The sequence below is a fragment of the Scyliorhinus torazame genome, chromosome 8, assembly GCF_047496885.1.
Source record: "Scyliorhinus torazame isolate Kashiwa2021f chromosome 8, sScyTor2.1, whole genome shotgun sequence".
Classification (NCBI taxonomy): domain Eukaryota; kingdom Metazoa; phylum Chordata; class Chondrichthyes; order Carcharhiniformes; family Scyliorhinidae; genus Scyliorhinus; species Scyliorhinus torazame.
Window position 1 is genome coordinate 80618413 of NC_092714.1, and position 576716 is coordinate 81195128.

Genomic DNA, 576716 nt, shown 5'->3' on the forward strand with positions numbered 1-576716 from the left:
GATAGAAAATAAATTACATCCCTAGTAGTTTATGTGTGCATAATGCAATTAGAACTTCAGTTATGATTTGTTTAAAAATGCTTTTCTTTTTAATGTTATTTTCAGCATTAAACGGAATCCGTACAACCATAAACATCTCAATGAGAAACAAAATGCAGAAACATATTTCAAATAACGTTTCCCATTTTTGTCACTCTGGCCGTTACTTAACAATCCAGTCAATACGCCCCCCCCCCCCCCCCCCCTACTGTTGCTAGAATTGGGGGGGGGGGGGTGATAATTGGGCACAGCACTTGGATATTGTGGGCTGTGATCAGGTAGTTTGGGACTGGCTTGGGGAAGTGGTTTCCGGTAAAGGCGGTGTTTACTCGGAGTAGTTTAATGTATTTTTTTTAAACTTATACGTTGACTATTCCGAGCTCAACATGGACATTCCTATCAAATGTCTTTTATTGTCTATTCTGTGCATCTTTACAGCGGAGGCGTACAGAGGTAGGTGCACGAGCCCGACTTTTGGGTGTTCCAGGCGGGCTTTTCTTTTGCAAAATTTCTGTTTCTGGTTGAGGGTTTTTTTAAGTACAAGGTCGGTCTTTATTAATTCATCGCTGGCGTGCGGAACTGCCTCCTGCAGGAAAAATAGGGGAGACTGGATGGTGGTTCCACAAGTTGATTTGGGATGTTTTTGAGACTTAGACCGGCTTGAGGAGAAATATGAAAACTTTTAAACTTGAACCCTAACTACTTCGAGGCGAGTAAAGTTGGAAGTGTCTTGGTTTTCGGTGCTCGCGGCTGGGAGGGAGGAGGCGGAGAAATCTTTTGAAGACAACTCCAAATTGCTGCTGGTTGTAAGCTTCGCTCGCTGGGACTGAATTTAAAAACAAAACTCTGCAGGATACATCGAGCACTTCGTTTTGAGAAATCATTTGACAGAAACGTGTGTGTTTTAAGTGTGGAGTGAGCGGCGGTTGTGAACCGTGTGCAGGATGTCCCTCAGACGGTACGGTCCGGACTATATGGCATCTCCTTGTGTTTAGCGTGAGCCCGGAGCGGCTGCAGCTCCGCAATCCGCCAACTGGCACGTGGCATTGTAACCCTGTAATAAAGAGGCACTCGAGACACTTCTTTCCTGCAGGGGATTTACAGCCAGCAGCAAATCACCATGCACATGCACTTTTGTACCAACAGTTGGCTTCAATTGCATCGTTTTACATGTGCCAAGCAGTGAGAGAAATTTGGAAATGTTAAGTGGAAAAACCCAGTTGAAATATTGGACTCGGGCTCATTCAGCAACGGTTGTTTTCATTGTAAGATGTACAGGAAGATTATTTTAAAAAACAAATTTTAAACAAAAAACGGAGGTTGTTGCTGCTGGATAAAATTGCATTCTGCATTTTGCCTTTGCATTAGGTTCAGTTGCTGACCCTCGCTCGTTGTCTTCTTCCCCCCCAACTGCACTGAATTTAGAATTCTGAACTTTATCTTAAATTCTTATGTGACCATTGCAAACTCCAGCGTTGAATTAATTCCCTTCTGTGCTTTGATGCATACCTCCTGAGCTACCTCCCTTCTGAACATTGATGGTAGAACCCCGGTCACACTCTCGAAACCTTTCTTCTCTGCTTCAAACTCGCCTTTTATGACTAAACCTTTGGTGACTGTTGTGTTATGCTTCTTCATGTAACATAAGCTGCTTCCTTGATGTATGCTCTGACAAAGGAATGTTCAGACTTAGAGATAGGTTTAACACATTTATTGAACAGTTAACAATTCTCCTACTTGAGTTCGACTCTCCTAATCTAACTAACCAGTCTGCTCTAAGCCACGTGGTGGGAGCGATGCTTCTGATCTGCCCCTGTCCTTCTCTCTAAGAGAAAGAGCATGTGTGCCCTGTCCTTTCATATGGGTTGTGCAATGCCCCCTCTGGGTGTCTTGACTGCCCATTGGTCGTGTCCTAATCTGTGTGTTCATTAGTTGTATGCTGCATGTAATGATGTCCCTGGTACTCCCTCTAGTGTTTACTTAGTCGTGTATTTACATTAACCCCTTGTGTATTTACAGTGATGCATATCACCACATCCCCCCTTTTTTCGTGTTACATATTTTCTGTACTTGGTTAAAGAAAATTGAACAAAAACATGATGACATGTACAAGTTATGATGACTGTGATGACTACAATATCAAAGAATAGTTATGATGACAATGAGGATTATACAATACCAAATAATAGTTATGATGACGTTGAGGATTATACAATACCAAAGAATAGTTATGAGTCCAAAGTTCATGAATTTACACGGTCGAGTGTCTGTCTTCTGCTGTTGTGGAAGTGTCGATGTTGATGCTGTTATTCCCTTATGAACGCCTTCAGTGTCCTGGTGTTTACGTAACCAAGAAGTCATCAGGAGCTGTTCAAATGGTCAAATCACTTCATTGAGGTGGACTCTTTTTTTCTATGCTTGTGGTAGCAAATCTTGATGACATCTTTCCTGAAAGCTGATTTGCTTGTCTGTAGTGTAGCACACGTGAATTGGTAAGATGCGTTGTCATGCCATGGTATGTCATTGTACTGAGCTGAGCAGTAACATTGTCCTTCATGGGCAGAGTTGTACCATGTCATACCAGTTGTTGTTCTATCGTCGTAGTGATTGTTGTTATTGACGTGCTTGTTCTTGAGTTTGTTGCCTCTGGTACGCTTCTTGTTGTCTTTGTTGTTTTTGTAGGTTTTGTTGTTGTGTTTGTTGCGCTCAATGACCACACCGAATGGAGAATTCTAGCCCTTCAAAAAGTTACTTCTGTCAGTGTCCTTCTTGGCATCTGCTGTTTCATTGAGCGTGCCGTCTCTGATTCCTCGGCGCTCCCCGCCTGGAGTCATGTCCAGTTCACTAGAATCATCTTTGGCTTGTCGATGCTCCCCGTCTGGAGTCCTTTCTGGTTCACCTGAATCAGCTTTGGGTTCTTGACACTCCCCGTCCGGAGTCATTTCAGGTTCACTTGAATCATCTGAGGTGCCGCTTGAATCATCTGAGGTGTCTTGATGCTCCCCGTCCGGAGTCAAAACGTTCAGGAATACATTTTCTAGTGGAGAGGCTTGAGTGGATGAGGTTTGAATTAACGTGGTGTCACTGGAGTCACCAGTAACCTCACTTTGATTGCCGAGTGCCTCTGTACATACTAGCTGAGGTCTGTCAGTCTCACTGAGATGTTGCACATCTTGCATGGGAATTGTGAAGCCTTTGTTACTTGTCGCACATATAGTGGGTAGACCTTCAGTGTCTTCTTGTCGGTTAAATGAGCTAGGTAGACTGTCATAGCCTTTTTGTTGTTCACGTGAGCGTGGTACACTGTCATAGTCGTCTTGCTGTGCACTTGAGCCTGACAGACTTGCATCGTCTGCTGCTGGTTGCTCAGATAAGGTTGCTAGACCTTGTTCATGCAAGGACTGCGCTCTGAAGTCTTGCGTTGCTTCCATTGTGGAGTCTGTCAACGAGCTCGCTGTGGAGGCTTGTATCGCTCTCTGTGGAGTCTGGCATAGTTCCCTGTGTGGAGTCATGCAGTGGTCTCACTGTGGAGTCGATCTGTGCGCTCTCGACGGAGTTGTGCAGTGGTCTCGCTGTGGAGTCTTTCTGTGTTCTCTGTGTGGAGTCGTGCAGTGGTCTCGCTGTGGAGTCTTTCTGTGTTCTCTGTGTGGAGACGTGCAGTGGTCTCGCTGTGGAGTCTGTCATCGCTTTCTGTGCGGAGCCGGGGACTCTTCGTGGTGCGTGGACCACTCTTCGTGGTGCGTGGACCACTGGTATGGCGTCAGGCCATTCTCTGTGGGCTTGTACCGCTCTGTCTCTTGGCATCAGGCCGCAGCAGAATCCTGTACTCGTGGGTTGGGATGTCGTCTCTGCTGGGCTGAGGATCCTCAAATCCGAAGAACTCATCCATATCTGTATCGGATTCTTTAATGTACACATCATCTCGTTGCGGTTCGGATTTGGTACTGAGATCGCCATGTCCAATGATGAAATCATCTTCCGAGTAGTAGTCTTCAAGGATCATATCACCTCTTTTTGTGTCGGAGCTGTCACTGTGCTCACTATCTCCAAGGAAGAAATCAACGTCTGAGTCTTGGTCTTCAAGGACTAAATTATTTCTTAGGGCGGTGCTAACTGCTTGTCGCAGGGTTCTGTGGAGGTTACTTTAAGCTACTGGTCGAAGTTCAGCATTGTGCTGTCGTCCCAGGTGAAAGAATTGTGTTTTCTGGCTATAAAATCTTTTTTCACTATTTTCGGACATTTCCCTTTTAAGTGGGCGTGGTCCATGGCCTCTGACATCATGACGCTTGTGAGGTAGAGCGTAGGAATGGTTTGCGCATGCGCAGATCGCTTTTCCTTTACTGTGTGCCCTTTTCACAACTGTGCATGCGCGGCTTCTTGCGCATGTACAAAACACTTTTGCCGGTTCGCGTCTTCTCGGGAACTGCGCATGTGCAGCTCCTTTCGCAAGATGGCTGCCAATCAAAACTGCCGTTTGCTTCTGTTTCAAGCCTACCTTTGCCTCGTGGTGAGTATAGGCGCCGGTTTTACTGATTTCTTTTGTGTTTACCTCGCAGTAGTTTTCAAACTTGTCCAGGACTGTCTGGAAATCACTCTTTTCTTGCACTTTGGAGTACCTGCAGGAGTTGAAGATTTCTGTTGCACATTCACTCGCAATGGTGAGTAGAAGCTTTATCTTCTCAACATCAGCCACGTCTTGTAGGTTGGCTGCTACCATGTAAATCTCAAATCTCTGCTTGAATGCACGCCAGTTGGCACTGAGATTCCCGTCGTTGCTGAGGAACCGGAATCTCGATCATCTTGCCTGGGTGCTGTTGCTGGTAGTCACGGATCTCGCTGAGTTGAACTATATAGATTCAACAAGCACTCACTGGTACCATGATCTGTTATGCTTCTTCGTGTAGCATCAGCTGCTTTCTTGATGTATACTTGGAGATAGGTTTAACACATTTATTGAACAGTTAACAATTCTCCTACTTGAGTTCGACTCTCCTGCTAATCTTGCTATAGTAACTCAGTCTAACTAACCAGTCTGCTCTAAGCCACGTGGTGGGTGTGATGCTTCTGATCTGCCCCTGTCCTTCTCTCTAAGTGTCACCTGTGGAAAGAAAAAGAGCATGTGTGCCCTGTCCTTTTATATGGGTTGTGTAATGCCCCCTTCTGGTAGTGTCACCTCTGGGTGCCTTGACTGCTCATTTGTCGTGTCCTATTCTGTGTGTTCATTAGCTGTATGTCTGCATGTAATTATGTCCCTGGTGCTCCCTCTAGTGTTTACTTAGTCGTAGTGTATTTACATTAACCCCTTGTGTATTTACAGTGATGCATATCACCACAGTGACCTCAGTTTTGGAATGCACTACGAATTATTGCTGCTACGTATTGTATAAGTACATCGTTCTGATAGGCAATGATAGCATCCTGATTGTAAGGCACAAGCTGGAGCAGTGATGACTCTTCTGCCACCACTAAGCTCGATATCTGTCCCTTCCACTACCAGCATAGTATAAGTGCAGTGTAAATAAGCTACCTTCCAGATGCAGTGCAGAAACTCATAAAACTTACTGAGACAGTAGCCCTCAGTTCAGAAGGGGAAAAGCAGCAACATATGGGAACATCGTTGCCTACATGCTCTCCTTTAAGTCATGTAGACTGATAGATATAAATATATTATTATTGCCAAAGGACAAAACACTACGGATGCTGGAAATCCAAAATATAAACAGCAAATTCTGGAAATAGTCAGCAGGTTAGGCAGCATGTGTGATGAGAGAAACTGACTTAACATTTTCAGATCTGTGACCTGTCGTCAGAACTGAACAGTGTTACCGATGTACCAGGCTTTAAGCAAGTTTCGAGACGGGGAAAACTAGGAGAAGAGAGAAGAATAACAGGGAAGGTCTGGTGACAGGATGGAAATCGACTTGCAGGACAGAAGGGATGATGGTGCAAGGCTGGTAATGGGACAATCCATTTCTGGCCAGAAGGTATGCCCATACCAAAATTAGCCAGATCCTGTGACCAAATTTTAATGTATTGCACTTCAAACAAGCAGTTTTGTTTAATTTCATTGTTTTGCCACTGCCAGGTTGGAACAGGCAGCAGGTCTGTGATCAGTTGACATGATTTGAACTGAAATATTATGCTGACTTGTATTTACTACATGATATAAGGTTTTATTTAATTGTATAATGCAAGGGAATATGCTGTAGTTTTGTAAAATGATGTGACCCAAAGCTGTGTATCTGTGTGTAACAGCAATGTATATTACAATACTGTACATCCTTGTAACAATTCACAAAAGTTATTCTGTATAAATGTGCCTGATTGGGACATCAATTTCCCCAGTCTATGCTGATCCTCAAACTGCAATCTGCTGAGAACTAGCTTAGAATCCTGTGTTGCTGCTACCTTGGCCACAAACACTCCCAAAATTCCATTCAAAGCTGACAGATCAGTGATAGAACTTGCACATACCAATCATACCCCTGTCACCAATCCATTCCAGATGTATCCCCATGTCTAATTGCCCTGCTGCTGGCAGGACAAGGAATCCACACCTTGAGAAGCTCTTGAACCAGCACTGAAATAATGCATTTTAAGTTGTGGCTTACCAAGCCTGGACAAAATGCCTGGCAGACATTTGGCACTTGGAGCAAGTGATGTGAAGGGTTTATTTGGAACAAAGGAAGCACCAAAAGATTCCCTTCTTGTGGCCTACCCTTCCCACCAACAACTTGCATTAATATTGTGTCTTTAACACAAAAAACACGGCACGGTAGCACAGTGATTAGCACTGTTGCTTCACAGCGCCAGGGTCTCGGGTTCAATTCCCGGCTTGGGTCACTGTGCAGAGTCAGCACGTTCTCCCTGTGCCTTTGTGGGTTTCCTTTGGGTGCTCCAGTTTCCTTCCACAAGTCCCGAAAGACGCGGTAATTTAGGTAATTTGGACATTCTGAATTCTCCCTCCATGTAGCCAAACAGGCGCTGGAATGTAGGGGCTTTTCACAGTAACTTCATTGCAGTGTTAATGTAAGCCAACTTGTGACAATATTATTATTATTATTATTAAGAACAAAGCTACTTCACTGAGGCATACCCAGATAAAAAATTGAACCAGAGATGGGGATTTTTGGAGTAGTGACAAAGCTCAGCTAAAGTGGTTGGTTTTGAGGGAAGTCTTTAAAGAAGGTGCAGGTAGATGGGTGAAAAAGCTGAGGGAGAGAATGCCACAGCATGTGCCTGGATAATTGAAGGCAGTGATCAGACAAAGGGAAGGGGGTGAGGGATGCACAAGAGGTCAGACTCAAAACAATAGAGTTTTTTTGGAACTCTGGCTAGAGGAGATGGCAGATAAGGAGGGATGAAGCCATGAAGAAGTTTTAACACAAGAATAAGAATTTTAAATTTGGGATGCTGGAGAACTGGGACCTAATTTTGACCAGTAAGAATAGTGTACATTAGGATATGGGCAGCAAGGTTTATAGGGTATGGTAACTGCATAATCATTTTACAAAATGTTATGTGGAATATCTGTTTCTGTTTCTTGAAGCAGCATTTGAGATTGTGCAAAACAAAACAAATGTGAGCATTTGTTAAATTGAAGTTAGCGGTGCGAACTAAGCGGGCAGGAAAAGAAACTATGAAAAAAATTGGAAAATGCTGAAAATACTCAGCATGATAGGCCACATTTGTGGATAAATAAACAGATGTGATGGGATTTATCAAGGCAGGGAAAAGAGCAGAAGGGCAGGAAAGAACAAAAGTGTAGAAAGCTGGAAAAATTAAATGACAGAAGGGATAATAATGCAAGGCAAAAGACAGGAGAAATAAAAGTACAAAAGATGTGTTTAAAGGAGCTGTAAATGGTAATAGCTAAGCCATTTCCAGCACCTTGTGTCTGGAAAAATGGGAACTGTGGTTATGGTCTAAAATTGTTGAACCAAGTGTTGAGTCCGGTAAGTTTTAAAGTGCCTAATTAAACAATGAGGTGCTGTTTCATGAGCTTAATTAGAACAGTGTATGGCGCCAAGGTCAGGGAGGGAAGGTGATGGAGAATTTATATGACAGATGACTGGAAGCTTTTGGACTGAGTGTAGGTGCACAATCACCTATCTGCACTTGATCTCCCCAATGGATAGCGCGGTAGCACAGTGGTTAGCACTGTAGCTTCACAGCACCAGGGCCCCAGTTTGATTCCCTGCTGGGTCACTGTCTGTGTGGAGTCTGCATGTTCTCCCTGCGTCTGTGTGGGTTTCCTCTGGGTGCTCCGGTTTCCTCCCACAGTCCAAAGATGTGCAGGTTAGGTAGTTTGAACATGATAAATTGCTCTTAGTGTCCAAAAAGGTTAGGAGCGGTTATTGGGATACGGGAGTAGGGTTGAAGTGAGGGCTTAAAGTGGGTCAGTGCAGACTCGACGGGCGGAATGGTCTCCTTCAGCACTATGTTCTATCTTCTATATCAAGGAGAAAATATCATGTACAGGGAATACCGTATATTAAATAGTAAGAAATACAATTATTAATCACTGTTTCACCGAGAAAGAGTGTTTTGGGGTCCTGGCCCAGGTGGGAAGGGAGAAGGTGGAAGGGCAGCTGTTGCAACTTCAGGTCTGGATAAAACTGCATGATTAAAACTGAAATCCAGTCCAACTCAAGCTGGTGTGTGATCCCCTCCTGGGACGGCCCGCATCACCAATTTAGTGCACCTAAAATCGCCTGAATTATAGTGTTATTCATCTGAGTCTAAAGCTGTTTTAAAAGCTGCCAAAATTAACGATCCAAGGCGCCATTTGGCACTCGGGGTGTTCCTGAATTGGAACATGGAAACCGCTTTGAAACAAGCAGGGAGAAATCTTCCAGTAACTGTTAGACAACTAAGCACGATGTCGGCGGTCCGTATTGTCTGCACACCAGGGCAATGTAACTGGGGGATACCCCAAAGATGCAGTGGGAATGGAATGCCCACTGGAAGTTCCCAGGTACGGTTCGTATGGCAATTGTCTGGGAAGTGCCAACATTCAAAGGGCTATTTCCCTGCACTGGGAACCATCCGAAAATTCGATGTAAAATTACAAACTTCAGATGGTTTGACCTTTCTGTGTAAATCAATATTTACACAGAAAAAGTTGGAAGGATTAAAACCACTTTTCGCTTCTGGGTAACTATTCTAAGTGTGGCACAGTGGTTAGCATTGCTGCCTCACAGCACCAGGGACCCAGGTACAATTCCGAACTTGGGTGACTGTGGAGTTTGCACTTTCTCCCCGTGTCTGTGTAGCTTTCCTCCAGGTGCTAGAGTTTTCTCCCACTGTCCAAGGATGTGCAGGTTAGGTGGATTGGCCATGCTAAAAATTGCTCCTTAGTGCCCAAAGATTACGGGGATGGGGTGGGGGAGTGGGCCTAGGTAGGGTGTTCTTTCAAAGTTTGGTGCAGACTTGATGGGCCGAATAGTCACCTTCTGCACTGTAGGAATTCTATAGATTCTGAACAGACCCAGGTCGACCTCCCCAAGGATGCCCACAGTACCCCTGAATTGTCACGGAACCCACCCACCTCCATGAAACTCTTCTGGAGTTTCTCCCAAGGGAGGGGAATTCCCATGGGGTCCCTCCCCTTCATCCCCATCCCCCCCGCAAAGGCCAGACTCCTGACTTTCACCACGCTCCCTCTCCGCATCTGAGGCCTGACTATATCTGACCTTTCGACACCAATCCCCCCCTCGCCAACCCCAAGGTTCAACCCGACCTATTCTCCCCCACCGAGGCCTGACCTGCACCCTCTGTTGCCTGCTGCCTCATGGCAAGAAGGCTAGTCCTTGTCAGACCCTTCATGCACAACCTGACTCTGCACCATAAGATGCTATCCTTGCATCAAAGACATAAAACCCTACAAACACTCGAGTCTGTGGACTGAAATGACAGATTAACTTACAGCCATGTTGTCCTTTGCCAGCATCAAATTCTGACAAAGGGCAATACTTCAAACGTTAACTTGAGACTTCTCTCCACGGATGCTCTTGCCTGACTAGCTGTGTCTTTCCATCCTGCTTTTGTTTAAGGTTGCCAGCATCTGCAGGATTTTATTTATGCTGTTCTAGTGATGACTGCGGTCATCATCCACGATGTTTGCAAAGAAACTCTGGAGAGAGATTTGGTGTTTTATTTTAAAGTATACCTAGCAGCAGCATAATGCAGGATTGTGCATTTTACAGTCTGTTCCCAAGGGGGATGTGTTAACACAAAAATCAACTCCTGCTTAATAGCGGTCAATCTGGTGAAGAGTACCCCTTGGACTCTCCAAAGCCTGCTGGTGTTTCAGAGCAAAGATCTACATTGTGCATTCCATTGTCTAGGAATATATACTCAAGGATGCACTGAAGTTTGTCTTGCTCTTGTATTTTTATATCTCTGCTCTCAGTCTCGCTCTTTCTCACTTTCTTTTATCTCCCAGTTCCGCTCTCAGTTTCGCTCTTTCTCGCATCCTTACATCTCCCGGCTCTGCTCTCGCTCTTTCCCCTGTTCTTGTATTTCCCGGATCTCCTCTTCTCCTGCATCTGCTTTGAAGGGGTCAGTGGCAGTAGTAGGGAGGTAATGCATCCTCAGTTTCGCAAACTTCGCTCTCACTCTCTCAACAAAATGGCTCACGGGCTGCAGTCGAAACCCTGATGGGCCGCAGGTTGCCCACCACTGCTATATAGCCCATCTCCATAGCAACGTCGCATGCCTGGGATGTTCTAGCAGAAATATAAATTGATTATTTTTATTTTCAATCTGGGACCTACATGAATAATCAACATCTCTGATGGAGGCAATGGCTCTTTTATTAGACTTAATAAACTTCCATCATGAAACCCAGTGTTTACAAGTTGGCTTTTAGCATCTTTGATCTGGAAAGCCTTCATGACTAATTGAAACCTCACTGGTTTGCGCTCCAACTTCAAACCATTTTCCAAAATGTCTTGAGGTAAACTGGTTCCTCCAAAGGAGCCATTATAATACTAGGTGTGAGGACCTTCCAGATCTTCACCATCCCAGCAACACAATAAAACTTCTCCTTTGAACTGTAACTATTTGGGGTCTGGTTGAATTGCACTTACTTCACTGTTCACCAATTTTTCAATCAGATGTTTCCATTGATCTAAATTTAAAATTCAATTTCCAGAATCAAAAGTTATGCCTCAAACACATGAATTGCGAAACTAGACATTTTCATAATTTAAAGCAAGGCTTGACCACTTGTAAGAGCTCTCCTTTCCAGTTTCTGAATTCTGAGGCCAATTTTAAAGCCTCTTGGACTGAAGTCACCTCTTTCACCATAGGCTGGGGCTACATTTTGGGTTATTCCTGTTCTCTATGTCTCAGCTTCTTGCTGAGCCATTAGGAGCCATACTGGTAATATTAAGAACATATCATAGGCTGTTTTTGCATTACTGTATTATATTTGCCTCATTAATGCTTCACTATTGTTTTCCAAAAGCACTTATACCAACCCCAAAATATAATGTAAACCTCATCAGTGCCAGATTAGCTATAGATATGATCACAAAGCATATTTAAATAATGACTATTTAGTGCATTTATTTCCATCCTTGCTGCATACCAAGTCATTTTTTCATGAGCGATTTTTTTTTTTTTTTGCTTTTTAATTTGCAAGGCAGCACCTCCAATGCTTCCACAATGTTGCACTAAAAGGTTTGGCCTAGATTATATCCTCAAACGTTATTTCAGCACTGACATAGAAGAAAAGGTTGCCACCATTCCTGCCTCACTTGCTGACCTACATTGGTTCATAAGACCATAAGACATAGGAGCAGAATTAGGCCCATCGAGTGTGCTTCACCATTCAAACATGGCTGATATTTTTCTCATCCCCATTCTCCTGTCTTCTCTCTACCTTTCTCTGTGTTAAAGACATTCAGTGATTTGGCTTCTACAGCCTTCTGCAGCAAAGAGTTCCATCGATTCACCACCCTCTGGCTGAAGAAATCCCTTCTCATCTCTGGTTTAAAGGATCGTTCCTGTAGTCTGAGGCTGTGCCCTTTGGTTCTAGTTTTTCCTACTAGTGTAAACATTCTCTCCAATATCCTATAAGTTTCAATAAGACCCCCATCCTTCTAAACTCCAATGAGTACAGTCCCAGAGACCTCAACCGCACCTCTTATGTAAAGCTCTTCATTCCAGGGATGATTCTTTTGAACATCCTCTGGACCCTTTCCAAGGCAAGAATATCCTTCCTTAGATAAGGGGCCCAAAACTGTTCACAATACTCCAAATGGGGTCTGAATAGACCCTTATACAGCCTCTTGTATTCCAGCCCTCTCGACATGACTTCTAACATTGCATTTACCTTCCTAACTATCGACTCAACCTGCACGTTAACTTTAAGAGAATCTTGAATTAGGACTCTGAACTAAATCTCTTTGTGCTTCTGATTTCCTGAGCATTTCCCCATTTAGAAAATAGTCTATGCCTCCATTCCTCCGTCCAAAGTGCATAACCTTACACTTTTTCACATCTGCCACTTCTTTGCCCACTCTCCCAGCCTGTTCAAGTCCTTCTGCAGCCCCCCGCTTCCTCAATATTACCTGTCCCTTCGGGTGCAACAACTCAATTTTAAAAATTCTGATCCTTGCGTTCATCCAGGGCTTCACCCCTCCTCTTCACTGTAACTTCTTCCAATCTCGCAGCCCTTTAGATCTCTGCACTCCTCCGCTTCTGGTCTCGTGTGTATGCTGAATCCCAGCCCCTCCATCATTGGTGGCTCTGCCTTCATTTGTCTTGTTAATTAGCTCTATAATTACTCCTCCTAAAGCTCTCTGCCTCTCCACTTCTGTATCCACCTTTAATGTGCTTCTTAAAACCTACCTGTTTGTCCCAGCTTTTGGTCACCTGATCTAATATCTTGCTATGTGCATTGATTTATAATTTTGTGATAATCGCTTTTGTGAAGCACCTTTGGATGTTTCGCTACACTGAAGCTGCTATATAAATACAAGTTCTTCATACTTTTGGCCAAGGTTTGGAGTCTTTCCATAAGGTCTCTGTGTGAAAACTGCAGGGCCTCCATCTGGGAGAACTCTTGTGTACTATTCCAAATGAGTGGGTTGTTATAATTCCTTCTCTGAAAGAAGCCAAGCCAGCTGTCCAACTTTATGTCTCTAGTTTTAGATATTCTGGCACCCTGATTAATATGGAAGAATCCCAAATGGAAGTTTCCCAGGACACTTTCTCAGTAAGATCCAAGTTTTGGAGTGTGACAAGTTCCAAGGAGTACATATTCTGCCAGGTGAATCTGAAGATCTGTGCCTCCACGCCAGGAGATTACAGATGATTATAGTCCCAGATGTGCGGAACTATAGAATCTCCAACAATAGAATCTGTTGTTGCCAATATGAAATGCGACTTTCGAAGTTTGCATTCACTCATTAATGCCTGAAGATAATTTCTTCTGCCACAAGAACCAAGGTTAGAACGTATTTTAACAATGACAGGGCTCGCTTTAACAAAGATATTACTGCATAGATTTTTATAATGTTTTTGCGATAGAAGAGAAAACAGCTGCCAGTGCAAATATTTTTAAAGCTGGAATAAGTACATTTAGCTTGAAGAAACAAGCCATTTGAGTAACAACTTGTAATGGGTGGCCTCGGACTTGGAATACTGAACTTAATGGATGATATCTCTCTTAAGAGAGTGACACGATAAATGAATGCTAACTTCTGTATTTCTCAACTTCTCACCAGCAATTGTTTATACTTGTATTTATGGACCTACCATGTTCTTATTGTATTTAACTACATAGTTCAGGGGAACATACCCGTCAACCCCTAAATTCTTTGCGCATGAGTTAAGGTTCCCTCTTCCCCAACTCCAAATCCTGGAACTGTTCCAACTATGTTTTCTCCTGATCCATATACATGGTTACACATCTGCTTTTCTAATGCATTTTGAAATAAGACTATACAAATCAGATTTTTGGCAATAGGTACTAAATATTGACATAACGTATTTTAAAAAATATATATATTTCAAATTTTCCAACAACCCCCCCCCCCAACAAGCAAAAAGAAACAAAAACACAACAATCAGAAATTATACATTGGATTTCCCCCATATACAATAACCCCCCATATAACATTTAAAAGCACAAATAGGGAAACCCCCCCCCCCCCCACCTTCACCCAAACACCACCCCAAAAGAACCCCCCCCCCCCAAACCCCTGGGCTGCTGCTGACCTCCTCCTAACGCTCCGCAAGATAGTCTAGGAACGGTTGCCACTGCCCGAGGAACCCTTGCACAGACCCTCGCAAGGCAAACTTTATCCTCTCCAGCTTGATGAACCCTGCCATGTCATTGATCCAAGCTTCCACACTAGGGGGCTTCGCATCTTTCCATAGTAGCAAAATCCTCCGCTGGGCTACCAGAGACGCAAAGGCCAGAATACCGGCCTCTTTTGCCTCCTGCACTCCCGGCTCGTCCGATACGTTCACCACCTTGGACATAGTCCTCGCAAAACCCCTCCAAAACCCATCCAGAACATATGGAAGTGATTTGCCGGGCTCCCCGAGCACCTCTCACATCTGTCCTCCACCCCAAAGAACCCACTCAACCTCGCCCCTGTCATACGCGCTCTGTGAGTAACTTTGAACTGTATTAGGCCGAGCCTGGCGCAAGAGGAGGAAGAATTAACCCTACTCAGGGCATCAGCCCACAGACCCTCATCTATCTCCTCCCCAAGCTCCTCCTCCCACTTGCCCTTTAGCTCCTCCACCGAGGCCTCCTCCTCTTCCTTCAGCTCCTGGTAAATTGCCGAAACCTTGCCTTCTCCAACCCATACACCCGAAATCACCCTGTCCTGAATCCCCCGTGCCGGAAGCAGCGGGAATTGCCTCACCTGCCGCCTCACAAACGCCCTCACTTGCATGTACCTGAATGCGTTTCCCGGGGGTAGCCCAAACTTCTCCTCCAGCGCCCCTAGGCTCGCAAACATCCCATCAATGAACTGGTCCCCCATTCTTCTAATCCCTGCCCGATGCCAGCTCCGAAATCCCCCATCCATCCTTCCCGGGACGAACCGATGATTCTCCCGAATCGGTGACCAAACCGAGGCTCCCACCTCGCCCCTGTGTCGCCTCCACTGCCCCCAGATCTTCAGCGTCGCCACCACCACCGGACTCGTGGTGTACCTTGTCGGCGACGGCAGCGGTGCCGTCACCAGTGCCCTCAGGCTCGTGCCCACACAGGACGCCATCTCTAGCGTCTCCCACGCCGCCCCTCTCCCTCCATTACCCACTTATGGATCATCGCCACGTTGGCTGCCCAATAATAGCCACACGAATTCGGCAGCGCCAGCAACCCCCTGTCCCTGCTATGCTCCAGAAACACACTCTTCACCCTCGGGGTCTTATTCGCCCACACAAATCCCATGATGCTCCTGCTTACCCATTTGAAAAAGGCCTTGGGGATCAAAATGGGAAGGCACAGGAACACAAAGAGGAACCTCGGGAGGACCATCATTTTGACCGACTGCATTCTGCCCGCTAGTGAGAGTGGCAGCATATCCCATCTTTTAATATCCTCCTCCATCTGCTCCACCAACCGCGTCAAACTGAGCTTGTGCAGAGCCCCCCAGCTCCTAGCTACTTGGATCCCGAGGTACCGAAAGCTCCTTTCCGCCCTCTTCAGCGGTAGCTCGTCTATCCCCCTTCCCTGGTCTCCTGAATGCACCACAAAGAGCTCACTCTTACCTACGTTGAGTTTATACCCCGAAAAGTCCCCAAACTCCCTAAGGATCCGCATGACCTCCGTCATCCCCTCCACTGGATCCGGAACACACAACAACAGGTCATCGGCATACGACACCCGGACCAAACCCCTCCATTTCCTGGATTTCCTCAGTGCCATGACCAGCGGCTCAATTGCCAGTGCAAACAACAAGGGGGATAAGGGGCACCCCTGCCTCGTCCCCCGGTACAGCCGAAAGTACTCTGACCTCCACCGGTTCGTAGCCACACTCTCCACTGGGGCTCTATATAGCAGCCTGACCCAACTGATGAACCCCTCTCCGAACCCAAACCTCCGCAACACTTCCCAAAGATACTCTCGCTCCACCCGATCAAAGGCCTTCTCCGCGTCCATAGCTGCCACTACCTCCGCTTCCCCCTCCACCGGGGGCATCATAATCACATTGAGGAGCCTCCGCACATTTGTATTTAGCTGCCTATCCTTCACAAATCACATCTGGTCCTCATGAATCACCCCCGGGACACAGTCCTCAATTCTCGTAGCCAGCACCTTCGCCAGCAACTTAGCGTCAACATTGAGGAGCGAGATCAGTCTATACGACCCACATTACAATGGATCTTTGTCCCGCTTCAAGATCAGATAAATCAGCGATCTGGACATTGTCGGGGCAAGTTCCCCCCCTCCCTCGCCTTATTAAAAGTCCTCACTAGCAACGGGCCCAGCAGGTCCACGTATTTCCTGTAAAATTCAACTGGGAACCCATCCGGCCCCGGGGCCTTCCCCGACTGCATGCTCCCCAATCCTTTAACCAGCTCCTCCAGCCCAATCGGTGCCCCCAAACCAACCACCTCCTCCTCCTCCACCCTCGGGAACCTCAGCTGATCCAGGAATCGCGCATCCCCTCCTCCCCTGCTGGGGGCTCAGACCTGTACAGATCCCCATAGAAGTCCTTAAACACCTCGTTTATTCTCAACGCACTCCGCACCGTATTCCCCCTCTATCCTTGACTCCACCAATCGCCCTCGCTGTCTCCCTCTTACGAAGCTGATGTGCCAGCATCCGACTCGCCTTCTCCCCATACTCATACGCCGCCCCCTGTGCTTTCCTCCACTGTGCCTCTGCCTTCCCCGTGGTCAACAGGTCGAATTCCTTCTGGAGGTTCCGTTGCTCCCTAAGTAGCCCCTCCTCGGGGGGCCTCTGCATACCTCCTGTCCACCCTTAAATTCTCCCCCACCAACCTCTCCCTCTCATTCCCCTCTCCCTTCTCCCTGTGGGCCCTAATGGAAATTAGCTCTCCCCTGACCACCGCCTTCAATGCCTCCCAATCTATCCCCACCTGCACCTCCCCGTTGTTGTTGGCCTCCAAGTATCTTTCAATACACCCCCGCACCCGCCCGCACACCCCCTCATCCGCCAACTGTCCCACATCGAGGCGCCACAGCGGGCGCTGGTCCCTCTCCTCCCCCAACTCCAGATCCACCCAATGCGGGGCGTGGTCCGAGATAGCTATGGCCGAATATTCCGTTCCCTCCACTTTCGGGATTAGCGCCCTACTCAAAATGAAGAAGTCTATCCGGGAGTAGACTCTATGGACGTGGGAAAAGAAGGAAATTCTGTGGCCTGGCAAACCTCCATGGATCCACTCCCCCCATCTGGTCCATAAACCTCCTGAGCACCTTGGCCGCAGCCGGCCTCTTACCCGTCCTGGACCTAGAGCGATCCAGTGCTGGGTCCAGCACCGTGTTATGTCCCTCCCCATTATCAAGCTTCCTACCTCCAGATCCGGGATCCGACCCAGCATGCGTTTCATAAATCCGGCATCATCCCAATTCGGGGCATATACGTTCACCAGTACCACCCGCACCCCCTGCAACCTACCACTCACCATCACATATCGACCTCCATTACCCACTACAATATTCAGTGCCTCGAACGACACCCGCTTCCCCACCAGTATTGCAACCCCTCTGTTCTTCGCATCCAGCCTTGAATGAAAGACCTGCCCTACCCATCCCTTTCTCAGTCTAACCTGATCTGCCACCTTCAGATGTGTCTCCTGGAGCATAACCACGTCTGCCTTCAGTCCCTTTAAGTGGGCGAACACCCGGGCCCTCTTGACCGGCCGTTCAGGCCCCTCACATTCCAAGTTATCAGCCGGATCGGGGGGCTACTTGTGCACCCTCCCCCTGCCGACTAGCCATCTTCTTTTCTAGGCCAGCCACATGCCCGCGCCTCCCGCAGCCTCCAGTCCCCCAGGCGGCGGACTCCCGCCCCGACTATCTCTCCTACTTCCAGCTCCCCTTTGGCCAATGCAGCAGTAACCCATTTCCCCCCCTCCTCCCCCCCCCCCCCCCGCTAGATCCTCATCTAGTGATTTTACTCCCCCCATGACACTCCCGTAAGTCAGCTGACTCCTGCTGACCCCAGCCTCTCCCGCCATTCCATCGACCCCACAGTGTGAGAATCCCCCACCCCTTGTCAGTCAGTGTGCGCTCCTCTCCAGCACCGCCCTTCCCCCCCCCCCCGGCCCCACCACCATCCTTCCCTAACGCGGGAAAAAAACCGCACTTTCCTGAGGCGGCCCCGCCCCCTCTAGCGCAGCTCCTTGCGGCCTTACCCCAACTCCCCATCCCCAGGCCTCCACCCCCCCCTTCCTCCGCGGGGCCATGACCCTCCAACACCGACGCCCACACTCTCCCACAACCCCCACATCAAGTCCTTTCACCCATCCCCACCCAGCACCAATGCAAAAAGAACATTCCCCAAACACAGTAAACATCCCCCCACGACAAACCCTCAGTTTGAGTCCCAACTTTTCAGTCTGGATAAAGTTCCATGCCTCATCAGGCGTTTCAAAATAGTGGTGCCGATCTTGGAACGTGACCCACAATCGCGCTGGCTGCAGCATTCCGAACTTCACCCTGTCATGATATTCAAACACACACATCATGATAGACACACCAACAGACAAATCAGAACACACAACACCACAACCAATCACAGACAAAGACAGGAACCATATAAAAGCACAAACACGACACCTGGTGGACAGTATTAGCTGGAGACAAGGACAAGGACAGACCTGTTACACGACACACTCGGAGACAGCACGTGCAGAGTATCCAGAACAAACTGTATATAAGAGTTAAAATAAAATAGAGTTGTACCACATACAACTGTGTTGGCTCATCTGTGCACCAGATCACCCAACACCACATGGTACAGGAGTGGATCGATACCTGCCGGCATACCTCAGTGTACACAGACAACCAGCAGTGCCCAGGCAAAATGTTACAGCTCCCGGTTCCGCAGCCGCTCCAGTGCCACGGCGATCTCCGTGAAAACTGGCGGCGATTCCGGCAAGAGTTCGAATTGTTCCTGGTGGCAGCTGAACTCCAAGACCTGGATGATAGCGAAAAAATTGAATTTCTCCTCACCATCGCCGGTGCAAGGGCAAGAGAAATATTCACACGGTTCAGGTTCTTCAGGAGGCAGCAAAGGTACGATTACCAGGCTGTCCTGGACAAATTCTCCAAGTACTGTGAAGAAAACGCACTCCAATCGGCAAGTAAAGGTAAGAAAAGCGGCAGTACTCATCTCGTGGCCAGGATCCCGGAGCCCGAATTCCCAGAGGCCGAAATCCCGGGCCTGAGAGAGGGCTGGGTCGAGATCGGCGGCCATCTTGCTAAAGGTATCACGCTAGCACAGTTGCGCGAGCAGTGCGCAGAACCGGAAGTTTCATTTGCGCATGCGCGAGATGCTACGCATGCGCAGTCAAGAAAACTGCCATCGGTAAAGGAACAGCGATCTGAGCATGCGCAGTCGCTTCCTACGTGCTACATACCGAGCGTCAGGATGTCAGAGGCCCCAGACCGCACCAATTTAAAAGGGAAACGTCCCAAATCAAAAAAACAAAAATCTGTTAAAGCTGTAAAACAACCTTCCCTCACCTGGAATGACAGCACATTGCCGCAAATTGACCCAGGAGATGAATTTGACCTCCGAAGAACCCTCCGACAAGCAGTTACCTACGCACAAGCCGATGATTCCGACCTCGAATACTTTGATGATGATCTTTACAGTGTTTCGGGACCTCGCAAGTCCAATGATAGCTCCGTGGTCCTATACGACTATGACTCGGACGAACCTTTCGTGTTGCACATTGGCGGCCCCCACATTGAATCCGACGCAGATGCGGATTCATTTTTCGGATTTGAAGATCTTCAACCCAGCAGATATGACGTCCCAACTCATCAGTGCCGGATGATGCTGCAGCCTGACATTAACAGACAGGGAGCGGTGCAAGCCCACGGAGAGCGCCCTGCTGCCACACAGAGCGTGGTCCACGTCCCGCTCAGCGTTCCCGACTCTATGAAAGAAGACATGCAACACTCCAGAGTGCAGTCCTTGCATGAACAAGAAGTGACTCCAGAGTCACAAGCCTCCACAGAGAGCTCGTGGACAGACTCCACAAAAGAAAAAACGCTTGACTCCGATGCGCAGTCCTTGCAGGAACAAGACCATGAGGGTCTAGCAACCTCTCCTGACCAACCAGCGGCAGACGATGCAAATCTGCCATGCTCACGTGAACAGCACGAAGGCTATGACAGCCTACCACGCTCCACTGCACAGCAGCATGACCATGATGGTCTCTCATGCTACAATGAAGGGCACAGCGCTGATGACTATTCAAGCCCAACTGAAGACAAGCCAAAGGAATCTCCTCTTCCAAGCCCGAAGGAAAAAGGTTCATGCGCTGACCTTCAGAATCATTGTAGCCGAACAGAGATTAATAATGCTGCACGGTCACAGAAGGATACTGAGGATTTGCTAAAGAAATTACCTGTATGTTTAACTTGCAAGGAGCAGACTGAGAATTGCCAGTGTTTTAGTACGAAAAAAAAAATGGACAAGACATTGATCCTCAGTTAATGGAAATAACACAACCTGAATCATACCTACAGCAGGGACAAATGTCTCCCTTCAACTCAACACCGCAGAGTCCCAACTTCGGAGACCAGCAGTTAGTCAGTAATAACTCTTCAAACCTTGAGGGGAACATTAACTGCATTGAATCTAAACACACTCCACTGATAAATGAGCAGAACATTGGAGCAAGAATCCTGAGGACACCGACATCGAGTCGCCAGATAACGAATTTAAAACCCGCATCCATTGTACCACACTAACCCCAGTGATTAAGCAGTTATGTATGGGGAGTATAATGTGGGCAATTGAGAACAGTAAAAGAGAGACTGTGACCATGCCAGTCCCAGCAAAATCAGACCCAGAGACCATGAAGGCATGTACATTAGACAAAGATACATATGAGGTACCTGAGAAGAAAAGTGAAACGGAATGTTCTTTGGAAAATAGTACAATGTCGATCGAAACATTGGATCCTATATTCGAGACCATATATATGGGAGAATTTGGGGGTAATAAACAAGGTTCTGCAATGTCTGGGGGAAGATTTAAAATTCCAAAGAAGAAAAGCCCAAATGAAGGACAACGGCAAGACAATGACAGTCCACCGACATGGTGTGCACCACCAGATGAAAACTCTGACAATTTACCCAACCCTAGTGAACAGCAAGCTGCTAATGAGGATCTATCCACGGGATGTGAGACGAGTGACGACAGCATCCCACTTCCCATGCAAAAGGTGCAAGGCGGCAGACCTCGCCTAGTGCGTACCGAGGCACTCGACGATCACGGTGGGACCACTGACGGCTGCGGTGGTGGCGCACCGCTTCCATCCTCGATGGCTCGAGCCTCTCCACTGGTTGGTGCATTCCTGCATGTTCCGACTCCAGAAGTGCAGCTTCAGGGAATCTCGGCTGCCTCCAGTGAACCTGTTGGGACTCCAGACGGGAGCATCGACGGAAGGCAGACCGGACTCCAGATGGGGAGCAGCCAAGCGCCGACTCTGATTCGCGTACGGCAGACCTTGCTCCGGACGGGCGGTGTCGCGGCCTCGGTGATGGCACGCTCAGGGTGACGGCGGATGCCACGGCGACAGGGAATGGATCGCGTGGCAGTCCCACGGGGTCGGCAGTGGCGACCAGCACCGGCGGTCCAAGACGGACACACCAATTCGCGCCAACGCCAGACGTTGATGCGAGTGACAATTCTCTCTCCGAGGCGACATGCTTCGACGTTTCTCTGCGAAGTCGCCCTTCCGGCACAGCAGGTGGCCGGAACCAGCGTGCACGGTCTCGGCCAACTTCCACATCTGGCACATTCATCGCCTTGCATGACATTAGTGATGGTGCTTCTTCAATGGCAACGACCCATCGGCTACAAGATGCCGTCCACCACAAACATAAAAAGAAAAAAGACTCCACCTTGTTCCTGGTATGCAGGGCGGATGGATTGGTGCGTAGGCGCAATCAGCGAGCTTTGCGCCGCCTTCCACGCTCGCAACTGAACCGTACGCACACACCGGATCCTCCACTGGTTCCCAAGGATGACTTCGTGGAGATGCCACGGATCATGCCCCTTCCATCGCCACCCGTGACCAGGCCACAGCAGCTAAAATCCTCCCCATGCAGAAGCTAAGGCTGTTTCTGGGACCTTGCCACCTGCCAAATCCAGGGCAAACTTTATTGAAGCAGACAAGTATTTTCTCCCTTTTGAGTTGGCATTTCAGTCGAAATGTCCCCGCATAGTCAGCACATCATCTGACTGTTTACAGAAATTAATTGATAGAATTATAGAGACAATATGTGGTTGTTCTCAAGGACCACGAACCGACGAAGGTGTTCAGTTGCAGATAATTAAGGCCTTACTAACTACAGTAACATCTCAGCTCATAGAAATACACGAAGGAACTGTGTTACAGGCTGTTAGAACGCGCTACAATATTCACCTGGCCAGCAAACAAAAAACTTAATAAACCAAACCACAGCCAAGGCAACACCAACAAAGATGTTGAATGTTATATTTGCACGAATGGAAAACCAAGCACTGCACGAAGTACAACAAATGGAAAAGTAGAGACTTCGGCAACAGCATCACCTCCAACAGTCCAATGTGAACCAGTGTGAACCCAAATCTCCACAGCTGAACTGGCTTGAGGACCAGCCTATTCTTGAGGCGGTCACCCATTAGACTGGACTTATAACGCTGTTCATACGTTCAAAAAGTTAAACACTGCTGTATTATAACCTGTTGTTGTTTATCGTTCCAGAGATCGTCTGACCGGACCACTGTTCAAGTTGTTTTTTTTCCTCGCATTCATGTTTTGTTATGCTACAACCTTGTTAGTGTGACGCACCCGACATCGCCCCATGTAAATAGTTACGTCATATACACATGCTGTGCACAACACACACACACACTCTTAGATGCACTCACGAGACGATTATATTTATAACCACGTAGGCACATATCTTTGTAAAAAGGGGGGATGTCATGATATTCAAACACACACATCATGATAGACACACCAACAGACAGATCAGAACACACAACACCACAACCAATCACAGACAAAGACAGGAACCATATAAAAGCACAAACACGACACCTGGTGGACAGTATTAGCTGGAGACAAGGACAAGGACAGACCTGTTGCACGACACACTCAGGGAGACAGCACGTGCAGAGTATCCAGAACAAACTGTATATAAGAGTTAAAATAAAATAGAGTTGTACCACATACAACTGTGTTGGCTCATCTGTGCACCAGAGCACCCAACACCACACACCCCCTTCCGATGGAGCACCGCCTTAGCCCGGTTAAAACCAGCCCTCTTCTTAGCCACCTCCACACTCCAGTCCTGGTAAATTCGGATCTCCGTGTTCTCCCACCTGCTGCTCCGCTCTTTTTTGGCCCATCTCAGGTCACACTCTCTGTCCACAAAGCGGTGGAACCTCACCACTACAGCCCTTGGCGGCTCGTTGGCTTTGGCTCTCCTTGCCAGGACCCGATGAGCCCCATCCAGCTCCAGGGGCCTCGGGAAAGCTCCCGCGCCTATCAGCGAATTGAGCATCGTGCTCATATATGCCCCGGCATCGGGCCCCTCCACTCCTTCAGGGAGACCCAGAATCTGAAGATTCTTCCTCCTCAACCTATTCTCCAGGTCCTCAAATTTTTCCGCCCACCTCTTGTGCAGCGCGTCGTGCGCCTCCACCTTCACCGCCAGGCCCAAGATCTCGTCCTCGTTCTCCGAGGCTTTTTGCAGCACCTCCTGGATCGCCGCCCCTTGGGCCTTCTGGGTCTTCACAAGCTTCTCAATTGCCGCCTTCATTGGCGCCAGCATTTCTGTCCTCAGCTCCTCGAAGCAGCGTTTAAGAAACTCCTGCGACTACTGCGCCCACGCTGCTTGGTCTCCACCCGCCGCCATCTTGCTTTTCGTCCCTCGCACTTTCCGCTGCACCAGGATCACTTTTTTAACCGTTCCACTCCTGGTCCAATCCATATACTGACGGGGGGACCTTGCTGTCACCTTCCCACACTGGAAGCCGTCGAACAATTGCCATTGGGGCCCCTCTGAAGAGCCCAAAAGTCCGTTCTCGGCGGGCGCTGCCGAACGTGCGACCTACCTAGGCATAGCCACAACCGGAAATCATTCCATTACTTATAATGTCCTTGGATACATCAATAAAAATCATGATTATGTATTTAAACACTACATGAACTTCATTGCCAGTATGCTTTTTTAAATACATAATTCAGTTCTGCTGATTTACTGTTAATACTTTTTAAACTTCTGTGTGCTCAGAAAATACTCCAGTGTGGCACTGACGGAGGGCTGCAATATGGTGTGGAGTTTGTGTGCTCTCCCAGTGGCTGCGTGGATGTCCTCCGGGTTCTCCGGCTTCCTCCCACAGTCCAAAGATGTGCAGCTTAGTTGGATTGGCCAATTGTGCGGGGTTTTGGGAATAGGTGGGGGAGTGGGCCTAGGTAGAGTGCCCTTTCGGAGGGTTGGTGCAGACTCTGCGGGCCAAATGGTCTCCTATAGAGTGGATGTTCAGAGACTATTTCCTCGGGTGGATGTAGCAGTTACAAGGGGGCATAACTATAAGGGTTCGGGGTGGGAGATATAGGAGGGATGTGCGAGGTAGGTTCTTTACTCCGAGAGTGGTTAGAGTGTGGAATGGACTGCCTGCTGTGATAGTGGAGTCGGACACTTTAGGAACTTTCAAGCGGTTATTGGATAGACACATGGAGCACACCAGAATGACAGGGAGTGGGATAGCTTGATCTTGGTTTCGTACAAGGCTCGGCACAACATCGAGGGCCGAAGGGCCTGTTCTGTGCTGTACTGTTCTATATTCTATGTTCTACACTTGGGTTTCTATGGATTATAACATCAACACATTTCAACCGTATTTTGTTCGCTTTGAAGCATTTTTGTGACATTGTGAGGTTGTGAAAAGAGCTGCATAAATGCATGTAAATGCCACAGTCCAGTCCATAATAAACTACTCCTGGAAAGTTTGGATGACAATCATTTGATTCCCAGAAGTCTAATCCTTTGCAAGTTGTGAAAGGGTCAGATTTATAAGTATTAAACCATCTATCACTAACTTTTAAGAGCAAAGTGGATTTCCAGGCCTCACTGAACTTCTAAACAACTTGTATTTATATAGCATAACAAAACATCTTGAGGTGTGCTTAACAGAAGCGTCATCTATGAGGCTGTTTAGCACAGGGCTAAATCGCTGGCTTTGAAAGCAGACCAAGGCAGGCCAGCAGCACGGTTCGATTCCTGTACCAGCCTCCCCGAATCGGCGCCGGAATGTGGTGACTAGGGGCTTTTCACAGTAACTTCATTTGAAGCCTACTTGTGACAATAAGCGATTTTCAATTCATTTTCATTTCATTTTCATCAAACAAAGTATGACACCAAGCTGCGTAGGGCAGATGACCAAATTCTTGATCAGAAAAGTAGGTTTTAAGGAGTGTCTAAAAGGAGGATGTCTAAAAGCAGAAAAGCCAAAATTGGAGAAGTGTAGGTAATTTGAAGGAGCTGGCAAAGATTACAGACATGGGGAAGGCTGAGACCATGGGAGGGTTAGAAAGCAAGAATGAGAATTTTAAAATGCATGCTGCATTATGTAATTTCTGATATTCTGATGCGAAGTAAAATTATCTCTTTAATGCTGTTCAGACTAATTGCTGTTAATAAGCACTGCATGAGATCAAAGTATGTTTCTCGAGCATCAGGCAGGAATGCGGCTTTTTAAAAAATAAAAGTAAAATCGATGGGTGGCATGGTGGCACAGTGGCTAGCACTGCTGCCCCGCAGCGGCAGGGACCTGGGTTCAATTCTGGCCTCGGGTGACTGTGTGGAGTTTGCACGTTCTCCCCGTGTCTGTGTGGGTTTCCTCTGGGTGCTCTGGTTTCCTCCCACAGCCCAAAGATGGTTAGATGGCCATGCTAAATTGTCCTTTAGATTCCAAATGGTTAGCTGAGTTTACTGGGTTACAGAGATAGGGTGAGGTTGTGGATGCTAGGTAAGGTGTTATTACCAAGGGTTCGTGCAGACTTGATGGACCAAATGGCCTCCTTCTGCACTGTAGAGATTCTGTGATAGGAAGAAAGGGTCAAGAGCTATACCATTTAGTCCCTCACGCCTGTTCCAACATTCATTAAGACCGTGGTTAATCTGTGTCCTAACTCTATGGGCCTTTGTCCCATATTCCTTAATACCTTTAATTTCCACAAATCCATATCAATCTCAGATTTAAAATTAAAAATTGATCCAGCATGGATTTCCTTTTCAGTGGAGAGTGCCAAACTTCCCCCAACCCCTTGGCCTGAATTTTCAGGATGGTGAGCACTTGGCACATTTTTATTTATCAAATTGTAGTCAGAGTGTCGCTTGCAGTGGCTTCTCTTCCCCTCCTCCCAAATCACTACCTCTGGGGTTCTCATCTATCCATGGCTCTCTGCTATTTCTCATCTATGTGCCAACCCTTAGCAACATCATCTGAGAGTACACTTTTCGTTTTCACGGGTACACATATGGCAGCATCACTAGTACCTCACCACCAGCTCACTCAATTCCCTCACTGTTTCTAATTGGTCAGACTGCTTGTCTGGCATTCTGCTCTGATGATCAGCAATTTCCTCCAATTAATTATTGACAAGACCAATGCCGTTATCTGTAGTCCCTCCTGCAAACACCGCCGTTCTCCCTGGCAACTGTCTGAGATTGTAACTGACTCTTTGCAAACTTGGCGTCATATTTTAATCCGAGATGTGATTTCAGCCACACATCTGTGCTATCACTAAGACCACCTATTTCCATCAATGTAGTATCGCCTGACTCTCTCCCTGCTCACATGCTGCTTTGATACCTTTAGACTAAGCTATTATAGAGCACTCCTGACCGGCCTCCCACATTCTATCCTTGATAAAGTTGAAATCATCAAAACTCTGCTGCTCATGACTTAACATGCACCAAGTCAAAATTGACCCAAACCCCTGTGCTTGCTAATCTGCATTGACCCCTGGTTAATTGACGTTAACATTCTCACCCTTGTTTTCAATCCCCCATCTCCCCCCACCCCCCCATGGCCTCACCCCTCCGATCACAATTTCCTCCAGATAGGGCCTAGATAGGGTGCTCTTTCAGAGGGTCGGTGCAGACTCGATGGGCCGAATGGCTTCCTTCTGCCTTGTTGGACTTTTATGGTTCTAGGTGGGAGAGAATGCTTGGTACGATCCTGCATCATGTTTGCTTCTAATAACTACATTTCCAAAACAATCTATTGGATATGAAACTACGTGGGATATCCTGAGGACATGAAAGGGGTTTTATAAATGCACATTTATTCTTTCATTCATGTTGGTAGTAATGCACATGATTGCTAATGAGATTGTTTTGTCCAGTTTTAGTTTCTATTTTGTGTTGTAGGATCTGGATATGCCCCACTAGAAGATGATGAAGATGCTAATGCAAATGAAGCACGTTACGCTAGATATGAAGGTGAATGGTTTATTTACATGTTAATAAATAACTTGAAAGGAATTGAGTCCTTTTCAGTTCACAGCGATCAGACTGGTTCTCGTGTGCACCGACTGATTCGAATTTGGCTTCCACTAGAGCTGACGAACTCACCAAATTTCTCTCCATTTAATAATGAAAGATCCATCTAATACCATGTCATTCATCTAATCCATCTAATACCATATTCAGCTTGCTTTCTTGCAGTCCTGAAACACAAGGCATTTTAGAAATCATTAACTCTTTGTTAGCGGGAATGAGTCCGAAAGAATCACTCGACACTTGGGTCTGCTCCAAACACCAACCACTTTATTGTTCTAACACCGGCAGGGAGCAAGTTGCTGGGCACACCCTGCGCTTCTCCACTGAACAAAGCAAATCATCAATTTTTATACAGATACACAGCCTATTCTGGCTGGACACAATCCAATCGTAATAATTATAGATTACATATATTACTTGTAGATCCAATTAAATTCGTTACCAGGCATGATGGAGCTGCATGATCAGCTCATGGACAGCTACCCCTTATCAACTGTCCTTGGGACTTGCTTATACATCACAAGCTCAACACTCCCATATCTTAACCTCGTGAACTGGTCACATTGTTAACAGTTTCTCAGAAGCAGCTGCCTGGGGTGGTTGATAAGGGAAGTTCTGCTAAATTAGCTATTTTTGTGTGTCTGTGTAAACTGACTCTCTGCAAGAATGTGGCCAAATCAGCGAGCTAAACCCCATGAAGCCTCACAAGCTGTTATACTTCATTTTTAACTAGGATTATACATTGTTAGTGCAACCTCGAAAACAATATGTATTCAGAAATGATATACATTCTATATACATATATATATTGCAGGTGCCTTTGCTCTGGGCCCATTTCAACACTCTTACCTGTCTCTCTGACAGGAACTTGTAATTCAATTTGGTGTGATATTTCAAGCTTGTTAGCAGTCTCAGTCAGAAGCTTTGCTAACTATTAAACCTATAGGAGAAACATAGAATTACTGTAGATTGGATACATATTTATCAGTTGATTATTGCCAAAAATGAATTTGGATCCACATCATAAAAATGGCAGAAAATGGCCTATTGGCCAGCTCAGTTGGTGATTAGAATAGAATCACAGAACCAGGAATACAGTTGTGTCCCCTCTGAATGGAGACGCTATGATGATGATGGATTTATAGAGCAGATAACTATCGTTGTACCAGTTGAGACCAACTTAAGATAGCACAGTTTCATGTCATGAAGCTGGATTGAATATTGTAGAGATTTGGACTTGTACTAAACCCCAGAGAACCCAGAGTTCCTGTTGAGGAATAACAATGTTGGCAAAAAAGACAATCACTAAAGTAAACCAACATTTATTGGATGTGACGGATGCCTGGTCAGCTCTCAACAGTCGCTAAGAGACTGAACCAGATGCCATAACCTTTTTACGTTTTATGACGGAGGGAAAAGATTGATTCATTCCAGGAGTGCTAAAATAAGAAATAGGGCTTGGTTATTTTATAAACAAACTTTATTAGAACAAAAGAAAAAACTCAATATTTATACTTTTACTTCAGCTCTGCCACTAACAGATCATATGCAGTTTCTTAACCTTAACACACTAGTTCTCATTAAACATCACTTTAAATAACCATGCCGTTTACACAGACAGGGCAAGGCAATACTTGCATTTACAAAGCAATTTTTCTTCTGTTAGGGACATTTGTTCAGAACCCTTTTCTAAGCCTGATCGGCGGCAAATGTCATGACCGCTCTGATCGATTTCCACAGCCTTCTGCCTCTTACTGTTCAGAACAGATTCTTTCTCTCTCACTCTAAGCTCCCCCCCACACCCTCAAACTAAAGTTCTCCACTGAGGTGGCCAGACTTAAATCCATTATCCTTATCTTGGCTGTCTGATTTCCCACTCCCTATTCTACAATAGAACAGAGCTATGCCATTCATATGCAACTAACCTTCCATTGCCGGACAAATAGGTCATCAGATTCTGTGATGGGATAATGGCTGGTCAAACAATTAACCTTATTTTTTTTTTACATCTAACTGTATGTCCTTGGAACACTCGACGTCCAGGGCCATTCTTCTAGCCAATTAGTTTTGAGGCTAGTTTTGTAGCCTGTGTGTCCCTTCAAACTTCTAAACTGTAATTTGTACCTTTGATTGGGGCCTGTATCATCTAGTCCTTGGATTACCTTTCTGGCCATGATTGTAACTTTGGCTTCTCTTTGCTGTTGAGCTAGACTTGCAAGAGCCCAAATGTGTAAATATGTCCTAGCTGTAATTTGAGTTCACTCCCAAATGACCCACGCATTATTTCTTAAAGCTACATCACAGCATTAAGAGATGTCGCTTAAGACTTTCTTTGCAATATACCCCAAAATTCATGAATCATACCAATTAAACTTCATCACTAAGGCGATGTATAGTATGATTTGATCATTTAAGCCATAAATGTGCCAAAAAGGTGAAGTCTAACTATGTACTGCCAAATAAATGTAATTTTACAACATAAGTCACAAATTCAAAAGCCCATAGAATCCCTACAGTGCAGAAGGAGGCCATTCAGCCCATTGAGTCTGCACCAGCCCTTGGAAAGAGCACCCTACTTAAGCCCACATCTCTGCCCTATCCTTGTAACCCAGTAACCCCACCTAATCTTTTCGACACTAGGGCAATTTATCATGGCCAATCCACCTAACCTGCACATCTTTGGACTGTGGGAGGAAACCGGACCACCCGGAGGAAACCCACGCAGACACTGGGAGAAAGTGCAAACTCCACACAGTCAGGCCGGAATTGAACTTGGGTCCCTTGAGCTGTGAAGCAGCAGTGCTAACCACTAAGCCATCATGCCGCCTCTGCCCCATACACCATGCACGTACATAGTACTACAAATTAAATCTGCAGCATGGAAGTCTTAAATCTCTGACTAGTATTGTTAGCTGCATAAATTATTTTATACAGCAGCTAATCACAGGGTAAGAAAACATTAAAATGTTTATTTTAAAAGGAGCACTTATAATATTGACCAATATAATAAACAGCATTAATGCTACAATACGTAAGGGTGCGTAGAGATAGCCTTAAAATATACTGTTAAAGTTATTTGCCAATGTAATAGTCATTGGATGTGACAAACAAGTACCTGGTCTCACCTTCAAAGGAAAGAATGGTCCACCCTTAACAGGTTCAGGACCTGCCATGGCCCCTGTCTGGCCAACCTCCACAAATGGGGCATTAGTGTCAGCCACCTATGTGCCTGTGGGAGAGAGCAAACTATATACTACATTATAGAAGAATATCCAATCCACTGACTTGGCGGAGGCCTTATGCGCACTCAAAACAGTAGGACTGGAAGAAACTCCTTGGCTTAGGGAATTTGCATTCGCTAAATAAATCAAAACCCCTTTCTCAAAACATCTTTTGCCTGAGACCTGGCCTCCATAATTCAGTGCCAGCAATATCTGATCATGTTAAATAATGCACCATCCGAAATTGAAAGATGCAAAAGTCAACAGACATCCAAGGTATCTGTGTGTGTTAAAACAATTACAAATAATTTGTGCTAAATTGGAATTTATCATTTAGACAACTGAAAGATAGACTGATGATTTTGTGCACAAATTACCAGTATGATTGTTTAAACATTGCTTTTGGAAAATTGTAATGTTTTAACATATAAAAGCTGTGATAGATTATAGCATGACCATTCAATCCGTGATTAATTTGTTTGGCAAATTTATGTATACAAGCATGAATACATGAATACAAGCATGAAGTCAGATTACCAATGAAGTATATTTTGGAATGTAGTTTGATCCGAGGAAAACAGTATTTTAGACTTGAGAGATAAGTGGCTTTTTAGATATAACTTTACATTCTGAAATAGCTATCCGTAATATTGATAGCACAAATAAGCTTTTTTTAAAAATCCTAAAATTATGTATTTTGCAAACATACCAAGCTTAATCTGGTAATGCCAATAGAGCTAATTGATGCACGCCTCTGTAGTTACGGTTTCTTACCGTATAGCTTGGCAGTTCAACTTGCATGCTGTTGCTTACGCTTCATGTGCCCATGTCAGATTGTTAGATTTTGTATCCAAAGCTCATGTAAAAATAAACCCTGTATATGAGCTGCCTCTGATCATGGACACCGGCCTGCTTATGGTGCAATGTTGATATCAAATCAATGATTTCTTCCTTCTCGCAGCCAGAAAAAAAAAATCTATTTTAAGGATTAAATCATCAAAATGGCATCACAGTAAATCATGTGACGCCTGAATTAATGAAGATTTGTTTGGAGAGAGAGAACAAAGAAAACAATTCTCATTTTATAGGACCAGGAACACAAATGAGGAACTTCGGGACATGGGCAGCATTTGATTGAGCCAGTGATAGTCAAGTGAAGCTTAGTGCAATCCCATGTATGAGTAAAGTATGTTATTATGCATCTTTCATTTCATTCTACATATTGAAAGTAATGGGAAAGACATTACATGCAGAGATATAACTAAAGCTATGAATGTTGGGTAAGACAGCTGATCTCTTCCAAATGTGGTTCTTAAAATTTTGAGTAAGATATTGGCCCCAAATTTGCTGGAGCTAGTCATTTTGAATTGAATTGAATAGTATGATTTGATTTTTGTTTTCCCCTCGCCTTTCAGTCCCAATTAATTTTGTGCCAAAATTGCTAGAATTTGTGGGTTATTAACTGTGTCTGGGATCTTGGTGAATGATAGGACCGATAGTCTAGCTCCTTAACCAATTTAATTCAAGCATTGAAGATGAAACGGAGAAGGAAATGGAGGTAAATTAGAACCAAATTAGATACAGAAAGAGAAATAAAGCAAATTAAAGAAAGTTAGTTTGATTTTTTTTTTTAAATTTGCAGAATTACTTGCAGAAACTATTGATTGGCACAGTGGTTAGCACTGCTGCCCCACAGGGCTAGGGATCAACGTTCGAGTCCCACCTTGGGTGATTGTGTGGCGTTAACACATTTTCCCCATGTCTGTGTGGGTTTCCTCTGGGTGCTCTGGTTTCCTCCCACAAAGTACAAAGTTGTGCAGGTTAACACTAGTCTCTAGTCCCTTAGTCTCAAAGATGTGCAGGTTAGGTTGAGTTACAGGGATAGGGCATGGAAATGGCCTTGGGTAGGGTGCTCTTTCAGGCCAAATGGCCTCTATCTGCACGGTAAGTATTCTATAGATTCCAGGGATTCTATGAAATGAGGCTTCACAGTTCCAACTGTACCTGTCCTGGGCTTATGAGATTGAATGTCTTTGCTGGACCATTTATGTTGTGAAAAAACAGTTGTAGCTTTCAGCAAATTTAATTTGTAATTATGGAGCAAATCCAGCAGTGTTTTGAAACGCATGAGTAGATTATCTATGAGATCCGATTTTTTTTGTCATACTTTGGACTGCTTCTTCATTTTCTGTTGAATCACATCAGTCGACAACCTTGACCCTGTTGGCAACATGTTGAGACGGACCTCAGCTTGCCACCCTCATTATTACTGGTTATCACTGGTAAGAACCACCTTCATAGAATTCTACAGTGCAGAAGGAGGTCAATCGGCCCACCGAGTCCGGAACGATCCTTCGAAAGAGCACCCCACCCAGGGCCACTTCTCCGCCCTATCCTCGCAACTCCAATATTTCACTTAACCTTTGGACACTTGAGGGGCAATTTAGCATGGCCAATCCACCAAACCTGCACCTCTTCGGACTTTGGGAGGAAACCAGGAGAAAACACATGCTGATATGAGGAGAATGTGCAAACGCCACACAGTCATCCAAGGTCGGAATCGAACACGGATCCCTGGCGCAGTGAGGCAGCAGTGCTAACCACTGTGCCACCGTGCCGCCCACTTCATAATGTTACCATTCTTTTTGAAATCTGTGTGCACAAGTGCACAGAATCATTACAAGTGTAAGTGAATATATTAAAAATGTGCTTAAATGTGCTGTATACAATGTGAAAGATGTAACCACAATGAACCCACAGTGCTCTAGACGAGATAATGGCCTTCACACCCAAACACTCCTAAGTGTTGCCTAGTGGCCTGCCTCGTTGTCCAAGCACCCATAGGGAACCTCTTTCAGACTGCAGTCTCCGTTTCTCTGCATGGGCAGCCGTGATCACAGTGATGCCCTTCTTCATTCGCAGTCCTGGAACTCCCACTGCCTCAGGGAACTCTACCAAATGTTGACACATCTGATGCTGAGTTTCCAAACAGTGTGCCCCAAGAGATGACTCCTGAGGCCCCCTGTTCCTGCCCAGTTGGAGCATCATTGCGACTTCCCTCTCTCAGATACCTCTTCCTGCACTCAGATGTAGTGCCCCTGTGCCACAGTCTCCACACGCATACAACTTCCCTCTGATGTGTTGGTATCTGAATTGACAGAGGATGGGCTAGTCAGATGTGACACTGCCTCCTCAGATATCTCTTCTCCCTCTTTCCAGAGGGACGATGTGCCTGGGGAGGGTGAGGGAGCAGAACTGGGACCTGGACACAAGAGGTATTTAGGTACATCTCATCTCATTGTGAAAGTACAGTGTGATGTACGGCATTACCTTATTCAGGCTCACTTTGCCCTTATGGTCCAATCCCATTGTTGTAGTCCCTCTCATGCCAACATTCCATTGTGCTCTTTGAACTAACTGATACCATGAACTCTACCATTGCCATCATGTGCTGAGGTGATTTAAATACTACCTGTATCTACTGCGAATGGTGATTCACCATCACCAACAGACAGCTGTTCAGGCATCCTGGCAATCTTCATGATCATCTGTTTCACAGGATGGATGTACCTCAGCCAGGCTGACCCCAGTCTGGAACATCTTCATGGCATCTTTTTCGTCTTTTTGATCTCCCAAGACATTTATATTAGCCTGATATATCGTACATGGAGGGAAATTTCTCTTCACTGCATCAGTGCTTATTCCCATGTGTTGTGTGCATAATGTAGCCATCTAAGATGGCTACCTGCAAAGGACCATGGGAATTATGGCCAACCCAGGCCTCAGACTGATACAGAGCCTATGTGTATCTAAAACACAGGTAACCAGACCTGATCGAAACCCCCGCTCGTTTGCATTTTACTGAACAATATTTGCATTTCCCAAGACAATAGAACTCCAATCAAGCAACCGGTACAGCCACAGATTGATCGGTGCCACTCCCCTTAATCAGAAAGCCCAACTACCAAGGTCAATGACCGCTAAGGACCCGCTCAGCTACCAAGGCACCCGCCCCGTTATTGGCCGAAATCGAAGACCGTGATCAGAGCCCTGTTGAACTATTGGGTCCAAGGTTAAGGACCGCCCCAAAGAGCGCGAAATCCCAGAGGGATAAAAGAGAGCACTGTCTCTTTTGGATCCGGCCTGTGCCAACACAATTGTAGCAGGAACAGCCAGCCAAGTTCAAGACCAACGATCGCTACCTGACTGATGAGCCCAGCAGAGACAGAGCCACTTTCTTCGAATCAGCTGAGTGAAATCCAGATAAAGGCCTTATCCATTTGCACAGTGCCGGTCGCCCTGAGGTTAAGTAAGGTTATTGTAGCTGATAGGTGTAGTTTAACTCATAGCAGATATTGTGTTTGCATGTGGAGATAACTCTTGTGTGTAAATAAACCATCTTTTCAACTGACTAACTGGTTGTGTGGTCATTTGATCGATATAAGGGAAGGCTTGTGGTTCACTAAGATAAATAGAAATACCCACCGTATTGGCGACGCTGTTGGGACCGAAACAGAGCAACCTTATTGGCATCACTGGGTGGGAAAAACACCAACAATCTACATGAGTGGTGTACACAAATAGGCCTCAGCGCTGAAGTAGAGGTATCTGTTGCACCTGGGCTGCAGTGTGCAGGTGTAATCCTTTTGTTAAGTTCTGTGTCAATGAGCCAAGCTGCTCACCTTTTCCCCAAAACAACATGTCATTCAACCTTTTCCTGCAATGAATCCAGGAGCAGTGATGGTCCCCTGCTGTGCTCACCACAGACAGTGTTTGAATCCAGGCCTTATTGGTTGCTGCAGCAGTATTACTATGGACAGCAGGATGGAAGGCTGTTCCCCTCTTCTCGAGTTCTTCCACCAAAATATCAAGGTCCTGGTCAGCAAATCATGTAACAGCTGGATCCATCCCTTCCTCCACATCCCCTCAGTGTGACATTGGATAAAAATGTGAGGTGAAAACGGTCGTGAACCATTCAGATTACAATGCTGTCATTCACTTTTGTGTGCTTACATGCACTAACCATTTTCGCCACATCATCAATAACTAGTACGGTTTGGTGGAGGAAATAGCTCTGTGCAAATGCTTGGATCCATGTATGTTGCGGTTGTGATTCCACAAGAGCATGCTGTGCTCTGTGACTGACAGCCCTACTCATTTCCTCCCTCTTAATCACAATGTGCCATGACAGTGTGTAGTAATGAGGGACCTGGTCAAGGATCAGCAGTGTGGACACATGCTTCTAGATGGGTGGCACGAATATTGGGATAATGGGAATAGCCCTGTTCCATCATTCATCCGCCCATTTAGTTTTGGCAGCCAACTATACGAGTGCATTATATCTCTAGCAGGTTGTAGTGGTAAGATGATGCCATCCCTATAGGTGTGTCCATGCTTTCAGTGGTTCAGTACACTGATTGGCGACAATGATAATGGGCCATCTGATCTATGGTCAGCTCAGAGTTGGACAATGTTTAGAGCTTTGACACTCACCTGACCAGGCAATCACATCTCCTCTGAGGCACAAGGACCCCATTCCGACTGCTATTTTGGTCTGCACCCAGACTGAAAATCGGAAGCTTTGGCAGCCATTTTTGAAGGTTTGCGTTTGTGGAGCTGGGAATTTTCCCATCTCTGCACACCCAACCTGGGAGCGAAAACCTGGACCTGTGTTTTTTGTTCAAATATTTTTTATTCTCCTTTTTCACATTTTCTTCCAAATTTACACCCAACAATAAACAATAATCAGTAACGAATGTAATGTCAATCCCCATATCAATAACAATGATCCCATCCTCCCACAAAGCCCCAGACATTGGCCCGCATGTTAACATAAACAAATGACAAAAAAGAATTAGGAATCACCCATAGTCACCATTAACACATACAGTCCCCTTCCCCCCAACCCTCCCAGCCCCCAATTTCCCATACGTTTGATGTGATCCAATTCTCGAAAGTGCATAATGAATAACGCCCATGAATTGTAGAACCCCTCCATCCTTCCCCTCAGTTCAAATTTGACCTTTTCAAGCGTTAAGAATTCCAGCAGGTTCCTCCCGTCAAGCCAGGGCACAGGGTGGAGAGATTGATCTCCACCCTAACAGGATCCGCCTTCGGGCGATCAACGAGGCTACAACATCTGCCTCCACGCCTGTTTCCAACCCCGAATATGGCCTCCCGAGGGCCCGGGTCCAGTTTCACAAAGCCTACTTGTGACAAGCGATTTTCATTTCATTCATCTTCTACCCCCTTAAAGAGCCGGCTGATCCTCGCCCTTGTAAGGTGTGCTCTATACATCACCTTCAGCTGTATCAGCCCCAACCCCTCACACGAGGTGGAGGCATTCACCCTCCGGTGCACCTCACACCAGAACCCCTCCTCCATACCCTCTCCCAACTCTTCCTCCCACTTTGCCTTGATCCCTTCTAGCGGCACCTTCTCTTCCAAAATAGCTCTGTAAGTCGCCGATACTATCCCCTTCTCCAGTCCTCCTGTCGTCAGCACCACCTCCAGCAATGTGGAAGTTGGCTCTACTGGGAAGATCTGTACCTCCTTTCTGGCAAAGTCTCGAACCTGCATGTATCTAAATATGTCCCCCTGCTCCGGCCCATACTTCGCTCCCAGCTCCTTCAATCCTGCAAAACAACCCCCAAGAAATACATCTTTTAGTGTCCTAATTCCTTTCTCCTCCCATCTCCGAAAATTTCCATCCCACTTCCCTGGCTTAAATCTATGGTTCCGCCGAATTGCATTTCCCTTGACCCTGCCCCCAACCCGAAGTGCTGCCGAAACTGCCTCCAAAATCTCAACAAACCTATTACTACCAGATTCCCTGAGTATCTCCCCGAGGCTGTCGGAAGCGGCGCTGTCGCTAGCACCTTCAATCCCGACTCCCTACCCAAACACTCCTCCATCCTGACCCATTGGGAGTCAACCCCTCTGACCCAGCTCCGTACCTTTTCCACATTCGCCGCCCAGTAATAATACATCAGGTTTGGAAGACCCAAACCCCCTGCCTGCCTTCCTCTCTGTAGTCGTCACCTTTTTAATTCTGGCCACCTTCCCTCCCCATATGAACGAGGTAATCATCTCTTCAATCTCTCTAAAAATGCCTTTGGCAGGAAAATCGGCAGGCTTTGAAAAATTAACAGGAATCACGGCAGCACATTCATATTAATCCCCTGTACCTGACCCGCCAATGAGGGAGACCATTGGACCTGTGTGTTTATTAATCATGATAGAATATATAATTGTAAAGACGAACGCTTGAAGGACTTGGCTGCTACATGCTCTCTGTCACAGCCATATCCAGCTGCTATTTACCCCGCCTTCTGATATTTTTTTAGGCCAATCACGTCAGTGCCGCACTGTGTCCAACATTAGAATTGATCCATGATTGGACAACATTTGTTCAACAATCTTGAGTGTGCTCAGAATTACACTGACAACCAATTTAAGATTATTGTTTTTGCAGTGCGGCTCACTTGCTGGGAGCTACACATATTAATACACTGGGCCCTGTTCTTTGGAGACAGAAGACAAAGTACACACATTGTGCCTGTTTCAACTCCACAAAATAGATGACAGCCATTATCTGGTTCATTCATTAGGGCAAGGCCTTGACCAATCAAGAGTCAACATGCCTGGTTTGAATTTAAACAATACTTGTCAGTTAACTGTCAGTCATCAGCTAACTGGAGCATTGTCCATGGCAATGCCTCTTATCAATCAGAGTTCACTCGCCAACCAATCAGCACTCTCTTCTCATGAAGTATAAATTATTGTTTCCTGTTGTTATGTATTTACATTGTTTACATTGTGTCTTCGTATCTGCAGTAAGCATTGTGTATTAAGTGACATCACAGAAGTGACATATCGGGTCGCTAATGCAGGAAACTGTCAGTTTAAGAAGCAGCCAGATTGAAGAAGAACACCTCATAAATAAAGCTCCGTTAATTTTTGACCCTCAGTGTTTCCTGGTGTCAGTTCTCCACAATACACAACACCCATGCATTGGTTTTCTTAAGAATTGTCTGATGAATGTAAGATGAAAAGCATCAATAACATGTCTTTTTGCAGCAATACTCAATAGTTTTTGTACTACGTAATGACTCTTTGAAGTGATTGTCATTAATCGACATTAACGACAGTGATAGCATGTTTTGTTTACCAACGGGATATGGAAATTGCTAACAATTTATTCTTCCACAGTGTAATAGGCAGGATCATACATGGCAAGCTGCCTGAAATAGTAAGTATTGAGGGTAGATATAAGCAATACAAGATAGCTGTACAACTTTGACAAAGGGTCATCTGGACTCGAAACATTGGCTCTTTTCTCTCCCTACAGATGCAGCCAGACCTGCTGAGATTTTCCAGCATTTTCTCTTGGGTTAGCTGTACATTTACTTTTATTGCTGTTCACAGATATTCCCTGGTGCGCTCCTCTAAAGATCAAAAATGGTTATGTCCATTGCAGAACACCACACGGTGGATATCACAAAAATGTACAAGGAACAGCTTGTGATATTACTTGCCAAAAAGGATACGAAATTTATGGAACTGGCCGTGTCCATTGCCTTTCGAGCAAACGCTGGTCACAAACAGTTCGTTGCAGAGGTGGGTAATATCGATTTATTTGTTTTTGTTGAGTGAGGGTAATGAAATGAGTGAAGGCGAATTTTTAAAGGTTTATTGACAAGCTGTAATGCATAAGGTAGGTGAGTAACTGAAACCAATAGTTCAGTATGTTAAGATACCATACCCCTAAACAATTTTTAAAAAATTTATAAATCTGTGAGGAAAGGATACTTCATACAGGAGTGATGACTCTGACCAATATGTATCTTTTATGTTAAAATAAACTTTAAACACAGAATTAACTATCTTAAGATCAAAGAAAATAGCTTTACAATTAACAGCTAAACAGTTCTTAAACACAAGGAAAAATATAAACGTACTATCTATACCTGCGACTAATTCCATTTAATCAACCAATATAGTTCAAATGCCATTTATAAATGAAGTGAACAAACAGATTATTTGCTTCGTTGTATAGATACTTTTGGAGAGAGAGACCCTTTCATGAACAGAACGAGCACACCTCGGCTCAACCTAGCAGCATTTAGCAAAGCTGCTGTTCAACTTTAAATACTTATGTCTTGTTAGACTCCAATCCTAGGGCAAACTGCAAAACTGCAGACAGACCTGGCTCCTCCCATTAATTGCATCATCTGTGTGCCACTAAGATGTCACATGACCTGCTGAGCCAGGACTAAGTACAACCCCCATAAATTATTTACTCTCCAAAGAATCTCCAGCAATCATAGGAATATCCCATTAGCCCTCTCTATGTTGACAAGTACATGTCTTAGAACCAATCATGACAACATCTTTTATGACTACTTAATTATAGATTTAACAGATGGGCAGCCTGGATACCTTAACCTAGGTTCTTTAATAATATCACTGCAACAAATATATACTTTAATCCAGGCTTTTAAATCCCTTACTGCCATAGATATAAAATAGAACATAAATACCAATTTCTTACATTCATCACAGGTGTATCCTACTTATTGCTGTATCATGTTTGATGGTATAATATTCCAAAATATCAGATTACTTTCTTTGTATTTATTTTTATTCATTCAGTGACTCATTTAATGCCGCAATAAACTTTTACATTAGCATTGTGGATAGCACAATTGCTTCACAGCTCCAGGGTCCCAGGTTCGATTCCGGCTTGGGCCACTATCTGTGCGGAGTCTGCACGTCCTCCCCTTTTGTGTGTGTGGGTTTCCTCCGGGTGCTCCGATTTCCTCCCACAGTCCACAGATGTGCAGGTTAGGTGGATTGGCCATGATAAATTGCCCTTAGTGTCCAAAATTGCCCTTCGTGTTGGGTTACTGGGTTATTGGGATAGGGTGGAGGTGTTGACCTTGGTGCTCTTTCCAAGAGCCGGTGCAGACTCGATGGGCCGAATGGCCTCCTTCTGCGCTGTAAATTCTATGATATGATAATCTATGATAAAACTTTGGAGAAGTTTGAGACAATAAAATTAGGAATTCTGCACCTCAACATACTTAGGAATTTCCAAATGTTGAAATAGAATTAATTAAATCATTTAATGTAAAACTTTAAACGGCAACTAAAGAAATTGATAAAAATAAACCCCTAGTCAGTGATACCACATCCTGTGAAAGAATGAATTAAAAAAACACACATAGACATTGGAATTAAAAACAGAAAATGTTGGAAAACTCAGTAGATCTGACAGTGTAAGAGAGAGAAACCAGTGACATTTGAGTTTTTAAAAAGTCACACAGACTCGAAGCATTAACTCTGTTTCTTGCTCCACAACTGCTGCCAGACCTGCTGAGTCTTTCCAGCATTTTCTGTTTTTCATTTCAGATTTCCAACATCAGCAGTATTTGTTTTAATGCAGATATTGGAAATGAGTGTTATAGTTTGTCTTTGTGCATCTGGACCAGGAAGGTGAAAGGTGATCTACAACGATTCAAGTGGGAAAGTACACATGTTTGGACATAAATTATGAATGGTCTATGGACACAAATAAAATAGATTCCTAGTGTGAGGTACTGAAAGGCGACTGGTGCTGAATGAACACATTCCCCTTCAGGAAGGGAGAGGGAATAAGGAAGCAGATTGTTCCACTTAATAGTTATTTTTCTGTTCTAGAAATACGATGCCCTAAGTTTTCATTGCCACTCCACGGAGGTGCAAAGTGCTCAGATGGAGCATATTTTAACTCGAGGTGTGAGTTTTACTGTACACCTGGATACCAAGTTAAGGGACAGAAAAGTGTGATTTGCATGCACAATAAAAGGTGGAGTGGAAAGGAACCATCTTGCCTTGGTAAGTTTTGTTCATAAAATACTTTAAAACAAGCTAATTAGCTGTTTAACCAGTATAAAACTGAAAATGTTATAAACACAATCGAATTTACCTAATTTAAGAAATGAAAACTATTTCTTACATTACAAATCTTGTGTGCATGCACATCCTAAGAACAGATTTAGCTTCCTGTTGATGTTCTTGTCACTTCTATGCAATTATTTGACATTAAAGTTTCTGTTGCAATGATTTATAATGATTTCCTATATATATATATATGTATCATTTTGTTGTATCTCGCTTAACTCTCTTTAAAATCCTCTATGGTGACACCCAAATGCCATGCTAGGTTTCTCACTGCGATAACATCATCCTTTCCCTTCCCAGCCTCTGCACTGAGAGACGTCTCATCCTTGATGATCTCATCCTCCGTCTCAACTTATCATGCCCTAGGTTTGCTGCTCTTCTAACCTCCCTTAACATCGCCCTGCATTTAAACTCCCGTACCATATTCTGAGCCACCTGCTCAGTCTACCACCTGTTGTGGGCTCTGTATTCTCATTGTGCCACAGGTAAATCTGTTTGATCACTTGTACCCCCTCCACCCACAATCCTCCATTTGTTGGGGTTTGTTCATCATGCACTTTCGGGAGTTGGTTCCCGTTGACTGCTGGGGGAGTTTGGGGGGAGTGGGTGGAGGGCTTTTTGCTTGGGGTTGTTTTGTATTGTAAAATTGTTGAAAATTTGTTGAATAGAAATACTTTCAGAAAATCAGAGCAAAGCACAGTATTAGCCTTTCTCACCAAAACAAAATGGGAAACACCATTTCAAACCTGTGGTTGATTCAATGACTTTTGGTTGGATCCTCATGACAGGATGACGAACGTTATTTTCTCGGATTTATTTCTTTTGTTTGAGAAGTGTGAACATCACGGGCAATGCCAGCATTTGTTGCCTATCCCTAATTAAGCCTGAGAGCTTTAAATAAAATAGGTTGAGCGAAGATGTGTAAATTTTCTATAAAGCAACTGGAAATTAAGTTGCATTCTCTATTTCAGTTTGTCCATATGTTCATGCGTTCTGTTTGGAGAGACAATTATGCTTTTAAATCAACTATAATATATCACGTTACATCAAGCATGCGTTTCCAAATGGCCACACAGATGTGAAGGTGTTAGAGAGATTGCAGAAAGATTCATGGGGCAAGTTCCAGGATGAGGAACTTTAGTTACGAAAATAGATTGGAGAAGTTGGGACAGTTTTGCTTGGCGAAGAGAGGCTGAGAAGAGATTTGAAGGAGGTATTCAAAATCATGAGGGGGTCTGGACAGAGTAGATTGTTCCCATTTGTGGAAGGATGGAGAGCGAGAGGGCACAGAGTTAATTAATTGGCAAAATGAACAATGGCAACTTGACGCAGTGAGGATCTGGAATTTACAGCCTGTGTGTGTGATGGAGGGAGGTTCAATTGAGGCATTGAAGGGTGAATTGGATTGTTTTTGGAAAATAATGTGCAGGGTTATGGGGGAAAAAGACTGAATGGCCCCCTGTGCTAAAGCCCCCTGTGATTCAATCACTCATTTCCTGGAACATTGCACTTTTGTCTTGACAGTTGCTTTCCTGGTTCAAAGTAAACCGCAGAAAACCCTGATTTTAAGAGGCTGAATAATAATAATCGCTTATTGTCACAAGTAGGCTTCATTGAAGTTACTGTGAAAAGCCGGTGACGCGGCTGAAACATAAGGAACAAGTGAAGAGAGCATTCAGCAACACACATAGCTTTGTCAAGCTGTGTGAACTCAATGTTATTACAATTACACAGCTCTTCCCTTTGGTTTTTCCCTCAATGTTTGATACTCTGTAACTACAACACTGAAAAAATAAATCTTTTTATCGAGAAGCGTCCATCTCACCGAGGAGGTTTCGGGCTCACCCACATCCAATAACCTGCTTTGAAAACTCAAAGCCTCAAAAGCCAGATTCCTGCCCAAATATCTGATAGGCTAACATTCATGTGCTCCGTCCCCATAGGCTTAGAGCCCATTACATGGCTCACGAAGTAGTGCCCCTTCCTACGCTTCTCCCCGACCCCCTTACAGATCCCTGAAATACAAAAACAGAAACTCTTATTTGCAGTTACATACAGACGAAGAGGGTTACAGTAAGGGAGCTAAAAAAACAAAGTTCATGAGGTAAGTATCGGGTGACTTCCTAAGTCTTGCTGAATGTCTCACGACCCTTCAAGATTAGAAGCATCCTAGTCTACAGCAAGGGCAGGTAAATTGGCAGAGTCCAAATCTGGGTAGTATTGAATACCTCGTCAACTCTTTCTGTGGCCCCGGATTAATCCCCTTGAGAAAACCTTGGTTCTTAACGCCACCGCCTCAGCAAGTGGTATACTGGTAGCTGAGATTGGGACCACCTGCACCTTTTTGGGGATGACGGTTTCTTTCTTCTCAAATGAGCAATGGGTTTTTTAGCTTCATGGCCCTGTAGACTTATGACATAGGATAAAGGCCCAGTCCTGCTAGCAACTCTTCCAAATAACCATCTGGGCATCCAAAGTTTCACATCTACACTCAGTTGTTTGCTTTAAACAACCTGTCCTCTTCGCTATACAATGGTGGCTTTTCTGTGAGGCTTCTTTAGCCTCCACCCTACCTGACCGATTTGGGAAAATAAGGTCAAGCCAGTCTATATGCAGCCTCATCCACGAATGCCCCGGCTACTCCCAAGGACGCAAACCTGCTGTAAGCACGGAAGGATGTGTTGAGACTGGCAGTGGTTGCATCAGTTGACCATGCTTTCTATGTCATTGTCAATCCCTGGCCACCAAATGTAACTCTTGTCCAGGACCTTCATTTTAGATTTCCCAGGAAATTGCTGCGCAATTTTTGAAGAGGCTGCCTCCTGGGCAAGAGTGGACTTTCAGTGAAACACACAACATTGCAGCGTGAGACCCCGGCCAATAGGGGGGCCCCAAACGAAGGGGTGACTGTTATGGTGGGAATACCATGGAAACACCAATCAGAGCCTTGTAGCTCTAAATTTGCCGGGGGTAGCCGGGGCATTCGTGGATGAGGCTCCACATAGACTTCGCGGATCCCTTTTTGGGTATGATGTTTTTGATTGGGAAAGATGCCCATTCGAAGTGGCTGGATGTACAGGCTATGCATTTGACCACTGCAGCGGCCACTGTGGACAAGCTGCGCCAAATCTTTGTCATTCATGGCCTACCCGACGTGATAGACTTGCCTATCAGCAGAAAATACAGAACAACACGGGCTTTGATTAGTGGGTTACCCTTTGTGGAAAAACAGTTTACCAGATCTTGAGAGATGGTGGAGACTTGGAGCAGTTCAGGCATGGATCTCTTGAATTGGTGTGAGGTTTCTGAACTTTCATTGAATTAAGGTGAATTAAGGTGCAAAGTAACAGCCAGGTTTCTGGCATTCGATCTGTTGGGCAGCCTGAGGCAAAAGTGAGGTCACCGACCTAACATCGGGGTGAGAGCCTGCAAAGCTTCAGCGAGGTGAGGAGGAGAAGATGGGCGACTCATGACCTCCAGGCCAGGGTTGAGAAGGACGGGCATTCAATTGACCAGAAAGAAGAGAGCCCACAAGTCTCCCTCACAGCACCAGGGACCTGGGTTCAATTCTGGCCTTGAGTTTACTGTCTGTGGAGTTTGCACAAATTTCAGCTGCTTTTGCTTAAGGAGGCTTCACTCGATAGAAGATTCTGAAGACTTATTCATGAACGTTTAAATCAAGACAGATCATCCCCAGTCGATATGAAGAGGTACATGAACCTGGCAGCCAGAAATGCCGTAAGTTGAAGGCAAATCAAGAGGACAAAGCTAGGCAAAAAGACAGTTTGGCACTTACTTTAAACTACATCCACAAAACGCTTTGATAACATATCTGAAGAGGTTGGCCTGCCGCTTTCCGGAGACAACACATCATCTGAAAAACCTGAACAAAAAGTGGACTCTGAAATGGGACTGGAACTACAAGATAACTGCGCAAGCTTATTGTTCTTATGATGCCATTAGACATGACTTGGGAGGGGAAGGTTGGAGAAGTAGGCTGCAAGTGTTGGGCACACTGGATAAGTGGAGCTTGTTCAAGGAACAGCTACTGCGTGTTCTTGATAAGTACGTACCGGTCAGGCAGGGAGGAAGGCGTCGAGCGAGGGAACCGTGGTTTACCAAAGAAGTGGAATCTCTTGTTAAGAGGAAGAAGGAGGCCTATGTGAAGATGAGGTGTGAAGTTTCAGTTGGGGCGATGGATAGTTACAAGGTAGCGAGGAAGGATCTAAAGAGAGAGCTAAGACGAGCATGGAGGGGACATGAGAAGTATTTGGCAGGTAGGATCAAGGAAAACCCAAAAGCTTTCTATAGGTATGTCAGGAATAAAAGAATGACTAGGGTAAGAGTAGGGCCAGTCAAGGACAGGGATGGGAAGTTGTGTGTGGAGTCTGAAGAGATAGGCGAGATGCTAAATGAATATTTTTCGTCCGTATTCACTCAGGAAAAAGAGAATGTTGTGGAGGAGAATGCTGAGACCCAGGCTATTAGAATAGATGGCATTGAGGTACATAGGGAAGAGGTGTTGGCAATTCTGGACAGGCTGAAAATAGATAAGTCCCCGGGGCCTGATGGGATTTATCCTAGGATTCTCTGGGAAGCCAGGGAAGAGATTGCTGGGCCTTTGGCTTTGATTTTTATGTCATCATTGGCTACAGGAATAGTGCCAGAAGACTGGAGGATAGCAAATGTTGTCCCCTTGTTCAAGAAGGCGAGTAGAGACAACCCCGATAACTATAGACCAGTGAGCCTTACTTGTGTTGTGGGCAAAATCTTGGAAAGCTTTATAAGAGATAGGATGTATGATCGTCTGGAAAGGAATAATTTGATTAGACATAGTCAACACGGTTTTGTGAAGGGTAGGTCGTGCCTCACAAACCTTATTGAGTTCTTTGAGAAGGTGACCAAACAGGTGGATGAGGGTAAAGCAGTTGATGTGGTGTATATGGATTTCAGTAAAGCGGTTGATAAGGTTCCCCACTGTAGGCTACTTCAGAAAATACGGAGGCATGGGATTCAGGGAGATTTAGCAGTTTGGATCAGAAATTGGCTAGCTGGAAGAAGACAAAGGGTGGTGGCTGATGGGAAATGTTCAGACTGGGGTCCAGTTACTAGTGGTGTACCATGAGGATCTGTTTTGGGGCCACTGCTGTTTGTCATTTTTATAAATGACCTGGAGGAGGGCGTAAAAGAATGGGTGAGTAAATTTGCAGATGACACTGAAGTCGGTGGTGTTGTGGACAGTGCGGAAGGATGTTACAAGTTACAGAGGGACATAGATAAGCTGCAGCGCTGGGCTGAGAGGTGGCAAATGGAGTTTAATGCAGAAAAGTGTGAGGTGATTCATTTTGGAAGGAATAACAGGAAGACAGAGTACTGGGCTAATGGTATGATTCTTGGCAGTGTGGATGAGAGGAGAGATCTCGGTGTCCATGTACATAGATCCCTGAAAGTTGCCACCCAGGTTGAGAGGGTTGTTAAGAAGGCGGACGGTGTGTTAGCTTTTATTGGTAGAGGGATTGAGTTTCGGAGCCATGAGGTCATGTTGCAGCTGTACAAAACTCTGGTGCGGCCGCATTTGGAGTATTGTGTGCACATCTGGTCGCCGCATTATAGGAAGAATGTGGAAGCATCGGAAAGGGTGCAGAGGAGATTTACCAGAATGTTGCCTGGTATGGAGGGAAGATCTTATGAGGAAAGGCTGAGGGACTTGAGGCTGTTTTCGTTAGAGAGAAGAAGGTTAAGAGGTGACTTAATTGAGGCACACAAGATGATCAGAGGATAGGATAGGGTGGACAGTGAGAGCCTTTTTCCTCGGATGGTGATGTCTAGCACGAGGGGACATAGCTTTAAATTGAGCGGAGATAGATATAGGACAGATGTCAGAGGTAGGTTCTTTACTCAGAGTAGTAAGGGCGTGGAATGCCCTGCCTGCAACAGTAGTGGACTCGCCAACACTAAGGGCATTCAAATGGTTATTGGATAGACATATGGACGATAAGGGAATAGTGTAGATGGGCTTTAGCGTGGTTTCATAGGTCTGCGCAACATCGAGGGCCGAAGGACCTGTACTGCGCTGTAATGGTCTATGTTCTATTTATCTAGAGACAATGAAATCACTTTAAAGGGAAAGAGAAAATCATTATTGAGACTGTAAATGTTATTTATGTGATAATGGTTCAATTGCAGAGTAGAAGTGGATCTCTGAAGAAGACTGTTGAATTATTTTGTGTGCTTTTTGACAAAAATTTGGATGAGAATGCTAAGAGCCGCAGCACTAAGAGGTTAATTGAATTCTACCGGGAGGACATAGACACAAATGTTTTTGAAGATTAAGTGAAACAATTCATTCATTTTGTCAATAATGAGCTTTATGCTTCGAGATCACCAGCTGATTTGTACAGACTTGTACTTAATGGTTTGCAGGCAACCTTTCCAAATGTCGAAGGTCTTTTTAGCAATAATTGTCGCAAAAGCTTCCGGTGAACATTCTTTCTCTATTGGAAAGAGTGAAAAATCATCGGCGAAATACGATGAGTCAGGAACATTCGACAAGTTCAGCAAGACTGACAACTGAAAATGCATCCGTACAAGATTATACTGATGATGACATTGATGATTTTGTGAAGAAAAAGTACAGAAGAAAAGCCATCTAAGTTGCCATGGATTGCAAACAACTGATTTAAGCAAGAAAATCTAAAAAATCGGCCACTCTGCCATGTTCGCCTGTCTAAATTCTGTTCTTCAAGAGAGAACATCTGCTGGTCTGATAAAATAGCTAGTGGTCACATGCAGACAGTTATAACTAGTGAGTAGCCATCATCCACCATTGGTCTTTACGGGCCTTCACAAAGTCTCTTACTCCTCTGGACAGTTAAAGAATGGAATCCTGCCAGACAGTTGCCAGTAAAGCCACAGATATTCGACTTGGACTGGACATTCCACTACCTCCAAGCATTTGCTCCTCACTGGACTTTTTCTGGCTCATTCTGTCCTGCACTGACCTATGCTGTGCTGCAGTCATATCATTGGCTGATTCTCCATCGCGTTGCTCAGCAGCCAGTTCATGTGTGCTTGCCTCAAGACACAGATTGCAATATTGACCACCTGTACCGCCATGCTGACAGGTGGGCTTGGATTTCAATTTATCAATTATTGAAGCTTGTCGTCATAAGAGCACAACGGCAATCTAGCAAGCAGTGATTTGGGGTTCCTGTGCCTTGCATATTGTGAGCTGAGGTTGGGCGGGGTCAGGAGGGCATTGATGTCATTGGGGGGGTGGGGCTTGACATCATGGGAGGGGCTCGGCATCATTGGGGAGCACAGTCTTCCATATCATATGAGAGTATTTCACCGATGTCAAACAGTCATGCATCACAAGCAACAATGATGGGTTTATCCGTGTTGAAATGGGTCAGCAAGGCCGACAACTGCAGGGCCTGTTTGACTTAACCAAAAGACTTCCTCTGGGAATCTTTCCATCCAACATTGGTGCTTTTTTAGCATTAGATGCAGGGGTGACAAAATGGTCAACAAATTGGTTAAAAAGTGACTGTAATAATTGACCGTCCCCATAAAGGGTTTTAATTTTGATGTATTCCTTGGTTCTGGGACCTCTTTTATTGCCTTTAACTTCTCTTTGAGCAGGTGCATCAATTCTGAAACCTACATATGTGACCTGTGCCCCGGTTTCCTCCCACAAGTCCCGAAAGATGTGCTTGTTAAGTGAATTGGACATTCTGAAATCTCCCTCAGTGTACCCGAACAGGCGCCGCAGTGTGGCGACTAGGGGAATTTTACAGTAACTTCATTGCAGTGTTAATGTAAGCCTACTTGTGACATTAATAAAGATTCTTATTCTTATTCATCAGCCTGAAACGTGCATTTCTCTCGCTTTAGCTGAATATCGGCTTTTACTTGTTCCAACTTAATTCTCTGTTCCTCTGGTGTTGCCCATGTCACTAGGACATTGTCAAGATACTCAACAGCCTTCAGAATTATCTACAAAAATTGTGCACTGGAATATCGCACAGGCTGACAAGATACTGAAAGGCAATGTTGAAACAAGCATTTATGGGTATTTGTGGTCACAAACTTTCTTGACCCACCTTCCAGCTCAGGCTGCTGGTATGCGTGGCTTAATCCAACTTGGTGTATTTAAGGCCTCCTGCCAACTTGGCATATAAATCTTCTTTCCCGGGGTTAGGAGATTTATCTACTTTGGCAGCCTTGTTCATCATCATCTTATAATCATCGCAGATTCGGACTGTGTGGTCTGGCTTCAACACTGGGGCGATGGGTGCTGCCCGTTCTGAAAACTACTGGAATAATTACCCCCCAGGTCCTCCAGGCGCTTCAACATCACCTCCCTTTTTGGTGTAGACTATAAGGCACCAGTCTGGCATGAAAACATTTTGGTGTTGTTTCTGGTTCTACATGGATCTTTACCCTCATACCTTTGAGGTATCCTAACTCTCTCTGAAAGACCTCATGGTATTTCCATAGAAGCTCTTGGAAAACTCCGTCGGTGATGTTGAATATTTCTAATACTAATTCAATTTGATATTTTTCAGCCAATCACACGCCGCGAGGCTTGGCCTCTTTCCCTCCACAACAATTAATGGCAGCTCGGTTGACTGCTACTATGTTATTATGATACTGATATGGATGCCATCCCAAATATTTCAATGCCTCTCCAGTAGAGGTAGCTAAGGTTGTTGATGTACTGCTGCGGTTCACAGGCTGAAACCCTCCCTGCAGATCGTATGGTAGCACAGTGGTTAGCACTGTTGCTTCACAGGGCCACAGACCTGGGTTCAATTCCTGGCTTGAGTCACTGTGAGGAGTCTGCATGTTCTCCCTGTGTCTGCGTGGGTTTCCTCCGGGTCCTCGGTTTCCTCCCACAAGTCCCGAAAAACGTGCTTGTTCGGGGAATTGGACATTCTGAATTCTCCCTCCGTTTACCCGAACTAGGGGATTTTAACAGTAACGTCATTGCAGTGTTAATGTAAACCTACTTGTGCCACTACTAAAGATTATTATTATTAAATGTTTGCTCACCCGCTACTGTGGCACCCACCCATGTATCAACCCACATTTAGTGGACGGCCATTGACGCCGAGAATGATCTCAATGGGTGCGCTTTAGTAAATTTCATCATGTTAAGCTTATGTACTTCTGATTTTTCTTCAGGGTCTTCCTCAAGCTTGTTGGCTGGAGTCACCATTGTGTTTTTTATTTTGGGAACTTGAAAATGAAAGTTGCCATAGTCTCAGAGGACCAAAGGCTGCCCTCTCCTTTGCGAGAACTGACTGGTGATGATTTAACCTGAGGGTCACCACACCTCAGGCGAGGGAAATAGTTGAGAAGGGCTTTCATGTTAACCTCAGCCAGTACGGGAATTAAACCTGTGCTGTTGATATCTCTCTGCATCACAAACCGGCCATCCAGCCAGCTGAGCCAATTGACCTCCTGTGAACCTATAGCAGATTGTCTGGCTCTGCTTCTGGTTTGATAATGGCCTTTCTTATTACATCTGAAACAGCTTAATTCTTTATACCTGCATCTGTCCTCAGGATATTCTTCCCTCACGATGGTAACAAATCTCTAATTCTTGTGACCGCCGGCCACTTTTCTTCTTTTCTGGCTCCACTGCTCCCTCACTTCGGGAAAGTTGAGCGACCGCTGCTTCCCACCATAACTGGTTCGCCTCAGTCTGCATGCTTTGTCATACGAAAGCACTTTGCTCAGCCACTTTCTGCCAGCAACTTCTGAAACTTTAAGTTGTTAATCCCACAGACAAACTCGTCACTCAGCATGTTGCAGTGCGAAGTACCAAATTCACAATGTTCTGGCATTTGTCGAGGTCTGGCTACGATAGCAGATACCGTTTCACCCGGTCCTCTGATGGCATCTGGCTGTGTGAAATTTGTAGTGCTGCATGATAATGGGGGGGGGGGTCAGGGATTGCAATGGTCCCGCACTAATTAAAGGGCTTGGAGTCCAGAGCCTCCAGAGATATTAAGCTTTGCATGAGGTTATATGTTTGTGAGCTGCAAACAGTATGAGGATTATTTTTTTGTTTCTCTTTTGCCCTTATTTCATTGACAGCAAAAAAGTATTGAAGCCTTTCGACATATTTGGCCCCAACTTTCAACCTCCCGATTAAACGGATCAATTTTTCCAAATGGTGTCATAGCTATTCAACTGCTGACGATCTTCACTCTTTTCCCCCCCTACTCCAGTTTCCGACTGGTTTCCCTCGACAGGTCTGATTTACTCTCGTCGCCAATGTTATAATGCAAAGCAATCGACGAGGCAGTGTTGAAATACAACAGTGGTTTATTGAACTAAGGTGATCTGTATACACAGGATAGTACAACTACTACGCAGGGCTTGTTCCCACGACTCCCGGGCTAACTCTGACCAAGCTCCAAGATCCGTACCTAAACACCTGAGAGGCTAACATTCGCGTGCTCCATCCTCATAGGCTCATGGTACATCACGTGGCCACGATGTATCGTCCCTTAAAGGACCAGCCTTAAAGGGCTGGTTAGCTCAGTGGGCTAGATAGCTCGTTTGTGATGCAGACAGAAGTTAGCAGCACAGGTTAAATTCCCATACCAGCTTACCTGAACAGGCGCTGGAATGTGGCGACTAGGGGCTTTTCACAGTAACTTCATACTTGTGACAATAAAAGGTTATTATTATTACCACACCATCCATTTGTTTTTGCAATTATATTCACAAATAAATGGATGAGAACATTACCTCCACCCTCCCATGGTGCGTTTGGGCTGGTGGGATGTCGGGGATCACTTCAGGGGGCCTCGGCGATCGGGACGCCATTTCTCTCGCTACATTTTCGAGCTCTGCTTGCTGGAACTCACTACAAAATGAGCTGTGTGCAGCCGTGGCTATGCGTTCTCCCATCAGGGCCTTTATACACGATGGATAGCCATGTGTTTCTCGGCACTGTGAGCGCTGGGAAACACACGGCTAAACGTGCTTACTAGGGGACTTTGTTCCCTTTTGGGAGAATTACGCCCAATATCTATTCTGAAAAACTGAATATTGGGACAGCTGACTGAGCTGTCACAGAAATACAATTGGCACCCAGGGTGACGAGGAAAATCTAGTGCTACTACACACGATTACCACATGGTGGTAGTAGAGATACAGTTTATCTGGGACAATTTTCCTAGCCACCTACTTTTTAAAAATCATTTGTATTTGAGAGGATATTCTGTTCTTTGTTTAGATTGTTCTAAGAATGATAAAATGTCTAAATTAATTAGTAACAGTTGAATAATGTTGAATCAATTGGGGGAAAAATAGCAGAAAACAGTTTTTCATGAGCTGAGTAGAGTATGCATCTTTGAGAGAACAGATAATAAAGCAAAACATTATTATGTGTTCCAGGGGTTTGTTTGACTTTTGTCAGGGATGGGATGGGTGGAATTCTCACGGCGTCCACCGTGAGTCTTTAATGAGAGATCAAAGCTATCTTAAGGGGTGGATATAGTATCAGTGTTGCAGTCAGCTGCAAGTTTTGATCCAGTGCTCTTTAGGTGGACGATTTGTCTTTGGTTCATTTAAAAGGGCTTCACAGAGGCAAGCTAGTCGAATTGGCCGGTGAATTAAAAATAGACGTGCCAGCCAAAGCTAGGAAGGTAGAGGTAACTAAAGCAATTGCTCAGCATTTAAATTTTGAAAGAAATGTCTGAAATACCTTCTGGGTCGTGGCAACAATCTAAAATCCCGTTACAAATGAAATAATTGGAAATGCAGCAAAAAGAAAAAGAAATGGAAATTGAAATGAGGAGGTTGGAGTTAGAGAGGGAGTTCCAGCTTAAGGCACTGGAAATTAAAAGGGAGCTGCCTGGAGTTAAAGGGGAACTTAATCCTAGAACGGAACTCAGTGGCGATATGTTTAACTTTATACTGACCCCCCCAAAATCGGAAGGAACGGAAGTAGAAACCTTTTTTAGGGAATTTGAGTAAATAGCAGCCCAAATGGAGTGGCCGAAAATGGACATTATTACCCATGCACAGTAAATTGATGGGGTGGGCACAGGAAGTTTATGTTTCCGTTAGAGCGGGTGTCTAAGGATTATGATGAGGTAAAAAAGGGTATTCTGGGTGCATATGAATTGGTTCCCAAGGCATTTAGACAAAAGTTTCGGAATTTAGGAGATAGCCAAGTCATACTTCTGCCAAATTTGAAAGGGTTAAGCAGAACAATTTTAATAAATGGGTACGAGCATTGGGATTTGAAATTACCAATGAAGCTCTGAGAGAGGTCATTCTCTTAGAACAATTCAAGGATTCCTTACCTTCTGTGATAAAAATCCATGTTGAAGACCAAAGGGTGAAGACCGCTAAACAAGCAGCAATAATGGCTGACCATTATGAGCTGATACATAAAATTAAACATTTGTTCCGTTACCCCCATAATTTTGAAAAGGACAGAAGTGGAAGAGTTAAAGGAAGGCAGGGAACCAAGGTGAGGAATGGATAGCTGGGAATACCCCGAGACCTTGTCCTCGAACCAGGAAAGAAGATTCTCAGGGTGACGGTGAGACTCAAAGACTGTTATGGGCCAGGGTTGAGAGAACCCCAAAGTGTTTCATGGAGTTCACCTGACCCACAACTTTTAATAGATTGTGGTATGGGGCGCACACGGCTCACTCTACAGGTATTTTTGAAAACAAAACAATGTTTATTCTATGAACTCAAGTTAACCTTTCTAAAACAAACAGTGAACGTCTTAGTAACCAGTGAATCAAATACACCCTCCAAATAATACAACACTAAGTAATCTGTATGCTGTCCTTTTCACCCAGAAGACTTAACAAACCTTTAAACAGAAGCACTTTACATTCAATACTGAAAACATCTATAATTCTGAATTCACCAAATGATTAAAAGATAGTCCTTCATGGCAGGGAGATCAACAGTACAGCTGTTTTTTCTGACTTCACTTGCAACACACTGAAAAAGTAAACCAAAAAGACAGACACATAGAACATACAGTGCAGAGGGAGGCCATTTGGCCCATCGAGTCTGCACTGACCCACTTAAGCCCCCACTTCCACCCTATCCCCGTAACCAAATAACCCCTCCTAATCTATTTGGACACTAAGGACAATTTAGCATGGTCACTCCACCTAACCTGCACATCTTTGGACTGTGGGAGGAAACCGGAGCCCCGGAGGAAACCCACACAGACACGGGGAGAACGTGCAGACTCCACACAGACAGTGACCCAGTGGGGAAACGAACCTGGGACCCTGGCGCTATGAAGCCACAGTGCTATCCACTCGTGCTACCGTGCTGCCCTGACACACGCAAGCTTTTCTCAAAGTGAAACGAAAAAGCAGAACCAGAGCTCAGTTCCACCCACACTCTGACATCACTGCAGTAACATGAGCAGCTAACCATTTCTTAAAGCGACATTCTCATGACACCTCCACCCAAAAAAAAAAATAAACCATCAACTTCAAGTTGGTTTCATTTTTCACCTTTTCACCATCCTTTAAGAAATGCACACAGTAAATATACTTTATCGTTTCAAAAAACAACATACGCAATCAGGTATAATAATAGTCCTTTTTTTTTTTGTTCTTCCTCCAACTGAAATCCTTCTGTTTATCACATTCGTGACAAAGCATCGGCTGTCACGTTTTCCCATCCTGCTACATGTACTATTTTTAAATGAAATGGCTGTAACAATAAACTCCAGCAAAACAGCCTTGCATTGTTATTCCGGAATCGCTCCAAAAACATCGACGGATTATCATCAGTATATATAATGGTGTCAGACGGATTGCTGGTCACATAAATGTGAAAATGTTGCAAAGCCAGCACCAAACTCAAAGTCTCCTTCTCAATTGTTGAATACTACTTCTGGTGAGAATTCAATTTCTTTGAAAAATAACCAATAGGCCGCTCTAACCCTTCGTCGTCATCTTGTAGAAGCACCGCACCTACGCCCACATCACTCTCATCAACCGCCACTTTGAATGGTTTTGTATAATTTGGGATGGCTAACACAGGAACAATGAGTCCTCAACATTGTCTTTAATGTCTGATGCCACCTTTCTAACGCTCCCTGCGATTCTGTAAACATCTTAGCAACCATCAATTCAAATACAACCCCCCAAAGAATACAACACTAAGGGATCCTTAATAACTTCCCAAACAACACCCAGAAGACAAAAGAAACACCTTTGAACAGAAGCACATTAGGTTTACATTCACTACTGAGAACATTTATAATTCTGAATTCACCAAATGATCAAGAGATAGTCTTTCATTGGCAGAGCGATCAACAGTACACCTGCTCTGTCTGGCTTCAGCTCCAACACTGAAAACGAAACTGCAGCAAACAGCCTAAAATGACAGTGAAACGCTGAGACAGCCCAGCTCCACCCACACTCTGACATCGCTGATAAACACCCATTTCTTAAAGGTACTCTCACATGACAAGAGCCCGCAGAATGAGACGCTTAATGTTTCCTGTTAAATTTTTTTTCTGTTTACATTCTGTCCAGCCAACTGTAAACCATCACGACAGCAACCATTTTATGTGGGAGAGTACGGCCTCGTTCTGGTGACGGGAGCGGTAAGAGAGGGAGGTATGAGCGCGCACAGCAAAGAGCAGTGGGAGTTGAGGGGAATGCGGGGGGGGGGGGGGGCACCACACTAGTGAGGAAACTAGCACCAGGAATCATGCAGGAGAGCGAGGCCGCAGCGCGTCCCACACGAGGGGGAAAGCACCTAGCCGGGGGAGGGGGGGCGGCGGGGCGCAGCCATCGGGTACAGGGGGACAACTAGGGGAAGAAATGGGGGAGAGGGGATTAGCTGTAGGTTGGGGGGGAAAGAAGACTGGGGTGGGGAGAGGAGAAACCACAAGGGAGAGATGGGTAAAGAAATGGAGGGGATTAGGCTGGCTACAACAGGCCACACATGGCTCCTTGGAACAAATATCCGCCTCATCCTCCACCTGTTCTTGTTCTTTTTCAGCCATCTGATCAAAAATGGTTTCTGATAATTGCACTTCCACTTCATCTTCACTCTTTGATTTCTTCTCTTGTCTTAACCTGTGACTTTGCGATCTTGTTACTACACAATCTGGAAAAATCCAATGATATACGTCCTTCAACACTTCAGTTGTCTGATTTTGCATTGGCTTATGAACCACAGGAGGCATCACTCCCACCTGCGATCCAGCTATATCATTACCCAAGATAAACTGTATTCCTGGATAAGATAGTTTCTCTATTACCCCTACTACCACTTCACCCCTCTTCACTGGACTTTCCAACCTTACCTTATATAATTGAACACTACTCTCACGCTGAATTGCACATATTACCACCTTTTCTGGCAACATTCTTCCCAAACTACATAACTCCTCATCTCTTACCATTAAAGATTGACTAGCTCCCGTATCTCTTAAAATTGTGACTTCTTTACCTGCTCCTCCTGATACACATGAGTAAACCTTACCCACGCAAGTAAATTCTTTAAAGACATCTGGCACCTTCTTATCAATCACCTCTTGATCAGGCTGTACAATCTTCTGCACCTCCTTCGCTTCACTTGGGCTTTCCTTTACCACTTTAACAAACCCTACTGTCTTGTCCTGTTTTACCACATCAGCTTTCCCAGTGCTTTTCTTCAACCACTAACACTGTGACTTTACATGGCCTAGTTTATTACAGTGAAAACATTTGAAACTTTTCATGTCTCTTCCACCCTCCTGGATTTCTTTTTTTAAACTGAGGTACACTCTCCTTATTATCTCCCATCAGATCACCTTTACTTTTACCAGTTGATTATTTCTCATGTCCCCAGTTTCTAACCCTCACAGGCTGAAACTGATGTCGGAAACCAAGCTTTGATTTATGAACAAATTCATAATCATCTGCCATTTCTGCTGCTCATCTCTCAGTTTTAACCCTCTGCTCTTCCACATGAGTTCTCACTACATCAGAAATTGCATTTTTAAACTCCTCCAAAAGTATAATTTCTCTGAGTGCTTCATATGTTTGGTCTATTTTCAAAGACCTTATCCACCTATCAAAATTACTCTGTTTGATCCTTTCAAACTTCATGTATGTTTGACCAAATTCTTTCCTTAAATTTCTAAACCTTTGTAGGTTTCAGGCACTAGTTCATATACACCTAAGATGGATTTTTCTCCTCCTCATATGTCCCAGATACCTCCTCCGATAGTGATGCAAACACTTCACTAGCCCTACCCATCAGCTTTGTTTGAATCAGTAATACCCACATGTCCTGTGGCCATTTCATTTGTTTAGCCACCTTCTCAAATGAAATGAAAAAGGCTTCTACCTCCTTCTCATCAAACCTTGGCAATGCTTGGACATATTTAAATAGATCCCCACCAAGCCTTCGACTTTGACGCTCTTTCTCATTATCCTCATCACTATCCTCTAACTGTATGTTTCCCTTTACATCCGCCAATTTTAACTGACTGTCATGTTTCATGGCCATTTTCTGAAGTTCAAACTCTCTCTATATCTTTTTCCCTGATCTGTATCTCCCTTTCTCTTTCTTTTTGTTCTGCTAGGGATATTCTTTCTTTTCTTCTTTCTTCTCTCTCTCTTTTTCCTCTCTCTCTCTTTTGTACTCAAGCCACTTTAATTCTTTCTCATGTTCCATTTGATTAAGTTGTAACTGAATTTTTGCCATTTCCAGTGAGTCAAACTGTATCTCGGGCAACCTTAAATGCCTAGCCACCGCCATAATTACCTCATCTTTTCGCATTTTGTCAGGTAATGTTAACTGCAATGTTGTTGCCAAATCTAACAGTCTGCTTTTAGTCTCTGTCTGTAAGTTACTGCGTGTGACCGTCTCCACCGCCAAAACCTTCAGAGCCTCTGAAAGAGCCATTGTCCACAACGCACTCCCCACTTAAACTAAAATACCACACCTGAAAAGCAACCACAATATGCTCACCCCTCACTGTCTTTAAGTTCACTAAGCCAGTCCACGAGCCCCCAGTTTGTTATGGGCCAGGGTTTAGAGAACCCCAAAGTGTATCATGGAGTTCACCTGACCCACAACTTTTAATAGATTGTGATATGGGGAGCACACGGCCCACTCTACAGGTGTGGTACAGCAGAAATGGAAAAGTATTTTTTAAAGCAAAACAATGTTTATTCTATGAACTCAAGTTAACTTTTTTAAAACATACACTGAACATCTTAGCAACCATCAATTCAAATACAACCCCCAAAGAATACAACACTAAGGAATCCTTAATAACTTCCCAAACAACACCCAGAAGACAAAAGAAACACCTTTTAACAGAAGCACATTCGGTTTACATTCACTACTGAGAACATTTATAATTCTGAATTCACCAAATGATCAAGAGATAGTCTTTTATGGCAGAGAGAACAGCAGTACACCTGCTTGGTCTGGCTTCAGCTCCAACACTGAAAACGAAACTGCAGCAAACAGCCTAAAACGACAGTAAAACGCTGAGACAGCCCAGCTCCACCCGCACTCTGACATCGCTGATAAACACCCATTTCGTAAAGGTACTCTCACATGACAAGAGCCCGCAGAATGAGATGCTTAATGTTTCCTGTTAAATTTTTTTTCTGTTTACATTCTGTCCAGCCAACTGTAAACTATCACTACAGCAACCATTTTATGTGGGAGAGTACGGCCTCGTTCTGGTGACGGGAGCGGTAAGAGAGGGAGTTATGAGCGCGCACAGCAAAGAGCAGTGGGAGGTGAGGGGAATGGTGGACAGAGAGCCCAGAGATCGGGTGACAGAAGGATGTGCAACAAGCCACGGGAGGGAGGGGGGCACCACACTAGTGAGGAAACTAGCACCAGGAATCATGCAGGAGAGCGAGGCCGCAGCGCGTCCCACGCGAGGGGGAAAGCACTTAGCCGGGGGAGGGGGGCGGCGGGGCGCAGCCATCGGGTACAGGAGGACAACTAGGGGAAGAAATGGGGGAGAGGGGATTAGCTGTAGTTTGGGGGGGAAAGAAGACTGGGGTGGGGAGAGGAGAAACCACAAAGGAGAGATGGGTAAAGAAATGGAGGGGATTAGGCTGGCTACAACAGGCCACACATGGCTCCTTGGAACAAAATGGCACTGCAAGAAACAACTTGGACAGTCCCCTAACAAAGGGAAACCCCGGAGTGCAGGGGCGCGTCCACCAGGTATGTATAGTTGATCCCGCAGGAGCAGGGGGGTCAAAAACCTCCCATCAGGATAGTCGCCTGGAATGTCAGGGGACTTAGCGGCCCAGTGAAAAGACCAGAGTCTTCGCCCAACTGAAAAGAATGAAAGCTGACATAGTCTTTCTCCAAGAGACATACCTGAGAGCGAAGGACTGACTGTGGGTAAGGAAGGGATGGGTGGGACAGACCTATAATTCCTGCTGCGGGACGAGGGCCAGGGGGGTAGCCATTCTGCTAAATAAGGGGACAAGAATGGTTACGGACCCAGGGGGGGCGGTAAGTCATGGTCAGCGGTGTCTAGATGGGGCACCGGTAGTCCTGGTGAATGTGTACGTTCCTCGCTGTGACGACACGGAGTTTGTAAAAAAGACCATGGCCAGGTCGAATCCCAAAAGGGGAAAGACCTCCAATATGCAAAGGAACTCAGCCTACTCATTAGGCGGATGAGGGCACTGGACCCATGGCAATTCAGCCAACCCGTGGAGAAGGAGTTCTTCTCCCAAGTACATAATGTCTATTCACGGCTAGTAAGAGCGGAATCTTTGCGATCGTAATCTCCGATCACGCTCCACATTATACGGATGTGAGGTTGGAGACTGGCTGTGCCCCATGCCCCACATGGAGGTTGGACACGGCACTCCTGGCAGATAAGGCTTTCTGCGAGAAAATGTCACAGGCCACAGATAACCAGAATGGGAAGGTCCCACCCTCAACCTTCTGGGAGGCGCTGAAGGCTGTGATTGGATGAAATTGTAGCCTACAAGATATGGAGAGATAGGGAAGAGAGGACGGCTTGGCAATATCTAGTTGACTCCATACTGAAAGTAGACGAGTGATACTCCGAGGCCCCGAAATTAGAGCTCGTGGTGGAGAGGGGAAAGCTACAGATGGACTTCGACCTGCTTTCCATGTGGAAAGCAGAGCACCAACTCAGCCAGGCATGGGAGATTCTGTATGAACATGGAGAGAAGGCTAACCGCCTGCTGGCTCATCAGCTGAGAAAACAGGCAGCCACGAGGGAAATAGCCAATATTAGGGATAGGAAAGAAATTAGTAACGGAGCCGGAAAAAAATCAATAAGTCATTTGAGACCTTCTACCGAGATCTGCACACCTCGAAGCCCCCAGCAGGGGACTCGGCGATGAAGCAGTTCATTGATGGACTGGACCTGCCAGTTGTGTGGGAGGATAGGAGACAGGGCCTGGAAGCACCACTAGAATTGGGAGAATTCATGGAGATTATTAGCTCCACGCAGGCGGGGAAGGCTCTGGGACCGGATGGATTCCTGGCAAACGTCTACAAACGATTTGCGACAGCACTGGCCCCGAACCTGCAGGAGATGTTCACAGACTCGGTGGCCAGGGGCACCCTGCTGCCTATGCTAGCATAAGCCTCAATCTCGCTAATACCCAAGAATGACATATACCCATCAAAATGCAGTTCATACAGACCCATCTCTCTGCTAAACGCAGACACACAAATACTTGCCAAGGTCCGAGCCAAAAGGCTGGAGGACTGCGTACCAGAGGTGGTAGCAGAAGACCAGACGGGCTTTGTCAAGGATAGACAGCTAACATTGAACATCAGGCGCCTACTGAATGTGATCATGATCCCATCCGGAGAGAGAACACCTGAAGTGATCGTCTCCCTAGATGCAGAAAAGGCCTTCGACAAGAGTCGAATAGAAGTACCTCATGGAGGTACTGGAGTGGTTCGGGCTTGGAACAGAGTTCACCGCCTGGGTGAAACTCCTGTATAATGCTCCCATGGCAAGCATACGGACAAATATCACCAGCTCTAAGTACTTCCAGCTGCACAAAGGCACAAGGCAGGGATGCCTGTTATCCCTGCTGCTATTCGCCCTAGCAATCGAACCACTAGCGATCGCGCTTAAGGCGGCAAAGAATTGGAAAAGGATCCGGAGAAGAAACAAGAGAGCAGAGTCTCGCCCTCTGTGGATGACCAGCTCCTCCACACCTCAGACCTGCGAAGCAGCATCGAAGGAATCATGGTGTTCTTGAAAGAGTTTGGAGCCTTGTTGGGCTATAAACTTAACCTGAGCAAAGCAAGATCCTCCTGGTGACCCCGCAAGGAGTAGGGGCAGAGCTGGAGTGGCTGCCTTTTAAACAGGCCCGACACAAATTCCGCTACCTGGGGATCCAAATCACTCAGGACTGGACAGAAATCCACAAGTGGAACCTGACCAGTCTAACAGAGGAAGTTAAAAAGGACCTACAGAGATGGAACACACGCCCACCCTCCCTGGTGGGGAGGTTGCCGATGATTAAAATGAACGTACTAGCCAGGTTCGTCTTGCTGTTCAGGTCCATCTCCATCTACATCACCAAGGCCTTTTTCAATTAACTGGACAAACTGATTATGGTGTTTGTGTCGGGCGGGAAGAATGCAAGGATCCCAAAGAGAGTCCTGCAGAGAACGAGATCCATGGGGGCACCTAGCCCTCCCAACCCTACAATATTACCACTGGGCAGCGACTGCAGAGAGAGTAAAGGGGTGGATGAAGGAGCCAGAAGTCGAGTGGGTGCTTATGGACGAGGGCTCCTGCAGGGAGGCCTCCACGGGCGGCACTCCCATCCCCACCTAATAAATGTTGAATGAGCCCAGTGGTGGACGCAACACTCCGGTCGTGGAACCAACCATGAAATGTCTGCCAAAGCCTCCATCTGCATAGGTCCACGCCGTCAACTATGGATGCCACATTTAAAAGGTGGAGAGAGATTTTGGCGCGGAGGCTTGGAGAATCCAGCCCCGGGACTTTTAGACCAACAACAGGCTGACAACGCTCGAAGAGCTGACAGAAAGATTCCAGCTGACGGAGGGGAAACAAATTTAGGTACCTACAACTCAAAAACTTCCTACAAAGGGAAACAAGGATGGACCCGCGACCACCACGACAATCACTGATCGAGGACTTGTTGGACGCGGACATCTTGGGGGAAAAGCAACGGTGGCGTCATGCACGGGCAACTGTTAAGGGGGGCCAACACCTAACTGGACGGTACGATGGAGAAGTGGGAGGTGGACTTGGGGTTTGAAATAGGGTGGGGACACTGGAGTGAAACACTGCACAGTGTCAACTCAACCGCCAGATGTGCAAGGCTAAGACCAATGCAGTTAAAAGTGGTACACAGAGCCCACTTAATTAGAACCTGAATGAGCAGGTTCATCCCAGAGGTATAAGATAGATGCAAACGGTGCCAAGGCGGCCCGACCAACCACGCCCTCATGTTCTAGTCTTGCCCAGACACGCTGGGTTTTGGACAGACTTCTTCGAGGCAATGGCCAATGTGGTGGGGATGAGGGTGGAGCCATGCCCAGGAGTTGCAGTCTTCGGGGTATCAGAACAGCCAGATCTTTTCATGGGGAGGAGGGCCAACACACTGTTCGGCTGGAGGTCAGCAGCACCACCTAAAGCTGCAGACTGGCTGTCCGACCTGTTGGAATTTCTCCAAATGGAGAAAATTAAATTTGCCATCTGAGGGTCGGAAGAAGGCTTCCACAAAGCATGGGAGCCATTTGCTCGGTTGTTCCAAGACATGTTTGTAGCCAACAACTAGGAAGCCTAAGAACAGGAGGGGTTAGCCACAACAGAGTAAGGAAGGGGGAGGGGGAGGGAAGAGGGAGTGAGGTCAGGGAAACATGGAACTCAACCAAGCCCAACTAAAGAAGCATGAGACATGAGGGGGCGGGGGGTCAGGTACAACACCTGAACCAAAAGGAAAAAAAAAAGAGAAAACCGGTGGGGAGCAAAACGCAGGAAACCACAATTGCCACTGCAAATAGTGTAAGGAGGAAAAAAATAAACTACGATATATGTATGGAAATAGTTGAAGCCGACTGATGTGTAAATAGTTTTCGTTTTACTTATATTATCTATTTTTCTCCTACTGTTCATTTTTATATTTGTTTTATATACCAAAACATTCAATAAAAACATGTTCAAAGAAAAGGAAACTTTAGCATTTCTCCTAACTCTTCAGCACTTTGAAGTTTCTGTCCCACATGAAAATAAACAAAGCTTAGTTTACACCGACCATAATCCGCTTGCGTTTATAGAAAAGTTTAAATTCCAGAACGCAAGATTATTCCATTGGAGTTTATTATTTCAACAGTTCAATGTTGAAATTGTACACATCTTCGGAAAGGATAATGTGATAGTGGATTTTTTGTCACAGATCTAAGGACTGATTAGTTACTAATGAAGGAATTGGGAAGGAAATTTATGTCATAAGGATGGATGAATGAATATGTGCTTGTGATTTTTGTCTTGCATATGTCATAATCAAATGTCTGTGCCCTGAAGTTTCATTCCTTTTTGGGAGGGAGGTATGTAAGGGCCCTTCCTTTGATTCCCTTCTTTCCCATTTTTATTTATCCATTAGCATTTTTCATCCATGGTAGTTTAATGGAGGCATACCTTTAAGTCGAGCAGAGGAAGTGAGGAACTCAAAGGTTATAAAATAGTACACTGTTGTATTGGAGAAATAGCGTTTTTAACAGCAGAACTCAGACTTATTGGCACCTGAGCGATTGAAGGAACTCAGTTCGATTGGTTGGCTGGTGGCCAATGAATTGGCCAAAAGGCCATATCCTGCCCGGCGACAGGAAGTGATTGGGTCCTACCCAAGTGGGATGGTTTTCAGAGAGCCAAGGAAAAGGACAGTTGGGTCCTGGATGCTCCAGGAAGAAGCTGTGAGTCTCATTCTTTGAAAAAACTGCATAGCTGCTGCATTTCTGAACCTAGAGATCAGCTGGATGAACCTACAGTGAAAACCATTACAGACTGAAAGCAGAAATCTCGAACTGAAAGCCTAGACTGGAGGAAGGTATGCTAGAAGACAACCATCTGAAACAAAAGGCACGTACTTTAATCAATATTTTAAAAAATATATTTTTTATTCTCCTCCTTTATCACATTTTCTCCCAGATTTACACCCAACAATAAATAATCAGTAACGAATGTAATGTTTTTCATCAGTATTTTTTATACCACTCTGTCCCCTCTGTGTTTGTGTGTGTGTAGAGGGTGGGGTGAACTAAAGGGGAGGATAGGAATTCGATAATTAACAAGTTGTATTTGGATTATTATTTTTAATAAAATTAATTGTGTTTAAATTTACAAATCTGGTGACTGTAGTTATTGGTCAGCCAAGAACCAAAGGTGTCTTTCTGAGATTTATTTGTCAATTTAAATCGTGTTGCAACTCTGGGTCAAGTGGAACTGGAATTGACCGTGCACTAGCCCAGAGGGTCGTAACGAAGGTTATTGCAACAAATAAAAGCTCATGGTGTAGGGGGTAATATTATTTGCATGGGTAGAATATTGATTAGCCAACAGGAAACAGTTAGCATAAATGGGTCCTTTTTCTGGCTGACAGGGTGTGACGAGTGGTGTGCCACAGGGATCAACTCTGGGACCTCAACATTTTACAATTTATATAAATCACTTGGATGAAGGGACTGAAGATATGGTTGCTAAATTTTCTGCCGAGATAAAGATGGGTAGGAATGTAAATTGTGAAGAGGCTACAAAGGGCCATATGTTGTGATTGCTCAAATGGAGTATATTGTGAGCAAATATGAAATTGTCTGTTTTGGCCAACCTCGCATCAAAGCCCGTCCAGTGGATTTCTTGATGAGGGCGTCGGAACATCTTGGTGGGGGGTGCGAGCATTGGGGGGAAGAGACTCGGGCTTCAAGCCCGCTAATTGCATGCATATGCATGCTTAACATTGATTTACATGTTCCCACCGCTGTGGGGCAGGAAGTTCGCTGAGGCCAGTGGCAAGGCAGTGCAGATTGAAACGGATCTGGCACCCGGCGCCGATCCTGTGTTTTGGGCGATCCGCCATTCTCCGCCCAATCGGGAATCCCAAAACCGGCGTCGTGCAATGGAGAATCCACCCCATAACGCACTGATGATAGCTAATCAAATTGTGTATGAAATGCAAATGAAGGCAATTACATTGTTGAGAAGTAATTCCAGTGTGACTTAGCACTTGACAATTACATCCTAATACAGATCTATGGCCTCATTTTAGGCTATTGTGTTATTGCTCTTTGTTGGAGCAATTCAAAGCTAGTCCCATTGCCTCTTTCGTTCCCAAGCCCTGTCACTTTCAAATATTCAAACATTCGCCAACTCCTCCTCCGCCTGCTCAAGGCTCAGCCTCATGCAGTTCAAAGTGGTGTACAGAGCACACCTTATCAGAACCCGAAACAGCAGGTTCTTCCTGTAGGTGGAGGATAAATGTGAACGGTGCCAGAGGGGCCAGGCCAAACACACCTACATGTTCTAGGCTTGTCCCAAACTTGCTGGGTTGTGGACACCGCCTTCTCGAGGCAATTCCAAGGTTGTGAAGGTGAGGGTGAAGCCCTGCCCACACGTGGCAATCTTCGGGGTATCGGAGCAGCCAGAGCTACACATGGGGAAGGATGCTAATGTCCTTGCTTTCGCTTCCCTAATCGCACGTCGGAGAATCCTGCTTGGCTGGCGATCGGCAGCACAACCCAAAGCTGCAGACTGGCTCGCTGACCTCTCGGAATTTCTTCATCTGGAGAAGATTAAGTATGCCATCCGAGGGTCGGAGGAAGGCTTCCTGAACACATGGGGCAGTTTGTCGGCCTGTCCCAGAACCTGATTGAGGCCAGCAACAATGAATAGACAGGGAAACGGGAAAGTTAGAAAGAAAAAGGAGAGGAAAAAGAAAGGCAGGGGGAACCATAGGAATGCGCAACCCGGGGGGAGGGGGGGGAGATGAGAAAAGGCTGGAGAGACACAAAAGGGACAACGCGGGAGGCCACAAGGGAAACAAGGCTGAAGCTGACGGGGGGAAGAAAAGGAACTGGAGAGGAAAGTGGGGGGGAACACCCCCCACACCGACCGGGGCGGACACAAAGGGGGGGGGCAGAGAAGGGCAGGCAGGAGGGGCGGGGGGGGGGGGGGGGGGCGGGACGGAGAGACCACACGCCGAGCCAGATGGCGGCAGACTGTATAGGAGAACTTAAGGAAAGGAAAAGACAAACCTTTCTGTATTGTACAGTGAATGAACATGGCCAGCAATGTACATAACTTTATAATTTTTGAAAATGCCAATAAGAAGATTTTAAAGAAAAATATTGAAACATTCTTCTGTTAGGGTTACAATATATTTCTGATGAATGAACCATTTTTGAAGGCATCCTTTTTCGACAATTAATAATGTACCATATACACAATCTATAACTAGCTTCTCTTCTACTGGGCAGTGTCTTACATATAACCCAACAACACCTAGCAAAAAGTTGGTTCTTCGACTGGTTACCAATGCGATAGGCAATTTACATTGTGTGCATATTTTTATGTATTTACTGTCCGCTTCCATATCTTTGGAATAGCCATCTGCAATGTGATTTAATGTGAACTGAGAACACAAATGGCTTTGTTTACATTACAGTAAGTAGGAAAATCTGTATGAAAGGAAGATAAAAGAATGATGTTTTAAAAGCATAAAATCCTGTATTTGTACAGTAGGTCAGTATGTTCATTTCAGTAAATCCACTTTTTAAAAAAACAATATCTTCAAGAAATCACACTTGTGAAATATGTAAATTAAATTAATTGCTTTGTACAATTAGTAGTGACAATGTTGCTGAAATGCTTAGCAACAGCATGTGGAAGGGAAGGATTGAGGAATTCCTTGAGGGCGAAGGGAATAAGGACAGGGTGGGAAGAGGCAATTAGAGAGGGAAGAAACTTGTGTTCAGTATAAACCTCAGCATGAACCAGTTGGGTCAACTTGGCAATTCATTGAAACAAATTACATTTTCCCAAAGTACAAATTTGGCCTGAATCTGGTTTAATTACATCTAATCTTGCAAAGGAACTGGTTTAAAGATGACTAAAAATGAAACTTTCAACCTTAAACGTCTCTAAGTTGTGTTACTTTGATGTTAGGAAAGCACATGCTGTAAGTACACATTTTCAGTATCTCCAGATTGAGAATAGGTGATGTTACTGGACTCCTTAAATATATCTCTGCCTTTTCTTCATAGATGTAGACCCACCAAAAATAAGGTGTCCGAGCTTCAAGGAGAAGACGGCTGAACCTGAGAAGCTGACGGTGCGTGTGAATTGGGATACTCCTGAAGGAAAAGACACAGCGGATGGCATTTTGACAAAGTAATTGCTATTTCTGAAATGAGGGGCAATGGCATGTAGAGGCAGTGCCTGGATTTCCCAACCCCACCACAGCGAGACCCACTATGAAGGATATGGCAGGCCAGCCAAAGGTCCTTTGATTTTCGATGGGACGCAAAGATCTCGTTGACGGGTAAGGCTGGAAAATCCTAGCCAGTGACTCAGAGCCACTGACTGGAATTTTTGGCCCCTCCCACGAGTGGGATCTTCTGGTCCTGCCGAAGTAAGTGGAAGTTTGAATGGCTCATCACATCCACCAAGGGGAAACCCACCGCAACGGGGCCAGAAGGTTCTGCCCATTGTTAATCTTTTTAAATTCTACGGTAAAGTAAGGTTGATGTCTATGTTGGCGCTATAAATAATAATTCTTCATGCAGTTTGCATTATATGCTTTCAAATTATGGAAATAAGAAATTTTAAATGATAGAAATTCATATTGACATCAAAAAAACAGCTGGGATATATTGACTATTTCTGGTAAATATTGTAGTTCATGGATATAGTATAATGTATACTATCTATAGTGTAACATAATTCTTACAAAATGATGAACTTTCTTTCTAAAGGCTGGAGAGACACAAAAGGGACAACGCGGAAGGGAGGGGCAACGCGGAAGGGAGGGGCAAAACCCCCCCCAACCGTAGGGGAAACATGACCTTCACGTCACCCTTAGTTCTCTGTGTCTCTTATTCATTTATTATGTGTCCCATTGCCTCTTTTATTATCACTTCGGCCACTTCACCATCTCCTGCTTCCTTTTAAGAACTTTGAATGTCAGCTTGTGTATACTTCCTCGGTCATATATTTGCATTATATTTGTGATTAAAGTAGCAGGAAATTTCAAAGAGCAAATAGCAGCCGGAATAATGAAGGCAGAGCATGCTATCGGCTGTGCCAGTGGCTTGTCCTCCTATTTTGGGTAGGTGAACTAATTCTGTGGGAAGTAATCCCTGAAATTTGCTTCTCTGAACACTTTAAAAGAAATGTATTCAATGTAAATCCTTTTCTTTAAATTTGCCTTGAGTTGGGGGAGACAGTGGGGTAGTGGTAATATCACAGGACGAGTAATCCAGAGGCCTTGGCTAATGATTCAGATCACATTGTGGCAGCTGGTGGAATTTGGATTCAATTTAATACATTTGGGACATAAAGCTAGTTTCAGTAATGGTGACCAGGTAATTATCATCAACAGCCATATCATCAAAACCCATCTGGTTCACTAATATCCTTTGAGGAAATAAATCTGCCATTCTTATGGATCTGGCCTACATGTGACTCCAGATCCGTAGCAGTATGGTTGGCTCTTAAATGCCCTCCAAAATGGCCTGGCAAACCTTCAGTTCAAGGGCAATTCTGGATGGGCAGAAAATGTTGGCCTTGCCAGTGACGCCCACATCCCATGAAAGAGTTTTAAAAATTAAGTACCAAAGCGAATTATGCTCCCTCCCATTTCTTTGAATGATGTATTAGAACTGGATGTCTGCACTTGTGCTGCAGGACCAGTACTTGTAGAGGGTATAGCCCAAGACATGGCTTTCTGCCTGTGGGTGAATCTGTTTGTTTTGTATATGGAGTCATGTCTTGTTTGGATGAGGGTCAGTCTGCCTTTGCTTCCAGGGGACTCTTGCTCTTTGTAGCTTGGAAAGAACCAAATTTTTATTTAAGGGCAATCTTGCTGTTTTGCGAACTGGAGTCTAGTTTTATTGGGATGGTTGTAATTTTTGGGCATTGACAGTGCCACATCAGTGTAAATAAGAAGCCTTAATTCATTTTTGTCTATCCATGATTAGAATTTTTGAATAATGCACTCAGACGGTGGCAGGTTCTGCACCTGGACGTTGGTGGCATTCCGACCTCTGGGCTCATAATTGAAACACGCCCGTTAAAGCGCTAATTGGAGCAATTGACTTTGCAGGGTGGATTTGAGGCCTTCGTTCTGCTCAATCAGTGTTGGAGGGTGGGAAGTCCAGCCTTCAAGTTTGTTGACCGTGATGCGGAATGAGGTCCCGGCCAGTAATTTACACTGTCCCGTGGCAGGGGTGCCAGGAATTCTGGTATTCGTCAAGGTTGTGAGGCTCATTGGGCCTTCAGGGTTTTGCAGGCTTTTAACATGAGTGTGAATTCTTTGAGTTCTGATGTGTCCCACCTTGCCACTTTGTCCAAAAGGAGAGATGTCAGAACAATTGGAGCAAAGGGTGAAGCGGGAGATGGGCCTAACCAGACCCTTGATTTAATGGTGACTCTCTCTCGGAGCCCTCCTCTGTGCAGTGCCAGATCATCTGACAAAACACGTGCTGCCTGGCAGGAGGAAGCTGAGGACGCCAGCAGTGTTGGGCTGATGAGGAGAACCTGGTCTCAATGCCAGAAAAGGCTCAGTGACTAGACAAGGATGTCCAGGGTGGGCAATTCCTCCATAATCTTGTGACAGTATTCTACAGGTTGCCATCGCAAATGGAGTGAGTTTGGCAGGAGCTCCAGGGCTGTAGGATGCAACAAAGACATTGCTGTCAGCGCCGATATCAGTGTGTGCTGATAGCTTTGGTCCAGTTGGAGAGTAGTATTGGGGTCCGTTAGTTTAGTTGGCTGGATGGCCGGTTCGTGAGGTGGAGCGAAGCCAACAGCAGGGTTCATTTCGCGTACTAGCTAAGGTTATTCATGAAGGTCCCACCTTCTCAACCTTGCTCTTCACCTGAGGTGTGGCGACCCTCAGGTTAAATCACCACCGGTCAGCACTCAAAGGGGAGAGCAGCCTATGGTCCTCTGGGACTTTGGCGACATTTACATTTGGGGTGGGGGCGGGGGGGAGATTTTTGGCTGACTGCTTAGATAAGGGATGTGCACAGCATCTAGGCTGCCATACACCTTGCTAATAATGTGTCGACACCATGCTATTAAATAAGCTGGCAGTGCTGATGGTTTCAATTTTACACACATTTTTAGGAGTAAAATGCCCAAGATGAGGCTGGCCTGGCGGGACTGTTTTTAGCCTAGTAGTCCTGACTCCATTTCAAGAGGAGGCATTGACGCTTGCTGACACAATCATCCAGGACCATAGGCAAGAGGCGAGATTGGAGGAAAGCTTGGGTCTGGTGAGGTGTAGAAAATTACACAAATGGATAGAAAAGGGAAAGGCGCAAGTGGGAGGAGGGTGGAGGGTTGGCATGATGCAATGAATCTCATTAAAATCGTTCCGAGACGAAAATCCAGGGAAGCTTCATAATCGGAGGCTCCAGATGTTTGTACAAGTCTGCGTAGTCTCATCTGTCATGTTGCTGAGTTTTGTGTGGGAAGGTCTGTGATGACCTCTAATCCCCTGACTTGTGTCTTTCTGTCACAGGTGAAGGCTCTTCCACTGGCGCTCCTCCGGGTGCTGCCCCGCCACATCCCTCCAAGGTGAGGGTGCAGCGTCACATCCCCTCTCTGTCCCTAACACCAACGCAGATACTGGCATCTTAGTCCTGTGCATCAGAATGAGGGAAGCACAGGTGAGCGCACTTCACGGTCATACGTGTAGCTGCTGTAGAGTGAGGTGGAGCAGGCCTCAGGCAGGAGTGTCCAGAAAGATCCAAGAACCGATTCTGAGTTAGATGCTGAGCCTCTGGAATCGTCCATAATGTGGTAAATGCTGGATGTCCAGTGCAAGATCTGTGGAGATTTGACGGGTATGCCATATGGGTTGCGTGCTCTGGCCCAGATTGTGGAGGTGTCCATCCAGACCATGTGCACAGCAATCACCCACTCTTCGGAGCACCAAGCTTCTTCCATGGACCGATTGCTGATGGTCCTGAAGGCGCAAACCAAGCACAAGCATATTGCAGACGAAAGCATAAGTATGTGTCCCAACCCCCGAGCCAGAGCGACTGGAAGAATGGTCACAGACCTAGCTCCTGGGATCTCACCATAAGGTTGGGGGGGGAGCTTCAGATGGGGGCAGCATCTCCTCCGTCCACCCACCATTGACACAGTCCTCGTGTAGTGCCATGATGACAGGAGATCCTCCTGCCTCTCAGCAGGAGGCTTCTAACGTGACCGATCACTCAAGACCACAGCCACCCAGAGGATGCCCACTGAAGTCATCCAAGGCAAGAGAGGTGGGAGAGCATCCACCTCTCCAGTGCCGCAGCAAGTGAGGGGGGAGCACTTGGAAACGCATCAAAAGAAACTCCACATTAGTCAACAAAGGAGAAACACATGGGTGAGAAGCTTATTCCTATGAATGTAACTAATCATTGTAAGTTTATAAATAAACCCAGACCTCATGGTCCTTCATGCTGATGTTTTCATACTATGCTGTGTCTGTGGGACTTGTGTCAGGAGGTGAACACAAATTTGATAATATTGTTGCAGGGCAGCATGCCTCGTTATGTTTGGAAAAGCAGTGACATGAGTCACACATTGCACATGGAAATGAGTTTGGACACATGGTGTCAATGTAGCTCTGAGGCTGGTCCTTTTGACACAATCAAAACCTTATTATGGTATCCCTACTGCCAGGACCACCCATCTGATCTGAGCCAGGGCCTTCAACCTGAACATTGCAGTGTTCCCTCAACTCACCTCATACTCACTCTCATCCTCTGAGGGTTGGCCCCTATCTGCCATGCCCTCATCCTCCAGGGCATCCCCTATTTTTGGATAGCGATGTTATGGAGGACGCAGCACACAACAATCATCAGGGACTCCTATGAGGGAGCATACAGCAATGCCCCTCCAGATCTGTCAGTGCATCTGAATCTCATTATCAAGAGGCTGATGGCCTGTCCAATAGTGGCCTTGGTTCTTCTGTGGGTGTCATTGTATCTCTTTCTCTGCTTCTGTTCTGGGCACCCTCCTGGTCATTATTAGCCATCTCTTCAATGGGCATCCCTTGCTTCAGAGCCACTGAATAGGTCTGGCACCTGGGAGTTTCAAAGAGTGAATGAGTTGTGGCTCCTTCCTGGGCTGAGACCTGCATGATTTGTCAATGATGATCCTGCTGGATGTTCAATGAGTGTAAACCTTTCCTGTTGATGAAGGAGCAGGACTGCCCAGCAGGAGGCTTAATGGTGACGTGTGTCCAATCAATAGCTCTGTACCTTAGGGAACTTGCAAATGCCACAAACCCTCTGGCTCTAATCTGTTGATTCTGCTTGCCCAGTGTGAAGGGGATGTAATTCTCTGCCTGTGTAATCGAGGGGCTGCATAAGACCTTCTATACCTCAGCTGAAGATATCTGATGGTTTCATTGCCCTCTGTGTCTGGCCCAGCTCTGGCCCCTTCATGCAGCCCAGTGCATCCTGGACCTCTCTCAATCTGCCCTTCTTCCTCTCACTCTCCTCCTCTTCACTGGAGGTTGTCTCTCAAACCGGTACCACAATTGCCCATTTTTCTCAATACTTTAAAGCCTGGGGTGATGAACAAGGAGTAAATGGAGTACTCAGCAGGCAGATACAAGTTTTCAATTAATATAAGATTTAAATGGAAAGTCAGATTCTTGAATAAAGGGTTAAAAGAAATTTAAAAGCCTTTCTACACTGGTGATCTCACCAACAGAAGCAGATGCTTGCAGCACAAAATGAGTGCATTGGCCATAATGGCCCATTGTAGCTGTGTCAGCTCTTCGTTGGAGTAATCTAAACTAATCCTATAAATCTTCTTTTACCCATAGACCAATGTCACCATCCACTTCAAATATCTGTCTAATTTTCTGCCTCAATGATTTCCTCAAACTCCCAACAACTGACTTTCCTCTAACCTGTCTCCTCGTGAAGTTGCAATCTTGATCACAACTCCCTTCTCGCTGTTTCAACTCTGCCTAAATCTTTCATCATTTTAAATCTCTCCTTGCTCCAGTGGAAATGCTCCTAATTTCACCTTGCTGAATCTACTTTATTAAGCTCCATGGCTTTAATGTTCTTTCTATAATAGTGTGCCAAAAAACTGGGCGCACAAATCTTGTCCTTTACCTGGAAGCAAACTAGTGACCTAAGGACGCGTTGATGCAAACAATTGTAACATGTAATATGTTATTAATAATGACTTGGGAGAAAAATTAGCTTTACTTCTGACCTTCAATAATAATATAACAATAATGGTAATATATGTTAAACTTAAGAATCTCTGGGGTGGCACAGTGGTTAGCACTGCTGCCTCACAGCGCTGAGGGACCTGGGTTCGATCCCGGCCCTGGGTCACTGGCTGTATGGAGTTTGCACATTCTCCCCGTGTTTGCGTGGATTTCGCCCCCACAACCCAAAGATGTGCAGGGTAAGTGGATTGGCCACGCTAAATTGCCCATTAATTGGAAAAAAGGAATTGGATACTCTAAAAAAAATTTTAAAAGACTTTAGAATCCCTACGCGACCTGAATGGAGTGCATTTCTGAAGGTTAAAATGATGAGGATTAACTGTCAGGAAGAGAGGCTTTAAAGCAAAATAATAAACTTATTAAATCTCATTTGTTTGTTGAGTATCAAATTTTCTTGTGTCCTGGGCTGTGCTGTTTCTTTAAATAAAAGCAGAGTTTAAAATAAACATGAAAGAATCATATGGCCTGTAATCACTTAACACTGTGCTGTGTTTCTAATTAAATCTTAGTTACCTGGAGCTGTTAGCTCCATTCGTGCATAAGGATAGATCAATCTAAAATCTTCAATGCATTATGATTCATAATACTCCTTATAAAATTAGCCATCTTTGAAGGTTAATGAATAATTTATAATGTTATATTGGCAGGTAGCATCAGATTGGAAGCCGTGGGGATTCATAATTTAGTTGGTAACTATCGAGGATTCACTTCCCCCAAGGATTTATTTTCATTTGCCGAAACGCGTTTTAATTTGTATTGAATGGGGAAGTTCATGTCTCTTTTCCTAAAATATCATGGACGATGATATTTAAAAAATATAACTAATGCAAAGTGACAAGTAATTAAGTTAAGTACAAAAATTTCACATTGCTGCTTTGTTAACTTTTGACCCTGATAAATTCTATTATAGTTTGGTTATTTTGCTACTTAATTTGCATTTCAGCCATGGAAAATTCTGAAATTATGTCCTCAGTTGCAACAGTGCACAGCAGTGGGTTAATAAAAGAAAAGTTTCTGCCATTTTGAAGAACGTTTAGTGAAGTGCTGGTTGACGTCCCAGCAGAGAGAGGGGGGAAAAAATCAGAAATTGAATTGCCCCAGCCTCCATTGAACAGTTTTATTTTTGTCTTGGTCATGGAATGGGGGGGGGGGGTGAAATTCTCTGTCTTCTTAACCATGGCATAGTGTACAATGGTAGGGTGGCGGGTTGGGGAGTATGGATAGAGTGGGGAGGAAGAAATAAAAAGAGTGAAAGTAGTCAGTTAGTTCCATGATACTGCTTAATACTGTACAATCTATGGTGATGATTTTGGTTCGGGTATTAATAATTTTCAGAGCAATAATTCGTATAAAGTTTTCTGATTAGCATCCCCTATTTAAATGCATTCAAGTCCATAAATTCGATTAGTACATTATACATTGATTATTGCAAAATTCAGTGGCCATTGAGAAAGGAGCTGTCACATTATCCACAATGTGGAGGCGGAAAGGTACAGATCTAAAATGAAGATATAATTTAAAATTTTGAATAACATTTTTTATTCCAAAATAATGGTTCCACACAAGACGATACAGATTGTAATAGGAGCTGCACTGGTCACATCCAAAATGAATCATCGAGGACAGCGATCAGTGTTATCCAGCACCACAGTTTACATAGTTCCAGATCGATGACAGCAATGAGGCTTTATGAGCATTTTGCTCATGACTAGCCTTGAGGTGATGAGGATATTACTTGAGCAAACTTGTACTGTTGCATCCTGGCATTTGAATTAAGTTAGATTTGATTACATGCAACGAAATTCCGTATTAACACATTTTCTTTTCTTTTAGTGTTATATTGAAAGGCCTCCCTCCTCGCTCAGACTTTCCTGAGGGTCAACATAAAATTCAGTATACGGTTTTTGACAGGGCTGGAAACAAGGCTTCATGCCGCTTTACAATTAAGGTGCAAGGTAAGTCCTACATGCATTTTACAGTAATTGAGGTCACTGTCATAAATAAAATGCTGTACAAATGTTCAACTTTATTTTCCAGATTATTTTCTTTTGCAACCTCGGTGGCCTGTTTTAAAGGTGGTAATTGTTTTATCCTATTGGAAGGTATCCGTTTAGGCAATTTATAGCCATGTCTTTCCATAGAACTTTGCAGTCCTTCAATTCTGGCCTTGTGTGCATTGTGGATTTCCTTTGCTTCACCATTGACGGCCATGCCTTCAACTGCCTTGGGCCTGAGTTCTGGAATTACATCCCTATTCCTGTCTGCCTCTCTGTCCGTTAAGATGCTCTTTAAAACCTACCCATTTTAACAACGTTTTGGTATTTGTCCTAATATGTGGCTGAGTGTCAGATTGTGTCTGATAATGCTTCTGTGAAACCCCTTTGGGATGTTTTACTTCATTAAATGAGCTATATAAATGTGAGTTCTTGTTGTAGTTTATTTCCCCTAATCTGGGCGATTTTTCACTCTGGTAACCAAAGAGAAATGCTGAGACGTGTGAAAAAGCGAATCTCAAAAATGGATGTGTAATATCAAACATGCATCGAACTTTGCAGCTATATGTTCTAACTTTCCCTTACCTGTGATTCCCTGTGCGTTCCCCTTGCTGGGAAAGACCAGTAGATGAATGTCCCTGGGTTTCTCCCAATACCAATCTGAGAGGAGGTGCAGAAGAACAGTCCAGAGTAATTCTCACTTACTGCTATTTGGAAGCACCCAGCTTTTCTGTGACACTCTTCAATTGGCAGTTCACTGTTCAAATGATCTGAACACAGCAGTCAGTTCCTGCCAATCTGTAGAAACTCCCTGCTTCTTCTTTGAATGAAGTTCCAACCAGTTTCCACAACCCACCCCCTTTCTCCGTCTGGCCAAACTTGCTCTCGCATTGAACAATTTATCTTCTAACTAATCGCACTTCCCCTAAATAAGAGGCGTTGCTCTGGGTACCCATTTGGGACCCAGATAAACCTGTCTTGGGGGGGGGGGGGGGGGGGGGGGGGGCGGAGGAACATTCCTTGTTCCAGTTCTATTTGTGGCCCCGCCCCGCAACTTGTTTTCAGGCACATTGATGAGTATATCGGCGATTCTTCCTACTTTTGCCTCTAATTCCAAAACATCTTCAACATTGCTTCCAACTTCCATCCTTTTGTCACCTTCACAAGGTCCACCCCCGATTCTTCACTTCCCTTGCTTGAATTCTTAGTTTACATTTCTGGGGATAGGCGATCAACAAATATTCATCATCGGCTCACTGACTTCCAACAGCTACCTCATCCATATTTCTCATGCCTTGCATCCCGCAAAGATTTAATTCTTATCTCCCAGCTTCTCCCCCTCCTTCGCATCCCCTGATGATGTAACCATACATATCTGTGCCTCTGATATGTCCTCCTTTTTCCTCAACCGAGGACTCCACTGTTTACTGTGGTTAACAGGACCCTCAAGAAGATTCTTTCCAGAAGTAAGATTTTGGACTTTGTATTTAAGGTTCATCACTTTAACCTTTCGTTTATGTTATCCATCTGACCGGTGAAGCAGAAAATCCATCCTTTTATCCTTATCAAGCCCTGATTTTCTATTTAGCCTCATTTTAATAAAGGCACTGGGCACCTGACCCACATTGAGCCCAACACAGGCAGATAGCAGGAGGGGAAGTAAAATGAAGCATAGTTCATCTACCTTATCAAAACCCTTCATTATTTAAAAAATACTTATTTTTATTAAGCTTCCTAATGAAACTGAACAATGTCAACCATGTGGGACTATGAATAGCAGGTTTGATCATAGTTTAAATATTCACATCCTAATTTGTCTTCAAAACTGAAAAGCAGAAGTCTATGAATTATGTCATGGAAAAACATGTTTATATCGTTAATTTAACACAGTTTTACTTACAGCAAGTGAATTACTGCAAACAGGCTATTCATAGTTATTTTATATTCCAAAGATTTTAAAAACAGCAAAAAGCAATGCATTTATTTCTGAGAACTGTGCTTTGAATTATGTTTGCTACCAGTTAGGCGCTGTGGGAAGCTCACTCCACCAGACAATGGCTCGATAAAATGCTCCAGTGATGGGGATAACTATGGGGCAACCTGTGAATTTTCTTGCATGGGCGGCTATGAATTGCGAGGAAGCAAAGCAAGCGTTTGTCAGTACAACAGTATCTGGTCAATGGCTGCACCAGTCTGTGCACGTAAGTGTGTTTGAGAGATACATTTTACACTATTAAAATCTTTGTAAAAATCAGCATTGTAACTAGTCCTGTGCATAAATATGTGTTTATGTGTGAATTTACATGTATAATTTTACCTGCCTAGATATACATTACACTGCAAAACAATCTCAATAAGCTATGTATTTATAATCTGTTAATTAAACACATTCAAATCTTCAGAGTTTCTTCTCCAAACAACCATTAAAATGGGACAGATCTATAAGCCTGTATTTACAAAACAATATTTATACTTTAAAAAAAGAGAAATATCCCTCTGTGATTGACAGTTGATCCAAACATTTGTTACAATTATATTGTAGCTTTAAAGGAATACACCGCTACGCATTAGAAAACATCGTACCGTGCATGGCGTAATGCTTCCGCACTTATAAAATGACACAACCTCTGACTTACGTGAGCAATACCGTGGCTGATCCATCAGCAATACATTAGAATCTGACCGCAATGCGCCAGGTGTCACACTGATAATCAAGTCACTTCTAGCTACGCAGATTAAGAATTTTCCTGTTCTTCTAGCTGTAATTTCTCTCAAAAATGAGAAATTCTTAAGGGCAGAATTCTCTGTCGGCCGATATCAAAATCGGGAAAGGCGATTGGGCAGGTTGGGCAGGTTATGACACTGAAATCGTGGAGGACGCCGGGTTCACGCCAAATCGCAATTCTCCAGTGTCTCAACAGCGGCGTCAATGTGCTCTACTCCGCACATATAGTAAACTCCGTTTGCATGTCATTAGTGGGCATGGCCCAGTATTCCCCGGGGTATCCGCGATTGTCCGCCTCCACTGAGGGCGATTCCGGCGGCGAGGTTCACTTGTGTTTTTAAAAATCAAGAACCAGGCGCCGTGGCTGATGAGGGAGGGGGAGGAGGTAGGACATAACGCCCCCACGGGATTGAGGTGTCCAGGCATAGACCGCCATTGCCGCGCTGCAAGGCAGCCATCCTGCTGCGTACCACACTGACCACCCACCTTGGCCCTGTTGTTGCAGAGTGCCAATGGCCTTATAGGTGTCCCACACCACCCTCGCACCACCCTCCTCCATTTCAATCGCGCCCCCCAAACCAGCCACCATCCATCAGCGGGGCTACACATGGCCTGCCCAACGGCAACGATCACATCAGCCCTACAGGAGGGGGAGAGTTTTTTGCTGGCAAGGGCAGCGCCAGCTGACGGTACCCCTGGCAACATGGACGGGAGCCCACAATGCCGGGCACCGACAGGACCAACCAAGGGTGCGGGGATGTGGGAGGAGGGTTGGACCGTCACCTTAATAAAATGTTAATTGGCGCACTTAATAAGGCCCCATGGGCTTCGTGCCGCAAATCATGGTCCTGCCGGCTGATTTGCCGGGACCGCGCTCGCCAGCCCTCCACAAACAAGAGAGAACAAGCACTTAAACCGATCCTGCACAACCAACTCCACACAGCTCGTAGCCATGCCGCCGAGACGACCAGCCGCACAATTCGGGGATGCAGACCTGGGCAGACTACTTGAAGTGGCTGAGGCCAGACGGCGTGGCCTGTTCCCCTGAGGGTCCCAAGGGCAGCCAGTGCCTCTTGAGAGGAAGTGGCAACAGCAGTCAGCTAGGGGAGTGTGACCAGAAGGACTGGCACCCAGGCTGCCCAGGTGGGTTTGCATTGAACCCACCGACCTTCCATCCCCACGCCAAGAGAATGTGCCTGGCACTGCCCCTGCCCAACACCATGCCCTGGCTCGCCCATGTCCAGCAGTGCCGCAGAAGCCGCCCCACCATGCTCCCAAACCCCACCCCTGTGATGAACCAAGTGCCCGGCTAATGATGCCTTCTCAATGACCCCGCAGGAGAAGTTGGTCCACAAACGACGGGAGGGCCCAGATGGGCGGCACAGTGCCAGACATCAGAGTTCTCGCCCCCTGTGAGGAATGGGCCCTGGAGGTCACAGGGGTGGCCCATGACAGATCGATGACCACTGTAGAGGTAGCGCATGGTGCAGAGTTGAGAATCCAGTGGCCTCCACCTAGATGACCAGTCAAATGTGAGTTGTTAATGGTATACAGACTGACCCATCCCTCCCACTGGCCACATGTCCATTCTCCCACAGGACCTACCGCCAATGGTGCCAGTCCATTTGGGTTGTGGCCCACCACCTCCCAGTCTAAGGTGGCCATTGCCAAGGCGCTGCAGAGCATGTCCCGGTCACTGGGGGACGTGTCCCAGTCTCAGGTGGCCATTGCCAAGGCGCTGCAGAGCATGTCCCGGTCACTGTGAGATGTGTCCCAATCACTGAGGAGCATTCCCGAGGGCATCAACACCATGTTGCAGACATTGGGGCGCTGCCAGGGCTGGCAGAGCCTGATGATACAGAGGCAGCGGGATTCCGCTGCCCCTCAATCCTGAGGTGAACCCCAGGCCATATGGGAACAGACCGGGTGGACGCGTGGGTATCAACCCAGAGCCATCCTACGGAGTGGCGACGGCAGCCACCAGCGCCCCCCACCCCGTGTTCCATCCACCGACAAAATTGCGCCTCACAGTCTGCACCTGGTACATGCGGAAGTGCGGCGGGCCCCTTCGGCCCCAGAGGACACCCTCCAGGAGCATTGAAGGCCATGGGATGTGGTAAGCTGCAGGCTGCCTCCATCTCTGGTGTGCATCCTGGGGACACACCTAGATGCAGCGGTAGAGCACGGAAGACTAAGCACATCGAGGATCACGGAGAGGTCACGGGGGCAGGGGGTAGGTAAGGGGGAAGGGTGGGTTGAGGGGGAGGAGGATCTGGGAGCAGTGGGGCACTTGGGGACATTTCTGTTCATGATTAAAATCTGTTGACATTGACCAATGTGAGATCTCTGCCCGCCCCGCCCCCCCCCCCACACCACATGCATGTAATCATAGAATTTACAGTGCAGAAGGAGGCCATTCGGCCCATCAAGGGCAGCAGCCCTTGGAAAGAACCCACGTCTCCACTCTATCCCGGTAACCCAGTAACATCACCTAAGCTTTTGGACACTATGGGGCAATTTAGCATGGCCAACCCACCTAACCTGCACATCTTTGTACAGTGGGAGGAAACCGGAGCACACAGAGGAAACCCACGCACACACGGGGAGAAACTGCAGACTCCACACAGAAAATGACCCGAGGCCGGAATTGAACTTTGGTCCCTGGAGCTGTGAAGCAGCAGTTCTAACCACTGTGCCACCGTGGGTGTGAGCAAGCACTCAGCAGATAGGCAGGAGTGGGATTGAATGAGGAGCACCTGCGGTCGGCTCTTTGCGGGTTATCACCCACCCCCCTGGCTGCGACTGTGACCCGCTGATGGTGCCAACACAGTCCCATCAACCTGGAGTAATGTTTCACAGATCCTGGGAGGATTGTAAATGAGGGTGTGGAGGATGGTGAAAAGGTGGGAGGTAGAGGGATGGGGGCGGGGGATGGCAGGAAGAGGGGGATGGGGGTTTGGGAGAGGGGGAATGATGGACAAGGATGAGGGCCTCCTTGGCCCTCCATGCTTGCCAGACCCTCGCTTCTCCCGACTGTACTCCATCTTCCAGCTGGTACTGCGGATCCTCCCTGGGCTCGTCCTCCGGTCCCAGCGTCTCCTCGCCCTGCTCCCTGGAGGTGGCCACATATTCCTCCATCACGTCGCCCCGCTGCTGTGCCAGGTTGTGGAGGACACAGCAGACCATCAGAAAGCGGGTGACCCTCCGAGGGGTGTACTGCAGTGCCCCACCAGAACGGTCGAGACATTGGAACCACATTTAGAGCGGTGCGATGCACCGTTCAATGTCAGACCAGGTGACCGCATGGGCTTCATTGTATCGGGTCCCTGCATCAGCTACCGGCCTCCATACTGGTGTTATTAGCCAGCTCCTAAACGGGTGCCGCTTATCCCCCGAGCCAACCAGCCATCCTGGGGTGGTCCTTGGAAGAGGCCCGGGATGTCCGCCTGCCCCAGGATGTAGCTGGCGTGCGTATTTCCTGGGAAGCGTGCACACCTGTGCAGGATCTTCATGTGATGGTCGTACACGAGCTGGATGTTAAGCAAGTGGAACCACTTCCTCTTGACGTAGGGCACTCCCAGAGAGCTCGGTGCGTGCAAAGCGACATGCGTACCATCTGTTAGCCCCAGGACCTGGGGCATCCTGTCAATGGTGGAGAATCCTGCTGCCCAGGCATCTTATTGAGTTGGTTCATGTCACAGCAGTTTGCTGCCCAGGAAAATTCTGCATTTACCTGCCTAACATTGTCCACTTGCATCACTGTTCTCTGTCCAGATTGCTCCGGTTTTTCCTCTCCTGTCACTAAACCACAGGTTTTCCTAAACGCAGCAAAGTCTTGGCCTCACCTGTTTAGCTAACAAAATTTATCCAGGGCTTCAAATCTCAATTCCGCAATACAGGCAAACTCCAGGAGTTCTTTCCCGAATGTCAGCTAAGCTAATGAATTTTCCTCCTGCACTGTTAAATCTCCGAACATTTCCCAGTGCCATGGAACAAGAGCAATAGCAACAACTTGTATTTTTAGAATGTCTACAATGGAGAAAAAAACTTCCTTTACAAACGACAGCATAACATTGACATCAAAAGAATGGACACTGAGCCAATGATGAGAAAAGGAGATGAAAATATAGTCAGAGAGGTTTAAGGAAGGCTTTCAGTGAGGAAAGTGATGGAAGTGGACAGTAAAGATGCTTTACAGAGGGAATTCCAAAGCAAGTCAGCTGAAGTGGTTGAATGAACTCTAAAGGATGAGTGAAGTAGAGCGGAATCAGCAGCCACAGGAAGCAAGCAGAGAGCTGCAATACAGTGATCATTCAGTACCTTTGAAGCAGAACCCAAAGAAGGATAGGATTGTTAAGCATGAATAAGCAATAAACATCAATAGATTAGAGCTAGCTCAGAAAATAAGTTCAAGTAGGGGAGCAGAAATTGAAGCCTCAGGGTAAAATGGAGACAGTCCCAACAGAATATAGTCTCAATACAAAACAGAGGCCCAGCTGGAGGTGTGGCAGCCAGTACAGCAGGAATGTAGAGCAGAATTCTCCATTATTTTTCTTAGGGCATTCCCACTGGTCGAAATGGTGTAAAATCAGGCCTGATTCCGTGCTTGCCGCCTTATTAATAATGCACATCTCTCCGAATCACCTGGCAGGTCGGGAGCTGATTTGTCCATCTGCTGTTAGCTCGCGTGTTCAAAGGTCCGGTCGCCATATATAAATGTCAGTCCAACACCATCATTTCACTCTCTCCAGCCCACTATGTCTTCATGAGACTGCGCAGGATGTCTGGAACCCAGAGGTGAAAGGCTACCAGCTTCAAGGAGAAGCCGGTACCTCAATTTAACCATTGGCCCCTTGAGACCTTGATTTGAGGAGTCCGGGTGCTGAGGCATGTCCTCTACCCAAGGGAAGGCTCAAGGAAGCACACCAAACTCACCTCCCTGGCCTTGAGGGGAGGGGGATGGTCCTGATGCCCAGGAAGACAGCGTGGCTGGCAACCATACCAGAAGCACCTGGATGAATGAACTCATTCACCCTGGCAGGTGTGATGAATATAGAAATTGTTATATGTTATTTTATATTTGTTGCAGTAATATTATTAAAAACCATGGTTTAAAATACATACAGCAAGTGTGTCCACTAGCACTGTAATAGTTATAGACAGTGAAGCAATGGTTGATTTTAACAATTTGTTTACAGAGAAATGACTAATGGGATATTGTCTTGATTGCTGGAGATTCCCTGGAGAGTAGATAATTTATGAGGGATTGTATTTAGTCCTCGCTGAGCAGGTGATGGGACATCTTAATAGGGTACAGATAATGTCATTAATGGGAGGAGCCAGGTCTGTCTGTATTTTGCAGTCTTGTCAAATGCTGTTAGGTTGAGCAGAAGAGTCTCACAAGGTAGAAGGATTTTCAGGTTGTTCCTGATAAAGGATCTCTCTCTCTCCAACGATCTGCACAGATATGAAAATAAACTGTTTGGTTAGTGGTATTTGAACTGTATTGAGTTGCTTAATTGGAATTAATGGCAGGTGTAAGATAGTAAGTTTGAGGTATCCTTTGTGTTTAAGGATTGCATTTAACTGATAATTGTAAAGTTATCTCTTTGATAATGTGGTTAATTCTGTGTTAAAATAAAGTTTGTTTTAACATAAAAGATACCTATTGGTCAGAGTCACCATTCCTGGGGTGAAGTATCCTTTCCTCACAGTTTCACAAAACAAAAAGTGTTTGGGGTTTTCGGCCGGTATACGAACAACAGTTGGGGTCTGGTCTAGTATCCTCACACAGGGTAAATCTTCTCTCGGCTTCGTCCAATATCAAACTCTCATCACGGCATCATGTACTCGAACAGCAGCTCTCTTTACAGATCTCACACATCCACCAGCGAGGACACATTTCTCATGGAGACTTTCAGAACACCACAATCCCATCTGTCATGTTTCTTACACTACATCCTCTGATCCTTCTGGGGAGGGCTCACCTCTTTGCATAGTCAGATTGTGAAGGGCACAGCATACTGAGATTCGGTAGGAAACCCTATCTGATGTATATTGCAGAGAACTACCTTAGTGGTCCAGGCATCTCAATCGCACCGTCAAAAGTCCTATAGTCTGCTCTATGAAGGAGTATGTGGAACTGTGAGCAGCATTGCACCTCTCCTCGGCACGAGTCTGAGGGCAAAGTACTGGAATCATTAGCCGTTGTTTAATTGGGTAGACCTTATCCTCCAGCAACCATCCCTACAGACGTTTTGGATCCAATCATTGTTGTGGTCAAGGTTCCTACCCTCTCACCTTGTCCTCCATTGCCTTGTACATGTCACTCTATTTGAAACAAGTTTGAGGCTGATGTGATTTCCCGCTGGCATGACGCAAGATTTGAAGGCCTGATGGGGTTTCAGTGAGCGGCTATTTTAATGAGCATTCTTGAGATGCAAATGATGCGCCAGAATGTGGCGACTCGGGGCTTTTCACAGTAACTTCATACTTGTGACAATAAAAGATTATTATTATGTTCACGCCAGCAGGCAGTGGGAGAACCCACATGTCATTCACCTGCCATTGGGAGAATTTCAGACTTCTATGCCAGTGGGTTTCTGATTTTTCGGCACCTGTTGGATTCTCCACTCCCACCCACCACTGACCCGCTGCGGGCAGGAGTGGAGAATCCAGCCCGAAATGGGAGAATTTCAACCTAAACGTAGGCTCAGAAAAAAATGAATGTTTGGTCAGGATTGAACAAAAAATAAAGTAGTGCAGTAAAGCTGAGATGCCAATGGTGCCAGAGAGCATGGTTCTGAAATTCTATAACTGCAGGTGGGCAATGGTGGAAATCTCTTTGTAAAAACACTCAATTTTGGACAGAATTCAATGGACAAATTTCTAAGTTCATTTGTGGCGGGTTTTTCAGTGAGTTTTCCGCTGGCTCTGCCAGCGAGTTCCCCACCATTATCCAATGACACGTAGTCACTTTTTTGGGCCCTGGGGAGTTTCGCACTGGTTTGGCCCACAGAACTTTTTTCAGCACTGGTGAGTTGAACTCAGATATCTGGCTGCCATTTTGAAAGGGTGCCCCAATCTCTAAGTGAGCTTGTGGGTCCCTCTCACCCACCACCCATGGGCATGTCACCCTCCACACATATGGGCACTACCTCACACATCCCCAAATGATAACACCCCACTATGGGGTCCTGGGGGGGGGAGGGGGCAAGCCCCCTTACAGCAAACACCCCCTCCATGACGTTTAAAAGGAGGGGGAAGAACCAGTCAGTGCAGAGATCCCCTGCGGTTATTTCCCTCAATAACGAGTATACCGTTTTGGATACTGTTGGCGGGGGGCAACACCTACCATAGGTAAGCCACAGTGACCAGGTCTCTGGCACTGAGTCTGTCCCTGTGGCTCAGAAGGGAAGAGGGGAGAGCAGGAGAGCATTAGTTTTTGGAGACTCTATAGTCAGAGGTACAGATACGCGGTTCTGTGGCAACGATAGAGGTTGGTGTGTTGCCTCCCAGGTGCCAAGGTCCGTGACGTCTCTGATTGTGTTTTCAGGATCCTTAAGGGGGAGGGGGAGCAGCCACAAGTCATGGTACACATCGGTACCAATGACATAGGTAGGAAAAGGGACTGGGATGTAAAACAGGAATTCAGAGAGCTAGGGTGGAAGCTGAGAGCCAGGACAGACCGTGTTGTCATCTCTGGTTTGCTGCCAGTGCCACATGCTAGCGAGGTGAGGAACAGGGAGAGAGTGCAGTTAAACACATGGCTACAGGGATGGTGTAGGAGGGAGGGTTTCAGTTACTTGGATAATTGGAGCACATTCTGGGGAAGGTAGGATCAGAGGGTCACCAATATCCTGGGAGGGAAATTTCCTACAGCTCTTCGGGGGGGTTTAAACTAATTTGGCAGGGGGATGGGAAACTGATTTGTAGTTCAGGAGATAGCGTTGCTGGAGTTCAGCAAGTTGAGGGTAGTGCAGGACTGAGGAAGGTACCAAGGTCACAAGAGTGGACCTGCAGGCATGAAGGTGGTTTGAAGTGTGTCTACTTCAATGCGAGGAGCATCAGGAATACGGTTGGTGAGTATGAAGCATGGACTGGTACCTGGGACTACGATGTTGTGGTCATTACGGAAACGTGGATAGAACAGGGGCAGGAATGGTTGTTGGAGGTTCCGGGGTTTAGATGTTTCAGTAAGATTAGGGAAGGTGGTAAAAGAGGTAACCCTGATAAGTGTGAGGTGATTCATTTTGGTCGGACAAATTTGAATGCGGATTACAGGGTTAACGGCAGAGTTCTGAAGAATGTGGAGGAGCAGAGAGCGATCTCGGAGTTCATGTCCATAGATCTCTGAAAGTTGCCACCCAAGTGGTTAGAGCCGTGAAGAAAGCCTATAGTGTGTTAGCATTTATTAACAGGGGTATTGAGTTTAAGAGCTGTGAGGTTATGCTGCAACTGTACAAGACCTTGGTTAAACCACATTTGGAGTATTGTGTGCAGTTCTGGTCACCTCATAGGAAGGATGTGGAAGCCATGGAAAGGGTGCAAAGGAGATTTACCAGGATGCTGCCTGGATTGGAGGGTAGGTCTTATGAGGAAAGGTTGAGGGAGCTAGGGCTTTTCTCATTGGAGCGAAGGAGGATGAGAGGTGACTTAATTGAGATGTATAAGATGATGAGAGGGATAGATAGAGTGGACATTCAGCGACTTTTTCCTCGGGTGGATGTAGCTGTTACAAGGGGGCATGACTATAAGGTTCATGGTGGAAGATATAGGAGGGATGTCAGAGGTAGGTTCTTTACTCAGAGAGTGGTTGGGGCGTGGAACGCACTCCCAGCTTTAGTAGTGGAGTCGGACACTTTAGGAACTTTCAAGCGGTTATTGGATAGGCATATGGAGTGCATTAGAATGATTGGGAGTAGGTTGATTTGATCTTAGTTTCAGACTAGTTCGGCATAACATGTACTGTGCTGTACCCGTCATTCCTCTTCTCTCTCTCTCTCCCCCCCCCCACCCACCGCACACGTCCCAGAGGCTCCTACTAACCTGCCTTGCAAACCCCCATCCTTCAAACTTCCCCTCCACCCTCCTTTCGTGGGAATAGCCCCCCTCAGGCCCTGAGCATCCTTGGGCTGCCACCCTGGTAGTGCTCCTGCCAGCTTGGCAGTGCCATGCAGGCACCTTGGCAGTGCTGTGGTGCAGTGCCAGGGAACAGCTAGGCAGTGCCAAGGTCTCCACATTCCGGGGAAGGGCCAGGTGGCCACCCTACTCTGTCCCTGGATTATTAATTATTCAAAGCAGTCGTCTTAAGTAGAGACAGGGAGTAGGGTGAAGGGAAAAGGTTGGTTCAATGGATAGAAATGGAAAGAAGAGGGAACTACTTACCATACCCCACCATTCCTCATTCCTGAAGACCCGTCCTCTCACTGCTACTGCTGCAATATCTCTAGGATACTTGGGCTGGTTTTATACCTTCACACCAACTGGTTTGAAGGTGGGAGATGCTTGTAAAATCCAGCTGTCTGGCAGCCCACCCCTTTTAGCTCTAATAAGGCTCTGGATTGAGCATTTATCTCACCTCGCCTGATATTTATCCGTGGTGGACGATGGGTGGGGTTGGATGGGGCACTACGGGGAAGTCCAGAAACTTTATTGGTTTGGGGAAGTCCAGAAACTTTATTGGTGTTGGGCAGGGGGTTCCTCCCATCCAGGGCCCCTTGGCTAATTGGGGCACCTCTTCAAAGGTCGAACCTCCCAACCCCCCCCCCCCAAACAACCTCTTGAACCCAGTTCCCCACCCAGCACAACAAAACCCTGACCCCAGATTTATCTGAAACCTTAGGATTGCAGGGCTGCCTGTAGTCCCAGAAGTGGCCATCACTCCTGGCTGTCACTGCTGAGACTACAAAGCTGCCGGCCATCTGATTGGCTGGGTGCTCTCTGAAGCAGGACTTTCTCTGAAGCCAGCAGCAGAGGTCTCTCCTTAAAGCAATTAATGCTGCCCCGCCTCAAAAATTGCTGCGGAACAGCCGTCTAGTTCATAGGCATGTTCCCCCCACCCACTCCCACCAGACCATTTAGCCAGGGGAGGGAGCAGGGTCCACGGCACCCCATAGGATTCAGCCCTTGGTAACGTTAATGTTTATTTATGAACGTTTATTTTTTATATCATGCCTTAGAGGGCACTGATACACAAACTCATGCAACAGGTGGGTTTTGTAGTTCCTCTTTAAATCTTGATTCCTCTTGATATTTTAGCCATGAACATCAATGTGGGTGTTACTACGGCAACAGCACTTTTGGAACAGTTCTATGAGAAGCGTCGATTGCTGATCATATCTACCCCCTCTGGTGCCAATCACTACTACAGATTCCAGCTAGGAATCATTCAGGTAATGTTCTCCTAAAACCAGCAATGTCAGAATTACCAGCAATATGCAATTACTGAGATTGTCACAAAACTTTGGCCTCCTGACGAGAGCATTGTTTTTGCTACAATTTATGCATTGTTAACAGGTTATTATGTTTCTCCCTTTTTACATATCCCCCCCATGCCACATGCTGTGTTTCCAACTTTTAAATACTATCATGCAAGCAGCCAAAGAGTTTATTCCTCAACTCCACAGTACAGGCTGACATCAGGAGCCTGAACCATTGTCTCATCATTTTGAGACACAGTTACTGTATCAGTGCCTGGTTCTTCTGTGTACTCAATCAAAATTTGACATTAATTTTATCAATGTACTCAATTGTTTGCTTGAAAATCACACCTCCGCATTCTTAAATTTGTGTAAATACAAATGTTTGGCAAACAAGCTAAGGTTCAATTATATTGTTAACCTGTACTTCTCCTCCCACCTCTTGTCACAATTTTGTTCTCGTGAAATTGATTAGCTCCATTGAGTCGAGAAAGTAAATATCCTTTAAAACACTGCCCTCCATGTGGTTATCATCTTTGCACATTACCGTTCCATAGCTACTACAAGGAATACTTCAGTTGAGTAGACTTCCATTGACAATACATTCTTATCGCAATATTAAATGATCTTAAATGTGTAAACATATTCAGAGTTTGTGTCGGTAATCATTAGGCACAGGACATAGATAATTTTAATGTTTCTCCAGTTTAGAAGAATGAGAGACGATCTAATTGAGGTATACAAGATGATAAAAGGTATTGACAAAGTAGACGTGGAGCAGATGCTTCCTTTTATGGGCAATCTAAAACAAGAGGTCATAGTTTTAGGATAAGGGGTAGCAGATTTAAAACAGAGATGAGCAGAAATTACTTCTCTCAAAGGCTCATGAATCTGTGGAATTCACTACCCCAAAGTATGATGGATGCTGGGACATTGAGTAAATTTAGGGAGGAGATAGATTTATTTTTTTTTAACTTGTTTTTATTCAAAATTTTACAGAATTTTTACAAAAACGCTACTAAAAGAAGGCAACAAAAAACTAAAAAAAAGAATTAACTTAATAAAACAAGGTGGGATAACTACCATTTACAAGAAAACTCTATCCACAACCCATACAGTTCTCCACCTCCCACCCATCCCCCCCCCACCCCCACCCCCAGTTTGCTGCTGCTGCTTACCTCCTCACTTAACGTTCCGCGAGAAAGTCAAGGAACGGTTGCCACCGCCTGGAGAACCCCAGCAATGACCCTCTCAAGGCAAACTTTATCCTCTCCAAACCTAGAAACCCAGCCATGTCACTGACCCAAGTCTCCACACTTGAGGGTTTTGCATGTCCCACCTCTTAAAGTCTCCCTCCATCTGATCCACAAGCCGCGTCAGGTTGAGCTTGTGCAGGGCATCCCAACTCTTAGCCACCCGTATGTCCAAGTAGCGAAAGCTCCTCTCCACCATTTTGAGCGGGAGCTCTCCCAGTCTCTTTTCCTGGCCCCTCGCATGGATCACAAAAAGCTCGCTTTTCCCAACGTTCAATTTATACCCCGAGAAATCCCTGAAATCTTTTAGGATCTGCATGACCTCCCCCATCCCCTCCACCGGATCTGAAATATACAGGAGCAGGTCATCCGCGTACAGTGAAACACGATGCTCCTCCCCTATCCGAACCAGCCCCCTCCAGTTTCTAGACATCCTCAGCGCCATGGCCAACGGCTCAATTGCCAGAGCAAACAGCATGGGGGACAGAGGGCATGCAGCCTAAAGTACTCCGACTGCAGCCGGTTCGTGGACACACGTGCTATGGGGGCCTGATACAGTCATTTGACCCTATGAATTCCTCGCCAAATCCAAACCTGCCTAACACTTTCCACAGGTACTCCCATTCCACCCGATCGAAGGCTTTTTCCGCATCCATTGCAGCCACCACTTCTGCATCCCGTCCTTCCGAGGGCATCATGATCACGTTCAAGAGCCTCCGCACATTCGTGTTCAGCTGCCTGCCCTTTACAAACCCCGTCTGGTCCTCATTAATCACCCCCGCGACACAGTCCTCAATTCTAGTGGCCAGGATCTTGGCCAACAGTTTGGTGTCTACATTAAGAAGCGATATCGGCCTTTAGGAGCCACATTGCAATGGGTCCTTATTTCGCTTAAGGATGAGCGAGATCAAGGCCCGCGACATCGTCGGGGGAAGGGTTCCCCTTTCCTTAGCCTCGTTGAAGGTTCTCAGCAATAGTGGGCTCAACAGCTCTGAGAATTTCCTATAGAACTCTACAGGATATCCATCCGGTCCCGGGGCCTTGCCCGACTGCATACCCTCCAAAGCTTTATAACCAATTCCTCTAACTCAATCGGGCCCCTAATCCCTCTACTAGCTCCTCCTCCACCTTCGGAAACCTCAATTGGTCCAAGAAAAGCCTCATCCCTTCCCTCCCCTCCGGGGGTTCTGACTCATACAATTTACCATAAAAATCCTTGAAGACATCATTGATCCTTTCCGAGCTCAGGACCGTGTTACCCTCCCTGTCCCTAATTCCCCCAATTTCCCTGGCCGCCTCTCTTCCGTAGTTGGTGCGCCAGCATCCTACTTGCCTTCTCCCCATACTCGTACACCGCTCCTTTTAACTTCCTCAACTGAGCCTCTGCTTTCCCTGTGGTAAGCAAGTCAAACTCCGCCTGCAGGCTCCGGCGCATCTTTAGCAGCCCCTCCTCGGGGGACTCCGCATACCTCCTGTCCACCCTGAGTATCTCCCCCACCAACCTCTCCCTCTCCATCCTATCCCTCTTCTCTCTGTGGGCCCTGATAGAAATGAGCTCCCCCCTGATAACTGCCTTCAGCGCCTCCCAAACCATACTCACTGAAACCTCCCCTGTATCATTAGTCGCCACATAGTTTTGGATACTCCTCCTACTCCGCCCACAGACCTCCTCATCTGCCAATAGTCCTACGTCCAGTGTCCATGGAGGGCATTGGCCTCTCTCCGCCCCCAGCCTCAACTCCACCCAGTGCGGAGCATGGTCTGAGACCGCAACGGCTGAGTACTCTACCCCCTCCACTCTCGGGATTAGCGCCCTGCTCACCACGAAAAAATCGATCCGCGAGTACACTTTATGGACATGGGAGAAGAAAGAAAACTCCTTCGCCCTTGGCCGAGTGAATCTCCATGGGTCCACTTCCCCCCATCTGGTCCATGAACCCCCTCAGGACCTTGGCCGCTGCCGGCCTCTTACCCGATCTAGACCTAGACCGGTCCAGTGCCGGGTCCAGGACCGTGTTAAAGTGCCCCCCCCATTACCAGACTGCATGACTCCAGATCCGGAATTTTACTTAACATTCGCTTCATAAAGTCCGCATCATCCCAATTTCATGGCATACACATTCACTAGCACCACCCGGGCCCCCTGTAGCTTGCCACTCACCAAAATATATCTACCCCCTTTATCCGCCACAATACCCCCCCGCCTCAAATGCCACCCGTTTGCTCACCAAGATTGCGACCCCCCTGGTCTTCGCAGTGAAAGACCTGCCCCACCCATCCCTTCCTCAGCCTAGTTTGATCAGCGAGCTTCAGATGCGTTTGTTGTAGCATGGCTACATCTGCCTTTAGCCCCTTCAAGTACGAGAACACACGGGCTCTCTTGACCGGCCCTTCAGGCCCCTCACGTTCCACGTGATCAGCCTGGTCTGAGGGTTAATTACCCCCCCCCCCCCCCCCCCCCCCCCCCCCAGCCGACTAACCATCCCCTTTTTTAGGCCAGTCGCGTCTCCCGTGCAATTGAGGCTGAGAGGAAATCAGCCATGGTCGTATTGAATGGCGGAGCAGACCCTATGGTGGCACAATGGTTAGCACTGATGCCTCACAGCACCAGGGACCCGGGTTTGGTTCTGGCCTTGGGTGATTGTAAAGTTTACCCGTTCTACCCATGTCTGCTTGGGTTTCCTCCGGGCTCTCTGGTTTCCTTCCACAGTCTAGGTGGGGTACTCTTGGAGGGTGTTCTTTCGGAGGGTCGTTAAAGACTCGATGTGCAGAATTCTAGGGATTCTATGGTTGTGATATTCACTGTATACGAGCGGCACGCTGGTGCAGTGGTTAGCACTGCTGCCTCACGGTGCCGAGAACCGGATTCGATCCCAGCCCTGGGGTACTGTCTGTCCCGTGTCTGTGTGAGTTTCACCCCCACAACCCAAAGGTGTGTAGGGTAGGCACGCTAAATTGCCCCTTAATTGGAAAGAATATATATATTCACTGTATACATTCAGTGTGAGTCATACAGCTCCAGGGTGTTATATACAGTTCTACTCCTCTCCCTTCACTATAGCTGAAAGGTGTTAGACAGCGACCTTCCCCCATTTTGTTTCTGCCGCGGCTGCCCCAAGCTTTACTGCATCCCTCAGCACGTAGTCCTGGGCTTTGGAATGTGCCAACCTGCAACACTCGGTCAAGGACAACGCTTTGCACTGGAAGACCAACAAGTTTCGGGCAGACCAAAGAGTGTGTTTCACAAAGTTGATGATCCTCCAGCAATTGGTGATGTTTGTCTTGGTGTGTCCCTGGGAACAGCCCGTAGAGCACAACATAATAACTAGGAGCAGGAGTAGCAATTCAGCCGCTCGGGCCTGCTCCGCCATTCAATACGATCATGACTGATCTCATCTCAAGCCTCAACTCAAGTTGCCTGCCCGTTCTTCATAACACTTCAACCGATTAACTAATTAAAAATCTGTCTATCTCCTCCATAAATTTACCCAATGACCCGGCCTCCACTGCACTCTGGAGTCCTGGGTCACAGAGCTGCTGGGGATGAACCTCGACAAAAACCACCTCATCCTTCTCCAGACCTCCTTTACAAAGGCACATTCCACAAGGAGATGGACAATGGTCTCTTCCCCACCACAGTCACCTCGAGGGCAATGTGCAGATGGGGTAACACTCCAGAGGTGTAGGAAGGATGTGATGGGTAGGGCCTTTTTTTACCACCAGCCAAGCTAGGGCTTTGGTGCTTGTTTGGAAGATCTGGTGATGAGGCATTCTGCCAAATTACCTTGACAGTCTGCTCAGGAAGCCATCCAACAGGATCCACTATCTCCTTTTCCCATAGGATCTCTAGGAAGTTATGTGCAGACCACTGCCTGATGGACTTGAGGTCGTAGGTGTATCTCTGCATAATTGTTCCGCGAGGGACAGGTGGTATGGCATGGTCCAACTACTTTGAGCTTTCCGTGGCAGCATGGTCAGACCCATCCTTTGCAAAACTGGGGACAGGTAGTACCTCAGCACGTAGTGATACTAGGTGTTTGTGTACCAAGAATCTATGCACAGCCTGATGCAGCCACACACTAAGCTGGCCATTGTTGTGTTTGGTCTTCTTTACCATATGAAGGAATCCACCAAACACCTCGACTTGTCCAAACCAGGATCTTTATTGAGTCTCTTGTGGTAAGATAGCAATCTGTTACAGAGCATATTTTCATGGAGTCTGCTTGATACTCCACTGGAACTGCACCTAGCACCGACCATTCACTTGTATGTCTTACTACCCTCTGCAATCTTCTGGTGATGGCCGGATGTGTCTCCCCTTATGTCAGAGTCCCTGGTCACATGACCTTGGTCCTGAGACTGCATGGTGTGCCTGCACCTCCACCTGCTGGTTGGAGGTCACACTCCATCCATCTATGATACAGCCCACAGGCATATCATCACAGGCATCAACATTTGGGCAACGTTGTGCACATCCCCCCCCCCCCCCCCCCACCGGTTTGTACATCAGGTCCCTTCAAATGCAGTCCATTTTTGACCCCTGAATAAAGCGGGGAAAGGCCAGAGTAATAACTGCAGTGCAGGAGTGAGGGATGGCCCAGACCTGGGTTAGTCCTGAGCCACGTACAACATCACTGAGAATGCCTCGCACCTGATGACCAGGTTCTTACCTGCAATTGAAAGGGAACGTCGCTCCCACATACCTTGTTTTTGGTTCATTGTACCTACTTGCTCCTTCCAGTTTTTAACGCCTGCCCTGGTCCCTCTAAACCATATCCCAAGCACCTTCAGATCACCTGACCTGACCGTGAAAGGGACCAGGGATCATTCAGCTCAGTTCACATGACGTGGGCTCGCTTAGCGTCACCTTGTCCTGCAGTCTCTCTTCATTTAAATAGCACTCTGCTTTACTATTCTTCCTACTAAAGCAGACAAGTTCACATTTTCCAACATCGGACTCCAGCTGCCAAATTTCTGCCCATTCACTGCATGTATCTATACCCCTTTTAAGGCATCTACTCCCTTCTGACGTTCCTTGTTGCCCTGAGAATGGTGGTAGGCTGCTCTCTTTGAAAAAAATGAACTTCTGGGAATAAACATATTCAAATTTGAAGTTGAATTCTGAGTTAGATGTATTGAAACATACTCCATGTGATTCTTTGCAGCAAGCAATATGTGGCTTTGACTTGAGACACGTGACAGTCATAGAACTAGTTGGTGTCTACCCTGTGCTTATCGGGAGAATACGAGAAAGATTCTTGTCACCGTTGCTTGTTTTACAGCTGAGGTAAGCCATATTTGCAAATTACATTGCTACTTTTTGAATAAAGTTGTGTGCCAAGTTTAAAATAGCTGCCTAATCTGAAGAATTCTTGAAATACACACTGCTACTCTCACTGAATTTAAACAATGCGGTGACTTGATGTTTAAGGAATGCCACAAGTTAAGGAAGGGCTCAAAGTACCATAAAAAAAATTTCAGGCTTCATTCTCAGACAATTGTACAAATATAATGCTTTTTTTCTATTATTTGGCTGTAATAAAAGTGTTTGTTCCATATTTGTTACCTATTTTGAAGGTATGTACACTCCGAAGACTGTACATACTTCTTTCATCTGTTCTCCACTTGTCTTCAAGAGCCAGCCAGTGTGTGCACCCAGGCTGCTATCAGTGCTGCTGCTGGCTGATTTCCTGGAGTTGCACAGTTACACTCTCCAGTAAATGACATCTCAAACCGTGCCAGCTTTCTGACTCTTTTTCTTTCTTACCTTCTTAAGTATAGAGACTAGAACCATTCCAAGTGCAATCCAACCGATTGCATATATTCCCATTCTCCATCCCAATCCTTTTTCTGAAGGCTTTTCCCGTGGCCTTATTGGGTCGCCACTCCCAATGACCTATACAACTGCTCCCCGAGAGGCCCCAGCTTCCTCACCCCACCATTCAAAACAGCACATGGCCTCCCCTTTCTCCCCATCAAAATGCACCACTTCACACCAATCTACACCGAAACTCATCCACCAACCTAACACATTATTGGACTTTGCTTCCATTGCACAGTCTGAATACATTATTGGTCACGATTCTCCAGCCTCGTTGCGCTCTCGCTTGAGCAAAACCAAACCGGTGAATAGCAGGAGAGGCCAAAAACGAGAACTGCGCCAGGCTCCAAACAGTGTGATGCAATCGGCCCGCTCCTGTAGGCAAAATCGGGATCTTGCCGTAGTGTGGCGAGAAACCAATTATCACCAAGTGAGCCCTATTTCCACACAACTAATGGGAGCGACCCCTTATCCAACAGCCCCCCGTCATTCCTCGGCCTCCCCAGCAAGTGGTCACGCTGACGCTGATTAGTACTCCTTTTGAAAGTCGTGAACTTGATGAAAGGGCTTCTGTGGGGAGCCGAGGAGATGAGTAGCCATCTTTGCTCACAGGCAAAGAGCCAGGGGGCATTGGGCTTGCCACCCCTGTGCTCGGCGGGAGGGGTAGGGGACCCTCGCGGGGGGGGGGGGAGGAGAACCCCGTGGGGGAGAGGGGCCCTCCACAGGAGTGAGCCGCCATAGAAGGGTGGGGGAGGGAGGCGCAAAGGGGTGGCAAATGTGCGTGGCACCAACATGGCAACCCTTGTCCCTATTTGTCTACCCCACCGACCACCAATAATCCCCACTGATTCCTGAGGCCTCTGGCTGTGCGGCTGAAGACTATTGCTAATAGGGAATTGGCAATCATGGTTAAGTGAGCACTTCACACATCCCAAGTGGATTCCCGTGGGTGGGCGGGCCATGTAGCGTATGGGAGTCATTGCCTAGCATCCCAATCAGACCGTGATGCATGGACACTATGCCTGAACTCTACGGGAGGCAACAGCACACACGCAGCAGCCAATATCCAAATGACCAGGATCTGTGTCACATCATTCAATGGTGCAGGGACCGTGTTGGCACTGTCACGGGCAGGAGGATGATAACCTGCAGAGAGTTGAGTGCCAGTGGTCCTCAATCTATGCTATAGTCTGACCCCTGCCTGTCTGCTGAGTGCTCGCTCACACCCATTACCTGCATGCGGTGTGCCCAGGGGGAGATGCCTGGAGAGATGGGCCAAGGGTTCAGAGGTCGGCCCGCAATGCTGAAGAAGGTGACAGAAGCGTCGTATTGGTTGTGCTCAAGGGTGTTTAATGTGTTTTACAATTCCCCACTCTCCCGATGTGCCACCCCTCCCCCGGTGTCCTCAGTGATCTTCAATGTGCTTGGCCTACCTAGCTCTGCCGCTACGTCTAGGTGTGTCCCTAAGATGCACATTAGAGGTGGAAGCAGCCAGCTGCGTACCTCGTCCTGTGGCCTTCGATGCCCCTGGCGGACGTCCTCTGGGGCTGGAGGGCCCCGGCTCACTTGCCAGCGACACATGCAGAGCCGTGCCACCCTGTCCCGTGCTGACTGAGACGCGGCCTCTTCAGAGCAGTGGAACGCGGGGGAGCTGGAGGCCTCCATCGCCACTCCGTGGGACGGTTCCGGGTTGGCACCAGCACGCCCTCCTCCTGGGCAGTGCCCATAGGGCCCTGGGTTCACTTTGGGACGGAGGGGCAGCTAGTTTGAGCCCCGGCTGCCTCTGCATCGTCTGGCTCTGCCAGCCCTGGTGGCTCTCTGATGTTTGCACCATTGTGTCGACTTTCTCGGTGATGCTCCTCAGTGATTGGGCCATTCTCTGCAGTGCCTCTGCAATGCCCACCTGTGACTTGGACACTCTCCACAGCTCCTCAGCCATTCCCATCTGAGAGCAGGACATGTCCCGCAGAACCTCATCAAGGTCAGCTTGGTACTGGGTGACATCACCCAGCGAGTCGGACATTCTGCCAAGACCCTCAGCCATGGCCGAGACCGACTGCGCGACGCCTTGGACACCCTCTAATGGTGCAGACTTTCCACTGCGGTTGCCACCCTAGCATTGTTGGCCTTGGTGCCATGCATTGCCTGCAACATTTCCAGCGCCCGTAGCCTCTGGGACTCCTCCAAACGGTCATGGATCTACTTGACTGATGCTGACATCTCCCTCTGAATGTCCTGACTGCATCCTAACATCTCCATCAGCTCTGGGTAACCCTGTACCAGAGGCTCAGCGTCAGACTGGGACCAGCTGGGTCCTGGGATCCAGCAGATCTCTGACTGCTGTCTCGCTTGGGGGTTCCTGCCTCCACCTGATCAGCAGCTTTGTGGTGCTCACCAGATTGTGCCCCAGAAGCCTGACCACGAACATTTCCCACTTCCCGCCAAGGTTCGTGTATCTGTGCTGGTGGAGAGTGGGAATGACAACTGTGACACCTCGATCAAGTCTTCCTCAGAGCTCCCCTCCTAGGTGGTCTCCTGGGAGGCTGGAAAAACAGCCATCTGGGATGGGCGGGCTGATGGAGGATCGGTGGGAGAATGGACATGTGGTCAGTGGGAGGGATGGGTCAGTCACTAAGGCAATAGCAACTCACATTTGAAAGGTCTCTTTTAAAAAATATATATATTTTATTAAAGTTTTTCGATCAAACAAAAATTTCCCATTTTACAACTTTGTAATAATATATACATTGATCGTTTTTTAAATAAATAATATGTTGACTAACGGCAACTGCCAACAACAAAATAAGAAACAACAGAAGTAATAACTAAAATAGTAACTTTGTGAAATCAAATATAAATAACTAATATATAAACACACACATAAAACCCCTGAAGACCCAAATGAGCCCTCCCCCCCCCCCCCCCCCCTCCCCCTGCCTGGCTGCTGCTGCTGCCTTTCCTATTTTCCCTTATCGCTTTGCGAGATAGTCGAGGAATGGAGGCCACCGCCCGGTGAACCCGAGCCGAACCTCTTAATGCATATTTTATCCGCTCCAGTTTTATAAACCCTGCCATGTCGTTCATCCAGGCCTCCACACCCGGGGGCTTAGCTTCTTTCCACATAAGTAGAATCCTTCGCCGGGCTACTAGTGACGCAAAGGCCAACACGTCGGCCTCTCTCGCCTCCTGCACTCCCGGCTCATCTGCAACCCCAAATATAGCCAACCCCCAGCTTGGTTTGACCCCGACCCCCACCACCTTCGAGATCACTTTTGCCACACCCACCCAGAACCCATGCAATACCGGACATGACCAAAACATGTGGGTATGGTTCGCCGGGCTTCCCGCGCATCTCCTGCACCTATCTTCCACTCCAAAAAATCTACTCAGCCTTGTTCCCGTCATATGCGCCCTGTGTAGAACCTTGAATTGTATCAGGCTGAGCCTGGCACATGAGGACGAAGAGTTTACCCTACTTAGGGCATCTGCCCACAGCCCCTCCTCACTCTCTTCCCCCAGCTCCTCCTCCCATTTTCCCTTCAGCTCCTCTACCATCGTCTCCCCTCGTCTCTCATTTCCCTATATATATCTGACACCCTACCATCACCCACCCGTGCCCCCGAAATCACTCTGTCCTGGATCTCTTGCGCCGGGAGCTGCGGAAATTCCCTCACCTGTTGCCTCACAAATGCCCTCAGTTGCATATAGCGAAATGCATTCCCAGGTGGCAACCCATATTTTTCTGTCAGTGCTCCCAGACTCGCGAACATCCCGTCTAAGAACAAGTCCTGCAATTTCACAATTCCTGCTCGCTGCCAAGATTTAAATCCCCCATCTATCCTTCCCGGGACGAACCTATGGTTGTTCCTTATCGGGGACCACACTGAGGCACCCGTCACTCCCTTATGTCGTCTCCACTGCCCCCAAATTTTCAGAGTTGCCACCACCACTGGGTTTGTGGTGTATTTTTTCGGGGAGAGCGGTAACGGCGCTGTCGCCAGTGCTTTTAAGCTAGTTCCCCTACAGGACGTCATCTCCAGTCTTTTCCACGCCGCTCCTTCCCCTTCCCTCATCCACTTACATATTATTGACACGTTGGCGGCCCAATAATAATCACTTAGAGGCAGTGCCAGTCCCCCCCTGTCCCTACTGCGCTGCAGGAACCCCCTCTTTACTCTTGGGGTCTTTCCGGACGACACAAAGCTCATAATACTCTTGTCCACCTTCTTAAAAAAGGCCTTTGTAATCAGTACAGGGAGGCACTGAAACACAAAAAGAAACCTCGGAAGGACCACCATTTTAACCGCCTGCACCCTGCCCGCCAATGACAGGGGCGCATGTCCTACCTCCTAAAATCTTCTTCCATCTGCTCTACCAGTAGTGCCAAGTTAAGTTTATGCAAGGTTCCCCAGTTCCTGGCCACCTGGATCCCTAAATACCGGAAATCTCTTCTTACCCTCCTCAACGGTAAATCGTCTATTCCCCTGCCCTGTTCCCCGGGGTGCATCACAAACAGTTCACTCTTCCCCATATTCAATTTATATCCTGAAAATTCTCCAAACTCCCTGAGTGTCTGCATTATCTCAGGCATCCCCTCCACTGGGTCCGCAACATACAACAACAAATCATCCGCGTATAATGACACCCGATTCTCTTCTCCTCCTCTAAGTAGCCCCCTCCACTTCCTAGAGCCCCTCAGCGCTATGGCCAATGGCTCAATTGCCAATGCAAACAGTAACGGGGGCAGGGGACATCCCTGTCTTGTACCCCTATATAGTCGGAAGTGGTCAGATCGTTGCCTATTTGTAATCACACTTGCCACCGGGGCCCTGGACAGGAGCTGAACCCATCTAATGAACCCCTCTCCAAATCCAAATCTCCTCAGTACTTCCCACAGGTAGTCCCACTCCACTCTATCAAATGCTTTCTGTGCATCCATCGCCACCATTATCTCCGCCTCCCCCTCCGGTGGGGGCATCATCATCACCCCCAACAGCCTCCGTATATTAGCATTCAATTGCCTCCCTTTAACAAACCCCGTTTGATCATCATGCACCACCCCAGGGACACAGTCCTCTATCCTCGTCGCCATCACCTTGGCCAAAAGCTTGGCATCTACGTTCAAGAGGGAAATAGGCCTGTATGACCCGCACTGCAGCGGGTCTTTGTCTCTTTTCAGGATCAGCGATATCGTCGCCTCCGACATTGTCGGGGGTAGTGTCCCCCTTTCCCTAGCCTCATTAAAGGTTCTCGTCAGAAGTGGGGCCAGCAGGTCCACGTATTTCCTATAGAACTCCACCGGGAACCCATCCAGTCCCAGGGCCTTCCCTGCCTGCATGTTCCCAATTCCTTTTACCACCTCCTCCACCTCAATCTGTGCTCCCAGTCCTGTCATCTCCTGTTCCTCAACCTTCGGGAACTCCAGCTGGTCTAGGAAACGCATCATTCCCTCTTTCCCTTCCGGGGGTTGGGCCTTATATAGCCTCTCGTAAAATACCTTAAACACCCCGTTCACCCTCTCCGCTCCCCGTTCCATCTTTCCCTCCTCGTCTCTAACCCCTCCGATCTCTCTCGCCGCCCCCCTCTTCCTAAATTGTTGGGCCAGCAGCCGGCTCGCCTTCTCTCCATATTCATACTGCACTCCCTGTTCCTTCCTCCATTGTGCCTCCGCCTTACCCGTGGTCAACAAGTCAAAGTCCGTGTGCAATCTCCGTCTTTCCCTGTATAGCCCTTCATCTGGAGCCTCCGCATATTACCTATCCACCCTCAAAATCTCCCCCAACAATCTCTCCCTTTCTTTACCCTCTTGTTTCCCCTTATGGGCCCTTATGGAGATCAGCTCCCCTCTAACCACCGCCTTCAGCGCCTCCCAGACCACTCCCACCTGGACCTCTCTGTCATCATTGATCTCTAGGTACCTTTCAATACATCCCTTCACCCTTACACATACCCACTCGTCCGCCAACAGTCCCATATCTAATCTCCAGAGTGGGCGCTGCTCCTTTTCCTCTCCTACTTCCAGATCTACCCAATGTGGGGCATGATCTGAAATGGCTATAGCCGAATACTCCGTTCCTGCCACCTTCGGAATAGCGCCCTTCCCAGGACAAAGAAGTCTATCCGGGAGTACACTTTGTGGACATGGGAGAAGAAAGAAAACTCTTTACTCCTTGGTCTAGTAAATCTCCAGGGATCCACTCCTCCCATCTGCTCCATAAAGCCCTTCAGCACCTTGGCCGCTGCCGGCCTCCTCCCGGTCCTAGATCTGGACCGGTCCAGCCCTAGGTCCAGCACCGTGTTGAAGTCCCCCCCCCGCCCCCCATTACCAACTTTCCCATCTCCAGGTCCGGGATGCGCACCAACATACACTTCATAAGTTCGCATCATCCCAGTTCGGGGCATATACGTTCACCAGCACCACCGCCTCACCTTGCAATCTGCCACTCACCATCACGTATCTACCCCCACTGTCCACCACTGTGGTCTTCGCCTCAAACAATACCCGATCCCCACCAGTATTGCCACCCCTCTATTTTTCGCATCTATGCCCGAATGGAATACCTGTCCCACCCATCCTTTTCTTAATCTGACCTGATCCGCCAGTTTCAGGTGCGTCTCCTGAAGCATGACCACGTCTGCCTTTAGCTTCTTTAGGTGCGCAAATAACCTTGCCCTCTTAATCGGCCCATTCAACCCTCTCATGTTCCACGTGATCAACCGGGTTGGGGGGATCTTTAACCCCCCCCCCCCCCTCGTTGACTAGCAATCCCCTTTTTTAGACCAGCTCCTCACCCGGTTCCCACGCACCCGCTTATCCCCCGGACGGTGCCGTCCCGACCATCCCATCCCGTAACAGCTCCCCCTTCCCCTTAGCAGCAGCAACCCAGTTACCCCCCCCCCGCTAGACCCCTCTCTAGCTTAGTTGCTCCCCCCATATTGCTTCCGGAAGTCAGCAAACTCTGGCTGACCTCGGCTTCCCCCGTTTATCCTTAGCCTCCCATTTTGTGAGGCCCCCTCCTCCCTGCGCCCCCTTTTCCCGCCACAATTTCCATAGCGCGGGAACAAAGCCCGTGCTTCCCTCTCGGCCCCGCCCCTGATGGCGCAGCTCCCTCTCTCCTTCCCCCTCCCCGTCCCCACCGGCGCCCACATTTCTTCGTGTGTCCCCCCCCTTCGAGGGGAAAGAAAATTTTCCCCCATCTGATTCACAGTCCTTTGCCACCACCTCGCTACTTCATTTCAAACACTCTTTCTCAAATCTAGTCCAACTTCTCCTCTTCAATAAATGTCCACGCCTCCTCTGCCGTCTCGAAGTAGTGGTGTTTACCCTGGTGTGTAACCCACAGTCTTGCCGGCTGCAACATTCCGAATTTCACTTTCCTCTTGTGGAGCACCGCCTTGGCCCGATTAAAACTCGCCCTCCTTCTCGCCACCTCTGCACTCCAATCCTGATACACGCGGATCACCGCGTTCTCCCACCTGCTGCTCCGTGTCTTTTTCGCCCATCTCAGGACCATCTCCCTGTCCTTGTAGCGGTGGAACCTCACCACTAGTGCTCGAGGTATTTCTCCTGCCTTTGCTCTTCTCACGAAGACTCGGTACGCTCCCTCCACTTCCAGGGGGCCCGTCGGGGCCTCAGCTCCCATTAAGGTATGGAGCATCGTGCTCACATACACCCCAATGTCCGCTCCCTCTGCCCCTTCGGGAAGACCCAAGATTCTTAAGTTCTTTCTCCTCAAGCTATTTTCCAGGGCTTCCAGTCTCTCCATACACCTCTTATGCAGTGCCTCATGCGTCTCCGTCTTCGCCACCAAGCCCTGTATCTCGTCCTCATTTTCGGCAGCTTTTGCCTTCACTCCACGGAGCACCATCTCTTGGGTCTTCTGTGCCTCCTTTAACCCCTCAATCGCCTGCAGCATCGGCGCCAGCACCTCCTTGAGCTCCTCCACACATCGCCGGAGGAACTCCTGCTGTTCCAGGCCCCATACCAACTGGCCTCCCTCCGCCGCCATCTTGCTTCTTACTTCCCTTCTTTGCCGCTGCTCCAGAGAATCCTCCGCAATCTGGCCACTATTATCTCTTCTATCCATTCACATCCGGGGGGACTCCCTTCTATGTCGCCTCACAGTGGGTTTAGCCTTCGAAAATTGCCGTTGGGGCTCCCGATAAGAGCCCAAAAGTCCGTTAAAACAGGAGGTGCCGAAACGTGCGACTTAGCTGGTCATCGCTGCACCCGGAAGTCTTGAAAGGTCTCTTTAAGTGGACCAATTAATGTTGAATACCGTTGCCTGCCTCGCTGGGCCGAGCGGCAGGAAGCTCACGGCAATTCCCGCTCGTTACCACACTTAGAAATCTTTCTGGAGAATCACGCCCATTGTTTTGATTGAAAAAACACTTCAACATTTTTTTTAAATAATGATTTGTTCACAAAATTCTGTGAGGTTTTAGTTCCTAATCATATTAAGCTAGGCCGCATGCTGTACTGTTATTACCGTTTTCTCTAGACACACGGGAGGTGCCAGAACACTGGAGAATTGCAAGTGTTTCACCCGTGTTCAGAAAGGGTTTTAATGGTAGCCCCAACAATTGCAGACCAATCGGTTTGACATCAATTGTGGGCAAGCTGCTGGAAACAATTATTCGGGATAGAATTAGTAGTCGCATGAAAAAATGTGGGTTGATTTGAAAGACCAGAATGGATTTCTAAAAGGAAAAATATCTTTAAATAACTTGCTGGATTTTTTGAAGAGGTAACAAAAGGGGTTGATGAGGGTAATGCTGTTGATTTGGCGTACGTGGACTAAGGTAATCATTACAGTGTCGCACAATAGATTTGTGAGAAAAGTTATAGCTCATGGAATAGAAGGGACAGTTGCAACACGGATACAAAATTGACTGAAAAGGAAGGTTTGTAATGATCTCCAACGGTCGGCATTTGCGGATGTTACCAAACTTGGAAGTATTGTAAACTATGAAAAGAACAATGTAGAACTTCAAAAGGATTTAGGCAAGTTGGTGGAGTGGGCAAATAGGTGGCAAATGAAGTTCAATGTGGAGATGTGTGAGGTGATGCATTTTGGTAGGAAAACTTGGAGAGGCAATATAAAATCAGGAGTAAAATTCTCAAGGAGTGCAGGAGCAGAGGGACCTGGGGGTATATGTGCATAGATCATTGAAGATGGCAGTACAGGTGTCGAGAGCAGTTAATAAAGCATATCATATTCTGGGCTTTATTAATAGGGCAGACAGTACAAGAACAAGGAGGTTATGCTGAACTTATACAAGACACTAGTTAGACATCAGCTAGAATATTGTGTGCTGTTCTGGGCGCCACACTATAGGAAGAATGTGAACTCATTGGAGAGAGTGCAGAAATAGTTCTCAAGAATGTTTCCATGGATGTGAAACTTCAGTTATGAGGATAGATTGCAGAGGTTAGGACTGGTCTCCTTGGAGAGAAGAAGGCTAAGAGAGCATTTGATAGAGATGTTCAAAATCGTGAGGGAGCTGGACAGAGCCGATAGGGAGGAACTGTTCCCACACGGAAAAGGATCAAGAACACAAGGGCACAGATTTTAAATGATTTGCAAAGAAGCAAATGTGATATGAGAAAATGCTTTTTCACAGTGAGTGATTCGGGTCTGGAGTGTACTGCCTGGAAGTATGGAGGGGACGGGTTCAATTGAGGTGTTCAAGAGGGTGTTGGATGGTTATGTGATTAGCAACAATGTGCAGGAGAACGGGGAAAAGGCAGGGATGTGGAACTAAACCTTGATGTTCATTTGGAGAGCCGGTGCAGACGTGATGGGCCAATTGGTCTCCTGCGGAGCAACACGGTGGCACAGTGGTTAGCACTCCTGCCTCACAGCACCGCGGACCCAGGTTAGATCCTGGCCCTGGGTCACTGTCCGAGTGGAGTTTGCACGTCCTCCCCGTGTCTGCACGTGTCTCACCCCCATAACCCAAAGATCTGCAGGGTAGGTGGATTGGCCATGCTACATTGCCCCTTAATTAGAAAAAACATTTTAAAAAACGGTTCTGTGACAATGGTACATAAAGATGAATTAAAATGTTGCACAATGAACTGAATGGCTAAGGCTTTGCACAGGTCTCAATATAAAAATTCGAAGTCACAAATGGCAACCAGTGACCGACCGTACAACTCCATTTCCACCCCTTACTTTTTGTGACCTCTTTGCAACAGTCGACTACATCGTTAATGCCCCTTTCATTGTCAACCTGAATGCAACTGCCTCCGCTTGGTTGCACTCTTTTTTTTATTTAGAAAATATTTTATTGAAGCATTTGCCATTTTCACAGTTGAACATATTAACATTTCTTAAACAACCGCGCGGGCCGACACACGCAAAACACCTAAAAGAACAAAAAACAGAAAACAACATCCCCTACTACCCCCGCCCTATCCCCTAATTACCCGTATACGAAGTTCCCTGTCCTTACCTAACATTGCCTGCCTCCTGTTTCCCCCCCCCCCCCCTTACTGCTGACGTTCAATTTTCCTTGAAGTAGTCGATGAATGGCTGACACCTCTGGGTGAACCTCTGTATTGATCCTCTCAAAGCGAACTTGATTTTTTTCCAGACTGAGAAACTCTGCCATATCGCTGACCCACAATCCTGACTTCGGGGGCTCCGAGTCCCTCCATCCCAGCAAAATCCGTCCCCGGACCACCAGGGAGGAGAAGGCCAGGACATCGGCCTCCTTCCCCTCCTTGGCCCCCGGATCTTCCGATACCCCAAATATTGCCAGTTCTGGACTCTGAGTTACCCTCCCTTCCAGAACTTCTGACATAACGTCTGCAAATCCCTGCCAGAATCCCCTCAATTTCGGACATGCCCAAAACATATGTACATGGTTCACCGGGCTACCCCCACACCGCTGACATCTATCCTCCACCTCCTCAAAGAACCTGCTCACCCAGGCTGCCGTCATGTGGGCCCTGTGGACCACCTTGAACTGGATCAAGCTAAGTCTGGCACACGACGAGGATGAATTGACTCACTTCAAGGCTTTTTCCCACAGTTCAATTTTCAGCTCTCCTCCCAGCTCCTCTTCCCACTTCCTCTTCACCTCTCTGACAGGGGCCCCTTCCCACTCCATCAACTCCTTGTATATCTCCGAAACCCTCCCCTCTCCAAACCCTCTTTTTGACATCACCTTGTCCTGTTGTCCCCTCAGAGGGAGGCGAGGAAAGCTTGGAACCTGCCTCTGTACAAAGTCCCGCACCTGAAGGTACCGAAACACGTTCCCAACCAGCAACTCAAACTCCTCCTCTAGTGCCTCCAAGGTCCGAAAGCCCTCTCGGATGAATAGGTCCCCAAATCTCTCGGTCCCTGCCTGCTGCCATCTCTTAAAGCCCCCATCCAGCGCCCAAACCGGTGGTTGTCACAAATCGGTGACCACACTGACACTCCAATCTCATGTGCTGCCTCCATTGCCCCACATCCTTAGGGCTGCCACCACCATAGGGTTTGTAGAGTACCGAGTCGGTGAGAACGGCAGAGGCGCCGTTAGTAAAGCCTCCAAACACGTACGCTTGCAGGATGCCGCTTCCACTCGCTCCCAAACCGACCCCTCCCCCACTACCCACTTCCTGACCATCGATATGTTGGCCGCCCAGTAATAATTAATAAAGCTCGGGAGGGCCAGCTCCCCCTCTCCGCGACCCCGTTCCAGGAGTGCTTTCTTCATCTCAGGGTATTACCTGCCCAAACAAAACCCAATATCGCCGCGTTCATTTTCCTGATAAAACGCTTGCTTGCACTCTTAACTAACCAGTCATAGCCGGCATATCTCTAGAAATTGCTTCTTTTCCTTCTCTGGAAATTGCTTCTTTTCCTTTTCCTGCACTGTTACCTCTGGAATCCCCAAATGGCCTATCATTGATTTCTTCATCTACATGCTTTCCCTTGGTGACGTCATCTGCAGATATGCCACCAGCTGGCAATAACCAGCGCAACCACTTCACTACCTCTCTCACCCTTCCACTGCCTAGTGTCCAGCATCTAGTCCACCTCCTGTGATGATGCCACACAACCCTGCCATACATAGGAAAAACCTTGGACGGGATTCTCCAATCCCGTGGCAGAGTGTCCATGCCGTTGTGTTTTATGACGGCGTGAACGGGCTGCTCCCAGGACTAATTCTGGCCCCTACAGGGGGCCAGCATGGCACTAGAGCGGTTTGCGCCGCTCCAGCTGCCAATCCCGGCGTGAACTGTGCGCCCCGGGATCCGCGTATGCGCAGTGGCCTTCAACGCGTCGACCCGATGCTACATGGCGCAGGACTACAGGGGCTGGTGCATAGGAAAGGAGGCCCCCAGCCACAGAGGCCAGCCCGCCAATCGGTGGGTCCCGATCGCAGGCCAGGCCGCATTGGGGCCCCCCAGGGTCGGATCCCCCCTACAGGCCGCCACCTGACCCTTACACGCCGAGGTCCCGCCAACCCAGAGCAGGTTAGAACGGCGCCGACGGGACTCGGTTCTTTTCTTACGGCCGCCCAGCCCATCCGGGCCGGAGAATCGGCAGGCCGGCCGCGTAGAGTGGCCCGCGACTGCCACCGCCCCAACTACGCCGGCGCCAATGGTGTCGGGGCAGTGTGGCCCATTTGCGGGGATTCTCCGGCCCATGGCTGGGAGAATCCCGCCACTTGCCTTCCTCAAAACAGGATATTCACAGCAGGTTTTTGAAGGGGATTTGCATTCTGCTAAGGGGGCTGGTGGGATCCAAAGATTCTGCCTGATTCCCTCACTCCCTTTAAAAGTTCCCATACTCAGTTCAGCCTCACTGTGACAAAAACATGCCTATTTTGCTTTCAAAGCAAAGCATGCTCTATGGTGGACATTTAATAAGAAAAATAGAAGAAGTCACAAAGGTGTGACAGGTCGGTCACCTTCTGCTGAGAACCAAAAGTAAGTCTGTCGATGGATCAGTTCTAAAGTTGCTTCTTCAGGATCCAGTTATTTCTCCCGCCAAACCTGCTGAGTATTTCAATTTTTATTTTGCTTTAAGGCAGGCAGATGTGAATGCTTGGGCTTTCATTTTCTTGTTCAGGTTTTTCTGTGATGCATTTTATTATTGGTTGGCAGGCTGCTGCTTCAGATTTCACAGTCGAACTTCAACATGGTCCTTGTTGACAAGTATGGTATGGACAAGGAGCGCTATCCTTTCCCAGTCACCGCTGCTGAGCTCTTCACATTTATTGACACATTTTCTTTACGAAAAGAGGAAACCAAGTTGCAAGCTGAAAATGGTCAAACATGCAATTGATACCTAAAATTCAAAATCACCCTTCAGTGGAACAACTGCAGTTTTCTAAGGTCCACCTTCAAGTTATAGTCTCAAATATTGAAAGTGCTATTAATATATAAAAAGTAACCTCTTCTGAAACGTTTTTGTTTAGTCTCTGAGACCTTTGCAAGTGCAGCTTCTTATTTTCTTAATATGAATATGTAAAGTATTGTGCATGATGTAATTTATGCCCCTCTTATATTCAAAACTATACCACAGGAGCGGAATTTGAAAATAGTATACCTGGAAAGATTTACCTATGTTTGAAATACGTCAGACAATCATAGATTGTATGTCGGTGCAATAATGACATTTCACATTGGTTGTTATTGCCAGTAAATGCCACTTCTTCTTTGTCACTCTCAATCCTTTCTATTTTCGCCAGGTCAATCCAATACCATCGATAAAAGACATGTAATGTTGATATGTGGATCTATTTTCTAAATGTTGGTAATTTTATGTTGACATACAGAGAATGAGGATCCAGATTTTCTGGGTAATTTGGGTGGTTTTAAAGCCAAGTGACATGTTTCAAAGTAGGTTTAAGACAATAATAATTATTTATGCTGGGTGTTGGAGGGAAGGAATAAATATAATGACACATCAACTGCTGGTCTGAATTTTAAAATAGCTGATACCCTTTGCTGAACAATCTAATTCAACTCGGTACAAATAACCCTTATTGTATGACATTATATTAGTTCATTCTTATGCATGAGCACATTAGAAATGGATGCAAATGCAATATCTGTGAGAAATAAAATGTAGTAATTGGCATAAATCTAGTCACATTTATGTAAGTAGTAATGCGTGTATGTGTAGAAGTACCCACTCAATGAAATATTTACAAGCTGGCAACATTCTCGAGATTGTTACAGTTGTACTCCATAAGGTTCGCAACTCCTGCTCAAGGTTTATGCTTCAAGGGTTCAAATATATATATGAAACAGAATTAAAGACCTAGCATGGAGAGGGAAAATATGATATTGAAAATAAAAATGAGAAAAATATATCTTTCGCTTCAAGTACCAGATATTACTGGTAAATAATGTAAAGCTGATTGAGTTGTGCCTTCAATACCTTGTTATATAGCATTCATAAATAAATGAAAAGATTATCTCTTATCAGTGTGTGTGCTAGTGTACTATGGTTTGTATTTTAGAAGTATATAACCTTATTGATTCACTTGAGTACTGGCTGCTCTGTTTGTTTAGATCCTTCACAGAATTGTAATTTAGAAAAAAACACAGAAATAAAGGAGCAGGAGTAGGCCATTCGGCCAGCTGAGCCTGCTCTGCCATTCATTCTGATTATCGCCGATCATTCAATTCAGTAACCTGTTCCCGTTTGCCCCCTGTCTCCTTCGATCCCTTTAGCCCCAAGGGCTTTCTCTAACTCTTTAGATCAATAGTCATGAAAGGACTTGATACTGGTCCAGTATTCTCTGGAGGAAAGCCTTCAACGGCCTCAAAAGAGGCTTTGAACAATGATGTACTGGAACTGTATGAAGCAGAATTGCTGATTTTGCACCAGTGTAATAAACAGATTGACTTGGCCAACAACTTATACCCATTCTAACAGAATGCTATTATGTCCTCAGTCAAACCATCTTCAGTATCAGTGACATTCCCATTAACCAGAAACTGAACTCAACCAGCCACACACATATTGTAATGAAGAGCAGGAGAGAGGCCAGGAATTCCATAGCATGTAACTCACTTCCTGGCTCCCCAATGTCATCTCCAAGGCACAAGCCAGGAGTGTGAGGGAATAATCTCCACTGGCCTTGGTGAATGCAGTTCCAACAACACTTATAAGCTTGACGCCATCCAGGACAAAGCAGCCCACTTGATTGGCACCTCATCATCCACCACCTTAAGCATTCACTCCCTCCATCACCAGGGTAGAGTGGCACAATTTGTACCATAGGCAAGCCCCTACCCCCGAGAAGGACACAGGCAGCAGACACATGGGGAAACCACCATTGAATGCTCCCCTTCAGGCTGCACAGCAACCGGATTTTGAACAATATCGCCATTCCTTTGTTGTTGGGTCAAAAGTCTGGATCTCAAGTCCTCACAGAAGTGATTGTACCTACACTCATGGGCTACAATGATTCAAAAAGGCACACCACTACCTTCACAAGAGCAATTACAGATGGGAAACAAATGTTGGCCTTGTCAGTGACACCAACATCCCATTAACAAGTTAACATTTTTATTTAAAATGGTGTTAAGTCATATTTGACTTAAAACATTAACTCTGTTTCTCCACAGTTGCTGCCGGATGTGCTGAGTATTTCTGGTACTTTGTTTTTATTTGTGGTAGAATTTGTGTTCTTCCAAACCACATCACTTGAGGATTAGATTAATAATTTGTACAGGAAAGAAGGCATGATACACATGTATTGATCAAAGTAATAACTATAAAAAGAGTGCTGTCCATTAAATTTCTATTTATCAATATGAATAAAATGTGTATATATCTTATCCTAGTAGTAGGATATGTGTCCATGATCACCACAGAATTGCCCTGTCTGACCTTTGGCGACTGCAGGATTTAGCGTGATCATAGAATCCCTATGGTGCAGAAGGAAGCCATTCAGCCCATCGAGTCTGCACTGACCCTCCAAAAGAGCACCCGACCAAGACCCACTCCCCCGTCTGTAATCCCCATAACCATACCTAAACATTGGAGACTAAGGGGCAATTGAACATGGCCAATCAACCTAACCTGCACATCTGGGCAGCACGGTAGCATAGTGGTTAGCACTGTGGATTCACAGCTCCAGGGTCCCAGGTTCGATTCCCAGCTGGGTCACTGTCTGTGCGGAGTCTGCACGTTCTCCCCGTGTCTGCGCGGGTTTCCTCCGGGTGTTCCGGTTTCCTCCCACAGTTAAAAGATGTGCAGGTTAGGTGGATTGGCCATGCTAAATTGCCCCTAAATTGTCCTGGATGGACTACATCCCTGGGTCCTAAAAGAGATAGCTGAGGAAATTGTGGAGGCATTGGTGATGATCTTTCAGGAATCACTGTAGGCAGGAAGGGTCCCAGAAGACTGGAAAGTGGCTAATGTAACACCCCTGTTTAAGAAGGGAGGGAGGCAGAAGACTGGAAATTATAGGCCAGTTAGCCTGACTTTGGTCATCGGTAAGATTTTTTAGAGTCTGTTATTAAAGATGAGATCGCGAAGTGCATGGTAAAATAGGACTGAGTCAGCATGGCTTCGTCAAGGGGAGGTCATGTCTGACAAATCTAAGTAACAAGGGAGTTAGACAAAGGAGAACCAGTGGACATGATTTATTTAGATTTCCAGAAGGCCTTTGACAAGGTGCCGCATTGGAGACTGTTAAATAAGTTAAAAGCCCATGGTGTTAAGGGTAAGATCCTGGCATGGATAGAGGATTGGCTGACTGGCAGAAGGCAGAGAGTGGGGATAAAGGGGTCTTTTTCAGGATGGCAGCCGGTGACTAGTGGTGTGCCTCAGTGGTCTGTGCTGGGACCACAACTTTTCACAGTATACATAAATGATCTGGAAGAAGGAACTGAAGGCACTCTTGCTAAGTTTGCAGATGATACAAAGATCTGTAGAGGGACAGGCCGTTTTGAGGAAGCAGGCGGACTGCAGAAGGATTTGGACAAGTTAGAAGAGTGGGCAATGAAGTGGCAAATGAAATACAATGTGGAAAAGTGTGAGGTTATGCACTTTGGAAGGAGGAATTTCTAAATGGGGAAATGCTTAGGAAATCAGAAGCACAAAGGGACTTGGGAGTCCTTGTTCACGAGTCTCAAGGTTAATGTGCTGGTTCAGTCGGCAGTTAAGAAGGCAAATGCAATGTGAGCATTCATGTCAAGAGGGCTGGAATATAGGACCAGGGATGTACTTCTAAGGCTCTGGTCAGACCCCATTTGGAGTATTTTGAGCAGTTTTGGGCCCCGTATCTAAGGAAGGATGTGCTGGCCTTGGAAAGGGTCCAGAGGAGGTTCACAAGAATGATCCCTGGAATGAAGAACTTGTCATATGAGGAACGGGTTGAGGACTCTGAGTCTGTACTCATTGGAGTTTAGAAGGCTGAAGGATCTTATTGAAACTTACAGGATTCTCCGAGGCCTGGATACAGTTTTCCACTTATAGGAAAAACTAGAACCAGAGGACGCAATCTCGACGAAAGGGACGATCCTCTAAAACTGAGTTGAGGAGGAATTTCTTCAGCCAGAGGGCGATGAATCTGTGGTACTCTTTACCGCAGATGGCGGTGGGGGCCAAACCATTGATGGGCCGAGTGGCCGCCCGTTATCAGCCAGTCCTGCCGGCGTATGTTACGACAGGTACTTACCGACAGGACCTGGCTCCGCGGGCGGTCTCCGGGTGGCCTCGGGGGGTGCCCCCATGGTGGCCTGGCCCGTGATCGGACCCCACTGATCTGTAGGCGGGCCTGTCCTGTGGGGGCACTCTATTCCTCCGTGCCAGCTGGTGTAATGGTCCGCGATGGCTGGCGCGGATTTGAACCATCCCTGCACGTGCGCTGGGATGACGCCAGCACACGCTGGCATTCACGCGCATGTGCCAACTCGCGCCGGCCAGCGGGGGCCCTTCGGTGCCGGTTGGCGTGGTGCCATGCCCCATCCGCACCAGCCGGCGCGGCGCAAACAACTCTGGCGCCGGCCTAGCCCCTGAAGGTGTGGAGGATTCCGCACCTTCGGGGCGGCCCGACGCTGGAGTGGTTCATGCCACTCCTTGGTGCCGGAATTGCCCACCCTGCCGGTTTCCGAAGAATCCTGCCCATAGACATTGTAATGTATTTCCATTCTACATGAAAGTCTTAACTCTACAACAGAAGTACTGCATTAATTTTAATGCACCTAGTTCCAGAATTCTAATAATAAAAATAAACATCTTTAATATTAATATAAAGATAGATCATAGCAATAGAATATCCAACTGCACAATATTTGCACGGTAATATACGTCAGCTTGTGAACAGAATAGAAGGTGTAAATCATTTACCAAATATAAACAATAAGTCACAATCCTGTATATTCATTAACAAACGAACACAAAGTACACAGCGACAAAATGGTTAGCACTGCTGCCTCACAGCGCCAGGGACCCGGGTTCAATTTCTCTGGGTAACTGTGCAATGTTTGCATGTTCTCCCAGTGTCTACGTGGGTTTCCTCTAGGTGCTCCGGTTCCCCCCCCTCACAACGTGCCAACATCCCCTGACCGGCGCCCCGCCAAATCCCCGGCGCCGGCGGGGGGTGGGATTCTCCGATCCCCCTCTGGGTCGGAGAATCGCCGGAGGGCGGCGTGAATCTTTTCCTGCAGCCCGGCAAAGTATTATCCAATTTCCTTTTGAAAGGCACAATTGAAATTGCAATCTCGGGCATTGCATTCAACATTCTAACCACTGGCTACATATTTTTCATGTTGTCTCCTTTTGCCATTCATATTAAATCAGTATCCTCTGATTCTCAACGCTGCTGTTAATGGGAACAGTTTCTCACTTTCTTCTCTTCCCAGATCCCTAACGATTTTGAAAACCTCTGAAATTCCCTCTCCACCTTTCCTTTAAAAAAAAATGTATTTTATTACAAACATGTATCAAAACAGGTTACAGCGAATAAACACCCCGGGAAACATGCTTCCCAACAATCAACGATACAGTCTGTACTGATTTTTCCCACACACACCCACCTCCACGCCCCGCACGACGAACAGCCCCTCAAACACGGTCACAAACATCCCCCCCCTTTCCTCAAACCCCCCTGAAGAGCCCTTTAACTCATACTTTATCTTCTCTAATCGCAGGAAGTCGTACAGGTCATCCAACCAAGCCACTACCCCAGGTGGCGATGCCGACCGCCACCCCAGCAAAATTCGGCGCCGTGTAATCGGAGAGGCGAAGGCCACAACCTCGGCCTTCCTCCTCTCCATGAGCTCTGTCTTCTCCGAGATCCCAAATATCGCCACCAAAGGGTCTGGATTGTAGGGGTTTCTTTCTCTACTCCACTTACAGGCCGGTGTGTGGGGGTCTGCCGATAGCTGTGAGTGTCTCTCTCCTACAAGCCTCGGAATTTCGAAGGCCGGGGAATGCCGGACTGGGGCAACTCCGCAGGAGAGAGCGCTGAACCAGGCTCACCGTTTATATCTAACCGGTACCCTGATACTTATATCACACAGCTATCCCAGAACCACCACCAATGCCTGGGTGATTCTCTCTCTTGTCGGTGGGACAAACTGCCACTCTGTACCTACTCCACTCGAGTAGTTCCCCAAGAGAGAGAAAAAGAGAGATCACACTGTTTAAGCCTAACCAGTCGTCTCCCTTGACTGAGCGTTTCGAGGCGTCCAGAACACCCTCGGTTCTCGACTCCGGAATTATGGTCGAGGATAAAAGTTGTGACTTTGCCAGAGCGTGTCAGTGAGAGGGGAAAAAAAGAACAAGACAGACTCCAAACGAGTGTCAAACTTACAATTTACTTTTTTTTTTACAATATATTTATTAAAGTTTTTTAACACAATTTTTCTCCCTTACAAACAATAACCCCCCCCCCCCCCCCCCCGTAACAAAAAAAAACGAGAAATCGCGCAGAGCAAGATATATACATGGCAAAATGATATATTTACACAGCTTTGTACACTGGCCCTCACCTGTACGTGCCAGTTTCCCCAACCCTTCATGTTATCTCTTGCTCATCCACCCTCCCAGGCAGTCCCCCCTCTTCCCCCCCCCCCCCCCCCCCGGGATGTCTCCCCCCCACCCCCAAGGTTGCTGCTGCTGCTGACCGACCTTCCTCTAACGCTCCGCGAGATAGTCTAGGAACGGTTGCCAACGCCTGTAAAACCCCTGCGCAGACCCTCAAGGCGAACTTAATCCTCTCCAACTTTATGAACCCAGCCATATCATTTATCCAGGCCTCCAGGCTGGGGGGCTTCGCCTCCTTCCACATTAGCAAGATCCTTCGCCGGGCTACTAGGGACGCAAAGGCCAGAATGCCGGCCTCTTTCGCCTCCTGCACTCCCGGTTCGTCCACTACTCCAAATATTGCTAGCCCCCAGCTTGGCTTGACCTGGACTTTCACCACCTGAGATATTGCTCCCGCCACTCCTCTCCAGAACCCCTCCAGTGCCGGGCATGACCAAAACATATGGACATGGTTCGCCAGGCTCCCTGAGCACCTTCCACATCTGTCCTCTACCCCAAAGAACCTACTCAACCTCGCTCCCGTCAAGTGCGCTCTGTGGACCACCTTAAATTGTAAGCCTGGCACACGAGGAGGAGGAATTAACCCTACCTAGGGCATCAGCCCACAGACCTTCCTCGATCTCCTCCCCCAGCTCCTCCTCCTATTTACCCTTCAACTCTTCTACCAGCGCTTCCCCCTCTTCTTTCAACTCCTGGTGTATTTCCGACACCTTGCCCTCCCCGACTCATACACACGAGATCACCCTATCTTGAACTTCTTGTGCTGGGAGCAACGGGAATTCCCTCACCTGTCGCCTCACAAAAGCCCTCACCTGCATATATCTAAAGGCATTTCCCGGGGGTATCTCGAACTTCTCCTCCAGTGCCCCTAGGCTCGCAAACGTCCTGTCAATGAAGAGGTCCCCCATTCTTCCACTCCCCGCCCGATGCCAGCTCTGGAACCCCCCGTCCATCTTCCCCGGGTCAAACCGGTGGTTACCCCTGATCGGGGACCACACCGATGCTCCCATTGCACCCCGGTGCCATCTCCACTGGCCCCAGATCCTTAGCGTTGCGGCCACCACCGGGCTCGTGGTATACTTTGTCGGCGAGAGCAGCAGCGGTGCCGTCACCAACGCCCCCAGGCTCGTTCCTTTACAGGACGCCATCTACATCCTCTTCCATGCTGCCCCCTCTCCCTCCATAACCCACTTGCGGATCATCGCCACATTTACTGCCCAGTAGTAGCTCCCCAGGTTTGGCAGCGCCAACCCTCCTCGGTCCCTACTGCTTTCCAGGAACCCTCTCCTTACTCTCGGGGTCTTATTCGCCCACACAAACCCCATAATATCCTGCCTACTCTCTTAAAAAAGGCCTTGGTGATCACGATGGGAAGGCACTGAAACACAAACAGAAACCTCGGAAGGACCACCATTTTGACCGACTGCACTCTACCCGCCAGCGAGAGTGGTAACATGTCCCATCTTTTGAAATCCTCCATTTGCTCCACCAACCTCGTCAGATTCAGTTTATGTAGGGTCCCCCAACTCCTGGCTATCTGGATCCCCAGATACCGAAAGCTCCCCTCCGCCCTCCTCAGCGGTACATAGAACATAGAACAATACAACGCAGTACAGGCCCTTCGGCCCACGATGTTGCACCGAAACAAAAGCCATCTAACCTACACTATGCCATTATCATCCATATGTTTATCCAATAAACTTTTAAATGCCCTCAATGTTGGCGAGTTCACTACTGTAGCAGGTAGGGCATTCCACGGCCTCACTACTCTTTGCGTAAAGAACCTACCTCTGACCTCTGTCCTATATCTATTACCCCTCAGTTTAAAGTTATGTCCCCTCGTGCCAGCCATATCCATCCGCGGGAGAAGGCTCTCACTGTCCACCATTAGGTCCCCTATCCCTCTTTCTTGGTCCCCCGCCTGTAATACAAAGAGCTCACTCTTCCATACATTGAGTTTATAGCCCGAAAACTCCCCAAACTCCCTGAGAGTCTGCATGACCTCCACCATCCCCTCCATTGGATCCGCCACGTACAGCAACAGGTCATCCGCATATAGCGACACCCGATGCTCTTCTCCCCCTCGGACCACCCCCTTCCATTTATTAGACTCCCTCAATGACATGGCCAATGGTTCGATCGCCAATGCGAACAACAGGGGGGACAGGGGGCACCCCTGCCTCGTCCCTCGGTACAGTCGAAAGTACTCCGACCTACGCCGGTTCGTCACTACACTTGCCATCGGGGCTCTGTAAAGGAGCTTAACCCAATTGATAAACCCTACCCCGAATCCAAACCTGCGCAGCACCTCCCAGAGGTACTCCCACTCTTCTCGGTCAAAGGCCTTCTCCGCGTCCATAGCTGCCACTATCTCCGCGTCTCCCTCCTCCGATGGCATCATTATCACGTTTAAGAGCCGCCGCACATTGGTGTTTAGTTGCCTGCCCTTTACAAATCCCGTCTGGTCCTCGTGGATTACCCCGGGACATAGTCCTCGATCCTCGTGGCCAGCACTTTTGCCAGCAACTTTGCATCCACATTGAGGAGTGAGATCGGCCTGTACGATCCACATTGCAGTGGGTCCTTGTCCCGCTTTAGGATCAAAGAAATTGTCGGGGGCAGGGTCCCCTCCTCTCTTGCCTCATTAAAGGTCCTCACCAGTAGCGGGGCCAACAGGTCTGCATACTTCCTGTAGAACTCCACCGGGAATCCGTCTGGTCCCGGGGCCTTCCCCGCCTGCATGCTTCCCAAACCCTTGCTCAGCTCCTCCAACCCAATTGGTGCCCCCAAACCAGCCACCTCTTGCTCCTCCACCCTCGGGAATCTCAGCTGATCTAGGAATCGTCTCATCCCCTCTTCCCCTGCTGGGGGCTGAGATCTGTACAGCTCTTCATAAAAGGCCTTGAATACCTTGTTTATTTTCATCGCACTCCGAACCGTGGCTCCCCTTCCATCTTTGACTCCCCCTATTTCCCTCGCTGCCATCTTCTTATGGAGCTGGTGTGCCAGCATCCGACTAGCCTTTTCCCCATACTCGTAGGTCGCCCCCTGCGCTTTCCTCCACTGTGCTTCCGCCTTCCCTGTGGTCAACAGGTCAAACTCCATCTGGAGCCGCCGTCTTTCCCCAAGTAATCTTTCCTCCGGGGCCTCTGCGTATCTCCTGTCCACTCTCAAAATCTCCCCCACTAACCTCTCCCTTTCCATACCCTCTGTCTTCTCCCTATGAGCCCTAATGGAAATTAGCTCTCCCCTGATCACCGCCTTCAACGCCTCCCATACCACCCCCACGCGCACCTCCCCATTGTCGTTGGCCTCCAAGTACCTTTCGATACACCCCCTCACCTTCCCACACACCACCTCGTCCGCCAGCAGTCCCACATCCAGCCGCCACAACGGGCGTTGGTCCCTCTCCTCTCCCAGCTCCAGTTCCACCGAGTGCGGGGCATGGTCCGAAACGGCTAGAGCCGAATACTCCGTCCCCTCCACCCTCGGGATGAGCGCCCTACCCAGAACAAAGAAATCTATCCGGGAGTAGGCTTTGTGTACATGGGAGAAGAAAGAAATTTCCCTGGCCTGCGGCCTTGCAAACCGCCATGGGCCCACTCCCCCCCCCATCTGATCCATAAACCCCCGAAGTACCTTGGCTGCCGCCGGCCTCTTTCCAGTCCTTGATTTGGAGCGGTCCAGTGCTGGATCCAACACTGTATTGAAGTCCCCTCCCATTATCAGGCCTCCTATCTCCAGGTCTGGAATGCGCCCCAACATGCGCTTCATGAATCCTGCATCATCCCAGTTCGGGGCGTATACGTTTACCAACACCACCCACGTCCCTTGCAGCCTACCGCTCACCATTACATATCGCCCTCCATTGTCCGCTACAATAGTCTTGGCCTCAAATGACACCCGCTTGCCCACCAATATTGCCACCCCTCTATTCTTCGCGTCCAGTCCCAAGTGGAATACCTGTCCTACCCATCCCTTTCTTAGCCTGACCTGGTCCGCCACCTTCAGGTGTGTCTCTTGGAGCATGGCCACGTCCGCCTTCAGTCCCTTTAAGTGCGCGAACACTCGAGCCCTCTTCACCGGCCCATTCAGGCCCCTCACATTCCACGTTATCAGCTGGATTGGAGGGACTCTCACCCCCCCCCCCCCCCCCACACACCCCCCCACACCCCGCCGACTAGCCATCTCCTTTTCTGGGCCAGTCCCGTGTCCACACCTCCCTCACCCTCCATTCCCCCAGAGGGGGGGACCCCCGTCCCGACCACCTCTTCTGTGTCCCATTCCCTTTCGGCCAGTGCAGCAGCAACCCTTCCCCCCTCCCCCCCCGCTAGACCCCTGTCTAGCTTTTTTGCTCCTTTATACTGGTTCTCAAGGAGCTTATGATAATGTGACTATTAGCAGTCAGTCAATAATGTCAACCTTGTTAATGTGATTTATAATTAAGTTGATATCTGTTAATTGGTATGATATTTAACATTGAAAAATGACAGATTAGATATTGGGGCCACGTTGTAGCCACGGTCTTGGGGTGGGGGGGGGGCACTTCTTGGGCTGTCGGACAACATGGTGTTCCTACAGTGGGAAGCAATAAGGGCAGCTCTGGTCGTTCTGCCCATGCAACCCTCGCCCCCTCCTGTCCTGCATTCTCTGGCTCCTCTCTGGAATTTTCCAACGAGGGACAACTCCCTCGTTGTCTTCCTCATCCAAGGAGACGTTCTGCTCCTCCAGGTCTTTATTAGTAAGGTGGTCGCCCTGCTGTTGGCCAAGTTATGTAGGGCACAGCAGACCATCATGATGTGAGAGAGATGGGAGGAGTGGACCGTGGAGGTTCCTTCGCTCGAGTCAGAGGGAGTACTCATTTTTCTCCACAGTACATAAAACAGAGAATAGACTTTTTCATGGTAGGGAAAGCGTTATTAGCCAGGGTGGAGAGGTCGGAGTATTCAGCAATATTGATTTCGGACCATGCGCTGCATTGGATGAATGTGGTTCTGGAGAAGGGGATTGCTCAGAGGCCGCGGTGGAGAATGGACGTGGGGCTGCTAGGGGATCGGAGCTGCTGAAGGCGGTGCTGTCAGCGGGGGGTTTGGAGGAGGGGGTTGTTTTGGCGATCTATGGGGAGGATTCGGGAGAAGGACAGGGTGTCTTTAGAGGGGATTAAGGCAAGTTGAGAGGAGGAACTGATGGAAGAGGGACTGTGGTGTGAGATACTGCGGAGGGTAAATGCCTCAACCTTGTGTGCAAGGCTGGGACTGATGCAGTTGAAAGCCGTGTGTCGGGCGCACCACAGAAAATCAAGGAGGAGCCGGCTGTTTGAGGGGGTGGAGGATGTCTGTGAACGATGTGGGAGGGGCCTCGTAAACCATGTTCATATGTTTTCGTCTTGCCCAAAGATAAAAAAGGTATTGGCGGGAGGTATTTAGCACAATCGCTGGGGTCTTGCATTCGGATGTGGAGCCCGTCCCCTAGAAGCCATTTTCGGGGTGTTGGACTGGCCCGAGTCGCAAGCGGGAGTGGGGGCAGACGTTGTAGACTTTGCCTTGCTGATCACCCGTAGGCAGTCCTGTTGGGGTGGAGGTCAGTCTCTCCGCCCTGTGCCTCGGCGTGGCAGGGGGTTCTGCTGGACTACCCTGGAGAAGGTGAAGTTTGAGCTGAGGGGGGCGAAGGGGGGGTTCTACAATTCTTGGGGTTTGTTTATTATGCATTTTCGGGAGTTGATTGTCGTTGAGGGGTGTGGGCGGGCGGGGACTGTGGGAGGAAACCACGGCACGTGGAGGAAACCCCCGCAGACACGGGGAGAATGTGTGCGCAAACTCCACACTTGACAGACACCCAAGGCCGGAATAGAACCCGGGACCCTGGTGTTGCGAGGCAGCAGTGCTAACCACTGTGCCATTGATGAGGGGGCCAATGGCTGTGGTTTATTTGGATTAAAGAAGGCTTTTGACAAAGTCCCTCAGAGATAAGCTAATCAGAGATTAGCATGTAAAATTAAAGCGCATGGGATTGGGATAGTGGATTGACATGGATAGAAAACTGGTTGGCAGACCGGATACAAAGAGTAGGAATTAACGGGTCTTTTTCAAGTTGGCAGGCAGTGACTAGTGGGATGTCGCAAGGATTGGTGCTGGACCCCGGTTATTCACAATGTATATTAATGATTCAGATGAGGGAACAAAATGTAACATCTCCAAATTTGCAGGTGACATCAAGTTGGGTGGGAGGGTGGGCCGTGAGAAGGATGCAGAGATCCTTCAGTGTGCTTTGGACGAGTTGAGGGAGTGGGAAAATGAATGGCAGAAGCAGTATAATTTGGATAAAAGTGAGGTTGTCCACTTTGGTAGCAAAAACAAGAAGGCAAACTATTATCTGAATGGCCATAAATTAGAGAGGGAATGCGCAACGAGACCTGGGAGTCCTGGTACGCCAGTCACTTAAAGTAAGCATGCAGGTGCAGCAGGCGGTAAAGAAGGCAAATGGTATGCTGGCCTTCATTGTAAGAGTATTCGACTACAGGAGCAGGCATGTCTTGCTGCAATTATATAGGACCTTGGTGAGGCTACACCTGGAATATTGCGTGCGGTTTGGGCCTTCTTGTCTGAGGAAGGATGTTCGTGCTATAGAGTGCAGCGAAGGTTTACCAGATTGATTCCTGATGGCGGGACTGATGTATGAGGGGAGATTAAATCGGTTAGGACTGTATTCGCTGGAGCTCAGAAGAATGAAGGGGAATCTCATAGAAACCTATAAAATTCAAACAGTACTAGACAGGGTAGATGCAAGAAGGATGTTCCTGATGGTAGGGTGTCCAAAACCAGGGGTCACAACCTGAGGATACAAGATAGACCATTTGGGACAGAGATGAGGAGAAATGTCTTCACCCAGAGTGGTGAGCCTGTGGAATATGTTACCCCAGGAAGCAGTTGAGGTTGAAACATTGTATGTTTCATAGAAGCAGTTAGATATAGCACTTGGGTTGAAGGGGATCAAAGGATATGGAGAGAAAGCGGGATTAGGCTACTGAGTTGGATGATCAGCCATGATCATAGAATCATAATGAATGGCGGAGCAGGCTCAAAGGGCCGAATGGCCTCTTGCTCCTATTTTTTATGTTTCTATTAACTGTCGGCTACCACTCATTCACATCTCAAATGCCCATCCATTTCCATTACTTGACCAGCCTTGGGCACTGTTGCCTTTTTTGGCGTCTTATCAACCCAATCCCTTAGTCCCACCTCCTTCAGTCTCATCATGCCCCCCCCCCCCTCCCCCCCCATGAGCCTCAGGGCAACGTACACACCAGCTACGACCCGCATTCCAGAGGCCCCCTTCCCTTGAACCCCCCACCAGAGCTGGACCTGCGGACTGTCCCCTTGGACTCCCTGATTGATTGGTGGATGTAACCAAGTACAGTGAAAAGTATTTTTCTGCGGCTGAGGGAACGTACACAGTATGTACATAGTAGACAAAAGAATAATCAACAAGAGTACATCTACAAACAGTGATTGGTTACAATGCGGAACAAGGGGCCAAACAAAGCAAATACATGAGCAAGAGCAGCACGGGGCGTCATGAATAATGTTCTTACAGGGAACAGATCAGTCCGAGGGAGAGTCGTTGAGTCTAGTAGCTGTGGGGAAGAAGCTGTTCCTATTTTGGATGTGCGGGTCTTCAGACTTCTGTATCTTCTGCCTGATGGAAGCCTGGGTGTGAGTGGTAGCTGATAATGCTGTCTGCCTGCCTGAGACAGTGGGAGGTGTAGACAGAATCAATGGGAGGGTGGCAAGCTTGTGTGATGTGTTGGGCTGAGTTCACCACACTCTGCAGTTTCTTGCGATCTTGGGCTGAGCATTTGCCATACCAAGCTGTGATGCAGCCGGATAGGATGCCCTCTGTGGCACACCTGTAGAAGTTAGTAAGAGTCGATGCAGTCATGCCCAATTTCTTTGGCTTCTGTAGGAAGTAGAGATGTTGTTGGGCTTTTTTGACTGTTGCATCAACATGAGTGGATCAGGACAGACTGTTTGTGATGGTGACCCCCAGGAACTTACTATCGACCATCTCCACTTCAGAGCCATTTTTAGACAGAGGGGGTGTCGTGCTGCGCTTCCTGAAGTCGATGATCAGTTCCTTGGTCTTTCCAATATTTAAAGTGGTTGTTTTCGGTACACCATGCAACTAAGTGATCTATTTCCCTTCTGTAGTCTGATTCATCGTTGTTTGAGATACAACCACCACAGTCGCATCATCCGCAAATTTATAGATTGAATTGGAGTTAAATCTTTCCACACAGTCATGTGTGTGTATAGGGAGTGCAGTAGAGGACTGAGCACACATCCTTGCGGGGCCCTGGTGTTGAGGACTATTGGGGAGGAGGTGCTGTTACCTATCCTGACAGATTGTGGTCTGTTGTCAAGGATCCAGCTGCACAGAGTGGGGTCAAGTCCAAGATTGCAGGGTTTGGTTATCAGTCTTGTCGGGATAATGGTGTTGAAGGCGGAGCTGTAGTCCAAGAACAGCAGTCTGACGTAGGTGTCCTTGTTGCCGAGGTGTTTGAGTGTTGATTGCAGGGCCAGAGAGATAGAATCAGCTGTAAATCAGTACAAGGTGGAGAGGGAGGTCACCTCCTTCCTCCCTCTCGCAGGACATAGTCCCTGGTTCCCGTTTTTGAAAACCAGTAGTAACTCAGGTCCATGTGACATCACGCCTGGTGGGTAGGAAGATTTGACTTTAACTGTGCTATGTGCATTTATAATACACTCAAATTGATGCAAATCAGGCTTTGTGCCCTTTCTGGGCTTGATCACGTCATCTGGGATGGCCGGGGAGTATTGCGATCGGAAATCTCCCCGACACAAATCCCGTTTTGTGTCTCTTACACTATTTTGTAACCATGACGGGATTTGCGCCTGCTAAATCCTGCCTCTGTTCTCTGACTACAGCTGAATTAATTATGAATGTGTAACTTGAGGCGTGTTAGAATTATTGAAACTTAGCAAGAAACAACAGGATGGTTTGTGTGGGAGTTTGCATGGTGAGTCTCGCTTGCGTGGAACATTTACATGGTGAGTCTTCAGTCTTGAAGGGAACAGATAATGTTCAGGAGAATTTCAAAATTCATTGACTTTGATATATGATCTGGTTTCCTCCTAAAATCCCGAGGCGTAATGACCAGAGCAGAGTGTTTCTGGATACTTGATTTTTTTTTTTTTATTGGACAATGTGTTTACAGTGCAGACTGTGGAAAACATACATCATTTCACATACAAATGTTCGATTCTTCATCCTTACATTTGATTACTACCATTACAGGTAGGAAAATAATTTTTGGTTTGCCCTTTATGACTGTTTTAGTACCTGAAAGTTTAGTTTTACCAAAGTACAGTTCTATGATTGTTTGATTTGCATCCAGTTTTAAATGCCACCACTTCTTCTCCAGCTCCTAACAAAAACATGATGAACAATATAAAACCAGGGAGGTGGCTGCAAGAGCAGCGGGATCTGCGTGTGTAGGTGCATAGGTCGTTGAAGGTAGCAGGACAGATGGAGAGAGCAGTTAATAAAGCATATTGTATTCTGGCCGTTATTAATAGGGACATGGAGTACGAGCAAGGAGGTTATGCTGAACTTTTACAAGCCACTAGTTAGACCTCAGCTGGAATATTGTTTACAGTTCGAGGTGCCACGCTACAGGAAGGATATGAACGCATTGGAGAGAGTACAGAAGAGGTTCACAAGAATGGTTCCAGGGATGAGAAACTGCATTTGTGTGGATATATTGGAGAGGTTGGGGCTGCTCTCCTTGGAGAGAAGATTAAAAGGATATTTGACAGAGATGCTCATCATGAGTGGGCAGATCAGAGGAGATAAGGAGGATCTGTTCCTGCATGTAAAAGGTTCAAGAACAAGAGAACACAGATTTAAAGTGATTTGCAAAAGACAAGAAACTTTTTCACGCAGCAAGTGGTTCGGATCAGGAATGCACTGCCTGGAAGTGTGGTGGAGGCAGGTTCAATCGAGGCATTCAACAGGGCGTTGTTTCTATTCAAGTAATCATCCAATGTTCAGGGGTATGGGGGAAAAGCAGGGGAATGGCACTAGGTCATGATGCTCGTTTAAAGAGACAGTGCAGACATGATGAGCCAAATAGCCTCCTTCTGCACCATAACAATTTGGTGTTTCACAAAGTAAGGTTCTGTATATACAGCTTCCTTTCTTTGTCTCACTACCTTTAGCCAGCAGGGAAGTCAGACAGTGATTCATATAGGGCCTTCTCATTCATTCTTGGGATTGGCTGCATTGGTCCAGTTGTCGACCCTTTCAGTGTGAAAATGTGAGCGGCATAGGAAGGCCAAAGGCCAGTGCTTTTGAAATGACCAATCCATGAATGGTGCAGAACTTGCCATTAATTAGAGCCATGTTTTGTTACAGAGATTGGGGAAAGATTTTGTCTGTGCACCACCTGGATTTCATTTACAATTCTGACCTTGCTAGAGTTTTTGAATAGAGAAAATCTTAAACACTTGAGTTCATATTACTGAAATTGCTAACTCAGTTACATCGGAAAATAGGGACAGGCTAATTGTTGGTGGTGTTCAAGACTAGAACCTTGTTGGCGACTTTTCGATATCGTCAAACCACTAAGCATTCCTAATTACTAACCTACGACAGACAAGTTGAATAACTAGAGGAAAATATTTTCTCTTCCCAATTGCTGAACCAGATATTAGATGATCTTGAATGATATTTTTTACAAAAATGAACAGTTTAAAAAATCCCAAGGAAATGATTTACAAAAATTAAAAAGTAAAATTGCTTTATTATTATTATAAAGTAATGTGTTCAGTAATACAGTTGTTTGACAGTGTGTGGTATTTTAGGTTGTATTCTTTCAGTCTGTCGGGCTCAAAATCTGCGCTTTGCCATGCTGCCTCTCAGCATTATTGTGCTCTCCACAAAGATACCTGGGTTTGCTATCATTTGAAGCCAGATATGTTGTTCCTCCCCTTGAGAATCCATCCAATCAACTTCATTCCCATAGCTACGACCTGTTTAAAAAAACACAATTATGTGACAATATTAAGCAGAGATATTGCTGGTATGGCACTTAACTAGGCATTTTCTGTTAAGCATTTATCAGCTAAATAGAGAGGCGGTGCTCAGGCCAAAAGTCTACAATACACTAGTGGATTTTTGTGCAAAATGACAAAAAACATATTAACGTTATACTTTGCCTTAAGAAGGAATCTGAAGTCTGCACTAATCTGTGTGGAATTTAGTAGTGCTGTGAATGGAGAGCCTGTCCCCGCACAGGGAACCCATTCACGGAGAGCTGCTTCTTGGACTGATTTTTCTGCAAGGGCATGGTCTAAATAAGTTAACGAACTGAACGAAATATAATCTGAAACTAAGGTATTTAATCTAAACAAAGGAAACTACACAGGTATGAGGGACAAATTGGCTGAGGTAGACTGGGGAACTACATTAAAAGCTATGATGGTAGACAGGCAATGGAATTTGTAACAAATGTGCATTACTTTCAGGTGCAAAAAAACAGAATAAGGGATAGGCCACAGTAGATAAGGAGGAATTTATTTAGTCAGAGGGTGGTGAATCTTTGGAATTCTCTACCCCAGAGGGCTGTGAGTATGTTCAAAGCAGAGGTCAATAGATAACAATGACATTAGGAGTTTCAGCAATAGTGCAGGAAGATGGCATTGGGGTAAAAAAATCAGCCGTGATCTAATAATAATAATCTTTATTGTCACAAGTAGTAGGCTTACATGAACACTGTAATGAAGTTACTGTGAAAAGCCACAGGTCGCCATATTCCGGCGCCTGTTCGGGTACACGGGGAGAATTTAGAATATCCAATTCACCTAACAGCACGTCTTTCGGGACTTGTGGGAGGAAACTGGAGCACCCGGAGAAAACCCACGCAGACACGGGGAGAACGTGCAGACTCCACACAGAGTGACCAAGCCGGGAATCGAACCTGGGACTGGTCAAGGATAGGAGAGTGGTCTGTGAATGAGACAGTCTTTGTTTTTGTCCAACAGTTCTGCTGAGGCTCTTTCAGCTTGTTTGAATGAGAGTGGGGTTGCAGGATTAATGAGCTGACTGACCATGAGTACAGGAAGCTTTCAAGTGGATGGGACAAAAAGGAATGTAGTGATAGAATGGGACTGTACAATGAGGGGATTGACGCTTTCCTGTGGCAAAGAGCGAGAATGCAGAAGGCTGCCAGGGTTCGGGACATCTGCTCAGGGCTGGAGAGGATATTCCAGTGGGAGGATCCGAGTCATTGTGGTTCATGTAGGTACTAATGACAGGTAGAACTGGAACAAGGATCTAAGCACCAAATTAAGAACCCCAAAGATAATAATCTCAGGATTATTAACTAAGCAATGTGCAAATTGGCACAGGACAAATAATTAGAGAAATGAATATGTGGCTCAAAGACTGATATGAGAGAAGTGGGTCTGGTTCGTGGGATACTGGCAACAGTATTAAGGAAAGTGGCATCTGTACCGTTGGGATGGTTCACACCTGAACCATACTGGGACCAGCATTCTAGCAAATTGCATAACAGGGAAGGAAAGAAAATTTTAAACTAAAGGCAATCAAATTTGGGAAGATGTGGTAAATCAAAGAGCAGAGACAAGGAATGAAAGCCCCACAATGGGAAACCCCATTGACCCAGCGGGTCGGGGCAGAAATGTGGTGTGGCAGGGCGGAGAATCCAGCTCCATGATTTTTTAAAATAAATTTAGAGTACCCAATTATTATTCTTTTCCAATTAAGGGGCAATTTAGCGTGGCCAATCCACCTAAGCAGCACATCTTTGGTTTGTGGAGGTGAAACCCACGCAGACACAGGGAGAATGTAGGAAAATCATGTTTAACCAATTTCTTGGAGTTTTTTGAAGCAGCCACATGCATTGTGGATAAAATGGATATACTATACCGATTTCCAGAAGCCAATCAAAGGTTACTGCAGAAAATAAAAGCTCATGGTGTAGGGGGTAACATATTGATATGGAGTGAAGATTGGCTAGCTAACAGGAAAGAGTGGGCATAAGTGTTTTTTTTCTCCCATTTAGCAGGATGTAACCAGTGGCGTGCCATACTGGGGCCTCAATATTTTACAAATTATATAAACTTTGCTTCTGCTTTTACCAAATTAAAAGATGGTGACAATGGCCAAGTTGAAAATATGGGTGTTGAACAACCAAGTAGTATAGTGATAAAGAAAAGGTCCTCAAAAGGCTGGCAGCACTCCAGGTAGAGAAGTCGCCAGGCCCGGATGGGATGCACCCTAGATTGCTGAGAGGCAAGGGAGCATATTGCATAACCGTTGACAGAAATTTTCCAGGCCTCTCAGAACATGGATTAGTCCCGGGGGATTGGAGGATTGCAAATGTAATGCCATTGTTTACAGAAGGGGCAAAGGATAACCCAGGAAACTACAGACTTATCAGCTTGACATCAATAGTAGGAAAATGGATGGAGGCTATAATACAGGATATAATAAATATACACTTAGAGAAAAATATGTTAATACTTGACCGTCAACATGGCTTTGTCAAAGGCAGGTCATGTCAGACAAATTTAATTGAGTTCTTTGACAAAGTGACACAAGCAGTGGATGAAGGTAGTGCCGTGGATGGACTTTCAGAAAGCATTTGATATAGTGCCACATGGCAGATTGGTTAGCAAATTAAAAATGTTTGGGATTGATGGTCCTTGGCAGCATGGATTAAAGTTGGCTAAGAGATAGGAAACAGAGGGCAGGTATGGTTGGGCATTTCTCAGACTGGAGACAAGTTGAAAGTGGCCCTCCCCAGGGTGCAGTGTTGGGACCCTTGCTTTTTCTGATTTATATAAATGATTTAGAAGTGGGTATTGTGGGCAAAATCTCTAAATTTGCAGATGAATTAGGCTAGGGTGAATAGTGAATTGTGAGGGTGATGCTGAGCAACTTCAGGGGGACATTGACAAATTGGCCAAATGTGCAGACACCAGCAAAACGTGAGGTAGTGCATTTTGGTAGAAGAAACATGGGGAGACAATATAGGCCCAATGGTACAACTTTGAGGGGAGTACAGGAGCAGAGGGACCTCGGGGTTTAACTGCATAATTCTCTTAAGATGGCCAGGCAAATTGAAACAGTTGTTAAGAAGGCTTTGAATTGTACATGCATGTCTACTTCCATGTAGATTGATTTTATGCTGACTGGATCTATCATTTCTGTATATTTCAACACACAACACTTCACAGCTGGAACATGAGCATCATTCACAGGAGTATAGACTGATTCAAACTACTCGTAAGAGCTTTGTCTTAACATAAAAAGCACTCTGAATCTGCCCTTAACCACCAATCTTGCATGGTCCCTTACCCTGACAGAAAAAGGTTTTGTTATCGCTCTCAAAAATTGTATTATCTTTTCCAGAAACTTCATCACTTACTTGACTGAAGCGCTGCAGAGCTGCTCATATTCGTGGAACTATACCCCAGTTTGGGCAGATAGGAGGTGGTTTCTCCAATTGCTAAGTTACTCCAATAAACAAAACTTGTGGCAGTTTTATAATTGCAGGAAGAAACCATATTGCCTTGTTTAATAGCATCAAAAGAGCTGCATAAATAAATCTGATAAACAAGTATCATTGCTATCATTTCTACATGGCTTGAATTGGACCGAGATTGACCTTTCTCCTATTATTCAGAAAATTAGTTATTGTGGAAAAATCATGGACAAACGGTTATGGGTATGAAGAAATAATTGAATTACCATTGCCATGGCCGAGCCGGGTACCGCCTAGAAAAACATTACTGGAAAGTGTTTCTTTGTCCCAGACTGTTAGTTCTAAAGAGACATTTTGTAGATCGGAAAGGTGTAGGCCGCTGTAGGTGAATGGGTAGTTCCACTGGGGGTTTACACTCTTTTTAAAGATAGGTGTTTTGTACTTAGAAACTTTGTTGTCGTCAGGAAGCAAGTATCTGATTTGAAACAAATAATAAGTAACAAGAAGTTAACATTTTAGTTCAGGAACAACAAGATCATCACATTTTAGTGCAGGTACAGAGAAAAATGTAATTCATTCCACATCTGGACCTGACCCAATATGCCTTCTATTATGAAATATTTCTATAAACTATAGACAAAGCTGATAAGAAGATAGCTAATATACAATAAAATAATAGGAGCTCCCTAAATAAGAATTTTAGTATCCCTGTTAATTATTTACAACTATTTAACTTAATTATATTTTTGGTCACAGATTATTTGCATTTGATGCCTTAAGGAACACATGATGCTAAATGTTATAAACTTACCCTTTTACGAAGGTATCTGAAACACCTCCTGTTTTTACCGCAGTTAAATTTTTTGCTTCCTTAATGAGCACCTCCAATACTCCACCACTCGATGCCGGGGCAGAGCTTTTCTTTCCCCCAATGAAACTTCTTTTAGCTGTGTGGAATGAGAACGTTTATATTATTTTTAAGCTCATATCCAATAAACAATTCCATTTGGAAACAATTTATTGTTAAATGCCTTGATCTACATTTCTATCCAAACATAAATTATGTTACAGGCCACAAAAGAAAAGTGAGAGCTGGTGCACTATAGTTGCATTTTTTAAATACTGAAGCTGTCCCCAAACTATTAAAGTGTCACCACAGCAAAGTAAACATCGGCAGGATGAACTTTGTGACAGTTGTTATTGAGATATCAAACTGGACATAAGGCATTACTTACATGTCATAAAGATACAAGTGACCAGAGACTCATATGTATTTGGTTATGGAGTTTGATTATTATGTTTGCTTTCTTTACAGATGGAGAGGATGATGTCTGTTGTTAGTTTCTCACTACCTGAGCATCATGAACTGGTTATTCCAACTCAATTATCCTGCTAGCTTGAGATAGAAGTATGGAAAAATGCAGTATAAAGTGTCCTTAAGTGGAGCTTGTTTAAAAATAAACTATCTTGCATGCAAGTGATAGCAATTAGAAGAATACATAGAATTTAGAACATGGAATCAGGCCATTTATGGGCAGCACGGTAGCATTGTGGATAGCACAAATGCTCCACAGCTCCAGGGTCCCAGGTTCGATTCCGGCTTGGGTCACTGTCTGTGCGGAGTCTGCACATCCTCCCCGTGTGTGCGTGGGTTTCCTCCGGGTGCTCCGGTTTCCTCCCACAGTCCAAAGATGTGCGGGTTAGGTGGATTGGCCATGCTAAATTGCCCATAGTGTCCAAAATTGTTGGGTGGGGTTACTGGGTTATGGGGATAGGGTGGAGGTGTGGACCTTGGGTGGGGTGCTCTTTCCAAGAGCCGGTGCAGACTCGATGGGCCGAATAGCCTCCCTCTGCACTGTAAATTCTATGATTCTATGATTTATTCCAACTAGTTCATGTTGGCATTTACTTTCCACATCAGAAAGTATTTGCATGGTCTGTTCTTGTTCCTTTATCCTTCATCCAGCAATTCAATTTATTATTTAATGGTAACATAGCTTAACACTAATTTCATACTGCATTCTCTAATATAAAAATTGGTTCTGCCCTTATAAAGGGTATGTAATCAGTGATATGCACATGGTGCAGGCTTGGACTGAGTGGCTTGAGACTTGCCTTATATATAGCCTTGGGCCAGGAGCCTAATTTCAATAATTTGGTGAGTTGCCAGCACCAATTGTAACTCCAGAGGCAAATTTCCATTGCAAGGGATTAATTTTGCATTGTTTATTTTGCTAGCATTGAATCTTGGGTAGAAAGAGAAAGGAATGACAATGGGAGAGGATTCAATTGAATGCATGTAGCACTACTCAGAAGTGCTGTGGAACCAGGGGGAGTTCTCATGTTACCTCCTGGCTCCTTGTCAAATTATTCTGTATATATTTGAACAATCCTTTACTGTTCCTGAGATTTCTCAAATCTTGGCAATGTTTCTCTTGGTTTTTCTTTTCTTTTTGTTTCACCTATCTTATCCTGGTCTCTACAGTTATCCATACTTCCAGACACCTATCAGATTAATTTTACACTCTGAAACCACCTATTTGTCCTAATATACCATTTTTGTCTCCAGATATGAGCTCCAATTTTGCTTTGGTCAGAATGAATTTTGATTGTAGCCACAATTCTTTCAATTCTTGCACTAGCCTGTAGATTTCCCAACCATGATTAACTTGCATTGTACCCATTATAACTTCAATTCACACTAATTTAAAGTTTGCTTTTTTAAAAATCCAGTAATACAAGCTGCTCTCGCATTTCATAAGGCCTTAGCCCAAGTTTTCACGAGAGCTGATCTTGTGGAAACTGCTGAGACCAACTGACGATCGGTCTTCCCAGTGAAGTCTGGCAGTTTTACACTCAGTGGCCATTGTTGCAAGAACAGTGTTTCTATGAAGCAGCATCACACGTGAGAATAGAAACTTTTTAATTTAATGATGTTATAATTATGCTTGGCGCTGCAACATATTCCCGACTGTGTTGCAAGTAATCCGTCCAATCAGAACTCTGTATTCCACACAGAGCAGACGCAATACATGTAAATTCACTTACCTTTTCCATGTTCTGCTGGCAGGGCTAGTGTTTGACCAAATGGGGTATATCGCAAAGAAACTGTTAATTCTCCTTTATACTGTAAAACATTATCTCCCGCAGTCTCAATCTATGAACAAGCAAAAGACAAGTAATTATGTGAGAACTGCATTAAAATCCACCCACCTATTGACTGCACTTGTAGCCATAGATTTTTAATTATATCTCAATTGAAGTAATCTAGCATTTGTATTTTGTGCCGTATTGATGAAAGAAACAATTGAAAACCAATGAATCTTGGAAAGGTTTTTTGACTCCACCACAACATCCCAAAAATCCAGGTGCCAATACAGTTTGCATTTGAACTCAATACTAATATCTAACATTAGTTGTGGACAATATTTGCTTATAGGCAGTTATGTGAACAGCCATGGTGTGATGTGTACCATGACATGAGTGAGTTGCAGAAGAACAAACAGATGACACTGTAAGCTCTGCACCTCCCTGCATCCCATCCACATCCAGCCATTGAATTAACTGTTGCATGGTTTATGGCATGTGCCTGTGCCATGATCTGGAGGACGGTAGTACTCAGATATCTTATCATCTGTGTGCAGCTCACCATACTACTGGTGAGAAGTCCCTGTTTCCTGCTTTCCACCTATTAAAGGCTCAAACATTTGTTAATGACGAAGAAGTGACTTCCATTTTGAGTGACGGGAAAGATACAATTTAGTTCCAAAGAATGATATTGCTTCTAATTCATGTTAAAATAACCGTAAGCATTTCTTAACTGAGATTGGAACTAAGGCATATTTCGGATGGGAGAAATCGAGTATGCAGAATGATGTGCTGCACCTGATCTGCGTAATACTGATTTTGTGTTCCATTACCCGGCACAGGCATCCTTCACCTCAAGGAGCACAAAACTCAGCCTCACTGTTTTAAAATCAGCATTGCAAAATCATGGATCTAATATTTTTTATTAAATATTATTTCAATCAAAGTCAGTAATGATTGTTAATTGTGGAATGGCGATCATTTGTTTCAGTTCAGTTATACAGCATCGTCTGTGTTAAGCAATGGAAAGTTTAGTATCGACAAAAAGTGTGCATTAGGATCATCTGGAGCTCTCATGCCAAATAGATGGTGAATAAATTGTGATTATATAACATTTTCCTCAAATCCAAAAATGCATAAATATATATTGCAGACAGAAAGACACATTTTCCATTTCAAATGGGGCATGTTAAGATTTGAAATTAATACTTCAAATATCCCTAAGTAGGTGGAGTACTGGAGGATTGGGGGCCGGTTTAGCTCAATTGGCTAGACAGCTGGTTCATGATGCAGAGCGAGGCCAACAGTGCGGGTTCACTCCCCGTACCGGCGGAGGTTATTCATTAAGACCCCGCCTTCTCAACCTTGCCCCTCGCCTGAGGTGTGGTGACCCTCAGGTTAAATCACCACCAGTCAGCTCTCCCCTCTCAAAGGGGAAAGCAGCCTATGGTCACCTGGGACTGTGGCAACTTTATCTTTACTGAAGGATTGCAATTACTGTATCCCAGTATGAGTCTGCCAAGAAGGGAGAAGTGAAGAAAAAGGTTAATCATTAATATTTTAAAAGAATATACTCCTTAGCAAGTTTGTTGAAGTTGTTCCATCTCAGAACATTTTAGGAATCCATCAAATGATCACCAATGGTGGTATTGATCACTGTAGGAATCGCTACACAATTTAAAGGTGACTACAGGGTTTTCATATACTATTGACATTTCCTTTGATGAGGTCAAGACTTCCTTTTTTTAAATTGCTTACTCTCCTTCCAGCTGGGTACCACTACAAAATGCATCATCACAGCTGAGCAGGCAGGTAGGCGAGTGACCATAGCCTAAGCCTCTGCCAATTTCCCTCCGAAACCTGCCAATAGCTATTAACCTGATGCAATTGTTCCTCCTGATTTTTCTCACTATTTACAATGGAAACTCTTTAATGCAACCTATTTTTTTCAAAGCTCACCTTTGGCTGCAGTAGAAACCAATCCTCAATTTTATTTTCCAAATCCCAGGAATCAAATGGTATCTCCACTTCACCCAAGAAACTGTTCCGTCCAAACCTGTCATAGTGCCAGACCGATAGCTGTAGAGTTCTCGTCTCCAGTTGTGAGTGACTGATGACATACTGCAAGAACGAATACAAAAGTGATAATTTACTGAGGCACTCTGCCATCGCTAAGCATTCTGCTCGACCAATACTTTGCCGTCATTTAATAGTAATTAACATCAGGAGCAGGGGTGAGCCATGTGGCCCTTGAGTCTCTCTGACATTTAGCAAGATAATTTTCTCACCCAATCCAAATATCCCTCCATAGCCGTTGAGTCCAAAAATCTAGCAATCTCAGCCATGAATGCACTCAATGACAATCAAACTGAAATGTTCATCTGAAAATGTGTCCTTAAGCCTCATCATTAAAATACTCCTTCGAATACATGTACAATCAAAGAATGGTTACAGCACAGAGGATGGCTGCCATATTGGTGCTTGTTCTCTGATGGAGCCATTGGAACCACTGGTCCCACTCCTCTGCCTTCTCTTCATAATCCTGCACATTCTTACTTTCAGATCATAATCCAATTTCCTCTTGAACACGTCGATTGAACCTGCCTCCACCACAATCTCAGGCAGTGTTTTCCAGGTCTAAATCACTCTCTGCATAAAAATGTTTACCCCATTACTTCTTTAACCAATAACCTAAAATGGCAGCTGCCATTTGATCCCTTCACCAATGGCAAGTTGCTCCTGATCTATTCTGTCGACCCTCAAAGAACAAAGAACATTACAGCACAGGAACATGTTTTAGGCCCACCAAACCTGCGCCAATACAGATTCCTTATTTAGACTTTCTACTTATTGCCTAAACGAACTGTATCCCTCCATTCCTCGCCCGTTCACGTGTCTATAAAGATACATCTTAAATATTGCTATCATGCCGGCCTCCACCACCTCCACTGGCAACACATTCCAGGCACCCACCACCCTCTGTGTGAAAAACTTTCCCCGCACATCTCCCCTAAAGATTTTGTCTCTCACTTTGAACCTGTGCCTCCTTCTAATTAAGTCTTCCACCCTGGGTAAAAAGCTTCTGACTATTCACCCTACCTATACCTCGTAATTTTGTAGACCTCAATCAGGTCTCCCCTCAGCCTCCGTCTTTCCAAAGAAAACAACCCGGGTTTATTCAACCTCTCCTCAAAGCTAACACGCTCCAGACCAGGCAACATCCTGGTAAACATTCTTTGCACTCTCTCCAAAGCATCCATGTCCTTCTGGTAGTGTAGTGACCAGAACTGGGTGGCACGGTAGCACAGTGGTTAGCACTGTTGCTTCACAGTGCCAGGATCCCAGGTTTGATTTCCGGCTTGGATCACTGTCTGTGCGGAGTCTGCACGTTCCCCCCGTGTCCGCATAGGTTTCGTCCTGTTTCCTCCCACAAGTCTCGAAAGACGTGCTGTTAGGTGAACTGGACATTCTGAATTCTCCCTGTGTACCTGAACAGGTGCCGGTCTGTGGCGACTGGGGGATTTTCACAGTAACATCATTGCAGTGTTAATGTAAGCCTACTTGTGACAATAATAAGGATTATTAGAAATGTGCCTCACTAAAGTTTTATACAACTGTAACATGACCTGCCCACTCTTGTACTAAATGCCCTGGCCGATGAAGGCAAGCATGCCGTATGCCTTCTTGACCACTTATCCACCTGCATTGCCACTTTCATGGAACTATGGACCTGAACGTCCAGATCTCTCTGTATGTCAATGCTCTGAAGGGTTCTGCCATTTATTGTATAATTCACATCTGAATTTGATATTCTAAAATGCATCACCTCGCATTTGTTGGGATTGAACTCCATCTCCCATTTCTCTGCCAACTCTCCAATCGATCTATATTCTGCTGTATTCTCTGACAGTCCCCTTCACTATATGCAACTCCACCTGTCCATTTGAATATTCCAATTTGAATATCTCTAGCAAATCTCCTTTCAATCTTTTCATCTCCAAAGAGAACAATTCCAACTTCTCCCATCTATCTATGAAACTGATGTTCTTCATCCTGGAACCATTCTCATGGAATCTTTTCTGCACTCTCTCTAATGCCATTACTTCCAAATGATAACAAAACTCCAGATGAGGTCAAACCAATGTTTTATATAGATTTTACATAACTTCCTTGCTTTTGTACTCCATACCCCTATTCGATAAAGGCGAGAATGCCTTGGCTTTATTAACTGCTCTCTCGCCATGCCCTATCACCTTCAGTGATTTATGAGCATATTATGGAATCATTTGCAAGCTATTACAACATGGGAGAAAAGTCTGGCTGACGGAGCATATGCAAGATCCGTATTTGATCAAACACATCGCTAATAAAAAAGCTTTACATATTCGTGCACCACCATGCAATGTTTCATTTCTACTTTTTAATGTATGACACAGAAACACTCTCCATGATCAGAAAATACCAGAATTACACTGTCTGTAGCCTTTTAATTGATTTTCCTTAAATAGCGCCCCAGTTCCTGATTTGGATTCTCCGTTCCAGAGACTAAGTGTTGACACCAGGACAGGATTCGTGGACTTTCATGACAGCAAAACTGGCGCTGAACCTGGATCGATTCAGCGACTGTGGAGGGCTAACTCCGAGGAGTGTCACGTCGAACACAATCGATTCCAATGAAAAACGGTGCGGGATTCGCCGGGTCTGTGATTGACACCCAGGAGGCTGACAAGCTGCAGCCGCATATATACATTACAATCCCCTCACACACTCATCCCAGCCAACAAAGTGGCCCCTGATGGGTCAGATAGAGCCAGAGGTACGTAGGGGAGTGCCGTGGGGAACACCTATACGACCCCTGGCCCTAGGCTGTTAGCGGTATGTGCAGCTGCATGGTTGTCTTTCCGGCTGTGTCAATGGTGTTCCGTGCCCGTCCACCACAGCCCACCTCCTGGCCATCTCTCGCTACTTCCCCCAGCCCTGGCAGAAGACCCCGCCAGCAGCAGAACTGTCAGCAAACTATGGCGATGCCGGGACACTTTGCGTCCCCCCACTCTCCCTCAGCAGCCATGATACCGGTTTCATGATCTTTAAAAGCACAAGCAAACCACGTAGGGAACTTGGCTCATCGGAGGCAGAAAATCGCGGAGACCTAGAGAATACCAGGTCAGGCCCGCTAATGACATGCAAACGGTGTTTACTGTATGTGCATTCCAGACCGTATTGACGCCGTTGTCGAGGTGTGGGAGAATTGCGATTTAGCATCAAATCACACCACCGTGAATTTGGCATCGGAACTGTTATGGGCCAGGGCTTAGAAACTCAAAAGTATATTATGGAGTCCACCTGACCTAAAACCTTTATGTTGAATTTGGCTAGGGTAAGCACAGGTGTCTATCCTTCAGGTGTTATTCATCAGTCTTCTCACACACTTTAATCAAACAAACTTTATTCTAAGAACTTAGTTAACATTTATGTGTAAACACAGCAAGTATTGTTATCAAATCCAAATATTAAATACACCACACTGCTACAGTAATCTATGTAATACACTTAATGAATTCCCCCTTAACTGTTCCAATTCAAAAACAAAATCCCATAAACCAAAAATCCTTTTTCAAGGCCGTGGCCCAGCACTCTGCATTCTCACTTGAATAAGACTGGCTTTTCCTGAGATTCTGACCCCGTCTCACCAGCAGATTTAAACCCTTCCGGAAAGCAAACTATACGCCACATTTCTCCCTCACCCCGCTGGCGGGATTCTCCATTACACCGGCCAGTAATGAGGTTTCCCGTTGTGGGGCAGCCTCACGCCGTCAGGAAACCCCGGGCTGCCAGCAAAATGGAGCATCCTGCAGGCGGAGAATCCCGCCCAATATCTTTTAAGTTACCAAAACAGGTAACTATAATCAATGGGCTTTTTTTCTAGAACAACTCTTTAAAATGAAAATAGAGAGAGACAGGCCAAAATACTTATTTTCGCTGTCTGCAGTCCACAGCGGTCAAAACTGAAAGCGAAATTAAAACAAACCTCAGCCACAGCTTAGCTCCACCCACAAAATTACATCACTGAAGCCATGTGATAAGACAAAACCTTTCTTAAAGGGACACTCACATAAACCCCCCCCCCCCCCCAAGAAGAAAAAAAAACCCATCAACTTCAAAGATGGTTTCATTTTTCACTTGCACAATCCTAACATTTGACACTAAACATACATTTTTAAAATCTCAATACAGGCAAACATGTATAATATTACAGTCCATTTTAGTTCTTTGTTTTCCACCATCGAACCTGCTTCTCTTCATCACATTTGTGGCAAAGCATCGGCTATCACGTTTTCTTATCCTGCCACGTGTATAAGTTTTAAATTAAATGGCTGTAATAATAAACTCCATCAAAACAGTCTGCCATTTTTATTCTTGAATTTCTCCAAAAACGTCAATGGATTATGATAAGTACATATAATTGCTGCAGACGAATTGCTGGTAACATAAATGTTAAAATGTTGCAAAGCCAGCACCAAGCTCAAAGTTTCCTTTTCAATTGTTGAATACTTCCTCTGGTGATCCTTTAATTTTTGGAAAAATACCCAAAAGGCCGCTCTATTCCTTCGTCGTCTTCCTGCAAGAGCACAGCACCTACGCCCACATCACTCGCATTGATAGCCACCTTGAATGGTTTTGTGTAATTTGGGGTTGTCAACACAGGAGCAGTGGTTAACCCAGCCTTCAGGCCATCAAATGCCTGTTGATACTTCACTGTCAACTGAAATTTGCTACACTTCTTCAGCCAGTCCATCAGTGAAGCAACCATGCTGCTAAAATTCGGCACACATTTATGGTAAAAACCACTCATGCCAAGAAATCTCATTATTTCCCTTTGTGTCGAGGATGTTGGAAACTCCCCAATAACTTTTGTTTTCACATCTCGGGGACCATTTGTCCATATCCAATTGTATGGCTAAGGAACGCGACTTGGGCTTTTCCAAACTCACTTTTGGCTAGTTTTACCACCAAACCTGTCTCCTGAAGTGATCGAACAACTCCCATCAAATGCTTCAAATGTTCTTCCCACGTCTGACTAAAAATCATCAGATCGTCGATGTATACCGCACAATTGGGTAATCCTGAAACTACTTTGTTAGTTAACCGTTGAAATGTGGCTGGGGCGTTTTTCATGCCAAATGGCATAACTTTAAATTGGTATATACCATTTGGAAACACAAAAGCTGAAATCTCCTTCGCCCTTTTGGATAAACGTTAAGTAAATTCAGTTTGGAGATAAAAGCTGATTGTCTCACCTTCTCAATGCAGTCCTCTATAGGATAGGATAAGAGTCTGTTCTTGTAACTGCATTAACCTTTCTATAGTCCACACACAATCGTTGGATACCATCCGGTTTTGGTACCATCACTATGGGTGAGCTCCATTGGCTGCAACCCACTTCATCTATATTCTATATATATATAATTATGCCATTTTTAAGCATACTTTAAATTTCTTTTTGACCTGTGCCAATTTTAGAGGGTTAAGTCTATATGAATGTTGTTTACTTGGAACAGCTTTTCCCACATCTACATCATGTATAACGATTTTAGTACTTCCCAACCTGTTTCCACAAACTTGCCCATGTGATATTAATAACAGTTTCAGGTCAGTTTATTTTTCCTCTGGAAGGTAACTCAATAATTTATCCCAATTTTTAAGAACATCCCTGTTATCCAATTTCATTTGAGGAATGTCAAATTCAAAGTCATCTGGATTTGGTTCTTCACTTTGAGTTAGAATCACTAAAACCTCCTCCTTTTGCTCTCCATCCCTTTCAAAAAACCTTTTAAGCATATTCACATGACACACTCGGCGGGTTTCCCTTTTATCTGGCGTTCTTACCAAATAATTCACCTCACTCAATTTCCTTTCAATCTGATAAGGTCCACAAAACCTTGCTTTTAAAGGTTCACCTACCACTGGTAACAATACGAAAACTTTATCTCCACTGGCAAAACTACAAACTTTTACTTTCTTGACCATTACGTTTCATCACAATTGCCCTTCGTGTTGGGTGGGGTTACTGGGTTGTGGGGATAGTGTGGAGGTGCTGACCTTGGGTGGGGTGCTCTTTCCAAGAGCCGGTGCAGACTCAATGGGCCAAATGGCCTCCTTCTGCACTGTAAATTCTATGATAATCTATGATAATCACATGCTGTGCAACTATTAAACTTAGTCTAGCCAATTCACCTGCTCTATTTAATCGTTCCCTAAAATTTGACAGGTAATCCAATAATGTAGTTTCAGACTGCTCACTCACCAATGTCTTCTTAATCAATTTACCCCTCTTACCTCATGCCCAAAAATTAGTTCAAAAGAACATAGAACATACAGTGTAGAAGGAGGCCATTCGGCCCATCGAGTCTGCACCGACACACTTAAGCCCTCAATTGCACCCTATCCCCGTAACCCAATAACCCCTCCTAACCTTTTTTTTGGTCACTAAGGGCAATTTATCATGGCCAATCCACCTAACCTGCACGTCTTTGGACTGTGGGAGGAAACTGGAGCAAACCCACGCACGCACGCGGAGAATGTGCACTCTGCACAGACAGTGACCCAGCGGGGAATCAAACCTGGGACCCTGGCGCTGTGAAGCCACAGTGCTTTCCACTTCTGCTACCGTGCTGCCCATATAAGGTCTGAATTTGGTTGACTCATTAGGTGCATTCCTAACTGCAAACAATACGATTGGAATTCCTTTCTCCCAATCCTCTGGATAATCTTGACAATAAGCCCTCAACATTATCTTTAATGTTTGATGCCACCTTTCTAATGCTCCCTGCGATTTTGGATGGTACGCAGTTGATTTAAATTGTTTTACTCTTAAGCTATCCATAACAATCCATAATTTAGCATGGCCAATCCACCTACCCTGCACATCTTTGGGTTGTGGGGGTGAGACCCACACAGACATGAGGAAAATGTGCACACTCCATACAGACAGTGACCCGGGGCCAGGATCGAACCTGGGTCCTCGCTGCTGGGAGGCAGCAGTGCTAACCACTGCAACACTGTGTCATCCTACAAGTGCTCATTGAAATACTTATTGAATGTTGTGAGGGTTCCCGCCTTTACCACTCAGTGAGTTCCAGAGAATTCCAGATTCCAACCACCCTGTGGGTGAAAAAGGTTTTCCTCACATGTTCTCTAAATCTCCTGCCTCTACCTTAAATCTATGGCCCCTGGTTATTGACCACTTTATCTACCTGTTCAGCTACCTTGAAGGATCTATGGACATGCACACCAAGGCTCCTCTGATCCTCTGTACTTCCGAGGGTCTGGCCATATTTCCTTGCCTCGTTAGCCCTCTGAAAATGCATTTCCTCAAAGGTTTCAGGGTTAAATATAATTTGCCACTGTTCTGCCCATCTAACCAACCTGTCTAAAATGTCCTATAATTTAAGGCTTTCCCCCTCATTATTTATCACACCACCAATTTTTGTGCCATCTGCGAACTTACTGATCATATCTCCTACATTCACATCCAGATCATTAATATACAGGACAAACAGCAAGAGACCCAGCATCAATCCCTGCAGAACACCACTGGACACAGGCTTCCAATCAATATGTAACTGGTATTGCTGGAGTTTAAAATTCTTGTTTGAGACTCATTTATGTTGTTTTCAAACTTAATATGGAATTCCATTGTATTTTCCCCGAGTGGATCTTTTTCGATGAGGCGACTTATTAATCCTGCCTCACTATAATAATAGTATGTCTAAAATAGCTTTGTCCTAGTTGGTTCCACAATGCATTCTTCTGTCATGAAAATATTATTACACTAGTATTACGTACATTTGTTATGGGCCAGGGTTTATATCATAGAATATCATAGAATTTACAGTGCAGAAGGAGGCCATTCAGCCCATCGAGTCTGCACCGGCTCTTGGAAAGAGCACCCTACCCAAGGTCAACACCGCCACCCTATCCCCATAACCCAGTAACCCCACCCAACACTAAGGGCAATTTATCAGGGCCAATCCACCTAACCTGCACATCTTTGGACTGTGGGAGAAAACCGGAGCACCCGGAGGAAACCCACGCACACACGGGAAGAACGTGCAGACTCCACACAGACAGTGACCCAAGCCGGGAATCGAACCTGAGACCCTGGAGCTGTGAAGCAATTGTGCTAATCACCAGGCTACCGTGCTGCCCATTTAGCGAACCCCAAAGTGTATCATGGAGTTCATCTGACCCACAACTTTTAATAGATTGTGGTATGGGGAGCACATGGCCCACTCTACAGGTGTGGTACAGCAGAAATGGAAAAGTATTTTTTAAAGCAAAACAATGTTTATTCTATGAACTCAAGTTAACCTTTTTAAAACATACAGTGAACATCATCTTAGCAACCATCAATTCAAATACAACCCCCAAAGAATACAACACTAAGTAATCCTTAATAACTTCCCAAACAACATCCAGAAGACAAAAGAAACACCTTTTAACAGAAGCACATCAGGTTTACATTCACTACTGAAAACATTTATAATTCCGAATTCACCAAATGATCAAGAGATAGGACGGGATTCTCTGAACTCCCGCCGGCGTAAATTAGAGTAGGTACTTACCGGCGGGACCTGGCTGTGCAGGCGGCCTCTGGGGGAGGGGGATGGCGCAGGGGGATCAGGCCCCGGAAGGTGCCCCCACGGTGGCCTGGCCCACGATCGGGGCCCACTGATCTGCGGGCGGGCCTATGCCATGGGGGCACTCTATTCCTCCACGTTGGCTGCTGTGGACCACCGCGATGGCCGATGCAGAGATTAACCCGCCCTGTGCATGCGCTGGGATGCCGCCAGCACACGCTGGCGCTCCCGCGCATGCACCAACTCGCGCAAACCAATCTGGCGCTGCCCTAGCTCCTGAAGGTGCGGATGATTCGGGGCGGCCCGGCGCCAGAGTGATTCACGCCACTCCTCGGCGCTGGGACCGCCCGCCCCGCCAGGTAGGGGAGAATGCCGTCCATAGTCTTTTCATGGCAGAAAGATCAAGTACACCTGCTTTCTCTGGCTTCAGCTCCAACGCTAAAAATGAAACTAAAACACACCCTGCAGCAAACAGCCTAAAATGAAAGTAAAAAGCTGACAGACAGCCCAGCTCCACCCACACTCTGACATCAATGATAAACATGCATTTCTTAAAGGTACATTTCTTAAACACCCATTTCTTAAAGGTACTCTCACATGACACAAGGTCCAATTATTTCATCCTTAATGCTCTGACCACTGGTACGACTACTATTATTGGAGCTATATTATACTCCTACCTGCAGTTTATGACCTTTGTTATTCCTAATCCCCACCCATACTTATTCTACTGCCTGATCTCTTGATCTCCTTTCTTGTCCTTATGCTATCCTTCATTATCTGGGCTACTGCTCCTCATTTTCCTTTCGGTTTTTTCACAATGTCGCGTACTCCGGAAATTTACTTCCTCAACCTTGGTCATCTCGTAACCATTCCTCTACAATTATCCACCATAACAGGGGGCTAGATGCCTGTTAAATAGATGTGATGTCAATTAATTTCCATACCAATGTATTTAATAATACACCTAGTAATTCATTAAGGGCAAATTCTGGTGTAGCCAGCCAGAGGTGCTGCAAATAAACAATAAAGAGGGACCAAATTTCTGCAGTGAATAGTATTGCATATTACAGTGAACAGCTTCTTAATGGAGTTGGTTGATGATTTAACCATTCAGAAAAAGAGCACAGTGACAAACCTTTAATGTTTCATTGTAAACTGGATTTGTTGTGTTGGATTTGAGCTTCGTCTTGCGTTTGCTTTGACTAGATTTGTCTGGGAGGAGGTAAGTCTTCACATAGCTGCAGGTGAAATAAAGCTGATCAGTTCTGATATACAACAACAATCATCTTTGAAACTGAGCAAATAAGCATTGTGAAGTTATCCTGCGAATCTTAATGTGTTAAAGTAGAGCAACCAGGATTTGCCGCTGCTACAGGTGCCACTGCTCAGAGCATCAGCAGATTACCTCAGTCTAAAGGCCAATCAATCTCTTCAAAAAGTTAAAATAATACTTACGGATCAGTTCTCTGTTTTCTCTCATCTGCAATCGCTAAATTGCGACATTCCTTCACAGTAATATTTAGTGCCCCACTTTTGTAGCTATAATTGATTGTAAGGAAAATTTCTCCGCTGATATTCAGATTGCCATAGTCTCCTGTTTCACTGTAGACACTCAACATACTATTTAAACTTGTCTACAAGAAGAAACAAATATACAGTGTAAACAGATAAAATATTATATTGGGGATTTATATTTATCATCCTTTCACCTACTGGTCAGTCACACCAAAGATGAAATGAAATATCAGGTAAACCTTAGTACTATAATTGTTTACTCACTGACTGAGGTAGGCCATAGTACAACTCCAGTTTTAATCAGGCCTATTATCTGGATATTCTAAATTGCTAGAAATAACATTAATACATTATATTATTGGGACAGCTGCAATAAAGATTGCTTTTGCATGTATGGATGAAACAAATAATTTACTTGCATTTGCTTATCCTCAACAGTCAGTCGCAGAACAGCAGATCTAAATCTTTGGGGGCAGCATGATGGCGCAGTGGTTAGCACTGCTGCTTCATGGCGCCGGGGACCCGGGTTCGATCTTGGCCCCGGGTCACTTTCCATTAGGAGTTTGCACATTCTCCCAATGTCTGCATGGGTCTCACCCTCACAACCCAAGAAGATGTGAAGGGTCGGTGAATTGGCCACGCTAAATTGGCCCTTAATTGAAAAAAAAAGAATTGGGTACTCTAAATTTATTTTTTAAAAGATCAAAATCTTCATTAAGTTCAACAGGAAACAGGAATCAATCCCAAAGTAGCTAATTTAGCTCGGGAGTCCTGCTCTTGTTTCAATAATTGAAATGATACTGTCCAAGGTAATCGGCAATCAGGTCAAGTCTGCTCTGGAATTGGTGACCCATCCTGGCCAGACCTGCGCTGTACTTGGCAGGAGGATCTTTGATAGTGTCATGCGAGAGTACCTTTAAGACATGATGTTTAAGTAATGTACCTTTAAGAAAACAGTGATGTCATAGAGTGGGTGGAGCTCAGCTCAGTTCAGCCATTTTGCAGGTTTTTAGTTTCAGTTTAACAAGCAGTGTCTGTGTGTTTCCAGAGAGCTGCAAGTTTGAAAAGTGACTGGCTGGTTTTGCTGAGAGCAGTTTTAAAAAGTGCCTGGCTGGTTTTGTTGAGAGCAGCTTCAAAGTGCCTGGCTGTTTTGCTGTCAGCTGATTAAAAGGAGAAAGCCAGTTGGAGAAAGCAGGTTGTGTGTGTCCAGAGAGTTTGCAGGGAAAAAACAAGGTGCTGGAGCTGAAATCAACCAAGCTAATATATCTCTGCCATTCCACAGAAAAAATATATATCCTTTAACCTGATGTGATTCTGTTTAAAGGTGTTAAGTCTCTTGGAAGTTTGAAGGAACATTTTAAGGAATTATTTACTGTTGCAATATTTTCTGAGTTATCTTTGAAGTAAGGGGTGTTAAGAGATCCAATGTTTATTTAAGATGTTAAGTTGAGTTCATGGAATAAACAGTGTTTTGTGTTTAAAAACCCACGTGTCCATAATTGTAATTCCACACCTAAGGAAAAGCCGTGTGCTAGGAAAAGCAACAAATACATTAAAGGGAGAGGTTGGTTGAACTCCATGATACATTTTGGGGTTCTGAAAACGCCTCGCCCATAACAATAGCCTCGAGCTGCTTGGGGATACAATTGCCTATGCATGAGTTAGGGGTATAGACAACTGCCTCATCAGCCTAGCCAGGAGAAGGCTTTTGACAGAGTAACATATACATATATGATGGATGTGCTCTCCAAAATAGGTTCAGGAAAGTTACCTGCAGTGGGATCCAATTGTTCTACACAAACTTAGTGCAGTTTCAATCAATGGACGGGAATCAGAAAGATTTCTTTTTTTTTTTTAATTTTTCCTTTTCTGAGTTACCAAGCCAGGGCTCAGAGTGTGGGTCAGGGGCGAACCCCTAATCCAGCTCCTCGCCTGCTCCAAAAACCAATTCAAATTGAATCCAATTCATGGTCCCCACAAGAGAGACATACCAGATCTGAACCCAAAGGCTCAATCTACAGACACTTGATCTTAGCCAAAAGGCCGAGAAGCGATTCAGAAAGATTTCTAATTAAATCAGGAGTCCGGCAAGGCTGCCCTCTCTCTCCTGTCCTATTCATGTGTTGCTTAGAACCTAGTGCTGCAACACCTGGTCAGCTAGAATTCTTTTTAAAAATATACTATTATCCGCCTTGTTTTCCACTTTTTCATCAAAATATACAACCAACAATAACAAATACAATAGCAATCCCCCAACCAGCATCCCCTTCAACAAACAACCCCAAACATCACCCCTACCTCCCAAATACAAATCAAGAAAGACCAAAAGAGAATCCACGGTCATCCCACACATGGTAAACAGTATACTCAACCCCCGCTCCCCTAATGTTCGATGGCATCCAATTCTTGACAGTGCAGGATAAACAATGTCCATGAATTGTAGAACCCTTCCGTCCTCCCCCTCAACTCAAACTTCACCTTCTCGAGCGTCAGAAATCCAAGCAGGTCCCCCCACCAAGCCGAGGCACAGGGCAGAGAAGCTGACCTCCACCCCAAAGGACCCGCCTTCGGGCAATCAGCAAGGCGCAGGCTAAGACATCTGCCCCAGCACCCGCCTGCAACCCGGGCTGGTCCGACACTCCGAAAATGGCTTTTATGGGCCCTGGTTCGAACCTCACATCCACCACCCCAGAGATTACCTTAAAAACCTCCCTCCAATAACCCACCAATTTTGAGCAGGACGAAAACATGTGAACATGATTTGCTGTGCTCCTCCCACAGCGTTCATACACATCCTCCACCCCCTCAAAGAGTCGGCTCATCCTCGCCCTCGTGAGGTGCGCCCTATATACCATCTTCGACTGTATCAGTCCCAAGCTCACCCACGAGGTTGAGGCGTTTACCCTCCGGAACACCTCACACCACAGACCATCCTCCATACCCTCCCCCAACTCTTCCTCCCACTTGGCTTTAATCCCCTCCAATTATACCTTGTCCTCCCCCAGAATCTTCCCATAAATCGCCGACACCACCCTCTTCTCCATTCCCCCTGTCGTTAATGCCTCTTCCAACAATGTGGAGGCCGGCGCGATCGGGAAGCTCTGAACCTCTTTCCTGGCAAATTCCCAGATCTGCACATATCTAAATACCTCCCCCTGCCCCAGCCCATATTTCTCCCCCAACTCCTCCAGCCTCGCAAAACGATCTCCGTTTAATACCCTAACTCCCCTCTCCTCCCACCTCTGAAACCTCCCAACCCACTTTCCTGGCTCAAACCTATGGGGCAGGATTCTCCGAACCCGCGCCGAGAATCGGAGTTGGCGCCAAGACGGGCCACGACAACGGTTTGACGCCGGGGTGCGATTCTTCCACGACCGGAGAATCGCTGTCAGCCACACGCGATCGACGTGCCGCTGGTCGGGGGCCGTTGAAAGAGGCCCCCACGGCGATTCTCCACGGTCAACCAGCCGAGTTCCCGCCGGCATGGGTCTAACATGGTTCCACCCGGCAGGAGCTCGGACCCGCGGCCGAGGTGGCCGTCCTGGTGGGGGTGGCGGGGGTATCAAACTCCAGGGGGGCCTCCACAATGGCCAGGCTTGCGATCGGGGGCCACCGATCGACGGGCGCGCGCGATCCGGAGGGGCCTACCTTCTTGCGCCTCAGCCCACTGTCTGGCTTTGTCATGTTGCAGGAAGCGGACGGCAGTGCAGGGCTGCGTATTGACACCGGTGCTGCGTGGAGCACTCCGGCGGCGTCCTGGCCCTCTGTGGGCCACAGAACTGCTGGGCCAGGAAGCCCATTGACGCGTGAAACACTCCGGTGTTTACATCGGCATCAACACTTAGCCGCCATATTGCAGAATCCAGGCCATGGTTCCCCCTAATCGGCATCTCTCTTGACCCCGCCCACAACTTAAAGTGCTGCCTCAACTGCCTCCAAATCTTCCCAGAATACTTACCCGGGGCCATCGGGAGCGGCACTGTTGCCAACGCCTCCAGTCACGACCCCTTGCACAGACTCTCCTCCATTCTAACCCACTGGGACTCCCCCCCCCCCCACCCACCCCCCCGACCCAATTCCTCACATTTTCAGCATTCACTGCCCAGTAATAATACAATAGATTCAGGAGGCCAAACCCCACTGCCTGCCATTCTTTCTGCAGAAGTAACTTCCTGATCCTAGCCACCTTCCCCCCCACCCAAATAGATAAGGTAATCAACTTTTCCACCTCCTGAAAAAACGCCTTTGGAAAAAGGATTGTCAGGCATTGAATTATAAACAAAAATCATGGCAACACATTAATTTTAATCGTCTGCGCCCAACCTGCCAGCGACAGAGGAAGAACATCCCACCTTGCCAAATCCGCCTTCACCCTCCCCACCAAGCTGGTAAGATTGTACCTATGGAGTCCCCCCACACAGTCCCACGCCACCTCCACCCCCAGATACAGCTAGCGTTCTGCATGTGGTTCTGACCTCTACATTATCGGAAAGATATAACTGAATTAGAGGGGATGCAGGGGAAATTTAGAAGAATGTTGCCAGGAATGGAGAATTTTAGCAATGAGGAAGGTTTGAATAAGTTGGGGTTGTATTCTTTGCAACAGAGGGGGCTAAGAGGAGATTTAATTGAAGAGCATAAAATTATGAGGGAACTAGGTATAATGGATAGGAAGGACCTGACAATTTATTGGGTGGTGGGAGTCTCAAAGTCACTGCCAAGAAGAATGGCAGAGGTATAATCTCTTATCGCATTTAAAAAACATACTTGGGGATATTGTAACCTGCAAGACTGCAGGCGGAGAATTGAGTTTAAGCTGGATAGCTCTTTTTAGCTGGCACAGACTCAGCGAGTCAAATGATTGCCTTCTTCACCATGAATGTTCTATTTTTCATGGCGTTGAATGTCTAGACCTGCAAAGTATTCCACAACCACATGAATGTACTTCCATAATTATTCGTTAAGTATGTGGGCACTATCACTTTTGCTAAGATGGGAAGCCTACACTAGCGCTCATCTAAACCCATTAGCAAAAATCATTCATTTGAGTAAGCGGACCATTGGACCCAAACTCATATTTCTGCTTTAGAGCTTAATTTTCAACGCTTCAAATTTTGATTTCTGAATTATCTTCTGACTCTTAAAAGTTAGTAAAACATGAAGGAGAGTTGAGGGAGATATTAGTTGTAGGATACAGATTTATGGCCTTTTCCTATCCCAAACGTGCACATTAATGTTAGTTCATAGGTTTACTTGGTTGTTAAATCTCCCACTCCATTCATAGTCAACTGGTCTAGCATAATGAAAAAGTTCAGCATCAGTCTTATTGTATCCTGGGCTTTTTAGTAATTAAGTAGTAGCATCTGGAATACAGATGTTTTGCTTCATAAAATCATTGACAGTTTCTACAGGACCTTATTCAATTCAAATATATTTTTATGTAATTGAAAACTGCTAAAAAGAGAAAACTACATGAGAAGAATGTTCAATTTATTTTTTAGGCAAAACATTGACAGATTCCATTGCTCTCTTATCTCTTGGTTAGTCTTTTGCTATAAAGGTCCTGAAGGGGATCGACTGCTGACCACAGACATTTTTGGGGAAATTGGGCTGCTCATAACCATTTTGTGAAATAATGTAAATGCTTAAAATGACCAATGGAGCAATGTGGGATCTGTAAAGGTCTGCAGAATTGTACAGTAATTAACTACCAAAATGATAAACGTTATCAGAGTTATTTGACATTTCAGCACTCAGTTGAATAGGAAATTGGATCTTAGAACCTGCAGAGTGCTTTTCTGTCTGTAAAGGCCTCATTTTATGTACCAGAATAGAGCAGCTTTTATCCTCAGAACACGTCTATTGGGAAAAAGATGTATCAAAAACACAAATCACTGTGCTTAAAGATGTATTGGTAAAGATAACAACAAGGAAAAAAATGCCTTAATAAATCTGCAAGCAAAGCAACTCACGGTTTCTGCCTCATGATCAGGTATATTAAGGAATGTCCACTTCTTGTCAGAGCTTGACTGGCAATGCTTTACAGGACAGGGCAATGATTGAAGAAAAATACAAAGACATTGCAGATTGCTAGTGAGAATTGCAACAATTGGAAGCACACCACTGAAAGAGCATTTGCACACCAGGAAGATTTCCAACATTAGCACATTTAAAAGCGTTATTTGAAACAAAAAGAATTCACACACAAATATCTCAGGTAATTAGAACTTGCACATAAGATGAAGAATAAAGGTATGTTCTTTGTATAAAGGAAATGATCTTTAAGGAAAGATTGGAAATTAAGCAGAGGTTAGTGTTTCATAAATGCAATAGCATCACTCACTTTCTGGTCACCAATTTACATGGGAACTGAGGAATTAGGAGATGTAGGCAATTCAGCCCTTCGATCCTGCTCTGCCATTCAATCAGATCATGGCTGATCTCTTTCTGGTCTCAAATCCCCCTCCTCACTGATTGCCCATATTCCTTCAACCAGTTATATCTATCTCTTTCTTAAAACAATTTAATGACTCCGATTCCACCGCACTACGGGGCAGTGGGTTCCACAAATTCACCACCCTACTATACCTGGCAACGCTGTAATTTTACAGGGGCAGCACGGTAGCACAGTGGTTAACACAATTGCTTCACAGCTCCAACGTCCCAGGTTCGATTCCCGGCTTGGGTCACTGTCTGTGTCCGCGTGGGTTTTCTCCGGGTGCTCCGGTTTCCTCCCACAGTCCAAAGATGTGCAGGTTAGGTGGATCGGACATGCTAAATTGCCCTTGGTGTCCAAAAAAGGTTAGGTGGGGTTACGGGGATAGGGTGGAGGTGTGGCCTTGGGTAGGATGCTCTTTCCAAGGGCCGGTGCAGACTCGATGGGCAAAATGGCCTCCTTCTGCACTGTAACTTCTATGACCTTTACAAAAACATTTATCTTTCTTTCCTCCTTCATCATGGTTGTTAGCTTATACTATTCTTATTCAGGTGAGGATGATGACAAACCTTTCCTATCGGAAGACCCAGTGGGATTTTGTGCCAAAAATGGATACATTTATTTTGAGTAGATAAATGATTTACTTGGCATATCCATTTCTAATGTGAACTATTTGTTTTTTTTAAATACCTTCCATAACAATTCATTTGAAAATGCAACAGTTTCCTCCAACAATATTTAAATTTACCACCTTACTTGTATGATATAATGGTGGCATCTGAAAGAGGTTATAACATCTTGCTAAAATGTCAACCTCTTTGCTGTGGGTCTGGAGTCACATGTAGGCCAGACCAAATAAGGACAGCAGATTTCCTTCCCCAAAGGACATTAGTGAACCAGATGGATTTTTATGACAACCGCTGACAGTTTCATGGTCAAATAAAATCATGGGCTAAAACTCATATATTCTTCCATCGTGAAAAAAGTTCAGAAAAATAATCACTAACATTATCATAAGCTCCATGAAGCTGTCCTGATAAATCATGAAGATTTCACCCTGTGCATAGTCAAAAAAGCACTTCCATCACAATATGTCCCTCAACTCTATTCTCACTGTCCTGTTAATACTTATATTAACCTACAGTGTAATTACTTCTTTTTTTATAAATTTAGAATACCCAATTCATTTTTTCTAATTAATGGTCAATTTAGCATGGCCAATCCACCTACCCTGCACATCTTTGTGTTGTGGGGGTGAAACCCACTCAAACACTGGGAGAATGTGCAAACTCCACACGGACAGTGACCCAGAGCCGGAATCGAAGCTGGGACCTTGGTGCCGTGAGGCAACAGGGCTAACCCACTGCGCCACCGTGCTGCTTACAGTGTAATTCCAGTGTATTAAATTCAAGGAAGAATGCAACCTTTAGATGACAATCAATTTAGATGTCATTTCTTGTCACAAATATTTACTTTATTACAATGTTATTTCTCTGGATCTTTAATTCAGTTTTTCAGAAAACTGACCGATACCGTCACAGTTTATTCAGATAATCATCAGTAGATTTGTGGAGTGGGTACTCTGTTTCTGAGTCTGCTTCTGCCAAAACAGCAGGTTAAGAAACAATAGGTAATTATTTTGCTAATTCCTTATATTACTTTTGAATATTATTTTTTAAAAAATATATATATGTGTGCTTTTTTTTAAGATTTGTGTGCAGGGCCGGTACAACCACTAAGAAAACTAGGCTGTTTTTCCTCGAGTGGGGGGGGTACAGCAAATAAACAACTGAATTATTCATGAAACTACACAAGTAAACAAACAGGCTTCAGTTGTGGGTATGAAAGGTCCAGATCTACTGATATACATCCACATATACTCACACACATATAGATTTCTATATATTCACATTGCAGTCTTTCCCAAAATTTCATACTATATTCCTCATTCGGTTTGTGACATTTTTACAAATTTGTACATCTACATGACTATTCCAGAATTGTGTAACCAGTAAATAATATCAAGTAATGTAATTTAATCTAGCCCACTCTGTAACAATGATTATTGGTTGTGTAAATTGCACACACAATCATCTAGTAACTGTCATAGGACCACATAGTATTCCATTGTAGAACAATGAGAATGTACAATCAGTATCAGAATGTGCTCCTTTTCATGTAAAATAAATCTGTTATCATAGATGCAGATTTTTAAATCATATTATTGCGCAATATTCATTTTTGAAAGTTAATTGTGGGCAGGGTTAATTTCTTTCATGGTTGGTGGGTCTTGCTGGCAAGGGCATTTGTTGCCCATCCCTAATTGCCCTTGAACTGAGTGGCTTGCTAAGCCATTTCAGAGAGTAGTTAAGAGTCCACATTGCTGTGGGTCTGAAGTCACATGTAGGCCAGACCAGGTAGGGGCGGGAGATTTCCTTCCCTAAAGGACATTAGTTAACCAGATGGGCTTTTACAACAATCAACACTAGTTTCACGGTCACCATTACTGAGACTAACTTTCAATGCCAGATTTTTGGATTTCAATTCCGGATTAATTGAACTTGGATTGAATTTAAATTAATTGCATCCACATCCCCAGAGTATTAATCAGGCTCTCTGGCTTGCCAGTCCAATGACATTACCACAACACCACCATCTCCCCCCTGGCAGCAGGGCAAAGGCTGAATGTTCGCCTAATACTCTTGCACTGGTCCTGGTTCAGTGCCATTTTCTCGGTGATAGTTTTAACTCAAAACAGCTCAGGAACCATGGACGGGATTCTCCGACCCCGCCAGGTTGGAGAATCACCGGGGGGCGGTGTGAATCCCGCCCCCGACGGCTGCCGAATACTCCGGCTCCGGGGATTTGGCGGGGGTGGGAATTGCGCCGCGCCGGTCGGGGGCCGTTGGCAGCGCAGCCCCCCCCCCTCGGCGATTCTCCGGCCCGCGATGGGCCGAGTGGCCGTCCGTTTTCAGCCAGTCCCGCCGGCGTATGTTACGACAGGTACTTACCGGCGGGACCTGGCTCCGCGGGCGGCCTCCGGAATCCTCGGGGGTGCGCGTGGGGATCTGGCCCCAAGGGGTGCCCTCATGGTGGCCTGGCCCGCGATCCAAGCCCTCCGATCCGCGGGCGGGCTTGTGCCGTCGGGGCACTCTATTCCTCCACGCCGGCCGGTGTAACGGTCCGCGATGGTCGGCGTGGAGATGAACCCCCCCGCCCATGCGCTGGGATGACGCCAGCACACGCTGGCGCTCCTGCGCATGCGCCACCTCGCACCAGCCAGCGGTGGCCCTTCGGCGCCGGTTGGCGTGGCGCCAAGCCCCTTCCGCGCCAGCCGGTGTGGCGTAAACCACTCCGGCGCCGCCTAGCCCCTGAAGGTGCGGAGGATTCCGCACCTTAGTGGCGGTCTGAGGCCGGAGTGGTTCACGCCACTCCTTCACGCCAGCGTTGCCCACCCTGCCGGTTTCCGAAGAATCCCGCCCCATAAACTTAGAAACCTTCCCATGTGCTATAAAACATGTGCTAATGTATTTTCTGTGGCTTGATTTTCCTGGAACAAGTTGCTAACCTGAAGTCAGAGACTTTGGTTTGAGGGGTGACACTCCACATCCAAATGGGGGGAATGCTGGGGCTTGTAAAATGTATTGCGTGGCCTGCACGCCACCTACCCACCACCTTTGACCTGTCCCTCATTTTATGGGGGATTGTGGAAGCATTGGCTGGTCCGTCCAACTTTGGATCTATTGAGACTCTTAAGTGGTGATGTCGCCATGAACTGGCCACTTTACGTACCACATCCTGGCCCCGGGGCTATATTACCCAGAGCAGGGGAAGGCCTCGCCAGCTATGTAGCCTGGCAGCTTTTACCGTGCAGGCTGGTGTCGGGCAAGGGGTATGTGAAACCTCTCTGTTTCAGAAAAATCCACTACTGGGGATTACAAACCCATTTCAGGCGTCAAGTATCATGAATCCTTGAACCATCACAGCACAGTGAGTCAGATGCAGAGCAAATAAGCTTTTACGTATCAGTGCAACATTTTTCCTCATTAATTTAACAACTGTCCAAACACATTTTACTGTCTTTATAGCTAGCAGAGAGAAGATAATTTCACTTCAATGAACTCATTCTCGTCCAACCTTTTTGCCTGGTGGGGGGGGGGGGGGGGGGGGGGGGGGGCGCTCACATTTCAAATTTTCTTACACTTCGGGGAGTGAGAAAATTTCAAAAGATTACATTTGACACAACATTAAACATATAAAAAGAAACAACTTGTTGAGCAAAATAAATGTCCCAACAATAAATTGACAATTTATAAATTTTAACTTAAAGACAAGAAAATAGGCAGAATTGGCCCACAGAAACCAGACTAAAACATCCTCTCACCCTCAACAATAAAAGGATCAGCAAAGATGCCAGGAAGCAGCAGTTTCAGAGGTTGCAGAGACATCAGAAACAGTGGCAAAGGACAGGAGGGGCAAGCAAGTGAGTCAGCGGACCCACGAGGCGAGGAATTCCTGGCCCCTCCCAAGAGAGGGAGACCAGGAACCTGAAAAACCAGCCCCCCCCCCCCACACACACACCGTCCAGAGTTGGATGGAAGATGTTCCTCACGAAGGAGATGAAGGAGGATATAAAGACAGAAATCAAAGCGGTGGTCAAATTGGCAGGTGCGGAGATACTGGCTACCATGCAGGTGGTCCTTGACGAAAGGGGAAAGAGATTAGAGGCCCAGGAGAGCACGACAAAGAAACTGGAGAAAGCCTCAAAAGCTGAAGCATCACCCTGGAGGCCGAAATAAAGAGATTGGTGACGACTCAGGGGAACCTGAAAGGAAGGTGGAGGACCTGAAAAACCGGTCGAGACGTCAGAACATCAGGCCTGCAAGAAGGACTACGTGGAACCTAATGGGGAGAGACAGCTCCCCCAAGCCGCCAAAGGTTGACAGGGCCTTCGGTCGCTCTGGCCGAAATTCAATGTGGAGGAACAGCTGAGAGCGATCATTGCCAAGTTACACCAATAGCAGGACCAGGTAAAGTTACTTTACTGGGCCAGGCAAATAAAGGCCTGCAGCTGAAGGCACAGGATCAGAGTTTATCAAGACATTGGGGCAGACTTGGCAAAGCGCCGGGCAGAATTTTACAGGGCGAAGTCGGCCCTGTACAAGAACAGTATCAAGTTTGGGATGCTGGACCCAACCAGGCTCTGGGTAACAGAGAACATTATTTTACTGCCAACGCAGATGCGGATGAGTTCGTCAAAAAAAATGGACTGGACAAGCAACAGATGAGGCAGAGAAAACTAATGAACAATTTGCACAGGACTGTACCACCTCCTTCTGAACCGGGGAACTAGTTCTCAGAAAGGAGAGGGTGAGGAGTAGACAGAGGGGAAACTGACATAGCGGGTATAGGAGGGGGTCAGACCAACTCCAGGAGGGGGACAACCACACTAGCGGGAAAGCTAGCGCCAGGAGGTATGAGTGAGGGGGTGCGTGGCGCGTCTCCCAAAGGGGAGAGAGCACCTGGCGAGGATGTGGGGGCTAGGAGGGGGCGGATAGAGGAGGGGGGTGGGTGGGGAATGGTTCTAGACTGCTTCAACAGCCAACTCGTGGCAATGTGGAACTAGATGCACCGTAAGCAGCGCCTTTGACGGGTCCCTAAATAAAAGGGAAACCCCGGATTACCCACATGGCATACACAAAGTTGGCGGCCATGTTGAGTGGCCCCTGGACAAAGGGAAACCCAGAGTGCAGGTGCCCAGCCTCATGGTGAGTACGGTGACTGCAGCCATTTTGGCTGGCCCCCTAACAAAGGGACACCCGGAGTGCAAGGGTGCATCCACAAGGCAAATATAGTTGATCCTGCAGGGGTGGGGGGACAAAAAACCCCCATCAGAATAATAACCTGGAACATCAGGGGACTTAACGACCCAGTGAAAAGAGTCTTTACCCACCTTAAAAGTATCAAAGCTGACACAGTCTTCCTCCAAGAGAAACACCTGAGGGAGAAGGACTGACTGCAGGTACAAAAGGGATGGGTGGGACAGATCTACCATTCATGTTATGGGATGAGATCTAGGAGGGTAGCCATACTATTGAGCACACAATAGTGTGTCTAACGCGACAAAGACGGTTATGGACCCAACGGGATGGAACGTCATGGTCAGCGGTGTCCTGGATGGGGCACCGGTAGTCCTAGTTAATGTGTACATGCCCAACTGGGACGACACGGGAATTTGTAAAGAAGACCATGGCGGAAATCCCTCCTGGCCGACAGGATCTTCTGCCAGAAAACATCACAGGCCATAGACAAGTATATTAATAACAACCAGACGGGGGTCTCACCCTCCACATTCTGGGAGGCGCTGAAGGTTGTGATCAGAGGAGAGATTATCACCTACAAGGTACGTAGGGACAGGGAGGAGAGGGTGGCTAGGTAACAACTGATCGACTCCATTCCGGTGGAGATAGACAGAAGATATTCCAACGCCCCAACTGTAGAGCTTCTGGCAGAGAGGTAAAAACTACAAATGGACTTTAACCTGCTATCCACCAGGAAAACAGTGCACCAACTCCGCCAGTCCCGGGGTACCTTCTGTGAACATGGAGAGGAGGCCAGCCACCTGCTGGCTCACCAGCTGAGAAAGCAGGCAGCCCCGAGGGAAATAGTGCACGTGAGGGATAGCAAATGCGGATTGGTAACCGAACCAAAAAGGTCACCAAAACGTTAGAGGCTTCTACCGGGGGCTGTACACCTTTGAGCCACCTGACGGGGATTTGGGATGAAACAGTTCCTTGATTGATTGGACATGCCAGTCATTGGGGACGATAGGAGGAAGAGCAGGCTGGAAGCACCACTAGAACTGGGAGAGATCATGGAGAGCAACAGCTCCATGCAGGCGGGGAAGGCGCCTGCACCCGATGGGCTCCTGGCAGACCTCTACAAAATTTGCGGTAGCACTGGACCCGCTCTTGCACGAGATGTTCGCAGACTCGCTAGCGAGGGGCACCTTACCTCCAGCGAGAACACAAGCCACTATATCGCTGATACCCAAGAAAGACAAAGGCCCAACAGAATGCGGATCCTACAAACCCATTTCGCTGCTTAATGTGGAAGCGGAAATACTCGCAAAAATCCTTCCCCCCACCCAGCGGAAAAGTCCATACCAACCAGCAGGCCAACAGAGCCAGCTACAAGGCCTAGAGCCCGGCCTGGACAGGTATAAGCAAATAAGACGGAATAGACAACACCCCCAAAACAACACCTAAAACAAGGGCGGGGGTGGGGGGCGGGTGAGAGGGGGAGAGAACTAGGGGCTTTTCACAGCAACTTCATTGCAGTGTTAATGTAAGCCTACTTGTGACAATAAAATATTATTATTATTCACATGACAATCACCTTTTGTAAACTATGTATTCCAATAAAAACATTTCAAAACAGCAAAAAAGGAAAGGGGGTTGGGTTTTGACGGTTATTTCTAATGTTTTGCTTTTGTAAATTGTAACTGGCCTATACAGATTTGTTTATTTTGAATTGTATAAAATGAAAAACTTTAATAAAAACATTTTTTTAAAAGACATACTTATTTGTGCCAAATTAGTTTATCCAATACTTACCACAGATAACCCACTTCCCAGACTACTTCTTCCACTTCTTGGGCGATACAAAGAGACCAAGTCATCAATATCTTCTTCGTTCTCCTCCTCCTCAAGGTAATCCTAAAAATCACATAATATCACAGTGAATATAGGAGAGTTTTTCTAATATTTCTAACCTGTAGTTTGTAAAAAAGATTGCATGGATTTAAGATTTTATGATTCAACATTTTGTTGTATACCAGGATTGACAGGACAAGAAAATAAAGACCTATTTTGCTTATCCCAATGTTTTAAAACAAAAACATACCGTTACTTCATCTCTTACATCCCATTAATATAGAAACGTTCAGTGCAGTGTTTTGGACACAGCAATCGTACGTTGTTATGGATTCTGCTTTAAACAGAGACTGGAACTGTTCCCATAGCTGGAACTGTGCAGGATAGAGTAACTGAGGACACAACTGGAAGCCATTTTGGCATTTCCTTTTTCACTATCAACTCAAATATCAAACAATTAATGGACACATGTTTAGAAAGGGATGGTGTTCTTTGAAAAAAATATTTATTATGTTGTTGCTTTACTGCCGCTCTACATTAAATTTAAAGCTCAAAAAATCCTCTATTCTTTTATTTGACTCCAGTTGCTATGGTACTGGGCTGTAATAATAATAATCTTTATTGTCACAAGTAGGCTTACATTAGCAATGAAGTTATTGTGAAAATTCCCATGTCGCCACACTCCGGCACCTGTTAGGGTACACAGAGGGAGAATTCAGAATGTCCAATTCACCTAACAGCACGTCTTTCGGGATTTGTGAGAGGAAACCTACGCAGACACGGGGAGAACGTGCAGACTCCGCACAGTGTCCCAGGCCGTGAATCGAACCTGGGACCCTTGAGCTGTGAAGCAACACTGCTAACCACTGCTACTGTGCCGCCCTAAACTGTCACAATATATATTTAAAATCAAAAGCTTAAGTGATTGGTTCATTAGTCAAAGGTTATTTCATGCTTTTTTTTTTAAATAGTAAATTATTCCTCTATCTTACCAGTACTCCACCTTCACAAATAATGAAGCCATTATATGCAAATACAACATAATTAATAATATTACGTTAACTATAGTTACCGGAATTAATCCATACACATGGACTTTTGTGCTATATTGGGGTGGAGGCTTATTTGTTTCTTGGGGAACTCTGGCTACTGCTGAATGGCTTTAATGGTTCTCCTGAGTCGCCTGAGCTTTTAACCTAACAATAGCTTTAATTTGGTGTCCATGTTTGTGAGAAACACTCACATCACTTTGCATTTAAGAATATTAAAAACTGTAACCTATGAATAAATGAAGTGTTCGACTGACCTTGGCTTCATTGAGATCTCCTACAGATTTACTCCTGAGGCTAATGGAATCTTCATTCTCTGATATGCAGGATCCACTCAGGTCCAACTCAGATCGACTGCGATCTGTAACAAAGTAATAGTAATGTAAGCAAGACAAAAGGTTGGAGGTCACTTTATATAACTGAAAATATATTGAAAGTCTAGATCATCATTATCTTAACTGGCTTTAGATTAGAATATGAAATGACCATGGTGATCATAGAATCATAGAATTTACAGTGCAGAAGGAGGCCATTTGGCCCATCGAGTCTGCACCGGCTCTTGGAAAGAGCGCCCTACTTAAGCCTACACCTCAACCCTATCCCCTTTACCCAATAACCCCACCTCATCATTTTGGACAATTTATCATGGCCAATCCACCTAACCTGCACATCTTTGTACTGTGGGAGGAAACCGGAGCACCCGGAGGAAACCCACACACACACGGGGAGGATGTGCAGACTCCACACAGACATTGACCCAAGCCGGAAATCGAACCTGGGACCCTGGAGCTGTGAAGCAACTATGCTAACCGCTGTGCTACCATGGTGTTGCCTGTTTCATGACGTTTCCTTCCCACTGAATATATCAGAACAAACAACCAAGCAAGGTTATTGTGCCAGGTGATATTCACATTTAACAGGGCATCATATCGAGGAGAATATATTAGCTAAACCATATGTAATGGGGTATTGATATCTGGGAAAGCATTGTTGTGAAACACTTGCTTTCTGAGCAAGCAAAGTTGTACTTGTGTAGTCCTACCATGTGTGTGCTTCTCAGAATGTCCACGCTTTGGGAGTTGTTTCTTCTGGGCACGTGTCAAAACATTGTGCAGAAGAACTACATAATTAGGCCATAACTTCCTCGGAATGGTAATCAGTGTCAGATTAGGGGTGGCAGAGTGGTTAGCACTGCTGCCTCACATGCCAGGGATCCGGAATCGATTCCGACCTCGGGTGACTGTGTGGAGTTTGCACATTTTTCTCGTGTCTGCGTGGGTTTCCTCCAGGTGCTCCGATTTCCTCCCACAGTACAAAGATGTGCAGGTTAGGTGAATTGGCTATGCTAAATTTCCCCTCGGTGGGATTGTGGCGATAGGACGGGGGAGTAGGTCTAAGTAGGGTGCTCTTTCAGAGGATTGGTGCAGACTCGAATAGCCTCCTTCTGCACTGTAGGGATTCTATGATTGCCACTTGGCACTCATTTACCTGCGCCAAAATTCCTCCGTGCCCAACTCCCTCGAACTTCCCAGACTCAGGTCAACTGAGGTCCAGGCAGTGGAACTATCATCGAGACCCGGCATTGAAGTCGAATAGAGTCAGAGTGAAGGAGAATATACATCCTTTTTTACTGCACTAGCTGCCATAAGCAAGTAAGATTAAAGATCTGATTGAAAGTGACAGGCCAGGGAGAAGTAGATGAATTAAGAGGTTGGGGGGGTCCACATTGGGGATTGGGAAATGCATCAGAACGGTGGGGGTTCTAGGTTTGGGTGCCGATGGGTGGATCAGACTCCAAGAGTGGGAGATGTGTTGGTCAGATTTAGGAAGGGTGCAGTCAACACCGGAGGTGATGGTGGGGACAGACATTCAGGGTGTTGGTTCGGGGAGAGGGGGGGGGGGGGCGGTCATGCTGCATCATGCCAGGGGTCGGGCAGAGGAGGGGTGGTTGGTGGCAGGGGTGTCACGGGCACCAGCCAAGTTGGAGGGTCAGGCTTGGGGTGGGATGGGTGGAGAGTCCTGAGAGTGTGGGAGTGGTGGTGGGACCATCCAAAGTTAGGGATTTGAATTGCTTTACGGATGATTCCCAGTACAGTGCAAATGCCCAAGGGAAATTAGCACTTCTGGAGAATTCCCAGGCCAATGCTCATCAGGAAACCTCTGAATCCCCAACGCATCCTGGAAGCTTGGACATTATGGCCCATAATTGTGTTTTATACAATGAATTATCTGAAGCAGAAAAACTAGATAAGGATCTGCTAAGCGGCCATGTTCTGAATAGGGCAAAATTAATTTTCACGCTATACTCAGGGTTTCATCTGTCTCGGTTCTAATCAAACACAGTTAAACACCTTCTGTCCAAGTATGTTACCTGAGAGAATAGATTTCTAAAGTCAGGCAAGCTCTTCGGTGGAGTGTATGATCTGCCACCATTGTACAAGCCAAAGTTACATTTCTTTCAATTGCTTTGCCCATACCTCCTGAGAAATTGGAGATAATTTTCTTAATTTGCATGATCAGTGGGGAACTTCAACCATAGATAAATTGTTCACAGTTTTCTAGTCATTTTATATTTGTTGCAGTAATGTTATTTTTAAAATGGGTATAAGATGCATACAGCCAGTATGTCTGCTAAAGATGTGATTAAGGAATTGAAGTGAAGTTGTCCTTGATTTTGCAAGGGGAATGTCCTGCTGATAGATTTGAGAAGAATTTAAGTGTTTACTGATCGGTGGCTAATGGAATATTGTTTTGGTTTGGAGTCTTTGGGGCGTGGATAATTTATGAGAGATATTGGGCAAAATTCTCCATTTGAGAGACTAAGGGCTGGATTCTCCGATTTTGTGGCTATGTCCGGAGGACGCCGCTGGTCTTATGACCAAAACGTTGGCACCGCCCATGCACCGATGCTCCGCCCGGTGTGGGGCTCGCAGACGCACCACGTAACCAGCTTTACCTGCAGATAGGGATGCAGAATGGCCGGGTCCGTGGCTGCGCACACGCACGGTGGCAGCCTGCAGCGGCGGCGCCGTGTCGCGCACAGACCCAGCCTGTCAGATGATGCCCCCCTGTAACTGCCCTCGTCACCCGCAGACCACCCCCCACCAATTCCCTACAGCCCCCACCGATGCCCCCGCTGCCAGCTGAACAGCATCCCCACCGACTGCGGCGGCGCTGGACACAGTCTGCAGCCACTACGCGGGGTCCCCGAAAATTGAGAGGACACGTGACCGACGCCGTCGGAAAGTCGGCTCATCGGGGGCAGAGCATCGGGGGAGGGCCTCAGGTGATGTCCTGAGGCCGTCCCAATGGCGTGCGCCGTTCTCCTCGAGCGCTGTTTTTGAGGTGGCGGAGCATCCAAAAAACAGCGCCTCGATTTCGGCATTAAAATGGATTCTCCGGCCAATCGCCATATGCAATTTCAGCGTTGGCTATCGGAAAATCCGCCCTAAATGTTGACGCCGGGACTGAATTGCATGCAGTTCGCGTTCCCATTGGGGGAGGTATAGCAGAGCAATTCAGGACATGCTAATGGGCCGCACTCTGCCCACGTGAACCTAGAGCAATTCTCATTCCTGCCGGCGTCGGATTCGCTGGGACTGAATTGTCACTGGAGAGCTTGACGAGCTGGAGCTGCATATAAGCACTCCACTCCCCACACCGTCATTCCAGTCAAGAGGATGGCTCCATGAAGAGCAGCACCACGCTTTGCGGACACGGAGCTGGAAAATGTGATGTAGGAGTGGCGGGACACCCTCTTCCCCAGGGTGGGCAGGAGGTTACCGCCCACATGGAGATGGCCGAGGTGCTCAGCGCAGTGAGTGGCACGCTCTGCTGCAAGAAGATGAGCAACCTTCTCAGGGCAGCTCGAGTAAGTCACCATCTTTATTCACCTTACATCACTCCCATCCCTCACTCCACACATCACATCCCAACTCCCATAAAGGCCAATCAAAACCCACCTGCCTGCACCTCCCTCACATCCCACCCTGCACAAAATACCAACAGCTGTATTGTCCTCTTTGGCCAAGTGCCTTGCACACACATGCCACCAGCTACAGACCCTGGTCCGTGTAACTCGCCTCCATGCATCTCACCATGTCCTTTATGTGTCCTTTAGGAAAAGACGGACCATAACAGAAGGGAAGGGGAGACCGGAGGGGACATCCTGGACTTTAGGGCTCTCATCCTGTTGAGCAGAGGGGATGACATTATACGGGGAGGTGCAGGACAGGGCCATCTCCTAGGCGGAAGTCAACATGCAACAACCAAGTGAGCCCTTAATGCAAAATGATGTCCCTATAACAAGTGAGTCACCCCTCACCCCCAGACCATTCCTTCCCAAGATCTCACCACGTGTCTTGTCTCGCCCCCAGCCACAACCCAGCTCACTGTGGAGGACCAGTCCAGGGACGACATTGCAGAGACTTTCACCGCGGTATGGTATTTTAGTGAAGACGCTCCTGGGTCACTTTCGGGTGTGCACGTCACATATGCTGCAGCACATTAAGTGGAGGTAGGAACTCCCGAGGAAGGGGACAGTCAGAGGGCTGCACGATCTCAAGAACCAGTTGTAGTCCGGACAGGTATCACGCTTCTGGAAAGATTGACCACATCATTGGTGGAAATGCAGACACAGAGCCAGGCTCGAGAGGGGGTGTCAGCAACTTTACAGCACCTGCAGGTGCAGTCGGGGGAGTCCAACTACCATCAGGTGCAGGAGATCGTGCCGGCAATGCATGGTACCCAGGCCAACAATGAACGGGTGGCGTCCGAGGTGCACGTCTTGTGTCAAAAAGTCACAGCCATGGGTCAAGACGTCCAAGACTTGGGGCACACTGCGGCCGATTGCTGAGGTTTAGGACAGGCGAGCCCAGTCACAGGCAGCCATGTATTGGGCCACATGAACTTGGCCCAGTCATGGCTGAAGGCATGGCTCAAGTGCATTGGCTGCGCACTGACTGACCTGGGCCAGTCACAGAGGAACATGACTCACTTGCTGACGGACATGGCTTCATGGTTGAGGGCATCGGGACCCTGGTTGAGACGAGAGTGGGCCTCCAGGACTTGCAGTGCCAGGTGACGGTGGAGCCTCCGGAGCTTACTCTGGCCTCACCTCCATCCCATGGAGTAGCCCGGGGCTATCACGCACACAGAGGGAGGAGGGATTAATAGGGCCTGTGCCAGAACAGGGTGGCAACTCATTACCTGTGACACCCGGAAGTCGGTCGGGCTCATCCAGGGTCCATTCCATCTCACGGGCCCATATATTCTTTGGGGTGGTGGGGGGCTGGAGTGAGGTACGATTATGGAGATGGTGAACAATGATGGGTCACTCACTGGATAAACTGTCCTACAAGGCAGCCTCACACTTCTGGCCCCGTTCCCTGCCACCTCCAGAGGACAGCTGCAAAAGGCATCACAAGCAGAGGACGCCTCCCTGTCTGATGTGCATTCTGGGGTCACACCTAGAAGGAAGAGTAGGCCTTATAAGGAAGTTAAACACCATCACCAGTTAAGTTGGCACAAGTGCAGCACATTAGAAGTAGGGCTCAGGGCACAATAATGTATATAGTCACTATTAAATACCTTTTCACCAACATTCCAACCTGCTTTAATCCTCTGTCTGAAGGGTGTGAGGGATGGGGTGGGCTGGGTGTAGAGGGTGTGCTGGGTGGGGGTTTATGGGAGATTTGTGGTATGGAGTGTGGGTGTTAGAGGATGGCATGGGGCAGAGCCGCCTGGACAATTGAATGTTCCATCTGGGGTCACCCTCAGAGGCGGCAGGGAACGGGGCCAGAAGTGTGAGGCTGCCTTGTAGGACAGTTTATCCAGTGAGTGACCCATCATTGTTCACCATCTCCATAATCGTACCTCACTCCAGCCCCCCACCACCCCAAAGAATATATGGGCCCGTGAGATGGAATGGCCAGCACACACGCAGGGATCACCTGGGTGGACAGTGGAAGGTGATCCTGAAGGCAGGAGTCAGACTTTGTCAAAGGATGAGGAGCACCAGAGCTCATCTCACAGCGAGTCATCATCATCCTTCGTCCTGTGAACAAGATCTGCTGATACTGCCTGCCCAGGGTCAACATCCTGCAGTGATGCTGGTAGGACCCTCAGGGGGAGGTGGGGGTGGAGAGCTGGTGTGGTGGGATGGAGTGAAGGCAGGGGAGTATGTAAACAGCTACGTGGACGGGGTCACCATTTGGAAGGGGGGGGGGCACGTGGGCAAGTATGGAGAGGTGGAACAGGGTGGGAGTTGCCGGTGGCCGGGCCTCTTAATCGGCAAATCTGCAGGTGATGAGGTTGTCCCGTGCGCAGTGACCTTGGAGCGAATGTTGGGCAGCCTGCCATGCCAGCCCGGGCTTCATGCTCGGTTCTTCCTAGCAATCCTCCTCGTCAGATAGGGACTGCCGATCTTCCTCCTCCAGCCTATTCCCCCCTCTGCCGTGTAATGTTGTGCAGGACACAAAAGGCCAGCAAGATGTTAGAGACCCTCCTGGGACTATATTGGAGATCCCCACCAGAGCAGTCCAGGCATTGGAAGCGCATCTTGAGGACACCAATACACAGCTCAATGAAGCTCCTGTTGCTGTATGAGCATCATTATAGCAGTTCTCCATGACAGTCTGGGGCCTCTGGTCAGGTGTCATTAGCCAAGTCCTTTGCAGGTCGCCCAAGTGCCAACCCCTCACCTGAGGAAGCGGCTCGAAGGTGACGGGAACATATGAACGAACCAGCATATATGCGTTGTGCAAGCTGCCTGGGCATTGGGCACCGATGTGCATGATGTGCAGCTGGTGGTCGCACACCAACTGCAAACTCAGGGAGTGGAAGCTCTTCTGATTGATGAAGGGCACCCCTTTATGAGCCGGTGCTCGTAGGGAGTCCACATGTGCCATCGATCATCCCCTGTAACTAGGGCATGCCAGCCCGGCAAATCCTGCTGCCCAGGCATCCTGGTGTTCCTGATCCAGACTGAAGTTTACATAGTCTGCTGCTCAGACACATAGGGCAACCGCCACAGCGCGGATGCACCTGTGTACAGATGTCTGAGAGATTCCAGACAGGTCCCTGCTCAGCCCCTATAAAGACCCAGAGGCATAAATGTTCAGGGCAACCGTCACCTTGACAGCCACTGGGAGCAGGTATCCTCCTACAAACCCCTGCGGTGCCAGGTGTGCCATCATTTGGCATAGTTGGCGCACGGTCTCCTTGGTTAGCCAAAGTCTTTGTTGGCACAGGCGGATGGCATCACCTCGAAGGACAGGCGCTGATGGTATACACATGCCCTGGTGTGGCACCTCCTTCACACCTCCTCCTCGGCCTGTTGGACAGCTGGCACTCAAGCCTCAGCGGCTGGCCCCTTCTCTTCTGGGGAAGGTTCCTCTTGTGCAGTGTCCTCCCCGAGCAGTATCTGTGCCTCCAGGCTCCGTGTGTCTGCAACGGCAGCTGCGACCAGGTAGATAGCTAGCATTCCTTGCTGTATTCCAAAATTCATTCTCTCCAGGGGGGAAAAGGAGAAGACATGTTAGCAATGTAAGTATTTCCTTGCCCATCCAGATCCAACAGGCTACATGGTGACACGGAGTTGCACTTCAGTTACACCCTCCACATGTCTCTCCCACCCCCACAAAAAACCCACCACCGCCTCTCAGCTGTTCCCCTCGATATGTTGCTTTCCACAATGAACCACTATCCCCAGCAGTGAGTGACACGGGGGAGCCTTTATCCTCACCAACCGTCCCTGTCAACAGGGGCACTGGTGGCTGCTGCAATCCATGTCAGCGATAGGCTATGTGGCCCCTGTCCCATCTCTCCAGTGGAGTCTACTGTGGGTATCCTAATTGGGTGGGCCTTGTGTTATCCCGCCAGCAGGGTGGCACCTGGATGTGTGGTGGAGAGAGTCATGGTGTGCCACCAATCGCCTCCATGCTTCGAGGGTTGTGTATGGGCAGGTCCTACAGGTGGGAGCGAGGCAGGGAAGTGTGCGTCTGCTGGGAGCGTAGTTGCAGTACGTTGTGGGTCCTGGGTGAGACTCACAGGTTGTGACAACCTGTCCGGGGGCAGGATGGTGGGAGCAGGAGTGCGGTGGACAGGCAGGACTTGGAGACAGCTGGTGGTCCTGCAGAGTGAGCTAGCTGATAGTGTCACTAGTGAGGCCTCTGCCTGAGAGTGTGCCAGCGAGTGTGCCAAAGGCCCTGGTGCATGTGTCCTTTGTTTGGGGTGAGCTCTACTATTCCCCTGCTTCCCCTACAGTGGGGCTGTGCTTCTGAGAAGTGCACTAATTAAGCTTGGCCACACCCATCCCATTTATGGGTCAGCTGGGGTCTGAGGGTTTCCAGAGGGGCGGCCTCCCAAATGACCAGAGGCTCTGTGAACGTTTGTTTACAGCATACGGTGAGCAGTCGGCAGAGTGAGCAGCCAGGACCTGTAACTTGTACCAAATGGGTGCGTTTAAAACAAATACTGCAGCAAAGGCCATCTAAGCCAGGCCACTCCAATCCCGAGGGGGACACCCCAAATCCACAAAGCTATCAACAAGTCACTCCCCACTACTAACCCGGCCTGGCAGTCACCCCCCAGCAAGCATAATTTTTAACAGTTTTTCAAACTGCTTACCTTCTTTCTCTCCCCCTCAGCAGCCATGGCGCCCAGTCCCCATTTGGAAATACCTGTAGTAAATCGCGTGTGACTCCCGGAGCACAGTGGGCCAAATGTGCTAAACACATTTATATGCATGCAAATACCGATTTTGCATGCCAGCATAGCGCACAAACATAGTTATTGCTGCCAGCGAGGGGCCGGAGCATTGCGCCTGAATTAACCTTGATTTAGGCCGGACACCCGATTCCCCATCCGAGCTCGGTTCACTTTTGCGATGTCGCGAGGCAGAGTATTTTGCCCATTGTATTTGGTCCTGATCATGGGCATCTTGTGCGAGGAAACAGAAGAATGCCTTATGCTTTGGGTACAGATGATGTAATTAAGGGGAGGAGCCAGGTCTGTCTGTACTTTGTTTGCCATAGGATTTTAGTCTGATAAGTGTCTTTCAGTTTGTTCCTTTATTTATTTAAAGTTTGTTAACTTTATTTATAAGTGGTATTTGAACCATATTGATTTTCTCAATCAAAGTTTTCCCTTTTACTTGAGAACTTTTGTAACTGGTATATGTAAAGATTTTTTTTGTTGTCAGTGTGGTTAAATCTGTGCTTCGATTAAAGTTTGTTTTGACATAAAATATTCCTGTTGGTTAGTGTTATCACTCCTCTGGTGCAGTCACCATTCCTCACAGTTTTACAAATTGCAAATAGTTGGATTCTCAACCAGAATCCTAACAACGGATATGTATTTCTAGTGGGTAAGGCTCTCTGCCAGAAACATAAACCAGGAAGTGAGCTCTTCCATGTCACCTGGGTCTTAGTTCTGCTGAGAATGGAGGGGATAGTTTAGGTGTTTTTCAAATTTATTCAGTCATGGGATGTGAGCATCGCAGGCTAGGCCAGGTCTCACTATGCTTTCCATCTGGGGGAAGCAGGTGCTGAACCAGAGGAACATCGCCTCAGGTAGTCCTCATTGGAACTGTGTGAACTGTTAAGCGTTGAATCAGCTCTCCCATTATTTGTCCTTCCATTAGCAGTAGTGTGACCTTTCTAAGGTGAAATGGAATATTTGCTTACACAAGCCTGTCCTATTTTAATATCTACTTGAACATGGTCGGTGTGTATGGAGAACACTAAAACAATCGACATAATTAGCCCTGTGAGTTCCGTGAAACCATCTAGTACATGCATTAATGTAGTTTGTCTTTTCCTCTCATTCCCTTTTCTGCAGAAGGCAAGACATTTTACTGCAATTAAATGGCCCACTCATCCCATCTTAAAACTCAACCCAGGATTGATATATCACTTGGACATTTTGGGAATTTAACCTACATCTTCAGCAGTGCAATAATGAGGTGTTAATCACTGGAATTTTAAAGAAAAACATCGAGACATACACACACCTGATGAAATGGAATATTTGGAAATTGCTATTGTAGGCATTTTGTGCTTTCCTCTGGCCATATCCTCAGGCACACTGTTACTCACTGACAGAGTGTCGATGCTTCCTGAATATTCTGCCTACCAATTGAAATAACATGTCAATGAGTGCAAAAAGGTTTTGTTGAAACATACTTATTTGTATCTTTCAATAGTTTTATAATTCCCTTTTATAAATCAACATGACATTCTTGAAGAATCAGAAATGTTACTTGCCGATCTCAAAAGATACTTTCAATGCACATGGAGATGCATCGAGCACAGCCTCAGAACAAGTGAGGGCTCAGTTCCCATGGTAATTGCCATTACAAAGCTCGGTATTGGTTTCCGGTATTTTAATAATTAAATCAGAACTTTGATCACAAAAGGTATTTACAAAGAAAACAGCACATTGAGCTGTTTATCTCTGTTGTTCCTTTCTGGTATGCAAAATTCAGAGTTCAGTTATAGTCTTGTAGGGCAGGAATATTCCTGTCCCGCCAGCAGTGGACCCGGAAATTCCCACTCAAAGTCAACACACGTTTGACTGCTTTCCAAATTTTTCAGTCCTGCCACGGGCGGAACCAATCCTGGCTGGCCAAAGTCTTCCGTCCTTGTTCGCGGTTTGTTTCTGGAGCCCTGGACATTTGGCTGGAATGCCAAAATTTCCATTCTTGCTCGCAACAGGTCCCTCCATGGATGAGACCAGAGAATCCCGCCCACTTATACCATTAAATAATAATATTGAGTGAAAACAGATCTGGGCTTGGTTGTGGTCACCCGCACAATTTCATCGTTTTTATTTTTTTTAAATAGATTTAAAGTACCCAATTATTTTTTTCCCAATTAAGGGGCAATTTAATTAAGGGGCACTACTGCCTACTCTGCACATCTTTGGGTTGTGGGGGTGAAACCCACGCAGACACGGGGAGAAAGTGCAGACACGGGGAGAAAGTGCAAACTCCACACAGACAGGGATCAAACACGGGTCCTCAGTGCCGCAGGCAGCAGTGCTAAACACTGGGCCACTGTGCTGCCCTCATTTCATAGTTTTTACACACAATCAAGGCTCTTATAAGGGTGACTTGCATTTATGTGACATCTTTCGCAATCTCGGGGTCATTCAAGAGTGCATTGCAGCCAAATCTTTTTAAGGTCTAGGCACTATTGTAGAAAACGTGACAAGTCAAATTGCACACCAGGGCGGGATTTTCTGGCCACCTCGCCAATGGAGGCAGCTCGCCAACGGAATCTTCTGGTTCCGCCGACGGTATTATGTATGGCTCTCCTGCCCCGCTGCTGGGGAACTCACTGCAGAGGGTTGACTTCGACGGGACCAGAAGATCCCACCAGCAGAAACGGCTAGAAAGTCCGGCCCAAGGTTTCACAAAGAATAATGTCATAATTAGCAAATAATCTAGTATAGTAAAGTCAATTGAAGGAAAAATATTGGTCAAGACTCTGGGGAGATTTTGCCAAATTGACTTCAAATTAGTGCCAGGAGATCTTTCTGTTCACCCGAGAGAGCAGACAGGGCCTCGAGCTAAAGGTTGCACTTCGAAAATGCAGCACTCTGTTGCTATGATACTGGAACATTAGGCTGAATTTTTTGCCCAATCTCGAATGGGACTTGCACCCATAAACTCTTGACACAGAGGTAAGAGTGCTATTATGGATACTGTCCATTGCGCAAGGGTAGCAAAGGGAGCCTGTTGGCCATGGTGTCATTACCAGGCCGCGAGTTGCAGTTTCAGGAGAAAAGAGGAAAGAAAACACATCAATTTGGTCAATGTCACTGAAAACATTATTCACACACTGGAATAAATATTTTCATTTTTATTCTTTCAGAATTCAAATTGACTAAGAAAAAGAAAATCCTATAATCAGAAGAATGTCAGAACAAGGAATGACCATTCAATTTGCCCTTTTCATTCATGTCCTATTTCAAGACTTGACCTGAATATCTTTTGTTTTCTTCTACACATGTTCGTGCAATTCTATTCTCTATGAAGCCAGCAATTAAATCAGCTTTGAATTCTCCAGATCAATCAGCAGGTACTTAACATGGAACACTGTGCCACCTAGTGAACAACTCTAAGCAGAAAGGAGCCATTTCTCAAAGAGAAAGGAACGTTTTTGTTGCAGTATATTTTCTTGAAATACAGGGTTCCTATCAACTTTCTGATTGCTCCAGCAAGAATTAAGTTGAGACAACTTTGCACTTACTGCTCATCTGCCGAACGTATAATTTAACTCTTAGATTCCAATCACAGCATTGGCGTTTACATCTTGGGCAAAGCCAAAATATAACATCCATAGAAGTGAAGTAGAGTTTATGAACATTCTAATGAGGAATTATTCTGATGTCCAACATGGTTCAATTTAACTTCTGACTACATTCTCAAGATAATGTCAGATTTTGAGCAAAGGTGTCTAACTTACCTTCTTGTCATAATCTGACACAATGCTCCGTTTGCTGGACGCTGGTGAAATCTGTAGCACCGGGGTTGAGGTTCTGCTGCGGATAACAAACAGTAAAGAAGACCTGTGATTATCAGCAATTGTGTGCATTGTGCTTCACTGCAAATTAATTAGTCCTGTAGTAACTCGACAAAAACATCTAAGTCCAGGTTTTTCAATGTTTTACTTTTGTAGACCGATTTCCATGACCAGAGTGCGCAGTTTCTATCTTATAAATTCTTAGCGAGTATATGTGGGATTTTCACCACATGTCCCATTCATCATTGAGACTCTGTAGCATTCGCAATAGTTAAAGGAAAATAGCCATCACCTACACTGTCTAAACATTTATTTATATATATTTTTTAAATTTAAAGTACCCAATTGTTTTTTCCAATTAAGGGGCAATTTAGTGTGGCCAATCCACCTACCTGCACATCTTTGGGGGTGAGACCCATGCAGACACGGGAGAATGTGCAAATTCCACATGGGCAGTGACCCAGGGCCGTGATCGAACCACTGCGCCAACTTGCCGCCTGTCTAAACATTTAAAATACAATTGCAACAGGTGCTGAAAACCTAGGTAATCCCTCGCTAAAACTGAAACTGCAGTTTACATTACTGTGTTGAATAATCCTATGCTAGTATTTCATGTGTTTTACAATATCTACCATCAAAATGCAGATGATAGAGTTAGTCTTTCATTTAGTTGATCCTTCCATAGAAACACATGGTCTACTCATCGCAGAATCCAACTCATTCTTTAAGAAACACAGAGCCACTGCAATTTGCATACCACCGCAACTGGTCCATATCAGACACCAGCTACCTACGCTCATCCCGAGAGCATCTCGACAACAAGGACTCCTACATCAGACTCCTATTTATTGACGACAGCTCCACCTTCAACACCATAATCCCAGCCAAGCTCATAGCAAAGCTCCAAAATTTAGGACTTGTCTCCTCACTCTGTAACTGGATTCTCGACTTTCTGACCTACAGACCACAATCAGTAAGAATAAACAACACCACCTCCTCCACAATGGTCCTCAATACTGGGGCCCTGCAAGGCTGCGTACTTAGCCCCCTACTACACTCCCTGTACACACACGACTGCATGGCAAAATTTGGTTCCAATTCCATCTACAAGTTTGCTGACGACTCGACGATTGTGGGGCAGATCTCGAATAATGACGAGTCAGAATACAGGAGAGAGATAGAGAACCTAGTGGAGTGGTGCAATGACAACAATCTATCCCTCAATGGCAGCAAAACTAAAGAGCTGGTCATTGACTTCAGGAAGCAAAGTACTGTACACACCCCTGTCTGCATCGACAGAGCCGAGGTGGAGATGGTTAACAGCTTCAAATTCCTAGGAGTGCACATCACCAAAAATCTGTCCTGGTCCACCTAGGTCGACGCTACCACCAAGAAAGCACAACAGCGCCTATACTTCCTCAGGAAACTAAGGAAATTCGGCATGTCCACACTGACTCTTACCAACTTTTACAGATGCACCGTAGAAACCATCCTATCTAGCCTCATCACAGCCTGGTTTGGCAACTGCTCGGCCCAAAACCGCAAGAAACTTCAGAGTGTCGTGAACACAGCCCAGTGCATCACATGAACCTGCCTCCCATCCATTGACTCTATCTACACCTCCCGCTGCCTGGGGAAAGCAGGCAGCATAATCAAAGACCCCTCCCACCCAGCTTACTTACTCTTCCGACTTCTTCCATCGGGCAGGAGATACAAAAGTCTGAGAACACGCACAACGGATTTAAAAACAGCTTCTTCCCTGCTGTTATCAGACTCCTAAATGACCCTCTTATGGACTGACCTGATTAAAACTACACTCTTGTACGCTTCACACGATGCTGGTGTCTATGTATTTACATTGTGGACCTTGTGTTGCCCTATTATGTATTTTCTTTTTATTATATTTTATTTTCACGTACTAATGATCTGTTTGAGCTGCTCGCAGGAAAATACTTTTCATTGTACCTGGTACACATGACAATAAACAAATCCAAATCCAGCTTGTGCCTATCCAGAAAACCATTCCCAGTATTCATTTTGTGAAGGAGTGATTCCTGGAATTAGTCCAAAACAAAATGTGCCTTTTACCAGTTTTCTCACTTGACCTGCAGTGGTGGTTTGACTTCGTATTCAGGGTTAACATTTTCTATTCCACTGTAAAATCTTATTTACTTCCATAAAGTACCTCATTGCACTTTTTCAGGCTGAAGAAAGCAAGCTTTGCAAACCTTTTCTTTGTTCTTTGATACTACGACCCAATCATTTTACATGAGTTATTGGCAAAATAGTGACGGCATTAGCATGCAGTCCTTTTGCTCTTCACTGGACACTCTCATGGTTTGGATGTTTTCCTGGTGCTTTGGTGACTAAAGTAAATGCAACACTCAATAGACAAACTGACCAGAACTGCTTCACTAGCCCAGACTTAGTCAGGCTATGAACGTTTATTCAATGGACCTGCACTTGCAGCAAATCAAAGATACAATGATACAGTGCAGTGCTGTAATCTAACTCTAACCTGCACTCCCATCTAGGGAGCCTCTTTGCTCGAGTCCAGGACTATTCAGCTTTCTCCAGCGATAATAATTCAGCATAAGGTGGTTGATCATTTGAGACTGAGATGAGGAAAATGTCTTCATAGGATCACAGGAAAGATAAGGACAGCACGGTAGCATAGTGGTTAGCACAATTGCTTCACAGCTCCAGGGTCCCAGGTTCGATTCCGGCTTGGGTCGCTGTCTCTGCGGAGTCTGCACGTTCTCCCCATGTGTGCGTGGGTTTCCTCCGGGTGCTCCGGTTTCCTCCCACAGTCCAAAGATGTGCAGGTTAGGTGGATAGGCCATGATAAATTGCCCTGAGTGTCCAAAATTGCCCTTAGTGTTGGGTGGGGTTACTGGGTTATGGGGATAGGGTGGAGGTGTTGACCTTGGGTAGGGTGCTCTTTCCAAGAGCCGGTGCAGATTCGATGGGCCGAATGGCCTCCTTCTGCACTGTAAATTCTATGAATAGGCCATAAAGGAAGGGTATTTATAGAAGACTTATAGCAGAAGTGATAGTAGCCTTGGATAGGGTCAAAACCAAGTAGGAGGAGGAGCTGGGGTCTTAGCTGGAGGATGGGGAATGGTGCAAGATTCTGCAAAGGGTGGATGCGACATCATCATGTACAATGTTAGGGCTGATACAGTTGAAGTTAGTGCATAGGGCCTACTTGACCAAATCTAGGATGAGTAGGTTGTTTGTGGGAGTAGAGGATGAGTGTGTGCGGTGTGGGAGGGGCCGAGTCAATCATGTACATGTTCTGAGTATGTCCTAGGCTCATGGGGTTTTGGGTCTCCTTCTTCAGCACCATGTCGGCAATTCTACGAATTGAGCTGAAGCCCTGTCCACTAGTGGCCTTATTTGGAGTGTCTGACCTGCCGGAGCTGCAGACTGGGGCAGGGGCCGATGATTTGGCCTTCACCTCGCTGATTCCTCGCAAGCGGATGCTGATGGGGTGGAGGTCAGCTTCTCTACCCAGTGCCTCAGTATAGCTGGGGGATCTGATGGAATTTTTGAATCTCGAAATAGTTAAGTACACAGTGAGGGTTTTACTGAAGACAGCGACCATTTATTTTGTACTTTAAAGTGTTGGCCACCTTTAGCTGTTGGGGGGAGGGATTTTTGAATGTTACTTGTTATTATTTCTGTTACATGCAAAATTGGAAAGATTTAATAAAAATATATATTTTTAAATGATGAATAGGAGTTAGATGCTGACATAACAAGGAAATAACTTTTAAAAATTAATTTAACATCCAGAAACTGACAGCACTGGAACTATTTTAGAACATTTCACATATTTTTCAGGGTTACATCATTATTACTCAGATTGCTGTTAAAAATCTCATTGAGCAAGGCCTAAGTTTTTTATGGCATTTCAAACAGAGATCTGGGAGCTGAAACAGGCAAATTTTCACCAGGTCAACTGATGTCACTGATTGCTGGCTCTGGACAGAGAGCTCGATCCGTGGCTCCGCCTCTGGCCGAGCGGTGGATAACAGAGCAAAGCTTCACAGTTTCTGTGTCAATCTGCGCTTACACCAAATCCTAAAATTATGATCAGATCACGAATGGCAATGACGGAAAATGCTGACAGCTGACAGTTTGCCATCCGGAGTCTTGCAAATTCTAATCCAATATTATTACACACACTGTCATTAATGTCTGTATTAAAGTTGTCCATGTGTTAGCCTTGAAAAGGCCAGTTCTAGGATCAGGCTTGCAATTTTATTTCCACTTTGAAAAAATGGCTCCATTAGAAGGGTTTTAAACAATGATCAATCAAGATGATTTCAAGCTGGAGACAACTAAATTACCATGAAAAGCCCAAGGTCAATATACCTACATATGCTGCCTGAAGTCAAAACAATCAGGTTGAAAAGGTCAAACGACTTAAACAAGATTAGAGCTGAAAAGAAAATCTTCTCATAGAGGTTGAACAGATGGCAAGAGATCACATTTGAGTAAGTTGTCTTAGTGGTCAGCAAAATTAAATATAGAAGACAACGAGGTGGAGCAAACAGACAGGATAACTCTACATAAGAAAAGAGAACCATAATTAGGTGAAACTCCCAAGGTGGAACAGACATGATGGTGTGCATTGCAGTGCTCATTATAATAGATTTCAGAATACCTGGAAAGGTTGCCTTCTGAAGCAAAGTAAATAATGTCAGCAGGACAAGTGTCATTATTATCTGTAAGCATTAAGTTAAATCAAATAACAGCCTACACTCCCAAGAGGTACATGTTTATGTTTTAAAATATGCGATCCATTACCTGCCATACCATGTTGCGGAATGTATACTTTCCATTTCAAAGTCTGAACCCATGTTGCTAATGCTTCTTCCATCCTCAGACTTTGTGTCTAGCCCCTGATCATTCTGGGCCTTCAGATTGGACTTGCCTTTCTTTCTGTCAGAATAGATAAGAGCACTGTTAAATTTTGCATAATTTACAATGGTGAGGGAGTCAGAAAGAAGTGGATAATGTCTTATAGTCTTATGGTCACAGATTTTCTATTTATTCTTTTGGTGTGCTTTTAATGTCATTTCATATTTTGCACTTAGACTGAGTTTGATTGAAAAGGAAGTTGAATATTATTGAGGAGAGAGATGTGTTGCCAAAGCTTTTCATCTTCCACTCATTAGGACAAATGCAAGGCCAAAATTCAAATGATCACAACAGGAGAAAACAGCACTAATTGGTTATTAAGTTGATTCTGATTGGCTAAGGTGTTGCCATGGAGAAAGCAACGGGGAACTATTGGCTTTCCAATCTACCTGGTAAAGGTGCAAATCTTGAACATATTCCTTTTGCTTGCAGAGAATGGATTCCTGCACATGAATATATGACATTTCTAACAAACATAAAAGAGTCATGTCATGAACTTGAATATCTTTAACTAGTTGTTACTGTAGCTATTAGTGCTCACAGGATTGCTCAGCAAGTGCTGCTTAATTGGGCGTCACAGTGGTTAGCACTGCTGCCTCACAGCACCAGGGTCCCAGGTTCAATTCTGGCCTTGGGTGACTGTGTGGAGTTTGCCCGTTCTCCCCATGTCTGTGTGGATTTCCTCTGGGTGCTCCAGTTTCCTCTCACAGTCCAAATTTGTGCAGGTTAGGTGGATTGGCCGTGCTAAATTTCCCCTCAGTGTCCAAAGGTTAGATGGGGTTACGGGGATAGGATGGAGGAGTGGGCCTAGATGGGGTGTTCTTTCGGAGGGCCAGTACAGACTTGAATGGTCTTCTTCTGCACTGTCGTGATTCTATGAATTGCAGAATCACAGCTAACAGTTGAAGTTTTGTTTTGGGTTTTGTAAGTGCAATTTGGTTGAGTAGGGTTTGTACTCTGTCCATTATGAACAATCGAAGAAATATGATGTTTCATTCATGTACCTGGTATTGCATCAGCACCGCAATTCATACAGGATGTTGCTCAATTGTGTGGTAGGCAGGACTGACGGCAATATCATGTTATTGGAAAATATCACTCACGTAACCATTGTGGAGTAGCAGTGTGAAATGGCTGGTTAACTCATTGCTCAATGCCTTTCCAGGGTAATTTGAGGTCGTCTGGTGAAGGTATGCTTATGGTAGACAATAGTGGAAAACCCATTTGCAGATTTCCCAAGTAGGAGGTTGAGAAATGGGAGCTCATTCAACTACTCTACTTTCACCATTCAACATTGGGATTCGTCTAGCTCCACGCATTATTAAGGTTGACCCGAATAGCAATTTTGTAAATATGGCCCAAGCCATCTGCTCACTTTGCAAGCTTGAAGTAGAAAACAACACATTAAAACTACTGATCACATCATTTCTTGCTGTGTCTCGCACAAACTTCCAAATGGCCCAAAGGCCCCCATTTTCAGACCTAAAAGTGCCTGGTCTACCTCAAATTACTCTTGAAAGGGTCACAAAGATGATTGATGCAAGTAGGGCAGTGGATGTTGACTGTATGGAGTTTAGTAAGGCCTTTGACAAGGTCCCTCATGGCAGACTGGTACAAAAGGTGAAGTCACACGTGATCAGAGGTGAGCTGGATACAGAACTGGCTAGGTCTTGGAAGGCAGAGAGTAGCAATGGAAGGGTGCTTTTCTGATTGGAGGGCTGTGACTAGTGGTGTTCCGCAGGGATCAGTGCTGGGACCTTTGCTGTTTGTAGTATATATAAATGATTTGGAGGAAAATGTAACTGGTCTGATTAGTAAGTTTGCGGACGACACAAAGGTTGGTGGAATTGGGGATAGCGATCAGAACTGTCAGAGGATACAGCAGGATTTAGATCGTTTGGAGACTTGGGCAGTGAGATGGCAGATGGAGTTTAATCTGGATAAATGTGAGGTAATGCATTTTGGAAGGTCTAATGCAGGTAGGGAATATACAGTGAATGGTAGAACCCTCAAGAGTATTGACAGTCAGAGAGATCCAGGTGTACAGGTCCACAGGTCAATGAAAGGGGCTACACAGATGGAGAAGGTAGTCAAGAAGGCATAAGGCATATTTGCCTTCATTGGCCGGGGCATTAAGTGTAAAAATTGGCAAATCATGTTGCAACTGTATAGAACCTTAGTTAGGCCACACTTGGAGTACAGTGTTCAATTCTGGTCGCCACACTACCAGAAGGATGTGGAGGCTTTAGAGAGTGTGCAGAAGAGATTTACCAGGATGTTGCCTGGTATGGAGGGCATTAGTTATGAGGAGAGGTTGAATAAACTTGGTTTGTTCTCACTGGAATGAACGAGGTTGAGGGACAACCTGATAGAGGTCTACACAATTATGAGGGGCATAGACAGAGTGGATAGTCAGAGACTTTTTCCCAGGGTAGAGGGGTCAATTACTAGAGGGCATAGATTTAAGGTGCGAGGGGCCAAGTTTAGAGGAGATGCACGAGGCAAGTTTTTTTACACAGAAGGTAGTGGATGCGTGGAACTCGCTGCCGGAGGAGGTGGTGGAAGCAGGGACGATAGTGACATTTATGGGGCATCTTGACAAATACATGAATAGGATGGGAACAGAAGAATACGGACCCCGGTGGTGTAGAAGATTTTAGTTTAGACGGGCAGCATGGTCGGCGCAGGCTTGGAGGGCCGAAGGGCCTGTTCCTATGCTGTACCTTTCATTATTCTTTGTTCTTTGAAAGATAAAAGACCTCAAACATTTGAACAAGTTAAGCAAACAGTTTCATGCTGCTATTATGTAAGTTGTATTTTTCACTAATAGGATGTTGCAGTCAATCCAAAAAGATATTGGGCGAGATTCTCCGACCCCCCGCCGGGTCGGAGAATCGCCGGGGGCTGGCGTGAATCCCGCCTCTGCCGGTTGCCGAATTCTCCGGCACCGGATATTCGGCGGGGGCGGGAATCGCGCTGCGCCGGTTGGCGGGGCCCCCCCCCGCGATTCTCCGGCCCGGATGGGCCAAAGTCCCGCCGCTAAAATGCCTGTCCCGCCGGTGTAGATTAAACCACCTACCTTACCGGCGGGACAAGGTGGCGCGGGCGGGCTCCGGGGTCCTGGGGGGGGGGGCGCGGGGCGATCTGGCCCCGGGGGGTGCCCCCACGGTGGCCTGGCCCGCGATCGGGGCCCACCAATCGGCGGGTGGGCCTGTGCCATGGGGGCACTCTTTCCCTACCGCCTTCGCCACGGTCTCCACCATGGCGGAGGCGGAAGAGACTCCCTCCACTGCGCATGCGCGGGAATGCCGTCAGCGGCCGCTAACGCTCCCGTGCATACGCCGCCCGGAGATGTCATTTCTGCGCCAGCTGGCGGGGCACCAAAGGCCTTTTCCGCCAGCTGGCGGGGCGGAAATTCGTCCGGCGCGGGCCTAACCCCTTAAGGTTGGGGCTCGGCCCCAAAAAATGCGGAGCATTCCGCACCTTTGGGGTGGCGCGATGCCCGACTGATTTGCGCCATTTTGGGCGCCAGTCGGCGGACATCGCGCCGATACCAGAGAATTTCGCCCATTGTGCCTGACACACATTCAAGGTCTTGTATGAATTTCAGTTCAGGTGCGATGCCGGGTACACAAGTCTTACTACATTCCAGCAATTGGTTGATAAAATCTAACACCTGGAGCTGGATTCTCTGTCATGCCGACAGCGCACCCACGCCCAGGGATTTCCCGACGTTGTGGGGCTGCTTACAATGGGAAACTCCATTTGGCCGGCTGGCGAGACATAGAATCTCGCCACTGGCTGGGACGTGCCACGCACCAGAAAACTGGTGCGGCTGGACTGGGAATCCCGCCACATGTTTCTTTGGTTTTGTAATAGGCAATTTACAAACTGTACTCAATCAACTTATGCTTGCAAAACCCAAAACAAAATGTCTACTGCTAGATGTGATTCTGTGATTGGGCTGCATTTGTTGAACAATCCTGAGTGTGTGAATAGCTACACTAACAACCAATTTATAATAGTTAGTTGAGCTCATAAAGTGGCTCATTTATACTTGCTAGAAGCAACATACATTCACACACCTGCAGGGAGCAGTTCTCTGCAAACAAGAGGATTATGTTCAAGCCTTGCGCCTATTTTGAATTATCTAGGAGCCTGGGTATCCCATAGTTCCTTCTTGCATTCTCCATTGCAAATACTGGGCTAATCAGAGTTGGTTTGCCAACCAATCAGCACCTTTTTCTCCTGTCGTATCAATTGTTGTGATTGTTTGAAATTTGACATTCTTGTGTTTGTCCTGTTGAGGGAAGATGGGCCCAGTTTAATATCTCATCTGGAAGATGACACCTCTGACAGTGCTGCTCTCCCTCATGGATGCACTGGAATGTCAACCTAGAATTTTGTGCTCAGGTTCTGGAGTGGGACCTGAATCTGGAACCTTGTAACTTTGAGATTGCTCCCAGCTGAACCATGGATCACATGGTACATGGCATGAAATAGACAGAAGTCACATCCAAAGTCTGAACTGATCCATAAATAGACAAACAAATTAATTCAAACAAACTAAACTATTAACTGGAGAAACGTTGTGATGACATTATTATTCACCAAACTAACATAGTTAGAGTGAAACAGGAACAACTATCAAATTAAACTTAATGTATGACAATAGAGTGTGCCTTAAGCCATATTAATTAAAGCTCATTCACCTTCATGAAAATATGATTAGCAAGCCTTTTCAATTTCATTCTCAGTGAGAGTGGCCGGGATTCTCCCCTATCCGGCGGGGCGGGGGGTCCCGGCGGGATGGAGTGGCAGGAACACTCTGGCGTCGGGCCGCCCCAAAGGTGCAGATTTCTCCGCACCTTTCGGATCCAAGCCCTCACCTTGAGGGGCTAGGCCCGCGTTGGAGTAGTTGGTGTGCCGCCGGCCGGTGGGAAAGGCCTTTGGCGCCACACCAGCCGGGGCCAAAGGGACTTCACCGGCCAGCGGAAGTCCACGCATGCGCGGGAGAGTCAGCGGCTGCTAATGTCATCCCCGCGCATGTGCAGGGAGGGGTTACTTCCATGTCGGCCATCGCGGAGGCTATGGCTGGCGCGGAAGGAAAAGAGTGCCCCCACGGCACAGGCCCGCCCGCGGATCGGTGGGCCCCGATCGCGGGCCAGGCCACCGTGGGGGCACCCCCCGGAGCCAGATCGCCCCATGCACCCCCCCCCCCAGGACCCCGGAGCCCGCCCGCGCCGCCAGTCCTGCCAGTAAGAGAGGTGGTTTAATTCCCGCCGGCGGGACTTGCATGACAGTAGCGGGACTTCGGCCCATCGCGGGCCAGAGAATCGCCGGGGGTGGCCCGCCGACCGGCGCGATTCCCGCCCCCGCCGAATCTCTGGCACTGGAGCATTCGGCGGCCGGCGGGGGTGGGATTCACGCCGCCCCCCCACCCCCACCCCGGCGATTCTCCAGCCCGGCGGGGTTCGGAGAATCCCGCCCAGTGTGTCCATTTAATCAGGTCCCCAAGACTATTTTATTCTGTCCCAACACTTGTGATAATAGATAACTATTATCTGTCAGGGACATGTTTGGATATCAGATAGTCCACTTGCTGCCATGACGACTATTCTCTAAATTAAGTAGAAAATACTAGTACCTATTCAATGGGCACAATTCTCCATTTTTGTTTGTCCAAATACGGTGACGGGTGTTTGCGGTGGCGCCGTTCCCACTGACCAAAATAGTGCCTGATTCTGCACTTGGAGCCTAATTAATTATGAGCGAATATCTCTCCTAATAACCCACTGGGTTGGGAGCTACTTCATCTTCCCACCATCAGCTGACGGGTTCAAAGGTCCCGGCACCATATTTAAGCCCAGCATAAACATCGCACTCTCTTTGGACCATCTATCTTCAGGACACCTTCCATGATGTCTCGAAGCCAGAAGCAAAATGCAGAAGGCAGCAGAACCCGATTCAACCACCAGTTCCTCAACACCATGATTCATGGAGTCCAGGTGCAGAGGCATATCCTTTACCTGTGGGACAGCTTGAAGAAGCACCCCAATGCCACCGCTCCAGCCTGGGAGGCATGTTGCCCAGGAGGTCAGCATGGTTGGCAGCCGTGCCCGAAGCACAACACAGCGCAGGAAGCAGATGAATGATTTAATCCACTTTGCCAGGATAAGTCCTCTCTCAACTCCTTCCAGTATCAAATCTCATCATGGCACCATGTACCCAAACGGTTATTTGCTTCACGGATCTCCACCATCCCATCTATCATGTTGTTCATGCTCCATCCTCTGGCCCTTCTGGGGAGGGCTCACCACATACAGGGGACATGCATCGTACCCAACCTCTGCTCCAACTCCTCTGATCACATGCCTTTCTTACATCTTCATAAAGGCCAAACTGGCAAACAAAAGAGAGCACGTCTAGACTAGGGGAGAGACGGCTGAGATACTCGCCCTCACCGAATTCAAGGAGGCTGCAGTTGAGTCTGCTGGAGAGGACAGCGATCACTCCTACGGGGAAGGGGAGATTGGCCTCTCCCAAAAATCTAGTGTGAACCTCTGCTCCATCACTTCATCATAAAATCCTGACAATCAAAGTGAGTCAAATTTACTCTGATTTAGCATAAGCTCGTCCACTGAAACACTTCCATGCACTTTGCAGGCACCAGCAGACCATGACCATTCAGGCAGCTGAGCAGCAGTCCGAGCCCCCAAAACATGTCCAAAGAAAAAGGGACTCACGGAGAACTGCTACAGTGCTCACCTGCACCCTCCACCAGCGCAGAGACACACACCTTGGTGGGCACAGTTCTAGATTAGACTCAGGGTCACTTTCTGGAGAACACCTCACTGACACATCTCTGCAGCAGTTGGAGGCAGGGACAGCCCAGGTATCGGCACTGGGGAGGTCTGCAGGAGACCAGCCACCCACTCACTCCCAGTCAGATGATGAGCCTCTGAAAGCGGCTGCCAGCTCAATGGTGGAGATGCAATGGCAGGTAGAAAAACATCGGCTGGATATTCAAGAGTCACTCAGTGGACTAAAGGAAGGGATGGAGGAGTCTGCCCGCATTGTTTGATGTCAAGGCTCCAACATGTGAGCGCCTCGGGTCACCATGGGAGATTGGCGACACCATGGAGACTCTGTTCCAGCGGGTTTTGACGGATTTGCGCTTGACCTTGTACTTCATGGCTAACACTCATGGGCACCATCAGGAAGTAGGGGACATGGGTTAAGGCACCTTGGTCTCCTTCCAGCTGTCCTAAATCCTGCATGGATCGTGCCAGGGCACTGGAAGATGAGCATCAGACGGAAACCCTGGAGCCTCCACCCAGGACATTCCAAGTTTGTATATTTGCTCAGGGTCCACTCTGCCTGTGCTGCATCCACATCAGCAGTGCAGGCTGCCCAAGGCATTTCTGCCCCTGAATAGGAGATCCTTTTCAGGCTGGGGCCTTGCAGGCCTCAGGCCACAAGAGGATTAGGGTTAGATGTGGCCACAAGAGGCCACATCTACGTAGGTCATAACCAGGATATAGCAGTCAGCAGGCTACCTTCACCACTGCTGCAGATGTCGGGGCTGCACCAAGGGTTGGGAAAGCTGAAAAATGTTAATGCCACTTCTGGCTCTCAGGTGTGCTATCACTGAATAAATTGCAATAATTGACATTTGTTAGATGGGGGTGGGAATGTTCTGCTCAATTGAAGGCGACATCTAGGTCTCCTCATAGTTGGGTGTCCTAAATTATGACATCCACTTTAGGGGGAGATCTCTAGGCTGGTCTGCATTTCATTCAAGGCAGTGTTTGCATCATTAGACGGTATTGAAAGCACCAAGCCACGTCTCACACCGCTGTCATCCCCTACAGTGTGAGCGCATTAACAGATCAACAATGACCACAGCAAAGATCAAATCCTAGCGAGTCACAAGCTCCGAATGCCAGAGTGTGAATGCAGGATTTGTTCTCTCAGTGATTGTTTGGAAATCCCCCCCCACCCCCCCTTCCCCCCCACACCCCCCCCCACCCCTCCCCCCAACCCCCTCCCCCCCCCAACACCCTCCCCCACAACCCCCTCCCCCTCCCAACCCCCTCCCCCTCCCCCCCAAACCCCCCCTCCCCCCCCAACCCCCTCCCCCTCCCTCCCAACCCCCTCCCCCTCCCCCCCCTCAACCCCCTCCCCCTCTCCCCCCCCAACCCCCTCCCCCTCTCCCCCCCCCCCCAAGATAACTGGGAATAGCTTAAAGAGCAAAGGGAGATGTGCCCAGATGAACTCACTTGACTTTACTCCTTCTGCAACCCGTCAGCAATTAAAGTATCATGGGTACATCTGCCATGTCTTCCTTCCTTCATGGCATCTTTACGCTCATACTGTTCCACACTATCTTCACCTGTGCTTCCTGCACCGCCTCACCATCTTCTGATGCGTTCACCCTCTGGCAAGGGTTCAACTCTCTGCATAGCCACATTATGAGGGGCACAGGAAACTGTGATCATGCAGGAAACCCTTTTCAGTGTGTATTGCAGAGGGCCACCTGAGCAGTCCAGGCATCTGAAGTGCATCTTCAGAGGTTCTATGGTCTGTTCTATAATGGAGCATGTGGAGCTGTGGGCAGTGTTGCATCTCTCCTCAGTACAAGTTACAGTGTGATACACCAGAGTCATTAGCCAGTGTTTAAGTGGGTAGCCCTTAATCCCCAGCAACCATCCATGCAGATGTTTTGGCATCATAAATTCCAGGCACCTGGGAGTGACTGAAGATGTAGGAGTCATGGCAACCTCCAAGGTAATATGCACACACCTGTAGGCTGTGCTTGCGGAGGTCACACAAGAGTTGCTCATTGATGGAATGGTAGCAAGACTGGAAGGCGTAGGGAGATTGCGGCAAGCAGCTGTTTTAATGAGTATTTATGACGTGCAAACAGAGTTCACACCACCAGGCAGTGTGAAAACCGACCATTCGCCCGCCATTAGGAGAGTGCAACGGGTCTTCACGCAGGCAGTTTCTGAGCTTTTGGCTCTCGCTAGATTCTCCGCTCCCACCCACCAAGTGAGGGAGGAGAGAATTTTGTCCAACCTCTTTTACATACAAGCTGAAGCAGGACAAGAGCAAGCAAATAGGTAAAGCTTACAATTCTGTAATACATGGATTTCTCAATACGTTTCTCAATGATGTACACAATTTGGCTGAAAGTACTCTGCAATTGTAAACCTCTTACTGAGTGACAAATCCAATTGTTTGAATGAAGATGAATCCACTGGGACAATATCTAAATAAGGGATTTAATGCAGGAAATGCAAGAGACTTTAAAGTTCCACTCTTACTTACTTGAGCCTTCGGAATGGGTCTGGGACCATCTTCTTCTCATTTTTGGGTAATGTGGTGGTTCTTGAAGCCTCTTCTGTATTTCTCTGATTTGTTATTCCCTTGGGTTTATCGGTCTTGCCTCCTGATAGGAATAAAAATAAACAAGTTACATTCTGAATGCACTGAAGATAATGGGCTGGATTCTCTGTTTTCAGGACTATGTCCCCACGCTGTCGTAAAGACTGTGGTCTTTTACGCCTGGAAAACTGGGGCGAAATTCTCCCCCAACGGCGTGATGTCCGCCGACTGGCGCCAAAAACTGCGCCAATCAGACGGGCATCGCGCCGGCCCAAAGGTGCGGAATGCTCCGCATCTTTGGGGGCCGAGCCCCAACATTGAGGGGCTAGGCCGACGCCGGAGGGATTTCCGCCCCGCCAGCTGGCGGAAATGGCGTTTGTTGCCCCGCCAGCTGGCGGAAATGGCGTTTGTTACCCCGCCAGCTGGCGCGGAAATGCGGCGCATGCGCGGGAACATCAGCGGCCGCCGACAGTTTCCCGCGCATGCGCAGTGGGGAGAGTCTCTTCCGCCTCCGCCATGGTGGAGGACGTGGCGGAGGCGGAAGGGAAAGAGTGCCCCCACGGCACAGGCCCGCCCGCGGATCGGTGGGCCCCGGTCGCGGGCCAGGCCACCATGGGGGCACCCCCCGGGGTCAGATCGCCCCGCGCCCCCCCAGGACCCCGGAGCCCGCCCACGCCGCCTGGTCCCGCCGGTAAATACCAGCTTTGATTTACGCCGGCGGGACAGGCAATTTCTGGGCGGGACTTCGGCCCATCTGGGCCGGAGAATTGAGCGGGGGGTCCCGCCAACCGGCGCGGCCTGATTCCCGCCCCCGCTCAATCTCCGGTACCGGAGACTTCGGCGGGGGCAGGGGCGGGATTCACGGCGGCCAACGGCCATTCTCCGACCCGGCGGGGGGTCGGAGAATGACGACCCTGGTGTCAGAACGCCACAGATTCAGTCTTGCAGGGGGCTAGCAGGCAGCTCTCGTGGAGCTCTCAGCTCCAGCTGCCGATACGGCCTCCCGCACCTCCGGGTCAGAGGCAGGGCAGGCGGCCTCCAGCGACCGCGCCGTGCTCCACATCGGACTCAGACCGCGGACCTGGACCGTGGAAATAGTGCCCCCGATCGGCCGCGCCCCCAACCCGGACCGCCTGCTCAAAAATACCCCAGTCCCGAATGAGCCCCCCCCCCCCCCTCCAATCGGCCCGCCCCCGACTGTGGCAGCTACGGACACGCGACATTCCCGAACGACAGGACCACATTAGAAATACGCAGCCGGGAATTCGGCCAGTCAGGTGTGGAGAATAGTGGAGCGGGCCTCTGGCAATGGCCTTAGGTGGTGGATACTCTGCGCGGCGTACTCCCACAGTACCCTGCTTTTCAGGGGACAGAGAATCGCCGAACCGGCGCCGGCCCCGATTTCATGCGGGAAACTGGGTTCTTCGCCCCATCGCCGAACACAATTTTGCCGCGGGGTGCGGAGAATCCAGCCCAATATATCATAGAATCCCTACATTACAGAAACAGGCCATTTGGCCCATTGAGTCTGCACCAACACTCTGAAAGACGACTCTACCTACGCCCTAATCCCCATTCTGTAACCTCACTCTTAGGGGCAATTTAACATGGCCAATCAACCTATTCATAAAGACAAAGACAGCACAAAGGAACTGGATACAGTCTGCACCTGGTTTGCGCATTGCCCGCATCCTCCTTTGAACCTGATTAGAGTGAGATTGTGAGGACCAAGCAGGCTTCCCTTTCACATTAAAGGTATGTGCACGGACTTCGGGTGGCGGCCATGGAGTGAGTGGTCACACACAGCGCAGCTCAGGCTCAAAAGCGTTGGTTTGAGCCCTTTGTTCCCGAAAGTGGGATAATTTTGACAGGAAACTGTAGCTGAAGGTGTGGAGGAGAAATTTGCCCCGTTGAGTGTCATGTCTGTTGGTTACCAGAGCTGGCAGAAAAAGGTTAAAGACCGGGCCAAGGAACTGGAGGAGACCTGTGGCACAGTAGCAATTGGGAAGATGGCGGAGGGGGAAGGGTTTTCACAAGTTGGAAAACCCCAGATGGAGAAGTTGATGCCGTTCATTAGAGAAGAGTCCTGCCAGCAGAAAAGGAGATGCTTGAGGATCGGTCGAAGGCCATCGAGGGACCGGTAGCATCCCTGAAAGGATCGATGGAGAGAGCTGCGAAATGCTAGGGGATACAGGGGTTGCAGATCCGTGATGTCCGATCACAGTGGTGGCACTGAAGGTGGAGGTGGGGCTCCTGGGGAACCTTTGCAAATCGGTGAGGGCAAAGGTAGAGGAGCAGGAGAACAGATCCAGAAGGGAGAACCTATGTATCGTTGACTTGCCCAAGGGTGTGGAAGGCATGAGTGTCATGAGATACACCTCCAGGATTCTGGTGCGGATGGTGGCAGAGGGGGTGCTGGACAAGGTCCTGGAGGTGGACAGGAAGCACAGGTCCTTAAGGCAGAAGCCGAGAGCGGGGGAGCCACTGCGGGCGGTGATTTTGAGGCTCCATAAGTTTATTGGGAAGGAGAAGATCCTGTGATAGGCCAGGGAGAAGCGGAACTGCGAGTGGGATAGGAACAGGATCCAAAGCGGTTTCATACCAAAGGCAGATCCGGTTTGGGGTACTGTACCCAGTGAAACTATGGGTGACTTTTGAAGGCCAGAAGTACTATTTTGAAACCCCAGAGGAGGTCAATGACTTCATCAGAGACCATAAATTGGGGGAGAACTGAATGTTGATGGAGAGATCGGAATATGCGGGTATTGTGGGGCCGGAGGGTGGGGGGCGTTTTCCTGGGTGTGGTGAGTTTGGCGTAGTGATTGTTTGTTAAGGGGTAATTTATGTTTGTAAGGGGGCAACTGCTTCCCCCCCCCATTTGTGGTGTTCTTGATTTTGGAGGAGAGGACATGTGGTTTTGGATGTCTTTGTTTGTGTCGGGAAGGGTGAGGTCCACGGGAGCCATTTGCACAGACCAAGGAGGGAAGGGCGTGGGGTAGGGGTGGATAGGAGGAGCCTTTGGGCAGAAGCTGCCGAGCTGGCAAGTAATGCTGGTGAACGGAAGTGAGGTGGAGAGGTGGCCACGGGGGTTGGCCAAGTGGGGGCTGGGGAGGAAGGTGGGTATGAGATGTGGCAGTGCTGGAGAATGAGCGGGGGCATGGGTGGAGAAGTGGAACATCTTGGATGAGCCCAGTTCAGGGTGAAATCAAAGAAGGTATGATTGGAAGGGGAGGATGGTGGATGGTAGAGGGGAGTGGAGGTGCAAGCCTCCGGTAAGGTTCGTAACATTGAATGTACAGGGACTGAACGGGCCGGTGAAGAGGTCTCGGATCTTTGAGCACTTGAGGAACTTGAAGGCGGGGGTGGTCTTTCTGCAGCAGAACCATCTCCGGGTGAAGGATCAGGTCAGGTTGAGAAAGGGATGGTTGAGTCAGGTATTTCACTCAGGGTTTGATTCAAAGTCGCGGGGGGTGGCTATCTTGCTGAGCAAAAGGACGGGGTTTGTAGGGTCCAAGGTGGTGTTGGACCTGGGAGGGAGGTACGTGATAGTGAGGGGGGTGTTGGTGGGGACGCCAGTGGTGCTAGTGAACGTTCGTGTGCCAAATTGGGATGACATGGGGTTTATGAAGGGTTTGCTGGGAGCGATTGCGGACCTAGACACACATCAGTTGATTACGGGGGGTGACCTTAACTGTGTGCTGGAACCGAGGGTGGACAGGTCGAGCCCTCAATCAATGGGAGGGTTGTGGATAGCGAAGGAGCTGGGTGTGGGGGGGTGGGGGGGGAACCAGGCTTAGTTCGAGGCAGGAGCAGAGACTGGGATGGAGATTGGATTTGGGGCTTTTGGCAGACAAGGGGTTCTGTGAGAAGGTGTGGTCAGTGATGGAGACTATGCAGAGTTGAATCAAAATGGGGAGGTATCGGCAGCCACATTTTGGGAGGCGTTGAAGGCAGTGGTTCAGGGGAGTTATCTCATTCAAGACGCACAGAGGCAAGAGGAGGAGGAAGGAGTATGGACAGTTATTGGACAAAATAGTCGAGGTGGACAGGAAATATTCAAGTACCCCCAAGGAGGGGTTGGCGGAGAGAAAGAGTTTATGGGGCAGTTTGATGATGGGGAAATCAGTGGGGTAGCTACGGGGGCCGAGGGGGGTGCTGTATGAATATGGGGATAAAGCGAGCCGTATGCTAGCCTCTCAGCTACGGGAGGCAGGCCGCGTTTGAGATTCTGGGAAGGTTTGGGTTTGGCCAAGTTTGTGGCATGGGTACGTCTGTGGTATGTGGCCCTGGTGGCGCGCGTGCGGGCAAATGAGGTGAGTTCACGGAGCTTCGGGTTGCATGGGGGAGCGAAGCAGAGTGTCCGCTGTCGCCCCTGTTGTGTAGGGGAGTAGGGAATATCGGGTGTTGTACCCAGGCGACCTGCTCCCATTGGAAGGTCCAGGCGATAAAAGTGAACGTTCTGCCAAGGTTTTTGTTTATATTCCATATCTTCCCAATCTTCGTCCCGAAGGCTTTTTTCTGGAAATGGGATGCAACGATTTCAGAGTTTATATGGGCGGGGAAGGTACCTGGGACAAAGAGGGCCCTGTTACAGAGGCAGAAGCAGAAACGGGGGGTTGGCACTACCAAATCTGTTGCATTATTATTGGGCGGCGAATGTGAAGAAGGTGAAGTGGTGGAGGGAAGGAGAGGGGTTAAAGTGAGTTAGGATGAAGGAGAGATCCTATAGATCTAAAGGACAGCTAATTTGGAGTGGAATTACCTCCCAAAATGGCAAAGTGTCAGGTTCTGATTGAAACCCGGTGTGGTTCTCACCAGCCAGGTTATCTCTCGGGAACGTCTGACACTTTGTCCGCAAAAAGTACGGGGGCATGTCTTCAGTCTTGAGGGGTAGGATCTAAAGACAGTGGCAAACCGGCCCCACAGTCAATTTAACTTTGTGCACAGTGAGTGCCATACTCAGTGTAATTAAATAAATTATATACCTGGATCAAACGAGATTGTCCAGTGTCATGTGAGAGTACCTTTAAGAAATGGGTGTTTATAAATGGGTGTGTATATAAGTATCTGTAGTGAGAGTACCTTTAAGAAATGGGTGTTTATTACTGCAGTGAGGTCAGAGAGTGGGTGGAACTGGACTGTCTGTTAGCTTTTTACTTTCGTTTTAGGCTGTTTGCTGCAGGGTGTGTTTTAGTTTCGTTTTCAGAGCTGGATAGCTGCAGTCACAGCCAGAAGGTGTATGAATCTCTCTCTGTAACCTAAAGACTGTAAATCGATCCTGGTGATTTAAAACTATTAACAGTAGTGACTTTAACCTGATGTGCTTCTGGTAAAAGGTGTTTTAAGTCTTATGGATGTTAAAATGATTACTTAGTGTTGTATTCTTTGGGGGTTGTATTTGAATTAATGGTTGCTAAGATGTTCACTGTATGTTTTAAAAAGGTTAACTTGAGTTCATAGAATAAACATTGTTATTTTAAAAATACTTTTCCATTTCTGCTGTACCACACCTGTAGAGTGGGCAGTGTGCTCCCCACACCACAATCTATTAAAAGTTGTGGGTCAGGTGAACTCCACAATACACTTTGGGGTTCTCTAAACCCTGGCCCATAACACCAGATTTTAAAACAAATGACTTTCATTGCATTTCTGATGCATATATGAATAAAAACCAAGCATCTCTTAATTTGAAAGAGGAGATGTTGCACTATAGAACTCCAAGCAAACACTTAAAGAACACATCAGGAAATTGTATATTTTGGTGTGTACATGCCTAAGATTTTCCCTCCCTTTATTTTGAAATGTAGAACGCAATGATTTGAGAAGGTAGTTACTAAAGCACTTCTAACCCTAACAGTTCCCCTGAGATGCACACAAAATGCTGCTGTTAGTGAGTTATTTTGGTTCTAGTGTAACAAAGGGTTATCCTATGTCTATAATTTGTCTATAATGTCTCCAACTTTTACCTTTGCTACCAATTATCTAAGCATATGATTCTGCCACCTAAAGGAGTGCATCATTGAGTCACCCCTTGAAAAAGGCCTGAATTTATATAGCACCTTTTACTACCTCAGGATGGCTCAAAGACAGTCTAGACTATTCCACCCCGATGACTAAAGAAAGCACATTATTCAATGTGTAATTAAGCCATTCAAAACTTTATATATCAAATTCCTTGTCACTTCGCCAACCTAATGTTGGGCTGTAATGAGACCATCAAAACACACAACTTAAAACAAAGGCTATTAAATTATATTTTCTCTGTATTTGGTGCAAGCATATAACCAGTTATATGTACATTCAAAACCCTCAAAACCTTTGTAGAAAAAAACAATCAAGAAAATATTTTAAATTTCTGATGCTATATCATTAATTGAGTCAATCATAGTTAAATCTCAAGATTGCTATTTCATCAAAATATTAGGATACTTGGCCTCTCGAAAATGATAAAGATTCCAGTTTTAAAAGGGTCCTTGCTCGTATTTTTATTTGTCAATTTAAGGTTAGTTTTGTACATTAACAGGAAACCAGATTATGGTGTGCTCCCATTGATTTAAATCTGGCACTTGCACTAATCCCTTGACTTCTACCTGTGATAATGTTGTTCATAGGACTATTGATTCAATTTACACAACGGGTCTGTAGTTGCTGAAGATTGTGGAGGTACTGCATCAACAAATATCAGTGGGCTTCGAATCCCTGCCCTGGGTCACTGTCCGTGTGCAGGGACTAGTTGCATTTCCCTCCGACCCATTTCTAAGATAGTGTAAGCCACAATCTAAGTTTCAAAAGGTATAACCATTAGATCCACAAGTAGGGCAGCATGGAGGCACAGTGGTTAGCACTGCTGCACCACACTGCCGAGGACCTGGGTTCAATCCTAGCCCTAGGTCACTGTCCATGTGGAGTTTGCACATTCTGGGGCTGGTTTAGCACAGGGCTAAATCGCTGGCTTTGAAAGCAGACCAAGGCAGGCCAGCAGCACGGTTCAATTCCCGTACCAGCCTCCCCGAACAGGCGCCGGAATGTGGCGACTAGGGGCGTTTCACAGTAACTTCATTTGAAGCCTACTTGTGACAATAAGCAATTTTCATTTCATTTCATTTCATTCTCCCCATGTCTACGTGGATTTCACCCCCACAATGCAAAAGATGTGCAGGTTAGGTGGATTGGCCACGCTAAATTGCCCCTTAATTGGGAAAAAATAAATTTCTATTAAAAAAAACAAATATCAGTGGGGCAGACGAGGTAGTTAGCAGCGAATGAACAGCAGGGCACAGCTGTTTGCTACATTTTCCCTTAAGCTTTGATGAAGTTTGGAACGTACTATAAATTAGAAAGCCTGAAACCATAACACCTGCTCCAGGGTCTCAAGCAGGGCTAACAGGACTAACAATGGCTGGGATTTAACTCTGCTTTAAAGTGGGCTAGAAATTGGGAGGAAAGGTAAATGGTGGAATGCCAATCGCCTTCCAGATTTCCTTCGATTTCATTAGAAGTGGGGATAGATGACTTCCGGTTGCGGTGATGCCTAGCTAGCCGCACGCTTCGGCGGCTCCAGCTCCGACGGACCTTCGGGCTCTTTTAAGAGCCCCAACGGGGAATTTTTCGACGACGCAACCCGGTGTGGGGCGTGTGAGAAGGGAGTCCCCCCCAAACGAAGGAGGAAAAAACCGGCGGCGGCGGCTGCAGCGCGAGGAATCGTCGACCAAAGGGTCAGAAAGAGAGAAGTACAAGATGGCGGCGGAGAAAGCGCAGGCGACATGGGGGCCTGAGCATGAAATTGTGAGACGGTGCGTGGAGCTGCTGAAGAGGGAGGTGCTGACCCCGTTGCTACAGGCAATTGAGGGGCTCAAGGAGACATTAAAGACCCAGGAGACAGAGCTCCGCGTGGTGGAGCAGAAGGTGACAGATATTGAGGACGAGATCCTGGGCCTGGCGGTTAAGACACAGACGCACGAGGCACTTCATGAAAAGTGTACTGAAAGGATCGAAGCCCTAGAAAATGGAGCGCGAAGGAAGAACCTTCGGATACTGGGTCTCCCTGAGGGTGTGGAAGGAGTGGACTGTGGAGCGTACGCAAGTACGATGCTGAGCTCACTGATGGGTGCTGAGGCCCCTCCGGGCCCCTTGGAGGTGGAGTGGGCAAATCGGATTCCGGCGAGAAGACCAAAAGCGGGAGAACCACCCAGGGCGATAATCGTGCGATTTTACCGCCTTAAGGATAGAGAAGAGGTCCTGAGATGGGCTAAAAAGGTGCGGAGTAGCAGATGGGAGAATGCAGTGGTACGGGTATACCAGGATTGGAGTGCGGAGGTGGCGAGAAGGAGGGCGAGCTTCAACCGAGCCAAAGAGGTGTTGCATAAAAGGAAGGTGAAGTTCGGGATGCTGCAGCCGGCAAGACTATGGGTCACGTATCAGGAGAGACACCATTATTTCGAGACGGCGGAGGAAGCATGGACCTTCATCAAAGAAGAGAAATTGGATCGGAACTGAGGGACTGATGCTGCAGGAAATGTTATTGTTAATGTTACGGTGGAAGTTAATTGAGAAGTAAACAGGGAAGGGGGGAGACATTGGGGAAATGTGGGCGCCGGTGAGGGGGGAAAGACGGGACATAGTTGGAGAATGGGGAAGGGGAGGGGGAGGGGAAAGGGAGCTGCGCCATAAGAGGCGGGTCAGGTAAAGGGATGTTCCCGCACCAGAAAGAATAAGGCGGGAAGACAGGCGCAAGGCGGATGGGAGTTCCCCACATGGGGGGGGGTCGAGGAGTGAGCAGGAGTAGCCGGGGTCAGTTGAAGTCAGCTGACTTACGGAAGTAATATGGGGGGAGCAATCATGCTAGAAAGAGATCTAGCGGGGAGGGGGGAGGGAGGGGGGGGGTGGGGGACAACTGGGTTGCTGCTGCGGAAATCCAAAAGGAAATGGCTAAAGAGTGGGTGGGCGGGGATGGTGTGCGACGCTGGGGGAGCGAGCGGGAGCGCGGAGGCGGGATATGGGACTGGCCTAGAGAAGGTAATGGCTAGTCGACACGGGAGGGGGGGCAGGTAGCCCCCTAGTGAGGCTGATCACGTGGAACGTGAGAGGCCTGAACGGACCGATAAAAAGGGCCAGAGTGCTCGCGCATTTGAAAGGACTAAGGGCAGACGTGGTTATGCTCCAAGAGACGCACCTAAAGGTGGCGGACCAAGTTAGGCTAAGGAAAGGATGGGTGGGACAGGTGTTCCACTCAGGACTGGACGCAAAGAATAGAGGGGTGGCCATTTTGGTGGGGAAACAGGTCGCATTTGAAGCAAAGAACATCGTAGCAGATAGCGGAGGTAGATATGTAATGGTGAGTGGCAGGCTGGAGGGAATGGAGGTCGTGTTGGTTAACGTGTATGCCCCAAACTGGGACGATGCGGGATTTATGAGACGGATGCTGGGGCGTATACCGGACCTGGAGGTAGGAAACTTGATTTTAGGAGGGGACTTTAATACGGTGCTGGACCCGGGGCTAGATAGATCCAGCTCAAGGACCGGAAGAAGGCCGGCAGCGGCCAAGGTACTTAAGGGGTTTATGGACCAAATGGGGGGAGTGGATCCATGGCGATTTCTTAGACCTAGGGCTAGGGAGTTTTCCTTCTTCTCCCATGTCCATAAAGTGTACTCCCGGATAGATTTTTTTGTTTTGGGAAGGTCGTTGATCTCTAGGGTGGAAGAAGCTGAGTACTCAGCCATAGCGGTTTCGGATCATGCCCCACATTGGGTGGACCTGGAATTAGGAGAGGAAAGGGAGCAGAGAACACTCTGGCGATTAGATGTGGGACTGATGGCGGATGAGGGAGTGTGTGCAAGAGTGCGGGGGTGTATTGAGAGATATCTGGAGGTCAATGACGATGGCGAGGTCCCTGTAGGAGTGGTATGGGAAGCACTAAAAGCGGTGGTCAGAGGAGAGCTGATCTCCATTGGGGCCCACAAAAGGAAAACAGAGGCCAAGGAAAGGGAAAGATTACTGGGGGAGATTTTAAGGGTGGATAGGGAATTTGCAGAGACCCCGGAGGAGGAATTGTACAGGGAGAGGAGACGACTCCAGACGGAATTTGACCTTCTGACCACCAGAAAGGCGGAGGTACTGTGGAGGAAGGCACAGGGGAGGAGGTATGAATATGGGGAAAAGGCGAGTCGCCTGTTGGCTCATCAATTGCGAAAGAGGGCAGCAGCGAGGGAGATAGGAGGAATTAGAGACGAAAGGGGAGACACGGTGCAAAGGGCAGGAAAGATAAATGAGGTGTTCAAGACCTTCTATGAGGAACTGTATAGGTCTCAACCCCCAGAGGGAGAGGAGGGGATGCGGCAGTTCCTGGACCAATTGAGGTTCCCGAAAGTGGAGGAGCGGGGGGTGGTAGGCCTGGGGGCACCGATTGGGGTGGACGAGGTTATTAAGGGACTGGGAAGCATGCAAGCAGGGAAGGCCCCAGGACCAGACGGGTTCCCGGTGGAGTATTACAGAAAATATGTGGACTTGTTGGCCCCGTTGATGGTGAGGACGTTCAATGAGGCCAGGAAAGGGGGGACTCTACCCCCGACGATGTCGGAGGCGATGATATCGTTAATTTTGAAGAGGGATAAAGATCCGTTGCAGTGCGGGTCCTATAGACCCATTTCATTGTTGAACGTGGACGCCAAATTGTTGGCAAAGGTACTGGCATCGAGGATAGAGGACTGTGTCCCGGGGGTGGTGCACGAAGATCAGACAGGGTTCGTAAAAGGGAGACAACTGAATGTTAACGTGCGACGACTATTAGGGGTGATAATGATGCCCCCAGTGGAGGGGGAGGCAGAGATAGTGGCGGCAATGGACGCAGAGAAGGCATTTGATAGGGTGGAGTGGGAGTATTTATGGGAAGTGTTAAAGAGGTTTGGGTTTGGGAACGGGTTTATTAGCTGGGTTAGACTTCTTTATGGGGCTCCAACGGCAAGCGTAGTTACAGGTCGACATAGATCGGAGTATTTCCGACTATATAGGGGAACAAGACAGGGATGCCCGCTGTCTCCATTGTTGTTCGCGTTGGCAATTGAACCTCTGGCCATGGCGTTGAGAGACTCCAGGAAATGGAGAGGGGTGATTAGAGGGGGAGAAGAACACCGAGTCTCGTTATATGCGGATGACCTATTGTTATACGTGTCGGACCCAGCGGGGGGAATGATAGAGGTTATGCGAATTTTGAGGGGGTTCGGGGATTTCTCGGGGTATAGGCTAAACATGGGGAAGAGTGAATTATTTGTGATACATCCAGGGGACCAGAGTAGAGAGATAGAAGGCTTGCCTCTAAGGAAAGTGGAAAGAAACTTCCGATACCTGGGGATTCAGATCGCTAGGAGTTGGGGAACCTTGCACAGACTTAATCTGACACGGTTGGTAGAACAAATGGAGGAGGACTTCAAGAGGTGGGACATGCAGCCGCTATCGCTGGCGGGCAGGGTGCAAGCAATTAAGATGATGGTCCTCCCGAGGTTCTTATTTGTATTTCAATGTCTCCCTATACTAATCACTAAGACCTTTTTTTAATAAAATAGACAGGAGCATCACGAGCTTCGTGTGGGCAGGGAAAGTTCCGAGAGTAAGGAGGGGGTTCCTTCAGCGTAGTAGGGACAGAGGAGGATTGGCACTACCGAACTTGGGCGATTACTATTGGGCCGCCAATGTGGCAATGATACGTAAATGGATGATGGAGGGTGAGGGAGCGGCGTGGGAAAGACTGGAGAGAAAGTCCTGTAAAGGGACGAGTTTAGAGGCGCTGGTGACGGCGCCGCTACCGATCTCACCTAAAAAGTTTACCACGAACCCAGTGGTGGCGGCAACATTGAATATCTGGGGACAGTGGAGGCGACAGAGAGGGGTGCGGGGAGCCCTGGTGGGGTCCCCAATCAGGAACAACCATAGGTTCGCCCCAGGAAGAATGGATGGAGGATTTCAGAGCTGGTTCCAGTTGGGAATTAGGAGGGTGGGAGATTTATTTATAGATGGGACTTTTGCGAGCTTGGGAGCATTGGAGGAAAAGTATAAGTTGCCCCGGGGAAATTTCTTGAGATATATGCAGGTGAGGGCATTTACTAGACAACAGGTGAGGGAATTTCCGTTGCTCCCGACACAGGGGATACAGGACAGGGTGCTTTCAGGGGTGTGGGTCGGAGAGGGCAAGGTGTCAGAGATTTACCGAGAGATGAGGGAAGAGGGGGAGGAGTCGGTGGGCGAACTAAAAGGAAAGTGGGAAGAAGAACTAGGGGAGGAGATAGAGGAGGGTATGTGGGCTGATGCCCTAAGCAGGGTAAATTTCTCTTCCTCATGCGCCAGGCTTAGCCTGATTCAATTTAAGGTGCTACATAGAGCACACATAACGGGAGCAAGATTGAGCAGGTTCTTTGGAGTGGAGGACAAATGTGGGAGGTGTGGTGGGAGCCCGGCAAACCACGCACATATGTTTTGGGCATGCCCGGCACTGGAAGGGTATTGGAAGGGAGTGACGGGAGTGATTTCGCGGGTGGTGAAGGCCCGGGTCAAACCAGGCTGGGGGTTAGCTCTATTTGGAGTTGCGGAAGAGCCGGGAGTGCAGGAGGCGAAAGAGGCCGACGTTGTGGCCTTTGCGTCCCTAGTAGCCCGGCGCAGGATCCTACTCATGTGGAAGGAGGCGAAACCCCCCGGACTGGAGGCCTGGGTAAATGATATGGCGGGGTTCATTAAACTGGAGCAGATAAAGTTTGCCCTGAGAGGATCGGCTCAAGGGTTCACCAGGCGGTGGCAGCCATTTCTCGACTACCTAGGGGAACGTTAGAGGGAAGACAGATGACCAGCAGCAGCAACCCAGGGGGAGGGGGAGGGGGAGGGGGGGGGGGGTTAGTTTAGGTCAAAGATAAAGGGGTTTTGTTACTTGTGTATTGTTTAAAATTTCTGTATTGTTATTGTTGCGTTTGCTTTGTAAGAGGGGAAAAATTGTTGTTTGGGAAAAAAATTTCAATTAAACATGTATAAAAAAAAAAAAAAAAGAAGTGGGGATAGATGAGGATAACTTTCCTATCCAGAGGCCAATTGAGGTTCTTAAATTATCAATTTATGGCCAATTAAGGCCCGATCCTGCGCTACTGGTATTCTATGTGGGGAGACTACTCAGTATAAGCTTGTCGTCTCCCTGCAGGCGTAGGAGAAGAGCACGCCCTCCAGACTGGGCACCCTGTCGTTCGCAAGGGCACCTGGTGGCATAGGTCACCCCAGCTGAGAGACCCCCTCCCTGCCCTCCACAATAGTTCCCTCTCCCTGCCCTCCACAATAGTCCCCTCTCACTGGAACCTTTCTTCCTGGCCCCAGAAAGCACCACAAGCTTAGCTTTACTCCATTGTCTCCTTCATGGCATCGAATCTGGGACCATTGCAGTACCAGTTGTGACCACTGTTTCTGGTGGCACTGTTGGGGCTAAAGAGCTGTCCATCCTCCAATTGGCTAGAAGTTCTTGGAGATGAGACGTTTATCCAAGACACGAGAGCCCCAATTTCAGGTAATTAATAGCCTATTTACCAGTTCGAGTTTCCAGAAATGGCCGTGGTGGGGTCGCCCCTGGCTTTCCGGCTGCTGAACAGTGCTACTGCCATGACCAATAAATTCATCCCAAAATGTGCATCTCCTTAACCACATCAGATTAAAGCATCATTAAGGAGCAGAGTTTGAACCAGGAGTTTGGGCGGCATGGTACCACAATGGTTAACACAGTTGCTTCACAGCTCTAGGGTCCCAGGTTCGATTCCTGGGTTGGGTCACTGTCTGTGCAGAGTCTGCACGTCCTCCCCGTGTCTGTGTGGGTTTCCTCCGGGTGCTCCGGCTTCCTCCAACAATCCAAAGATGCGCAGGTTAGGTGGATTGGCCATGCTAAATTGCCCTTAGTATCCAAAAAAGTTGAGGTTACTGGTTTACAGGGATGGGTGGAGGTGTGGGCTTAGGTGGGGTGCTCTTTCCAAGGGCTGGTGCAGACTCGATGGGCCAAATGGCCTCCTTCTGCACTGTAAATTCTATGATTCTCTGAAATGCCAGTTAGAATGTAGAGTTCAGTATCAAATCACATTCAGAAATTGAAATATAGATTGTAGTGAGAGGAAGAGGCAAAAGGGTATAAATAGTTACACATTTTTAACGTTCCAACAATAATTAAAATCTGAAAGAATGAAATTCCACAGATGTAAAAGTAAATTTTCAGAAAGGCTGAAAGGTTATTTGACAGTACTTAAGACTTACCATTAAGAACCTTAAAAGGTACTCATAATGGACCTAACCTAACACATCCAGTGTTTCCTACCTATTGGTTTCCTGATGATGGACTGTTTGATCATATCACATCCCATTCCTGATGCAGGTTCAAATCGCTTTGATCTCTCTTCAAAAAACCACTCACCAGTGACAATCCTCAACTGTCTGTTTAAAGAAAGAACAATGTAACAGCAGCTTCTGGACACAAGAAGTAACTCTTAAAAATTGTTAAGTTTACATTTTAATTTAAAAAAAATATTTGGCCTTTTGTGTTGATCACTGATAAGAATTGTCACTAGCGAAATCTGCCAGATAATTTAGAAAGCCTGACAGTAACAATTTCACACTTTTGGCATAGTTGCCCTTCCAGTTGTTGGCGTTCACACTTCCAACTATGGTACGTGTGCCATACAAAATATTGCATGCAGACTCCATGATGTCTCCAATGTTTTCTTGTGCAATCACATGCAAGTTCGGGTCAGGTATGAGCTCACTCGAGCTCTTTGAAACTCTGGCCAAGATTTATTTATTTTTTAACATTTTGTGAAGGCATTTATGGTTTTCGAACAACAAAAGATACAAATACAAATGTAAACATAATTCAGTGTGTAACACACCCCTCCATCTCCCACTACTCATGCCTAAGCTAGACAAAAATAGCCTAACTTCCCCTACCATGGCCAAGACTATTTTTATGTAGGGGAGGTCTGTGAATCATGCACCTTTACACCCCATTTTTCAATTTGTTAAATTCATTCACTAAATTTAATTCATCTGAGATATTAGTTTTCCAAATACATCTGATGGAATGCCCTGTATATTGGGCATGATCACAGAATTATTACAACAAAGATTAAGACAGGAAACTGAATTCATTTTTGATGGTTGCCACTCTCTCTCAAAGGGTCAAGAGAAACTTAATGCTAATATTTTCAGACCTTTTCCGACAAAACAGTGCCATGAAATAAACAATATTACTAAGGGAAAGAAAGTAGTGGTCTGTGTGCCCAAATACAAAATTCCTCTCCACATTCATTTAAAGGAAATCGTCAAATTTTACTAAATGATTCCCAATTAAGAGGTGTTACTCCAACCTTTCCTTGCTCAGAGGCCGGAGCTAAGGATGGTGAACAGTGTTCAGTAGGAAACTCACTTGTTACTCAGAGAAGGAGTTCAGCATCTCTGTGCCCAGTCTCATTGGATCAAAAAGTAGTTGATCAACTCATGCATGTCCCAGTGCTTGCGAACAGCAACCCAGTTTTCTCTGTTGGGGTAGGCATTTGATGGATCAGGAAATGCCCCAAACGTCCTTCCTCCCCAGAGCCCACTGAATTCTTAATTTGGGTCTGGATAGGTCCTCCGTATAACTTCTTGTCATGAACCTGGTGTCTCTGATAATGTACCAAATGCTCAGTACCATTCAACAGTGTTCTTAGAGTAATGCTAAAACTTACAATCTCCTGACCTAAAGATGACAGTACCATAATAATTAAGCTAAGTTGACACGATCTCCTTCCTTCCTTTGCCTCTTCTTCGCCACCACCTCAAATTTATTTTTCTCTCTGAACTGCTCTTCTCTTTTCCTTTTTACCCTTACTCTTCTCCCTCATGTTCCTTCTCCCTTATTTGCTTTCTTGATCCATATTTTTGTCCTTTTCTGTTCAGTGAACATAAGTCTTTGCATTTTCAGAATGCCTTTTCAATAACGTAAAGAAGCACACTTGATCTTTTTTTCCTCAATTTGTGCCTGTTACTATTCACCTCCCACTCTGTCGCTCTAGATAGTGGTTAAGGACTACAACGTAACAATTTCACAATTTATCTTCACACTACAAACTTGCAGAAACTGAGAAACGCAGTGCCTGTGCATCTCCCTACTTCATCACTCCTTTTTTCAAAATAAAAACATGAACCATATTTACTATTTTCTTACATGGTTTCATTGGGGTAATTTTCATCTTCTAGCGAGTGGAACTTCCAGCTGCTGCGGAATTCTCCTGACTTTCATTCCATTGATTTCAAATATGCTACAAGGTACAAGTGTTAAACAGAGATCCCCGCAGAAGCCCAAGCTAGCAGGAAGAATGCATGGGAACCAGAACAGTTCAAAAAATAGATCCATGGGCAAACTAACCTAGCAATTAGACTGGCTCAGAGGACAATACCAAAATCAGCACAAACGAGCAACGATGGATCGGGAGTAAATTAAATGATGTATTCATTTTATTGCACATTTCTAAAACTTTATGCAGAACTTTTAAGAATTAATATTAAACCAAATTTACAAAGAGGGACAGCAACATTAACACAAGGGAATATCTTTTAAAATGATACCATGGCAAGCATGGAGGAGAAGCTCAGAGTGAATAAAGGGAGAAGAGGGAGAGGATGGAGAGGGAGAGATTGGTGGGGGAGATACGGAGGGTGGATAGGAGATACGCGGAATCCCCGGAAGAGGGGCTGCTGAAGGAGCGCCAGAGCCTCCAAACGGCGTTTGATTTGCTGACTACGGGGAAAGCTGAGGCCCAGTGGAGGAAGGTGCAGGGAGAAGCCTACGAGTATGGGGAGAAGGCGAGTCGGATGCTGGCGCATCAGTTACGTAGGAAGGGGGCGGCTAGGGAAATTGGAGGAATCAGGGACAGAGGGGGAAACACGGTGCGGAGTCCAGCCAAAATAAATGAGGTCTTTAGGGATTTCTGCGGGAACCTGTACAAGTCAGAATCCCCGGAGGGGGGAGAGGGGATGCGGCGGTTCCCGGACCAATTGAGGTTCCCGAAGGTGGAGGAGGGACAGGTCGAAGGTTTGGGGGCCCCGATCGGGATGGAGGAGCTGGTTAAGGGGTTGGGGAGCATGCAGGCGGGCAAGGCCCCGGGGCCGGATGGGTTCCCGGTCGAGTTCTATAAGAAGTTTGTGGAACTGTTGGGTCCGTTGCTGGTGAGAACCTTCAACGAGGCGAAGGAAGGAGGGATTCTTCCCCTGACGATGCCTCGGGCACTGATCTCGCTTATCTTCAAGCGGGACAAGGACCCGCTGCAGTGTGGCTCGTATAGGCCAATTTCGCTCCTCAATGTGGATGCTAAGTTGCTGGCGAAGGTCCTGGCCACTAGGATTGAGGATTGTGTCCCGGGAGTGATACACGAGGACCAGACGGGGTTTGTGAAGGGCAGGCAATTGAATGCGAATGCGCGGAGGCTCCTGAATGTGATCATGATGCCCTCGGAGGGAGGCGGAAGTGGTGGCGGCAATGGACGCGGAGAAGGCCTTTGATCGGGTGGAGTGGGTGTACCTGTGGAAAGTGCTGGGTAGGTTTGGGTTCGGGGAGGGGTTCTTAGGGTGGGTCAAATTGTTGTACCAGGCCCCAGTGGCGAGCGTATCGACAAATCGGCTGAGGTCAGAGTACTTCAGACTGTACTGTGGGACGAGGCAGGGGTGCCCCCTGTCCTCCCTGATGTTTGCCCTGGCAATTGAGCCGCTGGCCATGGCACTAAGGGAGTCTAGAAACTGGAGGGGGTTGGTCCGGGGAGGGGATGAGCATCGGGTCTCATTATATGTGGATGACCTGCTTTTGTCTGGGAAGTCTTTAGGGGACAACAGAAAGCTACTAAAAAAGCCATAAAGAAGAGCAAGGTAGACTATGAAAGTAAACTGGCTCAGAACATAAAAGCAGATAGTAAAAGCTTCTACAAATATATAAGACAAAAAAGAGTGGCTAAGGTAAATATTGGTCCTTTGGAATATGAGAAGGGAGATTTAATAATAGGAGACGGGGAAATGGCTGAGGAGCTGAACAGGTTTTTTGGGTCAGTCTTCACAGTGGAGGACACAAATAACATGCCAGTGACTGATGGAAATAAGGATATGATAGGTGAGGACCTTGAGATGATTGTAATCACTAAGGAGGCAGTATTGGGCAAGCTAATGGGGCTAAAGGTAGACAGGTCACCTGGCCCTGATGAGATGCATCCCAGAGTGTTAAAAGAGAAGGCTAGGGAAATTGTAAACGCACTAGTGATAATTTATCAAAATTCACTAGACTCTGGGGTGGTCCCAGAGGATTGGAAAGTAGCAAACGTGACACCACTGTTTAAAAAAGGAGATCGGCAGAAAGTGGGTAATTATAGGCCGGTAAGCTTAACTTCGGTTGTAGGGAAAATGCTGGAATCTATCATTCAGGAGGAAATAGCGGGGCACCTGGAGGGAAATTGTCCCATTGGGCAGACGCAGCATGGGTTCACAAAGGGTAGGTCGTGTTTGACTAATTTGGTAGAATTTTTTGAGGACGTTACCAGTGCAGTAGATAACGGGGAGCCAATGGATGTGGTATATCTGGATTTCCAGAAAGCTTTTGACAAGGTGCTACACAAAAGGTTGCTGCATAAACTAAAGATGCATAGCATTGAGGGTAAAGTGGTAGCATGGGTAGAGGATTGGTTAACTAACAGAAAGCAGAGAGTGGGGATAAATGGGTGTTTCTCTGGTTGGCAACCTGTAACTAGTGGGGTCCCTCAAGGATCAGTGTTGGGCCCGCAGTTGTTCACAATTTACATAGACGATTTGGAGTTGGGGACCAAGTGCAATGTGTCAAAGTTTGCAGACGACACTAAAATGAGTGGTAAAGCAAAAAGGGCAGAGGATACCGTAAGTCTGCAGAAGGATTTGGATAGGTTAGGTGAATGGGCTAGGGTCTGGCAGATGGAATTCAATGTTGCCAAGTGTGAGGCTATCCATTTTGGGAGGAATAACAGCAGAATGGATTATTATTTAAACGGTGAGATGTTAAAACATGCTGCTGTGCAGAGGGACCTGGGTGTGCTGGTGCACGAGTCGCGAAAAGTTGGTGTGCAGGTGCAACAGGTGATTAAGAAGGCGATTCGAGTTTTGTCTTTCATTGCTAGAGGGATGGAGTTCAAGACGAGTGAGGTTATGCTGCAATTGTATAGGGTGTTGGTGAGGCCGCATCTGGAGTATTGTGTTCAGTTTTGGTCTCCTTACCTGAGAAAGGACATATTGGCACTGGAGGGAGTGCAGAGGAGATTCACTAGGTTGATCCCAGAGTTGAGGGGATTAGATTATGACGAGAGGTTGAGTAGACTGGGACTGTACTCATTGGAGTTTAGAAGGATGCGGGGGGGATCTTATTGAGACATATAAAATTATGAAGGGAATAGATAGGATAGATGTGGGCAGGTTGTTTCCACTGGTCGGGGAAAGCAGAACTAGGGGGCATAGCCTCAAAATAAGGGGAGGCAGATTTAGGATGGAGTGTAGGAGGAACTTCTTCACCCAAAGGGTTGTGAATCTCTGGAATTCCTTGCCCAGTGAAGCAGTTGAGGCTCCTTCTTTAAACGTTTTTAAGAAAAAGATAGATGCCTTTCTAAAGAATAAAGGGATTCGGGGATATAGTGTACGGGCCGGAGAGTGGAGCTGAGTCCACAAAGATCAGCCATGATCTCATTAAATGGCGGAGCAAAATGGATGATGGAGGGTGAGGGAGCGGCGTGGGAAAGACTGGAGAGAAAGTCCTGTAAAGGGACGAGTTTAGAGGCGCTGGTGACGGCGCCGCTACCGATCTCACCTAAAAAGTTTACCACAAACCCGGTGGTGGCGGCAACATTGAATATCTGGGGACAGTGGAGGCGACAGAGAGGGGTGCGGGGAGCCCTGGTGGGGTCCCCAATCAGGAACAACCATAGGTTCGCCCCAGGAAGAATGGATGGAGGATTTCAGAGCTGGTTCCAGTTGGGAATTAGGAGGGTGGGAGATTTATTTATAGATGGGACTTTTGCGAGCTTGGGAGCATTGGAGGAAAAGTATAAGTTGCCCCGGGGAAATTTCTTGAGATATATGCAGGTGAGGGCATTTACTAGACAACAGGTGAGGGAATTTCCATTGCTCCCGACACAGGGGATACAGGACAGGGTGCTTTCAGGGGTGTGGGTCGGAGAGGGCAAGGTGTCAGAGATTTACCGAGAGATGAGGGAAGAGGGGGAGGAGTCGGTGGGCGAACTAAAAGGAAAGTGGGAAGAAGAACTAGGGGAGGAGATAGAGGAGGGTATGTGGGCTGATGCCCTAAGCAGGGTAAATTCCTCTTCCTCATGCGCCAGGCTTAGCCTGATTCAATTTAAGGTGCTACATAGAGCACACATAACGGGAGCAAGATTGAGCAGGTTCTTTGGAGTGGAGGACAAATGTGGGAGGTGTGGCGGGAGCCCGGCAAACCACGCACATATGTTTTGGGCATGCCCGGCACTGGAAGGGTATTGGAAGGGAGTGACGGGAGTGATTTCGCGGGTGGTGAAGGCCCGGGTCAAACCAGGCTGGGGGTTAGCTCTATTTGGAGTTGCGGAAGAGCCGGGAGTGCAGGAGGCGAAAGAGGCCGACGTTGTGGCCTTTGCGTCCCTAGTAGCCCGGCGCAGGATCCTACTCATGTGGAAGGAGGCGAAACCCCCCGGACTGGAGGCCTGGGTAAATGATATGGCGGGGTTCATTAAACTGGAGCAGATAAAGTTTGCCCTGAGAGGATCGGCTCAAGGGTTCACCAGGCGGTGGCAGCCATTTCTCGACTACCTAGGGGAACGTTAGAGGGAAGACAGATGACCAGCAGCAGCAACCCAGGGGGAGGGGGGGGGGGGGGGGGGGAGGGGGGGTTTAGTTTAGGTCAAAGATAAAGGGGTTTTGTTACTTGTGTATTGTTTAAAATTTCTGTATTGTTATTGTTGCGTTTGCTTTGTAAGAGGGGAAAAATTGTTGTTTGGGAAAAAATTTTCAATAAAACATTTATAAAAAAAAAAAAAATTAAATGGCGGAGCAGGCTCGAGGGGCCAGATGGCCTACTCCTGTTCCTAGTTCTTATGTTCTTATGTTGTATATCGCGGATCCAGTGGAGGGGATGGCAGCGGTCATGCAGACCCTTAGGGAGTTTGGAGACTTCTCGGGATACAAGCTCAATGTTGGAAGAGTGAGCTCTTTGTGGTGCATGCGAGGGGTCAGGCGAGGAGGCTGGAGGAGCTGCCGCTCAAGAGGGTGGAGAAGAGATTCCGGTATTTGGGTATCCAGGTGGCCAAGAGTTGGAGGGTCCTGCATAAGCTCAACTTGGCGCAGTTGGTGCACCAGATGGAGGAGGACTTTAGGAGATGGGACATGTTGCCGCTCTCCCTGGCGGGCAGGGTGCAGTCCATTAAGATGACGGTCCTCCCTAGGTTCTTGTTCGTGTTCCAGTGCCTGCCTATTCTCTTCCCCAAGGCCTTTTTTAAGCGAGTAAGCAGGAGCATTATGGGGTTTGTATGGGCAAGTAAGACCCCGAGGGTTAAGAGACTGTTCTTGGAGCGCAGTTGGGGGGAGTGCCCAACGCGGTACACCACAAGCCCGGTGATGGCGGCAACATTGAGGATCTGGGGGCAGTGGAGACGGCACGGGGGAGGTGGGGGCCTCAATCTGGTCCCCGATACGGAACAACCATAAGTTTGCAGCGGGCAGGATGGATGGCAGATTCATAAGTTAACATCGTGCGGGAATTAAAAGGATGGGGGACTTATTCATTGAATGGACTTTTGCCAGTCTGAGGGCGCTGGAGGAGAAATTTGGGTTACCCCTGGGAAATGCCTTCAGGTATATTCAGGTTAAGGCATTTGTGAGGAGGCAGCTCGGGGAATTCCCGCTGCTGCCTGCCCGGTACAGGACAGGGTGATTACGGGCGAGTGGGTCGGAGAGGGTAAGGTCTCGGTGATTTACCAGGAGCTGCAGGAGGCGGAGGAAGCCTCGGTGGAGGAGCTGAAGGGCAAGTGGGAGGATGAGCTGGATGAGGGCCTGTGGGCTGACGCCCTGGGCAGGGTTAATTCCTCCTCATCTTGTGCCAGGCTCAGCCTGATCCAGTTTAAAGCGGTGCACCGGACGCATATGACAGGGGCGAGGATGTGTAAGTTTTTTGGGGTAGAGGATAGGTGTGTGAGGTGTTCGGGGAGCCCAGCAAATCACGCCCATGTGTTCTGGGCGTGTCCGGCGCTCGCGGGGTTTTGCACGGGCTTCGCAAAGGCTATGTCCAAGGTCTTGGATACTCGGGTAAAACCGAGCTGGGGGATAGCAATATTTGGGGTGTCAGACGAGCCGGGAGTGCAGGAGCCGAAAGAGGCCGGAGTTCTGGCCTTTGCCTCTTTGGTAGCCTGGAGAAGGACCTTACTAATGTGGAGTGACGCGAAGCCCCCAAGCGTGGAGGCTTGGATCAATGACATGGCGGGGTTTCTCAGGTCAGAGAAGATGAAGTTTGCCTTGAGAGGGTCGGTGCAGGGGTTCTCCAGGCGGTGGCAACCGTACCTAGACTTTCTCGCGGAACGTTAGGTGGAGGCCGGGGGGTGTCTTGTTCTGGGTTATGTAAGGGGCGTTGCCCCATTTTGGTCTTAATTTGTTAAATCGTTTAAGGGTTAGAGGATTAAGTTGCTTTGTTTGTTGACGTACTGCCCTTTTTAGTTTTCTTTTGTATATTTTCTTTCCTTTTTGGAGTGTTTTGTAAAAATTATTGAAAAACTTTGAATAAACATATATATTTTTTTTAAGTGGAAGGTAAAAGGGGTAAGAGAATGGAGTTCCTACAATATGTACAGGACTCCTATCTAACCCAGTGAGAAGTCCAAAAAGGGATGATTGACTAGTTGGTCTTTAATAGATAACGGTCTAGAGCAGATAAGATAAGTAAAAAGTAGCGAAACAACCATAATATAATATATAAATCTGAAGGACATAAACGTCAAAGGATGGTGCAGTAGATTGAGGGAAAGGCTGTTTATTGAGGAGCTGAGACTAGAATTGGAAAAATAAAATGGACAATTTGGTCATAAAATGATGGTGAACAATAATAGGACATATTTAAAATGGTGTTGAACTGAAATGAAAAATATATTCTGATAAAAAACAAGGACAAACTAAGCACCAGAGAGACACCGTGGATGAAGAAAAACTAAGGAAAAATTGATGGTAAGGAAAGGGACAGATATCAAGTAAATGGGTAGCTGGGCAGAACATAAAAAGGGAGAGACTACAGACCTCAGGAGAGAAGTTGCAAAAAAAATCAACGGAAGTAAGAATATCAAGGAACATTTAAAAAAATATATATTTTATGGTGCATAAATAAAATAAACAAGAAAAATTGGCATGGGACAGGGCCACAAAGGTATGGTCACGATAATATCACAGTGATAGCAAAATGGCAGAAATATTAAATAATTAGTTTTTGTCTGTATTTATCAGGGAGACAGATAAAGTGGACATGACATCGTAAGATTATATTATGGCATTTAAATGCACAAAAAAGGATTAAATAAACAAAACCACACTCAAATAAGTGAGATTGCAGGGAATAGATTGTACCTGGCCATTTTAAAAGGAAAGACATGGCAGTATTATTTATTATCGTGTTAGAAAAATATGCAGTGCCTTGAACTGGTGGTGAACTAATGTTATATCTATATTTAAGAAGGGAGATGGAACACATTTAGGGAACTATAATAATCTTTATCGTCAGAAGTAGGCTTACATTAACACTGCAATGAAGTTACTGTGAAAATCCCTTTGTCGCCACACTCCGGCGCCTGTTCGGGTACACAGAGGGAGAATTCAGAATGTCTAATTCACCTACAAGCACATCTTTGGGACTTATGGGAGGAAACCGGAGCACCCAGAGTAACGCAGACAAAGGGAGAATGTGCAGACTCCGCACAGACAGTGACCCAAGCCGGGAATTGAACCTGAGATGCTGCCGCTGTGAAGCAACAATGCTAACCACTGTGCTATCGTGCCGCCCTGTTAGAAACCAACCAGGCACCTTAACATTGGTAATTGGAAAATAATGGACTTCCTACTAAAAGAAAAAACATAAAACATCTCAAAATCCGGAAAATCCCACCCATGCAGGGTATGGGTGCGAACAACATCACACCTGTCGTGTTGAAGACTTGTGCTCTAGAGTTAGCTGCAAGCCAGCCAAGCTGTTCCAGCGCAGCCACGGCACAATGTGGAACATTGCCCAGGCATGTCCAGAAAAAGCAAGATGAAGCAAATCCAATCGAGCCAATCATCACCCCACCGACCTACTCTCAATCAGAATGCGTTGTTGACACAACTTACTCAACAATAACATGCTCACCAATGTTTAGTTCCCATATGCAAAACTGCTGCATTCTAGAAGTATGGTGAGAGTGACCTTGACCTCATGGTAGTATATGAATAAGTATGCCATCAAGGAACCCTAGTAAAATTGAGGTCAATAGGAATTAGGTGGTAAACTATCCACTGGTTGGAGTCATACACAAGCACAAAGGAAGATGGTTGTGATTGTTGGAAACTAGTTATCTCAGCCCAGGGAATCACTGCAGGAGTTGCTCAGGCCAGTTCCCGAGTGCCAAACATCTTCGACTTCGTCATCAATGATCTTTTTTCCTTCAAAGGTCAGAAGTGGGATGTTCACTGATGATTAAAGTGTTCAGTCCCACGCACAACTCCTCAGATACTGAAGCGGTCTGGTGTCCATAGCACAGGACGTGGACAACAATCAGGTTTGGTTGTAAGTGGCTAATAACATTCATGCTACACATGTGCCTGGCAATGACCATCACCAACAAGAGTGAATATAACCATCTCCCCATGAAATTCAATGACACAACCATTGTTGAATCCTCCACTATCAACATCCTGGGAGTTACCATTAATCGGAACTTAACTGGTCCAACTACATAAATACTGTGGTTACAAGAGCAGGTCAGTGGCTGGAATTCTGCAGTGAGTAATTCACCTCCAGCTCCCCAAAGCCAATGCACCATCTAGGAGACAAGTTTCTGATGGAATACTCTGCACTTGCCCAGGTGTGTTTCACTTGAACAACATCATGAACCTCAACACCATCCAGGGTGAAGCTACCTGCTTGATTGACACCCCATCTATGACCTTTAATATACCCACTTTCCACCACTGGCACACAAAAACAGCAGTATGTGCCATCTACAAGATGCATTGCAACAACTCGCCAAGGCTCCTTCAGTAGCATTGTGCAAACCTACAACCTCGACCACCTAGAAGCACCACCACGTGAGACTTTCCCTCCAAGTCACACACCATCCTGACTTGGACCAATATTGTTACTCCTTCACACTGGGTCAAAATCCCAGAATTGCCACTAGAACAACATAGAATATATATATATTATATATATTTGCTGGAATTTAGAAGAGTGGGAGTTGTTTTTATTGAGACATAAAATTGTTCAAGGGTTTGATAGCATGCATACATACATTTGAAATAGGAGCAAATGGCCATTCTACCCCTTGGGCCTGCTCTTCCATTCAATAATATCATGGCTGATCTGGTTGTGTTGAGTTCCACATTCCCATTTATCCCCAATAACCTTTGACTCCCTTGCCTAATAAGAATCTATCTACCTCTTCCTCATATGGCCTTAGTTGAAGAGCCTACTAAGATGCCATCCCTCCTTGCTGCTGTAATTGATTCCCTGATCAAAATTGTGGCATCCCCATCCCTTTTACCTCCTTCCCTATCTCGCCTGAAGATTCTGTATCCTGGAATATTGAGCTGCCAATCCTGCCCCTCTCTCAACCATGTCTCAGTGACAGCAATGACATCATATCCCATGTTTTAATTTATGCCCTCAATTCACCTGCCTTGTTTGTCAGACTCCTCGCATTAAAATAAATATCATCCACCCTTGCCAAACTCCCTGGTGACTTAATTTGTCTGGACATTCTATGCCTTCCTGATTCACTTGATGTCTCCTCTAATTTTGGCTGTGCATCTATCCCTGCTGAACCTTCTCTCAGGATCCCAGGCCCCTGCCACGTTCATTTAAACCCTCCCCAACAGCACTAGCAAACCTCCCTGCAAGGACACTGGTCCCATTTCGGTTCAGGGGCAAACCATCCACCTTGTACAGGTGATTTATTTGTTCATGAACCTGTATTGTAACGGTGGAACATGTGTAGTAAAGCTGCAGGCAACCATACATTGTACTCATGACACACAATGATATTGAGATGAAATAAAAATGGTCCTTGGTAATTTTCCCTTACAGAAATAAAATAAACTCATCAAAAAAATGATGCAGCATCTTTGAGAAGCCTTAGCCGTTAATTAACTGCTAGATAAAGAGCATAGATGAGAGTGCCCTGTTTATGATTACACATAGAAGAGAAAGCACATTACACTTTCATAATAAGGGTGCTCACATTAGGTAAACAGACTAGAGCAGCAATGCTTCATTGTGATTGTGATTATTTGTAGCTGTGATTAACCTGATGTTGCAAAAGACCCAGATCATGAAACAGAATTAGAGTTAATTTGACTGTTTTGTTGGTTAATATTTGCTTTAGAATCAAATACGTACGAAATTTTAGCGCACACAGTGCATTTCCATGTCCCATCATTGACCACAACTTGACATTCTCTGCACACAAGGTCATTGCACGCCTCGCACAGTTGCCCTCGGAGGAAGATTAGGCCGAATGTCTTCTGGCATCGTTTACAGGCTTTATCACCATTTTGCTGCTTTCTTCGATTGCCCCCAGAGCCACGGATTTTGATGAGCTCATTCTTTAACTTCCTGTAACAGAACAGAATGCTATCTCAGTAACTTGCAAAATGGCAAAACACAACCATATATTTATAAAATGAGTTATTGGTGACAACACATTGTTGCTTAAAAGTTCCCAATCTTACCATTTTCTGCTTGATGTTATTTTAATAGCAGTTTGAACACTCAATGGTGTTCAGATGAGGTTAACCAGACAATCTAGGCTCGAGTGGTTTCAATAATGATCGGTTTCTAATACATCATTGGACAACAGAAGAGACAACATCATTGCACACATCAGTTTGACAAATGCCTGCCAATTAAAGTATTGTTAAGAACGATTATTACTGTGCATTAGCTCCAAAACTGCACTGAGTCCTAATTGTAATATTGATTTTGCATTTAACTTGCCAAGTTAGTCTTATTCTATAATCAGTAACAGAAAATGTTATAAATTTCTAAACAGTAGAAGTGTTGATAATTTTCTGGTTAAACACACATGAAATTGTATTGACCCATGCAGACCAGTAAGATTTTAAGTTTGATCCTTATCCATGTTGACTTGGGTAATCTCGTCTGGAAAAACATTGACCCTACTTAAAATGTCCCCAGTGCCCTTAGACTGGGCAAGGGGAGATCAGTTCCTAGTCACTATTCATTAATCTGTTGGAAATTGCACATGTGTTGAGGGTATTATCAAGCTTTCCTATGATACCCTGTTGTCAAATATTGTATGACATTCCGTGCTAATGCTCATGTATGATGATCGGTCACTTGGACAAGGTACTGAAGGGCTGCTTGTGCCCATAACATTATATAGTGGCACCATTCAGAGCAAAATGGAAGAGAAGAATGGGAGTTAGACTGTGACGCCAAAGGTGAAAAGAACAGTAAAGGATTGTTGGAAAAAATAGGTGAGTAATAGAGGATATCATCTGAAAAAACTCACATTATTGAGGTCTAAAGCATTCATCCTAATGTAGACTTTGTAAGTTAGAACTGCAACAAGGTTGAAATTGAGAGAGGAATATTGGTAAACTTTATTGCTTTGTGGTAACGTAAAGTTGCCAGTTCTCCAATACTAAGGTCTATGAAAATGAATAAATAACCTAGAGAAATAAAGCAACAATAAAATAACTTTTATGGTGAAAACAATGGTACATATTCCCTTTGAACAAGCTCATTGACGATCAGTAATCAAATGAACTGTCTTCTAGACATGTAATTGTCAATACAGGACCAACTGTTTTTGAACAATGCTTGACCGACCCTGGCAGAAACAAATACAGGAAAAAGATTAACATGGAAAGCAAGAATTTAGCATATTTCATTTTATGCGCAATGGCTCGTTAAGCCGGTTCATTCCCATCATAGCCCACTTTTGAATGCTGAAGTTCATGGGCACAAACAACATGACTAAAATGACAGTTTTTAAAAACAATATTTTATTGGAGGTATTTTCAAATATATACAGAAACGAGCAAACAGCAACAGTTAACCATGCACAATTGCACACTATTCCCCCGTATCCCCCCTCCTTTTACACCCAAGCCTCCCCAAAACTCAAATGCCCCCCTCCACTGATGTGTTACTGTCCCCCTAAAGAAGTCAATGAACAGCCTCCACCTTGTGGAGCCAAAGGTTACCACATCAGCCTCACTCCCCATCTGCACGCCCAGATCCTCTGACACCCCAAATATCACCACCCATGGGCTCAGCGCCACTCCAAAGATCTTCAAATTACGTTTGCAAACTCTTTCCAGAACCCCCCCATCTTTAGACATGTCCAAAACATATGGACATGGTTCCACCGGACTCCCTGCACACCACCCACACCTATCCTCCACCCCTGGAAAAAAACAACTCGTCCTAGACCCATCATATGAGCCCTATGCACCACCTTAAACTGTATGAGACCCAGTCTTATTCATGACAAAGATGAGTTTATCCTCTGCAGAGTCCCACTCCACACCCCAACTTGCATTGGCCATCACAACTCCTCCTCCCACATGTGCCGGACCTTCTCCACCGGGGCACTCTCATCCCCATCAGCTCCCCCATATATATATCTGATACCTCGCCCTCACCTATCTCATCCTCAGACAGAAGCTTGTCCTGTAGAGCTGGACACAGCAGTCGTCAGAGGGAGCCCAACTCCTTCCTCAAGAAGTCCCTCAACTGCAGGTACCTGAACCCATTCCCCTTCGGCAGCAAGTAGACTTCCTCAAGTTCTTCCATTTCCGTAAATTTATCCCCCACAAACCTCCCGAAAATACTCTATCTCCAACCGTCTCCACCCCCGAAACCTTGCATCCCAGTGCCGCCGGAACAAACCTGTGGTTGCCACAAATTTGCACCCACAGGGACATGTCTTCCATCCTACAGTGGTGCTGACATTGATTCCAACCCCCTCCAACGCTGATACCACCACTGGCTCGTGGAGTACCTGGCTGGCAAGAATGGAAGAGGTACCAACAATAGCACCCTCAGACTGGTCCCTTTACAAAAAGCCGACTCCATCTAACCCCAAACTGACCTCTCCTTCACGGCCCCACTTCCGTACCATAGCTATGTTTCGCCGCCCAATAATAATTGTGCAGATTCGGCAGTGCCAGTCCCCCCCCCCCCCCCCCCCCCCCCCCCCACTCCCACCTGCCTATCCCTTTCCAGAAAAACCCTGCTGCTCTGAGGAAGCTTGCCCGTCCACGTGAATCCCAGTCTCACCTTATTCACCCTAATAAAAAAGGAAACTTGGGGCTCAAAATCGGGAGATTCTGAAACACAAACAAAAACTTCAGGTCATCTTTACGTCCGGACGTTTCCAGCCAATGACAAAGGCAACACATCCTAAAGCCCTTCTTTATTCGCTCCACCAGTTTTCCCAGATTCAACTTGTGCAGCTGTGCCCAGCTCCGTGCCACATGAATCCCAAGATACCGAATCCCCGTCCCTACCTGCCCAAACCCTAACTGCCCCAGCATCTCGAATAAGTACAGCCACTCTACACGGTCAAACGCCTTCTCTGCACCCATTGACACAACCACCACCTGGCCCATCAAAAGCATCATTATCATATTCAATAACCTCAGAACATTGGCCGACAAGTGCCACCCCTTCACGAACCCCGTCTGGTCCTCCCATATCACCCCCGGCACACAATTCTCTATCCGCACCACTAGCACCTTCGCCAATAGCTTTGCATCTATATTTAACAATGCTATGACTCACACTGCTCAGTTCTTTGTCTTTCTTAAAAATGAGCAGGAAAGATGCCTGAACCAGCGTGGGGGGGGGGGGGGGGGGGGGGGGGGGGGCGGGGGGGGATGCCACTGACTCATTGTACATCTCCGGTAACAGGGGCCCCAGCTCCGACCAAAAACCTCTTATAAAACTCGGCAGGGAACACATCCGATCTCCGGGGCCTTCCATTCTGTCTCTCCCAGACCAATTGGAACTTCCAACCCCCTTACCCTCATCTCATCCACCCTTGGGAACTCAAGGCCATTCAAAAACAGCCTCATGCCCTCATACCTGCCAGGGGCTCGGAAACTGTACAACATCTGATAAAACACCTAAAGCACCCCATTTACCTCCTGCGGCTTGCTCCTTGTCCCTGATTTGCCCAATCTCTCTCATCGCCACCTACCTCCTTAACTGATGTGCAAGCATTCTGCTCGCCTTCTCCCCATGCTCGTACACTGCCCCTCTGGCCCTGCGCAGCTGTCCCACCGCCTCCCCCATAGCCCAAACCCCATTTGGAGCGTCTACCTCTCCTTCAGCAGTGCCTCCTCAGGTGCGACCGAGTATCTCGGTCCACCATCAGAATGGTCTCCATCAGCTTCTCCGCCTGCTTCGCCCTCGCTCTAACCTCTGCCTTCAACACCTCCCACAGCCAACAAGACCTCCCCCATATTATTATACTCCACATAGTTCTAAATAGCCACCCCTATGTTCTCACAGACCTCCTTATCAACCAATAACCCTACATCCACCCTCTACTGTGGCTTCTTGGAGCTCACCCCCTCTACCTGCAAATCCACCCAGCGTGGCAGGTGGTCAGACACCACAATCGCCAATCCTTGGTCCCAGCCACCATCCCACCCCAGCAGTGCCTTGTCCAGGAAAAAAAAATCCATCCACGAGTTCCTCCTGTGGACATGTGAAAAGAACAAAACTTCCTTTGCCTTTGGCCTCTCAAACTGCCATGGGCCCGCCACCCCCATTTGCCGCATAAATCCCAGCAACTCCTTCGCCATTACCGACGCCCTCATAGACCTGTGGCATAACCTGTCCAACCTCGGATCAAATATCCTATTAAAATCCACCTCCCACGATCAGCTGGGGCGTGTCCAGGTCCGGGATCCTGTGGCAGCCCCCCCACCCCCGGTCAGCCATATCTGCACTTTAACCAACTCCCCCAGAATCAAGCCCTGCACCCCCCTCGTGCCTCTCCAAGATGTGCACCGCCATCACCCCTTATGTATCTGCGCCACAACAACTCCATCCACATCAGCAACACACATCTCCTGCCCCACCATCTCCAACAAAGAACCAGAAAACGAACACTGCCCCCTCCCTGCAACAGGTCTATCCCCCACTTCACTCCCGGTAACTAGCCTATCCGCTAGCACGGTGGCCCCACTCAAGGCAACTGACTTTCACCAAACCCCTCCCTACTCCCTCGCACCCGCTCCTCCACCTTCCCACATAATAATAATAATAATAATAATAATAATTAGCGCTTGTCACAAGTAGGCTTCAATGAAGTTACTGTGAAAAGCCCCTAGTTTCCACATTCTGGCACCTGTTCGGGGAGGCCGGTACGGGTATTGAACCCGTGCTGCTGACCTTGTTCTGCATGACAAGCCAGCTGTTTAGCCCACTGTGCTAAATCAGCCCCTGATGCCCACAACCCCAATAACACACATAATATACAACATGATACAACATTCAACCCAACTGAAAAAACATTAACACGCCCCACATGGTATCTCCATAGTCCAAAGTTCATACAAGTCCCCAAGTCTGTGGTCTTGCAAAAACCTCCGGCGTATCCATTATTATGTAGAACTCCTGACCCTGGAACATGACCCACAACCGGGCTGGGTACAGCATCCCAAATTTCACTCCTTCCTGGAACAGGATGGCTTTGACCCTGTTAAACCTAGCCCAGTGCTTTGCCAGCTCCACACCCAGATCACATTCTGGTATACAAATCACATTCCCTGCACAGGCGTACTTCTTCGTCTCCTTCACCCACTGCAGAATCTTCTCCTTGTCCAGATATCTGTGTAGTCATACCACCGTTACCCTTGGCTTCTCGCCTTTGGCCTTTCCTCAGCAACCTGTGCACTCGATCCACCTTGGGGGGGATTTGGTCGAAGACTCCCTCCCCCAGCTTCCCAAGCATGTTAGTTACATACTTCGTGGCTTGCGTTTCCTCAACGCCATCGGGCAATCCCACAATCCGGAAATTCTGCCTCCTTGACCGATTCTCCAAGTGTTCCACTTTCTCCTTCAGCTTCCATTGCCCTCCACCACCAGCGTAATCTCTACCTCCAAGGAGGCCAACTGGTCCTCATGGTCTGCCACTGACTCTTCCACTTTTTCGAGCGATGCACTGTGTGTCTCCAACCTCTGCTCCACTCACTTAATGGCTGCCTGAATCACCCTCGGGAAATGCCTTTAGATATCTGCAGGTGAGGGCTTTTGTGGGGCGACAGGTGAGGGAATTCCCGTTGCTCCCGGCACAGGAAGTTCAGGATAGGGTGATCTTGGGTGTGTGGGTCGGGGAGGGCAGGGTGTCGGAAATACACCAGGAGTTGAAGGAAGAGGGGGAAGCGCTGGTGGGGGAGTTGGGGGGTAAATGGGAGGAGGAGCTGGGGGAGGAGTTCGAGGAAGGTCTGTGGGCTGATGCCCTAGGTAGGGTCAATTCCTCCTCCTCGTGTGCCAGGCTCAGCCTGATACAATTTAGGGTTGTCCACAGAGCGCACTTGGCGGAGGCGAGGTGGAGTAGGTTCTTTGGGATAGAGGACAGATGTGGGAGGTGCTCAGGGAGCCCGGCGAACCATGTCCATATGTTTTGGTCATGCCCGGCACTGGAGTGGTTCTGGAGAGGAGTGGCGGGAGCAATATCTCAGGTGGTGAAAGTCCGGGTTAAGCCAAGCTGGGGGCTAGCAATATTTGGAGTAGTGGACGAACCGGGAGTGCAGGAGGCGAAAGAGGCCGGCATTCTGGCCTTTGCGTCCCTAGTAGCCCGGCGAAGGGCCTTGCTAATGTGGAAGGAGGCGAAGCCCCCCAGCCTGGAGGCCTGGATAAATGATATGGCTGGGTTCATAAAGTTGGAGAGGATAAAGTTTGCCTTGAGAGGGTCTGCGCAGGGGTTCTACAGGCGGTGGCAACCGTTCCTAGACTATCTCGTGGAGCATTAGAGGAAGGTCGGTCAGCAGCAGCAGCAACCTTGGGGGAGGGGGGGGGGGTGGTGGAGGGGACGTCCTGGGAGGGGGCGGGGGGGAAAAGGGGGGACTGCCTGGGAGGGTGGATGAGCAAGAGATAACATGAAGGGTTGGGGAAACTGGCACGTACGGGTGAGGGCCAGTGTACAAAGCTGTGTAAATATATCATTTTGCCATGTATATATCTTGCTCTGCGCGATTTCTCATTTTTTTTTTGTTACGAAGGGGGGGGGGGGGGGGGGTTATTGTTTGTAAGGGAGAAAAACTGTGTTAAAAAACTTTAATAATAAATATATATATATTTTTTAAATGGCTGCCCGAATCGGGTCAGCCACCTTAGCCAGGTCTTCTGAGGCCCCCTGGCTTTGCTGCCGGAACTTGACCGTCAAAAACTCCACCAACTGTTCCGTGGACCACTCAGCGGACAATGACGACACAGAGCTCTCCGCCATCTTTCCTTCTATCGCACTCTTCAGACCCCTGGTCTGACTATTGCCCCTTTATAGTTGCACTCATTGTTTGATGGGGCTGAGACATGTCCACCCAAAAGAGAATGTTAGCTCTGTTTGTTCCTGTACTTTACACCAGCAAGCACCCCATGAATGGGTAACAAGGACCAAACAATTCCGCCAAATGTGCGACCACTCACTCTATGGCCACCACCAGAATTCTAAACTAGCACAGTTGACATTGACCCATGGTAACAGTTGATCATTGGTGGCAATGATGATGTGACTGTCTCAAAAAAACAAACCCCTCAAACTAGGGTTATTTATAAATTTTGACTGGGCAGGAATGTTTGATATTTTCTTCCCATTTATTATAAAGTTAACATCTATACAATAAATGTATGTATGCAGCATAATAGCAGGAAAAAAGCATAATAAACATTTGAAAAACTGTGAGCAGTTTGATAACAAATCAATGGGAAATACATAATTTCTATACCCTTGGCAAATAGAAGCTCATAGCTAAGTCAACAATGCTAGTTCTGAAGAATGGAACTGTTCTTCAATCCAAAATGTAAGATTTCATCTCAGTCCAAGGAAATTCATAACTGTATTCTTTAAATAAAATGTTACGTCTTTTTTACATAAAACAGGGAAAATCATCCTTCAAGAGTCACCAAAGAATGTTTTCAGCTCAGATATATTACAGCCAGGTGAACAGGAAAAGTTCCCTTATTCAGCCTTGTCAATTTGCCCTGATCACGGTTTCAGAATACAGAACTATGCTCTCTACCAGTTAGTGTGCTGAATTGTGGCCAATTGTGCTAAAATTATGTCATGTAGAAGGATCCTTTCCGTTGGGAGAAAAGATTTTTATCTTATCAGCCCACGCAGAAAGGCAAAACTCAGCTTTATCTTGGGAATGCACAGGTGTTTCAAGAAAGATATGCTACTCAACAAAAATGCCACTTAGACACACTTGAAAATCTCCGCCCTTGCAGCAAAACATTAGTCCAGATCTTCCGCTCTTTGCAGTGTCAGAGGCCGGACATACAACCCAAGATTCTTGTTGGGACTGTTGCTCTTTCGGCACCGGAGTAATGTTGCCAATTAATAATGATGCTCTTTTTAATGAGTGGAATACTATCCCACCAGCGTCACCAATAATGTTGCCAATCGGCACCAATAATGTTGCCAAATTAACTAGATATGGCAGTTATTAATGATAATATTGCTTTTCAGAGTCGCCAGGTATCAAATGATACCACTACAAGGCTTAACCGGATATCGATCAAAGACCAAACAACCAGTTAGTCAGTTCAAGTTCAAAGATAGTTTATTTACACACAAGGATTACTTCGACATGCAACATAAAACACTACAAGTTAAACTACACCTAACAACTACAATAACCTATACTTAACTTCAGGGCAATCGGCTCTTTGCAGATGAACAAGGCCTTTGTTCGAATCTTGCGTGGCTGGGTAGAAGAGGTGGCTTCATTTCTGCTGGGCTCATCCGTCTGGTAGCGATCGTTGGTCTTGAACTCATCTTCTGGTCGTAATGCTACACTTCGTTTTAGGCGTAGGCGGGGCCAAGAGAGACCAAACACATGGCTGTGTCTATTTTTATCCCTCTGGGATTTTGTGCTCTTTGGGGCGGGGATTTTGTGCTCTTTGGGACGGTCCTTAGCTTTGGACCCTATAATTCGACAGGCTTCGATCATTGCCTTCGATTTTGGCCAATAAAGGGGCGGGTGCCTTGATGGCTGGGCGTGTCCTGTGCGGTCATTGACCTGGGCTGTTTGGGCTTTCTTAGCAAAGGGAATGGCGACGGTTAGTCTGCATCTGTATCGGTTACCTGAGTACAATCCTTTTGTTCTGGGGAAATGGGCCATTAGAATGCAAACGAGCGGGGGTTTTGATCGCGTCTAGCTATCTGGGTTGCAAATGCACACACAAACTCTGAGTGTGTCTGAGTCCTGGGTTGGCCATAATTCCCATGCTCCTTTGCAGGTGGCCACCTGAGATGGCTACAGGACTCTGCAAAAGCCCCGACAGGCTGACCTCCATGGGAACTGCCTGGGAAGTTTGAACTCTCAACGCGTGATCATATTACTGTTGCAAACCCATTCCTATTCTGGTGGTGTGTGGCAGTGGCTCACCAGAAGAGACAAGATTGAGGACTGAAGTAAACTTGTCCTCGGGTTCATAAGCTAAGCAAGTTGTGGATGCCAATCAGCACCTTGATAGCAGTGGCCTTATTTGAAAGGGAGTGGGCTGGTGACTAGTTGGTGTGGGCAGACCTATATCAACCTACAGTTATTTTGTACAGCAGGGAGCGCATGGCGACTCCTTTCGAATCCAGAAAATGCTATTTAAAAAGTCACTTATTTGAATGGCCTCCAGCGGCCTCTTTAAGGGCTGAGTCCTGGGCTGTTGGTTAGGCAGCTCAAGGCCCAGGAGTGTCGGTAGAGCTTGTGCATTGCAAAGTCTTAGCACTGGCAAATTAGCTTTTCTGGTGCAACAATATTAAACTACAGTTAGAAAATCAAAAATGATCTAAGAAATAAAGCAGGTAGCTGAATATCAGATGATGTCTGTCTGGAAATCTCTCTCTGCCAACACAACATGGGCCCTTTTTCCACAGGCATGGTCAAAATTAGGGCAGCAGTTAGGGCAGCATGCTAGCAATGTGGATAGCACAATTGCTTCACAGCTCCAGGGTCCCAGGTTCGATTCCGGCTTGGGTCACTGTCTGTGCGGAGTCTGCACATCCTCCCCGTGTGTGCGTGGGTTTCTTCCGGGTGCTCTGGTTTCCTCCCACAGTCCAAAGATGTGCGGGTTAGGTGGATTGGCCATGATAAATTGCCCTTAGTGTCCAAAATTGCCCTTAGTGTTGGGTGGGGTTACTGGGTTATGGGGATAGGGTGGAGGTGTGGATCTTGGGTAGGGTGCTCTTTCCAAGAGCCGGTGCAGACTCGATGGGCCGAATGGCCTCCTTCTGCACTGTAAATTCTATGTAAATGGTGTTGTTCTGTTAAAAATGTCAAGTATGGGCGGCATGCGGCGCAGTGGATAGCACTGGGACTGCGGCGCTGAGGACCTGGGTTCGAATCCCGGCCCTGGGTCACTGTCCGTGTGGAGTTTGCACATTCTCCCCATGCCTACATGGGTTTCACCCCCACAACCCAAAGGTGTGCAGGTTTGGTGGATTGGCCACACTAAATTCCCCCTTAATTGGAAAAAAAATAAACTAATACTCTAAATTTATTATTAAAAATGTCAAGTATTTTATTTGAACACTTGTACAGTTTGTGAAATAACAACCATCAATTAAAACACCCTATTTAACAAACAACGTATCTAACATATGACTGACTCCCTCTTGCTGCAAAATCTGCAGTTGGTGTGGCATTTCTGAAGTTGGTCTATTATACATAGCTTCTTGGTCAATGTAAATAAGACAATAGCAATATGATCATTGTTGACTGTAAATACTTCTTTCTATTATAATCTATGCAATAAGGTAATGTTGAACTTTAATGCTAGGCACTTGGGCATTTTTAATTTGCTGAAATGATGTATGACGTAATTTAAAAATGAATAACTGGAAATAACAATTAAACAACTATAAAATATTGAAATATTTATCTGCTAGCAAACTACTATTTTCATTACCATGGACTGCTCCCTAAGTACACGAGTCACAAAATAAATGACTAATCGGTGAATCATTAACTGCGAAGTACAATTAATTCAATGTGCACTGTGCTGACAAAACAAATACTCATTTCCTGGGGATCACCATATCTCTCTTCCCTATACTTGCTTGTATTTATCATTTTGGTCATATTACAGAGTACAGTGACCAGATAAAAAATAACAAATAGCTAATGCTCCATTAAGTAGATTCATGGTCAAAACAAAAACCCCCAAAAAACCACACCCTAATTTTAGCCTTTGTTTTGGCACTACTCAAACACATTGCATCCTAAAGTCTTTTCTTTAAAAAATGATTTCCTTTTCTCCTTGCAGATCCTAAACCAACAAATACATCACTCCACTATAGCATCTTGCTGGTGTTCAAAAAACAGGACTTAGTATAATTTTGCTTTTGCCCAAGATATATTTCCCTCTTTGTGTGCAGCAGTCCATCTTAGATCTCACGAAGAAGCAACTAATCCAAATCAAGAGAGTGTCACTGTGTTATATGTCTGGTCCTCTGAGAAACTCAGGTTGTTGAGCAAGCACAATGGAGTTACGTGGTCAAGGTTAGCAACAAGGAAGAAGGAAAGAGCATTTTTGGAAGAGAAATCAACATAAAATATTAAACGAAGTGTTGCTGTACTAACTGAACCAGATTTACATAGGACGGGATTTTCCAGTCCTGCCTCTGCCTCTGATGATGCCTACTGCTGGCGGGAGTGGAAAATCTTGGCCATGGATTTTACAGCATAGAGATAAGCCAGGCCACTTAGTACAAATGGTCTATGCCAGTGTTTATGCTCCCACCCTACTTCAGCTAACCCTATCAGCATAATCTTCTCATTTTTTTCTCCTGCTTGCACAAATCTAGCTTGCATTATCTTTTTTTTTAAAAACGTATTTTATTACAAACTTGTATCAAAGCAGGTTACAGCAAGTAAACATCCCGGGAAATATACTTCCCAACAATCAACTATACAGTTTGTACAGATTTTTCCCCTTTTTCACCCCCCCCCCCCCACCCCCTTGCAACGAATAGCTCCTCAAACACGGTCACAAACATCCCCCACCTTTTCTCAAACTCCCCTGCTGAGCCCCTTAACTCATACTTTATCTTCTCTAACCGCAGGAAGTTGTACAGGTTACCCAACCATGCTGCTATCCCCGGTGGTGATGCCGACCGCCACTCCAGCAAAATTTGTCGGCGTGCAATCAGAGAGACGAAGGCCAAGACCTCGGCCTTCCTCCTCTCCATGGGCTCCGGCTTCTCTGAAACCCCAAATAGCGCCACCAAAGGGTCAGGGTTCATCACCTCCGCCACTACCTGGCTAAGACCGTGAACACTCATGCCCAGAATCTTCCCAATTTTTCGCAACCCCAAAACATATGCGCGTGATTCGCTGGCCCCGCCCACATCTCTCACACTCATCTGCTACCCCCTGGAAGAACCCACTCATTCTCGCCCGAGTTATATGCACCCTGTGCACCACCTTAAACTGCATCAGGTGTCATGCGAGAATGCCTTTAAGAACTGGATGTTTAAGCAATGTACCTTTAAAAAAACAGTGATGTCATAGAGTGGGTGGAGCTCAGCTCAGTTCAGCCATTTTGCAGTTTGGTTTTGCAGTTTAGTTTTGCAGTTTGCAGGAAGAAAGCAAGTTGCTGGAGCTGAAGGCAACCAAGCTAATGTATCTCTGCCATTCTACAGAAAAAATATATATCCTTTAACTTGATGTGATACTGTTTAAAGGTGTTAAGTCTCTTGGAAGTTTGAAGGAACATTTTAAGGAGTTATTTACTGTTGCAATATTTTCTGAGTTACCTTTGAAGTAAGGGTGTTAAGAGATCCAATGTTCATTTCAGATGTTAAGTTGAGTTCATGGAATAAACAGTGTTTTGTGTTTAAAAACCCACGTGTCCATAATTGTAAGCCCACACCTAGGGAAAAAGCCATGCGCTAGGAAAAGCAACAAATACATTAAAGGGAGAGGTTGGTTGAACTCCATGATACATTTTGGGGTTCTGAAAACGCCTCGCCCATAACAATTGGGGGCTCGTCCGGGATAATCTATTGGATTGGCTTTTGTGAACTTAAATACAGTGACGGATTGTTGTTTTTCTGGTGTGGTATTTTAGTTTAACTGGGGAGAGTGTTGTGAACAATGGCACTTTCAGAGGCTCAGAAGTTTTTGGGGGGTGGAGAATGTTACACATAGTACTTTACGGATAGAAACGAAAAGCAGACTGTTAGATTTGGCAAGAACATTGCAGTTAACATTACCTGACAAAATGCGAAAAGATGAGGTAATTATGGCGGTGGTTAAGCATTTAAAGTTGCCTGAGATAGAGTTTGACTCACTGGAAATGGCAAAAATTCAGTTGCAAATTAAACAAATGGAACATGAGAAAAAATTAAAGCGGCTGGCATATGAGAGTGAGAGAGAGGAAAAAGAAAGAGAAATAGAGAGAGGAAAAAGAAAAGGAGAGAGAAGAAAGGAGAAAAGAAAGAATAGCCCTTGCAGAACAAAAAGAAAAAGAAAGGGAGATACAGATCAGGGAAAAAAATAAAGAGAGGGAGTTTGAACTTCAGAAAATGACCATGAAACATGACAATCAGTTAAGATTGGCAGACATAAAGGGAAACGTACAGTTGGATGATAGTGGTGAGGATAATGAGACAAAGCGTCATAGTCGAAGACATGGTGAGGATCTATTTAAATATGTCCAAGCATTGCCAAGGTTTGACGAGAAGGAAGTGGAAGCCTTTTACATTTCATTTGAGAAGATAGCTAAACAAATGAAATGGCCACAGGACATGTGGGTGTTACTGATTCAAACAAAGCTGGTAGGTAGAGCTAGTGAAGTGTTTGCATCACTACCGGAGGAGGTATCTGGAATGTTTGAGGAGGTGAAGAAATCCATCTTAAGTGCATATGAGCTAGTGCCGGAAGCTCACAGACAAAGGTTTAGAAATTTAAGGAAAGAATTTGGTCAAACATACATGGAGTTTGAAAGGCTCAAACAGAGTAATTTTGATAGGTGGATAAGGGCTTTGAAAATAGACCAAACGTATGAAGCGCTCAGAGAAATTATACTTTTGGAGGAGTTTAAAAATTCAATTCCTGATGTAGTAAGAACTCATGTGGAAGAACAGAGGGTTAAAACTGCGAGATTAGCAGCGGAAATGGCAGATGATTATGAATTAATTCATAAATCAAAGATTGGTTTCCGACATCAGTTTCAGCCGGTGAGGGATAGAAACTGGGGACATGAGAAATACTCAAGTGGCAAAGGTAAAGGTGATCTGATGGGAGACAATAAAGAGAGTGTACCTCAGATTTTTTTAAAAATCCAGGAGGGTGGAAAAGAAATGAAAAGTTTCAGATGTTTTCACTGTAATAAACTAGGCCATGTAAAGTCACAGTGTTGGTGGTTGAAGAAAAGCACTGGGAAGGCTGATGTGGTAAAACAGGATAAGACAGTGGAGTTTGTTAAAGTGGTAAAAGCCACTTTAACAAAGGAAGCCCAAGGGAAGCGAAGGAGGTGCAAACGATTGTACAGCCTGTTCAAGAAGTAATTGTTAAGAAGGTGCCAGGTGTCTTTAAAGAATTTACTTGTGTGGGTAAAGTTTACTCATGTGTATAAGGAGGAGCAGGTAAAGAAGTCACAATTTTAAGAGATACAGGAGCTATTCAATCTTTAATGGTAAGAGATGAGGATTATGTAGTATGGGAAGAATGTTGCCAGAAAAGGTGGTGATATGTGGAATTCAGGGTGAGAGGAGTAGCGTTCCATTATATAAGGTAAGGTTGGAAAGTCCAGTGAAGAGTGGTGAAGTGGTAGTAGGAGTAATAGATAAACTATCTTTTCCAGGAATACAGTTCATCTTGGGTAATGATATAGCTGGATCGCAGGTGGAAGTGATGCCTACTGTGGTTGATAAGCTAGTGGAAAATGAGTCAACTGAAGTGTTGAAGGACGAATATCCTGGGACTTTTCCGAATTGTGCAGTAACAAGATCGCAAAGTCACAGGTTAAGACAAGAGGAGAAATCAAAGAGTGAAGATGAAGTTGAAGTGTAATTATCAGAAACGATTTTTGATCAGATGGTTGAAAAAGAACAAGAACAGGTGGAGGATGAGGTGGATATTTTTAGTTCAGGAAAATTGGCGGAGTTATAACAGAAAGATGTAGAAATAAAACGGATATATCAGAAAGCAAATACGGAAGAGGAATCTGAGAGTATGCCAGAGTGTTATTAACGTAAAAATGATGTCTTGATGAGAAAATGGAGACCTGTACATATGCAGGCGGATGGAAAGTGGGCAGAAGTTCATCAAGTAGTATTGCCGGTAGGGTACAGAAAGGAGGTGTTGCGGGTTGCACATGAGGTACCAGTGGGAGGTCATTTGGGAATAAGGAAAACTCAAGCTAAAATCCAGAAACATTTTTATTGGCCTGGATTACATAAAGTTGTAGTTAAATTTTGTCAATCATGTCACACATGTCAAGTGATAGGGAAACCTCAAGCAGTGATAAAACCAGCACCCTTAATACCCATTCCAGCATTTGAGGAACATTTTACAAGGGTCCTAATCGATTGTGTAGGACCGCGTCCTTAAAAAAAAAGTGGGAATCAATATCTTTTGACTGTAATGGATGTGTCTACTAGGTTTCCAGAGGCCATTCCAGTACGTAATATTACAGCTAAAAGGATTGTGGAGGAGTTACTTAAATTCTTTACTAGATATGGACTACCCACAGAAATTCAATCGGATCAAGGAACGAATTTTACTTCAAAGTTATTCAAAGAAGTTATGGGTAGCTTAGGAATAAAACAATTTAAATCAACTGTGTACCATCCAGAATCGCAGGGAGCTTTAGAAAGGTGGCATCAGACATTAAAGACAATGTCGAGATTATCCAGAGGATTGGGATAAAGGAATCCCATTCGTATTGTTTGCAATTAAGGATGCACCTAATGAGTCTACCAAATTTAATCCTATTGAACTAATTTTTGGTCATGAGGTAAGAGGACCACTTAAATTGATTAAGGAAAAATTGGTGAGTGAGAAATCGGAAATTACACTATTGGATTACGTGTCAAATTTTAGGGAACGATTAAATAGAGCAGGTGAATTGGCTAGACAACATTTGAAAGTTGCACAAAATGTGATGAAACGGGTAGCGGACAAGAAATCCAAAGTTCATAGTTTTGCCAGTGGGGATAAAGTTTTAGTGTTGTTACCAGTGGTAAGGGAGCCTTTAAAAGCTAGGTTTTGTGGACCGTATCAGATTGAAAGGAAATTAAATGAGGTGAATAATGTGGTAAAAACACCAGCTAGAAGGAAGACTCACCGAGTGGGTCATGTGAATATGCTTAAAAGGTACTTTGAAAAGGAAGGAGAGAAAAAGGAGGTTTTAATGATTCTAACTCAAAGTGACAAACCAAATCCAGATGACTGTGAATTTGACATACCTCAAATTAAATTGGAAAATGAGGATGTTCTTAAAAATTGGGATGAATTGTTAAGTTACCTTCCAGGGGAAAAACAAACTGACCTGAAAGAGTTATTGATATCACATGGGCACGTTTGTAGAGGTAAATTGGGAAGTACTAAAATGGCTATCCATGATGTAGATGTGGGAAATGCTGTTCCTATCAAACCACATCCATATAGACTTAACCCTTTAAAATTGGCACAGGTATACAAAGTGATTGAGAGTATGCTTAAAAATGGCATAATTGAAGTGGGTTGCAGCTAATGGAGCTCACCCATAGTGATGGTACCTAAACCAGACGGTACCCAATGGTTGTGTGGACTATAGAAAGGTGAATGCAGTTACAAGAACGGATTCTTATCCTATCCTACATTTGGAGGATTGCATTGAGAAAGTGGGACAATCCGCTTTTATTTCCAAATTGGATTTACTGTAAGGTTACTGGCAAGTACCTTTATCTGAAAGGGCGAAGGAGATTTCAGCTCTTGTGACTCCAGATGGTATATACCAGTTCAAAGTTACGCCATTTGTCATGAAAAACGCCCCAGCGACAGTTCAACGGTTAACTAACACAGTTGTTTCAGGATTACCCAATTGTGTGGTATACATCGACGATCTGGTAGTTTTCAACCAGACATGGAAAGAACATTTAAAACATCTGAGGGAGTTTTTCGATTGACTTCAGGAGGCGGGTTTGGTGATAAACCTAGCCAAAAGTGAATTTGGAAAAGCCCAAGTCACTTTCCTTGGCCATACAATCGGACAGGGTCGAATGGTCACCTGGGGTGTGAAACCAAAGGTTATTGGGGAGTTTCCGATACCATCGACGGGAAATAATGTGGTTTCTTGGTATGAGTGGATTTTACCGGAAATTTGTACCAAATTTTAGCAGTGTGGTTGCTCCACTGACGCACTTGCTCAAGAGGCATAACAAATTCCAGTGGACAGCGGATTGTCAACAGGCATTTGACGGCCTGAAGGCTGTGTTAACCACTGTTCCTGTGTTAGTCATCCCAAATTATACCAAACCCTTCAAAGTGGCAGTTGATGCGAGCGATGTGGACATAGGTGCGGTGCTTCTACAAGACGACGACGAAGGGCTAGAGCGGCCTGTTGGTTATTTTTCAAAGAAATTGAATTCTCACCAGAAAAGTATTTGACGATTGAGAAGGAGACTTTGAGTTTGGTGCTGGCTTTGCAACATTTTCACATTTATGTGACCAGCAATCCGTCTGACACCATTATATATACTGATCATAATCCGTTGACGTTTTTGGAACGATGCCAGAATAACAATGCAAGGCTGTTTCACTGGAGTTTATTGCTACAGCCATTTCATTTAAAAATAGTACATGTGGCAGGACGGGAAAATGTGATAGCCGATGCTTTGTCACAAATGTGATCAATCGAGAAGGATTTTGGTTGAAGGAAGAACAAAGAAAAATGGACTATATTATTATACCTGTTTGCGTGTGTTGTTTTCTTTAAATGAAAATTTCTTAGTGGATGGTGCAAAAGTGAAAAATGAAACCATCTTGAAGTTAATGGTTTATTTTTTTTTCTTGGGGGGAGGTGTCATGCGAGAGTGCCTTTAAGAACTGGATGTTTAAGCAATGTACCTTTAAAAAACAGTGATGTCATAGCGTGGGTGGAGCTCAGCTCAGTTCAGCCATTTTGCAGTTTGGTTTTTCAGTTTGCAGGAAGAAAGCAAGGTGCTGGAGCTGAAGGCAACCAAGCTAATATATCTCTGCCATTCTACAGAAAATATATATATCCTTTAACCTGATGTGATACTGTTTAAAGGTGTTAAGCCTCTTGGAAGTTTGAAGGAACATTTTAAGAAGTTATTTACTGTTGCAATATTTTCTGAGTTACCTTTGAAGTAAGGGGTGTTAAGAGATCCAATGTTTATTTAAGATGTTAAGTTGAGTTCATGGAATACAGTGTTTTGTGTTTAAAAACCCACGTGTCCATAATTGTAATCCCGCACCTAGGGAAAAGCCGTGTGCTAGGAAAAGCAACAAATACATTAAAGGGCGAGGTTGGTTGAACTCCATGATACATTTTGGGATTCTGAAAACGCCTCGCCCATAACACAGTTTCATCCTTGCACAAGAGGAGATCCCGTTTACCCTTCACAGTGCCTCATTCCATACTCCCCAATTGATCTCCATTCCGAACTCCGCTTCCCATTTCTCCTTGATCTTCACCACCCGCTCACCTCCCTGCTCCCCCAGCCACTAGCATATATACCCCCAATTTTTCCCTCCCTTTCCACATCCAGAAGCAGCAGGTGTATCCCGGCAACCTAGGCTTTCCAGACCTTTCGTGCAAAGTCCCTAACCTGCAGATACCTGAACTCACTACCTCTCGGCAATTCTACCCTCTCCCTTAGCTCCTCCAGACTGGCGCACCTTTTCTCCAAATACAAATCCCTCACCTTGACCAGCCCCACTTCCCTCCACCTCTTATGTACACTATCTATTCCCCCCAGCACAAACCCATGATGCTCGCACAGCGACGTGAGCACCGACATCCCTTCCATCCTAAAATGCCTCCTCAGCTGATTCCATATCTTCACTCTGGGCTCCCTGAATACCTTCTCGGAGCCATTGGCAATGCTGCCATAACCATAGTCCTCAAACTAGACCCCTTGCAATATTCCTCCTCCATCCTAACCCACTCTACCCCTTCTCCTTCCCACCACCGCCGCAGCTTGTAGCTTCCATTATCTTCCCTAAAACTGATATTAAGCTAATTGGTTTCTGGATTCCTGGACTCTATTTCCATTTTCGTAAATAGGAATCAAATGAGTTGTATGAAGTCCTCTGGGTCTATTCCATAGGGGCAGCACGGTAGCATTGTGGATAGCACAACTGCTTCACAGCTCCAGGGTCCCAGGTTCGATTCCGGCTTGGGTCACTGTCTGTGCGGAGTCTGCACATCCTCCCCGCGTGTGCGTGGGTTTCCTCCGGGTGCTCCGGTTTCCTCCCACAGTCCAAAGATGTGCAGGTTAGGTGGATTGGCCATGATAAATTGCCCTTAGTGTCCAAAATTGCCCTTGGTATTGGGTGGGGTTACTGGGTTATGGGGTTAGGGTGGAGGTGTTGACCTTGGGTAGGGTGCTGTTTCCAAGAGCCGGTGCAGACTCGATGGGCCAAAATGGCCTCCTTCTGCACTGTAAATTCTATGATATGCATGGAAGAGGGCCTTTGTTAACTATTCTGTAACTTATTTTAATATGCATGGATTCAATCCTTATGGAGCTCGAATTTTAACCTAAATTCAATTAGATTTTCACTTATTTCAGATATTCATTCTACTTCTGGTGGTTCAGTGTTGCAAATTATTGCCCTCAGTTTGCTCTTACTTTGGGTGCAGTGTACTTTATTAAAGACAAATTATTTGCCTGTACAGCAGTTGTTCCATTTACTTAATTTTTAACAGTGCTTTTATACTTTTTTTTAACAACAGTATTTCTTCCCTGACTGTTTGTGTTACCCTTGTTCCTGATTTGACCTTTACTCTCCGGATATTATTTGCATCCCCCCACCCCCCACTCCCATCTTACTACAGGAGGTCCTTGCTTAACATCGTTAATTGGTTCCTGCAAAATGCAACATTATGCAAAACAATATTATGTAAAAACCCCTCTCAAGATTGGTTGCTTCCCACCTGACCCCGAGAATGGAGACCCTGAGCTATCATCGGCTCAATAGGGGAGTTACACAGGAATGGTCAGGCATATGGCGACATTCAAGCAGAACAGCAGCAAAACATGCTAATGGAGAGTATTTATTGGAGGACGATGATAATATAAACAGTGTCATGTGGGACACCATTAAGTGAGGATATCCTGTAATTTGAAGTCCTATTTATCCTTTCCGCTGGTTTGGGTGGAACACATTCCATGAGTATAGTTCCTTCCTGACTCTGTACTGGCGCCATTGTCCCATAAAGGGAACCCCTCTTTCCCTCAACAGTCTTTGATCTCACCTTCCTGATCTGCCTATTCCTATGCCAATTTTCCAATGAGATTGGTCTGGCTACAAACATAATTTTTAAAAGGAAATGTAAATGAAACATATCCACCATGATGCTACAATGTTTTCTTTTCACTTAAAAGTACTCCCTGCAGCTTCCCAGTGACATCATTTGCACCCTTACGGAACAGACTATACAATTTAGATGGACTGAACCCAGCATCATGTTGTCACCATACTACCCTTTGACTTTTTTAAAAATATACATTTGTATCTGGCAAGTATCACTGGCGAAGCCAGCTTATACTGTCCATCCCTAATTTCCCTTGAAAAGGTGGTATTGAACCACAGCAGTTCTTTAGCTGTAGGTCCACCTAAGATACTGTTAGATTCAGAAATTACCCACTAACTGTGAGGGGACGGTGATATAGTTCCTAGTCAGATGCATAGGAACACCACCACCTGAAAGTTCCCCTCCAAGTCAGGATGGCTTGAGGAGAACTTTCAGGTAGTGGCGTTCCTATGCATCTGCTGCCCTTGTCCCTCGAGGTGGTTGAGGTTGTAGGTTGGAAGGTGCTGTCAAGGAGCCTTGGTGAGTAGTTGCAACGTGTCTTGTTAATGATACACACTGCTGCCGCAATGCACTGGTGATGGAGGGAGTGAATGTTTAAATTGGTGGATGAGTTGCCGATTAAATTGTCCTGTCCCTGAGAATTGTTGGAGCTGCACTCATCCAGGCAAGTGGAGAGTATCCCATCACACAACTGACTTGAGCCTTGTAGATAGTAGACAGGCTTTCGGGAGTCAGGAGATGAGTAACTCCTCTCAGTATTCCCAGCCTCTGATCTACTGTAGCATTATAGTATTTATATCGCTGGTCCAGCTTAGTTTCTGGTCAATGGTAACTCCAAGGGTGTAGACAGTGGGGGATTCAGCAATGGTAAAGGGAAGATGATTATATTCTCTTGTTAGAGATGGTCACTGCCTGGCACTCATGTGATGCAAATGTCTGACAGGAGTGCAGACCTTATTTTGTAATCGCTTAGCTCTATCCATCTTTGTCTAACGATGGAACCGGAGCTGCAAATATGTTGTGGTTGAATTTAGAACACAGTGAAATAGGATCTGACCCTACATAAAAAGTGGTAAAGAAAATTTGGCATATACAACTAAAAGTTGTTTATCTTTATATTCAACAGCAATATCCTAATGGCAGGAGTGGACATATTGATCAGCTCTGCTTCTTGATAGGAAATGCAGGATGTGGACTAACTGCCTGTTATACTTTAAAATAAATGTTTGTTCTTTGTCCTTTAGTTAATTTATTGTTCAGACACAAAATAATTGACTTGAAAAGACACTACATATGATATTTTACTTGGTCGTGATAGATATTTACTTCATAGCCTAGAGCAGCTGTCACCCTCATTTGTCAAGGCAAAAATCAATATTTTTTTTCTTTACATTAATTATGTTTCATGTGTTTTTTTAAAGTGCTCAATTTGCACATTGCAGCAATGTTCTAGAATTGTCTGAAAATAAGAGTGTGTTGCTAGGGAAAAAATAGAACATTTGTAAATAGTATTTGTATGTCATCACTGCAAAAATTGGGTCCCTTTATAGAGGCTTGTATCCTGACATTATAACAAATCCCAGTGTGGGTAATGGTCAATAAATAAGTGCAATGAATCATCATGTTGCCATGCAATGGAACGAACATCAACATCCACAGAACAGTTGATCCTAATTCTGACCAGATAATTGTCTCTTCATGCTCAGAACTAACAAGACTGCGAGAAACCATCAATAAATTCTTGTTATTGAGCAAGACCTTTTATAGAATGTATCAGGACTGAAAGGTTTAAAGGAAAACCTTTCCAACATCTTTCCTCAAATAAAATGATTGGAAAAGATATATTCCCTCATTTATAATTCTTTTGATATTCCATAATATTGCACAAAGAACATTGTGCTGTACATCTGAAGGACATAATCGCACCAATAAGTGTAGCTTTTGGGAAATTAAATGCTGTACTTTTTTTAAAATTGGACTGCTTTTCTAAAATGAGATAATCCTATGCCACCAGCAATTTCCTACAATTTAAAGGATTACCAGTCCTAGAGAATACGCAGTGCTCTATGTAGCTTTGATACACATCTAGAGCACAGTTCACGTCAACTCAATTATGATCTGAGCAGGCAGTCTAACCACATTTAATCACTCTGAAAGGTGCACAGATATTATACCACATGGTACTCTAATCTACCATCCACGAGGACATTTGATGATCTAGGAGACAGTAATTCAGGAACCCCAGCAGTACAGGACTGAGTTTCACACAGTTCCAAATGGCTATGGACCTATTCCAAGCACTGTAGTCATTTAACAGATGTAATGCATGACAGTGGGTGTGATCTACTGGCCACGCTGCACCAAACGTGCAGCACGATGCGGCCGGTAAATGACAGGAGACCCTGCTCCCAGGATCTAGCCAGCTCAACGCGTCGCGATGTGAAGCTTGCCCATTGTGGGTGGGATCACTTTCTGGCAAATCTGCATATCAGAGCAAGACAGCTAGTCTCACTCTAATGTGCAGTTCTCGGAGGAAACCAAGGCGTTGGGTTCCATCCTCTTCCCTTTGGAGACCTCGGGCGAGTACTATTCAGTACTGGTCTCCACAAATGGGGACTAGACGGAACGACACTCGGGGGGGGGGGGGGGGGGTGAGGAGTTTATGAGAGTAGGGCTCCTCAGTGCAGGAAATAAGACTAATTGCGGCCACGACCGCATATTCCCCGCTGAGGTTCCCTATCTAACTAGAGGCACGTTAGATAGCGTTGTTTCTCTCAGCACTGCAAGCACCGGGAAGCATGCAGCTAAACACGCTCCCTATGGGATATAGTCCCATTTGATTAAATCGCAGCCATAAAAGACCATTTGCTGGAAGGTACAAAGATGAAAAGGCATGATGTAACTTACCATTAAATACCTGAAAAACCCTGGGATAAATTAGGTGTGATCTATTTTGGCAATTGGAAAAAAATCTCTTGCTTTGTCTATAATCATATTATGACATTTAAAATGTTTGACATGTTGATGTATCCATAGGATACAAAATGCATAATTGGCTTGAAGTAGAAACCATTAGCTCTTCAAAAGAATTCCTCTTCCGAAGTGAAAACCAATAAATCAGAACCCACAAATGCACTCAATTTCACAATAGGAGCGCCTTTAGTTCCTGAACTGTCGGCTGTCAGATCACATGTATCTACTGCCTGTGAGGGATGCACGAAGCTTGATCATTTTAATGGCCAACCCCATAAAACGGATGTTTAGAAGCAGCATGCTGGGTTCTGGCCAATGTATATTATACAGCTGCAAAGTTGCCTGGCTAGCACTTCAGCAATGCATGGGGGAGTAGTTCAGTAGGATTAGAGCACATTAGCAATGCATGGGAGAGTAGTTCAGCAGGATTAGAGCACGTTAGCAATGCATGGGGGAGTAGTTCAGCAGGATTAGAACACGTTAGCAATGCATGGGGGAGTAATTCAGCAGGATTAGAGCATGTTAGCAATGCATAGGGAGTAGTTCAGCAGGATTAGAGCACGTTTAAAAACTACACAAAAATATCTAATTTCACCTCTTATGTCTGTTTTCTGTATCTTCACTCATTCAGGTGACTGCCCCAGCAACACAGGTACCCATCAGAATCCTTTTGTTCCCTTCACATTTTTTTTAGAACATACAGTGCAGAAGGAGGCCATTTGGCCCATCTGCACTGACCCACTTAAGCCCTCAATTCAACCCTATCCCTTTAACCCAATAACCCCTCCTAACCTTTTTTTTGGACACTAAGGGCAATTTAATCACCCATTAGGTCCAAGTTATTTATTAAAGGACTTTACAGATAGTCCATCCCCACTTAGCACAATAAAGAAATAAAAGGAAGTAGGTAGGGGTGCTGACTTCAAACTTCATGGAAGACATGGGTTTGGGAAGGTTGTTGAGAATGATGAAAAAAGTGGAAGGTTGGAGAGATTTAGGCAGGGGTTTCCTGCCTAATGCAGCGCTCTCACCAATGATAACATGAAGGACATCAAGAGAGAAATGTATAGAAGCTGCCCGTCAGCAGAACTAGGTGTTTTAGGGTGGTAGATCCTGTTCAGTAGGTCTTAATGAAGTCTCTGTCGTCTTATGTAGGTCAACCATAAATATTTATTATTTATTTTAATATTCATTTATTGTGCGGCGTGTGCATCATTGTCTAGGCCAGTATTTTGTGCCCATCCCTAATTGCCCTTTTTCAGATGGTATTAAAAGCCAACACATTGCTGTGGGTGTGGTGCCACATGTAGATCAGACCAGGCAAGGACGTCAGATTTCCTTCTCATGGACATTCGTGAACCAGGTGAGTTTTTACAACTATCGACAACGAATACATGGTCATTCAAGCTAGGAGTTGTCTCCATGCCAGGTAGTGCATGTAGGTTTGCTCAACACTAGACTGTACCCTAGTCATGAGTCATGTTTTCTCTTACATCAATGTGCAGCAGCACTATACTCAGTCCTACATTAATATGTGCTAGACTCTTGTACTACACTAAGAATTTGGGAAGGGATACGGTATAGGGAGTGGTTATTTTATTAGCGTTGGGAAGAAACGGTGGGATAATTAGACAAAGACATGGCAATGGTAATAATAACAACTGGCACTTAAGTGTCTTTAACCTCTCACCCATTGTCCATACATATCCTGAGTGGTTCTACGACTATTACTAAAGCCAGCACAACTCTAGTATTGGCTTTGCTTCACATCCTTGCACTATGATCTCTGGAGTTACCCAAGGTTCAATGGTGGCCCTCCTCTTCCTCATCACCATGCATATCTCAATGTCATTGGAGACAGGCATGGTAGGCACAGTTGAATGTAATCTGAAATGGTACCGTGATGATATTCAACATTATCTTTGTTTGACCACACAATCTGACTTCTTGTCTGACATCAACCACGATGAGTCACAATGACATTCGACTACTTATCAAAACAACGAAGCTATCGGAAAAATGTTCCACATTTCCTCCTCTTTATAGCTCTTGACCTGCTGCCAGCCCCATCAAAAAAATTCTAGGCCATCTTTATAATCATGAATCTTATGTTTTTGAAAATTGTCTGCTGGTCTACTTCTCAGAACTATTCCCAGAAAGACTTAAATAAAAAACTTTGCAATTTAGGTATCATAGAATTTACAGTGCAGAAGGAGGTCAGTCCGCCCATCGAGTCTAATATTTGTAACAGGTCTTTCAGCATGTGCTTTTTCACCATGAATTTTATTGTACACGGAGTGCTATGCCTGTTGTTATCAGTATGACAACCCCTATTTGGGGTTAAAATGAAAGATCCACTTATCCTTTGCCTTAATACTGTCCTTGCTTTTGTAGAGGGGTAAAGCGGGGGGGGGGGGGGGGGGGGGGGGGGTCTGCAGTTAGAACAGGGGTGGGTTGGTAGCTTGCATACTTGTGATTCACAGAGGCAGCTGCACATGTAAGAGTGCAGGTGCCTTCAGTCAGATGCAGTTTTCGTCACTCAGGTTTCTGAAATACAGCTAGTAGACTTTATACTTTTCTAGATAGGATCTAAACTTGCTGGAGCCCATTAGAGGGGTAGGATACCAACTGGGTCAACACAATGGAACTGTCAAACTGTTGAGACAATTAAATACAATGGAACTGTCAACTTTAATTTAAATCCCCTGCCCTTTAAACATTAGAAAATCTGCAATTCAAAAAAAAAAATTAGTGCTTGCTCATTGACATAAACCTGCTGGAAATCATTGTAGGATTTGTGCTGCATAACTGATTTAACAACCTTTCATAAAAATGGGATGCCTGTTAGTTCACAGTTTGATGAACAACTCCCAAGTGAATAAAAAGCCTTTGGTGTGGGGCTATGAATACAAATGCTTGTCCAAAAGGAGTTAAGTGCTTGAGTGAAATATATGTGTTTTTATAGAGGATTAAGGAGTTGAAGATGTTTAAATGGAGCTTTAAAAAAAAAATCAATGACAGCATTTTTTTTTTAAACAGTAAAGTTATCAATTGACATTTAGAACATTATTTTCTTTCTCAGCATGGCTCCCGAGGTCTGCTTATGGTGACCACTGGGTGAATTGGCATGAATGGAGTAAGGGCAAAGGGGAGCATGGGTTGGGATGAGTTGGCATTGTTTGCAGAAGACCTATAAGGAGTTGGGCCGGTTAGAGGGGCATAAGTTGCCCAAGAAGGATGAGGGAACATGGTGAGTGGGGGCATGGAATGTCATGGAGGGGCAATGGGGGAGGAATTGAGGGGTGAGGGTTAGAAGGCGACTTTGTGTTATTTGTCTCATAAATCTTGGAGCACTGAGACCCACTTGTCACATAGCTCGCTTTCGCACCCACCAGATCCTGCAGCTGCCTCCAAATTCTTTCTAGGGGCAGCAGGCCTGACTTCCATTAAGACACCTTCCCAGAACGAAAATCAACATCCACACTTTCGCCCAAGTTGGGTTTGTGGAGTCAGAAAGATTCCTGACTGTGCTCCGAACACGGGTCCAAAATTCAGCCCTTGGTCATAGGTAGTAATAATAATAATAATAACAAATCATTATTATTGTCACAAATTGGCTTACATTAACACTGCAATAAAGTTACTGTGAAAATCCCCTAGTTGCCACACTCTGGCGCCTGTTCGGGTACGCGAACAGGCACCGGAATGTGGCGACTAGGGGCTTTTCACAGTAACTTCATTTGAAGCCTACTTGTGACAATAAGCGATTTTCATTTCATTTCATTTCAGAGGGAGAATTCAGAATGTCCAAATTGCCTAACAGCACGTCTCTTTGGACTTGTGGGAGGAAACCGGAGCACCCGGTTGATTTGGCTCTTTCACAAAGAGATTCTATCTGAGAGAGGCCGTCTTAATATAGCTCCTGTTTGGACAGATTTTTAATGGGTTGAAGAGTTATGGAGAATGGGCAGGGGAAAGTGAGGTTGAGGCCGAGAGGAGATCAGCCATGATCGTACTGAATGGTGGAGCAGGCTCAGGGGGCTGAATTGCCTACTCCTGCTCCTAGTTCTTAAACATTAACACCGGAGTTATTGTTAACAGTCACACTTGAAAGCAACTTTTAGTCTTTTTTACCAAGCTCGTAAATCCTGTCTCATTTCCTCCTGGATCAACCTGCAATGAGTAGATTTGGGAAAATCGGCTTCTTTGCTTCACAGCTGAAATTAAATTTTATAGTTTATCAAACTGGAGGCTTATTCACAACCAATATTATAAGGGAAACACAAGGCTTCCAGTTACACATTGTTTGACATCTTGCCTGTAATTAAATAGTGGGTGGAATTCTCCAACCCTTTCCACCGGAGGTTGACCCCCACTGCGGTGTGGATTGTAAATTGCCATCAACTTCAGTGGTGAACACCGCAGAGGGGGCTGGAGCTTCAAATCATTGTCAAGTGAATATTTGCTGATTTATTGAATGTCTTCCCTTAGCAATGATGAATGCAAAGTTTACCAATGATTGACTAAACTGAATCACTTGCAGTCCAAAAGCCTCCTTATTTGTTTAATATGGCTGGAACTAATCAATTGTAACTTTCTGAGTAATTTTAAGCACAGGTACAAAAGTATGGATTTTTTTTGGATTTAAAAAAAATAAATTTAGAGTCCCCAATTAGTTATACGGGAGGCACAGTGGTATAGTCGCTGGACTAGTAATCCAGAAACCCAGGATAATGATCTGGGGACCCGGGCTTGAATCCCACCATGGCAGGTGATAGAATTTAAACTCAATAATATATCTGGAATTAAAAAGTCTAATGAGGACTATGAAACCCTTGTCGATTGTCGGAAAACCCCATCTGGTTCACTAATGTCCTTTAGTGAAGGGAATCTGCCATCCTTACCTGGTCTGGCCTATATGTGACTCCAGACCCACATCAATGTGGTTGACTCTGAATTGCTCCCTTAAGGGCAATTATGGATGGGCAATAAATACTGGCCCAGCCAGCGATCCCATGTCCCATGATCGAATAAACAAAATCCCCCGACTCAACCGGGAGCAGCAGTTGCTCGAATAGGGTATACCCTGGCAACCAGGGAAACGTCCTCCACTCCTTTCTTGCAAAGTCCCTCTCCTGCATGTACCTAAATTCACTCCCCACTTGGCAACTGAAATTTTCCTGCAACTCATCCAGACCTGAAAACTGCCCTTCCAGATACAAGTCCCTCCCCCTCACCAATCCCACCTCCCTCCACTTCCCATACACCCCATCCATCTTGCTGGGCTTAAACCTGTAGTTCCTGCACGCTGTGTCAACACCGACATCCCCTCCAACTTAAAAGTGTCTCCCCAGCCGATTCCACACCCTAACCGTCGACTGTACCACTGGGCTCCTTGTATACCTCCCCAGAGCTAGTGGCAGTGGAGCTGTCACCAGAGCCCTCATATCTCCTGCAGGATTCCTCCTCGATCTTGACTCCTCCCCCCTCCCCTTCCTACATTCACTGTCCAATAGTAGTGCAGTAGGTTTGGGAGCGCCAACCCCCACCTCCCATTTTGTCTCTGCCTCTGTAACAGGGCCCTCTTTACCCGTGGCACCATCTCCATCCATATAAACTCCAAAATCACTGTCTCCAATTTCCGGAAGAAGGACTTCAGGAGAAAAATTGGGAGGATATGGAAAAAGAACAAGAACCTTGGCAGCACATTCATTTTTACAACCTGCAGCCTCCCTGCCAGTGTTGGTTGCAATGTTCCCATCTCTTAAAATCCCCCTTAATCTCCTTCACCAACATTGTCAAATTTCACCTGTGCATTGCAGCCCATTCCCTCGTCACCTGAATTCCCAAGTACCTGAACCTTTCCCTAGCTACCTTAAATGGCAACATTCCAAAGATGGCCCCCAACACCGCCGCATTCACCGGAAACACCTCATTCTATCCAACATTAACTTGTATCCCGAGAAGGTCTCAAACTTCTCCAATATTCCCTTAACCCTACCCATACTCTCCAACAGGTCCGACAAGAACAACAGGTCGTCTGCGTACAACAACACCCAGTCCTCCCTACTCCACCTCACAATTCGCTGTCACTCCACAGGCCCCCTAAACACCATCACCAAGGGCTCAATCGCCAGCACGAACAACAACAGCGACAGCTCACACCCCTATGCAGCCCAAAACTCCGCAAACTCATCCCATTTGTTCATACACTTGCCACCAGAGCTACATATAAGAAATGTACCTGCGCTACGAACTTCGGGTCAAACCCAAATCTACCCAAGATCTCAAATAAATACCTCCACTCCACTTGATCAAAGCCTTCTCTGCATCCAGAGAGACAATGTTCTCTGACACCTGCCACACTGACGGAGTCATAACCACATTTAACAGCCTCCTGATGTTACTGGAGAGTTGCCTGCCCTTTACAAAACCCATTTCATCCTCAGCCACCGCCCCAGCACACATCCCTCCATCCTACCACCCCCCCCTCCCCCCCCCCCCCCGGCACCTCCATCAACTTAACCAGGACTTTCACGTCTCTGGTTCAACAGCGAAATAGGCTTATACAATCCACCCTCCATCGGATCCTTACTTTTCTTCGGGATTAGCGTAATTGACGCCTGCATCAGTGTCTCTGGCAGCTTCCCCTTCTCCAGTGCCTCACTAAACATCCTCAACAAAGGTGGTGTCAATTCCATCGTGAACGCATTGTAAAACTCCTCCAGAAAGCCAACTGGCCCTGGATCCTTCCCCGACTTCATCTCCCTAATACTGTCAATCAGTTCCCTCAGCCCCAGCAGCACCTCAAATGCCTGCCTCCTCTCTTCTTCCAACCTTGGACACTCCAATCCGTCCTATATCCCCTTCCGCTCCATCTGACTTCACCCTGTACAGCTTCTTGTAGTACTCCATAACACCTCATTTATCCTACCCGGTTCTCTGTTTGCACCTTTAAGATTTCCCTGGATGCCGCCTGCCTCTGCAGCTGGTGGGCCAGCAGCAGCTTGGCTTATCCCCATATTTATATTGCTCCCCGTCACCCTCCACTGCTGCCCCACTACCCTTCCAATCGTCAAGCTATCAAACTGACCCTGCAACCTCTTTCTCTCCATCAACAACTCAGTAGTGGGGGCCTCCACGTAACTTCTGTCCACCTCGACCATCTCCTCCAACAACCATCCATGCTCCTCCCTCCACCTGCTGTCCCTATGTGCCTTGAACAAGATAATCTCACCTCGGACCACTGCTTCAATGCCTCCAGAACGTGGCTGCCGACACCTCCCTGTTCTGATTCATCTCCACATACACCCCGATCGCCAACCTCACCTTTTTGCAGAACCACTTATTCACTAACAAACCCCAATCCAGACTCCACCCAGGCCTCAGCTCCAATCAACGCGGTGCATGATCGGACATCACAAAATCTGAGGATCGTGATCCAACAGCTTTGTGGATCCATCCAACAGTCACACCAGAGGAATAAAACCTTCCACAGGCACTCCTGCACACCTTGCCATCAAATACTTCGCTCTTTGGGCAACAAATTCCACCTTGAGTGGGAGCCACCAAATGTGCGTCCGCTCATTCCATGGCGACCACCAGAAGTCTATATATGGATTTTCAAAAGATTTGATACAGGTGTGCAGACTTGTGAGCAAAATTCTAGCTCATGGAATAAAGGGAAAGTAGGCCCTTGGATAAGAAAATGGTGAGTGACAGGAAACTGTAGTGATGAATAGTTGTTTTTCAAATTGGAAGAAGGTTAATTGTGGAGTTCCCCAGCGGTCAGTGTTGGATCCTTGCTCTTTGAAATGAAATGAAATGAAATGAAAATCGTTTATTGTCACAAGTAGGCTTCAAATGAAGTTACTGTGAAAAGCCCCTAGTCGCCACATTCCGGCGCCTGTTCGGGGAAGCTGGTACGGGAATTGTTATGCCCAGGGCATAATTTTAACATTTGCTGATGATATGAAGATTAGGGAAATTGTCACCTATGATGAGGATAGTCTTTGTTATGTTTCTGGTCCTGGTACGTGTCAACATCAATCAGCACACAAATAGACACATGCGTTTATTGACAATGCAACTAGTCTTTATTGCTTTCGCAGTTGAACTCATGAGAAAACATGCACTCTGCGAACCCACGAAGCACTAAGTTACTAAGAAACATAAGCAAACGCACAATACATAATATATTCCGCATTCTTATTGGAAATGCCAGTTTAACAAAACTTTTCTGAATTAGGGAGGAGGTAGACAAAAAACAAAACAAAATGGGTTTGCCTTAATTATAATTCAAGCGCTAAGAGGTTTTCTCTGCTGATGTGGGTTACGGCGGACTTCTCGTGCATTTACACAGTAATATTCATTGGAGACTGATGCCAATTTAGGATTTGTAGCCAAATTTGAAATTTTACCAATGCTGGTGAAGGTGAGACGATTTCAACTTCCGTCGAGCTGGACTGAGGTGGTGAGACTGCAGTCGGCATTCCTTGATTTGGAAATGGCTCACTGGAAGTGGTGAAATCAGGCTCTTCCAAAAGAGGTGTATCATTAGTTGGAGTTGACATGGCAATAGATAGTAAATGTATCGCCGCCAGGTGAGATAATTAGCTGTTTAGACAGTGTACGAAATAGGTCCTGTCTGAGCAATCACAGTAGCAGGAACCCATTTGGCTGCAGTAGCATAATTATGAGCTAGAACCTCCTGTCCAAAACAGAAAATTCTTGGTTTTGATCTTGGTCCATGGTTTCAGCAGATTAGAGCAAATGTGCAATTTCTGTCCCAATAGTAGGAATATACTTCAGTCATAGCATGTGGCGTGTTTCAGTATGTCAGCAGAATGCTTTTGAATAGAGGAATATCCTTGCAATGACTTTAAATAGCGTCTCATGGTTTGAAGAAATCTCTGCTGATGCATTAGTGGATGGGTGCTATGGTATGGCGTTGATATGATAAATTCCATTATGTTTCACAAAAATTCTCAAAACTCCTGCAAGACAAATTGAGCTCCATTGTTAAAATTTGTTCTAGTAATCTGTAATGACTGAACATTTCTCTTAACCTTGGAATTGTACTCTCAACAGTAATAGAGAAACTTCTGGCCATCTGGAATGAACACCCGCAACCACCATGAACATTGTCCCTTCAACTGGACCAGCAAAAGTGATGTGACTGTGCTGCCAAGGGTTTGCCGGACAATCCCATGGGTTGAGATGCCAACTGAGCCATGTTTCTCACACTCTGACATGAAGAACAAGATCTTGCCTTGGCTTCAACGTCTTGCTCCAGACCAGGCCACCAAAAGTAGCTCCAGGTCAGCTTCGACTTTTGGTCAGATGGCAGAGGTTACAGTTCTGGCCTTCAGAGATTTTGGTTGAGAGTCAGCTTTGATATTCAATTTTACAGCAATTCCCTTCATGCTTCCCAAATCTCTTTTGAAAATAACACCATGTTTTGTATACCAGCTGTCAGATCGATTTCTTCTGTTGCAACGCTATGTACATCTGCCCAGTTTAACCAATAGTCTGCAGTCATGACTGTCCAACTAAAGCAGGGTAGTTGCCTTTCACCACAAACAGCTTAGCAGCCTGCCCATTTAGTTCCACAATAAGTTCCATCAAAGGTACAGATTCCCTGGTAAATGTTTTCAGAACACTACAGGCGGGATTCTCTGACACCCAGGCTGGGTCGGAGAATCGCCGGGCCAGGCGCGATTCACGCGGCACCACCCCAACACTGGTCCGTTGAATCTCCGGTCACCGGAGAATCGGCACCATTGGCGCTGGCGCAGTTGGCGCGGCGCCAGTTGGGGGCCGCTCTACGGGGCCCCCCCCGGCGATTCTCCGCGCGGAATGGCCAAGTGGCCGGCGAGACCCCCGGCGGCATTCACATGTGGTCCTACCCGGCGGGACCTCGGCGTCCAACCTGCGGGGGGGGGGGGGGGCCTGATTTTGGGGGGGGGGGGGGAGGTCCGACGCGCGATCAGGGCCTACCGATCGGCGGGCCGGCTTCTCCTGGTGGGGGCCTCTTTTACTCCGCGCCGGGCCCCTGTAGCTCTACGCCATGTTGCGCGGGGCCGGCGCGGAGAAGGAAACTAGCGCACATGCGCGAGTTCGCACTGGTCACAGCGCGCGTTTGACGCCAGTATCAGCAGCTGGAGCTGCGCGAGTCACTCCAGTGCCGTGCTGGCCCCCTGTAGGGCTCAGGATTGCTGCTCGTGGGGGTCTGTTGATGCCGTCGTAAAACGCAGGGGCGTTTACGACGGTGTCAACACTTAGCCTCAGGATCAGAGAATGCCACCCTACATTTCTGTGGTTGCCGCCCCCTTCATTGCGCGAAAAGATTGTGTCCCAGGATGAGACAAAGGAGAGTCGGGGCTCTGATATCTAAGGGCAGCTAATGAAGAGGGAAAGAGGGTCTTGTTGGAGGAAATGAAGAGGAAGTGGGAGGAGGAGCTGGTTGGGGGATTTGATGGGGAGGTTTGGAGTGAGGCCCTGCAGAGGGTAAATGCGACTTCCTCTTGTGCGAGAGTAAGTTTAATTCAATTTAAAGTACAGCATAGAGCGTACATGACAAAGTCACGTGTGAGTTGTTTTACACCCCCAGAGGTGGAGGATAGATGTGGGCGCCGTTTAAGAGGGTCGGCCAATCACACTCATGTATGGTCTTGCCCGAAAGTGGTGGAGTTTTTGGAGTCATTCTCGGGGACCATGTCATAGAATTTGGGGATGAAGATGGCGCCGAGTCCATGGGTGGCGATATTTCGGGTTTCAGAGGATTCGGGAATGTAGGTGTGGCGAGAGGCTGATGTGTTGGCCTTTGCCTCCCTCATAGCCTGGAGACGGATATTGCTAGGGTGATGGGCTCCGGAGCCACCCAAAGCACAGGGCTGGGTGAGCGACTTGGCATAATTCCTGCATTTGGAGAAGATCTGGGGCGGGATGCTCCCCTACCTGGCGGGGCGGGGGGTCCCGGCGGGATGGAGTGGCGTGAACCACTCCGGCGTCAGTCCGCGCCAAAGGTGTGGATTTCTCCGCACCTTTAGCACCATGAGGGGCTAGCCCCGCGCCGAAGTGGTTGGTGCGCCGCCAGCCAGCGGGAAAGGCCTTTGGCGCCACGCCAGCCGGGGCCAAAAGGACTTCGCCGGTCGGCGGAAGTCTGCGCATGCACGGGATCATCAGCGGCTGCTGACATCATCCTGGGTGAACATAAGCTTTCACTTGAAAATATCCGTGGTCAGTCCTCCGATAATGCATCTAACATGAAGGGCTCGGAGAAAAGGCTGCAAACACTCTTTAAAATCATTAACAGGTACGCAGACTATGTACCATGTGCAGCCCATTCACTTAACATTGTTGGAGAAAAGGCAGTGTCTACTGTACCTGAAGTTGTTGACTATTTTGGCATTTTGCAGGAGCTGTATGTTTTCTTTTCTGGATCTCCACGAAGATGGGGGATTTTAAACACACAGGGCAATCTACATTTTTCTCTAAAGAGCTTAAGTGTAACTAGATGGTCTGCACACTATGAAGCAGTCCGGGCAATTAAAAATGGATATATGGCTATTTTACAAACTCTCAAACATATTGTTGAAGACTCAGAAGAGCAGCCTGAATGTAAACGAGATGCAAAGAATTTATACCACAAGTTGGTAATGCTGGTATATGCTATTTTAACAGTCGTTTGGGAAGAAGTGCTGGAGCGTTTCAACAAAGCAAGTACGAAACTCCAAACTGTAGGTTTTGATGTATTTGAAGGTTATCTTCTGCTATGATCTTTACTTTCGTTTGTTAAAGAACTCAGAGAAAATTCAGCCGATAGGATTGCACATTATGAATTAGAAGCAAAAGCTTTGTGTGAAGATATCACCTCAAGTTATTCTGATGCTTCCAAACGCATTGTTACAAAGACATTTTCAGATGGAACAAGTGGTATTGCTTCTTTGAGAGGAGCTGACAAATTTAGGATAGAAGTTCTATGTCAACTCTATGACTGCTTGATAATCCAGTTACGCAAGTGGATTGACCCATATGAGCAGATTGCAAAAAGGTTCAAGTTCCTCTCAGAATTGGTGACAATTCTGAAATTTATGAGGACAGTATTAAACTTTTAATATCGTATTACAAAGATGATATTGACCACAAATTAGTAAATGAGTGTTATCAGTTCAAAGAATATTTGCACCTTAGGAAATCCCAGAACACAGAAAAAAACACGGCATCTAAAATGCAATGCGCAGAAGTTCTTCAGCTTATTTGTGAGCAACACCTAATTGAAATGTTCCCCAATATTACTACTGCGCTTAAGCTGTACTTGACAATGCCTATCACGAGCTGTGAAGCAGAAAGGAATTTTTCAAAGCTATCCTTTATAAAGAACAAATTTTGTCTACCATGACTGAAGAGCGCTTAAATTCTTTATGCAAATAGTCTCTAGAAAATGACATTGCAAGGAAGCTCTCATATGACAAAACTGTACATGAATATGTTGCTAGAAAAAACAGAAAAAAAAGAGTATTTTGTCAAATGTGCTTCATGTAGTATGTATTCTCATAGGTGTCTGAAATAAAAGATTATATTGACTGTGGTCTTTTCTATGTTTTATTTCATCATTCTATGATGCATCATACATGTATATAACATTTCCCTAATTTTCATCCCCCCATAACTCGAAAACTATAAGGCATTGTTCAGTGACTTTGACATGTGAGATAATCCAGTACAGCAATTTTAATCAAAATCTGAGATGTAGTGGTTACATTTTTTTTTAAATTGTGGTGATCTGTCGTGACCCCATTGAAGAAGATAACAGTGGTTACCCAGACCTCGTTGCTGGTTGCGAAGGGGCCCCCATAACAGTTCAAGCTTCAGGGCCCCAAAAATGTAGGTCCGCCACTGTTTGTATATGTCCTGCTTCGATCATATTACTTTGGAAAATCAGTACCGAAGCCCTCATGTCACCCCTCAGATTGTTTCGTATGCCTATTGATTTGATCAATGCCTAGTAAACAACATTTTTCCCCCCATCATCCAGCTTCTCCCCAGACAACAAGTCTCTCTGTTCATAGGTACCTTATCATGTCCACAAGGCGTGAAATAACCATTTTGTCAACTGTTGAAAAGCACAAGAGCTTCAGGAAATCAGTAAGTGGAATGAATGGTGATAACATTGGTTGCGTGACAACCTTGGTTATAATAAATGCTTTGGTTTCCAAGTTGTCTGTTTAAATGACAATCCATTGTCACAGGTGTAACTTCATCAGAATGAGTAAAACAAATCACGCTTACCTTTTACAATGAAATTGAGATGAACCAAATTTTTTCAGGAAATGTTCAAAAAAGGAATAAAGTGTGGCTTGAGCATTTTCCCAAGCAATTGTCTCCTTATTCTGCCATTTATAAATGTTTATAATTGAGACTATGGGGCTGAAACTTGGCTTGAGTGACTGCCTGTTTTCCTCCACTTTGCCCGACTCCTCAACGTGAATTTTGCACATACGTTTTCATGTCAAGAGCAGCTTCACTGAGAGGAATGAGATGCAAAGTGACAAAGGCAATTGAGGTAGCAGTGGCACCTCTTCACAGATCTCTGGATCAGGTGGAAAAGTGCCTCAAAGCACAAGGGCCGACAATCCGGGAGGTGGGAAAGATTGAGTGACCAGATTGTGTCTTTGGAGGCAGAAGTGGGTATCCTGGGGAATCTATGCAAGTTGCTGCAGTCAAAGGAGGGGCAGGAGAACAGGTCCAGGTGACAGAACTTGTGGATTCTGGGTCTGCTGGAGGGAGCGGAGGGAACATGCGTCACAAAGAATGTTTTGAGGATATTGGCCAGGTTGGAGAAGAAGGTGTTGGACAAGGACCCAGAGGTGGACAGGGCCCACAGGTCCTTGAGGCAGAACAAAAGAGCAGGAGAGCCGGCGTGGGCGGATGCACAAGTTTCTGGACAAGGAAAAGATCCCGAGATGGGTCAGGATGAAGCAAGTCTGTGAGTGCGAGGGCATTCGAATCCGGATCTGTCAGGGCATTGTCGCGGAGCTGACGAAAAAGCGAGAGAGTTTTAACAAGGCCAAGGCAGTGCTGTACAAGCGACAGATTCGGTTTGGGGTGCTGTACCCAGCCAGACTCTGGGCAACTCACGGTGGTCGGGAATATTACTTTGAGACGCCGGAAGAGGCGAAATACCATCAGGGACTATAAGCTGGGGGAGAGCTGAGGGGTGGTATGAGATGGGGGATTTAAGTCCGCAAACGTTGGGATTTTCTGCAGTTTTCGGCTGTTGATGATGGGGATGGTAGGGGCGGAATATGTGGGAATTGTGATCTCGGATCACGGGCCGCACTGGCTAGATGTGAGGCTTAGTTTGGGACAGGTGCAAATGCTGGGGTGGGGGTTGGATTCGGGACTTCTGACAGACGAGGCATTTTATGAGAAGGTGAGAGTGGCGATTAGGAATTATGCGGAGTTTAATCAGATTGGAGAGGTATCGGCAGCCACAATTTAGGAAGCTTTGAAGGTGGTGTCCGAGGTGAGATCATTTCATTTAAGGGAGGGAGGAGCACCGGCGGTTATTAGACAAGCTAGTTGAAGTAGATAGAAGATGCTCAGCGGTCTCCACGAAGGAGCTGCTGGCAGAAAGGAATAAGTTGCAGGAGCAGTTTGATTGGTTGACAACGGGCAAGGTGATGGGACAGCTGCGGAGAACAAGGGGGCTGCAGTGCGAGTATGGGGAGAAGGCGAATCATATGTTGCGGCGTCAGGCAGGGTCTAAGCATATTTTGTAGGTAAGGGCGTAGAAGGCGGAAGCAGCGGTGGGATTCTCCGCAAACTGGCGTGATGTCCGCTACCCGGCGCCAAAAACGGCGCGGATCACTCCGGCGTCGGGCCGCCCCAAAGGTACGGAATTCTCCGCACCTTCAGGGGCCAAGCCCTCGCCTTGAGGGGCAAGGCACACGCTGGAGTGGTTTCCGCTCCTCCGGCTGGCGGGAAAGGCCTTCGGCGCCACGCCAGCTGGCGCCAAAAGGACTTCGCCGGGCGACGCACGCGCGGGAGCGTCAGCAGCCGCTCAAGGCATCCCCGCACATGAGCAGGGGAGGGGGGTCTCTTCTGCCTCCGCCATAGTGAAGACCACGGCGAAGGCAGAAGAAAAAGAGTGCCATCACGGCACACGCCCGCCCGTGGATGGGTGGGCCCCAATCGCGGGCCAGGCCACCGTGGGGGCACTCCCTGGGGCCAGATCGCCCCGCACCTCCCCCCAGGATCCCGGAGCCCGCCCATGCCACCTTGTCCCGCCGTTCAAAAGGAGGTCTAATCCACGCCGGCGGGCGAGGGTTGACAGCGGCGGGATTTTGGCCCATCGCGGGCCGGAGAATCGCCGGGGGTGAGCCCACCGACCGGCGCGATTCCCGCCCCCGCCAAATCTCTGGTGGCAGAGAATTCGGGACACGGCCGGGGGGGGGGGGGGGGAGATTCACGCCAGCCCCCGGCGATTCTCCGACCCGGTGGGGGGTCGGAGAATCGCGCCCCAGGTGTCAGAGCCGGAAAGGTTAAATGAGGTGTTCATGGAGTTCTACGAGAAGTTGTTCAAGACTGAGCTGGTTGGAGGAGGGGGGCCGGGGTGGTATATGGGGAGGTTTCTGGATGGGTTGGAAATCCCAGAGTTGGAGAAGGGGAAGAGGCAGGCACTGGAGGAGCCGTTGAGGCTGAGGGAGGTGATGGATTGTATCAGTGGAATGCAGTTGGGGAAGTCCCCGGGGCTGGATGGCTTTCCGGTAGAGTTTTATAAGCAGTGTGAGACAGAGTTGGCTCACACTCTGTGGGGTTGTTCAATGAGGCTGTGGAGAGAGGCAAGTTGCCAACAACATTTATCACAGGCATCAATAACACTGATCCCGAAAAAGAGTGTGGGCCCTATAGGCCTATTTCTTTGTTGAACATGGATGAGAAAGTATTGGCGAAGGTGTTGACATGTAGGTTGGAGGGGCGTGTGCCACAGGTGGACTCTGAGGATCAAACAAGTTTTGTGAAGGGTAGGCAGCTCTCCAGTAACATTAGGGGGCTGCTGAATGTAATTATGACTCTTGTCAGGGGGCAGGCACCAGAGAATATTGTATCCATGGACAGGGCCTTTAACTGGGTAGACTGGAGGTGTTAGTTTGAAATACTGGGTAGGTTTGGGTTTGGACTGAAGTTTGAGGCATAGGTTCGTCTTTTGTATTCATCCCCTGTGGGGAGTGTGCGCACGAATGAGACGAGTTCAGGGTATTTTGAGTCACATAGGGGAACAAGGCAGGGGTGCCCGCTGCCACAGTTGTTATTTGTGTTAGTGATTGAGCCCTTGGGGGTCAGCCGAGGGATTGTGAGGGGGGGGGGGGTTCTAGGGAGCACCGGGTTTCGCTGTATGCAGATAACCTGTTGTTGTTTGTGTCAGACCAGCTGGAGAGCATGGGCTGAATTATGGGCCTGTTGATGAGGTTCGGGGCTTTCTCCGATTGTAAGTTGAATGTAGAGATAGCGAACCAGTTGAGAGGGCATTTTATGTTGGATAAAAAGTCGGTGTTGGCGCCAAGGTGTTGGAACCATAATTTTAAGCCGGGGGGGGGGAAGAGGGGGGTGTTGGTGGAGCTAAGAGGGAGGCGGGGTTGGAGCAAGTTAGGAATATGTTCTCGGAGGAGACGTTTGTGGGCTGGATGAGCTACGGGAGAGGTTTGAGCTACCAAGGGGCAGTGAGTTTAGGTTTATGCTGATGCGGGACTTCATGCAAAAGAAGTGGCCGATGTTCTCCCAGCTACTGGAGTACACATTGTTAGAGTAAGTGCTGCTTCATGATGACTTGGGGGAGGGTAGGATTGGGGACATATGCAGATGGTTGGGAGAGCAGGGCAAGGCACTGGTGGTGAGGATAAAGTATTAAGTGGGAGGAGGAGTTGGGAAGGGAGATATGATAGGGTTTCTGGTGTGAGGTGATGTAGGAGGTGAACTCAAACTCCTCCGATGTGAGGATGAGCTTGATTCAGTTCAAGGTGATGCACAGGGTACACATGACTTGGGCAAGGGTGGGTGGGTTCTTCCAGGGGGTAATAGATGGGTGTGAGAAGTGTGGGCGGGGGCTGGCGAATCATGATCGCATGTTTTGGGGCTGCGAGAATTTGGAGAGTTTTTGGGAGGCTGTGTTTGGGACATTATCCAGGATAGTGGGGCCGAGGTCAGGCCTGACCCTATGGTGGCAACCTTTGGGGTTTCGGAGGAGCCAGGGCTGCTGGAGGGGAAGGAGTTCAATGTCATGGCCTTCGCCTCCCTGATTTCCCAGCGAAGGATCCTTTTGAATTGGAGATCGGAGACCCTTCCAGGGGTGGCAGCCTGGCAGGGGGATTTGTAAGACTTTCTCCTGCTGGAGAAGATTAAGTTCGCTCGGGGAAGGGGTGACTTTATTTGAGGAGTTATTCGTCATGGGGGGAGGATTAAAAGGGGGAAAATTGTACAAACTGTTAACTATGCTTTTTTGGACTGTGCATTTTGTATGTTTGGAATAAAATATCTTTAAAAAGAAAAAAGAGGAAAGCCTAAGGCCCGATGGAAAAATGCAGTGGCAGGAGACTTAAATACAGCGGCATTGGAAGTGGAATGCTGTGAAGTGACTGGCAGAAGAAGAAGAAGAAAGATGATCAACCAGTATTGTGGTGACCCCAAGTAAGATGAGAGAAGCCAAAGAAAAGAAGAGAAGAGAATTTGCATATTTGAATGTAAGTGACGAGTCAATGTTAAAAGGACATTTGACTTCCTTTATTTTCAAACAAGTTAAATGTGATCTAATAGTTGATAAAATGAAGCCAGGCAAATTATTGTTTGACTATGGTAACAACGTTAAGAGGAAGTCAAGAGCAAGGGCAGCAAGGTGGCACAATGGTTAGCACTGCTGCCTCACAGTGCCAGAGACCTGGGTTCAATTCCGGCCTTGGGCGACTGTCTGCCTGGAGTTGGAACGTTCTCCCCATGTCTGTGGGGGTTTCCTCCGGGTGCTCCGGATCCCTCCCAAAGTCCAAAGATGTGCAGTTTAAGTGGATTGGCCATGCTAAAATTGCCCCTTAGTGTCCAAAAGGTTAGGTGGGGTTACTGTGGTATGGCAATGGAGTGGGGGCATGGACCTCGGTATGGTGCTCTTTCAGAGGGTCAGTGCAACTCAATGGGCTGAACAGCCGCCTTCTGCATTGTAGGGAATCTATGATTCCATAAAAAGAAAAGTGGACAGTCTTCAATCAAAGAGCAAAACAAATGTTGAAATACGTTGCTGCAGAACTCCACTTGAAGATGTTGGTACAAGTTTGATCCGGAGATAATGAAATAGATTTTTGGAAATGAGGAAAGACCAGGAAACAATAAGACAGTGGGGAGAAAGAGTTGATCTTTACAGGGGGAAAAAAGGTTTATTGCTGTTTGTAAAACTTATTTCTGAGGAAGAGTCAAGAGGGTAAAATTCTTCTTGCAATAAATAAACTTTTGTTTTTCCCGCATGCTTAATGATCCATTAACAAAATCACAGGAATGCATGGCTCAGAAACATTCAATTTAAGACTGCAATCTCATTAATAGATCACTTATGAAGAAAGAAGGCATTCTCCCAATTTCATTAACAGAATTCTTATGCTGAAGAAGGAAACTGAGAGATGAAAAAACAAGATCTGTTCAATTTCTTTTCAAAGTAAAGTTGGTCACATCTGCTTCCAATCTATGAAAACTAAATTCAACAATGTAAATTGTAGCAGCTGTCATATGATTGGGGAGATCAGCTCACACCAATGTTATCTGCAAGCCCAGGGATGTGTACCTGACAATGGCCCAGGATAACTCTCTCCACAGGCTCTGGGTCAGCACACAGACAGGAGTGGAGACGAACCATCTGTACAGGAAACCAATCAGGGTCACCCACAATTATGTTACTACCTCTTCCCAGGCAGTAATAGAGTCCCATCTGCCCCATTAGTCAGGTCTTGCTGCCCACAAGGAGCTAGAACCACTCCCACCTCACACACAAAACTCTTCTCCTAAGTTGAATTAATGACAGCAGCAATGCTCAGAAACAGAAAGCCAATATAGCAAGGCCTTTGTAGATACAAGAGAGATCAAATAATTCAGGAACATTCACACTGTTAGGATCCCTGTACGAGGATTCCTGTACGGACACTTAATAAAGATAGTTGAATTCACAGTGACCGACTCAAAGGAACATTACAGTAAGATTACAAGATTTTTACTATTTAAAAAAAACCCAAAGTAACATCAACTAAATATTACTTAGTAGGCAACGAATACTCTAACCCACAAAAAAGGTAACCCTTATTAATGTTTTATGGCAACCGATAACCCCAGATGCACTTAAAGTACAGAATTGCAGTTTATTTCCGAGTCATTTCCAGCTTTCAGTGGATTCACTTCTCTTCATTTTTCTGAGTTCTGAAATCCAGTGACTGTTTAAGGTCCTTTCCCTTGATCTCCTGAGAATTCCTAAACTGATTTACAGCAGTTAATTCCTTCCCCTGTCCACACAAGGGTGAAAACTCCAGCATCCATAAATTGTTGGTGGTTCCTTCGCTTTGACGGTGGGCAAACTATCTTCAACATTCTGCCTGGTAGCCAACAGAGAAAACCTTTCCATCTGCAGATTGCAATGGCTGCTGTTCTGTCTCTCTATTCCTTTTCAAAAATCTGAGACAGAAAATTTGTAATAAGAACGTCTGCTTCTGCATTTATTTTCAGGTGTTAAACCTAGCATGTGCGTTTCAACAACATCTGACCTGGGCCTGGTCCTCACTGTAACCACACCATATAGGCTTGTTGTTGAGCAGAACTCAGATCACATGCGGCAGAATTCTGCAGTGGGATTTCACATGGCAGAGGCAACTCGCCATCGGGATCTTCCAGTCCTGCCAAAGTCAATGACGGTTTACATTTCTATGGAGTTGGTACATGTCTATGGTTCTTCCTTAGAAAAGAGAGCACAATTAGAGGAGTGCAGATATCTCTATCTCTGATTTCCACCGCTCCCCCACGAGGAGCTATGCCTTGAGCTATCTAGGTATTAGGTTCTGGAATTCCCTCCCTATGTCTCTCAGCTTCTCGCTTCTTCTTCATGGTGCTCCTTAAAACCTACCCATCTACTATACAAACACAAGTCATTATTATTCTCTGTGCATCCTGCACATCTATGCAAAAGAGGTCAGTGGATTTCTTCACACTAGTCACTGGACCTACCAGGGTCTAAAATTACTCCAAAGGTAATTGCGGTCAATAAGACCATTTTTAAAAAAAACATTCAGACGCCAGGAGATCTGGGGCGAGATGGAACGGCCTTGTCGCTTTCAACCCGGTGACATGACGAGGCTGTTAAATCTCGAGAGGCCTGTTGCGGGATTTGCGAGGAGGGCAGTATCCAGAGTAACATATTTAACTGTTCACTTAAATATGTATGCGCCAAATTCTCCCAAGGCCCAGGAATTAACACCTGCGTCTGGGAGGCCTCGCCAATGTGCCATTTAGCACTGGTCCACACAAACAAGGACCAGGCATTATGGCACCTGGGGGCAGTCTCCCAGGTCATCGGAGGCCCCCGGGTGGTCGGGCTCTGGGCAGAGTGGTACCCTGGTACTCCCACTATCACCTGGGCACCCTGGCAGTGCCTGGCTGGCAGGTTGTCAGGCATCAGGCCTGAGGGTGCTCTGCTCTTATGAGGTGGGCTTTATGCAGAGGAACAAGGCCTTTGTTCGGATCTTGCGTGGCTGGGTCTGGAGAATTGACTTTGTTTCTGCTGGGCTCATCCATCTGGTAGCGATCGTTGGTCTTGAACTTGTCTTCTTGTCGTGATGCTGCACTTAGTTTTAGGCGTAGGTTGGGGCCAAGAGAGACCGAGTGCCAGGGCCAAGAGAGACCGAACACATGGCTGTGTCTCTTTTTATCCCTCTGGGATTTCGCGCTCTTTGGGGCGGTCCTTAGCTTTGGACCCAATAATTCGACAGGCTTCGATCACTGCCTTCGATTTTGGCCAATAAAGGGGCAGGTGCCTTGATGGCTGGGTGTGTCCTGAGCGGTCATTGACCTTGGCTGTTTTTGCTTTCTTAGCAAAGGGAGTGGCGCCGGTTAGTCTGCATCTGTATCGGTTACCTGAATACAATTATTTTGTTCTGGGGAAATGGGCCATTAGAATGCAAACAAGTGGGGGTTTTGATCGCGTCTAGCTATCTGGGTTGCAAATACACACACAAACTCTGAGTGTGTCTGAGTCCTGGGTTGGCCATAATTCCCATGGTCCTTTGCAGGTGGCCATCTGAGATGGCTACAGTAAGCGTGGGACTCAGATGTGCAGGGAAGATGGATTGGCCATGCTAAATTTCCCCTTAATTGGAAAAATTTACAAGAATAAAAATTAATAAATATTGTTCCTCAATTAACAGAAAATTTTGGATCTTTTAAAAAGTTTCACATGCTACTGCTTAAACTGGAATCCTATGATTTTAACAGGATGAATAAGAAACTAAACAGGATGAATAAGAAACTAGAGTAAGCCACATATTCATACAACTTCAAGTGAACAGCTAAACAACATTGTTACGCTTTCTGTTTTTTTTTTACTTTTATACTTTCACCTTTAAGGGAGCACAGTTGGGGAATACCACTTTAATTTACGCGAATGATTATAATATTGTAAGCTATGAACTAATTGAATACAAAAGCAAGGCACATGAGAAATGGGTGCAGGAGTAGGATATTTGACCCTTCGAACCTGCTCACCATTGTGTGATCTTGGTTGATCTTCTACCTCAGCATTATCTTCCCATACTGATCCGATAAACCTTAATCCCTTTAGCATCCAAAAATCTCTAGGCTTATTATTTTAATAATAAGACAAAGATGAAAGAGCTAGTGCACCAATAATCTACTTGAAAGGGAGGAGAGAATCAGGTTCTGCTCTCATCCGTTTATTTGATTGAAAACCAGCAAATGATTTTTCGCTGGTGAATAGTTTGAGATTTACAAAAGGGAGATTTTAGTTAGAGATAAGATTAGATATTTTGATCTTCACAAACTAAAATTGATAAAAACACATTCATTATTAGTGTGACTTCACAGGCTGGTCCACAGGCTGAGCCCCCTAGTTCTTTTAAACTGGTCTGCCACTTTCTGCATTCTTTAAAGTTAAGGTAGCTACTTAGGTGAACAGCACTCTCTCCCTCAATGTACTGAGTTCCCTCACTCATGAAATTTCAAAGCTCACGCTCTGTAACTTGTTGCACTCAGTAACCAGCTGCTCTCTTCGTGCTTGCTTATTTCCAACATCCATATGGTTACTTTCCATTTGAGATCACTGCTTTTTCTTTGTGTTAGGTGGAGAGATTACCCCTTAATTCCCAATTTTCTAGTGTTCGTTGATGTCACACTCAGTCAAATGCTGTCTTGATATCAAGGACTCTCTTTTCACCTCTGGAATGCAGCCATTTTGTCCACATATGGACCCAAACTGTAATGAGGTCTGGAGCCAAGTGGTCCTGGCAGAATCCAAATTGAGGACCAACAAGCAGAATATCTGAGCAGGTAAATACCATTTGATAGCACTGTCAACAACAACTTCCATTACTTTTCTGTTAGAAATTAGAACTATGCCTTATGTGTACTATGTATCATATAAATTACACAGAAATGTGCACACGCCAAATGCTTGGTATGGGGAGAGAACTGCTGATTTCTCTACAAACAAAGCCAGTAGAATGTTTATTTTTAGGCAAGGACAGTTAGCCTATGAAAAGGGCCAGAATGCGCAGATGCATGAATGAGTAGCCAAGTTGTAAAACTGTCTCTTAGCCTTGTTTAATAAATAAGTAAATAACCTTTACTGTCACAAGTAGGCCTACATTAACACACTGCAATGAAGTTACTGTGAAAAGCCCCTAGTCGCCACATTCCGGCACCTGTTCGGGTACACAGAGGGAGAATTCAGAATTCTCAGCTGGTATGGGAATCGAACCGGCACTGATGGCCTTGTTCTGCATCACAAACCAGCTGTCTAGCCCACTGAGCTAAACCAGCCCCTTAATAAAGGTGCTTACTGAAGTGCCTAAGTTAATCAGTTAAGGAGTTACTTTAGTGGACAGAGTGATTCATCCTATGGTCTGATGAGGAATTAGAAGTTAGGCTAGATGAGTGACATCATGAATAACTCCAGGCATAAACAACTGATAACCGGAAACACCAACAAAAGGAGCTCCTGAATGCGTAAGTTTGAAAGTTAGAGTTAGTATGCCATAAGAAATATTGAAACTAGCCATGGAGAATAGGACAGGATGAAATTAGGGAAACAATCCCTAGCATAGTGCAAGAAAATAATTGTTTAATTTGTCGAAAATATAATTGGTTAACAGAAACTTTGTCTAATGGATATAGGATGAAAGATGTAGGCTTTTACTCCATAGCTTAAACAAAGAACACAACATATTATCATGTATCCAGGGGAACCTTTTTTCGGACAATGAACTTCGGTCAATATGAACTGCAGGCACACCCTCAAAAAAGCAGACAAAAGTTAAGGATTGGAAGGGCTCCACTGCAGCAGATGGTGGAAGGGAAATCCATGCTGATTTGGTCCAACAGTCTTGGATACACACACATATATATATATATATTTAAAAAGAGAGAGAGAAAGAAAACGAGAGAGAGAATGAGAGAAAGAGAGAACGAGATAGAGAGAGAGAACAAGAGAGAGAACAAGAGAGAGAGAGAGAATGAGAGAGAGAGAGAACAAGAACGAGAATGAGACAGTGACAGAGAGAGAGAGCAAGAGAGAGGACAAACAAGAGAGAGAGCAAAGCGGTGTTCAGCAGACCAGCCACACTCTGACTTGGATTTGCACTGACTTCTTGCTGTGGTTGTATGTTTTTGTTGCATATCAACTGTGTAATAATGATCAACTTCGATAAAACTCAACATGGCAATCTTCTTTGGTGATCACTCCCTAACAAGTATGATTGTCCACCTAAGAAACTCCCATGTTACTGCTCATGGGTTCTTGCTGATGGGCCCCATCCTAGAGCCACATTTTTGAACGCACACTTGGTAGGTATTTGCGGGAGGTGGGATTGGTCCTTGAACTCTAGATTGCTGGTATTCCTTTATCAGGCTCCTATTCTGTACCTCCTCTTGCCGTCGCGTGTCCTCGAAGAATTGTGTCTCTTCCCGTCGAGTGTCCTCGAAGAATGGTGTCTCTTCGATCAAGACGTTCCTCCAAGTTGGTCCCTTCTGAGCAAGGGTCTCACTGGCATTGACGTCTATGTTGCATTTCTTTAGGTAAGCCTTCACTTCTTTGAAGTGCTTCCTTTGTCCTCTCCTTGTTCAGAAGCCTTCCTTGAGCTGGGCAAAGAAGATTTGCTTTGGTGGTTGAGCCTCTTGACATCCTAAGCACATAGTCAGCCCAGAGGAGATGGTTTTGGATGACCATGGCCTCTATGCTGGTGCTCTTGGCTCCTTCAAGGACATCATTGTTAGTACGCCTGACCTCCCAGCTAATGCAGAGAATCCTTCTCAGACAGTATTGATGGTACCTCTCCAGGGCCTTGAGGTGGCATCTGTAGATCATCCAGATTTATGAGACTTACAAACTGGTTGGAAGGACAACCACCTTGTACATGCACAAAGATCTTGGTGTCAGCACGGATGTCGCGGTCGTCAAAAGATTCTCGTCCTTAGTGTCAGAAGAAAGTGCTCGCGGATTGGATACAATGTTGGCAATGAGTTCCAAACTCCCATCACCCTCTGGGTAAAAAAGGTTTTCCTCAAATTCCCTCTAAACCCCCTGCCTCTTACCTTAAATCTATGGCCCCTGGTCATTGATCCCTCCACCAAGGGCAAAAGTTTCTTCCCGTCTACTCCATCTATGCCCCACAAAATTTTATACATCTCAGTCATGTCCCCCCTCAGGCTTCTCTGCTCCAAGGAAAACAATGCAAGTCTATCCAATAACTAAAACTCTCCAGGCCAGGCAACATCACAAGTAAATCTCCTCTGTACCCTTTCCAGTGCTATCACATCCCTCCTATAATGTGGATTCCAGAACTGTGCACAATACTCTAGCTGTGGCCTAACCAATGTTTTAGATAGTTCCAGCATAATCTCCCTGCTCTCAAATTCTATGCCTTGGCCGGTAAAGGCAAGTATACCATATGCCTTCTTAATCATTGTATCCACCTACTCTGCTGCCTTAATTTTCGTATCATCCGCAAAATTACTGACCAACCCTATTACATTTATATCTAAATCATTTATATAAACCACAAACAGCAAGGGCTCCAACACTGATCCCTGCAGAACCCCATTGGACACAGGCTTCCAGTCAGAAAAACACCCCTCGACCATCACATTCTACTTCCTGCCACTCAGCCAATTTTGGATCCAATTTGCTAAATTTCCTGGTATCACATTGCCTCTTATCTTCGCTATCAGTCTCTCATGTGGGACTTTATCAAAAGCCTTGCTGAAGTCCAAGTAGACTACATCAAATGCATTTCCCTCATTTACACACCCGATCACCTCTTCAAAAAATTCAATCAAGTTGGTCAGACCTGACCTTCACTTAACAAAACCATGCTGATTTCTCGATTCATCTCTGTCTCTCCAAATGCAGATGAATTCTGTTTCTCAGAATTGTCTCCAATAGTTTTCCCATCACAGAGGTTAGACTGACGAACCTGTGGTTTCCTGGTTTATCCCTTTCTCCCTTCTTGAACAGTGGTACCGCATTGGCTATCCTCCAGTTCTCCGGCAACTCTCCTGTGGCCAGAGAGGAATTGAAAACAGCCTCGGACACATTTCATCTGGTCCTGGAGATTTTACTACTGTTAAGCCTGCCAGAACCTCTTCTCTGTCTAACTCTGTCTATGTTAATATGTTTAATTTCATTACAGTCCTTCTCCCTGATTTTTATACTCAAACTGTCCCTCTCACACTGACTAAGTATTCATTTAGAACCCTACCTACATCCTCTGGTTCCACACACAAATTACCTCTGTGGTCCTTAATGGGCCCTACTCTTTCCCTAGTTATCCTTTAACGCTTAATGTACTTGTAAAACAACTTAGGATTTTCCTATACTTTACCTGCCTATATCCTTTCACGTCCACGTTTTGCTCTCCAAATTTCCTATTTAAATTCCCTCTTGCACATTCCATACGCCTCTAGGGGATCTGCGGTTTTGAGCCATCGATAGCTGTCATAAGCCTCCCTTTTTCTCCTGATCCAATGCTGCATATCCCTCGATATCCAGAGTTCACTGGATTTGTTGGTCCCACCCTTTTTCTTGATAGGAACATGTTGGCCCCGTACTCTTCCTATTTCCCTTGTGAATGCGTCCCCACTGTTCCGTCACAGATTTACATAAAAGTGTCTGCTCCCAGTCTGCTCTGGCTAAGTCACATCTGATCGTATTAAAATCAGCCTTCCCCAGTTTAGAAATTGGTCTCAGGCCCATCCTTGTCCTTTTCCATAACAATCTTGACTCTAACGGAGTTATCATCACTGTTTGCAAAATGCTCCCCCACTGATACGTCAATCACCTGTCCAGCTTCGTTATCAAAAAAAGTCCAGGATCACCCCCTCTCTGGTAGGCTACCTTCGTACTGGCTTAAAAAGTTCTCCGGGATGCCCTCCTGCACCATTTCACCTGTTTCTATTCTCACTAGCACGTGGCACCAGAAGTAATCCAGAGATTACTATCTTTTGGGTTCTGTTTTTTTAATCTACTTCCTAGCTCCCTAAATTCTGCTTTCAGACCGGGGCTGGTTCAGCACAGGGCTAAATCATTGGCTTTTAAAGCAGACCAAGGCAGGCCAGCAGCACGGTTCAATTCCCCGAACAGATGCCGGAATGTGGCGACGAGGGGCTTTTCACAGTAACTTCATTTGAAGCCTACTTGTGACAATAAGCGATTTTCATTTTTCATCTCTTTTTCTGCCTATATCGTTGGTACCAATGTGTACCACGATATCCGTGTCTGCACTCCCCCTTCAGTATGCCCTGCAGCTGTTCGATGTTATCCCTAATCCTGGCACCAGGAAGGCAACATACCATCCTGGAGCCTCTTTTGTGGCCACAGAAATGCTTGTCTGTTTCCTTTACAATTGAATCCCCTACTACTGTAGCCCTGACATTCTTCCTCTTCCTTTTTTGTGCAGCAGACCCACCTATGGTACCATGATGTTGGCTGCCATTGCTTCCCCTTCACAGTCATCTCCCCATCTCCCACATCTCCTGCTTGACTCTGCCTCCAAGGCAGAGGTACAAAGAAGAACTAGGGAAATCAAGAACCCATAGTGGACGGACGGCGAAAACAAAGGAGCTGCAACTCCTTGCTGACACTCGGGGCTTCTTCAGTGACACCAAGGCAATACATGGACCCAATATCCCAGGCCTCGAACCAATGCGGAGTAAGGACGGAACTCTCTTGAGGGACAGAGGAAACATTAGCCTTCTATGGAGAGAACATTTCAAAGAACTCCTAAACCTTGATGCATTCATGTACGAGGACGTGTTTGAGGAAATCCCCCAAATGATCTTGGACTCCAACCAAGTATGGATGAAGTCGAAGCTGCCTTTAACTATATGAAGAATAGGATCCCAACAGAGATTTACAAACTTGGAGGAGAAGAGATGATCTATCATCTCCATCAACTGTGGCTGAAAATCTGGAACAGAGAGGAAATTCCTGTCGACTTCTGGAATGCTGTTATAACCACCATCTTCAAGAAAGGAGACAAAGTGAACTATGGGAATTGTCGAGGAATCGCCCTAGTCTCCACAGCCGGGAAGGTCATCACACGAATTCCCGCTAGCCGCCTTCTCCCAGTCTCTGAAGAACTCCTTCTGGAAAGCCAGTGTAGCGTCCCAAGAAAACTGTCGAACAACGGACATGATTTTCACTGCTCAGCAACTTCAAGCGAAATGCCATGAGCAACATCACCCACTCTGCACGGCCTTCTTCAATCAGACCAAGGCTTTTGACTCAAGCAGGAAGTGCTATGGAAGCTCGTATCAAAGGCCAGCTGTCATTCATCATCATCCTCAGACTCCGCCACGACAAGATGTCAGCGACAGTCCTCACTGACGCATATAAGACACAAAGCTTTGAGATCAAGATTGGAGTCAACGTACCCATACACTGGTTGCAGTCAATGCTAGTTGATAGCAATATTGTTGATAATTGAAGGTAGATTTAAGGGGCATAATTGACCAGCTTGGATTTGTCCTTTTGGGGACAGGAAATGGTTAGGTAATTTTCCACTTTGTCAAGTAGATGTCATGTTATAGCTGTACTGAAACAGCTCAGCTAGAGATCCTTGGCTCAAGTAATAGAGATTTATGGGGGTGGAGTAGGCAATGTTGCCTAAACAAAAATTATTGTCCCATTCCATGTATCAACCAGTCCCCTAGTCTACTCAGACTGTATATTGACTTTGGCCAATTGAATAGATGATGCAATTGGTCCTGGGCCACCATTAGTAGTCTACCATTTGTCCCCCACTACTTTCTCACCTATGTGCTGAACATCTCTGACATCACTTGCAGTATTGGAACCAACCGCCACAGGTTATGTTGATAACAACATTGTTGTTGATTGAAGTAGATTTAAGGGGCAGTAATTGACCAGCTTGGATTTGTCCTTTTGAAAACAGGAAATGGTTGGGTAATTTTGTTATGTACTCTGGTTCTTAACCTCTTCACTGCCTCTTTTGGCTTCTCGTTGTCTGCATGCTTTCAAATTGCCTATCCAATGGATAAGTCACAATCAGGTCACGGATAAATCACAACTTCCTCCTGTTTAAAGTTGGGAAAACCAAAGCCATTCATTTCAGCTCCAGGGTCGTAGCAATGGAGAAAATTTCAGAGATAGAGAAGGCAAGGCTGTAAAGGGACTTGAACACAAAGAAGAAAATGTTACATTTAAGGTATGGGGATTGGAAACCATGTGGTACACTGAGGTCAGGTGAAATGGATACACAGAATATGATACCGGCTTTGCGTTTTAACTGAGATGAAATTCATTGGAGGATCAGGTATTGGATACCCGGTAAATGGGCCTGAAAGCAAATTGAGTCTGGGAGATGCCAAAAGGTATGAATTTGGATTTCCAAATGTTGGGGTTTGAATATTACAGCGCTAGATGATCCCGCCATGGTTTCAACAGGCTTTATGATAGAGAGGATATGGAATTAGAAGCTTGGCTTGGTGTCAAGTAGAATGCTGAAATTTTGGGTGGTCTGGTTAGTAAATGGTTAAAAGCAATAGCTCTAGTCTTCCCAATATATATTTTAGATTTTTCCAGGACTGGATGTTAGATAAACACTGACAGGCAGAGACAATGATAGGGTTGACAGAGATGGGAGAGGTCCAATTGGGTGTCATCAATATGCATGAAAAATAATAATACTATAATATTAATCGCTTATTGTCACAAGTAGGCTTCAATGAAGTTACTGTGAAAAGCCCCTGGTCGCCACATTCCGGCGCCTGTTCGGGGAGGCCGGTACGGCAATTGAACCTGCGCTGCTGGCATTGTTCTGCATTACAAGCCAGCTGTTTAGCCCACTGTGCTAAACCAGCCCCCAGAGAGAGTGATGTTGAAAAGGGGCAGCATATAGATTAGGGAAAGGAGGAGGAGATACAAATTAGTAATGGCGCATTCCCAAGGTGATGTTTTGAGGGTGAGAGATGCTCTGGCTGCGATCAGATAGGTACCAAGAGAACCAAGGGGAATAGTTCCATGAAGAGAAGTTTTGGAAGTGAGGCATATATGGGCCGACAGTGTGTAGGGGCTGAGGAAGATGTGTAGCAATAATGCACCATAGAACATACAGTGCAGAAGGAGGCCATTCGGCCCATCGAGTCTGCACCGACTCACTTAAGCCCTCACTTACACCCTAGCCCCGTAACCCAATAACCCCGCCTAACCTTTTTGGTCACTAAGGTCAATTTATCATGGCCAATCCACCTAACCTGCACGTCTTTGGAAGGAAACCGGAGCACCTGGAGGAAACCCACACAGACACAGGGAGAACGTGCAGACTCCGCACAGACAGTGACCCAGCAAGGAATTGAACCTGGGACCCTGGCGCTGTGAAGCCACAGTGCTATCCACTTGTGCTACCGTGCTGCCCACATGCTCACAGTCGCAGGTAATGTAGTCTGTGACTTTGTTTAAAATGTTTTTTATGCTGCAAGGGGGATTCAAACAGAGTTATGGAGAAGATAGACATGGATTTTGAAAGTAATAACATATTCAAAGACTTGAGGGTATAGTGAAGTTGGAACAGAAGCCATAATCTGCAAGGACAGGGGTTGGTAAGGGAGATATTGCTTGAGAAAGTGTATCATTTACAATGCCAAAGAGATTAAGTGGTCATTCATGGTAATAAGTGTCAAAAGGAGCAGGTGGTGAATCTCATGGACAACATGAGCTTGTAGAGGGGACACACAAGGAACAAATTATTGAAGAAAAATTAGAAACCCTGGGGTTTAGGGCTAGGGATAGAGGACCTTGGGAGATGTTTGTTTATATAGGCAAAAGGTACTGACAGAAATCAACATAAGTATCTAGGTTAAAAAAATATATTTGCAATCTGTTGGTACATCCAAAAATGAGAGGGGCAGTTTTGAGAGCTTTTAGGAGACAGCTAGTACCGAAGAATATAGGCCGAAAGAATCTTTGTTCCCCAGGATAATCCTAGATTAGTGAACAGTTTTGGCACAGATGACCTGATGGAGATTGATATGATCCAGCTGGATATGTAGTGAATGGCTTAAAATGGATACGCACCATACATGTTCAAGCCTTCTTGTAATGGAGGAAGCAGAAATAGCAGTTCTACTGGGGGGGCAGGGTTGTACGGTGGCACAGTGGTTAGCACTGCTGCCTCATGACGCCGAGGACCCGGATTCGATCCCGTCCCGGGTCACTGTCCATGTGGAGTTTGCACGTTCTTCCTGTGTCTGCGTGGGTCTCACCCCCACAATCTAAAGATGTGCAGGGTAGGTGGATAGGTAGTAAATGTTTTACCTGGGAAAGGGCAACTGAGTGAGGCTTAGATTTCAAATGTGAAATTACATGTGTCATGGGTTCAGAATCTTCTCCTGGGGCAGGTGAGAAGGAAGTGTGTTTGGGAGGGGCAGGAAGGTGGTAAAGGATATAAGGTATGCATTAGAGATGACCTAGTCATGATATGCGCAACATGAATAATGAAGCTACAAGAGTTGGTGAGGTGGTTATCCAATGGAATCAGAAGGAGCAGAGCGTTGGCCTTGAGTGAGGAGATGAATGATGGCCTCAGCTGTCAGCACACCAGTAGATCCAGTATAAATGAAAACCAAGAGCCAAAAACAAGACAGGCTAGGGAGCTGGGTAGGGTAAAGCACCCACTGATCAGAAGAGTGCAGACAAGAGAGCTGAACAGGGAAATTGCTGTAGGACCATACAGATCAGCAGCAAGGTCAGCAGCAGGAACATGAGGAGCTAGTCCACAGAGTCTAGTAAATGTCATTGGAGGAGGACTGGAGGATGAGTGAAGCGAAGCAGAGTCAGCTGACATGGAAAGTAAGCAGATGGCAAAGCAGAGATCATTTCGCAGCCTGGGAAACAGCAGGAAGAGATCAAGAGTTGGCCCAGTGGGAGTGAAATATCTCAGGGGAGCAGCAGAAATGGAGCTTCCAGAAGCAGTTCATTAAAGAATACAGCTGCTTGGCTAGATCAGCTCTGTTCAGGTGCAATTTCTCCAAAGTTTTTGCTGATTACTTGGAGTTGTGGCAGAAGATCAGGTGCAATTACGAGAAAATTCTACTGGTGTCTAAATGGCACTCAGCACAAACCTTTTTGCAATAATCATTTTGCAGCAACATGTTAACATTTTTGTGGAGATTCAATTTGGGTGGCTAATGGCATCACCAGGTAATGGATGCAAGCAAATTAGCTTGCGACAAATAGAGATTAATATTCAAAGAATATGAAATCTGCTGTAAAATCTAACAGTGAAGAACTGACCTTTCAATTTGGAAAAACAAAAGATGTAAAATGTATGTGTGGTTAGCTGGTCTTATCCTGTAGTTTGAAAATAGTTCAAGTTGTCTTCATAGAATTTACAGTGCAGAAGGAGGCCATTCGGCCCATCAAGTCTGCACCTGCCCTTGGAAAGAGCACCCCACTTAAGCCCACACCTCCCCTGTAGCCCAATAACCCCACCTAACCATTTTCTTTGGACACTAAGGGCAATTTAGCATGGCTGATCCACCTAACCTGCACATCTTTGGACTGTGGGAGGAAACCCACGCAGACAGGGGGAGAACGTTCAGACTCTGCACAGTGACCCAAGCCGGGAATCAAACCTGGGATCCTGGAGCTGTGAAGCAACAGTACTAACCACTGTGCTAAATGAATTGATGAGGGCAATGTTTGTTTGAAAATCTTTCAACCTCTACGCATTGAATTATATTTACTTGTGTATCTTTTGTTGGTATAAAACCATAAATGCCTTAATAAAATGTTTGTTAAAAAACAAGAAAATCTTTCAACCTCATTTATGCGCTCTTCACAAATCCCATTCATCACCATACTTGTTGTCCAAATCAAATCGGAATAATATTCAAGAGGATGATAAAGCTGATAAACAGATCATTGTTTTTATTTTCATAGAAGCCAAGATAAGGAATAAAAAAGGATGGTAGGGTGCATTGAAAGGAGGAGTAAGACCCCATGATCTTTTGTGACCTTTCAAACAATGAATCCTTTTTGCAGCCAAATTTGATTCTTAATAGAAGAGATTTTCTGAAGGTAATGGCCCAGATCTTGCCATCCCAATAGCCGTGAACACTGACATTCGCCACTATTGAGGACCGCAATGGAAACTAACTTCTGGGGAGTTGGCCTAATGCTGCCCATGCCCTGCGCCCCAGTTTTGCTCACTCTCCACCCCCGCATCAACCATGGCTCTGCTCATAATGCCTTCCCCACACTGTACATGAGACCCAGCCCCTTGGTCCCACCAACAACTGGAGGGAGCTAATAATAATAATAATCGCTTATTGTCACAAGTAGGCTTCAATGAAGTTACTGTGAAAAGCCCCTAGTCGCCACATTCCGGCGCCTAGAATTAAAAGTTGAAGAAATTAAACATTTAAAACGCTTAGAAACACTTAGCTGTCATTGAGCTGAAGGCAGATCTCAAGGGGGATATTTTCAGATCATATCAAAAAAGGTGTGGGTTTGCTGGAATTGTGTCTCACGACTAGATCTCCCTACTCACTTCAACGATGGATCCATGCTACAGTCAGGAGAGCAAGTTCCCTCTGTAGCCACGAGGAAAGTAGGAATTCAATTTATGCAGTCTGCATCGTATGCCTTCACATTACCACAGACTACAACATCCGGGCCAATATCTTTCCAGGACCTACTAGCCCAAAGAAGCAACTGCATCGTAGATTCTGATTGACTGATCTGACTAGATAATCCCCATAAAGCCGGACATTCATTGCAGGATTTATAGAACGTACCTGTCTGGACTTTTCTCCCTCAAATTACATGGTTAGGTTGTAACAGTGCAAGGGCTAGGATCTCATCACCATTATAGAAAAAGGAACCAGTGAGGGATCATCTGCATGCGATTGTCTTTGAACTTCAAGTAGAAACACTACAATGTTTACACTTATATAGTTACCTGGAATGGGGTGCATCGGCAGGCACTGAAAAAGGAAAATACTTGCATTGGAAAGAGTTCAGAGAAGGCTCAGCAGGCTGATTCCTGGAATGAGGGGCTTATTTTCTGAGGAAAGGTTAGTAGGTTGAGCCTCTGGGTTAGGATTCTTCAGCCACTCCGCTGCAAGACCATCACAGGTGGGGCACGGACCATGTAAAGGTCCATTGGCCTCAGGCAGGAATTTCCAGTCGCTGGGTGAGTGTGGGGTTTCGAACAATGAAAGGTGACCTTATTTTAACATACGATTCTGAAGCTGCCCGCCAGAGAAAATGTTGAGAATATGATTCCCCTCATGGGGGAGCCTGGAACGAGGTGGGGGGGGCACAGTTTCAAAATAAAGGATCTCCTATAAAAGTTAGAGATGAGGAGGAATGTCTTCTCAGAGGCTGGCTAGTATTTGGAATTCTCTTCCCCAGAGAGCAAAGGTAGCTGGGTCATTGAATATATTCTGGGCTGAGTTAGGCAGATTTGTGATTGACAAGGGAGTCAAGAGTTATGGGGGGTGGGGTGGCGGTGGCAGACGGGAAAGTGGAGCAATGTGGCATGATCTTATTGAATGGCGGAGCAGGTTTTTAAAAAAAAATTTAGAGTACCCAATTCATTTTTTCCAATTAAGGAGCAATTTAGCATGGCCAATGCACCTAACCTACACATCATTGGGTCATGGGGGCGAAACCCACGCAAACACGGGGAGAATGTGCAAACTCCACCCGGTCAGTGACCCAGAGCCAGGATCGAACCTGAACCTCGGCGCCGTGAGGAAGCAGGGCTAACTCACTGCACCACCGTGCTGCCCCATGGTGGAGTAGGTTTGAGAAGCCAAATGGCCCACTTGTGCTCCTTTTTCTTATGTTCTTATTTAAGTATCTATTGTTACAGGTCAACAAGGGAGATTGCAAATTTTGTAAGTGAGAAAACATCCTTAATCTGTAGACTTTATTAAAAAAACAGGATCATTAAGAAAGAAAAGATTAACCAATCCACATCAAACCTTTTTCAAGTCCTTGGCTTGCACAACAGTCAGGAGATTAGATGGAAAGATAAAAGAAATGGGGTAGCAGTTCCAGGGCGGAGTTTTGTAAGAAAGTGGAAAGGGAACAATAATTTGATTTGAGCATATATAATAATGAAAATGTACAAGACCAGCCACAAAACGTGTGCTACTATGGGAATTAATAGCCCACCCATTTGGAAAGGTAGGTGGGCTATGGACTGAAGATAATCTACTTTATTCATTACACATTGCAATCATGATCTTCTTTCTTGCATTGCACATCAGCTCCTTACAGCAACAATGATACCAGCACCTGTAACCTTCCTTGAAACTCGGTTGGATTGATGCTGCATCATTTCTTTAAACACTTGCAAATATAAATCTGAACGACCATTCAAAATCTGTACTTCAAATTATTAATCCTTAGGTATTGTGTCAATATGCAAACGCGTCTTGTATTTTATTGAAGAAAAAGTAATGATCAGTAATGAATTACTGATAAATGTTCAAATAAAATGTTATGCTAATTTTAATGATTGTGCTGCGGTTATTTCAAACAGAGCACAAAAGGGCAAAGGAAGCAAATACCAAATATAGTAGAAACGGTTGTCACTGGAGTGGATACTGAGAGGAACATGCTTAGTTGATGTACATTTTAGCACATTTGTAGCATGCTGTGAGGCAATATTATTTGACAGCAGTTTCCAGGCAACTGTGTATTGCCAGTGCTATTAGAGCAGACTTGGCCTTGTAGGTGTTACTCATTCATTAATCATGTACACTTCTATCATTTCCTATTATGAGATCAATCAATAAAATGAATTGTGTCAAGTGATTTTGGATTCAGTCCTCAAAAATAGAGTTGAGATAGGCAGCGAGTGTCATTTGTCTTGTATAATGGCCTGGCTTTCACTTTTGAGGAGGGTGGGTGGGGGGGGGGGGGGGAGAAATCAGAAAAGCTCCCGGCGTGGCCTGTCCAGTTGAGGGACAAGTGCCTGCCAAGACAACATCTTCATTGGTGGGGGCCAGGTGCAAGTTGGGTTCGGGCCAGCCGAAGGTGGGTGTGGAAGTGGGCTGTTTAAAAGGCTTGCCTCGATGCCGTGAAATTTTAGCCAAGTTAAAAACAATGGTCCTCCATCCCTTACCCCTCCTTTGCTCTCCAAACACTCCCCAATCCAATCCATCCCCTCAGGCCCCTCATGCTCCCATTCCATCCACTCCCTATGTCCCCTCATGGCCCCTATGCCAGCCTCTGCCCTCAAGACCTTTTTTATAGGAGAGATGAATCAACAGAGTCCATTAAAAAAAAAAATTGTCTTACAAAATCAAACTTAACACTGCAATGTTCCCGTTGTACACTTCCCAGAACCAGTGGGTATGGAAGGGTCAGAGCTTGACACCGGGGGGGGGGGGGGGGGGGGGGGGGCAGAAGGGGACATAGAGGGTGAGTTAAAAGGTAAAGCCTGCCCATGGAACTTGGCATAGGGGCATGAGTGGGATCTTTTGAATTTGCCTTTTAAAAAGTTTCCTCATGCACATTAGGATTCATGACTTCTTTGAAGGGCTGTAACCACAAATCATTAAAAATCTGGCCCGCCCCTGTGTGAATACATGATCTGGGTACAAATTGAATTTATTGTATTGGCTGTTAATGCTCCTTCCAATTTGTAAAATAGATGAAAAATGCAGGGGAAGAGGACATGCCTAACCCCATAATGGAGCTAGCCAGGTCAGGAGTGCCAGATGTGGACTTCTGACACAAAGCAGTGTAGTGCTGGCTTTAAAGGCACTCTCGAAAATTGCACAGCTTGGGAATTGGGTCAGGAGGAATCTGGACCCACTCGCGTTTTTAAAGGGCTGCCAAGTCAACCTGACTCACAAACATCTGAGCCTTTAACGAAACAACATTAGTACATTTGTTTTATCTATTACATACACTTCTGTAACAATACTTTTTGTTTTCGTCCCCGTACCAACATAATTGCTCAAGAGACTTTATTGTATTTTGCTGCTTTCCTCATCAATCTCCAGCTTCATCACAAGGCTCTTCTCCTAGCATGCTACACACATTCTCTTATTGAAGCTGGGTGAATTAACTTAACTCTCAAATCTCCTGCCCTTGTATTAACCACTAAAAGGTGCATAAAAGTGGACTGAATTACACTGTCCTGTGATTTTATCTTTGGGAATATGCCTATCCAGAATTTACCATGTACAGAAAACTGTACAAAAATGAGACCGATCAACCTTCTGCTCATTTTTCTTTCCCATTTATGAAAGCAATAAAAAGTGCACGAGCCACAAAAACATCTGTGTGAATACATGATCTGGGTGCAAATTGAATTTATTGTATTGGCTAGTAATGCTTCTGCCAATTTGTAAGTTAGATCAATACTTCCCCCACATTTCACTCACCGTATTCGCTTCTCTTCAACTTTTCTCAACTGTTCATCGCGGTGTAAAACTTCCAAAATCATTTCCTTTTCATTGTCCAATAAGAATGACAGATTGACAATCTCAGTAGTTTTGGACATGCTTCTGCAGTGGCAATCTTAACAACACTCTCCTTGGATGTGGTGGCGCTGGTAATGAAGATTAGTTGAGAAGAAAATTACTGGGCGAAAATTCAGGAGTCAATGAAGTGAACGTAACAAATGCGAACAGAAATGGTTCAAGGTGGAAATCTTTCCAACGAACATGATTAAGTGTATTCTCTCCAAAAGTAACTCTTAGAGTGGCGCTGTTAATACTTTTTCAGGATGTGCAAATCGACAGTGTTCCCTCAAAGCAATTTTTCAACAATATCTTGTGAAACAAAGTCAGTATCTTCCAGTTCCCATCGCATCGATCCCAACATCAATCCATGTGGGCACCTGAAAACGTACACATTTACTTCTTTTGAGCTCGGGGGGTCACCTTTGTTGTTAAAAAGGGAAAGCAAAAGTTAAGTCAATAAAATATATTCTTAAACCTTGTTAATATCAACTAGCTAGTTTGGTAATCATTGAGCCTGGCATGTCCGAAATGGAAAAAATAGATTGTTGTTCACAATTAATCAATTACTATCCTGGAAATGGTATATTTTAGAAGTAATTAATTTAACAATGTGACAAATATTAATATTTAGTCACAGTACCCGAGTAACTAATTGCAACTTTATATAACAGTTTAGTAACACAGTATTGGCTCACTCCAAAGCTACCTTTTTAGCTAACCTGGTTAGCAGAGCAGTTAAAAATGAAAATATTCATTTTGACTTGCCGATTGGTTTGTTAGCAGGAACCTGTATCTAAACCGGGTGACTCATTTAGGCAATGGTCTGTACAGATCCATCTCAAATTGAGGGGATGAAAGGTTCTTGCATTTACTGGCTCTAAGTGTCATATGTGAAATGCAACTCCAATCCCACTCCTGGGTGCATGAGGTTGCAGCACACAGTGTTCCTAAATTGGTACTAATATCACTTAGAACCAGAGAATGGCTGGTGGGGCAAAAAATGGGAAATTAATTGGAAGTGTGTGTCTAGTGCTGCAGTAAAATTCTGCCAATTAAATGGTGAATGCAGCTCCTTCTCTACGGGCGAGCGTAATGTGAAGCTCCGAATCTTATCCAAACTAGGGTATTAGTGTTTTGGGAAGAAATTATGCATTTTAGCAGTGGTGGAGTAGAGAAACGGTAAAATGAGAGGGATTTTAAAGTAGCATGGGAAAGAGTCACCACTTTGTAGTTTGATTGAGGACGGATTGGAGTTTGTTTTGGAAAACAAATTATAATTTTATTTTTCAATAAAGACGTGGGGGGAAAAAAAATCAGGAGATATCTATTACGAAAGCAGAGTACATCACCGTGAACGGGAGATATCTATTACTAAACCGGAGTACATTGCTTTGAACGTCAAAATCAGGCTTCGGATGAAAAATAACATTTCATGCCATACAGGCTCAGGAACTCGATAGATAGGTCCCTACTTTCTGCAGTGTCGAATGGCAAGGGTATACACCCTCACTACACAACCCGGTTCCTGCATTGAGGAACTCCGCTCGCCAGGACTCCTCAGTGCAGGATGAGATCTCGCTACCCTCCGCCACGACCCCTGAACCCCACACCCCCAACTCACCCATAAGGAGGTCCTCAGCACCCCCACACCCGCGCGGGCAGGTCACCTCGAGGCCCGATCCCCATTGCGGGAAAAATGCAAAATTGCCACCTTGGCCTCAGGTGACACCAGCAGTGCAGGGTGCCACCCTGTCTAGAGGGCAAGCATCTGGGGGCCTCCAATCCCCGGGACTGCCATTTCATCTGGTCCCCATTTGTAGAGACCAGCACTCACCCGAGATCTCCAAGGTGGCGAGGTTAGATCCCATGCCTTGGGTAGATTGTGGGTGTGCATATTTGAGTGATACTAGCTATCTCACTCTAATATGCAGATTTGCTGAAAATTGATCCTGGCCACAACGGGTAGGATGCATATCGCAATGTCTTGCGAGATTGTGATAAATCTTGCAAGGCATGGCAAGCTGGGTAGATCCCAGAAGAGGATCTCCCAGCATCTATCGGTTGCATTGCGCGCACCGCCTTTCAGGTGTAACGCGGCTGGTCGATCTCGCCCTGGATGCTTTAATGCATACTTCATTCACACAAGATTAAAAAAGACAGGATAAGAGGCCTAAATGTGAATAAACAATCTTTGACAGGGTTATCTTATGGATTGTAAATATTAAGCAATTTATTATCCTTCTTTGGCAACTGACAAACACTTCAACACAGTGTCTGAACTCTTTTGGATGTAAAGAGAGAGAGGGACAGACAGAAGAGAGATTTGGAAAAAGACCACAGTAGTTGCTATTTTTACAGAAACAAAGGACAGTCAGGACAGGCAAAGATTGCAAGATTAGAATACAGGACCATAGCTAAAATTACTTTTAAGCCAAGCAAGTCGATCCACCTGATGTGAGGAAGCCCAGTATGTTAAACTATTACATGAAGCCAAGTTGTGCGAATTGAAGTGAGTTTGATCATGAAGTATATACGTTTTTAAAAATTTGTTCACAAGATGTGGGCTAGCTCGGCCAGCATTTAATGCCTATCCCTACTTACCCTCAAGAAAGTGGTGATAAGCCGCTTTCTTGAACCACAGCAGTCCATATGTTGTCAGTCCACACAGTGTCAATAGGAAGGAAGTTCTAGCGACAGTGAAGGAACACTGATATAGTTCCATGACAGGAGGATATGGAGGGGAGCTTATGCCCATGCATCTGTTGCCTTTGTACTTTAAGGCAGCACAGATCACAAGTTAGGAAGGTGGGTGATGGAGCCTAGGCGAGTTGGTGCTCTGGATCTTGTAGATAATAAACACTTCTGCCACTGTGCTTCGGTGGGGGAGGAGTGTATGTTTAAGGTGGGGGTGAGGTGCCAATCAAGTGGGATACTTTGTCCTCGGTGGAGGTGTTGAGCTTCGAATGTTGTTGGAGTTGCACTCATCCAGGGAAGTGGAGTATGTTCCATTACAATCCTGACTTGTGCGCTGTGGATGATGGGCAGGCTTTGGGGATATAGATGTGTTCCTCTCTGCACAATTGCAAACCTCTGACTTGCTCTTGCAGCCAGGGTCTGATTTAGCTTATGTTTGGTCCATTTTGGTTTCTAGTCCATAGCAATCCCCAGGGTGTTGATTGTGGGGAATTCAGTGATGGGTAATGCCATTGAATGTCAACAGGAGATGGTTAGATTCTGTCTTTTTGTAGCTTGCCATTGCCTGGTACTTGTGTGGTGTGTGCTTTACTTGCCATTCATCAGCCCAAGCCTGAATATTGCCCAGGTCTGCCTGCATACGGAAACAGACTGTTTCAGTATCTGGGGAGTCATGAAAGGTGCTTAAAATTGTACAAGCATCAACAAATATCGCCAGCTCCAACCTTACAATGGAGGGAAGGTCACTGATGAAGCAACCAAAGTTGGTTGGTCCTAGGACACTACCCTGAGGAACTTCTGCAGCAGTGTCCTGGGACTGAAGTGATTGTCCTCCAACAACCACACGCATTTTCCTTTGTGTTAGGTACAACCCCAAACAAAGGAAGATGGTCAATGTGTTTGCAATGGAGTAGGCTGCTGATTTTCATCTCAACAAGTAATTGCTAGACATATCTTTAAAAAAATTGAAGAAATATATAATATAATAATCTTTTATTGTCACAAGTAGGCTTACATTAACACTGCAAATAAAGTTACTGTGAAAAGCCCCTAGATGCCACACTCCAGCGCCTGTCCAGGTACATGGAGGGAGAATTCAGAATGTCCAATTCACCTAACAAACACGTCTTTCGGGACTTGTGGGAAGAAACCGGAGCACCCGGGAGGAAACTCACGCTGACACGGAAGAATGTGCAGACTCTGCACGGACAGTGACCCAAGCCGGGAATCGAACCTGGGACCCTGGTGCTGTGAAGCAACAGTGCTAACCACTGTATGCTAAAGATACAAAATGATTAATATTTGTCTTCATTGCCAGTTTGAACATCTAATGGAGCAGAGAACCAGCTCATTATTGAATATGTCTGATGTTGCTAAGCTGCATAGTTGGATGTCAGCCTGTATAAGCACAACCCTAAAATGTAAGATACTCAAGAGTGTTTATAAAAGAGTGACAATTTGGTATTGCTCTACTAGAGAGGATGTCGAAGTCAAGATCCTGTAATAATAAGATTCACCATCTTCAGCTTTGTTTAAAGTTAGGATTGGTGCTTCCCAATTTTACCCATTAACATTAAGGACTAACCTTGTCACCTTTTCTCATTCCTACCTTTTTAGGTTCTTATGAATACTATAAGAACTTCATTGCAGTGGTAATGTAAGCCAACTTGTGGCACTAATAAAGATTATTTTTAATAATGCCCCATGCATTAATGTAGCCTAGGATTCCATGACTACCAACCAAATGACGAAGAACCTGATATATTGCAATCCAAATCTTTCGATTTCCTCTCGACCACCTGAATCTTTCTTTCTCCTCATTCCAGAACTATTAATTTTAGCAAATATAATGATCAGTGCTCAGGACCTATACCATGGTGAATAATGTGTTCACTGGTGCCCTTTCATCATAAGTCAATGAAGGCAGTATTGGCAATTTTCTCTCACCCCTCAGCTCTTCATTCACTGCTTCCATTTATATGCAGCATTCCTCTGAGAACAGTGGGCTGGATTCTCCGATCATGTGGCTATGTCCGCAGGATCTGTCTGGTCTTACGACCAGAAAGTGGGCGCCCCTCCACACCAATCCTCCGTCCGATGGGGGGGACTAGCAGTCGCCCAGCGTAAAGCCCCCAGACCCAGCCTGCTAAAATATGTCCTCCGTGACCACCCTCACCACCCCCGGAACCCCCCCCCACCAGTCCCTGACGAAGGCCCCCCTGCCAGCGGAACAGCTCCCCCCCCCAGATTGGGGCGGGGCTGGAGGGAGGGTCTCAGGTGATGTCCTGAGACTGTCCATACAGCATACTCCGTGAAAAATGGGACAGAAGTGTGCCACCTACATGCCCATGACACTGGCCAATCTAGATTAGCAACAGACACTGAGGAATCTTTTTCTGGCATTCTTGGTGCTTGTTAGTTGCCAATCAGTCACTCATCGTAACATTTTGTATGGCAATATTAAAAAAAACTTAATACATTTATATAGCATCCATAGAATAGTTCAGAAATGCTTCATAACAAACGGTTACATTTTAAGTGTAATCTATGTAGACAATTGGGACAATTATACACAGCACGGTTCCACAAACAGCATAGAGTTGAAAGACCAAGTAATCAGTTTTTTGAAATTTTTTTTTAGAAAATATTGAATTACGCTGAACTTGCATTAGTGTTAGGTTAGCCTGTTGCATTTTTCATCCTATTGTGTCACTGTAGTCTAATTTTCATGTAAAGGGTGTCCAAAGCAGGCACTAATATACTATTATTTCACAATAGAAAACAATGCTGACATTGCTATATAACTAGGCACGTAGCCTGTGATATACTGCATGGATCTGACTACTGCAGCCTAGTATATAGGCGAGTTAACGAATACTGGCTGCATTTTAAGATGCTTGTCAAAAACAGAATGTCCTACAAAACAGAGAAGCATCAACAGTTAGCATTAATGAAATAAAGCTGTATTGTGACACGGATATCTCCAGACAAGACATTCTGATGTTAGTTGTTTTAAATGCTGCACATCAATAAAACTTACATCACTAAAACTATCAGTAAATTATCCATTTTATTCTACAGTCATCAGTAATACAAAACAGCAGTGGATGGAATAAGCTTTCCAGTTGCTCAATTTGATGTCCTAATGTCCTCCCACTTCTAGCTGTGAAAAGAAAGTGTTTTTTTCTTTTCAAAAGTAACTGCATGCATGACTCATTCTCATCCACCTCCACCTGCTGCTATCCACATACAAAATAAGGTGCATTTATTTGCTTTTCATGACAAATGATTTGAACATGAGATGGTGTCCAATATAATGTTGCTAAATTCTCCTGAGTTTTATGTTAAGTGATCATTTTATTCATACTAAATTTAATGCTTTGTACCATCTGTTGCCAACCGGGATGTTTGTGCTTCAAAATCCAATGTTTATATAATTTTCCTTTAACTGTTGCAAACATTTTTATCCTTTATGCACTTTCTACCTGTGAGCACACAGGTTTTTTTGAATCCAAGGTGTGACTATAATATTTGTAATTCACTATTCACTCCAATACCATTTCTTTACAATAAATTCAATATCAATCCCGATACAGTTTTTAAAAACTTGGCTGAGTTTCTTTACATTCAGCTTTCATTCTTTCTGTACATACTTTTCATTTATCTCTGTTTGTTATCTCATTTTTTGGACTGCCTTTAATTTTGTCCTCTTACTCCTTTGTTTTGCTATTTGTTTCACATTTTACTGCTGTATCTGTCATTTGTGCCCCCATTCTTTGTCATCTAATTCATATTGCCCTGTTACTCTCGATGAACAATTGTGAAAACCCGACCATTAAAGTTATTTTTTAAAAAAACACTTGGGTTTTGAAATGGGTCATGCAGGAGCCAATTTTCAGGTGCTACTTGGCTTTCAAAGTTCCCAAAGTGGCATGAAGAAACACACAAATATTTCCAACTGGAGGTGTGGCGCCCTCTATATTGGGTAAGAACAAACCAGAGGAATTCTTTACCCATGCCTGAAGCAGGCATTAGCACATGACATATGAAAATGAAAACAAAGATCTGTTTAATACATAAGCAGGCCATTTGGCACAACTGAGCTGTGCCAATGTTAACGCTTCACACCAACCTTCTCTGACACTACTTCATCCAGCTCAATTTTGCACATCTCTCTCCCTCACTTAATTGTTCCTTTCAAGGAATGCTATTTGTCTCAAATAACCCATGTGATAGCAGATTCCACATACTAACAGCTCTCTGGGCTAAGAGTTTCTTCTAAATTCCTTATTGCTTTTAATAGTGGCTATCCTATAGTTATGGCCCCTAGTTTTAGACCAGCGATCTGACTAATGAATCTCCTCCATGCTCTCACCCTGCAGCTCAATGTCACCTTTGTGTTATAGCAACAAAATCTGGAAGCAGTACTAACTGTGTGCTCTGAGCAAGCGGTACATTGATCATGACTTGCTCCGACACTATTTAACATTGTATTGTATGTGTACTTTGTGAAAAGGAAGCTACTTGTGGTTTTTGAAGGCCAATCATCTCAGCCCCAGGAGGGTGCTGCGGGAGTTCCTCCGGGAAGTGTCCTAGTCCCAATCATTTCATCTGCTTTATCAATGACCTTCTCTCCAATATAAGAACAGAAATGCATTTGCTCGATGATGATTGGAAAACGTTTAGTTCTCGTCACATCTCCCGAGTGGACTCAAAACTTGACTGTTTCTCTCTCCACAGATGCTGCCAGAGCTGCAAAGTTTTTCTAGCATTTTCTGTTTTTAGATCATCTTCCTGGAGTTGATCAGCAACTTAACTGGACCAATCATATGAATACTACTATAAGCATGTCTGGGGCGAAGTGTTTTGCAACAAGTGACACACTTACAAAGCTTTTCCCTCATCTACAACGGACAAGTTAGGAGTGTGATGGAATGCTCTCCACTTGCCTAGATGAGTGCACCTCCAACAGCACTCCATAAGTTTAGCCCCCATAAGGGGCTGGTTTAGCACACTGGGCTAAATCGCTGGCTTTGAAAGCAGACCAAGGCAGGCCAGCAGCACGGTTCAATTCCCGTACCAGCCTCCCCGAACAGGCACCGGAATGTGCGACTAGGGGCTTTTCACAGTAACTTCATTTGAAGCTTACTTGTGACAATAAGCGGTTTTCATTCCATAAGACACCATCCAGGAGCAGTGCAACCTGCTTTATTGGTACCTCATCCAGCACCTTAAACGTTCACTCTGTCTAGCACTAGTACACCTTGGTTGCATTGTGTATCATTTAAAATGTGCAGAGCAGCAACTTGCAAAAACTCCTTCTACAATTTACAACATCCTCCAAACCTCCAACATCTACCACCTTGAAGGACATAGGGAGGAAGTGCCTGGGAGTTCTGCTATCTGCGAGTTCCTCTGCACAGTCAAGCTTCATCTTGACGTGGCAATATACTGCCACTGGGTCAAAATAGTCAAACTCTCTGCTGAACAACATTGCGGTGATAGCTCATCACCAGTTTTGCAGGAGCAACAAATGCTGCCTTGCCTGTGATGCCGAAATCCCATGCACGAATGGAAATAAATCCATTGGACAAACTTAGAACTGGTTCTTTATGTGCAAGTTATTTTTAAACTGTTTTTACTGTACATATGAAAGCTAATGGAGAACATATTCCTTCATTCTCCTGTATAGATGTTTTGAGATCAATTCAAAAAAATTGAGAACCAATCTTATACACATTACTCAAGGTCACAACAAGAGAATGAAGGCAGCAAATAGAGGAATGACCTCCACCATCCTAAACCTGTTCAAACATTTTTTTTAAACTCCTTCAGTTGGAGTAGAGTTTTGAAAACAGTTGGGTTTTTAAATTGAACCCTGAATGCTACACAGAATTTATATTGTGGCCCTGCACAAAGAAAAAGATAATGGGTTGGATTCTCCGTTTCAGGGACTATGACCCCACACCATCGTGAAAACTGTGGCCTTTTACTGCGGAAAAACTGGCGTCAAAAGGCCACATTTTCACAGCCCTGCAGGGGGCTAGCAGGGACCCGTCGTGAAACTCGCAGCACCAGCTACAGATACGGGTCCCTGCACTTCCGGTTCAGAGGCCGTGCCGTGCTCCATAGCGGACTCAGACCGAAGCTGGACCACATAAATAGTGCCCCCGATGACCGCCCACCCAAAAATAGCCCGGTCCCATATGAGGCCCCCCCCCCTGCCCTCCGATCATAGTGGCCACAGACTGAATCTACAGCTGCCACTTGTGTATCCCGAACAGCAGGACCACATTTGATCCACGCCGTCGGAACTTCGGCTGGTTAGGGGCGGAGAATAGCGGGACGGGCCTCTGGCAATGGCCACAAGTAGGGGGTGACGTGGCGTGTTTGGGAGCCGGAGAATCGAGGAACTGGCGCTGATCCCAATTCCACGTGTGGAAATGGATTCTCTACCCCGGCGCCGGACGCGATTTCAGCGTCAGGGTGCGGAGAATCCAGCCCAATGGCTTTAATGTGCAGGGTGTCTTAATCTTCAGTCATTCAGAAATAAATAATTAAGACTTAATGCAGGGATAATAACCCAGGTTGTGTGCAGTGAAACTAAATGCCAAAGGTGTAAATCAGTAATGAACAGTTCATCACTCTGGAACTTACTGCAACATACCAAAGTTTTCAAAGGGGGATCGGCACCAGTTGAACTATTCCTGTAAAATTCCAACCAATGGACAAGAGCTGGAACAAAGTCATCAAGTCTAATTTCAACCTTACCCAACATTTCTATTGTTAATATTAAAATGATAGTTATATGGGAGTTTATGTATTTGAATTGGGCTTACAAAAAAACAAATTAGGCCCAACATCTTCACAGGTCAAATCTGCATTACAAACATTGCATATGGCCTAAATTAAGACCAACATACACACTGTTTTTTTAAATAAGAAAAGGGTATATAAAGTTAATGGTCCTTTTTGACTACCCTCCAGAGCTTGGTCAATCTCCTCTTACCCCAGTTCCTGTTGTGACCCTGACTTTACTTCTCTCTAGTTTCACTGTTCAATTTTCAGTTCACCTTTTACACTCCCCCTCCCCCATTATCCTCGGTGTCCTTCCTCAATTTTTTCTACTGTCAGGGCGGCACGTGGCAGTGGGTTAGCACTGCTGCCTCAGCGCTGAGGACCTGGGTTCGAATCCCGGCCCTGGGTCACTGTCCGTGTGAAGTTTGCACATTCTCCCCATGTCCGCCTGGGTTTCACCCACACAACCCAAAGATGTGCAGGTTGGGTGGATTGGCCATGCTAAATTGCCCCTTAATTGGAAAAAAAATAATTGAATATTCGAAATTTATTTTAAAAAAAAGAAAATTCCGACGGTCCTCTTTTTGACCTTATCATAGCCTTGCTTTGTTTCCTCTACCACCATGACACTGTTATGTCCCAAAATGTGACATTTTGCTAAAAGAATTGGAAATATATATCATAGTTTAATCCAGAGTAGGAGGTGCAGGGTTGCTAGTCTTCCTTAATGTTGAGTACATGAAAATAAGAGTGCACGTCAGGGCAGCACAGTGCCAAGCACTGGTGCCTCACAGTGCCAAGCACTGGTGCCTCACAGTGTCAAGCACTGGTGCCTCACAGTGCCAAGCACTGGTGCCTCACAGTGCCAAGCACTGGTGCCTCACAGTACCAGGTTCAATTCCAGCCTCGAGTGACTGGGTGGATTTACTGACTAACCTGCCGTGTATTTTTCAGCAGCAGAGGTGGTCCGCCAGCGCGACTTTCTGGTATCACCCGCTGTGAACGGGATTTCCCGTTGACTGCTCCCCTCGTCACCAGGAAACCCATGCGCCGGTGGGACCGAGTATCCTGCCGGCATGAACAGCCGGTAAATTCTGCCCATTGTGAGGAGTTTGCACTTTCTCCCCATGTCAGCGTGGCTTTCCACCGGTTGCTCCGGTTTTCTCCCACCGTCCAAAGATGTGCAAGTTAGCTGGATTGTCCATGCTCACTTGCCGCTTAGTGTCCAAAGATGTGCAGGTTAGGTGGGGTTACGGGATAGGACGGGGGAGTGGGCCTCGGTAGGGTGCTTTTGGTAGGGTCGCGCAGGCTTGACGGGCCGAATGGGCTCCTTCTGCACTGTAGGGATTCTATGGACGGAAATGAGCATTCACCTCAGATAAATTATACCATACCTTATGTAATGACAAGTAGTAAAAAAAAATGTACATTAAGGAACAACTTAACTTCATAGCACATGTAAACTGAACGAAACATCCAAGGATGTGTCACAGAACCAAAATTAGAGAAAAAATGAATAAGAAACTAGGAAGTGACTGACTTCTCAGTCTATGAAGTGAGTTTTGAGGAGGGTCTTAAAGGAGGAGAGGGAGGTGGAGGGTTCTAGAAGTTTAAGGAGGTATTGTAGGGCACAAACGAGTCCGAACCAAGATGGTCAAAAGAAAACTTGGTTTATTGCAACACAGTTATACTTACAATATACATCAGATCCCAGTCGGGTCTGTGCTATTGGTTCCATACCTGGCTCACTTAATACAGATTTCAATCATGAATGTCCTCGGATTCCCCACTCCCTTAGCGGGGGAGCTCATATTCGGCGAGACTCACAGGGAGACTGATTGGTCCAACCCCATAGATCTCGTGCGCATTATAACATCCCCCCCCCCGCAAAGTCTGAAGACTCTTCTGACGGGTGCCGGACACTCTTTGCTCTTGGCTGTGCTTCCTGCACTTGCGGGGCTGGATCAGGTGCTGTATATCTGAACGGTGAATACCTTTTCCATTTGGAACGTTATGGTGGATGCACTGTCAGAGGCTGCTACACATTTTGCTCCGAGTCGGAGACCTCTGACACTGGGCTTCCATTTCAGAATCCGTATCTACAATCTTTTTCATTTCGGCATCTTGACCCGCTTGGGGTAATGCTCTAGTCTCTACTGGCATTGGATTTGATTGGAGTGTAATTTTCCTCTACCGAGAAATCTTTGTAGGTCCGGTCTTCTGGACCTTAATGTGATCGAGGTGCTTTCTCATGATGCGACCTTCTGTTTGAACTTGGTAAAGTTTGCAACAATTGACAGTGATTTCATGGTCAATGACTTTTGATTCCAGATTTTTATCAAATCCAAATTTCACCATCTGCCATGGCGAGATTCGAACCCAGGTCCCCAGAGCATGACTCTGGTTCTGTGGATTACTGGAATAGCGACAATACGACTACGCCACTGCCTCCCCATATCTAGGTACACAACCTCTCACCGTGGAATACACATTTTGCTCACCTGTCTCTGAGAAATGACGGAAAACCTCATCCAAATTACTTAAATGGTTCTGCTGAGTTTCTCCTTTAACTAACTTATCGTCCAGATACACTGCCACTCGCGGAAAACCTCTCGGTATGTTTTCCATTTCCTCTGGAATATGGCACAGGCCAACGACACTCCAAAAGGTAGTCTGTGTACTCGTATAGGCCTCTATGGGTGTTTATAGTGACATATTTACATGAGGACCTCTTGGTGCTTTGCCATCTGGTCAGAATTACTTTAATTGGAAATGTAACACTAATATCAATTTCATGAGTTGGTGTAGGTACAATTTAATTTTTCTAAGCTGAGCAAACCATTTTTAATGCACATTCATCCAGTTCCTGTTTGCTGCTCAAATATAATAACCACCACACAATGTTTTGGCTTTGTATACTTATTAAGTTTTTAAGCTGAATAGTATTTTATTGGTAAAAATGGTCAACATTACCTCTAAACAAAGACTTAAAAATCGACTACTTAACACTCCATATATCATTAATCAAAATGAAACATCACCGTTCCATACGCACATCATCCACTTTGTACAAGTCCTTCTATTTTGTATTTTAGGCATCAAGTACCTTTTGCTATAGGATCCAGAACAAGTCAACTGAACACACATATGTTTACATTTTGATTTCACCAAGCATTTCTTCATTAAACATATCATTTAGCACCTTTAGCTTGGTTGTTGGAAAGGAGAACAGCCAAATACTTAAGCTGCCGATATCTCAAGCTGTGTTGTGACAATTTTGAGAATTCCTCAATTCAATTTGTTTTATTTCACTTCAGTGTTTTCCACCGAAGCGTGACAAACATATTATGTAAAAGTGCTAACCTAAATAACATCTGTTAAAAGGTTGCTTCAACAAAATCTTTTAATCCTCTCTCCTTGCAAACTACTGCCCCACCTTTTAAATTTCTTTCTCCAACCTGTATTCTAATTCTGACCTATTGCACATTTCAAAATCACTTCCAGCCACCACCTCTGGTGCCTTCAACGTTCTAGGCCTTTGGAGTCCCCTCCTGTTATAACCCGCACAGATCTATGGGGTTGGAGCAACCAGCCTCCCCATAAGTCTCACCGATATGAGCTCCCCCACTAATAAAAGGGCAGGGAGCTGGAGGACAATAATGATTGAGATCTGTATATACGGTGCACGGTAAGACAGTGGTTAGCACTGTTGCTTCACAGCGCCATGGACCGGGGTTTGATTCCCGCTTGGGTCACTGTCTGTGCGGAGTCTGCACGCTCTCCTCATGTCTGCGGGTTTCCTCTGGGGGCTCCGAATTACTCCCACAAGTCCTGAAAGACGTGCTGTTAGGTGAATTGGACATTCTGAATTCTCCCTCTCTGTACCCGAACAGGCGTCGGAGTGTGACAACTATGGAATTTTCACAGTAACTTCATTGCAGTATTAATGTAAGCCTACTTGTGACACTAATAAAGATTATTATGATTATTATAAAGTCAGCCATGTATGGAACTGACAGCACAGACCCGTCTGGGATCTGCAGCGCGATGTCCGCCGACTGGCGCCCAAAACGGCGCAAATCAGTCGGGCATCGCGCCGCCCCAAAGGTGCGGAATGCTCCGCATCTTTGGGGGCCGAGCCCCAACCTTAAGGGGCTAGGCCGGTGCCGGATGAATTTCTGCCCCGCCAGCTTGCAGAAAAGGCCTTTGGTGCCCCGCCAGCTGGCGCGGAAATGACATCTCCGGGCGGCGCATGCGCGGGAGCGTCAGCGGCTGCTGACGGCATTCCCGCGCGTGCGCAGTGGAGGGAGTCTCTTCCGCCATGGTGGAGACCGTGGCGAAGGCGGAAGGGAAAGAGTGCCCCCACGGCACAGGCCCGCCCGCGGATCGGTGGGCCCCGATCGCGGGCCAGGCCACCGCGGGGGCACTCCCTGGGGCCAGATCGCCCCGCGCCCCCGCCCCCCCCCCCCCAGGACCCCGGAGCCTGCCCGCGCCGCCTTGTCCCGCCGGTAAGGTAGGTGGTTTAATCTACGCCGGCGGGACAGGCATTTTAGCAGCGGGACTTCGGCCCATCCGGGCCGGAGAATCGCGGTGGGGGGGGGCGCCAACCGGCGCGATTCCCGCCCCCGCCGAATCTCCGGTGGTGGAGAATTCGGCAACTGGCGGGGGCGGGACCCACGCCAGCCCCCGGCGATTCTCCGACCCAGCGGGGGGTCGGAGAATCTCGCCCCAGATGTCTATTGTAAATATAATTACGTTATTTTCTTTTGACCATCTCTATTCAGACTTGTTTGTGGCCTACAAAACTGGCTGCTACACTATCACCTTGACACTGGGTGGCACTGCCAGGCTCGTAGGTGCACTGCTAGTGTGCCAGTGCCACAAGGGCCAGGGCCTGAGGGGGGCCAAGCCTATGAAAGTGGGGATGAGGGGAGGTATGAAGGGGGAGAGGTGGAGGGCAGGTATAAAGGGCTACTTAAAGGTTGGGGTGGGTGATGGGTGGAGTCCTGAAGGGGGAGACCTTCAGTGATCCCATAGTGGGGTGTCCTCACTTGGGGGAGTGTGGACATGTGTGTGGGGGTTGACACTGCTCATGGGTGTGGGGGGGGTGGGGTACCCTCAAGCTCACATAGATATTGGGACACCCTTTCAAAATTGCAGCCCAAACACGGCAGTGAATTCAGCTACCCACTGCTGAAAAGAAATTCTAAATGTGGGCTAGACCGGTGAGAAACACCCTTAGGCCCATAAATGACAAGTGTGGGTAAATACCGATGTAGATCTCACCGAAAAAGCAGGCGCGGCCGTGACCTGTCCAACCTTGGCTCCTGCACCAAGTTCCAGTCCCTCCCCACTATCAGTTCGTGTGTGTCCAAGTCGGGAATAGCCCCAAACACCTTCTTTGCGAATCCCACATCGTCCCAATTGGGACCGTATACACTCAATAGCGCCACTAACCTCCCCTCCAACGCCCCTGTCACAATCACATATCTACCCCCCTGATCTGCCACCACCTTCTCCACCTGGAAGCGTACTCTTTTGCTGACCATTACCGCTGCCCCTCGAGCCCTTCTGTCAAATCCAGAGTGAAACACCTGACTAACTCAGCCCTTTTTAAGTCTCACCTGGTCCTTCACCCTCAAGTGAGTCTCCTGCAGCATTGCTACATCGGCTTTCAAACTTTTAAGATGCGCAAGCACCCTTGACCTCTTGACCGGACCTCCTAACCCCCTCACGTTCCACGTGACTATCCTAACTGGGGGTCTCTCAACACCCCCCCCCCACCCTTCTTATCCACCATCTTCATACCACCGGGCCCTGCCCCATGAGCCTGACCCGCCCCTATCCATTATTAACATCGAACCCCTTCCCCTCCTCCCAAAAACCCCCCTTACATTTCCTCTCGAAAAAACATCTCCCAGCATCAATCCCTCCCCTCCCCCCCGCTCGCCTCGTTGGCCATCGAACCCTGCTAACCAGGCTCCAATGTCCGCAGCCCTCCTCTCACCTCACCTCCGTTCACTAGCCGACTTTAGTTAGCTAGCGTGGGTGACTCCCCCCGCCAAGGTATACCGTCCCTCCCACCCAGTCCCAGAAAGAAAAAACAAAAATAACAATCCAACCCATACAATTCACTAAAATAGGATATAACCGTGGCAACACAGAATGCCAATCAACCCAACCAATAACTTGAACTCTGTAACAATGTGAAGAGAAGTAAATTACAATACACGTCAGTAAAAAGAAAGTTATGACATTTATACATTTTCCAGCTCCTCAATCACAGTCCACAGTCTCTCTTCCAGCTCCGCTCCTCACGTGTGTCCCAAGCCTTCTGCCCACAAGAACGCCTCAGCCGCCTCCGCTGTCTCAAAATAAAAGTCTTTGGCATCATACGTCACCCTCAGCTTCGCCGGGTACACCATACCAAATCGCACCCCTTTTTGTACAGTGCAGCCTTCACTCGCCCGAACGCCGCTCGTCTTTTTGCCAACTCCACCGTCAAGTCCTGATAGATCCGATCTCTAGCACCATCCCACTGCACCTCGCGCTTCTGCTTCGCCCAGCTTAACACCTTCTCCTTCATGCAGTACTTAAGGGCAGCACGGTAGCCTTGTGGATAGCACAATTGCTTCACAGCTCCAGGGTCCCAGGTTCAATTCCAGCTTGGGTCACTGTCTGTGCGGAGTCTGCACATCCTCCAAGTGTGTGCGTGGGTTTCCTCCGGGTGCTCCGGTTTCCTCCCACAGTCCAAAGATGTGCAGGTTAGGTGGATTGGCCATGATAAATTGCCCTTAGTGTCCAAAATTGCCCTTAGTGTTGGGTGGGGTTACTGGGTTATGGGCATAGGGTGGCGGTGTTGACCTTGGGTAGGGTGCTCTTTCCAAGAGCCGGTGCAGACTCGATGGGCCGAATGGCCTCCTTCTGCACTGTAAATTCTATGATCTATCTATGATAAGATAATTACGGTTCTTGGCGGCTCATTCACTTTGGGCTTCGGCCTTAATGATTGATGAGTTTGGTCCCGCTCTTACCGGGAGAGGTTCTCACCCTCCCCCATCAACTCTGCCAACTTCTTAGTGAAGTACCCGTTGGCCTTGGGCCCTCTGTCCCTTCGGGCAAGTCCACAATTCTCAGATTGTGCCGCCTCGAGCGGTTCTCCAAGTCCTCGAGCTTTGCTCGGAGTCCTCTGTTGACCTCCACCACCCTCCGTAGCTCGTCGCCCATCGAGGTGAACTGGTCGCTGTGCTGCGACACAGCCTCCTCAACTTCCTTCACCTTCTCGCCCTGCTCTCTTACCTCGGCTGATGTCTTTGCCACAGATACCCTCACCGGGGCGATTGCCTCCTGCACCAATGACTTCAATGTGACCGCCATCTCCTTCCCCAAAGCCTCCATGTGCCTCGCAAACTGCTTTTCCAGCTCCACCGCCATCACCTCGGTCACCTTCTCCACCGTAAGTAGTGCGGCCCCACCATGTGGTCCGGCATCCGCCATCTTGTCAGCACTTTTGCTCGTCCTCTCATTCAACGGCGAGCCCGCGTTTCCTCCCTTCCTCGACGCTGCTTTTTGCATCCTTTAACGACTTATTATTCCTTTTTTCACCCTTCTTTCCTTCTTCAATTTTTTTTTTTATTATGGAACAACAAAAAATTCTTCCGTCAAAAAACGAAGAAAAAAAAACTTTCACCAAGTTCTTTTAAAACTTCTTTCTCTTCTTTTCTGTATTCCTCCAGAATTTCCCTGGGACCGGACTTCAGTCTTCTTGCAACATTCTAAGCGGGAGCCACCCGATGTGGGATATCACCTACATCACGCCCTGGCTTCGGGCCTGCCGCCTCGACATCCGTTTGGCTCCGCCCCCGCTGCTCTGACCTCCGCGCGCGCTGGGCCCGACGCCTCAGCACCAGCCGCCCAACGCCCACGCCGGGTTCCTCGCCGGTTTTCAAACCAGCCCCATTTGATGCCCGGGAGGGCCCCAAAGGCCGCCAATAATCAGGGTGGGGGGGGGGGGGGGGGGGGGGGGGGAGAAAGAGAGCGAAGAATCGGGGAAACCCCCCAAAGCGCTGCAAATAGTGGCCACCGGCGGAAGCTCCACTCGATGCGGCCGACCCGCTCACAAACGCCACTGGAAGTCCAGGAATATTACTTCTAAGAACAACATTGCATATTAAGATTCATATTACGTTGTTCACCTTTATTACATGATGTGGAGATGCCGGCGTTGGACTGGGGTGAGCACATTAAGAAGTCTTACAACACCAGGTTAAAGTCCAACAGGTTTGTTTCAAACACTAGCTTTCGGAGCACTGCTCCTTCCTCAGGTGAATGAAGAGGTATGTTCCAGAAACACATATATAGACAAAGTGAAAGATGCAAGACAATGCTTAGAATGCGAGCATTTGGAGGTAATTAAGTCTTTACAGATCCAGAGATAGGGGTAACCCCAGGTTAAGGAGGTGTGAATTGTCTCAAGCCAGGACAGTTGGTAGGATTATTACATTCACACTTTAAAGCACACAATGTGATTTCATAGTGTTTGAGCACACATTCTCAGTAGATCATAGATACAGAAGCTGTCTGAATGGGTAATATGTTCTTCAATTCAGGAGTAAGAGAGCAATGAAAGGTGCACAACTGTTAAGCAGAAATGGCTCTGGTGCATTTTGTGGAGGGGAATGAGCAGATAACAAAATTGCAAATGAAATGACCGATATCTCACATAATTTTCTTCTGCTGCTCCCTTGTCTCCAAATTTCAGGGAGCCTTGAGACCTGACCCTCTGGTTCAGTCTCCCTCCAGTGTGCTCAATAATAATCCCAATGTGGCAGGAATGATTGGTGGTCTCAGGATAAACTCATGAAATGAAAAAATGAAAATCGCTTATTGTCACGAGTAGGCTTCAATGAAGTTACTGTGAAAAGCCCCTAGTCACCACATTCCCACACCTGTTCGGGGAGGCTGGTACGGGAATTAAACCGTGCCTGCCTTGGTCTGCTTTAAAAGCCAGCGATTTAGCCCAGTGAGCTAAACCAGCCCCTAGCTGGTTGTGACAACCACAAGGGTACCTTCCACAAGCTTGCAAAAGCCCTGTTTCTGTTTCTATATTATGGTCGCCTTCATTTCAACAGGTGTGCCGTCAGTGACAACTTTACTGAGGAGGTCAACCAGCTAGTGTTGAAGGCAATGGGAAAGCTGACGCACTAGTAACCCCTGATGAACAGATGTAGTAATACAGTTGTGAACTGTAGACTAGTTAGTGGTTGCCAGGATCACTGAAGAATCCTGGGCTGAAAGGCTTATACATCCCCTTCTATTAAATCTGCAAAAATATTAAATTTTACAACAGAATCCTCATCCTTGCAGTTAAGAAAAATCAAACATTCAGAGACATTCAACATGCAATTTAATGTTGACGGTTGAATCGGCCGATGACTAAATAAATTTTCATCTCCTTAATTTTCTGGTTTCTTAGGAGGGACATGCACTTAGGGGAACTGGATAAGTTAAATTGAAATTTTCTTCGAAGGAATTCTTTCATTTGTAACCAATGTTTTGGGGTCTGTGATGCAATCATTGTTTTGGGGAGAAATCACAGGCAGAATTTTCCGCTTTTATCACTGGTGGGAAGCGTGTCAGGCAGGGATACGAAATTTGGGAAAAGTCAGCTTTCCGACAGCAGGAATTAGTTTCGAATTTTGTGCTCCCGACTTTCATGGCAGGTTAAACCTCGGGCCGACTTTACCATTGACCTATGCCAGGAACCTCATCTCATGAGCTCTGACCGAAAGCCCTACTCGCTAGAATCTGGTTCATCCTTCAAGTTAAGTGACCTATGAGCCAATCATTATAACGCACTGTTGCACAACTATATGAGACTGGAGTGCACCTGGCAAGCTTCACGTCATCAATGACATAGAGGTCTGTGTAGATGCTGTTTTTATCTACCTTTTAGAGGATCGTAATTCGTGAGCATCTATCTCAGTCAGCTCCAAGGCCAGACAGGGGAGGCATACTTATGGGAGAAGGTGAGGTGGGGGGGGGGGGGGAGTGAGGAGTATGTCCAGGGATGGTTGAGGGATGTTGGGGGTAAAAGGGAACAGTGACAGTCAGTGGGGGAAGGGGGAGGGGGGGCGTGCAGTAGGGTACGTGATGAATGCAGGATTTTAGATAGATTAGCTTATAAACATTTGGCAACTTAAGGGTTAAAAGCCTGGGTTTGATATGTACGGCTCGGTGGTGCAGTCGTTAGCACTGCTGCCTCACTGCGCTGAGGATCCGGGTTTGACATCAGCTCCGGGTCACTGTCTGTGTGGAATTTGCACATTCACCCCATGTTTGCATGGCTCTTCACCCCCACAACCCAAAGATATGCTGGATAAGTGGATTGGCCACGCGAGATTGCCCCTTAATTGGAAAAAAAAAATTGGGTACTCTAAATTTATAAAGAAAGAAAAAGAAGCCTGGGTTCGAGTGTATTTAACTGTAGTAGTCCTGCTTTTAAAAGAGTCTTGTTTTGCAAGACCAGAAAGCTTTTATGAACCAGAGGTGAAATTGACCAGAAGTCAAAAGTCTGGGCTAATGCAGTGTTGTTTGACTAGGGGGGAGTCCATATGCCTTCAGTCTGGGGACTAAGGTATTCAGACATCGAGAAAGCTTTGGAGTCTGGTCCTCCAGGATGCCCTTTACTTGGTGGAATGCCATGTCCAGACAAAGGCTGGGTGAAGGACGTAGCACTTGCCTACTGACTTTGAGATGGAGGGAAACCTGTACAAGACGTGCACACTAAATTCATAATTTCAAATCATTCACACATCCTCTGATGCATCAATGATGCAGGATTCAGGCAACCCTGTCTTGATAATGCCTCTGATCCAGATAAGGAGGGTCGTGCCAGTTGGGACATGACCACGAAGAACAAGGCCCTGAGCAGCAAGAGACAGCAGGACCTCTACAAAATCAACAGGCTGGCTAATATGGACCATTGTGATGATAAACATTGATGCCACCAAGGTCTAGTACCGCCTGTGCTTTGTTTAGAGAGGAGTGATAGGCATTGCCAGAGTTGCCCTCTTACGTCCAGGGAGATGGTTGCTCATATCTGCCAGCTCCTCCTGCACGAGCTTCCACACCGCAAGGACTTGGAAGAGTAATGCGGAGTTCCTGGCCTACAATGAGTGATTGTCTGTCCAGGTGTCCTTTAATAATGACATGAGGACCTTAGACTCCATGACCTAATGGGAGAACAGGTGACTTCCTGCCCGTCCGCTGCAAAATTTGCCGATCTGCTTGCACATGCATTATTAGGGAGTTGAAAAGCAGAGGATCACGTGTGTTGAAACGCCCTACTGCTTATGGGGAATCACGCCGAATTTGCCACCCAACACGGCTTTTAGTGTGCAGAACGGAAAATTCCATCCTACATCTCGGTACCTTTGTTTACATGTTAAAATGTTTGTTTTAGAATACAGATCATAAAATCGCAACAACATTTAAAAAAAACACAATTACAGGAGAGAATGAAACAACCCAACGTTTTAACTTCTGCCTTGCTGGCCTAAAATAATAATTTACATTATGATGAACTCATCAGCACAACATTTCTGAAATTACCTAGCCTGTATCCCAGTCCTCACACTGGTGACAATTCATTCCCTCCCCTAGATGTAATACTTTGTTTCAGTGTATCCCACGATGCATTGCCACAGCCCAGCTGAGTGCAGACAGAATTGAATAAACATGTTATTGGAGTTGACAGTTGTTTCTGTGGCTCGGGGTCATTAACGAAGCAGCAAGTGCCCCTCAGGCTGAGCGCATAACAACATGGTACTCATCATTCTCTTTAGAAATTATAGCAAGAACTGTACTCTGGGGATTTGTCACTGTATCAGCTAACAGAAAGGTACCCAAAAGAGGCAATGTGCCAAATCATTAAGGTTCAAAACATTTAGAATTGTTGATTAATTTGGTTAAGCTGGAATGAATTGTTTACAAGCCGACCTAGGAAAATAGCAAATGCAGGCTTCGAAAAATCAAACAAAGAGGAAAATTGAGGCAGCTTTGTGACAAATGGGCCAAGAAACCTGGCCTAGCTACAGATGCACCCAACATTTGACCATTTATACTGTGGTCCCATAATAAGAAAAAAGCCAAATTAGCATTAGCAGGGTTCCAGGAAAATGGCAAAAGTACATCTATGGGCCAGTATCCTGACATACTCTCACCTCCTTCCATCTTTCCCAGGGATAGATTGGGATTAAAGTTGGAAAGCCCCAGGGTTGAGGCCAGAGGCAATTAAAATATTTAGCAGGCAATTAGGATTTTGCACGTGGATTCTTTCTTTCCCAACACTGGAGTACATAAGAACCAGGTGCAGGAGTAGGCCATCTGGCCCTTCGAGCCTGCTCCACCATTCAATGAGATCATGGCTGATCTTTTGTGGACTCAGCTCCACTTTCCCACCCGAACACCATAACCCTTCATTCCTTTATTCTTCAAATATCTTTACCTTAAAACATTTAATGAAGGAGCCTCAACTGCTTCACTGGGCAGGAAATTCCATAGATTCACAACCCTCTGGGTGAAGAAGTTCCTCCTAAGCTCAGTCCTAAATCTACTTCCCCTTATTTCAAGGCTATACCCCACAATAGTCCCACACTTTTTTTCTTTATTCATTTGCAGGATGTGTGCGTCATTGGCTAGACCAGCATTTGTTGCCTATCCATGGTTGCCTTTGAGAAGGTGGTGGTGAGCTGCCTTCTTGAACCACCGCAGTACCTCCCTGAGGTGTAGGTACATCCACAGTGCGGTTAGGGAGGGAGTTCATGGATTTTGACCCAGCAACAGTGAAAGAACGGCAATATATTTCCAAGTCAGGGTGGTGAGTGACTTGGAGGGGAACTTCCTGGTGGTGGGGTTCTCAGGTATCTGCTGCTCTTGTCCTTCTAGATGGCAGTGCTCGTGGGTTTGGAAGGTACTATCTAAGGAGCATCGGTGAGTTCCTGCAGTGTTTCTTGTAGATGGTACACACGGTTCGTCGGTGGTGGAGGAATTGAATGTTTGTGGAAGGGGTAGCAATCAAGTGGACTGCTTTTTCTTAGATGGTGTCAGGGTGGCACGCTGGCACAGTGGTTAGCCACGCTGCTTCACAGCGCCGAGGACCCGGGTTCAATCCCGGCTCTTACTCACTGTCCGTGTGGAGTTCGCACATTCTCCCTGTGTCTGCATGGGCCTCACCCCGACAACCGAAAGATGTGCAGGGTAGGTTAACGGGCCATGCTAAATTGGCCCTTAATTGGAAAAAAAACTTTGAGATGGTGTCGAACTTCGAGTGTTCTTGGAGCTGCTCTCATCCAGGCAAGTGGAGAGTATTCCAATACACTCCTGACTTGTGTCTTGGGCTTTGGCGGGGTCAGGTGGTGAGTCACTCGCCACAGAATTCCTAGCCTTTAACCTGCTCTGGTAGCCACAGTATTTATATGGCTAGTCCAGTATAGCTTCTGGTCAATGGCAACCCACAGGATGTTATGATGTGGAGATGCCGGCGTTGGACTGGGGTGAGCACAGTACGAAGTCTTACAACACCAGGTTAAAGTCCAACAGGTTTGTTTCGATGTCACTAGCTTTCGGAGCGCTGCTCCTTCCTCAGGTGAATGAAGAGGTCTGTTCCAGAAACACATATATAGACAAATTCAAAGATGCCAAACAATGCTTGGAATGCGAGCATTAGCAGGTGATTAAATCTTTACAGATCCAGAGATGGGGTAACCCCAGGTTAAAGAGGTGTGAATTGTACCAAGCCAGGACAGTTGGTAGGATTTCGCAGGCCAGATGGTGGGGGATGAATGTAATGCGACATGAATCCCAGGTCCCGGTTGAGGCCGCACTCATGTGTGCGGAACTTGGCTATAAGTTTCTGCTCGGCGATTCTGCGTTGTCGCGGGTCCTGAAGGCCGCCTTGGAGAACGCTTACCCGGAGATCAGAGGCTGAATGCCCTTGACTGCTGAAGTGTTCCCCGACTGGAAGGGAACATTCCTGCCTGGTGATTGTTGCGCGATGTCCGTTCATTCGTTGTCGCAGCGTCTGCATGGTCTCGCCAATGTACCATGCTTCGGGACATCCTACCACAGGATGCTGGCAGTGGGAGATTCAGTGATGGTAAATACCATTGAATGCAAGGGGTGATGGTTAGATCCTCTCTTCTGTTGGAAATGTTCATTGGTTGACGGATCGCTTAGCTATGTCTATTAATTGCTGTTTATGCTGTTTGGCATGCCAGTAGTCAGTCCTGAGGTGTAGCTTCATCAGATTGACACCTCATTTTAATGAATGTTTAGTGTTGCTCCTGGCATGCTCGCCTCTTCATTGAACCGGCTTGGTCCCCTGCCTTGGTGGTAATGATAGAATGGGGGTTGTGCCGGCCATGAGGTTAGATTGCTGTTGAGTACAATTCTACTGCGGCGGATTGCCTACAGCGTCTCATGGATGCCCAGTGTTGAGTGACTGGATCTGTTTGAAGACTATCCTATTCAGCATGGTGGTGGTGCCACACGACATGATAGAGGGTATCCTCAATGTGAGGACCAAACTCTTCTCCACAAGGATTGTGCGGTGGACACTACAGATAATGTCATGGACACTTGCATCTGCAGCAGGCAGGTTAGTAAGAATGAGGTTAACTATGTTTTTCCTTCTTGTTGATTCCCTCACCACGTGCCTCAGTCCCAGTCTAACAGCTATGTCCTTTATGACTCGGTAGCTCAGCCTGGTGCTGGCAGTACTGCTGAGCCACTCGATAGTGGACAGGGAGGTCCCACACCCAGGAGTACATTCTGTGCCCTTGCCACCCATGGTGATTCCTCAAAAGTAGTGTTCAACATGGAGGAGTACCGGGTATTCATCAGCTGTGGGGGGGATGGTCCATGGTGATCAGCAGGAGGTTGCCTTGCCCAAATTTGACCTGGTGCCATGAGACTTCATGGAGTCCAGAGTCAATGTTGAGGACTCCCAGGGCAACTCCCTCTGACTGTATAATACTGTGCCACCACCTCTGCTGGTACTGTCCTGCAGGTGGGTCAGGACATACCCAGGAATGGTGATGGTGATGTCTGGGATATTATCTGTAATGAATGATTCCGTGAGTATGACTACATCAGGCTCTTGCTTGAAAGCTTGCAAGACAGTTCTCCCAGATTTGACACAACCGCAGATCAAAGAACAAAGAAAAGTACAGCACAAGAACAGGCCCTTCGGTCCTCCAAGCCTGTGCCGACCGTGCTGCCCGTCTAAATTAATCTCATTGTAACTAACAAGCGAGAAGAGCTTTGATCAGTTACACTGAAGATTTGCAAGCATGATCAGGCAAGAGGCTGCTTTGCAAAACACTCCTTCTGTCAATTAATGTTATCATTATGTGACAGGGGGACTTCCGGCAGCGGCCATGGAGGAGTAGGTTGCACATTTGATAGTTTCCACCTGTGACAGACGTTTGGACCTTCTTCCCCCGTTTTTTCCCGGATTTTATGGGATAAATCAGTGAAGAGTGAGACAGTAAGGAGAAATCCCCCCGGTGTATGGAGAATTGGACCAGAAGTGGCCATGTGAGAAGACAAAGTCCTGTAAGGAAGACGCGAGCAGAGCTGGTAACGCGGGAAAGCATGGCGGAGAAGCAGGGCCGCCGGGAGATGGCACAGTGGTCGACGGAGCAGCTGGTGAAGTTTTTCGAAGATTGCTTCGTCAAGCTGAAGAAGGACATGCTGGACCCGATTAAGGCTTCGATTGGTCAACTTGTACAGAATCAAGAGACCCACGGGAGAGCAATCCAGGAGGTGGAGAAAAAGTATCCGAGCATGAGGAGTACATAACCGTGCTGGAGACCAAGGTGGAAATCATGAACGACCGCCAGAAAAGAATGCAGGAGAAGCTGGAGGACCTGGAGAATAGGTCCAGGAGGCAGAATCTCAGAATTGTTGGCCTCCCTGAAGGCAGTGAGGGATCGGATGCGAGGGCCTATGTGACGGGGTAATGTTTATTATACCATGTTGATGTCATTGTCTATGTTATTTTTATAAAAATTTTCAAATACCTTAATAAAATATTTTTTTAAAAAATCATTATGTGATAGGATGGGAATTCACCTGACCGGCACTTCACCCGCCTTTGGCTGCATTTTCCTGCTGCCAGTTTTCAGAGGAGCGCGGGAGCAGCTTATGTAGCTCCACCATCCACCTCCGCTAAATGTCAACTGCAGGAGGCTTACCACTGCTACATGCTTCAGCCGCAGCATCAGCTTTCTTCACCTCAGCCACATGCCCCTTCAAGGACCAAATTAAATGGATACAAGAGATAGCATTATATGAAGTTGAGATCCCTCGAGAACCAGCTATCCTGACATATGCAAGCACCAGTCCCTCAGAAGGCTCAAGCTCTGATGGCAGTTCAGTACTGACATCTGCATTCTCATGGTGCCACATCGCCTTCCCAGAGGACCTGTAGGCATGCACTGCCAAGAGCCAAAGTGCCCGTCACTGGAGGTATACTGCCTCACCCCAATCAGTTGTTTGCTCTCTTCTACAAGAAGAGAAAACCATGACCTGTGTCAGCGGTTGTAATGGGTTGTGTGCAGGATAGTGAAGGTGGCCATTCCTGCAGGGTGACTGTGATGCATGGGAGTAAGAGGGTTAAACGATAGGAGATAGTTAGCTGATTAGATGGGGATGCCAGGCTCCTGCATGACAGGATTGAGTAAAGCTGAAAGGTGTGTTTATGCAATTGTACAAAGGAGGAAATGCTGTGCAAGTCAGCTTGTGGGGCTTGACATCTGAAAATGTTATGCCACTCGTCTGTCATGTTGCACTGAGGCCCTAAATCCAGCTTTCTGCAATGAACCTGGAGTGGTGGATAGTTTTGCAGATCGGACTAGATATGGTGACAATGGCGAAACAAATTATGTACCAGATACATTCAAGCCAAGCCTGTGTTCATTGGGTTTAAAACTGGAGGATATATTGGAGAAATAACCAATTGAAGTTTGCAAGTAACGACGGAGATGCAGAATTGGTTGAGAAAAAAAACAATAGCTGTGGAAATATCACTGGTCATAAGATTCCTCAATGGGCCCTTCAGAGAAAGCCAAGAGAAGTAGAGGATAGCAGTGAACGTGCTGCTATTTCTGCAAAACCGCCAGTAGGAGAAATTAACTTGCATGTGACCGATTCAGGCAAAGCTAAAATTTTGGTAAAACCCACAACAGGCTGGCATACCGATTGAAACAATCCATTTGAAATTTGGAACACTGGCATGTATGAGAGTGCAAGCAGACACTTGCCATCTGAAATATTTACAAGATATGTATGATGCTACTGGGCAGCACGGTAGCACAAGTGGCTAGCACTGTGGTTTCACAGCGCCAGGGTCCCAGGTTCGATTCCCCGCTGGGTCACTGTCTGTGCGGAGTCTGCACGTTCTCCCCGTGTCTGCGTGGGTTTCCTCCAGGTGCTCCGGTTTCCTCCCACAGTCCAAAGACATGCAGGTTAGGTGGATTGGCCATGCTAAATTGCCCTTAGTGACCAAAAAGGTTAGGAGGGGTTATTAGGTTATGAGAATAGGGTGGAAGTGAGGACTTGGGTGGGTCGGTGCAGACTCGATGAGCCGAATGGCCTCCTTCTGCACTGTATGTTCTAAGTTCTAATGCAGCAAGAACCATCAAAAATACCACTTGACATTTTAATAGTGTGTTTTAATATTTATTAGGTGTAATTGTGTAACTGCAGGCCTGCAGTTCCACACAAGAGCTTCCTCGGACTTGTATTGGTGAACACAAAACAGTTCAATATAGATAAAGGCTTTCTCCCACTATGCACTGAAACACTCCCAAATAGATCTCCTCACTGGACCACTGTTATTAGAGGTCTTTAAAAAATGGTTAAATTCAAAGAATCATGTATTCACTGAAGGATAAGCCAGGAGAAATTACTCACATGGCAATTTCCAGTTTCATACTATTACAACAGACTTTTAACATTTCCCATATATGTACAAAACAATAAGTGGGAAAGCATACAGGAGTATGCAGGAAAGGAAACAACTGGACAATAATAGGGAGAACCAACGAATCCACAGAAGGTTTGCAAATCTCTGCATTTTCGCAAGCACAGTGAATACTGAACAGCTGCCAAGGTGGTCCCACCTACCGACATACGTCACCTGTCAGAAATATAAATCAGTAGCAGATTGTAATGTAAATTCAGTGTATCATCACCACATCATTCTAACTTGAGAATTTGCAAACCAAAAGGATATTCGGTTCAAGATAAGAATTGAAATTAACATTTAGAGAAAAACACTTGTTTTGCAATTTCACAAAACACATCTATTTGTCTTCAATTGCAGGTACACAGCTGTTCAAATGCAACTTTGTGGATTGATGCACTTTAATTTTAGAAAAGTGGAAACAATTTGGAAGGTTGATTCCTAAGGTGATGTCTGGCTAACAGATTCTCGGTTGTTACCAAATGTCAAGTTATTTAATGTCTCATTTCCAAATAATGCAGTGTATAATTCCCTCACAGATCCCTATCCTATACACTACTTTAAAATGAAAGAATACTGAAGTAATTTTGTGCTGCTGTCACTAATTTCTGATTTTATATAGAGCCATAATTATTAAAAGAGTGCAATCTTCTTCAAATAAATGTAACAATTTTTTTTTTTTTTTTAAAAGAAATATTTTCATTCAAATTTTTACATATTTTCAACAAACCCCCCCTTACAAAAAAAGAAAAACACAGAACACATAAATAAACATCTTACACCTACATCACGAGTTCCCCCAATATACAAACCCCCCATTAAGCAATAATAAACACAGTAGAAAACACAAAGTACACCCCCCACCCCTCACCCCGCCCCCCCCCCCCCCCCCTCTCTGGGTTGCTGCTGCTGCTGACCACCTCCTAATGCCCCGCTAGAAAGTCTAGGAATGGTTGCCACCGCCTGAAGAACCCTTGCACAGACCCTCTCAAGGCAAACTTTACCCTCTCCAATTTAATGAACGCTGCCATGTCGCTGATCCAGGCTTCCACGCTCGGGGGCGTCGCATCCTTCCACTGTAGCAGAATCCTCCGCCGGGCTACCAGGGACGCAAAGGCCAGAATACCGGCCTCTTTCGCCTCCTGCACTCCCGGCTCGTCCGATACCCCAAATAGTGCTAACCCCCAGCTCGGCTGTTCACCACCTTAGACACCGTCCTCGCAATATCCCTCCAGACCCATCCAGCGCCGGGCACGCCCAGAACATATGGGTATGCTTTGCTGGGCCCCCCTAGCACCTCCCACACCTGTCTTCCACCCCAAAGAACCTGCTCAGCCTCGCCCCTGTCATATGCGCTCTGTGAAGAACCTTAAATTGTATCAGGCTAAGCCTGGCGCAAGAGGACGAAGAATTAACCCTACCCAGGGCGTCCGGCCACGTACCCTCGTCTATCTCCTTCCCAAGCTCCTCCTCCCATTTACCCTTTGGCTGCTCCACCGAGGTCTCCTCTTCCTGCTGCATCTCCTGGTAGATCGCCGAGACCCTGCCCTCTCCAACCCACCCCCCCGAGAGCACCCTATCCTGGATCCTGAGTGCTGGAAGCAGCGGGAACTCCCTCACCTGCCGTCTTATAAACGCCCTAACCTGCATGTACCTGAAGGCATTTCCGGGGGGGAAGCCCAAATTTTTCCTCCAGCTCCCCAAGGCTCGCAAACATCCCATCTACAAACAGGTCCCCCATCCTTCTAATTCCTGCCCTGTGCCAGCTCAGGAACCCTCCATCCATTCTCCCCGGGACGAACCGATGGTTCTCCTGGATTGGGGACAAAACCGAAGCCTCTACCCCACCCCTGTGGCGCCTCCACTGCTCCCAAATTTTCAAAGTCGCCGCCACCACCGAACTCGTGGTGTACCTAGTCGGCGGGAGCGGCAGCGGTGCTGTCACCAGTGCTCCCAGACCTGTGCCCACACAGGACGCCATCTCCAGCCTCTTCCACGCCACCCCTCCCCCTCCATTACCCACTTGCGTATCATCGCCACATTGGCAGCCCAGTAATACCCTCACAGATTAGGTAACGCTAACCCTCCTCTGTCCCTACTCCGCTCCAGAAACACCCTTCTCACCCTCGGGGTCTTTTTCGCCCACACGAATCCCATGATGCTCCTATGACCGGCTTAAAAAAGCCTTAGGGATCAGGATGGGGCGGCACTGGAATATAAAAAGGAACCTCGGGAGCAACGTTATCTTCACCGACTGTACCCTACCCGCCAAGGAGAGTGGCAGCATATCCCACCTTTTAAACTCCTCCTCCATCTGCTCCACCAGCCTCGTCAAGTTGAGCTTGTGTAGGGCCCCCCAGCTCCTGGACACCTGGATCCTCAGATACCGAAAACTCCTTTCCACCCTCTTCAGTGGAAGCTCGTCTATCCCCCTTCCCTGGTCCCCTGGGTGTACCACGAAGAGCTCATTCTTCCCCACGTTGAGCTTATACCCGGAAAAGTCCCTAAACTCCCTGAGGATCTGCATCACCTCCGGCATCCCCCCCACTGGGTCCGCCACATACAGTAACAGGTCATCGGCATACAACAAAACCCGGTGTTCCTCCCGCCCCGGACCAGCCCCCTCCAGTTCCTGGTCTCCCTTAGAGCCATAGCTAAAGGCTCAATTGCCAATTCAAATAGCAAGGGGATTAGGGGGCACCCCTGCCTCGTCCCCCGCTACAGCCGAAAGTATTCCGACCTCCTCCGATTCGTGGCCACACTCGCCACCAGGGCTTCGTAAAGTAGCCTAACCCAACTAATGAACCCCTCCACGAACCCAAACTTCCTCAACACTTCCCAGAGGTGCCCCCACTCCACCCTATCGAAGGCCTTCTCCGCGTCCATCGCCGCCACTATCTCCGCCTCCCCCTCCACTGTAGGCATCATGATTATGTGAAGGAGCCTCCCTCCGCACATTGGTATTCAGCTGCCTTCCCTTAAAAAAACCCGTCTGGTCCTCGTCAATCACCCCCGGGACACAGTCCTCAATTCTGGTAGCCAACACCTTCGCTAACAGCTTCGCGTCCACGTTGAGGAGAGAGATTGGCCAATACAACCCACACTGCAGATGGGTACAGTTGCTGTATAGGGCCCCGATGGCGAGCTTGGTCACGAATGGACGGGGGTCTGATTATTTTCGGCTCCATAGAGGGACGAGGCAGGGATGTCCTCTGTCCCCGTTATTGTTTGCACTGGCGATTGAGCCCCTGGCCATAGCATTGAGGGGTTCCAGGAAGTGGAGGGGAGTATTCAGGGGAGGAGAAGAACACCGGGTATCTCTGTATGCGGATGATTTGTTGCTATATGTGGCGGACCCGGCGGAGGGGATGCCAGAGATAATGCGGATACTTGGGGAGTTTGGGGATTTTTCAGGGTATAAATTGAACATGGGGAAAAGTGAGTTGTTTGTGGTGCATCCAGGGGAGCAGAGCAGAGAAATAGAGGATTTACCGTTGAGGAAGGTAACAAGGGACTTTCGGTACTTGGGGATCCAGATAGCCAAGAATTGGGGTACATTATATAGGCTTAATTTAACGCGGTTGGTGGAACAGATGGAGGAGGACTTTAAGAGATGGGACATGGTGTCCCTGTCACTGGCAGGGAGGGTGCAGGCGGTGGTCCTCCCGAGATTCCTTTTTGTGTTTCAGTGCCTCCCGGTGGTGGTCACGAAGGCTTTTTTCAAAAGAATCGAGAAGAGTATTATGAGTTTTGTGTAGGCTGGGAAGACCCCGAGAGTGAGGAGGAGATTTTTGCAGCGTAGTAGGGACAGGGGGGGGCTGGCACTACCGAGCCTAAGTGAGTACTACTGGGCCGCCAATATTTCAATGGTGTGTAAGTGGATGGGAGAAGAGGAGGGAGCGGCGTGGAAGAGATTGGAGAGGGCGTCCTGCAGTGGGACTAGCCTACAAGCTATGGTGACGGCACCGTTGCCGTTCTCACCGAAGAAATACACCACAAGCCCAGTGGTGGTGGCTACATTGAAAATTTGGGGGCAGTGGAGACGGCATAGGGGAAAGCGGGAGCCTCGGTGCGGTCCCCGATAAGAAATAACCAGAGGTTTGTTCCGGGGAGAATGGATGGGGGATTTGGAGCATGGCAAAGAGCTGGGGTAGCACAATTAAGAGATCTGTTCGTAGATGGGACGTTTGCGAGTCTGGGAGCGCTGACGGAAAAATATGGGTTGCCCCAAGGGAATGCATTTCGGTATATGCAACTGAGGGCTTTTGCGAGGCAACAGGTGAGGGAATTCCCGCAGCTCCCGACGCAGGAGGTGCAGGATAGAGTGATCTCAGAGACATGGGTGGGGGGTGGTAAGGTATCGGACATATAGAGGGAAATGAGGGACGAGGGGGAGATCACGGTAGATGAGCTGAAAGGGAAATGGGAAGAAGAGCTGGGGGAGGAGATTGAGGAGGGGCTGTGGGCTGATGCCCTACGTAGGGTAAACTCATCGTCCTCGTGTGCCAGGCTAAGCCTGATACAATTTAAGGTGTTACACAGGGCGCATATGACTGGAGCACGGCTCAGTAAATTTTTTGGGGTAGAGGATAGGTGTGCGAGATGATCGAGAAGCCCAGCGAATCACACCCACATGTTCTGGTCATGCCCGGCACTACAGGGGTTTTGGGTGGGGGTGGCAAAGGTGCTTTCGAAGGTGGTGGGGGTCCAGGTCGAACCAAGCTGGGGGTTGGCTATACTTGGGGTTGCAGAAGAGCCGGGAGTGCAGGAGGCGAGAGAGGCTGATGTTTTGGCCTTTGCGTCCCTAGTAGCCCGGCGCAGGATATTGTTAATGTGGAAGGAAGCCAAACCCCCGGGCGTGGAGACCTGGATAAACGACATGGCAGGGTTTATAAAGTTAGAACGGATTAAGTTCGTACTAAGGGGTTCGGCTCAAGGGTTCACCAGGCGGTGGCAACCGTTCGTCGACTACCTCACAGAAAGATAGAGGGAATGGAAAAGAAGAAGACAACAGCAGCAACCCAGGGGGGAGGGAGGAGGAGGAGGAGGAGGAGGAATCGGACGGACTCTCAGGGATGTTATTGTATATGTATAGGCACTTGTTTTAGGTAATGTATATTGGACTGTTGGATTGTATCTTTGGAGAGTATTTATTTTGGACAAGGCAGTTGCCATTTAGTTTGGTTTTTGTTTCTGTTCATATATTATTTATTTATTTGTTTAAAACTGGCCACTGTTATTTATATTGCTTTATTGTTGTTTAAAAGAAACACTACGTACTGTTATGTTTGGCCAAAAAATCTTGAATAAAATATATTTTAAAAAAAATACAACCCACACTGTAATGGGTCCTTGGCCCGCTTCAAGATCAGCGAGATCAGCGCCCTGGACATCGTCAGGGGTAGGGCACCCCCCCCTCGCCTCATTGAAAGTCCTCACTAATAGGGCCCAGCAGGTCCATGTACTTCCGGTAAAATTCCACCGGGAACCCACCTTGCCCCGGCGCCTTCCCCGCCTGCATACTCCCCAGCCCCTTAGTCAGCTCCTCCAGCCCTACCGGTGCCCCAAGTCCAGCCACCTACTCCTCCTCCACTATCGGGAACCTCAGTCGATCCAAAAATTGACGCATCCCCCCCTCCTCCGTCGGGGGCTCAGACCTATACAGCCCCTCATGAAAGTCTCTAAAGACCCCATTTATTCCCACCGCACTCCGCACCATGTTCCCCCCTTTATCCCTCAGTCCCCCAATCTCCCTCGCTGCCTCCCGCTTCCGAAGCTGGTGTGCCAACATCCGGCTAGCCTTCTCCCCGTACTCGTACACCGCCCCTTGCACTGTCCTCCACTGCACCTTTGCCTTCTTGGTGGTCAACAGGTTGAACTCGGCCTGAAGTAGTCGCTCCTTGAGTAGTCCCTCCTCGGGGACCTCTGCATACCTCCTATTCATCCTTAAAATCTCCCCACCAATCTCTCCCTCTCTCTCTTCTCCTTCTTCTCCTTGTGGGCTCTAGTGGAGATTAGCTCTCTCCTAATCACCGCCTTCAGCGCCTCCCAGACCACCCCACCTGAACCTCCCCATTATCGTTAGCCTCTGGATAGCTTTCAATACACCCCCGGATCCGCCCGCTCACCTCCTCATCCGCCAGCAAGCCCACATCCAGGCGCCACAGCGGGCGCTGGTCCCTCTCCTCCCCTAGCTCCAGCTCCACCCAATGCGGGGCATGGTCTGAGATGGCTATGGCCGAATACTCCGTGCCCTCCACCCACCCTCAGAATTAGTGCCCTGCTCATAACGAAGAAGTCTATCCGGGAGTAGGCTTTTTGGACGTGGGAAAAGAAAAGAACATTCCCTGGCCCCCGGCCTGACAAACCTCCATGGGTCCACTCCTCCCATCTGGTCCATAAACCCCCTCAGCACCTTGGCCGCCGCCGGCCTCTTACTTGTCCTGGAGCTGGAGCGGTCCAATACTGGATCCAGTACCGTGTTGAAGTCCCCCCCCCCCCCCCCCATTATCAAGCTCCCTGCCTCCAGGTCCGGAATCCGGCCCAATATGCGCCGCATAAATCCGGCATTGTCCCAATTCGGGGCATATACATTCACTAATACCACCTGCACCCCCTGCAGCCTACCACTCACCATCACATACCTACCTCCATTGTCTGCCACGATGTTCAGCGCCTCAAACGACACCCGCTTCCCCACCAATTCTTTGCGTTCAACCCAGAGTGGAAAACTTGCCCTTCCCACCCCTTTCTCAGCCTAACCTGATCTGTCGCCCTCAAATGCGTCTCCTGGAGCATAACCACATCTGCCTTCAGTCACTTCAGGTGCGCGAACGCACGGGCCCTCTTGACCGGCCCGTTCAGGCCTCTCACAGTCCAAGTTATCAGCCGGATCAGGGGGCTTCCCACCTCCCCCCTGCCGAGTAGCCATCCCCTTTTCTAGGCCAGCCACGTGCCCGCGCCTCCCGCACTCTCCATTCCCCCCAGCGACAGACCCCCGCCCTGACTCTCTCTCCGAGCTCCAGCTCACCTTTGGCCAATGCAGCAGCAACCCAGTTCCCCCCTCCCCCCTCCACCCCCCCAGCTAGATCCCCCCGTAGCTGCGTTGCTCCCCCCATAGCACTCCCATAAGTCAGCTGACCCCGGCCACTCCCGCCACTCCATCGACCCCCCAGTGTGGTAATCTTCCCCCCCCCCTCCTGTCCATCAGCGGGCGCTCCTCTCCAACACGGCCCTTCCCCCCCGGCCCTGCCCCCTTCCTTCCCTAGCACGGGAAAAAGCCCGCGCTTTCCATCAGACCGGCCCCGCCCTCTCTGACGTATCTTTCTTTTGCGGCCTAATCCCAGCTCCCCCACCTCGGGCCTCCCATCGCCCCTCCCCCCAACAGGGCCCCGGCCTTCCAACCACCGACGCCCACACTCTCACAAAACCCCCCCTTCGAACCAATCCACCCTACCCCACCCAGCACCCAAGGAAACAATACAGAACAGAACAGAACATCCCCCAAAGCACAGTAACCACAGTAGCCCCCCCCGACCTCCCCTCACAACCGACCCTCAGTCCGTGTCCAGCTTTTCGGCCTGAATAAAGGTCCATGTCTCCTCCGGCGTCTCAAAGTAATGGTGCCGGTCCTTAAACGTGACCCACAGTCGCGCCGGCTGCAGCATCCCGAATTTCACCCCCTTCCGATGCAGAACCACCTTCGCCCAATTGTACCCGGCCCTCTTCTTGGCCACCTCCGCGCTCCAGTCCTGGTATATACGGACCTCTGCATTCTCCCACCTGCTGCTCCGCTCCTTTTTTGCCCATCTTAGGACACACACCCTGTCCACCAAGCGGTGGAACCGCATCAATACTGCCCGCGGCGGCTCGTTAGACTTGGGCCTCCTCGCCCGGACTCGGTGGGCCCCATCCAGCTCCAGGGGCCTCGGGAAGGCACCCGCGCCCATCAATGTGTTCAGCGTCATGACCACATATGCTCCAGCATCCGACCCCTCCACTCCCTCTGGGAGACCCAGAATCCGCAGATTCTTCCTCCTCGACCGATTCTCCATTTCCTCGAACTTCTCCTGCCATTTCTTATGCAGCGCCTCGTGCGCCTCCACCTTCACCGCCAGGCCCAATATCTCGTCCTCATTCTCCGAGGCCTTCTGCCGCACCTCCCGGATCGCCGCCCCTTGGGCCTTCTGGTTCTCAACCAGCTTGTCGATCGAAGCCTTCATCGGCTCCAGCAGCTCTGCTTTCAATTCCGTGAAGCAGCGCTTGAGAAACTCCTGCTGCTCTTGCGCCCACGCTGCCTGGTCTCCACCCGCCGCCATCTTGGCTTTCCTCCCTCGCACTTTTTGCTGCACCAGAATTACTTTTTTCACCGCTCCAGTCCTGGTCCATTCCATACAGTGCCGGGGAAATCGTACTTCACCTTCACACACTGGGAACCGTCGAACAAATGCCGCTGGGGCCCCTCAAAAGAGCCCAAAAGTCCGTTTCTGGCAGGAGCTGCCGAACGTGCGACTTAGCGCAGCATAGCCGCAACCGGAAGTCAAATGTAACAATTATTATTATCTAATTCGATCATGTAATATCATAATGAAAATTATTTCTCCCTTGGACAAAGCCAGGTCTTTTAAAAAATAAAATATTGCTGTCACAACAGTGAAAATATTGCTGAACTGTTTTTTAGATGTAATAACCTGCATGATATTTAGATTCTATTTACTAACCAATTAGAATGTGCACAGTGACAAATCAATTAAAATGTGTACAGTGACAGGGACAAGATGAAGGAGCTTGAAGAACAAAATCTGGATTTACAGAGGGAACAAAACTTGACAAACCTTGCATGTAGCCTCTGGCAATAGGAGTCTCACAATGTTCAAAGATGATCCACCCAAAATATCCCACCCAACATATTCTGGCTATTAGCTTTGTGGATATGTAGCAACAGAGACTCATTAATGAGGGTGTGTTGGTGGTGTCTGACTCGCTTCCATTACATCTGGCCTGTCTGAGATTATATATGATGAGTTAATGCATGATAGGAAACTCCCTTTTTTTATTATAATGCAAGCTGCCACGCCACAACTATAAATGTAAACAAGGCATAGTGCTGATCATAAGCAAATTCAGTGCAAGTAGTCACTTAGGTCACTAATGCTTTTGTTGTTGCAAGTGACTTTCACACACAAGAATAGTTTGTAGAGGGCATGAAGCAGAGGGAAACTGGAGAAAGACATGAATTCAGGGACAAGACAGGGGACAATCTAGGAGGAGTTTTGGCTTTCCGGGTTAGGAGGAGTGTGGTATGCGCTTGGGATGTTTTGTTATGTTAAAAGGTGTTATATGTCAAGAGGTGCTATATAAAACGTAAGTTATTAGAGGAATACGGACATGGCACAGCAGTCGGCCATTCAACCCCTCAAGCCTACTTCACCATTTGAAAAGATTATGACTGATCTGATCGTAACCTCAAATCTACATCCTGCCCACCCTAATAACCTGTCACACCCTAGTTCACCAAGATCTTCCACAGCTGCCTTAAAAATACTCAATGACTCTGCTTCCACCCCCTTTTCAGGGCGGGAGTTCCAAAGACTCTCAACCTTCAAAGAATTTCACCTCCATCCTGTTGAAATGGGCGACCCCGAACCCTTATTTTTAAACAGTGAGCCCGAATTCTAGGTTCTCCCACAAGAGAGATAATTGTTGATGATGATGATGATCTGGCAAATATAATTTTAAAAAAATAAAAATTTAGGGTACCCAATTCATTTTTTTGAATTAAGTGGCAATTTAGCGTGGCCAATCCACCTACCCTGCACATCTTTTTGGGTTCTGGGGAAGAAACCCGCCCAAACACGGGGAGAATGTGCAAACTACACACGGACAGTGAACCAGAGCCGGGATCGAACCTGGGACCTCGGCGTCGTGAGGCTGCAGTGCTAACCACTGCATCACCGTGCTGCCCGGTGACAAATATAACTAAGTAGCCGCTCTGAAATGACATTCATAAGAAAGTTCATGAACACCTCACAGATGTTATTGAAGTAGAATGTGGCAGGGACAGGAGACACTGTTGTAAGGAGTCAGTTGATGTTGATTTGATTTATTGTCACATGTACCGAAGTACAGCGAGAAGTATTTTTCTGCGGCCGAAGGAACGTACACAATGCGCACATAGTAGTCAAAAAGAATAATCAGCAAAGAACATTGACAAATGGTACATCGACAACAGTGATTGGTTACAGTGCTGAACAAGGGGCCAAACAAAGCTAGAGCAGCATAGGGCGTCGTGAATAGTGTTCTTACAGGGAACAGATCAGTCCGAGGGGGAGTCGTTGAGGAGTCTTGTAGCTGTGGGGAAGAAGCTGTTCTTATGTCTGGACTTCAGACTTCTGCAACTTCTGCCTGATGGAAGGGTCTGGAAGAAGGCAATGCCTGGGTGGGAGGAGTCTCTGATAATGCAGTCTGCCTTACTGAGGCAGCGGGAGGTATATACAGAATCAATGTGGTGGGGGGGGGGCAAACTTGTGTGATGCATTGGGCTGAGTTCACCACACTCTGCAGTTTCTTGCGATCTTGGACCGAGCAGTTGCCACATCAGGCTGTGATGCAGCTGGATAGGATGCTCTTTACCGCACATCTGTGGAAGTTTGAGAGAGTCGATGCAGACATGCCAAATTTCTTTAGCTTCTGTAGGAAGTAGAGTCGTTGTTGGGCTTTCTTGACTGTTGCATCAAAGTGTGTGGACAGGACAGACTGTTGGTGAAGGCGACCCCCAGGAATTTAAAGCTATGTTTAAATTTCCACTCATTTAAAAGTTGGAAATGGAAAGAAGCCAGCGGTTATCTTTGGGGGACTTGGATGAAATACGGCCTTGCACAGGATTGAGCCAATGAATGTAGAGAGGCTACATAAACTGATACGGTAACAGTTGACCATGAATATGAGAGTTAGAGATTAAGGGGCGTGGGGAGCGCAAGTGGAGAAAGGGAAATCAGAGGGAAGGTTAAGTGAGCTGAAATGGGGATTGAAGCTACTAAGGATGAACAATTACTCAATGCAGAGGCCAAGGAAGGACACCAGGAGGATATACGAGGGAGAAACTCAGGATCGGGCTCTGTGTGGGGAAAGGTAAAGATCAATGATTTTAAATGTACAGTCATAGAGTCAGCGCAGTATTTGAAGGAGAAGGTGCCATTGTAGATGGAGGCACCAAGCTATCCCCTGTGTATGGTAGTAATTTTCACCCAATAAACTGCTGCTGTATAATGAAAAGAGGATCTGCAATTTATCACCATGTACATAAAGTACTTCTGATTACCTTTCAAAGCAGTAACACAAGGTTTTTCACAACATACTGGTCCTGGCATCAACATTATCAGCAACTTCGCTCCCTGTTTTTTGTGCTCCGCCTCCAACCATCAATTCATCTATGATAACGCTCCTTTTTATTAAAAAGTGCAAACCTCTGACTAACGATTGTCACTGAGATCAACCAATATTTTATTTTAAAACCTTATTATCTGTGTGCACCTCTTGTCAACTTTACCATTATAATTTCCCGTGTGCACATTTGTAATGAAAAATGCCAATATGAACCGGTCACAATAATTAGACGCTCCCTCCGATGAAGGTAATGCAGCACACCACTGGTGGGAGAATGCAATTATAACATAACAAGATTATTTAGACACTTTACATAGGAATTTATAATACGAATGTTCAAAAACGATCAGAATGCATGACTTCAATAAAGGGATGCCCTCAGCTAAATATTGCTCATCCCCTTAGTGTTTTCCTGATGACTATACTTGGACTTGTGTATATAATTCTAGAACGAGAGGTCACAGATATAGGTTGAGAGGTGGTAGATTCAAAACTGGGATGAAGAGGAACTACTTCTCGCAGAAGGTGGTAAATTTGTGGAATTTGCTGTCCCATAGTGAGGTGGAGTCTGAATCATTAACTGGTTTCAAGAAGGAGATAGATATATTTCTGATTTTAAAGAATGGATTAAGGGGATATGGGGCACAGGCAGGCAGGCAGATTTGAGAGCAGGAAGAGATCAGCCATCAAGCTCGAAGGGCTGAATTTCCTACTTCTGCTCCTAGCTCCTGATTCCTACTATACCCAAGATATAACTTATTTTTAATTTGTTCATGGGATATGGGCAGCACAAACAAAGACAATCTTTAATGTCCATCCTTAATTGCTTTCAGGAAAGTGGTGGTTCTTGAACCATTGTAGTTCCTATGACAGCCTTCTTGGACTTTCCTGTTGCAGTTTGATATGATGGAGTGGCTTGCTAGATAATTTCAGAGGGCAATTAAGAGCCCACTACACTGCTGTGGGTCAGGATTCCCATGTAGGCCTGACAGGGCTGGGGCAGCAGATTTCCTTCCCTGAAGGACATTAGTGTTAGTGGGCTTTTACGACAACCCAATAGTTTCATGATCACCAGAATGGAGACAAGCTTTTTATTCCAGGTTTTATTTAATTAGCTGAATTTAAATTGCTCCAGCTGCTGTGGTGGGATTTATATTGTATCAACTGCAGCATTAATATTTTCCTGTTGTTTTTGTGCCTTAAAAGGAGACTTTAAGATATCAAAAAGCAAGTATCAGTCAAGCTCTTTTCCCTCCCCTATTCAGCTTCCTGAAGTTGACATTAGCCTCCGGTACCCTGTGGTTGGCACTGCACCCAGGACCCATCTGGGTCCCAGTCAAATATAATCTAATAATCTTTATTACTGTCACAAGTAGGCTTAACACTTCAATGAAGTTACTGTGCAAATCCCCTAATCACCACACTCCGGTGCCTGTTCGGGTACACTTGAGGGAGAATTCAGAATGTCCAATTCACCTAACAAGCACGTCTTTTGGGACTTGTGGGAGGAATCTGGAGCACCTGGAGGAAACCCACGCAGACACGGAGAGAATGTGCAGACTCCATACAGACTGTGACCCATACCGGGAATCGAACTTGGGACCCTGGCACTGTGAAGCAACAGTGCTAACCACTGTGCTACCGTGCCGCCCTAAACTGAAAGCACATCTGGCAGCGGTGGGATTCGAACCCACGCTCCCGCAGAGACTGGAGTCTTAATCCAGCGCATTAGACTGCTCGGCCACGCTACCAATCGAGCCTCTGGGCCAGGTAATCCTGGAGCTGATGCAGGTGCTAGGATGCGGCCCCTTGAGATTCAGAGGGGGATGTCGGCAACACTCCAGCGGGTCCATAGCCAATTGGAGGAGTCCCAAAGGTTATGGGTGCAGAAGATGGTGCCAATGCATGGCACTGAGGCCAACACTGCTAGGATGGCGACCACAGTGGAAAGCCTGGAGCATGACATCAGCAGCATGAGTGGTAGTGTCCAAGACGTTGCTTAGTCTGTGATGGCCATGGCTGAGGGCCTCGACTGCTTGTCCCAGTCACTGGGGGACGTGTCCCTGAAGTAAATGGCCCTTGGCGAGGCGCTGCGGAGCATGTCCCAGTCTCAGGTGTGTATTTCTGCAGTGCGCCAGAACCTGTCACTGAGAAACGTGTCCCAGACGCAGGCGGACATTGGCGAGGCACGGCAGAGCCTGGCCCTGTCAGGAAGGGACGTCGCTGAGGGCGTCGACACCATGGTTCAGACAATGGGGAGCTACCAAGGTAGGCAGAGCCAGATGACGCAGGAGCCTCTGGAGCTCACTCCAACCACCCCTCTGACCAAAGATCATCCCCAGGAGGAGGGAGCAATAGAGGCCAACCCGGAGCATCCCTACAGGGAGAAGCCGGTGATCACCAGCTCTCCCAAGTCCCTCCTTCCTGACAACAGCGCATCTCGGGTCAGCAGGTGGAACAGGGTGACAGGAAGAGGCATGTGCCACCAGCAAGTTGGCTGTGGCCCTCTGGAAGACGCCTACCAGGAGCAAAGGCATGGTAAGCAGCCGTCACCTCTGATGTGTATCCCGGGGACACACCTAGACGTAGCCACAGAGCACAGAGAGCCAAGCCAATACAGGATCATTAAGAAGGCACGGGGAGGGGAGGAGGTGGGGGTTGTACCATCAGTAACTAGGGACAATTAGGGTCATGATTGTTCACCGTTAAAACATATTACACCCGAGACAAGTCAAGCTTTTGTCACACTATTCCGCACCTGCACCCCCTTCCCCAGTTGCCCTCCACCTCCACCACAGTCAAGGCATTGAAACTGCATTTGATGACAGCCAGGGTGGCCAGGTGGGCCTCGTTGTATCAGGTCTCCGCATCGGTGTCTGGCCTCCACACTGGTCCGATTATCCAGGACCTAAGCACTCTTATCCCCCAAGAGCCAACCAGTCAACCTGGAATATCCCTTGAGATGCCTGGGATCTCCAACTACCCTGGAAGCAGATGTCGTGGATTCACACCCAGCGCTCGTTGTTTTCACTTATTACATAGCAATCCATTTCTATTCTCACCAAGAACCAAAAAAAAAGTTGTGTTTCAAGCTGGACACAAAATACCTTATGCTAATTATTTGAAGAACTACTTTCGAACAGTGCTAATCAGAAGTGTTGGATTTTTGGAAACAGAATAGTTAGAGCACAGCAATATATTTAAATATATCATAATGGAGTAAAAACTATGGAAAAGCAATATTTTGTAGCAAAAACCACTGTACAGTGACAAAAATGTACATGATGACAACTGAGGTACAGGGAGTGAAAATGATCTAGAATGGTTACAAAAAATGGGCGAGAACCTCAATGGAAATGCCACTGAGGCAGGGCAGAAAAATGATCTGCCAATTCACTCCGAGTCCATGGCACCTAAAATAACTTTTCCCTACTGGTGGAGAATAATAATGCCACTTTCTTCATCTGGTATGGTTTGCATTGTCCTAATAATGCAAAAGGAAAAGCAACAGGGAAGAAATTTTTGATTCTTAATACCTTTCACATTCTATATCCCAAAATATTTCACAGTCAGTTGAGTACTATTGTAATGGGAGGAAATACAGCTTAATGCACACACCAAACTGCCAGAAACTGTAGTGACACAAACTACCATATATTCTGATTGTTTAGATAATGCTTGAGAGATACATATTAGCCAAGATCTCAGAAGAACTCCCTTCAAATGGTGTCATGTGATCTTTATGTCCGAGAAATATGGAGATCTCATTTAATGATCCAAATGACCTGACATTGCCACTCTTTCATTCTGCATTGTGTAGTTAAGTTAGTTAATGTACAACTGTTCCAGAGTGAGGCCCAACCCACGTGTTATGACTCAGAAGCAAACATGCACTATTACACTAAATAGACACTTTTGCTGACAACCCCAACTAGATTTGGAGACCAACCTGCTGACATAAGCAATGATATCATCTTTCTATCATATTGTAAATCAGTTGTCTAATTCTGAAATATCTGTAATATTTGCAGTAAAACTTGAAGCTTACAAATATTTAGGTGGTTTGTGTTTCAGCTGTCACAAATTAGACAATCTTAGAATGACCATTATCACAACATTTACAGAAAGCACAAAAGGTGGAAACTGCACCCGTTATGGGACAAATTTACACAAGAGTGCTACATTCCAAATCAATGACATCGTTAATAAACAGTGCCGTGCTAAATTCCAAATTTAGGATTATGCCATACACAGTGAAAGGGGCATTGCTTTCCAGAAGTTTGACATTTCCTTTTATAAATATCTTAAGAACATGAACCGTCTTCACAAATATATCTTCAGTTGCTTAACATATGCTTTAAAAATCGGATTTTATGGCAAGTCGTGGCCAAATAAAAATGAAGTGGTGGCCGTTGGCAGTCACCCTTTCCTCAACATAAACAGGTAAAAAGATGTCTTTGTACAGTATGGCTCTGAGGAGGGGCAAGGGGAGGGGGCTATTCAATGTGATGCAGGCCAACCCCTCAACTATTTGCATAAGATTTGGCCTACCTATTGAGGAAACCTCACTTTGGACAGCATGCCTCAACTTTGCTGCAGGGTAATCAACTCTTGCAGAAAGAATGAAGGGGCAGTCTGCCTGGGAGACTGGATGAGTTGGGGGAGGGCAGGTTGCTGCCTGGCTTGGCAGGAGGAAATGATCTGAGCTGTGAGGGCACGCAAAAAGTTGATATGCAAATCCTATTGCTGAGATCTATAAATTTATTTTTAGTCTGCTGATACCCTCTAGCATTGCTCATGAATAGCCTAGAAATTGGATGTTTGTGTATTAATCTGACTCATCCCTTTAAGATCACTGCATTTTACATTTTGGGGAAGTGATCTAAACAGTTGAATAGCTCCATGAGAGAGATAAAGATATATGGGAACCAGGCAGTTACATGTGATGAGAGCAACAGTTTGTACAGACAGCGAACATTAACGCAAGTTGTCCATTCCTATATTGCAATTTCTAGAGTTTAGAAACATTGGAAATAGGAGGAGTAGACAATTCAGCCGCTTGAGTCTGCTCCATTATTCAACAAGATCAAGGTTGATCTTCTACTGTAATGCCATTTTCCTGCACTACCCCCATATTTTTTGATGTCATTAGCATCTAGAAATCTATTGATCTTGAACATGCACAATAAATGAACTTCCACAACCCTCTGGGAATTCTAAAGGTTCGCCACCCTCTGATTGAAGAAATTCCTAATAATCTCTGTCCTAAATGGTCTGTCCTTCATTCTGAGCCTGTAATCAACCACAAGCCAGAGGCAACATCTACCCTGTTGAGGCCTGTAAGAATGTTATCCACTGCAATGAGATCACGTCTTAATTCTCCTAAATTCCAGAGAATACAGATCCAATCTCTTACTATCCCAGGAATTAGTCTAGTGAACCTCTGTTGCACCCCCCCCCATGACATGTATAATCCCTCCTCTGCTAAGAGGATCAAAACAGTGCATAATACTCGACAAGGATCTATACAATTGCAGCAGCACTTCCTCACGCCAGTACTCAAAACCTCTTGCAATAAAGGCAAACATACCAGGCGGGATTCTCTCAGCCCGGGGCCAGGCTGGAGAATCCCCGCGACCGGCGCGAATCGTGCCACGTCGCCCCAACACCGGCACGCGATTCTCCGCAGAGTGGAGAATCGGCGTCGTTGGCGCAGGTGTGGTTGGCGCGCCGCCAGTCGGGGGCCGCTCTATACGGCCGGCCCGCTGATTCTCGACCCAGGATGGGCCGAGCGGCCGTCCCGTCGGCGTCATCCACACACACATGCTCTCAGCCGACGGGAACTCGGCGTGGAAGGGTCGGGGGGGTGGGCGGCCTGTGGGGGGCGGGGGTGACCTTCGATGTGGCCTGGTCCACGATCGGGGCCCACCAATCGGTGGGCCGGCCTCTCTGGCTGGTGGCCTCCTTTCTTCCGGCCCCTGCAGTCCTGCGCTATGTTGCGTCGGGGCCGGCGCATTGAAGGAAGCCACTGCACATGCGGGCGTTGGCGCCAATGCCACTGCGCATGCGCGGATCCCACGGCACCCAGCTCACGCCCCGCGGGATCAGCAGCTGGAGCAGTGTAAACCGCTCCAGTGCCGTGCTGGACCCCTGTAGGGGCCCGAATTGCTGATCCTGAGGCCGTGTTGACACCGGATCACAGAATCCCGCCCGCCATTTGCCTCCCTAATTGTTGCACCTGCATGTTATATTTCAGTGACTTACAAACAAAGTCACCCAAGTCTTTTGGGCATCAACACTGCCCAAATCTCTCATCATTTCAGATATACTCTGCATTTCTGTTTTTTCTACCAAAGTGGATAACTTCACATTTTTCCACATCATATTCCATCTGCTATTTTCTTGTCAATGTATCAGCAATTGTCTCCTTTGGCAATTATACTGTTACACCAATTGTATTGTTAAGGACAGGTGATGAGCACTGGCTCAACTATAAATAGACACGCTTGTCCCACAGTTTTGTTTGATTTAGTTTAATTGATTGTTTGTTTTACTCATAGGAGTTTCAATGGACACAGCTGGGTGTGGGGAACAAAGACTGAGGCTGTCATTTTGCGGAGAGTAAACTTGTTTAAAGTGAAAGATAAACCTCCGACTTAGCCACAAATGCATCCATTACATGAACAGCCACCTCTTTCAACACTTTAGGATGTGGATCACCAGGTCCAGGGGATTTATCGACTTTCAGTCCCACTAACTTCTATATTTTTTTACTACTACTTTCTTCTACCGAGATCCTTGGTTCTCTAGTATGCCTAACACATTTTTTGAACGTTCCTCCGTTACTATGGATAGAAAGGGCGGAATTCAATTAAGAATGCTGGCAAATTCACTGGCTGGTGGGGAGAGGGAAGATCGGTTTTACGCCTGCATGAATTTCCCATGGGACCGTCCACGTGCCCACCATGGCAGAAGAATCGGGAAACCCCCAGGTGACTGGCACAAAACTGATTTGCATCCGCTAATGGGATGCAGGAGAGCATCCAATGAATTGACGCCCCCACCGACTGATTTTCCGTGATGCCGGCAGGAAATCACACCAATCCAGAAAGGTCTGGAACAGCGTGGCATGCAGAAGTTGGGACTCTGAAGAATGCCTGAGACTGCGTCTGGAATTCGGGATGAAGGCCGGGTATGGAATTCAGGATGAAAGCAGCCAACAACCCTGGACCATCACGGCAGTGGTAGGGGGAACATCTATAAGGTGGATCTTCCATCTTCAGTGTAATCGAGGAGGTCCATCTTCCAGCCTCAGTGTGTTCTTGGAGATCCATCTTCATTCTTTAGGAGGTTGATTTTCTTTCTTTAACGGTGGATCAGTGATGCTGGGTGCCTTTTAAATATTGTACTCCGATATGACAGCAGGACACACTCAATACTCTCTTTCCCCCCCCCCCCCCCCCCCCCCCCCCCCAGGGCTCAGTCCCAGATAGGGGAATTCCACTCAAAGCATTTGTTTCCTTAATCTCCATGATAACTTCTCCTGTCTCTACCTGTCTTGAACCCAAATTTGGTTTTGCTAATCTTTTCCTTTGTACATATATATGGAAGCTTTTACAATCCATTTTAATGTTTCTCATTATTGAACTTTCCCATATATTCTATTTTCTCTTATATTTTTCTTCCTTGAAATGTTTCACTTCAAATTATTTATCGAGGGCGAGTATCTTCCCAAAAATGCAGAGTGTTGCCTCAGGTGAGAAAATGACTGCACAGCGGCTTCTCTTGCAATCAAACAACAATCTGTGAAATCTCAAAGGGAACAGAGATTCACACAGTCAGCTGGCGGGATGGGGCCTAAGAAAGCCAGCAATGCTGGTATTCCTTAGATCAGTTAAAGGGTGTCCTGGGGCGAAATTCTCCGCTATCGGCGGAAAGTCCGCCGATCGGTGCAAAAAACGGCGCAAATCCGACTTGCGTCACGTCGGAAAAATGGGTCGATAGTCTCCGGCCCGAAATGGGCTAGCAGCGACGTAACGGGATCCGCGCTTGCGCAGTGGTTCACGCCATGCAGCATCATACACGCTGCACGGCGTGACGGCTCATAAGGCCGCGCTGCTCCCCCCCACCCGACCGGAACACCCGACTGCAACACCCGACTGGATGGCTGACCGTCGCTCAGCCCCGAGGTTCGAGTCACGTGATGTGGAGGCGCTCCTGGACGCGGTGGAGCAGAGGAGGGACGCCCTGTATCCCGGGCACGGCCGCAGAGTTGCCCCACGCCACAGCCGGCGTCTGTGGAGGGAAGTGGCAGAGGCCGTCACCGCTGTGGCCCTGACAACACGGACAGGCACCCAGTGCCACAAGGTGAACGACCTCGTCAGAGCAGGCAGGGTGAGCCTCCCCCCCTGCCCAATATCCATATCCCCCCCTCCCCATATCCCCCCTCCCCCATATCCCCCTCCCCCATATCCCCCCTCCCCATATCCCCCATATCCCCCCTCCCCCATATCCCCCCTCCCCCATATCCCCCATACCCCATATCCCCCATATCTCCCCCTCCCCCATATCCCCCCTCCCCCATATCCCCCTCCCCCATATCCCCCCCTCCCCCATATCCCCCATATCCCCAAGTGAATCCAGCCCTAACCTTAACCTCTGAAATGCACGCGCAACCGATGGCGTGCATTCATATACCTGCCTAACACCGTTGCCTTTTACCCCTGCCCCCCCCCCCCACCAGGAGAAGCGCACACACAACAATAGGGAGCATGTGAGGACTGGAGGAGGGCCCGCTGATGAGAGGCCACTGACCGAACACGAGGAAAGGGCCCTGGAACTGGCTGGCGGACCTGAGGACCGGGAGGTTGCTGATGCAGAGGTCGGGGGCGTACTAGCAAGTGAGCCATCGACAGCCCGTCCCCATATCCCCCCTCTCCTATATCCCCCTCCCCCGTATCACTGCCTGATGTCTAACCATGCATGCTTCATTGTGTATCGCAGGACCAAATGTCCAGGCACCCATCCCCGCAGATGCAGACCGCCCGCAGGATGCCCCTCGGAGACCACAGGAGACGGAGAGACCCGCACCCTCCAGCATGCGACGCCCGCAGGATGCCCCTCAGAGACCACAGGAGACGGAGAGACCTGCACCCTCCAGCATGCGACGCCCGCAGGATGCCCCTCGGAGACCACGGGAGACGGAGAGACCCGGACCCTCCAGCATGCGACGCCCGCAGGATGTCCCTCGCACACCACGGGAGACGGAGAGACCTGGAGCAACAAGGAGACGACACCCCCGTCACATGCGGGAGCGACCACCCAGCGACGAGGGGGGCAGCCACAGGCCCCCGTCACATCCGAGCCAGGACACCACTACCCAGGACACCACTACCCAGGACACCACTACCCAGGACACCCCTACCCGGGACAGCACTACCCAGGAAGACGAAATACCGGACAGTGACTCAGAGTGGATGGGTGGAGACGAACCCCCACCCCAAAGTGTCATGGGCTCAGAGTGGGACGAAGAGCACGACACAACGCCACTGCTGTCACCAACACCCTCCACCATCGCAGAAACACTCACCACGGTTGGGCACTTTAGTGATGAGGCGTCTGGTACACTCACTGGTGCGCACAACACAGCCGTCCCGGTACAGCAGGTGGAGGTAGGAGCAGTAGAGGGACCGGGCGGTCGGAGGGCAGCCCAGCCCAAGCGAACATCTGCCGCCCAGATGGATCCCGGGTTCCTGCAGTTACCACACCCACACATAGATCCGATGCAACCACCGACCCGGAGACGAGCGAAGAGGGTGACGGGCGGCTTGCGGCGGCTGCGGTCGCAGGTGGAGGAGTCCACCCGCGTCCAGGAGCTGGGAGTGGTGCCGGTCATGCGTGCCACCCAGGCCGAGACCGCACGGGTGGCGTCCGCGGTGGAGGCAATGGGTGCGACGGTGTCAGACATGGGGAACGGTTTGCGAGGCCCGGGGCCTTCCGTGCAGGCGGCGTCTGTGGCCCAGGAAATGGCTGCCCTCTCACAGGAGGCCATGAGCCAGTGCCAGCGCCAGATGGCAGAGGCGCTCAACGCCATAGCCCAGTCTCAGCAGGCCATGGCCCAGTCTCAGCAGGCCATGGCCCAGTCTCTGCAGGCCATCGCTGAGGGCATCGGCGCCAGTGGCCATGTGCGAGCCGGCGTCGCACTGTCACAGACAGGGTTTGCCAACCCCCTGGGCTCCATGGCTGCAAACCTGCAGACCCCTGTCGATACCAGCACGGGCCTCCAGGACTGACAGCGCCAGATGTCGGGGGGGCGTCGGATGGCCAGTCCGTTCGCATCCCCCACCCATGTAGAGGCCTGGGGGCCATCGGGCACCCCGAGGGAGGAGGAGGTGGTGTGGTCCGTCCCGGCTCCCTCTATAGGGGAGGTCCCGGTACACCGCGACACCTCGGACTCCCCCTCTTCCGTCCCAGGTGCATCGGGTGGGCAACGGGCAGGACAGGCTGGCAGCTCGCCATCCCAGTCGCCCGGGCCGCAGCCTGGCCCATCTAGGCCAGGACGCCCCAGGAAACGGCCGCCAAAGGGATCCAGTGTCAGAGGGCAGGAATCACAGGAGTCCACCTCCAGTTCTGCTGTACCGTCTGGGGAACCACGTAGACGTAGTCAAAGGGCCTGTAAGGCCAAACAATTAGACACTGAGTAAGTTGGCACGGGTGCAGGGCACAGATGAGTTTTAGGGGCTAGGGCACGTGCATGAACTCCTTTGGTTATTAAAGTCAATGTTACACCTACCGAAGCTGCCTTTGTGCTCTGTCCAAAGTGTGCGGGGGTGTCATGTACGTTGAGCGCAAGTGTGTGTGTGAGGGGTGGTCTTACCTCAGCCCCAGGTGAGTCTGCCCCCTTCCCCCTGGGCCGCCATCAACATCCCCCGGGCAGAGGACGGGACCGTGCGCTGCAGTGTCACAGCCGCATGCAGGGATGGTCCGGGTGGATGGTGGTACTGTGGCCATGGGTCAGACATAGTCCAACGATGTAGAGCCAGGAGCTCATCGCAGGGCGGGTTGTCATCATCCTCCATGGCCTGCGATAGACACGCGTCCACCCGTAACTGTGTGAGCCCGGCCCGTTGTGCCGCAGGTGGATCGGCAATGGGGGGGGGGGGGGGTGCATGCAGGTGGGGTGGGTGGGGTTGGGGAGGGGGGTGAGGGTGCTGGGTGGGTGGGTGGTCGGCTGTTGCCATGGTGTGCGGTCTGTGGCCATACTACCCGATTCCCACGCCCATCTAGTCAGTGAAGCGGGCGTCTATCAGTCTGTCCCGTGCCCGCTGGGCCAGCCGGTAACGGTGGACAGCCACCCACCTGTGTCTACCCCGTCTGCCCTGACCATTGCCCCCATCCCCCTCATCTGGGGAGGACTGGGCCTCTTCCTGCTGCTCCTCCACTCCGCCCTCCTCTGCCTGCGGCACATCGCCCCTCTGCTGGGCTATGTTGTGCAGGACGCAGCACACCACAATGATGCGGCCGACCCTATCTGACCGATACTGGAGGGCGCCCCCAGAGAGGTCCAGGCACCTGAAACGCATCTTCAGCACGCCAAAGCACCTCTCGATCACTCCCCTTGTCGCTACATGGGCATCATTGTAGCGGTTCTCCGCCTCATTGCGTGGCCTCCGTATAGGCGTCATCAGCCACGATTGCAATGGGTAGCCCCTGTCGCCCAGCAACCAGCCCCTCAGCCGGGGATGGCGTCCCTCGTACATGCCGGGGATGGATGACCGCGACAACACGAATGAGTCGTGTACACTGCCTGGGTGACGGGCGCAGACGTGCAGGATCATCATGCGGTGGTCGCAGACCACCTGTACGTTCATCGAATAGGTCCCCTTCCTATTAGTGAACACGGCCCTGTTATCTGCAGGTGGCCGCACGGCGACGTGCATCCCATCGATCGCGCCCTGGACCATGGGGAACCCGGCCACGGCAGAGAAGCCCACGGCCCGGGCATCTTGGCTGGCCCGGTCCACGGGGAAGCGGATGTAGCGGTGCGCCATGGCATATAGGGCATCTGTCACTGCCCGGATGCACCGGTGCACCGATGTCTGCGATATGCCGGACAGGTCCCCACTCGGTGCCTGGAATGACCCCGTTGCATAAAAGTTCAGGGCCACCGTAACCTTGACGGACACGGGGAGAGGGTGTCCCCCGCCAGTGCCACGCGGTGACAGGTGTGCCAGCAGGTGGCAGATGTGTGCCACGGTTTCCCGGCTCATCCGGAGTCTCCTCCTGCATTCCCGGTCCGTGAGGTCCTGGTATGACTGCCGGGGCCGGTACACACGGGGCGCCCTCGGGTGCCTCCGTTGCCGTGGGGCCGCGACGTCCTCCTCCCCCTCCTCGTCCTGTCGGTCAGGTGTCCCTCCAGCCTGGGCGGCTGCCGCCTGCCCCTCTGCGGCAGCCTGCGCCGCCTCTCTGGCACGCTCCTCTTCCTCCTCCTCCTCCTCCTCATCCAGGGCAACATAGACATGAGCGGCTGCCACCACGGCGGCCATCATCGCTGGATGATCTGAAAACATGACGGCCTGGTGGGGGGGGAGGGGAACGACGACATGTCATCATTGCCCATATCCCCTCCTCCCCCCAGCCAGGTGGCATGGACCGCATGGGTCCAACTGTTGGAGGCTGGCACCTGGCCAGGTGGACCAACTCACTTGCCCTCCCATCCCCCTCCTCGGCACGGACCCTCCCCCCAACCTCCACCCCAGCATGGACCCCCCCCAACCTCACCCCGGCACGGACCCCCCCCCCCCAACACGGACCACCCCCCCAACCTCCACCCCAGCACAGACCCCCCCCCAACCTCCACCCCAGCACGGACCCCCCCCCCCCAACCTCCACCCCGGCACGGACCCCCCCCCCCCAACCTCCACCCCGGTACGGACCCCCCCCCCCAACCTCCACCCCAGCACGGACCCCCCCCCCCCAACCTCCACCCCAGCACGGACCCCCCCCCAACCTCCACCCCAGCACGGACCCCTCCCCCAACCTCACCACGGCACAGACCACCCCCCCCCCAACCTCCACCCCAGCACGGACCCCCCCCCCAACCTCCACCCCAGCACGGACCCCCCCCAACCTCACCCCGGCACGGACCCCCCCCCCCAACCTCCACCCCGGCACGGACCCCCCCCCAACCTCCACCCCGGCACGGACCCCCCCCCCCCCAACCTCCACCCCGGCACGGACCCCCCCCCCCAACCTCCACCCCAGCACGGACCCCCCCCAACCTCCACCCCGGCACGGACCCCCCCCCCCAACCTCCACCCCGGCACGGACCCCCCATCCACCTCCCCGGCATGGACCCCCTCCCGGCACTCCCCTGGAGCCCAGCCTACTCTAACCACCCGCCCCCGCACACACACACACACAACCCGAGACACACCTCTCCTCACGCATTCAGACTGCGGCCACGCCATTGCCTGCCCAGAGCCAACCCCCCAGGCCGTCACTCACCTCCACGCTGGTCGGCGTGAACCTGGAGCACAGGGTCACGCCGATGAAAAGGAGGTTTGATTCACGTCGACGTGAACGGTCATCACGTCGACGGGACTTCGGCCCATCCGGAAGGGAGAATATCGGCAGGCCGAAAATCGGCTGCCTTGCGCAGACCCGTGACATTCTCCGCGGCAGCGGCGACATTAACGCCCCGCCGACTTTTCTCCCTTCGGAGACTTCGGCAACCGGCGGGGGCGGGATTCACGGCGGCCAACGGCCATTCTCCGACCCTCTGGGGGGTCGGAGAATGACGCCCCTGATGTCTGATTTAAGTAAAAGGCAACCCCCCTCCCCCAACCCCCAGTCACTGAAACTCCCCATGGACACAGGAACTTTCCCCCTCCCTCCCCATGGGCATTGGGAGCCCACACAGACATGGGGAAAACCCCTCCTCACCCCAATGGATAAGAAGAACCCCTCCCACATGCATAAGAGCAACCTTCCTCCTGTGGAGAAGGGGAACCCCGACAGCGGAGCTACCCAGGTGGGCCACCTGGCAGTGTCCCTGACACTGGGGGAGCAGTGCCAGGGAACATTGCCGAATGACAGACATGTCAATTGCCAGACATAATCCATCGCCCCCTCGGCCCCCTTCCCAGAGGCTATACTTACCTATGCACTCCCGGCGTGGTCGCAACTGGTTTTTGAAAACCAGCAGTGAATCCACTGGCGTAGCATGAGGGCGGAAGTAGTGGCATTAAGCCTGCTAATGTTATGTTAATTCATGCAAATCTGGCTCACGCCCTTCCTGGGTGTGAATCTGATTAACGTCACCAACAAGGGACAAGGAAGATCTCGTTCTGAGATCTCGCTGGTGCAAATCCCATTTGTGGCCTCTCGTGATATTTAGCAGCCAGTGGGGTTTGTGTCCACGGTCAAAGGGGCTGTTAGATCGCAGCTCAAGTATCTTGCTCATTAATGTAATTAAATTAAAACAGAGAAATTGAAATATAAGTAATCAGCTTTACATTGACAACAGTAGTTCAAAAGAATGCAATCATGTGGAATAATATTTTATATTCCATTACATTCTTCTGTAAAATAGAAATTTCCTTCACGAACATTTGCTTTAAGAATTTGTACATTTACTTGGTCAATGTAATTTAAATTTTCTGGAATCTATGTGCAGCATAAGAGTCCAAGTTGTCCAGCAACACCTTTGCTTTAGTAAAAGTTTTCTTTTTATACAGAATTGCATAATTGAACACAGTAACAGCAAATATTATCTGTCACTGCAACAATTATTATAGACAACACTGAGGTGTTATGCCAAACATACTGTATAGCTACACTGCAGCAGAAAACACAAATAATACTGATTTGTACAGATTAACAACATCCAAAATTAATATCTGGTCTGTTCTTGGTGACCCCATGATAGACAGAGATGATTCTGTTATTAGCAATTCTACATAGACATCAAAAACCGATTCACAATCCAGAAAACACCATGGTTGATTATGAACACAGATAACACTGAGCTATGTGGTGGCGATGTTTGAGAACATGACTGAGCATCTAGAGAACAGGGGAAAAGCACTGGAAGATCAGTATACCAAAGACCCACATATATGTGGACTGTCAATATGAACCTAAGGAAGAGAATCGGACTGAAGGTGTGAAGATTATCGGTGAAGGTTTGGAGAAAGTGAGTAGCTTCAAGCATCTGGGGTAAGTGGTGGCAGAAGATGAAAGTATAGGATCGAAAATTAAATAACAGATTAGCTCTGGTTAGAGTAATTGGAAGAAGTGCAGTTAAGTGTTCAGTGATAGAAAAGTACCACTGCATTCTCCACATGTCTGCATGGGTCTCACTCCCACAACCCAGCAGAGGTACAGGGTAGGCCTGGATTGGCCAAGCTAAGTTGCCCCTTAATTGGAAAAATTCAAAAAAGAAAAGTACCACTGAGACTGGAAAGAAAAATCTACATGACAGTAGTGAGACCAGCCTCACTACATAGTGCAGAAACCTGGGCAACTTCGAGGAGAGGAACAGTGAATGGATCTGAATGAGATGCAGATACTGAAATGTATGTGCGAAGGGAAGAGCAAGGGCAGATGAGGAACCAGTACATCAGGTGGATCAGTGAAGATTGTGGCAGCATCGAAGAAAGTTGTTGAGAACAGAATGAAATAGTCTGATCATCTGTGGCGGAGAGGGAGGTGAGGCGAGTCATGGAGATGAGACTGTCAGGAAGAGAAGAGGAAGGCCCAAGGCCAGTTGGAAGGATGCAGTGGTGGGTGGCCTAAACACAGTGGGATTGGAAGAAATTGGGTTACTGACAGAAGCAGATGGGGAAGACTGATCAATTAGCATTGTGGTGCTGCCAAGAATGGGAGAAACTGAACGGAGACGATCAGGCAATGGCTGATTCAGCTTCCCATGGGGTAGGAGCTACCTTTAAGAGAGAGAATAGAAGCAATTTCAAATTAGCTCTCATTTTCAAATGGGTCAAAGGGTAAATGTTCCATATTGGGACAAGCAATAATTATGCCAGTGGTAAATGGAAAAGATTGATTTAAGCGAATACCCATTTATAACAATTTTGTGCCTGAAAATTTATATTTTCCCAGGTCGAGGAGATTAGACAATGGAACACTCCGCTCCTCAGCTGGATAGTGTTCAAACAATAATGGACAAAACTTTTCCACTTGAGGATTTGTTTTAACCAGATTAGAATTAAAAGATCGCCAAACAGAATTGTAAAATGTAGCCTTTTTCTGGTACCACAGTTCTCCAGATGAAGCAAATTGAAATTATTTCTTTCCAGAGGCAAAAAATGACCACACCGAAACATATTTTCAATAACCTGATGGGCTGTGTAGTAAAGCTAATCGTACTCCAAGCATGTCCACAGGGAACTTCTAAACAGGCATGTATCAAACCAACATTGTTATTCAAACCAAGGCATATGTATTGATTTTAAACCTCAGTTGACTCATCTCCTTCATTGCAAAACTTTAAAGTGCATTCAATTGTAAAAATAAAAACACAACTGACCTTGTCCTGACTATGGTTCAGATTGACAGTATTATGATTAAACCAGCCAGGAAAGCTTTAGATAGATTTTTGTGTTGGTTCCAAACTCAACCTAAGTTTGTCTTTCCAATTAGAACATTGTGGTATAAAACACCAATCCCACCACATCATGACAGTACAAACACACTTTCTGGCTGCATGTTCATTAGGTAGACCTTGGCATAATCTAAGCAGTAATGTACTGTAGCTATAACCCATATCTCTATATATATGTAATAGACTCTCCTCCATTTCCCACATTGCTCTGCTAAAGGTTACTTGGAGGGCTGAAGGGCCTGTTCCTGTGCTGTATTAATAATTTCAACCCTTATTTCTAGCTCTTCTTATCTTCTCTTGGTGTCTTCTCTCCTTAAAATCAATGCAGCTTTGTAGCTTTCGCCCTTCAGTATCTCATTCAAACGCCTACTTTTCAGTGTAGTGAAATAAAAAGTGCAGTGAGTTTGATTAGTCAACTCAGCATTCTATACACATTAACAACAAAATGGTGAGTAGGAGTACAGCCCTAGCTAATTATTTCCATTCTTAAGGAAATCAGGGAAAACTGTAGTACTGTAACTGAGAATTGTTAACCTACCCAGGAAACAAACTCCTTGCTATATGGCTGCAGATGGGAAGACTGTCTGTTTATTCTCAGAGAACTTTAATTTTGAGATGCTGACAGAGCTTAAAGGGTTTATAGCCTGCGGATGGGAAAAGCAGCCAAATGACCACCATCCCAGGAAAGACCCCTGACCTGAGCCCCTCCAGCCCAGCACAAGCCTCCCAACACCGACCCCTCATGAAGGACCACCATCGGCACTCTAGAGGCAATTGTAGGGAGGGTACTCATCCCTTTGCCACCTCTTGAAGTGCAAGGTGCCAGGTTTGCACTGCCAAGCGGTGGGTCCTGAGGGAAGAATTGGGGGGGGGATGATGGGGGAGAGAGATGAAGGGGGGACCTTGCTAGTGATTAGGAATGGGGGGGGGGCCTTGCCAGTGACCAGGGATGGGGTATTCAGCAGCATTCTTCAACCCTTTAAAATGGGTGCTCTGATATCGGTGGAGTGGGACCTGTCAGAGAGATGAGCCCCACCCCTCTCAGGTCCAGCAAAAGACCTGATCCGCTTTAAAAAAAACATTACTATCCGGTGACGGGGATGTGCTGAGCGGCGCAGGAAAGGTGGCTCTCCTCGGGGAACTCATAAAATCACATTTTTTTAGAATTTAAGTATCCAATCCATTTTTTATCCAACGAAGGGCAATTTAGCGTGGCCAATCTACCTACCCTGCACATCTTTGGGTTGTAGGGGTGAGACTCATGCAGACATGGAGAAAAGCGGCATTTTTAGCATAAAATAGGCCACTAAACGTGTTGGAATTCCCCCCCCTCCCTCCGAGACCACCACAACTACCAAGAAATTCCCAGAAATAACAAAGGACGGTATAACCAGTAAAAGCCTAGAGAGGAGGAACGGGATGTTGGCGAGCATGTGGGATGGGTCGGAGTCGGCCACACAAGAGCAGGCTGGGTCACCGGGGCTCACGCCCGACTACCCACCGTTAAGCGAGTGGATGGACCGCCTGACCCAGGAGCTAATAAAACACAGGAATGCCATCAAGCCAAAAATGATGCCAACAGTGAAAGCAGTGGTCACGGATGTCCTGGCCCCCTTCAAGGTGGCACTAGAAAAGGCAGAGTTATGGTTGGAGGCACAAGAGGTGACAATCAAGACACCTTTCGAAAGCGGACACCGACCTGAGTAACCAAATTGGCTCCTTGGAGATAGAAATGGCAAGGTTGGTGGTGACGCAAGGAACACTGAAGGGGACAGTCAAGGACCAAGAGAACCAGTCGCACCGCCAAAACCTCCACATCGTAGGCCTGCTGGACAGTATTGAGGACAGGAACCCCACGGAATATGTCGCCCAGAGGCTGGGTAAGCTGGTCGGGAGGGAGAGCGTTCCCAAACCCCGGAGATAGACAGAGCCTACAGGTCACTCAGGCCGAAGCCTAAAGCAGGAGAATAACCAAGGGCTGTCATAGTGAAACCTCACCGGTACCAGGATTGGGAGGAGATTCTTAACTTGGCAAGGCACACACGGTCCTGCCAGTGGAAAGGCCACTCAAACCGGGGGTACCAGGCATTAGGGCTAAGTTGGCCAAGCACCACACCACGTTGGGTTTAACGCTGCCAAGGCGGCCATTTACAAGAGTGGGGTGCCTTTTGAAATGCTGTACCCGGTCAAACTGTGGGTCACCTTCCAGGGGAAGGAATACTACTTAGTTCACCGGCCGAGGCATACAGGTTCGTGCTCAGACATGGGTTGGGAATGCAGCAGGAACAGTGGCAACAGTAGAAATGAACTCTTGTGTAAAGAACAGAAAAGGACAATTGCCTAACAATGAAAAGGGGGTTCGAGTGATAAGGTGCAGAGATAGGTCAAGGAAAAGAGGGACGGGTAGGGATGAACATAATGGATCGACTTCTTTATAGTGGAGAAATCGGTTCTTCCAGGGGTAGCAGGAGTGGAATACTCCACAATTGTAATTTCCGACTACGCTCCACACTACGTGGATTTGAGGTTGGAGGTGGGCCCCCCCCATGGAAACTTGACACGAATCTCCTTGCTGAGAAGACAATTTACGATCAAATATCACAGGCCATAGGCAGATATGTTACCAACAATCAGAACAGGGAGGTCTCACCCTCCACATTCTGGGAGGCACTGAAGACGGTGATCAGGGGGGAATTTATTACATTCAAGGCATGCAAAGACAGGAAGGAGAGAGCGGCCAGGCAACAACTGGAGGTGGACTGGCGGTACTCCACGGCACCAACCAGGGAGCTACTGTCGGATAGGAAAAAATTACAACTGGACTTTGACCTGCTCTCCACCGGGAAAGCAGTGCACCAGCTCCGCCAGACACAAGGGACCTTTTATGAGCATGGAGACAAAGCCAGCACCTGCTGGCTCACCAGCTGAGAAAGCAGGCAGCCACGAGCGAATTAGTTCAGGTCAAAAACACGTGCGACAAGCTAGTTGCAGTGCCGGAACAGATCAATAAGGCCTTTGCAACCTTCCACTGAGGACTATGCACCTCCAAGCTCCCAGAGAGGGACTCGAGGATGAAGCAGTTCTAAGCAGTTGGGGCCTGGATGCACCACTAGAACTAAAGGAAGTTATGGAGAGTATCAACTCCATGTAGGCAGGGAAGGCGCCGGGATCGGATGAATCTCCAGCAACTTCTACAAATAATTTTCTGTGCACGGACAATCGGGCTGGGGTTCCCTGTGCGGGTGTTGGGGGCCCTCCCGTAATGTGGTAAGGATTGGCGGGGGGAGTGGGGGGGTTCAGTGGTCGTGTCGGGGACGTCGAAGATTGAGACACCATTTTTGGTTCTGGCAAGTGGAGCTCCTCAGTGTAGAGAACGGGGCTATGTGCAGCCTTGGCCATGCGTTCCCCGCTGAGGCCCCTTATTTAACGTGGGTGGCGTTGTATAGCCATGTGTTTCTCAGCGTTGCGAGCACTGTGAAACATGCGGCCAAATGCACTCGCTCTGCGGCTTTGTTCCCATTTAGTTGAATCGCACCCATTGAAATATTTTGGTTAAATTGTGCCCATAATCAGTGATGGTAAGTCTAAATTAGTCCCACACTTGATCTGACCCGCCTCTATTTCTGCCTCCAATGGTTTTAAGTGGAAAGGAAGCCTGCACCCGATGCTTATGCGGCTGTGGATCCCCTGAGATTTGTGTGGTGGTGGTGATGGGGGGGGGGGGGGGGGGAAGAGATCATATTTGTATGGTTGTTCAAGGGGAGAAAAATGTGGTATTATCATACATGAAGGCAATGCAGGGGTTAATGAAATGAATACAGAGAGCCACTAGAGGGAGCTACTTCTACAAGTATAGAAAGGATGGTACTAAGACTTGTGGGGCAGAAGGTTGGAGAAGGTGATAGCAGAAGGAATGAGGAGTTAGCTAGAGACAGACTGAAGGAAGATAAGAGAGAGAGAGTGATAGTAGTTTAAACTGATAGTGAGATTAGATGTAGATAAAAGTGGTTTATGTGGGGACTTCCGGGTGCGGCTATGCAGAGCTAGGTCGCATGTTCGGTAGCTCCCGCTTGGAACGGACTTTTGGGCCCTTTACAGGGCCCCCACAGCATTTGTTTGACATTTCCCGGTGTGGGAAGAAGACTGCAACATTCCCCCGACAGTGTCCCCCAGGAATGGTATGTCTCTTGGTTACCAGACCCGGCAGAAACAGTAAACGATTTGGCTGTAACTGCAGGATAAACTGAGCCTCTTCCAGCATGCAGGAGGGGAAGGGCAAGCTTAAAGCTGCAAGCTGACTTGAGGGCCTTTATTAAAGGTGAATTCTAGCAGCAGAGGGAACAACTGTGAAAAGATCTACCAAGGCCACTGAAGAAGCGTGGATGAGGCTTCCGGTGGCAGCCACGGAGGAGTTGGTCGCGCATTCGACAGCTCCAGTCTGGAACAGACTCTCGGACCTTTTTCAGGAGTTTCCACAGACTTTTTGGGGCAGATTGGTGAAGCGAACACTGCCAAAAGGATTCCCTCTCGAGACGTCTGGTTGCGGCTATGTGGAGCTAAGTCGCACATTCGGCGGCTCCCCCAGAAACTGACTTTTGGGATCTTTTCAGGGCCCCCAAGGGCACTTTTTTGACGTTTCCCGGTGTGGGAAGGAGTTAATAATAGCTCCCCGTCAGTATATGGCTTTAACTGGGAGCGGGGCGACAAAAAAGGTGGTGGTGGACCGGAAGAAGGGAGGGAAGAAGGACAAAATGGCGGCGGGAGGAGACCAGGCAGCGTGGAGGCAGTGGGCGGAGGAGCAACAGGAGGGTATCCAGCGCTGCCTCAGAGAGATTAAAACGGACCTGCTAGAGCCGATGAAGGCTTCTATTGATAAGCTGCTGGAGACACAGACGGCCCAGGGGGGTGGCGATCCGCGAGGCCCGACAAAAGATCTCTGACAATGAGGACGTGATCTTAGGCCTGGCGGTAAAGGTGGAGGCGCACAAGGCGCTCCACAAGAAACGGCAGGAGCGGTTCGAGGAGATGGAGAATCGGTCGAGGCGGAAGAATCTGCGGATTCTGGGCCTCCCGGAGGGGCTGGACGTGGGGGCCTATGTGGTCACCATGTTAAATTCGCTGATGGGAGCGGGGTCCTTCCAGGGGCCCCTGGAGCTGGAAGGGGCCCATAGAGTGTTGGCGAGGAAGCCCAAGGCTAACGAGCCTCCGCGGGCAGTGCTGGTGCGGTTCCATCGGTTCGTCGATTGGGAGTGTGTGCTCAGGTGGGCCAAGAAGGAGAGGAGCAGCAGGTGGGAGAACGCGGAGGTTTGGATATATCAGGACTGGAGTGCGGAGGTGGCGAAGAGGAGGGCCGGGTACAATCGAGCGAAGGCGGTGCTGCACAGGAAGGGGGTGAAGTTTGGCATGTTGCAGCCGGCGCGACTGTGGGTTACCTACAAGGACCGGCACCATTATTTTGAGTCTCCGGAGGAGGCGTGGGCCTTCGTTCAGGCCGAGAAGCTGGACACAGAATGAGGGTCGGGATGGGCGATTGGGGACTGCGGTGGATATGTTATGCCTATTTTTGGTTCGGGGGGGGGGGGGGGGGGGGGGGCTTTGCATTGTTTTGGGTTTCTTTTTCTCTGTGTTTTTCTCTTTCGGGTTGGGGAGGGTGGGTGGGGTGGGTTGGGCACTGTTTTGGTTGGTGGCGGGGCCTGGTAGGTGGAGAGTGCGGGCTTTTTTCCCGCGCCGAAGACTGGGGGGGGAGGGGGGGCGGCGGGAAGCGAGGATTGTTTCCCGCGCTTAGAACGGAGGGGGGATGGGGAAAGCCTGTGGATGGGGAGCGGGAGAGGAGGGTGTGCCACACAATGGGAGGAGTCGAAGGGGAGGCGGGAGTGGCTGGGGTCAGCAGGAGTCAGCTGACTTGCGGAAGTGCAATGGGGGGTGTAAACCAGCTAGGATGGGTCCTAGCCGGGGGGGGGGGGATCGAGTTGCTGCTGCTACGGTCAAGGAGGAGCTGGAGCGAGTGGGGGGGGTCAAGACGGGGGTATGCCGCTGTGGGGAACGGGCCGTGTGTGGGATGCGGGCGCGTGGCTGGCCGAGGAGGGGTCATGGCTAGTCGGTGGGGGAGGGGGGCGGGTAGCCCCCTGATCCGGCTGATAACCTGGTATGTAAGGGGACTGAATGGGCCGGTTAAGCGGGCCCCCGTGTTCGCGCACCTGAAGGGGCTCAAGGCGGATGTGGTTCTGCTCCAGGAGACACACCTGAAGGTGGCAGACCAGGTAAGACTGAGGAAAGGGTGGGTAGGTCAGATGTTTCACTCGGGGCTAGATGCCAAAAATCGAGGGGTGGCGATCTTGGTGGGAAAGAAGGTGTCATTCGAGGCGTCGAGCACTGTGGCAGATAATGGCGGTAGGTACATAATGGTAAGTGGTAAGTTGCAGGGAGAGAGGGTGGTACTGGTCAATGTGTATGCTCCGAACTGGGACGATGCGGGTTTTATGCGGCGTATGTTGGGTCGGATCCCAGACTTGGAAGTGGGGAGCCTGATAATGGGGGGAGACTTTAACACGGTGTTGGATCCGGCACTGGATCGCTCCAGGTCTAGGACAGGTAGGAAGCCGGCGGCGGCTAGAGTGTTGAGGGGATTAATGGACCAAATGGGAGGGGTGGACCCTTGGAGATTTGCAAGGCCGGGGGCTAGGGAATTTTCATTCTTCTCACATGTCCATAAGGCTTATTCTCGAATCGACTTTTTCATTTTGAGTAGGGCGCTGATAGCGAGAGTAGAGGATACAGAGTATTCGGCAATAGCCATTTCGGACCACGACCCACATTGGGTGGACTTGGAGATGGGGGAGGAGAGGGACCAGCGCCCGCTGTGGCGCTTGAAGGTGGGGCTGTTGGCGGACGAGGAGGTGAGCGAGCGGGTCCGATGAAGTATAGAGGTACTTGGAGACCAACGACAACGGGGAGGTCCGAGTGGGGATGGTATGGGAGGCACTGAAGGCGGTGGTGAGGGGAGAGCTGATCTCCATTAGGGCCTACAAGGAGCGGAGGGAGCGGGGGAAGACAGAGAGGCTGGTGGGGGAGATCGTGAGGGTAGACAGGAGGTATGCGGAAGAGCCTGAGGAAGGATTGTTGAGGAAGAGGCGCAGCCTCCAGGCCGAATTCGACCTGGTGACCACCAGGAAGGCGGAGGTGCAGTGGAGGAAGACCCAGGGGGCGGTCTACGAGTATGGGGAAAAGGCAAGCCGGATGCTGGCGCATCAGCTTTGGAAGCGGGACGCTAGGGAGATCGGGGGGAGTTAAGGACAGGGGAGGGAGTGTGGTGCGGAGTGGGGTTGGCATCAATGGGGTCTTCAGGGACTTCTACGAGGAATTGTACCGATCCGAGCCCCCACGGGAGGAGGGAGGGATGGGCCGTTTCCTGGACCAATTGATGTTTCCAAAGGTGGGCGAGGGACTGGTGGCGGGATTGGGGGCCCCAATTGGGCTGGAGGAGCTGATCAAAGGGATAGGAAAGCATGCAGGCGAGGAAGGCACCGGGGCCGGACAGTTTCCCGGTCGAGTTCTATAAAAAATATATGGACCTGTTGGACCCGCTGTTAGTTAGGACCTTTAATGAGGCAAGGGAGGGGGGTGGCTTTACCCCCAATGATGTCCCGGGCACTGATCTCCTTGATCCTGAAGCGGGACAAGGATCCCCTGCAATGTGGGTCTTACAGACCGATTTCCTTGCTAAATGTAGATGCCAAGGTGCTGGCGAAGGTCTTAGCCACGAGGATTGAGGATTGTATGCCACAGATCATCCATGAAGACCAGACGGGGTTTGTGAAGGGGAGACAGTTGAACGCGAATGTGCGGAGGCTTTTGAACGTTATCATGATGCCGGCGAGGGAGGGGAGGCGGAGATAGTGTTGGCGATGGATGCTGAGAAAGCCTTCGATAGGGTAGAGTGGGGGTACCTGTGGGAGGTGCTGAAGAGGTTCGGGTTTGGGGAGGGGTTTGTCAGGTGGGTTAGGCTGTTGTATGAGGTCCCGATGGCGAGTGTGGCCACAAATAGGAGGAGGTGTCCCCTGTCCCCCCTGCTCTTCGCACTGGCGATTTAAACCCTGGCTATGGCACTAAGAGAGTCGAGGAACTGGAGGGGGTTGGTGCGGGGTGGGGAGGAGCATAGGGTGTCGCTTTATGCAGACGACCTGCTGCTGTATGTGGCGGACCCGGTGGGAGAAATGCCAGATATAATGAGGATCCTTAGGGAATTCGGGGACTTTTCGGGGTACAAGCTCAATATGGGGAAGAGCTAGCTGTTCGTAGTTCAGCTAGGGGACCAGGAGAGGGGGATTGGCGAGCTCCCACTAAAAAGGGCGGAGAGGAGCTTCAGATATTTGGGGGTCCAGGTAGCCAGGAGCTGGGGGGGCCCTGCATAGGCTTAACTTTACAAGGCTGGTGGAGCAAATGGAGGAGGAGTTCAAGAGGTGGGACGCGTTGCCGCTGTCCCTAGCGGGTAGGGTGCAGTCAATCAAAATGACGGTGCTCCCAAGGTTTTTGTTCCTGTTCCAGTGCCTCCCCGTGTTTATCCCGAAGGCTTTTTTCAGGCGGGTTAACAAGAGTATAATGGGGTTTGTGTGGGCGCGAGGGACTCCGAGGGTGAGAAGGGTGTTCCTGGAGTGGAGTAGAGATAGGGGGGAGGCTGGCGCTGCCCAACCTCTGTGGGTACTACTGGGCCGCCAATGCGACAATGGTGCACAAGTGGGTGATGGAGGGGGAGGGGGCTGCATGGAAGAGGCTGGAGACGGCGGCCTGTCAGGGTACGAGTCTGGGGGCGCTGGCAATGGCGCCGCTGCCGCTCCCTCCACGGAGGTATACCACGAGCCCAGTGGTGGTGGCGGCCCTCAAAATTTGGGGGCAGTGGAGGCGGCATAGGGGGAAGTTGGGGCCTCGGCATGGACCCCATTACGGGGGAACCACTGGTTCGTCCCAGGAAGAACAGGTGGAGGGTTTTCGGGGTGGCACAGCGCAGGGATACGAAAGTTGGGGGACCTGTTTGTGGATGGGAAGTTGGCGAGCTTGGGTGAGCTGGAGGAGAAGTATGGGCTCCCCCCGGAGAACACCTTCAGGTACTTACAGGTAAGGGCATTTGCCAGACGGCAGGTGGTGGAATTCCCGCGGCTACTGCCACACACAGTACAGGACAGGGTGCTCCCGGGGGGGGTGGGTGGGAGTGGGGAAGATCTCGGAAACTTACCAGGTGATGCAGGAGGAGGAGGAGGCCTCAGTGGTGGAGTTGAAAGGTAAGTGGGAGGAGGAGTTGGGAGAGGAGATCGAAGAGGGGACGTGGGCAGATGCCCTAGGGAGGGTGAATTCTTCCTCTTCGTGCGCGAGGCTCGGCCTCATACAGTTTAAGGTGCTGCACAGGGCACACATGACCAGGACAAGGATGAGCCGGTTCTTTGGGGGTGAGGACAGGTGTGTTAGGTGCTCAGGGAACCCAGCAAATCACACCCATATGTTCTGGGCATGCCCAGCGCTGGAGGAATTTTGGAAGGGCGTAGCGAGGACGGTGTCGAGGGTGGTAGGATCCAGGGTCAGAACGGGCTGGGGGCTCGCAATATTTGGGGTGGCAGAGGAGCCGGGAGTGTAGGAGGCAAAAGAGGCTGGAATTCTGGCCTTTGCGTCCCTGGTAGCCCGGCGAAGGATCTTCCTTCAGTGGAAAGATGCGAGACCCCCAAGCGTGGAATCCTGGATCAGCGATATGGCAGGTTTCATTAAATTGGAGAGGGTGAAATTCACCTTGAGAGGGTCGGTACAAGGGTTCTTTAGGCGGTGGCAACCGTTCTGAGACTTTCTGGCAGAACGATAGACATTGGTCAATGGCAGCAGCAGCTCGGGGGGGGGGGGGGTTACTTTATTTTTGTTTATGTTATTTACACTGGAGGGTCTGAGGGGGTGTATACACCTGTTGTGTTAAGTCGGGGTGTTAATGTTAATTTATTATTTATGTACAGGGGGGAGGGGTTTGGGGGTTGGTTTTTTTAGATTGTGTTTTGTACTTAACCCTGTTGGGTTCTTTTTTCTTTCTCATTTTGTTATTGATATTTTATGAAAACCTATCATAATTTTTTTTTTTTTTTAAAGTAGTTTATGTGTTATCAATCAACTGCTTGTCTCTTTGGGTTAAGTGTTAAATCCAGTTCAGTAGTGTTCAATAAATTAGTTTTGTTTGTTAACAAAGCTTGTTGTTCTTTGCTCAACACTGTGCATCAAAACCACCCGGGTGAGGTAAAGCAGAGAACAACACAGAAAAGAGAGCCTCCGATATCTTTGATGGTTTGGAGGGGGGGGGGGGCGGGGGGTAGAGAGAAACCAGTGGTCACCCTGATGCTTGTGGGGCAGGGTTGTCCATGTCAATGAGGTGGGGTGAGTGTTTAATACCAGTGCTGATTCGGGAGCCCTTTAAAGGTGGCATTCTGATCCGGCTCTATCAGACCCCACCCCACCAGAGAGGCAGCATAAAACCATGTCCCCAGATTTTCTGTGCACTGTGTCAGAAAATACGGTCTGAGAGCTTGGCTGAGCATCTGGAGATATACATGCAGGCTTTCAGACTGAACCCGACACTGCCAGATTTTGATAAAATTCTGAACCTTAACTTTAATCCGTTTCCCACTGGAGGCAGGTTTCTGACCAATTAACAAAACTTATTCCCATTTCCCTCCTCCATGACAAAAATTCAGACTCTGACTTGGATTTGAAGCCATAACCTTGTGTCTCAGAGACAAGAATGCGGTAGCTGAAACCTAAAAACAGTGATAAGCTGCTGTCATCCATGAAATCATAAAAGCGTGAGTCACCATCTTCATTAGAAGGAAGGAAATTACATTAGGAACAGGAAATCAAAATGTTTCAAAGGTTTTCTCAGCCATATCTGGGAGCATGCACAAGTAGACTAAATTATTCTGATCACCACTTCATTTAAGGGTATCATAATTGAGCTCAATTCTGCTCTTATTTGACACCTATACATTGAATTTTCTCACAAGAATCGTGAAAAACAGCAGTCGAAAGCAGGAACATCGATTGTCGTGACACCCGGCAGATTTGCTCAGCACAGGCTGTTGCTTTCTAATCTGTATGGTTTAGAACTACACTGAGCAATATACTCCGAGCAGTTAACTGCTCACCAAGTCAGTGAGGGAGCTATTCACATAGCCATAGAATCCCTACAATGCAGAAGGAGGCTATTCGACCCATCAAATCTGCATCAACCCTCCGAAAGAGGACCCAACGTAGGACCACTCCCCTGCGCTATCCTCGCAGTTTCTGACTCCTGCCGTTGGGGGTGCACTTCCCAGGACCCCAACAATCGTCGGGGGGCCCCTGTGGATCGATGACCATGGTCCCCCATTTTGGAAGACCCAAATCAGAGGGGTCGGTATGCCAGTGACCAGAGGGACTGAGCACATGCGCACCAGAGGGGAAGCCCACCTGCCTGCCGCCACGCTGGGTATGGCCGCCCTCAGGATAGCACACATTTTGTAGATGACCGCCAACACTTGCACTGTAACATGGCATCAAGAGTGGCGCCAATTCTTGTCACTGTCCAGGTGAACAGTTTCCCAATTCTGATGGAACTGGATACTGGGGCTGCTATTTCTGTGGTGAGTCAGGGCACGTTCGACCACTTCCGGTCCAGAGTACGGCATTTGGAATTACGGGACATGGATGCACGTTTGGCGGCATATACGGGGGAACCGTTGACAATCGCAGGTACCAGCAGCAATCTGCAATGGAGTACCATCTGCAAATTTACCACTGGTGGTGGTCTGAGGAACTGGGCTTAGTTTGCTGGGGAGTGATTGGTTAAAGGATCTCCGTTTGGATTGGCAGCATGTTTGCCAGATGTGCCCTGATGGGCTAGAAGCAGTACTGGCTAAGTCTCCGGACATATTTAAGAAAGGCCTGGGGAGTATCCGGGGGACCGCCGCCACGATTTTTCATAGACCCATCAGCCCAACCGTGGTATTTTCCCTTAAAACGACCTCTGTTTCCTGACATCTCTAAATGATGTTTTGCCCCCAGAAACTAGAATTTCTAATGACCTGAATAAAGATTTAAACGACACTTTAAATTTGAAAAAGTTGCTTAGCTCACAAAAACACAATTACAGCTGCAATGTGGATTCTCCAGAATGATAATATGAAGATAAGTTTCATAAACATCTCCTGTATTCCTTTGAGATTAGAAGGTTGGGGCAGCGGCTAATTTAACGGAGTATGTTTATATCTACGCTGCCTAATCCCTTTATAATTTTAGAGAAGCTATTTCCATTGATGGAGTAATTTAGAACAAGGGGACATAATCTTCAAGTTAGAGATAACCTATCGAGGAGTAAAATCAGGCAACATATTTTCCATGCAAAGGGTAGCAAAAAAATCTAAAATACTATGCCCCAATAGATGCTGGGGCTATAAAACTTCCAAAACTGAGATAAACAGACTTGTATTAGATAAGGATATCAAGGGCAGCATGATGGCGCAGTGGATAGCACTGGGACTATGGTACTGAGGACCCGGCTTCGAATCCCGGCCCCGGGTCACTGTCCGTGTGGAGTTTGCACATTCTCTTCATATCTGCATGGGTTTCACCTTGAATTTCATGGTACCTCTCATGGCCTCTGGATGTTCCAAAGCACTTTACAGCTAATGAAATGCTTTCAGAATGTAGTTATTTGTTGTAATGTAGGAAATGCGGCAGTCAAAGTACGTACAGCAAGCTACCACAAACAGCAATGCGATAATGACCAGATAATCTGTTTTTGTGATGTTGATTGAGACAAAATTCATAAAGTGCTTTCTTTGCTGAAAGCAATGAAGATGTGTGTGTGAGAAAGGGAGAAAAACAGTCCTGCTCACACCTGCTGCAGCCTTTGTGTTGTGCTCTATTAATAAAGGAGAAAGAGAGATACAAATATCAGCAGTTCACGTGCAGCAGTGTGCTGTGCAACCAGACATCCCCAATATGAAAACATGTTTTCACAAAACAGCAACAGCCCAAATGACACAGCATGAGAGTTGAAGCCTCCCTGCCAAGAATGCATCCATGCGGGGCAGCACGGCGGCACAGTGGTTAGCACTGCTGCCTCATGGCGCCGAGGTCCCAGGTTTGATCCTGGCCCTGGGTCACTGTCCGTGTGGAGTTTGCACATTCTCCCCGTGTTTGCGTGGGTTTCGCCCCCACAGCCCAAAGATGTGCAGGCTAGGTGGATTGGCCACGCTAAATTGCCCCTTAATTGGAAAAAATGAATTGGGTAATCTAAATTTATTTAAAAAAAAGAATGCATCCATGATTGGAACATCTAATAAGAGAAATAATTTACTGTAGGAATCCAAGTTACGATCTGAAGGGCTTAATCTGATGACAGCCATCATGGCCCCAAATTCATGCCAACAGTTAAAACTGATTTTACAGAAACAGTGGGCACTGAACCAAATTAGCTCTGGTCCACAGATACAACTGCTAAATAATTGCCAAGATTAGGCAGCCTGTGTAACCATATTGCAGCAAAGTAGCTCCAATATGCAAACACTCTTGTCCAGTTACATTTAATTTCTTGTCCTGGCATTTAGCTTCTGTGATTATCATTAGGAGGCACTGGCAGTGTTAGTTACTTGGGTGCAGAATCTGCCGAATGTTTCTGCATATTAAAAATAAAGCAAGATGACAGTCATCCTTTTTTAGTGTCAGACTGTTCCCTCCAGTCTCTCCCTGATCACTCAGATTTCAACCACTGTATCCTTTTTAATCCTGAAGTATTCCAAACCTCATCTCATCTATGCATTGAAAAGACTTTTTATTTGCGCAAAGCTCAGTCTGCCCTTACTCCACCTGGCCGCTGTTGAAAATTGCTGCAGTGTTCTCTTTATACAGGCTGTTGCGGTCTCTTTAGCTTTTATGAATGGAAGGCTGTTACTAATGGCTTTCCTCAGGGATCAGAGCTGGGACCTTTGCTGTTTGTAATATATATATAAAAATGATTTGGAGGAAAATGTAACTGGTTTGATTAGTAAGTTTACTGACAACACAAAGGTTGGTGGAATTGCGGATAGCGGTGAGGACCGTCAGAGGATACAGGTCGGTTGGAGACTTGGGCGGAGGTGGGAAATATACAGTACATGGCAGAACCCTTAAGAGTATTGATGGGCAGAGGGAACTGGGTGTACAGGTACACAGGTCATTGAAAGTGACAACGCAGGTGGAGAAGGTAGTCAAGATGGCATGCTTGCCTTCATTGGCTGGGGTTGCTGCTTTATAGAACCTTTATAGTTAGGCCGCACCTGGAATAGTGTTCAATTCTGGTCGCCACACCACCAGAAGGATGTGGAGGCTTTGGAGGGGGTACAGAAAAGATTTACCAGGATGTTGCCTGGCATGGATGGCATTAGCTATTAGGAGAGGTTGGAGAAACTTGGTATGTTCTCACTGGAACGACGGAGGTTGAGGTGCAACCTGATAGAAGTCTACAAGATTATGAGGGACATGGACAGAATGAATAGTCAGAAGGTTTTTCCCAGGGTGGAAGAGTCATACTAGGGAGCATAGGTTTACGGTGTGAGGTGCAAGGTTTAAAGGAGATGTACGAGGCACGTTTTTTTACACAGAGGGCAGTGGAAGCCTGGAACTTGCTGCCGGGAGAGGTAATGGAAGCAGATACGATAATGACTTTTAAGGTGCGTCTTGACAAATACATGAAAAGGATTGGAATAGAGGGAAATGGTCCCCGGAAGGATCGGGAGTTTTCGTTCTGATGGGCAGTATGGTTGGTGCAGGCTTGGAGGGCCGAAGGGCCTGTTCCTGTAATTTTCTTTGCTCCTTGTATATCAGTTTAATTTCTTCCAGCTTCATGAAATTGAATATCAATCTTCATAATCAACCTTCTCCTTAATTTTCTGTCAATATAAGTTGTGGTTTTTGCACTGCACAATCCCTTAAGATTGCAACACGAACGTACATTTTAAAGGAAAAATTACTTGGGCTGGAATTCTCTGTCTGTTCACACTGACTGGATTCTCCAGTCCTGTGTGAATGGAGTTTTGGCAGAGTGCTAAATTCTTTGTTCTCGCTGGTAGTGGTGGCGGGCGAACGCCGATCGAAGAATCGCGGCCTGTTTGTTTCCAATCCGTCACATTCCTCCTTGCTGTGCAGCTGTACATCCATGCACCTTAAGAGGAAACATTGCCCACCTTCCTTGTTATTGACAACTCTGTTATCATCATTGCCGGCCTTAGGTTGTCCTTGGTTAGGATCAATAGAGACTGCTGGGGTGTAGGCTATTGTAAACTTTACCATTATTTAAAAAAAAAAAAAAAATTTAGAATACCCAATTCATTTTTTCCAATTAAGGGGCAATTTAGCATGTTCAATCCACCTACCCTGCACATCTTTGGGTTGTTGGGGTGAAACCCACACAAACACGGGGAGAATGTGCAAACTCCACAACGACAGTGACCCAGAGCCGGGATCGAATCTGGGACCTCGGCGCCGTGAGACTGCAGTGTTACCACTGTGCCAAACTTTACCATTATTAAACATTATTCTAACTATATACAGGTCAAGGCATAGCACGAGGCTTCACACAGAATTATTCCTCAGAAGGCTCTGATGTCATGTGAGCTTACATCACAGATGATTACACTCTTGATTAACACATTTAACATTCACCCTTTACAGTACAGCAACTGTGGTGTTGGGTGTTCTGACACACAGATGAGCCAACACAGTTGCATATGGTACAACACTTCTTTATTTAAACTCACTATTTACAACTTGGTCTTTGCACTCTGCACGTGGGGGGCTCCCTGCTTGTGGTGTTTCATCAGCTCTTTCTGTTCCCTTCTCCCCAGACCTCCTGACCTCCAGGTGTCGTGCTCGTGCTTTTTATGTGGTTGGTGTTCTTGTCTGTGATTGGTTGTGGTGTTGTGTACTCTGATTTGCCTGTTAGTGTGTCCATCATGATGTGTGTGTTTGAATATCATGACATCCCCCCTTTTTACAAAGATATGTGCCTACGTGGTAATAAATATGATCGTGACGTGAGTGCATCTAAGAGTGTGTGTGTGTCGTGTGCAGCATGTGTCTATGACGGAACTATGTACATGGGGCGATGTCGAGTGCGTCACATGAATCCAGTTGTACCATAACATAACAGAAATGCGAACGAGAGAAGAAGAAAAAAAAATTTGATCAGTTGTCCAGTCAGACGACATCTGGAACGATAAACAACAACAGGTTATCATGTAAAATTGTCCAACTTATTAAACATATGAACTGTATTATAAGTCCATTCTAATGGGTTTGCGACGAATTCGGGTTGACCGCCTTAAGGGTGGATCAAGAACCACCGGCTGCTGTGCAGGCATGGCCATGGGTGGCGATGGAAAGGGCGTGATGTGCGGCAGCTCCACAAAGTCATCCTCGGAAGCCTGTTGAGGATCTGGCGTGTTGTGTGGCTGTGAGCGTGGAAGTCGGCGAAGGGCGCGCCGATTGCGGCGACGCACGGAACCATCCGGCATGCGAACCAGGAACGAGCGGGGAGCCACTTGTCGGAGGACTTCGGCCGGTGCTGACCAGCCACCATACGGTTGATGGACGCGTACTTTGTCTCCGGAGGACAGGGGGGGCAGGTCCGTCGCTCGTGTGTCGTACCGACCTTTCTGGCGATCACGCTGCAGTTGCATGTTCCGAAGAGCCGCCTCATGGTCTGTTGTCGGTGCCAGGACGGAAGGTACCGTCGTCCTGAGGGAGCGACCCATTAGTAGCTGCGCTGGCGAGAGGCCCGTGGATAACGGGGCCGATCGATAGGCCAGCAAGGCAAGGTTAAAGTCCGATCCGGCATCAGCCGCCTTGCACAGGAGCCGCTTTGCGATGTGGACACCCTTTTCAGCCTTCCCGTTCGATTGTGGATGCAGAGGGCTGGATGTCACATGAGTGAAACCATATGCTGCGGCAAAGGACGACCATTCACGGCTGGCAAAACAAGGTCCATTGTCTGACATGACAGTCCTTGGAATGCCATGGCGAGCAAACGTTTCCTTGCAGGCCCCAATGACTGCGGACGACGTCAGATCATGGAGAGGCATGACTTCCGGGTAGTTTGAGAAGTAGTCTATAATAACAATGTAATCTCTGCCGAGCACGTGAAATAGGTCAACACCCACCTTCGCCCAGGGGGACGTCACCATCTCGTGTGGTAGAAGTGTTTCCGGAGGTTGCGCTGGCTGAAACCTCTGACAGGTTGTGCAGTTGAGCACCATGTTGGCTATGTCTTCATTAATACCCGGCCAATATACCGCCTCCCGGGCCCTTCGTCTGCATTTTTCGACGCCCAAGTGGCCTTCGTGTAGTTGATGAAGAATCATCTGGCGCACACTGTGTGGAATGACGATCCTATGCGATTTCATAAGGACCCCGTCTATATTGGTGAGATCATCTCGCACATTATAAAACTGGGGGCACTGCCCTTTTAGCCACCCTTCCGTCATGTGGCGCATCACTCGCTGCAGCAGAGGGTCAGTCGCCGTCTCTGCGCGTATGTGGGCCAGACTAGGATCATCAGCTGGCATATTTGCTGCTGTCAGAGTCACGTGTGCCTCAATTTGACGCACGAACCCCTCTGCATCTGGTGGTGTGCTCACTGCTCGGGAAAGAGTGTCCGCCACGATGAGTTCCTTCCCCGGAGTGTAGATCAGTTCAAAATCGTACCTCCTGAGTTTGAGTAAGATGCGCTGGAGGCGAGGAGTCATGTCGTTCAGGTCTTTGTTAATGATGTTGACCAGGGGGCGGTGGTCAGTTTCGACCGTGAATCGTGGCAGGCCATACACATAGTCGTGGAACTTGTCCAGTCCAGTTAACAAGCCCAGGCATTCTTTTTCGATTTGCGCGTAGCGCTGTTCGGTAGGGGTCATGGCTCGTGAGGCATACGCAACCGGGGCCCATGATGACGTGCTGTCTTTTTGGAGGAGTACCGCTCCAATACCAGATTGGCTGGCGTCTGTTGAGATCTTTGTAGGGCGAGTCGTGTCAAAGAAGGCCAGCACTGGTGCCGTGACCAGTTTGTGCTTGAGCTCCTCCCATTCCCGCTGATGCGACTGGTGCCAGTTGAATTCCGTCGATTTTTTTACGAGATGGCGCATGTTTGTTGTATGAGAAGCCAGGTTGGGAATGAACTTCCCAAGGAAGTTGACCATGCCGAGGAATCTTAAGACAGCCTTCTTGTCAGCCGGTCGTGGCATGGCTGTGATGGCGCTAACCTTGTCTGCATCGGGACGGACCCCGGACCTTGAGATGTGGTCCCCGAGGAATTTCAGCTCCGTCTGGCCGAAAGCACACTTCGCACGGTTGAGACGCAGGCCATTTTGCCGTATGCGGGTGAAGACACGTCGAAGACGATGCATGTGTTCCTGCGGAGTGGTGGACCAAATGATGATATCGTCCACATATACACGTACCCCTTCGATGCCTTCCATCATCTGTTCCATAATGCGGTGGAATACTTCAGATGCCGAAATGATGCCGAATGGCATCCGGTTGTAGCAGAATCTGCCAAAAGGGGTGTTGAATGTGCATAGTCTTCGGCTGGCCGGGTCCAGTTTGATCTGCCAGAATCCTTTGGACGCATCCAATTTAGTGAATATGTTGGCTCGCGCCATCTCGCTGGTGAGGTCTTCTCGTTTCGGGATGGGATAGTGTTCCCGCATGATGTTGTTGTTCAGATCTTTTGGATCTATACATATACGGAGCTCGCCAGAGGGCTTCTTTACACAGACCATGGAGCTGACCCATGGCGTGGGCTCCGTGACCTTGGATAGGACCCCTTGGTCCTGAAGAATCTGCAGTTGTGCCTTGAGGCGGTCTTTGAGAGGCGCAGGAACCCTGCGAGGTGCGTGAACGACAGGGATGGCGTCCGGTCTGAGTCGAATCTTGTACGTGTGTGGCAATGTCCCCATGCCTTCAAAAACCTCCTGGTTGTGAGCGAGGAGGGAATGGAGATTCGCGTGGAACTCAGCATCCGGGAAGTCGGATATCTCATCTGGAGAGAGAGACATGATGCGCTGTACCAGGTGAAGGACCTTACACGCTTGTGCGCCCAGTAACGAGTCCTTTGATGAGCCCACAACTTCGAAGGGGAGTGTGGCCGTGTACCTCTTGTGAGTCACCTGTAGCTGGCAAGATCCTATGGACGGGATAACGTTCCCGTTATAGTCAACCATCTTAAGCCGGGATGGTGTGATGGGTGGTTTGACCTTCATGGCCTGGACTGCAGAGTAAGCAATCAGGTTGGCGGATGCGCCGGTGTCCAGACGGAAGGCGACGCGCGATCGGTTGACCGTCAGGGTGGCACACCACTCATCGTCTGGATTGATGGCATTGACCTTGTTGACATCAATGACGGCAACTCGGAAGTCATCCTGGTCATCTGCATCACTTAATTGGAAGTCTTGATGCGTGGGCTGGACGGTCCTGACTCGTGTGCGAGGTTGTCGAGGATGCGCCGGATCCATGGGTTGAGCCGCACGACAGCGGGCTGCGTAGTGGCCTATCATGGCACATCTGTTGCACTGTCGGTATTTTGCAGGACATTGCCCTTTTAAGTGTAGACCTCCACAATTTCTGCACGTCATGACGTCACGGCGTTCGTTGCGCCACTGCGCATGCGCAGTGCGATCTTGCGGTGGGCGCGCCTGCGCAGTGCGTCCCTCGTTGTGGCCGTTATTTTTGGCGCGCACCTGCGCGGGAGACCGCGAAAAGCGCGGGAAGCGGCCGCTGTCGTCCGGGCCGTGGGGCGGGAAGAAATCGACGGCCTGGATGCGTTCAACGTCGTGGGCGGCCTGGCTTGCCGATTCGACGGCTGGGGACCCCCTCCGTGCCAACTCGGACGCCTGAAATCGGGCAAAACGGCAGGTAGCATTTTCATGGAGGACACAGGCTTCCACAGCAGACGCTAAGGTGAGGCTCTTTATTTTAAGAAGCTGCTGGCGTAGGCCACTAGAGGCAACGCCAAAAACAATCTGGTCCCTGATCATGGACTCTGTCGTGGTGCCGTAACCGCAGGACTGCGCTAGAATCCGGAGGTGCGTCAAAAAGGGTTGAAAAAGCTCCTCCTTACCTTGCAGGCGTTGCTGAAAGATGTATCTTTCAAAAGTTTCGTTTACTTCAGTTTGAAAGTGCTGGTCCAGTTTGAGGATGACCGTGTCATATTTGGCCTGGTTTTCGCCTTCTTCGAACACCAGTGAATTAAAGACATCGTTCGGGTGGGGGCCTGCGTAGACGAGGAGCATTGCAATCTTCGAATCATCCGAGGCATTCTGTTTTTCGGTGGCACGGATGTACAGGTCAAATCGCTGCCTGTAGAGCTTCCAGTTGGTGCCTAGGTTCCCCGTGACTTGCATCGGCTGCGGTTTGCCGGTGTGGTCCATGTCCAGAATGGCAGGTTAGTAGGCAGGTATCGATCCACTCCTGTACCATGTGGTGTTGGGTGTTCTGACACACAGATGAGCCAACACAGTTGCATATGGTACAACACTTCTTTATTTAAACTCACTATTTACAACTTGGTCTTTGCACTCTGCACGTGGGGGGCTCCCTGCTTGTGGTGTTTCATCAGCTCTTTCTGTTCCCTTCTCCCCAGACCTCCTGACCTCCAGGTGTCGTGCTCGTGCTTTTTATGTGGTTGGTGTTCTTGTCTGTGATTGGTTGTGGTGTTGTGTACTCTGATTTGCCTGTTAGTGTGTCCATCATGATGTGTGTGTTTGAATATCATGACAGCAACCACTGCTTCCTCTCCCCTGAAGCATTGAAGTCAAAATCCTCTTCCTTGTTACAAATTCTTCGCAACTGCTTCATCCGAGGTACAGGAGCTAAGTGAATGTGGCTCTAGCTGCTGCATACTGTAGATGGAAATGCTCAAGTACAAACGTTTCTAGGGTGCCGGGCTGACAGTGTCAAGGTGTCCGGGTGCCAGGTTGCCCGTGCCTGGGATCAGGCCCAGGGTGCCCTTAAGTGGTGGGGGGTTTGCTCGAGGACTCCCTAAGAAGGAGGTTGTGGCGTTGGGGGGGGGGGGGGGTCCAGAGGCTGCGGTGGGGAGTCCGAGGGGGTCAAAAGATTGGGGCGACATTTAAAATGGAGCCCCAACCTCTTCAGCTTGCCAGTGCAGGAAGTGAGGCAAGTGCAGCCTCGGCAGGGCATTCCTCGCTGAGGCCAAAAAAATGCGCGTCCCGTTTGATAACGCTGCAGGTGCTGGGAAACACCCCGCTTATATGTGCCCAAAATCGGACTGTTTGTGGGCGGTAAATCGCGCCCCACATCTCAAAACAGAACTGCAAAGTTTAGTGGACAATATGGATCCATAAAAAAATTCCATTTTGGGCACTGCCTTTTTTTTTAAAAACTGTGGCAAACACAAGTCTTTTATTTATATGAAAGTTTAGGAGCATTCAAACTCCACACTCCATCTGAGCAGTAAAATCTTTTGAGGGGTAGTTTTTTTTTAAGCTTGCAGCCAAATGAATAGAAATTAAATGATAATTCACCTCAATAGATTTAGGCTAGCCCATGAGGAGGATCAATGGCCTTTAAGCATCAGGCCATTTTAACAGCTAGTGAATTGACAAAATCACATAAGTACATAATGGATTATCAAAATGTTTCTGGCAATGAATCCAAGACTGCTGACCCATTCCCAAAGGCACCACTCAGTAATTAACAATAATTGGTCATTTTGCTCTATTGTACTTCACTGCATTCCATTAGTAATTGTAAAAGGTACTTTTTAAAATATGATACTTACACCTCAGCAATAATATAGAAAGATCATTGGACAATTTATGATGGGGCAGAATCAATCTGTTCTACTCAACTGCATCAGTTCAGAACAGGCCTCCTCCTAACCACTATAATCCAACCTACGGCGATACTTCCAGTGTACCGTGTCAATTCTGTGAAATGCTTCACTCTCCCTATTTTTTGTTTCAAGGTAAGCTGCTAATTTATTAGCTTCATTGTGGCCCAGAAGGAAGGCAATCAGCTCACTGAGTCCACGGCAGTTCTTAGTAGAGCAATCAGTCTTATTCCCCTGCTCTATCCCTTTAGTCCTCCAAGTTTCTCTTCCTCAAGTACCCATCCAACGTCATTTTGAAATTACTGACTGTCTCCACTCCTACCAGCATGCAACGAGTTCCAGCAATACAACCGTATATGGAGTAAACTTTGGATGCTGTTGCAAAAGGAAGGAAAATCATATTGAGGAAGGCACCTCATACAATCGTAAGACGGAGCATTCAGGGCAACCTTCTTTCCTAAAATAATTGTTCGACTATTGTCCATCTGCCTTGATTAAAGTGGGATTGAAAACCGTTTAGAAGCTTTCTATTTGATTGAAAAATAATGCCTGGCACAGAAGGGATCAAATCTCGAGGAAATACACAAGAGAAGAGGAAAAGAAAAGGTATTTTACAAATTGGTGAAGGTTATTCCATTTTTTACAACTGCATTTCAAAAGATTTACAAATTCTTATCTCCTATTCATTCCCTACTTGGTGAGAGGCTTAATTTTGCACTTTATGGTTTATTGTGGGCCATTTGAGGGGTGGTGGAGGTGGCAGTGGGCAGGTATCAATGTTACTCAGCAATCAGATAGGAAACAGAGACCGAGGCAAAAACATGAATTTATCTCCTACCCTCACAAGATGACTAAATTAAGCTTGATTATGGTAGGCAGAGTCAAAGAGTAAACAGCCTGGATTATCAGACCTAATTATCAGACAATATTTTAGCTTACACTCACCCCTATTTATTAGAATCTTAAAATATCACTGATATTTCTTAGGTGAAGGATTAGTTGGATAATAATTCACGGCAGTGATTTTAATTATCACCCACTGATAATTTGAAAAAATCAGCTAAGGATTTCAACACAAAATACAGGAACTTGGAAACATAAGAGATGGGATTTTCTGGCTCCGCCCAATGCCAAGATTATCATAGATTATCATAGAATTTACAGCGCAGAAGGAGGCCATTCGGCCCATCGAGTCTGCACCGGCTCTTGGAAAGAGCACCCTACCCAAGGTCAACACCGCCACCCCATCCCCATAACCCAGTAACCCCACCCAACACTAAGGGCAATTTTGGACGCGAAGGGCAATTTACCATGGCCAATCCACCTAACCTGCACATCTTTGGACTGTGGGAGGAAACCGGAGCACCCGGAGGAAACACACGCACACACGGGGAGGATGTGCAGACTCCGCACAGACAGTGACCCAAGCCGGGAATCGAACCTGGGACCCTGGAGCTGTGAAGCAATTGTGCTATCCACAAGGCTACCGTGCTGCCCCATCGTCCATGTCTTGCCAGAAGTCAATGGACCTTTGGTTGTCCCGCTGCATCCCCTGTCTTGGGTTCCAGCATGGTGAGGTCGGAGAAACCCAGCCAAGAAGTATGAGCAGAAGTAAAATATTCACTCCTTCAAGCCTGTTCCGCCATTTAGCATGACTGTGGCTGATTTTCTACATCATTGCCACCTTCCCGAACTATCCTTCTCTCTCTTCATCCCCTCAGTATGAGCAGTCCTCGGGCTTATGACACAATTGGTCCCTGAAAGCTACATTGTAAGTGAAAACATCATAGTTCGGAACTGATTTGCCCATAGGAACAATGATATAAATGGAGGATTGGTTCCTGTACCAAGACTGGAAATCATTCTGAGAGTCCCGGGTGGTGCAAAATGTTTTCAACTCTTGCCCCGTCAAGTCGGCTGAGGTGACTTTTGATGTCTGCACGCCTTAACATAAGCCTCTTGGTTAGTCTGGGGGATATAATGAAGCCATTTGATCACTGTCAGTTTACTATTTAACCTTGAACTTCTGTGAGTCTGACTGTATAAATGTGCCAAAAAGAATTAACAGAATAAACCACTCATTCCCAAACTAATAAAGATGATTCGACCTGTCCAGTCATACAGACAGGCGGCACAGAACGTCAATGCATACGTATGAACTTGACATCATAAAGTCGAAATCGGCATTGTAAAGTCAAAACGGGGTGTCAATTTATAAACTTTAATAAGTATTGTTTGTCGTAACTTGAACATCATAACGTTGAGAGATGCCTGCATCCAGAAGTCTAATAAACTCTCCCTTGGATAGATTCAATAACTTAGCATTCGCAGTCCTTTGGGGTAGAGAATTGCAAGGATGCACAGCCTTCTTGAGTGAATACATTCCTCCTCCATTCATGTTAAATGGCCAACCCCAATTTGAAGCTGCATCCACTAGTTCTAGATTTCCCACAATCTATCCTATCATTTAAACTTTTTAATATTCAAATTCAATCAAAGATGGAATAAATGCAATTTGTATTAGTGATTAGTTGAATAAATATTACTGAGCAAAATAATACAAAAAAATCTGTCACAAAGCAATATCATAATAATAATCTTTATTGTCACAAGTCGGCTTACATCAACACTGCAATGAAGTTACTGTGAAAAGCCCCTAGTCACCATATTCCAGCACCTGTTCGGATACACTGAGGGAGAATTCAGAATGGCCAAATTAAGTAACAGCCGCCCTTCGGGACTTGTGGGAGGAAACCGGGGCACCCGGAGGAAACCCAGGCAGACGCAGGGAGAACATGCAGACTCCACACAGCCAGTGACCAAGCCACAAATTGAACCTGGGACACTGGAGTTGTGAAGCAACAGTGTTAACCACTGTGTTACCGTGCCACCTAACCATAAACTTAAGAAACCTAGTTGAAAGGCTCAGGGCAAATTGTAGGATGCCACCAATGTTGAAAAGAACAATAATAATAATAATCTTCATTATTGTCACAAGTAGGCTTACATTAACACTGCAATGAAGTTACTGTGAAAAGCCCCTAGTCGCCACCTTCCGGTGCCTGAGTGGGAATATGAGATAATTCAAGATGTAACAGATAAGTGCAGCTATCTCAACTTTTTAAAGTCAGACATTGTAGCGTGGGGGGTGAGGGAGAGAGAGAGAAAGAATCCTAATCCAGGTAGGTTGATTGCCTCCTGGATCTAAAAGTCCCTGCATCCCTCTATCTGCCAGGTTTCCCAAGGCTCGGGTATAAAATTGAGTTGCATAGCCTTATGATAAGACCATGATCTGCTCCAAAAAGTCCATTTCGCCCACTCCCTCACAGCCACGGAGGAACCCCTCCGAGAACTCTCCCCAATCATTCTCCGGCACAGACATCCTCTCCTTGCATCACACAAAAGAGAAAGGCGCCCTCCCCCAATGAAGAAGGGTTTCGCCCTGACACTGCCCCCTCTCAGCGCCAGGGGGGCACTGCCAGGGTGCCAGGAGGCATTGTCCAGCTTCGGCCCTTAACCCTGGGGCCTCCAGGCACGTGCCCACTTCTAGCGTGGTTATCATTTTGATTTTGAAAAATAGTAGTGAATCGAGCGGACATGACATCACACCACCAGGGGGCGGAGCATCATATGGGGCTGGAACATACAGAGTAAAGCTGTCTAATGATATTTGAATATATTTAAATTGATGGAAATCATGGGAGGGGAACATCTCATACTGAGATCTGGCCAGCACAAATCCCGTGATGGCCCTCCTGCGAGGATTAGTGGTCATAATGGGATTTGTAAGCGCTTCGAATGGGCCCATAGAGTTTACAGCTTGGTAACAGACCAATTGGTTGGTTTTATGCTCCATACTGGTCTCCTTTTCATGCAACCCTACCCATCCAACCCATTTATCAATTCCTTTCTCCCTTTGGTGTTTATCTAGCTTCTGCTTAGAATGCTTTACACTTCAAAATGTTAAAATGTTTTACACTTTAATTAGTCACTGGAGTGGGAACACCCTTCTCCACTTAGAAACATAGAAATCCTATAGTGCAGAAGGAGGCCATTCGGCCCATCGAGTCTGCACCAGCCCTTGGAAAGAACACCCAACTTAAGCCCACACCTCCACTCTATCCACGTAACCCAGTAACCCCACCTAACCTTTTTGACACTAAGGGGCAATTGAGCATGGCCAATCCACCTAGACCTGCACATCTTTGGACTAATGGGAGGAAACCGGAGCAAACCCATGCAGACACAGGGAGAAAGTGAAAACTCCTCACAGCTAGTCACCCAAGGCTGGAGTTGAACCCGGGACCCTGGAGCTGTGAGGCAGCAGTGCTAACCACTGCCACCGTGCCACCCAACCATGTACCAAACCAAACTATTTGATAATCTCAAAGATCCCCCATCTTTCATCCACCTTCTCCTTTCCAGAGTAAAAAAGCCTCAATCTGATCAATGCTTCCGGATAAGTACACATCCTTTCAGTTCTATTATATTTGTGAATCTTCTTAGCATCTTCTTTAGTGCCTCAATATAATTTTTATAATCTAGAGACCAGAACTGTTTACAGCATTCCAAGTGTGGTCTAACCAAAGTTGCATAGACATTTAACATACCGACTTGGCTTTTAAATTTTATCCTTTCAGAAACGTACCAAAGTGCTTGTTTTACTTTTTATATATTTTTATAACCCACGTCGCTAGCTTTAGCGATTTGTGTATTTGCATCTCTAGACCTTTTCTGGTCTACCCAACTTAGACACTAATAAGCCAATCAGAATGTTACCACCTCATTCTTCCCACAAAAATGCACCACCTCAGGCCCACCTACATTGAAATTAGTTTGTCAATGGCACGTCCATTCTTTGATTCGACTGATTTGATTTATTGTCACATGTATTAGTACACAGTGAAAAGTATTGTTTCTTGCATGCTGTACAAACAATGCATACTGTACATAGGGAAGGAAGGAGAGATTGCAGAATATAATGTTACAGTTATAGCAAGGTGTAGAGAAAAGATCAACTTAATACGAGGTAGGCCCATTCAAAAGTCTGATGGCAGTAGGGAAGAAGCTGTTCTTGAGTCGGTTGGTCCGTGACCTCAAACTTTGGTATCTTTTTCCTGATGGAAGAAGGTGGAAGAGAATATGTCCGGGGTGCGTGGGGCCCTTAATTATGCTGGCTGCCTTTCTGAGGCAGCGGGAATTATAGATAGAGTCAGTGGATGGGAGGCTGGTTTGCGTGATGGATTGGGCTACATTCACGACCTTTTGTAGTTTCCGGCGGTCTTGGACAGAGCAGGCTCCATACCAAGCTGTGATACAACCAGAAAGGATGCTTTCTATGGTGCATCTGTAGAGGCTGGTGAGGGTCGTAGCTGACATGCCAAATTTCTTTAGTCTTCTGAGAAAGTAGAGTCGTTGGTGGGCTTTCTTAACTATAGTGTCGGCATGGGGGCCCAGGACAGGCTGTTGGTGATCTGTACACCTAGAAACCTGAAGCTCTCGACCCTTTCTACTTCGTTCCCATTGATGTAGACAAGGGCATGTTCTCCACTACGCTTTCTGAAGTCGATGACAATCTCCTTCGTTTTGTTGACATTGAGAGAGAGATTATTGTCCTCGCACCAGTTCACCAGATTCTCTATCTCTTTTTTAAAAAAATATATTTTATTCAAAATTTTTGGCCAACCATGACAGTACATTGTGTATCCTTTACACAGTAACATAACAATATAAATAACAATGGCCAGTTTTAAGCAAGAAATAAATAATATATAAACAACATCAAAATTAAAACAACAAAACTAAGTGGCAACTGCTTTGTCCCAAATAAATACTCTCCAAAAATACAATTTAGCAGTCCAATATACAATTACCTATAACAACAACCTATACATATTTTACATGTACACTAACATCCCTGAGAGTCCTTCTGGTTCCTCGCCCCCCCACCCCCCCTCCCCCCCTGGGTTGCTGCTACTGTCTTCTTCTTTTCCATTCCCTCTATCTTTCTGTGAGGTATTCGACGAACGGTTGCCACCGCCTGGTGAACCCTTGAGCCGATCCCCTTAGGACGAACTTAATCCGTTCCAGCTTTATAAACCCTACCATGTTATTTATCCAGGTCTCCACACCCGGGGGCTTGGCTTCCTTCCACATCAACAGTATCCTGCGCCGGGCTACTAGGGACGCAAAGGCCAAAACATCAGCCTCTTTCGTCTCCTGCACTCCCAGTTCTTCTGCAATCCCGAATATAGCCAACCCCCAGCTTGGTTCGACCTGGACCCCCACCACCTTCGAAAGCACCTTTGTCACCCCCACCCAAAACCCCTGTAGTGCCGGACATGACCAGAACATGTGGGTGTGATTCGCTGGGCTTCTCGAGCATCTCGCACACCTATCCTCTACTCCAAAAAATTTACTGAGCCGTGCTCCAGTCATATGCGCCCTGTGTAACACCTTAAGTTGTATCAGGCTTAGCCTGGCACACGAGGATGATGAGTTTACCCTACTTAGGGCATCAGCCCACAGCCCCTCCTCAATCTCCTCCCCCAGCTCCTCTTCCCATTTCCCTTTCAGCTCATCTACCATAATCTCCCCCTCGTCCCTCATTTCCCTATATATGTCTGATACCTTACCGTCCCCCACCCATGTCTTTGAGATCACTCTGTCCTGCACCTCCTGCGTCGGGAGCTGCGGGAATTCCCTCACCTGTTGCCTCGCAAAAGCCCTCAGTTGCATATACCGGAATGCATCCCCTTGGGGCAACCCGTATTTTTCGGTCAGCGCTCCCAGACTTGCAAACGTCCCATCTACAAACAGATCTCTCAATTGTGTTACTCCTGCTCTTTGCCATGTTCCAAATCCCCCATCCATTCTCCCCGGAGCAAACCTATGGTTATTTCTTATCGGGGACCACACCGAGGCTCCCGTCTTACCCCTATGCCGTCTCCACTGCCCCCAGATTTTCAGAGTAGCCACCACCACCGGGCTTGTGGTGTATTTCTTCGGTGAGAACGGCAACGGCGCCGTCACCATAGCTTGTAGGCTAGTCCCCCTGCAGGACGCCCTCTCCAATCTCTTCCACGCCGCTCCCTCCTCTTCTCCCATCCAATTACATACCATTGAGATATTGGCGGCCCAGTAGTAATCACTTACGCTCAGTAGTGCCAGCCCCCCCCCTATCCCTACTACGCTGCAAAAATCCCCTCCTCACTCTCGGGGTCTTCCCGGCCCACACAAAACTCATGATATTCTTCTCAATCCTTTTGAAAAAAGCCTTCGTGATCACCACCGGGAGGCACTGAAACACAAAAAGGAATCTCGGGAGGACCACCATTTTAACCGCCTGCACCCTCCCTGCCAGTGACAGGGATACCATGTCCCATCTCTTGAAGTCCTCCTCCATCTCTTCCACCAACCGCGTTAAATTTAACCTATGCAATGTACCCCAATTCTTGGCTATTTGGATCCCCAAGTAGCGAAAGTCCCTTGTTACCTTCCTCAGCGGTAAGTCCTCTATTTCTCTGCTCTGCCCCCCTGGATGCACCACAAACAACTCACTTTTCCCCATATTCAGTTTATATCCTGAAAATTCTCCAAACTCCCCAAGTATCCGCATTATCTCTGGCATCCCCTCCGCCGGGTCCGCCACATACAACAACAAATCGTCCGCATACAGAGATACCCGGTGTTCTTCTCCTCCCCAGAGTACTCCCCTCCACTTCCTGGAACCCCTCAGTGCTATTGCCAGGGGCTCAATCGCCAGTGCAAACAGTAATGGGGACAGAGGACATCCCTGCCTCGTCCCTCTATGGAGCCGAAAATATGCAGACCCCCGTCCATTCGTGACCACGCTCGCCATCGGGGCCCTATACAGCAGCTGTACCCATCTAATATACTCATCTCCAAAGCCAAATCTCCTCAACACCTCCCACAAATAATCCCACTCCACTCTATCAAATGCTTTCTCGGCATCCATCGCCACCACTATCTCCGCTTCCCCCTCTGGTGGGGGCATCATCATTACCCCTAGCAGCCTCCGTATATTCGTATTCAGCTGTCTCCCCTTCACAAACCCAGTTTGGTCCTCATGGACCACCCCCGGGACACAATCCTCTATCCTCATTGCCATTACCTTGGCCAGAATCTTAGTGTCTACATTCAGGAGGGAAATAGGCCTATAGGACCCGCATTGCAGCGGGTCTTTTTCTTTCTTTAGGAGAAGCGATATCGTTGCCTCTGACATAGTCGGGGGCAGCTGTCCCCTTTCCCTCGCCTCATTAAAGGTTCTCATCAGTAGCAGGGCGAGCAAGTCCACGTATTTCCTGTAAAATTCAACTGGGAATCTATCCGGTCCCGGAGCCTTCCCCGCCTGCATGCTCCTAATTCCTTTCACTACTTCCTCCATTTCGATCTGTGCTCCCAGTCCCACCCTCTCCTGCTCCTCCACCTTAGGAAATTCCAGCTGGTCCAGAAAACACATCATTCTCTCCTTCCCATCCGGGGGCTTAGCTTCATATAATCTTTCATAGAATGCCTTGAACACTCCATTCACTCTCTCCGCTCCCCGCTCCATCTCTCCCTCCTCATCCCTCACTCCCCCTATTTCCCTCGCTGCTCCCCTTGTCCTCAATTGGTGGGCCAGCAACCTGCTCGCCTTCTCCCCATATTCGTATTGTACACCCTGTGCCTTCCTCCACTGTGCCTCTGCAGTACCCGTAGTCAGCAAATCAAACTCTACGTGTAGCCTTTGCCTTTCCCTGTACAGTCCCTCCTCCGGTGCCTCCGCATATTGCCTGTCCACCCTCAGAAGTTCTTGCAGCAACCGCTCCCGTTCCCTACTCTCCTGCTGTCCTTTATGTGCCCTGATTGATAACCACTGCCTTCAGCGCCTCCCAGACCACTCCCACCTGGACCTCCCCATTATCATTGAGTTCCAAGTACTTTTCGATACACCCCCTCACCCTTAGACACACCCCCTCATCCGACATTAGTCCCATGTCCATTCTCCAGGGTGGACGCCGTTCTTTTTCCTCCCCTATCTCCAAGTCCACCCAATGTGGAGCGTGATCCGAAATAGCTATGGCCGTATACTCCGTCCCCCTCACCTTCGGGATCAGCGCCCTTCCCAAAACAAAATAGTCTATTTGCGAATAAACTTTGTGGACATAGGAGAAAAATGAAAACTCCTTACTCCTAGGTCTACTAAAACTCCATGGGTCTACTCCTCCCATCTGCTCCATAAAGTCTTTCAGCACCTTGGCTGCTGCCGGCCTCCTTCCAGTCCTGGACCTCGATCTGTCCAGCCCTGGTTCCAGCACGTGTTAAAATCTCCACCCATTACCAACTTCCCCACCTCTAGGTCCGGGATACGTCCTAACATGCGCCTCATAAAGTTAGCATCATCCCAGTTCGGGGCATATACGTTCACTAAGACCACCGCCTCCCCCTGTAATTTGCCACTCACCATCACATATCTGCCCCCGTTATCCGCCACTATAGTCTTTGCCTCAAACATTACCCGCTTCCCCACTAATATAGCCACCCCCCTGTTTTTCGCATCCAGCCCCGAATGAAACACCTGCCCCACCCATCCTTTGCGTAGTCTAACCTGGTCTATCAGTTTCAAATGCGTCTCCTGTAACATAACCACATCTGCCTTAAGTGAGTACCCGTGCCCTCATTATCGGCCCGTTCAGCCCTCTCACATTCCACGTGATCAGCCGGGTTGGGGGGCTCTTTACCCCCCCCCCTTGTCGATTAGCCATCCCCTTTTACCCAGCTCCTCACCCGGTTCCCACGCAGCTGTCCCGCCCCCAGGTGGTGCCCCCCCCGCCCCGCCCACCCCACACCAGCTCCCCCTTCTCCCCAGCAGCAGCAACCCAGTAAATCCCCCCTCCCCCCCACTAGATCCCCCACTAGCGTAGTTACACCCCCCATGTTGCTCCCAGAAGTCAGCATACTCTGGCCGACCTCGGCTTCCCCCCGTGACCTCGGCTCGCACCGTGCGACGCCCCCTCCTTCCTGCTTCCCTATTCCCGCCATAATTATCATAGCGCGGGAACAAAGCCCGCGCTTCCCTTTTGGCCCCGCCCCCAATGGCCAACGCCCCCAACTCCCTTCCTCCCCCCCCCACAACCTGTGGAAGAGAGAAAAGTTACCGGGTCGCAGGATTCACAACATAAAAATCCTCTCTCTCCCCTTTTTCCCCCCCTCTTCGCCCCCCATATTCACCCCACCACTTTGTCTCGAACGTTCTTTTTTAATAACCCACTCATTCCAATTTCTCTTCAACAATAAATGTCCACGCCTCATCCGCCGTTTCAAAGTAGTGGTGCTTCCCTTGATATGTGACCCACAGTCTTGCCGGCTGCAGCATTCCAAATTTGATCTTCTTTTTATGAAGCACCGCCTTGGCCTGATTAAAGCTCGCCCTCCTTCTCGCCACCTCCGCACTCCAGTCTTGATATACGCGGATCACCGCGTTCTCCCATCTACTGCTCCGAGTTTTCTTTGCCCATCTTAAGACCATCTCTCTGTCCTTAAAACGGAGGAATCTCACCACTATGGCTCGAGGAATTTCTCCAGCCCTCGGTCTTCGCGCCATAACTCGATAGGCTCCCTCCACCTCCAGCGGACCCGTCGGGGCCTCCGATCCCATCAACGAGGGCAGCATCGTGCTCACATACGCCCCGACGTCCGCCCTTTCTGCACCTTCAGGAAGACCAAGAATCCTTAAATTCTTCCTCCTCGCATTATTCTCCAGCACCTCCAGCCTTTCCACACATCGTTTATGGTGTGCCTCGTGCATCTCCGTCTTCACCACCAGGCCCTGTATATCGTCCTCGTTCTCAGCAACCTTTGCCTTCACGACCCGAAGCTCCCGCTCCTGGGTCTTTAGCTCATCTTTTAGCCCTTCAATCGCCTGTAATATCGGGGCCAACAGCTCCTTCTTCATCTCCTTTTTAAGCTCTTCCACGCAGCGTTTCAAAAACTCGTGTTGTTCAGGGCCCCATATTAAACTGCCACCTTTCGACGCCATCTTGGTTTTTGCTTGCCTTCCTTGCCGCTGCTCTAAAGGATCCACCGCAATCCGGCCACTTTCCTCTCCTTTTTCCATCCGTATCCAGGGGGGACTCCCTTCTGGTTTACCGCACAGTGCTTTTAGCCGTTAAAATTGCCGTTGGGGCTCTTATTGTGAGCCCAAAAGTCCGTTCCGCCGGGAGCTGCCGAAACGTGCGACTTAGCTGGTCATCGCCGCACCCGGAAGCCCCAGATTCTCTATCTCATTCCTATACTCTGTCTCGTCATTGTTTGAAATCCGACGCACTACGGTGGTGACATCAGCAAATTTGAAAATAGAGTTGGAGGGGAATTTAGCCGCACAGTCATAGGTGTAAAAGGAGTATAGTAGGGGGCTGAGGACACAGCCTTGTGGGGCACCGGTGTTGAGCATGATCGTGGAGGAGGTGTTGTTGCCTATAGGTTAGAAAGTTCAGGATCCAGTCGCAGAGAGAGGAGCTGAGGCCAAGGCCACGGAGTTTTGGAAATGAGTTTCGTAGGAATGATGGTGTTGAAGGCTGAGCTGTAGTTGATAAACAGGAGTCTGACATAGGTGTCTTTGTTATCTATGTGTTCCAGGGTAGAATGCAGGGCCATGGAGACGGCGTCTGCTGTGAACCTGTTGCAGCGGTAGGCGAACTGTAGTGGATCAAGGCAATCTGGGAGGCTGGAGTTGATTCGTGCCATGACTAACCTTTCGAAGCACTTCATGATGATGGATGTCAGAGCCACTGGGCGATAGTCATTAAGGCACACTGCTTGACTTTTTTTGGTACAGGGATGATGGTCTTCTTCTTGAAGCAGATAGGGACCTCTGATTGTTGTAAAGAGGTTGAAGATGTCTGCGAATACCCCCGCCAGCTGATCCGCGCAAGACCCGAGTGCCCGTCCAGGTACCCCAGTGGCTTTCCCTGGGTTGGCCTTCGAGAAGGCTGCTCTGACGTCTGCAGTGGTGATCTCAGATACAAGTTCATCTGCAGCTTCTGGGGTGGAGGACTCGCTCTCGCTGACCGCTTGTTCAAAGCAGGCACAGAATGTGTTGAGCTCATCAGGGAGGGGTGCGTTGCAGCCGACGATTTTACTTGCCTTCATCCTGTAGCCTGTTATGTCTTGCAGACCTTGCCATAGACGGCAGGGATCAGTGTGGCTAGCTTGGGACTCGAGCTTGGTACGGTCCTGTCTTTTGGCATCTTTGATGGATTTCTTTAGATCATATCTGGCTTTCTTGTATAGATCAGGGTCGCCTGACTTGAACGCCTCAGACCTAGACTTCAGCAAGCAGTGGATATTCCGGTTCATCCAGTGTTTCCGGTTGGGAAACATGCGGATTTGCTTCTTTGGCACACAGTCTTCTACACACTTACTAATGAAGTCAGTTACTGTAGGGGCATACTCGTTCAGGCTGGTCGCAGAGTTTTTAAATACTGACCAGTCCATTGACTCTAAGCAGTCCCTTTAAGAGATCATCCGATTCTGCAGGTTTACTCCTGTTTTCTTGTATTTTGTTCCTTTCATACTCAGTGCTAACTCTATGTGTACTCCAGTTTGGTGTCCTCTGCAGATTTTGTTAATTCCGAAGTGCAAACTGTTAATAGAATCATAGAATTTACAGTGCAGATGGAGACCATTTGGCCTACCGAGTCTGCACCGGTCCTTGGAAAGAGCACCCTACTTAAGCCCATGCCCCCACTCTATCCCTGTAAACCCAGTAACACAACCTAATCTTTTGGACACTAAGGGGCAATTTATCATGGCCAATCCACCTAACCTGCACATCTTTGGACTGTGGGAGGAAACCAGAGCACCCGGAGGAAACCCACGCAGACATAGGGAGAAAGTGCAAACACCACACAGTCAGCCGAGGCACGAATTGAACCCAGGTCCCTGGAGCTGTGAGGCACAGTTCTCGCTATTGTGACACCGTGCCACACGAATTGTAAACAAAATAATGGAAATGACAATGTAATGTAAATGTAAACAATGTAATACAGCGTAAACAATTGTAAGCAATCTGAATTGTAAACAATGGGCAGAATTCTCTGGTCCTCCAGGCGCATGTTTCTCAACAGCGCGCCATTCGCTGGCAGCGGGATTCTCTCTTCCCGCCGCATGTCAATGGATTTCCCACTGAAACCACCCCACACTGCAGGAAACCCACGGTGGGACGTGCTGCCAACGGGAAAAAGAGAACCCCAATGGCCGGAGAATTCCTGCCAATATTGGTCCCAGCAGCGATCCCTCTGGAACATAGGGTGGGATTCTCTCACCCCAGGGCTTGGCTGGAGAATCGACGGGACGGGCGCAAATCGCGCCACGCCGCCGGCCCGCCAATTCTCCGGAGCGGAGAATCGCCGCCATTGGCGCTGGCGCGGTCAGCACGGCGCTGGTCAGGGGCCGCTCTACGGGGCCCCCCCCGTCAATTCTCTGCCTGGGATGGGCCTAGCGGCTCCTGAAGCCATGTTGATGCATGGAGGTTTTCTTTATATATGAAATGAGTCACTGTACATTGTCCATTTTCACCTACTCAACTGATGGAATTAAACATTATAATTGTTAACCTGTGCAAAAGAAGCGAGGGTACAATTCGGCAGTCCAAAGATACATAGTTCAGTTTGATCATATTGCTCAAGGCATTTAAACAGAACTCTGAAGAGGTTGGGGCCATATCACTTATATAAAAATATCATCGGACCTGGTTTAAAAGAATCTTTTTAAAAAAAATTTAGAGTATCCAATTCTTTTTTTCCCAATTAAGGAGCAATTTAACTTGGCCAATCCACCTGCCCTGTACGTCTTTTGGGTTTTGGGGGTGAGACCCAGGCAGACACGGGGAGAATGTGCAAACTCCACACAGACAGTGACCCAGGGTCGGGATTGAACCCAGGTCCTCGGCTGGTTTAAAGGATCTAAATGGAAAATTTCAAGGTCGGGATTTTCCGGCCTTGCCATGGCGGGGACTCACGTGGGAAATGCGATAGGCCTGCCAAAAGTCCATTGACTTTCAACAGGACTTGAACATCTTGGTAGTGGGTGTGGCCAGAAAACCCTGGGCGAAGACACTAAAAGGCGTATTTTTATTTCAGGAAATAAGCAAAATACAAGTTAAATATTATTTGACTATTCATTTTTGCTTCTGTGTAAATCCATTCCTTACAGTTCACTTAAATTCTCATCCTGGTTTTCAAAATATTGTCTCGCCCCTCCCAGTGTTTAGACTTTCTTGTATCGGGGCAACCTTTAAAAATGGTGCTCAGATCGTTAAAAGGCTAACCTGACCCAGCGTCATGTCTTATGACCCGCACCTTGGATATTGTTTTTCTCTCTATTAACCGAACGATACGGCGGAGAAAGCAGGTTTCACACTGTTTTTTCCCGTTCACTGCGTTGGAAAAATTCCACCCATACGGCCTGACTGTGTTTTCATGGAGGCCAGAACACGGGCCCATCACCATACTTGTGACATTCTTTTGGCTGCACAGCAAAGTGAATAATTTGTTTGGCTTCTGACGATGCAAAACAGCAGCTGAATATATCAGTGTGTTATGAGTTCATGGGGTGCTTCAGCTGAATTAAGCTGGAATGAGGAATTTGGCAAATGGATAATAATTGAAGGCAAAGCAGGTTCAACCAGGCCACGATACAAAGTATTGGACTACCAATGCATTGCCAGTAACACACCAAACTCAGATAATAGGCTATGAAAGTGCCAATTACACACAGAAAATGCTATGAATTCCGATGAACAAATATCACACTTAATGAGGTCCTAACGGGTTTTGATTTCTGCATTTTCTGAAACCAAGTCATTAAAATGCCATCAAAACAAAATTCACTTTTAGATAGAAAATGGTGATCTGACCTAGTTCGTTCAACCTTAAGCATTCCCACCAGATTCACAATTCATGAACAGACTGCATGGTGCATTTTCATATTGCATGCTTGATTTAAGTCTCTTCTGCTTCAACTAAATATTGATTATCTTCAATTAACCACTTCTATCAGGAAACGTTTTCCTGTTCAATTTAGTGATAAGAATAATCTTATCTGCACTCGGCGGGATGCAGATTTGCATATTTATGGTAGCAGTTAGGCTCACTTAAATAGGTCTGCGCTGGAGTCCCCTAAGGTCTGGGATCAAACGCATGGGCCTGGGAGACCTCACCGTGGTGCCATGACAAACGTGGATGAGGTGTAATGGCACCTGCAGGGGTCTCACAGACCATCAGAGGCCCCCAGGTGGTTGGCTCTGGGCAGGGTGGAACCGTGGTACACCCGCTGCCCCCCAGGCATTGTCTATGCTTGTCTTCTTCGATGGGCTGGGCAGGTGATGTATCCTGGGGAGGACTGGTTTCCTTCTGACTCTTATTTGAGGTTGGAGTGTTTTGTTTTTGAGAGGTCTTCTTTTTTCTTTAGGGTTATTAGAATAGGAGGAATGGCGGTGCACCCAGAGGTGGGTTTGGTCAATACTTGACTGATTTATTGAAGAGAGAGAGACTGTTTGCCATGCCTCTACATTATTGGTGCCCTTCCCTCATGCTGCTGTAGGTGTGATGGGGGGTTAGGCACCCGCCTTCAAGTGGTCTTGTATTATGATTTCCTGAGTGCCTTCCTCATTGTGGTTTCCATGTGGAAGCAGTGTTTGTATCTCTTTTGAGGCAGGACTATTGTATCCCTTAATATCCTTCTCGTGATGGCATGCAGTGTTGGGCGGTGGCTAATATTCCTACATTAGCTCGAACATTCTTCCCTTTGGAGTTTTAATTTTTTTCTTCTCTTCATCTGGGTGAGCAATGTGCTGTTATAAATCCTGGTCTGGTTCAGTGCTTTATGGGAGGTTCCCTCTATTGTACAGGGGAGGAGGGATTCGCCCCATCCCTCCTCCCAGGGCTTCCAATTCTTTTGGATGTCTTGACGATTCTTCTTCTCTTCAGTGATGGGGTCTCCCCAGCTGGGGCAAGCACAATCTTTCTTTTGTGTAAATGGGGAGGGGGGTGCACTGCCCTGGGTGTGGCTGGTGAGTGGCAGGATCGGCTGTGGTACTGGTACTGAGGTGCTCTGGAGGTCCTGATTCCTGTGTGTCAGAATGTGCCAGGCTAGCAAGGTCCAGTGCTGTGATTGGTATCCTGTTGCCCCCTGGAGCGTGGGATTTCCCTTTTCTAAAGGCATTTATTAGGGACATCCCGGCCCCGGGTCACTGTCCGTGTGGAGTTTGCACATTCTCTCAGTGTCTGCGTGGGTCTCACCCCCACCACCCAAAAGGATGTGCAGGGTAGTAGGAATTGGCCGTGCTGAATTACCCCTTAATTGAAAAAAAAAGAATTGATTACTCAAAATTTATTTTAAGAAAGGAAAGAAAGGCCCCTTTTTTAACAGAGACGTAGGGAGGGTGTGGTGGAATTTGATAGTAAAGGGATGAACTTGGCAAGACCAGGTATGTGCAAGCACTGCTACCTTTTTTTTCAATAAACACTTTATTGAGGTATTTTTGGTATAGTAACAACAAAATAAACAATATACATGAAACCATAAACATAGTGCAAAAGCCATTTACCTTTCGTACAGATCACATCCTTATTACCCCACTACTCTAACCTAAACTACTCTTTCCTCCCCCCCTCCCACCCCGCTGACGATTCATTTTCCGCAAAGAAGTCGACGAACGGTTGCTACCTCCGAGTGAACCCTAACAGTGACCCTCTCCCGACTAACTTAATTTTCTCCATAGAGAGAAAGCTAGCCATGATCGATATCCAGGTCTCCGACTTCGGGGGCTTTGAGTCCCTCCATGCCAATCGTATCCGTCTCCGGGCTACCAGGGAAGCAAAGGCCAGAACATCTGCCTCTTTCTCCTCCTGGATTCCCGGATCTTTCGACATCCCGAAAATCGCCACCTCTGGACTCAGCGCCACCCTTGTTTTTAAAACCTTGGACATGACGTCCGCAAACCCCTGTCAAAATCTCCTAAGCTTTGGACATGTCCAAATCATGTGAACATGGTTTGCTGGTCCTCCCGTGCATTTTGTGCACCTGTCCTCCACCCCAAAGAATCTGCACATCCGGGCCACTGTCATGTGAGCCCGGTGAACAACCTTAAATTGTATCAGGCCGAGCCTGGCACATGTTGCGGACATGTTGACTCTACTCAACGTGTCTGCCCATAGACCATCCTCTATCTCACCTCCCAGCTCCTCCTCCCACTTGCGCTTCAGCTCCTCGGTCTGCGTCTCTTCCGACCCCATAAGCTCCTTATAGATGTCCGAGGCGCTCTCCTCCCCTACCCACCCTCTGGAAATTATCCTGTCCTGAATCCCCCTCAGTGGCAAGAGCAGGAAGGTTGACACCTGTTTATGAAGGAAGTCTCGCACCTGCAGATACCTGAATTTGTTTCCCCTCGCCAACCCAAACTTTTCCTCCAATGCCCTCATACCTCGGAAAGCTCCCCTCTATGAACACATCCCCATCCTCTCAATCCCTGCCATAACCGGAAACCCCCCATCTATACTCCCTGGGGCAAACCAGTGATTATCACAGATTGGGGCCCAGACTGATGCTCCCACATGCCGCCTCCACTGGCCCCAAACTCTCAGGGCCGCCACCACCACGGGGCTGGTGGAGTACCGTGCCGGCGGGAGCGGCAGAGGCAGTTACCAATGCCCCCAGACTGGTGCCCTTATAAGAAGCCGCCTCCATACGCACCCATGCCGACGCCCCTCCCCCCACCACCCACTTCCTGATCATGGCTATATTAGCCGCCCAGTAATAGTTGCTAAAATTTGGCAGCGCCAGCCTGCCCTCTCCCCGACTCCGTTCAAGCATTACCTTCCTTACCCGAGGGGTCTTGCCCGCCCAGACAAAGCCCGCAATCACTCTGTTGACTCGCTTAAAAAAGGACCGTGGAATAAAGATGGGGAGAAATACAAATAGGAATCTAGGGAGGACCATCATTTTCACCGTTTGCACCCTCCCGGCCAGAGACAATGGAAGCGCGTCCCATCTCCGAAAACCGTCCTTCATTTGGTCCACCAGCCGGGCCACATTCAATTTATGCAGCCGGTCCCATTTCCGCGCCACATGGATGCCCAGGTATCTAAAACTTCCCCCTACTGACCTAAACGGCAGCTCTCCCAGTCGCCCCTCCTGTCCCCTCGCCTGAACCACAAACATCTCACTCTTTTCCATATTTAACTTCTACCCCGAAAACCGGCCGAATTCCCGTAGAATCTTCATGATTTCTTCCATCCCCTCTCCTGGCTCTTGAGGCTCTCGGAGCAATTGCCAACAGCTCCATAGCCAGCGCAAACAACAGTGGGGAGAGGGGGCATCCCTGTCTCGTTCCCCGGTGCAATCTAAAATTGTCCGAAGTCGTCCTATTCGTCCGCACGCTTGCCACAGGAGCCTGCTACAGCAAACTGACCCAGTCAATAAAGCCGCGCCCAAATCCGAACCGTCACAGTACCTCCCACAGATAATCCCATTCTACCCGATCAAAAGCTTTTTCTGCATCCATTGCGATCACTAACTCCACCTCCCTACCTTCCGGGGGCATCATGATCACATTTAACAGCCTTCTTACATTGGCCACCAACTGCCTACCCTTAACAAACCCAGTCTGGTCCTCCCCAATAACGTCCGAAACACAATCCTCAATCCTGGAGCACAGGATTTTGGCTAGCAACATGGCATCCACATTCAACAGGGAGATCGGCCTGGAGGACCCACACAGCTCCGGGTTCTTGTCCCACTTAAGAATCAGCGAAATCGTTGCCTGTGAAATCATCGGGGGCAGCACCCCTCTTTCCCTTGCCTCATTGAATATCCTCAACAGCACCGGCCCCAATATCCCCGAGAACGTTTTATAAAACTCCACTGGGTACCCGTCTGGACCCAGGGCCTTAACCGCCTGCATGGCCTTCAAACCCTCCACAAGCCCTCCACTATCTCTTTCAGCCCAATTGGGGCCCCCAGCCCTTCTACCCGCCCCCCCCGTCTACCGTTGGGAAATTCAGCCCCTCCAAGAAGTGCCTCATCTCCTCCGGCCCAGTAGGGGATTCCGACCTGTACAGCCTGCTGTAGAAATCCCTAAACGCCTTATTCACCCCTACCGAATCACCAACCAGGTTCCCCTCACCATCCTTTACTTTCGCTATCTCCCCAGCTGCCTCCTAAGCTGCTGTGCAAGCATTCTGCTGGCCTTCTCTCCATGTTCATAAATCGCCCCCCTCGCCTTTCTCAGTTGCTCCATCGCCCTCCCTGTGGCCAGCAAGCTAAACTCCGCCTGCAACCTCCACCGCTCCCAAAAGCCCTGCCTCTGGGGTCTCCGCATACCTCCTATCAATCTGCAATATCTCCTTTAACAGTCGGTCCGTCTCTGCTCTGTCCACCTTCTCCCTATGAGCCCGGATCGAGATCAGCTCCCCCCTGACCACCGCCTTCAGTGCTTCCCACACCACCGCTGCTGAAATTTCCCCCATGTCATTGACCTGCAGGTAACTCTGAACACATTTCCTCAGCTGCTCACACACCCCTTCATCCGCCAAAAGTCCCACATCCAACCTCCAATGCAGGCGCTGGTTAACGTCTTTGCTAACCTGCAGGTCAACCCAGTGTGGAGCATGGTCTGAGATTGTAATCGCCGAATATCCCGTGTCCACTACCTCAGCCAGCAAGGCCCTGCTCAAAATAAAGAAATCAATCCGGGAGTACACTTTATGCACGTTTGAGTAGAAGGAGAACTCCTTCACCCTCAGCTGCCCAAATCTCCATGGATCCCCCCCCATCAGCTCCATGAACCCTCTTAGTTCCTTTGCCATTGCTGGCACCCTGCCCATTTTAGAGCTTGACCGGTCTCGGCCAGTGTCCATAACTGTATTGAAATCCCCTCCCATGACCAACCTGTGCGAGTCCAGGTCCGGTATCTTTCCCAGCATCCTCTAAATAAACTTCATATTGTCCCAATTTGGTGCATATGCATTAACTAATACCACCTGCACCCCCTCTAGCTTCCCACTGACCATAATGTACCGACCTCCCACTCCCGAGACTATTCTACCCGCCTCAAACACCATCCACTTATTGATCAGGATCGCAACCCCTCTAGTCTTTGAATCTAGTCCCGAGTGAAACACCTGGCTGACCTAGCCTTTCCTCAGTCTAACCTGGTCCGTTACTTTAAGGTGCGTCTCTTGCAACGTTCCCACGTCCGCCTTCAATCCCCTAAGATGCGCGAACACACATGCCCTTTTGACCGGCCCATTTAACCCTTGAACATGCCAGGTGAGCAGCCTAGTTGGGGGGCTCATTCCACCCCACCCCCCTCCGCCGATCAGCCATCTCCTTTTATAGGCCCGCCTCCAGCCCGTGTTCCGCGCCTCCACCGGCCCATCCCCAGGCAACTCCCGCCCCGACCTCCTCTCTGTCCCTCAGCCCAAATCCCTCCCTCATCAGCAGAACATTCACCCCCCTCCCCACCCTAGCAACAACATCCTGTAACACAACCCCTTTCCTAAACCAAACATATGCACCCCCCCCCCACTACGCTTCCGAGAGCTAGCTCACCCAGCTAGCTTGGTGGCCCCCAACCCCGGCGCCAGATAGTCTCCCATCTATTGTTCCCCCCCCCCTCATACAAACAAACTCCAACATCAAACAATCTCCACACAATTGCCCAACAGGAAAACACCAAGATCAAAACGAGCACACCTCCATTCCCCAACAGTGCAAATGAAAACCTTAACTCACTCAGCTCTACTGCTGGTTCCAAATCAATGCAAACAGCATCACAAACATCTTCCTTAAAACGCAGAGCGAGAAACTTTGTACAAAATCAGAGAAACAAAAAGAAAAAACAAAAACATGAACGTTGCAGCCAAGTTCAAAAGTTCTCAGTCCACCACCAGCCCTTTCTTTTCGTAAACTCCAACGCGTCCTCAGGCGACTCGAAGTAAAAGTGCTGATCCTCATGCGTGACCCAGAGACGGGCTGGGTATAACAGTCCAAACTTCACCTTTTTCTTGAAAAGGATCGCCCTGATCTGGTTGAAGCTTGCTCTCCTCCTGGCCACCTCTACACTCAGGTCCTGGTAAACCCGCAGGATGCTATTGTCCCACTTACAGCTCCGTGTCTGCTTGGCCCACTGTAGAATGCACTCCTTATCCGAGAACCTGTGAATCTCACCAACATTGCCCTCGGGGGATCTCCCATTCGCGGCTTTCTCGCGAGTGCTCTGTGAGCCCTGTCCACCTCCAAGGGCCGGGAGAATGCCCCATCCCCCAGCAGCTTCACAAACATGTCTGCGATGTATGCCCCAGCATCCGTTCCTTCGGACCCCTCCGAGAGCCCGACGATTCTTAGGTTCTGCCGGTGGGACCTATTCTCTAGGTCCTCCACCTTCTCCAGAAGCTTCTTCTGCTAGTCCCTCAGCATCCCCACCTCCAGCTCCACCGCAGTTTGATGTTTCTCCTGCGCAGCCAGCGCCTTCTCCACCTTCTGGATCGCCTGATCCTGGGCGTCCAATCTGAGCTCCAACCGCTCAATCGACTCTTTTATCGGGTCCAAGCAGTCCCGTTTCTGCGTAGCAAAGCCTTCCTGAATGACTTGCATCAGCTGCTCCATAGACTGCTGGGTCGACAAGCCAGAGGTCCAACCCTCCGCCATGCTGTCCCCTGTTGCAACTACATCCCAAGTCTTCTCTATCTTTTTGTTTCTGCACTTACGAACACTTCTAGTCCTTTTCTCCATGCACCGGTGTAAATTTAGTAGCGAATTGCCACTAACATCCGTTTTACAATTCAAGTCCGTTAAAAAATCGGGGGAAAAGGTCCAAAAGTCCGACCAGAGCGAGAGCCACCAAATGTGCGACTTACTCCTTCATAGCCGCCACCGGAAATCCACCACACCGGAAGTCCACCAAGCACTGCTACTTTTAATAGCAGGCCTTACTTAAATAAGATAATGCAAAGTCCCACCTGACAACCAGGATACATAGTAAATGGCAGAAGGAATTTATAGCGGGAAAGATCCCTGACAGTTAGTGCGTGACCTGCACACGATGGGGGGGATGGATATTAGCCTAGTGCAAATAAGACCCCAGGCTTCCTTGAAAGGCCCTACGGCAGCATTGCTGGCTCGCAAAAAAACCTGAAAAATATATATTTCTTTGAACCATACTTTCTGGGTATCTTTCAGCTCACGGATCCACCTCTTTAAGAAGTTTGGCTGCCTGATGGGGCGGGTTAACGTTGCTTCTCACTCAGGTCTCCGCTTAATTGCAGACTGGGTCCTACAGACATAATTGGACCAAATCCCATATTTCTTTCCTGTGGGTAGCTCATCTGCTAAAAACAGCCAAGATACAGGATGGAAAAAATGTGAATCAGAGAAATCCTGCTACATTAAAGGTCTCAACTATCCAATTGGTACCTTCCATGGGTTGATGTTGGGGCATCAGTTTCTTATTTTATTATTTGTAATTCTCCTAATTTAAGAATAGAAAAGAGTGATCAAATTTGAGGTGGTGCAGTAAAGGCAGATGGAAATACTATTCAAATAGCACAGAACAAATTGGAGGCAGGGAAAGACCTGATCTTCGAGGTCCAGGTTACATAGCTGACTGGCAGGTGTAAAAAAAAGAAGACAGTCGGAGGTTGAGTTTCAATATAAAAAGTATGATCTAAGGAATTACTATTTTTATTAGCTTAATTGTACGATGTATCTTTGTCTGCCATTTAATGGAGGGTTAACACTCGTCTACTAATTCATAGAATTCCTAACGTGTAGAAGGAGGCCATTCGGTCCATCGAGCCACCACCAACCTTCTGAAAGAGCACCCTACCTAGGCCACTCCCTCGCCCTATCCACGTAACCCTGCGCATTGATCATCGCCAATCCACCCAACCTGCACTTCTGTGGACACTTAAGGGCCAATTTAGCATATCCAATCCACCTAACATGCACATCTTCAGACTGTCGAAGGAAACCAGAGCACCCGGGGAAAACCCATGCAGACATGGAGAGAATGTGTAAATTTCACACAGACATTCACCCAAAGCCAGAATCAAACCCGGGTCACGGATGTTGTGAGACAGCAGTGCTCACCACTGTGCCACCATGCTGCCCTAATAATCAACAATGATTTGTGGACCATCAAATATTAAAATGAAAGGTCATTGTTATTTGTGTTGTTATAATATTGTGTAAAGGATGCACAATGTACTGTGTTGGTTGACCAAAAACTTTCAATAAAATATTTAATTAAAAAAAATATATATTAAAATGAAAATCAATTGTCTTTATAAAGTGATGTACCAATGGCACTTGGGAAAAATTGTCCTTTGATTTGGAGAAAGTCAAGTAATGATTCATCAAATTGATACCCGGGTTGAAGGGATCCAGCTGCAATGAAAAACTAGATTTACTTTTTGGAAAGAGGTGGGAAAGGGTAATCTGCTTCAGTGTTTAAAATAATGTACGAAAATATAAGCTAGGTCTGAATGACTCTTTCCTCTAATGGGTGAATTCAGAACAAGGTTAAAATTTGAACTAAGCTACTTAAAAGCATTTGCAGAAAAGATATCTTCCCCAAAACAGTTACGAGAATGACCTGCTTCAGTTGGCTATAAGGGAATAATCCAATGAAGTGCTTAGAAATAAGATGGATAACTTTCCCCAAAAATTAGCATGTGGAATATTATGGAGAAAAGACAGGCGCGGGATTAACAATATAAATAATTGTCTTGCTAACAATAAAGTTGAACGACGTTAGCAAACAATATGGCCAATACTCTTGATCCTATGTATCTAATAGCTTTGACAACACTCAAAACCCTTTTGTGTGTTTAATGATCTTTTACTTTAGACTCTGATCACAGAGTTGTCATGATTGGTGGCTCTAAATGATAATAGTGGGACCTCGTTAATTCAGGCTAAAAGATCGGACATTGTGGATTCAATACATCAACAGACTGACTCAAAATGGAGACATCCAGACAGCTGTCTGGTAAACAAGCATTAAATTGCCTAACCCAGTGCTGATGATAACAAAAAGCAAGCAGAACATTCACAATTAATGTAGGTTAACAACATTTTGCAATGGAGCACACAAGTCTGTACAGGTGCAGTCTATAGATCTCAAAGCCTTTGTAAATCTTGCTGCATCAAAAAAAATACACAACCCTCTTCTGCTACAACTTGGTCTTGGGAAGGAGGTGAAACTGCTTGCTTAAGCACACACAGTGGCACTCAGTTATTCTGTAAAGCAATCCTGATTTACTGCAACATCACCAGTGTTTCTTCGAATAAGTCAGTCACAGAAATTAGGGGTAATAATCTATGCCACAGTGTCTCATACAACCTGACCCACCTTCAGTTTATCCATTGGGGCTGTTGAGGAGACTAGGTAGTTGTACCGCAACAATGGTCACAAGAGGTTACTGAATACCAAAGTAACAACAAAGAGGCAAATTGTCTTCTTTCAATTATGCATGCCCATTTTCTATGAGCAAATACATTACTGTTAGGCACAGAAAACGTTGGAAGGGGAACTGGGATTTCAGTAGTTCTCTCTTATCCTGTCTATAACAATGGTTGATGATACAAAAGTAGAAGATCTGAAATATAAACAGAAAATGCTGGAAATACTCAGCAGGCCAAAGAGCATCTGTGGAGAAAGGCAGAATCAGCACTTCAGGTTTGTAATCTTTCATCGTAACTGAGAAAGGTTAGGAATGTATAGGTGAATCATAGAATCCTACATTGCAGAAGGAGGTCATTTGGCCCATCGAGTCTGTACCGACCCGCCGAAAGGGAACTCTACCCCACCCACTAAGGGCACTTTATCGTGGTCAACCCCTCTAAACTGCAGATCTTTGGACTGTGGGGGGAAACCAGAGCACCCAAAGGAAACCTACGCAGACACAGGGAGAAAAAGTGTAAACTCCACACAGATAGTCACTCAAGGCCGGAATCAAGCCTTGGTCCCTGGCACTGTGAGGCAGCAGTGCTAACCACTGTGCCACAGTGTATTGGAAATGTAGGGCATGATTTTTCTGGTCCATTTGTCGCAGGCACAAACCCCCTTATGGCCACTAAATCTCGTAAGAGGACCATAATGAAATTTGGGCGGTGAGAACACGGTTTGAGATCTTCCCTACCTCCCCGCCAGTGACATGATCAGGTCCATGTCTTCGATTTCCATTAATTTGCATGTGTTTTAATATCATTAGACAGTTTTATGCTGTATCTTCCAGCCCCGTGTAATGTTCCCCTCGCCAGCCCTGGCGGCATGACATCATGCCAGCATGAATCACTACTGTTGTTTGAAACTGAAAGCCAATTGCATGGGGGTGCAGTGGTGCCTGGAGGCCCTGGGGTGGAGGGCTGAGGATGAACAGTACTATCTGACACCCTGGCAGTGCCGTGGTAGTGCCAGGGTCACTCAGAGGGGGCACAACCGCCTCCATTGGGGTACAGGGCTTCCCCTTATGTGTGGTGGTGGTGGAGGAAAGAGGGCTTCGCGCCTGCAAAACCTTTGGGGGGAAAAAAGTGTCCCATGATACTGCTGTGATGGTTGTGGGGGGGATCCTCCACGGTGGAGAATGGGAGGAAATTCATGTATCTTGCAAATCTCTATAGCCGGGTTTGCCAGATCTATTAGGCCCCGCCTTGCCAGAGTGACAGTGCAAACCATGCTGCCGGTCTTTCAATTTGATAGAGTGTCTGAAGATCTGGCCAGAAAACCTGTCTGTGTTTCTGGAGAGAAAAACGGCAGTTTTCATTCAGAGCCTGACACTTTGCCATTTGTTTTGACAATTCCACCTGTAATCTTTCCCTTCAGCATTGCACTGTTATTTACTCTCTCCTGCCTTCCACCCCATCACATACCATCCCTTTTAATCTTCTTCCCACCCTATCGCTTGCTCAAAAGCTATTACACTTCTGGATTTTCTCAGTTCTGATGGGAGATCACAGACCTGGAATATTGGCGTGGATTTTGCTTCTCAATGCTGGGAAAACCTGCACTGGGTGGTCGAAGATTGAGGTAGGGAGTCCCTAAATTTAAATTTCCTAGTTGATCCTCTCAACCACCATATTGACCAATACAGGAAATTTGCAGGTTGTGATCTGACACACTCTCAAAAGTGGTGTTGGGTTCAAACACAGTCAAGTTTAAAAGTTCTTGCTAGCTTTGGATGTCATAATTATATGCCAAACGTTAAGGTAAGGGTTTTAATGCAGTATTTGATAATGGGGTGATGTCCTTAAAAAGGTTAATAACTATTAGATTGACCTGCATTATATACGTGTTTGCATGCATAGGAGTACCTTCTCAAGTGTGTAAAGTGTTATTCTGCTTTTGACAGTATTGAGAATCCGATATTAATATATCATTGGAACCCTGTGCTTTGATCTTTGACATACCCGAACAGATACAGATTGTAAACCCATCTGTGAGCTTTTAAAAAAATTGAACAGATGGCCATTTTTTCAGGCAACGTCCAAAACTCCATTATATTGAGGTCTGTAGGGTTTATTTGTAGAGTTGTGGAATTGAGTCTTATTGAGGTTCTGGCTGAGCTCTAAACCATACTAATGGATTTAACTCAACAAGGGTAATTTTTACAGCTGTGAAGGGGAGCATGGGTTTTGTTTATTGACAGGTTTATGAACATTTAAGATTGAAATGTTTTGAAAAGGTTTTTGAATCGTTGTTTATTCATCTGGGGGCAGCATGTGGCACAGTGGTTAGCATTGGGACTGCGGCGCTGAGGACCCGGGTTAGAATCCCAGCCCTGGGTTACCGTCCGTGGGGAGTTTGCACATTCTCCCCATGTCTGCGTGGGTTTCACCCCCATAACCCAAAGATGTGCTGGTCAGGTGGATTGGCCACACTAAATTGCCCCTTAATTGGAAAAGAAAATCAATAGGCTACTCTAAATTTGTGAAGCAACAGTGCTAACCACTGCACTACCGTGCCATTCATGACCTAGGGATCATAGTTTGAGGATAAGGGGTAAACCTTTTAGGACTGAGGTCAGGAGAAATTCCTAACACCCAGAGAGTGGTGAATATGTGAAATTAACTACCACAGAAAGTAGTGGAGGCCAACACGTTGTGGAATTTCAAGAAGGAATTAGATATAGCTCTTGGGGCTAAAGGGATCAAGGGTATTGAACTTGATGATCAGCCATGATCATAATGAATGGCCTCCTCCCGCTTCTATTTTCTATATATGTTTCCTGAGACCATTATGAAAATCCAACCAATAAACTATATCTCTCTCCATTGATGCTGGCAGACCTGTTGAGTATTTCCAGTATTTTCCTCATGAATATTCAAATTAAGCTTTGGTGTCTTTTAGGTAGCAGTTTCTTGCAGCCATCAGTTACCTTACGAAAATGCAAATCATGTACTAAACAGAAAGAAACGGCCATATATATTCATGTAAAAGTAGAATTTCTGATACCAGTTTTTTATGCCAAATGTCAGGGGGTCATATTTTACATGGTAATACTTCTAAGAGATTGAGCCACCAAGAGCAGTGATTGTTTGTTTCCGTAGGTACCGCGTGAAGGAGAAGGTCCTGAGTTGGGCGAAGCAGAAGCGGGTGGTTCAGTGGGCTGGAGTTGGTATATGTATAGACCATGACTTTACTGTGGAGTTGGCAAGGAGGAGGGTGGCCTTCAGCTGAGTGAAGACGGCACTGTAAACAACAGTGTGGGGTTCAGCATAGTGTACCCAGCTAAGTTGAGGATGACCTACAACTCCCAAAACTTCCATTTCGAGACGATGGAAGCAGCAGAGTTTGTGAAGGCAGAAGGACTGGGGCAGAAGTGAGAAATGAGACTGAGGATTGTATGTAGCTCTATTTTTTAAAATCGCATGTCGTAATGTGTGCTAAATGAGTTGAAGCTGCCTATTTGGACAAGGTAGGAATTGGGATTTTCTTTTGCAATGATGGCTCTTTGGGGGTTGTGTGTTTACGCTGGGGTTGTGTATTGAAGGGAATTTCTTTGTTTTCCTGGGACTGGGCTATCGGGAGGAGAGTGAGACCAGGGCAGCGGCTTCCACACTGGCTTGCTCAAGCTGGCCAGTGAACGTGAGTGTGGTGGGGGAGGGGCTGAGACCATCTGAGCCTGGTAGAATAGGTTTTGATGGGCCTCAGAGGTGTGAAAAGTGGGGAGAAGGACCAATACTGGGCGAGGTGTTTTCGAGAGTAAGTGGATGCGGGAATTCTGGGAGGGATTCGATGGTAACAATGGGACGGGGTGGGCCAAGCTCAGTGGGCAGGGCCTGGAGTTATGATGATGGCGGATAGGAGGGATGAGGAGTGGGGGGGGGGGGGCGTGGTGAGAGACCCCCGGTTAGGATAGTTACGTGGAAATGTGAGGGGTTTGTTGTAGGATGGTTTTCAGTGTCATCTCGAGGGTGGGGCTCCTGAACCTGGAACCAGGACCCCTAGAAGCCATTTTCGGGGTGTCGGACCGGCTCGGGCTGTAGGCTCGCTGATTGCCCGGAGGCGGGTCCTGTTGGGGTGGAGGTCAGCTTCTCTATCCTGTGACATGGCTTGGCGGGGGGAACCTACTTGAATTCCTTTGACTCACGGGAAGGTGAAGTCTCAGCTGAAGGGGATGAAGGAAGGGTTTCACAATTCATGGGGGCTGTTTATTATGCACTTACGAGAATTGGTGGCCATTGAACAATAAGGGGGGGGGGGTGGTTGGCAGTATTGTTGTCTTTGGTCACACTGTTTATGGATTGATTGTTAATTTGTGTTTTTGTTACCTGGAAAGTATGGGTGGATGTTTTGGTCTGTATATTGAGTGGGGTGCAGTTTGTGTGTGGGGGATTGTTATTGTAATTGTTTTTGTTTGTTTTTTTCTTTGGTTGGTTATTGATGAAAATGTCAAAAATGAGGAGAATAAAATGATTTTTTTAAAATAACTTTACAAAACGACATCAATTTAATTCAACCCAATATAAATATATACACCATAATGAATTAACAACACTTCACACTGAAATCCTTCAAAATCACTCTGATCACGTTGTGAATCAGCAGTTTGTTCCAACAGCCTAGATGTAGAACATCACAAACACGTTCCACTTCTTAATCATCCGTTTAGCACAGGGCTAAATCGCTGGCTTTGAAAGCAGACCAAGGCAGGCCACCAGCACGGTTCAATTCCTTTACCTGCCTCTCTGAACAGGCGCCGGAATGTGGCGACTAGGGGCTTTTCACAGTAACTTCATTTGAAGCCTACTTGTGACAATAAGCGATTTTCAATTTCAATTTTCAATCATCATGCCGTACCAGTAACTTCAGCAGCATCATTCCATTAAGTAATTGTTCCAACTGGTACCAATCAGAACCCCACCCCCAGCTATCCGTCTGCACATCCACCCCCTCCCACAGCCCTGTCCAACATTTCCCCCCTTTGGAAGGTACGATCCAATGCTGCTGGCCACCTCAATATCCTCCATTCAGTACCACTCCTGCTGGTGCTGCTAGTATTTCATCATGCAGGCCTCTGACTGGCCCACAGTTCCATGAGGTGGGACTTCCTCTTGGAAGAATCATAGAAACCCTACAGTGCAAATGCAGGCCATTCGGCCCATCAAGTCTGAACCGGCCCTTGGAAAGAGCACCCGCCTTAAGCCCACACCTCCACCCTATCCCCATAACCCTACCTAATGTTTTGAGCATGAAAGGGCAATTTAGCATGGCCAATCCACCTAACCTGCACATCTTTGGACTGTGGGATGAAACCGGAACACCCGGATGAAACCCACGCCGACACGGGAAAAAGGTGCGAACACCACACAGTCACCGGAATTGAACCTGTGTCCCTGGAGCTGTAAGGCAGCAGATGTGGAAGCATTGCCTCATTAGAATTTAAGGCCCACCATCTTAAAAGTGAAAGGGAGCAAGCCAGCCGAGCAAAGGTGGACCCACCCCTAATGTTTTGCTGGTGTGTGGGAAACCAGCTTCAGTGTATAATCCAGCCCAATATTGTCAGTGAGCGTGTTCACATATTTCTGCCCTTCGTGAATATTTTTCACCTACCGACATCCAATTGTTCAGATACTGTCCATGAGACGTTTATTTATACACACATCCAAGGGCTGAACAATACGCGTATGACTGCCGGGAATAACTACGACATCACTGTTGTTTGATCTCATATCACTGACTATCACCAACAAGGTTGGGTTTGAGCATATCCCAGATGAGCAAACTGTTTTATTTGCAAAGTGCTCCTGGTACAAATTTCACACTTCATTGCATCTGCTCTAATCCATCCCAGTCTTTCTCATGAACATGGACGACAGCAAGCTTCTGAAACTTCTCTATGGGGTGAGTTGTATGCTTGAATATCACCATCAGCTCCATACTGGATGGAATTACTGTGAACTGCATCTTGTTGTGCCCGGTCATCTTTACAAGGACAGTTTTTCACCAATCTTGGTCATGGTCTTGTTTGCTGATAAGTTGAAGTTCATTGACATTTCATCCATATTTCCAATGTAGACCAATCGATATGCATTCTTCACTTGACATCGGATGACAAAACAGCAGAATATCTTTCTCCAGTCTCTAATTATTTACTTGGAAGCATTAAATTCTGTTGCTGCTACACAGTTATTACTTTTTCTCCGTGAATTTTACAACCTTCATTTTAAATTGAACTGATTACTTGTTATTTTCTCTCGAAGGCATTGTGATTGATCATGTGATACATATTAGTCTCGTCCATTGGCTGGGAGATTGCCACTAGAATTGGCAGAGGGAAAGCCTAAAAATGCCCACATGTACCTTCAAATTAAAGAACTGTCATAATCACTGGTAAGAAACGAATAATCATAACGCTGCCCGATCCCTGAAAATCTATGGTCGGCTTTTACACAAGGTATATTAAAATTCAGTTTCTTTTAGACCAAAGATCAATGGGTCAAGCTTTACATGAGCATATACAATAATTAGTGCAGGTCTCTACCCTTTTCGTTTGTATAATTATATTTATTGAAGTTTTACATTTTTTAACAGACAACGCATCAAAACCACAGGAATACAGAGGGAGACATGACCCAGCAGTGCAACTGGGTCAATACAATCATTAGACATGACTTGGGACCTCTAAAAGCCCCACCAGAGGAGAAGGGAGTACAGGATAAAGCCGTGAAAGCATGGTAAAATGGTGCAACACCTTCCCACATGGCGATTGCTCACAATTGCCACGAGAGTTCAGAATAAATGTTTTGCGCCATGTTCGGGCGCGGACCAATATACATCTCCCTCAATTCCAGCAGCGCAGAGGCACCAAAGAAACACTGCCACCTCCTTCCCTTGGATATTACATCTGCCTGTACACCTGCAGGATTCAATCATGGATTTATTATCCCCATCCAGAAAAAAAATAGAAAATTTGTGAGAACCCCAGTTCTAAAGGGATGTTACCTTTATACTACACAATGCAACATAATCCCAGTCTCAGGCCCAATACAAGAACCTATATCACTCCACATAACCATGAAGGGAAGACCAGCAGGAGTTCTGGGGGAGCTGATTTTTGTGTGTTAAGATGGTGCCAGGCTAGGCCAGATCCGGTACTGCGGTTAGTATCTTGTTGCCTCCTGGGGCTTGGATGTCCCTTCTTGAAGGCATTTATTAGAGACATCCAGAAGTTGCTTCTGTGCACAGAGCCTGGGTTGAGCAGAGTCCTGCACTTTCATATCCTATTGCCGCCCATGTGGTTGGGCTGACTCCTTGTCCACGGCCGTGAACTACCAAACCAGGAATTATAACAGCACACTGCTCACCCAGATACAGACAAGAAAAGCCCCCTAAAATGGAAAAACACCCTAATGAGAAAGAAATACTGCTCAGGTCCCGGTAAAAACCCAACATGGTTAGCTCTAACTGGGGGACTATCCTCAATCTCAGTGAGGACTTAACTAACCCTATCATCCAACTCCACACCCACCATGGCTCCATTCATCTTCATTATAAACAATATAAGGGGTGTCCAAAAAAGCACTCCTCTCCCATAACCACAAGGATTAACACAATGACAAAAAGGAGTAAAACTATGCACAGGCACATTTCCCATAATCGACTTGATATGATTTTTTGCCAGATAACACTCGCCCTTGTGCTTACATCTTGCATGCCCTTGCAGGACAAAAGACAACAATAAATAATTAACAATGTAATCACAAGGGAGTAACATCCAAGATTATAGAAAAATTGCAGGATAATGACAACATCTATGTGGGTGGAGAAGGCAGACGTCAAGACACGATCAATGAACACGCTTCAGGATCTCTCAAGGATATCAACAAATGAAGCACTACCACCATGCTGGCGCTCCGGCGCCCAAGCAACCCACAGCCTAGACCCTGGCATGGGGGGGGGGATGGCTCAACCCACTCAGCCACCGACAACACCTCGCGATGAACAGTGAGGGTAGGATAATATAGGGCCAGTGGTCGGGCGGCCCAACCGACCCCAGGTCTCGTAAATTGGATACTCTGTGCTCTACCGAACCTAGTGTACCCAACCTCCAAATCAAGATTACTACAGCATGGCAGCTGAATTTCAAACTCATTCTGGAACTCGCCTCCCACCTCTCACTGGGGACCAGGCTCACGGACACACCTATCCCGGCCCTTACCTCATGAATCCAACAGGATAAATGACACACCATGCAGCATGATCCCAACATCACTTAGGCAGGTCCTTACCACGGAAAGTGCTCTTCAACTTGACGGATATGAACTAACTCAGCATGGACTAAGAATTGAAGCTAGGCATTTCTGGTCTGTGTGTCTCTATATTATATTAAGTAGTGTATTTCCCAACTGAGGTTTGCGTGTATCGTAATAAACGCATTAAGAAACACCATGACTGGAGGAATGTCCACAAATACAGATGGCAAGAGAGGAATTGGGTGATCTTTCTACAGAATTTTAGCTCGCTCCCCTGTGAAGCTGCTGCCCTCCTCTTCTCACTGACACTCACACGATTATGGAGATATAAAACCTAATGAGCTCTCTGTTAGTGTATAAACAATGGTGACTACACAGCTTCAATTCTGTTACAGCTGATAACCACTTATAATTCAAAGCATCACACAGACCTACATAAAAATTGCAGAAGCTCACACACTCATCAGCACACTGGGTTTGCTTGATAGAAGACAAAAGGACAGTTAAATCTATGCAAATTTACGTGTAATTGAATGCCAGATAAAGTGTGAAACTGGTTAGGAACTCAATCCAAGTTAAAGTAAAAGGCTTTAATTCTTAAAATTAGCATTCAGAGATCTCTTCTGAAGGGCAACTAGGAATGGGCAATAAATGCTGGCCTAACCAGCGACGCCCGCATCCCGTAAATTAAATTTTAAAATACCTTTAAATTCTAAAAATAGTAAAATTCATGCTTCTGTTTCAGCTATGAAAGTAAATGATTTCTCGTAGGGTTATAACCTGCAGTCAAAATAACAGGAAGGCTAACTGCGATCATCAAAATTTATGTGCAAGTGATACAGCAACTTTAGGTTAAGCTCAAATATCCAAATATTGTTGCATCAGTCTGCTGTTAACTTTGCATAATGACATTTTGCACATGGTATTTGTTTTACAAAATACGGATTGTGTATTTAATATAATTTAAATGGTTTTATGTTGGTTATTTTAACAATGCACTGAGAGATGCAATAGATTTATAAAAAATTCATATGAAATTGAAATGTTATGGAGTCTGTCCAAGATACATGTAAAAGAGAGTGATGAAATACATTGTTCAATATTTGCATTCAATGTTTTGGAAATAAAAATTGAATTTGAGATATTGCCAAGAGGCAATTTAATTTGAGAAAAGGTCAAAAGTACAAGTGATTAAAATAAGAGTTGGTGCTTTTTACTGTCTCAGTTTATTTTCTAGAATGAGAGTAAAGATGAATATTAGATTAAAATGGAAAAAATATTAAAATGATGGACATATTATTTATTGAAGGAAAGGTTGATAATATGGCAGATTTAGCCAGAACTTGTAGCTGAGAGATTAGAATAGAATGGACATTACATGTTCAGCAGAAATAAAAGCTGACATTTCTTCAATGAATTAATAGTAACTAATGACGGAATTCTCCCACCTGCGGCTCAAGTCCCATGGGGACAGGAACGGGGAGTGTTTCCTGCTCTGGAGGCCAATGGAAAACCAAGCATATCTCCCGGCACCCTTAGAGAACCGGTTTAGAGGCACCAGAGGGATTAGCGCCATATTCCATGGTGGGGTGGATATGATGGCATAGGTCCCACCGTCATGTCTAGGTGCCATATTGAAATGCTCAACATCACTGACCCACTATTGAAAAGATGGATTTCCTGAAAAAGATGGATCTCCAGGAACACTCTTTGAGGATGGAAGATCGACCTTGGCGATAACACTGAATCTGGAACATCCACCTTATAGTTGTTCCCCCCACACACTGCAGTGGTGTTCCAGAGTCCAGGGTTATTGAAGGCCTCCATTATGAACTTTGGAGACATTCCCAGGCATTGTTCAGATGAGTCCTGACTTCTGCACGCCACATTGGTCCAGACGTTTTCTGGAGCGGCATCGTGGAGAATCGGGTGTGGATGAAGTTTCTGGTCAGGCCTTCATCCATACCCATTGTTGGGATGCAATTCAATTTCACGCCGGCCTCCAGCCTAGCCTGTTTCCCGACCCACCATGGTGGGCACCAGTAGATGTTCCCACGGGAAATTCACGCTAGTGTGAAAATTATTTTTGGACTCCTGCTGAATTCCACCCAACCCACAAGTGTGAGTTAATACTGGACAGTGCAGGGCATTGGATGGAGAGTATTGATAGGAGATTGCTGGAATTTCAGCAACAAAGACAATGAGAGAAGGTTACAGATCGTAGAGCTGGAAATTAATAATTTCTTTGCGAATTAGCAGTTGACTCAATAAGGGTGAAAAAGTGAGATTTGGCATTTGAGAAAAATCAGTGGACTCAATGAAATTGATTCTTAGCAATTTTGGGGAAATAGTTCAGCCTGGAAAAGGAAAAATAAGCAAAGAAACAACTAGCATTTACTTGGTGGCTTTTAGGAATTTAGGGCTTCACAAACAAAAAAGTACCTGAGAGAGTAGACAGAGCCTTGGCTTAATGGCTCATCCCAAAGAAGGATCTTCCACAGGAGAGTGTCATGCTAGTCTCTGGACTGGTGCAGATGAGTGTTACACCCCTGGGAGAAAGCAAATTGTCAGGCAGTTATACATCATTTTAAAGACTTATCCACAGAGGTCTTTCTTGTTCTTAGCACAGGTTCCAATTTTATTTTGAGCAAAAGGGAAGGATACCTAATGGAAATTCTGGCCTCCTGAGCATCCTTAATTTGAATTGCTCCACCACTGGTTGCTGTGTTTGGGCCCTAATCTCTGGAATTCCTCATCTAAACATCTCTCTGTCCACATCCTCCTATAAGGTGCTCCGTAAAATCTACTTCTTTGAACAAAATATCACCTTGGTGACTCAATTCTAGATTTTACCTTATAATGATTCTGTGAAGCACTTTGGGGCTTTATTAGATTGAAAGTGCTACATGAGTACAAATTGTTGCCATTGTAGAAATGTATTCAATTCCTGAATCGGCAAGGGTAAGCATGATGTTAGGGTTCAGGGGCAACAAAGAGGATTTGAAGTTTGGTCCACTGCATCTCTGGCAGTTTTTCTCACACAGTGAAGCAATCATCAGAGGAGTGCAGGAAGAAAGGGCAAAGCTCCGGCCAGTAAGAGTCTTCAGCGCTGAGCTCCACATTCAGTTAAATATTACTATACCCTTACCTTTCTGTTGCTGGGCTGCAGTGGTCCCTTTGAGGATTGCTATTTCAGTTGCATGTAGAACAAATATTCCTGAATGCAATAAGCCTGCCATATGCAAAGAAACTAATGCCTATTTCAGAACAGATCCTGCTCCAAGTCTCACCTATCCTCCATGCCATGAGATTGCCCCGCACTTAACTGGATTCCAGGACTTGGGAACTGCTTATAGTTCCAATCCTGGCCACCACTGCTGGAACTACAGTGCTACTGACCAATCAGATTGTCGGCAGCTCTCCAAGGCAGAATCTCCGCCCAAATGAGATGTGGACATCCTGGGCTGGATTCTCTGCAGCCCCGCACCAAAATCGCGTTTGACCCGGGGGCGGAGAATTCACTTTTATGCCCAAATCAGGCACAGCGCTGCTCCTGCGATTCTCCGGTTGCCGGAGATCGCTCGCATGCGATTTACGCAGCGCGGCTGGGGGGCCATTGCCAGAGGCCCTCCTAGCAATGCTCCGGTCCCGACTGGCCGAATTCCCGATGGTGTGATTCTAACCACGTCTGGCCGGTCGGGACTCATGCACGCCGGCTGCGGACTCAGTTCGCGGCCGCCCTGGTGGGGGTCGGGGTATCAAGTACCGGGGGTGGCCATATGAGCGGCCGGGGCAACGATCGGGCGGGTTAGACGGAGCGGTGCGAGGCAGACCGTTGGGAACTCCTTTGTGGTCCAGGTCCGCCGGCTGAGTCCACCATCACGTTCGGCTTGACCACTGCAGGCCGCCGCCGTGCGCATGCGTAGACTCGCAACCGGAAGTGCGGGGGCCCGTATCCACAGCCGAGGCTGCGAGAAGCACTCCGGGGCCCTGCCGGGCCCTGCCAGCCCCCTGCAGGTAGGAGAATAGCTGTAAATTTTTGTAAGCAAAGTCTGGAATGAAACGCTTGCGTTTTTATGCAGGCGTGGGGACATAGCCCCATTTTTGGAGAATCCAAACCCCTGTCTTCAGCTAAGTACTGCTTGGGGCTGTTGTGATTGGTAAGGATGCGTTCCCCTCCAGCTCCTTCAAGTGGCAACTACTACGAATGGTTAACTCAAACAATACAAATATTATTTGTTTTGTGATTTTTATTTTTACCCTGTTGGATAACCAGGAGATTCATGTACAGGCTCCAGGTATGTTGCTGCATAATTGAGTTTGTGGTGAATATTAGTGTCCAAATCTAATGATATTGTGGAGGCTGGATTTTGCAGATCGGAAGAGATGGGAAAGACTGGATTCAAGGTCAAGTGTTTTCTTCAGGTCTAGCGAGCTCACCCTTTCACACACCCTGCTACTAGCCAATCACCTCTACCCCCAATCCCTGTGATCCCTCATTACCTGGCATCTGCTGCCAAAAAATGCAAGAGTTTAAAATGTTTTTCAGTTGCTTTCCTGTCCCAAAATTCAGCAGCTGATAAATCAGCATGGCTATCTGGCAGGAAATATGTTGAAAATGTTACTTAAAGTGCTGCAGTTAATTTCAGCAGGATTTCCTGGAAATCCATCCATAACCCCCACCCCTTTCCAACCCCAAAACCCATTCCTTCCACACTGTGTAAATATTGGAGTCTTAAATCGTTATCTTCTCCAATCCCCAAGGCTGAAACCAGGATAGAAATCAAAGGTTAGCAATAAAGGTGTACGGCAGAATTCTCCTAACTCACCTGTGTGGGTTTGGTGAGTTAGGAGAATTCTGCTGGAATTTCCATGCCTCCAGTTGCGTTTTTCATGACGGCGGATACAGCAATCCATTGGCCGGCGGTGGGATCTTTAGTCCCACCATGGCAATGGGGCTTCTCTTTTTATGCAGCCCCACTGGTGGGAAACCCGCGGTGGGGATTCACCCTCAGCACAACTGGGGCTTCTCTTTTTATGCAACCCCACCGGCGGGAACCCACCAGTGTAAAGTCACTTTGTAATTCTCCCAATGATAGGTTAATGGCTGGTCACCCTTTCTTCTTCCAGATAGCGCCAATGCAATTTGCATCTCATGAATTCTCATAAAAACGGTTGCCCACCAGCATCCCATCGGGCCTTTTAATCATGCATCATGCCAGCAGGAAATTACGTCAGGGTCAAAAATGGTGCCAAGTTCACCAGAGACTTCGGGGTGAGTGCAACAACTTTCTACCATAGTGCTATGCTGCTCCTGGTGTGCTATACATCACCCTGCCAGGGCAGGCCGATTCCTGCCTCCATCTCCAAGCTGGTCTTTATGGGCAGCACCATGCTGCTGGACCCATGGAACTTCCTGTGTCACCGAGTCAGATCAGTACTGTACCTGGGGTGAGGCAACACAGTGGGTCTCCTCCTCCTCCTCCTCCCCCCCCCCCCCCCTTCCTGGTCTCACACACCGGTGTCTATTTGGACAGCACTGGGCTGCGTGACTCATGCAGCCACCGGAACAAAGGTTCATCTGATGTCTCACCAGGGGTATGGTGCAAGGCGAGGCTGTGTTGGGGGGGGGGGGAGGCTATGTGGCCTAGCAAAGATGAGGGTGGACATGTGGAAGGAGGGCTGTGCAAGAAATGGGGTGGGGTAGGGAGAAGTGTGAGAGCTCATGACAGGGTGCAGAGGGGCAGGGATATGGAGGAAGATGACCAGTAAAATAAGGCAGAGGGAGGACTGAGGGGAGGGAAGCTTGTCTCTGTCAAGGCTGCATGAAAAGCTCACAAACAAGGGCGTTAAAGGAATATCAGATTGTTTACTGGATGGCGATGCATGAAGACTCTTGATGTGATGGGTAGAGATCCAGGTGGGGCATAGGCACACCGCAGGTGTTTGGGTCAGGTGGGAGGAACAGACTTCTTTTTGAGGCTGCTCTCCTTTTACCTCTGGGTTGCTGACACCTGCATGGTCTGGTGAAGACAGGTGGGCCTCAGAGAGTGACAGGAATGTGCTAGACTGGCATTTAAATATGGTGGCAGGAACCAGCTGACGGCGGGTAGACAAATCAGCAGTTGCCCGCCCGGGGACTGGGCTTGGATATAATTAATGAGGTTCGAAGTGCAGCATCTCGCGTGCAAACCCATCATTCTAGTCAGTGGCACAGGCTCTTCCAGAGTGGCCCGCCACCATATTTAATCTCAAAATGGGAGAATTCAGCCTGTGGTTTTTTTACTTCCATTCTCTCAAAGTGAAATCTTGCCTCCCGGGAGACTGTCCTAAAATTGCAGGTGGTAACTGAGTAAGATTGGAAATTGTGTACAATGCACACCCAAATTTCTTGGGGTGGATTCTCCATTATTAGGACTATGTCCCCACGCCAGCGTCAAAACGGTAGAGTTTTATGCCATAAATCCTGGAGTCAAAGGGACACAAATTCCTAGCCGTGCAGGGGGCTAGCAGGGAACCGGAGGAGATCTTGCAGCTTTTGCTGCAGATATGGGCCCCCGCACTTCCGGGTCAGAGGCCGCGCATGTGCACGGCGGCGGCCTCCAGCAGCCGCGCCGTGCTCCACGGCGGACTCGGAACGTGGAGCTAGACCCACAAAAAGACCCCCCCGATCGGCCGTGCGCCCGACCCTCAACCCCCGCATAAACATTCCCCGGCCGCCTAGAAGGCCCCCCCTGGCCTCCGATCAACCCGCCCCCGACCAGGGCGGCCACGGACCGAGTCCCTAGCTGCCACGCGAGTAACCCGACAGGCTGGAGCATATTAGTTCCATGCCATTGGGGCTTCGTCCGGTCGGGGGCAGAGAATGGATGAGCGGGCCTCTGGCAATGGCTCCAGTAGGTCCCAGGTGGCGCGGCGTTTTCGGAGCCCGCAGAATCCCGATTTCTTGCAGGAACATGGATTCTCCGCCCCTGCCTCAGCCGCGATTTCGGCGTGAGGGTGCAGAGAATCTAGCCCTTACATTTGCTTAGCTGAAAGCAGAAAGTTGAAAAAGTACCCCTTATAATTACACAAATCATACTTTTCCAGTTCTCAGACTAGCTAACTTAACAATGACCCGAGACATTCACGGTCACACACCCAAAAGCACATTTACCTCGAGCCCGTGCAGCTGCAAGGACCAACAAAATATCTATGTATCTCGGACAGCACGGTGGACCAGTGGTTAGCACTGCTGCTTCATGGCGCCGAGGTCCCAGGTTCAATCCCGGCTCTGGGTCACTGTCTGTATGGAGTTTGCACATTCTCCCCGTGTTTGTGTGGGTTTCACCCCCACACCCCAAAGATGTGCAGAATAGGTGGATTGGCCATGCTACATTGCCCCTTAATTGGAAAAAATGGACCGGGTACACTATATTTTTAAAAAATCTATGAATCTCTTCAATTTTCTTACATATATTCTAAAAGCACACCTTTGAACTAGATTTTTGACTACATCCCTCATTGACACCTGGGGATAAAGAGATTTCACTTTTGTTACATTTCCTGTATGCGCTTTCAGAAATATATCAAATCAATTAGGTGAGTAACCAGAGAGTGACTAACAGGATAATTACACATCACGAATTTAAGCAGCATTATGAAGATATTGAAAATGTTGTTAAAAGAGTGCAGAGGTGGTAAGTGAAAAGATGTTTTTATTCTTTAGAATTATATACAACATGGTGAACATGAGGAAACACAACCAAGTATTTTTATGACTTGGCTTTGCACACAGCATGGTAAATCCACAAACTATCTAATTTAATATTTTTGCTGTATAGCCTATAAATTTATCAGACCACAAAACAGGTGTGTGTTCCAGCAGCATTGGCGACATGCCTGAGTCGTTATGAGCTGGCAGCACCAATTTCACATGTTTCTTGCAACCTCCTAAACAGTCCATTTTCCCCTTCTCCTGCTGACCTGGTGGTGTGACTGGTCTCTCATTATTACAAAATTATACCGCAAGTAGCACAATCACAAATCTGAATACCCACTCAAGGCTTTACTACAAAGTGACTCGCAAACGACCCAGACAGCACATCAGCAGCGCGTTTGATGAGATTCCTATTGACAGTACGATCCTTCTTGGAAAGAAAGTTCTGTGGTTGTGCCTGGGCTCTTGACAACTAAGTTACAAATCGGATAACCTTTGTTACCCACTAGCAGACTTGTGAGCTGATGGCATGTTTGGAACAGAGGCAGCATCAAGGACTGGCAATGACGATTATATCATACCAGCCGCCAGGAAACCAGCCACCTCCAAGAGAATGTACTGTTTATGGCAGGAAAGCAGCTGGATGTTGAAGGAGTGCACTCCTTATTTGTTGAGAAAGATGATAGGATGGTGATGGCGAGCATGCTACACAATGTGGCTGAGGTTTAGGGCAGTAGATAATGCTTAGATTTCTCTCGCAGTACTTCTACTGTGCACCCTGGATTTGCAGCCATGTCTGTGGTTTATGTATCAAGGCTCCTGTCCTTTCAATACATTTAAAATAAATTTTAATATGATTAGCGGGTTGCACCATATCGTCCCGCCTCCCACATTTAAAATTCCTCATTGTATCGGTGAGGTTTACAACTGTCAGAATATCCACGCATGTATATAATGAAGTGCAGACAGGCAGTGATTGCCACACAGGATGACCAGTAAGCACACAGTACAGTGCAGCCAATCACCAGACAGGACACCACCACTATAAAGCCAGAGGGCACTAGGTTTCCCGCTCTCTCGGGACCCAGCCACTGAGACAATCAGAGTCCACGAGCTAGCACAGTGCAAACACCATGTGGTAGCGAGTAGGTCTGGTCAGGCTAGTACAAAGTCTCCAGTCAGTTCAGTATAGTGTCGACCCACAGTTAAATATGTATGTTAGTTCTATCGTTCAATAAAACCGTGTTGGATCTTCTACAGTGTTAGAGGTCTCTTTCTCGCATCGCTGCATCAAGTGCAGTCCACACCGAACCCACCTGCCTAACACATCAACAACCACTTTTTAAAAATGTGAGGCAGTCAAGGAGAGCCCACTGGGGACGCACAGGTAAGTACCGCCCTCGGGGGAGAGGGATGCTGCCAGTGGCAAGTCCTCTGGGGAGCTCCATTTGGACGGCGGCGGGGGGGGGGGTTCCACTTATATGTGTGTGTGTGGGGGGCGGGTTGCCCGTGCTTGCTGGGGGAGGGATTCTCGTATCCGTGGCCAGTGGGGTGCGTTGTGTTATGTAATTTGGAATAACACAAGCTGCCACTTGATGCAGTTTTGAGTAAAAGATGCTCCAGACTTTGAAGTGAGTTCAATGTGTTTTATTGAACTATTAGCACAGTTCTCAATGAGTTCGACTCTCTGCTAATCTAAATGTAGTAACTCAGTCTAACTGAACCAGCCTTGCTCTAAGCCACGTGCTGGGGTGTGATGCTGAAGATACACCCTGTCTCACTCTGTAGCTGTTGGTCTGTGGAAAGAGGCGGGGTGTGAGTGCCTCATCCCTTTTATAGTGAGATACCACCCCGGAGTGTCCTGACTGCTCATTGGTTGTGTCCTATTCTATGTGTTCATTAGCTGCATGTTTGCATATCATGACATCTCCCTTTTTAAAAATGTTTTGTTGGCGTATGTGAATGTATTTACATGTGAATGAGTCTGTCTAACGTGACTGACGGAGGAAAACAGAACAGAGCAAACAAAACAAATGTTCACAAGTCCAGTCTCGGAGGCCTGCGTCTGATCCTGGTCGACCGCCGGAGAGGTGGCGGAGGGGACGACGGCGCCTTGACAGGCGGGATGGAAGCCTGACTGGTGGCCTCGTGGTGAGAGGTATCAGGAGGTGGCAATTCAACATATGGAAATGAAGGAGAAAGTTGTTGCGGGCAGGCAACTTTGCGCAATGCCCGTCGGGTCCTTCGCACGATGGACCATCAGCCATACGTACAACATAAGAGCGGGCGCGGCCTGTCGAACAACGACAGCCGGGGCAGACCACCCACCATCCGGTATCTTGATCCTGACAGTGTCTGCCAGGGATAGCACGGCCAGATCGGTGGCATGGGCATCATAGCCCTGCTTTTGACGGTCTCTGAGCTGCTGCATCTTCTGCAGCACCGGGAGGTGATCCAGGTTGGGCAGGTGTACAGCTGGAAACGTCGTCCGCGGGTCCCTGTTCATCAGGAGTCGAGCCAGCGACATGCCAGTGGACAATGGAGTCGCCCTGTACGTGAGCAAAGCAAGGTGTATGTCGGAAGCAGAGTCCGCGGCCTTGCAGATGAGCTGTTTCACAATGTGCACCCCTTTCTCGACTTTTCCATTGGACTGTGGATAGTGCGGACTGGAGGTGACATGCTGGAAATTGTATGACCTGGCAAACGTGGACCATTCTCGACTGTTAAAGCACGGGCCATTGTCGTTCATGACAGTGATTGGGATGCCATACCTTGAGAACGTCTCCTTACAGGCTTTGATGATGGTCCGAGAGGTGAGGTCTGGGAGCTTCAGCACCTCAGGGTAATTCGAGAAATAGTCGATGATCAATACGTGGTCGCGACCATTCGCATGAAAGAGGGCGATGCCAAGCTTGGACCACGGAGAGGTCACTAGATCATGCTGTTGGAGCGTCTCCTTGCTCTGCGCTGGCTGGAACCGCTGACAGGTAGCACAGTTCAGGACCATGTTCGTGATGTCCTGGCTGATGCTGGGCCAGTAGATAGCTTGCCGGGCTCTGCAGTTGCACTTCTTGACGCCCAGGTGTCTCTCATGAATGTGGAACAGCACCAAGCTCTGGAGACTGAGCGGATTGACAATCCTGTCCAGCTTAAGGAGGATACCATCAATCACTGTCAGGTCATCCTTCACATTGTAAAATTGTGGGCAGTGCCCTTTCTGCCAGCCATTGGTGAGGTTGTGGATGACGCGCTGCAGGAGGGGTTCCTTGGCTGTCTCATCACGGATGAGAACTACCTTCTCATCTGTTGCCGGGAGAGTGCTGGCACACAGCTGCACCTGCGATTCGATGTGCTGGATAACCTCCAGCGGCTCACTGGGCGAGGTGACGGAGCGGGACAATGCATCAGCGATGATGAGCTCCTTGCCAGGTGTGTACACCAAGTTGAAGTCATACCTCGTAAGTTTAAGCAGGATTCTCTACAACCGAGGCGTCATGTCGTTCAGGTCCTTGTGGATGATATGGACCAGAGGCCTATGATCCGCCTCGACAGCGAATGTCGGCAGGCCGTAGACATAATCATGAAATTTGAGGATGCCGGTGAGAAGACCCAAGCACTCCTTCTCAATCTGAGCATATCTGGTTTCAGTGGACGTCATCGTCCTTGATACGTAGGCTACTGGTGCCCAGGATGATGTGCCATCTCGTTGAAGCAACACCGCACCGATGCCATCCTGACTCACATCTGTGGATATCTTTGTCTCCCGGTCCGGGTCAAAGAATGGCAGGACTGGTGCAGTGGTGAGCTTGGCTTTCAGCTCCAGCCACTTTGTTCGGTGCTCCGCCTTCCACTCAAAGGCAGTTGACTTTTTCACCAGGTTGCGTAGGGCCATGGTGTGTGTGGCCATGTTTGGAATGAACTTGCCCAGAAAATTGACCAAACCCAAAGAAGCGCAGCACCGCCTTTTTGTCCTCGGGGACGTTCAATCGCCACGATGGTCTTGATTTTGTCTGTGTCCGGGCGCACACCATGCTGGGAGATCTGGCCGCCTAGGAACTTGAGCGTCGATGTGCCAAAACAACATTTGGACCTGTTTAACTTTCGGCCGTTGGCTTATACACGGCAGAATACCTTCTGGAGATGGGACACATGTTCTTCAGGTCAGGGGTCATGGACCATATGATGATGTCGTCCACGTACACACAAACCCCTTCAATGCCTTCCATCAACAGGGCTAAATCGCTGGCTTTGAAAGCAGACCAAGGCAGGCCAGCAGCACGGTTCAATTCCCGTATCAACCTCCCCGAATAGGCGCCGGAATGTGGCGACGAGGGGATTTTCACAGTAACTTCATTTGAAGCCTACTTGTGACAATAAGCGATTTTCATTTCATCTGCTCCATGATGCGATGGAATATCTTCGATGCTGAGCTGTTGCCAAATGGCATGCGATTGTAGCAGTATCTGCCAAAAGACGTGTTGAAGGTGCAGAGCCTGCTGCTGGACTCTTCCAGCTGGATTTGCCAAAATCCCTGTGACGCATCCTATTTGGTTAAGAAGCGGTAGTGTTCCCGCATGATATTCTTATTGAGATCCTTGGGATCAATGCCAATGCGCAGGTCCCCCGAAGGCTTCTTTACACACACCATCGAGCTGACCCAGTCAGTCGGTTCGGTGACCTCGGATATGATGCCTTTTTGCTGAAGATCCTTGAGCTGTGCCTTCAGGCGCTCTCTCAGTGGAGCAGGGACTCGTTGTGGTGCGTGGACAACTGGCTTGGCATCAGGCCGTAGCAGAATCTTGTATCAATACGGCAGCGTGCCCATCCCGTTGAACACGTCTGGATGCTGGGCGAGGATGTCGTCAATGCCGGTTTGAAGATCCACATGGGAGGATGTCGTGGTGTAAACCCTTTGAATGAGGTTCAGCTGCTTGCAGGCATGCGCACCTCGTAGGGATGCCCTGTCCGGCTTAACTATTTCAAAGTGTAACCGTGCTGGTGTGTCGGTTGGATACGTGCAGATGGCAGGATCCCAGTGCCGTGATGGCATTCCCGTTGTAATCCAGGAGCTTGCAGGCAGCTGGAAGGACCGTGGGGGGATTCTTAATGCATCTGAAGTCTGCCTGTGAGAGGAGGTTGGCAGAGGCACCTGTGTCCAGCTTGAACTGGATGGGGCAGTGGCTGACCTTCCTCACTGCTCGCCATTCGTCCTCGGATTCCACAGCTAGGATGGATTGGACTTGAGATGTGTCTGATGTGGCATATTCAGACTTTGTAATAATGCCCACAAGGTAGGCGTTGTCCAGGCATTCATCAACTGGATCCGTTGCACTGCTGGGATCAGAATCTTGTAGGTGTTGTTCCACACTCCGGATGCGCCGTTGTCGGAATTGGGAGCGCTGGCTCCTCACTAGTGGTGCAGATCTGCACAGGGCTGCATAGTGGCCTGGCTTCCCGCAGTTTAAACAGCATCTGCCTCTTGCAGGGCAGTGTTTCTTTAAACAGGCGGTGCCACAGTTCGAACACGTCATGACGTCGGCGCCCTGACGCTCCATGCGTCGTTGCACATGCGCAATGCGGTTCTCACATGTCTGCACCTGCCAGTGCGGGTTTTGGATGCTACGTTATCCCGTTCGCATCACACATGCGTCGGACCCCGGGAAGAGCGTGCGAAATGGCCGCCTTCGTCAATGTTGAGGCGCTGCATCCGGGAGATGGCCTGCACTCTCTCTGCCTCGTGGGAGGCTAGTTTATAATTTTCTGCCGTTTTGTACTGGGAATAGCGATTTTTAGCGTGCTCATGCACTGTGCATGTTTCAGTCGCGACTGGCAGGGTCATATGCTTGATCGCCAATACCTGCTCTCTCAGAGGAACAGAGTGAACTCCAAAAACGATTTGGTCTCTGATCATGGAGTCAGTGATATCACCGAAGTTGCAGGATTGCGCTCGCTGTCTAAGGTTAGTTACATACGAGTTGAAGGATTCGGCTTTACCTTGCAATCGCTGCTTGAATATGTAGTGCTCGAAGATTTCGTTGGTGTCCACCTCACAGTGGCTGTCAATCTTGTCCAGGATGGTCTGAAACTTTGTCTTGTCCTGGTCTTCGGCGAAGTGAAAGGAGCTGAATATTTCCACGACGTGATCACCCGCTGTGGTGAGGAGAAGAGCTATCTTCCGTGCATCACACGCACGATTGAGGTCTGATGCTTCGACGTAAAGCTGAAATTTCTGCTTCAATGTCCGCCAGTTGGCACTGAGATTGCCGGAGGTCCTGAGCTAGTGAGGAGCCTGAATCTTTTCCATTGTGCTGGTATACATTCGCTGGTCGTCACGGATCTTGCTGAGTTGAACTAACTAGTTTGAACGGACTCCTGGTATCATGTTGTGTTATGTAATTTGGAATAACACAAGCTGCCACTTGATGCAGTTTTGAGTAAAAGATGCTCCAGACTTTGAAGTGAGTTCAATGTGTTTTATTGAACTATTAGCACAGTTCTCAATGAGTTCGACTCTCTGCTAATCTAAATGTAATAACTCAGTCTAACTGAACCAGCCTTGCTCTAAGCCACGTGCTGGGGTGTGATGCTGAGGATACACCCTGTCTCACTCTGTAGATGTTAGTCTGTGGAAAGAGGCGGGGTGTGAGTGCCTCATCCCTTTTATAGTGAGATACCACCCCTGAGTGTCCTGACTGCTCATTGGTTGTGTCCTATTCTATGTGTTCATTAGCTGCATGTTTGCATATCATGACAGGATGCATTATTTTTTGAAGCGCAGATGTAGCTGGTCTTGCCAGCCCTATTGCGCCCCATCACCGTGACGGCATAAGCTTATGACTCCAGATTTTGTTGCGCAGAGAGCCGGAATATCTCGAGAAAAACCCCAGTTGGAGAGCTGGAGTGATTTTCGCACCTCAGCCAGCACTCTGTGCACCGAGTGGAAAATTCTGCCCTATGTGTTATAATCAGTACAGCCAATCGGTGAAGGATCATACTCGGGCCAGTCATTACAGAGTGAAACAATACAAACATATGCTTCTTAACTCAACCGCATCAGTTTCATAAGTGTCTCTTAGTGTGTGTTCAAGTGAAAAATTAATTAATACCATGCCACTGCATACAATGAAATGTAATTATTATGCAATAAACATATGGAGGAGCTTAATATAGTACAGTGGGCGGTGTATTTTCAGCATGGAATGAGTGTGCACATACTGCCTGCCATATTGGACTCGCATGCCATTTTATACTGAAAATTGGGTTCAGTGACTGGATTTTTAATTTGATAGGTTCAATTCATTTAATTTTCTGATTCTAAATTCTAACCATTAATACACTTTTAACCGATGTGTCGGAATTGAAAAGAAGACAATTCAATGAGATTTCTTTTACCCAAAATATTCTTAATATTTTATTTTTTTGAAATGTATTTTATACCCAGTTAAATGCCTTCTCCGCATCCATGGACATCACCACCTCCGGCACCTGAGCTCTCGACGGGGTTATGATCACGTTTAACAGCCTCCTTATATTGCTAGAAAGCTGCCTGCCCTTTATGAAGCCCGTTTGTCCTCCGCAACCACCCCCGGGACGCAACCTTTCATCCTTCCCACCACCAACCTAGCCAGCACTTTCATGTGGGCTTATACGACCCACATTCCAACGGGTCTTTCCCCTTTTTTGGTATTAAGGTATTCGTTGCTGCGTCATTGTCTCCGGCAGCTCCCCCTTCTCCAAGCCTCATTAAATGCCCCCTAGGGATGTGGTGCCAGGTCCATCGCAAACTCCTGATAACATTTCGCCGGGGAGCCATTGGGCTGCAGCGGGGCCTTCCCGAACTTCATACCCCTTATACTGCCCAATATCTCCCTCAGCCCCAGGGGCTCCTCGAACGCCTGACTTTTCTCTTCCTCCAACTGTGGAAACTCCAGTTCGTCTACGAACTGTCCCATGTCCCCCTCTTCACCCCCAAGGTCTGCCCTGTACAGCTCCTTATAATAATCCCTAAACGCCTTATCTTCCCCAGCTCCGGTAGCACATTCCCTGCCCCAGCCCGTATCTTCAATATTTCCCTGGACGTGGCCTTCCTCTGTAGCTGATGGCGAATCATTTGACTCGCCTTCTCCCTGTAATCATACTGCACCCCTCCTGCCCAAGCAGCTGTCCTATCGCCCTCCCTGTTGTCAGCCTATCAAATTGCCCCTATAATTTTTCCTCTTCACCAATCCCTCCGTGGTGGGTGTCCTGGAGTACTCCCCATCTACCTCCACAATCTCGTTCATTAGCCGTTCATATTCCTCCCTCCTTTCCCTATCCACATGTCTTGAATGAGATAATCCCTCTTCGGACCTCCGCTTTTAGCACTTGCCACCAGGTGACTGCCGACACCTCCCCGTTTTGGTTCAATGCTACATCATCTTTAATCACAACCGGCACTTTGTCCCAAAATCCTCTGCCTGCCAACACTCCCGAATTGAGTCTCCATCCCGGCCTCTGCTCCCGTCCCGATCGAAGCCGAACCTCCAACCAGTGGGTCGCATGGTCCGAGATTACTATCCCCGAGTAATCTGCCCCCTACACACCGACCAAAACCTCCCGTCTCACCACAAAAAAGTCAATTCTGGAATACATCGTATACACGTACAAAAAAAAAAGAATATGCCCTTCCCCCTGGGTTCTTGAAGCGCCACAGGTCCACCATAGCCATCTTTTCCATAAACCCACCCAGCTCCTTTGCCATACGTATTTCACTCTGGGGCTTAATCCATCTACCCTCGACTCTAGGACACAATTAAACTCCCATAATTAACTGGTGCATGTACAAATCCGGGATTGCTGCCAGCAAACCCCTCATAAAACCTACATCATCCCAATTCGGTGCAAACACATTCACCAACATCACCAGCGTCCTTTCTGATACCCCACTCACAATCACATATCTCCCACCCGGGTCCCTCACTTCCTTTGCGCTCACAAACCCCGTTTTCTTACGCATCAAAATTGCCACTCCCCGAGACTTTGAATCAAACCCAGGGTGGAAAACCTGACCCACCTACCCTTCCATAGCCTAACCTGGCCCTTCACGCAGAAGTGCGTCTCCTGCACAAAGATCACCTCCGCTTTCAAGCTCCTAAAGTGCGCAAAGACCCAATGTCTTTTAACCAGTCCATTGAGCCCTCGTAAGCTCTACATTATTAGCCTTACAAGGGGCTTACCAGGGGCATTCCCCTCTACCATCCTCCCCTTTTTGGCACTATCCCCGTTCATTTCATCCTGTACCTGGTCCATCCAAGATGGCCCCTTTCGCCGCCCCTGTTTCATCTCCAACCTCGCCTGGTCGCATCACCCTCCGCCCTGACCCCCCCCCCCCCCCCCCTTCCCCCTATGGCCACCTCTCTCTGCCTTCTCCTACACCTCACTTCTGCTCACCAGCATTACCTGTCAGCGTGGCAATTCCTGCCCAAAGGCCCCGCCTACTGACCCCTCCCCCCTCCCCCACCCATACCACTCTGTTCTGTGAAATAGGCTCCCTGCTGACGTCCCCCTCCTCCACCTGAACAAAGACTTGTCTTGAACCACAGGTCACCTTCCCCAAGAACAAACAAAAAGAAAAAACGCAGCCCCAGGCAGCAGGAGGGTGGGATGGGGACAGCCGTCCCCTTACTAACTTTTGACCCCTGTTACCCTTTGTCAACCTGACAGTAAAAAGAAGAAAAAAAACCTCTACATAGGAGGCCTCTCCCTCCAAATCCCGGTCCACCCGTATTCCCTATTACTTCAAAGTGCCAGCTCCTTAGACTCCCAAAATTGTTCAGTTCTCCCCCAGTTTATGCTTCTTGATAAAAAGTCATTGGCCGCATCTGGGGCCTCAAAATAGTACTCCCGACCTTCATACGTCACCTAAAGCTTCGCCGGATAGAGCACCCCAAACCTGATCTGTCGTCGACATAGCACCGCCTTGGCTCTGTTGAACCCCACAAGCTGTTTTGTCAGCTCAACTCCAATGTCCTGGTATATTCGGACCTTGTGCCCCTCTCATTTGTAGTTGCGATTCTTCCTGGCCTACAGCAGAATCTTCTTCTCCACAAACTTATAGGGCCTCATGATCATCATCCATGGGGGCTGCCCCGCTCTAGGCGTCTGCCTCAGAGACCTGTATGCTCTGTCCACCTCAGGGGCGTTATCAAGCACCCTTCCGCCACCAGCTTCGAAACGTGACTCGTGGCACACGCATATTCCACTCCTTCAGGCTGACCCACTATTCGCAGATTCTGCCTTCTCGATCGATTTTCCTGCTCCTCCACCTTTGCTCTCAATGTCTTGCAAAGGTCTCTAAAAAGCGCCACCTCCGCCTCCACACGATCGCTGGGTCCAACATCATCCTCTCAATCTCTCGGATCTGCCTCCCACATTTCTCCACCCTCTCCACCGAGCCCGTCAGGGATGCCACAGGTCCTTTGCTGGCCTTTGAAAGATCCTCCTGCATCTCCTTCCTCTGCTGGCGGAACTCTTCCTTGATGAAGGCCACCAACTGTTCCATCTGGGGCTTTGCTACTTGCACTGACCCTTCCCCCTCCGCCGTCCTTCCACTGGCTGCTGCGCCACAGGTCTCTTCCAACTCATTGGCCAGGTCTTTCACGTTCTGCTGCTGGGTTTGGCAACCAGCAGTCATGTCGCTCCTGGGGCGGGGGGGGGAAATTCTCCTCCGACCTTCAGTTACACTTTTCCATCGAAGTTGCACTCAATTTCGGGTAAAAAGAGCTCTTTTCTACACCTTCAAGCAGGAGCTGCCCTGTGTGCTACCACTCACACCATGGAAGCCACTGGAAGTCACCTTCTTAATGTTTTAGGTCACAATGGGCCAATCACGATTCTAACATCAGTGGCATTTAACAGCAGCACATCCGACTGATGGAATTCACCTTTCCTCCAGTGAGACGTTCCTGGTCTCTGCTCGCTGCTTCACCTTTTAAATGCTACTAATCCAGTGATCATGGGAATCTTTCCTCACCCCAAGATGGTAACAGTAGGAACATGCATTATTTTTTATTCCATTGCCCAGCATGTTGGCATATTCATGTACCACATCAACATGCCATCGGTATGTTGTCTCATTTATAGTGTGACTACTAATTGGATTCCTGAAGAACCGATTCAACAAATAAGTCGGCATAAATGATGTATACTGGAGCAATTTCCTACATCATACTTCCAATTAATCAAGAGAATGGCTTACTGTAACAGTTTTTCAAAATGTGGCCCCAAGGGTTGAATCAAAATTGCAGAGTTCATACCATTGACCTGAATATCAAGGTGAGTTAATATTTTACATATTCTTTTCTTAGTTTATCTTGATGCACCGGCAAATCTGTGTTTGATATTTTGTGCAGTATTCTTTTCTCAACAAGTCATTGTCATGATATACATCAGCATATCATGGTGCAATCACACACACACTGACACATTGATGGACATACAGTAGGACCAACCAGCATACACAACATCGCAGCCAATCACCAGTGAGAGCACACGCACTATGAAGACAGGGGACACCAGAGTTCCCGCTCATTCTAGCAGCAGCCAGCTCAGAGCACCGAACTCACAGCCCACCTCTCAGACATTCACCATGTGCTGAGTGCCTCACCTAGACAGTGATAGGACAGGGTCCACAGATAAGCTGGTAATGCACGTACCCAAGCTTACAGTATGTTATTACAGTTGAGTTGTTAATAAAATAGAGATTCACCATCTCCAGCCGTGTTGGCCTGTTTGCACGACATGGTTCCAGGAGTGGACGCATACTAGCCCCTGTGAGACCTACCTGCAACTTATCAGCAATCCGTCATCCTGCAGCATGGAGAACATCAACCCGCCGCCGCCGCTACGCATCGCTGGCAATCTCGGGTGTATTGGAAGCTTTTTAACCAGCGCTTCCAGCTCTTCCTAGAGGCCAGAGACAGGGAGAATGCATCGGACACCAGGAAGATTGCCCTTCTTCTCTCCACAGCAGGGCAACACGCCATCCACATCTTTAACTCCCTTACATTCGCGGACAGCGAGGACAAAACCAAATACAAGAAGACGGTGCTCCTAAAATTTGATGAACACTTCAGCGTTGAAGTCAACGAAAGCTTCGAAAGGTACCTGTCCCAGCAGCGCCTGCAGGTTAAGGACGAGCCTTTCCAGTCTTATTTAACGCACCTCCGCATCCTCACGCAGTCCTGCGGCTATGGGCCCACCTCTGACTCCATGATACGCGACCAGATAGTTTTCGGGGTCATGTCGGACACCCTGCGCCAGCAGCTCCTTAAAATCAAGCAACTCACCCTAGCGACGGCCATCGAGACCTGCGTCCTGCATGAGAACGCCACCAGCCGGTACTCACACATCCAGGCGGCTGAAACGGCGCGGCAGGGGCCCCACGAGGCGGAGCGGATCCAGACGAACGAGTATTTCCCGGCCCGCGGCCCGGAGAAGGGCGGCCGTTTTGCGCGCTTTCCGAGGCCTCCCGCGCTTGTACGCGCCAAAAGAGTGGACGTTGATGCGGAGGAACGCGGGCGCACATCTACGCAAGACCGCACCGCGCATGTGCGGTGGCGCAACGAACGCACTGACGTCTTGACGTGCGGCAACTGTGGCTCCGCCCATTTAAAGCGGCAATGTCCGGCCAAAGCGCGACAATGCCTACGCTGTGGCAGGCTTGGCCACTATGCTGCCTGCTGTCGAGCACCTCAGCCTGCCAACTCGCAACAGTTTAACCAGCCTCGCGGAAATGTTCGGGCAATTCTACCCACGTTCACCGAGTCCGATCCTGACATCATACAGACCAGTGACACACATAGTATGCTATTACAGTTGAGTTGTTAATAAAATAGAGTTACACCATCTCCAGCCGTGTTGACCTGTTTGTAGACCAGAACACCCAACACGACAGTCATTATTATATCTAGTATTTTATATTGTTAAATATAACGGCAGCACGGTAGCATTGTGGATAGCACAATTGCTTCACAGCTCCAGGGTTCCAGGTTCGATTCCGGCTTGGGTCACTGTCTGTCCGAAGTCTGCACATCCTCCCCGTGTGTGCGTGGGTTTCCTCCGGGTGCTCCGGTTTCCTCCCACAGTCCAAAGATGTGCAGGTTAGGTGAATTGGCCATGATAAATTGCCCTTAGTGTTCAAAAAAGGTTAGGAGGGGTTATTGGGTTACGGGGATCGGGTGGAAGTGAGGGCTTATGTGGGTCAGTGCAGACTCGATGGGCCGAATGGCCTCCTTCTGCATAGTATGTTCTATGTGAGTTCCTGACTACTCGCTGTATAAAAATACTTTTACTCCCGTCACCTCTGACTCTTTTGCTATTCACATTAAAACAGTGTCCTCTGGTCCTTGACCCTTCCACTAATGGAAACAATTTTTCCCATTCTACTCTGTCTAGGCCCCTCATGATTTTGAGCACATATCCTCTCAACCTTCTCTTCTCCAAGGACAACAACCCCGGCTTCATCAATCCAGCACATAACTGAAGTGTCACAACGCTGGAAGCCATTATTATACATTTGTTTCTGCATCCTCTCCAATGTCTTCACATCCTTCCTCAAGTGTCATGCCCAGAAATGAATATACTACTCCAGTTGAGAATGAACCAGTATTTTATATAGGTTTTTATACATGTTAGAAGACTACTTCCTGTTCCCATTTTCTTTTCTTTTATTTATTTTTGGTCTGTGGACCCATATTCAGGATGTGCCTTAAAGCAGAGGACTCAAGCAACCTGCTTGTCAGGGCATTGTGGTCCTGGGTTTTGTATTTTGGAGAGGAAAAACAGACCGTCAGCACTGAGTGAATCTTAGGAACCAGCTTTGGAGGAAGTTGGTTTGATTGGCAACCTGTGGGATGGCCAGGAACAGTGTTCTGCCTGATAAGTCAGTGATTGGTTCCCGTGTGATGCTTTTTGAGAGAATTAGGTAAAAGTGTTTAGACCTTGGAAGTATAAGAGACAGTCTCACTCTCTCGCTGCTGAAGTAAAGAACTGCTTTATTGTTCTAAAACATAAATGCCTGGCACACCTTTGCTTTATACTTGAACTAAACCTGAATTTACAGAAAAAGTAGACAACCTTGCCAGGGAAAAACCATCTCAAACCTAGAAGGAAGAAGTACTGAAACAAAAGCTTGAACTCCAGAAAGACATTAACTAGAAGCCATGCTCGTGCATCAAAGATCCTTTACCTCTTTATTTTTATTAATATCTTCTTTACCTCTAAACCATCCTTTCCCCTCAGTGTTGTTTGTCTGTGTGGTGGCACTGCAATTTATTGGGCTCAGCCAAGGGTCTCAGGCACTTTAAAATAACATCAAATTTCACTTGTGTTGCGACTCCGGGTCAAGTGGGGCTGGAACTGACTGTACAGTAGCGCAAGGTATTGTGACAATGTTCATTATGTAACTTCCTTGCTTTTGTACACTTTGCATCCATATAAAGCCCAGGGTCCCTTCTGCCTCAATAACCACTTTTTCTTTTTTTCCCTCTTTTTGAAAAAGAAATTTCCAATGGAGGGGCAATTTTGCGTGGACAATCCACCTACCCTGAAAATCTTGGAATTGTGGGGCGAGACCGACGCAGACATGGGGAGAATGTGTAAACTCCACACAGTGACCCGGGGCAGGGGTGGAACTCGGGTCCTAGGCGCCGTGAGGCAGCAGTGTTAACAACTGCGCCACCCCTAATAACCACTTTTTCAACCTGCCCTACTAGTTTCAACAATTCGTGCACATATACCCCCAGTTTCCTCTGCTCCTGCAGTCCCTTCAGAATTAAGGGTGGGATTTAACTAAATGGGAACAAGTTTCCATAGCGAGCACGTTTAGCCACGTGTTTCCTGGCGCTCACAGCACCGAGAAACAATTCTATAAAACGGCACTTCGGTTAGGTAGGCGGCCTCAGCGGGGAACGCCCGGCTGAGGCCGCACATAACCTCAATTTGTGCACTGAGGGGCTCTGCTCGCCGGAACTCTCTCAGTGAAGTGAGACATAGGACATCATCTGATCTCTAGAGCCCCTGAAGCGACCTCCCATTCCCCCCCCCCCCCCCCCTCCCCTCCCCTCCCCTCCCCCCCGCCCCCCAACCTTAATGTTGGCAAGTCCATTACTGTTGCAGGCAGGGCATTCCACGCCCCTACTACTCTCTGAGTAAAGAACCTACCTCTGACATCTGTCCTATATCTATCTCCCCTCAATTTAAAGCTATGTCCCCTCGTGCTAGCCAACACCTCCGAGGAAAAAGGCTCTCACTGTCCATCCTCTCTAATCCTCTTGTATGCCTCTATTAAGTCACCATTCGGTGGAGGTCATTCGGAGGCCATTCGGCCCATCGAGTCTGCACCGACCCACTTAAGCCCACTTCCACCCTATCCCCGTAACCCAATAACCCCACCTAACCGTTTTGGACACTTAAGGGCAATTTATCATGGCCAATCCACCTAACCTGCACGTCTTTGGACTGTGGGAGGAAATCGGAGCACCCGGAGGAAACCCGCGCAGACATGGGGAGAACGTGCAGACTCCGAACAGACAGTGACCCAGCGGGGAATCGAACCTGGGACCCTGGCGCTGTGAAGCCACAGTGCTAGCCACTTGTGCTACCGTGCTGCCCCTGTGCTACCGTGCTGCCCCGACAGGTTGGTGTTTTGGATGTAACTCAAAACCTATATGTGAAAGGTTAGTTTATCTTTCGCTCTAAGGCTGATGACTGATTAAGCGGTGTACTATACAGTAGCACAGTGGTTAGCACTGTTGCTTCACAGCTTCAGGGTCCCAGGGTCGATTCCTGGCTTGGTTCACTGTCTGTGTGGAGTCTGCACGTTTCAGGTTTTCAACTTCTGCATGCCTTTTAAAAATAATTTTTATTGCATTCTCAGTGGTTTCTGTGAGAACTATCTATATCTACCTCAAGCATTTTTGGCAGCTGACCTTTTGGATCAAAAGAACTTGCAAAACTGGTCCAAAAGTTGCAGCTCTGACACTCCGATGAGTCATAAAATAATTTAGGATTGCTTCAACCACCTCTGAGTCATTAAGTAATAGCAAGTTAATGGTTCAATGGGCAGTGTGGTTCTAGATAGACAAGCGGCTGAAAGGCTTTTAGTGTTCTGTGCTTTAAACAACATAGTTTTAACTTATAATATTAGTCCAGAAATCAGTCTTATGCTCCAGCCTATGCTAGTGTCCACAAATCCTTTGTCTAATTATATTGTTCCGTTCACACCCCATAACATTTCTCCATCATAAAAGTCTCAATTAAAGAATTACTGAACTCTGCTTCAACAAGAATGTTGTGGTAGAATTCAAATCTCCAACAAGCCTCTTTATTTTCCTAATCTCCACATTCGGTTTTTCTGTCCTTTATCCTATAGATAGTTTTAGATCACTTGGAAGGTATGTCCCAACACTCGTATTGCTTTTAAGTGCATCTTCACTCAACTTGATGGTCAGCTAGGTTTTCACGAATGCACCCAAGACAATAAACAAATCAATATAAGAAGGCTGCTTAATGCGATTATGATGCTCCCGGAGAGAAGGGAAGTTGAGGTAGTTGTGGCCATAGGAGAAGGTGTTCGACCAGGTAGAGTGGGACCATCTATGGGAGGTGCTGGGACGGTTTGGGTTTGGTAGGGGCTTTATCGACTGGGTCAGGTTGTTGTACCAGGCCCCGTAGGCTAGTGTAAGGACGAACAGGACGACCTCGGACTATTTTAGGCTGCCCCAGGGGACAAGACAGGGATGTCCCCTTTCCCCACTGCTGTTTGCGTTAGCTATAGAGCCGCTGGCAATTGCTCGGTGAGCTTCAAGGGGTTGGAAAGGATTGGTTGGGGGGGTGGAGCATAGGGTATCGCTGTATGCGGATGACCTACTCCTATATGTAGCAGATCCAGGGGCAGGGATGGGAGAGATTATGGCGATTCTGAGGGAATTTGGCCGATTTTCAGGATACAAATTGAATATGATGAAGAGTGAGATGTTTGTAGTCCAGGCAAGAGGTCAGGAGGGTTGGCTGGGGGAGTTATCGTTCAGGTTAGTGGGGGTCAATTTTAGATATCTGGGGATGCAAGTGGCACACGACTGGGGCCGGTTACACAAGTTGAACTTGTCCCGGTTGGTTGAGCAGATGAGGGGCGAGGTTTGGAGATGGGATGCGCTTCTGCTGTCACTGGCGGGGAGGGTGCAGACGGTTAAGATGACGGTATTGCCGAGATTTTTATTTGTGTTCCAATGCCTCCCGATTTTCATCCCGCGGTCCTTTTTTAAGAGGATCAACAAAATCATTTTGGGCTTTGTTTGGGCGGGTAAGGTCCCCACGGGTGAAAAAGGTGATGCTCGAGAGGAATCGGGGCGAGTGGGGGCTTGCCCTGCCACATTTTAGTAATTATTACTGGGCGGCCAATATTGCAATGATAAGGAAGTGGGTGGTGGGGACGGGGGCGGTTTGGGAGCAGATGGAGGCAGCTTCATGCAGCGGCACCAGCATGGGGGCGCCGATAACGGTACCTTTGCCGTTCCCGCCTGCGAGATATTCCACCAGTCCCATGGTGGTGGCGGCCCTGAGGATCTGGGGTCAGTGGAGGAGGTACGTTGGTGCAGTGGGTGCATCGGTTTGGTCCCCAATATGTGACAACCATCAGTTTACTCTGGGGAGCTTAGATGGCCGGTTTCGGGTATGGCAAAGGGCAGGAATTGAGAAGATGGGGGACCTGTTTCTGGAAGGGAGCTCCCTTGCTTGAGGGCGCTGGAGAAGTTTGGGCTGGCAGCAGGGAATGACTTCAGATATCTACAGGTGCGGGACTTTCTGCGCAGGCAGGTATCATCCTTCCCACTCCTGCCACTAAGAGGGATTCAAGATAGGGTAGTGTCTAGGGCTGGGTGGAAGAGGGGAGTGTCTCGGACATCTACAAAGAATTAATGGGGGTGGAGGAGACACATATAGAGGAGCTGAAGCGTAAGTAGGAGGAGGAACTGGGGGGTGAGATGGAGGACGGCCTATGGGCGGAGGCATTGAGCAGGGTCAACGCGACCGCTACATGCGCAAGGCTTAGCTTGATCCAATTTAAGCTGGTGCATCGAGCGCACATGACAGTGGTCCGGATGAGCAGATTTTTTAGAGTGGAAGACAAGCGTGTCAGTGTCATGTGAGAGTACCCTTTAAGAAAGGGTGTTTAAGAAATGTACCTTTAAGAAATGGAGCTGCTCATGTTACTGGAGTGATGTCAGAGTGTGGGTGGAGCTGAGCTCTACTTCTGCTTTTTTTTTAGTTTCAGTTTTGAGAAGAGCTTGGGTGTGTCTGTGAGCTGCACTGCTGTTGATCTCTGCCATGAAGGACTATCTCTTAATTATTTGGTGAATTCAGAAGAATTATAAATGTTTTCAGTATTAAATGTAAACCTGTTTGAAGGTTTGTTAAGTCTTTTGGATGATAAAAGGACAGCATACAGTTATTTAGTGTTGTATTCTTTGGGGGTGTATTTGACTTACTGGTTGCTAAGATATTCACTGTTTGTTTTAAAAAGGTTAACTTGAGTTCATAGAATAAACATTGTTTTGTTTCAAAAAACCACTGGTCCATTTTCTGCTGTACCATACATAGAACATACAGTGCAGAAGGCGGCCATTCGGCCCATCGAATCTGCACCGACCCACTTAAGCCCTCACTTCCACCCTATCCCCGTAACCCAATAACCCCTCCTCACCTTTTTGGGCACCAAGGGAATTTAGCATAGCCAATCCACCTAACCTGCACGTCTTTGGACTGTGGGAGTAAACCGGAGCACCCGGAGGAAACGCACGCAGACACGGGGAGAACATGCAGACTCCGCACAGACAGTGACCCAGCGAGGAATCGAACCTGGGACCCTGGCGCTGTGAAGCCACAGTGCGATCCACTTGTGCTACCGTGCTGTAGAGTAAGCCATGTGCTTCCCATACCACAATCTATTAAAAGTTGTGGGTCAGGTGAACTCCATGATACACTTTGGGATTCTCTAAACCCTGGCCCATAACAGTCAGATGTGCGGGTGGACCAGCGAACCATGTCCACATGTTCTGGGCATGCCCAAAACTTCGGGGTTACTGGCAGGGGTTTGCGGATGTCATGTCCCGCGTATTGAAGACAAGGGTGGAAATGAGTTCAGGTGTAGTGATTTTTGGGGTGTTGGAAGACCCGGGTGTCCAGGAGGAGAAAGAGGCAGATGTTCTGGCCTTTGCCTCCTTGGTAGCCTGGCGCCGGATATTATTGGCTTGGAGGGATTCTAGGCCTCCGAAGCCGGAGGCCTGGTTAACCGACATGGTGAGCTTTCACAGCCTGGAAACGATCAAATTCGCCTTGAGAGGGTCGGTGTCAGGGTTCGCCTGGAGGTGGCAACCATTCATTGACTTCTTTGCGGAGAATTAATCGTCAGCAGGGGGAGGGGGTTAGGATAGCATAGAGTAGGGGGTTAAATAGGCGGGCCTTGGAGGGACAGATGTCGGCGGCTGCATTATGACTATTGTTCTTTGTGCTCTATTTTTTATACTGTGGTTGTTTGTAATGCCATAAATACCTCATTAAAATTGTTTGTTAAAAAAAAAAGACAATAAACAAAGGCGTGTTGATGGCTTTCAATAACTGGTATAATCCTGTACCTACAATAGCACGCTCTCCCATCATTAATACAAATTTAAATTATAAATCAAACAAAAAGATGAACAAGCCAACAACTCCCCGGGTGGGACTAACCGAGCAACGTGCTATGTGTTTCGCAGTAGCGGGAGACAGATTGCCATTGGCCGGTGGCGTGATCTTGTGGTCCCGCCATTGTCACTGGAGTTTCCCATTGAATGCGCTTGTCGCTGCTGGGAAACCTGTGGCGGAAACCCACAGCGGGGCTGCGCCATCGGCATGACTGGAGGATCTGCCGGCGTGAATTGCCAGGAAGATACACACAGGGACCGGAACCTATCAATCGTGCTTACATTTCTTCCAAACTGAAACAATCAGAATCAAAAGATTGGAATGACATTATGTGACTGCAATTCATTTCCCTGTCCTCCCTCTAATGCCTCTCCTCCAATGTCAAGCTTAGTTCTAGTAATGTCTACTCAATTGAGGCCAAAAGGATCTCTACCAATAAGCTGGCCTCTCACCTCAACATTATCACCTCTGGAATCCACCAAGAATCCATGTTTGACTCTTTCCAGTTCTGCATTTACCTGCTGCCCCATGCAGCAGATATAGGGTCAGCTCTCAGACTACTTGTTCAATGTTCAGTTTCAGAGAAGCCCCAAATTTCTCCAACTGAGACATTGGGCATGATCCATCGGCCTCATCGCGCCTGACTCGAGATGCGACGAGTCGGGTAAATCTCGCAAGGTGCTTCTCATGAGATTTATGGCCTCATCACACCTCGCGAGATCTCGTTAGACACCATTGAGGCCGGGATCCAGATTTGCGTATTCAAATCAGTAGTTAGTCTCACTTGAATATGTCTGCGCCAGAGTTACCCAACGCGCGGGATATAATAGAGTTGCCTCGGAGACTGAGTGGACGCCGTTTAGCACTGGTTTCCAGAAACATGGACAAAGCATACCAGCATTTGATTGGGGACGGTCTCCCAGGCGATTGGGGGTCCCTGGGTGGTCAGGCTCTGGACAGGGTGGTATCCTGGTACCCCCAATGCCACCTGGGCACTGCCATCCTAGCACCTTAACAGTGCCACCCAGGCCTTATAAGGTGGGGTGTGGGGGCTCAATGACCTCTTAATTGTTGAGTTGAAGCATTGGGGGGTGGGGGGGGGGGGGGGGGGGGGGGTTCTGGAGGCCATGGAGAAAGGTCTAGAGATCGGGGCACCATGATCTCTTCCTGAATTGGCAAGCTGAGCTCGTTATTGCAGGAAGTGAGCCCAAGTGTGGCCTTGGTGGGGTGTTCCTCAGCAAAGCCCAGAAATGCAGCAGAGTCCCATTTAATAGTGGGGTTCTTCTCGGCGCTGCAAGCACCAGGAAACACTCGACTAAACGCGCCCAACATGGGACTCTGTTTCATTTCCGTTAAACTGCGCCCAACATATTCAGCTTCACAGCATTCAGCCCCCGCAACTATCATAAACCTCAAAACCTTGCCACCAATCCAGGCCCCTACCTCAAAACTGTCTCAGGTTGAACCAATCCTGCTCAAGCAAAATAACATTCAAGCCCAATAGACTCTCAATTACAAAGATTGCTTCAACCAATCTGTAAATTCAATCACTGTATTTGTCAATTCGCAATTTAACAAAGCTATTCTGACTATCCTCCCAACCCTTCAAGTTCTTCCAATTATCCTTATCCTATTCTGCACCATATCTTGCATCCCTATCACTTCTGTCCTCAATGACCTACATTGGGCATGTGGTTGTGCAAAGCTTCAAATTTAAATACTCATCCGAGTGATTAAATCCTTTATTGCCTCCCCACCTTTGTAACTACAACTCATTCCTTCCAATCTGATATCAGTCCATTTTGCATCCCCTACCTCCTTTTTCCACCCTTGGCAATTCCCTTTCTAAACCCTTCTCTGGACTCATTAAAATCTCATTTTTTGACCTGTTTTAATCACCCTCAATATCTCCTTCGTTCACTCAATATTCTAATTTTTCCACATGTCTGAACTGCTTTGGCATGATTTTATAAATGCAAGTTCTTGCAGTGATTTGTTACATATTATGTATACAAAAACAAAGGAATCTTACTGAAAAAGAGAATAATAAAAGATCGCAATCTAAAACTGAACTCTCCTTTTGTAGAATTATTTTATTTGTGACACTGCTTTATCCTGTATTTGAGCACTTTAGGAGCTGATGCTAATTTGAACAATTCTCAAAACTCCATAACAACTCCATGATTTGAAGTTCCACAACTTCCAGTCTCTGAAAATAGTATGGAAATTTTCAAATATTGACCACAGTTGAAAATACTTGGCTGAATTAGAATACAAGTAAATCATATAGTTTGTGTTAGTTCAACGATCACTTTCCTCCTCTCTCAAGCCTTAGCACCCTTTGAATAAGCATCAAAATATTTGTCTCAAGTTCGGTACAGAAATTAAAGCCAAGTTTAACTCAAGGTGGCTTTAAGGAGAACAGGGAGACACAGCAGATAATGTTGGTATAAGGTAGCAGCCATTTCAACCCCTAGGTTCGATGAATGTTTGCAGGGGGGGCTGCACATTTTCTGCCATGTTCTTTTTTTAAATAAATGTTTTTATTAAGGCATTTATATACATACAGCAAACACAACCAAAACCAAAAAAAGAGAATAAACAGGAAATCGCGTAACAAGTAAATAACTCCCCACCGCCTCACCCTCCCTGCTGTTCCCCTCCACCCATCCTGCCTCCATTTATGAAACCCCAGAATCCTCCCGCTATCCTTGTTGACGTCTTAACTATATTTGAAGAAGTTGATAAACGGTTTCCATCACTGGGCAAACCCCTTCACAGACCCTCTCAGAGACCCCTCCCACCCAGGCATTGCCTTCTTCCAGACCCTTCCATCAGGCAGAAGGTACAGAAGTCTGGAGACTCGCACATCCAGACATAGGAACAGCCTCTTCCCCACAGCTACAAGACTCCTCAACGACTCCCCCTCGGACTGATCGGTTCCCTGTAAGAACACTATTCACGACGCCCTATGCTGCTCTTGCTCATGTATTTGCTTGGTTTGGCCCCTTGTTCCACACTGTAACCAATCACTGTTTTGTCAATGTACCATTTGGCAATGTTCCCTGTTGATTATTCTTGTGTCTACTATATACGTACTGTGTACGTTCCTCGGCCGCAGAAAAATACTTTTCACTGTACTTCGGTACACGTGACAATAAATCAAATCAAATCAAATCTCAAGGCAAACTTTTTTTTTTCCCCCGAGGGCGGCCGCAGCAACAAGAGTTCCCGCCGGTGGCCGCAATGCGCGGCCACTTCGGGGAAACCCCCGAGTCTTCACGCACCCCCGACTATCGTCGGCCTTTGGGGCCGGCATGAGCAGCCAGCGGGGCCGGTTTAAAAACTGGCGAAGAACCCCGCGCGGGCGGCGGGGGCTGAGGCACTGGGCCCAGTGTGGCGTCGAGGTCAGAGCAGCGGGGGCGGAGCTACGAGGAGGCCGAGGCGGCAGGCCCGAGGCCAGGGCACTATGTAGGGAGGGTGCTCCACGTCAGATGGCTCCCACTTAGGAGGAAGAAAGAAGGCTGACGCCTGGTCCCAGGGGAGCTCTGGGTGAATGCAGAGGAGAAAGAAAGCAGGTTTGAGGAAGTTTGGTAAGAGTTTTTTTTTCTCTCCCCCTTTTTTTCCGAAAAAAAGAATGTCAGATTGATGAAGGACAGGAGGGCGAAGGGGGAGAGAGGAGAAAAGAAAGAAGATAAAAAACAATAATCCGCCAAAGGATGCGAAGAGCAGCGTCGAAGAAAGGAGGAAACGCGGGTTCGCCGCTGAAGGAGAAGACGAGCAAAAGTGTTGACAGGATGGCGGAAGCGTAACTGCAAGGCGGGGCCGCACTACTTACGGTGGAGAGATGACAGAGGTGATGGCGATGGAGCTGGAAAAACAGTTTGCAAGGCACATGAAGGCCTTGAGGAAGGGGACGGCGGTTACGTTGAAGTCATTGGTGGAGGAGGCAATCGGCCCGGTGAGGGTGGCGGTGGCAAAGGCATCGACCGAGGTGAGAGAGCAGGGCGAGAAGATGAAGGAAGTGGAGGAGGCCGTGTCACGACACAGCGACCAGGTCACCTCGATGAGGGACGAGCTGCGGAGGGTGGTGGAGGTTAACAGAGGACACCGAGCAAAGCTGGAAAACTTGGAAAACTGCTCAAGGTGGCACAATGTGAGAATTGTGGGCTTTCCTGAAGGGACAGAGGGCCCAAGGCCAACGCAATACTTCGCTCAGAAGTTGGCGGAGCTGATGGGGGAGGGTGAGAGCCCCTCCCTGTACGAGCTAGACCGAGCTCATCGGTCACTAAGGCCGAAGCCCAAAGTGAACGAGCCGCCAAGGGCAGTAATTATCTGCTTCCATAAGTTTGCATGGAGGAGAAGCTATTAAGCTGGGCGAAGCAGAAGCGTGAGATGCTGTGGGATGGTACTGCGGCTCGGATCTACCAGGCCTCGACGGTGGAGTTGGCAAAACGACAAGCGGCGTTTGGGCGAGTGAAGGCGGCTTTGTACAAGGGGGGGCGATTTGGTATGGTGTACCCGGCGAAGTTGAGGGTAACGGATAACGCCAAAGACTTTTATTTTGAGACAGCGGAGGCGGCTGAGGCGTTCGTGAGGGCAGAAGGCTTGGGACAGACGTGAAGAGCGGAATTGGAAGAGAGACTGTGGACTGTGTTTGAGCAGCTGGAAAATGTATAAATGTTACAACTTTCTTTTTACTGATTTGTATTGCAATTTACTTCTCTTTGCATTGTTACAGAGTTCAAGTTAATGGTGGGTTGAATGGCGTTCTGTGTTGCGACGGTTAAATGTTATGTTAGTGAATTGTAGGGTTTGGATTGTTGGGTTTGTTTTGTTGTTTCTTTCTCTGGGACTGGGTGGAAGGGGGCGATATGTCTTGGTGGGGGGAGCCACCCGCGCTAGCTAACTAAAGTCAGCTAGTGAAAGGGGGTGAGGTGAGAGGAGGGCTGCGGACATTGGAGCCTGGATAGCAGGCTTCAATGGGCCTACGAGGCGAGCGAGAGGCGGGGGAAGGGACGGATGTTGGGGGATGTTGTTGTAGGAGGGGAGGGGTTCTTGGGAGGGTGGGGGGGGGGGGAAGGGGTTTGATGTTAATAATGGACAGGGGCAGGTCAGGCTTATGGGGCAGGGCCCGCTGGTATGGTGATGGTGGATAAGAAAGGTGGGGGGGGGGGGGTTGAGAGACTCCCAGTAAGGATAGTCACGTGGAACGTGAGAGGGCTAATAGGGCCGGGCTAGAGGTCAAAGGTTCTTGCGCATCTTAAAAGTTTGAAAGCCGATGTAGCAATGCTGCAGGAGACTCACTTGAGGGTGAAGGACCAGGTGAGACTTAAAAAGGGCTGGGTTAGCCAAGTGTTTCACTCCGGATTTGATGGAAGGGCTCAAGGGGTAGCGGTGCTGGTCAGCAAAAGGGTACGCTTACAGATGGAGAAGGTGGTGGCAGATCAGGGGGGTAGATATGTGATTGTGACAGGGGCACTGGAGGGGAGATTAGTGGCGCTGTTAAGTGTATACGGTCCCAATTGGAACAATGTGGGATTCGCGAGGAAGGTGTTTGCGGCTATTCCAGACTTGGACACGCATGAGCTGATTGTGGGGGGGGGACTGGAACTTGGTGCAGGAGCCAAGGTTGGACAGATCACGGCCGCGCTCGCTGGTCCTATCAGGGGGGGGCAAAGATGCTGGCTGGGCTAATGGTGGAGATGAGAGGGGTGGACCCTTGGAGGTTCCTGCACCCAAGGGAACGGGAGTACTCGTTTTTCTCAGCGGTCCATAAGGTGTACTCGCGGATCGACTTTTGTGTGGTGGGAAAGGCTTTGCTGGCTGGAGTCAAGGGGTCGGAATACTCTGCAGTTGCAGTGTCAGATCACGCTCCACATTGGGTGGATATGGCGCTGGAGAAGGGGGTAGCGCAGAGACCGGGGTGGAAACTGGAGGTGGGGCTTTTGGGGAACCAAGTGTTCTGTGAGAAAATTGAAAAGGTAATTAAGGAATATGTAGGTTTCAATTGTACGGGTGAGGTGTCGAAGGCACTTTCAAGAACTGGATAACATCGAACATTAGTTTGGGGGGGGAATGGGTGGGAGGGGGCTGTATATATTAAGGGTGACTATGGATAATCCCTGCTTCCTTTTTGTCATTTGTTTATGTAAACATGCGGGCTGATGTTTGGGGGTTGGTGGGAGGATGGGAGCATTGTTACTGTTATGGGGTTTGACATATCTGTTGCTGGTTATTGTTTATTGTTGGCGGGTGTAAATTCGGGAGAAAATGTGAAAAAGGAGAATAAATTTTTTTAATAAACTTATTTTTTTTCAACCGAAGAAATACCAAGAGGTCGCTCATCCACACCCCCCGGCTTTGATGACCCCGACTCCCTCCATTCCAGCAACATCAGTCTCTGGGCTACCAGGGAGGCAAAGACCAAAACGTCAGCCGCTCCCGTCCCCTGGACTCCCGGATCTTCCGACACTCCAAAAATTGCCACTTCTGGCCTCGGGAAAAACAAAAATTGCCACTTTGGGACTCGGGAAAATTTCACCCTCAGCACCTCAGACATAACGCCACAAACCCCTGCCAGAATCCCAAATCAACGCACCCTGCACCCTCAGGTGCTGCCACCACTGCCCCCGCACCCTCAGGGCTGTCACCACCACCGGGCTTGTGACGTACCGGCCGGCGGGAAAGATAGAGGCGCCGTCAACATCGCCCCAAGCTAGTGCCCTTACATCCGCCTCCATCCGCTCCCAGACCGACCCCTCCCCACTTCCTGACCATGGCTATGTTTGCTGTCCTGTAGTAGTTCATCAAATTTGGCAAGGCCAGCCTGTCCCCCACCGCGTCCCCGTTCCAACAGCACCTTATTCACACTGATGTCAGTGTACGTGCCAGGCGCGTGACCTGCTTTCTTCTGTCACTTCTGGCCAAAAGACTGCATTGCCCCATTCAAAAGCTGGTCGGCCAGCATTCTCAATTTAAAAAACGGTCGCAGCCAGCATTCTCAATTTAAAAGCGATTTGCGGCCAACATTCTCAATTTAAAAGCGAGTTGCGGCCGGCATTCTCAATTTAAAAGCGAGTTGCGGCCGGCATTCTCAATTTAAAAGCGAGTTGTGGCCGGCATTCTCAATTTAAAAGCTGGTCACATCCAGCATTCTCAATTTAAAGGCCAGTCTCAACCATTGGGCGCTTCTCCCTTGATCGGGAATGCCACGATCGATTGTTCTGCAACCCTCCCGATACCTGTCCACGACACACCCGGGGGTCACAACCCTCAGGTGGAAAAGCCCTGGGTTAGATAGTATTGACTTTTAGTTATGTACACATTTCTAAAACACTGTTACAAGTAACACTACATTTCTTTGAATGACGCAGACACAGTTTAGGAATGTTGCCGAATCAAATCCAATCACTACTTAAATGCTGAAAGATATTGGGTTAGAAAAATAAAATTCTAGTCAAAAAAAACTCCCTCCCTGCTTCTCCCAGTGCTCATCTCGTTTTATTTCTTTCTTGACTGTGCCTCAGACATTAGGGTGAATATTGTATCTAGTAAAGCGAGAAGATCCAGCTTGCCATTTTTGGTATAATTGCTGCCTCTCAGTGATGTTCCATTTTCAAACTTTGGAGTTCAACTCAAATTTTGCTGAAATCTCTGCTTGGTGCCCCATCATCAACTCAGCAAAAAATTATTTCTCATGACAAATTGGAGTACTGCTGCAGAACCATGCTGTCAGTGCATTCATGATTTATGTTCAAAGACCAGCAACTTACACTGTCATGGAAATATCTCTCAACTGAACTGAAATTAATTTAATTCAAACATTGCTTAAACACTCTCCAGACAGAACGTCAATGGAACAATGGGGAGATAGAGTTAAGGACTGTGACAAAGAACTTAAGATAATAAAGCACGACTTTTCTGGATGAACACAATTCGGATTTGATCAGAACAAATTCATCTAGAATGTGGAGGGTAAATGTCACCCATCAAGCCCAGTACTATAGATCGCTTCAAAGAAGCATCAGCCAGTTTTTCAAAAAGTGCATATCAGTTATGGTACCAAATTACAGCTTTTTTAGAAACCAGAGAAATTCCTCACCCATGCTGGCTATTTATTATCTATTGATGGCAACCTATTGCCTGAGTAATAAGTTCATGTTTTTTCCACAAATCAAGCAAGACAACAGTAGCACGCCACATTAAAGGAGCAAGATGCAGTTCAGATGCAAAATCTTTTCATTTAAAATACAATGCCTCAATCCGTCAGACTTACTAAGACATAAAATTTGGTGGAGAATTAGCAACTACGCACATGGTTGCACAGCCTGGATATTACTAATCCACTTTTGTATGAATATTGTAATATTTGCAGAAGCAATTTTGTTGCACACTGGTGGTGACTTTTTATGCAATATCTTTCTAGACTAAAGATTTATAGTTCCAGTTTATATATGGGTTCGTATGAGCTGTGGCTGAAATAAGAATCAGATAAAATCAAGAAGTATTCTCGGGTAGGGTAAACAAACCACACAGTTCTGGGTACTAAATGGCGTTTGGAAAGCTGAATAATGCCACATATGAATTATCTTGCTTTCCTAGTTTACTTTCTCTCCATATATGGAGACCAACAATTGCTCATGTGAACATATGTACATATGAATAATAATAATTTTTGTTATTGTCATAAGTAGGTTTACACGCTGCAAAGTTACTGTGAAAATCCCCAGTCGCCACACTCCGGCGCCTGTTCGAGTACATTGAAGAAAAATTCAGCACGTCTTTCGGGACGGAGGAGCAGTAGGCCACTCTCACTCCCTTGCTCATCAAGAATTTGTGTACCTCTGCCTTAAAAATATTCATGATGTGGAGATGCCAGCGTTGGACTGGAGTGAGCACAGTAAGAAGTCTTACAACACCAGGTTAAAGTCCAACAGGTTTGTTTCGAATCACTAGCTTTCAGAGCACAGCTCCTTCCTCAGGTGAATGAAGAGGTGGGTTCCAGAAACATATTTATAGACAAAGTCAAAGACGCAAGAGGATACTTTGAATGAGAGTCTTTGCAGGTAATTAAGTCTTTACAGGTCCAGGCAGAGCAACTGGAGAGAGGGATAATCACAGGTTAAAGAGCTGTAAATTGTCTCAAGCCAGGACAGTTGGTAGGATTTCGCAAGCCCAGGCCAGATGGTGGGGGGTGAATGTAATGCGACATGAATCCAAGGTCCCGGCTGAGGAAGGAGCTGTGCTCTGAAAGCTAGTGATTCAAAACAAACCTGTTGGACTTTAACCTGGTGTTAAAAATATTCAAAGACTTTGCTTGCACAGCTATTTAAGTAACAGGATAGCTGCTCCCCAGTGTAAACAGTGTTTGAGTGATAGCCCCAGGATCTCCAAACTTTGTAGTCAATTTTAATGTTTATCATCACATGTTAAGTGGATTCAAGTGCTTGTGAAATTTCAAAAGGCCTGGATAATTGAAACTTTTATTAGCTTCAGGTTATACCTTTTGTTTTTACTTTTAAACACATCCCACTTTACACTGTGATCGATATTGGTTCTATAAAGTGCACAGTGGGTCAATGGGCATGGAAGTACCAGAGACTGGCATGGGAGCATGAGTGGACATAGTCATTAGGCAGATCTTTAGAACTTATCTTTTAAACGGTCTCCTCATTCGTAGGATTCATGACTCCTCCAAAGGGCCGTGGACCACGAGTCTTTAAAAACCTGGCCTGATTTCATGAAAATTGAGTAAGAGCTGCCTATCTCCGCCATGGAGCCAACCAGGTCAGGAGTGCCAGATGTAGACTTCTGATAGGAAGTAGCCCACACCTTTTAAAAGGCACCGCAAAAATGAGACAGTCCCTGGGAATAAGTTGGGATTCCCGAAATTGGCACCTGCCTGCCATTTTTAAAGGGCTCCTGAGTCAATCCGACCTGGTGAAAGTCCAGGCCACAGTGCTGGATGGGGAAAGATTTCCTTCAATAAAGCACTGGGAAGACTGAAGCCATTGTCTTTGAGCCCCCTACAAACTCCTTTTTTCCTTTGTAATCTAGGTATAATAATTTGACCCCAAAATGAGTTTCTGACTACATATACAGGCCATCTCTAAGACCACTAAATTTCACCTCAAGAGCATTGCCCACCCTGTTCCAGCTCATTTCCTGCTGAAACCTTCATCCATTACCTCTAGAACTGTCTGACAAACTCCTGGCTGACTACTCTCCATAATCTTGAGTTCATGCTAACTTTATGCTAACTATAATTCCTTTATGCTAACTGGAGTTCTAAGCTCTGGCATTCCCCACTAACTTCTTCTCCCTTTCTTATTTTAAGATGTTCCTTCACACCCACTGCTTTACCCAGCGTTTTGGCATCTCCCTGAATATCTCCTGACTTGTCTGTGTCAAATCCTGTTTGCTAATGTTTTGGTGAAGCACTTTGGAACACTTAACCATGTTAAAAGCGCCATATAAATAAAAGTTGCTGTTATCTATGTTATCGTCTGATGCGTTTATAAATACCATAGCGCTATTTAATCCATTCCATTTCACAGCACAGGAATATGACAAATTAAGTTCACTAATGCTTGTTTTCAAATAAATTATTCAGAACCTTGTATGAAGCACATCCCAGCGGCTAGTTCAGGGAGGTGAGGAGATAACAAATCAACTCCCTAGCCCGTATGAGTAAGTTGATCTATGTAGCCTGCCAGAAAGAAAAGCAGACAGCCTCATTCTTCATTGGCATTCTTCATTTTATCACTGAGTTGTGCTGCAATCAAAGTTGCAGCTAATGTTGATCACATCACTGCAAGGAAAAGGTGACAATTGATATATTTCAACTTTAGCTGAGAGAGCTGCAGAACTTAAACCAAATTTTGAAAGAAGTGTGAAACTTCTCACTGCTTTGGAAGTATAATAATGTCATAGCTTGAGGGGCCAATTTTCCAAGCCTTGTCCATTCCTTTTATGAGGTATCTGACAATTGAAAATGACAAAGAAGCAGCAGCCCCCTAATGCACCTGTAAATCAGCACTCAACATTTCCCCCTGTAAATACCTGTCAGGCTTCTTGCAAATGCGAATCAAGGCCAATTTGCGAATACAAATTGGTAGAGCACAAGTGTTAACTAACTGTTTCCGAGTTAAAGGATTTATATTAGCTTTAGGTCAGAAATTGTCCAGATTTCCATGCAAATCAGAAACTAATGTTTTATACATAAAAAAGTTACCCTTTGTTTACTATTTCTAACCATAATAAAAAGTGACATGAGGTGGGGAGAGGGTGGATATACTTGGAAATTATTTATAAATACTTATAAATGGGCCAAATTCCACAAGTGTTGACAGCATCTAAACATTACTAAATCACTCCGGTAGAAGTTACAACAAAGGATCATTCTGAAACTATTTGGCAGTAAGTGGATTTTGTGGAAATATAGATTTAACAAAGGCGGCACGGTGGCAAAGTGATTACCACCACTGCCTCACGGCGCCAAGGTCCCAGGTTCGATCCCGGCCCCAGGTCACTGTCCATGTGGAGTTTGCACATTCTCCCTGTGTCTGTGTGGGTCTCACCCCCACGACCCAAAGATGTATGTGCAGGGTAGGTAGATTGGCCACGCTAAATTTCCCCTTAATTGGAAAAAAAAATAATTGGGTACTCTAAATTTATTAAATGAAAAAAAAGATTTAGCAATATACACTATGAAGGCAGAAGATAAATTGTAATGTGCTAATTGACGACCACCGTCTATATTAGTGTTGTTATTCAGCATATTTCACACCTATTAGCATTGTGATAATACATTATGTGCCAGTTCAAATCAAATCTATCTTAATGATAAATGGATAGGAAAATAGTAGTTTCGCTACAAATGCCAGGAGAGGTGGGCTGAAATGGGCACAGAAAATGACTACAAAAAGGGCTAATGGTACACAGTTTTGTAAGTTGTGTTCCTCTATGTTTCTTGATAGGGGAGCAGCTTGTGTTTACTAAAATGATGCTGTAGAGCTTTGGCATAATGGCATGCTGATCGCCAGCAAGCTGTGCTAACATGTGGACTAAAGCATGTTTTTATTTCATGGAATATGAAATGAAATGAAATGAAAATCGCTTATTGTCACGAGTAGGCTTCAATGAAGTTACTGCGAAAAGCCCCTAGTCGCCACATTCCGGTGCCTGTTCAGGGAGGCTGGTACAGGAATCGAACCGTGCTGCTGGCCTGCCTTGGTCTGCTTTAAAAGCCAGCGATTTAGCCCAGTGTGCTAAACCAGCCCCTATCACAGATGTTCAAAAATAATTTCCAGTTGTGACCCTGTGGTTGGCTGATGTGTCCTGTGACAAAACACCAATGCAGGATTTTTGTTTAGTGCCGAGATGCAAGCAAACCTGGATAACATCAAACTTCTAAACCGCAAGAAAATTTATAGGCATGACTCCAATTCTTAACCACATGGACTGCATTATATTGTAAACACTCAATGTTAACGATAAATGGTAGTTGTACATTCAAAATTTGAAATATTGCTTTGTGACAATTACAATAAGTGACGTGGCTGGAAATGTACATCATCCAATACCTTGCGGTAATATAGTTGCGTTTAAATTTCTGGCCACCACAGAAGCGGTTGCCACAGACATAATGCTGTTTACAAGATGCAAATGGCTTTTAAAATTGAATTTGGTAGAATATTCACATCTCAACAGCAGAGTCGGGTACAATTAAATTAATTACTTCATTGATCTGTCCTCGTCAGTAAATGATTGCATTGAACACATCTGTGGGACCAGTACAAACCGGATGGTCTGCATCCTGGGCAGGACTGGAACCAATGCCCTTGTTTGCTAGTGCTGTTGGGGAGGGTTTAAACTAATGTGACAGGGGGATGGGAACCGATGTAGGAAGTCGGAGGGAAGTAAAGTGGGGACAGAAACAAAAGGCAATAAGGGGAATAGTGAAAGGCAGAGAAACCAAAGCCAAAAATGAAAAAGGGACACAGTACAGAGTCTGTGGATAACTCAGTGAGGGGTCCAGTAAGGCTAAGAGAAATAAAACACAGTGAGAGTGTACAAAACATGACCGGACAGAAGGTCTGAGAAAGCAGGGCAGAGGGTAAGGGAAGTCTAGATTAAAGTGCATTTATTTCAATGCAAGAGGCCTGACGGGCAAGGTGGGCTGGATAACTGGGATATTATAGCTATTACTGAAACATGGCTAAGGGAGGGGTAGGACTGGCAGCTCAATGTTCCAGGATATAGATGCTATAGGAAAGATAGAACAGGAGATAAGAGAGGAGGGGGAGTTGCGTTTTTGATTAGGGAGAATATCACGGTAGTACTGAGAGGGGATATATCTGAGGGTTCGCCCACTGAGTCTTTATGGATATAACTGAAAAGTAAGAAGGGAGAGATCACTGATAGGATTGTACTACAGGCCCCCAAATAGTCAGCAGGAAATTGAGGAGCAAATATGTATTCCTATACCAGCCTCCCCGAACAGGCGCTGGAATGTGGCGACTAGAGGCTTTTCACAGTAACTTCATTTGAAGCCTACTTGTGACAACAAGCGATTTTCATTTCATAAGATTACAGATGGCTGCCAGACAAATAGGGTGGTAATAGTTGGGGACAACATTGACTGGGACAGCCATAGCATTAGGGGCTTGGATGGAGAGAAATGCGTTGAGTGTATTCAGGAGGAATTTCTCATTATGTGGATGGCCCGACTAGAGAGGGGGCAAAACTTGACCTCCTCTTGGGAAATAAGGAAGAGCAGGTGACAGACGTGTTAGTGAGGGAACACTTTGGGACCAGTGACCATAATTCCATTAGTTTTAAGGTAGCTATGGAGAATGATAGGTCTGGTCCAAAAGTTAAAATTCTAAATTGGGGCAAGGCCAATTTTGATGGTATTAGACGAGAACTTTCAACAGTTGATTGGGGGAGTCTGTTGGCAGGCAAAGGGGCGGCTAGTAAGTGGGAGTCTTTCAAAAGCATGTTAACCAGGGTTCAGGATAAGCACATTCTTTTTAGAGTGAAGGGCAAGGCTGGTAGAAGTAGGGAACCCTGGATGACTCGGGATATTGAGGGCCTGGTCAAAAAAAAGGAGGCATATCATAGAATTTACAGTGCAGACCATTCAGCCCATCGAGTCTGCATCGGCTCTTGGAAAGACCACCCACTGACATGCATCAGCAGCTGGGATCCCTTGAAGAGTATAGAGGTTGTGGGAGTAGAGTTAAGAGAGAAATCAGGAGGGAAAAAAGGGGATATGAGATTGTCTTGGCAGATAAGGCAAAGGAGAATCCAAAGAGCTTCAACAAATACATAAAGGGCAAAAAGTAACGAGGGAGAGAATAGTGCCTCTTAAGGATCTACAAGGTCATCTATGTGCGGATCCACAAGAGATGGGTGAGATCCTAAATGAATATTCCTCATCGGTATTTACTGTTGAGAAAGGCATGGATGTTAGGGAACTTGGGGAAATAAATAGTGATGCCTTGAGGAGTGTACATATTACAGAGAAGGAGGTGCTTGAAGTCTTAAAGCTCATCAAAGTAGATAAATCCCCGGGACTTGATGAAATGTATCCCAGGATGTTGTGGGAGGCTACGGAGGAAATTGCTGGTCCCCTAGCAGAGATATTTGAATCGTTGACAGACGATCGGAGGGTAGCAAATGTTGTGCCTTTGTTTAAGAAGGGCCGAAGGGAAAAGCCTGGGAACTACAGACTGGTGAGCCTAACATCTGTGGTGGATAAGTTGTTGGAAGGAAAGGATCTACAGACATTCAGAGAGGCAAGAACTGATTAGGGACAGTCAGCGTGGCTTTGTGAGTGGATAATCATGTCTCACGAATTTGATTGAGCTTTTTTTTTTGAAGGGGTAACCAAGAAGGTAGGTGAGGGAGGTGTGGTCGACGTTGCCTACATGGACTTCAGCTAGGCCTTTTGACAAGGTACTGCTTGGTTTATTTTATTGTTGTTGCATAAGGTTAAATCTCACGGAATCCAGGGTGAGGTAGCAAATTGGAAACAAAATTGGCTTGACGACATAAGACAAAGGGTGGTTGTAGAGGGTTGTTTTTTAAACTGGAGACCTGTAGCCAGCGGTGTGCCTCAGGGATCAGTGCTGGGTCCACTGTTTGTTATATTTATTCATGATTTGGATGACAATTTAGTAAGTTTGCAGATGACACGAAGATTGGTGGCATAGTGGACAGTGAAGAAGGTTATCTAGGATTGCAAAGGGATCTTGACCAATTGGGCCAGTGGGTCAACGAATGGCAGATGGAGTTTAATTTAGATAAATGTGAGGTGATGCATTTTGGTAGATCAAATCGGGGCAGGACCTACTCAGTTAATGGAGTTGGGGAGAGTTACAGAACAAAGATATCTAGGAGTACAGGTTCATAGCTCCTTGAAAGTGGAGTCACAGGTGGACAGGGTGCTGAAGAAGGCATTCAGCATGCTAGGTTTCATTGGTCAGAACATTGAATACAGGAGTTGGGATGTCTTGCTGAAGTTGTACACGACATGAGTAAGGCCACACTTAGAATACTGTGTACAATTCTGATCACCCTATTAAACTAGAAAGAGTGCAGAAAGATTTACTAGGATGCTACCGGGACTTGATGGTTTGAGTTATAAGGAGAGGCTGGATAGGCTGGGACTTTTTTCCCTGGAGTGTAGAAGGCTTACGGATGATCTTATAGAGGTCTATAAAATAATGAGCGGCATAGATAGGTCAGATAGTCAACATCTTTTCCCAAAGGTAGGGGAGTCTAAAACTAGAGAGCATAGGTTTAAGGTGAGAGGGGAGAGATACAAAAGGGTCCATAGGGGCAACTTTTTCACACAGAGCATCACTTCCGGTGGTGGCTATGAAGGAGTAGGTCGCACATTTGGTGGCTCTCGCTCGGGTCGGACATTTTCTTCTGATTTTTTAACTCGGACTTGATTTGGTAAATTGATGGTAGAGGCAATTGGGGAGTGGATTCCTACATCGGTGCAAGGAGAGGCGGACTAGAAGTACTCGCAAAGGAAGAAATAGACGAACCGAGAAGGCTTGGGCTGAAGCTGCAGCGGGAGAAAGCATGGCGGATGACCGGATTCCTGGCTTGTCGACCCAGTGGCCAACGGAGCAGCTGATGCAGATTATTCAGCAGGGCTTCGCCAAGCAGAAGCGGGAATGCTTGGACCCGATTAAAGAATCGACTGCGTGGCTGGAAATTAGATTGGATGCCCAAGATCGGACGATCCAGAAAGTAGAGAAGGCGCTGGCTGAGCAGGAGGAATATCAAACTGTGGTGGAGTTGGATGTGGGGATGCTGAAAGACCAGCAGAAAAGGCTCCTGGAGAAGGTGGAGGACCTAGAGAATAGGTCCCGCCGGCAGAACTTGAGAATCATCGGTCTCCCGGAGGGGTCCGAAGGAGCGGACGCTGGGGTATACATAGTGGGCATGTTCGAGAAGTTGTTGGGGGATGGGACGTTCTCCCGACCCTTGGGAGGTAGACAGGGCTCACAGAGCGCTCGCGAGGAAGCCACGAGTGCCCCCCCCCCCCACCCCCCGAGGGCAATGGTGGTGAGATTCCACAGGTACTTGGACAAGGAGCGTATTTTACGGTGGGCCAGGCAGACACGGAGTTGTAAATGGGAGAACAGTATCCTGCGGATCTATCAGGATCTGAGCACGGAGGTGGCCAGGAGAAGAGCGGGGTTCAATCAGATAAAGGCGACCCTTTTTAAGAAAAAGATGAAGTTTGGACTGCTGTATCCGGCCCGTCACTGGGTCACGTATGAGGAGCAAGATTTTTATTTTGAGTCGCCCGAGGAAGCGATGGATTCCACTAGAAGGAAAGGACTGGTGGCGGACTGAGGACTTTGAACTTTGCTGCAGTGCTCATGTTAAAAAGTTTCTTGTTTTTCCCATTTTTTTGGGACGCTATTTGTAATGCCTTCTGTATTGATTTGGGGCCTGTTACAGAGCTGAGTAAGTTAAAGTTTACATTTGCACTGATGGGGGACGGAGGTGTGTTTGTTAGATGCTGGATCTTCTGTTTAATCTTTTCTTTTCTTTTCTTTTTTTAGGGCAATTGTGGTGGGACTGCTTTTCTTTTGAATGTGTGTGTCCTGGGGGGAGGGGGGGGAAGACACAACGACAATAGGTGGGAGAATGTCTGGCGCCATGGGCGGGGGTTACCAAGCCAGCTGAGCGAGCTAGCTCACGGAAACACAGTGGAGGGTGAGCAGATGTTATGCTTGTCGAAGGGGTCGGTTTACATAGTGCTGTTACTAGGGGGGTGGGGGGGGGGGGGGGGGGGGAGAATGTTCTGCTGACTGGGGAGGACTTCTGCTTTGGGACCGAAAGGAGGTCGGGGGCGGAGGCTGCCTGGGGGCGGGCCAGTGGATGCATGGGGCGCCGTCCGGAGACTGGCTCAAGAAAGGTGATGGCTGATCGGCGAAGGGTGGGGAGGCGATGAGCCCCTCAACTAGGCTGATCACATGGAACGTGAAAGGGCTAAATGAGCCGTTTAAGAGGGCACTCGTGTTCGCGCATTTGAGAGGACTGAAGGCGGACGTGGTAATGCTACAGGAGACGCACCTTAGAGTAACTGATCAGATCAGGTGAAGGAGTCGATGGGTCGGGCAGGTTTTTCACTCGGGGCTGGATTCGAAGACTAGAGGGGTCGCGATCCTGATTAATAAGCGAGTGGTATTTGAGGCGGGAAGAATAGTTGCGGATGTGGAAGGCCGGTACATTATGGTCAGTGGGAAACTGGAGGGGTTGCAGGTGGTACTAGTAAATGTGCACACGCCAAATTGGGATGATGTGGAGTTCATAAAGAGGATGCTGGGGAAGATCCTGGACCTAGATTTACATAAGTTGGTCATGGGAGGGGACTTTAAAAAAAATAAATTTAGAGTACCCAATTCATTTTTTCCAATTAAGGGCCAATTTAGCGTGGCCAATCCACCTACTCTGCACATCTTTGGGTGTGGGGGTGAAACCCACGCAAACACGGGGAGAATGTGCAAACTCCACACGGACAGTAACCCAGAGTCGGGATCGAACCTGGGACCTCGGTGTCGTGAGGCAGCAGTGCTAACCGCTGTGCCACCGTGCTGCTCATGGGAGGGGACTTTAACACAATTATTGACCCTAGTTTAGGCCGGTCGCGCTCAAGGACAGGCAGGGTGCCAGCAATGGCAAAGTAGCTAAAGGGGTTTATGGAGCAGATGGGGGGTTGGACCCATGGAGATTTGGGCAGCCTACTCACACGTGCATAAAGTGTACTCCTGGATTGATTTTTTAAATTTTGAATAGGGCTCTATTGACGGGGGTAGTGGACATGGGGTATTCGGCGATCACAATCTCAGATCATGCCCCGCACTGGGTTGACCTACAGGTTAGCAGGGAGAGTAGCCAGCACCCGCACAGGAGGTTGGACATGGGACTTTTAGCTGACGAAGAGGTGTGCGGGGGGCTGAGTAAACGTATTCAGAACTACCTGGAAGTCAACGACACGGTGAAGTTTCGGCGGCGGTGGTCTGGGAGGCATTGAAGACGGTGGTTAGAGGGGAGCTGATCTCGATACGGGCCCATAGGGAAAAGGCAGACAGAGCAGAGACGGACCGACTGATAAAGGAGATATTGCAGGTCGACAGGAAGTATGCGGAGACCCCAGAGGCAGGGCTTTTAAGGGAATGAGGGAGGCTATAGGCGGAGTTTGGCTTGTTAACTGCAGGGAGGGCGGTAGAGCAGCTGAGGAAGGCGAGGTGGGCGATCTATGAGCATGGGGAGGCCAGCAGAATGCTCGCGCAGCAGCTTAAAAAAAGGGAGGCAGCCAGGGAGATTGGCAGCAGGAAAGTAAAGGACAGGGACGGGAACCTGGTTGGAGACTCAGCAGGGTGAATAAGGTGTTCAAGGATTTTTACAATAGGCTGTATGGGTCGGAACCCCCAGCTGGGCAAGAGGGGATGAAGCACTTTTTAGGGGGGCTGAATTACCTGGAGGTGTACGGGGGACTGGTAGAAGGGCTGGGGGCCCCGATTGGGTTGGAAGAGTTCGCAGAGGGTCTGAAGGCCATGCAGTTGGGTAAAGCCCAGTGGAGTTTTATAAAAAGTTCTCTGGGATATTGGGGCCGCTTTTGATGAGGACATTCAATGAGGCAAGGGTGCAAGGGGTGCTTCCCCCGACGATGTCACAGGCCACAATCACATTGATCCTGAAGCGGGACAAGGACCCGGAGCTATGTGGGTCCTCAGGCCGATATCCCTATTGAATGTGGACGGCAAACTGCTGGCCAAAATCTTGTCCTCTAGGATCGAAGACTGTGTTGCGGATGTGATTGGGGAGGACCAGACGGGGTTTGTTAAGGGTAGGCAGCTGGTGGCCAATGTACGAAGGTTGTTAAATGTGATCATGATGCCCCCAGAAGGTAGGGATGTGGAGGTAGTGGTCACAATGGACGCAGAGAAGGCTTTTGATCAGGTGGAATGGGAATATCTGTGGGAGGTACTGGGATGGTTCGGATTTGGGTGGGGCTTTATTGACTGGGTCAGGTTGTTGTATCATGCTCATGTCCCAAGCGTACAGACGAATAGGACAATATCGGACTATTTCAGGCTGCATCGGGAGACAGGGATGCCCCCTCTCCGCACTGATGTTCGCCGTAGCCATAGAGCCGCTGGCAATTGCGCTGAGAGCCTCAAGGGGCTGGAAGGGGCTGATCCGGGGGGAGGTTGGGGGTGGGGGGGGGGGGGGGGGGGGAGAGTGAAACACAGAGTCTCGCTTTACACAGACGACCTGCTCCTGTATGTATCAGACCCACTGGAGGGATGGAAGAAATCATGAGGATTCTGGGGGAATTTGGCCGGTTTTCGGGGTATAAACTGGGGAAAAGGGAGATGTTTGCGGTCCAGGCAAGGAGGCAGGAGAGGCGATTGGGGGAACTGCCGTTTAGGGTGGTAGGGGGTAGCTTCCGGTACCTAGACATCCAGGTGGCACGGGAATGTGAACGGCTACACAAGGTAAATTTGGCCCGGTTAGTAGACCAAATGAAAGACGATTTTTGGAGATGGGACGCGCTCCCGTTGTCACTAGCTGGGAGGGTGCAGACGGTGAAAATGACGGTCCTCCCAAGATTACGGTTTGTGTTTCAGTGTCCCCCGATCTTTATTCCACAGTCCTTTTTTAAACGGGTCAATAAGGTAATCACGGGCTTTGTATGGGCAGGTAAGACCCCGCGAGTAAAAAAGGGGATGCATGAGCGGAGCCGGGGGGAGGACAGGCTGCCGGTGCCGAACTTCAGTAATTATTATTGGGCAGCGAATATAGCCGTGATCAGGAAGTGGGTGGTGGGGGAGGGTCGACATGGGAGTGTGTGGAGGCAGCTCCGTGTAAGGGCACCAGTTTGGGTGCGCTAATAACGGCGTCTCTGCCGTTCCCGCCGGCATGATACCCCACCAGCCCCATGGTGGTGGCGGCCCTGAGAGTCTGGGGGCAATGGAGGAGGCAGGTGGGGGCGGAGGGAGCCAATTGGTGTGGTCTCCAATCTGTAATAATCAACGGTTCGCCCCAGGAAGGATGGATGATGGGTTTCGGAGATGGCAGAGGGCAGGAATTGAAAGGATGGACGATATGTTTATAGGAGGGAGCTGTCCTAGTCTGAGGGTGCTGGAGGAGAAATTTAGATTGGAGAGGGGAAATGAATTTAGGTACCTTCAGGTGCGGGACTTCCTACGCAGGCAGGTCTCGACCTTCCTGCTCCTACCACCAAGGGGGATACAGGACAGGGTAGTTTCCAGAGTGTGGGTGGGAGAAGGGAGGGTTTCTGACATTTAAAAGGAACTCATGGGGTCAGCGGAGACGCAGACCGAGGAGTTGAAACACAAGTGGGAAGAGGAGTTAGGAGGAGAGATAGTGGATAGTCTCTGGGCGGATGCGTTGAGTAGAGTCAACGCATCCACAAAATGTGCCAGGCTCAGCCTGATACAATTTAAGACCGTTCACCGGGCCCACATGACAGTAGCCCAGATGAGCAGGTTCTATGGGGTAGAAAATAGGTGCGCAAGGTGTGCGGGAGGGTCAGCGAACCATGTCCATATGTACTGGGCATGCCCAAAGCTTAGGGGATTTTGGCAGGGGTTTGTGGATGTCACGTCCAAGGTGTTAAAAACAAGGGTGTCACCAAGTCCAGAGGTGGCGATTTGCGGAGTGTCGGAAGACCCGGGAATCCAGGAGAAGAAAGAGGCAGACGTTCTAACCTTTGCTTCTCTGGTAGCCCGGAGACGGATTCTATTAGCTTGGAGGGACCCAAAGACCCCGATGACAGAGACCTGGCTAACTGACATGGCTAGCTTTCTCTGTCTGGAGAAAATCAAGTTTGCTTTGAGAGGGTCAATGTTAGGGTTCGCCCGGAGGTGGCAGCCGTTTGTCGACTTCTTTGCTGGAAATTAACCGTCAGCAGAAAGCGGGGGGGGGGGGGGGGGGGGGGGGGGCTGGGGGTTAGATTAGTTTAGAGTAGGGGGTTAGTAAAGGTGGAACCTGTAAGGGAGGAAGATGGCTTTTTGCACTATGTTAATAAATTCATGTACATTGTTTATTTTGTTGTTGTTGTAAAATCATAAATACCTCAATAGAATGTTCATTAAAAAAAACTTTTTCACACAGAGGGTGGCGAGCGTCTTGATTGAGCTGCCAGATGCAGTAGTAGAGGCGGAGACAATTTTTTCTTTTAAAAAGCATTTAAACAGTTATATGGGAAAGCTGGGTATAGAAGGATATGGGCCAAATGCTGGCAATTGGGACTAGCTTAGTGGTAAAAACTGGGTGGCATGGACAAGTTGGGACAAAGGGCCTGTTTTGATGCTGTAGACCTTAATCTCCAAAATTGTATAGGCTTCTTCAACATCAGTATTGGACAAATAATTGTCTTAACTTGTGGCTGAGAAATTTAAAGGATTGAACAGTGTTAAGATTCTATTCGCATACTTAGCTTTGTCATTCACATTTGTGATACTCATTAATAAGCCAGGTTTAGTTATTTACGATGTGACTTAAGAGTAAGCATATCTTCGTAATTATAGCAAAAAGCACAGTGACAGACACAAAGGCCCAAAACCTTTGATCAGCGTCAGTACCCCTGGCCCCAGAGCGATGGGTCGCACCGTGGCGGATGCGGCGGGTCTTGCAAACATCCATTCACTTCGGCAGGTCCAGAAGATCCCCCCGGCGAGAGGTCTGATGCTGATCAGTCAGAAAACTTACTTGCGTACATTGAAAAGCCTCTGACATGCCATCCATAATGCAGAAGAGCTCCCTCAGCGCAGAGTTCCTCGCAGAGAGCAGCAAAGCAAATCAGCTTAGAAGCTACACCCCCTTTTCACAGCACAAGCTACTGTAAGGTAAGTTTAAATGTCCAGTGTGAATGGGTGAATTGATGAATGGATGATTGAGTGAATGGGTAGGGTGGATCGGTGGGGCGGTTAAGTTGTTGTTGGTAGGGTGGCAGGTGCATGGGGCCAGGAGGGATTGCATCATTTGTCCATTTCCCCATGCAAATTGCAATGAGGCCTGGGGGTCCTACAACAAGTACTATTTATTATTACATTTCTAAATAGTCTCTTGGCTATTTTGGATATACATTTAAAGACATGCCTCACAGTTGGTTCTGGAAGGAAAATGGGTTCACAAGATCTCTATCAGTCTTTCAGGTGGGAAATAGTAGGTTGCACAATACTGGCCAACATTCATCCCACCTAGAAGAGAGTTTAATTGAACATTATTTTGTTGCTTGTGGCATTGACACCATTGGGGGGAGGGGGAAGAGAGAGAGAGCGAGAGAGAGAGGGGGGGGGGATTTTCCGTCCATTCTCGCCAGCGAGGTTGTCTGGTCCTGCTGAAGGCGAATCCCTTCTGTGGGTTTCCCAGCGATGGGAGTTGGATTCAATGGGAAATCCTATCGACAGTGCGGGACCAGAAAATTCCGCTGCCAGTCAACAGTGGACGACCTCCCGCCACCAAGAAACATGCTGCGGGGGGGGGGGGGGGGGGGGGGGGCGGGGGGGCGGCGCGAAAATGTTCCCGCACCCACCCCACCACCCCCCCCCCCATGTTTATCTACATGGAGACTTGACTTCAAAAATATATTATTGATCATGAAGCACTTTGAATGCAAGTTCTTTTGAAATAGTCACAAAATACATCTTTTGGTATTTAGAGCTCACTGAAAATGCCTAGAAGGAGGAACATCCCGTTTTCTGGCATGGCTCACCCTCTGCCAGCAGCGGGATTCTCCATTCCCACAGCTGGCCAATGGGATTTCCCATTGTGGCCACCCCCATGCCGTTGGGAAACCTGCGGGCATGGATGTGGTGTCGGCAAAGCGGAAGATCCCACTGACAGAGAATCCCACAGCTGTTTTTTGTAAAAGATCACTCTGATTTTGCATCATATTGCTGTGGTGATTGTCCCTTTAAGGACAACACAGTAGAGTATGGTCACTTGGTCTGGGTGGCCAATGAGGACTCAGTGAGGATTCACCCCAGGGGGAGGAGTCCTCTTAGGCAGGAGTCTGAACGGGCTGCTGTTGTAGATCCTTTTAAATAAATCCTTTATTGTTGACTAAAAGTGCATTATTACATCTGTGTTTACATGTTTAGTGCTTGAATTAAATTTTAAATTAGATTGGATAGAACATATTTAAATGGTGTCCAGCACCCCCACAGTTTGTTTGTGAGGGAAGTCTAAATCACAAGCCATCCAACTCTCTTCTAAATTTTCATACTTTATAAAGTAACTTCTTAAGCAATTGTTGGACTTCTTCACGCAATGAGTAATCAATGACATTCCCTAACAAATCCAACTGATACTTTAATCATATTATCAGGACATTAGTTGCTCTTTAACAGCTACAATTTTTATTGCAAAAATTTCTGAGGGCTAATATCATTAATGTGAGTCCTATAAATGACACAAATGAAGCCAATCAACATGGATAGTTACCGGTAGCACTGAACATTACAATAAGATCTTAGTTTCTCCCTTGCCAAATGGGTAAAATTTCCCATTATTCATTTGAAAACTGTTCTGCTTTGAAAAGATAAACTCAATGCTGGAATTCATACAAAACAGAATGTCAGAGAGCATTTTAATATAACCCTTCGACGGTGTATCTATTCTTTTTTTTAAACTGTCCATCCACCCATGCCCATCTACAGCCCTCAATTCCACTAAAGTGCCCATTTAACCTTCAGTTTATCGTTCTGAAGATGGGGCCAACCCAAAATATTATTTTGTCTTTTCCTCTACAGATGCCGGATAACTTGCTGTGTATTTCCATTATTTTCCATTTCTGTTTTAGTATCTTTTGAGAATCTGTCTGACTCTTAAAATTTCAATAGAGGACAAATTGGCTGCTGCATTTCTTGAAATACAATGTTATGCAAGCCACATAGTTATACATTTATTTCAACATTATTTCCGGTTTCATCTTCATTGTAACAAATCTGTAACACGCGCAGAGTTAATCTGTACCTTTACTACATGGTCACCTGCGTCAAAAAAGACACACCCGTGGCATAACTGGAATTCCTCTCTCTGTGGCTGCATCAAAATGTACAGCAGCCTGTGCCAGCTCACTTCCGCAATAACATGAAAAGCTTTAATTTACGAAGTTCCTTTCACAACCTTAGAATGCTCCAATTAAGTCATTTTTGGTGGGGATTTTGGACAAGGGAGGCCAATTTAGGTAACAAATTTGTAAACAAGGCAACATAAACCGGCAATAGTCAATACTGATTGCAACAGATTGAAAAATGAATTGTATTAATATTTTAAAAGTTGCTCCTTCATCTCCCCTAGTGCTCGAAGTATAAATATTGTTCAATGGTGTTAACATTTAATTTCAACATTAACAGTGCAAAGGTATTTAAAAACAGTATAAATTCATTGAAATATTTCGAAAATTGAATAAATCAAATTTCAATTGCACAGAGAACCAACCCCTGCCCTTTGCTCTGACACCTACTGTGCGACTGTCATCACCTACCTTTCTTCAGGGATCCCTAACTAAGATCACAGTATATAATAATACTAATCTTTATTATTGTCACAAGTAGGCTTACATTAACACTGCAATTAAGTTATTGTGAAAATCCCCGAGTCGCCACACTACGACGGCTGTTGGGGTACACGGAGGGAGAATTCAGAATGTCCAATTCATCTAACAAGCACGTCTTTCAGGACTTGTGGGAGGAAACCGGAGCACCCAGAGGAAACCCACGCAGACACGGGGAGAATGTGCAGACTACACACTGACAGTGACCCCAGCCAGGAATCGAATCCGGGTCCCTGGCGCTGAAAAACAATGCTAACCACTGCGCTACCGTGCTGCCTAACAAATTACCAACAGATGCTCGTACTTCCCAGTGGTACGGACGGTAATGGAAAGCTGCCAGCCTCTGATAGGGCCTTCAGCTCTCAGCATGGCATTTCCATCTGCTTGGGGCAGTTCTACAACTTAATATCCCTTTGGTGCCAGAAGATCTGTCGGCAAGGTGCCTCCTGCCAATTATGAACTTTATTTTCTTGGGGTTTGAGGGAGATTAGATCAACAGGCATGCCGCCAGTTTTAGGGCAGATTTTGTGCCCGTCACTCTCAATCCCACCCATTATTTTAACTGCTCCTTCCCCCTCCTTCCCCAGGGGGCAGTTAATATCACGGGCTACAAATCAGCTTCACCTATGTGATTTAGAAGGGACAAGTTCAAGGACCCGATTTTCCGGGCCCTTTTGCCACAGGTGCAAACCGTATAATGGCCGCTAACTCTTGCGAGAGGGTCATAACGGAATTTGTGCCCAGCGAGGGGGTGAACTTGATTACCAACAATTTACATGGAACTAAATATTCCTAAAAGCCATAATGCTGTGGCTTCTGGGAGTGTCAGTTATTCCCCCCGCCGGCTAAATGTCAGGCGGCAGTACCCACTACTGTTCTCCAGCAGTCGAGATGACCACGTCAGGGATGTGTAGGCCATGTAACCCTCAGGTGGTCAGGGTGACACTGCCAGGGGGTGAACTGCTGGGATGACGGATGGGGAAGGTGGGGGTGGAGATTCCCGGCAATCATGGATGGGGGGTGGGGTGTCCCTTATTGTGATCAGTGCCCCCTTTAAAAAGGGCGCCCCGATCTATGTGGAGCTGGGCTTGCCACCGTCTTTAGATCCTGCCCCTCAAGACGGAAGGCGCAAAACATGCTCCATGCTTTTTGTAGACAAAGTGCCAGAAGTTCCGGAGCGAAGACCTGGCTTTGGAAAAACACGCCGGTTTTTAGTCAGAACCTGACAGTTAAGGCACGATTCTCTTGCCGCGTTGCGAGTGCGCAATGCGGCCGGAGAATCCCGGGAGAGGCCTCCAGCAGACATCCCAACAGTTTCCATGTCACACGGGATTCACCCAAGTGCCATGAGATGTTGGAGTCTGAACTCCACCCAAAATGGCGCTCGCGGAAGTAGTCGGAAACCCAAGCTATCTGCCCGGATTCACCAACCTCTGTCGATTCTCCAGCTTCCCCAGGGAGGCTGTAGCCGGGCACCATTCAGCACTGGTCCACGCAAATGTGGATCAGGTGGAACGGCACTTGGGGATCTCCAGGGCCATTGGAGACCCTTAGCTGGTCAGGGCAAGTGCACACTGGCTCCCTGACCCTCCCCCTGGAACGCGAGCACCTTGGCACTGCCCAACTGGCAGGAGCACTGCCTGGGTGCCCGAGTGTTAGGGTGGCACTGCCGAGAGTCAGGGGGCAAGGAGGGGCATGCCCATGATATGAGGATGGAGGGGGGGTTTGAAGGGTGGGGAAGTGGAGGGCAGTTAAGTACAGGCCTTGGGAGTTTGGGGGGGGGGGGTGACGGGTGGGGGTCCTGGAAGGGAGGGGGGATGCCACAGCGGGGTGTCCTCACTTGGGGGGGTGTGGGGTAGTTGCCGGTGTGTGGAGGGTGATATTTCCCATGGGTGATGGGCAAGCTCACTTAGAGATCGGGGCACCCTTTCAAAATGGCAGCCCGATCCTGGAGTTCAGGTCCCCAGTGCTAAAAAGAATTCTAAGTGTGGGCTAAACCGGTGACAAACTCCCCAACAAAATGACGACGTGTCATTGAATACCGGTGGGGAATGCGCGGCCGGGAAACTCCCTGAAGAATTCGCCCCAAATGAACTTGTTCGGGTGTATACATCAGTTAGCACCTTCTACACGTGGCTCAGAGCTAGTCTGGTCTAGTTAGTTATAGTTAACACACTTAGATTAGTAAAGTGTCAACCCACAGAAAGCTGTGTGCACTGCTCCAGAAGTTCAATAAATCGTATTGGCGGTCCACTCCGATGCTTTGCGGGAGCAGCTCCTTAAAATAAAAAACGTGACCCTGCCAGTCGCAATCGAGACGTGTAAAGTGCATGAACAGGCGAGAAGTTGGTACTCCAGTCTTAAAGCGGCAGAACAGGACCAACTTGCCTCCCATGAGGCAGAGAGTGTACAGGCCATCACCCGGATGCGATGCCTCAGTATCGATGAAGGCGGCCATTTCGCGGGCTTTTCCCGGGGTCCCATGCATGCGCACCACGAACGGGAGAACGAAGCGGCCGAAGACCAAACTGTGCAGGTGCAAACGGCTGCTGACCGCACTGCGCACGTGCGACGATGCACGGAGCGTAACAACGTCAACGTCATGACGTGCCCGAACTGCGGCACCGCCCACTTAAAGCGGCAATGCCCTACAAGAGATAGGCGATGTTTAAATTGTGGGAAACCTGGACATTATGCAGCCTTGTGCAGGTCTGCACCACTGGTTATGGACCAGTGATCCCATTTCCAACCCAAACGTGCTTGATGGGTGCCGCAAGGGCTACTGGGTTCTGATCTTGGTAGCACTACGGATCCAGAGGACGACTGCCTGGAGTCCCCATATCGTGTGGGCATCATCACTCCATGTGAACATGCCTCCTCAAATTCAGCAAGACGCCTATCTATCCTCAACGAGGATTCTGCAGATGAATGGCGTGCTGTCATACACGTTAACCAATGCAGCATTCAGTTCAAGCTGGAGACTGGTGCTTCAGCCAATCTCATATCTCAAGCAGATTTTGACCGCATTAAAAGGCGACCCAAAATTCTTCTGCCGGCCTGCCAGCTCCTGGATTATAATGGCAATGCCATAACAACATTAGGATCTTGTCATCTGCATGTCTCCAACAAGACCATCAATGCCACACTGTGATTCGAAATCGTCAAGCCTGATAAGGCTTCCCTGCTTGGTGCCCATGCATGCAAGCTACTCAATCTCGTGCAGCGCGTACATGCCATGTCCTCTGCCAATGTGGATCTTCAGGCTGACATTGATGAAATCCTGACACAATACCCGGATATGTTTAGTGGAATGGGTACGCTGCCGTACTTCTACAAAATCTTACTCCGGCCTGATGCCACGCCTGTGATCCATGCGCCATGCCGGGTGCCGGCTCCTCGGAAGGAATGTTTAAAGGCATAGCTGCAGGAGCTCCAAGACCAGGGCAAAATCTCTAAAGTGACGGAACCGACTGACTGGGTCAGCTCGATGGTCTGTGTGAAGACGCCCTCAGGAGAACTGCGCATATGTATAGATCCCAAAGATTTTAACCGGAACATAATGCGGGAACACTACCCAATCCGGAAGCGGGAGGAACTAACCAGTAAGATGGCACACGCCAAATTCTTCACGAAGCTAGATGCATTGCGTGGTTTCTGGCAGATACAACTGGAAGAGTCCAGCAGGAAGCACTGCACGTTTAATTTCGGAGGGTACTGTTATAACCACATGCCGTTCGGCATTGTTTCAACCTCTGAAATCTTCCACAGGATCATGGAACAGATGATGGAGGGCATTGAGGGTGTGCGTGCCTATGGAGATGATGTAATCATATGGTCCACGACCCCCGAGGAACACATATCTCGTCTCAAACAAGTATTTTGATGTATCCATGCAAACGGCGTCAAGTTGAACAAGGCCAAGTGCTCCTTTGGCATGTCATCCATCAAGTTTTTGGGCGATCAAATATCCCAGCAGGGTGTGCAACCAGATTCGGGCAAAGTCAAGGCCATCAACACCATGAAGACCCCAAAAGACAAAAAGGCGATACTCCGCTTCCTCAGTATGGTTAACGTCTTGGGAAAGTTCATGCCCAACCTTGCACCACACACCACGGCTCTCAGGCACCTGGTGAAGAAGTCTACTGCATTCCAGTGGCTACCCACACATCAAGCAGAGTGGCTTGAGTTAAAGGCAAAGCTCACCACCTCTCCGGTACTATCGTTTTTTGACCCGGACAGGGAAACAAAAATCTCCACGGACACCAGCTAGCATGGCATCAGTGCCGTGCTCCTCCAGAAGAATGGGGCAGCACAGTAACATTGTGGATAGCACAATTGCTTCACAGCTCCAGGGTCCCAGGTTCGATTCCGGCTTGGGTCACTGGCTGTGCAGAGTCTGCACATCCTCCCAGTGTGTGCATGGGTTTCCTCCAGGTGCTCCGGTTTCCTCCCACAGTCCAAAGATGTGCAGGTTATGTGGATTGGCCATGATAAATTGCCCTCAGTGTCCAAAATTGCCCTTAGTGTTGGGTGGGGTTACTGGTAATGGGGATAGGATGGAGGTGTTAACCTTGGTAGGGTGCTCATTTCAAGAGCCGGTGCAGACTCGATGGGCCGAATGGCCTCCTTGTGCACTGTAAATTCTATGAAATTCTATGATGATTCCTCGTCCTGGGCTCCAGTGGCCTATGCGTCAAGGGCCATGACTCCGACTGAACAGAGATATGCTCAGATAGAGAAAGAGTGTCTGGGCCTCCTAACCGGCATTGTAAAGTTCCATGACTACGTCTACGGTCTACCAACCTTCACAGTAGAGACTGACCACAGACCCTCAGTCCATATCATTCATAAGGACTTGAATGACATGATGCCCAGGCTTCAGCGAATTCTCTTTCGACTCCGCAGGTACAATTTCGAGTTAGTATACACACCAGGCAAGGAGCTAATAATTGCGGGTGCCCTGTCACGTTCCATCACCTCGCCCTGTGAACAGGTGGACTTTATCCGCTACATTGAGGCACAGGTGCAGCTGTGTGCCAGCAACCTCCCAGCCTCAGATGAAAGAGTGGTCAACATTCGAGAAGAGACTGCCAAGGACCCTGTTCTGTAACGGGTAATGCATCACCTTGCAAATGGTTGGCAGAAAGGACAATGCCCTCAGTTTGTTAATGTGAAGGACGACCTGATAGTTGTCGAGGGGATCCTCCTCAAGCTAGATCGCATTGTTATTCCTCGCAGCCTCCAGAGCTTAGTGCTCAAACAAATCCACAAGGGACACCTCGGTGCCGAAAAATGTAGACGCAGGGTTCGGCAGGCTGTCTATTGGCCTGGAATCAACCAGCACATATTCAACATGGTCCTCAATTGTGCAACATGCCAGCGTTTTCAGCCTGCTCAGGCCAAAGAAACACTCCAGCAACACGAGATTGTAACCTCTCCGTGGTCTAAGGTGGGAATCGACCTTTTTCACGCCAATGGGCGTGACTATGTGCTCATCATAGATTACTTCTCAAATTACCCGGAAGTTGTGAAGCTGTCAGACCTCACATCAAGGACAGTCATCAAGGCCTGCAAGGGGACATTTACCCAGCACGGTATTCCACTCACTGTCATGAGTGACAATGGTCCCTGCTTCCACAGCCAAGAGTGGTCCAATTTCGCCAAGCTGTACCAATTCAAACACATTACCTCAAGCCCGCACTACCCGCAGTCTAATGGGAAGGTTGAGAAAGGGGTCCATATCATGAAGCAACTGCTCTGCAAGGCTGTGGACTCGGCTTCTGACTTCAACCTGGCTCTGCTGGTGTACAGGACAACCCCCCTGTCCACCTGTATGTCTCCGGCACAACTCCTTATGAATTGAGACCTGCAGACGACTGTTCCAGCCATTCACTTACCAGACCTGGATCACCTCCCAGTGCTGCAAAAGGTGCAGCAACTCAGGAACCGGCAAAAGCTGACTTACGATGCTCATGCTACTGATTTCCCTGTGCTATCTCCGGAAGATGCTGTTCGCATCAAGTTACCTGATGGAGGCTGGTCAGCCCCAGCTGTTGTTATTCGACAGGCTGCTCCCAGGTCGTTTGTGGTTCGTATGGCTGATGGCTTCATTGTCAGGCGCAACAGAAGGGCACTACGCAAACTTGCCTGCCCACCACCGAAACTCAACTTTCCAGCTGTTGTTATGCCTCCTCCGGACACCTCGCTCCACGAGGCCACCAATCTGGCTGCAATCCCGCCTGTGAAGGCGCCGTTGTCCCCACCTCCACCTCTCCGGCGGTCGACAAGGATCTGCGCCAGCCCCAAAGATTGGACTTATAGACACTTATCTTGTACATATTGTTCTGTATCTGCACGCTAGTCACCTTCCATGTACATATTCATTCACTCGCCATTTACTGTAGTTATTTCTGTATATACTGTCGTATGTGCTCTAAGCAACCAACAAAATTTTTGTTACAAAAGGAGGGATGTCATGATATGCACTCATGCACATAATGAGATACAGACAGGCAGTGACAGACACCCAGTACAGCCAATAAACACACAGGACAGAACACAACCAATCACCAGACAGAACAATAGAGGGGGGTTCCCCACTATAAAACACACGAGGCATCAGCACTCCGCTTCTTTCCACTGGTGACAACTGTAGTGACAGTTAGGGTGTATATATCAGTTAGCACCTTCTACACGTGGCTCAGAGCTAGTCTGGTCTAGTTAGTTATAGTTAGCACACTTAGAGTAGTAGAGTGTCAAACCCACAGCAAGCTGTGTGCATTGTTACAGAAGTTCAATAAATCGTATTGAACCAATGTCTAAGTTTGGTGTCTGCTTTCCAGTACAACTGCATCCAGTTGCAGTCCGTGTTACCCCAGGGTGAATAACAGGACAGCGGGACCTAGACTTGCAGTACTATGCCAATGCCAGATCAAACTGGCTCCTGGGATCTACCAGCCTCACCAAGGAGACCCCAGCTGGGCATCGTTTAGCACTGGTCCCCAAAAACCGGGACCAAGCAGAACAGCACTTGGTGGAGGGGGCTCTACCAGGTGATCGGAGGCCTCCAGGTGGTTGGTTTCTGGGCAGGGTGGCATCCTGCAACTCCTGATATCACCCGGATATCTTGGCACTGCCAGGCAGGCAGGGGCACTGCCAGGGTGCCAGGCTGGCAGTGCCAAGGTGACATTTTGCTCATGCCAGGGATCAGGCCCAGGGGCGCCCTGCCCATATCAAGTTGGATGTGGGGGCTCAAGGGCTCCTCAACAGGTTAGTTGGGGTGTTTGAGGGGTCCAAGTAGAGGTCCTCAGTGCAATAAATGCAGCAGAGTGCAGCCTTGGCGGGACATTCCTCATTGAGGCCCAAACACTGCCCCTCCCCCAAAAAGAGATTGTGGTTAGATAGCGGGGTCAAGTGCCGGGAATGACCCCTCTAATCTCATCCAGAACGGACTATTTTTTGGTCAGATCGCGCCCATTGTCTAGCCTAGGCCATAGAGGAACATGGACACTACTGCCTAACTTGCCACCTAGCAAATAACATTGCAAAGACCTCCTCATAATCTGTATTACTTCTTTTGATATGGTGGTAATTAGAGTGTGTTAGACTTCGTTCTTAGTCAGAATGATTTCAAACTCGCCTGATGTAAACTGTGGACAATTATCTGACACCAACACCTCTGGCAACCCAAATTGCAAACAAATATCTCAAAACTTCCACAGGTTTTGGCACTTGTCATAGTTTGCATTCACTCAACACTTATCCACGTGCTATAGCAATTGAGCAAAACAAAGTACAGTTTTATTTGCACTTATTTCCAGTTTTCTTGTGTTTGTCCATGAAATGAGCCTTGTTGGGATCATTTCTTGTTCCTCGAGACTCTTTACATCATTTCATCAGCTCTTCAATATATCTTTTGACCTTTGGATACCAAAAATAACTTCTTGCTATTGCTTCCATATGGACTGTACCTGTGTGTTCTTGATGAAGTTTCTTTAACAATATTGCTTCAAACCTTGGTGAAATAATGACTCTTAAAAACCTCATAGAAGACAGTCTTGATTTACATTGTTCATTTTTCTACATAGAACCATAGAATCCCTACAATGCAGAAGGAGGTCATTCGGCCTATCCTGCCTCCACTGACCCTCTGAAAGAGCATCCAACCTAAGCTCACTCCCCATCCCCGTAACCCATCTAACTTGCACATCTTTGGACTATGGGAGGAATCTGGAGCACCCGGTGGAGAATGTATAAACTCCACAGTCACCCAAGGCCGGAAACGAGCCCTGATCCCTGGCGCTGTGAGGCAGCAGTGCGAACCCATGTGAAATACTCTGGCAATTTCTCACCATCACACTCTTTAGGCCAGCTATTCAGGACATAACTGAGCACTTTCCTAAGCAACAGTCCTTCTGAGTTTCTTCACTAATTTCTCTGGCAAACACTGGCATGTCATTTGTGTATATAAAGTACTTCACAGTAACTAAAATGAATCAGTCTTTACGGAAAATCTTAGCAGAGTGTTTAAATTTGCATGATCTGCTGACACGATATTCAATATCATACTGATGATTAGCTTTATCATTTGGTTCTCCTTGCTCAAAGACTATTCTTTCAGCACTTCCTCAATGTCAGAAATACTCTTAAGATGATCCTTACTGAAAATAATTTAGCCCAGTTTGGCAATATTTTCTTAAGTCAATCCCTTTTTATTCAGGTGACGTCGCTCCTTCCACTACTACCAATGTCAAATGACAATTCATTCATTATCATATTCCACTCTAGCATTGGCTTCACCTAATACTGGAATGCTGATCTTGTCAGTTTGGCATAAGGAAATGTGACTTAGGGAATTTTTAAACTCTCCTTCAGAGGTATCTGACGCTGCTGCCTGAGCAATGATTAAAGTAAGTTGTGAATCTCGTCTTTCACTTTGACTGTGAACACTGAACTCTTCAATCTTTTTCCATTTTTTAATGTGCTGCTTTTCTTGCTTTCTGACAGAGTACATCTCTTGATCTTATTGTTTCCATATCCATCATATGCACTTTGGAGGACTTCCATGTACCTGAACTAGCTTTAGATCTATCACAACCTAGTGTACTACAAAGACCTGGAGCATTAATGTTTCCTTTACTCTTGCATGCGGTCTGAATTTGACTGACTTGCCCCCTTCCCACAGGTATAGCACTTTGATTGGAAGTGGAGAAATTTAAATCATTGGTGGCTGCCGTGACAACAGTAAGATCTAAATTTCTGACAGAGTTTGTGAACCTGGCTGTGACGGCCCGGATCACACTGAAATCCAGTAGACCTCTCTCATCAATTCTGTTAAAGAACTCCCTTGGAATTGCTACCATTTCCACGGCTGTGGTGTCATCACAGGCCTCCTTCCATGTCAGATTACTGCACTTGTTCAAAAACTTGGCCTTGAACTTATTGTTCTTTAGACCTCCAAGAAATATATTTTGAAGGTTGATTTCTAACTTTGTGCCAAACCAGCACTGATGAGAGTTTCTTTCATCTGTATCAGGCTCCCTAGCCAACTGCTTCCTTTCACAGAATGCAAATTTCAGTGCAATTTCATCCTTAGTCATGTCCTAATGAGTCTAGACTCTCGTTAATTTCAGAATAGCCCATAATGTGCAGTCAAGTGGGCAACTTTGGTTAGACACCAACTCAAAAGCACTGACTTCAACATGAGGAGGAAAACAATTACTTTATCCTCATCTCCAATTTTATTTGCTTTCAGTCAAATGTGTAACTTTCATTCATAATTACACCAGTCTTCTTTATTGGGATTGAATTTCCCCTCGTCTCCAAAAAAGCCCTTTTTCCCCCTCAATTATATGCCATCTTTACCCACTATGTACCTGAATACAATGTGCACACACTAAGCAATCTTTTAAATTGTGGAAACCTCCTCCAAATCAACTTTAAGGAGTTCCAAAACGTTAACTGAATCCACTTCAGTTGGTGAAATTAAATCAAAGACACAGCAGCATTCTTTGCCCGGGAGTGTATTGACTTGGCTCACAGTCAACACTACTCCTCCACCAGTGTCCCAGATTTCCACATTTATAGGTGTACAAATGCCCATCATCTGTTTAACAATGTAATTGCCATTAAACGTTAAAAACGTGATAAATAAGACACGGACAGATTTCCATTTTTTCTTTTAAATTAAAACTTTTGAAAACGCACGAACAATATTTCGAACTAATTGAAAGGAAACAAAATTATATGTATTTTTCCATCTTCTATGTCTTATGGTACATTAAACCAACCATTATTAGATTCCACATTTCCCATTCTTTAAACATTGTTTTTCTTCTTTACCATATATAAAGTATTACAAAGCAAACAAAGGAGGGTGGCATAGGGGCACAGTGGCTAGCACTGCTGCCTACAGGGCTGAGGGCCCGGTTCACTGTTCGTGTGGAGTTTACACATTCTCCCTGTGTCTGCATGGGTTTCACTCCCACAACCCAATAATGTGCTTCTACTAACGCCAATGTTTCAGCAGCAAATGTGCTTTTAACTACCCTTTTTATTTTCTTCACTTCCCAGGCCTTATACAACATATATTATTCTTTCCTGCCAATAATATGATAAACTCTGCTGAACTAGAATATCCCCCTGGAAGATTCGCATGTGAAGCATCACTAAGAATGACTGACTTCATATTTTCTGGATTGCCCAAGGCTGGAAACATGAGTATACATCTCTCTTGTTAAAGATACCAGACCGAACCCCAACTTCTGTTAGGATACCGAACGAGAAACCCCAAACTATTTTCAATTTGTAAAACTGTGAGGAAAGGATACTTCACCCCAGGAGTGATAACTCTGACCAATAGGTATATTTTATGTTAAAACGAACTTCAATTTAAACACAGAATTAACCACATTATCAAAGAAATAGCTTTACAATTATCAATCAAACTGTCCTTAGATAGAAGGAAAAATCTTGAACTTACTATCTACACCTGCCACTATATTCCAATTAAGCAACCCAATGCAGTTCCAATGCCACTTACAAATAAAGTTAAGAATCACATTACCTGTTTATCTGTACAGGTCTTTGGAGCGAGAGGCCCTTTCAGGGACAACCTGAAAATCCTTCTCTTTGTCAGACTCAAACCCTATGACAAACTGCTGTTCAACCAAAATCTTCGAGCAGACTGCAATACTACAAACAGACTCAGTTCCTCCCATTAATTGCATCATCTGTATCTCACTAACATGTTCCAGGACCTGCTTAGTTCGTAATAAACACCAACCCTTCAGATTATCTACACTCCAGGGAATCTCCAGCAATCAAAACAATGTTCCACTAGCCATCTATTTGTAAACAAGTAAATGGCTAGAATTAATGATTACCCAATCTTATATAATTCCTTAATTACAGCTTTAGTACACACACTACCTGTATGTATTTTAAATTAGGGTTTCTTGAAAGCAGTACTGCCACAAATATAAAATATAATATATATCAATTTCTACATTCATCGCACTGAATTTAATTTGTTTCATGTTACACTTACTCTCAGAACTTTCTGAACTCTAGCATGTTTCATCATAATACTCAGTTCCAAAATGTCATAACTAGCGTCAGGCTTAGTCTAAGTGCAGAACCAGTTCAATCAAAATTCTTTATTGGCTTATTTCTTTTTTTAAATAAATGTAGAGTACCTAATTCTTTTTTTTCCAATTAATGGGCAGTTTAGCATGGCCAATTCATCTACCCTGCATATCTTTTTGGGTTGTGGGGTGAGAGCCACGCAGACATGGGGAGAATGTGCAAACTCCACACGGACAGTGATCTGGGGCCAGGATCGAACACAGGTCCTCGGCCCAGTGAGGAATCAGTGCTAACCACTGTGCCACCGTGCTGCCCTGGGTTGTTTCTTCCTTGGATGCAGGATCCTCTTTTTGCAAGGACCAGACACAATTCATTGGGATGCAATTGATGTTTTCTAAATAGGACTGTTGATTCAGGGTCAGTCTGAATTTATTATGCTTAATGTCTAACTCTATACATTTAAAAGGCCCCTGAATCTGGACTTTGTCTTTTACATTAAACTTTTTCTTTACATTTACTATCACCCATTACTCAACTTCTGCAGAACCTCCCCACTTAAAACCATACAAATGCATTATAAAAAATGCCTGCTAGTTTCTATTTACGATACCAGTAGAATATTGCTGCATCTGCCTTTAGCTGAACACAACCCATTTTCAATAATATGGACCAAACTTAGAAATACCATGCTGCTGACACATCATTCAACCCATAAACATGCTTGTTCAATTTCCAGTTTCCCTGCTATATTGCCAGCTTCTGTAGGTGGTCTCAATAACACTTCCCTTTAAAATTTCCCTCACTGCAAAAATGCAACTTTTATATCAAATGATTTACATTCCCAGGAATATGTTGCCAAATTGAGCCAAGAAAACTTTCCAAGCTCACTTTTCCTGCAGTAGAAGAGTCCACCCTGAAAGTCTTTCCTTGAAACCCCAAGCTACGAGTCCAGCTTTAGCCTTATATGTGCCACCAGGAAGTACCTTTTCTGTGCATTCCACTGGTGTGATAAGGCTGGTTATCTCCTGCCTGGTATTTGGGTGTACATACCAAATTATTTCCAACTTCCCAATTCCTTTTGCTTAGCATCCTTTATTAATTCATTTTCCAATTTATAGGTAGCTACTGTTCCCACCCAGATATAACTGAGATTGTAAAATCCCAGAATAGAACCCTGGCTCAAAAGACCATAACTTATTTTGTTAGTAAAACACAGAGGAACAGTGTAACAGGAGTTTTAACAACAAGAAACATGAAAATGAAATGGAAATCGCTTATTGTCACAAGTAGGCTTCAAATGAAGTTACTGTGAAAAGCCTCTAGTCGCCACATTCCGTCACCTGTTCGGGGAGGCTGGTACGGGAATTGAACTGTGCTGGTTGCCTGCCTTGGTCTGCTTTCAAAACCAGCGATTTAGCCCTGTGGATAGTGTATATAGGAGGTGGAGGGAATGGGGCTGGTAAAGGTGAGGGATTTGTATTTGGAGGAAGGGTTCACCAGTCTGGAGGAGCTAAGGGAGAGGGTAGAGCTGCCGAGGGGGAGTGAGTTCAAGTATCTGCAGGTTAGGGACTTTGCACGAAAGGTTTGGAAGGCGTTCCCTAGGATGCCGGGATACATCCTGCTGGAGCGACTGCTGCTTCCGGATGTGGAAGGGGAGGGGAAAATTGGGGATATATATAAGTGGCTGGGTGAGCAGGGAGGTGAGCGGGTGGTGAAGATCAAGGAGAAATGGGAAGCGGAGTTGGGAATGGAGATCAATTGGGGAGTATGGAGTGAGGCAGGAAACGGGACTTCCTCTTGTGCAAGGATGAGCCTGATACAGTTTAAGGTGGTGCACAGGGTGCATATGACTCGGGCGAGAATGAGTGGGTTCTTTCAGGGGGTAGCAGATGAGTGTGAGAGGTGTGGGCAGGGACCAGCGAGTCGCATGCACATGTTTTGGGGTTGCAAAAAATTGGGAAGATTCTGGGCGGGAGTTTTCACGCTCTTAACCAGGATAGTGGAGGAGGAGGTGGACCAGGACCCTTTGGTGGCGATATTTGGAGTTTCAGAGAAGCCGGAGCTCATGGAGAGGAGGAAAGCCGATGTCGTGGCCTTCGCCTCTCTCATTGCACGGCGATGAATTTTGCTGGAGTGGAGGTCGGTATCGCCACCGGTGGTAGCGGCATGGTTGGGAGATCTGTACGACTTCCTGCGGTTAGAGAAGATAAATTATGAGCTAAGGGGCTCATCGGGAGAGTTTGAGAAAAGGTGGGGGATGTTTGTGACCGTGTTTGAGGAGCTGTACATCGCAGGGAGGTGGGTGATAGGGAGAGGGTGGGGGGGTGAAAAAAGGGGGAAAATCTGTACAGACTGTATAGTTGATTGTTGGGAAGTATATTTCCAGGGATGTTTACTTGCTGTTACCTGCTTTGATACAAGTTTGTAATAAAATACATTTAGAAAAAATAAAAGTTGGATTATTATACAATACTCCTTTACTCCTCCCTTAGCTTAACAATTAAATACATGTTTTAGGATTAACATGGATAACAAAGTATGGGCTCAATTCAACTAATTGGGAACAAAGTCCTATAGCGAGCGCATTTCCTCGCGCTCGCAGTGCCGAGAAACACATGGCTATACAACATGACTCACGTTGTACAAGGGACCTCAGCAGGGAACGCATGGCCGTGACCGCACATCGCTTCATTGTGTACACTAGGGAGCTCCGCCCACCGGAACTCCCCTGTGTAGCGAGAGACCGGAGTGACAGACCTGGCACATTGACAGTGCCAACCTGGCCCCCTAGCAGTTCTCATGCCAGCTGACAGTGCCACCTGGGCACCTTGGGACTGCCAGGGTGCCATGTTACCACTGCCAATGTGCCAGGCTGGCACTGCCAGAGTGCCCAGGTGTCATCAGCAGTTCCAGGGCACCACCCTGTCCAAAGAGCATGCAGCTGGGGGCCTCCAATCCCCTGGGAGACCCTCATGAGTGCCGTTCCATCTGGTCCCCGTTTGTGGCCATGATTGACATCGCAACATCTCACAAGATCGCGTTGGATCTCCCAAGGTGTTGCGAGCCAGGTAGATCCTGAGAGCAGACTCTCCTGGTTTTTAAGCGCCCATGCTGTGCTGTAGCAAGCTGCTTTTCCAGATGCAGCGTGGCTACTGGATCGTGCCCTATATCTTAATCTACAATGGTCTCATTAACAGAGTCCCTTTAAAGCACACCAGATGACTGTGGTCAAATATACTCTCTGCTCTGAACCCAAGGGAATGGTTGCAAATGTCTCATCAGAATTCCCCAGGCGATTGTCAGAAAGAGTTTCCAAATTCCACTCCCAAAAATCGACTTTAAAATCTCCTTTCATAAACATGCTTTCGCTTAGCAGTTTGCATTCTGAATTCTGGACCAGGTTCTCCAAATGACACTTTTAAACCAAGCTTCTGCTCCACTTTTAACAGCAGATCCAGTCCAGGATTCTACACAAACCACATTAGGATGTCTTTGTCTTGACTGCTGTGCAAACTGCTCACACTTGTTTTAAACTCCCGATTCCCCAACTGTATTAAAATGGCATCAGATGTTTCATCTACCTGTAAAGTCTGCTGTCCCACTTTAAACCTAGGTTTAAAGACTCTTTAACACAGAACACTATTTATTCTTCCTTGAATTATTCTGAACAAAACCTTGATCTCTGTTCACTTAATTCCAGACTTCTTGGACACTTCTCTTCATTTCTCTAGTTCCCTTAACTAGCTGGACTTTAGATTTCCGGCATCTGTTTTCTTAACCATTATTCTATAATATGGCTTTGCTTCTAACAAGGCTAAGAGAGATGTTCCCTCCTTAGCCTTCTAAAACCAACTGCTTCCAGCAGAGCTATGAGAGCTTCCCTCTCTCTCACTACCTACTTCAACTGCTATCAAATTAGCTCAACTAAAGCTTAAAAGCATTTCTACCCTACAAGGCCCCAGTTGCTAAGCAACAACCACATGTTTATGCCTTTATTTATTCTTCACACCTTAGCTCGCTCTAAGCACAATAGAAACATAGTTGGAACTTAACCAACCGCTACACATACAAACAACCAACCCCCACACATACAAACACATTTATTCAGCTTGAACCAGCCCCCATAAATACAAACATCTTTATCCAGCATGAATTTAACAATAGGTTTTACCCTTCCAGCCACAGAAACATTAGATATAACAAACAACTATACCTCATTTCTAATGTTTGTCAATACAAGTAAAAATCCCTTAAAACTACCTTTGTTTCCCTAACACCACTAAAATTTCTTGATCAGAATGGTTTGTATTTTAAGTGGCATTCCTAGCCTGTTCTATGGTCCTTGTTCTTATCAAGATACAACGTCCTTTCTCCTTCTGGACTACTGCTACATGAATTCTCCTACGATCACAGTCACTTTTCAAGTTTGTGATCTTCTCCAAGGGCTGAGACCATCTTCCAAGCCATTTTCAGAACTCTCACTGTGTTTTCTGGCCTTTCATTTCTTTACCTCATTTTGCCACCATCTTGCATTCAGCCAAGGTTTGTATTTGCCGATGGCTTCTCCTGCTCTCCCTATAATGGTGACATTCATCAACATACTGTCCCTTACTAGCTTCGCTGTTACTCTAGTACCAACTTGGGTAGTTGGCCTTTGGAATAAATAACCTTAACCTGCGCTTTAGTATCACTTTGGTCATATTCAGTCAGCACTTTGTTGGCTGTAACCTGCTCCTCATGATTGTCCAACACGTGTTAAGTGCATGATGCCTCTTCATTTTTTATTACCCGTTCAGATGCTGCAAATATATAATCAGTGACAATTAGCCATAAGGAACGTACTTTAACAGCTTGATTCCCATGGTGTGAAGTTACTTTTCTTCCATCACTGCCTATGAACTTTCCCAGACCGTTCCACTCTTCCTGCCCTTCCCTTTAATAATATATCTTGTCCCCTGGTATTTATTTTTTAAAATTATTTTTGTTAAGCTTTTGTCATTTTATACAAAAATACAAACAACAGTAACTGTAAACTAAAAAGAATAAACTAATCTACACAACTCCCTCTTGAAACAAGCAGCCCCCCTCCCCCCATGTACTCCCCCCGCAACAGCCAACAGTAATGGTATAAATGGTTGTCATCTCCGTTAGACCCATTTCAATTGACCTCCTCAAGGTGTATTTGACCTTCCCGAGGTGCAAAAACTCCATTACGTCCCGTAGCCATGCTGAGGCATTATATGGCATTGCCAACCTCCAACTCAACAGGACTCGCCTCTAAGCAACCAACGAGATGAAATTGCAGAGCCGTTGGCAATGATCTTTTCGTCCTCACTGTCAACAGGGGTGGTACCAGGGCATTGGAGAGTGGCGAATGTCGTGCCCCTGTTCAAAAAAGGGACTAGGGATAACCCTGGGAATTAGTCTTACTTCGGTGGTAGGCAAAGTAATGGAAAGGGTACTGAAGGATAGGATTTCTGAGCATCTGGAAAGACACTGCTTGATTAGGGATAGTCAGCACGGATTTGTGAGGGGTAGGTCTTGCCTTACAAGTCTTATTGAATTCTTTGAGGAGGTGACCAAGCATGTGGATGAAGGTAAAGCAGTGGATGTAGTGTACATGGATTTTAGTAAGGCATTTGATAAGGTTCCCCATGGTAGGCTTATGCAGAAAGTAAGGAGGCATGGGATAGTGGGAAATTTGGCCAGTTGGATAACGAACTGGCTAACCGATAGAAGTCAGAGAGTGGTGGTGGATGGCAAATATTCAGCCTGGATCCCAGTTACCAGTGGCGTACCGCAGGGATCAGTTCTGGGTCCTCTGCTGTTTGTGATTTTCATTAATGACTTGGATGAGGGAGTTGAAGGGTGGGTCAGTAAACTTGCAGACGATACGAAGATTGGTGGAGTTGTGGATAGTGAGGAGGGCTGTTGTCGGCTGCAAAGAGACATAGATAGGATGCAGAGCTGGGCTGAGAAGTGGCAGCTGGAGTTTAACCCTGAAAAGTGTGAGGTTGTCCATTTTGGAAGGACAAATATGAATGCGGAATACAGGGTTAACGGTAGAGTTCTTGGCAATGTGGAAGAGCAGAGAGATCTTGGGGTCTATGTTCATACATCTTTGAAAGTTGCCACTCAAGTGGATAGAGCTGTGAAGAAGGCCTATGGTGTGCTCGCGTTCATTAACAGAGGGATTGAATTTAAGAGCCGTGAGGTGATGATGCAGCTGTACAAAACTTTGGTAAGGCCACGTTTGGAGTACTGTGTACAGTTCTGGACGCCTCATTTTAGGAAGGATGTGGAAGCTTTGGAAAAGGTGCAAAGAAGATTTACCAGGATGTTGCCTGGAATGGAGAGTAGGTCTTACGAGGAAAGGTTGAGGGTGCTAGGCCTTTTCTCATTAGAACGGAGAAGGATGAGGGGCGACTTGATAGAGGTTTATAAGATGATCAGGGGAATAGATAGAGTAGACAGTCAGAGACTTTTTCCCCGGGTGGAACAAACCATTACAAGGGGACATAAATTTAAGGTGAAAGGTGGAAGATATAGGAGGGATATCAGAGGTAGGTTCTTTACCCAGAGAGTAGTGGGGGCATGGAATGCACTGCCTGTGGAAGTAGTTGAGTCGGAAACATTAGGGACCTTCAAGCAGCTATTGGATAGGTACATGGATTACGGTAAAATGATATAGTGTAGATTTATTTGTTCTTAAGGGCAGCACGGTAGCATTGTGGATAGCACAATTGCTTCACAGCTCCAGGGTCCCAGGTTCGATTCTGGCTTGGGTCACTGTCTGTGCGGAGTCTGCACGTCCTCCCAGTGTCTGCGTGGGTTTCCTCCGGGTGCTCCGGTTTCCTCCCACAGTCCAAAGATGTGCAGGTTATGTGAATTGGCCAATGATAAATTGCCCTTAATGTCCAAAATTTCCCTTGGTGTTGGGTGGAGGTGTTGAGTTTGGGTAGGGTGCTCTTTCCAAGCGCCGGTGCAGACTCAAAGGGCCGAATGGCCTCCTTCTGCACTGTTAATTCAATGATAAACTATGATTAATCTAGGACAAAGGTTCGGCACAACATCGTGGGCCGAAGGGCCTGTTCTGTGCTGTATTTTCTATGTTCTATATGTTCTATGACGCAAAGGCAAGGACATCTGCCCTCGTGCCCGTCCACAGCTCCGGCACATTCAAGACCACATATATAGCAGCTAAAAGGACAGAGCTCCAGCTCAATGTTCAGGAACGCTGACATAGTGCTGGAAAAGGAGTCCCAAAACTCCACAACCTTGGGACAGGACCAGAACGTGTGTGCAAGATTAGCGGGCCCCCTCTAAAAGCGCTTGCACCTATCCTCAACCCCCATAGGGAAACAACTCATTTTGGCAGCAGTAAGGTGCACCCTAAACATTACCTTGAGCTGGATCAGGCTCAGCCTCGCACATGATAATGTGGCGTTCACCCTACAGAGGGCGTCACTCCTCCTCCGATATAGGCTCCAGCTCCTCCTCCCATTTGGCCTTCACCCCCTCTGCCGGGATCAAGTCCTCCCCCAGAATTCATCTATATATGCCAGATGGACTACCTTCTTCCGACCCCAAACAAAAAAGGATTCCCTCTAGCAGGGAAGATGGCGGTGCCACCGGGAATGCCGGAAACATCCATCAAACAAAATTTTGTACCTGAAGGTACCTAAATTCCCAAGAGCCCAAATTTCTTTCAATTCTTCCAGGCTAGGAAACTACCCCTCAAGAAAGAGATCACACACTCCCTCCAGCTCTTTCCCCTTCCATACCCCAAACGTAGCATCCAACCGTGCTGGCTAGAACAGGTGGTTAATACAAATAGGGGCCAGCCTTGACAATGACTCCAGCTTGAAATGTTGACTGAGGTGCCTCCATATATTTAAAATGGAGACAACAACCGGGCTTGACAAGTACTTTGTCAGAGCAAATGGAAGAGAGGCCATCACCAATGCCCCCAAACTAGACCCTCTACCTGACTCAGGCACCATCTGCAACCAGGTAGACACAGGTCCCCGCACCATCTTCTCCATGTTAGCGGCCCAATAATAAAATATCTGACTTGGCAGGGCAAGACTGTCTATCCCTCTGCAGGACACTCTTTCGAATAAATCAATAAATGCATTTGGAGGGGGGGGGGGGGGGGGTGATAGCCCTGGAGGGGCACTGTCACAGAAATCAGAACATCAAAGGAAATTTAATAATCCAGCTATGCCCATTTATAGCTGTATAAATACCCAACACCTGTTTGACAATGTAATTGCCATTAAAGCATAACAACAAAGGAAATGCATATGAAGTTGAGTGTCATGGGTGACAGGAAGATATAGACGGGATGGTCAAATGGGTGGATAAGTGGCAGATGGAATTTAACCCTGAAAGGTGTGAGGTGATACACTTTGGAAGGAGTAATTTAACAAGGAAGTATACTATGAAAGGTCTGACACTGGGAAGTTCCGAAGGACAAAGGGACCTTGGCGTGTTTGTCCATAGATCTCTGAAGGCAGAAGGGCAGGTTAATAAGGTGGTGAAAAAGGCATGTGGGACACTCGCTTTTATCAATCGGAGCACAGGTTAATTGTAGCATAGATTACAAAAGCAGGGAGGTCATGTTGGAGTTGTATAGAACTTGGTGAGGCCATAGCTGGAGTACTGTGTGCGATTTTGGTCGCCACATTATAGGAAGGATGTGATTGCACTGGACGGGGTGCAGAGAAGATTCACCAGAATGTTGCCTGGGATGGAACATTTCAATTATAAAGCGAGGTTGGATAGGCTTGGGTTGCTTTCTCTGGAACAGAGAAGACTGAGGGGTGAACTCATAGAGGTTTACAAGATTATGAGGGGCATGGACAAGGTGGATAGGCTCCCCTTAGTTTGAGGTCAGTTATGAGGGGACACAAGTTCAAAGTGATGGATGGGAGGTTTCGAGGGGGATTTGGGGAAAAACGTTTTTACCCAGAGAGTGGTGATGGTCTGGAATGCACTGCCTGGGAGGGTGGTAGAGGCGGGATGTCTCACATCCTTTAAAAAGTACCTGGATGAGTACTTGCCACGCCATAACATTCATGGCTATGGGCTAAGTGTTGGCAAGTGGGATTAGGTGTGCAGGTCAGGGCCTTTTATGCATCGGTGCAGACTCGATGGACCGAAGGACCTCTTCTGCACTGTATGTCTAAATTCTTAATTTCTCAAATGAACACCATAAGCTTTTGTTATTTTGAGCAGCAAATCATAGACCAATAAAGAAAGCTGAAAATTCTGTGAATTATTCTGCCATCGCTCAGAAGCACCCTGTGTTGCAGTCAGTCGGTAATGAGTTCAAACCCATTCAGCGCAGGGTAATCCTCCTATTGTCCCTCGACCAATGCCATTCAACAGATTGTGTGGTCAGTTATCTAATTTGTGGTTGTGGAACCTTACTTTGTGCAATCTAGCTCCCATTTACATCGACATTTCAAAAGGTAAAATGTTGGCTATTTAGCACTTGGTGAAATTCTGAGGTGAAAGGTCATATATAATTGTAAGTTATTTGATTCTGTGTACCAAGAGAATTACTGCCAGTTCAACATTTCCTTGTGGCTTTATCTCCCCAGCTTTAGGTTATCACGTTGAACTGATCTATCAGATTGCTATTACACAGAACCACAATTTCTATTTTCAAAGAAGACAGGAAAGAACATGACCTTTTAATATGGAACAAATTCCCTCAAGTAAAACTATATTAAAAATTTGAAAGGAAAAGGATTTTTTGTCACATTTTGACTATCAGTAAATACTGGGATTTGGATTTTGTTTATTGTCATGTGTACCAAGGTATAGTGAAAAGTATTTTTCGGCAAGCAGCTCAACAGATCATTACGTACATGAAAATAAAAGGAAATAAAAGAAAATACATAATAGGTACACAATGTAACTACATAACACCGGCATCGGGTGAAGCATACAGGGGTGTAGTGTTAATGAGGTCAGTCCATAAGAGGGTCGTTTAGGAGTCTAGTAACAGCGGAGAAGAAGTTGTTTTTGAGTCTGTTTGTGCGTGTTCTCAAACTTCTGTATAATATTAGTAAACATTGTGTCTTGTTAATGAACGAACAGCTTAGTTGATAAGTAGGTAAATTCATGCAGCAACAGATAGATAAACCTAACATTATGTTTACCTTTATAATAATTATGTGCTTAAAAATAAATGTCAAGATAAGAGCATACGGCATGCAAGTAAATTGCATGTCAAGATAAAAGCACTCAAGTAAACAAGTAAAATTGGCTGGAGATATAAAGATTGAGATTTCCAGCATCAGGTTTCCATTTACACAAATAAAGTCAATTTGATCATAAAATAAAAAAGCAAAATACGGTGGATGTTGAAAACCCAAAACTTAAATGGAAAATGCTGGAAAAATGCAGTAGGCCAGGCAGCATACCTGGAGATAGAACCAAATCTAATGCCCGTATGGTGATCTTTCATCAGAACATGGTCACAATATCATTGATATAAAATCCCAAAGCCCAATTGTTCTTTGTACAACCCAGTTAATTTTGACCTATCACTTTCTTTCAGATGCAAAGTGATATGCTGTCCGGTCTCATCGGAACAGGAGTACCTATAAACCCTTTTGAGTCTGTTCCGCCATTCAAACAGATCCATTTTTGATCCGTATCCCTTGATCATCTGGCCTGATTATCTTGACATATGTCCCCAGAAACATTTCAGGGTACAGTGTTCCAGATTTTCTCAGGGTAGAGAAGTGCTTTTTAATTTCACTCAAGACTGCTCCTGCTCAAATGTTAAGGTTATTCACCCTTGTCTTCCCTCCCCGGTTTCTATTTCGAAATAGACATGTTTCATCCTATGGACAATTATAGAAAGGATATTATTAAACTAGAAAAAGAGTGCAGAAAAGATTTACTAGGATGCTACCGGGACTTGATGGTTTGAGTTACAAGGAGAGACTGGATAGACTGGGACATTTTCCCTGTGGAGCTTAGGAGGCTTAGGGTTGATCTTATAGAGGTATATAAAATAATGAAGGGATAGATAAGGTAGATAGTCAACATCTTTTTCCAAAGGTAGGGGAGTCTAAAACGAGAGGGCATAGATTTAAGGTGAGAGAAGAGCAATATAAATGAGTCCAGAGGGGCAATTGTTTCACACAGAGGGTGGTGAGTGTCTAGAACGAGGTGCCAGAGGCAGTGGTAGAGGCAGGTACAATTTTGTCTTTTAAAAAGCATTTAGACAGTTATATAGGTAAGATGGGTATAGAAGGATATGAGCTAAATGCAGGCAATTGGGACTAGCTTAGTGGTAAAAACTGGGAGGAATGTACAAGTTGGGCCAAAGGGCCTGTTACCATGCTGTAAATCTCTATGACTCTATAACAATTTTTCTCATTAAAACCAGCATGAAAATGCAGACCGTAGGGGTTCTTCATCAATCTTGATTCCGAGTAAGGGAGGTGCATTCATGGTGATTGCAGTCATCTTGATTCACCAATCCACACATCTTGCAAGAGCGGTTCCCTAATGGAAGCACGGGATAATGGAATTGGATTGGATTTGTTTATTGTCACGTGTACCGAGGTACAGTGAAAAGTATTTTTCTGCGAGCAGCTCAACAGATCATTAAGTACATGAGAAGGAAAGGGAATAAAAGAAAAAAGTGGATCTGTTTGGGAGAGCTCACAGAGAGTCGCCTCGCTCCGGCGCCATCTTGGAACCTTTGTGTTACAATTTAGGCGATTTAATGATGAAAATCGAACATGTACTGAAGATACTATTTGTGTCCTGAAAACAACAATTGCCGCAGCTAGGCCATAACATACTCTATCAATCTGAGAAATCCATAGGGAATACCAGCAGTGAAGTTTCACGCTCCATTTCTACTCCATGTAAAATTCTCTCAAGAACATAAAACTCTCTCCCTTGCATGCAGAAGCCCAAATGCAGAGCTGGCCACCATCTGCTAGGAAAATTTCTATTTGCTCTTTGCAAACATTGTAAGTAATTACTAGGATGAGTGCCCTGAGACACGTGTACCTGCTACATTGCTACCACCACATCCTGGTGTACATTATAATGGCATTTAAAAGAAAATAGTTTTGTGCAATAATCAGATCTATAGCACATTCTTTGATCTAGCTCTGTGTAAGATTTATTATGTTTCATTTAACAATATTTTACTTGTAAAGAACAACACTCTTGCCTCGAAGTCAGAATATTGTAGATTGAAGTAGTCCAATTACAGGATTTGAACAATACAATCAAGATTGACACTCACGAGCACTACTGAGGAGTCCCATTTGAAAAAGAACATGGGAATTAACTTTGGCCAATATTTAACCCTCAATCAACAACAGATTTTTAAAAATATATTTGTCCATGGAACGTGGGCGTCGCTGGCTGGAGCAACATTTATTGGCCATCCCTAATTGCCCTGGAGGGGGCAGTAAAGAGTCAACCATGTTGCTGTGGGTCTGGAGTCAAATGTAGGCCAGACCAAGCAGGTTTACTTCGCTAAAGGATGTCAGCGAACCAGATGGGTTTTTACAACAATCAACAATGGTCATCATTAACTTTTTTTTTTTTAAACTTATTTTTTCTTTTTTTTTTCCAATTAAGGTAATTTAGTGTGGCCAATCCACCTACCCTGCACATCTTTGGGTGTGGGGGGTGAGACCCAAGCAGACACGGGGATAATGTGCAAACTCCACATGGGCAGTGCCCGGGACCTTGTGGCAGCAGTGCTAACCACTGTGCCACCATACCGCCCCTTAATCTTCAACTCCAGATTCCTTCAGTGGTGGGATTTGAACCTGTATCCCCAGAGCATTACCCTCGATCTCTGGATTACTAGGCCAGTGACAATGCCCACTATGCCACCACCTCCCCTCCTGGACATTATCACATTGCTGAGTGTGGGATCTTGCTGTGTCATATTTCCAACATTACTACTGTAGCAGCACTTCAAAAGTGCTTCACTGGCTGAAGTGCTTTAGGATGTCTGATATCCAGTGGTTGTGAACAGCACAATGTGAATATCACGTTGTTACACGTGATGCAGGGGAATAAATTTATTTATTTTTAACTGCTAGCATCGGAAATCTGGAATAAACATGCTGAAAATATAGATATATAGATATCCCCTGTTTAAAGTGTATTCTAATAATGCATTTTTGTTTTAGTGCGGTTATAAATTAGGGAGCTTAGCTGAATATTACTGTCAGTCATGGCCTCCATTTTAGTTTTAGCACAGTTACCACACATGCTCAGTCTGTTTCGTTAAACCCTTCCTACGACCTTGCTCGCCACCTTTCCTGACCACTGACTCCCTCTCATTCACCAGCTCTCCCGACCCTTACTCTCTTGCTGACCAACTCTCCTAACCCCCTTACTCGCTCCCAATCACCACAACTCCCAACCCCCTTATTCTCTCCCACTCACCATCTCTCCCAATCCTCTTACTTTCCCTGACTCATCACCTCTCCCATCCCCCTTAACCTCATCTGCTCACCAGCTCTCCCAAGTCCCTTACTCCCTCCCACTTGCCACCTCTTCCAACTCACCAGCTCTCCCACTCCCTCCCACTTGCCACCTCTTCCAATTCCGTTACTCTCTCCCGCTCCTCATCTCTCCCAACTCCCTTACTCTCTCCCACCATGCCACCTCTCCCAATGATCTCATTCCCTCCTATTCACTGCTATCTGCTTTCTATTTGCTGCTCATTGCCCCATCCCAACCGCATGACCCCCTCTCACTCACTAGTTCCTGCTCACCAATACTATCTCAACCTCCTCGCCTCACCTCTCTTGAGTACTTGCTTTTAGTGAGGGCTCAAGAGTGAGGTGGTGAGGGGGAGGCTGCGATGGATCAGGAGAGGGGCAAGCAGGAAGCAGCAAATGCGAAGCAGAGAGGAGGACAGGAGAGGTGGTAAGCAGAAAGGTTGGGATCAAAGCAGCAAGCAGGAGTTGGCGAAAGGGAGGCAGGAAACTGAGAAGAAAGAGTAAGAAGTATCCATGGAATCGCTACAGTGCAGAAATAAGCCATTTGGCCCATCGAGTCTGCACCGACCCTCTGAAAGAAGCTTCCACCCAGGCCACTCCTTCGCCCTATCCCCAGAATCCCACGCATTGATCAATCCCAATCCCCCGAACATGCACATCTTTGGACATTAAGGGGCAATTTAGCATGGCTAATCCACCTAATTTGCACATCCTTGGACTGTGGGAGAAACCTGGAGCACTTGGAGGAAACCCTCACAGTCACAGGGAGAACATACAAACTACATGCAGAGTCACCCAAGGCCAGAATCGAACATGGGTCCTCGGCGCTGAGGCAGCACTACTGTGCCGGTAGAAAGAGGAGTGGGGACTAATGATTTTATTTTCAAGGCAGTCAAAAGGTTTGTAATCTAAAAATTACAAGTCAGGAACATAACACCCCCCCCCCCCCCTAGTATGCTTCCTAATGGGAAAAGTGATTTTTGTTTTAGTTTAGCACACCTTTTCAGGAACACATTGAAAGTATTAACCGAGGGAAAGATGTAGACTGTGACTCCATCAAGATCTGGAAAGAGAAAAGACGATTGGGATGTTCTAACCAATGGTCTGCAAACAAAACCATCAATCTGACTTATTCGTTTTACAGATTTTGGAGCTTTCTGCACATTTCCAACTTTAAAAAATATCCTTGCACACCTTCATTTAATCACTAAACCTTAAACCTGAATTCGTTGCGGGCGGCATTTTTTAACGAAAATAACATTGAAGCAGAATATTTACAGCAGATTTACCTGTAGAGTTTGTACAGGCAGGAGAAAATCAGAAAGAACAGTAAGAAAACGATAGCAGGAAAGCTCGCCAGGAAGCAGCAACGGGAGCGACGTAACAGCCGCGGGTAAAGCAGCAGTGCTCCCCCAGCGTCCTCACACAACTCAGGCTGCAGCTCCTTTAGCCACTTCTGAATTTTGTGCTGGGATTTATTTGGCAGCGTCGGTTGGTATCAAGCAACAAATAGCCACCTCCAGACTGAAGCCTGTCAGAGGACTCAACGGGACGGACAATGTCCAAGGGATGTTCCTGCCCTGTCCTCCTCCACCAGACGGACTCTCTCACTCGCTGCTCCGGGAAACGATGTTGCAATATGTGCAACATCTTAACACCAGCCCTAAGATTTTCTTCGCAACAGCTCTGATCAGAGCACACTTTCAAAACAAACAAGGAATCACGTTTGCCGCCAGAGTGTTTAAGAGATCTAGATTCGTGCCCATTTTACGAGGACCCCAAAATCCACCTACTTCGAATTTCTCAACCTACAGCTCAAGGTAGAAGGTCTACCCCGTCACCCTGCCAACCCTGTCACTAGCATCAATGTTGACTGTGATGATGGCAAGAAAACAGAGACCATCGTGCTGCCTCTGCTCTCTCTCTCTCCCACAATTAGTTCCACACCCTGAATGAACTAGGTCGATCCAATACGTGTTGTGCAAGAACTGCTTACACTCCTGCCTGCATGAATCAAATAGTGCCCAGTTCCCATATAGACAGACGTCTTACCTTATAACGCAGTGCTGTGTGTGCAGCCAGACTCCGCCACTGGATCCAGCCCTCTGTTTTCTCTCACTGGCTACTTGCAGCTCTGGATGCTGATGACGGTGACGGGAGGTCTTGGGGGTTAAATTGAAACAGCTGCCGATTGCTTTTATTCCTCTTCCGTGTTCCTGCTTTCACACCGGCCCGAACACCAACCTCCCGACAGCTGGACGTCTCAGCCTTCAAAGGGGCGGGTCCTCACCGCGGCGGAGAAGCCAGGACTCAAACAGGAAACGAGCAATCCTACTGGTCTTGGGCGAGATATTCAAAACTTTAGTCTCGTGTTTTGGTGGAGCTAGATGTGTTGCTTCTTTTTTTTAAATAAATTTAGAGTACCCAATTCATTTTTTCCAATTAAGGGGCAATTTAGCGTGTTCAATCCACCTACCTTGCACATCTTTGGGTTGTGGGTGTGAAACTCACGGGAGAATGTGCAAACTCCACAGGGACGGTGACCCAGAGCCAGGATCGAACCTGGGACCTCAGCGCCGTGATACTGCAGTGCTACCACTGTGTCACCCTGCTGCCCCTCTGCTTCTTGAATTTGATCAAATGTTGTAATTGACAAGAGCATAAATTATAAATCTCATAAGCCTGCCGGGACTAAAAGCAGAGGTTTTCCCCAAGTGGAAGTCTTAATTGTTTCCCGCAATTATTCTAATTCGATATCGCACTGAAGATTTGCATTGTTGCAACAATTTCAAGGTGTTCCTCTACATCAACTTCAGTTTCCAGCGATGATTCCCGAGTCAGTATTTACATCTAGTTCTGCCATCAAAATTTAACATCTTCCAGAGTCTAGACTGAAGAAGTCTACATGTATCGTTCCGTTTTCAAAATTATTCATAATTGTCATCACAACTTTCACTTTAATTTGCAGAATGCGCTTGTTTTATTTTTTGGACACACCATATTGCAATTTATGTTGAAAAATATACAGTTATAATAAAAATGGAAGAATGAGCAAACGCTTGGTCAGGGCTGGGTTTTAAGGAGGCGGGTTTGAAAGGGGGAATGGAGGTGGAGAAGCTGAAGGGTTTAGGGATGGAATTCCACAGGACCCAGGAATGTACAGGACACACAAGTAGTAAGAGTCAGGGTGAAGCATAAATATCGGTGGGAATTGTAAACAAGGAGGGGGTTGATGGGTGTGGAATAGGATGTGGGAGGCAGAATTTTGGATGCAATTTGGGGAATTGGGGGGGCTCTGCAAGAAAGAGATGGTGTCGTCTGAGTTCGACAGCAGAAGAGTCGAGTCAACGTTGAAGGGTTGGTAGAGTGGGGGTGTTGAGGGACGAAGGTGGATAGGAGAATGGAAATGGAGGGAGGGCAAGAAGGTGCTTAAATCAGAAAGAAAGGCACAAGGAGTTGGGATGGGGTTTGAAAACATGAAGGATGAGACCTTGCTCTGCAGAGACTGAGGGAGGAAGGGAATCTTGACTGAAAATAATTTTACTTCCCCCACTGCACAGATAATATGTTCACCCTGTTTGTTAGTAAACAAATTAGCCCAGAACTTCTGAGGAGCGGCAATCGCTGTTGGGTTCTCACCCCACTTCATTTAATGTCAGGAGGCAGTTGAGACAGGGAAGTAGTTGGGGATTTGGGAGGGTAGTTGGATTGATGTAGCAAGGGTGTGGAGTCGGGAGGTTATCTTGGAACTCCAGTCCAGGGTGGAGGGGGGGGGGGGGGGGGGGGGGGAGAGGAATCAGTACTATAGTTATCCAGGAGTTCTAATTCTTTGAACTTTTCTTGGGTAACAATTCTTCAAAGACAATCAGAAATGTCTGAAGTCCCCCATCTAAATTGGAGTTATCAGATGATTCCAAGTACAGAGTAATTGCCGTTGGGAGTTTAAATTTCCAGGGCAATTGCCATGCAATCCTTGTGTGTGGACTTCCAGGGGGTCTCGCTGTGCATCTTCTGGGGTATCTTCTGTGTATAACGCCCCCCCCCCCCCCCACTCCCCGAGATTGGAACCCATGGGCCACTATCTCAAAAGCTAATGGATGGACTTCAATGAAACATGTTTCAATGATAGGGTATGGCCCAAAGAAGAATTGATCTATTAACATTGGGGGAAAGGCTGACTTGAGTTGTTTTTAGACTGTTGGGGATTATTTTATTGAGAACATTTTTGATTATGTTAGATTGTTGTTTATTGTCTCTGATGTTGTGGTGGAATTTGTCACAGCTTTCAAAATATGAGCAGAGTTTTCAGAGCAGGTTTTTTGATTTGGATTGGCCTGAAGCTGTCAAGTGAGATAGGAACTCTCAATGAAAATATTTCTTATTTCAGCCTTGTTACAGAGCATCATCCAGATAGAGAAAGCCTCAGGGAAGAGCTGTGGAATTGTAATAGTTAACAGTGTGTGGTGGAGATTTATGCTGCGCTGAGTGTAACTGAGGTTATTCATGAATGCCCTGCCTTCTCAACCTTGCCCCTCGCCTGAGGTATGATGATCCTCAGGTTAAATCACCACAAGTCAGCTCTCTCCCTCAAAGGGGAAAGCAGCCCATGGTCATCTGGGACAATGGCAACTTTACTTTACACTTACACTGATTGTTCTCTTCATTTGTTGGAAAATGGAACAGTTCTCACATTTTCTCAGCTACTATAAGCTCTCTATTGGTAATCCCTCATGTTAAGGATGATTTTCTTCTTGCAGGTAGCTGGGTGGAAATGAAATGTTAGTGTTGACTGTGGGTTTGTAGATGGCAAATGAGTCCTATCATAGGCTGCAGTAGGGTGGCACGGTAGCACAGTGGTTATCACAGTTGCTTCATAGCTCCAGGGTCCCAGGTTTGATTCCCGGCTTGGCTCACTGTCTGTGCGGAGTTTGCATGTTCTCCCAGTGTCCACCCGCAGTCCAAAGATGTGCAGGTTAGGTGGATTGGCCATGCTAAATTGCCCTTTGGTTAGGTGGGGTTACTGGATTACGGGGATGGGGTGATGGTGTGGGCTTAAGCGGGTGCTTTTTCCAAGAGCTGGTGCAGACCCGATGGGCCGAATGGCCTCTTTCCACACTGTAAAGTCTATGAAATCTATGAAAAAGCCTTGCAGCTCGCCCATAGTAAAGACATAGTTGTCAAAAGGTAGGGATGGTGATGAATTGTTGCTTCTGTCATGTGAGAGTACCTTTAAGAAATGGGTGTTTATAAATGGTTGTGTATATAAGTATCTGTAGTGAGAGTACCTTTAAGAAATGGGTGTTTATTACTGCAGTGATGTCAGAGAGTGGGTGGAGCTGGGCTGTCTGTCAGCTTTTTACTTTTGCTTTAGGCTTTTTGCTGCAGGGTAGGTTTGGTTTCATTTTAGTTTTGGAGTAGCTGCAATCACAGCAGTATGTGTGTGAACCTCTGCAAGCGTATGAGTGTCCATTTGCTGATTCCAACATGGTAACTGTTCTCAGTAGTGAAGTTAAACCTAAGGTTGAAGGTTTTGTTTTTAAATCTCATGGATGTTAAAAGGAAAGCTTAAAGGATTACTTAGTTTTGTATTCTTTGGGGGTTGTATTTGAATTAATGGTTGCTAAGATGTTCACTGTATGTTTTAAAAAGGTTAACTTGAGTTCATAGAATAAACATTGTTTTGCTTTAAAAAATACTTTTCCATTTCTGCTGTACCACACCTGTAGAGTGGGCCATGTGCTCCCCATACCACAATCTATTAAAATTTGTGGGTCAGGTGAACTCCACAATACACTTTGGCGTTCTCTAAACCCTGGCCCATAACAAATTGGGGGCTCGAGGGGATAATCTATTGGATTGGCTTAGTGAACTTATAGACAGTGAGGGGTGAGCATATTGTGGTTGCTTTTCAGGTGTGGTATTTTAGTTTAAGTAGGGAGAGTGTTGTGGACAATGGCTCTTTCAGAGGCTCTGAAGATTTTGGGGGTGGAGTCGGCCACACGCAGTACCTTACGGACAGAGACTAAAAGCAGTCTGTTAGATTTGGAGTTAACATTGCCTTTAAGAAATGGGTGTTTATTATTGCAGTGATGTCAGAGAGTGGGTTAGAGCTGGGCTGTCTGTCAGCTTTTTACTTTCGCTTTAGGCTTTTTGCTGCAGGGTGGGTTTGGTTTCATTTTAGTTTTGGAGTAGCTGCAATCACAGCAGGATGTGTGTGAATCTCTGCAAGCGTATGAGTGTCCATTTGCTGATTTCATCATGGTAACTTCTCAGTAGTGAAGTTAAACCTAAGGTTAAAGGTTTTGCGAAAAGGTGAGGTAATTATGGTGGTGGCTAAGCATTTAAAGTTGCCTGAGATACAGTTTGACTCATTGGAAATGGCAAAAATTCAGTTACAAATTAAACAAATGGAACATGAGAAAGAATTAAAGCAGCTTGAACACGAAAGAGATAGAAAGTAAAAAGCTGACAGACAGCCCAGCCCCACCCACTCTCTGACATCACTGCAGTAATAAACACCCATTTCTTAAAGGTACTCTCACTACAGATATTTATATACACACCCATTTACAAACACCCATTTCTTAAAGGTACTCTCACATGACACTTTGAAAGGCTGCCCCTCATTCCATCTCCCTCGTCATTTTGCCAGGACTGCACTTGTTAATTGAATGATCTTGAAACCATTTGTGATGATGGATCACCATTTCGGTCAATTCTTCCCATATGTTGATGTTGCTAGAACAGATATTCATAAGTATGTTCATAAAGGCTTTGAGATTGTCTTCAAAGCAATTCCTTTCTCCCATGTGTTAATATGTTCCCCGGCATAGCTCCGAGTAGAGCACCTGTTTGAGCAGTCTTGATGCAAGCATTCTGGCGTCATGTCCGTCCACTCAGTTGATGTGAGAATCTCATGGCCTCTATATTCGGCATAGCTTTGTCTTGGAGGACACACAAATTTGTTATTTTATCCTCCGACCTATTTCACAAAATCCTTCTAAGCCAATGTTGATGATGCTGTGCTGGGGCCTTGATATGGTGTCTATTAGTTGTCTGAGCTTCAGCACCGTAAAGAAGCATAAGGAGAACTACTGCTGAATAGACTTGAGTTTAGTGTCAGGTATGATTTTAAGAAGGGCAGCATGGTTGCGGAGTGGTTAGCACTGCTGCCTCATGGCGCCAGGATCCCAGGTTCGATCCTGGCCCCGGTCACTCTCCATGTGGCGTTCTCACATTCTCCCTGTGTTTGTATGGGTTTCACCCCCATAACCCAAATATGTGCAGGTTAGGTGGATTGGAAAAATGAATTGGGTACTCTAAATTTATTTTTTAAAAGGTATGATTTCAAGAAATCAAAATCCCAAGCATATATACTTCCGGTGGTGGCATGTAGGAGGAGGTCGCACGTTGGATGGCTCCTGCTCGAGGCTTGATTTTTTTAGAATTTAATGCCGAGTCCCGGGGGCAATTTTTGGTTAAAATAAGTGCAGGACACATAAGGAAGAAGGATGACCAAAACCGAAATGAAATGAAATGAAAATCGCTTATTGTCACAAGTAGGCTTCAATTAAGTTACTGTGAAAAGCCCCTAGTCGAAACATTCCGGCGCCTGTTCGGGGAGGCTGGTACGGGAATTGAACCGTGCTTCTGGCCTGCCTTGGTCTGGTTTAAATGCCAGCGATTTAGCCCAGTGTGCTAATAAAGGAAAGCTGTTGTGAAGAAGGGGACGAATGAAGGTTTGCCGTTGAGTGGGTCTGCTCGGCAACTGGAAGGATGGCGGAGGCTGGGTCGCTGGGCGGGGCCGCACTGTTCACGGCAGAAAAGATGACCAAGATGATGGTTGCGGAATTCGCAAAGCAGATGGAGGTGATGAAGAATAATAATAATCGCTTATTGTCACAAGTAGGCTTCAATGAAGTTACTGTGAAAAGCCCCTAGTCGCCACATTCCGGCGCCTGTTCGTGGATGCCAGTACGGGAATTGAACCCGCACTGCTTGTCTTGTTCTGCATTACAAGCCAGCTGTTTAGCATAATATCATTTAGGAGAGGGGTAATGTTTGTGAATTTAGCAAGTCACCCATATCACTGTAGCAAAATCCAAAGGACAGTTCAATTTACTGAGTCAAAGGACTTTTCTGAGATTGAAGAAAGCCTTGTACAAAAGGATGTGGGTTCCTTGGGATCTTCCTTCCTCTGCCTGCTGTGGATCTTCAGCTGTGAGGTGCTCACAGAATTAGAAATCCAGAAGCATGCCTACTGGTTAATCCCACCAAGGTGTGAGTATCTGCGCTGTTGGAGGATGCGAATGACAGATGTGATGCCACTTTGATGCTCCTCTCTGTGATGTCCCCCTTGGAGCTGCTTGGATCTCTGGTCTGCAGAGGACGCAAGGATGGTCTGGGCTGGTTGTCTAATTTACCTGCAAGGGAAGCCAGTTGGCATCCATTCCACATGGGGGATAAATGATGGGAGAACGAGCTTGCACCATGAGTACATGTTTTGACAATTCTCACTTTTGCCTGCTGCCCTCACTTCGCCCTCACAGGTGCAGTCCTGCTCCTCACCTACCAGCTCAAGGACTCTCTCTTCAAAGGGCATTGGGCACTGAGTGCTGAATTTGGTGCTTTTTGAGTGCGATAGTGAGAGTTTGGTGACCGAGGGAGTATAAGGCTTCATTTTTATCTAAAGTTTAGTCTTTCTTTTATTTAGTTAATTAACTTAAAAGTTGCTGTTTGGTTTAGAAGAAGGTGAATTTTCAATCAGCTTTAAACAGGCTTCTACTTCTAGGCACTTGCAGCTGGAGCTTGTTAATTAGTTAATTGGATTAGGCCAGTTTTTCAGAGGCTAGATTCACAGTATAAAAGTGATCCCCTACAGTGCAGACCTTGTTTGCACTGAGTGCTGAATTTGGTGCTTTTTGAGTGCGATAGTGAGAGTTTGGTGACCGAGGGAGTGCTGAATTTGGTGCTTTTTGAGTGCGATAGTGAGAGTTTGGTGACCGAGGGAGTTAGGTGAGGAGGGAGTAAGGTGCTCCTTTCATTTTGTTTCCGACATTTCCGCAAAGAGTGCAAAGAGAGCCAGGTGTTTACAGGAAGTGTAGCTGACTGGGAGCAGAGTCGGAGGGCGGAGATCTAGTTAGTCCACACAGCAGCTATATTCTTTAAGGTAAGAGGGGATGGAGGCTAGGCCAGTTACATGCTCCTCCTGTAGGATGTGGGTGGTGAGGGATACCACCGGTGTCCCCACTGACTATACCTGCGGGAAGTGCACCCAACTTCAGCTCCTCAAAGACCGTGTTAGGGAACTGGAGCTGAAGCTGGATGAACTTCGGATCATCCGGGAGGCAGAGGGGGTGATTGAGAAGAGTTACAGGGAGGTAACCACACCCAAGGTACAGGACAAGAATAGCTGGGTTACAGTCAGGGGGAAAAAAACAAACAGGCAGACAGTGCAGGGATCCCTCGTGGCCGTTCCCCTTCAAAACAAGTATACCGTTTTGGATGCTGTTGGGGGGGATGACCTACCGGGGGAAGGCCCTAGCGGCCAGGTCTCTGGCACTGAGTCTGGCTCTGGGGCTCAGAAGGGAAGGGGGGAGAATAGAAAAGCAATAGTTGTAGGAGATTCAATGGTTAGGGGAATAGATAGGAGATTCTGTGGTCGCGAGCGAGACTCCCGGAAGGTATGTTGCCTCCCGGGTGCCAGGGCCAGGGATGTCTCGGATCGTGTCTTCAGGATCCTTAAGGGGGAGGGGGAGCAGCCAGAAGCCGTGGTGCACATTGGTACCAACGACATAGGTAGGAAAAGGGGTGTGGAGGTAATAAACAAGTTTAGGGAGTTAGGCTGGAAGTTGAAAGTCAGGACAGACAGAGTTGTCATCTCTGGTTTGTTGCCAGTGCCACGTGATAGCGAGGCTAGGAATAGGGAGAGAGTGCAGTTGAACACGTGGCTGCAGGAATGGTGTAGGAGGGAGGGCTTCAGGTATTTGGATAATTGGAGCGCATTCTGGGGAAGGTGGGACCTGTACAAGCAGGACGGGTTGCATCTGAACCAGAGGGGCACCAATATCCTGGGAGGGAGGTTTGCTAGTACTCTTCGGGAGGGTTTAAACTAATTTGGCAGGGGAATGGGAACCGGATTTGTAGTCCAGCAACTAAGGTAGCCGATATTCAGGACGCCAAAGCATGTAATGAGGCAGTGGGGAAGGGAACACTGACAAAGGAGAGTATTTGCAGGCACGGAGATGGGTTGAAGTGTGTATACTTCAACGCAAGAAGCATCAGGAATAAGGTGGGTGAACTTAAGGCATGGATCGGTACTTGGGACTACGATGTGGTGGCCATCACGGAAACTTGGATAGAAGAGGGGCAGAAATGGTTGTTGGAGGTCCCTGGTTATAGATGTTTCAATAAGATTAGGGAGGGTGGTAAAAGAGGTGGGGGGGTGGCATTATTAATTAGAGATAGTATAACAGCTGCAGAAAGGCAGTTCGAGGAGTATCACCCTATTGAGGTAGTATGGGTTGAAGTCAGAAATAGGAAAGGAGCAGTCACCTTGTTAGGAGTTTTCTATAGGCCCCCCAATAGTAGCAGAGATGTGGAGGAACAGATTGGGAAACAGATTTTGGAAAGGTGCAGAAGTCATAGGGTGGTAGTCATGGGCGACTTTAACTTCCCAAATATTGAGTGGAAACTCTTTAGATCAAATAGTTTGGATGGGGTGGTGTTTGTGCAGTGTGTCCAGGAAGCTTTTCTAACACAGTATGTAGATTGTCCAACCAGAGGAGGGGCAATATTGGATTTAGTACTGGGTAATGAACCAGGGCAAGTGATAGATTTGTTAGTGGGGGAGCATTTTGGAGATAGTGACCACAATTCTGTGACTTTCACTTTAGTAATGGAGAGGGATAGGTACGTGCAACAGGGCAAGGTTTACAATTGGGGGAAGGGTAAATACGATGTTGTCAGACAAGAATTGAAGTGCATAAGTTGGGAACATAGGCTGGCAGGGAAGGACACAAGTGAAATGTGGAACTTGTTCAAGGAACAGGTGCTACGTGTCCTTGATATGTATGTCCCTGTCAGGCAGGGAAGAGATGGTCGAGTGAGGGAACCATGGTTGACAAGAGAGGTTGAATGTCTTGTTAAGAGGAAAAAGGTGACTTATGTAAGGCTGAGGAAACAAGGTTCAGACAGGGCATTGGAGGGATACAAGATAGCCAGGAGGGAACTGAAGAAAGGGATTAGGAGAGCTAAGAGAGGGCATGAACAATCTTTGGCGGGTAGGATCAAAGAAAACCCCAAGGCCTTTTACACATATGTGAGAAATATGAGAATGACTAGAGCGAGGGTAGGTCCGATCAAGGACAGTAGCGGGAGATTGTGTATTGAGTCTGAAGAGATAGGAGAGGTCTTGAACGAGTACTTTTCTTCTGTATTTACAAATGAGAGGGGCGATATTGTTGGAGAGGACAGTGTGAAACAGATTGGTAAGCTCGAGGAAATACTTGTTAGGAAGGACGATGTGTTGGGCATTTTGAAAAACTTGAGGATAGACAAGTCCCCCGGGCCTGACGGGTTATATCCAAGGATTCTATGGGAAGCAAGAGATGAAATTGCAGAGCCGTTGGCAATTATCTTTTCGTCCTCACTGTCAACAGGGGTGGTACCAGGGGATTGGAGAGTGGCGAATGTCGTGCCCCTGTTCAAAAAAGGAACTAGGGATAACCCTGGGAATTACAGGCCAGTTAGTCTTACTTCGGTGGTAGGCAAAGTAATGGAAAGGGTACTGAAGGATAGGATTTCTGAGCATCTGGAAAGACACTGCTTGATTAGGGATAGTCAGCACGGATTTGTGAGGGGTAGGTCTTGCCTTACAAATCTTATTGAATTCTTTGAGGAGGTGACCAAGCATGTGGATGAAGGTAAAGCAGTGGATGTAGTGTACATGGATTTTAGTAAGGCATTTGATAAAGTTCCCCATGGTAGGCTTCTGCACAAAGTAAGGAGGCATGGGATAGTGGGAAATTTGGCCAGTTGGATAACGAACTGGCTAACCGATAGAAGTCAGAGAGTGGTGGTGGATGGCAAATATTCAGCCTGGATCCCAGTTACCAGTGGCGTACCGCAGGGATCAGTTCTGGGTCCTCTGCTGTTTGTGATTTTCATTAATGACTTGGATGAGGGAGTTGAAGGGTGGGTCAGTAAATTTGCAGAAAATACGAAGATTGGTGGAGTTGTGGATAGTAAGGAGGGCTGTTGTCGGCTGCAAAGAGACATAGATAGGATGCAGAGCTGGGCTGAGAAGTGGCAGCTGGAGTTTAACTCTGAAAAGTGTGAGGTTGTCCATTTTGGAAGGACAAATATGAATGCGGAATACAGGGTTAACGGTAGAGTTCTTGGCATTGTGGAGGAGCAGAGAGACCTTGGGGTCTATGTTCATACATCTTTGAAAGTTGCCACTCAAGTGGATAGAGCTGTGAAGAAGGCCTATGGTGTGCTCGCGTTCATTAACAGAGGGATTGAATTTAAGAGCCGTGAGGTGATGATGCAGCTGTACAAAACTTTGGTAAGGCCACATTTGGAGTACTGTGTACAGTTCTGGTCGCCTCATTTTAGGAAGGATGTGGAAGCTCTGGAAAAGGTGCAAAGAAGATTTACCAGGATGTTGCCTGGAATGGAGAGTAGGTCTTACGAGGAAAGGTTGAGGGTGCTAGGCCTTTTCTCATTAGAGCGGAGAAGGATGAGGGGCGACTTGATAGAGGTTTATAAGATGATCAGGGGAATAGATAGAGTAGACAGTCAGAGACTTTTTCCCCAGGTGGAACACACCATTACAAGGGGACATAAATTTAAGGTGAAAGGTGGAAGATATAGGAGGGATATCAGAGGTAGGTTCTTTACCCAGAGAGTAGTGGGGGCATGGAATGCACTGCCTGTGGAAGTAGTTGAGTCAGAAACATTAGTGACCTTCAAGCAGCTGTTGGATAGGTACATGGATTACGGGAAAATTATATAGTGTAGATTTATTTGTTCTTAAGGGCAGCACGGTAGCATTGTGGATAGCACAATTGCTTCACAGATCCATGGTCCCAGGTTCGATTTCGGCTTGGGTCATTGTCTGTGTGGAGTCTGCACGTCCTCCCCGTGTCTGCGTGGGTTTCCTCCGGGTGCTCCGGTTTCCTCCCACAGTCCAAAGATGTGCGGGTTAGGTGAATTGGCCAATGATAAATTGCCCTTAATGTCCAAATTGCCCTTGGTGTTGGGTGGAGGTGTTGAGTTTGGGTAGGGTGCTCTTTCCAAGAGCTGGTGCAGACTCAGGGGGCCGAATGGCCTCCTTCTGCACTGTAGATTCAATGATAATCTATGATTAATCTAGGACAAAGGTTCGGCACAACATCGTGGGCCGAAGGGCCTGTTCTGTGCTGTATTTTCTATGTTCTATGTTCTATCTCAGCTCGGGCATGACATTGGCAGGTAATGCCCCGCTCACGCCAGGTGTGTTTGAGTTTATCCTGCAATGAGACAGATGGAGCGAGTGTAACTGGGAATCCTGCCAGGTCATATGGAAATTACATTTGGAATGCTTGGGACGTGAATGGGAGTGGGGATGTGAGGAGCAGATTATCATCTAGGGGGAACATGTGGAGTGGGAGCATGGGGAGGGAGTGTGGCATGAAAAGTGTTGCGAATCCGTAACGTGGCTGGGTGAGAGTTCACCATAGAGGTGTGAAGGGGTGCAGCAGTATACATCAAGAGGTAGACTTACCCTGGCTCACAAAGAAGATCATTCTTCATCTTCTGCCACTGTTGGCCAGTCCTCTTATGTCGAGCTGGCAGTCCCTATTGCGGCTACTGCTTCCCAGGGGGTGCTGATCTTGGTTGATGGATGTCTGCGGGAATACGGGTAGAGAATGCCATGCCTCTGCTCCACACCACCCAAGAGTTTCGTAAGGGCTCCCTTCCCGCCGAAAATCCTGGTGCTGTCTTCCTGGCAGCCATCGCCCGACTAGGCCTGGGATAAGAGCAGGGGCGTGTTAGGGATGTGTTTAAAAGGAACATCCGACTGAATGCAGAGATTAAGTTTTCCCGGGCTGAGCAAATCAGAGGCAAGATGCCATGAGCGCGGTGAATCACGTAGGTGAAGAGGCTCATTATTTGGTGAGTTTATTCTCACCAGTTTTCTCACCAGAACTGACACTTCGGAAAAATGTGGTAATATTTCCCCACTATATTAGAGCTAAATCTTTTTGTTGGGTGACTCAATTCCAAATTATATTTTTTAATCTTTTCACTACAGTGCCCTTCGTTTTCTACTTAAAAAGTCTTTGGGAGCAAAAGTTTGATTCAGACTTATCAGAAGATAACTGGAAGTCTATTCTTTCTCATGGACATTTCTAATCCGTTTGTGCAAGGCATGGTTTAACAATTTAAACTCTTACATCGTATCCATCAATCCAAAGTTAAATTATCTAAGGTTTATCAAAATTTTGATCCAACCTGTGATAAATGCCATATTGCTCCAGTCTGTCTAATTCATGGCCAGGACCGGGGCTGGGGGGGGTACTTGCTAGAATGGTTGGGGGACGGTTTAAACTAATATGACAGGGGGGGGTGGGAAGCTATGTCAGGATTCAGAGCATGGGGAATCGAGAACAAGGGAAAAAGAAGGCAAGAAGAATAAGAAGTGATAGGCGGAGAAATCAAGGGCTTATGTCAGATAATGACACTAAACAAAATAGTGGGGATGAGACAAAGAACATTAAAAGGAGTAACCTTAAGGTTTTGTACTTGAATGTGTGCAGCATTCAAAATAAAATGGATGAATTAGCTGCGCAGATACATGTAAAGGGGGTATGATATAGTTGGGGATTTCAGAGACATGGCTCCAAGGTGACCAAGGATTGGAAGTAAACATTGAGGGCGATTCAGTTTTTAGGAAGGACAGACAGAATATTGTGTGCAGTTTTGGTCTCCTTTTCTGAGGAAGGATGTTCTTTCTCTTGAGGGAGTGCAGCGAAGGTTTACCAAGCTGATTCCGGCGATGGCGGGCCTGACGTATGAGGAGAGATTGTCGAGGTTAGGATTGTTTTCACTGGAGTTCAGACGAATGAGAGGGGATCTCATAGAGACGTATAAAATTCTAACAGGACTAGATAGGGTAGATGCAGGAAGGATGTTCCCAATGGTGGATGTGTCCAGAACCAGGGGTCACGGTCTGAGAATTCGGGGTAGACCATTTAGGACAGAGTTGAGGAGACATTTCTTCACCCAAAGAGTGTGTGGTAATACCAGGTATTGCAGTACCTGAGAGAGGAATGACCATTGGCTAGACCACGGGGTCAACCATTGGGCAATGTACATAGCCCCGCCCTGAGAGGCGGGGTATAAGAACCGATGCCATCCCAGCAGCCTCCACTTCTGTAACATCGCTGCTGGGTACAGTTCTATCTGATTAAAGCTGAATCGATATGACTCCTCGTGGTCTCAAGAGTATTGATTGTGCATCAGAGTGGTGAACCCGTGGAATTCATTACCACAGGAAGTAGTTGAGGTTAAGACATTGACTACATTCAAGAGGAGGCTAAATATGGCACTTGAGGTGAATGGGCTCTAGGATTATGGGGAGAAAGCAGGATTGGGCTATTGAGTTGGACGATCAGCCATGATCGCGACGAATGGCGGAGCAGGCTCAAAGGGTCAAATGGCCGCCTCCTGCTCCTATCTTCTATGTATCTATGAAAGGAAAAAGGTGCTAAAGTTGCATTGTTGATTAAAGAATATATTGATGCAATATTGAGAAAAGGTATTAGCACAGATTATGTGGAATCTGTATGGGTTGAGTTAAAGAACACCAAGAGACAAAAAACATTCATAGACCACCATACTGCAGTGGTAATGTTGGGAATAGCACTAATAATAATAATAATCGTTATTGATGTCACAAGTAGGCTTACATTAACACTGCAATTAAGTTACTGTGAAAATCCCCGAGTCACCATATTACAACACCTGTTCCGGTACACAGAGGGAGAATTGAGAATCTCCAATTCACCTAACAGCATGTCTTTCGGGACCTGTGGGAGGAAACCGGAGCACCCAGCGTAAACCCATGCAGACACACGGAGAATGTGAAGACTCCGCACAGACAGTGACCCAAGCCAGGAATCAAACCTGGGACCCTGACACTGTGAAGGAGGAGTCAATTGGAGAGCATGAGGACCGGCTGGCCTCGCTGGAGGTGGAATGGTGCTCGTGGCGGAGTACCGTAAAGAGTTTGAGGGAGAAGGCGGAGGATTTCGACATCCCTTCCCGGAGGCAGAATCTCCGTATCGTGGGACTGCCTGAGGGTATCGAGAAAACGCAGGCCGTACAGTGTGTGCCATGTTTGAGAAGTTGGTGGGGGAAGCGGTCTTTGACCTGACCGTCCCTCCCCGAGGTGGATCTAGCGCACAGAGTGCTGAGAAGGAGGCCGAAGGCGGGGGAGCCGCTGAGGGCAATGGTGGTGCGAGTGCATCGGTTTCTCAATAAGAAGATAATGAAGTGGACGAAGGAAATGAAGAAGTGCACCTGGGAAGTAATCCTGCTGAGGATCTACCAGGACCTGGGTGCATAGTTGGCCAAGTGGCAGGCCGGTTATAATCGGATCAAGGCAGCCCTCTACAAAGAAGTGGTGATGTTTGTGGTGTTGTATCCTGCTTGTCTGTGAGTCACGCACCAGAAAGATCAGTTCAGTCCATAAGAGGGTCACTCAGCGGGGAAGAAGCTGTTTCTGAACCTATTAATGCGTTTTCTCAGACTTTTCTATTTCCTGCCTGAAGGAAAAGATTGGAAGAGAGAATAATTCGGGTGGGAGGGGTCTTTGATTATGCTGCCCACTTCCCCAAGGCAGCAGAAGCAGCAGACAGAGTCGATGTATATGATTGTACAAGTACGGGAAGAAAGCGACCAGGATGCTTGGGTACCAGTTCAGGAAGCAGGCGGCGGCGAGAGAGATTGGAAGGGTGAGACATGAGAGGGGCACAATGGTACTGGGGCCGGAGGGGGTGAACGGAGTTTTTGAGGTCCTTTATAGGAGGCTGTATAACTCAGAACCTCCGTGGGAGATGGATGGATGAGGCGATTTTTGGATGCGTTGGAGATCCCGTGGGTTGAGGAGGCAAAGGTGCAGGGACTGGGGGCCATGATTGGGGTGAAGGAGATGATGGATTGCGTGGGGTCGATGCAGGTGGAGAAGGCCCAGGGCCGGATGAGTTTTATAAGAAGTTTGGGTTGGAGCAGGGGCCCTGCCAGTTGATATGTACAATGAGTCAATGGTGAGGGGTGAGCTCTCTTCCCACTGCCGCACCGCCCCCCCCCCCCCCCCCCCCCCCCCCCCCCCCCCCCCCCCGCCTCAGGCTCGATATCGCTGATTTTAAAGGAGGACAAAGACCCGGAGCAGTGGGTTGTACCGCTGATCTCGCCTTTGAATGTAGATGCAATGTTGTTGGCGAAGGTTCTAGCGATGTGGATGGAGGATTGTGTACCGGAGTGATAGGAGAGGACCAAACGGGTTTGTGAAGGGGCAGCTGTTGTCAGCAAATGTACGGAGGCTGCATAACGTTATTATGATGCCCTCGGAGGGCCGAGAAGGGTAAATGGTGGTGGCAATGGATGGGAAATGGGAAGCTAGAGGGAACACCTGTCTTGCGAGTGAATGTATCTGCCCTAAATTTGGATGGTGTGAATCTTGAGAGGCAGGTTTCAGTAAAGATTCCGGACCTTGACTCGCACTGGCTGATTATATGGGGAGATCTTTTTTTAAAAAAAATTTAGAGTGCCCAATTCATTTTTCCAATTAAGGGGCAATTTAGCGTGTTCAATCCACCTACCCTGCACATCTTTGGGTTGTGGGGGCAAAACCGACGCAAATACAGGGAGAATGTGCAATCTCCACAAGGACAGTGACCCAGAGCCAGGATCGAACCTGGGACCTCGGCACCGTGAGACTGCAGTGCTACCACTACTCCACCGTGTTGCCCTATATGGGGAGATCTTAATATGGTCGTGCCCTAGGTTCCTGAAGGTTTCAGCTACGGCGAAGGAGTTGTTGGAGGTTCTGGAGTGTATGCGGGGGGGAGGGGGGATGGGGGTGGGGGCCCATAGCGGCAGTTGTCGGCGAATGTACAGAGGTTACTTAATATTATTATGATGCCCTCGGAAGGCCGATAAGTGGAAGTGGTGGTGGCAATGGACACGGAGAAGGCGTTAGATTGGGTCAAATGGGCGTATCTGTTCAAGGTGTTCGGTCGGTTTGGGTTTGGGCAGGGGTTTGATAATTGGGTTCAGCACAAGCTGAACTTGCCCAACTGGTGGGGGAATGAAGGTGGGCTTTAAGAGGTGGGATGTGCTGCCATGGTCTTTGGTGGGTCAGGTACAGATGGTGAAGATGACGGTGCTGCCGAAGGTTTCGTTTGTATCACAGAACCTCCCAATTTTTGTTCTAAGTCCTTTTTCAGGAAGGGATGATCTAGAGGTTTGTGTGAGTAGGGAAGGCTCCATGGGTTAGGGAGTGTTTTTTTGAGAGGGATTGCTGGGAGGGGGGGGGGGGGGGGGGGGGGTTGGGTTGCCAAGCTTGTTGAAATACTACTGGGCAGAAAATATTGCAGTGGCTAGGAAATGGGCTGTGAAGGAGCAGTCGGTTTGGAGCGGATGGAGATGGCCTCGAGTAAGAGGACCAGCTTGAGGGCAATGTTGTTTCTCACAGGTTATATTCTCCACGAGCCTGGTGGTATCAGCACTGATGGTTTGGAACCAGTGTCAGCAGCACTTTGGATTGGACGGCATGTGATTATAGGTGCCGATTTACGGCAATCATAAGTTTGCACCGGCGGAGTTAGATGCGAGGTTCCGTCGGTGGCGGTGGATGGGGATAGAATGCTCCAGGAATTTGTCATGGGAGGGAAGTTTGCAGTGCTGGAGGAGACATAACAGTTACCAAGGGGGGAATAGGTTCAGGTATCTGCAGGTCAGGAACTTTATTAGGAAGGAGTTGCCATTGTTTCCGACGCTGCTGCCCTAGGTGTTGCAGGACTAGCTTCAGTCTGAGGGTGAAATTTCAGAGGGCAGAGTTACAGACATGGATGGGGGAGTAGCTGAAGAAGAGTGCTCCCATGGAGGAGGTCAGGCTCAAGTGGGAGGAGGAGTTGGGAGGGGCGTTGGGGGGATGGGAATCTCTGTGGAGGGTGAATGAATCCTCATTGTGTGCAAGACAATTTAAGGTGGTGTACAGGGCCTACATGACGGTGTCCAGGATGAGTCGGTTCTTTCTGGGCTGGAAGATAGGCGTGGGCTGTGTGTTTGGGGGGGGGGGGGGGAATGGCGAACCATGTACATATGTTTTGGGCGTGTCCAAGGTTGAAGGGGTTTTGGAAGAGATTTTCGGAGTTAATGTGAAAGGTTTTGGGGGGTAGTGGTAGCTCCGAGTCTGTAGGTGGCGATATTTAGAGAATCCAGGAGTACAGGTGAGGAGAGAGGCTGACATTTTGGCTTTTGCCTCCCTGATAGCCTGTAGACAGATTTTGATGTGTTGGTGGGCCTCGGAGCCGCTGAAGGCAGGGGTATGGGTGAGTGATCTGGCAGAGTTCCTGCATTTGGAAAAGGTCAAGTTTGCCATTTGGGAGGTGGAGGAGGGGTACACCTTGAGGTGGAAGCTGTTTATCGACTTCTGGAGTCATCAGCAGTGGGTTGGGGGGGGGGGGGTGTTGTTATTTGATTATCTGTTTGTGGGTGGTGGGGGGCAAAAAGGGAGGTGGGTGCCAGGGTGGCAACTAGCTGATTGGCTGGTGGTGGTGGTGGTGGGGAGGGGGGTTGCCTATTGCCACGGTTGGCTTTTGTATTTTTGTGATTATGAATATTTAAAATGTCTTCAATTAAATGTTTTTCAAAAAGGTAACTATGATGGTATGAAGAATGAACTGGTTATGATGGACTGGGAAACATTATTGAAAGAAAGGACAGTGGACAGGCAATGGCAGGCATTCAAGGAAAGAATAGGTGAACTCCAAAAGTTGTTTATTTCATTTGGCGCAAGAGTAGAAAGGGACCTGTGGCCAAACCAATGCTTACAAGGGAAATTAGAGGTAGTATTAGATTCAAAGAAGAGGCATACAAATTAGCAAGAAAAAGCAATAGACATGAGGATTGGGAACTGTTTAAAATTCAGCAAAGGTGACCTAGGGATTGATTAAGAAGGGGAAAATACAATATGAATGTAAGCATGGGGCGGCACGGTGACGCAGGGGTTAGCACTGCTGCCTCATGGCACCAAGGTCCTGGGTTCGATCCTGGCCCCAAGTCACTGTCCGTGCGGGGGTTGCACATTCTCCCCATGTCTGCGTGAGTCTCACCCCCACAACCCAAAGATGTGCACGGTAGATTCATTGACCATGCTAAATTGCCCCTTAATTGGAACAAAAAGGATTTTTTAATGAAAGTAAGCTAGCGGGAAACATAAAAACTGACTGTAAAAGTTTCTATAGGTATGTAAAGAGAAAAAGATGGATAAAACTTTTACAGTCAGAAATGGGGAAACTCATAACGGGGAACAAGGAAATGGCTGAGGAATTAAATTCGTAGTTTGCTTCTGTCTTCACAAAGGAAGACATGAATAATGTACCGGACGTTCTGAGTAAAATAAATTTCAGCGAAGAGCTGAAGGAAATTATTTTAGTAAATAAATGGTTTGGGGGAAATTAATGGCATTGAAGGCTGATAAATTTCCATGGCCAGAGTATTTAAGGAAGTGACCCCAGAAATAGTAATCCATTGGTGGTTATTTTCCAAAATTCTTTGCACTCTGGAATGGTTCCTGAAGATAGGAGGGTAGTTAATATAACCCCGCTATTCAACAAAGGGAGGCAGAGAGAAAACAGACCAGTGAGCATAACATCAGTAGTAGGGAAATTGCTAGAGTCCACTATCAAAGACTTCATTATCAAGGGGAGGGGAAGCTGTTGGATATTTACAAGGAACTGATGGAGTGGGTGGGTGCCCCGGTGGAGGATGTTAAGCTCAAATGGGAGGAGGAGTTGGGAGAGGAGGTGGGGGCTGGGACATGGGTTGAAGCCTTGCAGAGGGTGAATCCATCCTTGTCACGTGCGAGGTTAAGCATCATTCAGTTTAAAGTGGTGTATAGGGCCCACATGACAGTGGTGAGGATGAGCAGGTTTTTTGAGGGGGTGGAAGATAGTGTGGGTGGTGCGTGAGGGATGCGGGGTGGGGGGGCGCGAATCACGTCCACATGTTCTGGGCGTGTCCAAGATTGAGGAGGTTCTGGCATGGGTTCTCGGATGTTATGTCTGAGTTTCTGGGTGTGAGGGTGCCCCGAGTCAGGAGTCGGCGATATTTGGTGTGTTGGAAGACCCAGGAGTACAGGGGGGAGAGAGGCCAATGTATTGGCCTTTGCCTCCCTGACAGCCCGGAGATAGATTGTTAATGATAGATTGTTATAGATTGATAGATTGGCGGGACTCGGAGCCGCTGAAGGCAGTGGTATGGGTGAGCGACCTGGCAGAATTTGTACGGTTGGGGAAGATCAAGTTCACTCTGCAGGGGTCGGGAGACGGGTTCACCAGGAGGTGGAAACCATTCATTGATTTCGTCAAGAAGGATTGAGGGGTCTGCGAGGTAGGGGATGGGGGTTGGGGGGGGTCTTCGGGCAAAGGAGAATGTGGATGGGGGTTGGTGTCAGGGTGGCTGGAATTGTTTGTTGGGTTGATGTGATTGTAATGTTCCTCTGATGCTCTTTGGACGTTCTTTTGATATTTTGTCTGTTGATATTTTTTGCTGAAAAGCATCGAATAAAAAGTTTTTAAAAATGAGGAGAGACGAAGTCAGTTCGGATTATATTCATTGGAGTTTAGAAGAGTGCGAGGGGATCTCATAAAAACGTATAAAATTCTAACAGGATTAGACAGGATACATTCTGAAAGAATGTTCCCGATGGTGGGGGTTATCCAGAACTAGGGATCATAGTTTGAGGATAACCTTTTAGGACTGAGGTGAGGATAAATATCTTCACCCAGAGAGTGGTGAATCTGTGGAATTCACTACCACAGAAACTAGTTGAGGCCAAACGTTGTATAATTTGAAGATGGAATTAGGTATAGCTCTTGGGGTTCCAGGGATGGTGGGAAGGTTGGATCAAGGCATTGAGCTTGATGATCAGCCATGAAGATAATGAATAGTGGAGCAGGCTCGAAGGACCGAATGGCCTCCTCCTGCTTCTATTTTTTATGTACATGTATTGGCCGTGTACTAAATTGGCTTTGCTTTGGACAATAATGTTTACATCACTCTCACATATTTTTAATAGTAACATTGAACCTTCTCCTTTTACAGCACTCTTTGGAGTGGAATCAAATGGCATCCATCTTACAAAAATTTAGACTGATGGTAATGGCTTTAAGATTATTGGCTAGATGCATTCTTCAATTAAATTGGAAGAAGTCTGCCCCACTCTCTTTCTCTAATTGGATATGTGATTTTATGCGGAATCTCAAACTTGAGAAAATTAGTACACTAAAAGAGGGTCCATTTATGTAGTTTGGCAACCTTTTCATGATTATTTTGAGGAACTACAGGTCTTTACTTTCATATAACTGACCCTAGTAAGGTTGCAGATATTATATAATGCAAAACTGTATCTGTCCTATGATTATTGTTGATTTTCTTCTTTTGGCGCGGGGGAACCTACTAGGGAGGGTTTTTCTTTTATCCTTTCCTTGTTATTTCTTCGTCATACTTATCTCATCTTTTCTCTTTCTCTTCAAAATGTAAGTTTATTACATTATTGCTGTACTGTAGGCTATCTTCTTTACTGTTATTCATTATGATTGTTATTGAAACTAAATAAACAGAGAATCAAAACAAATTAACTTCCAATGGTTGGGGGCTGCAGTCCCTTTCAATTCATTTGTGGGAGAAGTGCACAAATATCTTTGGTGATGGGGGATCATTCATCGGCTTCGGAAAGGACTATAATTGATTCTATTTTTTTTTAACCCTCTAATACGCCGCATGCAGAAAGAAGGACATTTATCAAGGCTGAGATTTCAGAGAAATTCTGTGAGCCTTACGGCACTGCATAAATTATCTGCAGTGCAATTCAATTCACAGAATCACATAATCACAGAATACTACAGCGCAGAAGAGGCCCTTCAGCCCATCGATTCTGCAGTGATGCATGAAAGGCCCTGACCTGCCCACTTAATCCCACTTGCCAGCACTTGGCCCATAGCCTTGAATGTTATGGCGTGGAAAGTACTCATCCAAGTACTAGGATGTGAGGCATCCCACCTCTACCACCCTCCCAGGCAGTGCATTCCAGACTGTCACCACTCTCTGGGTGAAAACGTTTTCCTCAAATCCCCCCTAAACCTCCCACCCCTCACTTTGAACTTGTGTCCCCTCGTAACTGACCCTTCAACTAAGAGGAACAGCTGCTCCCTATCCACGTCCCTCATAATCTTGTACACCTCAATCAGGTCACCCTCAGTCTTCTCTGCTCCAGAGAAAACAACCTCTCTTTATATCTTAAATGTTCCATCCAGGCAACATTCTGGTGAGTCTCCTCTGCACCTGCTGCAGTGCAATTACATCCTTCCTATAATGTGGTGACCAGAACTGCACACAGTACTCCAGCCGTGGCCTCACCAAAGTTCTATACAACTCCAACATGATCTCCCTGCTTTTGTAATCTATGTTCCGATTAATCTATTCTCTGATTGATAAAAGTGAGTGCCCCATATGCCCTTTTCATCACCCTAGTAATCTACCCTTCTGCCATCAGAGATCTATGGACAAACAGTCCAAGGGCCCTTTGTTCTTCGGAACTTCCCGTGTCAGACCTTTCATAGTATAATTCCTTGTTAAATTACTCCTTCCAAAGTGTATCACCTCACACTTTTCAGGGTTAAATTCCAACTGCTACATATCCGCCCATTTGATCATCCCATCTACATCTTCCTGTAACCCAAGACACTGTATTTTTATCACCACTTTTCTTAGAAATCTCCCCCTAAACCAAAAAGGGTTAAAAAGATTCTTTAAATGATGTTCAAGGATTTTCACTCCTTGACTCCTTTGCAGACTTAAGTAGGTGCTATTCAGGCCAAACTAATATTTCAAGTTATTCCCGGTATAACCTATATCTACAAAGAACATTTTATCTACTTACCACTCAGTAGCTTTGATCCCGGGTCCTGCCTTGCTGAGGTTTAGTAAAGTAGACTTTGACTACTTTGTAATATCCACTATTTCAGGTTAGAGTAAATTTTTAACTTACTTTATTTTGTTTCAAAAGATAAAATCACTGTTTTTACAACAAGAAAGAGATCTTGCTTGTGGAGTCCCATTCCAGTTGATCGGACCTTCTTACCCCCCTTGACAATCTCTCTTCCTCTTGGTGTTATCAGCAGTTGCGGTTCGCTGTTCGGCTTCTGAGTCCGGCTGCTCCCATGTACCGAAGTAGCGACAAAGAGCTAACACTGGCAACTAGCGATTCAGGGTATTTATTGCCCTTCTAGAAGCCTTGCTGATTACATCTCGTTGCTGTAATGTTAACATGACGACGCTTTGGTGTAAACATGAGGATGCTGTGGTGTTAACATGAGGATGCTTTAATGTTAACATGACCTTAGCCTGTCAGACTTTAACTTAAAGAGATCACTGGCAGGGAAGCTTCCTGCTAATTATTTTATTGTATTTCAGCCTTTCAATCCCTTATCATTGTTAAGCATTGCATTTTCTCATATTCCTTTCAAATGTTTTAAATGACATTCTTCCCATTTTATAATTTTACAAAAAGTGTTGGTTGCTTTTTGGGAAGAAGCAGTTAGCTGAGGTGAATTGTACCGTAGCAAAGTCATCTCCAGATTTCCACTTTTAACTGGTGTCATTAAGTTTCTATCATTCACAAATAAACATTATTTCAAGTAATTCAAACTTAAGATTCTGGCAATTCTAATCAATTGCTTGCTGAAATAATTAACTTTTATCAAAGGGTGGAGAATTTGTCCCCTTTATGTAAAAACATAGCTTGCTAGAATTTTGCTGACTTGAAAGAAAGGTATCGGGTTATAGCATGAGCTGTTTGTGGTATCTCAATGTCTGTGTGATAACGACTGTCTGCTCTCTAAAACGTTTTGCTGCTGTTAACCCTTTGAGGGACTTCTGCTTTAACTTCCCTTTATCATTTTAAAGCATTTTATTACATTTATAGGATCTTTTTCCATTCTACTTCGCTTTTTCTCATATTCCTTCGGGTTGATCATCAGACCTTCATGTTTCAACTGACATTCTTCCCATTTTACTTTACAACACTCAACCTCACTGTTAATCATCCGATCAATTTTGGTGTTGTTGCTCTTTTTAATGAGTGGAATACTATCCCACCAGCGTCACCAATAATGTTGCCAATTGGCACCAGAGACGCCAATAATGTCGCCAAGTCTGAGGTATCTACTTTAGTCAGATAGTAATCTGACCGTTATTAATGAGGATATTGCTTTCAGAGTCGCCAGGTATCAAATGATACCACCACAAGGTTCAACCAGATATCGATCAAAGACCCAACAACCAGTCAGTTAGTTCAAGTTCAATAATAGTTTATTTACACACAAGATTAACTCACACATGCAACATAAAAACACTACAAGCTAAATTATACCTAACACTACAACAACCTGTAATTAACTTCAGGCACCCGGCTTTGGCAGAGGGACGAGGCCTCTGTTCGGATCTGGATTGGCTGGGTGTGGAGAAGTAACTTCAGTTCTGCTGCGCTCATTCGTCTGGTAGCGGTCGTTGATCTTGAACTTACGTCTGGTCGTGGTGCTGCAGTTGGCTTCAGGTATAGGCCGGGCTGAAGAGTGCCGGTGTGCCAGGGCCAAAAGAGATTGAACACATGGCAGTGTCTCTCTTTATCCTTTGGGGGTTTTGCACTCTTTTGGGCGGTCCTTAGCTTTGGACCCAATAATTTGGCAGGCTTTGATTACTGCCTTTGATTTGAGCCAATAAAGGGGTGGGTGCCTTGATAGTTGGGTGTGTCCTAAGCGGTCATTGATCTTGGCTGTTTGGGTGAAGGGTGTGGCTCCGATGTGTCTGTATCTGTATCTGATACCTGAGTACAAGTCTTTTGTCCTGGGGAAATGGGCCATTAGAATGTAAATCGGCTGGGGGTTTCGATAGTGTCTGGCTCTCTAGTGGCAAATATACACTTAAGCTCTGAGTTCGTCTGGATCCTGCATTGGCCATATTTCCCTTGATTCTTTGCAAGTGGCCATATTTCCCTTTGTGAGTGGCCATCCTAGATGGTTGCATCCTGTCATTTTGATCCCAAACGTGAAGCGTGGTGGATCACACTACTGATTCTTCATCTGTTCTTTGGTGTGCCGGGTACCCTCGGTCAAGGACAGGTCCTCCACTACTCTGTCATATGTACTGGAGCATTTACCTAAGTTTTTAATACAACACACATTCATAAATTCTAAAGGGGCACTATAACATTTCATCATTCATTTAACTTCTTTACACAAGGGGAACCTCTAACTGTCATTACCTAAACTACACTATTTGCTGCTGGCAAATAACAAAAGGAACTTATATTACAATACAAAAATTTTAAACAACAGCAGCATCATATTTCTACTTAACTCATTACATTTACAGAAAACGTAAACTTTTTATTCATCAGAAAAAGGTGTTCAAAATGTTTGTGGGGTCTGTTGAATTCTAAGAAAAGGGGCTTGGAGTGTATATATCGAGGAGCGGGAGGCTCTTCTTCGCCATTTGCGGAGTCTAAGTGTCTGAACGACACTGCAGAGTATTGCAATTACCAATAGGGCTTTTACCGTGTATGAGAGGGAATACCATTTTACAATGTTATTGCGCCATGTGGGCGTATCATTGTTTATTTCCATGTGAGGTGTGGTGTCCGGGCTAGGGCTATCGTGTTGTATGGTCAATGTGGTGTGGGTTACAGGGGCCATCGAAGCGTGCAACTGTTGTGATCCAACGATGATCATAATGGAGGTCATCAGTTCTGTCTTCATCTTCTTGTCTTTTTGTTCTTCGTTCTTTGTATATTCCTGGGGGCGCAAGCATAATATCTGTTATTACCCTTGGTTAATATCTTGTTTGTCTGTCTTTCTCTCCTTAACTTCAATTACCCATTAGAATTGTCACCAAGTGTGACTCCCTCATTTTTTTTTTGAAATAACCATTTTGGAGATAAGACATCTGAAAATAAAATTCTGTTAAAGTGCAAGGAATCTCGATGCGTTGAGTGGGTGGACAATTTCTCCGTCCAGTGTTGAGGTAGTTTGCGTATAGCAGCAAATTTTGTGACAACAAAGTGTGTTGAACATGTAAATAGCAGTTGGGGTAGCGACCAAAGAGTCGCTGAAAGTAAAGAGCTCGGTGCAGAGACTGACAAAAAGCATTCTTTAAACCACACGCAAAAATAACATATCAGGGGGAACAAAGACCTGCCAGAGACAGTAAAGAGTTTTTAAAAACTTTTCCAAATCAGTGATGGGAACAAGGGGTGCATATGAGCCGCGGCAGGGCAAGAATGGGTGGAATCCCTGGGTAGGGTGGTGATCAGTGCCGTTGCTCCACTACCCGAGCTTGGCTGACCGAATACATAGGGGGGTCTCAGGTAGGGTGTGGATTAGTGCCGTTACTCCACTGCCTAGGTGACCTTATACAAGTGGAAAGAATTTGCAAAAATATGGACTCCGACAATGTGCAGAAGAGTAATCATGACTGCATCAAGAAATTTAGTGGATGGGCGACATTAATTAAACATCTGAGACCGGAAGAATAAATGGTATCAAAAAATTAAAGAAATAAAGGCGGGCAGGCTCCATCAGAAAGTAGGACACCGTAAATCTCAATCGGTTCCTTTTTCTCATCATCTGGACACCTCAGGGTTCCATTTCAAAAAGCGTTCTAAAAGGGTTACCATAACGTGAGTCAGAATCTGAGTCATCGCCATCTCCTGGTTGCTAAACTCGTGTCTGGCGTTTTTGTGCCGTGGCCGCGTGGGCCGTCGTGGGATTCGAATCGTCGTTCCGTATCAATCGACAAAAGTTATCGCGGTGCCAATGGGGAATTCTTTGGTCAGAAGGGGCGGTAACTGCAAAGGGCAAATTTCTATCATCGGGCGGTGGCGGTGACTCTGTTTGTGGCAATGAAAGGGGGCCAAACATATCTTGGTTGGAGTTCCTGAGGCTGGAGGAACTGGGGCCTGGGCGGTTGTGCCATTGGTCGTTGATTTCAAGTAAGTCTGGAGTGCTGTCGCTAGCGTCCGAATGAAGTTCAAGGTGGAAAGCCGTTCCTGGGGGCGGAGACAAGGTCGGGTCTGTGGACGTGCTGTCCTGGCTGGGGGAGGGTCAGACTAGGTTGTCAGTGGGCGGGGCGTAGTTGTCTGCTATTGCCAGGGAGACGTGGTGTGAGTGGCTGCACTGGGTTCCATAAACCTTAAGCTGGTTGATATGAAACCATCCTGACTTTCCATTAGGATACGTTATTTAATATACCGAGGGGCTTACTTTATCTGAAATCGAGTAGGGTCCTGCAAATTTCGGGGGGGGAGAACTGAACTGGGGTTATATAGGGAAACCATCACCTGCTGACCGACTGTATACTCTACTGGGTGTACTCAAAGCAGGCCTTACTCTGCTTTTTCCTAGCGCCTAGTCAGACAGCTGCCGCGAGCTGGGCTGCCTTAATATTTTCCATTACCTGTTGGACTTCTTTTTCGTGGGTGAGGGCGGTGACTGTGGGCTGGCCAAATCAAGTCCTAATAAATATTCAGTTCCTTTCATGGGTCGTCCGATCATAAGGGTGAGGGGGGTGAATCCTGTGGAACTTGATACCGTGTTCCTAATAAACATAAGTGCAAATGGGAGAACTGTGTCCCATGTAGTGTTGTGCTGTTGCACCATTTTCCTGATAGTCGCTTTTAGGGTTCTGTTCATATGTTCCATAATGCCGCTGGATTGTGGGTGATGGGCAATATGGAATTTTTGTTTTATCACCAAAATCGTCAAAACATTCTGCATCACTCTTCCTGTAAAATGTGAACCTTGGTCCGATTCAGTGCTGCAGGGGGTCCCCGTCGTGTAAATATCTGCTGTGTTAAAATCTTGGCTGTTGCTTTAGCCGTGTTTGTCCTGGAGGGAAATACTTCCACCCATTTTGTGAAGGTGTTGATCACTACCAACACATATTTAAAACTATTTCTGCAGGGGGGGGAGGGGACCAATGTAATCGAGCTGTAAATTCGTCCATGGGCCATTAACAGGTCGGGTGTGTCTTAATTGTCCTTTCCTGGAGTACCTTTCTGGATTATTCTGTGCGTAGGTTAAACAATTGTCAACATAATGCGTGACGTCTGCTTTTAAATCGGGCCACCAGCACAAAGGTTTTAATTGGGCAATGGTGGTTTCTATCCCCTGATGTCCGTGTCCATCATGAAATTGGCAAATTATCTGGTTCCTGTCCGGGTACGGACCACACAAATTCCATTCTTTAAAATTATTCCGTTCTGTACCGTCAGTGTGTCCTTGAATTTGTCGTAGGGGGCTGGGAAGTTATCGTCTAAAACTTGTCTAAGAGTGTCGTCTGCCTTTTGGGCCTGTGCTAAATATTGGATATTCGGCTGCGAGACCTGGACTGCGTGTACTGGGGCACTCTCGGGGGGGTTGCCAAAAGTGACCGTGTTGTGATCCTGCCTTTTCTAGGGCATCTGCTTTTACGTTCCCAGGTGGGGAGGAACGATGATGGCTTCTAACCTTTATGATGCCGTATGTGCGGTCTTTAGCTGTGTCAAGAATGTGCATCAATAGCCATTACTCGCGCTGAGGGTAGGGGTTTACCGGACTTCCGGGTGCGGCGGGACTTCCGGGTGCGGCGATGACCAGCTAAGTCGCACGTTTCGGCAGCTCCCGGTGGAACGGACTTTTTGGGCTCTTGATAGGAGCCCCAACGGCAATTTTAACGGCAAAAAACACTGTGCGGTAATCCAGAAGGGAATCCCCCCTGGACACGGATGGAAAAAAGAGAGGAAAGTGGCCGGATTGCGGTGGATCCTCTAGAGCAGCGGCCAGGAAGGCAGGCACAAAGCAAGATGGCGTCGGAAGGAGGCAGTTTAATATGGGGCCCTGACCAACAAGAGTTCCTGCGGCATTGCGTGGAAGAACTCAAAAAGGAGATGAAGAAGGAGCTGTTGGCCCCGATATTACAAGCGATTGAGGGGCTAAAGGAGGAGCAAAAGACCCAGGAACAGGAGCTTCGGGCCGTGAAGGCAAAGGCTGCTGAGAATGAGGACGGCATACAGGGCCTGGTGGTGAAAACGGAGATGCACGAGGCACAACACAAAAGATGTGTGGAAAGGCTTGAGGTGCTGGAGAATAATGCGAGGAGGAAGAATTTAAGGATTCTTGGTCTTCCCGAAGGTGTAGAAGGGGCGGACGTCGGGGCATATGTGAGCACGATGCGGCATTCGTTAATGGGATCGGAGGCCCCGACGGGTCCGCTGGAGGTGGAGGGAGCCTATCGGGTTATGGCGCGAAGACCGAGGGCTGGAGAAATTCCTCGAGCAATAGTGGTGAGATTTCTCCGATATAAGGACAGACAGATGGTCCTCAGATGGGCAAAGAAAACTCGGAGCAGTAGGTGGGAGAACGCGGTGATCCGCGTATATCAAGATTGGAGTGCGGAGGGGGCGAGAAGGAGGGCAAGCTTTAATCGGGCCAAGGCGGTGCTGCACAAAAGGAAGATTAAATTTGGAATGCTGCAACCGGCAAGACTGTGGGTCACACATCAAGGGAAACACCACTACTTCGAAACGGCAGATGAGGCGTGGACATTTATTGTCGAGGAGAAACTGGAGTGAGCGGGCCAGAAAAAGAATGTTTGGGACAAAGTGGGGGGGGTGAATATGTGGGATGAAGGGGGGAAAAGGGGGAAGAGATGACTTCCCAAGTTGCTAATCCTGCGACTCTGTAACTTTTCTCTCTTCCCCATGTCGTGGGGGAGGGGGGGAGGGAGGATGAGGAGCTGAGGGTGCCGGCCATTGGGGGCGGGGTCAAAAGAGAAGCGCGGGCTTTGTCCCTGCGCTATGGTAATCACGGCGGGAACAGGGAAGCAGGAAGGAGGGGGCCTCGCACAGTGTGAGCCGAGGTCACGAGGGGAAGCCGAGGTCGGCCAGAGTTTGCTGACTTCTGGGAGCAACATGGGGGGTTCAATTACTCTAGTTTGGGATCTAGCGGGGGGGGGGGGGGGGGTTAACTGGGTTGATGCTGCTGTGGAGAAGGGGGAGCTGGTATAGGGGGGGGGGAGTGGTCAGGGCGAGGGGGCGCCGCCTGGGGGAGATACGGCTACGTGGGAACCGGGTGAGGAACTGGATTGAAAAAGGAGATGGCTAGTCGTCAAGGGGGGCGGGGGGGGGGGGGGGGGGGTAAAGAGCCCCCCAACCCGGTTGATCACGTGGAATGTGAGAGGGCTGAACGAGCCGATTAAGAGGGCACGGGTACTCGTACACCTAAAGAAACTTAAGGCAGATGTGGTTATGCTTCAGGAGACGCATCTGAAGCTGATAGACCAGGTCAGACTACGCAAAGGATGGGTGGGGCAGGTGTTTCATTCGGGGCTAGACGCAAAAAACAGGGGGGTGGCCATACTAGTGGGGAAGCGGGTAATGTTTGAGGCAAAGACTATAGTGGCGGATAGTGGGGGCAGATACGTGATGGTGAGTGGCAAACTGCAAGGGGAGGCGGTGGTATTAGCGAACGTGTATGCCCCGAACTGGGATGATGCCAACTTTATGAGGCGTATGTTAGGACGAATCCCGGACCTAGAAGTGGGGAAGTTGGTAATGGGTGGAGATTTTAATACGGTGCTGGACCTAGGGCTGGACAGATCGAGGTCCAGGACCGGAAGGAGGCTGGCTGCAGCTAAGGTGCTTAAGGACTTTATGGAGCAGATGGGAGGAGTAGACCCCTGGAGATTTAGTAGACCTAGGAGTAAGGAGTTTTCGTTTTTCTCCTATGTCCACAAAGTTTATTCACAAATAGATTTTTTCGTTTTGGGAAGGGCACTGATCCCAAAGGTGACGGGGACGGAGTACACGGCTATAGCCATTTCGGATCATGCTCCACACTGGGTGGACCTGGAGATAGGGGAAGAAAAACAACAGCGTCCACCCTGAAGAATGGACATGGGATTATTGGCGGATGAGGGGGTGTGTTTAAGGGTGAGGGGGTGTATTGAAAGATACTTGGAACTCAATGATAATGGGGAGGTACAGGTGGGAGTGGTCTGGGAGGCGCTGAAGGCAGTGGTTAGAGGGAAGCTGATATCTATTAGGGCACATAAAGGAAAGCAGGAGGGTAGGGAAAGGGAGCGGTTGTTGAAAGAACTTCTGAGGGTGGACAGACAATATGCGGAGGCACCGGAGGAGGGACTGTACAGGGAAAGGCAAAGGCTACATGTAGAATTGGACTTGTTGACTACGGGTAATGCAGAGGCACAATGGAGGAAGGCACAGGGTGTACAGTACGAATATGGGGAGAAGGCGAGTAGGTTGCTGGCCCACCAACTGAGGAAAAGGGGAGCAGCGAAGGAGATAGGGGGGGTGAGAGATGAGGAGGGAGAGATGGAGCGGGGAGCGGAGAGAGTGAATGGAGTGTTCAAGGCATTTTACGAAAGATTATATGAAGCGCAGCCCCCGGATGGGAAGGAGAGAATGATGTGCTTTCTGGATCAGCTGGAATTCCCTAAGGTGGAGGAGCAGGAGCGGGTGGGACTGGGAGCACAGATTGAGACGGAGGAAGTAGTGAAAGGGATTGGAAGCATGCAGGCGGGGAAGGCCCCGGGACCAGACGGATTCCCAGTTTAACTCTATAAGAAATATTTGGACTTGCTGGCCCCGCTACTGATGAGAACCTTTAATGAGGCGAGGGAAAGGGGGCAGCTGCCCCCGACTATGTCAGAGGCAACGATATCGCTCCTCCTAAAGAAGGAAAAAGACCCACTGCAATGCGGGTCATACAGGCCCATTTCCCTCCTGAATGTGGATGCTAAGATTCTGGCCAAGGTAATGGCAATGAGGATAGAGGATTGTGTCCCGGGGGTGGTTCATGAGGACCAAACTGGGTTTGTGAAGGGGAGACAGCTGAATACAAATATACGGAGGCTGCTAGGGGTAATGATGATGCCCCCACCAGAGGGGGAAGCGGAGATAGTGGTGGCGATGGATGCCGAGAAAGCATTTGATAGAGTGGAGTGGGATTATTTGTGGGAGGTGCTGAGGAGATTTGGCTTTGGGGACGGGTATATCAGGTGGGTACAGTTGCTGTATAGGGCCCCGATGGCGACCGTGGTCATGAATGGACGGGGGTCTGACTATTTTCGGCTCCATAGAGGGACGAGGCAGGGATGTCCTCTGTCCCCGTTATTGTTTGCACTGGCGATTGAACCCCTGGCCATAGCACTGAGGGGTTCCAGGAAGTGGAGGGGTGTACTCAGGGGGGGAGAAGAACACCGGGTATCTCTGTATGCGGATGATTTGTTGCTATATGTGGCGGACCCGGCGGAGGGGATGCCAGAGATAATGCGGATACTTGGGGAGTTTGGGGATTTTTCAGGTATAAACTGAACATGGGGAAAAGTGAGTCATTTGTGGTGCATCCAGGGGAGCAGAGCAGAGAGATAGAGGATTTACCGTTGAGGAAGGTAACAAGGGACTTCCGGTACCTGGGGATCCCGATAGCCAAGAATTGGGGTACATTACACAGGCTTAATTTAACGCGGTTGGTGGAACAGATGGAGGAGGATTTTAAGAGATGGGACATGGTGTCCCTGTCATTGGCAGGTAGGGTGCAGGCGGTTAAAATGGTGGTCCTCCCGAGATTCCTTTTTGTGTTTCAGTGCCTCCCGGTGGTGATCACGAAGGCTTTTTTCAAAAGAATTGAGAAGAGTATTATGAGTTTTGTGTGGGCTGGGAAGACCCCGAGAGTGAGGAGGGGATTCTTGCAGCGTAGTAGGGACGGGGGGGGCTGGCACTACCGAGCCTAAGTGAGTACTACTGGGCCGCCAATGTTTCAATGGTGTGTAAGTGGATGGGAGAAGGGGAGGGAACTGCGTGGAAGAGATTGGAGAGGGCGTCCTGCAGGGGGACTAGCCTACAAGCAATGGTGACGGCGCCGTTACCGTTCTCACCAAAGAAATACACCACAAGCCCGGTGGTGGTGGCTACATTGAAAATTTGGGGGCAGTGGAGACGGCATGGGGGAAGGACGGGAGCTTCGGTGCGGTCCCCGATAAGAAACAATCATAGGTTCGTTCCGGGGAGAATGGATGGGGGATTTGGAGCATGGCAAAGAGCTGGGGTAGTACAACTGAGAGATCTGTTTGTAGATGGGACATTTGCGAGTCTGGGAGCGCTGACGGAAAAATATGGGTTGCCCCAAGGGAATGCATTTCGGTACATGCAATTGAGGGCTTTTGCGAGGCAACAGGTGAGGGAATTCCTGCAGCTCCCGACGCAGGAGGTGCAGGATAGAGTGATCTCAGAGACATGGGTGGGGGACGGTAAGGTGGCGGACATATACAGGGAGATGAGGGACGAGGGGGAGATCATGGTAGATGAGCTGAAAGGGAAATGGGAAGAAGAACTGGGGGAGGAGATTGAGGAGGGGCTGTGGGCTGATGCCCTACGTAGGGTAAACTCATCGTCCTCGTGTGCCAGTCTAAGCCTGATACAATTTAAGGTGCTACACAGGGCGCATATGACTGGAGCACGGCTTAGTAAATTTTTTGGGGTAGAGGATAGGTGTGCGAGATGCTCGAGAGGCCCAGCGAATCACACCCACATGTTCTGGTCATGCCCGGCACTACAGGGGTTCTGGGTGGGGGTGGCAAAGGTGCTTTCGAAGGTGATGGGGGTCCGGGTCAAACCAAGCTGGGGGTTGGCTATATTTGGGGTTGCAGAAGAGCCGGGAGTGCAGGAGGCGAGAGAGGCTGACGTGTTGGCCTTTGCGTCCCTTGTAGCCCGGCGCAGGATATTGTTAATGTGGAAGGAAGCCAAACCCCCGGGTGTGGAGACCTGGATAAACGACATGGCAGGGTTTATAAAGTTAGAACGGATTAAGTTCGTGTTAAGGGGTTCGGCTCAGGAGTTCACCAGGCGGTGGCAACCGTTCGTCGATTACCTCACAGAAAGATAGAGGGAATGGAAAAGAAGTGGACAACAGCAGCAACCCAGGGGGGAGGGGGGGGAAGGGAGGGGAGAGGAATCGGACGGACTCTCAGGGATGTTATTGTATATGTATAGGTATTTGTTATAGGTAATTGTATATTGGATTGTTGGATTGTATTTTTGGAGAGTATTTATTTTGGACAAGGCAGTTGCCATTTAGTTTTGTTTTTGTTTTTGTTTATATATTATTTATTTATTTGTTTAAAACTGGCCACTGTTATTTATATTGCTTTGTTGTTGTGTAAAAGAAACACTACGTATTGATATGTTTGGCCAAAAAATCTTGAATAAAATATATATTTTTAAAAAAGGGTAGGGGTTTACCGTCGGCGGATATGAATCCTCTAGATTCCCACAGTGGCAGGAATTCCGTCAAACTGTTACAGACATATAAACTGTCCGAATATATATCTGCGGGGATCGGGAAAGAATCTGGATGCTGCACTATAAATGCAATTGCTGCTAATTCGGCTGCCTGCGATCCTAAGTGACCTGGTAATTTTAGCGATATCTCCTCTAATGCGCGTCCCTGTGCGTCTTCCACATATATACCACATCGTGTAATCCTTTTCCCATTGTCAATGGTGGAGGAACCATCTACATAAATTTTTTAAGAGTTATCCGTGGTCGGGGGATTCTGTGCTTTACTACCTACACGTGGGTGTAGCGATTTTGGAATAAAGGGACCTGTGTGGTGTTTGGCTGCAATGATCTGGCACCATGTGGGGTTCCTTCATACTGCAAATTATCTGCTAAAAATGTGTGTGTCTTTGTCCTTTTTACTGTGATGTCCCTTCCTTGTAAGAGTAGGGTCCAGCGCGCTGCTCTAATCTGGCTAACTGAACCGTCCTTTAACCTACCATCTAACAGTAGTTGCGTTGAGGTATGCTCGGTTAAAATCGTTACGGGGTTGAGGCCTGTGATGCATGCGAAGTACTGAACAGCCCAAAAAACTGCGAGCAGGTGCCTTTCGCAGGCTGAAAATCCTTGCTCCACTGGGTCCAAAATTCGTGAGGCATAGGCTACGGGTCCTAAACGATCGTGCCTTTCTTGGAGTAGTACTGCCGATAGGGTTCGGTCGGTGGTCGCTACTTCACTGGCTTCCAGACACTAAAGGAACCGTCTATCATCACGCTCTGTCTCCTACCACTAAGCCAATTATGAATCCACCTGATCAAATCATCCTGTATCCCATATACATTTGTCTTCTTAATAAGTCTCCCATGTAGGACGTTGTCAAATGCTTTGCTGAAATCCATGTAAACTACATCAACTACTCTGCCCTCATCTATACAATTGGTTATATGCTCAAAAAATGGAATCAAATTTGTTAGGCATGACCTCCTTCTGACAAAGCCATGCTGACTATCCCTGATCAAACCTTGCCTCTCCCAGTGGAGATAGATTATCTCCTTCAGACTCTTCTCCAGTAGTTTACCATCTACTAACATGAGGCTCATTGGTCTGTAGTTCCCTGGCTTGTTTCTACAGCCTTTCTTAAATAGTGGGACCACATTCGCTGTTCTCCAGTCCTCTGGCACCTGCCCCGCGACCAGAGAAGAATTAAACATTTGGGCCAGAGCCCCTGAAACCTCCTCCCTCGCCTCCCACAGCAGCCTGGGACACAATTCATCTGGAGCTGGAGATTTGTCCACTTTTAAGCCCGCCAATACTTCCAATACCTTGTCACTCCCTATGACAATTTGCTCAAGAACCTCACAAGCTCTCTTCCGGAGTTGTATAACTACCTCCTCATTCTCTTGGGTGAAGTCTGATGTGAAATATTCATTCAACACCCCACAAATGTCCTCTGGCTCCACCCAAAGATTTCACCTTTGGTCCTTAATAGGCCCTACCCTTTCCCTGGTCCTCTTTCCACTGAGACACTTAGAGAATATCTTGGGATTTTCCCTACTTTTACCAGCCGGAGCTTTCTTATATCTCCTCTTTGCTCTCCTAATTGATTCCTTAAGCGCCATCCTACACTTTCTGTAGTAAGGGCGTGGAATGCCCTGCCTGCAACAGTAGTGGACTCGCCAACACTAAGGGCATTCAAATGGTTATTGGATAGACATATGGACGATAAGGGAATAGTGTAGATGGGCTTTAGAGTGGTTTCACAGGTCGGCGCAACATCGAGGGCCGAAGGGCCTGTACTGCGCTGTAATGTTCTATGTACTCCACTAATGCCTCTGCAGACTTGCTCCCCTATACTTGTTAAAATCCTCTCCTTTCCTTCTCATCGTATCCTGACTGTCTCTGGTCATCCATGGTTCTCTGGGTTTGTTACACCTTCCTCTTACCTAGAGGGAACATATTGGGTCTCTCCCCTTCTCATTTCATCTTTGAATGCCCCCCACAGCTCTTCTGTAGGTTTCCCCACAAGTAACTCTCTCCAGTCTACCTTGGCCAGATCCTGCCTTATTTTGTTAAAATCTACTCTCCCACAATCCAAAAACTTTTTTTGCAACTTGTCTACTTCTTTGTCCATAACAAATTTAAATTGAACCATGTTGTGGTTGCTATCACTAAAATGCACCCTCACCAACACATTAACCAGCAGTCCAGCTTCATGCCCCAGAATTAGGTCCAGCACTGTACCATCCCTTGTTGGTTCCTCTACATATTGAGCTAAAAAGTTCTCTCGTATATATTTTAAGAACTCTACTCCATCTAAGCCCTTAATCTGATGACTATCCCAATTAATTTTGGGAAAGTTGAAATCACCTAATATAATAACCATCCTATTATTTTTATACCTCTCTGCGAATTGCAGACATATTTGCTCCTCAATTTTCTGCTGCCTATCTGGGGGTCTATAATAAACACCTAGCAATGTAGCTGTCCCATTTTTATTCCTAAACTCATTTGATACCTTTACCAATATATAATTTCTCCTTACCGCTATAACTGCCTCTTTAACTAATAATGCAATGCCTCCTCCTCTTCTACCCTCTCCTCTGGCTTGCCTGAAGATTCTATATCCCGGGATGTTGAGCTGCCAATCCTGCCCCTACCTCAACCATGTCTCTCTGACAGGTATTATGTCATAATTACACATGTCAATCATTGCCGTTAACTCATCCATTTTACATTTAATACTCCTGGCATTAAAGTAGAGGCCCTCCAGCTTTTTCTTACTCCCTTGAAACTTGCTACCGCTGTATTTCCTCTGACCCGATTGCTTTTCTATGTTATACTCTATCCCTATTCTACTATCAGTCTGCGTCCCCTCCCCCTGCCAAACTAGTTTAAACTCTTCCCAACAACACTACCAAACCCGCCAACAAGGATGTGTGTCCCGCTCTGGTTTAGATGTTGACTGTCCTGCTTGTACAGGTCCCACCTTCCCCCAAAATGGTCCCAATGGTCCAGGAATCTAAAACCCTCCTGCCTGCACCAACTCTTAAGCCACAGTCATTTGTGCTATTCCCCTATTCCTGTACTCACTAGCACATGACATGGGAGCAATCCAGAGATTACAACCCTGCTCTTAGAGTGGCACGGTAGCACAGTGGTTAGCACTGTTGCTTCACAGCACCAGGGTCCTAGGTTCGAGTCCTGGCTTGGGTCACTGTCTGTGCGGAGCTTGCATGTTCTCCCCGTGTCTATGTGGGTTTCTTCCGGGTGCTCCGGTTTCCTCCCACAAGTCCCAAATTTTCCATCCGTGTACACGAACAAGTGCCGGAGTATGGTGACTAGTGGACTTTCACAGTAACTTCATTGCAGTGTAATGTAAGTCTACTTGATTATTATTATTATAATTTAGTCTATTGCCTAACTCCCTGAATTCTTGAAACAAGGCCTCTCCTCTTTTTACCTTTCTCATTGGCACCAATGTGTACCATGGCCTCTGCCTTATCACCCTCCCCCTTCAGGATACCCTGCAGCCATTCAGTGACATCCCAGACCCTGGCATCAGGAAGGCAACACACTGTCTTGGAGTCTTTTTAACGACCACAGAAGTACCTATCTATGCCCCTGACTATGGAGTCCACTGTGACTATTGCTCTTCTGCGCTTTGACCCTCCCTACTGAACAACATTGCCAGCCCTGGTGCCACTGCTCTGGCCGCTGCTGTTGTTTTCACCCGATAGGCCACGCCCCCCAACAGTATCCTAAATGGTCTTCTTGTTAGAGAAGGGGACAGCCACGGGAGATTCCTACACTGACTGCCTGCCCTTTCTAGCAGTCACCCAATTGTCTTCCTGCACCTTGGGTGTGACCACGTTTCTATAACTCCTGTCGATGACACTTTCCACCATCTACATGCTGTTAAATGTATCCACCTGCTGCTGCAACCGAACCACGCAGTCTGTGAGAAGCTGCCACTTCCTGCAGATATAGATATCTGGAACGCTGGAAGTGTCACGGAGCTTTAACTACATCTCACAGTTAGAGCACTGCACCCTGCTGACTGACATTTCTAGCACTAATTAATTAATTACATCAAAATAAATAGTTATTAAATTTAGTACTAATCAATTAATTATGTTAAAATAAATACTTATTAAATTTAAGTTAAAATTAACTATATGGTTCCTTGCGCTAAATTTTTCCGCTAAATATTAAATGCTAAATACACTAATCTTCTATTTACTCCTCTACTTAGTTAATTACTCTAGTTTTTCAAATTTAGAACAGATTCCCAACCAGCCAGTCAGATCACAGTTTTACTGTGACGTCACTTTTCAGTTTGTTTCCCCCCAGTCCGCAACACCCAACAGCAAGGTTATTTAAAAGCAAATTACTGCGGATACTGGACTCTGAAACCAAAAGAGAAAATGCTGGAAAATCTCAGCAGGTCTGGCAGCATCTGTAGGGAGAGAAAAGAGCTAACGTTTCGAGTCAAGATGACCCTTTGTTGAAGCTAAAAGGCATAGAAAGTGGGATATATTTATACTGTGGGATGAGGGAATGAAAGATGAGTCATAGCTACAGAAACCAAGGAAAAAGAGTGCTAATGGCAGTCCCCAGAGAGAGTAAAAGGTGTGAAAGGCCAAACAGCAGAGAAACTAAAATCAGAGGATAAGCTGTGACAGATGTAGTGGGGGAAGTGGGAAGCAAAGGTAAGGAGAGGAGGGATAAGATGGGGGGGGGATATATATATAAAGAAAGACAAGAAAAAAATAAAAGGTAAAAGACAGTTAAAATGAAATGGAATGAAAACAAATGGGTTGAGGTGGGGTAGAGCTAATCATCTGAAGTTGTTGAATTCGATGTTGAGACTGGAAGGCTGTGATGTGCCTAACCGGAAGATGAGATGCCGGTCCTCCAGTTTGTGTTGAGCTTCACTGGAACACTGCAGCAGACCAAGGACAGACATGTGGGCATGGGAGCAGGGTCTTGTGTTAAAATGGCAAGCACCGGGAAGGTCAGGCTAAGTTATTTATATTACTGTTCCGAAGCTCCTCCTCCCCGACTTTGCGCCAACTCCGCTCCCTGTCGGCTAGTTAGATTAATTCCAATTTTCTATTGCCCTTCTTTGCTTGTCCTCGTTACTACCAGTTAGAGCCCTTACAGATTATAAATCACAAAATTTATTTTCAAACTATAATTGCTGAAAGTTGTAAAGACTTACCAACTACTTTCCAGTCAGTTCTCTCCTGTATCCTCAGCTGTAGCAGGGCAAGACCACTCTCTGAAGATTTGCAAGGAGCAAGGAGAAAAAGCAAGGAGAAAAATCCCGCTTTGCAGTGAATTCCCGCTCTGCTTCAGATTCCCAAGTTAAAAGCTTAAAGCTCACCCTGCCTGTGGCCTCACTCCAGATGTCCCACTGCTCATGAGAAAAGCTCACAATTTCAGGGGACATGGTATATTACAACAGAGAAGTGCAGTAAGAGGGGAAAGGCACAGGAGAGGTCAAATGCAATGATGGAAAATAATCATTTTACAACATGGCAATCAAATGGTTAGGGCACATTTCTTAAGTCTAATTGACACAGATTATAAATTTGCAGAATCTGAACAGGTAATAAAAAGTGAAGAGGCAATGTTGCTAAGATCCAGACAACACAGTGGCGCAGTGGTTAGCCCTGCTGCCTCATGGCGCTGAGGACTCGGGTTCGATCCCAGCCCGGGTCACTGTCCATGTGGAGTTTGCACATTCTCCCCATGACTGCGTGGGTCTCACCTCCACAACTCAAAGATGTGCAGCAAAGATGGATTGGCCCCACCAAATTGCTCCTTAATTGGCCAAAAAATTGGCTCCTTTATATTAAAAAAAGAGCAATGTTAAGATCCCAGTTGATACAATTTGATGGAAAATCCCAGATCTCAACCTGGCTCAATTGTAGAGGAACAGAACCCAGGACTGCAAATTAGTTTTAACAACAAGGAAAATACATTTATTAATTGATTATAATACAATACTACTTACTCTCCTCTTAGGGTTTTAAGATCAGAGGTTGTAAGATCAACATGGGTGACAAAGTACATTTGAAGCTATAATGGTCTCATTGACATACAAAGTCCCTTTGATGCACACGATCAAATACACCCTCCACTCTGAAGCCCCAAGTTAATGGCTGTGGATGCCTCCTCAGAAACCCCTCAGATGATTATCATGCAAGTATTTCCAAACTCCAATCCCCAAAACATGCTTTAAAATCTTCACTCATAATCATGCTTTCCATTAGTGGTTTCCATTCCAAAATCCAGTCCATCTTTTCCAAAAGGTTCTTGTGAACAGAGTTTCCACTCCACTTTTATCAGCAGATCCTCTCCAGGATTTCACACCAACCCCTTTTCACGATTTTTTGTCTGGACTGACCTCCACTGTTACATTCTGATATCCAACCAATATTGTCTACCCAATTACTTAAAATTTGTTTCACACACTGTAGTAACCCATTCCAAATTTTAGTATTCCTTTAGAAATCTAGGGCAGGATCGTCCGCACCTGTTTTCTGGTGTGGCGTGCCCCTGCCGGCAGTGGGATTCTTTATCCTGGCTGCCGGCCAATGGAGCTTCCCATTGTGAGCACCTCCAGCCGTCGGGAAATCCGCGGGTGTGAATGCGCTGCTGGCGAAACGGAGGATCTTGCCGATGGAGAATCCAGCCCTTAGTTTTATTTCCAGGCTTCTTAAACCAACTGTTATTTAGTTTCTCTGGAGCTTGGTTTCTTGCTCATTACTCCATTATACAGCTTCTCTTGCCTCGAGCAGAGCTGAGATATGTATCCATTTTGGTTATCTACCTGCAACTTCTCTGGCTTTTAGTTAAAAATCACTCTCTCTATCATAACAGAATCCCAGTTGGAATTGAAACCAACCCCCGCACATACAAACACCTTTGTCCAGCATGAACCTAACTTTGGTCCCTTCCAGGCACAGGTACATTAAATTATACCCACCTGAAACTGCACCTTTTTTCTGATATTTATCCATACAAATCTCTCAAAACTACCTTTGTTTTCCTAACAAGATTCACTTCACATATGATGGACAAGGAGCAGATTATGGCAGATAAAGGACTGACTGAATATGAGCAAAGCGATACTGAAGTGCAGAATAAATCTATTTCCCCAAAGGACAACCACCCAAGGTTGGCACTAGAGTAACATAGAAGCCTGTAGGGGCCAGTGAATGGAGGGATACCACCATTATAAGGATACCAGGAAAGCCACTGGCAAGTACAAACATTGGCTGAATGTGCAAGATAAAAGACATAAGGAAAGACGCAGAGATTGACAAAATGAAGTAAAGATGTGGGAGGCCGGAAAGCGCAGTGAGTTCCGAAAATGGACCAGGAAGTGATCACAGCTCGAGGAAAAGATCATGGACTTATAGAAGGAACTCTGATTGAAGGAGGGTGAGATTATGTGACAGTAATTCTGAAAGAGACAGGAGGGCGAGTGGAGATCGTAGTTTGACAAGATCAAGGACCATAGAACAGGCTAGGATTACCACTAGAAGTCCTTACGATTGAGGTGTTTTAGTGGCTACTAACAAATTTTAAAATAGACTTCCAGTGGCGGCTATTGTGTGAGTGGTCGCACACAGGGCAGTTCCTACTTGAAGGCAAAGAAAAGAGCTCTTTTTACCCCAAAACGGGAGTAACTTCGATGGAAAAGTGTCGCTGAAGGTTGGAGGAGACATTCCCCCCCGGGTGTGGCATGTCTGCTGGTTACCAAACCCAGCAGAAGAAGGTGAAAGATCTGGCCAAGGAGTTGGAAGAGACCTGTGGTGCAGCGGCTATTGGAAAGATGGCAGAGGGGGAAGGGTCAGTACAAGTTGGAAGGCCCCAGATGGAACAGTTGATGGCTTTCATCAGCGAAGAGTTTCATCAGCAAAGGTAAGAGATGCAGGAGGACAGATCAAAGGTCATTGAAGGGGCTGTGGCACCTCTGAAGGGCTCGATGGAAAGGGTCAAAATGTGTTTGGAAGCACAGGGGTCGCAGATGGAGAGGGTGATGTCGGCCCCAGCGATCGGGTGGTGGCATTGGAGGCGGAAGTGAGGCTCTGAGGGGTTCTGAGTCAAAGCTTCTCAAAGAGCAAAAATGTTGTCTCTGGATCACAGCAACATCCAGGAACCTCACATTCAGCAGTCGCAACACATCATCTGCACTGCCACCTTTATTATGTGTAAATTAATGTATTTTCTTCATTTAAAAACAAACATAGCTACACCCAATAAACCTTACTACAACTAATAAAACCGTACAATTACTAAGAACATTACGCAAGGTTTGAAGATAATCGAGGAAAATATTCAGTGTGCTATGTGTCTCTCGTTTAAGAACATCGACTAAGGCTATTTAACCCCAACAAATAGGCACCAAAAGCATAGAAAATCCCCCAAATTAACCCCCATCGACCACACGGCCATCTAAGATGGGAAAGAACCAGCTGCCCAGCCAAAAAGCCAGCGGAGATGAGGGGAAGTACACCTTGGAACAGTGAAGCAGATGTGGAGGCACAGAACCTGCAGATTTTCCAGTGCAGACCCAGGTGCTGACAGAACCAATGAAGTGCTTTATCACCTCCGAGCTCCAGAGACACAGGCAGGAGATGAAAAAAGACCTCTTTGCGGAGTTGAGGCAGTCGTGGAGGTTGCAATGGCCCCCCATGAGGGAGGCAGTGGACAAAATGGAATTGAGGCTATAGCCCAGAAGTTGACAACAAAGGACCTCAAAAAAGCTGCCACAGACGAAGGGGACTGGATCACGAGACTCACGACGCTGGTCAAGACCCAGAAGGGGTTGAAGGACAAAGGACGACCAAGAAAACCGGTTGCATTGACAAAAGGTGAGGATCCTGGGGCTGCCGGCGGGAACAGGGGGAAGAAACCCCACAGAATACATCATAGAGATGCTTGGGAAGCTGGTCAACAAAGAAGGCCTCGCCCAGCCCCAGAGGTAGACTACTCCCAAAGGTCGCTCCAACAGTGGCCCAGGAGTGGGGAACCACCGTGGACGATAATCGTAAAGTTCCAGAGCTACTAGGATAAAGAGATCATGAAGTGGGCGAAAAACATGAGGGGGTGCAAGTGGTAGAGACATTTCATTCGCTTGTACCAGGACATTAGTGCAGACATGGCCAAACGCCAGGCAGATTTCAGTAGAGCCAAATGAAGCTGGAGCTGGATGAACTTCGGATTATTCGGGAGGCAGAGGTGGTCATAGTAACATTGACAGAGAATTTACATTGCAGAAGGAGGCCATTCGACCCATCGAGTCTGCACTGGCTCTTGGAAAGAGCACCCTATCCAAGGTCCACACCTCCACCCTATCCCCATAACCCAGTAACCCCATGCAACACTCAGGGCAATTTTGGACACTAAGGGCAATTTACCATGGCCAATCCACCTAACTTGCGCAGCTTTGGACTGTGGGAGGAAACCGGAGCACCCGAAGGAAACCCACGCACACACAGGGAGAATGTGCAGACTTCGCACAGACAGTGACCCAAGCCGGGAATCGAACCTGGGACCCTGGAGCTGTGAAGCAATTGTGCTAACCACAATGCTGCTGTGCTGCCCATGAAGCTGTCATAGATAGACGCTTCAGGGATGTAGAATGAAGATAGATGGGTGACGGTGAGAGGGGCTGGGAGGAAGCAGTCAGTACAGGGATCCCCTGTGGTCGTTCCCCTTAGTAACAAGTATACCGCTTTGGATACTGGTGGGGGGGGGGGGACGTACCAGGGGTAAGCCATGGGGTACAGGTCTCTGGCACAGAGTCTGTCCCTGTTGCTCAGAAGGGAAGGGGGAGAGGAGTAGAGCATTAGTCATTGGGGACTCCATAGTTAGGGGGACAGATAGGAGATTCTGTGGGATTTCGGCGGGAGAACAGCTGGTGAGTCAGTTTCAGCGGGAGCAGTGCGGAAGTGGCTGCTGGGAGGTAAGTCTGTCCTTTAAAAACACTTGTCTTTGCAGGGGCAGGCCAGTCGATTTCGGCGGGAGAACAGCTGGTGAGTCAGTTTCAGCGGGAGCAGTGCGGAAGTGGCTGCTGGGAGGTAAGTCTGTCCTTTAAAAGCACTTGTCTTTACAGGGGCAGGCCAGTCGATTTCGGCGGGAGAACAGCTGGTGAGTCAGTTTCAGCGGGAGCAGTGCGGAAGTGGCTGCTGGGAGGTAAGTCTGTCCTTTAAAAGCACTTGTCTTTGCAGGGGCAGGCCAGTCGATTTTGGCGGGAGAACAGCTGGTGAGTCAGTTTCAGCGGGAGCAGTGCGGAAGTGGCTGCTGGGAGGTAAGTCTGTCCTTTAAAAGCACTTGTCTTTGCAGAGGCAGGCCAGTCGATTTCGGCGGGACAACAGCTGGTGAGTCAGTTTCAGCGGGAGCAGTGCGGAAGTGGCTGCTGGGAGGTAAGTCTGTCCTTTAAAAGCACTTGACTTTGCAGGGGCAGGCCAGCCGATTTCGGCGGGAGAACAGCTGGTGAGTCAGTTTCAGCGGGAGCAGTGCGGAAGTGGCTGCTGGGAGGTAAGTCTGTCCTTTAAAAACACTTGTCTTTGCAGGGGCAGGCCAGTCGATTTCGGCGGGAGAACAGCTGGTGAGTCAGTTTCAGCGGGAGCAGTGCGGAAGTGGCTGCTGGGGGGTAAGTCTGTCTTTGTCCTGTCCACTTGTCTTTGCAGGGGCAGGCCAGTCGATTTCGGCGGGAGTGGAGCTGGCTGGTTAGTCAATTTCAGCAGGAGCTGAGAATTTTTTTTTTTTAATTAGTGTTTTAGGCGGGAACAGGAAGTCGACCCGCGGACGTCTGGGAAGACCCTCACCAATAAATTCTGGTGGAGAGGAAACCCGAGACACTACACGTGTAGTGTCTCCCACCCGCCCTCCTCCTCTAGCCTAATAATAAAACCCATTGGTCTGAGGTAAGTACTATATTTTATTATATTATTATTTTTTATAAAAAATTTAATTTAGTTGTTAGCCAGATCTTGGTAGAAAGTTAGAGGAATGGCAGGGAAGGGAGTGCAATGTTCCTCCTGCAGGATGTTTGAGGTGAGGGATGCAGTTAGTGTCCCTGCTGATTTTACCTGCAGGAAGTGCTGCCATCTCCAGCTCCTCCAAGACCGAGTTAGGGAACTGGAGCTGGAGTTGGAAGAACTTCGGATCATTCGGGAGGCAGAAGGGGTCATAGATAGCAGCTTCAGGGAATTAGTTACACCAAAGATTGGAGATAGGTGGGTAACTGTAAGAGGGACTGGGAAAAAGCAGTCAGTGCAGGGATCCCCTGCGGTCGTTCCCCTGAGAAACAAGTATACCGCTTTGGATACTTGTGGGGGGGACGACTTACCAGGGGTAAGCCATGGGGTACGGGCCTCTGGCACGGAGTCTGTCCCTGTTGCTCAGAAGGGAAGGGGGGAGAGGAGCAGAGCATTAGTAATTGGGGACTCTATAGTCAGGGGCACAGATAGGAGATTTTGTGGGAGCGTGAGAGACTCACGTTTGGTATGTTGCCTCCCAGGTGCAAGGGTACGTGATGTCTCGGATCGTGTTTTCCGGGTCCTTAGGGGGGAGGGGGAGCAGCCCCAAGTCGTGGTCCACATTGGCACTAACGACATAGGTAGGAAAGGGGATAAGGATGTCAGGCAGGCTTTCAGGGAGCTAGGATGGAAGCTCAGAACTAGAACAAACAGAGTTGTTATCTCTGGGTTGTTGCCCGTGCCACGTGATAGTGAGATGAGGAATAGGGAGAGAGAGCATTTAAACACGTGGCTACAGGGATGGTGCAGGCGGGAGGGATTCAGATTTCTGGATAACTGGGGCTCTTTCTGGGGAAGGTGGGACCTCTACAGACAGGATGGTCTACATCTGAACCTGAGGGGCACAAATATCCTGGGGGGGAGATTTGTTAGTGCTGTTTGGGGGGGTTTAAACTAGTGCAGCAGGGGCATGGGAACCTGGATTGTAGTTTTAGGGTAAGGGAGAATGAGAGTATAGAGGTCAGGAGCACAGATTTGACGTCGCAGGAGGGGGCCAGTGTTCAGGTAGGTGGTTTGAAGTGTGTCTACTTCAATGCCAGGAGTATACGAAACAAGGTAGGGGAACTGGCAGCATGGGTTGGTACCTGGGGCTTCGATGTTGTGGCCATTTCGGAGACATGGATAGAGCAGGGACAGGGATGGATGTTGCAGGTTCCGGGGTTTAGGTGTTTTAGTAAGCTCAGAGAAGGAGGCAAAAGAGGGGGAGGTATGGCGCTGCTAGTCAAGAGCAGTATTACGGTGGCGGAGAGGATGCTAGATGGGGACTCTTCTTCCGAGGTAGTATGGGCTGAAGTTAGAAACAGGAAAGGAGAGGTCACCCTGTTGGGAGTTTTCTATAGGCCTCCTAATAGTTCTAGGGATGTAGAGGAAAGGATGGCGAAGATGATTCTGGATAAGAGTGAAAGTAACAGGGTAGTTATTATGGGAGACTTTAACTTTCCAAATATTGACTGGAAAAGATATAGTTTGAGTACAATAGATGGGTCGTTTTTTGTACAGTGTGTGCAGGAGGGTTTCCTGAAACAATATGTTGACAGGCCAACAAGAGGCGAGGCCACGTTGGATTTGGTTTTGGGTAATGAACCAGGCCAGGTGTTGGATTTGGAGGTAGGAGAGCACTTTGGGGACAGTGACCACAATTCGGTGACGTTTACGTTAATGATGGAAAGGGATAAGTATACACCGCAGGGCAAGAGTTATAGCTGGGGGAAGGGCAATTATGATGCCATTAGACGTGACTTGGGGGGGATAAGGTGGAGAAGTAGGCTGCAAGTGTTAGGCACACTGGATAAGTGGGGCTTGTTCAAGGATCAGCTACTGCGTGTTCTTGATAAGTATGTACCGGTCAGGCAGGGAGGAAGGCGTCGAGCGAGGGAACCGTGGTTTATCAAGGAAGTGGAATCTCTTGTTAAGATGAAGAAGGAGGCCTATGTGAAGATGAGGTGTGAAGTTTCAGTTGGGGCGATGGATAGTTACAAGGTAGCGAGGAAGGATCTAAAGAGAGAACTAAGACAAGCAAGGAGGGGACATGAGAAGTATTTGGCAGGAAGGATCAAGGAAAACCCAAAAGCTTTCTATAGGTATGTCAGGAATAAGCGAATGACTAGGGAAAGAGTAGGACCAGTCAAGGACAGGGATGGGAAATTGTGTGTGGAGTCTGAAGAGATAGGCGAGATACTAAATGAATATTTTTCGTCAGTATTCACTCAGGAAAAATATAATGTTGTGGAGGAGAATGCTGAGCCCCAGGCTAATAGAATAGATGGCATTGAGGTACGTAGGGAAGAGGTGTTGGCAATTCTGGACAGGCTTAAAATAGATAAGTCCCCGGGACTTGATGGGATTTATCCTAGGATTCTCTGGGAGGCCAGGGAAGAGATTGCGGGACCTTTGGCTTTGATTTTTATGTCATCATTGGCTACAGGAATAGTGCCAGAGGACTGGAGGACAGCAAATGTGGTCCCTTTGTTCAAAAAGGGGAGCAGGGACAACCCCGGCAACTATAGACCGGTGAGCCTCACGTCTGTAGTGGGTAAAGTCTTGGAGGGGATTATAAGAGACAAGATTTATAATCATCTAGATAGGAATAATATGATCAGGGATAGTCAGCATGGCTTTGTGAAGGGTAGGTCATGCCTCACAAACCTTATTGAGTTCTTTCAGAAGGTGACTGAACAGGTAGATGAGGGTAGAGCAGTTGATGTGGTGTATATGGATTTCAGCAAAGCGTTTGATAAGGTTCCCCACGGTAGGCTATTGCAGAAAATACGGAGGCTGGGGATTGAGGGTGATTTAGAGATGTGGATCAGAAATTGGCTAGCTGAAAGAAGACAGAGGGTGGTGGTTGATGGGAAATGTTCAGAATGGAGTACAGTCACAAGTGGAGTACCACAAGGATCTGTTCTGGGGCCGTTGCTGTTTGTCATTTTTATCAATGACCTAGAGGAAGGCGCAGAAGGGTGGGTGAGTAAATTTGCAGACGATACTAAAGTCGGTGGTGTTGTCGATAGTGTGGAAGGATGTAGCAGGTTACAGAGGGATATAGATAAGCTGCAGAGCTGGGCTGAGAGGTGGCAAATGGAGTTTAATGTAGAGAAGTGTGAGGTGATTCACTTTGGAAGGAATAACAGGAATGCGGAATATTTGGCTAATGGTAAAGTTCTTGAAAGTGTGGATGAGCAGAGGGATCTAGGTGTCCATGTACATAGATCCCTGAAAGTTGCCACCCAGGTTGATAGGGTTGTGAAGAAGGCCTATGGAGTGTTGGCCTTTATTGGTAGAGGGATTGAGTTCCGGAGTCGGGAGGTCATGTTGCAGCTGTACAGAACTCTGGTACGGCCGCATTTGGAGTATTGCGTACAGTTCTGGTCACCGCATTTTTGGAAGGACGTGGAGGCTTTGGAGTGGGTGCAGAGGAGATTTACCAGGATGTTGCCTGGTATGGAGGGAAAATCTTATGAGGAAAGGCTGATGGACTTGAGGTTGTTTTCGTTGGAGAGAAGAAGGTTAAGAGGAGACTTAATAGAGGCATACAAAATGATCAGGGGGTTGGATAGGGTGGACAGTGAGAGCCTTCTCCCGCGGATGGAAATGGCTGGCACGAGGGGACATAACTTTAAACTGAGGGGTAATAGATATAGGACAGAGGTCAGAGGTAGGTTCTTTACGCAAAGAGTAGTGAGGCCGTGGAATGCCCTACCTGCTACAGTAGTGAACTCGCCAACATTGAGGGCATTTAAAAGTTTATTGGATAAACATATGGATGATAATGGCATAGTGTAGGTTAGATGGCTTTTGTTTCGGTGCAACATCGTGGGCCGAAGGGCCTGCACTGCGCTGTAATGTTCTATGTTCTATGTTCTAACGAGAGAGACTCGCGGTTGGTGTGTTGCCTCCAAGGTGCCAGGGTCCGTGAAGTCTCGGATCGTGTTTTGGGGATCCTTAAGGGGGAGGGGGAATAGCCCCACATCGTGGTCCACATAGGCACCAATGACATAGTAAGGAAAAGGGATGGGGATGTAAGGCAGGTGTTCAGGGAGCTAGGGTGGAATCTTAAGAGCTAGAACAAACAGAGTTATTATCTCTGGGTTGTTACCCGTGCCACGTGCTAACGAGACGAGGAATAGGAAGAGAGAGCAGTTGAACACGTGGCTACAGGGATGGTGCAGGAGGGAGGGATTCAGATACCTGGATAATTGGGGCTCATTCTGGGGTAGATGGGACCTCTACAAACGGGATGGTCTACACCTGAACCAGAGGGGTACCAATGTCCTGGGGGGGGAAATTTGCTAATGCTCTTCGGGAGGGTTTAAACTAGTTCAGCAGGGGCTTGGGGACCTGAATTGTAGCTCCAGTGTACAGGACGTTGAGAGTAGTGAGGTCATGAGTAAGGTTTCACGGTCGCAGGAGTGTACCGGCAGGCAGGAAGAAGGAGGCTTATGTAAAGATGAGACGTGAAGGTTCAGTTAGGGCGCTTGAGAGTTACAAGTTAGCCAGGAAGGACATAAAGAGAGAGCTAAGAAGAGCCAGGAGGGGATATGAGAAGTCTTTGGCAGGTAGGATCAAGGAAAACCCTAAAGCTTTCTATTGGTATGTCAGGAATAAAAGAATGACTAGTGTAAGAGTAGGGCCAGTCAAGGACAGTAATGGGAAGTTGTGCGTGGAGTCCGAGGAGATAGGTGAGGCAGTAAATGAATATTTTTCATCAGTATTCACACAGGAAAAAGACAATTTTGTCGAGGAGAATACTGAGATACAGGCTACTAGACTAGACGGGATTGAGGTTCATAAGGAGGAGGTGTTAGCAATTCTGGAAAGTGTGAAAATAGATAAATCCCCTGGGCCGGATGGGATTTATCCTAGGATTCTCTGGGAAGCTAGGGAGGAGATTGCAAAGCCTTTGGCTTTGATCTTTATGTCGTCATTGTCTACAGGAATAGTGCCAGAAGACTGGAGGATAGCAAATGTTGTCCCCTTGTTCAAGAAAGGGAGCAGAGACAACCCCGGTAACTATAGACCAGTGAGTCTTACTTCTGTTGTGGGCAATGTCTTTCAGAAATAGGATTTATTTATTTAAAACATTTTTTTTTAGAGTAGCCAATTATTTTTCTTTTCCAATGAAAGGGGCAATTTAGTGTGGCCAATTCACCTAACCAGCACATCTCTGGGTTGTGGGAGTGAAACCCACGCAGACATGGGGAGAATGTGCAAACTCCACATGGACAGTGACCCAGGGCCTATGTTCTATGTTCTAAATCCGCACTCTACAAAAGTGAGGTGCGGATCGGCATGACCTACCCTGCCAAACCGTGGGTCGCGTACCAAGGCAAAGAACCAACAGGGACTGGTTTAGCACAGTAGGCTAAACAGCTGGCTTGTAAAGCAGAACAAGCCCAGCAGCGTGGGTTCAATTCCCGTACCAGCCTCCCCGAACAGGTGCCAGAATGTGGTGACTAGGGGCTTTTCACTGTAACTTCATTTGAAGCCTACTTGTGATAATAAGCGATTTTCATTTCAACTATACTTGATGTTGCGGAGGAAGCCAACATGGTTGTCCAGAAAAATGGACTGGACAAGCAACAATAGAGGCCAATGGTAAGAACGAGGGTGATAGGTGGCTGAGAGGGGCAGGGGCAACCACATCGACGGGTGCGGGGACGGGGGGACGGGGGGGGGGGGGCGGAGAGATAGACGGGGTTAAATTGTGGAATCCGACTGTTAGGGGAGCCACTACATTAGCGAACAAACTGGTGTACGGAGGTACAGCGAGGGTGGAGGCTGCGGAGCACGTCCCGGGAGGGAGGGAGGGAGCACCTAGAAGGAGAGAGGGGGAAAACAGAATTTCAGTGGAAACAAAGGGAGAGAAGGCGGGTAGGGGGGGGGGGGGTAGAGATAGGGGCAAATCCAAGGGAGAATGGGGAGTTCAAGGGTAGCGGGGTACAGGGGAGAAGCGGAATGGGGAAGGGGAGGGGTGATGACAGTGCAACAGGTCGCACGTGGAGATGTCAAAAAAGAGGAAGCAGTCGGTGGCCATCTTGAACTGCCCGTAAACAAGGGTAGACCCAGACGAACAGGGCCAGGCCCACTGGGTAAGCACTGTTCCCCCATCCGGATAGTAACATGGAACATGAGAGGCCTCAACGGGCCGGTGAAACGATCCCGAGTCATCGGACATCTCAAGAGTCAGAGGATGGACGTAGCCTTCCAACAGGAGACACAGCTAAGGGAGAGGGACCGACTGGAGGTAAGGATATAAGTGGGACAAACGTTTCACGCGTACTTCGACATCAGGCCAAAGGGGGATGGTCATATTAGTAAACAGGATGGTTTCATTTGCGGCGATGAGCACAGTGACGGATTCAGGGGGGCGATTCGTTATGGGCAGCAGGACCCTGGAAGGGGCCCCTGTAATCTTGGTAAATATATAGGCCCAAACTGGGATGGTGCAGAGTTTGTCCCCAAAAAAACTTGATCATGTGGGGGGGGCAGTTTAACTGCGTATAGGACCCGGCAATGGACAGATCCAACCCTTGGGCGAGAGCCATAACAGGAATGGCGCAAGAGCTAAACACCTTCATGGAATCTATGGAGGGGATGGACCCGTGGAGATTCAACTATCCGAGAGATGAAAAATTCTTCTTCACCCACGTGCACAAGGCCTACTTGTGAGTAGACTTTTTTGTCGCAGGGAAAATGGTGCTTCCAGGGATAACAAAGGCGAAATACTCCACAATTGTAAACTCCGACCACGGGCCGCACTACATGGACGTGAGGTTGGAGAAGGGCCGGGCCCAACGCCCCCCATGGAGGCTGGATGCAGCGTTCCTCGGTTACATAACCAAGCCATCGACGGTTATGTAACCTGCAACCAAAACGGGGCGGTCTCACCCTCCACGTTTTGGAAGGCGCTGGATGCGATGATCAGGGGGAAAATCAAGCACGTAGGGCCCTTAGGGACAGGAAAGAAAGGGCAGCTATGCAGCGGCTGATCAACTCCGTACTGGAGGCAGATTGGCGGTACCCCACGGCCCCAACCGTGGAACTGCTGGCAGAGAGGAAAAAGGTACAGATGGAATTTGACCTGCTCTCCACAGGGAAGGTAGTCCACCAGTTCCACCAGGCATGGGGCGGCCTTCTATGAACACGTAGACGAGGCCAGCTGCATACTGGCGCACCAGCTAAGAAAACAGGCAGCCACGAAAGAGATAGTGCAAGTTAGGGACAGAAGTGGTAGGGTGGTGGCAAACCCAAACAAGGTGGACAGGGCCTTTGCAAACTTTTACCGCTGCCTGTACACCTCCGAACCCCCAGAGGGGAACTTAGTGATGAAGCAATTCCTCAACAACTGGACATACTGGTGATGGGGGAGGACAGGAAACAGGGGCTGGAAGCACCTCGAGGGCTGGACAAAATTGTGGATGGTATTAATTCCATGCAGTCGGGGAAAGCACCGGGACCGGTTGGGTTCCCGGCAAACTTTTACAAAATATTTGCAGCAACACTGGCCCTGCACTTGAGGGTGATGTCTAACGTTCAACTGTCGAAGGGGGCACGCTGGCCCTGGCCTTGAACTCATTGATCCCAAAAAAAGACAAAGACCTGACAGAGTGTGGATCATACAGATACATCTCTCTCTTAAACACTGATGCAAAAATTCTGGCACAAGCTTTGGTGAAGCGCCTGGAGCGCTTCCTGCCAGAAGTGATCGCGGAAGATCAAACCGGGTTTGTCAAAGGCAGACAACTAACAGCAAATATCAGGCACCTGCTGAATGTAATAATGACCCCATCCGGGGAGAGGACACCAGAGGTGATCGTCTCCCTGGATGCTGAGAAAGCCTTCAATTGAGCAGAACGGAGTATGGAGGTATTTGAACAGCGTGGGAGAAGCTCCTGTACAGCGCTCTTATGGCGAGGGAAGGACGAACGCCACCAGTGCTGAGCACTTCCGGTTGCTTAGAGGAACAAGGCAGGGTTGTCCGTTATCCTTGTTTCCGTTCGCACTGACACTCGAGTCACTGGCAGAGTGGTGGATGGGCATTTGGAGGGGGGTAGGGAGCACAAAGTTTAGCTCTATGCAGATGACCTGCTCCTTTATGTTTCGAACCCCCTGGCAGCATGGGAAAGATAACAGGGTTCCTCAGGGAGTTCTGCGCCTTCTCAGGTTACAAACCCAACCTGGGGAAGAGCAAAATCTTTCTGGTGAACCCCAGAGAGGAGGAGCAAAGCTGGAAGGATTATCGTTTAAAGTCACCCAAACTGATGCACGATCAATTGTACAAAGACTCAGGTTGGATACAACTGTGGCTTTATTGCAGTAAGATGTGTGGCCTCCCACAGCAGCTGGCGAAATGGCTGCTGAATAGAGGATACGCATATTTATACTCCTCCTACTGGGTGGAGCCAGCAGGCAGGGGCTACCGGCGAACCTGTAGGACAGGTCCTACCTTACATCACCTAATACAGGTGTAACAGTGGTTTACCACATTCACCCCCTTTAAAATGAGTCCGGCGGGGGTGGTGGAGAACTATATACAGTAGTGAATTTATGTACAGTGTTTTATTAGGAGAGAAAAAAAAGTCTTTTGAAAGTCCAGAGCCAGTTAGAGATTCAACCGGTCTGGTGCCCTGACGTTCCGCTGGGAGCGACGTAACAGTGGCGGCGATGTCGATGCTGGCGACGTCGGTGCTGGCCTGATGTCGGGTGACCCCGGGAGTGTGCCGAAATCCTCTTCATCCTCTTGCGTGGGCAAGGGAAGGAGGGATGGTCCTGGTGGGGTTAATGTTGGGAGCATCGGGGAGGGAAGGGTGGAGCCGGGCCGGAGGGGTGTGTATGAGTGGAACCTGCTGGTGCCAGGTCCCTGAGGGAGACAGTATCTTGGCGGCCGTCGGGGTACACCACATAGGCATACTGGGGGTTGGCATGGAGCAAGTGCACCCTATCCACCAACAGGTCCGCCTTGTGGAGTCGGACGTGCCTACGGAGCAGGACCGGTCCTGGAGCTGCGAGCCAAGTCGGCAGCGACACTCTGGAAGTGGACTTCCTGGGGAAGGCAAAAAGACGTTCATGGGGTGTGTTATTCGTAGCGGTGCACAATAGTGACCGGATGGAGTGTAGAGCATCAGGGAGGACCTCCTGCCAGCGAGAGGCTGGGAGGTTCCTGGATGGTAGGGCCAGTTGGATGGCCCTCCAAATCATCCCGTTCTCCCTCTCTACCTGCCCGTTTCCCCAGGGGTTATAGCTGGTCATCCTGCTGGAGGCGATACCCCTGCTGAGCAGGAACTGACGCAGCTCATCGCTCATGAATGAGGATCCCCTGTCACTGTGGATGTAGGCGGGGAAGCCGAACAGACGGTGATTGTGTTGAGGGCCTTGATGACGGTGGCAGACGTCATATCGGGGCAGGGGATGGCGAAGGGGAACCTGGAGTACTCATCGACCACACTGAGGATATACGTGTTACGGTCGGTGGAGGGGAGGGGCCCTTTGAAATCCACGCTGAGGCGTTCAAAGGGGCGGGAGGCTTTCACCAGGCGCGCACAGTCCGGCCGGTAGGAGTGCGGCTTGCACTCCGCACAGACCTGGCAGTCCCTGGTGACTGTCCGTAATTCCTCAACGGAGTAGGGCAGATTGTGAGCCTTGACAAGATGGTACAACTGTGTGACCCCCGGGTGACAAAGGCTGTCATGTAGGGCCCGGAGTCTGTCTACTTGTGCGCTGGCACATGTACCTCGGGATAGGGGGTCTGGGGACTCGTTGAGCTTACCGGGGCGATACAAGATCTCGTAATTATTGGTGGAGAGCTTGATTCTCCACCGCAAGATTTTATCGTTTTTGATCTTGCCCCGCTGCATGTTGTTGAACATGAAGGCTGCCGACCGTTGGTCAGTGAGGAGAGTGAATCTCCTGCCGGCCAGATAATGCCTCCAATGCCGCACAGCTTCAACGATAGCATGGGCCTCTTTTTCGACGGATGAGTGCCGAAGTTCTGAGGCATGAAGGGTGCGGGAAAAGAATGCCACGGGTCTGCCTGCCTGGTTGAGGGTGGCGGCAAGTTCGACGTCTGATGCGTCGCTTTCTACTTGGAATGGCAGTGTCTCGTCTACTGCGTGCATCCCGGCCTTGGTTATATCAGCTCTGATATGGGTGAAGGCCTGTTGTGCCTCGGCCGTAAGTGGAAAGTGGGTGGATTGAATGAGTGGGCGGGCTTTGTCCGTGTAATTTGGGACCCACTGGCCGTAGTAGGAGAAGAACCCCAGGCAGCATTTGAGGGCCTTGGGGCAGTGGGGGAGGGGAGCTCCATGAGAGCCGCGCATGCGGTCGGGATTGGGCCCCAGAACTCTGTTCTGGACCGCATAGCCGAGGATGGCTTGGCGGGTTGTGCTGAACACGCACTTCTCCTTGTTGTAGGTGAGGTTGAGGAGAGTGGTGGTGCGGAAGAATTTAGCAAGATTGGCATCGTGGTCCTGCTGATCATGGCCGTAGATGGTGACGTTGTCTAAGTATGGAAAGGTAGCCCGCAAACCGTACCGGTCGACCATTTGGTCCATCTCCCTTTGGAAGACCGAGACCCCGTTAGTGACACCGAAGGGAACCCTGAGGAAATGATAGAGACGACCGTCCGCCTCAAAAGCAGTGTATGGACGGTCCGATTTACGAATAGGGAGCTGGTGGCAAGCGGATTTTAGGTCTGTCATTGAGAAGACCCGGTACTGCGCAATCTGATTGACCATATCAGATATGCGTGGGAGGGGGTGCGCGTTGAGCTGCGTGTACCGATTGATGGTCTGACTGTAGTCCACGACCATTCTCTGCTTCTCCCCAGTTTTAACGACTACCACTTGAGCTCTCCAGGGGCTGTTGCTGGCCTCGATGATGCCCTCCCAAAGCAGCCGTTGGACCTCGGACCTTGATGAAGGTCTTGTCCTGGGTGCTGTACCGTCTGCTCCTGGTGGCAACGGGTTTGCAATCCAAAGTTAGATTGGCAAAGAGGGAGGGTCGGTCGACCTTTAGGGTCGCGAGACCACACACAGTGAGGGGTGGTAGGGGCCCTCTGAATTTGAGGGTGAGGCTCTGGAGATTGCACTGGAATCCAGGCCTAGTAGTAGAGCAGCGCAGAGATTAGGAAGGACGTAGAGGCAGAAGCCGCTGAATTCTACACCCTGGACCGTGAGAGTGACCGTGCAGAACCCCGGATCGGGACGGAATGGGATCGGAAGCTAGGGAGATTCTTTGATTGGCAGGGTAGACTGCGAGGGAGCAGTGCCTTACCGTATCCGTGTGAATAAAGCTTTTGGTGCTCCCGGAGTCCAGCAGGCAAGAGGTCACATGGCCGTTGATTTTCACAGTAGTCGAGGCGGTGGCCAGGTTGTGTGGACGAGACTGGTCGAGCGTCATTGAGGCGAGCTGCGGTTGGTCATTGCTAGCGTCCGAAGATGGAAAGCTTGGGGGACCCAGGTCGTGGAATGTTGTCAGCATCATGGGGCTCATGCCCCATGGTGAAGACAAGACGGCAGCACCTGAAGATCCAGCGGGGGCCAAAATGGCGGCGCCCATGGGCCGCACGTTGCGGGGGCTGGACAAGATGGCGGCGCCCTTGGGCCGCTCACGGCCCCGGGAGGTGAAGATGGCGGTGCCCACTGGCCGCGCGTGGCCCTGGGAGGTAAAGATAGCGGCGCCCATTGTGTGTGGGTCAGGGGGGAGGGGCGATAGCAGCGACTGCGCGGGCCTGGCACACTACGGCGAAGTGGCCCTTTTTGCTGCAAGCCTTGCAAATGGCAGCGCAGGCCGGGCAGCGTTGGCGAGAGTGGTGGCCGCAGAAGTAACATCTGGGACTCCCGGGGTGTGCGGTATGGCGTGTGGCGCAGATGTATTGGCTGGGTAAAGCCCCGGCTGGGGCAGCCGTTTGTGGGGTCCACGAGGGATAGGAGGGGTGGGCCGCGCGGCCGTAGGGGTAGGCCTGAGCATTACATGAGGTGACCGTCATGGAGAGTGCTAGCTTCTTAGTCCCCGCTAGGTCGAGCGTGGTCCCTTCAAGCAGCCTTTGGTGACTGAGGTCCGACCCAATCCCCATTACAAAAGCATCGCGCATAAGAAGGTTAGAATGTTCGGTGGCCGTAACGGCCTGATGGTCACAGTCCCGGACGAGTGGGATTAGGGCCCGCCAGAAGTCTTCTATGGACTCACCAGGGAGTTGAGAGCGAGTGGCGAGTACATGCCTGGCGAAGAGTGTGTTCGCTTTCTGTGCGTAGTTTTCTTTGAGGAGCGCCATGGCGTCTGCATAGTTTGGGACGTCCTGGATCAGCGGAAACACGCTGGAGCTCAACCTTGAGTACAGGATCTGTATCTTCTGAGCCTCCGTCAGAGGGGTGGTCATTGACTTGATATAGGAGTTGATTAAAGTCCTTTCTGGCGTCGCTCGATTGCGGATCCAGCTGCAGGCGATCTGGTTTGATTCGGATGTCCATCTTATAGAAAATCTTACTGCAATAAATTGATGCACGATCAATTGTACAAAGACTCAGGTTGGATACAACTGTGGCTTTATTGCAGTAAGATGTGTGGCCTCCCACAGCAGCGGGCGAAATGGCTGCTGAATAGAGGACACGCATATTTATACTCCTCCTACTGGGTGGAGCCAGCAGGCAAGGGCTACCGGCGAACCTGTAGTACAGGTCCTACCTTACATCACCTAATACAGGTGTAACAGTGGTTTACCACACAAACCAAGTTCAGGTACCTGGGGATACAAGTTGCTCAAAATTGAACAAGGCTCCACAAGTGGAACCTCGCCAGCCGAGTGAAGGCGGTGAAGAGGGACCTGCAAAGATGGGACTCATTCCCTCTTTTGCTTGGGAGAAGGGTACAGATGGTCAAAATGAACATGCTGCCTGGGTTCCTCTTCAAATTCAGATCACTCCCGATCTTTATCCAAAATCCTTCTTAACCAGCGTCAACAAAATAATCATGACCTTTGTTTCGTGGGGAAGAATCCCTCAGATACATAAGATCATCTTACAGCGAGGGCAGCACTTGGGAGGCCTGGGGCTATCGAACCTTCTATTCTACCACTGGGGGGCAAACGCGGAGACGGTGAGGGGTGGCTGAAGGAGCCAAATACGGACCGGGTCCGAATGGAGGAAGCCTCCTGCACGGGGAAGTCCCTCTGGGCGCTGGTCACTGCCTCAATCCCAGATCGCCACACACACACTCCAGGAGCTTGGTGGTAGTGGCCACATTAAAGACCTGGAACCAGTTCAGGTGCCACTTCAAGCTTGGTGGTTTGTCTATAGGGGAGGCCCCATCTGTGACAACCATAGGTTCACATCGGCAAAGATGGACGCCGTATTTGGGACATGGAGGGAGGACAGAAGGATACTGAGAGTAAAGGACAGAAGACTGGCAACCCTGGGGGAACCTTCGGAGAAGCTCCAACTCCCGAAAGGGAACAAGCTCAGACTTATGGGCAGCACAGTAGCACAGTGGTTAGCACTGTTGCTTCACAGCGCCAGGGGCCGGGTTCGATTCCCGGCTTGGATCACTGTCTGTGCGGAGTCTGCACGTTCTCCCTATGTCTGCATGGGTTTCCTCCGGGTGCTCCGGTTTCCTCCCACAAGTCCCGAAAGATGTGGTTGGTAGGTGAATTGGACATTCTGAATTCTCCCTTAGTGTACCCGAACAGGCGCCGGAGTGTGGCGATGAGGAGATTTTCACAGTAACTTCATTGCAGTGTTAATGTAAGCCTACTTGTGACACTAATAAAGATTAGATTAACTGCTGCTGCACGACTTTCTCTGCAAGGAGACAAGAACGTTCCCCCAGCTACCCGGACCCACACTCTTGGACACAATGGTAGGGCTGGACTGGTGGGGGGATGACACGTGTGGCGACATTTACAGACAACTTATAGAAAAGGTGAGGACACCACTGGATGAGACCAAACAAAAATAGGGGAAAGAGGTGGGCATGGGAGATAGGGGGAGGACATTGGGCAATGCACTGCAAAGGATCAACTCCACCTCCTCCTGCACCGGGGGAGGGCAGTTGGGTGGGGGCGCACAGGCCCCCCACACACATAAAAACAGGGGAGGCAGATTATCCTAACCTCCCTCAGAGAACACAATCGGGGAACAAGATACCATCCGGCAGAATGAGTGCACATATAAAGAAAGCCAAGAGTTCTGACATGGACCGTATATATGAATGTAAATAACAGAATGTGAGCATGGGAGCCTTGGTCACAGGCAAAGTTACAACCGTTTGTACAGATGTAAATGTAACTATTGTTGCCTAGTTTCATCGTTTATGTATTTGCCAATGGTGCTGTTTTGTTTTGTTATATATACAAATAAATCTTTTCACTCTCTTGTAGGTGATACTGACTACATCCGGATCCTCTTCACTCACTCTTCTAGGTGATGCTGACTACATCCGGATCCTCTTCATTCACTCTTCTCAGTGCTGCTGACTACATCCGGATCCTCTTCACTCACTCTTCTAGGTGATGCTGACTACATCCGGATCCTCTTCATTCTCTTCTAGGTGCTGCTGACTACATCCGGATCCTCTTCACTCACTCTTCTAGGTGATGCTGACTACATCCGGATCCTCTTCATTCTCTTCTACGTGCTGCTGACTACATCTGGATCCTCTTCACTCACTCTTCTCAGTGCTGCTGACTACATCCGGATCCTCTTCACTCACTCTTCTTGTTGATGTTGACTACATCCGGATCCTCTTCATTCTCTTCTAGGTGCTGCGGACTACATCCGGATCCTCTTCACTCACTCTTCTAGGTGATGCTGACTACATCCGGATCCTCTTCACTCTCTTGTAGGCGATGCTAACTACATCTGGATCCTCTTCACTCACTCTTCTCAGTGCTGCTGACTACATCCGGATCCTCTTCACTCACTCTTCTAGGTGATGCTGACTACATCCGGATCCTCTTCATTCTCTTCTAGGTGCTGCTGACTACATCTGGATCCTCTTCACTCACTCTTCTCAGTGCTGCTGACTACATCCGGATCCTCTTCACTCACTCTTCTCAGTGCTGCTGACTACATCCGGATCCTCTTCACGCACTCTTCTTGGTGATGCTGACTACATCCGGATCCTCTTCATTCTCTTCTAGGTGCTGCTGACTACATCCGGATCCTCTTCACTCACTCTTCTAGGTGATGCTGGCTACATCCGGATCCTCTTCATTCTCTTCTACATGCTGCTGACTACATCTGGATCCTCTTCACTCACTCTTCTCAGTGCTGCTGACTACATCCGGATCCTCTTCACTCACTCTTCTTGGTGATGCTGACTACATCCGGATCCTCTTCATTCTCTTCTAGGTGCTGCGGACTACATCCGGATCCTCTTCACTCACTCTTCTAGGTGATGCTGACTACATCCGGATCCTCTTCACTCTCTTGTAGGCGATGCTAACTACATCTGGATCCTCTTCACTCACTCTTCTCAGTGCTGCTGACTACATCCGGATCCTCTTCACTCACTCTTCTAGGTGATGCTGACTACATCCGGATCCTCTTCATTCTCTTCTAGGTGCTGCTGACTACATCTGGATCCTCTGCACTCACTCTTCTCAGTGCTGCTGACTACATCCGGATCCTCTTCACTCACTCTTCTAGGTGATGCTGACTACATCCGGATCCTCTTCATTCTCTTCTAGGTGCTGCTGACTACATCCGAATCCTCTTCACTCACTCTTCTAGGTGATGCTGACTACATCCGGATCCTCTTCACTCTCTTGTAGGCGATGCTAACTACATCCGGATCCTCTTCACGCACTCTTCTTGGTGATGCTGACTACATCCGGATCCTCTTCACTCTCTTGTAGGTGATGCTGACTACATCCGGATCCTCTTCACTCACTCTTCTAGGTGCTGCTGACTACATCCGGACCCTCTTCCCTCTGTTCTAGGTGCTGCTGACTACATCCGGATCCTCTTCACTCTCTTGTAGGTGATGCTGACTACATCCGGATCCTCTTCACTCTCTTCTAGGTGTTGCTGACTACATCCGGATCCTCTTCATTCTCCTCTAGGTGGTGCTGACTGCATCCGGATCCTCTTCACTCACTCTTCTAGGTGCTGCTGACTACATCCGGATCCTCTTCATTCTCTTCTAGGTGTTGCTGACTACATCCGGATTCTCTTCACTCACTCTTCTAGGTAATGCTGACTCCATCCGGATCCTCGTCACTCGCTTCGAGGTGTTGCTGACTACATCTGGATCCTCTTCATTCTCTTCTAGGTGCTGCTGACTACATTGGATCCTCTTCACTCTCTTCTAGGTGTTGCTGACTACATCCAGATCCTCTTCATTCTCTTCTAGGTGTTGCTGACTACATCCGGATCCTCTTCATTCTCTTCTAGGTGCTGCTGACTAAATCCGGGTCCTCTTTTCCTATCGGAGATTGTCATGACAACAGGAACATGACTGAGTGAGTGCTACCTACTTGCTGCTTCCCTTCATTGGCTGGGGCATTGAGTATAGAAATTGGCAAGTCATGTTGCAGCTGTATAGAACCTTAGTTAGGCCACACTTGGAGTATAGTGTTCAATTCTGGTTGCCACACTACCAGAAGGATGTGGAGGCTTTAGAGAGGGTGCAGAAGAGATTTACCAGGATGTTGGCTGGTATGGAGGGCATTAGCTATGAGGAGAGGTTGAATAAACTTGGTTTGTTCTCACTGGAACGAAGGAGGTTGAGGTGCGACCTGATAGAGGTCTACAAAATTATTAGGGGCATAGACAGAGTGGATCGTCAGAGACTTTTTCCCCAGGTGGAGGAATCAATTACTAGGGGCGTAGCCACCTGGGTTGGCCAAGTCCCGATTCAAAATGGAGAACAGCAAAGGCTGAAGGGAAATTCAGCCAACACAGGCAGAAACTAGCAGGTGCAAGTTACTCTGCAAAAGCCCAGACAGCATCGATACAAGCAGCCATCTGCATAATAATGTAGCAGCCATCTACATACTAATGAGCGATCCCCGGGAACAATCAAAACATTTGGGATAATCAAAGCCAAGCCAGACTCCCGGCGCCAGCAGGAGCCAACACAAAAGAGGTAAACGGACACCTCAAGACCACCCATCCATCAGTATTGGAGAAATCGAACCAAGCGATTGGAACAAAGTCCAATCACTTGGAACCAGGTACAGGGTCCGCCCGAAAGGCGAGAAGCCCCTGGGGACTATAAAGTTAAGACCCCAAGTTCAAATCGTTCTTCTTGACCGGGTCACTCAGCAACGCGAACCAACCCTTGACAGTGACCAGTGTAGCTGCCGCCGATATCCAGTAAGTCTTAAGTCAATGCTCGCTACGACATAGGCGCTCCTATCTACCAACCCGTACCAACTTCGAATCCCGCAGACTCAGAACCCGAACGAAAGGCCATTTGTTCCCCTGACCTGGTGGGCCAGTCCGAAGCTAAGTATAGGCCTGTTAGTTGTAGAAGTAGCTTTGAAGTAGAATTTATGCATGAGTAGCGATTACTGTGTATAATAAATGTGCTTTGATTTGAATCTTACTAATCGGTGTATTGAGTTATTGATCATTACTCGAACTTGCACCTCGTGGTGGTATCATAAAGATACCTGGCGACTCGAGAGCAAAGGTTATAAAACAGAGCCAATTGAACAAACCAAAAGTTAGCAACATATTACTGGCGACATCTGACGGGACCCGAACTAGAAGTGGCTTAACCACTCGGGGAGAACCCACAAAAAAAATTTGAATTACAGATCCAATTGGGAACAGAAAACCACAAGTGTTCAAGCAGTTCTGATTAATCCTCATAATTCGGAAGTGTGTTAAATGCACGCGTAACTAACAGGGCTATAAGGTCAAACTGATAGATCTATTTGTTGCGACAAAACTGTCGGGAGTTTGTATTTCAGAAATTAGCGAAAGTCGTACCCTTAACTACAGCACCGCCTTAGTCCCTCTGTTCCAAATTTAAAAGAAGCATTCAGGTAAGAGAGATGGCAATGCAGGCAATGCAACACCTCATGAACCCAGATGAATTTGCGGTCGCAGCGACCAGCAGCAGTAGAGAAGGACAATGTCCCGTATGGGAGGAAGAAATCAGGAAGTACCTCAAAGGGAAAGGATGGCCCCTTTGGAGCAAATTCTGTAGCAATGAGGAAACAGGTCCCGGGAGTACAGGGCATACTTGGTGGGAGAACCTGAGCCAGATTCACAAGAAGAGCTTAGGGAAAGCTCGCAAGCCGATGGCAATCGTGTCCTGCTTGGCACAATTGCGAGGCACAGAGGATGTCGTTAGGACGCTCCGGAAAGAGATAGAAAGCATACATCGAATGAGCCAGGTCGATGTCAATGAGGTAGAAAGAGAGAACTTAGAGTTAAGGAGGAAGTTGGCAGCAAAAGACGGAGAGGTGGATGATGCCAAGTGGGCACACCAGTCTTGTCTGGCGCACTTAAGCTGCTTCCAGTCCCAGTATGAAAATGCCTATCAGGACATGCAACATGCAGTCCTGGTACGAGAAGAAACCGAGAAGCAGGTAGAGGCATTGCAGAGGCAGTGTAGTGACCTGAAGGTAGCGTTAAGAGCACTCCATGCTGCCACCACGGAGCAAAGACAAAGCTCACTAGACCACGCAAAGTGCCGGAAGCAGATTGCAGAGCTGCAATCCCTGCTTTCAGTTCGACAAGGATTGCAGGAAACCATTGGAGCACAATTAGATGAGGAAGACGGCCCTGATTGGAAAGAGTTAAATGAGACAGTGCATAGATATGTTCAGGGAACATGTGCGCAGGGAAAGCCCCAAAAGAGGAAAGCGCCCCAACCCCCCCACAGAGCAGATAGTTCAGGCTCCAATGAACCCAGTCACCACCCACCGCACAGCCACATCGGACGATACGGAATTTCTGTACACCACCCCCTTAACAGTGACCCAATTACGGGATGCGTGCGAGAAAATCACACCGTTCCTCCCCACCTCAGACCCCCACCACTTCTTTGCCAGAGTAAAGCAGCAGGCGACCATGTACGGCCTGGACGAGCGAGAGCATGTAAAGCTCACAATTTTGAGTTTAGACCCTTCGGCCGTAGCAGCCCTTCTCGACCCACAGAATGTAGGAGGAGGCACCCTTGCAGAAATGCATACCGGGGTCCTAGACGCGATCGGGTATAATCGGGGTGACCCCGTAGATGGCCTCAATAAATGCAGGCAAAAGAAAACCGAGCACCCCACAGTGTTTGCTGGACGCCTGTGGATCCACTTTGCAGCAGTTTTTGGAGACTTAGACCGCGCCCATTTGTCCCCAGACAACATGGCCAAATGGACCCGCACCCTTATCTCCCATGCCACAGAAACAGGACAAAAAGCTTGTGCGAATTATGATCCCTCAGAGGAGGCTCATAATGGGAAATGGGTAGTAAAAAGATTGTCTGGGAGCAGTCTGTACAACACAAACCCGCAGTTAAAAATCCCTAAGAAAAGCAGGCCGATGCAGGCATACAAGCAGTTAAAACACACCAGAACCCCGCATGGGTAAATGAAAGCAAGAACAGCCCCCCACAAAAGTCACAGGAGTGTTACAACTGTGGACTGTTAGGACACTTTGCAAGGCAATGCAATGCCCCACGAAAGCCACAGAGAGCCCAGCAGACGGGCACTCTAAGTAAGAATAAAACAGGGCCCATACATAGTGTGAGCACCCGTTCAGATCAGACGGACCTGAACGGAACGGACTGACGGTGTTCGGGCTCCCCCAGTTGGGTCTGCGACACCCTTTGGGATAGGTCCGGACGACCGGTAGTTGCAGCGAAAATACGGGGACAGCTCATCGAGTTTCTCTGGGACACTGGAGGGTCCCGCACCACAATAAATTCCTCCACCATGTTCCAAAAAGACACGTGGCCCACTACAGCCACTATCACTCAGCGGCTTTACAGGCCACTCACAGCAGGGACACATCACAGCCCCTGTACCCATTCAAATCGGCAACATCACCACCAAGCACCCCATAGTTTTAGTCGACCTGCCCCACAAAGCTGAACACATTATGGGCATAGACTTTATGAATTCCCACAATCTATCCTTTGATCCAGTCAACCAATGTGTCTGGAAAATGGCAAAATCTGCAAGAGCCCCCGCAACGCTCGCCATAGGAGAATACGCCAACAAAATTAGCGCAGTAGGCGAATTTTGGTTTAAGCCGACTACAATTAGCACGGACAAGCAGGTTAGGGCAGTGTTACAAAAGAACAGGACAGCATTCGCGACCCACAAGCACGACTGTGGCCGGATGACTGGTTCAGTACAAATCACAGGACCTGACCCTAGACCCCAAAGACAATATGGATTTCCCCAAGAGGCAGAGGGAGAAATCGCAAAAGTAATCGACAGCTTATTAGAGCAGGGCGTACTTAGATCAGTAGCCTCTACTAATAATGCCCCGATTTGGCCAGTGAGAAAGCCCGATGGATCATGGCGACTGACCATCGATTACCGGGAACTCAACAAAAATCACCCCCGCAGCAGCCCCCACAGTAGCCACAAGTCCCGAGACCATGCTCAAGCAGGGACTCAATTCCCGATACTTTACGGTATTGGATATCAGCAATGGATTCTGATCCATTCCATTGGCAAAGGTGTGCCAGTACAAATTTGCCTTCACCTTTAAAAATCAACAGTACACGTGGACATGCCTTCCACAAGGATTCCACAACTCCCCCTCCATTTTCCACCGACAGCTGGCAAATGGTTTAGCCAAATTCTCTCGCCCTGAATGTCTGGTCCAGTACGTAGACGACCTACCACTGCAGACAGACACCAAGGAAGAGCACATTGAGCTTCTGTCCGAACTCCTGGAACTCCTACAAGCAATTGGATGTAAAGTTAACCCCAAAAAGGCCCAGATTTTGGAACACAAGGTGATATATTTGGGTACAATTATCACACATGGTAAACGCGAGATCGAGCACAAAAGGATTAACTCGATTGCTAAATTGCCCCTTTCCCAGAACGTTTCAGCCCTCCGGTCGTTTTTAGGACTGGTTGGCCACTGCCGAAACCACATTGACGGTTTCGCCAGCAAGGCAGCACCCCTCTCAGACCTCCTAAAGAAAGGAGCCCCCTGGGAATGGCTTCCGCAGCATACGGATGCTTTGTAGACTCTTTAAAACAGGCACTCATAGCAGCCCCCGCATTACAAGTCCGGACCCGCTTTCCCCCTATGCGATAGAGGTAGCAAGCACAGATCGCACCCTTTCGGCCGTGCTTCTTCAGGAACGGCACAAACAGTTAAGGCCCGTGGCTTACGCCTCCAGAGTTTTAGTGGCTGTGGAGCAGGGATTTTCAGCCTGTGAAAGGCACCTGCTCACAGTTTTTTGGGCAGTACAGTATTTTTCATACATAACCGGACTGAACCCCATCACAATCCTCACAGAACACACCCCCACCCAACTTTTCCTGGACGGACGATTCAAGGACGGTACCGTTATTCAGATAAGCGCAGCCAGGTGGACCCTTCTTTTGCAGGGACGGGACATCACTGTTAAAAGGACAAAGACCCACACTTTTTTAGCCGACAACCTACAGTACCCCGGAAGCCCCCATGAATGTGAAATTATATCTCCACACCACAACACAGGCCCCTTTATTGCTAAAACCCCCCCCCGAAAGATAGGTAGTTCAACCCAGAGCCCCAAGCACACAGACACATGCGAACCCATAAGGATATATGTGGACGGATCTTCCACAATATTAGAAGGGAAGCGCATAACATGATGCGGTATTTACGTCGAGTATGCGCAGGGACGCGCCCTAGAAGAAATAGCAATAAAACTTCCAGGACACTTAGGCGCGCAGGCAGCAGAACTTGCGGCCATCGCACACATAGTGGAACACCCAGATTCCTTCCCCAGCCCAGCAGACATATATTCGGACAGCCTCTACGTCTGCAACAGCCTTACGGACTTCCTACCCCTGTGGAAAGCAAGAGGATTTGTTTCCGCAGACGGAAAACCCCTCCCTTCAGCCCCATTGCTCCGTCACATTTTAGAGAGAGCACAGAACAGGACTTTTGGGATAGTCAAAGTTTGTAGTCACCATCGTTCCTCCCCCCCTGGAAATGTAAAGGCCGACGCACTGGCTAAAGCAGGTTCCAGGCATGGATATTTTTGGACATCCCCTGAAAGCGCACCAGTGAATGCAGTTCAGGTCTCGCAGACTAATATTGAGGATTTAGTGCAGGCCCAGAAGCAGGACAGCAATCTCAGGAGATTTTGAAAGGAAACTATCCAGCCCCCTATGAGAGGTTTTAAAATGCTCTGACCACACATGACGGTGTGGTGTTAAAAGACACCCTTTATGTGGTTCCTGAACAGGATAGGAATCAACTGATTTGTTTATTCCATGACGGTCATGGACAACAGGGAATCGATCCCACTACAGCCACCTCAGGCAACTCTGTTGGTGGCCGAGCTTAAAAGACGATGTTACCCACTATGTTGAGAATTGCCTTATCTGTGCCCAGAGCAACCCGGACAGGTACGCAAAAAAGGCTCAGCTTAGTCACACCCAACCCATTAATGGCCCCTGGACTAACCTCCACATTGATTATATTGGACCATTGCCCCCTTGCAGGAATGGTTATAAATATGTACTCGTGGTGATAGACACGTTTACAAAATGGGTGGAAGCATTCCCATCCAGAACAAACACGGCAAAGACCACAGCCAAGATCCTAACCCACCACATCTTTACGAGATGGGGACTCCCCCGCAGCATTGAGTTCCCATTTTACGGGACGTGTCATGATATTTGGCATTACCCAAAAATTCCACATTGCATACCATCCCCAGTCGAGTGGTATCGTGGAGCGCATGAATCGGACCCTAAAATCAACCCTCAGAAAAATGGTCCAGCAAAACACCACTTGGGATTCCGTCCTCCCTTTTGCGCTGATGTTTCTGCGAAACACGGTTTCCACATCCATAGGTTACACCCCACACACACTCATGACCGGACGCCCCATGAAAGGGTGAGAATTTTTATTAGGATTAGATTTGACCAGCCCCGAAGTGATGGCCCTCACACATGAGAAAGCAGTCGATCAGTGGAGAATGTAAAAACGGTCAGCTAGCAGCCGCAGTGAAATTGGGCACAAGAAAGAAACAGAGCAAGGCCTGTTTCGATAAGACAGTGCATGCGACTGCGTTCAGTGTAGGACAGCAAGTCATGCTCTCCGTATACAACCCCAGCACATTCCTGTCACCTAAGTATTCGGGTCCGTACTCCATTGCGGACAAAGTCAGCCCTTCCGTCTGCAAAATAAAGTACCCCAATGGAAAGACTGCGTGGTTCCATCTCAACCAGATGAAGGCATATGGAACACAGTCTAACCACGCACACCACGGCATGCTCGACGCAGCAGACCACACCCCGCCCACAGCCAACGTAACCGTACCCTCCCCCAACACGTCCAGCCCAGCCACGGACTCAACCCCGACTCCACCCCCGAAATATACACTCCGCCCTGGAACGCCCACAGACAGCAGCAGCAGCGACAGCAACTGTGACTCGGACAATAGCCACAGCACGCCTCCCTACTATCCCCATGCAACAGGACCGACACCCAGCGAAACTGACCACGATTCGAGTGATCCCTTCACGATCACTTTCCTAAACAGACCCCACCACCGACCACCGACCTACAATGACGACCCCGATTCCGTCCCCACAGAACTAGACACCACCTTTTGGCACCGAGATAATTCGTACAGACTCGTCCGGAACGACGAGAGCGATCCAAAATCACACCATGCGGCCCTATCAGCCCTGAAACACTCGAGAGTTTGGCATCTGGGAGAAGTCCCAAAACGAGAACCCCTTTGCGACCCAGTTCGCAACCGATAACTGAGGTGTCCAGATGATGTTTTAAAAGGAACCGCTTGGGAGATACGGTGTCCTTTCTGATGGAACCTGCAGCATGTTTGATGTTGTTTGTACTTGTACTGTTAAATGTTGTATGTTAGACCGGACTTTTTTTTCCCCACAGCCCCACGCCTTTTCGGCCGAAACCTCTGAGAACTTGTCCGCAGAGACTTGTTAATGTCCCAGATGCCAGTTCAGCGGAACCCGTCTGTCGACAGATACACAGACCCCCCTTCGTAACTGCCCTTCTGGTTCGAAGGTAGAACCAATACGGCAACCCCCCACGATGACTACATTTCTTGCCCGTTCTTGTCGGTTGCTCAGGCAGTGGAGAAACGGCATTGGGACCCGCCCTGCCTGGGAATCCCCCCTCTGGGCAGCTACGCTGTAGAGCACACACGGCATTGGGCGCCGTCCTACCCGGGGACTCCATCCAAATCGTACCCGTCGCGGCCCATACGCACCTCATTTCGGCACGTTTTGTTCAAAAAGTTTTGTTTTGTTTTCAGGTGACCCTTAGGTTGCCAACCTTATGCTATTTACATCCTCACACATTTGGATTGTAAATCGCACAGTCTGTGAGACAGCTCGCACTGGTTCATTATTTGTAAGTGTGTCTTGTCCTGAAATTCGGTTTTGGGAAGAAAAAAAAATGAGGGAGTCACACATAGTGACCAATTATAAAGGGAGTAATTGGCACTAAAGGACAGACAGGCTATCATACGAGATATTAAACCAAGATAGTAACAGACACTATGCTTGATCCCACAGAACTCCAGAAGCTCCAGGACCAGAGAAGAGAAAAGAGAAGAAGAGCCATGAGGACATCCTCCAAGTGGCTCATAGCCCTAATGGCCATTTGGTTGCGCGCAAACGCGAACCCCCTGACCTCAACTCCGCCAGCCGTTAATGATTCACTTCCCCACAGTACCCAGAGCCCAGTCACAAGCGACACCACACCATCTTGGTGTGACAGGTTTATAACCTGGTACTCCCTGTCCTACTTGATAGAATCCCTATTGGTATTGGCGATACTCTACTGCATCGTGCAGGCTATTCGTCTGAGAAAATGGAGAAGGCGAGGCTACCGCGCTCGCACCCCGGTATATAGGATAAGATCCCCTATTTTCGGATATGACCAGATCCCCGACCCCCGCGATCTATAATAAAGAGCATTCGTTTGCGATTTGTTGTAAATAAAGAAATGTTCATGCGCAATTGTACAATCCTGAGCTTGACTGCCAAGCCAGAAAATGTGTATTATACTGCTATTATTTTGTTTGTATGGTTTAGGAGGTTAGTGTGATGAAATGTTTGAGCGGGTGTAGTTTATTCAGGATAGTTAGAGGTTCCGATTTTCTTGTTTTGTAATGCATGTCCCTGTTTGACATAGCGCCCCTCAGAATTGTCAGTTAAAAATTTTTTGCATAGTTATGGTCAGTGTAGAGGCCATAGAAGAGTGCTCGCTGGGTCAGGGAATGAAAAACAACGCAGTTATGTGATCCTTCACGCTTCGCGTTAGGATCACAAGGAGGGAGTGTTGCCACCTGGGTTGGCCAAGTCCCGATTTAAAATGGAGAATAGGAAAGTCTGAAGGGAAATTCAGCCAACACAGGCAGAAACTAGCAGGTGCAAGTTACTGTGTATTAAACTCTGCAAAAGCCCGGACAGCATCGATACAAGCAGCCATCTGCATAATAATGTAGCAGCCATCTACATACTAATGAGCGATCCCCAGGAACAATCGAAACATTTGGGATAATCAAAGCCAAGCCAGACTCCCCGGCGCCAGCAGGAGCCAACACAAAAGAGGTAAACGGACACCTCAAGACCGCTCATCGATCAGGGAACCGCTCCAGTATTGGAGAAATCGAACCAAGCGATTGGAACGAAATCCAATCACTTGGAACCAGGTACAGGGTCCGCCCCGAAAGGCAGGAAGCCCCTGGGGACTATAAAGTTAAGCCCCGAAGTTCAAATCGTTCTTCTTGACCGGGTCACTCAGCAACGCGAACCAACCCTTGACAGTGACCGATGCAGCCGCCGCCGATATCCAGTGAGTCTTAAGTCAAAGCTCGCTATGAGATAGGTGCTCCTAGCTACCAACCTGTACCAACTTTGAATCCCGCAGACTCAGAACCCGAACGAAAGGCCATTTGTTCCCCTGACCTGGTGGGCCAGTCCGAAGCTAAGTATAGGCCTGTTAGTTGTAGAAGTAGCTTCGAAGTAGAATTTATGCATGAGTAGCGATTACCGTGTATAATAAATGTGCTTTGATTTGAATCTTACTAATCGGTGTATTGAGTTATTGATCATTACTCGAACTTGAACCTCGTGGCGGTATCATAAAGATACCTGGCGACTCGAGAGCAAAGGTTGTAAAACAGAGCCAATTGAACCAACCAAAAGTTAGCAACAGGGGGCATAGGTTTAAGGTGCGAGGGGCAAGGTTTAGAGGAGATGTACGAGGCAAGGTTTTTACACAGAGGGTAGTGGGTGCCTGGAACTCGCTGCCGGAGGAGGTGGTGGAAGCAGGGACAATAGTGACGTTTAAGGGGCATCTTGACAAATACATGAATAGGATGGGAATAGAGGGATACGGATCCCGGAAATGTAGAACATTTTAGTTGAGACGGGCAGCATGTTCAGCGCAGGCTTGGAGGGCCGTAGGGCCTGTTCCTGTGCTGTACTTTTCTTTCTTCTTTGTTCTTTGTTCAGCAGCTAACTAAAGACGTGTTGGACGGTTTAAAGAAGGGCTGTTCTGAAAAAAGAAACAAGTAAAGACACTGACCAAAGATGGATACCAGCAGTCACCTGATGACTCGTATTGCAAGTGACCACCTTTCTAGAAAGTCCCCATATGGATTGCTATTTACATTGTGTACCTTGTGGTTGCCCTATTATGTATTTTCTTTTCTTTTCCTGTACTAAATGATCTGTTTGAGCTGCACGCAGAAAAATACTTTTCACTGTACTTCGGTGCACGTGACGGTAAACATATCCAATCCAATGCTGACCAGTTCTGAGATGTTGCATGGAATTTCACACCTGGGAGTGTCAAGGTCCATGTGAAACAGGGGCTCTTGAAAGGAAGATATTCAAAATTCAAAATGATGGAATTTTAATCCACTGTAATTCTGTAATTCCAATGTGAACTGCTATCCAGTCAGTTACACCCTACCATAAACTCAAACTTCCTGTGGATGTCAGTTGGTTTCTACTGTCTCAAAACGTGTCAAAAGATTTTGGAGATCAAAAATAGAACATAGAACTGTACAGCACAGTTCAGGCCCTTCGGCCCACGATGTTGTGCCGACCATTTATCCTAGTCTAAGATCAACCTAACCTACACCCCTTCAATTTACTGCTGTCCATGTGCCTGTCCAAGAGTCGCTTAAATATCGCTAATGACTCTGACTCCGCCACCTCTGCTGGCAGTGCATTCCACACACCCACCACTCTCTGTGTAAAGTACCTACCTCTGATATTTCCCCAATACATTCCTCCAATCACGTTAAAATTATGTCCCCTCGTGACAGCTATTTCCGCCCTGGGGAATAGTCTCTGGCTATCCACTCTATTCATGCCTTTCATCACCTTGTACACCTCTATCAAGTCACCTCTCTTCCTTCTTCGCTCCAGTGAGAAAAGCCCAATTCCCTCAACCTTTCTTCATAAGACATGCCCCCCAGTCCAGGCAGCATCCTGGTAAATCTCCTCTGTACCCTCTCCAAAGCATCCACATCCTTCCTATTATGAGGTGACCAGAACTGGACACAATATTCCAAGTGTGCTCTAACTAGGGTTTTATAAAGCGGCAGCAAAACCTCGCGGCTCTTAAACTCAATCCCCCTGTTAATGAAAGCCAACACACCATACGCCTTCTTAACAACCCTATCAACCTGGGTGGCAACTTTGAGGGATCTATGTACGTGGACCCCAAGATCCCTCTGTTCCTCCGCACTTCCAAGAATCCTGCTTTAACCCTGTATTCAGCATTCAAATTCGACCTTCCAAAATGAATCACTTCACATTTATCAAGGTTGAACTCCATCTGCCAATTCTCAGCCCAGCTCTGCATCCTGTCAATGTCCTGTTGTAACCTGCAACAGCCCTCAACACTATCTACAATTCCCCCAACCTTCGTGTCATCGGCAAACATACTAACCCACCCTTCCACTTCCTCATCCAAGTCATTTATAAAAACCATAAAGAGCAGAGGTCCCAGAACAGATCCATGCGGGACACCACTGGTCACCGACCTCCAGACGGAATACTTTCCATCCATTACCACTCGCTGTCTTCTTTTGGCCAGCCAATTCTGTATCCAGACAGCCAAATTTCATTGTATCCCATGCCCCCTGACTTTCTGAATGAGCCTACCATGCGGAACCTTATCAAATGCCTTACTGAAATCCATTTACACCACACCCACTGCCCGACCTTCATCAATGTGTCTCGTCACATCCTCAAAGAATTCAATGAGGCTTGTGAGGCATGACCTGCCCCTCACAAAGCCATGCTGACTATCTTTAATCAAACGATGTTTTTCTAAATAATCATAAATCCTATCTCTCAGAATCCTTTCCAATATTTTTCTCTCCACAGACGTAAGACTGAAGGGTCTGAAATTCCCAGGGACTTCCCTATTTCCTTTATTGAATAGGGGAACAACATTCGCCTCCCTCCAATCATCCAGTACTACTCCAATGGAGAGTGAGGATGCAAAGATCATCGCCAATGGCGCAGAAATCTCCTCCCTCGCTTCCCGTAGTAACCTTGGGTATATCCCATCAGGCTCAGGGGACTTATCTATCCTGATGCTTTTCAACATTTCCAGCACATCCTCCTTCTTAATATCAGTCTATTAACCTGGTTCACGCTGTTCTCATGAACAACAAGGTCCCTCTCTCTAGTGAATACTGAAGCAAAATATTCATTTAGGGCCTCCCCTATCTCCTCAGACTCTAGGCACAAGTTCCCTCCACTATCCCTGATCGGCCCTACTCCCACTCTGATCATCCTCTTTTCTCTCACATAAGTGTAGAACGCCTTGGGGTTTTCCCTAATCCTTCCCGCCAGGGCTTTTCATACCCCCTTCTAGCTCTCCTCAGTCCATTTTTGAGGTCCTTCCTGGCTACCTTGTAACCCTCTACAGCTGAGTCGGATCCTTGCTTCCTCAACTTTACATAAGCTTCTTTCTTCCTCTTGATTAGAAGCTCCAGTTCTCTTGTCATCCAAGGTTCCTTCACCTTACCATTCCTTCCTCGTTTCAGTGGGACAAAACTATCCAGCACTCGCAGCAGGTGCTCCTTAAACAACCCCCACATTACTGTTATGCATTTCCCCAAGAACAATTGTTCCCACTTTATGATCCTCTGCTCCTGTCTAATAGCAGTATAATTTTCCCTCCCCCAATTAAATACCTTCCCACACTGTGTGTTCCTATCCCTCTCCATGACTATGGTAAAGGTCAAGTAGTTGTGGGCACTGTCACCAAAATGCTCTCCCACTGAGGCATCTGACACCTGGCCTGGTTCGTTGCCGAGCACCAAGTCCAATATGGCCTCTCCCATAGTCGGCCTAACTACATATTGAGTCAGGAATCCTTCCTGTATACACCTGACAAAATCTGCTCCATCCAAACCATTTACAGTAAGGAGGTTCCAATCAATATTAGGGAAGTTGAAGTCACCCATGACAACAACTCTATTACTTCTGCACCTTTCCAAGATCTGCCGCCCAATCTGTTCCTCTATCTCCCTGCTGCTGTTGGGGGGTCTATAGCAAACTCCCAATAAAGTGACTGCTCCTTTCTTGTTTCTGACTTCCACCCATACTGACTCAGTAGACAAACCCTCCTCAACTACCTCCTTTTCTGCAGCTGTGATGCACTCCCTAATTAACAGTGCCACACCCTCTCCTCTTTTACCTCCCTCCTTATTCTTCTGAAAATATCTAAAGCCTGGAACATCTAATAACCAGTCATGCCCCTGTGAAATACATGTCTCTGTAATGGCCACAACATCGTAGTTCCAAGTACTGATCCATGCTCTAAGTTCATCTCCCTAATTCCTGACACTCCTTGCATTGAAACAGACACACTTTAACATATTCCACTGAGTGCAACTTTGCCCTATCAACTGTCTATCCTTCCTCACAGACTCGCTGCATAATATTTCTGCCTGTTCAACAGCTACCCTATCCTCTGATCCATAGCTCTGGTTCCCATCCCCCTGCCAAACTAGTTTAAACCATCCCAAAGAGCTCTTGCAAACCTCCCACCCAGGATATTGGTTCCCCTCCAGTTTAGGTGCAATCCGTCCTTCATGTACAGGTCCCACCTTCCCCAGAAGATATCCCAATGATCCACATATCTGAAGCCTGCCCTCCTGCACCAGCCCTGTAACCACTTAACTACTTGGTCTTGACTCTATAACCATGGCTGTGAGACAAGTTAACAAATCCTTTCCTGAAAATTTCCAGCAAGAAGTTTAAGAACTAGTTTTGCAAAGCGTGAAGCCAAACAGAGAGAAATAATCAGAGTCATCTGGACAAACCAGCTTAACAAATCGTTTCCTGCAAATTTCCAGCAGGAAGTTTAAGAACTAGTTTTGTAACACGCAAAGCCAAAACAGAGCAAAATAATCAGTCATCTGGACAAACCAGCTTAACAAATCGTTTCCTGCAAATTTCCAGCAGGAAGTTTAAGAACTAGTTTTGCAAAGCGCAAAGCCAAAACAGAGAAATAATCAGAATTATCTTGAAAGCAACTGCTGACATAAAGCAGTAATGAATCTCTCTCTCTCTTTCTGAAGCTGACGGTCTCCACAAAAGTGCAGTACCTGAACTTGGATTGGATTGGATTGGATTTGTTTATTGTCACGTGTACCGAGGTACAGTGAAAAGTATTTTTCTGCGAGCTGCTCAACAGATCATTAAGTACATGGGAAGAAAAGGGAAGAAAAGAAAATACATAATAGGGCAACACAACATATACATTGTAACTACATAAGCACTGGCATCGGATGAAGCATACAGGGTGTAGTGTTAATGAGGTCAGTCATTTAAGAGTTTGGTGACAGTGCGGAAGAAGCTGTTTTTGAGTCTGTTCGTGCGTGTTCTCAGACTTCTGTATCTCCTGCCCGATGGCAGAAGTTGGAAGAGTGAGTAAGCCGGGATTTGAAAGGAAACTACCTCACCTCAAAAGGCCGCAACGTGCAACAAACTGTGCCTCACGGAAAAGGAAAAAGTTGTATATTTTTTCAACTTTTATTTGGACTTTAACTTTTTTACTTCTGATATGTATGTGCGTGTGTTGTGACGTCTTTAGTATTTCCTTGGGTTTAGTAACTAATAAACTTACTCTTTCTGGGTTAATCATATTCTAGCTGTGCTCTGAGAATAGTTCATCCATTGAATATTACATGGATAATTGTTACCTGTGAAACATTGCACATTTGATAATAGGTGTGACAGAAGAAAGGTTAAGGAAAGGTTACATTGCTAATGTAAAAGAACTGCTAGAAAATAAAGAAATCGCCAAGATTAATGAGTTGATGCAAGTCATCAATTGTTGGATTGCTTTACAAAAGAGAATGTTTCCAGTAAGATACTATTGGAAGTCCTAGAAGAGGGCGATCTTGTATTATGATGTGGAGTACAGAATATGGAAAACCATATTTTCCCTTTCTCCTTTGTTTGATTTGTTTGGAAATACCGGGTGGAATTTTCCCTTCTGGAACTAAATTCCTGGCAATGGCGGGGTGGGAATGTATCCTGCCATGGAGGTGACCGAGAATTTGCACTATATTGTGTGACCCCAGCCTCATTAATTATGCAGTTTGCAGTTTTCCAATGTTTTTGTGGTGGGGTGGGCTGGAAGGTACGCTCCCCGCCGTTATGTGCGAGCACGATATTTGAAAGGCAACTGGACAGCAACAGGGAGCTCATTCGCCACAGACCAACTAGGAGTCCGGGCAAAAGACGTGGCAGAGTACACAGCCCGGCACTCGCGCATCCTCCACCAGTCAGCAGGGTCTGCAGGTCAGCAGGGTCCGTGAACATGAGGAGCACGTCATCAGCATAGGCTGAAAGGGCCACTCTGATGCCTGGCCCGCGCAAAGCAATCCCAACAATCTCCTCCACAAGAGGCACAAGAAAAGCTCCATGCAGATTGAATACATCTAGCCAGACAAGGGGCAGCCCTGCTGCACTCCTCTCCCAAAGTAAAGGGGCCCCATCAAGGGTCCATTAACCTTAATGAGACACTGTGCAGCGGTGTGCAGACGTTGGATCTGGGTGACAAATTGCCTTCTGAACCCGGATGCCCGCAGAGTTTTGAATAAGTATTCGTGATCCACTCTCTCGAATGCCTTCTCCTGGTCAAAAGACAGGAAGGCCCTTGTAAGAATCCTCCTGTTTAAACCCTGTTTATAACCTTATTTTTCCCTTTCTTTTATTTTTTGCTATTACAATTTTTATCCATGGAAGATTAATGGACCTGTGCCTTTAATGCAGGCTTTGCCTTTAATTCAAGTTGGCTAGCGGCCAGTGAACTGGCTCAAAATGCTGGGCTTTGCCGGTGATTGTTCTTTTGTCCTCTGAGGTGCTTTTTAGTACCAAGGGTGGTTTTCGTTTAACTTTGGATTCTGAAGCCTGATGGAGGAGTTCTAATTCTCTCTCTCTCTGTAAAGTCTCAGGCAAGCGACCACTCGGAAGCGATATCTGCAGAAAAATTCAGTTTTATTCAGGTTACTATACACTTCTCCTACTCCCCGAAGGGTCTCCCGCACCGGAACTGGGATATTTATATCCCAGCATTCCTAGGATAAGTGGGGTTAGCCCCGCCCCCTCACCTGGGTAGATCATATTCAGGTGAGGCCACAGGGACTCTGATGTTGCAGATCCCTGGGCCTCCTTTCGGGTTATAACACTCCTCTTCATCCCCACCCCCACCTAAGTCTGATACATCGTCCATGTCGACGGAAGGGGGGAAATCCTATGCCCTCTTTGTCAAAGGCTGATTATCCGGCACCCACCGCTCCGGATCAGCAGGGTGCCACGGACTGGGGAGCATCGCTTCCTGGTTGAGCGTTTTGGGAGGGTCTGCTTCCTTTCACTTGGCTGTCACCCCTGGACCTGCGATGTCAGTTGGCAAAATCTTCATGTCCGACTCCTGGTCGGACTGGTCGATCTCCCACCAGGTCTAGCCACCTGACTGGGTACCACCGGCAACTGTTCCGGAGGGAGGGACACCACTGGGCTCGGGATCCGTGGTCGGTCCTTGGGTACCTGTTCCACCTGGTTCAGGAGATGGTCCATGTGCCTATTCAAGTCCTTCCCTTGCACCCGCACCATATACGAGACCGGCCCAGTGCGTTTTATGACAGTTCCCCAAATCCATAACATCCAGTTATGGATCCATAAAACTCCAGAGTCGCCAGCGGTGAATTCTCTCACCATCCTGACTCACTGTGCTCCGGTCCATTCCTGCTGGTCACATCCTATCCCCCATGTCTGGTGAAATGAGGCTCAACTGCATGCGCAAACAACGACCCATCAAAAGCTCCGTGGGCAGCACCGCGCTAGTAGTGTGCAATGCGGTCCTATAGTAGAACAGCAAACAGGCGAAGCGGGTTTCTGGTGAGCCCACGGTCTGTTTTCTTATCCCCAGTTTGAACGTCTGTACGGCACGTTCTGCCAGCCCATTCGATGATGGGTGATATGGCGCGGTACGGACTTGATGGACTCCAGTTTGCTTCAAGAAATCCGCAAACTCTGAACTAGTGAACGCGGTGCCGTTCTGACATGAGGACCTCTGGCAATCTGGGAACGCCAAAGGTCTGCCGGAGTCATTCAATTGGGACACGCGATGTAGTCGTGGCCATCTGGTGTACATCCATCCATTTAGAGTGCGCGCCTTTACCCCCTAGAAATGTCCTGCGAAATCCACATGAAGGCAGGACCATAGCCACACCGGCCATTCCCACAGGTGAAGTGGAGCTGCCAGAGGGAGCTCCTGGCGCTCCTGGCACTGGGTACACTGTTTTGCTAACTTCTCAATCTCTGCGTCAATGCCGGGCCACCACACGTAGCTCCGGGCCAAGATTTTCATTTTAGAGACACCCAGGTGTCCACTGTGGAGGTTCAGCAAATTGGCCCTGGCAGAGGGTCTATCTGTGCCCAAGCCTTTACTTGGGCAGCCGTTACTGGCGATGAGTCTATAAAATGCAAGTTTGCAACTACCTCGTCCGATGCTGTTGCCGTTGGCACGCTGGTGGGCAGCAGGAGGCGGCTAAGAACATAAGCGTGAGGAATCTTCGTCCCTGCGCGATGTTGCAAAATATACTCGTACGCAGCCAGGAGAGTCCAACACTGAATGCAGGCGGATGCCACCGGGGGAATTCCATTCTTCTCTCTGAATAACCCCCAAAGTGGTTTATGTTTGGTATAAACCATGAACGCATGGCCATAGACATATTGATGGAGTCGTCTAACGCTGAACACCAATGCCAACCCTTCCTTTTCTATTTTGGTGTAATTTCGCTCTGCCGTCAAGATGCCTGAAGCGAACGCAATTAGCCACTCGATACCGTCATGAAAAAATGAAATGAAAATCGCTTATTGTCACAAGTAGGCTTCAAATGAAGTTACTGTGAAAAGCCCCTAGTCGCCACATTCCAACGCCTGTTCGGGGGGAGGCTGGTACGGGAATTGAACCGTGCTGCTGGCCTGCCTTGGTCTGCTTTAAAAGCCAGCTACTTAGCCTTGTGCTAAACCTTTTAAAAAATATATTTTTATTAGGGTATTTGCAAGTTTTTATAATAATAACAGCGACATAACCATGGTGCAATAAACATTTCCACCCCTATCACAATCTTCACACACTCCAACCATAAAACAACAATCCAGCCCACTCCCCCCCCAGACATGTCACTAACCCAGGTCTCTACACTCGGGGGCTTCGAGTCCCTCCACATTACTAAGGTCCGTCTCTGGGCTACCAGGGAGGCAAAGGCCAAGACATCGGCCTCTTCCGACACTCCAAAGATCGCTACCTCCGGACTCGGCACCACCCGTGTTTTGAGTACCGTGGATATTGTCTTAGCGAAACCCTGCCAAAACCCTCTAAGCTTCGGGCATGCCCAAAACATGGACATGATTTGCTGGGCTTCCCGCGCACCTCGCACACCTGTCCTCTACCCCCAAAAAACTTGCTCACCTGGGCCACCGTCATGTGTGCCCGGTGGACTACCTTGCATTGCATCAGGCTAAGCCTGGCACATGATGAGGATGTGTTAATCCTGCTTAGGGCATCCGCCCACAGACCCGCCTCTATCTCTCCTCCTAGCTCATCTTCCCACTTGCCCTTAAGCTCCTCTACTGGAGTTTCCTCCGATTCCAAAAGTTCCTGATAAATATCTGATACCTTCCCCTCTCCCACCCAGGTACTGGGGACTACTCTGTCCTGTATCCCCCGTGGCGGCAGCAGCGGGAAGGCCGGAACCTGCCTTCTCAAGAAGTCTCGCACCTGAAGATACCTAAACCCATTCCCTGCTGGCAATTCAAATTTATCCTCCAAGGCTTTCAAGCTGGGGAAGCTCCTGTCTATAAATAGATCCCCCATTCTCCTAATTCCTGCCCTTTGCCATCTCCGGAACCCACCATCCAGCCTACCCGGTACAAACCGATGATTATTATAAATCGGGGCCCAAACCGATGCTCCCTCCACTCTCTTATATCTCCTCCACTGCCCCCAGATTCTCAGAGCCGCCACCACCACTTGTGGAGTATCGGCCGGCGAGAACGGAAGAGGTGCCGTTATCAGTGCTCCCAAACCTGTGTCCTTACATGACGCCGCCTCCATCCGCTCCCACACTGACCTCTCCCCCACTACCCATTTCCTAATCATGGCTATATTAGCCGCCCAGTAGTAATTGCAAAAGTTCGGCAGCGCCAATCCACCCTCACCCCGACTGCGCTCCAGCAACACTTTCTTCACTCCTGCCCACACAAAGCCCGGAATAACCTTATTCACCCGCTTGAAAAAGGCCCTTGGGATGAAGATGGGGAGGCACTGAAAGACAAACAGAACTCTGGGGAGGACCGTCATTTTCACCGTCTGTATCCTCCCTGCCAGTGATAGCGGGAGCATGTCCCATCTCTTAAAGTCCTCTTTCATTTGTTCTACGAGCCGGGATAGTTTTAACGTGTGCAGTGCCTCACATTCCCGGGCCCCCTGGATTCCCAGATACCGAAAGCTCCCTCCTACCATTCCAAACGGCAGCTCTCCCAGTCTCTTCTCCTGCCCTCTTGCCTGGATTGCGAACATCTCGCTTTTCCCCATGTTCAATTTATACCCCGAAAAATTACCAAATTCCCCGAGGATCCGCATAACTTCCCCCATCCCCTCCAGCGGGTCTGAAATATAGAAGAGCAGGTCATCTGCGTAAAGCGAGACCCGATGCTCCACCCCCCTGAATCAGCCCTTCCCAGTTCCTAGAGGCTCTTAACACCATGGCCAGTGGCTCTATGGCCAGAGCAAACAGTAGCAGGGAGAGGGGGCACCCTTGCCTCGTCCCTCGGTGTAGTTTAACATACCGCGACCTCAGCCGGTTCATATGCACGCTCGCTACTGGTGCCTGATAGAGCAACCGCACCCAGTCAATGAAGCCCTCATGAAACCCAAACCTTCCCAGTGCCTCCCACAGGTAATTCCACTCCACCCGATCAAAAGCCTTGTCTGCATCCATCGCTACCACCACCTCCGCCTCTTCTCCTTCTGAGGGCATCATAATAATATTTAAAAGCATTCGAGCATTGGCCTTGAGTTTCCTGCCCTTTACAAATCCCGTCTGGTCCTCCCGTTTCAGCCCTGGGACACAATCCTGTATCCTTGTGGCCAGTATCTTAGCCCGGCAGTTTGGCGTCCACATTCAGTACAGAAATTGGCCTGTATGAACCGCATTGCTCCGGATCCTTCTCCCGTTTCAGGATCAATGAAATCGAGGCCTGAGACATTGTTGGGGAGAGGACTCCCTTCTCTCTTACTCCATTAAATGTCCTCACCAGCAGTGGGCTCAATATCTCTGAAAACTTTTTATAGAATTCCACCTGGTAGCCGTCTGGCCCCAGGGCCTTGTCCGACTGCATGCTCTCTAGCCCCTCAATTATTTCCTCAATTTCACTTGGGGCTCCCAGCCCTTCCACCAGATCCTCATCCACCCTCGGGAACTTCAACTGACCCAGAAACTACCTCATCCCCTCCACCCCAGCCGGGGGTTCCGACTCATATAATTTGCTGTAAAAGTCCCAAAACACCTCATTCACCCCCACTTGGTCCCACCTCTACTCTTTACTCTCCCTATCTCCTTGGCCGCCTCCCTTTTTCTGAGTTGGTGCGCTAACATTCTGCTAGCCTTTACCCCATACTCATAAATCGCCCCCCTTGCCTTCCTCAGCTGTTCCACTGCTTTCCCTGTAGTCCAAACTCCTCCTGTAACCTCCGCCGCTCCCTCTGTAGCCCCGCGTCCGGGGCCTCTGAGTATCGCCAGTCCACGTGGAGTATCTCCTCAACTAACCTATCCCTCTCAGCCTGTTCCACCTTTTCTCTGTGGGCCCTTATCAAGATTATTTCCCCTCTGACCACTGCCTTCAAAGCTTTCCAAACCGTTGCTGCAGAGACCTTCCCCGTATCATTTGTTTCCAGGTAGTTTTAGATGGACTTGTTCACCCGCCCACAGATCGCTTTGTCCGCTAACAACCCCACATCCAGCCTCCATAGCGGGCGTTGTCCTCTCTCCAAACTAACCCGTAGATCCACCCAGTGTGGGGCATGATCCGACACTGCGATTGTCGAGTACTCAGTATCCACCACCCCCGGTATTAGAGCCCTGCTCAGAACAAAAAAGTCGATGCGAGAGTATACCTTGTGGACATGGGATAAAAAAGAAAACTGCTTCGCCCTTGGCCGTGCAAACCTCCATAAGTCTACTTCCCCCATCTGTTCCATAAACCCCTTCAATTCCTTCGCTGTGGCTGGCACACTCCCTGTCCTGGACTTTGACCGGTCCAATTCCGGATCAATGACTGTATTAAAATCTCCCTCCATGGTCAAGTTATGTGACTTTAAGTCTGGGATCTTACCTAACACTCGCCTCATAAATTCCACATCATCCCAGTTCGGGGCATATATGTTCACGAGTACCACCCGCACCCCCTCCAGTTACCCACTCACCATTATGTACCTACTCCCTGTGTCTGATACGATTCTCCCAGCCTCGAATGCCACCCGTTTATTGATCAAGATCGCTACCCCCCTGGTCTTTGAGTCCAGCCCTGAGTGGAATACTTGGCCAACCCCCAACATCCATCCTGTGTGCTGAGACGGTCCCGATTCCATGGGCAGAAGTGTCACATGTGAATAACAAGGGCTTCGCCGGGTCAAAGTGAGTCAGCAAGTGGGAAGGCAACAGTCGCCACTTTACTTCGCCAAACGCTCTCTGCTGCGGCGGGTCCCAAATCCACCATTCGCCCTTCTTCAACAACAGGAGCAGCGGGGCCAGAAACCCTCACCAAGTTTGGGTATAAAATGTTCTGGTAAATTTAGATGCAATGATAAGCAGCTTTTAGACTGTTTTAAGAGTTTGCTCAAGGTAATTATATCTCTCCCGCTGGTGGTTTTGGGTAGAAATTGTGAGCAACATTTTTCGCCATCTGCTCTGCAGCCTTTGCAGTGATGTTTCACAGAATCACAGAATTATTACAGCACAGAAGGAGGCCATTCAGTCCATCGTGTCTGCACCAGCTTTCCAACTGAGTGATTCACTGAGTGCCATTCTCCCACATTCTTCCTTTTCGGAAAAGAATCCAATTCCTTTTTAAATGCTTCGATTGAACCTGCCTCCATCCATCACATTCTCAGGCAGTGAATTCCAGACCACCCGTTGTGAGAAGAACTGTTTCCTCATGTTACTTTTCCTTTTTTCTGCCGATTACTTTCAACCTGTGTCCTCTTATCCTTAATCCTCTCGTGAGTGGGAACAGTTTCGCTCTATCTGGGCAGCATGGTAGCATAGTGGTTAGCATAGTTGCTTCACAGCTCCAGGGTCCCAGGTTCGATTCCCGGCTTGGGTCACTGTCTGTGCGGAGTCTGCACGTTCTCCCGTGTCTGCGTGGGTTTCCTCCGGGTGCTCCAGTTTTCTCCCACGGTCCAAGGAGGTGCTGGTTAGGTGGATTGGCCATGATAAATTGCCCTTGGTGTCCAAAAAGGTTAAGTGGGGGTTACTGGATTACGGGGATAGGGTAGATACGTGGACTTCAGTAGGGTGCTCTTTGTAAGAGTCGGTGCAGACTCGATGGGCCGAATGGCCTCCTTCTGCACTGTAAAATTCTACTCTGTCCAGACCCCCTCACGATTTTGAATACCACTATCAAGTCTCCTCACATCCTTTCCTTCTCCAAGGAAAACAGTCACAACTTCTCCGATCTATCTTCATAGCTAAAGTTCCTCATCCTGGAACCATTCTCGTGAATCTTTACTGCACTCTCTCCCAAGCTTTCACACCTTTCCAGAAGTGTGGCCCCCAGAACTGGAAGCAATACAAAAAAGGCCGGAATTGGAGGAATGCCGATATCTCAAAGGATAGAAGGGAAAGGGAAGGTTTCATAGATAGGGAGGTATGAGGCCTTGGCGATATTTGAAAAAGAAAGTTCAGAATTTTAAAATCGAGATGGTGTTTGACCAGAGGCCACTGTAGGCCAGCGAGAACAGGGGTGATAGGTGAATGGGGCTTGAAAAATGTGCGAACAGTGGTCTTGTCAAAAGAAACACTGATTGTGTGAAAATGTGTCATAGAATTTAACAGTAGATTCAGAAGAAACTGTAATGGACAAATATTGCCATGGATCAACTGATTATTACAAAAATATTTCAGTAAAAGTTCTTCACATTTACGGATGAATCACATGTTATGCACACAAAGGTTTGTGGTGAACATTTAATGAGATTGAAATACTCCATAAGTATGGTGTGCAGTGGTGTCATCTGCTGACCCAGCTTCCTTTAGGAATAAGCGCTATTCAGCTGCCGAACAAGTGAAATATGTTCACCTTTGTCTGCTGCAGTAGGTTGGCGGAAAGCACCTCCCACCCATTACTCTGTTTGCCTTCCTTTGCGTGATTTCCATTTGGAAAACCTACTGATGTCGGTAATGATTCCGAGGGGAAAAAGAACAATTGATGCGTAGGCTTATAAGAACATAACCAGCTGATGGAAAAAGGAAAATAATTGAGAACTGATTGGAACACCTACCTCAACGTTACCACATCTTCAAGCAGCCCTGGATCCATGTGTTTACACGCATTAATACTGGAAAATGGTGCCGAAGGCAACTTTGGCATTATCTCAATATGTTAATGAAGCTACCACATGTGGAACCAGGTTTACGAGTCTGAATGGCCTACTCCTGTTCCCATGTTTCTGACGGATGCTTCCTGCCCTGTGTTTCTTTTTGACGGCACCGCACGTACAATACCTTATGAACTTTAGAGATTAAGTTGTTAGCTAGTTGGAGTTATGAGGAGCTCAGGGCTCCCAGTCTTCTGGAAATTATCTTTGTGAGTCAGATATGGCTTCAGTAAATTATCTGCTATGAGTGGACACACAATGTACAGTGAGCAGAGATCCAGCAGTCTGAATCTCTGCTGAGTTGAATAATGAGAGCCCATGAGTTTAAATTGACATTACATCTGATGGGGAAATCCAGATTCATTTATTATTAGAATAATAGAATTTACAGTGCAAAAGGAGACCGCTCAGCCCATCGGGTCTGCACTGACCCTTAGAAAGAGCACCCTATTTAAGCCCATGCCTTCACCCTATCCCCGTAACTCCTCCTAACCTTTTTTGGACACTAGGGGCAATTTAGTGTGGCCAATCCACCTAACCTGCACATCTTTGGACTGTGAGAGGAAACCGGAGCACCCGGAGAAAACCCACACAGGCACGGGGAGAAAGTGCGAACTCCACACAGACAGTCACCCGAGGTTGGAATTGAACCCTGGTCCCTGGTGCTGTAAGGCAGCAGTGCTAACCACTGCGCCACCATGCTGCCCTTGTGCACCATAATCAATGAGACCTGTATGCCATTAACATGCCAATAAATAAATATCGATTTCCCTTAAAACTAAGGAAAAATCCAGAAAGTTTATCTTGGAAAGAAATTAAAACTGCAAATGATCCTTCGATATTCACCATTGTACTATATGTACTCAATATTGTTGTTTTGCAACCTGCAGGAAATTATTTAATTTTACATTCTTAAATACCGCCACTGAACAATACGATGTTTGGATCACCAGGTCAAAATGCACTCTAAAATAGTGTCTAATTTAATTCGAGCTGAAGGATCATAATGGGCTATTCACTGGAGGCTTGAATATATCAGGAAGGATCTACCATCTAAGGTGGCAAAAGAGCAGTTCAGGTATTCAGGCATCCAGGTGATGCAAGAGTGGGCCACAATGCACGGGTAGAACGTTAGTGGAGGAGGTTAAGGGGGATCTCGAGAGGTAAGATACTTTCGATTTGATGTTGGCAGGGAGGGTGCAGGTGGTGAAGATGAATGTGCTGCTAAGGTTCCTGTTTGTGTTTCTGGCCCTCCAAATGTTTCCCACTAAGGCCTTCTTCCGGAGGGTGGAGGCATTGATTTCGGAGTCCATATGGGTGGGGAAGGTAGCGAGGGTGAAGAGGGCTCTGCTGCAAAGGCAGAGGCAGAAAGGGGGTTGGCGTTCCTGAACCTGATGCATTATTGCTGGGCTGTGAATGTGGAGAAGGTGAGGCATTGTCGGGGGCGGGGGGGGGGGGGGGGGGGGGGGGGGGGGGCGGGGTGCCTGGTGACGGCCCTATTGCTCTTAGCCCCAGGGAAGTATATGGGGAGTCCGGTGATGCAGTCGACTATCAGGATATGGAACCAGTTCAGGAGGCATTTTAAGTTGGATAAAATGTCAATTTTGACGTCACTCTGTGGGAACCATAGATTTAAGAATGGAATTTTTGGAAAGTGGATGGAGGCGGGGCTGGAGCGGGTTAGGGGTATGTTCTCGGAGGGGATGTTTGCTGGACAGGACAAGCTGTGGGAGAGGTTTGAGTTACCGAGGGGAAGTGAGTTTAGGTATAGGCAGGTGCGCGAAAGGAGTTCCTGACGTTCCCCCACCTACTGGAGTACACGTTACTGGAGCAACTGCTGCTTCCTGATGACTTGGTGGAAGGTAGGATTGGGGACATATACGGGTGGTTGGGAGAGCAGGGCAAAGCACTGGTGGTGAGGATAAAGTGTGAGTGGGAGGAGGAGTTGGGGAGGGAGATAGGATGGGGACTCCGGAGTGAGGCGATACGGAGGGTGAACTCAACTTCCTCCTGCGTGAGGATGAGCTTGATTCAGTTCAAGGTACACATGTCTCAGGCAAGGATGAATAGGTTCTTCCAGGGGGTAACAGATGTGTGTGAGAAGAGTGGGTAGGGCTGGTGAATCAGGCTCACATTTTTTGGGTTTGCGATAAGTTGGGAGATTTTTGGGAGATGGTGTTCGGGACGTTATCCAGGATAGTGGGGACCGAGGTCAGGCTGGACCGTATTGTGGCAATTTTTGGGGTCTCAGAGGAGCCAGGGCTGATGGAGGTGAAAGGGGCCGATGTCATGGCCTTCGCCTCTCTGATCGCCTGGCGAAGAATCCTTTTGAACTGGAGTGTGACTTTTTCCGGCTGGAGAAGGTTAAGTTTGATCTAAGGGGGTCAGACGAGGACTTCAAATTGTGGTGGAGGCCGTTTATGGCTTTAATTAAGGAACGGTTTGTTGTGGCAGTGGGGGCGGGGGGGAGCGGCGGCGGTGGGAGCGGCGGCGGGGGGGAGCGGCGGCGGGGGGGAGCGGCGGCGGGGGGGAGCGGCGGCGGGGGGGAGCGGCGGAGGGGGGGAGCGGCCGGGGGGGGGGAGCGGGGGGGATGGATTAAAAGGGAAAAAATTGTACAAACTGTTAATTATGCCTTGTTGAGGGCGGCACGTGGTGCAGTGGCTAGCACTGGGACTGCGGCACTGAGGACCCGGGTTCGAATCCCGGCCCTGGGTCACTGTCCGAGTGGAGTTTGCACATTCGCCCCGTGTTTGCGTGAGTTTCACCCCCATGACCCAATGATGTGCTGGTTAGGTGGATTGGCCATGCTAAATTGCCCCTTAATTGGAAAAGAAAAATAATTGGGTACTCTAAATTTTTATTTTAATTGTATGTCTTGTTGGTCTGTGGTTTTTGTTGATGTTGTGTATGTTTGGAATAAAATATCTTTTAAAAAAAGAATATGTCAGGAAGATGAATAGAAGCAAGCAGTGCCACATCCATCCATGTGTACAAGGACAAATGATAAATAACATGCAAAACAGAGCCTTGGCCCAAAATCGTACAATCATGATAGGTTCTGAGACAGATTTGATTGACCTGGTAACATTTGCTTGAAATTCTCTGTGCAGAACGTTTTGTAAAAAAAATAAGTAGTTCTGATTCCATTTTAATTAAATCTGCAGTTTGAAGATCTTTAGATTTTCAGAATGAAAGGATTATATTTTTACTGTGGAAATTACCACCAGTCCAGTTCATTTCATTGAAATGTTGCATAAAGCAGTCAGTTACATATATAGATTAAGGTGCTGTAACAGGTCAAACCACAAAGTTTAATTATCAGGTTCTCCAGCAATATCGACATTGTGAAACAAATAGAATTGGCATTTACCCATTGCGTGCTAATTTTGCAACAATAGTTAAATATCGATTTTAACAGAGGATGAATGAATGTTAGTTGGAGGGAACTATTCTTATAGTGACATTAATTTCAATTGGATCGTTCAGTGCATCAAATACACCCCATCCAATCCAGGTCTAACCAAGTACACAACTGACCCAAGCTCTAAAAATATTAGCATCAGGGAGAGGTAAAGACAGGGAAAACAAACTGCAGTCAATTCAGAAAAAAAAACCCCACCTCTAACTCCCCAAACTAATCCCCAGCAGATTGTGGGAGAAACTTCAATGTTGAGATTTTTCTCAATCCAAAACTGACAGTCAGGAAAAACTCTAGTTAAGCTTTCCCACATACCATAATGGCTGGACACCTCAGCTGCCATGCTGACACCTACTGCCATCAGACTTTTGAATGGTCCTACCTCGTATTAAGTTGATCTTTTCTCTACACCTTGCTATAACTGTAACATTATATTCTGCAGTCTCTCCTTCCTTCCCTATGTCCGGTATGCATTGTTTGTAGAGCATGCAAGAAACAATACTTTTCACTGTATACTAATACATGTGACAATAATAAATCAAATCAAATCAAAGACCTCTTGGGTGAGGGAAAAAAAACAGGGACAATAAGAGAAGGAAGCTGGATAATTGTTTTCTGGCCTCCACGCACAATCGTCCCCACCCCTACTCCTGAAACCAGGGTGTTCAAAAACTGCTAAGAGCTCACATGGTCCAAATGTTTGCCAATAAACACACTTCATTTATATAATACGATTTTCTTTCCCAATGAAGAACTGGTCCAACAAGTCCATGGCAATGTATTCCAGAGACTCAATACTTTCTGGGAAAAGAGGAACCACCCCATTTCCAGTTTATGCCTATTCTCTGCGTAGTTTAAACTCATGACCCCTGCTCCTCCCCATTTTGCAAAACTGTAATAATCTCTCAATAAGTCTGCCATCTAGCCCTATCCTTATTTCATTTGGTCTCCTTCTACAGGTGCCATGTGTTGCTAACTTTTGGTTGGCTCTTAATTCGTAATTTGCTCTGTTTGTTTAATCTTTGCTCTAGAGTCGCCAGGTATCTTTATGATACCGCCACGAGGTTCAAGTTCAAGTAATGATCAATCACTTAACACACCAATTGGTAAGATTCAAATCAAAACATATTTATTATACACAGTAAATCATGCATAAATTCTTCTTTCTAGGCTATTCCTATCACTAAAAGGCCTATACTTAGCTTTGGACTGGCTCACCAGGTCAGGGGAACAAATGGCCTTTTGGTCAGGTCCTGAGCCTGCAGGATTCAAAAGCTGGTATGGACTGGTAGCTAGGAGCGCTTACCTCGTAGCAAGCATTGACTTGAGACTTACTTGGTTGACGGCCGCTGAACAGTTCACTCCCAGGTGTTGCTTCGCATTGCTGAGTGACCCTGTCAAAGAAGGACAATTTGAACTTGGGGGCTATACTTTATAGTCCCCAGGGGATTTCCGCCCTTCGGGGCGGACCCCGAACCTGGCTCCAAGTGATTGGACTACTTTCCGATCACTTGGATCAATTTCTCCAATGCTGGAGCGGTTCCCTGATCGCTGGGCGGTCCCTAAGTGTCCGTTGGCCTTCCTTTGTCTTGGCTCCTGCTGGCGCCGAAGAGTCTGGCTTGGCTTTATTCATCTTAACTGTTGCAATTGTGCCTTGAAATTGCTCATTACTATGCAGATGGCTGCTGGTTTCAGTGCTGTCTGGTTTCTTACAGGTTTCAATACACATGATTTCTGTATTTGCTCAATTTTGCCTGTGTTGGCTGAATTTCCCTTCAGCCTTTGCGGTTCTCCATTTTAAGTCGGGAAGTGGCCAACCCAGGTGGCTACACACCCTCCTTGTGATCCCTAACGAGAAGCATGAAGGATCACGTAACTGCGTTGTCTTCATTCCCTGACCCGGCGAACACTCTTCCATGGCCTCTCCACTGGCCATAACTATGCAATGAAAATTTTTAACTAACATTCTAACTGGCGCTATGTCAAAAGAGGGACATGCATTACAAAATTTTAAAAAACGGTACCTCTAACTGTCCTCAATAAACTACACTCACCAAACATTCCGTCATATTAACTTCCTAAACAATACAAAAATAATAGCAGCATTTACATTTTTCCTGGCTTGGCAGTCAAGCACAGAGGTGTACAATCTTTCCATTTCTTTATTTACAGAAGTACGCAAACGAATGTCCTTTATTATAGATCGAGGGGTTTGGGATCCTGGGGATAACTGAACATAGGGGATCTTATTCTGTATACCGGGGTGTGAGCGCGGTAGGCTCTCCTTCTCCATTTCCTCATGCGGATGGTCTGCACGATGCTGCAGAGTATCGCCAACACTAATAGGGATTTGACTATGTAGGAAAGGGAGTACCATGTTATGAGCTTATCACACCATGATGGTGTGGAGTTGCCTGTTACTGGGCTCTGGGTGCTATGGGGAAGTGAATCATTAACGGCCGGGGGGGTTGGGGTCAGGGGGTTCGCATTCGCGTGCAACCGGGTACACATTATAATGGTGGTGATCAACACGGAGGATGTCCTCATTAGATCAAATAGTTTGGATGGGGTGGTGTTTGTGCAGTGTGTCCAGGAAGCTTTTCTAACACAGTATGTAGATTGTCCAACCAGAGGAGGGGCAATATTGGATTTAGTACTGGGTAATGAACCAGGGCAAGTGATAGATTTGTTAGTGGGGGAGCATTTTGGAGATAGTGACCACAATTCTGTGACTTTCACTTTAGTAATGGAGAGGGATAGGTACGTGCAACAGGGCAAGGTTTACAATTGGGGGAAGGGTAAATACGATGTTGTCAGACAAGAATTGAAGTGCATAGGCTGGCAGGGAAGGACACAAGTGAAATGTGGAACTTGTTCAAGGAACAGGTGCTACGTGTCCTTGATATGTATGTCCCTGTCAGGCAGGGAAGAGATGGTCGAGTGAGGGAACCATGGTTGACAAGAGAGGTTGAATGTCTTGTTAAGAGGAAAAAGGTGACTTATGTAAGGCTGAGGAAACAAGGTTCAGACAGGGCATTGGAGGGATACAAGATAGCCAGGAGGGAACTGAAGAAAGGGATTAGGAGAGCTAAGAGAGGGCATGAACAATCTTTGGCGGGTAGGATCAAGGAAAACCCCAAGGCCTTTTACACATATGTGAGAAATATGAGAATGACTAGAGCGAGGGTAGGTCCGATCAAGGACAGTAGCGGGAGATTGTGTATTGAGTCTGAAGAGATAGGCGAGGTCTTGAATGAGTACTTTTCTTCTGTATTTACAAATGAGAGGGGCGATATTGTTGGAGAGGACAGTGTGAAACAGATTGGTAAGCTCGAGGAAATACTTGTTAGGAAGGAAGATGTGTTGGGCATTTTGAAAAACTTGAGGATAGACAAGTCCCCCGGGCCTGACGGGATATATCCAAGGATTCTATGGGAAGCAAGAGATGAAATTGCAGAGCCGTTGGCAATGATCTTTTCGTCCTCACTGTCAACAGGGGTGGTACCAGGGGATTGGAGAGTGGCGAATGTCGTGCCCCTGTTCAAAAACGGAACTAGGGATAACCCTGGGAATTACAGGCCAGTTAGTCTTACTTCGGTGGTAGGCAAAGTAATGGAAAGGGTACTGAAGGATAGGATTTCTGAGCATCTGGAAAGACACTGCTTGATTAGGGATAGTCAGCACGGATTTGTGAGGGGTAGGTCTTGCCTTACAAATCTTATTGAATTCTTTGAGGAGGTGACCAAGCATGTGGATGAAGGTAAAGCAGTGGATGTAGTGTACATGGATTTTAGTAAGGCATTTGATAAAGTTCCCCATGGTAGGCTTCTGCACAAAGTAAGGAGGCATGGGATAGTGGGAAATTTGGCCAGTTGGATAACGAACTGGCTAACCGATAGAAGTCAGGGAGTGGTGGTGGATGGCAAATATTCAGCCTGGATCCCAGTTACCAGTGGTGTACCGCAGGGATCAGTTCTGGGTCCTCTGCTGTTTGTGATTTTCATTAATGACTTGGACGAGGGAGTTGAAGGGTGGGTCAGTAAATTTGCAGACGATACGAAGATTGGTGGAGTTGTGGATAGTAAGGAGGGCTGTTGTCGGCTGCAAAGAGACATAGATAGGATGCAGAGCTGGGCTGAGAAATGGCAGATGGAGTTTAACCCTGAAAAGTGTGAGGTTGTCCATTTTGGAAGGACAAATATGAATGCGGAATACAGGGTTAACGGTAGAGTTCTTGGCATTGTGGAGGAGCAGAGAGACCTTGGGGTCTATGTTCATACATCTTTGAAAGTTGCCACTCAAGTGGATAGAGCTGTGAAGAAGGCCTATGGTGTGCTCGCGTTCATTAACAGAGGGATTGAATTTAAGAGCCGTGAGGTGATGATGCAGCTGTACAAAACTTTGGTAAGGCCACATTTGGAGTACTGTGTACAGTTCTGGTCGCCTCATTTTAGGAAGGATGTGGAAGCTCTGGAAAAGGTGCAAAGAAGATTTACCAGGATGTTGCCTGGAATGGAGAGTAGGTCTTACGAGGAAAGGTTGAGGGTGCTAGGCCTTTTCTCATTAGAGCGGAGAAGGATGAGGGGCGACTTGATAGAGGTTTATAAGATGATCAGGGGAATAGATAGAGTAGACAGTCAGAGACTTTTTCCCCAGGTGGAACACACCATTACAAGGGGACATAAATTTAAGGTGAAAGGTGGAAGATATAGGAGGGATATCAGAGGTAGGTTCTTTACCCAGAGAGTAGCGGGGGCATGGAATGCACTGCCTGTGGAAGTAGTTGAGTCGGAAACATTAGTGACCTTCAAGCAGCTGTTGGATAGGTACATGGATTACGGGAAAATGATATAGTGTAGATTTATTTGTTCTTAAGGGCAGCACGGTAGCATTGTGGATAGCACAATTGCTTCACAGATCCATGGTCCCAGGTTCGATTTCGGCTTGGGTCATTGTCTGTGCGGAGTCTGCACGTCCTCCCCGTGTCTGCGTGGGTTTCCTCCGGGTGCTCCGGTTTCCTCCCACAGTCCAAAGATGTGCGGGTTAGGTGAATTGGCCAATGATAAATTGCCCTTAATGTCCAAATTGCCCTTGGTGTTGGGTGGAGGTGTTGAGTTTGGGTAGGGTGCTCTTTCCAAGAGCTGGTGCAGACTCAGGGGGCCGAATGGCCTCCTTCTGCACTGTAGATTCAATGATAATCTATTATTAATCTAGGACAAAGGTTCGGCACAACATCGTGGGCCGAAGGGCCTGTTCTGTGCTGTATTTTCTATGTTCTATGTTCTATGTTCTATGTTCTTCTTCTTTCTCTTCTCTTCCTTTCTGTTTCGTCTCTTTTCCTGGAGCTTCTGGGGTTCTATGGATCAAGCATAGTGTCTGTTACTATCTTGGTTAATATCTTGTGCGTTAGTATGTCTGTCCTTTAGTGCCAATTCTCCCTTTACAATTTGTCACCATGTGTGACTCCCTCATTGTTTTTTATTTTTTAAAACCGAATATTCAGGACAAGACACACTTAAAAATACTGAAACATGGCGAGCCGTCTCGCAGGCTGTGCGATTTACCATCCAAATGTTTGAGGATATAAATAGCACAGGGATGGCAACCTAAGGGTTGCCGGAAAACAAAACAAAACTTTTTGAACTAAAAGTGCCGAAATGAGGTGCGTATGGGCCGCGACGGGTAAGAATTGGATGGAATCCACGGGTAGGACGGCGACCGATGCCGTGCGTGCTCTACCCGAGCGTAGCTGACCAGAGGGGGGGTCCTCAGGCAGGGCGGAGACCAATGCCGTTTCTCCACTGCCTGAGCAACCGACAAGAACGGGCAAAATGTAGTCATCGTGGGGAGGTTGCCTTAAAGGTTCTACCTTCGAACCAGAAGAGCAGTTATGAACGGGGGCTGGCAAGCTCTCAGCGGTTTCTGCCGATGAGCGTGCTGGCAAGTTTTCATAGGTTTCTGCAGACAAATATGGCGTGGAGCCGTGGAAAAAATTTCCGATCTTACATACAACACATAACAATAACAGTAACAAACAACATTAAACAACATGCTGCAGGTTCCATCAGAAAGGACACCGTTTTCCCCAAGCGGTTCCTTTTTAAAACATCATCTGGACACCTCAGTTATCAGTTGCGAACAGGATTGCAAAGGGGTTCTCGCTTTGGGAGTCAAACTCAAAGTCATCATCTTCTCCCGGATGCCATACTCTCGAATGTATAAGGGCTGATAGGGCTGCATGGTGCAATTTGGGGTCCATCTCGTCGTTCCGGACGAGCCTGAATGAATTATCGCGGTGCCAAAAGGTGGTGTCTAGTTCTGTGGGGACGGAATCGTCATCGTAGGGTGGTGGTCTTTGGTGGGGTTTTTTGAGGAATGTGATGAGGAAGGGATCACTCGAATCATGGTCAGATTCGCTGGGTGTGGGTCCTGTTGCCTGGGGATAGTAGGGAGGCGTGCTGTGGCTATTGTCTGAGTCACAGTCACTGTCGCTGCTGCTGCTGTCTGTGGGCGGTCCGGGGCGGAGTCTAGAGGTCGGGGGTGGAGTCGAGGGCGAGTCCGTGGATGTGGTGGGCGTGTTGGGGGAGGGTAGGGATACGTTGGCTGTGGGCGGGGTGTGGTCTGCTGCGTCGAGCATGACGTGATGTGCGTGGTTGGACTGTGGGCCATATGCCTTAAGCTGGTTAATATGGAACCACGCAGTCTTTCCGTTGGGGTACTTAATTTTATAGACGGAGGGGCTTACTTTGTCCGCAATGGAGTACGGACCCGAATATTTAGGTGACAGGAATGTGCTGGGGTTGTAAATTGAGAGCATGACCTGCTGTCCTATCTCAAACACAGTCGTATTGAAACAGGCCTTGCTCTGTTTCTTCCTTGTGCCTAATCTTACTGCGTCTGCTAGCTGAGCCTTTTTCACATTTTTGACTAACTGTTTTACTGCGTTCTCGTGTGTGAGGGCCGTCACTTCGGGGCTGATCAAATCCAATCCTAATAAAAATTCTGTGCCTTTCATGGGGCGTCCGGTCATGAGAGTGTGTGGGGTGTAACCTGTGGATGTTGAGACAGTATTTCTCAAAAACATCAGCGCAAAAAGGAGGACTGAATCCCAAGTGGTGTTGTTTGGTTGGACCATTTTTCTGAGGGTGGCTTTTAGGGTCCGATTCATTCGCTCCACGATACCACTCGACTGGGGGTAGTATGCAATGTGGAATTTTTGGGTAATGCCAAATATCGTGAGGACGTTCTTCATGACACGTCCCGTAAAATGGGAGCCTTGGTCGGATTCAATGCTGCGTGGGAGTGCCCATCTCGTAAAGATGTGGTGGGTTAAGATCTTGGCGGTGGTCTTTGCCGTGTTCGTTCTGGATGGGAATGCCTCTACCCATTTTGTAAAAGTGTCTATGACAACTAATACGTACTTGTAACCATTCCTGCAAGGGGGCAATGGTACTATAAAATCAATCTGGAGGTTAGTCCAGGGGCCATTAACGGGGCTGGTGTGACTAAGCTGAGCCTTCTTTGCGTATCTGTCCGGATTGTTCTGGGCACAAATAAGGCAATTCTCAACGTAGTGCGTTACATCTTCTTTTAAACTTGGCCACCAACAGAGCTGCCTGAGGTGGGCTGTAGTGGGATCAATTCCCTGATGTCCATGACTGTCATGGAACAAACAAATAAGTTGATTCCTGTCCTGTTCAGGAACCACATAAAGGGTGTTTTTTAACACCACATCGTCATGTGTGGTCAGTGCATTTTTAAATCTATCATAGGGTGCTGTAAATTGTCCTTTTAAAATCTCCCTGAGATTGTTATCCTACTTCTGGGCCTGCACTAAATCCTCGATATTAGTCTGCGAGACCTGAACTGCATTCACTGGTGCGTGTTCGGGGGATGTCCAAAAATATCCATGTCTGGAACCTGCTTTAGCCAGTGCGCGACTTTTACATTTCCAGGGGGGTTCGAACGGTGGTGACTTCGAAGTTTAACGATTCCGAATGTCCTGTTCTGTGCTTTTTCTGAGATGTGGCGGAGCAATGGGGCTGAAGGGAGGGGTTTTCCGTCTGCGGAAACAAATCCTCTTGCTTTCCACAGGGGTAGGAATTCCGTAAGGCTGTTGCAGCCATAGAGGCTGTCCGAGTATATGTCTGCTGGGCTGGGGAAGGAATCGGGGTGATCCACAATGTACACAACGGCTGCTAGTTCTGCTGCCTGCGCGCCTAAGTGTACGGGTAGCTTTAAGGAGATCTCTTCTAGGGCGCGTTCCTGCGCGTCCTCGACATATATGCCGCATCCTGTAATGCGCTTCCCTTCTAATACTGTGGAAGAACCGTCCACATATATCCTTAAAGGTTCGCACGTGTCTGTGGGCTGGGGGCTCTGGGGTGAACTACATATCTTTCTGGGGGGGTTTTTGCAATAAAGGGGCCTGTGTTGTGGTGCGGTGAGATGATTTCACATTCACGGGGGGTGCCTGGGTACTGAAGGTTGTCGGCTAAGAAAGTGTGGGTCTTGGTCCTTTTAACAGCGATGTCCCGTCCCTGCAAAAGAAGGGTCCATCTAGCTGCTCTAATTTGGCTTACTGTACCGTCCTTAAGTCGTCCGTCAAGTAAAAGTTGAGTGGGGGGGTGTTCCGTGAGGATTGTGATGGGGTTTAGTCCGGTTATGTCGGAAAAATACTGAACTGCCCAGAAAACTGCGGGCAGGTGCCTTTCACAGGCCGAAAATCCCTGCTCCACAAGATCTAAAAGTCTGGAGGCATAAGCCACGGATCTTAACTGTCCGTGCCGTTCCTGGAGGAGCACGGCCGAAAGGGTGCGGTCGGTGCTAGCTATCTCTATAGCAGAGGGGGAAAGCGGGTCTGGAACCTGTAGTGCGGGGGCTGCAATGAGTGCTCTTTTCAAAGCATCCACAGCATCCGAATGCTGCGGAAGCCATTCCCAAGGGGCTCCTTTCTTTAGGAGTTCCGAGAGGGGCGCTGCCTTGCTGGCGAAACCGTCAATGTGGTTTCGGCAGTAGCCAACCAGTCCTAAAAACGACCGGAGGGCTGAAACATTCTGGGGAAGGGGCAATTTGGCAATCGAGTCAATTCGTTTGTGCTCGATCTCGCGTTTACCGTGCGTGATAATTGTACCCAAATATATCACTTTGTTTTCCAAAATCTGGGCCTTTTTGGGGTTTACTTTGCATCCAATTGAATGTAAGAGTTCCAGGAGTTCGGACAGAAGCTCGATGTGCTCTGCCTTGGTGTCTGTCTGCAGTAATAGGTCGTCCACATACTGGACCAGACATTCGGGGCGAAAAAATGTTGACAAACCATTTGCCAGCTGTCGGTGGAAAATGGAGGGGGAGTTGTGGAATCCTTGTGGAAGGCATGTCCACGTGTACTGCTGATTTTTAAAAGTGAAGGCAAATTTGTATTGGCAGGCTTTTGCCAATGGAATGGACCAGAATCCATTACTGATGTCCAAAACTGTGAAGTATTGGGAGTTGAGTCCCTGTTTGAGCATGGTCTTGGGACTTGTGGCTACCGTGGGGGCTGCTGCGGGGGTGACTTTGTTGAGTTCCCGGTAATCGATGGTCAGTCGCCTTGATCCATCGGGCTTTCTCACTGGCCAAATCGGGGCATTATTAGTGGAGGCTACTGATCTCAGTACGCCCTGCTCCAATAAGCTGTCGATAACGTTTGCGATTTCTCCCTCTGCCTCTTGGGGAAATCCGTATTGCTTTTGGGGTCTAGGGTCAGGTCCTGTGATTTGGACGGAACCAGTCATCCGGCCACAGTCGTGTTTGTGGGTCGCGAATGCTGTCCTGTGCTTCTGCAGAACTGCCCTAACCTGCTTGGCTGTGCTAATCGTGGTTGGATGAAACCAGAATTCGCCGACTGCGCTAATCTTGTTTGCGTATTCACCTATTGTGAGCATTGACAAACCATTTGCCAGCTGTCGGTGGAAAATGGAGGAGGAGTTGTGGAATCCTTGTGGAAGGCATGGCTCTTGCGGATTCATTGGTGCCTGAACTATCTGTTCTGTGGGGAGTTGGGGCGCTTTTCTCTTCTGGGGCTTTCCTTGCGCACATGTTCCCATAACATATCTATGCGCAGTCTCATTTAGTTCTTCCCAATCCGGGCCGTCTTCTGTATCTACCTGGGATCCAAAGGTGCTCTGGAATCCATTCTGAACTGAAAGCAAAGACTGCAGTTCTGCAATCTGCTTCCTGCACTTTGCATGATCTAGTGAGCTCTGTCTGTGCTCCGTGGTGGTAGCATGGAGTGCTCGTAATGCTGCTTTCAGGTCGCTACACTGCCTTTGCAATGCCTCTGCCTGTTTCTCTGTTTCCTCTCTTACCAGGACTGCGCGTTGCGTGTCCTGATAGGCCTTTTCGTACTGTGTCTGGAAGCTGCTTAGGTGCGCCAGACAAGACTGGTGTGCCCACTTGGCATCATCCACCTCTCCGTCCTTTGCTGCTAACTTCCTTCTCAACTCTATGTTCACTTTCTCAACCTCACTTATATCGACCTTGCTCATTCGATGTACTCCTTCTATCTCTTTATAGAGCGTCCGAATGACCTCCTCTGTGCCTCGCAATTGTGCCAGACAGGACATGATTGCCATCAGCTTGTGAGCTTTTCCCAAGCTTTTCTTATGAATCTCTGACAGGTTCTCCCACCAAGTATGTCCTATCCCGGGTCCTGTTTCCTCATTATCACAGAACTCACTCCAAAGGGGCCATCCTTTCCCTTTGAGGTACTTCCTGATTTCCTCTTCCCAAACGGGACACAGTTCTTCTCTGCTGCTGGTCGCTGCGACCACGTATTCTTCAGGGTTCATCAGGCGTTGCATTGTCTGCACTGCCATCTTTCCTCTCTAAATACTCTCTTAAAATTTGGAACGAGGGGTACTAAGCCGGTGCTGTAATTACGGGTACGGCTTTCGCTATTTTCCGGAATACAAACTCCCGACAGTTTTTCGCAACAAAAGTCTATCAGTTTTACCTTATAGCCCTGTTAGTTATGCATGCATTAACACACTTCCGAATTACGAGGATTGATCAGAACTGCTTGAACACTTGTGGTTTTTCTGTTCCCAATTGGATTTCTAATTCAAATGTTGGGTTCTCCCGGAGTGGTTAAGCCACTTCTAAGTCGGGTCCCGTCAGGATGTCACCAGTAATATGTTGCTAACTTTTGGTTGGCTCTTAATTCGTAATTTGCTCTGTTTGTTTAACCTTTGCTCTAGAGTCGCCAGGTATCTTTATGATACTGCCACGAGGTTCAAGTTCAAGTAATGATCAATAACTCAACACACCAATTAGTAAGATTCAAATCCAAACACATTTATTATACACAGTAAATCACTACTCATGCATAAACTCTACTTTCTAGGCTATTCCTATCACTAAAGGGCCTATACTTAGCTTTGGACTGACCCACAAGGTCAGGGGAACAAATGGCCTTTTGTCCAGGTCCTGAGCCTGCAGGATTCAAAAGCTGGTATGGACTGGTAGCTAGGAGCGCCTATCTCGTAGCGAGCGTTGACTTGAGACTTACTTGGTTGGCATCGCTGGACAGTTCACTCCCAGGGGTTGCTTCGTGTTGCTGAGTGACCCTGCCCAAAAAGGACGATTTGAACTTGGGGGCTTTACTTTATAGTCCCCAGGGGCTTCCCGCCCTTCGGGGCGGACCCCGTACCTGGTTCCAAGTGATTGGACTACTTTCCGATCACTTGGATCGATTTCTCCAATGCTGGAGCGGTTCCCTGATTGCTGGGCGGTCCCTAAGTGTCCGTTGGTCTTCCTTTGTCTTGGCTCCTGCTGGTGCTGAGAAGTCTGGCTTGGCTTTATTCACCTCAACTGTTGCAATTGTGCCTTGGAATTGCTCATTACTATGCAGATGGCTGCTGGTTTCACTGCTGTCTGGTTTCTTACATGATTTCTGTATTTGCTCAATTTTGCCTGTGTTGGCTGAATTTCCCTTCAGCCTTTGCGGTTCTCCATTTTAAGTCGGGAAGTGGCCAACCCAGGTGGCTACACATCACATGCCCTTAAGAGGGCAATTCATTGCAACCATAGACTTTAATTGAATTGACCTCCGAATTTGTTTCGGGCATATTGGAAGGATGTACCACAAGCTGATATTATGAACACATCTTCCTCCATCAGGTCTTGAAATGGGACTTGAACCCACAGCTCTACCACTGTGTCACAAACCTCTCCATGGAGACTACACTGTTAAATTAATAGGCCAAGAAGCTGAGGTTCTTTAAACTGACAATCCTTTTGGAAATAAGCTAAATAATGCGGATGCTGGAATCTGAAACAAGAACAATGAATGCTGGAAAAACTCAATAATAGTATCAATAATAACAGTGTGTAGATAGGCCAACGAGAGGCGAGGCCATATTGGATTTGGTACTGGGTAATGAACCAGGACAGGTGTTAGATTTGGAGGTAGGTGAGCACTTTGGTGATAGTGACCACAATTCGATTATGTTTACTTTAGTGATGGAAAGGGATAGGTATATACCGCAGGGCAAGAGTTATATCTGGAAAGGCAATTATGATGCGATGAGGCAAGACTTAGGATGCATCGGATGGAGAGGAAAACTGCAGGGGATGGGCACAATGGAAATGTGGAGCTTGTTCAAGGAACAGCTACTACGTGTCCTTGATAAGTATGTACCTGTCAGGCAGGGAGGAAGTGGTCGAGCAAGGGAACCGTGGTTTACTAAAGCAGTCGAAACACTTGTCAAGAGGAAGAAGGAGGCTTATGTAAAGATGAGACATGAAAGTTCAGTTAGGGCACTCAAGGGTTGCAAGTTAGCTAGGAAGGACCTAAAGAGAGAGCTAAGAAGAGCCAGGAGGGGACATGAGAAGTCTTTGGCAGGTAGGATCAAGGATACCCCTAAAGATTTCTATGGATATGTCAGGAATAAATGAATGACTAGGGTAAGAGTAGGGCCAGTCAAGGACAGTAGTGGGAAATTGTGCTTGGAGTCCGAGGAGATAGGAGAGGTGCTAAATGAATATTTTTCGTCAGTATTCACACAGGAAAAAGATAGTGTTGTCGAGGAGAATACTGAGATTGAGGCTACTAGACTAGAAGGGCTTGAGGTTCATAAGGAGGAGGTGTTAGCAATTCTGGAAAGTGTGAAAATAGATAAATCCCCTGGGCCGGATGGGATTTATCCTAGGATTCTCTGCGAAGTTAGGGAGGAGATTGCTGAGCCTTTGGCTTTGATCTTTAAGTATCTTTGTCTACAGGAATAGTGCCAGAAGACTGGAGGATAGCAAATGTTGTCCCCTTGTTCAAGAAGGGGAGTAGAGACAACCCCGGTAACTATAGACCAGTGAGCCTTACTTCTGTTGTGGGCAAAATCTTGGAAAGGTTTATAAGAGATAGGGGGCACGATTCTCGGGTCCGGCGCCGGTTTGGAGAATCACCTGGCGCGCCATTTTTCCCCGCGACGCCGGTCCGACACCCTCCTGCGATTCACCCAAGCGGCGAGAATGGCCCCGTCGAGTTCTGCGCGGCGCAGGCCGGAGAATCGCCCGGGACACCCAAAATGGCGATTCATCCGGCCCGGATGGGCCGAGTGGCCTGCCCAAAACGACGGCTTCCCGTCGGCGCCATCCACACCTGGTCGCTGCCGGCGGGAACAGTGCGGGAACGCTGGGGGCCGGCCTGTGGGGGACGACGGGTGTTCTTTCACTGGGGTAGGACTCAAAAGGGGTCTGGCCCTCGATCGGTGCCCACCAATCGGCGGGCCGGCCTCTCTGAAGGAGGACTTCCTTTCCTCCGCGCCCCGCAAGATCCATCCGACATCTTCTTGCGGGGCGGCCTCGGGGAGGACGGCAACCATGCATACGCGGGTGACGCCAGTTACGCCAGTTTAAAAAAAAAAAAAAAAAATTTTATTAAAGGCTTTCATAAAATATCAATAACAAAATGAGAAAGAAAAAAAGAACCCAACAGGGTAAGTACAAAACACAACCTAAAAAAGCCCAAACCCCTCCCCCCATACATAAATAATAAATTAACATTAACACCCCGACTTAACACAACAGGTGTATACACCCCCTCGGACCATCCAGTGTAAATAACATAAACAAAAATAAAGTAACCCCCCCCCCCGAGCTGCGGCTGCCATTGACCAATGTCTATCGTTCTGCCAGAAAGTCTAAGAATGGTTGCCACCGCCCAAAGAACCCTTGTACCGACCCTCTCAAGGCGAATTTCACCCTCTCCAATTTAATGAACCCTGCCATATCGCTGATCCAGGGTTCCACGCTTGGGGGCCTCGCATCTTTCCACTGAAGGAGAATCCTTCGCCGGGCTACCAGGGACGCAAAGGCCAGAATTCCGGCCTCTTTCGCCTCCTGCACTCCCGGCTCCTCTGCCACCCCAAATATTGCGAGCCCCCAGCCCGGTTTGACCCTGGATCCTACCACCCACGACACTGTCCTCGCTACGCTCTTCCAAAATTCCTCCAGCGCTGAGCATGCCCAGAACAAATGGGTGTGATTTGCTGGGATCCCTGAGCACCTAACACACCTGTCCTCACCCCCAAAGAACCGGCTCATCTTGTCCCGGTCATGTGTGCCCTGTGCAGCACCTTAAACTGTATGAGGCTGAGCCTCGCGCACGAAGAGGAAGAGTTCACCCTCCCTAGGGCATCTGCCCACGTCCCCTCTTCGATCTCCTCTACCAACTCCTCCTCCCACTTACCTTTCAACTCCACCACTGAGGCCTCCTCCTCCTCCTGCATCACCTGATAAGTTTCCGAGATCTTCCCCACTCCCATCCACCCCCCCGAGAGCACCCTATCCTGTACTGTGAGTTGCCGTAGCCACGGGAATTCCACCACCTCTGTCTGGCAAACGCCCTTACCTGTAAGTACTGAAGATGTTCCCCGGGGGGGAGCCCGTACTTCTCCTCCAGCTCACCCAAGCTAGTGATCTTTCTGTCCACAAACAGGTCCCCCAACTTTCGTATCCCTGCCCTGTGCCACCCCGAAAACCCTCCACCTGTTTTTCCTGGGGTGAACCGATGGTTCCCCCGTAATGGGGTCCACGCCGAGGCCCCAACTTCCATCTATGCTGCCTCTACTGCCCCCAAATTTTAAGGGCCACCACCACCACCACCGGGCTCGTGGTATACCTCCTTGGAGGGAGCGGCAGCGGTGCCGTTGCCAGCGCCCCCAGATTCGTGCCCACACAGGACGCCGTCACCAGCCTCTTCCATGCAGCCCCCTCCCCCTCCATCACCCACTTGCGCACAATCGGCGCATTGGCGGCCCAGTAGTACCCACAGAGGTTGGGCAGCGCCAGCCCCCCCCTATCTCTACTCCGCTCCAGGAACACCCTTCTCACCCTCGGACTCCCTCGCGCCCACACAAACCCCATTATACTCCTGTTAACCCGCCTGAAAAAAGCCTTCGGGATAAACACGGGGAGGCACTGGAACAGGAACAAAAACCTTGGGAGCACCGTCATTTTGATTGACTGCACCCTACCCGCCAAGGACAGCGGCAACGCATCCCACCTCTTGAACTCCTCCTCCATTTGCTCCACCAGCCTTGTAAAGTTAAGCCTATGCAGGGCCCCCCAGCTCCTGGCCACCTGGACCCCCAAATATCTGAAGCTCCTCTCCACCCTTTTTAGTGGGAGCTCACCAATCCCCCTCTCCTGGTCCCCTAGCTGAACTACGAACAGCTCGCTCTTCCCCATATTGAGCTTGTACCCTGAAAAGTCCCCGAATTCCCTAAGGATCCTCATTACCTCTGGCATTCCTCCCACCGGGTCCGCCACATACAGCAGCAGGTCGTCCGCATAGAGCGACACCCTATGCTCCTCCCCACCCCGCACCAACCCCCTCCAGTTCCTTGACTCTCTCAGTGCCATAGCCAGGGATTCAATCGCCAGTGCGAAGAGCAGGGGGGACAGGGGACACCCCTGTCTCGTCCCTCGGTGCAACCAAAAGTACTCGGACCGCCTCCTATTTGTGGCCACACTCGCCATCAGGACCTCATACAACAGCATAACCCACCTGACAACCCCCTCCCCAAACCCGAACCTCTTCAGCACCTCCCACAGGTACCCCCACTCTACCCTATCGAAGGCTTTCTCAGCCTCCATCGCCACCACTATCTCCGCCTCCCCCTCCCTCGCCGGCATCATGATAACGTTCAAAAGCCTCCGCACATTCACGTTCAACTGTCTCCCCTTCACAAACCCTGTCTGATCTTCATGGATGATCTGCGGCAGACAATCCTCAATCCTCGTGGCTAAGACCTTCGCCAGCACCTTGGCATCTACATTTAGCAAGGAAATCGGTCTGTAAGACCCACATTGCAGGGGATCCTTGTCCCGCTTCAGGATCAAGGAGATCAGTGCCCGGGACATCGTCGGGGGTAAAGCCACCCCCTCCCTTGCCTCATTAAAGGTCCTAACTAACAGCGGGCCCAACAGGTCCATATATTTTTCATAGAACTCGACCGGGAAACCGTCCGGCCCCGGTGCCTTCCCCACCTGTATGCTTCCTATCCCTTTGATCAGCTCCTCCACCCCAATCGGGGCCCCAGTCCCGCCACCAGTCCCTCTTCCACCTTTGGAAACCTCAATTGGTCCAGGAAACGGCCCATCCCTCTCTCCTCCCGTGGGGGCTCGGATCAGTACAATTCTTCGTAGAAGTCCCTGAAGACCCCATTGATGCCAACCCCACTCCGCACCACGCTCCCTCCCCTGTCCTTAACTCCCCCGATCTCCCTAGCTGCGTCCCGCTTCCGTAGCTGATGTGCCAGCATCCGGCTTGCCTTTTCCCCGAACTCGTAGACCGCCCCCTGGGCCTTCCTCCACTGCACCTCCGCCTTCCTGGTGGTCACCAGGTCGAATTTGGCCTGGGGGCTGCGCCTCTTCCTCACCAATCCTTCCCCAGGCTCTTCCGCATACCTCCTGTCTACCCTCACCATCTCCCCCACCAGCCCCTCCCTCTCCCCCCGCTCCCTCCGCTCCTTGTGGGCCCTAATGGAGATCAGCTCTCCCCTCACCATCGCCTTCAGTGCCTCCCATACCATCCCCACTCGGACCTCCCCGTTGTCGTTGGTCTCCAAGTACCTCTCTATACTTCCTCGGACCCGCTCGCCCACCTCCTCGCCCGCCAACAGCCCCACCTCCAAGCGCCACAGTGTGCGCTGGTCTCTCTCCTCCCCCATCTCCAAGTCCACCCAATGCGGGGCGTGGTCCGAAATGGCTATTGCCGAATACTCGGTATCCTCTACTCTCGCTATCAGCGCCCTACTCAAAATGACAAAGTTGATTCGAGAATAAGCCTTATGGACATGTGAGAAGGATGAAAATTCCCTAGCCCCCGGCCTTGCAAATCTCCAAGGGTCCACCCCTCCCATTTGGTCCATAAACCCCCTCAGCACTCTAGCCGCCGCCGCCTTCCTATCCGTTCAAGACCTGGAGCGATCCAGTGCCGGATCCAACACCGTGTTAAAGTCTCCCCCCATTATCAGGCCCCACACTTCCAAGTCTGGGATCCTACCCAACATACAACGCATAAAACCCGCATTGTCCCAGTTTGGAGCATACACATTGACCAGTACCACCCTCTCTCCCTGCAACTTACCACTTACCATTATGTACCTACCGCCATTATCTGCCACAATGCTCAACGCCTCGAATGACACCTTCTTTCCCACCAAGATCGCCACCCCACAATTTTTGGCATCTAGCCCCGAGTGAAACATCTGACCTACCCACCCTTTCCTCAGTCTCACCTGGTCTGCCACCTTCAGGTGTGTCTCCTGGAGCATAACCACATCCGCCTTGAGCCCCTTCAGGTGCGCGAACACGCGGGCCCGCTTAACCGGCCCATTCAGTCCCCTTACATTCCAGGTTATCAGCCGGATCAGGGGCTACCCGCCCCCCTCCCCCGCCGACTAGCCATGCCCCCTCCTTGGCCAGCCACGCGCCCGTACCCCACACCCAGTCCGTTCCCCACAGTGGCATACCCCCGTCTTGACCCACCCCACTCGCTCCAGCTCCTCCTTGAACTTAGCAGCAGCAACTCGATCCCCCCCCCACCCCCCCCCCCACCCCCCCCACCCCCCCCCCCCCCCACCCCCACCCCCCCCGCCTGCCCGGCTAGGACCCATCCTAGCTGGTTACTCACCCCATTGCACTCCCGCAAGTCAGCTGACTCCTGTTGACCCTGGCCACTCCCGCCTCCCCTGTGACTCCTCCCAGTGTGTGGCACACCCTCCTCTCCCGCTCCCCATCCACAGGCTCTCCCCCTCCCCCTTCCGTTCTAAGCGCAGGAAATCGGTCTGTAAGACCCACATTGCAGGGGAATCCTCGCTTCCCAAAACCCAAAACAATGCAAAGGCCCCCCCTCGAACAAAAAAATAGGCATAACATATCCACCGCAGTCCCCAATCGCCCATCCCGACCCTCAGTCTGTGTCCAGCTTCTCGGTCTGAACAAAGGCCCACGCCTCCTCCGGAGACTCAAAATAATGGTGCCGGTCCTTGTAAGTAACCCACAGTCGCGCCGGCTGCAACATGCCAAACTTCACCCCCTTCCTGTGCAGCACCGCCTTCGCTCGATTGTACCCGGCCCTCCTCTTCGCCACCTCCGCACTCCAGTCCTGATATATCCGAACCTCCGCGTTCTCCCACCTGCTGCTCCTCTCCTTCTTGGCCCACCTGAGCACACACTCCTAATCGACGAACCGATGGAACCGCACCAGCACCGCCCGCGGAGGCTCGTTAGCCTTGGGCCTCCTCGCCAGCACTCTATGGGCCCCTTCCAGCTCCAGGGGCCCCTGGAAGGACCCCGCTCCCATCAGTGAGTTTAACATGGTGACCACATAGGCCCCCACGTCCGACCCCTCCAGCCCCTCCGGGAGGCCCAGGATCCGCAGATTCTTCCGCCTCGACCGATTCTCCATCTCTTGAACTGTTCCTGCCATTTCTTGTGGAGCGCCTCGTGCGTCTTCACCTTTACCGCCAGGCCTAAGATCTCGGCCTCATTGTCAGAGATCTTTTGTTGAGCCTCTCGGATCGCCACCCCCTGGGCCGTCTGTGTCTCCAGCAGCTTATCAATAGAAGCCTTCATCGGCTCTAGCAGGGTCGTTTTAATCTCTCTGGGGCAGCGCTGGATACTCTCCTGTTGCTCCTCCGCCCACTGCCTCCACGCTGCCTGGTCTTCGCCCACTGCCATTTTGTCCTTCCCTCCCTTCTTCGGGTCCACTACCACCTTTTTTGTCGCCCCACTCCTAGTTAAAGGCATATACTGATGGGGAGCTATTATTAATTCCTGCCCACACCGGGAAACGTCAAAAAAGTGCCCTTGGGGGCCCTGAAAAGAGCTCAAAAGTCCGTTTTTGCGGGAGCCGCCGAATGTGCGACTTAGCTCTGCATAGCCGCAACCGGAAGTCTCGAGAGGGAATCCTTTTGGCAGTGTTCGCTTCACCAATCTGCCCCCAAAAGTCTGTGGAAACTCCTGAAAAAGGTCTGAGAGTCCGTTCCAGACGGGAGCTGCCGAATGCGCGACCTACTCCTCCCTGGCCGCCACCGGAAGCCTCCTCCCCGCTTCTTCAATGGCCTTGGTGAGATCGTTTCACAGTTGTTCCCTCTGCTGCTAGAATTCACCTTTAATAAAGGCCCTCAAGTCAGCTTGAAGCCTTTAAGCTTGCCCTTCCCCCGCCTGCATGCTGGAAGAGGCTTTTGCCTTTCCTGCAGCTCCAGCCAAATCTTTTACTGTTTCTGCCGGGTCTGGTAACCTAGAGACATACCATTCCTGGGGGACACTGTCGGGGGAATGTTGCAGTCTTCTTCCCACACCGGGCAATGTCGGAAAAATGCCGTTGGGGGCCCTATAAAGAGCCCAAAAGTCCGTTCCAAGCGGGACTTAGCTCTGCATAGCCGCACCCGGAAGTCCCCCAGTCACGCCAGTTACGCGGCGCCAGCCGTGTCATTTAAGCGGCGCCGCTTTTACGCGGCGCCAATGCCCGGCGGACGCTGATGATGCTGCTTTGGCGACACGCCCCCCAAGTTTCTCGCGGCCCCGATCCTAGCCCCTTTTTTGGCCCTGAATCGGTCGAGATCGGGGCTGTTTCGCGCCGTTGTGAACCTCGACGGCGTTCGCGATGGCGTGGGCACTTAGTCGTGGGAGTGGAGAATCGCGCCCAGGATGTATAATCATCTGGAAAGGAATGATTTGAGTAGAGATAGTCAACACGGTTTTGTGAAGGGTAGGTCGTGCCTCACAAACCTTATTGAGTACTTTGAGAAGGTGACCAAACAGGTGCATGAGGGTAAAGCAGTTGATGTGGTGTATATGGATTTCAGTAAAGCGTTTGATAAGGTTCCCCACGGTAGGCTATTACAGAAAATAAGGAGGCATGGGATTCAGGGTGATTTAGCAGTTTGGATCAGAAATTGGCTAGCTGGAAGAAGACAAAGGGTGGTGGTTGATGGGAAATGTTCAGACTGGAGTCCAGTTACTAGTGGTGTACCACAAGGATCTGTTTTGGGGCCACTGCTGTTTGTCATTTTTATAAATGACCTGGAGGGCGTAGAAGGATGGGTGAGTAAATTTGCAGATGACACTAAAGTCGGTGGAGTTGTGGACAGTGCGGAAGGAGGTTACAAGTTACAGAGGGACATAAATAAGCTGCAGCGCTGGGCTGAGAAGTGGCAAATGGAGTTTAATGCAGGAAAGTGTGAGGTGATTCATTTTGGAAGGAATAACAGGAAGACAGAGTACTGCGCTAATGGTAAGATTCTTGGCAGCGTGGATGAGCAGAGAGATCTCAGTGTCCATGTACATAGATCCCTGAAAGTGGCCACCCAGGTTGAGAGGGTTGTTAAGAAGGCGTACGGTGTGTTAGCTTTTATTGGTAGAGGGATTGAGTTTCGGAGCCACGAGGTCATGTTGCAGCTGTACAAAACTCTGGTGCGGCTGCATTTGGAGTATTGCGTGCAATTCTGGTCGCCACATTATTGGAAGGATGTGGAAGCATTGGAAAGGGTGCAGAGGAGATTTACCAGAATGTTGCCTGGTATGGAGGGAAGATCCTATGAGGAAAGGCTGAGGGACTTGAGGCTGTTTTCGTTAGAGAGAAGAAGGTTAAGAGGTGACTTAATTGAGGCATACAAGATGATCAGAGGATTGGATAGGGTGGACAGTGAGAACCTTTTTCCTCGGATGGTGATGTCCAGCATGAGGGGACATAGCTTTAAATTGAGGGGAGATTGATATAAGACAGATGTCAGAGGTAGGTTCTTTAGTCAGAGAGTAGTAAGGGCGTGGAATGCCCTGCCTGCAACAGTAGTGGACTCGCCAACACTAAAGGCATTCAAATGGTCATTGGATAGACATATGGACGATAAGGGAATAGTGTAGATGGGCTTTAGAGTGGTTTCATAGGTCGGCGCATCATCGAGGGCCGAAGGGCCTGTACTGCGCTGTAATGTTCTATGTTCTATCTGGAAGGAGAGAAAAGAGAGTTGACATTTCAAACCCATTTGGCTCTTCATCAGAACTAAAGAGAGGATGAAATGTGTTAGATAAACGTGTTAGATACCGTGGGCAGCACAGTAGCATAGGTGGGAGCACGGTAGCAGAGTGGTTAGCATTATGGCTTCACAGTGCCAGGGTCCCAGGTTCGATTCCCGGCTGGGTCACTGTCTGTGCGGAGTCTGCATGTTCTCCCTGTGTCTGCGTGGGTTTCCTCCGGGTGCTCTGGTTTCCTCCCACAGTCCTGAAAGATGTGTGGGTTAGGTGAATTGGACATACTGAATTCTCCCTCTGTGTACACGAACAGGCGCTGGAATGTGGCGACTAGGGGATTTTCACAGTGACTTCATTGCAGTGTTAATGTATGCCTACGTGTGACAATAAAGATTATTAACATATCTACATAAATATATATGTAACTGACTGTAGCTGTGCGAGACTAGCAACTTTAGGAACAAAAAACAGATGGCCTGATGTGGTACAGAGGGGGAGGCGTAGTATATTTAAATAAGGGTTTCAGATGGAGTAGAAAAGTCACAGTCTAAAGTTGTTGAACTAATGTTGAGTCCTGAGGGCTGTAACAGCCTAATCAAAAGAAAAAAATAATTGTTTATTGTCACAAGTAGGCTTCAATGAAGTTACTGTGAAAAGCCCCTAGTCGCCACATTCAGGCTACTGTTCGGGGAGGCCGGTACGGGAATTGAACCCACGCTGTTGCCTGTTCTGCATTACACGTCAACTGTTTAGCCAACTGTGCTAAACCAGCCCCTGCTGGAAGATGAGATGCTTCTCCTCCAACATGCAGTGGGCTTCACTAGAGCATTGTAGTTGGGCAAGTCAGGCATGCTGGCTTGAGAGCAAGGTGCTGAGTTCAAAAGGCAAGCAACTGGCAGGTTTTGGGGGGGGGGGGGGTCATGCTTGCTGACTGCACCAAGATGTTCCACAAAGCGTTCACCTAGTCTGCGTATAATCTTCCCAATGTAGAGGAGACAGCACTGGGAGCGGCAAATACAACAGACCAAATTAAAGGAAATGCAAGTCAAATTCTGAAAGGAGTGTTTGGGGCATTGAGCGGTGAGCAGGGCGGAGGTAAAGGGACAGATGTTGCACCTTCTGTGATTGCAAGAGAAGGTGCCATGGGAAGGGAATGGGAGTTGGGCGTGATGGAGGAGTGGACCAGGGTGCACGGAGCGAGCGGTCCCTGTGGAATC

At 47.4% G+C, this 576716-nt stretch overlaps 2 protein-coding genes and 2 non-coding genes across 6 annotated transcripts; 1 reads left to right on the top strand and 3 right to left on the bottom strand.

Moving 5' to 3' along the window:
* Window positions 1-296: 296 nt before the first annotated feature.
* srpx (sushi-repeat containing protein X-linked) lies at window positions 297-111094 on the top strand. The gene is made up of 10 exons (XM_072513888.1): window positions 297-492; window positions 27655-27726; window positions 39435-39626; window positions 41709-41885; window positions 68238-68364; window positions 76283-76404; window positions 78465-78644; window positions 89429-89562; window positions 96008-96129; window positions 109769-111094. Exons 1-10 carry the CDS (start codon window positions 426-428, stop codon window positions 109947-109949), a joined length of 1374 nt encoding a protein of 457 aa, XP_072369989.1. The 5' UTR covers window positions 297-425; the 3' UTR covers window positions 109950-111094.
* Window positions 111095-127480: 16386 nt separating this feature from the next.
* Window positions 127481-465764, bottom strand: sytl5 (synaptotagmin-like 5). 3 transcript variants are annotated; one of them, XM_072513889.1, is made up of 18 exons: window positions 465556-465764; window positions 275607-276107; window positions 215097-215312; window positions 202764-202879; window positions 188383-188503; window positions 178936-179070; window positions 174064-174139; window positions 171606-171723; window positions 161851-161954; window positions 160506-160607; window positions 152426-152491; window positions 146394-146572; window positions 146074-146176; window positions 136255-136416; window positions 134257-134365; window positions 132020-132155; window positions 131475-131683; window positions 127481-127729 (listed from the first exon to the last, which is right to left on the bottom strand). In XM_072513889.1, the coding sequence occupies exons 2-18, from the start codon at window positions 275723-275725 to the stop codon at window positions 127587-127589; spliced, it is 2214 nt and encodes a 737-aa protein (XP_072369990.1). In that variant the 5' UTR covers window positions 275726-276107; window positions 465556-465764; the 3' UTR covers window positions 127481-127586. The 3 variants fall into 3 exon arrangements, with proteins under 3 accessions (XP_072369990.1, XP_072369991.1, XP_072369992.1); XM_072513890.1 differs by lacking the exon at window positions 465556-465764 and having other exon boundaries at window positions 174064-174136; window positions 275607-275953; XM_072513891.1 differs by lacking the exons at window positions 152426-152491; window positions 465556-465764 and having other exon boundaries at window positions 275607-275953.
* On the bottom strand, window positions 148315-148508 carry LOC140428922 (U2 spliceosomal RNA). The gene has a single exon (XR_011948933.1). It is a non-coding gene; the product is annotated as a U2 spliceosomal RNA (small nuclear RNA).
* On the bottom strand, window positions 316265-316346 carry trnal-aag (transfer RNA leucine (anticodon AAG)). The gene has a single exon. It is a non-coding gene; the product is annotated as a tRNA-Leu (tRNA).
* Window positions 465765-576716: the final 110952 nt, after the last annotated feature.

Bases quoted from the DNA above. Each gene is read 5' to 3' on its own strand.
- srpx (XM_072513888.1), top strand. From the start codon at position 426: ATGGACATTCCTATCAAATGTCTTTTATTGTCTATTCTGTGCATCTTT. The intron at 39,627-41,708 runs GTGGGTAATATC...TTTCTGTTCTAG, and splicing joins ACAAACAGTTCGTTGCAGAG to AAATACGATGCCCTAAGTTT. The intron at 96,130-109,768 runs GTAAGCCATATT...ATTGGTTGGCAG, and splicing joins TTGCTTGTTTTACAGCTGAG to GCTGCTGCTTCAGATTTCAC.
- sytl5 (XM_072513889.1), bottom strand. From the start codon at position 275,725: ATGTCCAAAACTACTGAGATTGTCAATCTGTCATTCTTATTGGACAAT. The intron at 215,313-275,606 runs GTGAGTGAAATG...GTTCTGTTACAG, and splicing joins GTTGAAGAGAAGCGAATACG to GAAGTTAAAGAATGAGCTCA. The intron at 132,156-134,256 runs GTAAGTGAATTT...CATTCCACACAG, and splicing joins GCCAGCAGAACATGGAAAAG to CTAAAAGAAGTTTCATTGGG.